This window comes from Argiope bruennichi, chromosome 2, assembly GCF_947563725.1.
Source record: "Argiope bruennichi chromosome 2, qqArgBrue1.1, whole genome shotgun sequence".
NCBI classification, from domain to species: domain Eukaryota; kingdom Metazoa; phylum Arthropoda; class Arachnida; order Araneae; family Araneidae; genus Argiope; species Argiope bruennichi.
The window spans coordinates 9,460,237-10,036,952 of record NC_079152.1 but is presented as its reverse complement, the minus strand read 5'-3'; the positions used below and the strand labels follow the sequence as shown (position 1 = coordinate 10,036,952).

Here is a 576,716-nt window from a genome sequence, read left to right as displayed (position 1 = left end):
CGTGAGAAGCAATAAAATCTCAATTACTTAGAACCAAATGGATTGACCAAATGGTGCTAGCAAAAATGCTGCTAGAACTATAGTAGCTACGTTTTATTAAGAGAAATATATTCTTGGATACACCGATGAATGCAGCCAATTTTGTTTATTTACTTGGTAATACTCCCAAAACTGAGCGGGATTAAAATAATTTTGTCTCTAATATTTAATATAAGAAAATGAATTTATGTTTGTTCGTACCTTATGCGCTGACGTACCGTTCAACGGATTACGATAAAACTTTGCCAATTTATTGCTTGCACTTACACGAAGGCATAATACAATTATAGGCACAGTACAATTATTATATCTAATATATAAAAATTAATTTTTGTTTGTTCGTATTTTATGCGCTGCAGTATCGTTAAAACGATTGCATAAGTACAATTATAGGCATAGTACAATTATTATATCTAATATTTAAAAAAATGAATTTTTGTTTGTTCGTACCTTATGCGATTGCGATAAAACTTTGCCAAATTATTGCTTTGAACCTAGGAAATCCATACATTTTTTTTTTTTTTTTTACATAACCAGTTATATGTTGTAATCTCATGAGTCGGACAGCCAAGAAATTTGTTTTTGTTGAAGACGAAAAAAAAAAAAAAAAAATATCTACTCTAAAGTACACTTGAATAATAAACTAAAAAAAATAGAATAAATATTATATATACTTCTCCTTTATATATCATTCAATTTCAATGGATGTATTATTGTCGACAAGAAAATAAATATCATTCTTTCTATCATTCTCAATGAAACATGACAGTTATTTCAAATGATATTTCCAAAATTAATCTTCTGTGGCATAAAAGCGCCGGATACCGGCTAGTTTTGATATAAAATTTGCATGCAGATATGCCAAAATTATTTTTATTTTTATTAAGACCGGGCAATTGCCGCAATATACTAAATGATTGCATTAAAGAAAAGTTTTCTTCCTGAACTACAGCAAATCCTACATGAAAAATGCCTTTTTCCTTTTTTTTATTTAACTTGATCTTGTTTTCTGTTTTTAAAGGTAAGATTTTATAATCAGTTTGACATTTGTTTATATAAGTAGCGTAGCCCTGAATTTTTTCTATTTTTCATTCCGATCACAAAATACCATTTTTATATTATTAGAACTTGTATATCTGACAGTTAATCATTGGAGAGTCATAACGCATATGTTTTAGTTCGTTAACATTATGGTTTAATAAAGAATAAATAATTTTAAGATTTCATATTTTTTATGAGATATTATATACATTATATGAAATTATAATGTATAAAATGAAATTACAATATATTAAATTAATATTATCGAGGGATTATTATTATGAATATATGAAATAAATATTGTAAAATAAAAAAAAACGAAGCTAAAAGTATAAAATCGAAAGAAAATTTTAATAGCTCAAAATAAAATAATAAAAAATATGGACCTGAAGGAAAAATTTTAAAACCACAAAAGCCCTGAAAAAGATATTACAATAACAACGTTCAATGATAACCGTAAAAAAGAACTATTGAGTGCAGTATTTACTGTTAACTACTATTTAGAACAGTAATAAAAATGCTATTTCTAAACTTAGAGAGAGTGATTTCTCTGAAATTTTCTTCCATTTTCTTTAATAAATGCTTAAACTTCTTCCATATTTCTAGCACTAAACTGTGAACCTTGAACAAACTTGTGAACGCTAAGAATACTCAGATATTTATTTTTAGTGTCTCACACAGAAAAGTTTTATGAAGAGTAATTGGAGAACAATAATTATGAAAGAGCCTATGATCATATAATCTTTGGGTATTAATTGACGGAATGTGGTTTATACAAAGATCAAAGGCAACCAAATTTTTATTTTTCACGTTGTTTATCAAGAATCAAACGAAATATCGGTTATTAAAATTGTGTAAAATTACTTTTATTTATACAAACTGACAGCCTATAATTATATAAAATCTCTTAAAAATAATTTTATAACATTTCTTTTTCTCTTCTATCTTATTTAAATTATTATTTTATTACAGTAAGATAATTGGACAGACATTAATGATTAAATTAAAAATGCAGACTGACAGAAAGTCTATATTTTATATTTTGAAAGCCTAGCGGAATTTCGTTCCAAATTTAATCTAGGGTAATAAATTTGAATGCTCAGTTTGCGCAATAAATTTTATTTATCTCGTTCTTTCCGCTTCGTCGTTGTCGTCAATTTAATTTTATTGGGACAGACAGTGATGGATTTGATGAAAATATGATATGATAAAATTTCCCCTGCCTATATATATATATATATATATATATATATAATGTTATTTTAAAATTTAATTTAATCCTAATTAATTTAGTAATTTTTTATCCTAGTTCAGCCCATATCAAAGTCATTCTAAAATATTCTCTTATTTCCTGATCCTATTTCACTTTTTCTTTCTAATTAATTCAAGTGAAGCTTTTTAAAAATAACTGTGTCATCGGTTCCACGTGCCGAGTGAAGGGATTCATCTGTTTCTCTTGGTCGACACGTGTAAGAAACTCCAATTACAAACGGCACGTGTCAGAAATATCATGTTATATAAGATCAGGAATTAAATGTTCAGTAGGCCTTAATATTTCTCTTTTCGCTTTGAGTAGTTCTTGTTGTGTGTATTCGTCGCTCCTGCTTGTAAATAATGCGTGTTTCTCCGAAATGAAATAAAACGATGTCAAGAAATCGGAAGTCTCTTCAATTTCTTCGAAACTGCCTTCTGATTAGAAAATTATATATATATATATATATATATATATATATATAACCAATCTTAAGTAAGAAAAAGTTTGAAAACAAAACTAAAATGAAAACGAAACAAAAACAGTTTCGAAATCGTAACTAAAATTTATAACCTATTTAAACTAAAACCAAAAAAGAACTTCATAGTATTTAGAGAGCGCAATTGCAGCTACTTCTAAAACACAGATGAATTGATACAAAAGTATTAGAATCAAGTTAATAGGAAAAACAAAAAATCAAATAAAAATCAAACCAAAAAAATTATAAAAAATATAAAAAAAGAATCCGGCCTGAAGACTTTTTCAAGGGTCACCCTCAGGCAGGGATTCAAAGAAAGGGATTTTTTCTGTGAGGACATACAGACATAAGTCTAATAATGATTCCTCGTGACCCGAAAATCCCCTGAAATTATGCTCAAGAGATATACCATTTTAACAGAAAGGAAATACAAAATAACAAATTAGAAAAAAATAACCACAAAGTAAAAATACAATAAAAACAATAACAATAAAAACAAAAACAGCATTAAAATTAAAATTAAAAACGAAAAGGCCAGTATATACCATCCAACAGTGAAGGAAACTTTAAACAATCGTTTGTGATTTCCTGTTTTAAAAAAAGTTAACGGTAAATTATGTAAACAGAGGTAGGCACCCAGCGCCATCTATTGAGTGATCCAATATGCAAGTAAAGTTCTATTTTTATTTAAGCCAAAAGATTAATCCCAAACCATACATTGTTTAATTAAAAAATTGACATTACAGTAATTTCTAGGAAAATCATTTTTAATTAAATTTTTAAGGAGGATATTTGATGCTTCAATATAAGAATTTTTATTATTGCAAACCCTTTTGATCCTGTTAACTTGTGAGAAAATTAGATTTTTGAAAATTTTAGAGTTTAGATTGGAATGGTAGTTACATAGTTTTGTTATTTTAAAGTTGAAATCATCCCTTTTATCGTATATACCAACTATTGTTTTATCATTAGCAATTTCGATTTTTAAATCCAGAAAGGTAGCCTCAAGTTGATTTTTATTTGTATCTTTTAGAATTAAATCTTTTGGATAGCAATTAGTAATAATATTAGTATTGTCGAAGTTAATCAAAAGTAGGTCATCAATATATCTCCACCCGTTTATTAAATTATATTTAATTATTTTTTTCTCATAGTAATGCAGGAAAATATTAGCTAAAGCACTTGAGAAAGCTGTCCCCATTGGAATGCCCTTGACTTGTTTATAAAAATTAATACCATTAAACACGTAATTTTCAGTAATATTAAAATTACACAACTCATGCCAGTTATTTTTAGGAATGATATTTTCATTTAAATATTCGTCATATATAAAAGTGCAGACCTTTATTAATTTTTCATGAGGTAGATTAGTGTATAAATTTTCGAAATCAAAAGTATTAAGTTTATTAATGTTGTTATCTTTAAGAAAATCCAATACTTCTTTGTTACTAGAAATAATAAAGTTGTCTTCATTTTTTATTTTGTCCAGGATAATTTTTAAGTATTTAAAGAAATGTTTACCCGTATAGTAATTATAACTACCAGTGCTACAGGTTATTTTTCGGGTCACGAGGAATCATTATTAGACTTATGTCTGTATGTCCTCACAGAAAAAATCCCTTTCTTTGAATCCCTGCCTGAGGGTGACCCTTGAAAAAGTCTTCAGGCCGGATTCTTTTTTAATATTTTTTTAATAATTTTTTTGGTTTAATTTTTATTTGATTTTTGTTTTTCCTATTAACTTGATTCTAATACTTTAGTATCAATTCATCTGTGTTTTAGAAGTAGCTGCAATTGCGCTCTCTAAATACTATGAAGTTCCTTTTTGGTTTTAGTTTAAATAGGTAATAAAATTTTAGTTGCGATTTCGAAACTGTTTTGTTTCGTTTTCAAACTTTTTCTTACTTTAGATTGGTTATATATATATATATATATATATATATATATATATATATATATATATATATATATATATATATATATATAACAAGACAACAACAGCTCTAAAGACGGATTCTGATTATTCATTTGCATTTTAAATTAATTCATTTCCTGTTTTAGCATCAGTTTTCTATTTTTCAAGTTATAGACCTTGAAACTCATTTAAGTAATATACAATAGAAAATAATAAATGCAATAACAATATAAATGCAGTGTCAGAAAAAAATAAATTTCGAAAGGGTACTGAAATTTTAAAAGCATTTGGTATTCAAGAAAAATTGTTTTAAAAATGTTTAGCATCACACATCAATCATATACAATAAAGAATTTAATAATTTTTATAGCTTCATGGCCATTTATTCATTTGTGAATCCATCGTTATTTTTCCAGTTACCACGATTATTCCTGGAACAATTAATTTTTTTTTTATTCATGTGCAATTTAAATGAATTTTACAATCGTTTCATGTACCATCTTCTAATTTTCTTAAGCTATATATATTAAAAATTGTTTGAATAATATGCAATATAATATGTTGCTCAGAAAGCAGAATAAAATTTGGATAGTATAATAAATTCTTATTCGTAATTAAATGTAAAAGGAACGTATTAATATATTAATCTCCTGCTTGAATAACTTTAAAAACATTCATTGTTTGATTATAATCACATTTTCAAATCTGTCAGCAGTTTACGGGTCAACACGAATAATTACAGGTGGTTATCAAAACAATGTAAACACATTAGATTTATAAAGAATAATTTATTAGTACGGTGTAGAATACCCTTTGGCATATAATATAGACTGGATTCGCCTAGGAATCTATTCATGAAGTGTTGAATAGTGTTTAGAGGAATATTGTACCATTCTTCCTGGAGATATTGTGAAAGTTCTGGTAGAGATGCCGGTGAAGGATATCGATTCTATAGTGAACGCTCTAAAAAAGATGATAACGATTCAATTATATTGAAGTCAGGTGACTGTATGGGCCAAGAAGGATGTTTAGCTTTCTTTCTCGTGTTCATCAAACCCAATTGGACAAGTCCCACTGCTTGGATAATTGCATTATCATCCTGGAAAATGACGATCTCTTGCAGAAAACAAAGTTTGCATCATCGGATGGACCTGATTAGTTAAAATTTCTATATATTTCTCCCCAGTGATCTTTCCTTTCTGGGTTACGATTGGTCCAGCAGAAAACCACAACATGGCTGCCCATATCATGACAGATCCACCTCCATGATTGACATTTAGAAGAAGACAATCACGATCATACGCTTATGCAGGTGGCCTCCAAACGTGCACTCGTCCTGTTGTAGGTAAAAGTGTGAAACACGATTCGTCAGACCATATTACTTTCTTCCACTTATCAATCGACCAGGGTTTGTCAATGTGACACCACTGTAGAGAAGTTTACCGTTAACATATGTGACAAATAGCTTGGGAATTGCTACTTTGCCATAAATGCTCTGTTTATGAAGGTACTTTCTAACTGTAATCACTGATGCTGGAAAATCCAGATGGGTATTGAGCTCTGCGGTCACTTGTGATGCAGTTGTTCGCTTTTTAGACATTATAATCCGCTTCCATACCAGTCGATCTCTTTCCCTGAGCTTCTCTTTCCGGCCACTATTTTGCTTTGCCGAGTTTGTCTTGCCGTACTGTGTAAATACTGGAATAGCTTTAGACACCTTACTTCTAAAAATGCCTAAAAGTTGGGATGTTTTGGTCACATTTACTCAAGCTAGACGGGATCCTAAAATTTGGCCCCTTTGAAAACATGAGAGGTCCGTGAAAAAAAATGCCAAGAATTTCAAAACTTCAATAAAGCTAACAGATACTACCAGAATATATACATTGTTATTTATAAAAAAACTGGTGGCTATTATTATATGTTAATTCTTACGAAGTGCATTCAAAAATGTCACTTTTATTTACAGGGTTTTTTTCATTATTTTGATAACCACCTGTACTATTCATGTTTGGTATTATTTGCATGTTGATTTTCTAGGGTGAACATCAAAAATTGTCATAGTATGATTGCTAATACATTTTAAATTCAACCAAGGCTTTTCTGATATCCATGAATAATTAGTATTTCGAGTTTCAATTATTTATTTGTCATGTAAGTTAATTTGCAAGATGAGTTCAAATAACTGTCATAGGTAACATTTAAATCTGTCATATGTAACAGAAAATTTGTCAACGCCTTTCTAGTTACATGAATATATAATTAGTATTTCTGCTTCCGATTATTTGCTTGCCTTGTTGATTAATTTACTAGGATAGTTTCAATAAATGTCATAATTTAATTATGTTTAATTTAAAACTCCATCAACACTTCTCTGTCATCATGAATAATTAGCATTCCCTGAAATAGTCAGCTTTCTTGTTTCCGACTTTTTTCTTGCGACGCAAATTGTTTTGCAGCAGAACCTTCAATACACATTGATACTTTTGTTACGGCTACATTTTAAAATCCATTAACACTTTACTATTCACAGCAAATATTTAATAGTCTTGTAAACAGTTAGTAATGATCTTTGCGATTATTTATTAATATGAAAGTTAATTTGAAAGAATAACTTCATTAAATTAAATAACTTTATTCATTAGTTTGGTTGCTGTTAAATTTTAAAATATATCAACACATTTCTAACTACTATTATAAATTAATATACCTAAATGAGAATTAGTAATCCTGTTTCCTACAATTTACTTGGAATGTAAGTTAATTTATTTAGCTTTTTGTATCAGCTTTGTATTTATTTTTCATATGGAGGATGTCCATAGTAAACTGTCCTTCTATCAAATATACTTTCTTTTTTTTGGACATTCTAAATAATCAGTCCTTTACTTTTCATTATTTATTACATCACACATATTTAAGAATACAGAAGGACCCGGATTCAATATATAAAAGCCTCGAAACACATTGATAATGCTCCCTGGGCCATTTAAATTATTACTACCGGCCAGTTAGAAATTCCAAATTCAATCGGCCTTGGCTTTCTGCAGTGTGACTGGATTTCCTTATCGGTAAGGGAAGAGGCGTGCTAGGCTTTTCCTTTTTTGAGATTATCGTGGCCCAAGTCGAAACAGCTAAATTTTAAAACTGTCTCGAGACGTAATTATTGTTGAACAGAAAATTATGAAATTTTTTGTAAGATACGATGAAGGAATGGCAATTTGTTTTTTCTAATAAAAAAGAAACTTGACCGGAATTTCGCCACTGGAGAATGACTTTTTTTTAATAAATTGTAAATTTACGACTGGTGTTTCATTTAGATTTCACTTTCTCTTTTTTCATGGATCATCCTAACACAATAACTTATGCTCTTTATATTGCACAATTTCAAAAGTGTCTCTAAAGTGAATTGGCAATTTTAATTAACATTGACTAGGTACGTGCAAATCTTATTTGGCAGGCCTGTTTCTATTTCAAACGAGGAGTTTATGATGTAAAACGAGTTTTAACCAAGCATGTCCTGGCTTTACATCCTGCATCCCTCTTTTGAAACAGAAATCATCACTCCAAAATAGAATTTGAAGGGCTGGTTGGGCCGGTTCACTAGTGAAAGGGTCACTTGAATATCTTCTTGATTACATCTTGAACAGTTGCATTCTAACCAACTCGAGCTCATTATTCTGATCTGTATCTTAGAAAAGAAACATTAACTTTTGCAGTTAATATGGGGTAAACGAAACATTCAAGGGAAGAAATGAGTTTCGATACATTCACCCGAGTTTCTTTAAGGTTCGGTTGAACGTCGATCCAGCGCAATTACTGTTCGATAATTGCACTCGTTCGAAAACTTTCTCCATGACGAATTTTCGGAGAAAAGATTTAAGCAAATGGTGAAGAAAAAGCAAAAACTGAATTTTTGGTCCAATACAAGCAGCAGTTCTTATAAAGCCTGGACGCTTTTGTGGTAGTTTTGTTTTCAATCACTCGTTACTGCTAATCAGAGTGTTGCTATATTTTCCATATCGACATAGTTAGTTAAATAGTTTTACGAAAACAACAATTCTAATTAATATACTAATATTTCACATATTCAAGGAAAAAGTCCATTGATTGTTAGAAAACGTCGATTATTGACAGCTAAATTTGAACAAACAGATTTATTTAATGTTCTCTCAAAAAGAGGAAAACACATGTTTACGCGAAAGGAATAGAAAGTTTGAGCTTAGATGGAAGAAAAAGAATATTTCAACAAACAGGCTAGTACCAGTATCCTTCGTAAAGCAGAAGAATTGAATATGCCTCGTAGAGGTTGATTCTACATGATTTTTTCAAACTCGTTATCGGTTTTCACTTCAATTTCTTATTCTCTGTAAGATTAATTCAGAATGACCTTGGAATTAATACCTGACTAGATGAAACGCTCTTTCATTCAGATGGTTTGGTGAATATTCACAAATGAAATATTCACCGAAGAACTGAAAAGTTATCGGATTTCACAACCAGAAAATCCTCGTTAAGTCATAAAGTTGCGGTGCAATCACCTAATGTAAAGATGTGATATAAGTTTACGGAATCATTTATTCTTTTTGAAATGTATGCCTTAGAGGAAAATTTAATCGCATTCAGCAATATGTATCTTTATAACAGAATGAGCCTATTCCAAATCTGCAAGCATCTCAGAGCCTTCATATACAATTTTTATGAAGCTGGTACTCCTCCAATCATTAAGCTTTGTTTTAAAGACGTCTTCAAAAATAAGTACTCAAAATATAATGCCATGAGTCTCCAGTTTCATGATGTGTGGTCTCCCTATCTCTAGATAGAGACCCATGTTACTTTTTGGGAGCATTTGGAACATCCTGTAAATCATACTAATACAAGAATTTAACCTGATCTTAATGGCATCATTTCCAAGAACTCACTGTGGTCAACAGTGGAAATGATTAGGTAGCGGGAAATGATTGTCGGCATGCTGATAATGTTTTGTTGAAATAAAATTTGTAAATTATCGTAAAAGCGTCCTATAAATGTGCAATCCAATAAAATTTCCTCTAGCATACAAATTTTGTACTATTTCTTGCATTCAATAAAACAAATTCCCATCACTTCGATATACCTTGCACAATATTTCATATCTAACTGAACAATAATTGCGACCTATTCAAATTAAAAATAGGGTGTTTTAGTTATGGACCCCCTGTAGAGAGAACGCTATCTTAATGATAATCATATAATAACTTGTGTTTAAAGCAAATGAAATTTCGAAAGTGTAATGCGTCCTCAAAAGCGTTTATCATTCAATATTTAATGCAGATTATGAGCTTCTTCATTTATTTACACAAAACATTTCAAATCCTAACGAATCTTCAAAGAGCTGAATATTTAAAGGGACTTTCTTTCCCATTCGCTTTCCCTCACCCCAGCATTTCCTAGAAAGGGATCCCATTCTCGATCTGCACAAATAATTTCCTTAAGCGATTCAGTAATTTGCATCCGATGATCCTCCAGGGGCCTACGCGACACGCACCGTAAGACAAGTCGTTCCACATATCCAAGAATAGGGTAGCTTTGCACTCCGAAACTGTATTAATTTCTTAATGTTCAACCGATCTCCCTGGAATTAAATCGGCATCGATGCGTATTTTCGAGTACAGTTGAGCTCAGGTTCGCGAAATACGGTCCTTGCTGCCGGTAATAAATGTATTTCCTAGTAGAAGAGGTTCATTATAAAGTTTTAATTAGTCTCCATTATATTTGTAGATGGTGGCGCTTTTGATTATTGAAACGAATGATTTGCTATTAAGTTTATACTTACTTTTGTTTGTGTTTTCAAAAAATACATTGTATATATTTTGATAACTAAATTAATTCGTTTGATAACCAAATCGTTTCAATCATCTTAACAAATGAAACAAATGCTTTATGCATTTTTCAATTAAATTAGAAATTTTTAATTTCTACATATTTCAGTCTTTTTCTGTACAAGTCGCTTCTGATGATAATTATATATGGTGAATTTTAGCTGCGAGATTGTTATCAAATTAGTTGTAATTGATTTTAAATGTTAGCTGTATTTATTTAAACCAATAGCTTAGAAATTAACAGTGCTGCAATACATACTTTTCAAGAGTTTCAATTACTTTTAAAGTAGTATAAAAACTTTAATTTCAATACTTGTTGCAATCCAATATAAGAAATAATTTTTGTGTAGTTTTGCCAGTAGAAAATTCCTGTAAATGTGAAAGTAATAATTCAGCTGGTAAAAATATTCGAGCAGATATACATACACTTCCATCTTCGCCCAGATATCGCAAAAAAATATAAAATAAGTTGTGTAATAAATAATCTGCAATTTTCATTATTTTCTGCATGTAATATTTACTTAGAGAATGCAGCTTCTTGTGAGTTTTTTTTTTTTTTTTTGAGTTTTTGCGCGTGTAAAATTACATACATAGCATAGATTTGATGCTCAAATTCGTTAATGTTACTTGCACGATCAGTTGATTGGTTAACACAACAACTGCATTGTTGCTATTGGATGTGAGCTGAACATATTCGTATTCGGATAATGTCATACAGCACTATCTCGTAAAATTTTGAGATACCAGTAGTTTATCATCCTATGGTTACAATACAAGTACTACAAAAGTTTACGACATGGCACTATATGACATTTTCAGCATGAGATCATATAGTAAAAGGTTCTAATAGTTAGCGATAAAAATATTTTTTGTGTAAAATCGCAGGAATCTATATAGATGTCATAAAAGATACCTACATAAACTTAAAAAGCGAAATCTTATCTAAATATAAAATATGTTCCAAATCTTTCGAGTCGTTTCCCAGCTAAAAGAAATAAGTTTATATATATATATATATATATATATATATATATATATATATATATATATATATATATATATATGCAAGATATACTCGTTTAAAGTTATAAAATAACAATTGATGGTGTTTATAAAATGCTTCATCTGACTAATATTTTAGAAAATTAAGTACGCAATTTTTATTCGAAGAGAACCTTTAATAAAAGAAATGCATTGCTCAAGGAAATAAATTCGAAACTATATTAATATTATTTAGAATTATTATAGACTTTCTTTGAAGAATAAGTACCTAGGTATTCAACGGAATGATGAAAGTATAAAAAGTGATTATATTAAAGCTATTATTTGAAAGAAGTATTTTCCGATCATAAAACATCCATTTCATCATCTTAATTACCATAGACTTGATTTACAAATTGAGATTCCTTTAAACCACAAAATGAAGTATTTTGGCTATTATAATATTTTCCTTTTATTTTTCGTATACAGAAATATAAAAAAAAAAAAAACAATGAAATTTATTTTTGCTTTTTCGGGCACAAATAAATTAATGAGTCATTTGATTAATACTTTTTTCTCTAACAAATATTCATTATATGGAGACTGCATTAAGTTCATTCCTCTCGTAAATATATATGTATATATATATATAACCAATCTAAAGTAAGAAAAAGTTTGAAAACGAAACTAAAATGAAAACGAAACAAAACAGTTTCGAAATCGCAACTAAAATTTATTACCAATTTAAACTAAAACCAAAAAGGAACTTCATAGTATTTAGAGAGCGCAATTGCAGCTACTTCTAAAACACAGATGAATTGATACAAAAGTATTAGAATCAAGTTAATAGGAAAAACAAAAATCAAATAAAAATTAAACCAAAAAAATTATTAAAAAAATATTAAAAAAGAATCCGGCCTGAAGACTTTTTCAAGGGTCACCCTCAGGCAGGGATTCAAATAAAGGGATTTTTTCTGTGAGGACATACAGACATAAGTCTAATAATGATTCCTCGTGACCCGAAAATCCCCTGAAATTATGCTCAAGAGATATACCATTTTAACAGAAAGGAAATACAAAATAACAAATTAGAAAAAAATAACCACAAATTAAAAATACAATAAAAACAATAACAATAAAAACAAAAACAGCATTAAAATTAAAATTAAAAACGAAAAGGCCAGTATATACCATCCAACAGTGAAGGAAACTTTAAACAATCGATTGTGATTTCCTGTTTTTAAAAAAGTTAACGGTAAATTATGTAAACAGAGGTAGGCACCCAGCGCCATCTATTGAGTGATCCAATATGCAAGTAAAGTTCTATTTTTATTTAAGCCAAAAGATTAATCCCAAACCATACATTGTTTAATTAAAAAATTGACATTACAGTAATTTCTAGGAAAATCATTTTTAATTAAATTTTTAAGGAGGATATTTGATGCTTCAATATAAGAATTTTTATTATTGCAAACCCTTTTGATCCTGTTAACTTGTGAGAAAATTAGATTTTTGAAAATTTTAGAGTTTAGATTGGAATGGTAGTTACATAGTTTTGTTATTTTAAAGTTGAAATCATCCCTTTTATCGTATATACCAACTATTGTTTTATCATTAGCAATTTCGATTTTTAAATCCAGAAAGGTAGCCTCGAGTTGATTTTTATTTGTATCTTTTAGAATTAAATCTTTTGGATAGCAATTAGTATTAATATTAGTATTGTCGAAGTTAATCAAAAGTAGGTCATCAATATATCTCCACCCGTTTATTAAATTATATTTAATTATTTTTTTCTCATAGTAATGCAGGAAAATATTAGCTAAAGCACTTGAGAAAGCTGTCCCCATTGGAATGCCCTTGACTTGTTTATAAAAATTAATACCATTAAACACGTAATTTTCAGTAATATTAAAATTACATAACTCAAGCCAGTTATTTTTAGGAATGATATATGAAAATATCAATGGGGACAGCTTTCTCAAGTGCTTTAGCTAATATTTTCCTGCATTACTATGAGAAAAAAATAATTAAATATAATTTAATAAACGGGTGGAGATATATTGATGACCTACTTTTGATTAACTTCGACAATACTAATATTATTACTAATTGCTATCCAAAAGATTTAATTCTAAAAGATACAAATAAAAATCAACTTGAGGCTACCTTTCTGGATTTAAAAATCGAAATTGCTAATGATAAAACAATAGTTGGTATATACGATAAAAGGGATGATTTCAACTTTAAAATAACAAAACTATGTAACTACCATTCCAATCTAAAGTCTAAAATTTTCAAAAATCTAATTTTCTCACAAGTTAACAGGATCAAAAGGATTTGCAATAATAAAAATTCTTATATTGAAGCATCAAATATCCTCCTTAAAAATTTAATTAAAAATGATTTTCCTAGAAATTACTGTAATGTCAATTTTTTAATTAAACAAGGTATGGTTTGGGATTAATCTTTTGGCTTAAATAAAAATAGAACTTTACTTGCATATTGGATCACTCAATAGATGGCGCTGGGTGCCTACCTCTGTTTGCATAATTTACCGTTAACTTTTTTAAAAACAGGAAATCACAATCGATTGTTTAAAGTTTCCTTCACTGTTGGATGGTATATACTGGCCTTTTCGTTTTTAATTTTAATTTTAATGCTGTTTTTGTTTTTATTGTTATTGTTTTTATTGTATTTTTACTTTGTGGTTATTTTTTTCTAATCTGTTATTTTGTATTTCCTTTCTGTTAAAATGGTATATCTCTTGAGCATAATTTCAGGGGATTTTTCGGGTCACGAGGAATCATTATTAGACTTATGTCTGTATGTCCTCACAGAAAAAATCCCTTTATTTGAATCCCTGCCTGAGGGTGACCCTTGAAAAAGTCTTCAGGCCGGATTCTTTTTTAATATTTTTTTTTGGTTTAATTTTTATTTGATTTTTGTTTTTCCTATTAACTTGATTCTAATACTTTTGTGTATATATATATATATATATATATATATATATATATATAATGGTATTTCTTTGTAAGGAATTGAAAGACGGCTGTTTCTTCCGATGTTATTTCTTTCTCCTCCTTATGGCATTTTCTATTTAATAAACGCAGAAGCCAATATCAAAGCATAAGGACCTTTTCTTGCAACGCTTTGGCAAAAGATCTGAAAGCTAACAGAATATTTTGATGTCAGCAGAGTCCTTTTTACTCAAAAAAAGGGATTTTTGTGACATTTCTCAAGCTTGCTGTTTTTATATGCTGGCTTTGAAGAATAAAAACGTAACTCTTTAAGGATTCTATCTTGAAATCTTTAAATTCTCTCTCGTAAAGGAATTTGAACTCGTTCATAACATTTGCATTTTTATTCGAAACTTGCCATTAACTGCATATTATTACGAATCTGTAATATTAATTTCTTACAGTTAGTCTCATGGGAAGAGATATTTATATATATTTTAATGGATGTCATGTCATTGACCCCAGGTCGAAATTGTCAACGAATCTGGCGATAAAAATAATGGATCCAGAAATTGTAATTATGGCATTTTTTTTTCCTTTGGAGATTTTTTTTTTTACTTTTTAGTTCCGAAAAAATGTAGATTATAAGAATACAAGAAGCATGCAGATACTTTTATTTTCTTATTATGGTGATTTCCTTCTATCTTTCTTTCGTATTTCTTTCATTTTTTGTACAGAATTTTTTATTTAATAAAAATAGATATCAATAATATAATATAAGGATGAAATAACATACGGATGGATATAACACAAGAATGGAAAAAAAATTTAAAAGCTGATGAAACTAGTATATATATATTACTGTACTAGTATATATATTTTTTTTAATAGGAAAGGTATTTTAATACAATTTCTCGGTCTCGTAAATACATTGTTGAAGCTTTCGTACGTTGCTTTTTTATTCTTAAATTGAATATTTAATTATTTTTTGCGCTTTCAAAAGTTGACGGATTTTTGTCTCTTATATTAAAGAATAAAAGTAAAAAAGTTTGGTTGAAATCAGCCCAGTCGTTTTGGAGGAAATGTTGAACATGCATACATACATAGTCACAATGAATTTTATTTTTATTGAATCAATATTAACTAAATCATTACTAATGCTCCCGATGCAGTTATGATTTTAGGGAAAAAAAGAAAAAACCATCTTTAGCCAGTAGAAGGAAAATGACTATATGACACTAATATTCTGCTTAAAATTGAAACTTTTGGGATTCTTCTACATAAAGAATTAATATATTTTAATTAGCTACGAATTTAGTGATTATTAACACACTATTAAAGTGTTTATTTTAATATATAAAATATCGACATACATTGTGTAGTTTAAAAAGAATTTCGGTTCATAATTTTTCGTTTTGACGAGATTGAAACCTTTACAATGAAATCTTGGCAAGTCTGCAAGCCAACTCGAATGTAAAAAAACTGAAGAGCTTATTTAATAAAAAATAACAATAAATTTACATGATAATCTATACGCATATGCTATTTATTTGCTTCCATTTTCTATTTACAAAATCATTGCAGATTCTTTAAAAATAAGCTTTAATTTTCGCAGGAAAATTATTTTTCCTCAATAATAATAAAAAAGTTTCTTATTGTGAAATCGAAAAATCAAAACCCAATATCCTAAAATGTTAGTGCGCAAACTTTGAAATCGATTCAGTGTGTAGCTTTTGTGTAAGAGATATCTAATGCATGTGCGTTTTTTCTTTTTTGGATAAGTCTGTATATAACAATAAATATAGGTAACAAGTAATACCATATAATATATCTGTATACAATGATGTACTGCATGCCACTGATATTTAATTGCAGAAAAATCAAACATTTAGATACCGTAGGATAAAAAAAAAATTGTTATCTCAAACATTTTTGTGCTTTATGAGAATTAATCCTTTAAACTAAAATGACTACTGATTTTTGCATCGAATTAATGAAATTTTAATTTACATTTTTATTTAAGTTAGAGAAGAGTCGATTTGAAAGTCAAAGATTCACTTCTAAACAAAATTTTCCGATGCCTTTTCTGTCTTTATATGGATGCATGATAAAGAACAGTAAATGTTCTAAATAAAATCTGTTCGAAATAAAGGCATCTAATTAGAAGCTTTTATAAATTTATAATTCAAGGTGCTGCGCATTCATTATTCAAATATAAGATTAATATATGTTTCTTCTATATTAAAATATAATAAACACCTTTGGTGAACATGTGTTCTCCTACTAAATAAACAGCATTGATATAGCTATGCCCATCAACGTTTATGAATTATTCCTTATAACTGTAAATGAAAACTGCTATTTTAAATTATACTTACACATTTACAATAGATCACTCGATTAGATATGCATGAAAGTAAATAAATAATTGAAATTGCTGAGAAGAAATCCATTCAAATGTTGAGTATAAGTATGTGGTACAGTTTACAGTCCTCTATTTTCGGAAAATTTCCCGAAAATAGAGGACTGGCCCATTGATAAAATGTTTTGATGCCACAATCATTCATCTGAATCAAAAGTTAACTAAACTAGCAGCTGGTTCGGATATATTCTTAGGTTTTTCCAATTATTTTAATATATATATATATATATATATATATATATATATATATATATATATATATATATATATATATATATATATATATATATATATATATATATATATATATATATATATATATATATATATATATATATATATATATATATATATTTCATTTAATGTGAATGATAACGTATTTATACATATAGTGTTATTATTTGTAATTCTGTAACAGTATAAATAATTAGATTTGTTACATTTACGAAACATAAACAGCAGAATAAGTTTAACTTTTTGTAAAACTAAGATAAATAAGGATTTTTCCTCATTAAATTCGATCGATTCATTTCCTTTAATACACCATCCTACTCTAAATCTACCAGCATCTCTATTCTCTGGTGTTTTCACTTGGTTGAGGAAGTAATTTGGATTTTATTGCTCTGTCTGAAGGATCAGAAAAAGGATCCTGATCTTTCTGAAGGATCCTGTAAATTCCTGACTCAGTATTGTTTTTCTGCACTGACTGGGAGAATGAGTTTCATCTTGAGCATTCATTTTGATCTTATTGGGAAATTGGAAAGAAAGAAGAGACTACCACAAAAAGAAAGAAGAGACTACCTTTGAGAGGAATTTCCCTGTCAATTTGTTGTTGGAAGTAATTATATATTTTATTAAATACTAGCTGTTTTGTACGGACCAGTGGATTCTCTGAAAATTATGGTTTCTAAAAACTCCTAATAAATATTTTTGTAACACAGACAAAATTTCTTACCCAAGAATATATTTCTAAACAAGTATCGATAATTCCTTCTATTTTAGAAATCTTTCTAATCTGTTCATTTCCATATTTTTTTTTATATTTTCACTTATATTATGGAATAGTAAAGAGCGGAATTATCAAGAGATAGACATACTTTAAAATGTTTTCGTTATAAATTGGTTTTGAAATTATACTTAATTATAAACAAAATAAAATTTCAAAAAAAAATTATTAAAAATATACCTTATATAGAAACCAAGTCAAAGTAAAAAAAAAAAAAAAAATAGTGGAAGTCATCATATCTTGTTTATTAAGAAAAATAAAAGTTCAACTAAAGTATTAGTAGCAAAAATGAAAACGATTTTCTAATAAAATAAACGTGACGCATTTTTTAATTAACTAGAAATGGAAAAAATTACATAAAAAATGTAGTATATTTAAAAAAAGATTTTGCTAATTTATAATAATACGGAATACTTATACTCCGCTTCATGAAAAAAAATCATCAAACTATATATATAAAACTGAAATTCTGTTTTTTTGTTTGAAATTAATACTATTCCGTATTCCTTGACATATTAAAAAGAAAATTGGCACACATGTTTTTTAGCCTTTTGAAGGATCGAATGCTACATTAATACGTTCTATAACTTTCTAAAAAGAGTGAAACAAGGATTAAAAAATTATACGTTTTTCCACTATGTCTTCTAATGAAATCATTTCATATTGTCTTAAAATTCAAAAATTTAGCTTCATAATGAAATGAATTTCATGTTTAATTTTAATTAATTTCGTTCCATAAGTTGATGTTTATTATTCTATCGACAAATATTTTTCCAGCATCACCAGCACAAGTAACATACATTAAAGAATGGCCCTTTAATAATCTCATACATGCTTTGTTTCTTTTGAGCATGGAATTTATAAATTAATCAAGTTCTATAATGACATAATGCTTTTAAAAATATAACTGTTCGGAATTTTTTTTTTTTTTTTTTCAAAATTCCCATAGTCTTTCACATTACTATCCGTTTACTTTTTACTGCACATGCGAATATTACAAATGATAAATAGAATATTTCTCCCTTAACTTATTGAAATAATTAATGCGATAATATATTTCATGCAAATATAAAAATGGTTTGAAACTCATTGCAAAAATAAAAAAAAAGTATGCTTGGAAAATTTACAAAAAATATTTTTTTCTTCAATTATCTAAATTTAAGAGAAGCTGTACAAAAAAAGAAAATAGATATCATTGAGAATATAAATTTTGGAATTTTATAGTGGTTTTAGAATAATTTTTATGCAATTACACAGGCTTTCGAAAATCATCTTTGAAAAACTATAATTTTTAAAAATTAATAATTAATTGAAATTTCGCTGTTTTCACAGACTAAAATTTTATAATATCATTCATAAGCCCACATGTCTACCCACAAAATTATGTTAACAGATTTCAATTGCTCTTCATCATATGGTCTGCCTTCCGAGGCGCAAATGGGCAAAAGTTTTCCATAACGAATTTTGATTAACAATCATACATAACATCAAATTACTTGCTCCTATCATACACTTTGAAAAATAGATTGAAATTCTCTGATAAAGAAAATTAAATTTGTTTTTAATAATCGGGCTATAAATAGATTATAAAATTAATATAACATTTTAATGGATATGTATATAAAATTGTAGTGATATGCAAAATTTAATAAAATTAATTCTTTAAACTCTGCACTGTTATATTATTCGATACAAAATCATTACTAATAGAAACGTAAAGATTAAAAAAGGAATAAGAAATCTAATAAAGATATTCTCAACATTTATCCAGTTTTCCTACCTTCCACATATTTAAAAGTGGGCAGGTATAGCCTGCTTGGTAGGGCGTTGGATTCGATTCCCTTGAGTTGCGAGTTCGAACCCAGCCGGCCAATGACTCTCCGTGTGCGTGGACGCTGGCAAAGGTATAAATTGTCATGGTCACAAAGTCCTCCATGGCTAGAGTAATACCACTGGGGATACTGGAGCAGGGATGATCGTTCTCTGATTCAGGTCTAAATTACGATCTGTGAATGAAATGCGTGAATGAAGTCCCCCCAGCAAAAAATGGGTTGTGACGTGTATGTAGCTAAGTTGTACACTTGACCCTAGATGGCGCTCCTGAAAAAACAACAGACGCACCCTTGGTTTAAAATCGTTTACTTCTAAGCTCAGTGGGCTTCTCTATGACAAGTGCCATTAGAAACAACAATAAAATATTTAAAAGAACCCACAGCAGAGTAAGATACTTTCAATTTCGCAACTTAAATGTGATTGGAATTCAAACCATGTGTAAAATGTCTATTCATAAATAATTATCTCATCAATTTTAAAACATACAAGTACATATAATTGACATTTTACTACAAATATTAGAAGATGAAGCGAGCAAATGATCTTAATCAGTCGAGTTTAACATCTTTAAGCCCATAATCATAAAATATTAAGATAGAAGACTTTATTTAGATCCTGGCATTAAGGTAAGTAAAGTAAAATAAAAAAAAAGACGAAAACAAAAAAAATCAAAAAATAGAAGTGCTCAAATCCACCATCGGCAACTAAGCTCGCCAAGCACCCCATCTGAAGTTTTACAGGGCCACACCCGTTGTACGAACTTTGATAATTTATAAGATAATATGTTGTAACACCACCACGCCTCGTCACGCCTCGAGTGAGATGCTGTCAGCTCTGTTGGCTTTGGAAATCCTATGAGATGACGCACTGCAGAGATAAATATGAGCTAGGAAAAGTTTAATTACAGTTGAATGATTCAGTTCCCGCGTAGCTAAATTAATCATCTGTTAGTTAAATTGACTTATAAGAAGGTTTAATTGCTTCAGATTAAAAGAGATGATTCAAATTGCTGTTAATAAGTGAAATGAAATATGCATTGATGAGAAATAAGATTTGTTTGTCACAAAGATCTAGAATTTGATTTGATAGATAGAACATAGATTGATAGAAGTATTTAGAGAGAAATCAAGAGCACAGGCCTTACACCTTAAGGAAGTTTTATCATTATTAAATTAAGAACTGATTTTGCAGATCATTATTACTGTCATCCATATACATAATAGTATATTTAATCTTATAAATTAAAAGGATCAGGACATTTATTTATTTTTTACTTACATATATAAATTCATATATAGATAGAGTACATATATAGGATTTGCTCTGAATATATAGAGTTTGATATATAGATATAATTTGAAATATATATAGATAAATAGAATTAAATACATATTATTTTTTAATGTAAATGCAAACATCTTTAACTAATTCACTGACTTAATCGGGTTTTTTTTGTATATTTAATCCCATTATTATATATTGTATTAGTATTGTTGAGAATAATTCTTTCCCTCTAAACTCTTGCAGGTAATTAATGGCTAATGATGAATTTAAGCTGTCTTACATCCAGAGAACGGATGAACGGTTCCTGAAATGACAGTAATGATGAAAACGAAGTGCTCGAATGAAGGCCACGACTTTGCATTTAATTTTCAATATTTAAATTTTCTCACAACTTCTATAAGTCATTATAAACATAATCCTGCAATTTCGCAAGCTAATAAATTGTAACTTGCCTTTTCTCATAAAATAGTTTATACTCAAAGAATAAAATTAAGTATTCGATTTCTGTTTAATACACTATTAACTCTTAATCTTGACCCCGTGCGTTTTACGTCAATTAAATAGCACTTTTCAAATTTTATAAAAAGAAATTACAGTTGAAAGATACTAAAATTAAATTTTAAAAATTGCATATAATCCACATATGTCTAAAGTACTTTGTGGATTTTTAATTTAATCAAATATATAGCTAATTTTCATCTAATTAGATAATAAAAAATCAAATTAATACAAGAATTAATGAAACACAAAACATGTCATTTAAACACATTTGTTCACGCGCATGCATAGGCTTTATGACTTAAAGTCTAAAAAAAATATAGTATACATTTGCAATTATTTTGCTTAATGATCCATATTTCCATTTATATTGAACAAAAATACAATGCGCATTTTTAGATACTACATTTATTCTCAAAAATTTTATATGTCCATTAAAATATCCAATACATTTATTTGTGTGCACGTTATTGTTCCATTTTTAAAAGCTTATCAATAAAATAATAAATAGAATTTCAAATAAAAAAAATCCTGTAAATAAAAACACTTTATTGAATAAAATACACTTTTATTTTTAACAAAAGAATAAATTAAATAAATAGATTTTATTGTTGTGACTTATGGCACTTTACCAGCCCGCTGACAGTATCTGTCATCGATGTAAGCCGAGTGAGCGTCTCTTGTTTTTTCAGTAGCGCCAACTAGGGTCAAGAATACGACTATATGCTTCATACGTCACACTCATTTGCACAACCCCTTTTCATAGAGTGGCACATTCACATAGCCGAAACACAGAAGATGAACAACCATGCCCGAACCCGGGCCATGCAGCTCACGAGGAAGACTCGCTACCCCTATGCCAAGACGCCTGATTGATCGTATTTAAATGTACATAACATTCGTAGTAAACCTTTTCAAAAATCCTTATATTTTTGAATTTTTACATAAAATGGATTGAAAAAATTCCATGAGACAAAAAAATATATCACATAATAGCTAAATTTTCCGAAATATTTGTAAGAAATTGGCTAAAAAAATAAAACATAAAATTCCTTCCTTCTGATAGATTTATTAAATGATTTATTCAGTATTTTGCAGATAGCATACTTTGTTTCTGAACTCAAAAGCAGACTGTGTTTCATCCAATCTTCATACACTGGGAATTTATTAATAAATTGTATGAAATTTTCATTTTTTTAACATTATGAAGCGTTAAAATGTCCTTACGTTATCTTTAAACTTACACTATTTTATTCAATATGCTATGCAAATTCTTAACTTTCTGTAAACTCATAGAAAAAGCAATTAAGTGATTAATTAATTGATTACGCTTCAACTAAAACAATATATATATATATATATATATATATATATATATATATATATATATATATATATATATATATATATATATATATATATAGATATATATATATATTTGCTGAAACTAAACAAATTTTTAAAACATATAAGGATAAACGTAAAGTCGCTTGGCATTGAAGTTTAATGTGTACTACGGAGTATATTTCACAATTTATTTTAGAGGACTATCAATAGGAATTTCTCTATTTCAACATCGATTCAGTATTCTATAATAAAAAAGGAATGTCCAATTAATAAAAATGATAGTGCATTTTTGTACTCCCAAATTTATTGTATAAAAGAGCAACAGTTTTAAAAAATGGATGAACTTTGAAAATTTTTCTAGATTTCTTATTTTTGGGATATGATATTTTTATCTACTACAATGCTCATAAGCGCAACAAAGTTTTAAAATATTTTCTTGGGGTATATGCTTTAAATAAGAACCTACAAAGCATATTTTGATCAAAGAGAATGGAAGAAAAATCTTGGACCAAATATTTGTAGCAAGAATGAAAAAATTGGAGTTTCACGACAGCAATAAAATTGTATTATAAAATAAACTTTAAAATATTTAAGAATAGACCAAATGTTGTATGGCAATAAAATGTCCAGCATTGAAAAAATAGCTTTGAATTGAAATTATTGTTAAAAACTACCAACAAAATTGTGTTTCATTTTAATTAATTAAAATTCAAATATTTGCATTTTAATTTTCAACTCCAACCTCCAAAATATATTTGTATAACATTTTGTAACTCTAGATACAACGATCTTTCAGAATAGAACTCCAACACACAAACACACATTATTATTAATAGAAATTAATATTTAATTTTATTATTATTAAAAGAAATCACATTTCAAGAATTTCTTAAATAACATAACTATTACATTTAGAAAATCATGATGCAGGCACTATCTTTTTCCAAATCCATCATTTCTTTGAAAATATTTTCACAATTCCGAATTCTTAATGAAATAATTAAGACATATATCTTCACATTTATATCTTTCAAAAAATCTCAAAATCCCGAATAGAAAGAAAATAATTTTAAAAGAAGAACTTTTCTATTTCGTCTTGCGTACAAAAAAATGAAAAAATTGTTTGGTTGTTAAGAACCATTTATGAAGGAAATCTTTCAAAATCGAAACAAAAGTTCAACCAATAAACTGACCTTTCTTTCTTCTCTTAGATCTAAGAATACTCCCTTACTGCTCCTTTCTGGTTATACCCAATAACCTCCAGCAAAGCATAAAACATAAATAGAAACAAATTCGACAAGGCAAAAAAAAAAAAAAAAGAGTTTTCAACCAATCCCTGAGTTAATTTACTAACGTTGTTTCTTACAGATAATCGCAGTTCTAATTTTTTTCCCCAATAATATACAAAGCAGCGAACTAAAATAAATGCCATTATTGGTTTAACACCAAAGTCGACATTTTCTGAGATTTTTTTTCATGTTTAGCTTTTTTTTTCATTCATTTTGAGAGAAGTTATTTCATTGCAATCGATATTAATTAATTCGCCTTCATTAATCAAGATTTTTCTTTTCATAAATTTATGAATTTTTCATTCTTTTACCCGCTTTCTTCCCTAGTGGGTTCTAGGATTTGGAATATTCAGAAAATGAATGGAGTTACAATCGACGCCATTAACGAAGATGATCTTTTGTTTTTTTCTTAGCTGAAATATAATTAAATACAACAAATTAAAATATATGCTCCAAAATGCATTCGAGTGAAGAATTGTTTATTTTTCTATTTTGAGAATAGAAATTTGAATTCAAATGTAGCGTTATTTATCGTTTCCGACTAAATAATTATGAAGTCAAATTCAGAATTTTCAAAATAAAGTTTCTGAGTAATATCTCTTCGCATTAAATTTTTGTTATTATTTAAGCAAGCAGAGATTAGCCGTGCATTTATCATCCGCTGATGTGTATCTTTGAAAATAGTGTAAAGAAGTATGAAAAAGATTTAAAAAAAAAATCATCTTGATTAGCTGCCAAAATATACAGGGTGTTTATAAAGTCCCGGACCCATTTTGATGTTTAATAACTCATAAAATAATAAAGATATAAACACACTTATGACATTTATTGATGGAATAACTCATATATTTTCCTTTTCAGGTTTGAATATTTTTACTTTTGTAAATATCGTCTGCGCGTGTGGTTAATTTCAGATAATTTCATTTTCCAGTCTAAATATCTGTACTTTTCTAAATATTGTCTGCTTATTAATTGCATTTTTCTCTCTTTTGTTTTAGTCAACTATTGCAATGTTATGTTTACTTTTGATGTGTTTGTTCTATGTAGTATTTTTGTATGTGATGTTTTATTCTAGCGGATATTAAGGAGAATGCATACACCACAAGAGAAAGCACAGATTTTATGGTGGTTCATAGAAATGAAATCGATAGTGCAAGCACAGAGAAATTTCAGAAGAATTTACCAAAAAGATCCTCCATCCAAAAACATCACCTTGCGGTGGAAAAAGAATTTTCTAGAAATTGGAAGTATCGAGGATAAGAAACGTTCCAGACGTCCTTGCACAAGTGATTTTGATGTTGAGCGTGTCAGAGAGACATTTTTACACAATCCTAGAATATCTGTGAGATCAGCGGCAACAGAATTGGATATGCCAATTTCGACGGTGTACAAGGTTATTAAGAAAAAATTAAGACTGCATGCATACAAAGTTCAAATTGTTCAAGTTTTGGAACCGAACGATAGACCTAGGAGGATGGCCTTTGCAACAGATATGCTAAGGAGGATAGAAGATGCTGCTGATTTTCTGAAGAGCATAATGTTCTCCGATGAAGCATCCTTTCATGTTTCTGGCATTGTTAATCGCCATAAAGTGCGCAAATGGCTCTGTGGATGCCGACATGCTTGTCGCTACCTGGCGTGAAATTGACTATCGACTTGATATTCTCAGTGCGACGAAGAAGGCACACGTGGAAGTTCATTGACAAGGGTCATGAAACTTTTTGAGTCTATTTAACCATTTATGTTATTAATTTAAATCTATCTTTATTATTTTATGAGTTATTAAACATCAAAATGGGTCTGGGACTTTATAAACACCCTGTATTTTAAAACTTTCATTCAGGAATATAATCTCTGTCAGCAGATGGAGCTATATGTGATAATCAGCTGCTTATATATGATGAGAATGATGGGAATATAATTGCATATAAATATAATGATTGTTAACTAAATAAATCTATCGGTGACAAAGATGTTGGAAAAAATAAATTCTTCTATAAACTAGTAAATGTATCAGAACTATTTAAAACATCAACAGTATTGTTTCATGAAGTGTGCCAATTAGGATTTTAAAAATAGGAAAAATTACGAATGGCCCGGAAATCGCTTAATTCTTTTTAAATATCATATTATAATGCAATTTACTCTAAATTTAATTTTAAATATAGACATTGCATATTTGACAATTGCATTCTTTAGTAGTTCTGATAATTGTGTATCTAGTTATAATTTAATTCATCTATTGTATCTGTGAGATGTGTTTGGGTCCCCCTGTAAAAAGGGGTTGTACCAGCGAATGTGATGTGTGAGTAGCTAAGACGTTCTCTTGGCCCTAGTTGGCGCTACTAAAACAAGAGATGCTCCCTTGGCTTAAAATCACTGACTTCGTCAGCGATCTTGTCGATGGCAAATGCCATTATAAATAACAACAACAATATAAATATTAGGCTTATTATATCATAAATATTTACTGAAAGCTATTGTTAAGGATTAATTATCCTAATCTATGCAATAATGCGTCATATTAAACTATATTCGCAACTTGTATTATATTGCTGAACACTGACTAATTTAATATCGCACAATGATGTGCATTGGTTTGCGATATAAGGGTAAGAGCAGAATAGAATTTATCCTAAAAGTCCAAAATTCTGTTAACTTAAACTCATAACCATAATCAATTTTTCATTCCTTTAATGCAATGCACCACTGCAATATGAAATTCTTTCTGTTCCTATCTTCTACATGCCCTTTGTTCCGGTAGTTACCATCCCTGGTACTGTCACAACTATTTTTTTTGAGTTCCTCAACTCAGCCACACCCATTTCCTACAATCGCATGCTTAACTTTCATAAAGATTTCCGCTGATAACATTTAGCGGATTATTTTCCGAATGTTATTAATTTTATACTTTTTTTTTTATTCATCGCTCTTTTTTATTGCAAAGGCTTTTATTTCATTTGAAATGTATAATGCCCATGCTTTTTTTTTTGTCTAATGACATTTTTCTAATTGTGAATGACATGCACAACACTCAAAGCCCTAAAGTAAAAATAGTCTTATTCAAATGTCAATTATACTTAAATTTCAAAATTCTCTAACCTTTTGTTACAGACGTTCGATATTTTAAAATTTCTTTACCCAATCTAAAATGTTTTAAAGGTTTTCTAATTTCAAGAGTTTTGGATTCAATTTGTGGTGCTTGTTCTAGAATAAAGCACTAAGTCAGGCATTAAATCAGAGTTACAAAAACATGTAATTAAAATGTATGATAACTATTAATTCTGACGAACCAATCAGTCACTGAAGGCGACAAGTATCGAACATACAACGAATAAGATGTCTACTATAAATCGCACTTTATGATTTTTTACCCCAGCAATGTGTGATTTTCGTGACTTTGCGAGAGCATATTAGAATGTTAATTAAATTATTGAAAACTGCTGTAAGAGTAAAGAAAAAATTATATAAAGTAAATACTTTCTAAAATTCTGTCATATTAAAATGACATAAAAAATTTATATGTCTAAAGTTGCGTCGTTAAGGAATATTTTATGTAATTGTGAAGTAATTGTAAAATTTTAATTTATCTCCAAGTAAATTCTTACAATAGTTCTCAGAAAAAAAACAATCAAACAATGAAATATTTTTTCTGCTTTTTCTGAAAAATATCCTTTTATACTTAAAAAAAAATTGTTATGCGCTTTATTCAAAAAGAAGTGAAAATTGTTATCAAACAAGAGTATATAGCTATGGAAAGATAAAAGCAGAATGAAGTGATTCAAAAATGATTATTTTAAATCGTGCAATTTAAATTCATAACAAAGTGTGGTGGTAACTTCATAAGCCAGTAACAGCAGACCGAACACGAGTGATCATTTTTGTCTATCGGTTATTTTACTTGGCTACGAGCCCTAACGTTGCGAGTTCGAACTTCAAACTAGCACGTTGGTGACCCGGGCGCGATCATCCTAGTCCGGAGGCAGTTAACCGGCTTATGAAGCTACCATCACAATACTTCCGCACCGGTGAACCTGTTACCAGAAACTCAAACTAGCACAAAAGCAAGTCTATTGAATAAGTGTAAATTGTACGTATACCTATAAATGCACACTACTTTCAAATAAGCATTCATCATAAAAATTGGGCAAGTACTAAAATCCATGCAAACAACATTTCAAGCTCCGTAACAAAACATAATGTCTAATGTCTTTAGATAATCGTGCTGTTAAAAGGTTGTTCGAGATCCACTTTTGAATTCTAACTTCAGTTTAATTATAATCATAATTATTACTTATATCCATTTTTTATTTAATTATATTTTATTTATCTCTATTTATTTGCATTTGTCTTTATCTAAAGAAATAAATGAAAGATTCTTATTATTTTGATTAATATATTATAATTTTTTTATGCAAAGCAAAGTATTATCAAATAGAATTGTATTTTCAATCAAAAACATTTTCAGTCTTTCAATATAGGAATCTCATTAAAATTAAAAGAAATTTTTAAACAGGCATTCGTTTCATAATCTGAATGCATATTAAAAGCAACACAAATAACTTTGCTTACCTTAGTAATGCACAATAGTACAACGAAAGAAGCATTGATTCAAATTCAGAAAAGTAAATTTATATGTTGCCCTCTGTCAACAAGAAATGTCTCTGTTTAATGGTAATAATTTTGCATTTCCCTCTTTCTCTCTGTCTGTTACTACACCATATATTTATTTAGCGGTGTTTTAGACACAAACAAATAATTGTACGTGTCCCCCTCTCTCTCTTTCAACGTATAATATATTTGTCTAGTGAATTTGTTAAAGCCGATGTCAATACCTTTCTTAGATTTTAAATTCATGTCTTTTAATTTTATTATTAATATTTTGAATTTTTGAATTTCTACTAATACATTTTTTTCTTAACGAGGTTGAAATCCGACTACATGAAAATAAAAACCCATTCGCTTTTCACTATAAAAATTATATCTAGTCAAAATATTCAGGAAAAAAAGAAAATAGGAAGAAAAAGAAATGCGAAAAGGGATAAAAAGGAAATGGAATATAAACCTCCTTTTACTCGAAATAAAATTGCCTATATCAGATTTTTATTGACCAAAATATTTTGCTAAACATAAAAGTGAAAAAAATTTTGATATAATTTGAAAAGAATATTTTGTTATATTTCTAATATTCCCGAACCACCTAATTTATAACAAACAGAAGAAAAAAATTACTTGAGAATCGTCGAAGAGTTTTTCTTTTCATTTCTACGAAAATAAAATACTTTGACTCCTTTTTTTGAAATATTATTTCCTAATGTCGTTTTGGGATAAAAGAAACACTTTTATTACAGGACGAAAAACAAATGTTTATTGAATTCTGGAAAATCTAATAAATAGATGGAATAAAATTAACGTTTTAAATAAAAAGATCTTGTTATAGACTTTTTTTTCAATTCAATTTTTTCAAAAGACTAATTAAATGCAGCTTTCTTTCAATTTTTTTCTTGCCTTCTGCTAAGTTTACTAAATAAAGAATTCTTAAAAAGAAAATCTTTAAAATCCTTAAACAATGTAGTGTATTACTTTAAAAGACATATGCTCATTTAAATTACCAACACATGCGAAATTATTTTTCAAAAAAAAAAAAAATTCTTCGACTTGTAGTGATAAGCAAATACTAAAAACAAAATTACATTTTTCTGTATTTAGAGAAACCAGAAGAATTCTTTTAATTAATGTATTAGCACCTCGACGACCTGTGAAAAAATGTAGTCCATGTTCAAGGACATGAAAACAGCATGTTCTCAGAATTTTATTGCTGTGAAATCGCAGACGGGTGCAAGGCGGATGGTTCACAACACAAGTAGAGTATTGTCCATCCTTAAAAATTTTGGTTACAAGAGTCCAATAAACTATCGGTTTTATCATCATAGGATAGTCAAGTCAACCAACTGACTCTCCGACCCGCCACGAAGACACACTCATTCAAACCATAAGGCTAAATAACCCGACCGCCACACCAGCAACACTGGCGGGAACTGTGGTTGAGTCCTAAAGGCCATCACCGGTCATAGTACAACCCTCCCCGAAGGAAGTGCGTCCCGTCATTGATGGAAGGAGTCAGATATCTCACCAATTTGTGTACCCTCCAGAGTGGCGAGATCCAACCAAAATGCCGGAAGCATCACATCCTCATGTTGAGGTACCTAACGGGGATCATGCATCATAGGATAGTGAAATATTCCATCATTGGAGTGACTAATATTCATTTTCGATATATTTATTAGACTAATTCAAGCTGCAATTTGGTACAGAATTATAATTTTAGTAAAAATATCATATACCAAGTTTCATTTATGCCATTTTTGAGTTATCGCGCTTGTATAATATGAATGTACAGAAGACAGTACGGCAACACATTGACGAATTTGGCTCAAAATATAATATGAATCTACACTTTACATTTTAAAACAGTTTGTCAAATTTTACTTAATTAGCTTTAGGAAAGGTATTGTAAACGCTAAGTGTTATACATTTTATTATTTTACATTTTTTAAATTTCTAGTACACAAAGTGAACTGTATTGTTATCGCGAAAAATTCGAACTCTAGATTTTGTCGTATCTTCATGTTTTAGATCTGCCTGCGTTCCAAAAACAATTTTCGGAAAATGTTTGTCTATTTGTCTGTGACGAAGATAACTGAAAAATGCCTTCAGCTAGATGGATATTTGGAATATTTCATTATAACTAATTTCTTAATTTCTATCACATTTTGAGCAAATGTCGTTCAGAAAAGACTGTCTATCCAGTTGTACGAATATAAGCTAATAAGGTAAATTCAAAACGAAGAAAGCTAGATGGATAAAATACTTCATTTCTGTTGTGTTCTGTTCTGTTCAAATTTTGAACCAAATCCAACACGGGGTTTGACCATCAGTCGATCTATACTTTAAGAAGAAGCACGAAAATGCCTTTATTCAAAAAAGGAATAACTTAAATGTATGAAATTTGATATATAATTTTGTGATTAAAGTAGTGCCAAATTGATCTATGCCAAATTTTAGGTTGAGAAAAATGCTTAACCTTCTGCCAGGGATTAATAGCCAAAACAATCGCCAAGGGGAACACAATGTATTTAGTAAAAATACTTAATTTTTCCCAAAGATTAATATTTTATAACTATTATGGGTCAGTGCTACTTACGGCGTTCTCTAGGATAACATCTTTACTAGAAATAATGCATGAATTTTTTGGAGAATAAATTACCTGATACGGGATACCCTGTTGGTATGCGATGCTGTATTTGTATTTTGACAACTTCCTGTAGTTGGATTTCATACAAAAATTGTTAAAAATTCGCAAATGTGTTGTAAAACCCACATATTAATTTCATCGTTCTAGTTCAAAGAGTTTTTGATTTTTCGAATTCATAAGAAGATGTAACAGGATGTCTGTTTGTGCAACAGGAAATACAAATGGTATTTCCTTTGAACGCCAATACACACTTTTATCTTTATTATAAATAAAGATAAAAAATTCCTTACTTATAATAAAGTATTCTAAATTTAACTGCCCATGGTCTCCATATTTCAGTCTCGTGATATGATATTCAAAAGAATTCAGAAAAGATTTTGTTATTTAAGTGAAAGTTTAAGAGTGAGATCAACCCGTAATCCGATCAATAAGAGGATAGTTACATTTTACACTATTTCATAGTATAGTTTCTCTCAGTCCTTCGGGAAAAATAGTATCAGTTGCAGGATTGTGGGTTGAGTCTTAAAGAGTGTATCTAATCATTTTCAGGCAGTCCCAATCAACATCTATCTGAATCATTAATGAGAAAAAAAGCTAGTCACGTGAGACTCAAAGTTTTAAATTTTAGAAAAAAAGAATATGTCTCTGTTAAGCAAAATTTCTCCCTGAGTTCAAAAAACATACATTTAAAAGTTTTTGTCTATAATTTTTTTTTTTGCATTTCTCTAAAAATACTTTGAAAAAGACAAATAGAATTTGGTACAGTCTGCACATGAAGATTTCTTTCGAAATTTGAATGAAATAAATTCATAGAAAATATGACTATATGTCTCTCTAAACAAAAGCAGTATAGTAATTATAAAATATAAATTATCTATCATTTAAGTTCACAAACTGGGTCTTACTGAATTATAAGAAAAAATTGAAAAGGGCAACTTCTTCTAAATATACATGTAATAATTTATCATGTGAATAAATAAAGTTACATAAAAAAAAGAGATTTTCTTAAACCTAAAAAATAAGCATTATTAAATAAGCTCATTATAGGTACATATACATTCAACTTATTCGATATATTTATCTGCGGTATTTGTAATTAATTGTTATTTTCTATCATTTAAATTCAATTTCATTATTGTTAATTTCAGATTATTTAATTTAAAATCATTTTTCCCATATCAATTCAATTTTCAAAAAGAAGACTCTTTCAAAAATTGTCCAAACATTGTACCAATATAACAAATGCTCAAAAAACATAAATCTGTGACAAGTTATTTTATTTCCTGTCATGCTTTCACATAAACGTAACATTGTAATATTTAAATTCGCTCTCGATATTTTTTTTTGATTCGCCACAAACAGTTTCTATCCAATATTCAAAACTCTTGCAGTGAAAGATTAACGGCTCTTTCATAGCGGATTTCAACATTTCATATTTCTTGGCATTTCTAGAATGTTATTGAGTTTTCTGTCAGCTCCTTGTTTGTGTTATCAAAAATATATGCTTAGCAACATTTTTTTTTTATTTTCTCATATGCAAAACACATAGAGAAAGTATTATAATTGTCAAAGAATTCGAGACATTGTGGATTTTCAGAGTTCCAGACTTTTCTAGCACGAAAATACCATTTTTAAAACTATGCATTTCTCTGAGAACACAAAAGTTGAAAAATGCTTTGATATAGATTCATGAAGTTTGGTATGTAGTCTTTACGACAAATTTTTAAACTTTTGTCAAATTTTGAACAATATCCTTAAGCAGGAGGCGTGTCTCTCTGACTGTCAAATTAAAAATGAGCAAAATAACTACAAAAAACAAGAGTTAAATGAGTAAAATTTTAGTACCTAAAAGTGGGATTTGTATCCAATTTTTATATAAAATCCATTGAAATTTGAATGTTCTTTATCCTGCACATTAGCATGCATGTAGACGCAATAAGTCAAAAATGGGAATATTTAGAGAATTGGAAGTTGGTAAGCGATATTGTTATTAACATTGCAATTTGTAGACGTCAAGTTTTTATTTCAGTCGATTTGTAAAATATCTTCAACGTACATAATCGATATTTGTCATTATACGTTGAAACATAAAACATTCATATGCAGGAAAATAAATATTTCAGAATCCATCATATTCACGACCTGGCTATTCTTGGATGTATAAATATACTCCCTATACCTTTATCATGTGTAGGGAGTATATAAAAATTCTTCAGAAAGATTTGTTTTGCTTTTTTACTTACCAAATTAAGAGTCTTTAATTTTTTTACCAAGTCGCATGACGTAAGTACCAGATTTTACATTTTTATAACTAACAAATTGAAAGTTATAGAGTATCTAAAATATCTGTGTAAAAATTATTGAATTTGAAATATTAATATATTCTTTAGGAATATTGCCATGTTTTCTTCACTTTGTATCAAACAACTCCTTAGATTGACCAGATTTTAACTTTTCCTTAAACGATTGGTAAAAATGGCCCAATAAACTATTTTTTACACACTGATTGGCACACCAATTGCACCAGAATGTCATTAAAGATTGTGATTGGTATTCAACTACTTTAAATTGCTTACTTGTATCCATATTGTAGATTTGATGGTGTCCGTTGAGGGAGGGACATTACAAACAGAGAGCTAAAGTAGGTGTCCTCTCTCTATCTTGACACAAAGTTGTTGATCTCTCATCGTCGTTCCTTTTCCTATGAATTGGAATAAGATGGACAGAAATATTGTCATGGGAACACTATATAGTCATATATTATCTATAGTCTTCTAAAGTATGTATAATATATGACTATATGTGTATATATAGTCATATATTTTATATAGTTTATACAGAGCAATTCAAAATTTATCGTTCAAATTTCATGGGAAATAGGGAATATGCCAGGAAACCGATTTCACAAAGGAAAATACCTCACATGTCTTCTGCATGGACAAAATGGACAAGTGTAATGAACACAAGGAAACAGTACAATTATATGGCAAAGAATGAGATTTTTATTCCAACAAGGAGGTAATGCACATGTTCCCAGTAGGTGTTCAAAATTGCAAAGTTCACAGCGCCGATGCATTGACCGCCGAACAATTTCAAAAACTTCCTTGTCAACGGGATCTCGTACACATAGGCTTTAAGCATAAAAAGAAATCCATGTGAGATAAATCAAGTGATCTATGTGGCCAAGTGATCTGGTGACCTATTGCCGATCTATTGAGCTTCAAATGTTTGGTTCAGATAATCAAGCGCAGCAATTGTACTATGGTCTGGAGTTCCTTCATGTTGATACCACATATCATGGTGGACATCCCGTAGGCATTGTCCGTGATAAGCCAATTGTTTTTGAAAATGTTTGGTGGTCGATGAAAAGGCACTGTGAATCCCGTGTTCAAGTAAATGATTCACAATTTCCAGCATCTACTGGTAATGAATGTACTTCACCTTGATGGAATAAAGGTTACATTCGTTACCTCTTACTGTTTCCTTGTGTTCACTTTACTTGCCCATTTTTCCCATGCGGATGGCGTTACGGATATACTTTCCGATGTGAAATATATTTCCTGAGATATTGCCTACCTCCCCACGAAATCTGAACGATAAGTTTTGAATCACCCTGTATAGTCATGTGAACATGCTTATCGTCTTTTATTTTCCTACTGTGTATGAATGAATCCATGACTGCAGATGCATGTAAGATGATGAATGAATGATTGTGTGCATGTATTTATTATGATAAATTATAACTAATAATTTTTTAGATCATCTTTAATTTAAGAAAGTAGTAATTAATATCCACGTTCATATGATTAAAACAATAGCAGTAAAATCTTAATAGTTAACGATTATGAGCTGTAAGTGTTGCGTTGAGATCGGGTGCTCCATCAAGCCTTCCATTTCTGATGTACGAGAATGTTCTTCTGGAGGGCAGAAGAATGAAAGTCGCCGGAATAGGGTTCATCGAAAAGGATACCAAGGAGATAGTTCAAATGAGGTCGATTATGGATAGAAAGCACTAGGCTTGGATAACATTTCAAAAGCATTTAGCCTGGATGGAGTAGAAAATTCAAGGTAAAACTCTTAGACTACGATCGAGTAAGAGAAAGACCTAGTTTCAGCAATAACATCAATCAATTCGTCTGTACATACGTTATTTTCTGTAAAATAATTTTTATATATATATTTTGAACTTAATGATTAATCGAGCACGAAGAATGATTAATGATGAACTATCCAAAACCCTATTCATTCCTTAGGGATTTAAAAAAAACCTGGTGATCTTGTTAAAAAGATATCGCATTTTATTGGCTTTGCAAAGCTGCGACGAGCAAAACGAAGAAATTAATCAATCCATTTAATTTCTCATTCAATTGTATAACACAGATGGCAATAATCAATCTATTTAATTTCCTACTCAATTACAAAGTCACACTGTGTTATACGTAGCTTCATTGATTGATATTGGAATGAATCTAGAATAGATAAACCCCAATATCAATAAAGATTATAAATGAGAAATCTTGCCATAAATAACAAGGAAAGTATAGAATATATATATATATATATATATATATATATATATATATATATATATATATATATATATATATATATATATATATATATATATATATATATATATATATATATATATATATATATATTTATATATAAATTTACAATGCATGGGAAAAAAGGCTTCGGTTCATATATTAAGATTCTAATTTTTTTGTTTAGTGAACTGTTTTTAGGTATATATATGTTACAGTGAAAACCCGAAATCCATCAAAACGCGAATTCACTATTGAAAACGCGTTTTAACTGACAGCGCTAGGAAGAACGCGAATTCACTAGTAAAAACCCTTTCTAACTGGCAACGCCAGGGAAAACCCGAATTGCAGCGCTAAAGAGAATGGGTTTTCTTTACTTATTTCCTATTTTGTCCGATTAAAACTGTACGAATCTAGATTCCTTGTTCGTGAAATATCCAAAAAAAAAGTACAGTTGTCCAATTTTATTCTTGATGGAACATGTTTGTGCTGGCTGATTCATCTAAAATGAGTGACGAAAATGTTAATGTTTTTTGCGCTAAAAAGTGGAAAAATAGATTTCTTGAACAATTACAATTGTTACAGAAAAAGACAGAATGATTTAAATGTTATTACACGTGATGAATACAACCCTCTTTTCTCTGATGTTGAAAAAGCAAAATCTGCCGTTAGTAAGATTTCTGTTCAGCATCGCAGATTAAAAAGGTTTGACATTCTTGAAATCACAGTGGAATAAAATAAGATGATTTCTTCAAATGAGCCCATCAAATATTATTTACCAGGTCAAGAAATTTTTGATGTTATCGAAAGTGCATATGTGGCCATAGGACATGGTGGTAGAGACAGATTTAAAATTGAAACTTCAAAAAAATATGCTAACATAACCACTGAGATGATACAAATTTTTTTATGAATGTGTAAAATATGTCAACAGAAAAAAAAATGAAAAAAAAAAGGTTTGTTTCTAAATCTATCATTCACTCAGAAATGAATAGTCGCTGCCAAATGGATTTCATTGACATGTAATCTCAGGCAGATAATGAATTTGTTTATTATTAATGAAATCTGTGTTACTGCGACCACTTCAGAGCAAAAAATCGGAAGAGGTTGTGTTGCAAATACTTTATATATCTTTTTGATATTTGGAGCTCCTTGTATACTGCAATCTGATAATGAAAGAGAATTTGTAAATTCAATTATAGGGCAGTTACGTACGTATTGACCAGAATTGAAGATTATTCATGGGAAGCCTCATCATAGCCAGTCGCATGGTTCGGTTGAGAGGGCCAATCAAGACGTAGAAAATATTTTGGCTTCATGGATGAAGGATAATAAAACTATAAAGTGGTCCTATGGTCTTCGTTTTGTACAGTTCATGAAAAACTGAGCTCTACATTCAGGAATTAAACAATCACCATACAAAGCTATGTTTGGGATTGAACCAAGAATTGGAATGGCTTTAACTTTGCCATCAAGTATTATAAAATCTATCGAAGACGAAAATGAGCTTCAGAAAAATTTCGATGATATGAACGCAGAAGAACAAGAAACTGAACAAGCACAATCAGGAGAGCATATGCTTGCTAATAAATCGACCAACATTTTCCTAATTAGAGAGGAAGCCAAAGAAAATTTAATAAAGCAAGCCAAACGAATGAAAAAGATCTCCGATGCAACCCATCCTGTTTTATAGTTGAGGTAATGTTGTTGCTCCCATTCCAGATTTTGATAGAGCAAAAGCTTATTTGCGAAATCTCATCGGTGTAGTGCTTAAAAAAATTAAGATGGCCTTTACAAAATTGGTACGAAAGATGAAGTTCTGAACAAACTGTATTCGAGGTAAGAAATACTATTTAAACTTAATTAGTTCAGTATTTATTCAATAAATATAATTTATTCAATTTATATTAACTTTAAATTTTATAAGAATTTATACAGTAGATTATATCGATTCAGCGTGCAATTTTGATACAAAAGTTTAACATATTCCTTGATTTTTAGATCTGAAATCGATGTATCGCAACAAAATTTCTTGACTAAAGAACAAGTACTGAATCAGGAAATTTCTCTGAGAACAGAAGCAAGAAAAGGAGCTATAGGAAATAGGCAAGGGTTCATCCAATGTTCTTATAAAAAACACTGTTCTTCAAAGAGATGTTTCTGTATGAAAAATGGTTCTCTTTGCATTTCTAAATGTCACAGTAGTTTGCCTTGTCTAAATAAATAATCTGCAATAACGGTACTGTTTTAAACAATATCCAAATAAAGTATTTTTTTCTTCAATGATAGGATTTTTCCTCAAATACTATTTTACTAAGTATAATTTAATATAATAATTTTGGATAGATGCAAATAATTTTTCCTAACAAATCAGTCAAAACACGAATAAAATGGTTATCCCTAGCGCTGTTAATGAGAACTCATTTTTCCTTTTTAATTCGGGTTTTCCCTGGCGCTGCCAGTTAGAACGCGTTTTCATTAGTGAATTCGCGTTCTCCCTGGCGCTGTCAGTTAAAACGCGTTTTCCCTAGTGAATTCGCGTTTTGACTGATTTCGGGTTTTCACTGTAACATATATATATATATTTATCTATTTTGCCCGTAAATTTATACTTTACAATGTATTTAATTTAAGGTTTCACATCTGCAGATGTTTCACTCAGATTACATTCCTTCCATTTCCCTTTCTACTATAAAATTTCTTTATCGTTTAAATATATATATATGAACCAGTGGATGCTTTTGAAGGCAAAAGTGACTTCAGATTAGATTCATAACAATTAATCAGCCCATGATTCGAGTATCTAATCGCACTTCCGTCGATTATCCTTTCAGCCACTGGAGCGACAAATATTGTTCTTTGGCGCCAGAAAGATTATTATTTTGCTGCCATTTCATAAAGAGCAAACTCCGTTGGAAATGTGGGCTTACATTCATTTAATTAGTTCCATTCTGGCCTTAAATTTATACTACACATTATGTTCTGTTAAGAATCTCTAGATTTATCTTACGCTAAACCCGCAAATATTTCACCCGAATGGATTCATTCAGCATCCTTTCAGTAAATAATGTGATTATGTTTGTAAATATATGAGTCAGATTATTCTTTTGCAGATAAAAGTACCTTTAAATTATTCCATTGTAATTAATCAAGTCATCATTAGAAAATCTCTTTTGACTCCTTTATCTTCTAATCTTTATATTGGCGATAATGCAGAAAATAATCATCTTCGGCACTAGAATGTTTATGATTTTGTTGGCATGCCATAAAAAGGGAACCATATTGTAAACATGGGAATCTATTTGCCTAGTATTCGAAGAAACTGAACGATTAACGGTCCCATTAAAGGAATGTTTGACCGTCTATTTTGATGAATTTGAAACTTCTCAAGACTGCATTATCTACATATCACTACTTTTGAGTAAATATTTCAATTAATTGTTTCAAACGAAATTTTTATTTATGATTATTTATCATTCATTTATGAAAAATGCTTTTTATCTGAAAGTAATAAAATGTATTAGTAATTATAATTACAAAGAGTTTTAGCAACGTTTAAAAGCATTCCATTGGCAGGCTTCTTAAATTATGCCTTATTAAAATAATATAAAAATATCACTTTGAAAACAATCTAATTTTGAATTATTTCGTGATATTTATCAGTTCTTTGAGAGAATTCAAATATCGTACCTATCTTAAAATAAATCTGTGAAAAGTTTCTTTATTTTCTACCATGCTTTCAAAAACTCTAACATTATAACGTTTGAATTTCGCTACAGATTTTTTTTTAATTCTCCAAAATGTTTTCTTTTCATTATACAAATTATTTGTTAGGAAATATTTCTTTATAGCTTCTTGGTATTTTTGAACGTTATCGAGTATTTTGTCTTCTCCCTTTCACATTAAAAACATATTTAGCATCCAATTTTTATATAACCAAAATAAAATGGTTTTTCTTCGTTTTTCAACATATTAGATGAGTAAATTTCAGAATTTACACTTTCAAAAATATCTTATTTTATAAATTCTGAAAAACGGAATAGTTAGAAAATGTTTAATTTGCCGGTTTAATACATAATAGGACAAATACTGGATTAAATTTTTTGCAGACGAGTATTTAAAAAAATAATTTTCTTTTGGAATACTTCATATTTTTCTCATTTCGCAGTTTATCTCTAGAATAATCAAAATTTATTACGTTTATTCTAGTCTGATTGATTCCTTTTATGATTGTTAAAAATTCTATAATAAGATATTTTTCCAGAAACTGATTGGTACAATTGTATCAAATGCCATTAAAAGCTAATTACTTTTACAAAGGTACTTAAAAGTCCGTTATCATTTCATTTAACCTTTTGTTTAGTTGTGTAATTACACTATATTATGATTTGCTTGATTGATATTGAGGTAATTCTAAAAAAGATAAATCACAATTTATTACCGTTCATCCCCAGATTGAATTATTCCATTTCTGATATTTAAAAATGTTTTAATAAAAAATTTTGTCTTGCATTTATGATTCACCAACTGCATCGTAATGTATTTAAGGCTATACTGCTATTACATAGCTATCAGTGAGTTTATTATAATTTTATTTAAACTTTTCTTTTATTGTATAAATACACTCTTAATGGTTTTGTTGATTTGAATTGGGGATTCTTGGAGTAGATAAATCCATGACCAATGGTAAAGGAAAGAAATACTATTTAAGATTATTGGAAAAGAATACACAAAAATATTTCCTATATTTCATTACATGAAGTAAAACTTATCACATGCTTTAAATTCTTAAATCTTTTTGTTTAATTTAGTACTTTATAAATTATTTTTATTTATTTGTATCTTTTTCTCTTAAATATTTACTTCATGATATAATTAATTTAGACTTGATTGTTCAATGCTAAAAGAATTCTACAACAGATAAATCTATGGCTAATCGAAAAAAAGAAACATTTTCCGAAATTTCCAAGGATTAAAAAATTCATTTACATGTCTTGGAATTCCGAAAAATTATTTAATGAAGCCATAGACTCCAAATCTGAAAATATTTCTCTCCAACTACATTCATTCATTGCAATGTCACTAAATTATACGATTATAAGTGTAGATGTGTGAATCAGTCTGCGCTTTTGACGAGAAAAGTGGCTTCAGATTACCCCTATCCCAATTAATCAGCATATGATCCAAGTATCTAATGGTGCTTTTGGCTTCCTCATCCTCTAATCATTATTTTGGCGAGTGGAACGACAAATAAAGCTCCTTGGCGCCAGAGAGATTATCATTTTGTTGTCATTCCATAAAGAGCAAACCCCATTGCAAATATGGGAGTCCATTTACCAAGTGTCTGCAGAAAGTCAGCCGCTTCAGCTAGGAAAAAGGGATATCTAACCACCCATCTTGAGGAATTAAACACTTTACATTTGTTTCAGAATATTGTATGATTTTAATATGCATTTCAACTATTTCCTTCAAATAAAATTCATTAGATAACCATTATTTCTAAGATATTAATTTCATCAGAAGGTAATAACGATGATTCCGTACTTCAAATATAAAAATCTTTAGCAATTTTAATCCATTGTAATTAAATATGTCAATTAGTTAGTCTTAAAAATCATTATTAGTAAAAGTCATCAAAAGACATTGTAGGGCATGTAACAGTATCTTACAAATGTCAAAACTAGGGTTAAAACTGAAAATTTTGCTCTATACTTATGCAAATCTACAAATATATTCTAAAATTTATCATTAATACATTTTTATATACATATTTTTACAATAAATTAACTTTAAATACAACTTCATTTTTAAACTTAAATGTATTTATGAAGAAATAAGTGAACTTCATTTTCCTTATTCCTCTCAAAATACATCAAAATACAACATTTCGTTTTAATGTACTGTGATTTTTCTGAATTTAAAATTTTAAATTAGCACTCAAAATAAAGATTATTCTTATTATATAATTTAACTGGAAGAACAGAAAGTGAGTAAGACATTAAATCTGGTGTAAAAAGCTCATTTGTGCCCACTCTGGCATTCTTTTATTAATATTCTAGCCTCTTTTGTCTATTAAAAGAATTTCCAAGATTATTGGTTGTGTTTAATTTAAATTTAATTTCGTGATTGGAATTAAATTATGTGTATAACAAAAACAAGGTAAAATAATGTTAATTGATCAATTTCTAAATTAATGTATTACAGGAAAAACTATTAAAATTTAATCCAGAAAAATTAAATGTTTGATTTAAATGACTAATTAAAGTTTATAGTTGTAAAAACTTAAAGGTTTTACTGCACAGAAATTAATTTGAAAATAGTGAATTTAATATGAAAAATGAATTTCACGTTCAGAATAATTTCTTCAAACCAAGATTTAAGTCATTTAAGTAAATTATAAAAGTTGAAAACAACTCTTGCAAGAGAAAAGCCTTTAAATAATTATTGTGTTAATAATTAATTTACTTATAAATTATATTATTTATAGTAAATTATAATTATATAAATTGATGAATTCAATTTGGTATTTTTTTAAGTGAGTTATATCAAAAGCTATTACATTTAGGATCTGAAATACATTTTTCTTTCATTCGGAAATGTATTCTAAATCTTCCAAAACGTGGAGAATATATATCACAATAAGATGATTCGCGAATAAATATTCCAAATCGAAACAGAAAATAATAAATCTCACCAATAAAATGCAATATTCTTTCGAGGATTAAACTTTTCTTTCATCAATTTTAATGGAAAGAAAAATATCATTCTTTCGTATTCCATTAGTGTGAATTTGACAAGATAATTAAATATTGCTTATGCAATTTTTTTACAAACATTCTGTAAAGGAGATAAAGTGGAAGAAAAAAGATCTCACTGACAAAGATTCTCAAACACAAAATATAAAAGAATCAATGATTCACTCTAATTATTTTTCTTATGAACAACGTGTAAGAAATTCATCCATGCGATTAAATAAACACGAATCAAGATGATGAGAGGAAAAATCGGTAATCGATTTGGCAGTCAAGAGAACCTTTCAACTGAGGAGTTGTTCCGTTATCAGCATCTATATCTTAATTTAATTTTACAGTCTTATTTCTATTATTAAAAAAAGCGAGTTTGCATGAAGAAAGCAATAATTCAGGATGGAAACACCGCTCTTTTCACTATAAAAATAACTAATGAAGATGTCTTTCAGTTTGCGTGTCTGTTTGCTGAGAAGTTGCATTTCGTGTTACGATGTCTTAAATATAAATAATGAATTTGCGAATTAAAAATCAACTTTTATATATGCGATAGTCTTCATATTCATTTTTCTTTCAGAATTCATGAATGCCTTTTCAAACAGTGTTTGGATGTATACTTTCAGATTTTCATTTATTATTTGATTTTATTTTTGTACTGGTTTCTCTTATTCAGCGATGTTCCTAATACAGAAGATTTGAAATGATAAATATAAAATATAAAGAAGGGGTTAAACGAAACTATCATATTAGCAGAAAAATATGAGTTTTTATTTTTAATAAAAAACAATGAAATTCTTTTAAATATTTCTCTTAATATAATGGTGTTGTATTTTCAGCTTTACAACATAACTAATCGTAAACATTTTTTCTTAAAATGCAAAGAAAAAAAACCTTATCAATAATTTAGGGCAGTTGATGGTAATCATTGTAATAACCAAAAACAAAAATGTTGAAAAATCCTTAATAATCTGATCACAAATAAATTCCTTTATGCTTTCTTAAGGAACTTTGAAGACTCTCAGGAAATTTTCTGGTTTATTCCTTTATAAATGATTACTCGTTTAAAGTGATCAGCGAGAGGGCTCTCATCGAAATTTCCCTGTATAATCTCTAATGAAATTTTTATTTCTCTCCACCAGCATGAAATTATAAACTTTGGTCTAATCCGTGAACGTCAAGATAATTCAGATTTTTTTTAATGAATCAGAGTTGTGTACTTCTCACTAAAGTAATCACAAGTTGACTTGTGATTACTATACTTCGTGACTTGTGACTTCGAACCATCCTATGGCACACGGATCAATCTGAATGTTCAGACCATAGCAACAGCATTGGTGGGAACTGCGGTTGATTCCTAAGGGCCATCACTAGTCGGGGTATAACCCTTCTCTTGAGAGATAAGTTCAGTCCTCGATATCGGGCAATCAACCACACATCATTTCTGTATCCAACCATGATACGAGAAACATCTCATCGCTCCCCCGTTGGGATAAGTTTATAGAAATCACAAACTGACTTCTCCGCCTCACCCGAAAGTAACCCGAAGAAACTAAATGACTGGATCACCGCGACAGCATCACTAGAAGGAACTGTAGTTGTGTCCTAAGGACCATTACCGGTCACAGTACAATCTCTCCCGTGGACCAGGAAACATGTTAGTTATGCCAAGTTACCAGGAAATCGAATATGTATTTTCTCTGTCTTATTTTTCGATTACAACTAAAATTTTCCATTACGCAACTGTACAGATAGTATCATATATCAAAACAAATGTATTTCATTTATCTAATTCCTTGCGTTTTTGAATTATCGTGTTTATATACATCATAAAGTATAGACCGACAGATGGTCGACTGCTTGACGGATTTGATTCCAAATTCGATAGGTATATATATAACAGACTCTGTGTATGAACTTGTATTTACTTAATCATTTAGGAGGTGTTTTTTCTTTCTTGTTCATTTTTACTCCGACAGCCGTACAGACAAACTTCCACTAAATTTGAAAGAAACTTGAAAGAAAAGGGAATTCTGTGAATATGCAATTACAACTTCAGCAAATATCTATTCTGTATACGCCTTTCTTGTCAACCGACACTTGGAGATCTGAAACGTGTAGATTATTCAATATCCCGAATTCAAATTTTTTGACGATCACAATACTTTCTGTCAATATAATCGGTATAAAAGGGTTTGTATGTAAAGTGAAAAAGGGTGCTTCAATTTTTTTGGTACTTACATTGTTTACAGCATCTGGCCTCTCACTATTTTAAATTTGGGATATATTCGGCCTAGTAGAAAATATTTTTTTGTTAAATGATTTGCGAATTTTGATAAATACATCAAAATGATAAATGAAAAAATGGGATGAAAGGAATATTGTATTATTATTCGCATGAGCAACAATACATATCGACATATTTTTGCCTTATTTGTAGACTGCATGAGGAGAGGGATGGATATTTATATTTTTTATTGAAAAAATCTAAATATTAAATTATAATTAAGAATTTTCAAATATAAATGCATGCTATGATTTTAATCCAATTATGGAAAGTTTAATGCCTAATCTTTTTCAATTTTCTAATCGTTAACTAAGTATTAAAAAGAACATTTAAACCAACTGCGATTTTCACATGTTCCGTATATAAAAAAAAATCCATTGAGCTACAAAATAATCTTACAATGCGTGTTTTCCTATTGTTAGTTTTCGATCACAAATAAAGAAAAATCGCCTACTTGCCAGCAGTCCTTTATGAAGACAACTTTAACAATCTAAAGTTTGGTAACAAGAAGTATAACCTTAAGCTGGCCTTCATTTCACCCTTAGTTTAAAAAACTGCTCTTTCGCCACTTTTGGTAACTATTTCTGGTTAAACCCAATAACCTCCTGCAAAGCACAAAACATAAATAGGAACAAAATCGACAAGACTGAAGAAAAAAGTTTTGAAACAATCCCAGAGTTAATTTACTACCGTTGTTTCCTTCAGATAATCACAGTTCCAATTTTTTCCCCAATAATATACAGAGCAACGAAGTAGAATAAATGTCATTATTGGTTTAACACCAAAGCCGACATTTTCTGAGATTTTTTTCATATTTATCTTTTTTCCAGCCCTTTTAAGAGAAGTTGTTTCATTGCAATCGATATTAATTAATTCGCCTTCATTAATCAAGAAACGCTGTTTTCATAAATTTATTAAATTTTCATTCTTCAACCACTTTCTTCCTCAGGAGGTGCCTCTGAAATCCAGAAAATAAATGGGGTTGTTTTTTATAACTTAAATGTAATTAAATATAAGAAATGAAAGTGTGTCTTTACATTTGTTCAAAGAACTGTTTATTTTCTATTCCTGGATATATATTCTGGAAATATATTCGATTATGTATGTTTTGAAATTCCACGAACTCACTTGGGCAGTTAAATGAGGAATCACGTTTAGAAATTCAAGAAAAAGATTCTAAGCATATTTATATATATTTATTTATTAAATTTTTAGCTTAAAAATTAAAATATAATCATATAAATCATTTATAAAGTAAATTTATTCCAAGTACTAATGAACTTAGTTTCTTTCCATTCCTGAATAAATAGGTCCATTAATGTATGTTTTGAAATTTTAAGAACGTAACTTATAACTTAGATGTAATTAAATATAAGAAATGAAAGCTTGCCTTTTGAAACTTATTTGTTCAAAGGATTGCTTCTATTTATATTCCTGGTTTAATATATTCGATTAAGCGTGTTATGAGTTTCCCCGAACTCACTTGAGCAGTTGAATATAAAACCAATTTAAAAATACCAGCATTTTTTTTTTTTTTACTTTTAGCTTCCTAATTAAAATGAATCGCATAAATCATGTATGAAGTAAACCTATTATGAATACTAAAGAACTGTATTTATTTCTGAATAAATATTTTTGTTCATGTTTGTTTTGAAATTTTAAAATTTCGTCCAGATATTTCAAAATGGAATCATAGCAATCTCATGTTTCGATCCCATAGAGTTGAAAGCTTTAAAATGAACATTTTAGTTGTATTTTTTTCAATTCCATATATTCCTAATTGGATGCAATTGGATACGCAAGCAGAAATCGCATTTAAAATAAATTTGTTTATTATACGTCAATACTTATGAAAAGGGAACTATATTGCTTTGAAAATAATTTTTAGAAAAATGTTTAAAGCAGCGCGTTTAAAAGTAAATAAATTAATATATATATTAATCATTTCATATGTTTCTCTGTGTATCATGTTAAGGTGAACAAAAAACTTCATGTTTTTTTTTTGTTTTTTTTTTTTTTTTTGTAATTTTTGATTTAGATTAATTGCAAATAAAAATGAAGAACAATTATCAAGACAAAATTTGTAACAGAGTTAAAGTCTAAAACAAACACAAAATTCAGATTTAAAATATTAGAATAGAATTAGAATATTTACTCTTTTAAATGATTTTTTAATTTATATTTTTTACTTGTACATGTTAATGCACATTTAAGAATGAAATTTCTGTCTTATTCGAACATATCATATTTTAATATTAATTATCATTTTCGTTTCTTTGTTATTATCACATTCTTATATACAAGGCACACAAAGAAAAACTGTAATAACCATCAACAAGTTTAATGACGAGATTTTCAACGAATCTCCACGTTTCAGACTAAACTGAGCACCAAAAACTCATTTATAAGATTAGGCCTACGTATTTGTGATCTCTGCAACTCAAAGAGCATTAGTTAGATCGAAGGAATTTCCTATGTTATCGTAGCATCAAATTTGTATATACCTTTCAATATTTGTCCGAAATCTGTTGACTTTCTGGCACTATATATTTGAGCATGAAAACTCTATTTCGATGAAATTTGGAACATAGATTTGCCATGAAAATTTAATATCAAAATTTAATTTTGAAGAAAATTGTCCTTGTTCGAAAAACAATAAAACTACCCTTGTTTGGTGTTCTATTCCTCAAGCGGATGCAAATGTGATAAATCTGTGCAAGTTTGAGGTTCGAACTCACAACTTTAAGGTTCATAGCTGAGTAAAAAAGCCACAAGACAAAAGTGTACACGCTTCACCGGATGTTGTTATCTGGCTTATGAAGTTACCACCACAAATCTAAAAGTTGGAGATGTAGGTAAATAAAATATGCCATGTGATGAAAAATTGCTGATCTGTGTTACAATTTGGTTCCAAGTTGTTGAAAGGAAAATTTCCAAAATACGAACCTAATTTCCGCCATTATATTTCGTACTACAAAAAGCAAAACTTTACTTCTTTGCTGTATTACATGAGTCCTCTTATATGTTCAGTAGGTGAAGAGAACATAGAAGGAGAATCGGAAAGAAATGGATGGATTATGTAAAATATGCGAAATTCGACAGCAACGAATTGCTTCTTCTTTATTTTATTTTATTTTATTTATTTATTGTTTACTTTTTTTTCTTCTTAAATTTATGCTAATACCCTGCAATTTACCATTCCTTTTGAAGGAGAAAATTCGCAACAAATACAAGAAACTTCTCTTTTGATTTTTTCCGATGAATCATGCAAAGAATATAAGCTGACAACAAAACCAATTTACTATCAAAAATTATGTAGAAACATTGTTACTTTTCAATACAATCTCCAAGAACATCCAGGCATTAATTACATCGGTGGATTGTTTCTAATTTATTCTGAGAAAAATTTGCCTCATGTAGTGTGGTATGGGCTTTGACGTTCTATTATTATAAATATAGAAGTTTGGTCTCTTACCCAGTTCTTTAATTTAGTGAAGAGATGAAAATTATTTTACTCCAAGCTACTTTTTATTTGTGAAAGGTACAAGATCATATTTTTCTGACAACAGAAACTCTCGTTCAATGAGTTAATCAAGAAGTTTAAAAGAAATTGAGGATCCTAGGCAATATGTTTGTGTATGTCTGATTCCTCCCATCTATGACGGAACATTCGTCCCAAGGGAATTGTTGAACCTTGGGTGCGGTCCTGAAGACTCAACCACAATTCAGTGGTGTTGCCATTCGCCAGTGTTGCTGTTGCAGCCGTCCGGTCATTCATATTTTTCCATGTGCTTTCGGGCGTGTCGGGGTGCCTGTTGTTGGTTACTCAAAATAAAATTCAATTTCCAGAATAAAGAGAAGATTCAAGGAACGTTAAGGCCCATATCACATCTCTAGTGGCAACGTTTTTCAAAGAAAAAAATCTGAAACTTGGTGTACTAATATGTTACACGCTTTTATTTTCGTCGATAATGTCGAAAAGTTACCATATTTATACATGGCTCCATTTAGTTGTTTATTCTTATTTTCTTTTTGGCCCATCGGAGTTAGAAAAAAACTTGCCCTCGAATTATTGTTTGAAGTGAAGGATAATCATTTAACTTTCCTACTCTTTTTTAATATTTTTATAGTCTATTTAAAACTAGTATAAAAATATAGATTTCTCTCCAAATAAAATTGTGAATTAAATGCCTACTTTTAAGAAAGAAAGCCTTAACATTATTATAAAATACTGCATTCAATTGCATGTAACATACACTTTTACAATACCATTTGTTGCAATTAAGCTAAAAATTTATCGTTTTTATTTACGGTATACTTATTCAAATAGCGTTATTAAAACACAAACACGAGAAATATTTTTCAGCGGGCAGAGTGATTTATATGGCTGAAAAAGTACGAAAATACTTGTGGCAAATTGCTGTTATGAGGCCTTATTGACAAAAATATCCACATTTAAAGCTCATAATAAATATAAATGTTCATGTCTCTTTTTACGCAGAATTGCCTTATTTCAATTATCTGCGTGTTTGGCACTATTTTTAGGCTTCCGGTGGTTATTGGCTCTAATATTGTAGCTTTAAATCTTTCCACTCGCCAGTGTAGCAACACCCACTTCCTGCTATCGCATGCCTACTTCTCATAAAAACATCTACTGACTTCGCGTAGACAGATATTTTGGGATATTTTAGGTTTTTATTTATTTATTTATTTTGTATCAAACTTTATTCTACAAAATTTTCTCATTACTTAAATTGTTTACATTTCATATGCTTATACTCCCTACGTTGTCATGAATATGAATGCATATTCAAATAATGAATTATAAAATACAAAATAAATATGAAATTTTAAAACAGTCCCTTTCTTTCACCAGGGTAAATATTTCATTCCAATAAAACAGTCATTACTAAATTTGATTTTTTTTTTTTGCTTTAATATTTAACTAACCGTCTTTGACGATCAGTTTTTCATACTTTATATTAATGTTAACCGATTTTGATGAATTATATATTATTAATACCAAATAAGCACAATACAACGCATTCTTAAACGCATAAGCGCAATACAAACAGAGCATTTGAGTGCATAGTTATGCTCTCAAACTGATGAAATTCAATAAAATTGGCAAAATCAGTCCAGTAATTATGGCTGGAGAATTTTACAAATTTTTATTCGTTGGCACATTTCTAAAATGGAGTGAAGAAGGGAACAGATGATCAGAAGATTTATGTATGCATCAAGAGATTTCATATGAAAAAGAAATGTAATATTTATAGATTATCGAGGGGGGGAAGCACTTTGCCGCTGCTGTTTTCATAAAAATTATATATAGATGAAGTTGTTTTGAGATTTATCCCAAAAATTAAAATGATTAAGGTAACCCATCTAAACACAGGTAACCCATCTATAAGTTTTCATATAAAATAAAAATTGGCTTATACGACCAATCAAGATGTCATCCCTATTACCTGACCGTCTTACCAAAATTACGTGGTCCGTACTGAAACAGCCTTAGAGTAGTTTTTAAACGCCTCATTAATAATTAATTTAAACTAAACTCCCAAGTAGTAAAAAGGATGGAAAATAATTGTTGCAAATTAAAAATTCTTATATTGTTTGAATTGATATCATTATGTAATTTATCTATTTGATCAAAAATTATATTTTTAATTTGCTTATAATTTATTAATAAATGTCTTTCTATTTTTATATAATTTTTTTCTAATTTCTATATAACTTTTTAATCTGTTTTCACTTCTTATTTTTCTAGAATCAAAAGCATTTAATGAAAAATAAGGATTCCCCATTTAAATCACCATATTTATCGGTTTACATAAATAGCGGTGTTAAAAAAGTTTTAAAAAATGAACAACCAAAAAATTAAAATTTCTGTTTGAAAGTTTTTTTATTTACTGCAATTTCGCAATTACTGAATTGATAGAATATGCTTCTCAATTTGTTTTTTCACTTTTATATAATTTTTACCAAAAAAAAAAATAGAAAAACATTAAATGAATAAACTAATTCAATGAATTTTTTTCTGAAAAAGATCCAATGAAAAGGGTAATTTGTTTTTTTCAGGAATCTTTAATAATTTAAATCGTTTAAATATCACTTCTAGCACTTCTTCTTCTTGTTTGGAAACCAATTAAATCATATAAAGACTGAAAAATGGAAAAACAAATTGAAATTTAAATCCTGTGATAAATAAGATTGTTTGAACAAAAAATAAATTGAAAGTTACGAGATATAATTATATGCAGAAAGAACAACCAATTTGTCAATAATGAATAAAATTAATGTAATTGATATATGAAATTAATAGATAATTTCATTATGAAATAAATAAATAAGGAATTAGGTGACAATGGTGTAGAGAAACACCTCCAAGATATTATTCAAAAATAAATAAATCGTTCCTATAAGACGATACATTCTTTGCAAATGAAGATATATGCATTAGTAAGGGGCTTTCTGTATGCTTTTATCATATATATTAAAGTGATTTATGGGTTATTATTTATTATTTACCAGTAAAATTGGTTCAATAATTTTTCATCATGATCAATTAGAATTATAAAAATTTAATAATCACACGGACCGTAATATATACACATGTATGTTTTAAAACATTTCAAAAGAATGGAATTGCGTATTCTGTATCTGGCAACGTAAAGGAAGGAAAAGGTTTTGGCGACAAAAAAAAATTCCGAATAAATAAGAAAGTTATTTATTTACATAATATTACATATGGGTTACGTAATATTAAGCACAAGAATAATGTTATTATATATGTAAAGGGAAAAATAAAATTGCTGAGAAAATAAAAAGCAAGCTGTTTAGTTGCAAAATATTACGTCAGTCCCAGAATGTGCGATCACCGATGTCGATTTAGGCCTGTTCGCATTTAACAATTGATTGGCGTATTTTTTTTGAAGATCCCAGGCTCTTTATAGTTGCTGCAGTTACTGAAAGTTTAGCAAGGTGCATCAAAGAAAAAAGGAGTCTCGTACGCACTACAGATTCTTTTTCTTGACCTCATACTGCTAAACAAATATTGTTTCTTTCTATGTATAAAGAAACAATTATTATAATGCAAAAATCATTGGTATTATACAGAAAAATCAAACGATTTTTCCTGTATAATACCAACATGCACACACATTCTTGATATTTTAAAATCTATAGAATATGTTGTTTTTTTTTTACTTAATACTGTCTTATTTGTTTTAGGAAATTGCCTCTTTACAGACAATTTTTTTACCCTTAATGTTAATTACTAAACATTAAATAGTTTTAATTTATTATATTTTATCTCACACGCATTTAAAATAGTATTAACTTAAAAGGATCTAAGTAAGGTACATAATACTTTGATAAGAATTTTGAAATAAAAAAAGCCATATTCCAATGAATTGTGTTGAGAAATCAGATTCAATTTGAATTTTGATGTATGTCTCAAAGGAAAGAAAGGAAAAAATAAAAAAGAATATTGAGCAAAAATCAATTAACACCATTTATCAGATTCCTATTTTTATTAAAAATATAGCCGTTGTGTTAAACGAAGCTCACCATTCAACAAATGTAAACTTAGAAAATTTTAATCGATATATGGTTAGATATTAAATCATTTAATGAACAAGGAGAGTTTTAGTAACAGCGCCATAAATTCAATTGATTTGATCAACTAAATTCCCAAATCTGTTTAAATTATTTGTTATATTGCATCTATTAATTCAAAGAAATCATCTTAAATACTTGACTATTAAATTCAAAACTTGTCTTCATTATAATCAAATTTATAATTATGATTTTAGAAATTTATTAATTAAATCACATGAAGAAGTGAAACTATCTCCTGAACTTTCTTTCTTCCTCCCTAATAAAGATATTATCCCCAAGCGTAGAAATTGTTAGCCTTGACCACGACCTTGAATGCCTTGAATACTCAGATTTTCAATTTTAGGGTACCAGATGCTATAATATATATATATATATATATATATATATATATATATATATATATATATATATATATATATATATATATATATATATATATATATATATATATATATATATATATATATATATATATATATAACATTGTCTTTTATTCGATTTGCGATTGGTAGATAACGAGTTACCTAACCTATGATATTTTAGGTTTGCTTTGCTATTATTGTTTCAAATATTTATTGATTATCATTATGTCGTAGTAAATATTTATATTGTACATCAAGGTGAAATGAGGACAAAAAAGATAAAATTGAAACTTTAATTATTGCCAAATTAACATCAAATAAGTTTACAATAATATTATTTGGCAATTCTGAGTTTAGATATATCGTTTGTAACAATACTAACGGACAGATTTCCTTTTTTTTACCCTTTTCGAGTAACGGAATATAACATCCTTTTGTGGTATAAATTCCTACCTTTTACTTCTTTCAAGTTTCAAACGGACTATTTTTAACAGAATCTGCCAATTTGAAAAGAAAAGCTGATAGTGAAGTTGCTATGTTGGCGACGAAACGTTAAGAAATGAAACAATATTTAGTTATTAAAGGTATGGGCAAAGAGATTTTGGGCTTTAAATTTTGAAATAAACGCTTACCGATCTCCAAATGTATATTCTCACCATAGAAATATTAAGCTTCCAAAATTGAATGAATGTCTAGTGACGCGTAAAAATTTGCTAACTGGTACAGGCGAATATCGAGGATAGTATTGGATAACATCGGGGTTGGAAAGCGAGAGAGAGCAAAGGATGACGCCCCTTAATTAAAAATAATACAGTTAATGCGTTTTGAAATTTTCGAAATCATAGACAGATATAAAGCAAAATTGTGGTTTTTGCGTCAAAAATATGTGACACATAGAGTTTCGTGAAAATATGAGATTTAAATTTTTTGACAGTTTTAATTATTTTTTTTTCGTAAAATAGAAAGTAAAATTTATAAAATCCTTAATTTTCTTATTTTAATATTCGTGGACTTTCTCTTTTTATTAAAAAAACCTATAAATTAGTTTTAATTTGGAGTTTATAGTTAATTTCATTCACTAAATTCACTATAACTTTCCCTCATAAAAGCACTGGAAACATTTCTCTTCAGCATTTAATTTTATTCATTATCCATCGTTTACAATAATGCGCTGTATTCTGAATATCACAGTCGCAGCTAATGAGATGCATTAGAAAAGTGGCTTGTCACATTAGCGCCATCACAATTAGTCACCCTGCGAACCGAGTGTCTAACAGTTCATTTGGTTTCTTCTTCATCATCTAATTATTATTTTGGCGAGGGGAACGACAAATAACACTTCTTGGCGCCAGAAAGGTTATCATTTTTGTTGTCATTCCATAAAGAGCGAAACCCATCCTAAATATGGGTGTCCATTTACCAAGTGTCTACATAAAACCAACGACTGGAAAAGCAACGAAAGGAATATGGAGTCGTATTTATTAATGGAATTCTCTATAAAAATCATTATTAGTTTTTTAAAAGTATATAATTTTATTTCAGTAAATATTTCAATTGACTTAATCGAATAAGAAATATTACATTTCTATTGAATATGAAGAATTTTTTTATCCATGATTATTGAGGTTTGTGAAAGAATTTCCATTTGAATTATTTTGCATTTTTCATAATTTTTAATTTTAATATATCATTAAAATATTTCGTCATTAAATAATATTAAAACGTGCGATTAGTAACGCATTCTCGATTGTGACGACAACTAAAAAGCGCCAAGAAAAAATTTCGCCAATTTGGCGATTTCAGTCGCAAACTGTAAAACATGTGTTTCTCACTTTCAAAGTTTTTCATAATAAATAATAATGCACTTTAGCATATTTTTATAATGTGGAGAAACTTTTCTTCGCGCTTTTGGTCGGCGTAGCAACCAAATTGTACCTATTAAAATGTCATTATTTGAGAATATCTTAATTTCCCAAGATTCGATAAGCGTTTTGAATTAATTGCAGTTAAGAAATTAAAATTTTCACCGAATTTAAATTTTTTAATCGCTATTAAAAGTTAATTTAAATATGTGCTGAACTCTGTTCAACTGTAATTTATTTGAATGAGTGAATTTCCATTCTTTTTCGATATATAGCACTATATATGGAAATATTGTTACTTAACTGAACTTTAACTTGAGTTCTTTAACTCCACAATTCTTGAAAAATTTACGTTTGAATTTTTTGAAAAGGATTGATATATGTCTGAGGAGCGTATTGATATTAGTAAGTCAAACATATTCTTACATTCAGAAAAGCAAAAAAAAAAAAAAAATGATTAGTGATGATGCCATTTTGTCAGATGAAGCTAGATTGCACTGAATTCTCCACAGTTAAAATTTTATTTGATTGTGGGAAATGTCATCTGAATTAAAGTGTCTGGTTGCTCATGAAGGAAGAAAACTAGTATTCTGGAGACGTTTCTACAAACACAATCAAAAAGTTAAGTGAAAAGATATTGCCTTCATCCTAAATGTCATTGTTAATCAATGTAGTAAGGTGGAAAAGAAATACAAAACTGAATTATTACAATATAAAGTATTTTTCCCTAAAAAAAAGAGTACCGCAAGTAATAAAATCCTCTTTCAGACCTACGAAACAGCGGATGTTTACGGTATATGAAATACTAGATTTTGGCGCCTGTTTGTGAGTGAAGGGATAAAGAATTTTTGGATGCGTGGGACTAAGACAATTATTGAAAAATTATATTTGAAATAAAACTTCGTAAAATGGAAACCAGTTAAAATAAACAATTAAATAAAACATATTATAAAAATGATTGCTAGAAAAATCTATGAAGTAAATGTATTATTATCAAGAGTCTGAATTTCTGGCCAAAACATAGTTTACGAAAATCAGTGATAGATCTTGAAGTTTGAATCGACACCTTTTTATTCCGCTAATATTGTTCTATCAGCAACTCAGTACTTGCATCTTAAAACAAATTCATTAAAGTTTCCAAAATGCAGGCAGGAATATTATTGATAATAAGTTCATCTGTTAGTCGCTTGACTTGACTTATGATACAGTTTGTTTCTGAATATATTTTATTAATCCTTAATAATAGCATTTTTAAAATCTTATAAGTTCCTCTGGATTTGAAGTTATTGTAGAATACTGGCAATTCTGTTTTTAATTAGCTTTAATTCATCAGAACAATATTTTTGCTTGGAGGGTTGAATTCCTCGAGGTTAAATATAATCAGATCATCTATGTATCTGAAGGTGAAATTGATATTTAAAACCTATAAGTCCTTTCAATAAAGTGAAAAAATAGGTTGCATTGTAAAGCAGAAAAAGCAATTAAGGAGATGCTTATTTAGCATTTTATTAACTTGCTGGAAAATTCTAATCAATTGATGCATTCAAAGTAAATGTAGTTTCAGCTGAGAAAATAGCTTCTAACAAATAAAGTTATCCTGCAAAGATCTAGTCATTCTACTCTACTAGTCAACCTATTGCTTTATCCCTTTGAAAATATTCATATATTTCTAAAGCTCTTTTTGAATTCAGCTTCCTGAGCAATTGTTTCTTTAAAGTTTCATACCCACCCACTTTTCTAATTACAAGTTTTACACATTTTTCTTCGTCATTGATGTTTGCTTTTGGCTTTCACTTTGTTTCTTGTTTTATGTGATATTTTTTTCTTGAATTCGTTCCTTTGTTTATATATATTATATACATATGCAAGGTATCCCAAAAGAAGTTGAGCAACAGTTTATTTCTTGTTGCTCCACTTTTTTAAAGAATCTATTTCCTTAACTGTTTAAACTAGCCATCTATAATATACAATTGCAAAGTTTCATCAAATAAAAAAGACAGAAGTGTATGCAAATGCTTCGGAACAAGTAGAAGGGAATAATATGAAATCATATCTATAAATAAAGTAAAGAAAGAAAGTAAGTAAAGTAAGAAAACATATCAATAAGTAAAATGGTTTTCCTATAATTATCTTTAAGAGCACAAAGTTTCATACTTCTATCTGGAAAGACGATTGAGTCAATTTTTTCCATGCCGTCGAGTAGGAGTAGGGTTTATATATATATATATATATATATATATATATATATATATATATATATATGACAAATAGTTTCAAAAAATGCCACTACACATTTATAGAAAACTACAACTGATGATTAACTCTCTCCGCAGGAAGAATCAGTTTTTACCAGTTTTTGTCAGTTTTTTCAAAATGGATAATTTTGAAGATAGACATTTCTGTTTGCAGTAAAGCAATAGCCATCCTGTCTAGTTTGAAAGTCTCACTAAAGAATGATTTGAGTTTACCAATGACAAAATTCTAGACTTGGCAGTGTTATTGTTCATTTAACTGCAATATCAATCCATGGACCACACGATACTGTATGGATAACAGCTATAACTATGAAATATCTTTTGAGTGAATTAGTTTCTTCCTTCCAAGTAATGGAATCCAAGATTAATGGTAAGGTATTTAAATACTATCAAGAAAAATATGATCAGAAACTAGTATCAATAATAAAAGACACATTTTTAATATTGTAACAATAATTTATTTGAAGTATTATTATTATTTGCAGTATTATTATATATTAGCGGGAGTAAATTTTAAAGAAAATTGTTCTTATCGAAGTGCACATTCCCTTCTATCAAAGTATATATATGCGAAATTCGGTATCGATAGTTAATAATCTTTCTATTCTGTGAATATCCATCATACATATACAACATATACATATTTTTCTTTACAATTTGCAGATATTTTTATTAATTATTTAAAACCAGAATTTTCATAGAGGAAGAAATATCTCAACGATTAGACATGATCTAATATTAATGTATATTACTGGAAAAAAATACATTTATTGTAGAAAATGAAGTTAAATGCAATATATGCATCTAAAGATATTGAAGACTTATGATGATTAATTTACTTATAAAAATAAAATTGTGAATTTTTATTTTTGAAATCAAAATTACGTTATATTTCTAATAATATTTCGTGCATTACTTGATTGTTAATTAAAGAAAAAAAATTACTATGGAATAAGATAACACGATTAAGCCTAAATACATATGTTATAATGTGACATAACAAGAAATATGTTATTTCCGACTGCTATTTGATAAATATAATTTATATCATGAAATGCAACCACAATAATCAGTAAATAAACCTAACTACTATTATATGCAGCCAGATTTAATCTAATTTTACTAAATTACGATGTAGTAAACAATTATTTTCAATAAAAAGATCCGATATAATTATAACGTTTTTCTTGTCTCTTTTTTATTTGAAAAAAGGCGCATCTCTTTTATATTCCATTAGTAAGAATTTGACAAGATAATTAAATGTTGTCTATCCATTTTTTTTCACAAACGCTTTACAAAGAAGTGAAATCAAAAAAAAAATATTTGAAATAACAAAGACTTTTCCAACACATAATCTAAGAAAATCAGTAATAAATTATAATTATTTTTGTGATTTTGCTTATGGACAAAGTGTGAAAAGTTCATTCATGCTTTTAATCATACACGAATCAAGATGACATGAGGGGTAATCGGTAATTGGTTTTGAAATCATGACAGTTACAAGTTATTTCTGATATTCATCGGAAATTGTTTTGATGTCAGCGTCTAAATTAATTAATTTGTTATTATTTCTGTTAGTATAAAAATGTTCATAGAAAATAATTTCTAATGCAGACGGACACTTTCACATTTGAAAAATAAATTCATAAGTTTTATCTCCCAATGAAATTATATTCTGTTTTTGTTAACATTAACATTTAGCTTTGTTAACATTTCTTGTAACAAGAAGATATATAAAAACGACGAACCTATGATACTAATTAATTATTTTTAACAGATGTTGTAGTTTTCATACTTTCAGTGATGACTGTATTTTCAAACATTGTGTTACTTTGTAGTTTCCAATTTATACATTTGATTACTTTTTGTATGAAATAATTCTTAATCCATGTTTCAGATAATGTTTATAATTTGAAAAAAAAAAATATTACAAGATATATGCAGCAGAGAGCTGATTCCATATTGAACTACATATACTTATTGTATTGTTTAAAAATATTGCATAAAGTAAAAAATGCAGCTATTCTGCTTTATGTGATAAAAAAAGGAAGGGATGGTAAAAAAAAAATCAAATCTTTGTGAATGCACTTAAACTTATTGCATTATTGGTTGAACACCCTCCATTCTTTATACTGTTATAAATCTGTAACATCTCTTTCCTATAGAAATAATATCGTCTCTGAAACAAAAGATTTACAGATATTCTTAATGAGCGACAAGCTCTGTCTAGCAAAAACACAGTCGAGGTTTACACTAAAAATAGAAATTTATAGCAATTGACAACACACGCAGACAGAAATAAACAACAGAATATAGCTAGAAAATTTATTCACTGATCAACACTTCAAAAAACGATTCATTCTTCGTGTGAACGCCTCCACAATATAATATCTCTATACTCTGTGATTTCACTTAGAATTTTCTAGACAGATTAGATTATGGTTCAAAATAGAGACAGGGCAATAGCCTCTGCATTTTTCAGAACTCTTACTTATATTGTCAAAATCGCTAACGTAGTCATTGTCGAAAGTCATTGATCTGACAACCATTCCTCAATTTTTAATCTCTTGCACTGTAATGACATATCTGATAAGGCATCGAATTATTGTATTTTTTGTATATAAACGGAAATATTAAGTAATTTAAAACACAAATATTACTTCGAATTATTCGATATTTCAAGTGTCCTTTGAGTTATTTTAAGGATTGAAATAAAAATAGAAGTCTTGAATAGGATGTGCAATCTAATTAAAATGCAATCTAATTAAATTAAATACATAGAGCAAGATTTTAAAATTCCCTGTAGTATTTTCATTCTTACTATAAGATATCATTACCTCTTAACTTTTGTTAAGGAGTTTCGTAAAAGGTCTAATTGTTTTTATAGTTACTTCTGTAAGCCTCGTGTTGTACATTGTGGTGCACGAGGAGTATTTAATGTGTTAACTATAAATAAATAAATAATGTGGGGGTAGTTTGAAAGCTCCTAGGCTGGATGACCTTCCATCTTCCGCTCGACTGAAATGGTTAGTGTGTGACAGACAAAATATGTTGAGCATAATTGTTGAAATTTAATTTACGGTTATGAGGATTATGTAATCTTAAAATTATGACAATTATATTTATGAATGAATTAGACAAGAAAACAAAAACAAATGATACTAAAGGAAAGAAAAAATAACAGCCTAACAAGGACTGTTTTAGTTTATTATGAGGTGGTGTATTAAGTCCTGATAAATGAATTGGCCATTAGCGGGTTACAATCATGTTGACGAGGTGCGGAGGTGGTTCAGTTAGTGAAGAAGCGTTCTTGCTCTTCTTCGACTCCTATTGCTTTTTGGGTCGAAAACTGGTATTTTACGTATTGTTTCGTTGCTATTTTTGTCTAATTTTTGGTAGTAATTTGTGGATGACTTTTTAAAAACTTCTTCACTTGTAGATAGCCGAAGGTCTTTCAATATGTTTTTATTTCTAATATACTAAAGCGTATTTGCGATTTGTCTAGCCGTTCCGTTTTGAAGAGTTTCAAGTTTTTTTTTTTTTTTTTTTTTTTTTAATGTGGGATTTTGCTGCCTCCCCCAATACGGAGGGGGGGGCATAACTTATCAGTGGGCGCAGCAGCGACTTATAAATCAGGAGTTTATTTATTCCTTAGTGAGAGTTTTGAGTTCCGGCCCAGAAGCTGGTATAGTGCTCCTTTTGCTTTTTTGTATTTTCTCTTATTTTTTCTATGTGAGGTTTGAAGGTAAGTCTAATTGGACACCGAGATATTTGGTGTGGTTTTCCCAGATGATGGGACTTCTGAAGAGTTTAAGAGCTTTTTCTTTGGGGGGGGGGGTCTTTTCCTAGTGAAAGTACCACCTAACATTTATCCACATTTATTTTGATTTCCATTTAATCAGCCATTTCTCTATTTCTTCTAGATGGGCATTAAGTTCCCTTAAATCCCATTACTGTGGATCTATTAATATTTGTGATTAAATTTGCAGTGCCATCGGCATATAAGCAAAAGCGTGTGTCGGAGGTTTGGCAGATATCATTAATAAAGAGGTTGAAGCAGAAGGGCCCTACATAAAAAAACAAAACAAAAATCCGAGCTAGATATTTTCACGAATCTTCATGTTTTAGACCTCCCTGAGTTCGTAAAACAAATTTTGGAAAATGTCCGTCTGCCTGTGACAAAGGTAACTCAAAAACGCTTTGAGTTAGACGATTGAAATTTGGTATATGGTCTTTAAACCAAATTTGTAGACGTCCATCAATTTTCGAGCAAAGTCCATTCAGAGAAAGTTCTGTCTGTCCGGCTGTTTGAATATAAGTTAGCACGAAACGATAATTACAAAACGAAGAAAGCTGGCTGTAATAAATTTAGTACACATATTTAACATCTATAGTGTAGGCATTCTATCAAATTTTGAGCCAAATCCCTCAATGGGTTTTCCATCTTTCGGTTTGTAGTTTCAAAAATATATAAACGCGATATCTCGAAAACGTAATAAGTTAAATATATGAATTGTGTTATGGGACTTTTTGATTACAAGCGTAGTTTTCAAACAAATTTTTGTTTCAATCAATTTGTAAGAATGCATTTAAGATACAGATTCGATTTTCGGATGTTTTTAACCGCATTCATGGTTTTATCTACAAATAACTCGCCAAAGATGACACGGCAGATTCTGTAAAAAGACTAAATGCACGCCAAAAGTTAATATTTCGCGAATACTGCACGCCAATGCCATGAAAAGCATTCTCTGGTAAAACAACACTAGAGAGTGTATGAGAAAGTCTTGGAGAGATAACTTCCCCTGGTTTTTTGTTTTGTTTTTTGTTTTAACGTTTTCTTCGTTTTTGTCACTTGCGGATTCTTCCATTTATGATTAAATTATAAAATAAATATTTAAACAAATTAGTAGCATTTTTAATTTTAGTATTTGACTATTATATACTTGGGATGACATAACTGATTTCCTCATACTGCCGATTTGTTTTCTATAAGAACCTTGATACATACCCTATTTAATAATATTTGTTTGCTAATCTCTAAAGTGTAGGACGAAAAGTAAAATGAACGTAATTATTAATCCCTCCAAATCCTTGCGCTGTTCGAATGTAGTTTTCAGCAAACAAATAAATATAAGAGATCAGATTGTATCAAGGGAATCAAGATACATTGGTTTCTGAAACATGAACTTACACATTTGAATCTATCAGACGTAAATAGATTATTATTTAAAGGTATTAATTGAACTGGGACAGTCTTTTTCTTCAATAGAGTAGTAAAAGAGTTTGTCCTTAGGGGAAGAAATACTTCATATTTCGTTCTATTGTTATATTATTTGAGATAGCTACCATTTTGAGGTATCGAATAATGCATTTTCATCAAATAATATGCGGAACAAATACTTACCATTCAAATCATTTTGGAGGTCGATAAAAAATGGTTATTTTATTTATTAATTTCATCTTTTCCCTTCATCATTTTAACAGTCATGATAAATCTTAATAATGTAAAGGGAGACAAATTTAGAATTTAATAAATAAGAGAGAAAGAAAGATAAAAATTTCTTTATTTTTTTTAAATATTTAATAAAACTTATTCAGTCTCTTATTATTATTCTTCAAAGTAAATATTTTTAAGTATTAAAAAATCGCTCCGAGATTTCCATTTTCCTCTTTCAAACTGTATGTGCGTCATATTTGGAAACTCTGTTGTATTTGTATGGGTCAAATTTAGTCTAATGGTCTGTTCTGTAGAGAGATAACATACGTACATTCATCTTATTTTTTTATCAGTATATGTTTCCGTCCACTGCTGTTTGTAACATTGAGCGAGTTTTTAAAATACTTCCACCATTTTGCCTTCGTCATTACTGAATATGTAAATCTCACTTTTTGTTTAGGCGTCAAGCAAATCAGCAGAGATTTATACTAAGTTCACTGTGGCTGCGATGAGAGAATGAATAAACTTAAGCAGGAATAAATAATATTTATGCTGATACATTATATTTTCCTTTCACTGTCAGAATTGTTGATTATTGCGTATATTTCCTATCAATATATATATATTTTTAATTTTCTACTCAGTATTTTCTATCTCAGTATTGTCTACAAATCGATCACTATTTGTTTTAAACCAATTTTGGTGACTAGTTTTGATTTGAGATTGTAGGCAAAGCTTATAACTTTATTATATATTTCTATCTAATATGCGCAGATTTTTTTTATTTCCTCTTTTAGAAGCCCACTGCCAATATTCATGAAATTTTCTACCATAGTGTTAATTACTTAATCAGATTTGAGATATATTTAAAAGGATAAAAGCCCACTAGAGGGACGCAACTTCTAATTGATAAAGATAAATATCAGAGATTCGGAGTCAGAATGAAATGAATATTGTTAAATTACCTCGACTATTGAAGCGGCTACTTAGGGTTGTAAATAAGTAAATATTGTATTTTGTATGTATAATCCAGTTCTTTGAAGCGTTTGTTCTTTACATTTATTAAAGTCATTGCAAAGTAGTCTGTCAGTGGCATCTGTCTTCTGATCATTTGGAAAAATATAGTTGGAATTTGTATGTTGAAGCAAATTCTTCATATAAAAATAGTTTTAACAGAAATAATTCACCCAGCAATGATCATGGAGAAATGAGATGACATATTTCTTCCAAGATTAAGACTTATTTGGCATTTAATTTCTAAAATTCACTGTTGGGTGCAGTTTCTAAACATCCTCACATACTCTCTAATAAAGATGTTATACCATTCCCATCCACATAAAATTGTAAATAAGGCCACGCTGTGAATGTCAGGGATGTTTAGATTTTCATTGTCAGTTCCCCGCACGAGAGTTGTGTGCATCGTAGTAGAATGTAGAAAACTGTTACTGTTAAATAACTGCAAGTTATTGGCTAAGAGTAGTTGCTAAATATAGATAATTAGAATGAATATGTTAGTATTGATGGCCTAGTGGGAACGTCTCGGTTTCAGTAACGGAGGGTAATAGGTTCGAGATTTGATTCTATCAAAAAATGCTTAAGGGTGTAAACAGGTCTAGTGTCCATAAAAACTGTTGGAGCCAAATGACCTCTGGTGTGACCCAAATAACTTCCCAATTCTTTACTTTTTTTTTTTTTGCTTTTGGGATCATGAAGTAGTTTATTTTCAAATAATGTCAATCCACTTAATGTGTAATTTCTTATTCTCAGCTTTAAATTGTTTATAATAGGTAATATAATTTTATAATTTTAATTAAACTACAATATTTCGGATTTCCATAACTTGTATTTGAAATATTCATTTGTATTTTGCATTTTTCTACTCAGGCACTTACACAATAATTGTTGATTGCGCATATTTTTAAATAGATCTTTTTATGTCTGTAATATGTTGAGAGGATACAGGCATCTTATTCTAAAATGACTTGCGATTGCCCTTTGATCATTATAACATTTCGGCATATACAATGTAAAAGTGAAAACGAGCTGCAAGAATAATGCTTTGGTAATCTTGTAAGTTTTCTTTTGTTGCTAAAATTTATAAATATCTAATTTCTTAATTTATCGATGAAACGATAGGCGAATTTTCCTCTTCCATCAAGTATTTATACATTTTATTACTTTCTGAAGCAGGTGGTGTCAAATTCAAGTCTTTGTACACAGTATTACTTTGTGAAGCATAGCTCCAACAATACAATCTCATATTTTCTGGAAAATCATACCATATGTGCCCTTTACTGAATTGTGTGCTCAAAAACGCAAACTAATACCAAGATATTACAATTTTAATTTACAATTAATTGCAATGTTAAGTCAATACTATTTCAGATTGCTTCTTCCAGTTTAGTTTTGCTTCAGACAAAGTATATTATAATCGTTATAACTTTTTTTCTTACACACTTGAGAAAAAATCGTAAGCTGTTTTGGAAAGAGAAATGTATAATTTAGTGAACTCCAATTTGTTTTGGAATGTTTCTTCCTGTTTGGTTTTGCTTCAGACAAAGTGTATTATAAATGTTGTAGCTTTTTTTCTAATACACTTCGGAAGAATGACAAACTGCTTTAGTAAATGGAAAGTGTGCCTTAAAGAATTTTAATGCCAGTGTTGTTTCTGAATAATCCTTCCAATTTGGCTTTATTTCAAAATATGGATATTATAAACGTTGCAACTTTTCTTCGAATATACTTGTGAAATAATTTCGAGCCGTTTTGGAAAGAGAGAAGTGTGTTTAGTGAATTTTAATGCCAAATTTGTTTCGGAATGCTTTTTTAAGTTTGGTTTTACTTCTAACAAAGTATATTATAATTGTTGTACCTTTTAGCATAAAACACCTGGGAAGAATTGAGAAGCTGTTTTAGAAAGAAGAAATTGTGGCCTGTAAAAAAATATCAAGAATTTTTTTTCCGACCAAGTTGTCGGAAATTTGTGTTTCCAATGTAGTCAGATATTTTAACATATAAAATAGGAAATAATTAAAGTGATATAGATGTAAACAAATAATCAAAAAATAGTTAGTAAGTTCAACTGTAATAAAGAAAACAAATAGTTGAGGTTAATGTTTAGTTACTTTCCTAATCAAACTCACCAAAAGTCCGCCATCTTGGATGGCTTTTAGAAATGGAACAAATGGCTTTTAGGGTTGCACTTAAAAATTATCATTATATTACCAAAAAATGTCCTAAAAAGTAAATTTTGGCGAACGGACATTATTTTTATGCCCATCTAAATAAGATTACAAAATAAACATTTATAAAATGTGTTCTCCGTTTTTTTAATATATCGGTTGTTATTACTTTTTGTTTGTTAGGCACGAAGGGCGAAACATGTCACATCTTCTTTTTAACACTAGCTGGGTTTTTTTACATGTTGTGACTTGAATAAATATTTGTCCAGACAGTCTGAGAATTTCAAAAAAAGTCTTGAGAACTGAATCTTTACTTACAAATAAGACTCCTTATCAAATACATTTCTACTTTGTCTGTAATGAAGTCTACATTTTCCAACTTCAAGCTTTAAATTTGAAATGTAAGACCAGCATTTTATTTGCTAACAACTGAAATGATGACGGCAGAAACCATAAAAATAGAAGTTTATGAATTTGAAAGAAAGACTTTACAGCTCTAAAGATTCTTCAAAAACTTATATTGTTTTCTTTCTTTCTCCTTATATTCTTTCTAATTTTCAGTTGCCCTGAAGTAAAATAGTCTGAATTTTATTGCAAAGAATTCTGACAAAAATGGAAAAACTTGTGTTCCATTTTATTTCAATGAATAGATGTTAAAAAACAAAAGATGATACTTTTTCTTAAATTATACAAGGGTTTTCAGAAAAGTAGAAAACTAATGAGTTGTATGTATAGTAGTATAAATTAAAAAAAATGTGAATATGATGGATTTTAATATTTAACGTATCTGATTACGTTTGGGATGAATTTTCTCAAAAATGATAAAATATAATTAAATTTTTAAATTTATCAGCAAAATAGATAAAAAAACGGAAATACAATAAAAAATTCACCTACATTTTTGAATTTTTCTATAAAATAGATAGGAAAAATAAAACAAAAATATACTTATATTTTTAAATTTTCCATAAAATAGATAGGAAGAAAAATACAAACGCAAATATACTTACATTTTTTTAATTTTTCCATAAAATAGATAGAAAAAAATACGGAACAAGAAATGCATCAATTAAAAATCAAATGTATTTTGTAAATTGAAAGAAGTATTGTTTCTTTTGACTGAAAAGAGTTATAAAGCAAACATACTTTCGTTTAGAAATTTATCAAATCTTTGTTTAAAAATTTGTAGTTGATTTAAGTAATGTCTGAACTATTGAGTCCAAAATCCGCTACTCTATAATCCAAAAAATATACGCATACTAACCTTTAATATATCTAAAATAGAAGAATAAATTATGGATAAAAATAGTACAATTTATTATTAGGATAATGGGTAATATTATTTCATGCATCAATATTATTGAAATTCTTTATAATAGATTTGACTAATATCTACTATGTTTGGAAGGAATTATAAGGCAATTAATAAATATTTTTTTAATACTGAATTTTTAAAGAAACTGAAAAGAAAATCTAACAAGACATAGGATGAGAAACATTAGATGAAAAAACCAAAATGCTTTCACACTGCATTCCTATAAAACCATTATTATTGAAACTGGCTACTCAACGTTTCAAAATTATGTTGTGTTCTGCTGGGTTCTATGAAGTAACACGCACTTGAATAATTAAACAGAAGCAGAAGCAAGCTAACTAAATCTCCGAACACTTCATTAGTTCCGTCTTAAACCCTTCTTGCTTTGAAAAGATAAATACCTTACTTTTGGTGAACTGAGGATTAATTAGCATTATAAAACCACCGCTGCCGAACGGATAAAAATTGAGCCCGTAATAAATCTTCCTTTTCGGCAGCTTAACAGATTCTTTGTTCCGCACCAGAATGGACGTAATTAAGACACTAATGCACCGTCAAATGAAGTGGCACAAATGCGTTTTTAAAGTGACATGGAAGAACAGGAACAAATGAAAGAGAAGAAATGTACTTTTAACTAGCACAAACTCAATCACTTGCTAGAGAATGCCTATCTTGATGGTTAGAATACTTTTTTTTTAATTCAAAAGGTTGAAATATAGAGAGGTATTGTTCATGGACCTTGTGTAATGGAACGTATGCCATTGTAATTTCAGCATTATAATCATGTCATGATTTTATGGAAAAATATAGCAATTGGTAAATGTTTGAAAGGCATAAATGTCCCTGTTTAAATTTCCAATAAAATTTCTTTTAATTTTCATGTTGAGATTTTTCCACTACATTTGGCCATTAACTTTATAATCCTTTAATTATATTATTGTCCGTTACGATGCAATAACAATAACGACAGCTTTTAAAAAACCGTAAAGCTGTTTTTGATACTGTCGATGTAAAGACTTAAAATAACACAAATATCTACTAACAATAAAGGGCAGTGCATGTGTGTGTCTGTGTATTGCTCTCTACAGAACAATTAGACGTTTGACCTAGAACTAATTTAACTAATAATTATGGCAATTTAGTAGTAATTTAACTGATTTTCGGTTCACTCTTTGGCACAATAAAATTTTAGGGTACTTTTCCGTTTCCGAGGATAATAAAAAAATCTCCAAACTGTTGGCTTGATGTTTAATTAATTGTGACAAACCTAATACGATTCATTACTGCACTTATGACACAATGTTGCGTAGAAAAAAAACTTGTTGAATTTGTTGAAATTTTGGCGATTTGGCCAAATTAATTTAACTGTCGTCAAAGGCCCTAGGATTACCGATTTTAATTAAGTACCAAAGTAAACTAAGTACCGATTTTAGTTAAAGATACTTTAATTCAAGTAGAAAATATTAATTAAATAATCCAGTAGAAAATGTTAATTAAAATATTAAATAATCATCTACGATTACTATTTTTGCATTTGAACTGTGTGAAATTTTGAAATTATATAAATCTAATTATTCAAAATGTTTTTAGATTTTCTTTTTCAGTATTTTTAAATTTTTACTTTGTACAGTTATCACATATTCCGACACTACGAGACTTTTAATTATATATTCAGTATAATTCTTTTAGAAAATTTTTGGAATATTTTATTCAATATCATGATTTTGTATAATACTTGTTCTAAAAAATAATAATTTTTCATCATAATGAGAAACCTTATAATAATTCATAAAAATAATTTATCCTATTTTCCTAATTATAATCACAAAGAGTTTTGCTTCTTTGTATTTCGCCTTGTTCACACAATTTTTGCATTTTTTTCTGTTATTTGAACATTTTATATTCTATTATACAGTTAAGCATTGTGATTAGAATTATTTATAATTCCTGTAGAGCATATTACACATTTCCCAACTTAATATTAATGATTCATAATGTTTCGAATGTCTTATGTTGCTTCCCAGTACAGTTAGCTTCATCATAGCGAAAACGGTTTCACGAAAAGTTCAATTGGATGTTGATAGGATGCCGTGTCAAGGATTATCGGTCTTGGCGACAAACTTGGAAAACATATGGTGATATATGGCAACGAATCAGATGACTTTGGAGGCAAATTGTATAATACTGGAATCTTCAGGAATTTCACCAATCTTCACCAATAGGAGGTGGGTTATGCTTGATTTTTCAAGCTATAAAAGGCGACAGTCCAAGGCAGAATCAGTCATATAGTGAATAAGAGTTTATTCAGCGACGAATTAGTTGGATCAGTTCAGCGAAGCGCAAGCATTCAGTGGTACTCAAGCTATTAGTGGATTGAGAATTGAGTGCGTTGACTCTTGGAGATAAGTATTGAAACAGCATCGAGTAGTCGGTAGTTCGGTAGAGTTAAAGCTAGATGACAGTGGATCGTAGCAGGCGTTTCGAGAGATCTTACTGATTAGCCAAGTGAATTCTCTCTTCCTAGTGAGTTCTGTCTGGCCGTTCTGTGGGCGGTTTTGGTTGTTTGCTATCGACTACTACTTGCGGGTTGCTATTTGTTGTAAGTGTTGATGTATATTGCCTATGTGAATCTCGGTTGCGTCTTTGCATTCGTATATACGTAATAATAAAAGTCATTATTTGTTATTGAAGCCAGCTGACCGTATCACCATACACCCATTGCAGTGAACTCTTCAATTTTAGAGTAATCATTACTTTCTTTAATTATAAATCATCAGAATTCCTTCAGAAAATATCAGTCAATAATCGCATAATTATTTCTATTGACTATCTGACTAATTGACAGGAATAGATAACGCACACACGATGACAATCAACTAAAATAGACATTATTATCTTGATTTTTGAGAAACTTTGACGAAATTGTATCGAGTTTATTTCATCTTCCAAGAGCTTTTTAATTGATTCTTGGGGTTTATTTTCTCTGAAAAGATCATATAAGTCATTTCCATCTTTGAAAAATAATGCATTTTTTAAAATTAATCACCTCCAGCCATTTGGACATGTGATTATGTGTTTAGCAAATTAAAACCTATTGGACCACATATTGTTGTTTTTAATAATCCGTTGTCTTTAAAAGCTTTTTTCGGAATTTTTCAGAATTTCAATGTGAAATATTATTTGCTCAATAATATTTAATCCATGTCAATCTTTCATGTTCTTTACCATTCTTTTTCTTTCATCCTTTCGGATTATCAACAGAATTGAGCACTTTTATCTCATTGAAAATAAATTTATTTTTAGGTGATAAAATGACATAAATCCCTGACTGTTGCCAAATGCTTATAGGTTTCGTAAAAAAATGTTTTATTTAAGAAATAAATTTATTTTTAGAGGATAAAATAAAATGAATTAAAAATGTTCAATAAAAGTTTGCTTATTCTAATTTCATTCAAAACAAAGTAGATAATATAAAATAAATATGTAAAAAAAAAAATGTTTATTTTCAGACGATAATATAAAATAAAGATGTTGCCAGATACTTTTAGGAATCATAAAAATGCCTGATAAAAGTTTGTAGGTAATATCTATTATACATGTTTTAAGTGAAACGCCCCTGGTACTTTATAATCACAGCAGTGATCCTGTGATAGAGATAGAGACAGCAGATCTAATCGTCATTTAGATTTGCTCGGTTACACAGTTTTATTAACTTGACTTCATTCTTTGTTCATAAAGACCAAATTTTCGAATCTATTTTTTCTGAACTATTTTATAAGTGTTATATATAAAAAGTTTGTTAGCTTATGTGTTCTAGATAATCACAAATTAACTTCCCCGTCTCTGCCCTGAGGCATACGGAACAATCTGAATGACAGGATCCCACGATAACATTGGCAGGCATTGAGTTTGAGTCCAAAGGGCCATTACTAGTGAGAGAAGTATGTCCCATCATCGATAAGGGTTAGCCGACACCAAAACATTTCTGCACCCACAGATAGTTGAGAGCCAATCACAATACTGGAAGTTTCTTATCCTTATTGGTTCACTTGACAACTTGCTTCAGTTTCAAACCAATCAATTCCATATAGTGTGTATGTGCGAGCGAATGTGAATGTAAATGTTCTTAATTTTTTAAACTTAAAAATGTAAGAAGAATCAGGTATAGAATTTTTTACCACTCATGATGTAATTGAAAGTGTTGAAATTTATACATTACTAAGATTTCTTTGAACGCCATCGCTTGCTAGAGACGCACTCAAAGGAGGAAGGCAGAAAAGCAAGAAAAAGAGATTTTAGATTTTAGCCATTGCTGGAGTCATTGTGGAAAAATAAAAACCCCATCAAGTTAGAAATAAACGTTAAGTCTAAATTCGAATGAATAGAAAATTAATTTTTTTTGAATGAAGATGAATTAAAATTATTACATTTGCATGCAAAATTATTTAGGAGACGAAGTTTCTGCCCACAGTTTTTTAAATTTTTAGTAAACTCGCGTTTTTTCCAAGAACTATTTAAATGCGAATCACATACTGATTAAACATAAATATTTTCCACTCTTACCACATCGCACATCCATCAGCGTCATCTCACAAAATTTTGAGATACCAGTACGCTGTCATCATATAAAAACAATGTAAGTACCACAAGCATTTACGAGATCTCGCTATATGGCTATATGACATTGTCATCATGGGATATTTATATTTAGGGAAATCAAATGGTATATCGGAAAACTCACATTAAGTTTCTTGAAAATTATACCTTAAATATTGCCAAAGATTGTGTAAGGAATGCTCTATGTAGAATAAATATTAGACATTTTCTTGTCATTTCATGGAAGAAAAACATTATTATATATGCATATATAATCTTTTCATAAGACAGTGCTTTTACTATATCAATAGTAATATTCAATAATTTATACAAATTTACATTACAATATGGTTTGTTTTTAAAACTTCTTTCTATCTACTTCGCGAGCAATTCTTTGATACTCACATTTTATATATATTGTATATTATATGTATTGTATATCGCAGTATCTATATATATATACTTATATATTGTTATATTTATATATTGTCAACAGTTTTATTAATAGCAATGACGGACGGACAAACACACACACACACACATATATATATATATATAACTGCAAAGCAGAAAAATCGCATTAAATCTCTTGAAATTTCTGTCCAAATATTGTCAAATATTATGCAAGAAATGTTAAATGTGGAATAAATATTAGATATTTTCTTGTCTTTTTGTAAAATATTTTATCGAAAGAAAAGTAATGCACTATATGTATATATAATCTTTTCCTAAGACAGTGAGTTTTCTATATCAATAGTATTCCATAATTTATAAAAATTTATATTGCAATAGGTTGGTTTTTAAAACTTCGTTCTCGCTACTTCGCGAGTAACTCTTTAACTCTCGCAGCTTTTCACATATGCAGAGAAGACTTTGTTTACTGTTACATCTCACTTGATTTATGTTTTAGTAACTCTTTTTGAAAAAGCGATTGACTGAAGATTTTTAACAAAAGATTTTCCTTCTTTATTTCTTCAAACCTTATCGCGTAAAAGCTGAACGATTCAGATGATGTATAGCCTATGTAAATCAGCACACTTTTCTCGTCGAAAATTTCCAACTGAAAAGAATCAAATTTATTTCGCTGGCTAAATGGATCCTCGTTTTTTCATCTTTACGGTATTCTGCAAAGATAGTTTTTGTCCATCTGTAGTGTAGGAGCAAAAGAATTGTTCGTCTTTGTAGAGAAATGAGAATGTTTCGCTGTAGAAATTTTAGATACATTATTCTTGTTACATTTACTTAGTCTAATGAAATATTTTGTAATAATCTTTATCTGTAATAATAAAGAAGAATCTGTAATAATCTGTAATAATAATCTTAAGAAATATCTGTAATAATAAAAGAAAATAAGGCTAGAAATAAGGCACAAAAAAGTGATAAATCGGTTTAACCAAACATGATCATAATAAAGTGGCAGATAAAGTTTATATTCTAATGAAGAATTCCCTTCTGATCAAGAATACTCTGAGTTTTGTGCATAGCAGTATATGCTTTCGGTTTTGCTGCTAGTTTCAAAAACATTCAAATATGTAGAAACAGATCCTTTAATTTTAAATATAAAATGGATTTTTATATACTTTATCATACAGTCAATATTACAATATCATTAGATCAAAGGTTTAATGGAGGTAGGCAAGTAAAAATAAACACATTCAAATAGACGAGATTTATACTTGAATAGATGATTGTTTTCTGAGTAAATTATTCTGAATATTATATTTATCTATATACATCTATTTCTTGATTATCTATTTCTTGATTATCTATTTCTTGATTGGTAATTCAAAAGGGAGCAAATAATTGGAAATAAATTGCTTTAATTTTAAATGTGATTTAAAAATTGCTTCTACATACATATAGAAATACATATAGAACCGAAGTTTTAATAGATTAATTCATTAAATATTAGAAAGAAAAGAATACAAAAGTAGCAGGTGAAAGAAGATTATTTAAAATGATTTTTTTTTTTACAAAATTAGCCCAAAAATTATAAATGTATAAGTATTTAATGTAATTAATAAGTATTTAATGTAAAAATATAAAAGTATTTAATGTATTACTTAATATACTTTTACCATGTTAAGTTATACAAAAATAAAATAATTGTTTTCTTCAGAAAATTCAAACTCAACAACAACAACAACGAAAAAAAAAAAAACATTTCAAAAATATATTTTTAGAAATTTGGCTGTTTTGTAACGCGATAATTCAAAAACGTTTTGAGCTAGATAGTTGAAAGTTGTGTATATGATTTTTGACTTCATTTTATAAAATTCTGAATAAACACCATATGCAGGAATATTGCCTATATGTCAGATAACAAATGTTTATGTTAATTACAAAACGTAGAAAACTAAATAGATACAATTTGGAACAGACTTTTTTATATCTTAAATGCATCAGTGTCAAAAAAAAAAAAATGCTGTCGAAGGTTTTTTCGTCTGTATTCTGATATGAATCTAAACTTGAAAATTCAGGAAAGCACGCTTTTTAATAAATGAAATTTGAGATGTGACTTTGCGACAACTCTTATAGTTCAATGGCAATTTTTGGCTCTAAACAGTTGACAAAAAGGCTTTCAAAAGGCATGTTCAGTTTTCTTCTCTATACTACTAGGAAGAACGAAATGCTCATAAGCTGGATTCCTTACTTTTAAGCAGGAAGGATTGGGTATAATAAATTTATTAGACAACATAGGAAAACAATTCGGAAAGACCACCTTTGCTGATTATATTGAACAACCATCAAATATTTCTTATTTTTTCATAAAAAAAAATATAAATTAGCAATTTTCAGAAATTAATTTATTTCACTGAAACTTCTTTCTGGGCTTATGATATAATTGTGATAATGCTGAATAATTTTCTGTCTTCTTCTATTTGATAATATTATTTCTTCAAAAATTCTGAAATAAAAATGTTTCAATTTTTTTTTCAAATAAATCATTAGCACACATAAACAACAATTTGAAAGATCAATAAATAAAAAATAATAAACGATTCAAGATATCGTAAATCCAATTGGTAACTAATTTTATTTTACCAAATCCGTAATTATCAATAGGTTTAGCACCACCAACTAGGGACAAGAGTACGATTTCGCTACTCAGGCATCACTCATTCGCTTGCAAAACCCCGTTTTACAGGAGGATACATTCACACATAGAACAGAGGAAGAACAACAATGTCCGAACTGGGACTCGAACCTAAGACGCCCAGATCACGGAGAAGAAACGCTACCCCTATGCGAGGACGCCGGCTGAATGATTAAGTAAATTCTGATTATTATTTTGATTTGAAAATTCTTGTTATCCATTCTAAATAATTATTTGCATTATCATGTAAATATTACTTATTAGAAAAATAATTTATCTTGCAGCAAAATATTTTTTGTTCGTTATATATTATTATTTGCTGGTTGAAAATTATTTTTGCTCAATCATGAATATTTTTTATTCACTGTAGAAACACTCTTGTTTTCGCAAATAAAAAGACCAAAAATATTATGCTTATACACATAAAAATTTTATTATTTATAAATATTATACAAATAAGCATTAAAATATTTCAAAAGAAGAGTCAAACTAAACAAGGAAAGGGTAAGAGATATTAGAAAAGGTGTTCAAAAGTCTTTAAGCAAATTTCTTCAGCCAATTTTAGAATAATTACAAAAACAAGATCTGATAAGAAAAGCACAGATTCAAGCTGTAAGAGATTTTATAGAAAATTTCAAATATATAAATTATCCTTTAGATGCTGCAAAAATATTTGAAGCAAAGAAAAAAAAAGGATTTATTCAATTAAATTTTATAAAATTATTTAAAAGAATTTGATCGATCAGTTTTACAAGAAATGCAAAAAAAAAAAAAAAAGATGTGAATGGAAAAAGAAATCATTTCATTCCAAAACATGAAATCTCAAAAGCTTCAGAAATAATTTATTCTTCAGAAACTGCAAAAATATTTGATCAAACCAGAGGATTTATTCCACTAAATTTCGATAAAGATTTCAACATATTGATGAAATAACAATGTCTTTATAAAAGTTTTATCAGACTGTGTTACAAGAGAAGCAAAAATGAGATGTGACTAGAAAAGAACCAATACAAGAATAAAAGATTTGGCAGAAAATTTATCTTCCCTTCTACAGCACAAGGCCTCAAAAATTCAGAAAATAAATAATTCATCAGATAAATCAAACAAATAATTCAAAATTTTTTGATTCGACTGAAAAATATATTCGATTAGATTTCGATAAGAGTTTATATACATAGTTATCAAAAATATTTTTTTCTCTCCAAAATCATTAGATTACAAAACAAATAAAATTGATAAAATAATAAAATCAAACAAAATTTTCTATCATTATAAAACGAATAAAAAATGTAGATAAACATAATATTGTACTAAAATTAACGAATCAATTAAAAATTAAAATAATAAAAAATATATTAATATGAATCTGTAATATTAATTTACTGCGATGTGAGTTACGCTGAAGAAATATATATTTTAATACATGCTGAATGGGTGCAGTAACAATGATTCAGAACTTGGCGATAAAAATGAATAAAAATGTTCTGAAAAATACAAGAATTATTTCAATATCTCTATTGGAACATAGATCCATAGATATGCTAAGAAAATGTTACGTCATTTTCGAAAGAATATATAAAATGTGACGCTTATACAAGCTACAATTTTCTTTCTGGAATGTTGATTACAGAATAAGATTTCTATTTATTGAATATTAACCTAATAATGTTGCTTCAGTTATTTAATTAACAATTAAATATTTGTGCATATGTCGTTGATTTCTGCAAATGCTTTAAATGAGTTTGCTTCAATTGGGATTCGTTTCTTATATCTCTTATTTTCTTGTGGAATAGTGCGTTGCTATTCTTTGCCTAGGTTCTTACATCAGACATTACTGAACGAATTTCTGTAATATTATTAAAACCTTCACTACTCTAAGGCACAGAAAATACAGAAAAGAAAAAAAATTAGAACAAGAAAAATTAGTTACTTTAAATAAACTAAAAGAAAATTTAAAATCTGTTGAAGAATCAAGTTTGGAAGGAAAAAAACAATCTAATAAAATTTATAATCTAATTATTTTTTTACTATGCATTTCTTTAAAAGATGGAATGAACAAGTCAAACAATGCTATTAAAATTTTCTGACATTTAAATATGTCGATTATTAATTATATTCCAATGAAAATCCAAATCGAGGCTGGACAAAAAGATAAATTGCTATCAGCGCGTATTGAAAAAAAGAATTAGGTTTCGAAATTGATAAAAGCGCTTAGTTATAAAATTTTATTCAATGAAAAATCAGAATATGAAAACTAATTTGTTCATTTAATTACCTCATCTAACTCGGCCACTTATTAAATTTTTTCATTTTAATCCTCCAAAATATGTCTGCTGAATATTTTAATCATTTTAGACAATACGAATATGACGAGATTGAGATTTTTTTAAATATCCTTAAAAGAATTAAAACTGCTTGAAGACATCAAATAAGGAATTAAATAAAATTATTTTAATAAGAACAAACTTTCGGAAAGTATGGTGCATTTTGTAAGAATTCTTCAGTAAATAAATGTAAAAAGTTAGATGATTTGTTATAAAGTCATTATTATCAAAATGTTAATATCGAAATAAAATGAGATAATAAAGATTTTGATCATTCAAAATAATATTGCTTGAAAATTTTATAATAATGACGAATTTATACTTTAAATTCTAAGCATTATTTTCTTCATGAAACTAAATTTGTCCTTTAATATTGACGATCTAATTGTGAAGGGAATATTAACTTTAGTAAATGGTGGTGTTTTGATTAAATTTCAGAAAATTGATTACTGAAAGTAAAAACATTTAATCAAATTATTGTTATCTTTCATATCAGATCTTAAGATATGTTAATTTTATAAAGGATTATGCATCTTCAAATGTTCAAATTAAGTTTTTAAGGAAATACAGTTTATATGGCAGATCATATTATATTTAATTATGTAGAACTTAGAGTTGAAACAACTAAAATAACAGGCCCTCTGTAGATTTAAAGGTAAATGCAAATTATAGCAAAAGCTTTGAAAAAAATAATTTGTTTATATATGGATTTCTTTAAAATTTATGTTTGGTATTTTTAACGAATCTAGAAAAGTGTTTACAGGTATTCATGTATGAATTGAAAATCAACAAAAAATAGATGCAATATGTGAGGCCATGACATATTATCCATGACGTTTTACTTACGTAAGAATTTTCTAAAATTTGATTTAAATTGTGCTGCTTTTACTTATGATATATGTTCTGAAAATGCATTTGAAAAAGTTGAAAAACTCAAGAACAGTTTACATCAGCATCTTTGAAGATTTGGAATATAAATCATATTATTTTATTCAAAAGCAAGATGATTTATCACTTTTTTAGACTTCCTATTTTCTTTGATTTTCGGATTGGATGAAATGAAACAATGATTATCATGTAAGTATATATATGATAAAAAAATGCCAAAAATTAAAATTGATAATCTGCTTGAAATTAATTACTTAAAAATTTTATTCTATTATTGATGTTAGCAAAAATAGGATGCTCGTTTCTTTCCATCCGAATGCGTGTTGATGATTCGAACCTCGTCCGAATCATTTTATCAAATGAAGTGAAATGATGCTATGCAAATGTTTTTCACTATAAATATAAGAGCGGAAGCACTCATACTTATATACTGGGATACTTAGATGCATGGATCATGCTTAGACGAAGATTCAGTTTTTTTTTCTTTTTGTGTTCGTAGTCTTTGTCGATGTGATATTTTATAATGCAATAAATGTTTGTTTGTTTGTCTCAAGAAATATCGTCTGACAATTGAAACTTCTTATATTAGAATATGTCATAAGTCAATTTTTCACGGAAATATTAAATAATTTTCTATCGAATATTCTTAATTTTTAACAATTTTCTTTATAAAATCATTTGAAATTTGTTTTAAATGTTTTTTAAAAATTTACATTTATTTTACATAGTAATGTTTTAAAGCTGTTTTACATCTTAAATGGCTGTATTCCAAATTCTCAAATTTTTAAAGTCTTCTTGCAAAATATTTCAAAAATTAAACTTTAACAAATATATTTTGTTCAAATTTTGTATACCAATTTCTCACAATTTTCTACAGTCCCTGCACTACAAAATAAGTAATTATGCTCAGAACCATGTAAGTAATCTGTTCAATCAGAAAAAAATGAAATTGTCATATCATTTCTTAGTTGTATCTCAATGTGTAAAGATAGAATAGAAATATAAATTTTTCTAAGTTTAGGGAATATATATATATATATATATATATATATATATATATATATATATATATATATATATATATATATATATATATATATATATATATATATATATATATATATATATATATATATATACACACATAAATTGTCTACAAAGCCATGAGCTAATCATTCATAATTTTGATGTATCAAAACCTTCCAGAAGTTACTCAGAGTAAAACATATCAGCAAATTGTTATGATCAGATTTTAAACGCAAATATATCGCACATGTTTCTTTGAAATATCATTCATTTAATTCTTTTAAAACCCAAAAGGACCGAAAAAAATTTCCTCTTCTCTACTTGTAAGCAAACGTTCTCTTGAATTGCATTCTTATATCGCCCTGATTTTAGCATCTGAACTCTAGTTGATAATAAAGAGGTCTTTCAAAAAATAAGAATACTCTTTGTAGTTGGTTTCGATAATTTCCTGAGAACCTCCGTTTTATTTATTTTTATTTTTTTGTCCCATTATAAAAGTTCTTACTTATTCTTTAGAAAAATATACATTCGATGCGAAAATATTGCTTTAAATTTTGATGAACATGAGGCATTATTTAAAGATAATCTGTATTCACAAAAATGTAATCATTTGAAGGTTCCCGTTTTGGATTTCAAGAGGTTATTTATCCTGTAAACATATGGTTCTTTTTAGACTCTTTCTAATTCTAAATGATATTGAACTGGAATTTTTATAGAAGTTTTTTTTTATATATCTGACTTTCATATCATGCAAAAAAATATGCTATATTTATTTAAAAATTATTTACAAAAATTATTTTTCTCACATATTTAATGATTTTCCATCAAGTTTTAATATCATACTTTAATAATAAGTAGTTATACTTTTCTTATATATAGTATAATTTGCTTAAAAATATGGCCTTTTACGAAAAAAAAAAAAATCGGAAAAATTTGGAATTTAAAACAAACAAAACTCTAGATTATTCTTCGGAACATATTATTTTAATAAAAATACCCAAATAATATGACGAGTGAAAAGTTACATATCAGTATATCTCTTTTTTAAACAAGGGGAAGTCAAAAATTCTTCTCTAAATTCTAGTTGGTAACCTAAATGTCCACGTGACCAAACATTTGTTTATATAGTTGAATTACGAAGACACTCATTCAGTCGTTTTGGAACAATTTGGACATAAATAAAAATAAATCCACATATTTATGTTTATGTTCGGATATTTTTGATTGCTTAGTACAGCCCGAAATAAGATATTTTTGATAAATTTCTTCTTCCATAGCCCGAGTGCAAACAAATGAATTGAACATCGATTCATTTCGATAGTCAAATTTTCGACTTTCCATTGTTGTCTGAAAGTGCATACATTAAGTAACTAATATTAATGTATTCATCCATTATAAATTGTATTAATGAAAGTATAAAAGGCAATTAAAAATTTTTGTGTTATTAATTGTTTAGACAAAAATTTACTCGAAATATCAAAGTTGTTTCTTTAAGCGAATTATTTTTAGAATTTCAATCACTTTAAATTTTTAAAAACTATCGAGATGCTAAAAATGAAGTAAATTTTATTTGTTTTTATTTAGAGATCTGTTAGAAATTTCCAAGTATATAAGACCTCCTCAGTATTTTTTTCCCTCCACAGCGACATAAAAATAAATATATTTTATGAAATGCTGCACAAGTATATTTCAAATTTAATTTTAAAACAGTTTTTGAATAAGTAACTATGTAAATATGAAAGTAAGTAATAAGTAAATATAAGTAAAGTAAGTAAAAAGTAAAAAATAAGTAATATGGAATGTTATTTCTTACCTCAGCACTAGATTAATTTTTTTTAATTAGTGATGTGATTTACCAGAAAAAGGAAAAGTTGCTTAACAGCTTTTGAATATTTACGTCCGTTCAGGTCTTGAAAAGCTTTCGAAGAAAAAGGCAAAATTTATCACAAGCAAGAGCTTTTTCAAAACGAAAGAAAAAAATTAAAAATGAGGAATATTTCATTATTTTTCACCTAGATATATAAATATTTTGATAAAAAAAATATTGAATCACCTATATCTAGTCCATTTATTTTGTGTGACAGTATTCTTGAACTTTATACAATTTCATCCCCTTGGCGGATTCGAAGAAAATTTGGTACAAACGTTCCATAGTACGTTGAAGTTGCTTAAAACTTTTTTGGCATTCTCAAGATGTGAAATGTAGGTTGAAAGACTTTACATTCCCCGTCATAATTTGTATACAAATCATTACATAATTTTTTTTTTCACATCATCTTAAATTTTAAAAAAATAAGCCTTTTAGTAACTTTTTGTTTCTGTGCAACCATTTCTTCAATTATATTTATTTTTGAAATTAAATTAAACACATTTTTTTAATAATGTCTTTTATCCGATACAATATCAAACCTATTTTTTGTTTAATCACATTTATCACACCATCACTTTTACTAATTTTGAAGATGATATTTTCTTAAATCATCTTTACTTTTGCTTTTGTTACACAGCTTTCTAATTCTTGTTTTTTATATACTCCAGAAGCTTACATTAATTTTTTTTATCTGGATGCTTCAGAGTGGTAATTAATTATGATTATTTCTTACGTGTTCGATATAAAAAATTTCTGACATATATATATATATATATATATATATATATATATATATATATATATATATATATATATATATATATATATATATATATGTATAATTAAAAGCAGGCAGAGTTGCTGATGTAGTAGTATATAGTATTCTTTTATAGTATTTATATAAAAGAAGACATTACATTAATAAATTAACATGATTAGGAAGTATGATTAATACTAACAATATATAAAAATCATATTGATAAACTTCATTAAATTTTGTTGTCTATAAAATATATGGAAGCTTATTTTATTAGTTTAATCTTCATGTTTAAAATTTCCTCTTATCAAATGCAATTATCAGTTAACGATGAACTAAATAATTCGTACTGTCTATTTATCCATTACTTCATCAATAGATGGCAGCACAATACAAGATTTTAAATCCTTGCAAAAAAGCTGTCAAGCTTTATTTCAAATTTTATATTTTGTTATTACTTAAAACAATAGATGGCGACACCATCTAACCACCTCAGAAATCTTTGAGAGATTACGCAAAAAAGAATTTTTGACTTGAATGAATTTTTAAATGCATATTTTTTTTCTGTTATAGGTTATTTTCACACTTTATATCTTTGTCAAAAGAAAGGAAATGTAGATAATATATCTGTAAAAATTAAAAGAATGATTTATGTCTATTAAACTAAAGTTTTATACACAATTTTTTTAAGTAAAAATTGAACTGCAGTTAAATGTTTTGTTATTTCAGTTAGTTAGACTTTCCCTTTAAAATTTCCTTATAAACAAAATGAAATTGAAATCTATAAAAAAAATATCTGATTTTGAAAGCATGAAGAAGACAACGATTTTCATGCACGTAAGCGCCTTTAGAAGGTTTAATACAGACTTGCACATAATATATTCGTAATAAATAAAACGAACAATACACAAATGTGACGTCTCAGATATACTCTCTCTCCTGTCCACTTATAAACTTCGAACATACGAAAGTTTAAACGCATAATATCATAAAATGTATTAGTATCTTCAGATAACAATATTAAGTATATCGTAATATATAGTGATAATTTTAAATAAAATAATGCAAAATCAAATTCTTAGAAATCCGAATCCATTAAAATTTTGCGAAAGAAATGTGGGCATCTTACAAGTATAGAGTACTAATTTTGATATCGAAAATTTTACATAATGTTACTTGATATAATGGAAAAGGAATGTTACTTGACATTAAATATAATTAATTGATACTGTTGATGTTAATGGATACAATTAAAATATTGTTAAGAAAGATATAAAATTGTGTGCTGGACATGATGAAAGAATGATAATTTATTTAAATGAATTAAACAATTTAATTCAGAAATTTTGCCGTCAGAAGGTATGTTTTTTCATCGAATTACTCATTTAGTATAAATTTAAGATAGTTCGGGATTTTTATTATTAAAAAATACATGTTCAGTATGGCCATAATATTCAACGATCATCTGGAATCCCTAGGCGATATGTTCCACAGTTGACCATAGTGTGAAATGTCAATAACATGTTGTGAAATGCGATCTTTAAGATAATGTAAAGTTCTAGGATTATCAGATCACGTCACACTAGATGCTTTATATGGCCTCAAAGCCAAAAATCCCATATATTTCTGTCTGTTATATTTTGGATTTACTTTTTAAAAAAATGATATTTCATATTCATTTTATTTGCATTCATTCATATTTAATTTTTATTTATTTAATTTGAGAAATTGTCAATGAGATGACTAGTAAAAATGGCTCGTTGATAAAAGCTAATTTTTTCTCGTGCACGCGTAACGTTCTCTTGCAGATTAAATTTTATTTTTATTTCGTGTGAGCTAAATTGCTGATAAATATGGTTAAGTTATTTTTGAAAAAATCATTTAAAAATAGAAATTTAATGTGTAATACAAAATTTTAAGTAAATGGCAACGCTGTAACATTTTTGTTTTAGTTTAGTGAAAGTGGCAAAGCTGTTGTAATATTCCATAAAAATAAAAAAAGATGACGATTTAAAAAATGGCTGTTAATTTCTGGCTTTTGTTAAGAATTTTTACTTCATTGCGTAGAATTTATGATTCAAATAAATTGAGTGGCATTAGTAATCAGATAATACAAAACATAAACTTTATTTTGAGATAGATAACGTACGGTTTTTTTTAGGTGACTTTAATAAACGACGTTTTCGATTGCACTTTAAACTGTCTGAAGATCACGGAGGCCACAGATCACGAAAGATGCAGTTAATATCAGTTCTTCTGGGGATTTGAGGACGTCTTTAATACAAAAAACTGTTATATGGAGGAGCTTCAACGAGCATAAATATTGTGCGTGAAAGGCAATGACGGATTTTAAGAACCGGTGCAGTTTTATTCAATTTCTACTATATATATCGCTACTCAGTGATCAAACCTGTTATTGGACCTCACATTTAATTCCTTAAAGAAATACCGATCGAGAAGAAATGATGCAGTAAATCCATACTGCACTTGCAATGATACCTGTAAGATTGAAAGCAGATTTCTGTTTTCTAAATTCAAAAGTTTATGTTTATTCATTGAATCATCCAAAGGAAAGTGCGTTAGGTCTGTCCAGTGGACATTCAAAAGCATCATTTTCAAAGAGAACAAGAAATTAAAGAGTGTATTGATGTCGAATCTCGAAATCATACAACCTCTGCAAAAGATGAAACTTGTACGAATAATATCGGGGGACACTCCGTATGATCAGGGCAATCGAATGGGTCATATTCGGTATTTCCACAGCGGACACAATACCACCCTGGACATTGGTAAATCTGTCCTCTTTCACTTAAAAAGGATTTTCTACCACTTTAATAACGAGCATAGAAGTATCTACAAAATCTGGCAACATCTCATTGAAAACTTTTAACAGACAATGGACACTGTCACATTCCCTCCCAAAGTTTGATACTTCAGAAGAGTAAATACCGCGGGATAATCGCTGATAAAACAATTTAATTAATAAAGTTCTGTTTGTAAAGACATTCTGATGAGCTATAGCGATTAAATTTCATTAGAAAACAAAGGAGCAGTAGGAGTTTTCAAGTTCTATAATAGCTGCTTCCCCCCCCCCTTCTTCTTCTTCACTCATTTAGTTCCTTTTTTCCGAATGTTAACCACTGATCCAGCTTTCGATCGAGTGCAAACGCCACCTCGTTAAGAGATCTTGTACTCCACAGTTAAAATAAATTTCATAAGAATACTCAAGTCCCTACTTAGGAATGCATTTCCATATTTCATTGTCAAAGTTACTATTTTTTTTTTATCAGTTTAAGTTAAAAGAAGTGAGTTCAAGTGTGTTCAAAATAGTTGTTGTTGAAATCGTAACCATGTGTGATTTTTAGTGTATTAATTAAAATGTATAGCTCATGTTAGCGATTAAATAGTTTAATGAGTCTGAGTTATTGTATTAGATCTATATATAGATAAAAAAGGGTTATATTTAAATAAATAACCAGTCACCCTTACTACCACCTTTAAAAGGTTTAATAAGTCTGAGTTATGGTGTTAGAGTTATATATAGTTAAAAATATGGTTAAATCTATACAAAGAACCAGTTTTCAATATGTAATTCATTAAAAATGCCCTCTGGTGGCCAAATTCTCAATTTTTTTTGATGAAAAACCTTCGTATCTTTTAATTATTTTCTATACAAAATTTCATAACTTACTGATCATTTTTTTTTAAAAAAAAAGTTTTATTATGGACAATCTGCGCATGTTATTTAAGAAAAAAAAAATATTTGTTCTTACTGCCATCTTTAGATCTAAGATCAAAATAGAAATTACAGTTTTGTTCGAATTGTTTCTCAAAACAAATAAACAATTTTCTAAGAATAAGAAAAACATTTCAATTCATTTTGATAGTTCCAAAACATTTGTTTTCAATTATTAACACTAATTTACTTTTTTTTAAATGCTAGAGCGATTGAAAAAAATATGCAATGCTCTAAAGTTGTCTTTTCTAAACTTCAAGATTTTCTACAATCATAGTTATATTTATTCCGAACGATTTTTAGTAAAATGTATAAATATTCATGCATTTTTTCTTTACAAATTAAAATCACGGTCTTTAGCTCTGTTTAATCAATTTATTTCCCTTTAAATTTTTATGTTAATCGCCATGTCAATCTTAACAGTCCGTGGCCATTCGCATCATCCTTTGTGCTGCCATCTATTGTTTTTTCTTGAAGATAAAATCATAGTGTATTTAATTTACTTATTTATGACTCTTATAATTATTATTTGTATTCTTTCAGCGTCCAATTTTATTTCAATTAATTTTTAATTTTAATCGTTCTCACTATGTCTTTCGATTGTAATTTTGTTAATTTGCAAGTTTTATCAGGAATAGTTTATTGTATTACATTTTTAATAGAAATATTTAAAAATGGGAAACTTTGGCACTTGAAATAAGTATCTTTTTTCAATTTCTATAAAGTATCTTATATATAACTAGTCAAGTTATTTATATAGTTCAAGTTATTTATATTATAGTTATAGAGTAGGGAATATAAATATCGCATATCATACCAACAACAGCGTATTTCTAAACATTAAATTGTTGCAAATATTACTCATGCTATCTTAGTAGAGTTTCAACTTTTCTATTTATTGTGACCTTGAACATATCTAATGGAGTCAAATAACGGAAACAGCAGTGCTATTAGAGACTAAAACGCCTGAATGATTATTAAAATTTACTTGTTGTCTTTCGCAGCAATGTAATTTCACTTTCCGATTAATCATATAAACTGCGAAGACAATTAACAGAATTTTTCTTCCTTAGTTTTTAGCAAATCGAGCTAAAAAATATTTTATGGAACAATGAAGACGGTTTGCATTTCATTGCAGCAGTGAAATTTATTGTTAAAAATTATGCAAAAAAAAAAAAAACTATTTTTAAAAATTATCGAAATTGTGAAGAAAAATGTGCCGGTCATTAAATTGTAAGCAAAGATATAATTTTAAAATCTTAAATTGCAGTAGAAATTAGATTTATGCAATTATATTTCGCAAATATATTTCTGGAGGTATTGCCAATATTTTACTAGAATTTTATTTATTTAAAAAATTGTCGTTAGTTAAATGATATATTTTATTTGTAATATATATATATATATATATATATATATATATATATAAGTTTAGTAATTCTTATCAAACAGTTTATCCCGTAGAGCACCCACAGTAAATGTTTTCTAGTTGCCTTATTTTCACCTTGCTTTTATTCGAAATATGAAATAGGAGGAATCATTTTTTTTTTTAAAATCGTCTCTCTGTGTCACATAATATTGTGTAATATTTTCTTCAGACTATTTTATTAGAAGTTGGTATACGATGACATTTATTCTTGACTTTGACGTTTTGGTTAATCTTCTGCTAAAACTACTCCTTCTGTGAGTTTTATAAGGTTTCTCAAACGAAAGCTTCCTTTGCAGAAATTATTCAACATGAAATACATCTCTAATATACGAGTATATTCTAATGAAAATCAAATAAATAAATAAATAATTATAAAGAATGAAACTAAATTTTCAAACTTCGCTTTATAATATGTATCTGCCAAATGAGAACTCCATTTTAATGAGTTATTTCTTTCCCCCATTTTGTAAGAAAAGCACAGACAAAGTAAAAGAATTGTCTATTTAACTCTACGCAAGTTTTTAAAAAAAATTATTTTAAGACACCGTATACCATCTTTTAGTTTAATTATATACCACTCATGCGAAAGTACATTTGCTATATTTGAACGTTTCAGATATCTGTTTCATTGAAATGGCAGCTATTTTCTTATTCTTAATACAAAGAGTACAAAAAAAAATAAAGAAAATCTTTTTCAATTACTTAAGAATGCAAAAAGAAAATCTTCGTAAAATAAATTTAAAAAAAGCTAAAGTGGAACGATTCGATTCTATACTTACTTCATACAATAAGAGAACTTCAACGATTGATACAAAATGTTTTTCTACTTTTCAACTTTGAGTGTCATAAGAAGAACATTAAAATTTCTTTTTCATAAAAATGTCTTTCATACTTATATGAAAGATTACATTTGTCTAGGATTACCAAAGTAAAGATTGATAGAAATGTTTTTGGAAAACGTATTCGTTACCATAGTACCAGACGATACTAGTTCCGCTATACAGGATTTTTTCTTTGATAGTTTTCATGCTTGTTTAAGCCTATATCCATATAGTAATGAAATGCAAGGATAAGGATATATAAATATTAGATGCGAAAGGAGTCTTAAATGTTTCATTTATTTTCTTAAATTGTATTCGTAAAATCTGCAATGAAAGCTAATATTATATAAGCATCATCTCATTTCTAGATCATTTGCACAGTAAAATTCATGTAGTAAAAAAATATTGTAAAACGACGTTTTACAATATTCGTTGTATCGTATAACATTTTACAATATCGTAAAATATTGTACAATATCGCACTATTTGGCTTTCCATTTTATAAATAAAATATAACGAAAAATTCAATTTTCGTTGCACATTATATTTTTAATAGCTTACTGCTTTTTTCTATAAATGGCTCAATCATTCTCTTTATATGTATGTTACAATTTCAATTTATCCACGTTTTTAGAAAATAATTGTTTTTTATCTGTTGAATTTAACTTTAATTTTTAAATTGTCCTAGGCTTTCCTCCGTTTCTCAGAATCTATTCACGCATAAACCAAATTGTATGCTCAGCTAAATTTCGGGCAATCTCTATTTGAAGATGCAAAAGTTCTCAAGTCAATCGTGATGTATCTTTCTTCTACCTTTTGCTTTGTTTTATGGACGCGCTGCTCTAATATTGGCGATATATTTGATAAAGATTTCTAGAAAGTATATTTTGCTCTATTCTCTATCCCATAAAAATAATTAAATAGAATTTCATGCTGTGGAGATAGCATGAAAGTATCTCTACTCCGAGCTTTATGGAGACCAAACTCATTTTTATAAGATTACCATTTTCCAATGAGACGGTTGTGTGTAACGGAAATAGTTCAAAAATTACAATATAAAATATTTTTTAAAGGAAATATTGTCTTGTATAATTCTCAAAAATAAGAAATTCATCATGTATGGCAGTAAGGTATATTACTTACAAAGTAGTAGAAACGGCTTACAAAGTATTTATTATGCTGGAAATGAAATATATCTTGACAATTAAGAGTTCATAATTTAAACTGATTATGCGAAATAATTGAGAGTAATTAGAGTACTGATCGCTTTAGTATCCAGACACGACCACATTTCGACGATTCTATCCTACTGAGGGGTGAAACGCGGAATGATGTGGTGAGACTTTCTGGAATTTACTTTATGGTTGAATGCAAACTTCTCCTCCTTTCATCTATTTTCTCAACCTTATTTTATTAAATGAATCCTTCTAAGGCAGGCGCAAAAGTGCGGAGGATTTTGTGCATGCGTTTGGATGGGTTTAATTTTGGAATTTGTTTTCAAATAATAAGTATGAAGATCTAACAGAAATAGTAAGCTTCAAAACTTTTTAAAATCTCTTAAATAAAGGTTTGATCAACCAGTATTTAATTTGAAATATTAAGCAAGGTTATGCAAGGTATAAGCATAACTATATTTTCCTAGTATGCCCAATAAGCATCTTTTACTAGATAGTATATTGAAGAAAAATTGAATATGTATTTTGGAAATATGTTTGTTAACCGATTAAAACTGAAATTTAACACAAAACTACAACTTTAGTAATAAGATTACATACAAATTTATCTAAGTCGTTGGAATTTTGATTTATTGCGTTTGCACTCATTTAAAATACAAATTAATAGACACTCAAGCCATTGACGGATGTGGTTCATATTTTGCTAAGAATCCACACTGTTAATGGATTTCGTTTCCCTGTTAATGCATTTCGTTTATAAACTAGAATAGTGGGTAAATTTGTTGTAAATACAATATATTAAAATTTCATTCATCTAGCTCCTGGTTTTTTTTTAATCATCTTACTTGAAGATTGGCATATAGATCTAATTCCAAATATGTGTTTTTAGACACAGAGTGATTTGAAATGTATAAATCCCTCAAAACCTTGAAGTCAATTTCTTTGGTGATTTCAATGTTTCTTTTTCATATACATCACAAAAGATAAAACAAAAGGTTAAATCTGAAATACTATTATGTTTTGGCTAACAAACTATCAATGAATTAATTTCACTACCCAAAAATAATTAAATGCTTTTGTTGCTCTAACAATCGATACTGCTCAGTAATTGTAAACACATTATGTGCATAATATTGAATGAGCAATTCGGTAATAAATATCCAAGCTTTATTCCACAAAAATTATGAAGTAGGTAATAGATACAATGGTGGAGTGTACCTAGAACAACACTTACAAACACTGGCATCAAAAACAGACAGTACATCACTAAATAGAAAACCGTTTATCACAGACAACCATAGAATTGGCAGTACAGCCAACATAACAAATAGAAAATCAAATCAACATGCGAGATCTTCGCCTTTTATAAAGGAGTCTCCGGAACTCGTTTTCGTATAGAGATGTAGCTATACATATTGTATTTTCTAGAACGTTCAATTTTATGCCAAAATGCATCGCCAAATTCTGGGAATATTGATTTTTTTTTATTCATTCAGCTTCCACAAATAATATCTACAAATCCTCCTTTTAATACTAGAACGTCCGGGATTTCGATTACTCTTAAACGTCGACACCGCGATATAAAATAGATAAAATAATTGTAACAACTGAATAACTGCAGCACTACTGTTCAGTAAGGTTTAGTTTTAAAACTTTTTAATATTGTCTACTCAGCAAAAGGTTCGAAAATCGAATGAAATTGTTTTATGAGCATATAAGCAAATGCTGTGTGAGGAAACAGACACAGCAATTCTGGAATAATTGATTCATTTTCGCTGTGAACCCAATAACAATGCATTCAAGGTCAAACAAATGTGCGATAGTACTTTGGAAACTTTGTTTTACAAATGGTATCTACTTACGACAGCTATTTATAATGATATTTTGCCTTGATGTCGAAATGACACCAGCGGACTTTACAGGTATATTTTGTTGTAAAATATCTCCAAATTAAACTAGAACCACAAAATATTTTCTATGTAATCACCATGGAAAATGAATTTTCAAATTTCCTGCTAAAATACTGAAAAGATAACAGAATAAACATGCTCCTGTGTCCAATCGACACCGACGGACGTTCTACTGTTAAAGTGAGGATATTAGCATTGCAAGAAATCAATAGATTTATTCATGATAATATGTTTTCTTTAATTCTGGATTTCGAAGAAAAACAACAATTTTTCATCCTAAATCAAATATTATTTAAAAAAATACATAATACAATCCGCTCGAGTATGAGAAATAAGTATATCAATAAAACATATTCGACAAACTAAAACAAAATTTCTGTGAAATCTTTTGAAATGAATTCCTTTGAAATTTCTTCAATATCTTTTTTTAAGACGTCGGGGTTTCTTCGAAACCGCAGCAAAAAATTGACTTTCTTTGATTCCCAGAAGAACCTATTTCTTATTTTAACCTCTTATTTCTTTGAAGTGTTAATAACTCTATTGTTCTGTGTTTGACACAATTTTTCATAACTTTCTTCTTCATATTTATTTGTAAAGGATTTTAAACCCATAGCATTTTGTGTGAGATTGAAACTTTTGTAAGATTAAGTGGTTAACTTCATTATTTCACTCATTTTGCAATTGTTTTCTCTAAAGTCTTTTACTTCAAGCATAGTGAAACAAAAATGTTAGCGCAGTTTTTCTGTTAGCTAATTTCAATACGGATCATTCCGTCTTAATTTTAATAGTAAGTGATTTTTCTTTAGATCTAAATACGATTTCGAAATTAGCTTTCGGGAACGTTTAAAAGTTTATACAGTTTCTACTTTTCACGTCATAATCTCTGCAAATTTAAAATAATTAGACAAATATTCTGCTAGCCTTAACCACTGATCCTTTTTAGCCCTTTTTTTATTTTGTACTAGCCGCTTTGGTGACCAAAAACGCTAAACATCTAGTTCTCATTATAAGCCACTATTCCGATAACGTCATTTTTTATATCATGAATTTTTGAGGTCCAGACTTGTCGTCAATGGAGGCATGCACTTTACTTTCCCCCACTTTCGAGATATACCTAAAAAAATGTCTTACTTTGCATAAGAGGAAAATCCTATAGAATCTCCAAGTCCAAACGATTGTGCCAATATTGCCAATTTTTATTTCATATGGAAATTCTTGGAAAACTCATTATATATGCCATCAATGATCGCCTATACCATACCTCATCCTCCTATTTTAGAGAAAACTAAAAAAAAAAAAAAAAAAACACTATTTTTTTCTTGCAGAATAAAAATATTTTGCTGTATCATAAAAATAATCACAACTTGAAGAAATTATTCTATATAAAGAACTTAGTCTCGAAGTAATAATTACTGTACCGATTTCACCAACTTAAAAAAATTTTTAGTCTCCTTTGAGGACCGACTGGTTAGCCGAAATAATACTTACTGAAATTTTCAATTAAACATTTTAAATAACTTGATATCTTAACAGCTTCTTCAGCAAAATATTTTTAATCTTCAAATTTTGATAGTCAGATAACTCATATTGTTATAGAAGGATTATGACATTTTATGTATTGTATTATGCATCTCTCTCTAATTTTCTATCAAATTCCATAAACTTTGAACTTGAAATTCCAGCGGAAATAATAAAACTTGAATAAATACTGAACTTTTTTGCTGCTGAGATCATATATATATATATATATATATATATATATATATATGATATATATATATATCATATATATATATATATATATATATATATATATATATATATATATATATATATATATATATATATATATATATATATATATATATATATATAATTTATGCAATATATCAGAAATTATTCAATAACCACTGATTTATCATAAAATTCAGTTTTTAATGCTACTTTTAGAAGAATTTAAAATATATAAGTAATATTTCATTTCAATCCTTAAATATACTTCTAAAAATATATTCGGATTTATCTACTAGTACACGGAACTTCATCAAAAAATTAGCTCATTTTTCTCTATTAAAAGTTGAATGCCTAAAGAACTTCTTTCCTTTAGGACGCATGCAAAAACATTAACAAGCGGGAGTGGTTTATCCCAAACTTTCATATAAACGTGTGTCCCCTTCCCCCGCGTACAATCATAAGATTTGAGGAAGGTCGTGATCGCCATTAGTATTCAACTTTTTATTGTCAGAGTTCCACACATAAGAATTGTTCGCTTGTTGGTATGGTAAAGAAGTCCGATTCTCATATATTGAACAAATGACAATGACAGCAAATGCTGACCAATGAGCCCCCCCCCCCTTGCTGCGATCTTTGGAGAGTTTTAAATAGAATTAATTGCTGGCATGAATTGAAGGCACAATTGAGACAAACATAATGTGTATTCTGGATGCTTTTTTTCAGTGCCATTTAAAGCCAAAATTTAACACAAAATTATTATTATAGTCACGAGATCGCCAAATTCCATTCATTAAAGTCAGTTTTTGATTTATTACAGATACATTTATGCGAAATATCAAATTGACAGATGATCAGTGCTTTGACATATTTGATTTTAAATTTGATAAAGATGATTCTTTAGATGCCAAATCTACATACCAAATATTATATATTTAACTCTTTATGTTTGTAATTATCACTCTCATTTGTTTTCGAAAAACTAAACAGTCAGAATTCTTTTGAATGGATTTTGTTCAAAATTTGATTGAAATCGAACATGTCAACTACATATTTGGTGCAGAAAGCATAAATCAAATTTTATCCGCCTATCAATTTTTTTTTATTGTCATGTAACTAAACAGATTGAGAGGTAGGCAGACATAATTCTCAAAATAATATTTTTGTCCGCAAAAAAGATCTGAAATATGGAGATTCGTCAGAATTTCGAAGTCAAATTTTTCTATAATTATGTACAATACTTCTTTTTTATTACACTTCATATATGAAAAGTAAAAGAAAAGAAAAGAAATAAAATAAATGATCATTGTATCAGATATTTTATATATAGAAGATAATATGCCTGGTGCAAAGTATTGTTACACTGTTTTCATGATAAAATTATTAAACTTTTTTTGTTAGAACATGCTATTGTATATATAGCCATGTTATTATTCCATTTTTTTGTAATGTTGTATAATATATTGTAGAAACTACAACGATATTGTTGGATATTTTGTGCTATTAGGATCTGATGATTTTGTTATTTTGACATGCATGTAGTAAACGAGAAATGACAGAGGAGGAATAAGACAAAACAGGTTATTTATTAACATCAGCCAAACCATATTCATATCCTCTAAAACTCTCTCTCCATTTTCTTTCCTCAAAACACGAATTCCAAATTTGAAATGGGACGTTTATTTACTAGTAAACATGAATACAAAAAAAGAATTCAAATTTAGTGTATATGGCTGCATTTGGGATGCATTTAACAGAAAGAAACACTTCGGAAAATTGTAATATTTTTTGAATTTTTGCTTGAAGAACATTGAAAAAACAACCAAAAAATAAAAACCTACAGTTAAATTTCAAAAGTGCTTTAAAAAGTTTTAGCACTTCGTTAAGTAAGTTTTTTTTTTTTTTTTTTTTTTTGCTAAACACAGGTATAAAGCAAAAACTTTCCAGTTTAAATGTTTAGCAACTGATTTGTTCAAAATCTTGAAGACAGTTTTATGAATATGTCTTCAAGTTCCAAAAATAATAAAAAAACTCTTCATTTATCCAATTTTTAAATATATAATATTATTTAAATTTTTCCTTTGATAAACAACATGAAAATTTCAAATTTTTCAGCATTGTGAATCTTTAAAATGACTATAGAATATTTTTAAACGAACAAATTGATTATTCACTAGTTCAGGAACTGCAGAAGATGATTACCATGAGTTAGAATTTAATTTGCAACAATTTTCGGGCAATGTCAAAATTTAGAATTTGTGTATTTAAAGATGTAAATTGTATTAAAACTTGTATTATGCAAATATAAAAAAAATCAATGTAACATTCCAAAGAGCAAAATTCAAATAGTTTTAAGAAAAAGAGTGTTCACAAATTAATAATATAAAATTTAAAAAAATGTAATTTTTTAAAAAAATCAGTTTTTTAATGTGGTCACTTACTTTGACTGATTAAATTTATTTATAGCAAATGTAAGATATTTTTATCATAAACGTCGGTATTTTTTAAGCCTTATTTCGGTTAAATAATTTTATCCAAAAATTTTATTTGAAAAATAACATATTGCGCTTTGCAATAAAAAAAAAGATTCTTTATTAAATAGTTGATTTTGTATCTTTTACGGCATATTTTATTCATTGACAAAATATTGATTTGTTTCATATGTGATGGTTTTTTTTGTTTGTTTTTTTACGAAAACCTGCGAGAATTAATATGTTAAATCCACCACCTGTCGCAGAATTAATGAGTTGGAATATGAAGAGTCCACAAAAAAAAGTTTCCATGCAGATATGAAAGGAAAATAAGGTACGAAAAAAACTAAATTTCCTCAGAAGAAGTAAAAATTTATTGAGAAGAAGCCCTAAGTTTGGTATGAATGCTTTTGAAAGACGAAATCTTTACCAAGTTTCAGCTGTTTTCTAAATCTTCCAGTTTAGGAATTTTTTTCCCCTCTCAGCTAATATTAAAACTTTAATTTTGGCCCATAAGTTATCGGCTGGATTTTTTTGCCATAGATTTGCATAACAAGACGCGGAGATAAGAAAGTTTGACTTTCATTCTTTTCTGTGAGGTAAGATTTTGAGAAAAGTGGAAAATGTTATTTACATCTGTGCATCTTTCAACTGTTGGATCGGAACTTTATTTTCCAATCAAATGAAACAATTCCTTCAACAAAAGGCAATTTCGATGTTTTATTGTTAAGAATAAATGTGGAAATAACTTATTTATCAGCCATATTAAGGATATGTCCTTTATTTTAACCTAGTGGATCATCTTTTCTTTTTTTTCTTTTTTTTTCATTTTATTTTTCAAGGCATCTGAAAATAAACATTGAGATGTATATTTTAAATACTTTCATCAGATCATTCTTCCTTTAGAAAACTGCTGGGAGTCCGTGATTAAATACCATTTTATAAGAATATTTTCATATTTTTATAAAAATATTATTATAAGTCGTAAAAAGTGTTCACACTAATTCTGTAAAGTATTGGAATATAGTAATAAAGGATTGAATTTACTGAGATTCCTTGATAAGTTCAAGTAATTTGCTCGGCTAATATTTTAATGATAATGATTAGGTACATTCTTTATGGGAAGGCCGCGGTGGCCAAGTGGTAAGGCCTTGGCTTCTGAACCGAAAGGTTATAGGTTTTGTGGCCAGATTCCACCGAAGAACCGTCATGTAAGCGAGTCTGGTGCACGTTAAATCCGTCCAGGCTAAACGTCCTACCGCTGGTGTGGTGTAGTGTGGAGATGGGGTGCCTGCTCAGGTACCGTCCTCGTCATCTGACGATGGTTCAGAATTCCGAGGTTTATCCCAAAATAGCCCAAGTGTTACTTTAAAACGGGACTTTAATATAACTGAACTAAGCTAAACTGTGGCAAGAGTATTTACTGCAGTGTTTCTGATGACATGGCTTCGATAAAATATCAATGCATATTTACCCATCATGGTCAAAATAATCAAAACACCCCTCCTTTCAAAGTTATGTAAATTACATTGCTGAATTCTTTAGTTAAGATACGGCGTCCTTTATCAGTCCATTTAAATATTGCATTTAGTATTAATATTATTATGGAAAAATCTGTTAGTGGGTTATACAGTGAAAAATCACAGTAAAGAATAAGAACTCTTTATTATGTACGAAAACACAGCCAATGCATACGCAAGAATGGTATTTGTAGTAAAAAACATAAAATCAATAGTAAAAAATTGCAACAGCACAAAATGCTCACATGAAACTTAACTATTCTAACTCGAGTTTTCTATTTGAGTGCAGTAGGTAAACGTAATGAAAATTTTGACCATCAGAATCAATAATTAATCAAAACAGAGTTATGTGTAGTACAGAAGTTAAAACAGAAAAGAGTTCTGCAATAAGAAATTTTACATTTATGTGACTTATCGTGGCATCATGTGAAAAACCCGTGTCAGTCTTTGAAGTCCTTTCTATTCACCGATATTGTTGAATATATATATATATATAAAAGTATTAGAATCAAGTTAATAGGAAAAACAAAAATCAAATAAAAATTAAACCAAAAAAATTATTAAAAATATTAAAAAAGAATCCGGCCTGAAGACTTTTTCAAGGGTCACCCTCAGGCAGGGATTCAAATAAAGGGATTTTTTCTGTGAGGACATACAGACATTAAGTCTAATAATGATTCCTCGTGACCCGAAAATCCCCCGAAATTATGCTCAAGAGATATACCATTTTAACAGAAAGGAAATACAAAATAACAAATTAGAAAAAAAACACAAAGTAAAAATACAATGAAAACAATAACAATAAAATCAAAAACAGCATTAAAATTAAAATTAAAAACGAAAAGGCCAGAACATACCTTCCAACAGTGAATGAAACTTTAAACAATCGATTGTGATTTCCTGTTTTTGAAAGTTAACGGTAAATTATGTAAACAGAGGTAGGCACCCAGCGCCATCTATTGAGTGATCCAATATGCAAGTAAATTTCTATTTTTATTTAAGCCAAAAGATTAATCCCAAACCATACCTTGTTTAATTAAAAAATTGACATTACAGTAATTTCTAGGAAAATCATTTTTAATTAAATTTTTAAGGAGGATATTTGATGCTTCAATATAAGAATTTTTATTATTGCAAACCCTTTTGATCCTGTTAACTTGTGAGAAAATTAGATTTTTGAAAATTTTAGAGTTTAGATTGGAATGGTAGTTACATAGTTTTGTTATTTTAAAGTTGAAATCATCCCTTTTATCGTATATACCAACTATTGTTTTATCATTAGCAATTTCGATTTTTAAATCCAGAAAGGTAGCCTCAAGTTGATTTATATTTGTATCTTTTAGAATTAAATCTTTTGGATAGCAATTAGTAATAATATTAGTATTGTCGAAGTTAATCAAAAGTAGGTCATCAATATATCTCCACCCGTTTATTAAATTATATTTAATTATTTTTTTCTCATAGTAATGCAGAAAAATATTAGCTAAAGCACTTGAGAAAGCTGTCCCCATTGGAATGCCCTTGACTTGTTTATAAAAATTAATACCATTAAACACGTAATTTTCAGTAATATTAAAATTACATAACTCAAGCCAGTTATTTTTAGGAATGATATTTTCATTTAAATATTCGTCATATATAAAAGTGCAGACCTTTATTAATTTTTCATGAGGTAGATTAGTGTATAAATTTTCGAAATCAAAAGTATTAAGTTTATTAATGTTGTTATCTTTAAGAAAATCCAATACTTCTTTGTTACTAGAAATAATAAAGTTGTCTTCATTTTTTATTTTGTCCAGGATAATTTTTAAGTATTTAAAGAAATGTTTACCCGTATAGTAATTATAACTACCAGTGCTACAGGTTACGAATCTGAATTTTAATGGATTTTTATGAAATTTAACTGTTGGGAATAAATAAGGATAGTTAAGAGAGCAAGTCTTAGTTTTGGTTTTTTTTGCAAAAGCTAGCATTCTTTTATCTAATTCCTTTTTTCCGGTGTTCTTTAACATATAAGTTGCATTAGAGTTATATTCATTAATTAAAAGTTCTTTATAATAATATTTACAAATTAAACAGAAATTATTTGCTGATTTATCTATTACTGTAATAACAAATTTTTCTTTTAAATTTTTTATTTCATTTTTTAATGTTTTACTAAAATAAATCCCACGTTCTTTAGATCTGTCAAAATCAGTATTCAATTTTATTTTAATTTCCTTTAAAATTCTCACTTTCCATTCCCCGAAACCTTCCGCAGGCCAGTGGTATTTTCTAGATAATTTGGCAATAAAAACATCCAAATCATTACCAATAGAAATCAAAATTTTGTTATGGTTTATTTTTTCTCTTAATCTAAATTTTGTTCCTCTTCCCATCAAATCTCTTAAAGAGTTGGATTCAATAATTTTTAAATTACCTGTAATAATATGACCTTTATCAATATCTATAAAATCTTTATATTTTTCCTTGTTACAGTAACAATCTGTTTTATTTATTTTATCTAAATTTTTGCTATAGTAATTATAATTACAAATTTTTTTCTTTAAAGTTGAAGTGTAACTAAACGCTATTGATACATTAGTTTTATCTGCAAGAGGAAAAAATATATTATTATTATGTATAATTTTGGGTAATTTTAGATATTCGAAGTAAATATCCAAGAATTTAATCACACAGTATTCTTTGTAAACATTATTTTTATTATTAAAAAGTAAATCGTTTTTTCCAATGTTAAGTTTACATTTAATAAGATCTAGAATAATACATTTAGTGTACGAATTTTTAAACTCTAATTCCCCGAATTTATTATTTAAAAACCATTTCATTTTATTATTTCTAAGACCAAAAATGTATTTCCTAATTCTGTGAATGTTTTCACTATTGTGTTCCAGATTACAGTAATTTTGAAATTCCTCAAATATAATTTGAAAATTGCCTCCTTTCCCTTTACCTCTTTTAAATCTTTTAGAAAAGTTATCTTTATTTAGAAAATTTTTAAAAATGTTAAATTTGTTATAAATGCAATTATTGTTTAAGTCTGCATAACCTTCCCCATTTAATTTACTATTGAGACCATAAGGAAATAAAGTTTTCAGGTTGCAAATATAAATGTTTTCCAGATCTAATCTTTTGTTTAATTCGTTAATATTGTCTTCTAGAATGTAGATATTAATATTGTTAAAGTTATGGTTTTGAAAATGCTCCACTTCGAAGTCAGTGGTCCTATTTTTTATGAAGTTTTTTATATCGGATCTGTGATTGTTAATTCTTAAATTAAGCTCGGTGCTAGTTTGGCCAATATATTTTAAATTACATTCTGAACAATTAAGGAGATAAATCAAATTTTTGTTTTTACAGAATGTTTGTAATTTTGAGTTTTCATTTTTTATCTGTTCCTTATCTGCCAAAGGACATGTCCTACACTTTCCGTTTCCACAAATTTTATATTTTTTTGTATTTTTAAGATTTTTTAAACAAAACAATTGTGTCAGTAATTTTTTCTCCGTGAATGCTCCTGACACAAAGCTATCCACAGTGCCCCTTGGTAGAGCGCGCGACGGGCCATGCGCTATGATAAATTCGTTATTAACTTTTTGCATAGTTTAATTTATTTATTAAAATGAAAATATATCTCCTAAACGTCAAAAACAAGGAATTCTCGAAAAAGTAAAAACAATCTGAAAATTCTTAAATTTTTTAGGCAATACACCAAAAAACCTATTGAACCCCCCACCACCACCAAAAAAAACTATTAAAAATATTTTATTTAAAAATTTTGCAGTTCGTGGAACAGCGCACCTGCAGCTAAATTCCAACCAAATGCAAGAACGAGTAACCAATCTAAAGTAAGAAAAAGTTTGAAAACGAAACTAAAATGAAAACGAAACAAAACAGTTTCGAAATCGCAACTAAAATTTATTACCTATTTAAACTAAAACCAAAAAGGAACTTCATAGTATTTAGAGAGCGCAATTGCAGCTACTTCTAAAACACAGATGAATTTATACAAAAGTATTAGAATCAAGTTAATAGGAAAAACAAAAATCAAATAAAAATTAAACCAAAAAAATTATTAAAAATATTAAAAAAGAATCCGGCCTGAAGACTTTTTCAAGGGTCACCCTCAGGCAGGGATTCAAATAAAGGGATTTTTTCTGTGAGGACATACAGACATTAAGTCTAATAATGATTCCTCGTGACCCGAAAATCCCCCGAAATTATGCTCAAGAGATATACCATTTTAACAGAAAGGAAATACAAAATAACAAATTAGAAAAAAACACAAAGTAAAAATACAATGAAAACAATAACAATAAAAACAAAAACAGCATTAAAATAAAATTAAAATTAAAAACAAAAGGCCAGAACATACCTTCCAACAGTGAATGAAACTTTAAACAATCGATTGTGATTTCCTGTTTTTGAAAGTTAACGGTAAATTATGTAAACAGAGGTAGGCACCCAGCGCCATCTATTGAGTGATCCAATATGCAAGTAAATTTCTATTTTTATTTAAGCCAAAAGATTAATCCCAAACCATACCTTGTTTAATTAAAAAATTGACATTACAGTAATTTCTAGGAAAATCATTTTTAATTAAATTTTTAAGGAGGATATTTGATGCTTCAATATAAGAATTTTTATTATTGCAAACCCTTTTGATCCTGTTAACTTGTGAGAAAATTAGATTTTTGAAAATTTTAGAGTTTAGATTGGAATGGTAGTTACATAGTTTTGTTATTTTAAAGTTGAAATCATCCCTTTTATCGTATATACCAACTATTGTTTTATCATTAGCAATTTCGATTTTTAAATCCAGAAAGGTAGCCTCAAGTTGATTTATATTTGTATCTTTTAGAATTAAATCTTTTGGATAGCAATTAGTAATAATATTAGTATTGTCGAAGTTAATCAAAAGTAGGTCATCAATATATCTCCACCCGTTTATTAAATTATATTTAATTATTTTTTTTCTCATAGTAATGCAGAAAAATATTAGCTAAAGCACTTGAGAAAGCTGTCCCCATTGGAATGCCCTTGACTTGTTTATAAAAATTAATACCATTAAACACGTAATTTTCAGTAATATTAAAATTACATAACTCAAGCCAGTTATTTTTAGGAATGATATTTTCATTTAAATATTCGTCATATATAAAAGTGCAGACCTTTATTAATTTTTCATGAGGTAGATTAGTGTATAAATTTTCGAAATCAAAAGTATTAAGTTTATTAATGTTGTTATCTTTAAGAAAATCCAATACTTCTTTGTTACTAGAAATAATAAAGTTGTCTTCATTTTTTATTTTGTCCAGGATAATTTTTAAGTATTTAAAGAAATGTTTACCCGTATAGTAATTATAACTACCAGTGCTACAGGTTACGAATCTGAATTTTAATGGATTTTTATGAAATTTAACTGTTGGGAATAAATAAGGATAGTTAAGAGAGCAAGTCTTAGTTTTGGTTTTTTTTGCAAAAGCTAGCATTCTTTTATCTAATTCCTTTTTTCCGGTGTTCTTTAACATATAAGTTGCATTAGAGTTATATTCATTAATTAAAAGTTCTTTATAATAATATTTACAAATTAAACAGAAATTATTTGCTGATTTATCTATTACTGTAATAACAAATTTTTCTTTTAAATTTTTTATTTCATTTTTTAATGTTTTACTAAAATAAATCCCACGTTCTTTAGATCTGGGAAGTTAATTTAACTAAACTAAACTAAACTAAAGAAGCATATTGCCCACAAAAAATATAATACCAAGATTGTTCTATGAAATTAACAGAAATAATTATGTATGAATTTTCTGTCTCATTTTTCTTAATATATAATGATTAAATTTAAACAAAACGCAAAATAGTATTATTAGCTCTTTTTTAGTGTATAGGACGAATTTCAGAAAATATATCAAATATTGCATTTAATAAATAGACTTCAAATATATAAAATAATCAACTTTTAAAATGAATTATTTTGAAAGCTTAAAAAATATTATGACGAATGCCCAATGCATTTAACAAAAATTATATGTTTGCAACTTTTTTGTGTCTCATTAAGCATATATATGATAATTAAATTTAAACTATTCCGAAAAAGCAAAATCATTAGCTAACCTTTTTAATGTATCGGATACATTTTAGGAGAAACGATAGATATTATATTCAATAAATATAATATCAGAGTATAAAATAATCCTTTTAAAATGATTCCTTCTGCACGCTTAAAAAATATTACGGCGAATACATTGGGAAATTAACAATCATTGATTACTGTGTAATTTTTGAGTATCATTTTGGATATATAAGGGTTAAATTTAAACAAAACGCGGAACAGAGGCAATAATTCTTGTTTACTGTATAGAATATATTTCATGAAGTGTGAAAAATTTTGTATTTGATATTTTTTTTTGTAAATATAATGAATAGAATCAATAGCAAAAAATTTCTTTTTATCTATATGATCTAATTTATTAACCCTTCAATCGGCTGGAACGTACAAAGTCTCCCCAACGAAACTCTCATGTAACAGCTCGAACGTAGAAAAACGTTCATTTATCATTTATTACTCTAAAACCGGTTGAAAAAAATCATTTTCTGAAAATTATCATATAGGAATTATCATATAGAATCATATAACTTAGGAATTCTTAATTGCTTTCCATTATGGCGATAAGATCTATTTTAAGAAGATACAGATCCTGAATAATCGGTGATTAATGGATTAAAATTCATAGTTATGATGAAGACTAAATCATGAAATCCATAGTAATGATGAAGAATAAAGAATCCTAAAACGATATAAAACTTAAATCGCGTCAAGGCTTGGAATATTTAAACATCACTTTCCCTCTAAAGCAATTTGAAATCCAATTCTGCTAGCTGCGGAATGTAAACATCAAAATTTGTTTCAGTGTTGTGAAATATCTCTTGTATGCCTCAAGCACTTAATGCTGGAAAATGAACAAATAAAACTTATTTAATGTCGCTAATAAATTAAAGGTATTATTAGGTACTTGCTGTTCTACAATATTTTCTTGATGAGGAAGCTCTAAAAATTTCATTGCATTTTAGAAGCTTAACTTAAAGCGCATTGCAGAATCCGTACAACTCGAAATGGCGAATTTACACATTTTGTGTTTCGAAGGATATTATGAGACCCCCTTCTCGATATATCAACTGGTCAATTTAAACTAAAAATTCAATAATTTTAAATTGAATTACCGTGTTGATTTTAGATTAAATTTTTATTTTAGTAATTTGAAGAATATTCTTATTTATTTATTGTCTCATTTCACACTGTGTGCAGACTATGTAATAGTTATATTTCTATAAAGTTTATTTAAGCAGAACGCTCGTTGTTTATAAAAACTGATTGACTAAATAAGCAAAATGAACAAATAGGGATCTTTCATTTATATTATTAGGGATTTGTAATTTTTTTGCATCTAAAAAATATGTCTTATTTACAAATTTATCTGTATGCCAAAATAGGCTAATAATGTTCTTTTAACCCTTTGAGAGACATAGGTTCTTCGTTTGAGTCCACCTAGCCTTTTAGTTTTTCTCAAACGTCTATGTCTCTAAGGTTAGTCATAGTATTTTCAAATGAAGCCCCTCCCTAACTTATATATAAATGTACGAACAATTAATAAATTATCATTTTCATATTAATTAATAAATTATTTTTATTTAAAATGAAAAAATTATTATAATTGCATATTTGGTTTAATTTAATTAATTTCCACCTGAATTTCAGTAGTTTTATGTTTTGTGGCATCAAAGGATTAATCGACTTGTCTGCAATCTCCTTCAGTTTATCAGCCCTAGGCAGCTGTTTTGCTATAAATCCGGAAATAAGATAAAAGTTATCAATCAGCAAGCTTTAATTTGACTCTAGTAAAAGGGCATTTGCAAGATAAAAAGCCGCAATAATCATAAAGGAGCTAACTCCTTCTCATAAACCACAGATCTTCAATGTAATAAACGGAACATCCGATATTTCGATTTTAAATGAACATGTAGCTTTCTAATTCCAACTTAATAAATAGACTTCTGGGCCAGGTTTTCAATTTACATATATCTCCTTCTCATAAACTAGATCTCCAGTGTAATAAACTGACATCAGATTTTTCGATTCTAAATGAACATGCAGCTTTCTAATTCCAACTAAATAAGTAGACTTCTGGAGCAGGCTTTCAATTTACGTATATCTTAAATTGAGTTCAGATTTCAGCACATTTGCTGCAACCTGTAATGAATTATTTACGCATTCCATAAGTTGCATCAAAGCAATATATTGAAGATGAATGTTTAAAAATGTATAAAACTAGCATCTCAATCGGCTGATCATAAATAGAAAGACGGTGATTATAATAGGATCAGAATAGATGATAAGCAAATAATCACAAAAGATCTACCTCTGCATTGCTTAAGTAGTCAGGACAATCTTATGGAAGACAAAGGCCTGAAGAAGCGGAATCATGGATATAGGTTTAATCTCAAAGTCCATCATCGGCTATCTCATCCAAGAAAGTCCTCCTCGTAATTGGGATGGTGAAAACACGTTTTTATAATATTGAGATACCTACCGGGGAAACGATAGTCAATAAAACGAAATCTTTTCACCTCACTATATCTGAACTGCCCCTTCGCTGGGAGGTGATTGACAAATAATCACGCGAGAGCCACTCCAGTCTTGAATAAGTGGTAGGAGCACATGGCAGTTGTTGGGAACTAAAATGAGTTGAATAATTGTTTTCCATTGCGCAGTTGCTTAGTCATGACGTGTTGCTGCTTCCACGTATATGTATGTCTTGTTGTTTTACAATAAAGCTGTACTGTACTGTTCTATTCTTTTAGCAATTGTTGTGTCGTTTAATCGAATCAACAGCCGTACAAGCATCGGATAGATGAAAGAGTCCCATTAAAGATGAAAGGATTATTTAGATTGACATTTCATTTGCTTCGAAAGCATTACAGAAGTTATCTTAAAAGCATTACAGAAGTTATCTTAAAAGCATTACAGAAGTTATCTTAAAAGCATTACAGAAGTTATCTTAAAAGCATTACAGAAGTTATCTTAAAAGCATTACAGAAGTTATCTTAAAAGCATTACAGAAGTTATCTTAAAAGCATTACAGAAGTTATCTTAAAAGCATTACAGAAGTTATCTTAAAAGCATTACAGAAGTTATCTTAAAAGCATTACAGAAGAAAGGCCACTTCTTAGAAAACAACTCAACTATAGATATTGAATGGTTGCTTTCCATCAAAGATTATGGTACTATTTTGTCCAGAGCTTGATATTTCCCGTCATCGAAGTGATTGTAATTAGAGCCCCATGTCCTTAATTGATTCACTTGGGAAGCAAGAACCAACCACTATACCGGAAACTTATCATTTCCTTATCCAAGACGTCACACGATGAAAGACAAATAAAATAGTGGTTAAGATAACACAGTGAATTCAGTGCAGAAAAATTGTGTTGAATCTGCAATAGTATTTTCTTGCCATATTAGCCTATGGTTGTAAAGAGAGATTTACAGATGTATTTAACGGAAGACAAACCAATGACTTCCACTTAGTAATAAAATTGAAAGTTTTGAAAATTGCAAGAATTTCTATATCCTTCAGGAATTAAAATCTAGAAACTTTTCTGAAGAATTCAATGTGACATACATCATTACCTGCCGGAAAACTATATAAATCTGAAGTGCTTAAATAAAGTACTAAGTGAGTGCTAATCTGTCTGAAGTGTTTAGCGCACAGTCCCAGCTGGTTAGTCATTAAACGCTCATTGATATTGTTATTGCTGTCACTACTATTTTATTAGTGTTTATCTGCGTTTTTTGTAGATTTCTCCAAATGCTACTCTTTTGTATGCAACTTAGTTTTGTTTCTGTTACATGTTCTTCTTTTTTTCTGGAATATTCGTGTAATTGTCTATTGATTTTACTATCCAGGATATTCGATATATCCACAGAAAATTTTCGTAAATATATTAAAAGAAATAAAAGATATTCAGGAAACAAAAGTTTTTATTTTTCACAATAATATATTACAGAACAAAAATGTGAAATTCTTGACAACAAATCATCCATCTTCTTCTACAATATACATAACTAACAGTAAAAACATTAGATCAGTTGTATCGATATGTACAGTATCAGTTTCGAATTTTTTACAATTCCTACCATCTCTACTTCAGAATATATATACTGTAATAAACACTGAGCAAGTTCTAAAGTAAGCACTCCATGAAACAGGATTTTGATTGAGTCTGAAGAGATTGATAACATACTTTTATTTTGCACCACAAGGTTTTCGGAATGCATTTGGTTGAAAAATTTTATATAATTACAACAACTTCCATTGGACAAATTTCAACTAGACTGAATGTTATACAGTATCATGAGGAACAATCGGAATGCTTTTCTTCGTGATATAAAGGCAATTCAAAATCGATCATTCGAATTTGATGTTAATAGGTAGGGCATAGAGAGAAGGTACTGTTTCAAAAATTAAGAAATGGTTGCAAATGTGCACTTGATGCAGTAGAAAGTGCTATTTGTCTACAGCTTCGGCTCATGAACAAAGTTGTCCAACTATAGAAACCGGCTGTCTTTCCAGAAATTGACTTCATAGAAGTAATTTGAATCAGTTTGTATTTTTCATGAATTAGCTGATATGCATATCACATATGGAGTCAGCAATCAGGCAGTTGAATGACCGTACCCTGTCAGCATAAAATGACCAATAACATATCTTCACGATATTGTCCGACATTCTGAAATACCGAATAACACCGTAGAAATATCGTACAATATCTTGTGCTAACAAGGTATCAAAGACTATCTGACACAACCATCAAATACTACAGCATCAAACGTGAGCATTAAATTAATCTTCCACCTATCTCTTTTATTGGGGGGTGGGGGATTATTTGAGAGAGCACACCTTGTGAACTTGACTCCTAATATTACCACGCGTTTTGTAACACGAATATCTATTTTCCCAAGCAATGTAAACAGAATATGTACATTGCTTGGGAAAAGTACATGCAATGTACTTTATTTTCATAATATTCAGCCAGTTCAAGATGCTATCAGTCATATGGTACAGGAAATAGAGCATTTTTTGAAATTATGAAATAGAGATGAACTCTATTAGCCCGAGATATAATACAATGTCATTTTTCGAAATTCCGAATGCCATGCAATATTGTGAGAATGTCGTAACAATATCGTTGGGCATACCGTATTGGCATATTATAGAGAAGAAATAAGTATTATTCAGTTTATTACTTACTTGCCAACATATTTTGCATGCGATGCTGAAGACCACATTTTTCTACTCTATTAATACAAAACGCCAGGCAAGGTAGAAACGATATTGTCCAACATTCTGAGTATCGAACAACAGCGTATTTATATTGTGTAACACCTTTTCCCCAAAGAGCATTTTTCCTTCTTTTCTTTTGTTCTCTGTCTCTCAAGCAAATTATGAAATTGCCAATTACAATCACTTGAATAATAAAAAAAAATATTATTATATAAGTTATGTTTATATATAAAAAATGTTTTAAAATTACTTGCTTTCTTAATATATACGGTGGGATACTGTCTCTTTCTTTGAGCAGGCTTTAATGAATAAATAAATTTAGAAAGATTGATTTATTAACTAATCGCATTGCGAAAATATACATTTATACATTATAAGTCAATAAACACAAATAAACCATTTATCATAAGAGAAATCACGACAAAGATACTAAAAATAACTAAGAATATTTAATTTTTATATTTGTGGTTATTAAAAAGAAGGTGTATTTTGATTACGCTATGCACCTTATAAATTAATAAATATATTTAGAATCATTTTTATTGAACTATTACCTTTATTACTCAATAACAAGTAACAGAATATTATGCGGAAAAGTTTTTAATATTTATTTCATATATAGAATTTTCACATACAGCACGTTTTTAATATTTATTTCATATAGAGAATTTTCACATACAGCACGCAAGAGGAATACATAAATTATATAGTGAATTTTAGAAACAAATTTTAAAATACATTATTATTAGTGTTTCAAAGTATATTTTTTCTTTGACATATTCCTACATTCCAATCTTTAATTTATGATACAATATTACAAAAATGACGGAATTATGAAATTAATTTTCGATAAATTGACAACCGAAATTTTCTCTATCGTAGGGAATCAAAATTCTAAGATATTGATAAGTTGATAGCAAAATTTGTAAATATTACAACATTATTTTGTTACAAACATACTAACTTTTAAAAGGGAAAAACATGAAATAAATCTATTGAAATATAAGTGTGTAAAATCGATTAAAACTTTATATCTTTACAAATATGAAATAAATCAAGTTAAATAAAAGTATATAAAATTTTTGCACTTTATTTTATAACACATATTTATAAATAATGTGGGTCAAAGGATAATTATTTTAAATTGTGTTTATTATAATTATCTACTTTATTATAAAATAACTAACTTTTAATACTGCATGAAGATAACAAAAAAAAAAAAATCCATGAACATATCTACTAAGTAAAAAAGAAAAAAATCTATTGCAAAAGTACTGAGAATTCTGAACATGATTCTGAATGTAGGAATCATAATATATTGAATTCAATTTAATTAGTATAAATAACTGAATTCTATAAATGTAGTTTTAATGTTATTCTCATTGCATTTTGTTGTTGTTGTTGTTGTCGCGTGACAAGTGCTATAAAATATAAGGGGGAGAAAGGGAGAGAGGGGGACAATTACACTTGCCAATGGGATTGCCATTGCCTCTAAGAGGTCATTACATCATTCAGTTATATAACTTTTCAGGTAAAATAAAGGATACATCTTGCTGAGAATTATCTTTCATTTTAATGCTTTAAATATTGTATTTCATTTTAGTTCAGTGATAAAATAATCTTCATTAACATTGATTAAGAAAAGAAAGATCTTCTTATTAACATCTTTCTTTTATTTTACATTTTTTACTTCCTAGAATAAAGCCAGGAAGATTTCAAATGTATATTAATTATAAGTTTATATTTTTAAGGGTCAAAGCCGATTCTATACTATTGGCCATTTTATTACACAGTTTTTCAACACATCAAAACATTTATTCAAAAGGTTTTTGAAAGCGAACTGTTTTGAATTCAATCCTAAAAAGTTTTTTTTATATAAAAATCTTCATTAACATTGATTAAGAAAAAAATATATAATCTTGTTTTCAACATCCTTTTTATATTATTTTACATACTTGAATAAATAAAAAAGATTTCAAATGTATTTTAATTATAAGTTTATATTTTAACTGTCTAAATTATAACGAAACGTATTAGCCAAAATTTTGAAGTACCTGCGATGAGCTCTGATTACGGAGTTAATTTAATTGCTAATCTGCGTTGCGTTAATCAAAGTGTTAAGCAACGTAATTTTGAATGCGAAACGCCGTCTGCTTTTAATTTAAGGCTGCGCTCGACAGTATAATAGCTAATTAATCACTTTCGAAATTTATCAGCTTGTTACTATATGGAAATGTTATTATGTAAATGGTTACAGAAAAACGAAAACACTGAGGAGTAATAATGATTTATATTTTGCACTTTTTGATATATGTTTTTTTTTTTTTTTATGTTTCGATGTTCAATTTATTTCGGAATATTACTTCAAATTTTTAAAAATCAGAAACAAAAAAGAAAATCATTTAATGTTATTAGTAATAGACTAGTTTAACCATTAACTACTTATCTGAATTTGAAATCTAACTATATTTATTAAATAAGTGTATAAAAACTAATTTTCTAATGGAAAATCATGGTTTTGAGTAAGATAGTTTATTTTTGTTATCAATCATTTATATAAAAAAATTATTGTAAATTTCAGAATTTTTCTTTTATGGATATTTTCATAACCGCTCACATGCTACTAAATTCTGGTTGTTTGCAATATATTCCCCACTTTAAAGTTATATTAATTAGTTATTTTGCTATAAGTTATAAATTATGCAGACCTTATTTCATTAATGTTTTTATTAATATGTATTTTTTATAAAAAAATTTACAATTTACAGGTATATTTTTGCAACTATTGATGTATGTGTTTTTAAATTCTTCGTAAAATAGTTAGATTTTGCAAATTTTGCTTTTTACAGATATAGTTTTTATTAAACCCTTGCATATATATATAATACAATTATGTGATTACAGATACATAATTTTGATAAAGGGCAGAAAAAGAATAATTAATTCGGAATAATTTCATTTGTTCCAAAATTATTCATTTCTGTATTGCTATAAATGTTTCTAAATGCAAAATTTCTAATCACGTGACTACAGACTTTGTAAACGTATAACATTTTCTCCGGATTTCTTCATCAATGATTTGATATATTAAAAGAATGCATATTTCCTCAGCGCAATAAGATATGTTTAAATGACATACAATATTTAATTATATTTCTATAAAGTGTAATTTTATGGAATACAAAACATAGTTCTTATTCAAAAGAATAAAAAAAGTTTTTGTTAGTAATTTGATTTTTTTTTCAAATTAATTAATTTCCGAAATGTGACGTTTATAATTAAGCAACAATTATTAAATAATTTGCCAACAGTTTTTTTTTTTTTTTTTGCATTTTTCACTAGCCATTATACATATTAAAATAAATAACGAATATATTTGTTAATGAGTGATTATCCTTTTTGATTTGTGAATTCAGAATAAAAAATGTTAATCTGTATTAAAAAATTTCCTATTTCCAAATTCCGTTTTATTTATACTATAAACTGTTTTTTTTTGCTGTAAAATATTGATACATAAACAAACGTGAGAGCAAAATATAAAGTATAAATAAAAATAATAATCTGACTGACTGACTTTAATCAGACATTTTTAAATAACTCAGATATTACTTTGTAATTGTTTTGATTCATTATTTACCTTCAAAATCCTTTTGAGGCTTTTTATATTAATAATTAATAATAATACATATTAGTTAGAAAATCCATTAAAATAATGATCATTATCGATATTAAATTTCATCTACATAGGCACTATTTAGCATACCTTTTTGAAATTAACTTTGCATCAGACGGACAGATATTAATCATTGATATGTGAATGCCTTGTAAAATCATCAAATAATCTGAATTTTAATATGATATGTATCAATTTAGATTCATAAACTGTAATTATACATTAACAGATATGTATTTTTTAAGAATTCAATTTTTTTAGAACAAGTACTTTTTGCATTGTTTTGAAATAAAGTCTAATAACAAAAATACTTTATAATTGTTTAAGAAGATATTATAAATATAAATCAACGTAGAATTTATGTCCCTAAGAATAAAGCATTAATTATTATAGAAAACTCATGCTCATCAAAAAAAAAATGATGTATCGCTACAATGTTTTTCAATTATTCCAAATACTTTACAATATTGTGAATGACTTCAATCGAATATTCGAAAATAACCCTGAAAATCTTTTTTAATTGCTTTAATTTATTATTTACATTTAAACTGAATTCCAAGCATTTTTTTCCTTAATTTCTCTACTTCTAGTAGTTCATATTGGTTAGAAAATTCATTAAAATAATGTCCATTGTAGACATTAAACCTTTTTCATGAAGTCACTATATAATACACTTCTCTCAAGTAAACTTTACAATAAACTTTATGTAAATATCAAATATTGGATATTTTATGATAACAGGGGTATCACATCAGTAACGATATGAACAAAAGTAACTTTAAATGAATTTATCCATTTTTGGGGAAAAAAAAATATGTAAATGTTTCCTTTCTTCTGATACTGTCGAAGTTAATAAGTGCATTTTTAAATGAAATAATTTGAGTTAATAACTTGACGTTCATAGCTTTTTAACACATAATACATAAATTATCTGTCTTTAATCCAGTCCTTTCTTATGTATCAGTGAAATGGAAGTCAGCAGACAAGATACATTGTTTCAAGAATGTATTACTTTGAATACATGGAGAAATGTACATTAGCACTCTGTAACGTAGTTAATGCATCTCAAATAATAGATTAGTTCTTTCCGAGCTGATAGAACGTAAACTCTGAAATAACGAAACATTGAATTCGAGTGTTGAGGAAGATGTATGGATATGTTCCACTCAAAAATGTCTGTTGTCCTTTATCAACAATATCGTAAATCTTGAGATCAACCCAAATGCAAAAAAATATTATCCAAACTTTGTTCAAAATTATAGCTGCATCATCAGTTCCATTAAAACCAATATACAGGATATGGACAAACTGAACGATGTTGCATGAAATCCTCCTAAAATAAAACAAAACGTAATTATATTATGAAAGATATTTATTAGAGAAAGGTCAAATAGACATAAAGGATGAAAGTTAAATAAATACATCCATCAAAATCAAAATGTTTTATTATATTTTGAATCAATATTGAACAATATTGTGAATAGCAAGGAATACAGAAGGCCTGGAACACAAAATGACGTGTCAGCAATATCGTAAAATGAGTAATAACATTCAAAACGGCACCGAAGATTTAAAAACATTGCTATTGTAAAATTATAAAGTAAAAATATTAATTTTAGCTTAATAATTTATTTGCTGCCTGATTGTATTCCACAGCATTCACAATTTTTTCATTAATAATCGATTATTTTATGCTATGGTACAGTGTTGAACAATACAACCCATTCGTAGGTATACACATACAAAATGTTGCCTAAAGCAAATATAAAAACAGCGCCTTCTCTCTTTCTGTTACTGCGATTCTTATACTGCTTTTATTTTATGAACAAAGAAGAGATTCCGCCATTCATTTCAATACTAAAATATTTCTAATATCTATGAATTTTATGTCATTTATTTCTGTTTTGAAATTCAGTGACCTTATGCAACTCTAGAGAAATGGGTGATTAAGCATTCGTTGTCCAATACAGTGCAACTATTAAGCGATATATTAAATATATTTTATTATAACTATTTCTGAAATTGATTCCGTTATTTAGTATAGATCAGTATCCCCAGTATATAAGTATCGCAGCTATAAAATTCTATTTTTATGAAAGAATACGAAAAAAAAATCTCCGGATTTAATTTTCTTTACTGTTTAGGGATTTGAACTTAAGTACAACAGAAGAAGTATTCATAATAAATAGAAGTTAAAATCCGATTAATTGTTTAACATTCTATCCACGCCATCCTTCATCACAGTTAAATTTGTATTGTTTTCAATTTCTTCAATTATTATTTTCATTTTTAAGTAAATTTATTTCCATCTGATTCTTCTCAGTTTAGTTTATAGAATTAAAAGCAAACTTCTTTTTAAGATTCATAGGAACGTTCGGTGAATAAAAACATACTCTAAAAGATTTATTTATATAAGGTATGATAATATGATGATTATTTTTCTCTTTATTACTAAATAAGGAGTCTGGAACATCTTATTTTATTGAATGTTACTCACACGAATCGCTCATTTTATGTTCACTCAATAATCAGTATTCACTCAGTAATCAAAAAATATATTCAAAATTTCACAATCAAAGAATCAGCAATGAAGTTTGAGCAGAAACTGAAATACTTTTTCGTATTTCGAAAATCTCGAGATTTACAAATGTCGAGTACTAAATACTAAAATGAGACTGATAATTTTTATTTTAATTTTTAAGAATATGACAAACAAGTAAAAAAAAAATGAAAATAAATAAATAAATAAAAAGGTACTTTTTACTTAGATGTGACCAATTATTTCCTCTATTTTAAGCCCTTTATAATGATACCATGGCATGTGTCCGGCATGCCCCACCCTAGTTACTCCACTGTATAAACTATATTGTAAATTCGATGTTTAGTAACTTTTATGATGATATTTATTATAGATATGGACGAAATTCAATTGCATACTGAAATTAAATTTTAGTAATTATAGATTCGTGAAATGCGAGATAAAACATTTAGAGAAAACTAACAAATCTGGCTTAATTTTTTAATTAATAAAAAAAAGTTCGAAGATGCGTATTTCCAATTTCCCAAAACATATTATAACCGGCAGACAATTTTTTGGATTTTGGTGTAAAAATTATTCTTTGCGTTCTAATATTTTGCGAGATGTTGCGGAAAAACTAAAAAGTTAGACTTCGCTTTTAATTAATTAAAATTCGTAAGATGCATATTTTCACTTTTCAAAGTATATATGTATTAAATTTGGTAGTTGTAGGTCAAAATGGTCTTTTCTGCAGAGGGCCAATACACACTCACGCACGCACGTAAGCACACACATTCATCATTATTATTAAAAGAGATACACTATCTCTAAATGATAAAGGCTCACCACTATTTGGACTTCCCTGTAACGGCCTACTTGGCATTGTTTCATCCTCAGCACCAGATTCAGACGAAGCCGGCCGAAGTGTTTTATCTAAAAAAAAATTGTTTTATATTTATTCCATCGTATAAATTTTCCAAACTAAGAATTAATTTTCTGGAATATATAAACCTTCCGAACGGTTTAATTTCCCATAAGTGCGTCTACTTTTAATTAATTGAAAAAAAATTCTTATTGATTTACTTAGAAAAATTGTAAATAAATAAATAAGTACTTTTAAATATTTAATTTAGTTTTCATCACTGTGTTTGGAATTAAATGTACATTCAAATAATAGCTGGAGGAAGTGCGTTTAGTTGCTATTTTATAATTTATGAAAATTGCCTACGAAATAATTTTGACAGCCTATAATCACTATAATTTGCTCAAATTGCGTAATCATACAGGATATAATGAATGATAACATGAATTTATCAATCTCGATATCTACCACTAATAAAAAAGCATGTGTGTATGTGCAGTGCTCTTCCAGACTTCTGACTTAGAACTACCAAATTTGATACACATATAGTTGAAATATCATTTTAAATTAATTTTTAAATTTTTGATTATAATTTTAATTAATTATAAATTAAGTGTGATTTTAAGATTTTTCTGAGATAACTTCTGAAAATACTACAGAACAGAAATGATATTAAACCCTTTTAAAATTTAGAATGTTGTCTTTTCATTGATAACAATAACAATATCGACAAATATTATGAAAATTTGTTTGAGTAATTTTAACAATAATTCCCATTGTTTCAATGATATCCAAGCTTTCCCATTACTTGAAGCTAAGAAAAAATATTCTGCCACTCAGTTTACAAAAAAAAAAAAAAAAAAAAAAAAAGAAAGTAAAATTAAAATACTGTGAAAAGTAATGTGGAATGACAACATATCTTCACAGTTTCAAGATATCATACTTATTTAAGATATCTATATGTTTTAATAGCATTATATCATGTCTTGGAACTCGACTCCATTAAGAATGTTCATGTGCACAATAAATAGAACACGTGTAACGTTATTATATTTACACAGCTATAATGTGTGCCTTAATTTTATACTTAAAAATATGTCTTCATGTAGTCATGAGGTTGAATCTAGGATTCAATGGAAATTAAACACAACCAGTATATCCGATGAACCAACATGTCGCGAAATACGGATATGTTTTAAATTTGCAAAATGAGTCCGCACCTGAGAGGAATTCCTGGGATTCGTCCATTAAAGTATTAGAGGCCGGAGAATTTTTTCTCTGTACAGAGCTGTTGCTGTGCAGATGTTCTAAAACATAAAAATGAGGTTTAATCAACATTATTTATAGTTAACAGTTATTAGATTTTAATATGAAACAACGTTAAAATTCAATATTTTATTTCATATATCCTATAGTATTTACATATAAATATTAATAAATATAAAAATTAATTATTTAAATACAAAAATTAAATCATTTTATTAGTAAAATTAGATTTTAATTTGACATTTAAGTTATTTACAGTTCATTAATTAGATATTAATCTGTCTCACCGTAATTTTGGAGCATTTATTAATTTTAGTAATATTTCTATCTAAATAATTTAAATTGAATAATTTTGGAAAGACTATCATAGTTATCATATTTTTCAAATAAGTGAAGACACTTGACAATTCAAAATCACACAATGGACATCTTGAATAATGTATCTATTATCACGTGGCTTCATCATATGACACCCAATGTCACTGTGGCCATAGAGACATTGATATAAAAGGATTTTCTCCGCTTACTCCCCCGAGCAGTATATATTATGATGCCCCTCTTCTAATAATTGTCCATTTCAGTTTTGTATACATTTTGAAGACAATTAACATGCAAAAGGTTTATTTTCTTTCTTTCATTTACTTATTATAAACGTGTATGAGTGTGAGAGTGATTTTATCATTTATCTATAAAAAAAAACAAAGAGAAGTACTAAATTGTCCAATTCATGAAGAAAGATAATCTTGAAAATTAACCATAACTAATATTCAATAAATTATTTACAAATAAAAGCGTTTACTAACTATGATAATTTTTATGAGCATAATAAATTTCTAAGAATTATAATGCTAAAATTATTATTATGTATAACCTGAAAAATAGAATACGGTACAAACATTGAAATAAATAATTAATATTCTAATATATTAAATACTTAAATTTATTAAGAAATCATTTTAATTATTGAATGGAAATATAATATTTCACAATTCAAGGAATTAGTATTCCAAATAATATCGACATCTTATTTGACAATTATGTAAAAAGCATATTTAACTAACCAACCTATGGCCTTCCTTAACCTAAATGCATTAGTTAGCAGCCTAGCCTGCCTAGCTAAAAATGCATCACTCTTAAGAAAGGCATTGGAGCATTCAATCAGGTATAGAAATTTTTAAAAATATTTTGATCATATTTGATTAAGGCGATATTTCATAAGATAACTCAAATGATTTCTAATAAATGATGTCATATTATTTTGCTTTCTGAATCTGAATGTCTCGTGGAAAAAATATTTGAAAAATCCTCCAAATATATTTTATACAACATACGTAAGTCATATCACTGACTCTCCAATCAGCCCGAAGGATAGAATAAAGGATAGAATAATTGAATGACCGAACAGTCGCAATAGCAACACTGGCAGGAATGTGATTGAGTCCTAAATGCCATCACCGGCCACGGTACAACCCTTCCCTAAGGAAGTACGTTCCGTCATCGATGGGAGGAGACAGACCTCACCTTTCTGTGTAACCAGGGTGACGAGAACCATTCACCACCCCGGAAGCTTCTCTTCTTTATTTCAAGGTGCCTCCCCGGGTGGATATACAACATAGGTAAAGTAAATTTATTTTATTCACAACGTAAAATTTAATTCTCAAATGTAATATAATTGTTGACAGATAAAGTTTTTAATTGTTCCGTACAAAATTTTCAGAAAAGTGACTGGTCGAAATTCCATCTAACTTAATTAGGAAAAATTCCTCAATTTCGTATATGACACTTCTCATCGAACATTTTGGGAAAAATTCACAATCTCAAATAGATATTTCTACAATGTCTATATGTATTAATGTTCAGCGCAAAAATGAAAAAAAAAAAAAAAATGGTCAAAAAATTCTTCTTGAAAAAAAATTGTCCCGATTTTCTCCTATCACACTTATAGTGTCATGTTATACACAAAAATCAAAAACTGTTTTTGGCAGCCAATAAATCTCTCTCTTAAAGACAATTATATAACCAGGTTTCCTAAGTATTGCTATAATATTTTTAGTAACTGAAGGGTGCAAAATTTATTGCTACGAAATCGTCTGAATTTATTGAAAGAATAAAACAACATTCCAAATGAATAGGGAGACTCTATATATTCGAAAAATTAAGATAAAACTCCCATCTCGCATTTGTACACACTGATAATAATTTACCATATAGTTTATGACAATTCAACATGTAAGTGAATCGAAATATATTCAACTTTAAACAGTGTAAAGGAAAAAGAAATTAAATATACATTAAGAAGAAAATGTTGGATTTCTCTTACTAATCATGAATTGGATCAATTTTACTTTAAAATATTATTTTCATTTTATCACTTTGAATATTGATAACTTCCATTTAAAATTACATTTTGATATATAATTAAATGAATTTTCGAAATCATCAGGAGCATACTGACAATAATTTTAATTTTGCCAAAAATTCTTTTCTCATTTTTTCTTGTATTTCCCCATTTAAGTTATTTTTGCTTACAAAAATAATGAGTATGTAAAAATAATTAGTCTCTCTAGACTTTAATCTGCATCTATAAAGAATTAAAGAAATTAATTAATTTAATTTAATTTATATCTATTAATATATAATTGGTATCTATTTAGTTAACATTTTAACTATATTTCTAAATAGATTGCCAACTTCAACCTTTTTTTCAATTTAATTTTACCAATAAAAACTAAGATTGAAACAAACATATCGTAACAGACATACGAATTGAAAACTTTCAACAGGAAAGAACAATAATAAAGCAAATTATCAGAAATAAAGAGAAAATAAAATGTTTTCAGCATGATTATTTTCTGTTATTTTAAATATTCTCTTGAAACCATGAGGCGAATAAGAAAGGAAAATACTTTAATTTAAAAATAATGCAGGTAGTAAAAAAATGTTTCAAAATTAGAAACTAAAATTAGAATTTCAATTTTAATTCGCTTAGAGATCCCCATTTTTCTCTTATTACATCAAATCTATAAATTTATTTACATATAATATGATATTTAAGTCCATCAAATAACAATTTAAGGTAGAATTAAAGATGTTTATTTATGTTTTGAATAAAGAGATTCTAGCTTAATATTTGTTTTAAATTAATACAATCATCATAATTAATTTTTGAAGAATAATTGCGACCTCCTATCCATTTGCTATTGAAAACTTCTGTTTTTGAAATATGATTCTGTAAATCTTTAAATTAGTTCAATCAATCCAATTCGGCCCGAAATGGATGCATAAAAATAAAAATATATATTCCAACTTAATTGAAATCTAACAGAAAAAATTTATTCCATATAGAATAATTTCATAGGTTGAATTAAATTACCATCATTTCAGAAAGCTAATCAAGAAATTAATTAAATCCTTTCCTTGTTAAGAAAATATTTAAAATAACTGTTTGAATAGAATATTTTAACCTATGTATGAAAGGAATATTAAGAATGTTGCCAAATGTTGAAAGAGAAATGAAAGAATCAATATTTGTGATATTTACCTCTCAGCCTAGGTAAATAAACTTCGTAATGCTGAGTGACTTTTGGATTTGCAGTAGGTGGCGGAATTTCTGAAATACGTAAATGTAGGAAAATGAAATAAATAATAATAATACATAATATTCAATAAATAATAATAAATAACACATTATGTTTAATAATTAATAAATAATAATAACACATAATATTTCATAATTAATACATAATAATACACAAGATTTGTCATTATCGGAACCAAAACATAACTTAATTAAACCTAAAACAATGAAGAACTTTGGAAAGCTTTTTTTAAAGATTATATTGATAATCTGATATCTTTAATTTATTTGATGGCCGAAGTCTTTTTTCTGTAGTTTAATAAGTGGAATAAAATTAAAATTTTGTATATACATTATAAAAGGGAAAGTCATATAAATTCCACAAATTACTCTAACATAAATCAATAAAGATGGGAGATATTTTGATATTATTGGAAAATGATTCATTAATTATTACGAACGTTTGGAAAATGGATTCAGAAAAATTTCATAAACCTTCATATTATAAAAAATGCATATGAAGAAATGACATTGCGTATGAGATTTCCAATGATCAACATTAGTGATCTCTGGATTCATGTGCAAAATTGTTTGGACTTTTTTGAAGAGTTCATTTCTTCACGGCATTTCACAGCATATATATGAAGTCTGGTTTTGTTCTATTCTTTAGTTTCAGTTACAGATGCCTGAAACAGGAAAATTTAATTTATTGCCATCCTATATATCCTGGATTCGTGTTCTACTGAACAAGACGTTTGTCACTGGGACAGGAAAATGTTGTTTTTTTTTTCAATGCAAAAAGTAAATCCTACTCATTTACAGAGCTGGTTGCTATCAAATTTCCTGTTCAAAACTTTATAAAAGGAAAGAGCCAAGGGCGACATAATAACGTCATATGGATGCATGATGAAATAAGAAGATACGAATAAGGTATAAATGTTATAAAAAAGGCAACATGGAAGACATTTGAGCAGTGACTGGGAGAGAAGGAATTTAATAGACAGTATATACTAATTCCTACTTAGTTTTCCTGCATAGGTAGTTTATTATAAAAACCGAGAAAGATTTGGATTTCGATTGCAAAATTATTACTTCAACCAAATATAATCCATTTTGATTTACATACTATTTTGGCTATGAAATTTCGATGGATGTTTTTAAAAAAGTGTTCATGTTTTCTACTGATTTCAAAATAGTCTAATAGATCCAAGTGAGAGAATATAACAATTTAAACTACAAATTTGACTTTGCAATCGTTGATGCATGTGATTCAATGAGTTTACAATGCTTACTGTCAAAATAGCGACTGCAGTTACTCTACAGATTGACGACGTCGGAGTCTATTTATTTATTTCGTTACATAGTATATATATCTAACAACACTCCCTCATTTACACATTAGGATTCTATCCATTATTCATCAGTTTCAATACTAAAGCATTATGGGATACACATCATTTTCAAGTTATCCTTCAGAATACAGAAATCCGCCTGAGTGATTGCAATTACTATATATATTGGCAAAGTTGGATTGTTGTTATTTATTTCGTTACTGAGAAGATATATCTTACAAAGTCTTTGCATTTATAAATGAGGTACCTATTTTTAGTTTATTTGTTACATTTAGTCATAAAGTTATTCATAAGGAACCTACCATACAAGCGGATAAATCCTTCTTTCTCTCCCAACGTATTCTTGGCTACGCACTTGTATGAGCCGAAGTCACTTTCCGTCAGTTTGTAAATCTTGATTTTCATGTTAATCTTGTAGCCGTTTTTCTCCTCTGTAATATCATACTTGCGATTGTTGAGCAACATGATCCCGTCACTGCGTATCCATGACGTGAGTGGCGAAGGGGAGGCTTCGAGCCTGCATTCCAGAGTGACGTCAGATCCGGACGCTGCACCCACCAGTTGATTAGGTACCCTTATCTTCGGCCGAACTGTAATAAAGAAAATGGTATTCAAAAATTATATTTTTTTTCCAGAAATGCACTTTTTATATCAATGAAATTATACCAAATTACATAACATTTAAAATGGCATTCTTGAACATGTATCTAACATTTCAATACTGCTTCAGAGCTCCACACTGATTTTCAAAGTTTATTCCTTTCCTTAAAACTTTTATAATGCATTCATTTATCTTATCAATAGACAACAGTTAAAGATTTATCTAACATTTCAATATTCCCTCAGAGCTCCATACTGATTATCAAAGTTTATTCCTTCATTTAGAACTTTTATATTGCATTTCATTTATCTTCTCAGTAGACAATTTTCAAAGATACGTCCAACAATGCAGAGCTTCAAACTGATTATGGAAGTTTTTTCCTTTCCATAAAACTTCTATAACACATTTCTTTTATCTTATCAACAGACAATTTCTAAAGATGTATATAACATTTCAATATTGCCTCAGAGCTCCATACTGATTATCAAAGGTTATTCCTTCCTTTAGAACTTTTATAATGCATTTCATTTATCTTCTCAGTAGACAATTTTCAAAGATGTGTCTAACAATTCAGAGCTCCAAACTGATTATGGAAGTTTATTCATTTCCTTGAAACTTCTATAATGCATTTCTTTTATCTTATCAACAGATACTTTATTTAACAATATAATTTCTGACGCAAACAGTGGATTTTATAGGTAAGATTTAGCCAATTTTGTAGAGAGATTGAATATAATATTTTTATAACAAAATTATATTTAGTTTTAGTCGAGAATAATGATTTAGTCTTGTTTAGTCGAGAATAATGATTATATTTAATTTCATTTAAATCATTTGGACCAAATCCGTCAAATTGTTAAACATGAAAAACATGTTACTTTAATAATCATACATATATTCCGTTTATTATATTCATAAAATTTCTTAAGAGATCAAAACGCAGTTTTCCTATTTATCACTCTTCTTATCTTCCAGTTATTGCAAATTCATTTTTTATTCATCTTTTAAAATGTGCAGATACTAAAAAAAATCTTTCCATCTAAACTTTCAATATTTTAAGAAAATCAGACAATTCAATATTTGATGAAAATAGTTTGAATTTCAGAACAACAATGTGATCTATCGTTAAAAATCATGCGGAAAATATGTTATTTAAAAAAAATGTCAAAAAAGCCACACAAAAAATCTTTGCATGAATATTAAATTTATATCAATAAAAAAAAACTTTTTTTTTTTAAATTCAAAAACGGTAAAAAAAACACTTTTGTGCAAAAATATTTTCGGAAGTTATTATGAAAAAATAACCTCCATTTTTAGCTTAATTTTTAATTAATTAAAATTCTTATTAAAATTATCCGAAATGTACATTCCCACCTGTAGTTCGTCAACATACACGCAAGCATCTGTGTTATTAGTAGAAATATTATACTTTCGAATTTAGATAATAATGATTGTTAATCGTATAAAAACAAAATATCTAATTATACAATAATTTGGAACACATTTTTTGAAGCTTTAATTCTGGAAATATAAAACCTTTTCGTGCAATTATAATTTCTATTACTACAAATATTAAGTATATAAAATAATTATTTTTAGAATAAAACGAAAATAAATATGTGATTCGTTTTTTATTCAATATTTTCTATCACTGAAAAAAAAAGAAACTGAGATGAAAATGTTTCAACGGTAACAACAGATATTTTATTTCTTGAAGAAAAATTAATGAAGGAGAACTAACGAGGCGTATTGGAATTATTAAAGAGTAAAACTTAATTTTATTTTATAATGGCTAGCGAACAGCAATGAATTTGATTTACCAAATTTAATATCCAAACATCATCATATTTCAATGTTGTTAAAATTTGACATCTAATTTCAAGAATCATTATAGTAAGAGACTATATTAATGAAAACAGTTTATTAGCAAGATAAATATTATTTCCTATAAAATCGCAGAAGAGATTGCAACGACACAAGAACATAATTAATTTTAAGTTTTCGATAAAGTAGTGATAATAAGAAATTTGCATGTGTAACGATCAATAGTTCTTAATTTTTTTTATAAATTATGAACCAAAATAATCATCATATTTATGAAAATAAAACGTTGTACAATGAAGGAGAAATATTGATTTAGTTTACATTTTATATAATGATTTTAAAATAAATCAATGTAAAGTTTATTTTAAATTATTTTGATATAGAATCAATTTGAATTAGAATAACTTTTATTTGTATTTCAGGTTAACTATAGTAACAATTCAATTATTAAGTTGGAGTTGTTTTAAATTTGAACTACATAAATGAATTTTATAAAGTGAGCAAGTTTAATTGTAAATCATGTACATATATAATTAAAACAAAAATAAAAAGAATAAAAAGGAAACGAAATAACTATACTCAGTAGTTTCCTACCAGACATTTTGCTTTTTCTAACATATCAAAATTATAAAAAAAAGCAAAACGTTACAATAAAAGTACTAAATTAAAAACACACCAAGTATATAAACACATGGTTTTTTTGGTAAAGTAAAACATGCACGTTTACCAGAAGGAGACACAATAAAAATCAAAAAAGAAAAAAAAATGGGAAAAGATGTCATATGAAAATGTTTTATTTTTAGAAGGTAATTCATTGATACAATATTTTGGATTCACACGTGGTAGAGCCATCGTGTGAAAAAATAGCTCACACAACTCAGAAATTAAGATTAAAGTAAAGTAAGAAGAAGTTAACTGATAAGAAAATGATTTTTTAAACGAAGGAAAAATTATATACATATGATATAATTTGTAGAAACAAGTATTGAGTTTTAAGAATTTTCATCCTTTATATCTTTATCTGAAAAAAAATTATTTAATTTTTAGCTTTTTTAAATATTCGTCTAACATATGTAAACATGTAGGAAGGCAGAAGTCTGAAAAGAGAACATGTGAGAAAGTATTTGGAACTTACATAGTTTTAGAAAGACATTTTGGTTCCTTGGTAAAAGGAATAATCTGTGATACTTGGAAATTAAATTATAGTGAAGACGAAGTTTAAGTGATCAGAAAATTATCTTTAGAAATTTAATTAGAAATTAAAGAATATACACAAGAGCATGTGCACATGCAAACACACACAAGAATTTCATTTCGACAACATTCATAAAATCATTTTCTACTCACTTGCATCCCAAATTAGAATCATTTTAGCATCTGGGTTTCAGGTATTTCATACCTTTTGGAATGTAATTAAGGTAACATTAAGTGTCTTAAATTGCTGTTGAAGTATTTTTTTTTATTTCGTTCCCAACGCCACTTCCGAAAAGGGCGTCCGTCTTTAACGGTTATAACGTCACGAACTCTTTCTTTCATCATCTGTTTGCCTCATACTCTTAGCAACGAAACTGTATGATATTTCTCCCTACTGGCCATGACTCGGATTCATTAATAATAATCCGAAAACTTCCGAATAATAATAATCGTAATTATATTTTAAATATAAATACATATAATAAATTTTATATTTTAAATATTTCAAGTTTTTTAATTATATTTATGGAAGTAAATAAAGATTAGCAGCAACAAATTTCCATCCATGAATTGTAGTCATTGTTATTTAGGTATTTATTAGAAGAGTTTTGGAGAATCTACAAAGTATAAGAAAATAATATATTTCATGTATGATATTGTGTATGCATTGCTTTTAGAATGATTCATTTCTGAGCTGTTACATTAATATTTATTACAAGTTGAATTGCTTGGAAAATAAACTCATACGACAAATCCAATCTCCAACAGTTGATCAAAAACTTTAATATGTTTCAGGAATGTATTACAATTGAATTTAAAAAAAAACATTATAAAAATATGTAATTTGGCCAGTTAAGTATGGGAAAATGCTTAGTGAATCATTACACGTCTTAAAGATGTTTAAATATCCAATTATTCAAAAATACAAATATTGCAATGCGATCATTTTTGGGGTACCTTAAATCCTCTCTTAATAAATTGAATTACATTGAATTGGGCCGGCGTCCTGGCATAGGGGTAGCGCATCTTCTCCGTGATCTGGACATCCCGGGTTCGAGTCCCGGTTTGGTCATGGTTTTTTCCTCTTGTTCTATCTGTGAGATATGTGAATGTGCCCTCCTGTAAAAAGGAGTTGTGCAAGCGAATGAGTAATGCGTGAGTAGCCAAGTCGTAAGCTTGGCCAAAGTTGGCTCTACGATAAAAACAAGAGGCGCTGCCCCTTAGGCTTAAATCGGCTGTCTTTGAACAGCGGGCTTGTCCGTGGCAAGTGCCATAAGAAACAGCAAATTGAATTAGTAATAATTTTAAACCTTACTTTTCTGTAGGTTTAATTCATGCATTTACTTATACATAAATTATCTGATGTTTTATATATTTATATATTCAAAAGTAAGCATTGCAACTTTTGAACTAGAAAAATAGAAATAAAAGGCATATTCTCGAATTGATAATAATAAATATATTTGGTATTGAATAATATATATTTATATATTCAAAAGTAAGTATTACATCTTTTGAACTAGACAAATAGAAATAAAAGGCATATTCTCGAATTGATAATAATAAATATATTTGGTATTGAATAATATATATTTATATATTCAAAAGTAAGTATTACATCTTTTGAACTAGACAAATAGAAATAAAAGGCATATTCTCGAATTGATAATAATAAATATATTTGGTATTGAATAATATATATTTATATATTCAAAAGTAAGTATTACATCTTTTGAACTAGACAAATAGAAATAAAAGGCATATTCTCGAATTGATAATAATAAATATATTTGGTATTGAATAATATATATTTATATATTCAAAAGTAAGTATTACATCTTTTGAACTAGACAAATAGAAATAAAAGGCATATTCTCGAATTGATAATAATAAATATATTTGGTATTGAATAATATATATTTATATATTCAAAAGTAAGTATTACATCTTTTGAACTAGACAAATAGAAATAAAAGGCATATTCTCGAATTGATAATAATAAATATATTTGGTATTGAATAATATATATTTATATATTCAAAAGTAAGTATTACATCTTTTGAACTAGACAAATAGAAATAAAAGGCATATTCTCGAATTGATAATAATAAATATATTTGGTATTGAACAATTGTTAAATTAAAGTTGTATCCACAAACAATGGCAATTTTAGATTTTTATTAATTTAGATCATGCTTATTTATTTAAATAAATTGGATAACCTAAACTGTATATTTCTACATAAAATGCTTCGAAAAGTGTTAATTTAATGCATTTTATGTACTTTAATAGCATGCAAAATTTTATCAAATATATGGTTTAAAATATAATCAGAATTAAAATACTTTTCCTGAATAAACTTGAAATTGAAATCAAATCATTTATCATTCGATGTTTTCGAACTAATTTAAGTACTGTAGATAACATGAAAAGATGAAAAGATTAAATTCTTGTTTCGAGGGCATAAGCAAATTCATACATCATTTGATGCGATGCATTCTAAAGTTAGAAAAGCAAAGGGAATGCATTTACATCGCATTTGCATTACGTAATTGGGAAGTTACTTATTCCATTTCTAAGGGTATTATTTTACCTCATTAGTTAAAGACATTCCAGCATTTGTGAAAAGATTAACAACCGCGAGTAGGTTAAATTTCATAACATGGGTCAATAATGAGATTTCTTTTATATTAATATTCCGGTAATAAGCCAATATAGTTAGGGACATCTTCGACAGCATGTTAATTGTAGTGTATTACTGAGTTCTTTCAATATTTTATTTGTAGAATGACATAAGAGGCAATTGAACTTTCAATAATGCATTATTTCTATTTAATGATGCATTTTTAAACCCATTTTTTCCAATAGGATGTTTTCTCGTCTGAAATTATGTGATTTAGATGGAACTCACAATAATTTAATGGGATTGCTGTTACATTGTTAGATCTAGAGTCATCTTATCTAAAAGTAGATATGGAGTATGATCTTCCAAACCAGCGTCAAATTTAATTATTTCAAGTCTGAATTCGTAAATTTTCTTCATAAGAAATTATATTTACTGTTTTACCAGCATATTTGTAAGGAATTATAATAGGAGAGCATGCATTATCTATATTATTAGGAAACAGAATGTATGTATAAGCGTTTGTGGGTTTTGGCGCTCTGTAAGACAAAACGTTTAAAACAGAAACAGGCACAGATATATTTTTGAATTCGAAAACGAGAATCTAGAATTTTTTTTTTTTTTTTTTTGTATTTGTAATTTATTAAAATGAAACAATTTTTGATGCTTTCATGCGATGATTTTTTAAAACATTAACTGATTATTACACCATTTTAAAATTCAAATTTTTTTTTTAAATAATAACAATTTTATTGCGATATAGTATTTTTTTGGATTCTGGCAATTAAAAAAATATAATTTATATATAATTTTAAAAATACATTTCACGGCTGTAATAAAATTGAAATCATTTTCCTTGTTTCATCACATATTTAATCGCATGATACTTTTCTATTGTTGAAAGCTATGAAAAAGAATTACAATTCTTCTTGTAACTAAAATTAGCTGCTTAATTATTTAAAAAATAAAATAAACTGGGCGTTTTTCTGCCATTTTTTTAAAAAAAATATTGATACAAAAATTCGCTTTTACTCATTGCTAATTTTCAAGAAATTATTTTTTAATTACTGCCAATCTTATTACGTAAACGTTTTATGTAAAATTCACATGAAAGTTCATGTACTATGATTTTAGAAATATTAAAGAACAAAAATTTATTTTTACACCAATTTACAATAAAAAAAATCATATTTACATTGACGGCATTTAGTTGCAATTAATTTTTTAATCTAATTTTAATGAATTTTTAGGTCTTTGTTTTTTTTTGTACATTTTGAAACAATATTTTCATTGTTGTAATAACACTTAAACTGTTAACCCATTTTCACTGTTATATCCTTGATTTTTCTTTCATTATTTATTCTTCTTCCAGTATTGCTTATTAATTACTAATTAATAAATAATCTTTAGGAAAGATTAGGCATTTTCTACCATATCGAATATATTCTTATTTAAAGTATGGATTTCAATAAAAGTTTTGAAATTTTATTGATTCAACCGTTAAAATATAATTTGAGGTAAAGAAGTAACAATTGAAAGATCACAATTTTTATTCTCTAATATAATTGAACTTAAAAGTACATGTTATTGCTGTCTTAATTTGATATTTTGCTTTTTCATCTTAATATAAGCTCACATTTTTCTATGAATATGTTTCATTGAACAGTCCTCTGGAATATTATTTAAATCAAGAAGTATTTTCTATAACATACACTGAACTGAAATGCGCAATGATTCTGCATTCTACCCTTACATTTTTCACGAACGTGCTACATTTCAGCAAGCATGTTACTAAATCACAATCATAAGTGTAATCACTACACGTTTAAATTTAATGTTCATATTTTAGGTGAGACAACAGTAATTTAAGTATATGTATAGCATACAGTATATAACCATGAAAGACTATTAAAATAGTATGTGTCTTTATCAATTACTTTACTGCGGAAGTCATTAGAATAGAATTACCTGACGTTTTTCTCAACCAATAATCCAAATGAATCAGCTGGTCACTGCGAATGGCTATATTATACATATATGATTAAGATTTCATTTAAAACGTTTATATCTGCAATTCACGTTTTTAAAGTTTTTATTTAATAATTTAGAATTTTGTTATAAAAATATTTTCTTTTTTAATAAACTGTTAAAAACTTTTCTTAATAAATATATTTTCATATTTATTTTTGGATGGCATGCTATTTTCCAATGCGGGAATTATACAGTTTCATTTAAATAGCATCTGAATTTTAATTTTTTACGCTGAAAATATGATGAATTAATTCAGAGATTTTCTTAAGAAATAAAAATTAATTAACGTTGATGTCTTCCACTATATATTAGTGTTTAAAATGTTATTTATAATTTATTATTATGTTTTTATTGTGATTATATTATGATGTATTAATTAGTTTGTAGTATTCTTATACATTCTACTATATTATTATATATAGCATTATATTATTCTAAATACTATAAACTAAATACTATATATTTATAAACACTAATTACAAAAGACTATTTAAAACTTCGTATAAACAAACACCGTCATACATAATCCATACATCGGAGTGATTCGTATATATATATATATATATATATATATATATATATATATATATGTATGTCAATTATGTCATTTCAGACAATTTGCTTTCAGTCACAATTGAAAGTCAGAATATTTTTTGTTTCATTTGTATGATGCTTTGAGCAGTTAATATATTAGTTAGTAGATAGTTTGAGCAGTTAATAAATTAGCGTTCACAACCATTACGTACAATTGACTTGAAGTATTATCCTTTTGCTGACTGATGGCAGGACTCCATTAGCCGCTATGCAGAGGTAGGCCCCCATGTCTTCCCGGGAGACCTGACTGATGTTCAGGTACTCGCCTTCCACTCGCAGGGCTGCAAGAGGAAATGAAATATTCAGCTGCAAACAAAGTGTCAGGAAACAGAGAAATGCATGCAAACACCAAATAGTACAGATCGTAGCATATGCATGTTAAAGCGTTTAAATTTTGAAAATTAAGCTAAGCGATAATTATAAGTATGCTATGGGTTGTATGTTTTTAAAAATTTGTAGGTTAGGATTGTCATGGGATGTCAAAAGCTTTAATTGACCCTAAATGAAGTGATGACTTTTTGAAGACAAAGCAAGGAACTATTTCCTTCAGAGAAACGCATAGTACTTTTAGTAATTAGAAAAATGAGTTTTAGCTATTTTCTATTTTCTAACCCAATAAATGTGGTTTCAGAAAAAAGAAAAATCATATAATTTCTAATTAAAGATCTGTCTGACTCCTCCCGGGATAAAACTGTGACCTTGGGCAAGGGCGTAAATGCCAAAAGTACTCAGATTTATATTTTTACGAGAATTTCATGCTTCGTATAAAATAAAGAAAAACCGTTATTTGTGTATTAATACCTTCCCATCAGTAAACAATAATTAGAAAATACCGATTAATCTATTTGGCGATTAATCGATAGTATGTGATTAATACACAAAAACCATAAAATCTTATATATATATATATATATTGGATGCATTTTTTCGATCAATTAAAACCAGAATTTGACATAAAACTACAATTGAGGTTACAAGATTACATACCAAATTTCATTTATTGCTTTTTTTATCGTAGGCATTTGTAGTCTGTAGGGCTACACTTTGCCTTTACATGCAAGGCAAAGTGTAGCCCTACAGACTATTAGTGAGACGGATTTGGCTCATAGTTTGATACGAGTGTGCTCTTTAGATTCAAACACTGTGTTTTATTTATATATCTCTTTGCGATTTGTATTTATAGTATTTATTAGCATTCGGATTGACAAATAGATAAACTACGACCCCTACAAAAAGTTATGACATGCAAAAGTGAAGACAGGCAATTAGTCAATCTTTTGGCAGTTTTGCTTGGCAAATTAATAAGAATCAACACTTTAGATGCTTAGCATGAATACCAAATTTCATCTATATCTATATCTTTACATTTTCTAATTATCGTGTTCATTTGTATTCAGACAATCGGACAGACAGATTTCCTCTGAATGAATTCCACCTGATTTCTTTCAAAATTTGATAGAAATACACAAATTTGACGTAAAATCTGTAGAATAAAATTCATCTATTCATAGCGCTTTTCCGTTACCTTGTTCACAGATAGATATAATTCGAAATTCTTTTTAATATAAAACATACAAAAGAATAAAAACGTGAAGTTAAATATTGCGAAATTTAGAAAACAAATGAAAAAAAAACATTTTTGGTTTTAACAGCGCTATGATATCATGGCATTGGTCTCCCGTTAAAAAGGTCCATGTGCACAATAAATGGAACTTAACAAAACAATTAAAATAACACAATTTTATTTTTTATTAATATAGGGTTCGGAGTCATGGACGTGAAGTTATGTCTAAACTATTAATCTGAAATGAAATATATTCATTCGCGATTTCCAGAGGCGACTAATGAAGAATAGGAAAGTGAAATTACAGTATCATGAAAATTAGAGGTTAAATTGTCTTGAAAATTTTTTAATTAGTTTTTAATGAATCTTTAGAATGCAATATTGATCTTCAGAATGGATGTTCAGATATATTATGAACAGAACAATTGTAACAATATTAATATAGCTTTTATATCTGTCAAATGCCTGCGTCCTGGCCTAGGGATAGCGCTTCCTCCCCGTTATCTGGGTGTCCCGAATTCGAGTATTGGTTCGAGCTTGGTTGTTCTTCACCCTGTGTTTTATCTGTGAGGTGTGTGAAAGAGCCTTATAAAAAGGGGTTGTGCAAGCGAATGTGAGAGTGTCATCTTCATATGAGCTAGAAGTCAGACTTCTGCCCTCGAGTGCTTAGGGGTCTTTGCCTCAGAAGTTACTGCTCCCCTCCTTTTCTTTGTACCGCGGACACATCATCATCATCATATCTGTCAAAATCTGGGGATTAAAAATACTTTTATGAAAGAATTCGAGTTAAGCTATGCTTAAGAGATTAAATTAAAGAACATGTGGCCAATATTGTTAGCGAACCATTTGGTCACCAAATATCTCCATTTATCAAAGAATAAACATAAAGTAAATAATGCGCTGCGAAACATTTAAAAATAATAAGCACATTAAAAGCAGACGGAAAAATCTGCTTCTGCAGAGAACAGCCGCCATCATGTTGGTGAAACATGGTTGGTTTGAAGAGGGATGCGAAAATCAGGATTTGTTGTCTTTTTGACAACAAATATTATTAAGTCCGATGGTAAATAAACGAGAATAATTTTTCTATATTTTCTTGTATATGAAGAATAATTCTTCATGAATATATTTCAGATAAATATATTATTTTTTTAAATTATTATTTTTTACAATTTTTTTTCTTCTTGTATAAACACAAAGAGAACATATCGAAATCATCAAACATTTTTGACCTCCAAAATTTGATGATTACCTTTTTTCAGATCTGTTTCAATCTGAAAAAAGAAAAAAAAAGTGGAACTATAGTTATTTATCTGTAAACACGATTACACCAAGTTTGTAGATTTCTAAGAAAATTTGCACGAAATTCACGCGTAAGAAATTACCAAGAAAATAAGACAAACATTTTCGACCTCTAAAGAGACAAACAAACTTTTATGCTCAATTTTGTCATCTAAAGTGAAGAAATGTACTTAATTTCGAATCAAATATGTCAAAACATTTTTTTGGGTAAACGTACTTAAAAAATAAACTTGATTATCAAAACAAGCTTTTATGGATGCTCTTTCGAATCTATATAAACAATAATTCAAAAACGCAATATCTTAGATAAATAAAATCTTTATTTTTATTTTGTGGCTTCAATGCATATTCTGTATCAAATTGTGGTTTCAATCGGGCGAAAAAAAAGGAGTCCAAAATTCAAATTTGTTCTTTTTCCCTTTATACTATTAGGCAGAAAACTCTCATGAGTTATTACAATCCCGTTGCCAATATTGTCAATTCTCAGATTATAAAAATAAGAGTACTCGTAACACTCATAGTCTTTCTTGAGAAGCATAACTTTCGTATGGAGCGAAAGATAAAAATTTTGCATGAAAATTACATTAATGGTACCATTGAGAAGAAAATTTTTAAATGGTGTCAAATCTATTTTTGTGCTGTTATATTTTTGGAAGGTACAATAAGTCAACCATCTGACACTCCGACCCGCCATGAAGGCACACGGATTTAAACCATTAAGCTGCATGACCGGACCTCGGCAACAGCAACACTGGCGGGAACTGTGATTGAATCCTAAGGGCCATCACCGGCCACGTTACAACCCTCCCCGCAGGAAGTACGCCCTGTCATCGATGGGAGGAGTCAGATGCCCCACCTATTTGTGTACCCTACAGGGAGGCGAGATCCACATACCATGCCGGAAGCGTCTCATCCTCATTTCGAAGTGCCCCCCCCCGAGGGAAAGGAAGGGATAGTAAAACAAAAATGTCTAAATTTCGCTTAATTCTTAGCTAATTAAAATTCTAACTGAAATGATCCGTCCCACCCAACAAAGTGTATATGCAAAATATTCTGTAACCCTAGGTCAGACAGTCTGGCATGCAAATCATCAACACAAAAACATTCATCTTTATTATTAGTAGATATTATATGATAATTTTACTATTAACAAAATTAACAAACAACAACGTGTATGCACAGCTGTGTGTGCATTAGCGGTTTATAGGCTTTTCCGTTTGAGTTCGAGCTACCAAACTTGGCGCATACATACTTTCCAGGATAGAAATGTGTACTTTGGAGTTTTTTTTTTTATATATATATATAATTTTAATTAATAAAATAACTAGACGAAATTTTAAATTTCTTTCCAGCTATTTTCTGAGAATATTAAAGCACAACCTTGAATTTTACGCCATTTTAAATTTCAGAAAAAATCTTTTCAATGATGCTAATTTGGTTGATATAAACTTATTTAATCCAGATTAAGCTCGCAACAGTATTTTCATAATTGTGAATGAATTCCAAATCATTTTCATTGTTGTTTTTGATATTTTATGCTGTTTCTTTTTCCCATTCTTGATGATCAAGTGATGTGAAAAGATTGCTTATTTTTCTAAATTGAATAGTTTGCTATATAAAGCATACTAGTTAATAAAAGGTTTTAGTATTGTAGCAATTACTATAATGAATTGTTTAAAAAAGTGTCGCACATTATTAAAACCTTTTATTTTTGACGACTTTTTCTTTGACAACGTGTTTTCTCATAGAAATACGCTACTTTTTTTATAGATTCATAAAAATTATTATTCAATAATCCTCTAATATATTGTGTAAATCATAAAATTTAATCTGTAATACATACATAGCAATAAAGCAATACTGGTAAAAGCAGGTCAACCTTTTAAAAACGCATCTGCTTTAAAAGAAGCATGCATAATAATAATGCTATACTGGGAAAAGCAGGTAAAAAATATATGCGATTAAAAGATGACGATGAAAATTGCCATTTATGCTTTATTCATTGCCAACGCGATTTCGAGCTTCAATATTATTGCCTACGTGATGTCGAGCTTCAAAACTCCTTAACGAAAACAACATCATGTTCTCACATGATAAAAAAAAGTTATAAATAAGCACAGTAGGAGAAAGTAAGTTATGAAATGAAGCCTAAGAGATAAAATTTTCGGGTTAGATTGGTATCGAAAAAATTTAAACTGCTAACATACCAATTTTCGAAAAACAAAATTTGATTGGAAATCTTATATAGTTTGATAGCGTTCTGTAGAACTTTTTATAAAACTTTGTACTCATCCATTTATTTTCCTGCTACTGTTTATTGCAACTTGCAACGATATTTCCTGTCATAATGCCACTGATGAATTTACATCTGCATCAGAGCAACATTATCCTAACAAACTCGGGAATGTAAATTATGATTAATGTACTCAAAGCTAATCCAAACAGAAGTACCTAGTTAAACTTAATATTTCAAACACATATTGTGTATTCAAATCATTTCCATATAGCACTTTGCTTATCCGTGATGTTCATATAGTAAACACGATTATAGCAGTTTTGCTAAATGTTTGGAATTCAACGGCTGTTACTCGGGTGCGCTGTTATTAATAGATTATACTTAACAGGCACAAATGGATTAAATTTCATTCCGTTATCCCTTCTTAGGCAAAATTCGAATCTCAAACTATCTATCTAAACACGATCATTTTGGTTTAGATGAACAGTAGAAGGTCGACAGGTCATGCCAGAAAACATCTTTTTCTGTAAAAATAATCATACTAAACACATAAATTACAACGAATATACAAGATATAGTTTTTATGTTATTTTAGGGAAATGTTTAAAATCATCAAAATGATTTAAATAGTTTTTAAATTTCTAAAAATTATTTATATTTTTTGTAAACTTGAGAAAAAATTGGAATAAATCAAATTTGCAAGTTAAGATAATTTTTGAATTATTCTTGGTATTAACTTACAAACACACACACACAAGCATATATATATATATATATATATATATATATATATATATATATGCACTGACACTGTATAACCTTCTTTGTACATGTATATAAAGTTAATGACAATGTAGGGTGTTATAGAAAATGCCTAGGTAGTTTCAGTATATGAAATGCTTTATGTTGTATAACCTATAGGTATTCAATAGAATGGGAAATACTTCTTAATAAATGCATGGAAAAGTTATAATAAGGTTAATAATTCAAAATAAGTGCATTCGGAAGAAATATAAATGTTATTTAGAAATTATGATAAACGAGTCATAATTGAAACTATTTCAGTTAAAATATTTAAAGAAGAAAAGAATTTTTAAAAAGCAAAGTTTATGCTTCGTGTAACTATTTTCCTTATATGCTGCATCAAGATAAAAATTAGTTTAACTTGAATCCCATTTAATTTTCTTTTCTGTTGAAAAACAAAATAGTTTTATGAAAAGACGAAATAGAAATGTGTAAATGTGTAATCGATATGTAAATGTGTAATCGATATTAATCGTTTCAGATGTTGCCCCAAAGTGCCTAGGTATTTAAAGAATGCTGTATTCCTAACGTTCCCTTTATATACATGCATAGCATACATTTAGTAACTTTTGTAAGAAAAAATTACGCATTTTGTAAAGAAAAACGTATATTTATTTAAGAAATCAAGATTACATTTTAGTTTATATTAATGCACGTATTTTAAATTTAAACAAAAATTGCTAGTGTCTTAAAAATTAATAATCTATTTCTTTTTTTAATGAATTTAGATCAGTCTTTGCTTCAAGTAGAATAAGTGAAATGTGATCGAAAATGCTATGTTCCGTAATTGCAATTTTATCTATAAGAAAGATATTATCAATTTTTGGCTATTTTCTTTTTTTTATTTGTGTCAAAAATAAAACTAAGGATTAAACATTTTTCAAATATTTTAAATTTTAGAGAAACAAAAAGATTGTTGGAATGAAATCATTACACAATGTTTATGATGAAATTTAGGCTATAAAACTCTATAAATATGCAATTCTATGTAGAAAAAAAATCAATTCTTATTTTTCCTAGATTTAATTTTCCTTTCTAAAAACCAGTTATCTATTGCGATTTAAATACCCAAGAATTATTCTCATAGCGTAATGTTTTGCTAATTTTAAGCTCTTGTTTAAACTTAATTGTTTTTCGAGAACTTTAAATGCCTACTTAAGTGTATCTAATCTAATAAGGATTAAATGAGGGAATATTAACTTCTCTTTAACAGCCTTTAAATTTAAGCGCTGTATTTTAATTGTTTTGACTCACAAATTCCTCTCACAGGAAATGCATGCATTTTAAACAAATTAGATTATTCCGCGTGACTTCCCTCGCAATTTACAGTCATCAGGTTTTAATTACTTTTCTTGGGCCACTTTGCCGCGATCGATCCTTCTTAGCGGTCAAATACACGGGTTTCCAGACTGATCGCCGACTTATCCTCAGTGCATAATGAACTCTGGGTCAGATTTAAGAGTTTTGTAAAGAAACAACAAAGTCCATTAGTGAATTGAAACAAATGGGAGAGTCAACGAATTTCAGGTTTGTAACAAACGAACCGGAAGTCAGGCGTGCCTCTAAATCTGATGTGAATAAGTTCGCGCGCACAAACTTTTGTTCTATTATTATATGTGTATAGTATAGTGACAACATTTTCAAAATATAATATCTGGAAGATTAAGCTTCGGTAGGCAAATGTTTTTCCCCTTCCTTTTTTTTTTTTTTTTTTTTTTTTTTTTTTTTTTTTTATCATGTGAGAACATGATGTTGTTTTGGTTTGAAGTTTTTGAAGCCACAAAATGCTAGGGCATAAAACTAAAGATTTATCGCTTTAGAGGCAACAGTATTTCTCGTTTAATGTTATTAGAAAATGAAGAAGAATGTTTTCATAATTGGTGACTTATCACCAACAAAAAATTACAACTTGGCGCGAATACCAGCCATTTACCCATTTCTTCTGTCTGGCCAATAATTGACAGAGTCATAAGAAGTTATCAACCGAAGAAGCGAAGGGAAGAAAATGGGAATGAACGGGAAAAAGATTTGGAGCTCAAGATCTTTCGGAATGATGCGAAAAAAAGCTGCATTTCTAAAAGTTGACGATTGCGCAATACAATAGTCACATGATCATCCCAGATTAGTTTAAAACGGATTTTTGCAAAAAATACATTTATTTTCTGGCCTCGAGGATAAGTTTTAGAGCTCGACCGATTTTGGGTTAAAAAAAAATAATTAAGACAAACGATGACTTAAAAAAATAATAATTTTCACACACGATAAGCATGAAATTTGCGATATCAGATTTCCTTTTTTTTTTCTGAATTTTTTTGAGAAAATATTTAGAAACGAATCACATACTAATTACATATGAATATTTTTCAATTTTACTTACATATGAACTGGTCATTTAAATAAAAAAAAAACCATAAATGCACTTAATTTAAAATGTTATTTGAAACAACTTTCTCATATTATAGTATGGATTTTACAGTATATCTATTATCACTTAGATTTTTGGACTTATACTCGGTTTTATCATGGTGAAATAGGATCTGAGATAGCGCTACATAACATTGTCAGCATGATAGCAGATAGAAAAAGACTAATAATTGGTTATAAAGAATATAGTTTTTTTAAGTGTAAATTCGCGATTTTTTTTTCTGGAAAGGCACCTATATAGGTACACTTAAAAATCAAAAGTATCAAATATAAATTCACAAGTAAAAAAAATGTAAGCATCGCGAATAAATCCAATAAAATCCAATACTTTTTAATTTCCCAAAGTATGAGATGGTAGATTGCAAATGGCAAAAAAAAAATATTAATGTAGATAAAACGGAGTTCAAAATATTTAAAGTAGATTCTAACTCTAGTCCGAAACATTCAAACATCCATTAGCAAATTGAAACAAATGGTAGTGGCTCAATTTTTTGCCATATTGTACCAAGCATAAATCCATAATTCTTAAAAGAAATTATCAAACAATATCAGTAATGTTGCAGTTGAAAGTTGAAGACTAAACGCACAAGATTAATATTTTATTACATAATTTTGTAAACTGATCATTGACATACATTCAAAGCATAATCAACTGTATGTCAGTTCCAAGCGTTGTGAAGAAATCACAGAGCCTTTTAGTGAAGTGAAGTTACAAAATTCACGGCTTAAATTTTTCAAAATTCTTCATTCCCAAAACGAATATTTTGCTATGTTGCACCAAGACATGGTTGAAAATATGATTTAATGTCCCTGGCAACAATAAAAATATATCGCTCTATCTTACAAAAGTTATTGCTGCATCGAAAAAATACAAAACGTATTGCTCAATGAATAATTGATATAATTCGGAAATTCGAAGTCAGGACATTCTTCTGAAGAAGTACTTGGGACATCACGCCCTTTCGGGAGATTATATAAATGGATGCGTCACTTAAGAATTAAATCTATCTCCCGTATTAAGTGCACAAAACGAGTGGCAAACTATGGACAGTGCTGTTGTTGTTATTTAATTAGTTATTTGCTGCCTGCTTGTATTCATAGTTTTGTTGTTCTTGCGCGCATCTCGTCTATATTTCTATCATCTATGCTTCTTGCTTAATGGAATATGCGAGAAGTTAACTGTCGCTTTCCGTTGTCCAACATGCAGGTTCAAATTCAATGTACACCCAACGGACTATTAACGTAAGAATGTTATTAGCAATAAAACTCTATTAAAAAAAAACATAATTTTTCAGAGATTTTTTTTTCAAATTCTGAAACGCATGGATCATGCATTCCACATTCGGCAGTAATTGGCACCTCGACAGCATTTATATCGAGTCAATTTGAGATAGACTTCAAAAATATAAACTATATAACTAAACACAGTAACAATAAGATTTTTGTTTAAAAATACTAAGAAAATTAAGCAAAGTCAACGAATTTTTATCTAAGATTAAACTAGATAAATTGAATTTTATTTAGTTGAATTAGTATTTTTAGATACTTTTATTCTTTTGCGTTAATAGCAGTACTTCACATCAATAATTTTCGTAACAACTTTTGGTACTCTTTTTTACGAATATCGTCTGTTTTCATTAGTTACCTTAGCACATTTAATAATAATTTTTATTATTTTGCATTGATATTAGTTTCTTAAATTTCAGATTAGGTTAAATATCATTACTAATTTATTATAATACAATTTCAGATTAGGATTTTAGAAACAATTTTAATACATTTTTTATAATTTTATACCTAATTACTTATCATGCATTAGTTAAATTATAAGATTTAACGTCACTTTTATTATTTGGTTTTAACAGTAATATTTTACATTTAAAATTCTAGAAATAATATTTCTTATAAGTATATTGCATAAGTGCTTTTAGTACTTTTCAATAGCAACATTTTGTATTTTGCTCTACTTATATTAGCCCTTTCACTGTCAATTTTCATAAGTATTCAAATATTTTTTTTCGTTCAATATTTTACTCAACAATTCAAACGTATGTTTACCTGAATATTTCCTTCCCCCGTAGGATCCGAGGTTGATGTCCTTTCCGTCTTCCCTTCTCCAAGTGATAATGGGTTCAGGATAGCCGGAAGCCTCGCACCGGAGACTTACTTTGGAACGTTCCTCGATCACCGTGTCCGAACTGGTGCTGGACTCGATGATAGTTGGAGGGACTGTAAAAGAAAGGGCAAATATGATCATAAAAAACTTACACGAAAGTAAGGAAGGCTTTAGTTAGTTCTAATCCTACCCAGTAAGGCTTATGGCCAATATATACAGCGTTTGAGTTGTTTCTGTACCCGCCCAAGTCCGGGAATCTAGAGTTTATATTAAAGAAAAAAGCCTGATATAATCTATTGGTAAAAATAGACTATAGGATCTGAGATAGAAGTGAGGTTGACATAAACTTTAATGTGTCCCTTCACATATCCAAGGATTCCAATTCCATGTCGCCTAAGTATCAGTTGTACAACTGAAGGCAACACATTAATCCTTTCGCTATTAACTCGGCCTAATCTGAGATGCAAATTTTATGCTGATCAACCTGTTTCTTTTTCAAACGATGAGTGCAGGATACAAAGTGAGGACATCTTTGGCGATACGTCATTTTACATCCTGTATGCCTTGTTTGAAATAGGAATTGGCAAACTATATAGAATTTGCACTACCAGTTAGACCGAGTCACTAGTGAATGGATTAATAAACATATCTGTAAAAGGATTGCAAGACAAGTTTTTTATGGGTTACCATATTGGCACCTTAATTAAGTTTCAAACGAAATATGACATAGTTTCAAGACGTAGGTTACTTTCTTGAAAGAATTTCGTAAGAAATTGACCCACATTTGTGTTTTATTTAAAAGAAAATCAAAAAAATCCTTCAATCATCAACAAAATCGCAGAAAATAATTGGCGATTACAACAATCATTGGCATTTCCACCAATGTCGTAAATATGGGTTAAACATTATCATAAATTCAAAACATTATGTTCTCAATGATGCCAATTTCACTTCTGTACATTTTTTGTCAATTTTTAATTAGTTTTTATCAACATTTTAAACTTATTATACAACAACACATTTTGCTGTTATAAACTTTAATCATTTTCATTGTTTTTATAATAAATATCTCATTTTGGATTTTTCTTCCATTTCTGGTGATGAAAATTACGAAATAATGCTTTGTTTGTGTTTGTGTGTGAGTGTTTGCTATGTATAGGTTTCTGTTTAAAATACGATTTTATTAAACTTTGTTTAGATTGTTTTAGGTCTAACACTACAAATAAGTAATGATAAAAAAAAATCTGTAAAGTGCATCCATTTTCAAGTAGTTTTAGTTAACAGTTGATATTAGGTGAAGTTTAATCACTTTAATTTCATATTAAAGTTCAAACATTAAGTGAGATGACAATAAATTAGGAAGGTGCTTAACTGAGGGTATTTCTTACAAAGATTTCAAAATTTGTTTTGAATCTCAGTTTCCTTTTTAAATCTAAGAATCCTTTGTTTAATGCTCAAGGTATCTAAACCATTAGCATGAATCCAATCAAAAATTTAAACATATTCTACCTTAAGAGCAAACTACATAAAATATTAAATTGAAAATTAAGATAATAATTTTTTTAAAAAATATTAATTTTTGATTGATAAAAAGAGTTGCATATTAGTTGAAACTGTCTGTAATTTTATTTAAATATTTTTTAAAAAGATAAAAGCGCGTTATGATCTTAATGTTTAAAAAAATATATAATTCATGTATTAAGAGAAAACACATTTATTTTTCCATATAAAAATTAGTATCATATTAATTGAATTTTTAAAATATTAATTTAATTTAAGTAATTCTGGATATTTAAAAAAGCGTATTCATATTTATAATTATTTTTCTTCTAAAAATTAAATTGTAATCCATGAATTAGACGAATAAATACTTATTTTTGCATGAAAAATGAAAAAACATATTTATTAAAACTGTTTGTAAATTGCTAAATTAATTAAAAATAAAACAATAAATGCTAGACCAGGATCGAACTTGATCTCCATTTTGCTATGTCAGTACCTTAACCACTATTCTATTCTCGCCTCGATAACGGCGACATATTATTAGTATATAAGCTTTATAGTTGCAGAAAGTTTGAGGGCCATTTTCTCGAAACTGACTAGCCATTGCGCTTTAATATTTTCATGAGTGAACATTCTAAATGTATACTACCTTTGTACTAAATCTTATCGATAACTGAATTTTCAACCTCGTTCCCTCCCCTTGTTAGATTAAAAGAGATATGAACATATATTTGGCGCGTCGTTTTAGTTTTTTTTAAGCTAAAAAGACTGATGTTTTTTTGTTTCTTTGTTTGCCTTAATATTAATACTCAGGATATTGAAACCATTAACATGAATTATTTAACTCCATAAAAGAACTGATATAGAATAGTAGAGAGAATCATGAGGCCAGTCAGTTATTCTAGATGCTGTCACATAAGAAAATACCCCCCCCCCTCAAAACATGTTTGGGCGGACAGTTGCAGATTGTGATTATTACATTACTCAAGCTGTAATTTGGCTAAGAGTTGGAACGTAATTTTCAAATAGTTGTTAGATAAAAGAAGTATTTAGTAAAAGTAAAAGAAGTATTCCATCATCTTCGAATTTTCTCGATAAGAAGTATGTACTGCCCTCCCCAGCTGATTCAAAATTAGTAGTAATGGTCTCCTCAAAACTTTCCTAGTTACTTCTTAATAAAATGGTTATCCATCCTCCCCCTCCCCATAAATATTGTGCACATGAATACTACAACTGCTCAAATCTTAAATTTAGATTTCTCGGATTTTTATTAGCATAAATCTTTTTATAACCCAGAAACTCTTCACTTTTACTAAGCAGTTTCCTATCTGAAATATTAAATAATATTCAAATACTAGAAGGTATGCAAATCTTGATGAACTGTCATTCTAATAACAATAACTCAGATCTGATTGTCATTGCTTAACTAAGGAAAGTTGCGGTAGAAAATATCATGCAGACTGCATTGCATCATTCACATTATTACTTGGAGTACACTTTAGATGTATATACATAATAGCATTAATGGTTTTTAGCAACGGAATTTACTCTATTAAGGCCAGGATATCCTGGTTGGTAGAGCGGTGGATTCGCATCCCTTGGGGTGAGAATTTAAACACCACCGGTGTTAAACACACTCTCCGTGTGTGGTGGTGGCTGGCACATGTATAAATCTCTGCAGCTCACAAAGTCTACCTTGTCGAGAGTAATACCACTGGGAGAACTGGTTCATAGGTGATCGTTCTCTGATTCAGGTATAAATTATGATATGTGAATGAAATGTAGGTATGAAGTTCGCCCAGTAAAAAGGATATGACGTTTGAGTAATTAAGTCGTACTCTTGGCCCTAGTCGACAAGAACAGGAGGCTCTCTTTCGGCTTAATTCGCTGACAGATAATTGTCAGCGGGCTTGTAAAGTGCCATAAATCACAACACATCATCTACCCTGTTTAAAATATTCGGTATCAATCAAATCAAATATAGTACTCAAAATCGGATTGAAACAAGTAGTAATCCACTAAAAGAAAAACAATATACTACCAAATACAAAAAAAAAGAAACAAAAAGAGAAAGAAAAACATTGAGAGAAAATATTAACAATAACTTCCAATTGACAAGTAAATGTAACGAACCAGCAGTAAAAAATAAACTATATGAAATAAACATAAAAATATTGCAGATTTCAGTTCGTTGATTTTCTCTATTTATTCAAGCTTTGATTTATTAGTACACTGATAAATCAGTTAATTCAAACATTAAAAAAAAACAAGTCTTAATTGTTACAAGCTAAAAAATAAGCTGTGATTCGCATTCCTTAAAGACAGATCAAAATGGCAGAAGTGTTTTTAACTACATCCAGTGTTACAGACGATGAAGAATGATTATATTATAGATAGGGTCCAACATATACTGCGTGACGAATTATTTGAAAAATCAAATATCTAAATTAATTGTTTAAAAATGTGTTTTCTCAAAGAGCTTTGTTGAAAATTCACAAGGGAATTACTAAAAATATTGTGTTACAGATTTACAACATTTTGAAAAAAATTCAATTTTAGGGGATATACCGAAACCTCCAAGCATATTTCTTAATAAAGGTATTACTATTCCACTCTTCCCACATAAAAATTTAGGTTTTAAGTAAGACTGTGAAAGCCACGAATGCTTAATTTTCTTTTTTTTAATTTCAGTGTCTCAATTTTACAATGGCAAGTTTTGCGTTAAAACTTGCCATGTGTATAGTAAATCAACCAACTGACTCTCCGACCCGCCACGAAGGCACACGGATTTAAACCATAAGGCTGAATGACCGGACCGCCGCAACAGCAACACTCGTGCGAACTGTAGTTGAGTCCAAAGGGTCATCACCGGCCACGGTACAACCCTCCCCGAAGGAAGTACGTCCCATCATCGATGGGAGGAGTCAGACCTCCCACCTATTTGTGTACCCTCCAGGGTGGCGAGATCCATTCACCATGCCGGATCCTTATTTCGAGGTGCCCCCCGGGGGTCGCTATGTGTATAGTAAAGATAAGTAGTATAGCAAAGTTAACTGAATGGGTATTTTGAAAGTCTTTTTTTCAAACGAGTGGGACTAAAAAGACACGCAATTACAATATTAGTCGCACGATTGCACAATGCATTTCATTAATCTAACTAGTCACGTGAATCTCAATGCAAATAGTGAATGTTTTAACATATTTTTGAATATACAGATTGACAAACAGTCATCCCCGGAACGAATATTAATCAAATTTACCAAGGATCCATACTACATGCATAATAATGAAAGTCTATACCAAATTGCATATATCTAGCGTTTTGTTGCTTTGTAAATATCATGTTTACTTGCACTTTATTATGAAAGTAAACATGATAAACTTTGACAGACAAATAAATTTTCTGAGAATTATTTTCATTCAAAATGGAAATAAAAATCTACAAATGAAGAGTAAAGATCACATACCAAATTTTATACTTATAATTGCACACAAGGAGTTTTTGCATTGTCGTATTTATAGGTAGACAGATAAAATTTTAATAATGTCTTTTCGGTTGCAAAGAGCTCTGAAATTTGGAAATTCGTCAAATCTCGAGTTTGAATTTCTTTCACAACATTCATTTCTTTCCTTATAAACTCTATGCGAGAAAGCAAAAACGAAGAAAAATTCTGTTCGAGAAATTTTACAGTTTATTATTTATTCTTCAAAGCGTGTACGTCTATTGTTCTGAATTCTAGTATCCAAGCCCCATGGGAGCAGTTTTCTTTCAAGAAAGTTACTAATCTTAGAAATAGCGTATTATTCAATCAGTCTATGTTTCTTCCAAGTATCTGTAATTCATATGCGTCAAAAAAAAAGAAAAAAGTCGTACAATATATGATTTAATCTTTCTGATAAACTTTTATGATTACGAATTCTTAAAAAAAATTTAATTTCGCTCCATTAAGTGAATAGTTCTGTATTTTTATTTCCTATAAAATGTATCCCTTTTTTTACCCCAAAGTTTCTCATAATATATTTTTTCCCATATTTATACTTGCATTCAAAGGATATGATAACAGTTTTTTTTTTACATTTTTGAGTATTTAGCAAAAACAGGCAGAGCAGTTTTCAGAATTTAATTTTAAAATATCTGTTTAATTTGAATTCTTTTTGAAGTAAGCTCTTGATTTTTTCAACTTTAAAGGATTTTATGATTTCTCGATATTCAGGATACATCTGCATCAACAAGTACAAAAGCACACGGAAATATTAAAGGATTGAATTGTCGCGACAACACTGAAGAGAATAATGTGTTGAGACTTAAGAAACATCGCCATCCACGGTACAACCCTTCCTGTTGGTGGATATATATATATATATATATATATATATATATATATATATATATATATATATATATATATATATATATATATATATATATATATATATATATATATATATATATATATATATATATATATACACATAAAGAGAGAGTGAGAGTGAAAGAGTGGTTCCGACGTCCTGAAAGGGGGGGGGGGTAGCACGTCTTCCCCGTGATCTGGGGGTCTTGGGTTCGAATCCCGGTTCGGGCTTTGTGGTTTTTCTTCTGTGTTCTATCTTTGAGGTGCTTGCTTCCTCCCCCCTATAAAAATGGGCATTGGAAGCGAATGTGACACATGAAGTAGCTCCTTGCCCTAGTTGGCGCTACTGAAAAAACAAGAGACTCTCACTTGGCTTAAATATATCTTAATATATATAAATTACGTGTCACGTTGTTTGTCCGCGATGGACTCCTAAACTACTTAACCGATTTTAATCAAATTTGCACACCGTGTGCAGTTTGATCTAACTTAAAAGATAGGATAGCTTACATCTCAATTTATAGCCGCAATATTATTTTATTGCAAAAATATACAACAGTTGTTACCAGGCAATCTGATGTCTTTTAAATCAATCGATACTGTTGTTGATGAAAATGATAGTGTACATTTTCCAATTGAATTTTTAAATTCACTAGATATACCTGAAATGCCACCACATAACCTTCGATTAAAGATTGGTTCACCTATTATTCTCCTGCGTAATTTGAATCCACCTCGATTATGCAACGATACGCGTTTGGTCATCAAAAAGATCACCGGAAATATACTTAAAGCTACCATTTTAACTGGAAAGTTTAAAGGAGAAGTGGTCCTGTTGCCACGTGTTCCGGTGATACCATCAGAATCTACGATACCCTTCAAAAGGTTACAGTTTCCAATTCGTTTAGCTTTTGCCTTGTCTATAAATAAGTCTCAAGGCCAAACAATGTCCATTTGCGGTTTAGATTTGGAAAATCCATGTTTTTCTCATGGGCAATTATATGTTGCATGTTCACGTGTAGGAAAATCGTCAAATCTATTTGTGTTAGCTAAAGACAGGTTAACCAAAAATATTATGGACCGATTACTGCTAAATTAAATTGAAATTAAAAGTATTTATAATTCAAAATAATAAGCGTTATTGTCAAAGATTTAAAACTGTCTGCCCTACCTACCTCATCTATAAGTTTAAGTGTTACGTGTTGTTTACTAACAACTTCGTAATGTACTCATTTGTTACAAACTTGAATACAAAAAATTAAGAAATTTAAATTTATTTTTTTGTATTGATTTTTGCTCAATATCAACGGTAGTAGAAAATCAATCATGGAGGTACCCATGTTTTTTTACAAATAGCTTCTGTGTAAAAAAGCATGGTGGTCCCCATGACTGGTGTTCTCCTACCGTTTCCCTTGAATAGTTTACTACAATGTAATATAACAAAAGCCTTAGCCACAGCAACACGTGGCCGGGTCTGCTAGTGACATATAAATGTCAGAGGTCTTGAAAAGTGTCATAGGCCACAACACAACAATAACGCACGCACATTTATATATTTACAATATCGATGACATATATTGATATAACATATTCTGAAAATACGTTTAAAAGTTAATAAATGTTACAAAGAAAATTATACGGTAGAAACTTGTTGTCTTTGAATATTTAGATCTTTGAAATTTAAAATGATATAAATTTATTTATATGCCGTAACAATTTGAAAAATTATTTTTTAATTGAGTAAAATATAATTAAAATTTTAAATATTTCACTATGCACATTTCTATCTTTAAAAAGTATAGATGAAATGTAGCAAGATAGCGCCGAGCAACAAACCTAGACTGAGTGAAACAAATACATTCATTTTGATTAGTAGTAAAAGTAGAGAAAATTCATAGATCTTTCTTAGCTAACAAAAATATTTGAAAAAGATCAAATTAATTATGGTACGCTATTTTGGTATATTATCGAAATTATTAACTGGGAAAAGAGTACTATTGAAAATAAAATTATTATGTTGATTTTTAATATTTCAATATGTACTTATGTATGTATAAAATATGTACTTAAACAAAAAAAAATCATTCATACAATTATGAAATTTCTGCTCGAATTTAAATATACAAATAAAATAAGTTAAGCGTTCTTCTCTTAATAAACTTTAGAAAGGTTAAATAACTTTGAGGAAAATTTAATGGCGCATTTGTCAATCTGCTTTAAATACTTTTCCTATTTATGGTTTGTGAGATAAAATATTAACTAGAGAACATTTCTTTTCTGTTTAAAGAAAATATGTATTAACTTAAAACAACAATAAATAAAGCAAAATTACTTAAGACACTAGTAATTGCTATCCCTAACGAATACTCCAAAATTTTTCGCAGAGAAACGGGCTCCACAAAAGTTAGCACACTTGATCATTACTTAAAGCCAAGTTAGAAAAATGAACAATATTAAATTTCAATGACAAATCGTCTAATAAAACTCTATTTTAGCAAAAAGCAATTTTACAAAGCTCTGTCATTAAACGAATGTTTAGATAGAAATATATTTCCACTTTTTTATGCATAAACGGAATTGTTATAAATTACACTGAGATAAAGAACTCTTAAATTGACATAAAAGATAACATTTTTCAGTTACGAGAAAAACTACGATTTGAAGAGAAAAAGAACGCATTATATTTTTGATCAAATATTCCAGAATAACCTTTCCATTTTGCAGTTGATTATTATAATATTTCATTTTCAATAAACGTTCGAAATATCGCGTTGCATGTGAAAGTGATAATCATCATTCTTTAGAACAACAATCGCGCAATAATCGTCGTAATAAATTGTCCGCCATTAGGTTCACTGTGGATGCGTCGTCGAAAAAGGTATGAAAATCCGTTCTTCATATTAGAAATGGCTATTACTTTCCTTAAAATACTTATTTGATGATAAGTGAGTATAAAGCGAAACAATAATATGCGTATTCATCACTTTTATGTGTTATTACAAGCTTCTTTGAAGAAAGTGATTTTATTCTGCGAAATGCTCATAATTGTGAAGGAATAAAATAGAAAATTACGCTTGCTGGAAATTATTAGATTTGGAGAAAAATTACAATTTAAGTTTAATATCTCACTGCTATTAGAGGGCTGGATTTTCATTCTATTATTTTTCATTGAATTAAATTCAGCTTTCAATATTTAAATTAATACTGATGTAACTGGTACTTAACATTTTATTTGGCAAAATGTAAATATATTTCAACAATTGAATTTTTAAAATACAATTCGATACATTAACCCTCAAATAATCACATCACTATTAGAGAGTTGAATTTGCATTGGATTATTTGTCATGCGATTAAATCCGGATTTCTAGATTTAAATTCATTCTAATGTAACAGGCACAGGGAATCCAAAAAATGCATCTTGCCGTTATTTTGAGAAACATGAATTTCATATAGTTTTACATTAATACATGTATCTTAAAAAGTTATATCCTTTTGAAAAAGGACTTTTATATGCAAGTTTCAGTTACGAAATGAAATTTATAAATAATCTTTTGTTCTTTAATATATATATTTGAGCGTGTGGAATAAAAATTCTGATTGTAGAGCAATCAATAAATGATAATTTTTTACGCGATTATTAAGCATAAAGTTCAATGTTTTTATTCTTTAAAAGGCTTAAAAATGTTGCACTGACCTCGTAGTAAGACAAAGAGTACAAAATCTTGTGAAAGAACCGTGGAAGAATTTTATAATCAAGCAGTATCAAATGACAAAATTGTCCAAAGAGAAATCAAAGAAAAATGCATTTATTGTATTGCATTTAATGCTGCTATTATTTAGACCAAATAATAAATACAACTGTTTGAATGTCTACCTTTTAGTGATTTCTCACCAGAATTAATTCAACCCAATTGACTACAATTTATCTCCTTCTTGAAAAAAAGTCAATTATTTATAAATTTTATTTAATTTTTAGACGATTTATTTTTTTCAAAAATGTTAATTTAAATTAATGCATGTAGCTTTTAATATTTGATTTAAAATTTCCATATGTTTCAATTGCTTTTGTTTTCATTTAAAAATTCCGCATTTTTGAATAAGTTTTAGAATATTAAACAGCTGCTATTAAAATAGCATTAATGTATTCATTCCATTGCTTTTACATTAAATAAAAAAAAAAACGTATTAATTACGTAAACTAAATTGCATACTAAACTATCTTGAATTGATGATGCTATTTCATTGAAAATATGTAATTAAATTTAAAAGGCTTTCTTAATTCTTACCCGGTGTTTTTAATTATTATTATGAAAAATTAATTAATTACGCACATTAAAGGCGAATAACGAATAATAACATTTTTGGCAGGAGAAGATACATATAATTGCATCATTATACAATGAGATAAATATTTTATTGAAATAATTTTTTTCCTGAATTGATTTCAGTTCAAGAAGTCATCGAAGCCCATGATTGTTTAAATAGTTGTTCAAATGAATCATATAGGAATTTTGAAATGAAAAGACCGGTTATATTTGTAAGTAATATATTCATTCTTAACACAGTTAATCTCACGCATTCAAGATACTTTTTTAAATTGTGATACAGCACGGTGGTTACTTTGTGTGTGTGTGTGTGTGAGCGCGCACGCTCATTTCAAGCATTTATTAAGCTTGTGGCAACACCACCTTTGCTCCTTTTTAAAAAGCTCGCGCCAGCATTTTCACAGAGCTCTGCAGCACGAGTCTTTTAGATCATTCTTGTTTTTGCTATGATGAAGTTTTTTAAGGCTATTTTTTTTAAATAAACGCTGTTGTTGTTAAAACTTTAGGTTCTTTATTTGAACACGCATAAGCCACTTTACCTTAATTTACGCACCATAATAAAATGAATAATCAGACTTGAAACTAAACTTTGCTATATCATTTAGTGCCTACTCAACATTCATTCATAAACCCTACAATCCATTATCTATTCAATATGTAATGGTTTTTCAATTTTATTTTGTTCATTGTAAACATCAAAAAATTAAACAAAAACATAGAAAGAAATTTTAAGCTGAATGAATATCAAATTTTTATTCGAAAACTATTTTAAATACCTGGAAATACATCTTGGCAAAAAAAATCGGAACCTTACATCACTTTTTCTCTGGTTTTTAACTTCGACTTGTAACATTTTTTTTTTCTCCACTCTTTTTTCATCACCGAATAAAGAAAAGTAAAAAATGAGCAGAACAAAAATCAAACATCGAGTAAAACCGCGACCTTATTTTTCTCCCACATTTCCACCTTTCGTCTTTCCTTACCCCCCCCCCTTCCATCTTTTTAACCATCTCCCAAGCTCAACCTCCCCCCGCCCCTCTTCAAACCCAAACCCCATTGCATCCGACTCTATCAGAAAATTAAACGAAATGGTTCGTCGGGATTGGGAAGAGGCCGTTTCTTCTTATTTGCGGAAAAATACCGGTACTTTTCGGCTCTCCAAGTAGCAAGCAGGGGGGTGTAGGATGGTTCTGAAGTAGGGGGCGCACGGAAGTTCGAGCTATCTTCTAAAGAATGGAAGTTTGTCACGAAACACTTAAGGGACGCGCGTGGACGCCTGAAATGAATTACATTATTGCGTAGACGGTGATATGTAAATGTTCTCTATCACGTTTTCTCTGTTGCAGCTACTTGATGAATTCGATTGCGGCATGCCACAGAAATGATATCTAGGGGTGGGATTGTTGTGAAAGTGGTAATCACGAAGAATCTCTCTCCTCCCCCTACAGATAATGGCAAATTTGTATTATGAAATCGTAACAGAGATCTTGTCTAATCTGTTTTCGTAAAATATTATGAAAAAGCTTGATTGTAGAGTTTCTCCTTCATAGTGACGAATTATTAAAGAAAATATTACTTTGTGTAATAGATGTTGATAGCCTTAGAATAATTCGACATTATAATACCTTTCTCCCTGAGAATGACAAATATGTATTATGAGATAGAATTATTCTAATCCATAAAATATTATAAAAATGAAATAAAATTCATTGTAGAATTTCAAAAAAGCTGATTATAGAGTTTCTCCTTTATAGTTATGATGTATTAAAGAAAATATTGCTTAGAGTTTGTAATAGATGTTTATGGCATTAAAATAATTCAAAAGTATTGTACCTTTCTCCCCGATAATGACAATTTTATACTATGAAATCGCAATAGACTTAACCATAAAGAATTATGAAAAATAAAATGAAATCCTATGAAGATTTTGAAAAAAACAACAACATCTGATTGTAGAGTTTCTCCTTTATAGTGACGGAGTATTAAAGAAAATATTGCTTAGAATTTGCAATAGATGTTGATGACGTCAAAATAAGTCAGCAGTGTAGCATCTTTCCCCCTGAGATTGGCAAATTTTGTATTATGAAATCACGTTAGTTTAACGTATAAAGAACTATGAAAATTGAAATGAAATCAGTAGTAAAGTTTAAAGCAAAAAAATTGATTGTAGAGTTTCTCCTTCATAGTCATGAAGTATTAAAGAAAATATTGTTTAGAGTTTGTAATAGATACTGATGACGTCATAATAATTCAACAGGGTAGCATCATTCTTCATGAAAATGGCAAATTTGTATTGTGAAATCATATCGGATATTCTAAGTAGTCCGTTTCCATAAAGCAATATGGTAGGTTTCTTCTTCAAAGAAATAAATTATTTAGTAGAAAAGTTGTTTAGGAAATTGAAGGCATCAGAAAAGTTTGTCAATATAGTATCGAGGAGCAAAATTACAGTCAGAAATTACTGTTTAAATTGAATAGATTCTCAATTGTGTAACAGTTTGGTTGTAGTATGGGGTATAATGGTATAGCAATGGCGAAAGTGATGGGAGGAGGCAAAGAGCATATAAATGCTCCGACAGCTAGACTATAAAACTAAAGAGACAAAACGCTAGTGAATTTATTTCTAGAAAGTCCATCTACGCTCATTAGTCAACAAGTTAAGCTGGATCACTTAGAATGAGATATATCAAATGAATATATCCCGATTTTACAGCAAAATGTAAGGACGGTGTAAAAATTCAATACAATTCCGTGAACATCATTTACTTATATTAAGTTATTGATGATGATTGAGGGCCAGAAAGATCTATAGTGACTATAGTTTATTCTTTTACATATCCAATATGCATTTTAATCAGAAAATGAATTTACAACGCATTAACGTGCCAAATTAAAAATAGATAAATTTAATCTTGAATCTGATGTCTCAATGCATAAATTTATTTCTAACATTTTATTGCATATATAGCTTCATTTTTTTTTTTTTTTTTTTTTTTTTTTTTTTACATTAAGTACGATATTTCACAAGGGCTGCAAGAATATAGAGAAAAATCTACTCCGACGAAATTATCAAATATGGTATGAAATTGCTAGGTGTTGTATTTTATCACTTTCATAAAGCACAAATTAAATAACTTATTAAGATAGTCTAAGCACAGTACTGTCTGATCCCTTTACTCTGAAAGATACCGATGCCATAAAAATAGAATTTTCTTTTAATTTTTGGCTTATCTTAGAGTAAATAAGAGTTGTATAATTGTTATATTGTAGTGACATAAAAATTTTATTTTCCAAGCTGAAATTTACCTCTGTAGAGCTAGGCATACTTTTGTACAGAAAGATTAGGCACAAGTATTGCATTATTAAATATTAAAATTTCACTTTTTTGGTGAAAATAGTTTAAATATCTCAGTGGACAGTTGTAATTACGTTATTGCTCAAAATAATAACGCAATATTGCTTTTTTATTTCATCTCAAATTTAATACCCTGTAAAATAGCTAACATAGAGAGGCAGTGGATAAGAAGAAAAAAAGCAACTTAAAATTGAAAGAGATCACAGATTTTTTGTCAACCATCCGTGAAGGCACTTTCCAAGTTTATAATTAAATTTCCAATTCAAAAGCACAATTTATTATCTTATTCACTGGCCTCCCATGCATTAGGCTTGGCAAAAACGCTGATTTATGACACTGTCGTTATTTAAAACTTTAAAAAAGTAACGTAATTTTTCGCCATTAAATATTAAAAGCAGATCACCGAAAATCCACGCCTTTGTAAATATTAAGTGTAGAACTATGACACATGCATGCAATAACAGTTGATTTTTGGCTAGGGATTCTAATGAGAACATTTTATATTGAGAAATGTACTATTCTTTTTATACTTTTTAAGTTGATGAATTTGATTCCAATTGATATTTAGAGAATGGATTGTGGTGAAAATAGCAAACAAAAAAGAAAGTTCTCCAGAAGATCGGAAAGATTGAAATAAAAACTAAGCAACCGTATTATTGATCTTATATAATATGTTTTAATAATTTATTTTTCTCGCTATCCAGTCCTGTGATGCCAAAACCGTGTGCCTTTGGCAAACAGGTCGTTATTTACGGATGACATTAGTGTGATGCCATTGGTACGCCACTACGAAATGTCACGTATGATGTTCACATTAAGGTATCCGACTTATTTTGGAGGGAAATTTTCATTAAAAAAATATTTTAATGTTTATATGATGTTTTTTACAAATATAAAGATAAAGGGATGATTAAAAGTGACATTATTTAAAAATATATGCATAGCATTTGAAGAAAAAGCATATTTTGATGTAATTTTAGCATTTATTTACAAAATCTAGGAACGTCCTGTAAAAAGACATTTTTACAGTTCTACATTTTTCTTTGCCTGTTTTTACTACATGTGTAACTTATTTTAGTGTGTAACTGACTACTATCTATGTTCAAAAATAAATATACAAAAATAAAATAAATATACAAAAATAAATATATTTTGGTGCTTAATATACAAAATTATCTTTGATATTTTGGAATTTTTTCAATAATATTTGCACTAACCAATTTGACAATTCTTGAGCATTCAATAGCATTTCCATAGTTCATTACATTCTGCTTAACATAAAGAGCACTAATTATAAATTTTACTAAGATATCTTGTTTATATTTTGGGATACGAAGATACTCGTACAGTAGAATTATGAAACGCTAGCTCTTCAAAAATGCATTCAAAGTTTTAAAATACTTATAAATAAGCATCAATTACACGTCAAAAGTTTACTTGGCTTCTAATTGACATAGAGACGAAATAAATATATCACTGGAAACAGAAACGTACCTACGTTTTGAAACTGCAAAATATAAAAAGGCAACTTTTCACCCAAATTCATGTTTTCAATCTTATCAGATGCTTAAATAAGAAGAATTGTAATTTTTATGTGCTAGTATTGCAAGGTTGTTTTGCATTTCGGAGACAGTTTTACAACCTATCATCAAAAAGAAAAATATTAAATGAATTCAGTATTTTCTCGCAATGTAGTTATTTTAGTTTTAAGAGAAGTTTAATGTAATAACAAATTATAATTCGACGAATATATTTAAAAAAATTTCATAACCCCGATTAATCACATTCATTCAAATGCATCAGAATTTATTATGTTGCTATAAATTTTGAACTTAATGTTTGTACGTTTTAATGAACAACATTCCACACCGTTCCAGCAACAGCGACAAACACTTGTTTATCACACTATGTTCATAAAAGTGTTAAGAACAACTGCAGCATTCTTATTTTTTATTGATTTGCTGTATGATTTTTTTTAAAAGTCCATACAACAAGAAAGAATAGTAGTAATTGTAAATACAGTAAACATCAAGAAAGCTAATCAGTATGGAACTCTCAATTTATCCACAAAATATTTCATATGAACGAGAAATGGTAAACAATAAACGTAAAAAAAATAAAATAAAGAATAAGATGTGTGTCATTCGAAATCTGCTAACACGCTACATCAGCACTAACACGGACGTTCTCCATCACGTATGCTTTCGTTTACGTTCAGCATTAGAAATAATATCTGGGAATGATTCTTGTAAAAGCGGTAATTATGGAGAATCGCTTTCTCTGGAAAAGAGGATTTATGTAATGGCATCGGGTAAGAGATCTTGTGTTTTCGTTTGATGAGAACGATGGTAAGAACGTTTTGGTAATCTTCCCATTTTTTGCTCTTTTTATAAAGAGAAGTTTCAAGCAAAGAATTACCAATTGCAACTCTTTGATATCAAATAATAATGATGTATAATAATTTAAATGCAACAATTATTATCCTAAGAATTGTTAAGGAGCATATTTAATCAGTTTTATAAACATGAATTCTGACAGAATATTTAAATATAAACGGTTGTTTATTAGATTTTCGTAACTAAATTCTTTTTTATTATCATAGAACAATGTTTACTATGAGATAAAACTTCTGTTGTTGAAATGTAAAAAATATAAATATGTACACAATAATTATTCCCAAATTTAAAAATATTTCTAAGACGTAATGAAAGAAAAATTTTTAATGGATATTAAAAGCTATTTTTGTTACTGTAAGGGAAAGAAATTGAATGTGTCTTTTTAAATAAGATTAAAAAATAGGCAAAAAATGTAAGAATGTAATTTGTAATTAATTCATTTGCAGGTAAATTACAAGACAAACTTATAAAATTTAATAAATGGTTCAGGAAGAGACATTTTATTGGGCTGGAGGACACTCACAGAAATAAAATGTTCGCACTTTACATTAAAAAAAAAAGCCTTTACTAGATTTATGATCTGAAACAACTGCATAAGAGTAAATTGATATTTACAATTATTCCTTAATACTGTAAGGAGTATTAGTGTACTCCTGTACAATAAACTTTATTATTAAAAATTATAACAAATTCATGCTGTTAAAATAGAAATGTTATTTTTAAAGAATAGCTGAACCTAATGAAATAAATTAACATTGTCTTGGTTATGTTGAAAAAGAGGTTTAAGTTTCTTCGCTTTCAGTTGAAGATCCAATTTTTCTTGTTTAAAATGTAGCATTTATCAACACAGCGAGTCCCCTTTTAGTAATAATCCAATGAGATAATGCAAGCATATTAGTCATAAAAGAAAAACTGTTATACGAAAAATTTCTGGAAATCTCGACAGAGAAAATTCCCTCGTTTTCAATGCGGGTTTTCGTCATCATGGTATAATGAAGGGATACAAGTTGACAAAATAAAGAGATAATACACATTTTGGATATTTTTGTCATCTAAATGAAAAAAAATGGCAAAGAACTACAATTTTAGTAAAACGATCACATACCAAATTTCTTTAATCCAAGTTGCATGAGAGAGCACGTGATAAAATGTTTACATTCAGGAAATGTATAAAATGACAGTTGGTCAATCTTCGTTTAATTTTACACGGAACTATATTTTACAAATTTTTGAGATATATTATACAAATCTATTCTCTAGATATAGAAAATGTATTTTAAATTACATTTATTTCGGTTTTTACGTTTTATATATATCGAGTTCATATGTACTCTGACGGAAAAAAAAAAAAAAAACACCTTCATTTATAGAAATTGACACGTATGGCACAATCACCTCGAATCAAGCGTTTAAGTTAAAAGCATTTTAAGTTGCAGTGTTCTCATACAGACAGACATATAGATAATGTGGTGGAGCTTTATAAGCCAGATAACACGCGACAAGAGTAGTTACTTTTGTCTTGTGGTCATGTTACTCGGCTATGAATCTAAACATTGCGAGTTCGGTCATCGCTATCTCCAATAGTTACACAACTGAGAAAATTAGTAATGAAAATGTGATAACTTGTTCTGTTTCTTAAAGGAATTTTACAATAATATTTAATGCATGATTTAAATTTTGAAGCATTCTAGAATCTTAAGACTTCATTTTTCAAATATATATATATATATATATATATATATATATATATATATATATATTCGTACTTGTAATGTAGTAAAAGAATGCATAACAAATTTACTCTGTGTTATTTTTTTTGTGTGGATATTTCAGATAAAATTATAAAAAAAATTAACTCTCCAAATTTTTTCTGCATAAATTATTTATTAAAATTTAAAAGCATTATTTTTCCAAAAGCCTTTCATCACAATTTTAAAATAGGCTCGAAATCCTTCGAAAGAATTCTTCTATTTATCTGAAACGTAGGAAAGCAATTCATTGATCGTATTCCAAAGATATTTCTCTAACATTTGCTTAGAATTATTCTATTTACAATGAACTCGATGCTTGAAGATTCGTGCCATTAATCTTCCCAAAGTGGGTAGATGTAGTGCACGTGCTGTTGTTGTTTGATTTATTTTTGTTTATTTCATTGAAGCAGTTTCGATTTTAGTTGTTAGAAACTAAATTAGATGGGATAAAAATATAGATGTATTTAGTTTAGGTAGATAAGACTGCATGGTGTTTGTTCACCTTTATTGAAACTTTATTTTCATGCTTTGGTTTCTTCAGTTTTATTTTACTACAACTAACATTTTGAAAATAATTAATAGACATACATTGTTGCATTATTTTGTAAATATTTGAAAATCTATATAGGTGTTGGATCTAAACAAAAAATTTTTTGATATAAATTTAAACAAAATTTATGATGGTAAATGTTATGTAACTGAAAGTCAATTTAAATTTTTTTTATCTGAATAGAAAAAATTAATATGACGTCATAATATCATGGTAAAAGCAAATATCATTACAATCCTTACACAGTACGTTCATCTTGACTCACTCTACTAAAACGTGGCATCGCATGACAAAGGCGATTTAACAGGTTATAAAACTGTAGGTTCTGTTATGCTTTTCAGTAGCATGGCATTGCATGATTAAGGTAATTGAATAGAACATAAAACTATAGGATCTTTCATATTCTTCTGTAATATGACAAAGTAAATTATAAAAGCTATCTAACTGTAGGAACCTATATGCTCTGTCGTAGTAAGGCAAGGGTTTATGAACACTCCGTCAAACTGTATGTTATTTTATATTCTGCTGAAGCGTGACGTCGCATGACAAAGGCAATTAAATAGGCCACCAAACTGCATGTTCTTTTACGCTTTGCCATATCATTATATGCTTTTTGTTTCTTGTAGAAAGTGAAATTAATTCAAAATAAGACTTTACACAATGTACAAATCTTATTCAGGTACATAACTTTTATCTTTTAGAGATTTAATGGAGCTTTTTACACAAATTTGATTTAGGTTTTATTAAAAGATAGAAGAGCAACAAAATATCTACCAATAACTGGGAGTATCGGAAAATAGATTTTATTCACTCGTACGTTAATTTATTGTCTGGATAAAAGCGCAAATAAATTTAAAACAGTAGCAACTATTAGTTCGAAATGCCTAATAATAATGTAAATATATCATTACGATATTACCCGGCATTCAGAATATACAGGAATATCGTGGAAATATCGTATAATATCTTGTGGTCTTTGGATACGTTCTAATAGGTATGCCAACTCTCTTGAAGGTAGAATTTCTGTGTATATTTAGCAATTCTGAATGAATCATTTTGAAAATCTGTTTTCTGAATTTTTTTGAATGATAGTGGCTTTTATAGTTGTTTTGAGGAAATTTTAAATAAAGTAGAGGCGATTTCCCACCATCAATAAGTATTGTAAGTGTTACAGCAGGTTTCTCTTCTTTCTTTCGTTGATTTTCCTTTAATTAATTTCATAATAATTATTAATTATAATTCATTTTACCAAATTGATCTCTAGCTGTCATCTACTCCCCTTGCAGGAAAAACTTGACGCATGCGTAAGTGTATTAATTCATTTGACTTAGCTCGTAAAGACCATTGATTGTCCTGTTGCATCTCGATAAATTGAATGGATGAATATGAATGAAATAATAATCTATCCTTTATTATTTTTCATACGAATGGATCAATGACAATTTCAATTCACCAGTAATCTTTCAATCGAGTAATACATATTCGATTCGCCGGCCGCGGTGGCCTGGTGGAAAGGTCTCGACTTATTAAGCGTCGGGTTTCAGGTTCGAGCCCTGCTTCAACTGAAGAACAATCGTGTGAGAAGGTCTATTGCAAGTTAAATCCGTCAGGGCCAAACGTTCTCCCGTTGGTGTGGCGTGGAGAGGGGGTGCCAGATCAGGTATCATCCTTGTCACCTGACCGCGGTTCAAAACTACGCGGTCCATCCCGAAATAGCCCTAGTGTTGTTTTACAACGGGAAACCAATATAACTAAACTAATATTCGGTTTGACTTCCGGAATCATCAGATAGATGAGGCTATAACTTATGTTAAATTAGCTTTCTACCAAAATCCATACTAGCATAGACTTTTACTCCGAAAAATTCAAGAATTTATTTTACTTAAAGTATAAACTGACTTATCTTTTTTAGAGCATTCCAAATTATGTTTTACATTTCAATAAAAGTAATAACTATTTAACATTGTTTTAAGGAAAAAATCATTAAGTGTATAATTTCTCATAAGTTGTCATCGACAGTTTATAACTTCTGTCAACACTGCGGCGAATTGTATGCCATTTTTTCTTCTACACACTTTATAATCGCCTAATAATTGCTTAAGCATATACACTTTATAATCGCCTAATAATTGCTTAAGCATATACACTTTATAATCGCCTAATAATTGCTTAAGAGCAATTATTTTGTAATTGCTCTTAAATATCATATAGCTCTTTATGAATGTCTGGTATATACAGGGTTAGCAAGAAATAAATTACCCGTTTCAGAGGGTTCTAAAATGAGTTCTATTGGCCCAAATAAGATAAAATTTCAACAACAGATTATTCAGATGATGCGCTTTACATATTTTTACATTTACTAATAAAAAATTAGTACAAAAATTTACCAGTAGAGGGCGCTGTAACACAAATGCATTTATTTACATATATTGATAATCTGAAACATAATTTGCGTTACAGCGCATGTCTATTACCATTTTTCTTTGGAAAAAAGGCGGATTCTGCACGAACATTAGTTTCTTCTCTGTTCGTTATACCTAAGTTGCAAGAAAAACCGCTACCAGAACCAGCAAAACTCGGTTGCAGCTCTAAAGAAATTTTGTCGTATGAAGCAGATACGAAAAAGTCCAATGTCTCCAGGAGTCCTACGCAAAAAGATGCAGAAATTAAAAAAAAAAAAAAAAAAAAAAAACTGGGCAACTTGGCATTTTTCCAGGTAGAGAATAAAAAAAAAAAAAAAAAAACTCGTCTTCCAGCGACGAAAATGTTGCAACCGCGCTCGTTGAAGACAACAGTCAAGCACTCGCCGCAGAGTAGTGTGAGTTTGCCAGTTATTCACTGTGTTCTAAGTATGCCGTATTCAATCGCACGAAAACTCGTACGGCAGATTTTACATTTTTGTCCATACAAAATCACGTTCTATGCACCTATTGCAGGAAGAGGACTTAGAGATCAGTAAAACATTTGCACTTCAGTTCCTTGCTGGAATGGTGATTGGCACAACTTAACCATGGAACATTCTGTGGAGTGATAAGTTCCACTTTTGAATCAAATGGGAAGTGAACACCCACAACTATCGAATATGGGTAGAGGAAAACCCTCACGTTATCTAGGAACATCCCTTGCCTCTTGAAAAAGTGACACTATGGTGTGGTTTTACAGCTACCTTTATCATTGGACCGTATTTCTTCGAAGAGTTAATTCAAAATGGAATCCAAATCTGTTCCGTCACAAGACAATGGTACCATGATATGCTGAGGGATTTTGTAATCCCAACTCATCTGCAGAGTGAATGTTTTCAATACATCATTTTCATGCTGGATGGTGCACCTCCTCATATTGATCGTCGTGTAAAGCGATTGTTAATACAGCATTTCACAGAAGCACGAATTATCAGCCGTCATTTCCCAATAGCACGGCTTCCTCGCTCGCTGGACATCACCCCTTACAACTTTTGGTTGTGGGGTTATTTGAAGGACAATATCTACCATCAAAGGCCATCATATCTACCAGATCTGAAGAACAATATCTACCGTCAGAGGCCATCATATCTACCAGATCTAAAGGACAACATTAAGCGCCATATTCTTAATAATCCGACAGATTCACTCCGGTCATCTATGTAAAATACGGTTCTCCAATTAGAGCATATTGTTGAAAATGAAGGAGGGCGTATTGAACAAATTTAATTTTACTTATTTAACAATTACAAACCATATTAAATAGTTTTATGTGTGTTACAACGCCACCTAACTCTGAATTTGTGTACGATTTCTTTCATAAATGTAAAGCGCATGACCACAATAATCTGTAGTCGAAATTTTATCTCATTTGGACCAATAGAACTCATTTTAGAGCCCTCTGAACTGGGTAACTTATTTCTTGCTAACCCTGTATATTTATCATCTAAGAAAGCTTTTTGCTGCTGATGTAAAAAATTATTTCAAAATGCTAAATAAGATAATTGAATATTTAATATTTGATTAAATTACAAAGATAACTCAAAAATATTAATTCTATCACTTTAAATCCTAATGAAATTCAGAAGTGGTAAGCACACTTAGTTTTCCCCTTTTATGCCGTGAATATTTTCTTAACAGCATCGTCATTAAATTTCAGCTCACGAAAATTTCTCAGAAGTATAAGTTCACATAGCATTCTTTAAACCTAAAATATTCTCACATTTAATTATCAGTATATGCTATTGAATTTATTTCATTTAAATTAAATTTTTCCCCTTTCGATATCGATAGGAGCTGTTGTTGTTTCTTCAAATTCTAGATCTTATTTTTAATGATCGTACGCATATTTCAATATTTTTTTACATCACAGAATACTTAAATAATGTAAGTTATAAGTTTTCTATTTGTTTTTAAAAACAAAAAGGAGTTAAAATGTTATGAGTGAAAACATATTCGACTGCAAGAATTTGTATTGTAATTTAATGTAAACATTTGCTCCATTAAATGCAAACTGAAATTCAAAATTAAATTTAATTAGAAACTTAATGTTAATTCAATTCTGTGGATTTGTCCTAAAACAATTACATCAAATTGTTTTAAAATCCTTTATATTAGGTATTGATTATATTCACTAGTAGTGGTGGTCTGAGATATTTTACAATCTAAGGTAGTGTACATTATAAAATTCCCTTTTTAATAAGATGGTCAATTCAACTTACAAGCAAATATTTAGCATATTAATGTTTGTTTTATGCTAATAATTTTTTTTATTGATAAACTTAGTGAATAAGTATAATTTTATTATTCTAATATTAATTCAGACCGTCAGTCAAACCAAGTTTGCACGTAATTTGTTTTGAAAAAGATGCTCGATTTTATAAATATTTTAATTATTAAGTAGACATTATAAAACAGATATGAAACTGTGCTATTGTACTTTATAAAGTGTAAATATTATCGTAATATTTTATCATTCACCGAATTTGTACACTTTACAAATTTACTTATTTGGCAACTTGGAAAATAAAGTTTTATAAACGACCTGACTGCACTCTCTTTTTAGAATTTTTGAACAAGTATTTCAAAATGGAAATATGACACTGCTTACCAGTGGGGATTTTATTTTTATTTTTAAGCATAGAATCTTTAATTTTAAGAATACTTATTTTTAAGTAAAATAAAGATAAGATTAGAATTAAATGTTTATCATTCAACGATTAGGATATCTTGTTTCTCAATGATCTCTCTCAAAATCCTTATTTCACATTTCATTGATAACCACTGAAATTTTTATTTAATCAATTGGTCTTTTAATGTTGATATTTTAGAATAATAGCAACGGTTTATTATTTTTTTTATCTCCAAAACACATTCTTGGAGATGCCCAGGAGTTATGTCCTCTAAAGTGATAGGGTTAACATTTTTATTTTATTTTTATTTTCCCCCGGATTTACAATGTAATTGCTCACCCATAACGTCCAGGTATCCCAGCTGACTGACCATCGGTTCTGTGTTTATTTGACACATGTAGTAGCCTTTGTCTTTCTCCTCGACTTTACTGATGTGCAGGTTCCATTGCAGGTTGTTGTTCGTGACGCGTATTCTTTTGTCACGCGTGATGACGTGCTTGTGAATGGTGAGAAGTGTCTGAGTGTCCATCTTTATCCAAGCCACCTGAAATGAAATAAAACCATTCATTACAACATTGGAATTTTTTTCCATTACACTTCCAATAATTTTTATTAAATATGAAGTCCGATGATTTGTTGAAGATATTGTATTATTATGTTTAAAAAAAATATAAAAAAAATATTCTGTGGAGCTTTTTATTTGGAATGCAAAAAATAGGTTTGAACCACAGCACTATATTCTACTTACTCTAGCAGCTAAAGCAGCGTTACTTTTATAAAAAACTATTTTAAAGTTTATTTATCTTCTAGATTTCGTGACAATGGTAAAACATCACTTACTAATACCTCATTTGCACATATATCAAAAAGAATCCTTATTCCTTAGATTTTAGAACTTGAATGCTTTTACTCAAACAAATGTTGTCAGATCTCTTAACAATAATTTCATTGCAAATGAGTCGCCTCTTCAGGCAAGCTAGTATGCCAAGAACATGATTACTTTCAATGATTCAATTTCAATGATTTCATGATTTACTTTCAATTATATTTCTAATGTATAACTCAATGAAATTCTCCCAAAAATTATTTTTAGGCATACAATTTTGAAAACATCACCGCCATCTTGTATTAATAGAATTACACATATTATATTTATTCTATGTATGAAACATCCTAATAGAGTCAAGCTCCATGACATAAAAGGGCTATTAAAAACGAAACTATCATAAAGCTATTGTAATCTCAATTTCTAATACCTCATGTACATTTTAAATATATTAAAATGAAATTTACTTCCTTAGCTTTCAAAAATGGAAAATAGTTTGAATTTCAGGGCTACAGCAATACAATATATTATTATTGAGGAAAAATGCGAAATTTCCGCTTAATTTTTAATCAATCAAAGTTTATTAAAATCTTTAAAGAACGCTCTAAAGTGCACATTCGCATCCTCTAAAGTATATATGTGCCTAGAAATTCTAGACCGGTATGTAGGGTACTTACATCACAGTCATCTCTATGATCAGTAAAGGTAGGGATGATTATTCTGTCGATGCTAATCGTTGTATATTATGTGTATGAATAGTTATTCGCAAATATTTCAGATTCCACAGGATTATTCAGATCGAGTAGGAAACAACCACAGCGTTTCATAATATTCAAATAATCATTCAACCGTCAATATTTATTCAAAATACATTTGCTATTAAAGACAAACTCAGATTTGCAATACAAATTATTAAACCAAACACGTTTGCAAATTCACAAATCAATTCAAAATTCTTCTCTCGACAACAATCGCTATTTTTCAACAAATGAATAAATGAGAACCCATTTGAAATTCCTTGTATTGTTAATTTGCAGCTGAATTTCCAGGAATAAAGAATTCATATATAATTATATGCATTTTTGAATAAATAAAATGGAATCTTTTAATGGATTCGGTTTTATGGAAAAACTTTTATAACTTTATCAATAAAACTTATATTCTCATAAAAGCATGTTTCGTACTTAATATTGCAGACCTCCATAAGTTCCATAACTTAGGTTGGCAACCCGATGAAAGCTTTAGAGCCGAAAAGAAACCTTTTAGTTTGCATTCAATTTAAAAGTCGTAAATATGATCTTAATATATTTAAAAGAAATTAATATTTTATCAATTAAATTAGGATTAAACGTCAATTATACAATTTCTATATGATAAAATTCAATTTGAAATAATTTTTATCTCAATTTTTCCAGAGTATTTATTCGTCAAGAAATTGACTTTCAAATACAGGAAATCATCATTCCAACTGTGAAGAGGGGTTATTTTAATGTTAGTAATGTTTAATATTTGTTTTTATTACTTTAAAACATATTTCTTTAAAAGTTAGTTAAAGCATATTAAGAATTAATGAAGAGAAAATAATAATAATAATACTTCCTAATTATTGTCCATTAAAAATGGTATTTATCTCCCACTGTAAATTGATAGATCCAGATAAGGTAATATCCCTTTATATATCGACATGACGAATTATTTTTTGCTTGTATATTAATATATAATACAGTATATTTAGTTTAAAAAATTGGAGTGTATCTTTTGAAAATTTTAAAATATATATCCGGATTTGCAATTTAAAAAGTATCTCATCGCAATGAATAAAAATAATAAAAGAAGATAGTACAAGAATTTAATTTCTTTTTTTTTTTTTTAATCTTTCAGTAGAAAAAAAAAGATTTATTCTTTCTCTGAATTTTTATTTCGAAAAAAATGAAAGATTTCTTTTCTTTCAAAATAAAGATTTTAAAACTGAAAATAGTTTATCAACTCCTTATTTTTCAAAATAAGAACAATAAAAGCTAAAGGAAAGCTAACGGAGAACGAAGCTTATCAATATGCAAATATTAAACTGTATCTTCTATACAAAATGTTAAATAGAATGTTGAAAGTGGAATGAAAAAACATATTTTGATTTTTCTGCATTAATAATCTTTAAGAGTCGAGACTGACAAATGACTATTGCCCTTTTTTCCAATTTGTCTTTGCTATTCATTTTTAATCTAGGAAAAATTCAAGGATCAATACTCTCCTTTACAGTGTACATTTTCTTTTCATTCCAATAGAGAACAATCGTTCAAATTTCTTTTTTACTGCTTGTAAATTCTTAAACACATGCTATGCGTATGGCAATTTCAAAGAAAGCTTCATATATTTTGTTATTAATAAATGTCTAAACTAATGTAAAAATAATATTTTACATTAGTTTAGATGGATATTAGGGCGTTACAATAAGGTATAAAACTAGGTTCTTATTAATATATTTTTCTGATATTTTCCGTGTAACAAATTACAAAAGATCGTAATTTAAAAAAATAATTATCTTCAGCAATATTCCTTTTCCTGAATTTTTAATTTCATTTTTTAACAGTAAAGCTCATTTCTAGCTTTCAAAATAAAAATACAATCGTCTATGCCTCTTCAACTATGATTTAGTGACTTTCTAAAATTATTAATTTCTGAAAATTTTTGGTTCTTCTATTGCAACATTTGTATTTTTTGAGTTCTTATTTCTTTTGTAATTATTTAATTTTTGAATTATTTTTTTTTCAAAAGTTAAAAATGTTATTTTCTTTCTTTTAGAATGCTTAAAATTTGCTTTAATATATTTCTCCTTTCATGATGATTATTTTAAACAAGAAAATGTTATTTTGTATATTCATTTGATTACTAATAGCTTTTATACATAGGAACTCGGGGGCCACAGGGGCCTGGAGTGAGATCTCGGCTTTTGAAAGAGAGGGTTTCAGATTCTAAATCCGATTCCACCGAAGAACCGTCGTGTAAGTGGATCTGGTTCACGTTAAATCCGTCGGGTCCAAATGTCCTCCCGCTGTTGTGGTGTGGAAGTTTGGAGAGGTAGGTGCCAGATCAGGTGTCGTTCTCGTCATCTGATCGCGGAACAAAATTACGAGGTCCATCCCTAAATAGTACTAGTGTTGCTTTAAAAACGAGACGTTAATATAGCTAAACTAAACTAAACCCACTGAACTTGGAAGTTATAGACATTAAAGAAATTGTGTAAATATTAATATTTATCAAATTAAATGGAAGGAGACGAAAAAAATTTAAATAAGTGTTCCACACAAGCAAATAAAATTGTATACATTATCTTTAAATATGAAAATTTTCAGATCTGCTAATAACACAGATTTGAATGGAAATTGAAAATAATGAAACTATCTATAGAAGTAAAAATCATTTTTTGTTTGTACATCTTTATATAAAAATCTACATCTTTCATCCTCTATTGATTGAATTTGGCACATATGCTCTTGAACGTAAGGGAGATGTCGCTGACATTCAAATCAAAAATTAATTCAAATCACCCAAAATTAAAAAGTTAATTAAAATACAACTGTAAACAATGTAACTTTTTAGGTTTTTCCAGCTATATCCTCTGAAACTATTATAATGCAGAAATAATGTCACGCTATTAATTTTTTGAAACACAAAAAATAAATTTCATAATAATATCAAATTTTGTTTTTACCCCACATTTAATAAATGTTTTAAATTTAATATCATTCAGTTTTATTTTGATGAATTTCATGTTAAATTCCTTAATCCATGAAAAACTATTCAATCGCTCTCCACTACAATTAAAACTGAGCAAAAAAATTTGCTTTCTTTAAACATAGATTCTGAAATAAGAATTTTATTTCGTAGTATATATACTTTTCAATTTGCATCAGCAGTCATTTGTTGAAGGCGGATTATTTAAAAGTCAACTTTTCACTCTTATAAAATAACAAAGTGGAATTTTAAACTGTTGCATTCCATATTTACAGTTTAATAGATAAAGAAATTCAATTCCCCGGGTGAATACTTAAGTCGCCAAAGGCAGTAGTATTTAATATCTCACAATGATTTTTTTTCGATTAAGATTTCTGTAAAATATTGGCAGAAAATCTGGTATAGTTAACTGAGTATTAAATTCCTCATTTATTTACAGTATTTTGTTTACCTTCATAACCTTCTTTATTTTTTTTATTTTAATTCTTTATCATTATCAATCAGTTTTTTTTTTTCAGAATTCTAATTTACTATTTAGAACTTTTGATAATTGATGTAGTATAATAGATTTTGAAGATATATTTGTCCATTGGCTTTCCTATAGTTAATATTTGTTTCATATAAACATAGATAAAGAATGGTATTAAGATTTTTAATAATTATCATTTTCAGAAAAAATGTGGTTATTAAAGAAACTCTGTATAGAAGTTCAAATATAAATATGACAGGCGTCGACAAATAATTGAAATTGATTTTTACTTGAAAAAAACCACTTTTATCTTATTTTTATCATTTAATTCTTATTCGGGGCTTTTCCTTTTGAATTTGCTCTTAGAAAATTTTTTCACCCTTGTATATAAAAATCATTTTTGAATATTTTAAGAGACGCAATAAGACTGTTGTTGTGATCTATAAATAGGAAAGAAATTTTCTCCCCTTCTAATCTTTAAATAAACACTTGAGAGACCGCATATAATCAGACCTTTCTACTGTAATGTGTCAATTGCTTCGATTGAAGATTTCCTATTCTTATATATTATTTTATAAGAACTCTCGTTATTTAGAGACTCTTTTGTTCAGGGTTAAGTCTGGAATTATTTCACATTGTTATAATTTAAAACCCTAACCCTCTGGATATCTACAATTTGTAAGGGTGAATTTCTAATTTATAAGTTGTGATTGGTTAAAAAACCTTTTTATTGAATAACTTATGCTCCTGTACGATTTCTACATTTTTTTGCTGACTAATGAGTTTCAATCTAACTTTAACTTTGGTGAGGTTTAAGTTCTCATAAGCTCTTCCATAATTCTTTGGAAATGATTATTCATTATTGCTAAGACATTCGTTGTTGAAAACGATTTGAACGACAAAGGCATAATAACAAGTCCTACTCACCCCAAAAAATGATTATAAATGAATCTAGAAATGGAAATAGACAGAAACGATTTTTTTATTTATTTATTTACTTATTTCCAGAGAAGAGATGATAAAAGGATAGGCGTGTAGAAATTCAAGCAAGAAACCACGATAAGCCTGACCTTCTGTTGAGCGTGGTCGAAAATCTTAATGTACAGCAAAATTGCTATTTTACCATAAATATGGGTACTCTAGATACTTCGTATCTTTGCCTATTTGACAGAAATGATATTCTACCAGATCACTTGCCATTGCCTATTACCTAGAGCACAGATCCCAGTGTATTTATCCTGTGACGCTAATCATCAGTCACACTGATTTTGTAAATCTCGTTCTGTTTGCAATAGCGTTTTCAAACTCTGAATTCATCTCCCTCCCTGCATGATTACTTTGTCTTATTGCTTTTTTTTCCTTTCCCGTCCCCGCTTCAGTTTGTTTTGTTCTTGAGGTTGCATCCCATGAAATTAGATATCTTTGTTATTATTTTCCAAAAATAATTTTATTTATGATAGCTATTTTTTTGCTGCCGTAACATACTAAAGATGTCTCTGTTTGTAATCATGATTGTATTTATTTACATACAATATTTGAGGCATTTTTACTGTGCTTCACGTGTTAATAGTATTTTGAATGTACTGTTTATGTTAATGGATATTCAATTAATTAATTTTATTTGTATAATTAATGGGAGAGTAAAATATTTGAATTGCATTTTGAAGGCTTCGGTTTGTGATGCTGTATATTGTAAGTTTTAATACACTGCAATTCGCAAAAGAAATTCTACCTTTTGATTTAATTTCTCTGTAACATTTTTGGCCTTTTTAAAATGAGAAATTCAAGCTTTAAGTTTAATTAAAATTTAAACAAAGACTTTTTTGATATAAAGGCAAAAAATTAATGTTAAAATTCTGAAGAGTTAATTTTTTATTAGGTATAAATATTTCTTTATATAAATATATTATTCTTTGGTTGTCAATCACAATGTATTTGGAATGGAGATGGCAAAAACGTATATTCAAATTTTGGTTTATATAGTATTTCGTGTTGCTGTATTGTTGATATTTAGGGTGGGTGTTATATCAATTGAATCAGGAACTAAAATACAATACATGGAGTTTTGAAGAAAATTAGTCCAGGTTAATGTTTTTATTTATATATTATATATTTTACATAATTTAATAAATGTATTTTATTAATTTGAATTTTGACTACGCTATTCTTTCTTTGGCCTAGCACATGATGAAGTTGCCTATGTGAAGGAAATGTGATGAATTTATATTGTCTCTACTTGAACCTAACAAATATAGAATATGAGTAATTGGTTTTAAATATCAAATTGTTGAAATTCATCTTTTTGATATTCTTGGATTTTTTTTTTCATTTCTACTAAACACATACACAAAAAATTATAAAATGCACTCAAACTTGCAAAGTCTTAAAAGGTTTTTCCTCAAAAAATATATATTGAACAAAAATATCCAAAATCAGGAAATAACTTTTAGTGTAATAATTTTTGTTTTATTTTTAATAGTATAATAATTTTACACAAAGCATCAACACAGTACTTTTAAGATGTTCTGCAAGATTTATCATTCAATCAATCAATCATATCTACCTTGTAATTCTACCGATATGGTTCTAAATTTCTAAATATATATTAAATAAACCAGCAAAGACATTTAGAATAAATTGTAAAAGACGTTTTTGCGATTAGACATTTTTTTTAAATCAATAGATTTGTAAATATAAATGTGTTATTATTAATATCTTGGTCATCTCAATAACATGATTTGAGAAGTTTTGGTACCATGATTTGAATAAGATATGGAAACACCTTAAAAGTTATCTCCATTAATTATCTTAGCTTATGAAATGTTAGTTAGCTTAATAATAAAGCTTAGGAAAGGTACATAAATACTTGCATCGATAACATGAAGCTTTATTAAGATCTTACTTGTTAAAACTTTTATTAATTAAGAATTCTTATTTATGTTTAAGACTTTTGTGAAACTAACTAAGATCACTCAAGAGATTGCTAAATAAGATTCGATGAATTTAAATTCGATTCTTATGTAATTTCGGATTTAGGGATGATTGTTCTATAATAATAAAAAAATATATTATATTCAAAAATATTGCCATCTACTGAAGAAATTATAAGCTTGCATAAAAGCAAATTTCAAATAAAAACGAGTTCCGATTCCGATTCATCGTAAAGTTTATAACAGATGCAAAACGCGTATTACTAAATGCTTACATATTATGGCAAATATACAAATTTTTAAAAAAGTATTTATTATTTTAAAATGGTCTGATTTGGCTTTTGAAAGATTTTTTGAAACAAAACAAGATAAAAATAAAATATAAAAAGTTAAATAATATGTCTGCGTTCAATAAAATACACTAGACCGGTGCGTGTATATGTCAAGTTTAATTTATAAAATGCAAATAAACTGTCAATATATGGGGCAATTAAAAGTTTGCTTTTTTTCCTTTTTAATGGTAATTTATTTCAAACATTTCTTCAATAAATTAATGAAATAGCTGAAACAAAATGTTTCGCAATGCTTTTCAAAAAACTAATGTCGAACAATACTCTCTTTGATTGACATTTACGTCTAATAACTGCGCCCAAAGTATAACTTTTATAACTTAAGAAAAGAATCATTTTTCTTTTAGCGTTACTCATATTTTACTTTAAATTGCGCGTAGGAAAATATCAATGATTCACAGAGGAGAAAAATACAATTCGTTCCGAAAAGCGCTCTCGGAAAAGCTTATGCATATCAGTTTTCGAGATTTTGAATAAAATGTTTTATAAAATCTGTTGCGAAACTTGAACAGGCCCAATGTGACCAATTTCAAATCTTATTATGCACAAGGGACGAATAAAAAGTTTTCAACAAAACTGCCGAGGGAGCAGGTATTGTGGAGCAAACTGTACCAAGAAAAATAAATGATTCAGCCTGGCTTTTGTTTTTTCATACTTTGTTAGATTTTCTTTTGATTTTTTTTTCTTTTTCTATTCTGAATATTTCTTTTTTCTGATTTTAAACCATATTTTCATGAAATGAAGTAGAAAAGAGAAAATATAAGATTCTGATGCAATTATCTTTATTTTGCAATGATTACAGGATTATTATTATTGATTGTAGTACATTTACAGTGATAATTTTCCGTTATTAATTATTTTGGAAGAAAAGCTTCTATCTTGATTTCCAACAAGAACAATAATTCGAAATTTTGTGCATTTTGGTGCCCTACAAACTATACTCTTCTACGTAGATCGATTATATTTGGCACAAACATATATTAGAAGGTGGGAAAATTTAATGTGGAATCTTTTCATAAACATTTTAATTAATTAAAAGTTTGTGTGTGTTTTTGTGTTCTACAAACTAGACTATTCGACTTAAATCTATTGTATTTGGTAACAAACATATATTCGGAGGCGGGAACGTTCATTGTGGAATCTTTTCATAAACATTTTAGTCAATTAAAAATTAAGCAATATTTTATCATTGTTTCGCGATAGTTTCCGAAACTATTATTGCTTATAACTGATTTTTAGTCCATTTTCAAATTATAAAAATTATTTTTTTACGATACCAATTAATTTAAGGCGTAACTCTTTCCCCGTATTTTAGCAGTTTTTTTATACATATTTTGTCTAGTCATCTGCTATAATTCAATGATGCACTGAAATTTAAACCACATTTATTTACTTTTTATAAACTATTAAATTGCATCCATTTTTTCATTGTTAAAAGTTAAGAAAATAGAGTTATATTTGCTATCTGGACAGTTTATCTCAAGAATTAGAAAAATAAATTACATTACCACAAATGCAATGAAAGAAATGCATTTTGAAATGTATTACTAAGTCGCGTTTTAAATGACATTTTGATGTCATGGGACTCAATCCCATTAGGAAGATTCATTTATATAAAAATAAAGAAGAAATAAAGTTGTTAAAATAATTAATGGCCTCAAGGAACGCCAAGATGCTTAAAAATGCGACATTTAAGTAAACATGAATATTAAATTATTAGTGAGAGATTTAAATGGAATTAAACCCAATCAATATTCTAAGCAAATCGACTGGTCGTAAAAGGCGATAAGTAAATAAAGTGTTTAAAGTATATTGAATGTTTATGAAACAAATCTATTTAATTTGACCATCATTGTCATTTTCTTTGTTAAAAATTAGTACCCGATTCTTATAAATCACATGTCGTTATATATATGATTTTATATTCTCAATTATTTGTGTACCTCCATAATTAATTAAAAAAAGAATGAATTCATTCTACAGGCATTTTCATGAAATCATTTATATTTCATGTAGCGAAGACATATCTCTCACCATTAAGAAGCATTTTATAATGACAAAACATTTGTTGTAAATGGTTTGTTTCTTAGTCTAGGTCATTAAAAAAATATTAAATTATTATATTTTAGATATTATATACAGGCGTGAAATTTTTCCAACCAAGTTTAATTTATGGAAATTTTGAGATAAATTAGCGTGTCCTTTCATTTAATTGTAAAAAATTATCATTTAATAATACAAGAGTAAATATGCAAACAGCAATATAAAATATACAGTAGTAATAATTTTATGATATTTCATTTCTTATAATGCTTGAAACTCAGATGAATTTGTTATCATTTACATGATTATAGAAGTTTTTAAAAATCACATAGAAAATCATAAACAAAGCTTATTTCAAAACTCTGATTATAATCTTAACCACATTTTTCCGCGTATGCATTTAGTAACATATATTCCGAAATCAAACAAGATTTTTATAGATGTTCAATATTAACATTGCATTGCTAATATTAATAAAATTTTGGCCGAAGAATTATTTATTTTAAAAACAAAATCCATTCTTAAAATTCTGCTTGCATGCACACAATGCATATATTTCTGTACATTGTGTTTAATAAAAAAAAAATTTTGAATACAAAATAATTTTAAACGCATTACAAGACTGAGAGCAACTAATGTTAAGAAGTTTCATCTGAAATGTAACTATTTTTTTTGAAAATCCCCCATGACTTTATTAGAAGCTTCTCTTTATCGATTACCTGGTCATAAGTCTTTCTAATTATCCGACGATTATTTGAAATCTTGCATATTAAAGAAGTAGCATACCGGAAACCATAATTAACAAGATAAAAATGTGTACTTCTGTTCAGAAATTTTGGCAATCTATTAGATCTAATTTCGGGAAAATGCAGTTTTACTGAGTCACTGGAAACTCCATAGAACACAAGAAGAATTATTATGAATTATGTGCAATTTTTGTTTCGAATTATAGTGTTCTTGAAAGATTTAATTTCAACCCATAAGTTGGAGAAGCAACAATTTAATGCCCGCATGACGCACAAGCACAACGATTAAAAAGTTTCAACATATACTTCCATCTTATTTTTTAAACAATTAATTTGCTGTGAAACATTGGTGTCTTTATAACAATAATCATGGTTTATAAATTAATAAAAAAGACAAAGAATAAAAATTATGAATTTTACCGATTCAAAAAAATTATAACAAATTTATTGCATACACCTAAAAAGTTACAAATATTTTTTTATTACACTTTAGCTTTATGAATATTTGATATAAGCAGTGCAACCTAAAATAATAAAGAACTCAGATTAGAATTAATACTTGCTCGTAATTCCTGAACTGATACAGCAAAAATAATTCATCTATATGATAAAATATAGATTTAGATAAGATATTTCTTTCTGATTTATTCTATGGTATATCTGGAATTTCTCATACGCATGCTTCTGTTTCTAATTTCATTACGATTTACATCATTATGAAAGAAAAAAATTAATGCTTAAGGTTATTTTCTAATAGGTACATTCAAAAAATCGCGGTCAATATAAAAAATAATATTAGAAGTTCGCGGTAAACACATATCTTTCGCGGAAAATCCTCGTTTCTGTAATTGCGCAACCCATTCCAATCCTATTTGAGTGTTGAGTACACAGTGATATATTCGGAAGCTTAGGGAGCATTTGAGTTTTCCCGGATGCTTCCGTGGTTCACATTCTTGAGATGAAATCTTATTTACTTAAAATCATATATATGTTAGAATAAAACCAATTCGGTAGAATAAAAGCAAATATTTAGAAGGATACATTAACTGGTAAATATTTTTATTTGTGTTAAAAGAATATGAACGAATTATTTTTCGGTTGTACAAATCATTTATTTCCCTTCAAAACTTGCAGAGGTGAGCATCTAGTATTATTATTTTTTCGGATTTCATTTACATTACATCTGATAACTTGCTCCGTATCCATTCAATATTGGTTTAGAAAATGAATATTAAACATTTCGTAAGAATAGCGAGCTGACTTTATATTTTATCATTTAAAATGTGATAAAAATTTATAAATATTATTTTTCAGCAGTGATTATGCATACTAAAAAGCATACGATAACTGATTAAAAATATTACATAAAATATCTATTCAGAATATCAGATTTCATCAAAAGCCTTATCAATTCAGTTTTCATGAATAATTTAGTATTAAATACTTCTAAATTGATATTTTCTAGCATTATCGTTTCATTCTCTTATTATATTCTCATATTTGATGAATATAAAGAGAAAGTATTGAATTAGTCAAAAGAGTTGAATGATATTTAGAACTCTATAAGTTCTAAATATCGTTCAAGGAAAAAAAAATTCTTGCACTTGTGTCCGTTTATGAACGTAATAGCTCAACCTCTTTTAGAGTTAGACTCTGTTTAAAATTCGGAATATAAATTTCACATTAAATGTATTGTTCTGTCAAATTATTAATGATATCCTTTAGGAAGAAGTTGTCTGTTAGACCATCAGAGTAAAAGCTAACATGTTAACAAAGCGTAAACAGCGAAACAAATAACTTTTGAAACACATGATTAATATCCAAAATGTAGAAACGGAATTCGGAATTAGTCTATCACGGGATTGACTGCCTATCCGTCTGTACCTTCGCTTACATGTGAATACGATAAAGAAAAAAAATTGGTTCACTGAAATTTAGTGCACAATTACAGCAAATAATTGAAAGTATAGTTCAGTGACAAATTTCTTCATAAAATATCTATAAAGATGAGCTACAAAATCCTTATAAAAATCCTAACTTTAGAGATTCTTCTTGAAAATTCAATGACCTGTTAGGAAAGAATGAAAGACAAAAGCACTGACTTGAGGAAGTCAATTTTTTTTTCGTTAGTATATTGATCGCAGAGCGATCTCACTAGTTCATAGCGCTGAATTGTTTTCTACTTAATGGTTTGTTTTGTAGGATCCTATAAGTTCTATTCTTCGTGCAGTTTTCGGCTGTGTTTATACTACTTGCCAAGTCCTGCTTTTTCTTAAAATAAAGGTGCTTTTATTCATTATCGAGCTAGAAAGATTCCTTGCATCATTCACTCCTGATTTCAGTAACAATATCAATCACGGCTGCCCTTTTGATTACTTTAAATGAATAGGTTATTTAACTTTACACATTAGCTAAATATTTTTATATGACCAAAATCACTAATATCATGAATTAATAAAGTTCACAATTATTTTTCATTAATAAAGTATTGATTTTTATCATAACTGAATATATTTAATTATTGGATTCTATTTTCATACCTTTTAATAGTTGCATTTAATTTATAATTCAAAGATACTTTAAAATACTTTGTTTCATTTTGTAGTTCGTTAAGTGTTCCCAAGAGGTATTTTCAACTTTTTTAATTTCTAAAACGAATCTATTTAATTTGATAAACATAAAATTTCTATACAATTAAATTTTGAATCCAATAAATTTAATGCATCATAGATTTCTCTAGTTTTCTGATTATTCAGATTTTCTCAGAGTTAAAGAATTATTTTATTTTAAATTATAAATCTAATTTATACCAAATAGAAATGTATCCGTTACTGCATGGATAAGTAATTCCTCAAAAGTATGATCGACAGTTAATGAAAACTAAAAAAAAATGTTTGGGAAACGTTTACATACTTCAATTAAGTAGGATAAATATTTTTAATCGAATATACTTCACCGAGATATTGCAATTAAAATGCTTATTAAGATTTTTTTTACTAATTTAATATAATGGTAAATTCGCTAAAACTATGTTATGATGTTTCTGGAACGTTTCTGAATTAAATTAATTTTCATTCTTTGCAAACAAGCATAAACATACACAGATTGCAATAGATGGGGGGTGTTTAAGAAAAGACGAAATTCGAAATTTTACAAATGCAAATCTGTATACGTTAGATTGTTGTAAATCACACGTCTCCAACCCGAAGAATAATAATAGTGGGTGATTGATAAAAATGAAATCTTACAGCAGTTTTCGAATGTTGAATACTTGATAAGCCAGTTGTGTAAGCAATAACGGTCAGTCACATTTTGAGGCTTCTGAAAGATGCTTAAAATCGATGTCCTAATGCGCTCCAAATATGCTTTCTTAGATTTTAATCTGTAAAATATGTAAGCTATCCCATTCTTTGGAATTAATCAGTTACAATTTGATTTGAAGACAGGATTACAATAAAAGATAGCGAGTTTTCTAATTAACAGCGTTCATGCAAGTCGTCAGCCATTCTAGTATATTTTGACTGTAATTCGCTGATGCAAATCCACGGCAACATAAGCTGACACCAGGTGTCTATTTTTATGAGTTTCATCAAATAATAGTTCTGGAAGTCGATTTTAATATATTTTTGACTTTGAAATGGTTGCCTGATTATATCAAATTTTCGACCCTATTTAAATCATTTCCAGAATGAATTTTTACACAATATTTTTAGCAAGAATCAGATTCTTACAAACATCTCTAAATGTTTCTCCTGTTTCTTCAGATACTTTTACAATTCATCAAAATAAAAGATCAGTTATATCTCATAAAAATGGAAATTGTATCCAACAGATCATCGAAATTAAAATTAAAAAATTCGCTAGCTTTCTTTTTCAAACGGATCAAAACATGTGGCTAAAAGTATTGTTGTAGAAATTCATCAGGTGCAAGAATTCTAATAAATTCGATAACAATTAGTAAGGTTTTATCCAACAAAAAATCTCGAAACACAAATAGCAATACGAAGCTAAAGCCCATACAAAGATAGCTCGTTCAGAAATGAATGACAAGTATGCAAACAGCAAATCTTTGATAACAGCAACACAATACACTCCCAGTGAGATCACACATCTTTTGAATGTCGAAGATATCGCAATAATTTTTGTATTTTCCAGAACCTTCATTTTTGTCACAATGTTCGAGAGTCTTTATATTGAATCAATTCAATGTATTTCTCTATAAATCTCCCTTTTCAACGATGATAGTAGCATTGCAAAAGATCAATATTATCTATTCCTTTATATACTTATGTAGTGAAAATGAATCTTATGAATAAACGTAAAAGTATCAATAAAAAATAACTATTACTGTTTTATTCCAATTTACAAAATAATCCAAAACGTCCATTTAAATGTTATTATTTTAAATTTTCCGTTAAAGAGGGCCTGTTTATTCTCCGAATATTTTATGTTTTTATTCAATTATTTATTTGAAGCTATAAAAATGGAATAAGATCTTTTTTCTACTTTTTTTTTCTTCTCTAGAAAAAAAAACTTCTCAGAAACAATTGTGAAATTTTTTGTGGAAGAACACAAGTTTGAAGAAAGCGGATTTTTTCACAGTTTGTTTGAACTGTAGCTAAAAGTATCTGACGCAATTGGGTCGTTAAAAGGCATTGTAAATATTTTGCAACGACAGGAATGAGTCAAATGGATTGATAGTAAGGTAATATTCAAGAGAAGATAAAAAAGTAGTCTTGTTTAAACACTCAGGAGAGAAAGTCTTTTTTGTGTTTGATAAAAGGAAAAGTTAAGTACATCCATCTAGAAAAAGAATATATAACTGCATTTGTGTATATATGAGGAGTTGTATTACTAACTAGTTAAACTAGTTTTCCCGTTTTGACGGCGTAAAATGTAGTGGTCTGAATTTCAGCATCGACAACAGCCATGCATGAGATTGATTCCATCAAAATTATAGCGTCCGTATTAGCCTGCATAAGTAAAAATTATGTTTTTGCTTCTACTTCATGTTTTCTTATGTTTATATTCTCCCTAAGTTGTAAACTCCCTATGTTTGATGATTTGTTGGTTATTAAGGCAGACTGAAAAAAAAAAATATTTTTCTCCGAGAATCGCATTAATTATTATCAATAGGATTCAAAAATTTTGCATTTTAGTATGATTAATAATTAAAATAATTTTAAAAAAACCTCAAAATCATAAATTTGCACAAGGGGCTTAAAATAATAGAAAAATGGTTAAAAAGTCCAATACTAAATTTAAATTATATAGGTTACGGTCTTTGATTTCTAATATCGACTAAGTACTTAATTTGAAGTTCTTTTTCTCTTCATAAGCATGATTTAGGATTTTATTAACCACAGCTTGAATACTCCGATCCGTCTAACTAAGGCATACACATTACACTTGAATAATCAGACCGCCGCGACAAAACAGGTGGTCATCACAGGTGGCACGTCCTGTCATTGTAGAGAGTAGTCGACCACCTACTTTTCGGTAACCACTCGGGTGTGGAGAACCAATCATCATGTCGAAAGTTTCTCATCCTCTTGTCTGACATGCACCTAGGTGGGAGTCAGTATTTTACTAAATCGAATAAATGAAATGCACTTTCATTACTATACTTGTCCAAATCTAAATCGTAATTACGTTATCTATTGCAATTATTCTTTGAACAATGCGATCTACTGAGCAAGCTAACATCACCATATTTTACTAATTTAGTGTATACAGTGCATTGATATTAAATCCAACTTTTTCTTTCTGTTGATTTTCGAGTTTCTGCAAGAATTCTTAAAGAAACATCTAATGTAGAAGTAAAATTAATTGCCACGTTTTTTCTTGGGTTTGAATTAACAATATACTATCATTTTCACGATGAATACTAATTTTATGAGTTATCAATATAAATTGCATTAAAACAAGAAATAAAATAAAATTTCAAAGGTACATTTTTTATTTTATTTTTCTTCCTTTCTTTTTCTTTTTTTTCATTACAGTTATAAAAATGGCCCTGTGCTTGAACGATGAAAAGTCCGGTAAGATAAAGATAACGATTTCCCTAGAAAGCAGGAAGCACTGGAAGCAAAGTATAGATAACGTACACAGTACTGTACAAATACGTGTGTACAAATATGTACACAATATAAACGTACGCAATAATAGCAATTACAGAAATCAACAATGCACAGAAAAGCGAGAAAATGTTATAAAACAAGCATAGCACAATATCGCACAGATTATTGTTAGAAAGCTTTTTCCGGGATAATATACAAAATAGATAATTCACTAGGCGAACTTGCATTAGATATCTCCCTTTTTTACATGGTACAAAAGCACCTGAGAATCAGAAATTTTGGTTTCTAATACAATAACAACAAAATTCAACAATGCACAGAAAAACGACAAATCATTATAAAACACCAGCATTGCACAATATCGCTCAGATTATAGTTAAAAAGCTCTCTTCGCGATAATATACAAAATAAGAAATTCACTAGGCTAACCTGCATTATATATCTCCCTTTTTTTACATGGTTCAAAAGCATCTGGAAATATCAGAAATGATGACTTCTAATACAATAATGGCATAATTCTGGCATAATGGCATAATTTTCCAGAGCTTCATTTTTATCCCCAAATTCGCTTTTAAGTTACCAAGGTGGAGATCACAACTATAAATCCATCTTCCTTACTAAGAGACGAACAATGCAAGGAAGCAATATTACAGGATTTTTATACTACTAAACGAAGTTTAAATATGATACAACACTTTGTAATAAAGCAAACATATAAGTCAAAACTGCATCAAAATACAATCTTCCACATATTCCAATATTGAATGTCAAATAAATGCCAAATTTAATTAATGGATTTGACATTGGAAACAGATTCTATTTATCAAACCAAAGAAAATCAGAAAAATATTGTGTCAAGATTCAACGAAATTTTGCTGACAATTTTAGCAAAATGCACCAATGCATATAAAGATCTGATATATAGCCATCTTCAATATTATTATGTGTTTATGTAAATCCACAACATATGATATCAAAGAGTAATAACTCAAGTCCGAAAGAGACAAGTCAAAAGAATATTCAAAGTTAGATGTTCAAGTGACGTTGCGAAATTTCTCATCGTCTGCAAATAGAATGACATGCATTTTTCACGACTTCCAAATAATTTTGTGTTGAATATGGTACTGTTCACACATTATTTCAATATGAAAGACAACAATATTAAGGCTGGGAATTTTTCCACTGAATACATATGAATTTATGAATGCTCTTTTGATAAATGTCTTCATGTTATTAAATTTAGTGTCTTTGGAGCATTTTATTTGATAGTATTCAAACCACTGACAATCTGATTGATGAAAATTTTTGTCGTTTTTGAATTAAATAAAAAAATTTGACTGTCACAACACAGTGTGCTTTGATGATAAAAACAGAAATGAATTTATATTCCAAACATGAAATAAGGAGAATAGATTGCATTTCAGGTATCTTCAGGTATCATTTTTTTTTCTTTTATTATCTGGTTCATAGAAAGTGATGAAAACATTGAAGATAAAAAAATGTTTGACGGTTCTATATACTAGTTTTTTAGAGATGAGTATATGTATAAATTCGGAAACACGCTTTTCTCTTCGGAAGTTTAATTGTATTATCATAATGGCAAAGATTAAAACAATAGTAGTGGTTTCCTCGAAACTTTCTTTCGCGCACTCTGTTATGAAAGTGCTGTCCCTACTCTCCTAGCAAAAAATTGTGGACCTTGATCAAGATCCTGAAGGACATAAGAGCATAACATTTTTATTTCAGTTCAGCACGTGCGTTTTGTACTTCGTACTGTATTTGAAAAATACGAAAAGGCGTTATGGACGACTTTTTTTCCAATTAATTGGTATATAATTTTGGTATAGAAATACAATTCTTAAAAATAGGATCACATACCAAATTTCATTAATCATAGTATTTTTTCAGCTTGTTGTAAACATATAGAAAAAAAAACCCTTTCATCAAATCGTAAACATCCAGCTAAAAACATTTCACCCAACATTTCAAAGTAAAGATTTTATTTTACTTTTCCTTGCGTAGATTCTTCAAATAATATATCCGTTTTGTATATATATATATATATATATATATATATATGTGTGTGTGTGTGTGTGTGTGTGTGTATGTGTGTGTGTGTGTGTGTGTGTGTGTGTGTGTGTGTGTGTGTGTGTGTGTGTTGGTGAAAATCTTTAGTTTGAATTATAAACCAGAAAAAAATATGAAGTAATTTTTTTCTGAAAAATTATTTCTCTTTTTAATCATGTCTTATGACTCAACAATTTTGGAAAATACAAACGGACATTTGAAGTTTATGTTCGTAGAATTATTGTGAACGCTAAGCACATAAAGCTTTAAATTTTGAAACTAATATTTTTTTTTCTTTATTTTATTCACCATATGAGATAGAACCGTAAATTCTGGAATTTGTTACGATATAAGAGGTTTCATCGCATAGTCCATAGGTATTTCATTGCATTTCGCCGGCACTTTCACCAATATAACTGAAGCCGTTCTGAATTTAAAGAGAAGAGGAAGGCATTTACGGTTCGGCTTGTTTATATTAACGTCCCGTTTTAAAGCATCACTTGGGCTATTTTGGGAGGGAGCTCATAATTTAAAATCACGATCAGATAACGAGGACTTTCAAATTTCCTCTCCAAATTTCCACACCACACCACACCAGCGGGAGGACGTTTCGCCCTGACGGATTTAACGTGCACCAGACATGCTTACACGACAATATTTCGGTGGAATCGGACCTACAACTTAAAACTCTCCGGTTCCGAAGCCGAGACCTTAACATTAAGCCACCGGGGCCCAAGACAATAGCGAAGTCATCACTTGTTTATAGAGATGTATAAATATGTATGTATGTTATAAGTAAGAAGAAAAATTTGACAAGTTCTAAGATATGTTCACCAGTTCAGGAGAAAGAGAAAGTTCTTAACAACATATATTAGAATTCTAACAATTAAAAAGTATACTTGTATTTTATTAATTTTTTGAAGTAAATATGAACTTCATTTTAGTTTTCCTACCTTCTTAACAAGAACTAGTTTAAAAAATTTATCTCACATAATTACAAATTCTATCTTTATTCTTCAAATAACACTTTCCTCTATCTCATCTAATAATAAAAGTGAATGTGTATGTCTGCATGTTAGCGCTTTATAGGATAGATCATCAGAAATTTACTAATTTAGTCTAAAAATCAAAAACTTTAAGCATTTTATAGGCAAACTTTTTTTAAATATTACAACGCAAAAATTACTTTTTTACGTCATCGTAAAATAAAAACACACATGTTTTGAATAATATAAAATTAAAAGTGCAAATTTTTTCTGAGTTTTAAATTATTAAAAAATATTATTTTGCCTAAATTCGAACAATATATTATATTGTTGCCTTGAAATTTACACCATTTTCATTGTTCCACCATATATTTAATCACCTAATTTTATGCCTATTTTTGAAAGATGGAGAATAAAAGTTTTTCATATTTTTGCAGTTAAAGTGACAAATAATAAACTGAAATTATTTTTTAAACGCAATAATGTTATGTGATGCTGTTAGAATGATTTATATCCATAATGAACAGAATAGATGTAAGGCTATTAAACTAACACAGTTTTAAATGTTCACACTAATTTATGCTTAAAAATAGTTTATTCAAATAATCATGGATGTGATATTATGTTTAAGGTGACCAGTTAGAAAATACTTACCTTGTAATTTTCTATATCTTGTACGGTGCACTGTAAAACTGCGTCTCTACCGATTGGAACTGTCACATTTGGAATCATTTCTACAAAAGTGGGATCTGAAGAAACACCTGGAAAACAAATAAAAAAGAATTCCGTTAGAAAAAACTTTTCTTTCATAAATGTTCATAAAATAAAACTAAACATTGATTTTTCAAACATAAACCTCATAAAAATGTAAATACTGCATAATTGCGCCCTAATTTGCACATCCTAAAAGGTAGACCCATTATGTTGATAAACATGAGAAATTCTTTCAGAAAAAATACTTGTAAGAGCGATGCATTCCTCTTGAGAAAGAACAAAAGAAATTATTATTCTGTATTCTGTTGATTGATGATAGAGAAACCAGATGGTATAATTACTACACTTTTTTAAATAACATTTTTTTATATATAAATTTCGTGAAAGCACGCAGAAAATTATTTCAATGACTAGGTAGGGATATAAAATAATTTTCACTAAAGCGTTAAGCAAAAAAAAAAAAATGATGTTTGAAAAACAATAATGAAAATTATAAGCTGAAAATATTACCTATTTGTTTATGCAAATGTTTAGGGTTGAGGTTAAAATAATTTATATCTTTTTATTGCAATATACTCATTAAAACTTATTGCTCTCGTGCTTTTAGGTTATTGTTTTAAGTTCATGGATAATCTCGAAAAAATCGATGATAAATTCTTAGCGTCTCGTATGTAGGAAATTAAGTACGGAAACGATTCCCTCTGATTATTTGGAATATATGCTTATACAGAATTGGACTTTTTTGGACATATTTCCCAGAAATCTACAAAGCGAATCTGTCGATTGTTCAAAATAAAAAGCCAATATGGAAGCATCTTGTATGCATTTTAAAACTGTAATTAAACGATAAGAAAGATAAGAATTCTTAAACGTGCATTGTCCTAAATTTTTCTGAATAGGTGTTCCGTCTTCAAAAGTGAATAGAGAAAAAGGCACTTGAATCTATTGATCTCAATGTTTTAGTAAATCAACATGCTGTTACTTCACTCATGGATTTTGCGCATTACACTTATCTGAGGAAAGAAAATCCACATTAGCAGTTACAAATTACTAATCAGCTGGAGTGATTTCCCCAAAACTTTCTCGCATATTCCCAAATAAAGATGTAATCATCTCTGTAACCGTTTACAATTTGAGGGCCTTCATTCAATATTTTTATTTTTTATTTTCAGAGGCCAACTTTTGAAGGTAATGTGTTTCGTAGTTAAGTGAAAGTAACGTGTATGCACTTTAAGACTTTTTTGAATCGACGGAAACCGAAATTTGACAAAAAATAAACCACATTTTCAGTAGAAATAAGCTTACATATCAAAATGTATTGATCAAATTCGGTACATTCTTATTACGGTTATATGTACGCAAAAGGGGAGACTGGCAAACAATCAATTCCATTACAAATGTGCTACAAAATCTAATGCGAAACTGTACTCGAAATAATATTAATAAATGCAAAATTTCACCTATATAGCTCTTTATATTTTGTAGTTATTGTGCTCATTTGCCCTCGGATAAGTAATCTTGTCAGCACCCTTGCATAGGTTTAGCGCATTTTCCCCGTGGTATGGGCGCCCGGGGTTCGAATCCCGGTTCGGGCATGGTTGTTCTTCATCTGCGTTCTATTTGTGAGGTGTGTGAATGTGCCAACCCCCCCCCCTCCCTGTTAAAAAGGGGTTGTGCAAGCGAATGCGTGAGTTTCATCTTCATGTGAGCTAAAAGTCAGACTTCTGCCCTCGGGAGCTTAGGGGTCTACACCTTCAAAAGCTACTGCACGCCCTTCCCGTGGTAACGCAAACACGGCATCAACATAAGTAAACTTGCTTCGAATGGATTTAATTTAATATTTGATTATAAATCTACAGTCCGTGTATCTCAAAACTTCTGAATTGTTCACGATCACAAACTGATAGAGCAAGAGACAGACATAATTCCAAAATATACTCAAGGAAGTCTGAAATCTGGAGATTGATTATATTTCAAATCTTCTATTAATTGTAATAATTTCCCCAAGAATATTTCTTAAACGGAAACGCAAAGTTTTACGGTAATATTTTACAGTACAAAGTTTTACAGCATTTTATTTGAATTATCAATAATATTTTAGAATTTTCTATATAACTTTAATTCCATTTATTTTATTACATTCATTTTATCACTCATTTTTTTTTCATTTATTTAGTTATTACATTATTTTTAATTATTTCATTTACTGATTTCCTTAAGTTCTTTGAAATTAAAGAAAATAATTGGATAAGTAATTTAATTTTTATAAATGAAAAATATTTAAGTAATGACTCGGTGAGCATGTGGTTTATTTACACTGTTTTCATATTTTTTAATTTCATTTGGCTTCATTTTCTTTAACCATATTAAGATTTTTCTCTGCAGGATTTTTTTAATAGATATTTAACATTTGGAAGTAAAATTTTGTAAAATGGCAAGATACTCATTGCTATTACCATTATTAAGAATATTAGAAACCTAACTAGGCCATAGCATTATGAGTGATATAAATTTGTACAATCTACAAAATAACATGAAAATATATATTATTTTCATATATTTCTGATTCAATTGTTATTGATAATTGTTTTAAAAACCTAGAAATTTTTTAATCAATTGTCGTAATCTATTTACAACAATCTTTTGCGGTTTTAAACAGTTTGCGCTGTTTGTTACTTTGTAAAAGCAAATATATGTTAAAGAGATAGGATACAAAAATTCCTCTTTAATAAAGATATCTACCAAAACGTACAAGTAATTCATGAATGAAACAAAAACAATCAAATAATACAACAAGAGCAATCAAAGAATATCTTCGCTATTTCTGAATCTAAAGCAAAGATAATTGTGTTTGTCTCTATCGATATATTCCAAATAAAGATATATTTCACATTTTTATACCTCATTTAGAAATTTAACATGAAAACAATTATTCTTGACGACTTCTGTTCAATCAGTTAACAAATAATCTATAGTTAACTTCAAGAAGCAATAATGCAGAACTATCAAGCAAATTAAAGTGAAAAAAAACGGGCACATTTCATTCTGATCTTCACAAATCTTTCAAAAAAGTGTAATAGGTTTTACAGAATCTAGTATAAAGAATTGCCATTGAATAACTCTCGCTTCAGAGAAAAATAAATAAGTGAATAAAGCAAATATGTTCATTTTCCAAATTGCATTTCTATCTCAAATTATTTATCTTTATATGGGACGCCACTGTACTTAATGAGATAAACATTATATTTTAATAATATTGTTGAGCCGTAAAAGGATTCTATTCGAAAAAAAATATTTTTTAGAATTATTTTTACACACAAAATAATAAATTCATGACATTTCTGAAAAGTCAACATTTTTCATGAAATGTGTCCATATAATCAGTTTCACTAAATACTAAATAGCTATTAAAAATTCCCTATCGGAAGTCATACATATAAAACAGAATCCCGAATGTAACGAAAAACACATCTTTTCTTGAAAGGTGATTCTAAGTCTGTTATTGTATATTTTTTATAGATTAAAAGCAAAACGATTGACCAAAATTATTATAATATTATTATTGTTATAAATTTCATACAGCAAAAAAAGTGATCTATCAGCAAAGTAAATGCCTTAATTGTTTAAACTTATTTTATTTACATCGCATACATTTACCATTATACGAAAAAATTGTTTAAAAATAAACGAAATTCAATAATTTTGTTGAACAGCAAATAACTTAATATTTGAAAAATAACGAAAAAGAGTAATTAAATCCATTTTTAACCATGGAAGGATATATTTATAACATACATTGAAACTAAATGTTTTGTATCTTAAATAATTTAGAAATCTACACATATAATTTCTAATCAGTTATATCTTTCAATAGAGATTTATCAAACCCTATACCCTCAGTTACATATATATATATATATATATATATATATATATATATATATATATATATATATATATATATATATATATATATACAGAGAGAGAGAGAGAGAGAGACAACTTTCATGAGAAACATATAAATTTTCCTCTAAAAGTGTTCTTAATATTTTACTGTATTATTTTCAATATTAATATATATATATATATACATATGAGAAATACAAAAAATGCCCTAAATCTAATATTTACAATTGTTTTGTTAAAAATAAAGTCAAATATTTTACAAATTGTCGATAAAGAAATGTCAAGGGGTAACTCTCACGTCAGAGAAAAGTAAACAAGTAAAGCAAATGTGATTATTTCACAAATATTATTTCTATCTTTTTGTCCGAAACACCCCTGTTAAAAATAAAATAAACAATCTAATTTAATCATTTTATGAGGGGGTAGACAGGCTTTGTATTCGAAAAAAAAATTCAAAAGTATTTGTTAGAATTATTTCCACACATGGATCGATGAATTTATTGAAAACTCTGGCACTAAAACTTTTATTTTGAAATCTATACACACAATTTCGAATCAGCTATATTACATAATATAAGGATCTACCAAATCCTGTATCCGCAATGATAGATGATACGTAAAAAAGGATCTAGAAAGTCATGAAAAACACACATCCTTTTCTTTGAAAGGTGTCCCTAAATATGTTATTTTATTATTTATTTCCAATGTTAACATTTAAGAGCAACAACAAAAATATTAATCCTCGCAATGTTATTTCATAGAAATCTTCTAAATTCCATATTTTGAGAGTTCGGCCATGTAAGCCTCCGAAGATCTGATATGACTTTCACTTGGCTACTTTTTTTCGCTTCAAGGGGGAAAAATGTCTTTTAAAGCAACATTTCTACATTCGGAAATCCAGCGTTTAGCAGGAAGTTGGCAAACTTCCGAAAAAGTTTTCCAGGCGGGCGATATTTTTGTGGGATTTATTTAAAGAATAAAAAAGATAAGGGAAAAATCTGAAATCCTTCAATAGTGACATGTGTGGAATTTTTCATTCGGGCGGAATATTGCTGTCAAACACATTTTACACCGATCCATCTGTGGGGAATGAGAAATCACTGTCATTCGCAAACCTTCGATAATTGCTTGATTCGATTTGGTAGCGAAATGTAGCACTAGATTTATTGGCCGTTTTGTGTTTTACTGACTGTACTCATAAAAAATGCCATATATATATATATAATCTACGCCAGAAAAATAACTAAATATCGGTTAGAAACAAAATGGAATTTGTTTCCTTCGTTTTATATTCTTAACTTAATAATTTTAGCACAAAAATGCATTTTATAGTTAGTTCAATAACTTAAAAGTGAAAAATCATACACTACAAAGAATAAGTAATGATAAGTTTATCACAACACTTTTCACACTACGTAATCAAACTAAAATATAATATTTACTACACATTTTTATTTAACTTGACCTTTTTCATGTTTGACAATATTTATTACGCCCTTTTGTTTAATTTTACCTATTTCATATTTGAAAATATTTATTACGCACTATTGTTTAACTTGACCTATTTCATATTTGAGAATATTTTTTACGCACTTATGTTTAACTGGACCTATTTGTTTGAAAATTCGGAAATTTATAGTGGATTTCTTAATTATTTCTTAAATTTTGAAAACGACATTTATTTTTAAATTTTATTTATCTATATGTTACAAAATTAATATTGCTGTCAAACACATTTCTCACGGATCCATTTGATAAAAATGGGAAATCACTGTCATTCGCAAAAACTCTATAATTGCTTTATTCGATTTGGTAGAGAAGTGTAGCAGTAGATGTATTGGTCGGTTTGTATTTTACTGACTCTACACAGCAAATAAAACCACATAATCTACGCCAAAAACATAACTATATAGGGATGAGAAACAAATTCATACTTCTAATAGAATTTACATCCTCCTTTGGATTTTCTTTACATAATAATTCTAGAACAAGATGCATTTTACAGTTAACAAAAGTGAAAAATTATAAATTGCAATGTAGAAATAATCATAAGTTTATTAAACCCTTTTCTTGACATAATGATAAATAATATAATTGAACTGAGGGAAATATTTATTATGCAGTTTCATTTCACTTGACCTATTTTATGTTTGAAAATTCAAAATTTTGTAGTAAATTTCTTACGCATTTCCTAAAATTTTGAAAACATCTGGTGTTTATTGGAACTTTATTTATTTACGTGTTACAAAGTCAATATTGCAGTCAAACACATTATACACTTATCCATCTGATAAAAATAAGAAAATATTGTTATTCGCTCCCCCCCCCTTTAATAATAGCCTGATTCAGTTTGATAGAGAAATATAGCACCAGCGTTATTGATCGTCTTGTATTGCATCGTCTTGTATAAATTAGAAACAAAGAAAAAACGGTGCATCTAATGGAATTCACTTTCCCTGTTGGATTTTCTGAGTAAATTGTTTTTAGAATTGTACAAAAAAAGTTTAATATGTAAATTAGAAATGTTATGCAAAACTTGCAAAATGAAATGCAAAATTGATCTCAGGTTTAAAGGTAACAAAGTTTTCAAGCTAACAGGACTGATGACGCAATCAAAAAGCGAGATAAAATTTGTTACGACTTACTTGTCTGCAAAAATGAAATTCTTTAACAATGTTTAACAATGAACATTTTACTCAATTCCTAAAATTTCGAAAAAAAAAATATTTAAATTTTTGAAAATTTTGAATTTTGTGATTTCTACATTTGTATATTTTTTTTACATATATATGGCACCAAAATATTAATGCATATTTTAAAAATTAGGATTATTTGCTTTTATTTTAAGACCAAATTACAGTAACAACTAACCATACTGATAGGTAAAAATCCTATCAAGTCAACTTTAATCAGGTTTTTTAAAGTAATTAATAGATGGCTTTACTTCATAATATTTATAATCTTTCATGATAATTTTTCCCACAGTAAGTTACATGTTATCAAGTGATCAAAAATTAAATCCATTATGGTTTTAATAAAAATTAAAATCGATCTGAAACATACTTTTTTTAAAAGCTTTCTGCAAACTATTGTTTTGTAAGAATATGAATCAGATATTTTTGTTATTATTAACTTGGGAGAAAAATGTACATATTTCTATAGAGTTCAGAAGAATAATTCTATTGTTTTATACATTTTTTAAAATTTTCTTTGTCTTTTATTTTATAGATTTTTTTAATTCGAATAATGCACATGCAGACATTGAAGAATAGGTAGTTTAATCGATAAAATACTTCCTATTTACTTTTAATTAATATTGTATTAAAAATAGGAATCTATGAAAGTTTTATTGAACTTAATAATCTATCAATTTTTAAATTAAAAAGAAAGATAAAAATTACTTTCACGAATAATAAGTTTAGCCTTATAAATTCTAAAAGAAATCTCCTTAGAGGCAACACTGGACAGAACTTTAATTTTTCTACATTGCTATAACCGAAAGAAAATAAAATTCTATATTTAAATGGTAATATTTTAGACTATAAAAAGTGTATATTAAAATTAAATTTCTCTTTAATTAATAAATATTGCATTCTTATAATTATCCAAATAAAATTTTAAATTTTTACTGTCAAATTATTAATACGGCAACAAAAGGAAATATTTATTTAATAATAAAATATCATAAATAATATAAATTAATATCGTTATAAAACCTTTTTCTCTCTACCTCTTGTCTTTGTCATAGTAAAAATTTGTTTAAAATTTTCGATACAATTCGATGATGTTATGTAGTTATACTAAAATAAGAACTTTATTTGTTAGAAAGGACTTGGAATTTCTACGCAAGAATTGAATGGTTATTAATGAATGCCGTTAAAACCATTTTTAGAAGAGTTTTCATTTCATAGGATGAGTAGAAAATTAGTAATTATAATAAAGATAAATTGATTAAATAAATTTTTTGGAGATATAAATTAGTAAAAAATAGATTTGTGTTTTATTATTTTTATTCCTTTTTTTAATTATTTTTCATTTTTTACTCTTCCTTTTTTTTATCCATTATTATATTTATTTAGAAACCTAATATTCCATTTTTCATAAATTTATTATTCAATGAAGTCATTCGCGTCTAAATAAAATTATTCAATTGTAATCAAATTTCAAAAATAAAAAGCAAATCTTTTTTATGAAAAAAGCACTAGCGCTTAGAAGTTCAGGCTTTTAGCATCAAGAAATGTATTATAAATTCTTTAAAATATTTCATCTTTAAAATCATGAAACATTGTTCATGTGAGTCAAAAGTATGGAATAGAAATTTATTAGGATTTATTAAGATTTTAATCTTAACAAAACTAAAAAAAAAATGAGTCAAAAGTATGGAATAGAAATTTATTAGTATTTATTAAGATTTTAATCTTAACAAAACTAAAAAAAAATGATAGGTATATTGGGCTTAAGGAATTGCTGGTATTTTGACGAAGCTGACAAAAGTAATATTTCCGAATGTGAAGCACGCGATTTCCTATATCAAAACAATTAAGCTTTTATTACTTTTCATAATTATCAATTACGTTGAGCTGAATATATTTTTATTTCATATTTTGTAATGTTAATTGGTAAGAACAAATAAACCAATTTATTAACTCAACTCTGAACTGAGAATACAGTGACTGACAAATCTTCTGCTTTTATACTAGCAGGGTAAGTTCCAGAATACTTATCTGGAGACAAAGCAAAGTCCAGAATACTTATCTGGTAAACTAAAGAAAGATCCAGAATCTTCTGGAAAATGAAATAAAGGGAAACATAAAATCAAGGAATTAAATATTTACAGAAACTGTGAATAGCATTGTCTCTAGCGGGATTCGAAATTGCAATCTCTTGATTATGAGGTCAGTGCTATGACCATTCGGCCATGGAGAGTCGACTGCCTCTTTTAAATGCGGCAATATATTCTGCTTCGATAAGATCATGCTGGTGATGCAGATGATATCGAGCGCATGAAGGACATTTTGGATCTTTCCTACGATAGTTTTTGTCATTTTCATTGCTTTGAAAAAGTTTTGGAGTGAAGAAATTTGTTTCGATCTTGTTTTTGTCTTCTTTCTTTATACATTGGTACCTTTGTGCTTCATTCTAGTTACTTGGGTCGTGAAGGCGAGTCGTCTTTTTTTCCGAACTATTCATTTTTTTTATAGAATAGTGTTTTTAGGAGGCCCACGTATTTGCGAGAAGAAAGATTTCCAAAAATTAATGGATAATTACTATCAGTGAATAAGATGACCAATCCCATGACTATGTTGTAGAATAACAATTTAACAATTCATCACCAAATCTTTTCTTAAACAACGATAAACCATTAATGAATAAGAAGAATGATCTCATAAACATAAGGCCAACCAGCTTATATTATTCGTAAGCCACAATTATGTAGTATATGTCAATAGACCGTCGCTCTACAATGGATAAAAATATCAACAACAAAAAATCACGTGAATCATATGTGATTCATATGATTGGAATGAATACATTTCCAATTGCTTCATATGTAAAGTTTTAAAGAAATCTTTAAAAAATCTTCTAGCGCCGAAGTTAAAAAATATTTCAAATATATTTTATAATTAAATATCCCTCACAGAGGGAAAAAGTAAGATATGAAAAGTTCATTCCTTATTGAGTGCCTAAACCTCATTAAACTCTGCAATTAATTCCCAATGTCGTATATCCTGATCCCTCTGACTAACAACTGCGGATACAAATGAAACTTCTCAAAGAAACTAAAATAACTTGTATCGATTCGTGTCAGGAATATAATAGTTTTCCTTCCTTCTTCCAAAGACAGTTTCATTGGCATGATATGTGTTTACTCATTTGGGTTTGTTGAACTTGAAGGAAATCAAGTGAATGTTCAAAGGTTTATTCTCGCTTTTCGGGAGAAATGGGCACAAATCAGGATTCTTCTCAAAGTAAACTCGAAGAAAATGAGAGTGGAGCGCTTTATATAAAACATCCTTTGACTTAGAGAGAAGGGATCTTCCGTCTCCCCAGGCAAAATTTATTTGCACAGATTGATGTAAGAGATTTTTCGTTTCCTTTCAACTGTTTGGTTTTTCATTTTTGTTAATAGATGTACCGCCAGACTGATGCAGGTCTGTAAATACCGTTTTTCTTTCTTATTTGGGATTCTCGTTTCCAATGTAGCTTGGCTCCGTGTTCAAAATTTTTATTATAAGAAGAATACATTATTCTGCCTGGTTAGCGAATTACATAAGCACTATTGGAATTTCTTGAAAGAATGAAATATCAAAAGTGGTCTGTTATATTCCAATCTCATCAAATATCAAGCTTATTTTAAATTTTTGAATAATATTTACTTTATCTGCTTGCTGAATTTGGAAGATGACGAATGAAAAAAGTAGAGGAAAATAAATAAGAGTATTTATATAAGCGAAATTACATTCATTTATTTATTACATACATTATTTAATTATATATAATATATGAAATGAAGCATCGGTAATTATACCTTTGTTATGTTACATTATTCTAAATGGTATAACAATTTGCTTTAGCAAGGTTTGAAGCATCTTTATAACCTAACAGATAATGGATTCTGCATTCATTTTCTGATCTTAAAATTCACTAATCTTTCTTTTTGGAGTTCATAAGAAAAAGTTGTATTCTTTTATGTGCTCGACAAAGGTTTTGTCTCGATGTGTTCTCAGTTTTGTACAGAATAATGGACAGACAATTGGCAGAGGAACTGGGAAGAAATGGTGGCATGAAACAAATTGTTGTGAGTAAAGGCAGAGGAAAGAAAGAAAATATTCATACCACTATATTTCCAAAACACATAATAAAGCATCAAAACATTGGTAAATTTAATGGGTAAAGACACATTTTGGGAAAATCCTTAAACGTTATAAAAAATCTTCACAGAATTTTATTTTACAATGATTGAATTTGAATTTAAAAAAAAAGAGCAAGGAATTGAGACACATGGATTATTTTTTCAAAATAAGCATTTCAACATTGCGTAGCAAAATTCTTTAAAGAGAAAAAAAATGAGAAAACATACGCCATTTTATTACATTATCTTTTGTATATAGTTTATGAAACATTGTATTAATTAAAATTGCATAATAGTGGAGCAAGAAAGATAAAATATGCAAATAACTACCGCAATTGTACAGTGTCATTTAATAAAATTATTAAAATTAGTATCGTGTTGATCAAATATTCAAAGTGTTGATATTTATTGATATTGGTTTGGTATTTTAAGCATAATGATATACTATAACTATGAAGTCCTAAAAAGCTTAGGCTCATATACTTGCAATGAATGACTAAGTGTATAGCATTTTGTAATGCGACAATGAATTCAATGATTGATCGAAATGCATTCTTCAAACATTCAAGAATTCATTCTTTGATAATCAATTCTTGGTATCACTTCATTTTGGAATCATTTAATACCATTGTGCGATGTCCTTACGAAACAAATTCTTTTTAATTTTACATAATTTTATATATATGAAAAAGCTTAAATATATGGTTCTAATGACCTCATTCTGTATGAAATAACTTTTAATATTTATTCATAATATAAATTCTAATTTAATCCAAGTTTACAAATAATAATAGTAAATGAAACATTTCCACTAAAAATTTATTTTCCATAAATTAGCAACAAATACTACTAGCAGTTATTAATAGAAATTGATAGATTTTCATCAAAGGAAACAAGAAAATAGCAATTAGGATTTAATTGCCCCATTTAACACATACTTCTGGGAAATCAATATAGAACATAAAATAAATTCGTTATTAAATATGTGTTAAAATTTTAATTTATATAAGTTCTTGATTCATAATAGGAAATTAGATTTAATAAATAAGTTTTCCATTTTATGTTGCTGTGCCTAGTGGTACTTCTCAGGATCACCCTTGACCATGTACCCCCAGCGGTATTACTCTCGATAAGCAAGACTTTGTGACTACGAGAGATGTATACGTGCACTAGCCATCACACACACGGTGAGTCTTCGGCCAGCGGAATTTGAACTCGCAACCCAAGAGACGCGACTGCAACGCCCTATGAACCAGGATAGTCCGGCCCTCCATTTTATGTAATTCTTATGAAATACAATTCATGTATTTTTACATTCGCCTATACAAGGTATAGATGTTCGAACTTCTTACAATTATCATAAAATTCGAGCTTAAGATTTTGATAAATCTCCGCATTTCAGACTCCCCTGAATCCAAAAACCACATTTTTAACATTACGTTTGTCTTTTTGTGAGCAGTATAAATAAAAATCAATTGAAGGAAGATGGCTTAAATTTGGTATATGTGATTACGACCAGGTTTATAGATTTATATTAAATCAAATTTTGAATGAAATCCATTTAAAAACCATGTCTGTCTGTCTGGATATTCGAGAACAAGTGAATTCGATAACTAAGAAAGCATCAAGAGCAATATAAAATTTGGTTGACAAGTTTATCATCTAAAATATAAATGCCTATCAAATTTTGAACCAAATATGTCAAACGGCAGACCTTCGTCAATCTGTACTTTCGTATGTATGGGAATACACCTATTCTTAAAATAAATGTTAAATCAATCAAATTCGGCTTATTACCTTGTCTCAATTGCAGTTTTGTGTCACAACTTTATATTAATCACCTGGCGAAAATGCGTCTAAAATACGTATTTTCGCGAAAGTTTCAGTGAAAACGTAGATTCTATATTTCATAATTTATGTATCGTAACTCTCTTTCACCACAATTTTATGCGATAAAGTTTAGGAGAGACAACTCCCGCTGGTTTTATTTGAGTTTTCAAATTTAATTATGGATTTATTAACTATGGTTGTAACTTAAATTTTATTTTCTGTATCACAAATTTTAGTTTACTCACTTTATACAAATTATAGTCATTTTTTTTCTTTTTTTTCCTCCTATAATTCATTATGCTTTAAGAGAGTAGAAAAAAAATTTCTATTCTATCAAATTAATTTTAAGTTAAGTAGTTTATAAGATGAATATAAATATATTTTATTTTGAAATATTTTTATTTATCTACAAAAACTCTATACAAATGAATATAAAGAATAGTGAAGGAAAGTCCGCAATGATTCAAATTTAATTTTTGAAGTAATTATTAATTATGGAATTAAAATTCCTTCATTTAAATTCTTTCTTTTTTACGCTAGTAAGAAAATAACATGATTTTAATGAACAGCTAAATAATTTAAATATTTCTTTCATTACGAAAACGGTAATGGCACTAATATTACTCACTACACAAAATATTATACAATCTGAAGTTGTCAAAATTACATTTTGGATTACTAAATTTGCATTTAAGTCTAAAATAATGCAAAAAATATCTTTTAATGTGTATTAAGAAAAGTAAGAATGTTTTCGTTCGATAAGTGAAGCAATGATTTTTACGTTCTTCACTTTTAGCCTAAAATAAAACTAATTTTATGAGCAGAATGAGGCTTTTTTACAAAAAAAACAATAAAAAAAAACTTTTAAAATATTTTTTTTTTTTTTAAATTTTGCATAAAATATATAATAAAGAAAAGACCCATGAAACAAAAATATATGTTAAAATAAAAAGGTTCAAAGAGAGAAAGAAATAAATGTTTTTGAATAGGGCAAATCAAAAACCTTTTGATTTAGATTTTTTTTAATGACTTGCTCTAAATCTTGCAGATGACGCAGGAAATATATCCCGTATTTCATGAGCTAAGAAGCTGTTTTCTATCCAGAATTTTAATACGTGCTTTCGATTAATAAATGATATATTATTTTCAATCTTCTTCACATTATGAAATATTAAAACGTCAGCAAACTCTTTTTAAATGCTCAGAATTCTTACTCTGTAATTCAGGATTTAGGAAACCTACTTAGGAATGAATAAATCAAATTTGTACAAAACAATATGCATTAGAGCTTTAGTTATGATATTTCATTGTAAACAATTTTTTTTAAAAAATGTGGAGTTTGAGAAAATAGAATGTGAAGATTCAAAGCAACATTAAGAAGTAAATTATGCAATCATAAAATCCATGTAAATTTTTAAAAATTGAAAACAAGAAAAACTATTTCTATAAACTATCAAACAGAAAAAACTATTTCATAAAGAAATAAAAATTAAAATGAAATCTACAATTGCAAATTTCAAGTTATCATGTGATAACCTTATTATTTTTAAGTCATTATTTGTCTTAATTAATTTAAATCATTAGCCAGTTTAAACCGGTTTGAAACAATCACGAAACTTCTCTATCCCTATATATATATGACATTGAATAGATATTTTACATTTTTAAATTCATTTAAATCCATCCCAGTAAGGCAATTCATTTATAGCATGCGCGGACAGAACACGTCCGGAGCAAAAGCAGAAGAAAGGAAGGGACGAAGCAAATGATCACTAGTCTTATATAACAAGGGATTTTCGCCACGTATCGACTCATTACACGTGTTGACCTTGAAAAGGGCAATGGAGGAATCATTTTCACTTGACACGTGGAACTGATGGTGCATTATTTTTATAAAGCTTCAGTTTAATTAATTAAACAGAAAGAAATGAAATGGGATCAGGAAACAAGTGAACATTTTAGAATCAACCCGACATGAGCCGTAATAGGCTAAAATTTAGGAAAATAATTTGGATTAAATTGGATATTAAAATATCATTTCCAGCTTGCAAAGAAAGTTTTGAAGCTCGACCTATTTTGAGATGAAATAACAGCTATGATGTCATAGTTCTATGTCAACCATTGAAAAACGCATCTGCTGTCAAAGAAGCGTACGTAATAATAAAGCAATACTGGTAAAAGCGGGTCAACCTTTTAAAAACGCATCTGCTTTCAAAGAAGCATACATACTAATAATGTAATACTGTTAGAAGCAGGTAAAAATAATATATGCGATTAAAAGATGATGATGGAAATTGCCATTTATGCTTTATTCATTGCCTATGCGATTTCGAGCTACAAACCCCGTAACGAAAACAACATCATGTTCTCACATGATAATAAATTGTTTAGAAATTATGGATATTGAATAAAAAAATATTCGATATTTTCTCTTAAATCCCAATTTTAAATGTAGTTATACGTCTTAAATATTATGACTAGTAATACTGAACTCTTTATCAATGCCTGGTATTCAAACAGCTATCAGTCACTGCCTCTTTATTTCTGTATTGAAACTCCTTTAGTGGTTGTTGTCCAACTACCCTCAAACTTAAAATTTGCGACATGGTATTCAAGCGAAGAACTGATCGCCTTTGTGAGGAAAGTAACTTTCTCATTAGACACAAACTTTTCATCATATAAGGCAAACTTTTCATTCAATACGATCTTTTCATTTTCCTTTGACGTACAAATTGTAAGACCCGATTTAGAGATATGTGCTGTAGTTTCTTCCAATGAATTATAATAAGAAGCCACCAGTTGAAAAGAACAAACATGGTAATATTAAAAAGAATTAAAAAAAACAATTTGGATTTTTTTTTCATTTTTTAATTTTAACTTAAAAGCACATTAGATAAATGGCAAATAATGTAGAAAGAGCACATATAATTGAAAATCGAAAAAAATGAAACTTTTTTAAGGACTGGAATGCACTATATAAATAAATATTTTTTGTAGAAAATATATAAACTTAGAAATGACTAATTAAAAATGTCAATACAATATTTCAAATACAGCGATCTTTCAATAATCAAGCAGAAAAATAAAATTATTAAGAAAATTAATAGAATATAGAAATAAATAAAGGCATTTTAGTGAATCTATTGTAAATTATGGAAATAAACTTTTGTAGTCACAGTATATAATTGGAAATAACTGGTTTTCAACTTCACATACAGCAATTTAAAAGTAATCTTTTAATCCAATGCCTGGGCATAACAGGATAACGGAAGAGTCGGATTTGAAAAAAGCATTGAATTGTACTATTAAATAATTTATGGAAATAACAAGAATGATTGATAATAACTAAGTCGAAGAGTCATTGTAAAATATGATTTGAATGTTTTTAAAAGCATATTTTTATTAATTTTCAAATATATTATTCAGATAGGAAAAAAATAAAGTATAAAATTGGAACTCATATTTTTCAATAATTTTAGAACAGTGAATCTTAATAAGGAATGTGTGAATATGTTTTTTAAAACAATAAATGTGTAAATATCTCTCTTTCGCATGCCTATTTAAGAAAAAGAATACATTTTCCTTTAAAAATTTAAAAAAAGAAGAAAATGTGACTATTTTTAACAAAATTTATAACACCATTTGTTAAATAATTTCTGTAAAAAAAGCAGTTTACTAAGAAATTTGTATCTCTATTATATAAAAGATGGTATAGATCTTGTGGTTAATGAAGAAATTGAGTACAGAAATTGATGTACGAACGTACCGTTTCGCAAGTCAAGTGGTACACCACCTTAAACTATAGATAAGAATATCAGTATATCGAGAAATAGTGTTTGTCCAGAGGGACAGTAAACAGTATGTCATTATGATTGTCACGAATTAACTAGCTGAAGTTGTCGTACAAAGTGTCATGTAAATTGGGAGAAATCAAGAAAAAAGTTCTATATTTTAGATGTAAAAGTATAATAGGATATTTTAGATGTAAAAGTATAATAGGATATTTTAGATGTAAAAGTATAATAGGATATTTTAGATGTAAAAGTATAATAGGATATTTTAGATATAAATATATAATATTAAAAATTTTGCTTCCTTGTAAATAGATTTTTTTAACCATTATATTCACAAACACTCAAATCAAAACTATTCACTAAATTTTTTGTAGTTAATAGTGATCCGCAATAGAAAAAAATGCAATGCCAAATATAAAATAAAAATAATATTAAATGAATATATTTGCAAAATTTGCAGCTGAAATGAAAGTATCGCTAATCCACTTCAATATAAAGTGATGAAAATTGTAGACTTCAGCTCATTATTCTTTGTTACAATTAAACATTTCAAAAATTGTGAAGTTTGCAATCCCTTAACTAACTTTTAATCATGCACAGCTTTATTTGCACAACGCTAAATTAGTCAATTTGAATATAAAAAAAAATATGTATCGCTTGCTAGATGACAAAACAGAAGTCCGGATTTTGCATCCGAAAATTACGAAAACCATAATTACGGAAATATTTTTAAGTCCAAATAAAATTACAAACGACGGTGGGCGATTGTGCAGACTGACATATAATTTATGTATAATATATATTTTATATGTTATTTTTATGTATAATATATATTTTATATGTTATTTTTATGTATAATATATATTTTATATGTTATTTTTATGTATAATATATATTTCATTTGAAAGTTATGATATGTTTTCAACTTATACCATGTAAAACTACAGTACTGGACAAAAAGATGCTGTGTTGTAGAGTATTGAATGAAATGCTGTTGTTGACAAAAGACTATAATTCATTTCAGTGTAAATTTAAAGGATTAATAAATGTAGTTGTAAAGGATGTATAAATGTGTATATTATTTTCAGAGATTTCAAACTATAACCACAGGAGAAAAACAAAACTAGAATCATCACTGAAAATATGAATGCAAAAACAGAACAGAAAATAACAGTTCAGAAATGTCTCTTGGTTTCAGTTTTCGGAAAGAAATAAAAATGGAATAAAAAATGCAAGAGTTGTTTCTTTAGCAATTCCAAACAGTCGAAATGACAACTGTTATATAAGAGACGCGTGAAAAATCTGTGAAAATCATATGTTACGTATTTTTGCCTAAAGGAATTATGTATGAGTTTATATTAATTAAATTTATTTAAATAAGTAAGTAAGTTATTATAAAAAAATTGGTTAAATTGAATTTATTAACACATACACACACGTATTCAATGGCAATAAAAGAAAACACATGTCGTGTTATAGTAATTTTGTTTCATTTATTATATTAACGTCCCGTTTTTAAAACAACGCAAGGTTACTTTGGGATGGACTTCGCAACTTTGAACCGTGGCCAGATGATGAGGATGGCACCAAAGCATGTACCTCCTCTCTAAACTTCCGTGCAGCGCCACATCAACATTTCCGCCTTACAATTAGCATGCACCAGACCCGCTTACATGACTGTTCTTCGATGGAATCGGGTAACGAATCTGAAGTCAACGGCCCCGAAGACGGGACTTTACTACCAGGCCACCGCAGCCTTATAATAATCTTGAAGTCAATTTAATTGTGGTTTAAAGAGATAATTCAGTCAATTATAAATTTAAATTTTTAGGACTAAAGATTAATTTACGAATAGAAAATTACTTTTAGTTAGTACGAACCGTGACCATTGGAAAAAAATGCGGCAAAGATTCACCGGTGAAATTTCAAATAAAAAGGAAAAAGAATGTGTATAATAAGGACGACTGAGTAATCCATCATTTTTTAAACATTTTCACTCATATTTTACTTTTTCACTTCCACTTTATATATATAATCATAGTTGAGCTTCAAAATCAATTATATATCTTTATTTTCTAATTCACTGCAACACCTGGCTAAACTGTCTAGAAACACATTTTTTCTCATTTGCAAGTTAATTTTCAAGCGTTATTAATTGATATTATTTTTTTAAATGCTAAAATGGTATCTGTATTTTTCTCCCTTATCGACAATATACTTACACAATTCAATTATTAGAACAAAACTAACTCTTTCATTGTTTTAAAATAAAAAATTTTTAGCTCCGCGCAATATGATCCTTTGCTAAAAATAGGGATAATAATATGGAAATAAATTCCAATCTATTTTTAAAAACTTCTCAGACATTTTTGCTTGCCTGGGATAGATAAAATGAAAGAACGTGGGAAACATATTTTTGAATCCAACGTATTCATCAATCTACTAAAGTGCAAACATTTAAAAATTAAACTGTTTCCCATACTTTTTAAATATAATACTTACTTATCTCTTAAAATAATGAGTGCGTGGAGTATAAAAGAATACAAAATATGGATTTCATATTTTCAGACGGAATGAATGTTTAAACATTTATGCTAATTACAAAAGTTTATAATTCCTCAAAGATGAAAAATAAATACTAAATATCATTATGCATGCAAGAATTTTTATTTAGTATTTGTTTTATCAACACGTATTATTTATATAGGGGTATTTGAAGAATAACATTTTAAAATTTTATGAAATTTCCTTTAGGAAAAATGCATTAAATATATTAACTGCGGTAAACTGCGGTAAATCCTTGCTTTAATATGGATTCCACATTTCAAATTAAAAACATAAACAAATTTATATACAAAGTATTATCTTGATAAATGTAATTAAATTTATATATGTTATATGTAGGGAAGAAGTAACAACCTTCAGATCTCTTCTGACTTTTAATTAGCATAGCATTCCGATTATATTTATCATTCAAATACATTATATAACTAATGCAAGAAGAATTGAAGTTGTTATTTGTTGCATGAAGTATGCCTATTCTAGCAATAACGGCTATGTTTGATTTATTAAACATTCAGAGAACGAAACATGCTTCAGTAATTTTTCTTCCCCCTGTTTCTTACACAACTGCAGTACAATGTGACAACTATACAAAGGTAATCAGTAAAATCCTTTTAAGTCATTTATATAATATGTTACTAGTATGTTCATGCAGTCAGGGAAGTAATATGCACCTATATTAAAATCACTCTGCTGAATTAATTGAGACAGTTTACAGCGTCTCTAGCAACAAAATAAGGAAGTTTAACAAAAATTACTAAAAAAAGGAGGTCCCACAAAAAGTCCAATTAAAAAATGTACGTTACACATAATAAAAACACGGGAAAAGTTTCATGGAATTATCTGTAAAATTGACGGATTTACGATTAAAATTAAGATTTTTCCATCAATTAAAAACGGGGTTCATCTAGGATTAAAGAAATGTATCTTCAGATGTATTCGCTGTAGTGGGATTTTTCTTTTTTCCAGCTTTTCTTTGCAAAATACAAAAATCATTTGAGGAAATTAATTTTTCGTATACAACGTGAAAATGCCCTTTATGTTTAAGTTATTAAAAAAAATCATTTAAACATATTAAGATTGTTATGTTCAAAATATCGCAGGTAAAATTTGCAATTAACATTTATAATGCAATAATATAAAGGTTTGCTACAGTTTTAAATTGTAGTATAAAACAGTTAATAATTTTATGGTTACAGAACTGCATATTACATCTGTGCTTGAAATGTTATGCTAAAATTAGTGTGTTTAGTTTTTGAACATACGCCATTTTGTTATGACCAAATAATGATATAGCCAAAATAAAATGTTATTATATTTATTAATAAATCAAACTATTTTTTATTTATTACATAACTTGTAATTCTAATTCTAATCTTAATATAACACGTTAGCAGACTAAAAAATAACTTTGTGACACTGTATCTCGAAAAAGTGAAACTTTTCAGCTAGACCATTATTTAATTAATGCCCACACACATACATTATCTAAAAGTTTGCACTTTCAAAAGTTTAACAGCCCAAATCTTCGTAATTCCGCGTATAATAAACATATCGGTAAATTATATGCACCCGAAATAAAAGGAATCTTGCTGAAAACTTGGATTCTGAAAATTTTTTTTAAAATCAGAAATTCTATCAAAGAAATATTTCGAATTTTATAGAATTTTGTCAAACCGCAAGCCAGAATTTTTTTTTTATTTTCAACAATAACGTTTTATCACTTTTGATGGTCTTTCCTGGTGTCTTTTGTGCCAAAAATTGATAAAATCAACCAGAAAGTATTTTCTAAACCATAACCTATTTTTAGTATTGCACTTGCGGAAGCCGAAAATATTGTTCATAACCATTTTCAACTCTTCAAACAGAGTTAGGTTACAAAAAAGTCATTTTTAACATTCTTTTTATTTGATTCACTGAAATCCTTTCAGAAATTTCATAGAATTTAGTGAAAATTTAGTAGTGTTTAAGATTTAAAAATTTGGCACATTTTGGAACAATTCACAAAGTTATTGCGATATGCAAAGCTGAATGCATATATATATATATATATATATATATATATGCAGTAGGAAAAGTAAAAAAAAAAAATGAAGAATAAACTGAAATACAAAAATAGAAACATTTATTACGCTTTTATTAAATAAATATTAATTAAATTAAATTAAATTAAATTAAAATTATTTATTTTAAATAATAAATTTAAATTAAAAATTATTTTGTCACGAGGTGTAACCTCAGCTAGTTATTACTGTTTGTACCGTAACGAATCTAAATTATCGCTTTCTTACAATATTTGTCCTATTGATGAAAAGAAATATTTATAGACATTTTTAATGAATGTTGTGAAAATTCCGTGCGTAAAAAAAAAAAAAAAAATACCGGCTTTGGCGACCAATATAAAAATTCTATAAAATGTAAGGAAACTGACTTTATCTGCGTAATTCGACGCAATTCGGAAATCTTATAAAAATTGGATACGCTGTTTGGAGACTAAATAAGTGAAGGCGCTCATTTGAATGTCAATTTCGACTTTTGGAATGTTGATCATTGCGAGACATTCTAGGCGCTGTTGTCCTGTCGTTGTTATTTAATAACGTTTTGTTGTTGATTTCTGCTAAAGCTGTATTTGTATGCCCTATTTTTGCTTCATGTGTCTTGTATTTTTTGGGGAATAAAAATTCGTTATCCATTACCGAGTTGAATGGACTTCTGGCCGTACAGCCACTAGACGATTTCCGTAACGCTTTTACTTAACTTAACTCGTATTAAGATGGAACTTCATAATTTTTCAGCCCAGGCATTTGATAATATGAAATCCTGAAATTCTTTATAATTGTTTGCTCTTTATTACAATTTACGAACATTTTCAGAAGTGAAATAAAATTTAATGAAAAAAATTATTAAATTTTCATTTTAAACTTTGGCATTATGCAGTCGAGAAATTAAAATTTACAAAAAAATTAAAGGAATATATTTCATAATATTATACATTTTAGATAAATAATAATGAAAAATAAATTAAAGTCTAAAATGCTCATAAAAATGATTACTCGCACATATTTGTTACTTTTATTTTCTTAAAATAATAAGTCACATATTCGTTGATTTTGATAAAAGATTTTTTCCTTCAAATATCTATAATAAAAGTTCCTTTTAAATTTTTTTTTTATATTATTATTTTTTAAATTTTTTCACGGGTTCAAGTCCTTGTTCACGCATAGTTGTTTTTCATCTGCTCTATTTGTAAGGAGTGTGATTGCGCTTTGCCCTTCAACTGTAAAAAGAGTGTGTGCAAGCGAGTGTGACACATGAGTGGCTAAGACGTACTCTTGACCCTAGTTGGCACTTTTAAAACAAAAGACGCTCTCTTGGCTTGAAATCACTTCTATCGTAAGAGAGCTTTTCGATGACAAGGGCCATTAGGAACAACAACAAATTTAATTAAATGGATTTACTAAGTATGCTCAACTGCATATTGAAATTCTATTAAATAACTGAAAATTCCAGCGAGTCATTTTTATCCAAACACAAAAAAAATGTCGTGTCTTTAGATTAAGTATATTAGTACATAATTTACTTATTTCGTCAAATAATTATTTATGTTCTTAAAAAAATAGATTTTACACATGTTTATGAATGCCGTAGACGAGTATAGCTGGCAGAAAATGAATGATTAAATTAATGTTATGTAAAATGCAAAAATCTTATCTTATAATTATTTTGTGAAATAATTGAATTTTTTTCTAGTAAATAATGCATTTGATATTTTATGGATACAATATACATGATTAAGAATCTCGAATATGAAAGAATTCTCAGCAGGAAGAGAACGTTTCATGAATTTAGATAATGTTTATATTTCAAATATTTAAAAAACTTGTAGCTGTTTCATGAAATAGCTAACTTTTTCTCTTTGAAATAAAGGAATTCATATCAAAGCTGAAACGCACATTTTTCTGGATATTGAAAATAAAGAACTGCTGACATGAGAACAGTGATTCTAGGTAGTTAGAAATTAGGTTAAGCCTCTTTTAAGATTTAAAAAAAAAAGACTAAAATCTTTATAAAAATATCTTCAAATAGATTTTTTATTCGGCTCAGATATGAAATTTGATGACTAATTGTTACTTTATATAGTTTGAAATCTCTATATCTGCTCAATTTATGGACTTACATTACAAAATATAATCCTGTAATAAATCCTGTAAAGTACGATGAAGGTAATAATATGTATAATCTTATTACAATCATTCTAGAAAGAACCTGAAAAATTAGTATGTAAAATAATTCTTAAACAATAATACACAAAAGAATGGTAGAATATTTACTGCAAATAAAGTAGGCAATAGAAATATTATGCTTAGTGATTTATTTGTACATTACATTAATAATTTAGTTAATTTATCTTATTTTATTTATTAGAAAAACAAAATAAATTAAATAAATAAATAATTAATTTAAAAATATACTTATTTTAATAAATTAATTAATATCTATTTATCAATGTACTCAATTAATTTTAAATTAATTAAATAAATTAATAAATCATTTATTTATTTATTTTATACACTTAATGATTTTTTTACTCATTACATAATTAATTTAAAAATACGTTTTTGTTTTAGATATGTTACAACTACAATAGTTGTTGCCTGGGAATATATTCAACTGATTATTTTAATAGAGTTAAGATATAAATCTGTGACTTTTAAAAAGTTTGAGAATCGCCATTTAAAATAAAAAATAATGATAAAATATGACAAGCTATTTTCAGCAGTTCATTCCGACGCCAGTTTGTTTATAATAACATTGATTTAATACCAAATCCTTACACGGTTCAAAAATAACAAGTCAATGATTTTAATTTAGGTAATGACCTACCGATACAAAAAAGTTCATAATGCCTGATCTCCGTGAAATGCTAAAAGTAAAAGCATTTTCACTTTTTTCATTTCACCTTTTATCTATATCTCGCTCTGCGTATCTAAACATAATTTTGCAGATGCCTGACCGAAAAGAAGAAACTTTCGAAATCTTAACTTTGATTTATCTCATCCCGGAAGGCATAATTTGTACAAGGAAGAAGCGGATTTAAAAAGGCACTTGCTCGCATCGTGGTGCAAGAACAAATTGACAGAAATGTCCTCTTTTATTAGTTTTATTATTAGATTCAGATAGGGGTTTTGTTGACACGTGTCGATTTAGGAAAGGGAATCTTAAGCACTCTTTGAAAACCTGCATTGGCACCAGGGATTCTTAATTTTTCGCTTGTGGCGGAGGAAAACAAAGATAAGGGTATTTTTAGAGCGTGTGTTGGTAATAATTAAATTTAAAAAAAATGGGATTTGGATCTGGAAATATGAGAAAATTTTAAAATAAAGCAATATTATGGTCTAGTTCAAAATGAAAAGATTAGGTAATCAATTTAATATTTAAATCGGATTAATTTCATATCATTACACACACACACACACACACACACACACACACACACACACACACACACACACACACACACACACACACACACACACACACACACACACACACACACATATATATATATATATATATATACAGAGAGAGAGAGAGAGAAAGTGTTTTTCTCCATTCTCGATGGAATACAGCATAATTGCTCTCAAAACAAGGATGAAAAACCACATCCATGAATCCCATGAAAATTATTTTAACTACGCTTTAAAATTGAAAAGAAATGAAAACATATTTTAAATTATTCCATTTTTATTTCTTTCAATTTTCTTCGAATTTTTATAAATTCTCATATATTTGATACACATTGCATAAAAACAGATTTATTATTTAGATGAAATTCAAAAATTTTTATTTGTCTATCAAATTATTCATTCACGTGCTTTTTCTAACGCTGAAATTAAGATAAAAAATTGCTTTCTTTGAACATTAATTTTGAAACAGTATTCTCACTTTCGTGTTCAATTTCCTTACCTATTAAAATATAAAATCCGCGATTTCATAGAATGTTATCAGTTATTAAATGACGTAGATATTCTTTGAAATAAGAAGAAATTCAAGGGAATGATCGATTAATGCACTTTATTGATTTATATACAATTTTGTATTAGTACCGGCAGTTACTACACTATTCTGATTATTTCATTAAATAATAACTAATTCTATTAAAATATATTTGTCACTCTTATCAAATCATTTCATTAAATAATAACTAATTCTATTAAAATATATTTGTCACTCTTATCAAATCCAAAAAATCCAATATACCAAATAAACAAACAGGTGGCCAGAAGTAATAATAATTTGTGTAAAATTAAGAAAATAAAATTTATATAAATCACAATTTAAAAAAGAATTATGCGAATTAAAAAAATACATTTAAAAACACATTTAATAATTATACAAGTGTATACAAAATTTTTACAATTTATTAAATTTAAAAATAAACTTTTAAAGTAATTTAATCTTTTATCATCATCATCAAATATATTTTACAATGTAACATTATTAAACTAAAAAATGATACAAAAATAAATAAAATTATACAAAAATTAAAAAATAAAATAAAATAAAATAAAAACATTATACAAACTTTAAAAAATGTTTTTAAAAATTACATAAATGGCTACAAAATTTATACAATTTATTAAAATTAAAGATGATTTTTAATCTTTCATCATCATCAAATATATTTAACAACATAAAAATATTAAACTAAAAAAGTAAGCAGAAATAAAAATGGCGCAGCTGCACAAATTTTCCTTTTTAAAATGAAATATTAATTTTAAGAGTGACACAAAAAATGAAAAAAAGAGAAGAAACTTGAACCAAACCAAAGCACCCCACTCAGCCTTTGCCCTCCATCTTTAATGAGTTCTTTTTTTCAGAAAGCGAAACCCATATCGACAAATTATGAGGGGATTCTTTTCTAACAAAAAACTATGATAGCAGAATTTATTTGCTGTTGGGCTTCTCAAGTATAGGTCTGCAAGAATTCCAATTTTTTACACTTTAAATTGAGGAAACCTAATCCAATAAGTCATTCCAGCTACTGTTTATATCAGCAAAAGTGAAGTTTACCTTTAAAGAAAAGTGAAAAAAAGCGCAACAATAATAACAACAGTAGGGTGAGGAGCATCGATAACTTTTAACAATAGGGCAGGAGATTCTGCTGCCTTCAGAATTTCAATTTCGTCATTTCTTCTCACAATACCTGCTTTCTCCACTTTAAGGTCGTACAGTTTTAAAGAAGCGCCGTTTCATCAAGAAAGAAAGAAGAATTAAAGGAAAAAAATATATATAAGAAGAATTGAATTACTTCTGACAAAGGAAATGCACCTTATTAACATCGATCATAAGGCTTCAGGAGTTGGAAAAGAAAAAAGATCACCCCCACCCAACAAAGAAAACAACTGGCCACCCTTATGCCTCCAAGGAATAACATCAACCCCGTTGTACCGTTTGTATAAAATGCGATGGCGGAGTTGCCTTTTTAAGGCTTTTCTTTTTCATTCATCATCGAGTGAGTGTACTGCCATTCCCCTCCTCCACCCCTAAACTCTTCAAAAATTTATTTTCTTTTTCTTCCCCACTCCCCCCTTCTTTCCATTTTTCAGTCAGGACTGGATGAATGGAAAAAGCAACACTATGGGGTATCGGAAATGCATCAATGTTTTTAAAAACCCTCCGCTCCGCCAAACGGAATATTATCCTTAGACTAGGCTGAAACACAAATTTCTCTATTTATTCTTCCTATATATTCAAAATTTACATTAAATTCAGAGTATTAGGAATACAACATGCAAATATTTAATATAATATGAAATATATCAATAATTTAATATCATTCTTCTGCAATAAAAAATTCAATTTTACGTCCTTATTTTAAAAAAAAATGAAAAAAAAAAAAGTCTTTCAAGTAGAACTTCTATGAAATTCCGTTTAATGTCTTTACAAATAAATAGTCGGAATAAATTCTTATCTGGTTTGTTTTGATTTTAATATTTCGACATTGGCCTAGTAATTGAAGTCGGAAATATTTTGCTCGGATATTTCGACATTCAACCAAGAAAGGAAAGTTCGTGTTTCATTTTAACTACCTTCCAGGAATTCCAGATAAAGTCAGCATTGAAAATCGTTTATAGTTTCTCTTTTCTTCATAATTTAAGTTTTGTGCTGTTGACAAAATTGTAGTTTTGACTGCAATATGAATCTGTTCTAATATTAAAGAAAGCGTGTTTGTATGAGCGTGTGTAAGTTTAGGAGCTTTACGGAATATTCCATTTCACCTACACTTACAAAATCTGGTACAGATATACATTGGCGGCAGAAAAAGTTTACATCAGAGAGACGTCTCATTGGGATTTTAATTATTAAAATATTATGCGAGTTTGGTTTTTTTTCTCGGAAAATTCTTCAAAAACTCAATTGCATTAATCTGAACTTTGCATTTCAAAAATTTACAAATTGTCTTTCTAATTATACCAATATCGACAATCTGCAATGCAATCCTCGATTCTGGCAATTATTTGAAAGCATTTTTGCATTATTTTCAAAAAAAGAATTTCATTTTGCAATAAAATTTGAAACCGTTATTATTGTTCGATCAAACATTTAATCGCAGGATTTCCCTCCATTGTTGAAAGCTAAGATAAAAAAAATTCTGCAAAATATATCTGCATTGTTTAATAGAGTATTAAAAAGTGAAATTGCATCCAATTCAAAAGACAGCACGCATTCTCAAATAGTTTAGAAACCAATTAAATTTTTAATGATGATATTATATTATGAAACTTTACTCCATTATGAATGTCCATTAACGCAACAATTAGAACGAGTGTAAGGCTATTGGAAATGCACTTGTATATCGAAACTTTATGCTTAAAACTGCGTATATATATATATATATATATATATATATTGTTATTAAAAGTAATGCATAATTATGTAAAAATATCGTGCAATATAATGTTATAATAGTGTAAAAAAGGTAATAAAAAAAATGTACTTCTAAGATAAAAATTTCTAGCAATGAAGTAATAAGTAATAGCTGATAAAAAAAGAGATAATAACAAGGCATTGATAATGTTTGCTGCAAAAATTAATATTTGAGCAATTATGTAAATATCATTATATGTTCTGACTTAACCAATTTCATAAAAAAATTTAAAAAGGGAAATGTTAAGCATATATATATATATATATATATTGTTACAAAATTTTTTCTTCTACAAATATCGCAAATTAATAGTAATAATGCAGCGTATTTAATTGCTAGTTCAGCAGCTTTCTTGCTGTCTAATCCTCCAGTTTCTCTACTTGTTAATCTTTTACTTGTCGGCGACTCCGACTCCTCTCACACACAACTTCTGGAGATCCACACAACTTCACTCTCACTATACACATGACTTCTGACCACACACACAACTTCTTTTTTTTCGCAGCTTCAGTGCTCGTCTTTTATAGTTCCGGGAGGCGGGGCTAGAAACTTCAGACCAATCAGGGCGTACCTGGGTGTATCTCTGTTATTACTGGATGGATCGAGAAACTTCTCGAACCTTCTGGTATTATCCATTTAGTCGCCAAACTCGCCAAATTCAACGCCAAGTCGCCAAATGATCGCCAAGTTAATCGCCAACCTCTGAGTTCATTGACACGGCATGCTCTCAGCACCCACAGGACAGATCGCACAACGGTCTTTCTTACGATGACACTAGTCGTGCCGGGTATCAAAATTACAGATTTGTAACAATATATATTAAGAATATTTATTAGGTGTAAATTCTTAAGGCATTCTAAATAAACAGATATAAATAAATGTTTCATAAAAAAAAAACTGATTTTTAAAAATTATAAAAGGATCAAATTCTCTATTTCGAAGGATCAAATTCTCTAAACTGGTGATTTCGCCAGTTTATATATATATATATATATATATATATATATATATATATATATATATATATATATATATATATATATATATATATATATATATATATATATATATATATATATATATATATATATATATATATATATATAAATTCTTGCACCCTTATATACAATAATTAATCGCCTATATACTTCAATATCGGCACTTTTGATAAAAACGTTTTAAAAAAAAAATTTCACTGCATAGTCACCATGAAAAAAAAAATACTTTTCTTTATAATGATTTTCTATACCAACTTCGTCATTTTTTTTCACTTGAAAACTCATGATCATTTCATATGTGATCAGTATTTACCTCTTCTCTTGCAACCACTATTTAGTTTTTTTGAATACGAAATTTAAAAAAAAAAAGTAATGTAATCGTTGAAAGATTCAATCTCGATATTTTGACTAATTCCCTCGTTCTAGAGGACCTCGAAAGTGAAAAATACATTTTTGGCATTATGTCTGCTGTCACAAAGATAACTCAAAAACACTACGAGTAATGGTCTTTACACCAAATTTGTAGATTTCGATCAAATTTTGAGATAAATTTATTCAGAGAAAGTTTGTTTGTTTATCTATCCGAATATATGTTGTCAAAAATACTACGAGTGGGGGTCTTTACTTCAAATTTGTAGATTTCGATCAAATTTTGAGATAAATTTATTCAGAGAAAGTTTGTTTGTTTATCTATCCGAATATATGTTGACAAGCTAACTACAGAATTCAAAGATATAGACGGATAAAATTTGGCATACTGATTTCACATCCAACGTGTCAATAAATATCAAATTTAGAACGTCAAAGAGTTGACTTCTTGTCAATCTGGGCTTTCATAAACTTGCGTGATGTTTCAAAAATGATATTTTAATGTATAAAACTTTAATATATAAATTTTAATTAATAAAACTTTAATATATAAATTTTAATATATAAAACTTTAATATATAAATTTTAATATATAAAACTTTAATATATAAATTTTAATATATAAAACTTTAATATATAAAACCGGGTTTGTGATTTCGTAACTATAATTGTAGTTTTGTGACAATTTTGGATTTCAGTCGGTTGGAAACAATGCGTGCAAAACACAAATTCTATTCTGGTGGTAAGGTCCCGGCTCGTGAGTTGTACGGTTTCAGGTTCGACACCCTATTTCACCGAGGAATCGTCATGTAAAGGGGTGTTGCACGTTAAATACATCAGGGCCAAACGTCCTACAGCTGGTGTGGAGAAGGGGTGTGTGCCAGCTCAGGTGTCGTTCTCGTTATCTGACAGCGATTCAAAATTACGAATTCCATCCCAAAATAGCCCTAGTGTTATTTTACAACGGAACTATAACATAACTAAACTAAACTAAACCAAAACTAAACAATTTCGGGTGCCTCTTACTAAACGCCTGGGATTAATCGTCAAAAATAACACGATAGATTTAGTAAATATAATAAATCCATGCTAAATATTAAAATTTCGTAATTTCCGTTCGTTAGTGTCATGAAAGGTATTGACGTCTTTATCCAAGGTCCACAGTTTTATGAGGGGGAGGAAAAGTATAACACTTTTAATAAAGAGTATGTGACAAACAGTTTTAGAGAGACAGTCCCACTGATAAAAGTCTATAGCTTGACATAACTCCAGCATGAACAAACTGGACACATTTTGATAATTTCAATCGCTAATTAATTTCGCCATTTTGACTGCATTGGAAACCAATCTGATTACTCTGTTTTTACTCTGCAGGTAAAAAATAAAACTTTAATTAAAAATTGAAATTAGTTTATACTGCGGGTATTAACATTTAGGAAGGCGAAGAACTGGTCGTCGAATGTGGCTAGCCTAATATATTGAGAAAAGGTGAGAAAAGCTGTCCTCTCGAATCTATGTATAATTCGAGTCGTATAAATTAGGTGATTCTATTAAGGGTAAATGTCTTTAAAAAAATACTATAAAATATTTTTTTTTTAATTTGTGCATGAAATAGATTGAAAATATATACAAAACAAAGATTTATTAATTAAAAACAATGTTTCCGAGAATTGCAAGAATTAAATCGGATTCTTTTAGCTAAAAAGTATAAAATGAAACCTCTAACTTAAATATTTATCAAATAATATGCTGTTGATAGCTTCAGAAATATATTACCAAGTTTAAGAATGCTGAAATATGCAAGATTTCTTTTCAGTCTTTAAAAACACTTGGATAAGACTGATAAAAAAGCACGAAATTTTCTATTGTTTTCGTATTATGAAGCTTTAAACCATCTATTAAATGAAAGATAGCTTATTCTATAGTTGAGGAATTGCAGAAAATAATGATAGATTATCATATTAAATTTGAACAAAAAATTGCGCACTATATTTTTATAATTTTTTTCCATAATAGTTTTATTAAAATTTCAGAACACATCATTTAAGGAAGGTTTTATAAATATAAATAATGTAATGATAAAATTCAATGTAATTTTCCAAAAATTGAAAGCAGAATGAAAATTGCACGACTTTATAAAAAGCATTTTGCAATAATAAGAATTTTGAATTTAATAAGTTAGAAATCTTCAAATATACCACAATGAATTGACTCCGCCTATTTCAGAATCTTCTTACGTTAAAATGCAAACAATGTTTTTGTTTTTTTAGTTTCTTATATTTAGGTACGAGAAAGAAACTGTTAAATACAGATACAGTTGTGTTAGAAAGCATATTTAATATGTTTTTTATGAAAACTTATTTCTACTTGAATACAAATATACCCATGTCATTAAGCACAAAGCGTTTCTTTAGATTTCAGAGAAAGGGTTGTTAGCACGAAAATATAATTTATGGAAAACAGTACTTTTTAATATCATTTACGAATATTTTTTTAAAGAAATTCTTATAATTTTTCATGAGAAATAAAAATACAAGTTTTCATTTTTATAGCTAACTAAAAAGAAGTAAAAGATTTTTTTAATAAGAAAAATGTCTCCGCAAAATGTTTATTGGCAGTGTGAATTCTTCACTAAAAAAAATCACTAGACCCTAAAAGCATTCACTTCAAGAGCCCACTTCTGAATTAAAAGAAATTGAAATATGTTTTTAAGAGATTTCAACATCATCAAAGAGCTGAAAAACGTGAAGCCAGGGAGATAAGAAAAATATAATAATAATAAAGTGCTTCCATTTCAGAAATGTTCGCCTAGAGAAAAAAAAAAAAAAAAAAAAGAAAGAAAGAAAAAAGAAACGTAAAAAAAGTTTCTTTTTCTTGTAAATCAAACAAAGTTGAATAACAGTCTATTCATTAGAAACAAGAACATTCAACTGCAAGATCACGTATCCTATTTTAAACACTATATACGCGAAACGGAATAAACGGTATATCCCCGTACAAACTCTGCAAAGCGGAATCAATACCCATGGCGATACCAACCCCTCCTTCTAACTTTTGGTCTCTCTCGAGTAGATCCTCTTTTTCCAGGTTAAGGGAATAAAAACGTTAAAAAATAATGTAAGAAACTTAAACGGAGGAATAAAAATAAAAAAAAAGTGAAAAATCAGAATGTAAAGAAACAAAAATTTAGGTAAATAAACCGAATTTGAGAGGAAGGTTGACAACAGAAACGGGGAGTGGATGAAAAAAAAATAAAGAATAAAAAAAAAAACTAGACAAGAACATAAATGCAGACAATCAGTTAGGAAAAAAATTTTGAGAAGGTAAGCCAGCTCTTTTTAGAGGCTTTTATTGAGTTTTCTCGGGTTAAAATGGAAAATAAAAAAATAAATTTAAAAAAAAGAAAAAAGAAAATTTCTGTCCCTCTCCATGCTGAGTGCTAAAAGAAAAAAAAAATTGAACTAAACAATAATGAAACGACTAAAAAAATGAGTCGTTGATACTCTAAAACGATAAAATGCCATTTTTTTTCTCTTAAACTTTATTCTTTACTTTGGTTTTTGCTTCGTTCTAACCAGTTTTTCTTTGGAAACCATCACGTCTAGAATGAAATGGCAACTTTTAAATCAACCCCCGAAATGCAATGGATGGTATATCTTTCCTGGGTGGCAACGGTTCTTGGCCGATGTCGGGAGGCGTGTATTCTTGGCACGTGATGGCGCGTGGCCTTCGGAGTTGTATGCTGTGCAAACGGCACTCTACCGACTGCTGATTATCGGTCAATAAGTCTTTTCAAAGTCGGCTGAACTTTCCGATGGAACTGGTGGCAATGGTTTGTCTTCTGAGCGGCGGAGTTGTTTCCTTTCCACTTCGGGTGGAACGTGTTGCCGGATTAGAGTGGAAAATGATCAAAAATTTGTTTACAAAGTACTATCTTACCAGATGGAGCTCGATCGTTTGCTGTTTTAAAAAGTTCCCAATCCCATTTGGTTTTCTGCTACATAGCTCTAGAAAGTAGAATGGAACCATGACGTAGAAGATATAAAAGTCATTTTCTGATGCGTTTTGTTAAAAAAAAAGCTGTAGTATAATATAGAAACTTTTTGAAAAGAATACCAACATGTATTTTAAAATGGCAATTCCCTTTTCTCTTTATTATGTTTTTTCAAGGGGGAATTGAACAATCTAGGAAATAATGCCTATGCCTGTTCAGGTTATTTTTAAAGTGGCAACATCTTTTTCCATTTAGTTTATACTGATATTCAAAAATTGCGTTAATATGGCAAGATGTTATTCCTTTTTATTTTCTCGTATACGAATTATTGAAAGACAAATCCCTGTAATCGTCAAAAAAGTATTAGAATCAAGATTTTAAAGATTCCTCAAGTTATTGAAGTTTAGGTGCCAAAAAACCACATTTTTTTTATAATTATGATTGTCTGTTCATGTCCTGTCTGTCAGTAAACAAGCTAACGAGTTAACGAACAAGTTTTAAAGCCATTCTGGGACGGGCTTACTGTCTGTCAGTCTGTACTTTCACAGGAAGTAAACACGATAACTCAAAAAAGCACGGACTTAAATAAATGAAATTTGGAATAGGATATTGTAACTAAATTGCAGTTTCGATTCGAATTTTGATTTGGATCAACCGAAAGAAATCGTCCAAAATCTATATTTGGTTTTCTCTAAAGCGCAGTACAAAACTCTCATCAGCGGGACTTTAATAATAATTTCTTTTACTAAGTTTTGCGCTGAGCCTTTGATCAATAGATGAAAAAGGCTATGGCATTGAAAATGTTACCAATGGTTTATAATACTGTCTTTATAAAGGTTATAATACTAATGGTTTATAATACTGTCTTTATAAAGGTTATAATACTAATGGTTTATAATACGTCATGATTTCATGTTTCTGAATTTAAAACATTACAAAATCGTATAGATTTCGTATGCGCGTATGTTCATATGTTAGCCTCATAAAGTCATAGCATTCATCATAATTCTATATACGAATAAATTCCCATGAAATGCATTGATGTTAGAAACAGTCAAAACAGTCACTTTTCGGCTCCTAAGCTATTGCAATTACCGAAAAACTTTAAATACAAAAGTTACTGGTCTTCCTTCGTTTCCTGGCCCCACCTGGAGGATGAAGAGGAATATATCTGACCAATAAAAGCGAGACATGCAGGTTGATGAATACGCGATGATTGGCTTACACAGTTCAAATTAGACGTCTTCGACAGAGACTTTCCGAGAGTCACTTTGATTTGTGAGATTTGATTCTGATTCCGAGATTGATGAATACATAGACACATTTGTTAGACTCATATTTCAGTCTTTTTACCAGGCAATCATGGCAAGTATATTTATAAAATAGAGTTTCAATTAGCTAGTTTAAAATCCCTGCATCAATTTGGGACTGATTTTAGCATTACTTATCGATCTTTTTTTCGACATCTTGGCCACTTTGGAGGAAAAAGGAGTAAACTCCCTCACGGATTCAAGCATGTCTAACAAGCTATTAAACAAATATCATAAGAAAATCCACTTCAAAGGCCAAATTAGCATTTTTAACAGAAATTTTCTTAGAGATATTTTAACTTATATAAATAAAAATAAATTTTAAAAAATAGTAAGGCAAAAATAAAAGAAAAACAAATAATAAAAATATAAATTTAAGTTATATAAATAAAAAAATAAGCTTATATTGAAAGAAAAATACATATATAATAAAAATGCAAAAATAAAACGAAATAACAAAGAAGGAATAAATATAAAGAAGCAATCTGCAAATATAAATATTTCAAAAGCATGCGTATGCCCAGTAGAAAAAATAAAGAATAGAAAGATAAAGCTATAGCCATCATCCATATAAAACTGTGCATAATAAAAGCAGCATAAAGCTGGATATTTACCGTTTAAATTAAAAAGAAACACGGGAATCAAAAATCCAATTCTTTATCAAGAGACGTTTCGCAATCATACCAGATTCTCTGTAGATTTCAAAATTCATAAGTTGGAAAATGGCTTTTTCTATCCAGTTATTTTTTATTTTTCAATTTTAATAGAAGAAAATTGTTCTTATAAAATGTTTTCTATTGTGTTGTGCATAATTCTGAACCGTAAATACATTTTCCGTTTGTGGATTCTAAATATCCCCATGGTTTGAGATCATTTCATTTTGAAGGACTTCACTATAATTCCCTTTCAATTCACTTTTTTAAAAAGCTCTTATACATATGTGTTACTCATTTCAATAGAGAGGGAAAGTCCAGTTATAAGCCTACTCATTCTGCCAATGCAGTGAATCTTACTGAAATAGTAATTCGAATCTGAAGATTTCAGAAGCCGAGATTAAACGACCAGGTCATTTTTCTCTCCCATACTAAGTTTCATTTAGTTTAGTTGGATCATTTTAACCTCCTGTTTCGAAGCAATAAGAGAATGGTATTCAAGGAGGGACCTCGTAATTTTCTACAGTAATCTGGTGATTATAGAAAACATTTTACGAAAATAATGCGATAGTTGTTTTAACATTTTAAAAAAATATTTTCACAATAACAGCATATTTATTAATAAAAATAATAAATTTTACATTAAATATAAAAAGGTATAGTCTATATGCAATAATTTCGATTATGCATGTATGGCATAGGATTTCTTTTTTAAAATTTAAACAACCTTGTATTTATTGTGTTCATTATGAAATTTTTGTTTCACTTATACTTTATGAAAAAAAATATTCTAAAAGTTATTGCATATATTTTGATAGTTACTTAAAATTAAAATAAAAATCAGTTTGCAAAGAAATTGTCATTTGATCTAACTCTTTAGTTGAAATTTAAGATAGAAAAGCCACATTTCTAAAATTTCCTTCTTCTTCAAATATTTTTGTTTCAAATTGTTCTTGCACATTCATTATTTTATATAATATTGAGCATGGATTTTTATATCAAATATTTAAAATTATACTGCATTATTATGATAAGAAGTGAGAAAAATGAGCTATATCTAGTTTATGTCTTTTATACGCTACTAAGTCTCTGAATGTTTATTGTATGCCCATTTTTATTATATATTTATTAATTAACAAACATATAAAAATCAAATATCTGTGCTATAAGAAAATAAATGCTTGGAATTTTTAAAACAAGATGACGAAGGAAAACCTAAATAGGAAGGGAAAACATCATTTGAAATTTTAATATTCTTCAGCATTTTATTTCTTATTGTAAAAAAAAAAACCTAAATAATTTCTGAAGTATTAAAGACACAATTTTCAAATTTTGAGACACTAAATACAAAAATAAAACCAACAAAAAAGCAATTAAGCTAAAATCAATAATTTAGCCAATATTTGCAATTCTCTTGAAAGTGAATTTTTACTTTATTTCAATTAATATAACTAAATATTAATTACATTTGAACTTTAAAAAATAATTATGACCATGTAATTTAAAATTTATAAGCTTCAATTAAAAGTGGAAAAATATACTCGGTGATTCTAGAAAATCGAGCTCACAATGATTATTATGTTATCTATTAAAAAATCTATTTAATATTCTTCTTATTTTAATTACATCGAAAGATGAAAATATTCTTTCTTTAGAATATCAATTAAATTCCACTGTCTCCTAAGCTTCAATAATAATTATTCTATTTCATTGAAATTCCTGCGATGATCAATAATATCTGATAAGCTTTGTCCGAATTATATTTCAGAATGAATTAATGCTAACATAACATTATACTCTTTAAGTAAATATAGTTTAAATTTTAAACTCTTCGACAAAGTGAATATTGATAAAGTTGAGAAAAGTAAATACAATAATTGAAGGGTACGTGAACAATATGTGTATTTCGAAGTAGATGTATAGAACAGAATTTCCTTTATTATGAAAATGCAGTTTGATTTGCATATTTAGCAACTACGTAACAAATTATGTTTAAGAAAATAAGATTGTTTAACAATAATATGGTGAATTCGTTCCTTTTCCTTTTTCTTGTAAATACCTAGATATTTAATTAATAAACGTATTTAAAATGCCCTTCAAAATAAGCAATAAAATAATTCTTCGTATCATTTTATAAAACACCAAATTATTCTATAAATTAACTAACAATACAGGAATAATCAGAAGGATTTTTTTTACAGATAAATAAAGTCAAATTAACTCTTTAATTGGTAAATAATGAAAAGCAGTCGTAAAAATATTTTGGGAGGCATATATTAAGCAAAATGCGTATATTAGAAAGTGATTTTAAATAATTAATTTTAATTTCATTGATACTTATATATTTATTTTAATTTATTTTGTGTAATAATTATCTAGAAATATTAAAGAAATGCTCGAAGACGATTTCACAGTTCTCATGTAAAGCATTTGTAGTTGTGCATTTGCTATAAGAGATAATGGAAACATTTGATTCTGAGCAACCAGGGCAAATAAAGGGTCAATATTTAAAATAATTTACGCTTGACCTTAAGTTAAAATAACTAATTGCGTTTATTTCGGTAAATTTCTTAGTTATGTTTCTAAAATTAAGTTTTTGAATTAAATGCAGACATTAAGTTTCATTAATTATATATATTACATTGTTATATATGCTATTATACAAATATTTTAAACGACATTATTTACATTAGTTATATTAACATAAAAAATTTTGTCATGAAATTTAATTATCACAGCACAATCTGAAAATTAAAATAATTAAACATAATTAGGAACTTCATTCAAGATTATTCATTAACTCATATTACGATCTTTAAATAATTCAATTTTTCTTCAATTTTACTTAATTTTTATTTAAATAACTGAGCGTTCTATGATATTTATATGACTTACCTCCATTAAAGTATTTAAATATCTCAATTTATCTATGGATTTTAAAGAACTTATTGCTAGGAATTAACTCGTTACCAAAGTCTTTAAATATAATGATATTTAGAAAATATAATAAACTAAACCATTGAACACAAATATTTTTATGCTGTAAATGGCATTCGTAATATATATATATATATATATAAAACTAAGTGGTATTTGCTGAATAGATGGATTTATTGATTCAATTGTACATATTACAAAATATAAACAAATAATTTGCAATATCTACGATGGTAAAAAAAAACACCTCTACAATCAATAAAATAGTTATAAAATTTCAAGTAAAATCTCCGTGAAGTCATCTGTATTATTCATGAAATCCAAATATTAAATAAATTTTATTCTAAAATTAATGTTCTTTCTTTCGTTTTAAGGATTAAAGAGCATTAAGTATTGAAAAATAAAACAGAAATTATCAAAACGATATTTGAAATGCGTTATTTATTCTTTCGTATCCTATTAAATTAAGAAAATATTAATATCTAATTTTATAAAAAATATTTCTGTATCAGATGAAATCCTTAAGTGATTATAAAGTCTAATCTGCTGCTGGCAAAATCCTCAGTATCATTTTTTCATATATTTATGAAATAAATATTTATTTTATAATGAAGTTTGATTAAGTCAAAATTCAAATTAAATTACCGAGTTTTCTAAGGATTATGTATAAGTAAAAACATTTTTTACATTGTATTAATTAAACTCATTTATTTCGAACGAAATGATAATTTATAAATTATAAATTGCATCTTTAAACTTGAAATTAATTATAGAAACGATAAGCAAATTCTGCGACTAAATACTACTTGAATTATGAAAGTAATTAAAAAACTTTTAAATAATAAATAATTAAATCAAAATTTTCTTCAGAATGTATACGTTTCATGTTATTTTTTAATTAAGTAAAGTATTGAAATTCAAAATATTCAGTTGGAAGATTTAATCCATTTTACTTTTATGTGAAAGACCATATTCTATTCAACTTTTCAAAATATCTACCACCAAAATTACGAGATTTGTACAAATAACTTTTAAATTCCATCCTTATAGAAAAGTGTCGAGGTTTTGATGTTACGAGGTTACCGTCTTACAATTGACGACTATGAACCATCTTCAAAAGCAGGAACATATGGTAATCGCCGGGCGCTAGATTGAGACTGTAAGTGATCAAATTTTTTCTAAACAAATAATACGATTAAATCTTAGGTAATGATCAACCACAGACATGGAGTGAAACTGTCTAATTATTTAGCATGCTACGGTTTTTTCTTTGCACTGCAAGGCTCAGATTAGATAAGATTTCAGAATTCAGTGTGTCACCATGAGGAAAAAAATCCATAAGCCAACCTCCTTTTACAATCCAAAAATACAGTTCATATAACTTAACCTTCATTTTTGTCACCAAGGCGCCGGAGTCATTCACATAGCATCCGCTTTTCATCCCTTAAAATGATCTGCAAATCTATCTTCCTGACTGTGAAATGAACTGCGCTGGAAAATAATATTACAGATGTGTAAAAGAATAAAATATCGAATTCTCTTAATTAATACCAAATTATGCAAAAAAATTGCGTCGCCGCATTCTTAGCAAATTTGAAGTAGCGTCACTTCACTTAATGGTAATATTTAAGAAAAAATATGATATAGAAATCGGAATGGGATAATTTGGAGAAGAAATGACTATAAAGGATGATACTTAAATTTTACCATTTAATAAAAATTGTATCATCTAACTTATTCTATAATTTTAAAAATAAAATAAAAAATATAGAATTTGGGACATATTGCACAAAATATTAATAAACCAGGGGCAAGTTTTCAAAACAGAGTTTGATCCGACTAATAAACAACGTCTAGTCATTCATACAAAAAAAAATTAACAGCATGTTTTAGAATTCTTTGAACATGCTAAGAGCTGAAATCATTATTCATCTCGTGCAGTAAAACACCTCCGAAGAATAAAGAGCATCCTTTTTATAACTAAATTACTCATTCTGTTTTAAAGAAACTTGGAATTAAAATGAAGGCATAAATTTTCCAAGTATGCTGTAGCATTTAGTAATTACATTCAAAGGTTCATCTTTTTCGGCCCAAAAAAATTTCAACGCTCAAACACACAGCCAATAAAACACTGAAAGCATCTAATTAAATGTCCTGGATAAAAAATTTGTAACACGTTTCTGACAAGAGACAATAAAAGGAAATAATCTGAATTATGAATCTGCCTGATTTATTTCTTCTCTCTATCTCTCTCTTTCTTTTTTTAACATCAGACCAATTCGGCAATACAAAGCAATTCTCAAAATTGTATAAACACACATGATTCGCGAGTTCACGTTTGGAATCCTTAAAAAGCTCGCCATCACCTCAAAGGAAACCAGGGATCTGTTTTTTTTATTATTCTTTTTTTAACAGGAAAATCCTGAACTAAAAGAGTACTATGGGGTAGAAGCAGAAAAAAAAAGAGGAACTAGCGGAAGACTAGGGGGAAAAGAAAGGAAAAATAAAGAATTCTCATAGATAACCCTGCGAAAAAAGTTAAGAAAAATACCACGGAGGACCACACCTCAGTACATAGCAGCCACAGAAGAAAAGTTTGTTATACTCTTTAAGTCGAGTCCTAACTTCATTACAGAGTAAAACTCGTGGGCTGAACGTGATCTGAAACTGCGGTTCTTTTTTTGATGGTTTATTACTGTTAAACCACAACGTTTAACGGTGTTTTGTGAGATGGATTATCTAGTTATCCGTAAAGAAAAGGCCTTTCTTTTTTTTCTTGCTTCTTTCTTTCTTATACGATGTGTTGAAATTAAAGAAAAATTGTCTGCCAGTTTCAACTGCTTCGAAAAATTTATGGCTTTAGTTTCTTTAAAATAGTGCGATAATTCATAAGGAAGAATTACAGCGCTGTAGAACTTGCTTTTAAAAAGCAGGCAGGTAATAATTTGGGACTAGATCGATTTTCAATTTAACTCGACAGAATTGTGATCATCTTTTTTGTCTAGCAACTATTTAAAATAATGGCATACTAGATATATTTCAAACGTTACTCGCGAAACACCCACAGAATAAAGCTTCAACCCATTATTATCAATCCTTCTACAATAAATTATAAAAAAATCACGAATTTGTATATCCGATATACCTGCTGTCTTTGGCGACCAACGCTAGTTGATTTGAAGTGAATATTAGTTGTGTGTTATTTTACAATTTAGTTTCTTCGGATTAATTTGATTATTATTCACTCAATAAAGTAATTTTGAGCATCAAATAAAGAAGGAAATAAAATATTTCTATTTCATAAGCTCACATCTGTGTTACATCTCATCTTTTATTAAATCTGTCTTAATAAAAAAAAACACTTATGATTATTTTGCGCATCTGCCTTCAGAATGGAGAAAAATGCCATGAAATTATTATCATTAAAAGCTAAAAACAACAGTAACGTTTTTATAAGTTGAACGTTCCCTTATCCGTTAACATAAATTCATTTTCTAATTCCTCATATTTATTGCACAAATCATTGACGCGGCCTCATTTTTTTGGGCAATAGACGCAAATGCCGTAAACAAATATTTAAACAGTAAATCATTTTAATTTTATTGGGTACAAATTTCAAACGATATAAAAAATATTTAAAAAATTATAAATGATTATCAGTATTAAAATAATTTTTTTAACTTTAAAAATTGTGTGTATTATGCAATAATAATTTTGAGAAATATTTACAATTGACTGCAAAATGCTTATATTTCTTTTTATTTTTAATTACTTAAAAATCTGATTCTCATGTACCTCAATAGATCCTCATATACAGTACCTATTACAATTATTGTAGAAAAATACTAATACATCTCTTAATTTTTATTATTTTAAACTTTGATGATAACACATAAATTCGTTTTCTTTGCCTTCCTCTACCTTTCTAAGTGTATCTATGTGAAATTTGACAGATCAAATTTAGATAATCCTCTTGTAAAGAATCAACACAAACATGCATACAACACCACAGAATGAAAATCAGATAAATTGTCGCAGAATTTGAACCCTTTTCTCTTTAATTGTGCTCATATTTGCACTATTGGTTTTTGCTGAAATTTATAACATATGTTGATATGCTATTGTAACTCCAATACATTTTTGTAGTTGGTTTTATCATTAATTCATCAAAATATTCATTCAGGATAAAACATTTTGGTATGCTTGTAGTGAAATTTTACTTTTACTAATGAATAAATTATCAATTTGCCAAATTTATTAATTGATTTGTTAATTGATGGATGGAAGTAAGAAACATTACGAATTATATGATTAAATTATTTTTAAAATGTTACTACTTTTTTCATATAAAATTATATTTTTGTCAATCCAAGATTATAAAACTTGTTAACATCGGTTCAAGTTGCAATTTGATTCCCCTTCAAGAAACAGAATGACAGATTCTTGAAATAAAATAAATTAAACATGATATATTTTTCAGTGAATTTAAAATGTACCAATGACTGAAAAAAAATCTGTGAATATTCGAAATTTAAAATGTATTAAAAATGTTTGATAGAAAAGAATATTGACCGAACAAGACCTATGATATACCAAGATTTACATATTCCATGTTTCTATAAGATTCTTTTATTCCTAAAAAGAAATTTGCAACAATATACTTTTTTTCGATTTTGTGCGAATAAATTGTATATCTACCTATCGAGGATTCATCTACGTTAAGCAAAAATATTTTCAACATCCAGCCTGCCGAAAAATCTTCTCAAGTGTATATGGATCAAAAAGCTCTTTTTTTTTTTTTTTTTTTTTTTTTTTTTTTAACTAAGAGAAAGAAAAAGAACTGTAATCGTAAAAAAACCGAGTTCGATATTTTGACGAATTTTCACATTTCAGATCTCTGCAAGCATAAAAAACAAATTTTGTGAAATTATGTATTATCAGTGAACACGATATCACAAAAACGTTTTGAGTTAGACTGAAGAGTTTAGTATTTGTTTGTTTGCTTTTTCACACATTTTCAGCAAATTACGAGATCTGTCCTTAAATAGCCCTAGTGTTGCTTTAAAACGGGACGTTAACATAACTAAACAAACAAACACAAATTTTCAGCATGCTATCAAATTTCGAATTAAATCCATTCAGAGAACTCGATTGGCCAAAAGTGCATTCGCACAGAAACTTCAAAATGAAAAGAATTTGATAGATAAAATTTGGTAAATAGAATTAAGATCTGTATCATAACTGAAAAAAATTACATTCTAAGCTTGCTAAAAAATTTCTTTTCAATGATATCGATTTAATTGTGGTGAAAATATTAACCCAATTTGGCAGATATAAAAATTGGAAAGCGGGATTGCGTGTATAGGAGTGATTTTATATAATTTTATTTTATTAAAAATTAAGTAAGATTTTGAAGTTTTCCGTGATAATTTCCAAATGTTATTGTACAAAAATCTGTTTTTCACAATTTTCAAAAAATTAGTTTCAACATTTTTAAAAAATCTTTTTTTTTAATGATTGGATTTTTAATGAGGATTAAATTGTCTTTTTTAGTAATCGTGCAATGCTTTCTCGAATATTAGAAATTTTTTCTGAACATTTTTTTTTATTATTTCTAACATCAGATTATATTTTTGAGCTAAAATATCACACGTTTTCATTTTGCATCAGATATTTAAATGCATGATTGTTTTCTTTTGTTGAAAGTTAAAGAAGAAGGTTCTTGTTTAATATCTGTGTATTTTTAAGACAAATAAAAAATCGAAATTACAATAACAGGAAAGTTAAAAGAGAGACTTACATTTACAATAGTGATATGAATTTGAACAACTATTATCTGTTAGACAGGTTCATGTGCACAATGAATTTAATAGTTAACATAGTATTAAAGGTTTTCTTAAAAACGTGTTCTTCACGGTCTTCATGGTAACATTCAAAATAGCATAGTGTTTGCAGGCGTATCTCAGCTCAGTAAACTCACGTAAAGTTACAAATCCGACTTTTATATGTCCTGCGCTCTAGTAACAGATTGATAAAAATATGGAAATACATTTTCCGCATGTGATGTGCTCAAATAAGATGGTTTTGCTGTCGGAAAATTGACGGAATCATAGATATCTTAGCAATTTTATTGAAAGTAAATATATCCAATATCTCGAGAGAACGAGCTGGTCACCAAATGTGATAAGTAAAGAATTAGAAATATAATTCTGCAGAAGTCAAAAGATAGATTACCTGCCTCAGTTACTTTTTTAATAGCATAATGACAACATGGGACTTTAGGAAGGATGGAATCATGAACATCAAGTAATGTATAAGACTTTTAATTCAAAACTAACTAGACCATTATTCTCATCAAACCAGCTTGTCATCAAAGGCGGCTAGTGAGAAATTTTGAAAGCTGAAGTAGATGAAAATCAAAGTGAAATTATATTGGTTCAAAAAAATCATGATATATTATAAAATTTCCAACATTTCTCAAAGTTCCAAATATATATATATACTTTCTTTTATATGAAACTTACATAAAAATGTATTAAAACCTGTTCAAAAAATTCAGAATCCTTATATTCAAGAATCTTCCTATTTTAGATTACATCTATGCATTTTTGATTACGCTAAATGAAAAAGACAATGAGCTGCAGGATGAAATTTGGTGATTCTAAATTGAAACTGGTCTGTGAAATTTGGCATAAAATTCATTATTGAGAAATCTGTTTGTACAATTTCAACATAGTTATTAAAAAATGCAAAGGACTGCACAGACAAAATAAGATAATTTTATCATCAAATTGCAAATGCTAATTTGGATCTAAATGCTAAATTTGGCTCAAATCTGCCGACATCACGACCGTTTGTCTGCATGTGTATTATAAATGAAAATTATTATTTCTTTTAGTGACCGAATTTGATATTATTTAAATATGGAACTAAATTTGTGAAAGAAGGTCTTTCGAAATCCATATTTGGCTTCATTTTACAATGAAGTTTCCTAAAAATGGGAATTCTAGTCATGGTGGTTGGTTCTTGCTTCTCTGATGGTTAATGATGTAGAACTTACTATCTCATACCGATGACGTAACATACCTTCTGCAACAAATATATAGAGGCAGTGATAGCCAAAAGGATTAAAACAATAGTTTCCACCAGAAAGCGAAGTTATGATATGGTAGAGCGGGGTAGCTATTACGGCACGTAAAACATTACATACTGTTACGGAAATTCCCGGGGTTCTTTTTTCTATTTGCTAATCGATGAAGAGAATATCCCTTTAGTAACGGACGACGAATTTTATTAAACTTGAAGAAAGGAATACAAGAACAGCAAATATACAGCCGAGACGAACACAGGTACAAAAAACACTACAACAAACAGTAACCCACAAATAGTAATAACAACCACAGCACACAAAGCGGCCTGACAGAATTCAGCAGGAGGGCGGAATTTTCGTAGCTTCACTCTTCGGTCTCCCCAAACGCCTGCAATTCACCACTGTCGCCTCACTGTAGCTATATCCAACTGCCGACTCACTACTACACAACTAGCCACTCCACACACGACTCAATGCTGTTTCCATAATAAACGCCATCACTCGGCATACCGCTCAATTCAGGAAATGCTTCAGCTCCACACAATGCTTGCGCCTCACCGGACTGATTTCAACTGTTCGCCATCTCTTTTTACATTCAATACTCGACTCAAATCACGACTCCTCGATACACGACTGCCTGCGGCTTGAGACTGTCGGCCTTTTCTAGTTCCCGGAGGCGAGAAGAAAAGGTTTTGGAACAATCAGGCATATCTCGGTTAGTATTGGCTCAGTCGCTAACATTCTGGAATGTCCAGTATTATCTATTTTGTCGTCAAAGTTTCCAACTGATCGCCAAGTTTGTCACCAAGTCCTGAGATCACTGACGCGGCACCCGAACAGCAGAGAACATAGTTAATCTTAAAATGGTATTTCCAGTGATAGAAATAACCGTGCTGGAAAGCAACATTACAGGTTTGTAAAAATATACGGAAGGCAGATGAAGAAAAGAACTCGCACGGACTTGTTGTGACTTCAGAGGGATTGTTGCCTTCTTATCAATCCATATCCCATGGCATACTCAGAGAAGTCAGATATTTATACGAAGGTCCGAAAAGTGTATGCTATATTATCTTAGTTGAAAAGGAATCGATTTTGAAATTTAAGATTAATATCATCATAGAAGCGAAATTACAAAATTATTTTAGGTTTCGAATTTGCTGATTTCTATAAAATGAAGAATAATATGCTAATTAGACGAGAAAAACTATCAATAAATAATGTTTAATGCTTGATAGTCAAAAGTTCTTTCTCCTACAAAAAATAACATGCAAATTACGCAATTTCTATACATTCTTTAAATTACGAATTTGCTACTTAATATCACATCACTTAGTGTAAATCACTTCTCAGTTCCTTGAAGTTTGTCTTCTCAAAAACAACAATTTAAGAAAAGAAACGATGTTGATTAAGAGGGTAGAAACAGGAGAGCAGTTAATAGTTTTCGATGTAATGCTTTAGATTTATCGATTTTCTTTCCTTTCTAGAGAGCCTCGTAGCGAAAATTTTCCACTCTCAAGTAATTATCTTTCGTGTTACCGATCATTGTTTACTGGAAAATATCTATAAAGCTCCTCCTCAGATGCAGCCTTTTAAATATATGAGTATACTTAAAATAGTAATCTGAAATCTGAATAAAAAAAGTATTATTTCCTTCCTGAATAAGAAATGGTTTTTATTACTAAATTAAATTGTTTTAAACCATAAAATATGATGCCGAAATAATATCCTCATAATTTTTAAAGAATTTTTTTTTTAAATATATGTTTTCGTCGTCATAAAATGAATGACCATTATGTAAATTAAATTATTTTTCTTGTATGGCTGCGCCTTTTCTACCACAAATCATACTGAACTATCCTTATTCTTATATTTAACTATTATTTTTAAAAAGAAAGAATGTTCTTATTCTTAATGACAAAGAAATATAAATAACATTTTTAAAATAAAAGAAATATGGTTTTTGTTTTATTGGTTATTAATCTACGGAATATTGTTTTAAGGATAATGAACAAAGATCACCCTTTATTTGGCTGGTGAACGAACCAGAGGTTATTTTTTAATGATAATGAACAGAGATCAATATTTGTTTGGTTGGTGAATGATCCAGAGGTCATTTTTAGACCTCTAGAGAACACCAGTTTTTGGCTGGTGAACGATCCAGAGGTCATTTCTTAATGATAATGAACAGAGATCACCATTTGTTTTGTTAATGAGTGACCCATGGAGTTATTTTTTCTAGTATTGAAATTATCTAATTACCAAGAATCATATTGAACTCTCTTCTTTATATTTTTATCCTTACAATAGATATATATATATATATATATATATATATATATATATATATATATATATATATATATATATATATATATATATATATATATATATATATATATATATATATATATATATATATATATATATATATATATATATATATATATATAATGTACGTTTGATTCGCTTTGTGATTCTTAAGTAGTTAATCCCCTGACCTATGACATTTGAGGTGTGTTTTGCCAGTATTGTTTGAAATATTCAATGAAAATTATCAGTACGTCGCAGTAAGTATTTATATTGCGCTTGATAGTAAAATGGTTATAAAAAACAAAGAATTAAGTCTTTAATCAACACCAAATTAGCAAAAAATGAGTTTAAAACAATATTATTTGTTAATTCTATTTTTAGACATGCCATTTGAGGCAACACTAATGAATAGATTCCTGTTTGTTTAACTTTTATTTATTTTTTTTCGAATAACGAAAATTTTTCGTCTCTCGGCTAGCAATCATCTGAATACATATGCAATACACGTTTTAACTTGCATTGTTTATTAAAATAATAGTGAGACGAAATCAGATGAAGAAAAAAAGAGAAGAAAGACCAAGCAAGAATGTGTTAATTTGGAAAGAAAAGAAGAAAAATCTGCAATTTTCAATAAGACTAAGTTTTGCCATGACATCAATGAGTCACATGGTCAGAGTTTTGGCAAAGTTGATCTGATTACTCATGATCAAAGTGGAATAGTTTCATATTGTCAATTATATGCAGGATGGTTCTGAGCGAACGAAGTCTGGAGTCAGAATTAGAATCCGAGCTAAAAACTAAGCAACATTATTATATTAATTAGAATCTTTTAACGATTACAAAAATGGTTTTATTTAATTTACGTACAATTTCTTTATTTCATGTTTTAATTGTTTGTCGTAAGATTTACATTATGATGAGATTTCATTTGAATTTTAGTTAATGCTAAAATCTCTTTTGATTTTTAACTTGGCTTTTTTTTTACAGCATTTTAAAAAGAGTTTGTATAAATTTACTTTTGTTGTTTGAAGAGAAAGATATCATTTTTTAAGAAACCCCACTAACCTGTGAACATCCATGATTCAAGGACAACATCGCGGTTGCCAAGCGTAAGCGAACAGGGAGCGAAGTCCATTAGTTAAAAAGGAAAACTAACAGTTATGACTATATTAATTACATTGAAGAAAAACAATTTTAATCATTCTGGATCAAGAAAATTGCTGAAAAGGCATGCTGCACTAATACCTCATATATTTGTAACGCTCGATATCGGTACTTCTTTAAGGTTTAAGCACAATGAATGCATTAGAATAAATGTGCGCATGTTCTGAGTAGTTCATGTGAGATTCGCTCCGGTCATAAATCTGAGCTTTTCCATAATATTTTATATTTGATGGAAAAAATTATTGAAATATCCACATTCTAATCCTCGTGGTTTTATCAGAAATCATCTCTTTATATTTAACACTCAAAAACTCAATAATTACTAGGAAAGTCGTAAAATTATAACTAAAAATTATTTTTTTGTAATTTGAGGAATAACCACATAAGAGACAGCATTGGCGGGAAATAAGGTTCAGTTGTAAGGGTCATCACCGACAACGGTAAATCTTTCCCGTAATAAGCGCGTCCTATCATCGGAAGAAGATAGCCGACCCTTACCATTTTTGAACCCACTTGGGTGGCGAGAAGGTTGTATCTCTGTTTATCAGTCTTTTATACAAATCTACAGTTATTATTTGATCCTCACATAATTTAAGACATGTGTTCTTTAAAACAACAGAAAAGTAACTGTCACTTTTTCAGTAAAAATGGTATTTAAAATTATATCATTATCCAAATTATAAGTAAGTTTTTAGTTTTTTAGTAGTACCTTCAGTAAGTTTCGAAAATAATTATTATAATATCTCAAAATTCAAAAAATAAGATTTGAATGACATCAATGTCGTCACTGCAGAATTTTGCTCTAATTTTAAAGACGTTTTTAAATATATTTCAGTATATGAAAATTATATCATTAGCGAAACTATAAGCAAGTTTTTAGTTTTTTAGAAGTACCTTCAGAAATATTTAAAGTTTTCTCAAAATTCAAACAAATATCATTTGAATGACATCAATGTCGTCACCGGACAATTTTTCTCTAGTTAAAAAAAAAAAAATTAAATATATTTTAATATATGAAATCCGTCACAATATTTTTATATTAGAATGAAATTTTAATTTATTTAATTGTTTCATCTAATTCAATTGCGTAACATTTAAGTTAAATAAGTAATTAATAATGATTTTTTTTTCGAACTATAAGTTGAAGTTAAAATGAAGAATTTCAGCAAAAACTCACGTTTCTATTTTTATTGTTAACATTCAAAAAATGCATAGTGCTGCCCTAGAACTGTATCTTGCTTAAAAGTCAGAAAATGATGGCTTGCATCATCTTTAAAATTCATAAAGAATTAGCATATCTTTGCTGACAGTCTGTTTCAATGTCTGTCAGTCGGTTTGCCGAAAAAGATCAAGTAGATTTGTAAGTAGTGCCGACAGATTTCAAAGGCGGCCTTTTTTGATGAGATGACATGTGACAACGGTTCTGATGATTTGAAAATGTTCAACTTAAAATATGGTTTGATAGGAATCTTTCGACATGAAAATAATTTTTTTCAGCATTGTTTTTTTGAATGAAAAGAAATAATAGAAATCTGAGAAGGCATTTTAATGAGAAAAGAAAAGAAAGAATAGCTCATCAACAGCATCAATTTTTATTGTTAATGTAGCTTAAAAACATGTCATATGAAAAGAAAATGATTTTAGAAGCTTAAAATAATTTTATTTTATACGTATACATAAAGACAGATTTTTAAGTATTGACAAAAATTATATATTTTATTTTATATACATAAAGAAAGTCATAAAATATTCAAAATTTTTATCTCTAAATCTATACAACATTCAGAATATTGAAAGGTGACATTCAGAGTGAAACGTCTTTTTGAAATCATCATTTCTGAACATCTTTTTGTTCCAGACAAATTTTTAATAACAGTAGTTCTCATTGTTCTTTACTTGTAATAAAAATTCCTCCATTATTTCTATAAGTTACACATTTAGAATTTACAGTGTAAATCTTATATATATATATATGTAAAATATTTATAAAAAAAGCTTTCGCAATTTATAAAATTTTGTCTCAAGTGGAAGATGTAACTGCTCATAAACTTTTCTCTATTTGTTAAAAAGCACCCTTTTAAAATATAATATAAAGCAGACGACTTTTTGCCATCTTTGGGATGAGAAAAAAATAGGTTTGAATAAAATTTTCGCATGAAAAGATCATTCCTTTTTTTTTTTATTCGCTAAATTTCTGATTCGTTAAAAAAAAGGAATTTTGCCAAATTATCTTTAACTAAAATACAATATATCCATTAAACATTTTAACACAGTATACAGAATGTTATATTTCATAGAGTTTTCAGACTTAAAAAATATTAATTTAATAAAAATTATCTAAATATTTCTTAAAATAACAGTTTAAATGTTGTTAAACCTATTTTTAAATTTAATTTAAGTTTTTTAATGTTTTTAGAACTGTGTTAATACAAAGCAAACTGAAAAGAAAAATTAATTTTTAAAATGACTTAAAATTTCAAAATCTATTTAAAAAACAAGCTGATTGTGAGAGCATAAAGTTAAAGTCTAATGCTTTCATTCCATTTAATTTTAGCGATATATTCACAAATAACACATGTGTGTTGAATAGCAAAAATACATTCATACCTTTGTTAATTTTGCATTTTAAAGTTTTTATTATTTTGCTCATTGAATTAATATAAATTAAAGAATTCAATACAAACATAATACAATGCAAATCTCTGCTAATAATAAAGAAGAATGGGGGTTTTGTCTCTCTGCCTCCATATGTGCGTACCGGCACTATACAGAGCAGACTATGAGTAAAAGAGGTACCATTTTTGACTCAAAATTTTGTACCTGCTCAAAATTTGATAAGAAGTCTGCAAATTAAAGGTCATATACCAAATTTCAACCATTTAACTCAAAGCGTGTTTGAATTTATTTAATCACAAACTGACAAAAGAACACTTTCCAAAAATGTGTTTAACTAACGCAGAATTCGAATATTTTAACTATAACTATACTTTTTTCATATTACGCATACGAGAAAGTAAAAACTACATCTCTCCATTTTCTAATTATCGAATTCCTTTAAATTCGAACAAATGGACAAACGAAGTTCCTATGAATAAATTTTACTCAAAATGTGACAGAAATCTGCAAATTAGATGTAAAGACCGTATACCAAATTTCAACCGCCTAGCTCAAGTCGTTTGTGAGTTATTTTTGTCACAGACATACAGATGAACATTTTCCAAAATTGTATTTTACTAAAGCAGGGAGATATAAAACGTGGCGATCATCAGAATCTCGAGTCCGAATTTTTTGATAACTACTATATTTTCTCTATGCTACATACACGGGAAAACAAAAATTTACTCATATTTTAAAAATGCCTCAGGTATTCTATGGATTCTTAATTGAATCAATAAGGTAACATATTCTTAAACTTCTTCATTTTATATAATTAAAAAAGGAGTTTGTAATGTATGGTAATTAATTTTTTACTTAAATTGATATGCGTTCAAATATAGCGGAAAATTTGAGCAAAGAAAAAAAAATATATTATTTCATTTTTTTTTTTTCAAAAATGCTGAAAAAAAAATTTTTTTTTATTCCACCCTACTCTCCTTGGTTTATATGATGTGATTTTATCCATGGTGGGTTTGATGGGCTGGACATGATTCAATAGAGTTCCACGCAAAAAGAAATATGCATATTTCAGGGGGTCTTCCTCAACTTTATCCAGTCTATTCGAATTTCACCCTAAAAAGTGTTTTCCCTCACAGGATTACGGTAAATTGGTGAGATATCAATTCGTCTAGACAATCTCCCGCCGCTCTGAACTGACGTACTCGCCGTCTTAAAAAAAAAGCATATTTCTCATGCAATTCATAATATTCAAACAAGGTGGGGAAATGTTTAAATTGAATTTAACACGTTTCTCAGACAGTGCCAGCGGCATAAACAGATTCGAAATATTCGCCTTGAAATATCCTATAATCTGAAATTCTTGGATCAAAACTCAAAAATGCTGAATCGCGTTATTCAATGATAGAAAAAGCGCAAAAATGCCACGTGTGGTGGTGCGATAAAAAAAATACAGCAAAAAAAAATTTAAAATTCGTTTTCAAACGGATTTGTTATCTTTACATATACAAATCGAAACGTGCGTGTAAATCGTATAAAAATAGTTGAGTGTTTTTCTCTTTCTTCGCTTTCTGCATATGTTTTCGAGGAACAAACGTTCGTTTAAATAGAGAGAGATGTCAAAGGATGAATATGTAATGAAAATGCCAAAATAGGCATGGTAATATTTCAGGTATGAATATTTTTGTACTTTCCAGGCATTTAAACAAAGCAGTTAGGGGGGGGGGGATTTTCATTTGTCCGTGGAAGGTGGCATGAAAATATATGAATTATTCAAACTTCCAGATTTTCTCGGGCCTACAATACTTTGCATACAAATAAGTTCGATGAATTTTAAAACTTTTTTATGTATTGGGAGATTGTAAATTCGTATTTAAGATTTTTCCAAGCATAATAATTAAATATAATTCCATTCATCTGTAAAAATTATTTATCTTCCGCAATTTAAATATTTTTTAATTAGTTTTCTTTATGGTTCGACATATTTATTTCAATTATTTAATAGTATTGTACTTTTATTATGATTATCACTTGCAGAAAAATCGAGATAGATCTTTTCATATACATTTTAGAACATAAATTGCCCACTAAAACCGGTTATTTTTTTAGAAATACATTTGACTGCTATATCGCATACGTTAAAATTCACATTTGTGAATTTTAACATATTATTCACATTTATTAGTAAACAGAATTTAGTTTTTCAAACTTTAAAATATCATACTACTTCATTAAAATAGGAATATTGTTCATATAGTTCAGGCAGTTTTATATTTCATATTTATTGTGGTAACTGCATATAAATCAAACGAATTGTTAGAAATTTATTTGATAGCAATAAGTTTTAAATCTTTTACCCATTTCAAAATGTACATTAATAAATCATGTCCATTATTTGATTTTACATGCTCATATCGCTATTAAACAGTATTTTGTTACTATTATCATCATTAAAGTAGATTCATTATCCAAATAATTTAGATATTTCAGTTTATATTTTTAATGTGGCAAATACATGACCATGAAATGGATTGGTAGAAATAAATCCCATTACGATATGCTTTAAATCTCTCAAATATTTCACATTCAACATTTATGAATCATGTCCATCGTTTTTTCTTAAATATATTATATTTCTATTAGCATTATTAATATCTAAATGATATATTTTATATATATTTACAATGATATGATTATCTAACGGTTGTAATAGTGTCATAAAATTTTCACTATAGATGGAATATAAGTTTAGAGTTTACAAAAATATGTATATTAAATATTATTCAAATTAATTTAGTAGATATTCAACAAAAATTGAAGCGCCATTTTAGACCGAGAAACTTACATACATATATTTTTTTTTAATTTGATTCGGAAAAATCATAAAAAGAGCAGAGTACTCTTATTTACATCTCGACAGAAACTAATCATATTTATCAAAATATATAAATCATCAGTCGCTTTGATAAATAATAAATGGAATAATTACATATTCTAACTTTGATTTAAAACTATACTGTTGAAAACTATTAATTTCCTTAAATCGTATCATTTAAAATTTATTGCTAGAAATAAAATAATCAGTCAACTTCAAATCAAAAAAGGTTTTAAAACCAGGATTACTTTTTATTAGATTAATTTATATTATAGCATTTCATTTATTGTTGTAAATAAAACAATAAATTTGTTTTATTTTAAGAAAAGTTAGGTTTATTTGTCGATACATCTAGCAGTTAAGTCGTATTCAGATGACGAATAGGATAATTAGGATTAATCTTACTGAGATTTGAATATGGTTTTGCTTGCTCCCTGCCTTAATTTTTGTTTAGCTGAGTCAATGGGGCCCGGGTATGCTACAATCTGTCCGCCCATTCATCGTAATATTATTAATATTAAAAATAGGCATAATTGCATTAATGTTTTGCTTCCGTGGTACCATTTTAAACTGGCCTCCAGAGCATGTATACCACCCTAACTCCCCTATGACTACCCCACTGGCATTTCACATTTCAAATGCTTACTCCTCATCAATATAATCTTATGGCTTAAAATATGGCGTTGAAATATCTTATGGCTTATTTATTAAAACAATCCATTTTCAGAGATATAAGAAGAAATAAGAAGCTAAAGCAAAGGGATTTGAACTCCATTCATTACTTCTTGTTTGGCAAGACTAAATCTCTTGACATACTATCTGCTACTTCAAGCTGGACTCTTGGTAGTCATGAAGATAGAACATCACTTGGAGAATTAAATGAGTGTAGAGTTGTCTACTTTCCACTGTTATCAAATGTTATTTAGAGGTGCTCGATATTCTAATCTTTTGTGTTTATTAATATGTAATGTTCCATGCCAGCCACCAATGACTGACACTATGTTTTCCGTTTCGGATCGTGTCAGTTACCGATAACTGACAGTACATTTTTTTTGTTCAAACTGTATCAGTCGCCTTGATTACAATATACTTTTCGTTCAAGTTACACCAGCCATTGATGAATTAATGAAATTTAAATAATGGTGAGATCTTAAAAGAACGAATTTATATTTTTACACCAAAAAAATCTTAGTGAATGGTATTGAACTGTACTTGAACAAGAAAAACTCATAGCTGACTCAAGAAAAAAAAAGATTACTAAAAGAATACAATGACCATATTACGTCAAATATATACAAGAAATATAACAAAAATAATACATGCAGTCTCTTAGAAAGCATGTCCATATATATAGCAATTTTTCGCAAGGACTTACTTCCAAGGTTGCGTGAAGTATTTATTCTGAAAAGTTACACAAAGAATAATGATTATTGAACATAATAGATTGAATATAAGAGAAACTTTTAAAAAGTTGTTAACATGTGCAAATTATTTCTAATTATAAAAAAATATTTAAATTTGAAATAATTTTATTTTAAACAGACATCAATGTTTTAAATTCACTTAAGGTATATATTTTATTCGCAGGATCAGTATCTATAAAGATGATAAGACTGATCTGGAACCACTAACATTTTGAAGAAATCTAATGCACCGGGGTTAAAGGAAGAATATACCTTGTTGCATTTGGCTTAACCAGGCTTAACGTGCAACGTATTAAAATTAGTACATTAAATTTTATTGTGACATAATAAATATTTTATTTATTTTTATATATTCTTTATTCGTCAATGAAAATACATAGTATTCAAAAATTAACAGTTGTTAACCTTTGTATTAGTTGATAAAAATGTTTCTCAGTACGTTTCTGTCCTTTACTAGAATAATCCAAACAAATTTAAATTGTTTTGAAAAGTAGCTCAAACATCCAAGAGTAAATCTCTTAAAGATATCACTTCTAAATGCACAAAGATTACAAATCCTTTGACGAATTGACGAAGTAGTGACTTTTAATTCCAGCCGATATTCAAACTTCGCAAAGGAATTCTTTTATTTCAGTTGACTTTAAAGATTCGGGACGATGTATTTGGTGCCGTGATCTTCACAGATAACCTTGGAACTGAGCCAAGCACTTTTCCGGTGCACTTTCACATATTAACTGCTCTTAATAAAATTATAAGCGAGATAAGAGCAAATTAGTCTAGAAACAGGAAACAGATGAAAAGATCCTGCATTGATACCCGTAATGTAAAAGGAATGCTGGCTTCAATCGAAAAGACAAATTGCAGCGAGTTAATTGGCAATGGGGAGCAAAATGAATAGAAAATTAGTATTGAGATCTACCCTTGCTCGATGTGCAATGGTAAAGTTTGGTTGATACAAAATAAGAGTGAACTTTTATACGCATTTTAAAGGTAATTAAAAATAACTAGTATATATATTTTTATTTTAAGTTGTAAATTATTGTTTTCGAAAAAAATTGCTATTTTTTTTTTTTTCAAAATTGCTATTTAGTTTTTTTGAATAAAAACTTTAAAATTATTTTTTTTTTTGCAATTTCAATATAAACATAAAATAATATACAAAATTTTATTTTAGGATAAATAATTAGGAATCTGATTTAAATTCCCTAGCAATCAGTTGTTTGGGGAAATTTTTCTATTATTTAATTTATTTTGGTTTACAAAAAATTTTTAAAAAATTTTTAATGTTGAAATCTGATCAAATATTCATAGATAAAGCAAAGAGGCTTTGAGTTATTTATAAATATACAATTCCAAAACAAAATATTTTAATGATAGCAACTTTTTAAGTACAAAGGACGTTCAAAAAATAATTTATACTTATTTCCCCTCAGATGACATCATTGCAAAACAAGAGCTAAGCTTGCGCAGATGATAATTGAGTTCCATGACTTACAATTCATTCGGATAGTGAAAACGTTTGCTGCGTAGTATGAGAAAAAAATGGCGCGCCAGCTGGAAACTTACAGCAACGTTGAAATGCCTGACGTTGAACAACCTTTAACGAGTACGGTGATTCATCATGAAATATGGGGAGTGTATGGGCCACAGACATTGTCACCTCCAGCCATTGTGAAAGGGTGCCAGCAGTTCGAAGATGGTCTCACAGACTAACCAATGTGGGAAGGCAAGGAAGGCCAACAGCGGTGAGCAAATCAGACATGGTGCAGCAGGTGGAAGACATTATTCTAAGCAATCACAGCGTGAGCATCGCACACATTGCACAGTACTTGGGAATATCCGTTGGCAGTTCTCAATCCACCGGATGTCACCAACTGGATTATCTCAAATTGTGTTCACGATGGGTTATTTATTCTTTGAGTTCCTAACACAAAGGAGCAAGGTTTGCGGCTTCCCTGGAATTCCTTCAATGTTATTCTGCGGAAGGTAATGATTTATTAAGTCTTATCATTACGGATGGTGAGACATGGGTGCATCACTTCATCCAAGAAACGAAGCAAGCATCAATGGAATGGAGGCACACATCATCGCCTGTGAGAACAAAATCTAAAGTTCCCCCATTAGCGGGTAAAGTCATGGTTGCTGTTTTTTGAGATTGCGAAGGAGTTGTCTACACCGAGTTTATGTGGAAACAATTTGCCTTTTGAGGTAACAATGCTTTAAAATGATATTCCATCTACAGAGAAAATCTATAACTTAAAGTATAAAGAACCACATTCCTTTTCAGTCTAGAACTAGGCAGATACACTTTTAATCAAAATATATATATATATATATATATATATATATATATATATATATATATATATATATATATATATATATATATATATATATATATATATATATATATATATATATATATATATATATATATATATGTTTTTATTCGTAATTTTGATCCTTAGAATTCCATAATCAAGCTAATAATATTTTATGCTAGAGATTCTTCAAGCATTTCTTCAAAACAAGAATCGAAAATGAGAAAGTGTTGAAATGACAGCATTTAAACAATATAAAAGGAAACAAAAATGCTTTTAAACGATAATGTTGTGACTTATAGCACTTTACAAGCCCACTGACAGCTATCGGTCAGCTATTTAAGCCGAGTGAGCGTCTCTTGTTTTTTCAGTAGCGCTAACTAGGGCCAAGAATACGACTTTGCTACTTCATGCATCACATTCGCTTGCACAACCCCTTTTTACAGGGGTAACATTCACACACCTTACAGATAGGACACAGAAGAAGAACAACCAGACCCGAACAAGGGACGCCCATATCACAACGAAGATGTGCTATCCCTAGGACGCCGGGTAAAACGATAATAATATATATTATAGGAAAGGATATGCAACAACTACAACAAAATGAATTCTAAATATTTTTATTAAACAATGAAAATATTGACAATCTGACTTTTAAATTAGTTTTATAATAATACTTTGAACTTACATTCCACCAAATCTCTTATCTTATTTATATCTTATATATTATATCTTAATTATATAATCAAATCTCATTTCTATTTGACCTATAGATGAAGAGTTTCAGCACCAGATTAGTAATGGACAAATGCATTTTTAACTAAGTAAATTCTTTTCAAACCCCATGCCCAGCCCATTCGTCTCAGTCTGGATTCAAATACATAGATTGATTTTATTAGTTTCAACCGCATGAAAAGGTAAGAATTGTTTCTAAGAGATAATAAGGTACATAAAAGGAAAATAAATAAGCAGTTATGAAAAAATGCATTAAAAATGTTTCTTCTAACCTAAAAAAATGCCGAAAGGCCGCCGTTTGCGAAAATCATATAATAATCCTTTGAGCTGACAATCCGGCAACAAAAAATAATCTCACACCAGCTTTGTCCCACATGAGTAGTGCTGGACAAATGCATTTTTAACCAAGGCTATTCTTTTCATACCTATGCCCAACCCATTCGCTTCATGATGGATTCTAATACATAGATTAATTTTATTATTTTCAACTACATGAAAGGATAGAGAGCTGTTTCTAAAAAATAATTATTTGAATCAAAGGAAAAGACAAGCAAAAATAGATAAAAAAAATATTTCGTCCTGACTAAGAAAAAGCCAATAATCTGCTTTTGAAAGAATCATAAAATAATATTTTGAGCTGACCCTCCGTCAACAGAAAGAATCTCACATCAGCTTTATCAATAAAAGAAACAAATTCCCAATCTGAGTAGCACTGGACAAATGCATTTTTAACCAAGAAAATAATCATTTCAACACCTATAACCAACACATTCGCCTCATTCTGGATTTTAGTACATAGATTATATTAATTTCATTAAAAGGAAAAAAGTTGTTTCTAAACTATAATGATATGCATCAAAGGGAAAAACAAGCACCTAGGGAAAAAATCGATTAAAAATTTTCTACCAAACTAATAAAATGCCAACAATCTGTCTTTCGAGAAAATCATATAATAATACTTTGAGCTGACATTCCGTCAACAAAAGAAAATACCACATCAGCGTTATCTACAGATGAAAGAGACTCCCCATCGGAGTAGTACTGAACAGATACATTTTTTAACAAAGGAAATTCATTTCACCACTCATATCCAACCCATTCGCCTGATTCTGGATTCTAATACATAGATTAGTTCATTTATTTTTTTCAGCCACATGAAAAGTGGGAATTTTTTTCTAAACGATAATAATGGGCATCAAAGGTAAAAAAAACAAGCTTCTAGGTAAAAAAATCGATTAAAAATGTTTCCACAAAGCTTAAAAAAATGCCAACAATCAGCCTTTTGAAAGAATTATATAATAATGCTTTAATCTGACACACCGTCAATAAAAACAACAAAAAGAATCGCACATCATCTTTATCTATAGAAGAAACACATTCATTTTTAACAAAGGAAATCCATTTCAATACCCATATCCAAACCATTCGCAAGGTCTAACTCATTTACCTCATTCCAGATTTTAGTATATAAATTCTCGTAGGAGTCGGTGACTTTCTGGGTTTGAACAGAGCACGTTTGAACTTTCAACCACATGAAAGAGACGTTGTTTCTAAACGATAATAACGTGTATCAAAAGAAAATAACAATCGGCTAGAAAAAAAAATCAATTAAAAATATTTCTACGAAGCTAGGAAAATGCCAACATTCTAGGGAGAATCACATAATTCCGTCAACAAACAGAATCTCACATCAGCTTTATCTATAGAAGAAACACATTCAACACCTGAGTAGTACTGGACAAATACATTTTTAACCAAGGAAATTCATTTCAATATCCATGTTCAACCCATTCGTCTCATACTGGATTCTAGTACATAGATTAATTTTATTAATTTCAATTCTATGAAAGGGAAAGAGTTGTTTCTAAGAGATAATAATGTGCATCAAAGGGTGAGACAAGCTTCTAGGAAAAAAAATCCGATTAAAAATATTTCCACAAAGCTAAGAAAATGCTAACAATCTGCTTTTTGAGAGACTCATATAATAATGCTTTGAGCTGACACTCCGTCAACAGAAAGAATCTCACATCAGCTTTATCTGTAGAAGAAACGCATCCCCCACCTGAGTAGCGCTGGACAAATACATTTTTAACCAAGGAAATTCATTTCAATACCCATGTCCAACCCATTCGCCTCATTCTGGATTCCAGTACATAGATTCTCGTTGGAGTCGGTGACTTTATGTGTTTGAACAGAGCACTTTCGGACTTTTACAAGAATGATAGTCTTTCCCTTGCAGGAGGGAAGAAAAAGGAAATATAGGAAAGAAAACGTCAAGATAAGAAAAAAAGTGGAAGTGGGAGAGAAGGGAAGTAAGGGATTACTGTTATCAAGCAAACCAGAAACAATCTCTTCGATTTCCGTTAAAAGTAATAGATTTTATTTTTGACATCCTACGAAAGTGGATTTCTTCTCAGTAAAGTGAAAATGGTGAGTGATTTACTTTATGTTTAGCCATCCAGTAAAGCAAGAGTTATAAGATATATCTTTTTTTTCTTGCTCATAAATAACTTTTTGGTAATTTATTTGATCTATTAACCGCCGACTTGGTAGTTGTTTTGATAAGGTAACGCAATATTTTAAAAACAAATATTATCTGATTTATCTTCTTTTTTATTTTACTGCCTCTTGGCTTCGATTTTCGAAACTCGTGTCGTTTCTTTTAATCTCCTGTGCGGTTTTCATCTCTTCAGTTTCATATTAGATAAAATTAGTAGATGGATCTTTGCATTTCACAGAAAGTAGAAAAAAAAGAACTACTGTAAAGCAAATAAAATGAAAATAAATTTTATGAAGTAGGCTTTTTCAATTATAATATGCTGAACTAACGAAATAAGCATTGATTTTGAGAGTAATCCGAAACAAAATAAGTTTTTAGATTTGTTATTAATTTTTTACAGATTTTTCTTCTTGCATCATTTACTTATGCCAAGAGTCTTATTAACTCTGTCTAATAACTTCTTATTAATATTGTTGTTTAAAGTATAAGATTATATTTTTCACATACTGAGAAAGAGGATTTCTTTTGAACATATGTGTGTGTGTTGGCGCTCTATAGACTAGACCGTTTGACCTACAACTACCAAATTTGGCACATGTATAACTTAGAGGCTGAGAATGTGCACCTCTGACTGATTTTTTTGAAAGTTTAATTAGAATTTTAATTAATTAAAAACTAAGCGAAGTTTCGGTGTTTTTCCGCTGTAACTTCCAAAAATATTATTGCACAAAAATAATTTTTGCATCAAAATGAAGTACAAAAAATTATCTTTGTATTGATACCAATGCTTTGACCTATAAATTAGGTTTCGATTTTTAACGAATTTTTAAAGAAATATTTTAACCATATTTTTCAACAATATATTTCGCACAAAATAAAAATAAAATTTAATCTGCTCTAGCACGTCAATGGGGAAAAATTAGCTTTTATCAACGTGTTGCCATCGTATTAACAGAAGTTCAGATTAAAAAATAAATAAACTTTTATTGCAAATTAAATATATAAAAATGTAATTTTCAGCACGTGTCTGTAAGAAATGAAATAAATATGACATAGGATATTTTCTAAAAAGTAAATGGAGGAGTAAGTGAAAGAAAATGGTGTAAATAAAAGTAATTGTAAAATGTTCTATGATCTTTAACAATATCTATATTATTAATACAGTAAAACAATTTAAATTAAGGCAAACATGATTTAATATATATATATGATAATCACTTTAATCGGCGCCAGTCAGTTAATTTGGGGTATGCATCTGCTAACAAAAGGGTCTAAATGAACTAAATAATTATATTTTATGTAACTTGGGTCAATAAATGCTCAGATGAATTACGAATTTTAAATTTTTACATCGGGTCTTTGCCCTTTGAATCATATTTAATAAAATATTCTTGAGACACCAATATTTTAAATAAAAATTATTGAACTCTAATAAATTAAATCAATCACTAAAATTGACTAATTTTCACTCTTCTATAAAAACTGGCGATTTTAGACCACTTCTTCGAATTCTCAAAGTAGATACGCCTGGGTTTCTAGAGTGTGATTGGCATATGATTATGAAAATGTTAATTATTTTAAAATTATAATATAAAAACTTCATAAATTGATCAGATTTTGTCCCAGAAGATAGAAATTATTCATTAATTTAAAAGTTGGAGTGTCAAGAGTATTTCTCAGAATCTGAACCCTTTGTACCAAAACACTATCTAAATTTTTTAATTCACAATTTTTTAAAAACCTATATTCTTTACATAAAATAAAATAAAATATTTTTGCTTTCATCATTTTAATTCAATTTATTTGAAAGTAAAACTAAAAACTGAATTTTACGATGAATCAGAGAAATTTTTGTTGAATAATTTTTTGAAATATTATGTTAATTCTGCTGGCAGGAAAATTATTCTGCCGGAAACATAAAATTTCACTGCCTAGCGTATCTACTTTTAATTGTCATATTTGAAAAAAATGAATGGTTGGTATCTGTAAAAAATGTTTTAATATTAATTGCAGTTTAAAATTCCCCCTTTAATTTAAAACTGAGATTTTATGAGCGCTGCTAAAAAATTAGAGAAATAGTGATACGTTGTATAATAAACAGAACTGCGTAAGGTCTAAGACTTATTAACCACCGACATGATAGTTGTTTTCTATAAGGCAACATAATATTTTAAATTCAAATATTTCTTTTTTTTTTATTTGTTTTATTATATCTTGGTTTCAGTTTTCAAAACTCGTATTCTATTTTTTTTTTCTTTTCTTTATTATTATTATTATTATTTATCTTTCATGCGATTTGTATCCCTGAAATCTTGCGGAACATAAATGTGGTAGTTATATCTTCAAATTCTGTATTTATAAAACTAACATTATGCTTCAGATAATAAATGTGAAAATTTTATTAATTACCCATTTTAGTAACATAATATATTAAATTAACGGAATGTTCATGTGTGTTATTCATTGTAAACAAACAAACTTCTATAGGAAAGAGCTGCATGGCAAAACATAAAGGAGATATGTTTGGATTATGTGTTAAGATTTAAAAATTTATTAATAATGTAAACAAAAAATTTTAAACAAAATGTTGACATATCATTTGGATTTCTGCATGAATATTTTTAATGGAAATTGAATTGTTTAGTTTTTTATTTTATTATTTTGTGTAACGTTTATAAGAATACGCTCCATACACAGTGAAATATATGTGTTAACATTGTAAACATTGGAAATGAAAGTACGAATGCGACTTTTAATATCAATGGTAGGTGTGTGACTTTATTAATTATGTGGGTTCAGAAAAGTGATTATTTTTTATTATTATTTACGAAATAATTAAATTTTAAGATACAAAAATAGATTTCCTAGGTTTTAAGGGTTTTAAGACTTGAGTGTATTTTAAAATCTCAAAATGAAATGTTACGCTTAGAAAGTTACTTTTGATATAAGTAAGATGCACGCAACTTCAATAATTATATGCATTTAGAAATGTGATTGATTTATATCTAATGAATAGTGAAAGAAATAATTTTTAATACATATTTTACAAACCAAGTATAAATACGTTATTTAAACTAGTCATATATTTTTTAAAATATCAAATTGAAAAGTCAAATATTTAGTCTAAGATATTAATTTCAATTCATTGGTAAGTATTAAACATGAATAATTATGGAGATTTAGAAATATGATTAATTTTTATTTATCAACCAATGAAATAATAAATTTCATTATATATTTTGCTAATTAGACATATATAAAAATTAGTTTTTCTCAATTTCAAACAGGTCTAAAATGTTATAGATTTTAACGTTTGTTTATTTATTAATGAAATAAATTGTTTTTAATAAAAGTTTCAGTAATGGAATAGAGTTTTAAAAAATAAGTTTTATCGGTTTCAAAAATGTCTAAAGCTTATATATTCTCTAAAATTGTCAAAGTCTGATTTTAGTAGTAGTCGTAGGTAAATTAAAGTAGCTTATAAAGGTACTATTGATATCATTGATAAGTGTATAGTTTCAATAATTAATTGGATTTAACATTTATTCATTAACTGACAAAATGTTTTAACATAAATTTTCTAATCTGGCATGATTAAGAATATTTTTCTCGGTTTCAATGATATCTGAAACTCAGAAATTCTTTAAAATAGAGACATTCAATTTTAGACGATAACAATATTTTTCTTATTAGGTTCAAGACCTTTCTTAGAAAGTAAAATGCCAATTGCAACAAATTGATTCAATATATTTTTGCGAATGAAAACATAATACGAATTTGTTTTATTTAATTTAATCAATTCAATTGATTAAAGAAATGATAATTTCTTTAATCTTATTTGATATACATTAAAATAATCTTCCGTATTGTTATCTTTTGACAAATAATTCCTGGATTACTGTATTTATATATATATATATATATATATATATATATATATATATATATATATATATATATATATATATATATATAACTATGTAAGCCATAAGAATGTAGTTGTTTATTAGGATTTTGCGTATTTTAAAGTATTAAAAATCAGTTTTTCTAGATGCATTGGAAACAAAGTAATAGCATTTTTCTTTAAAATGTCTCTCTGCTTCAAATTCAATGAGTAATTCAACAACCAAAAAGAAATATTTGACGCTTGTTTTATTCTTGTGCGAGTTGCTTTGGATGTATTATTTTTTTTATAAATCTCTCATAGTTTGTTAAAAATGTTTTAACATCTTGATTTCTTTTTTTTCCCCACGGATTCTAAAATTGTGGAAAAATATAAATAACGCGTTAGTGAAAAAAAAATCATTTTCTGAAAGAACAATGTGTAACATTTGTTTTATTTTTGAATTTTATCAGTTTGAAAATAATCAATATCCTCTATTATTGAATGTAACTTATGAATAATGAACAGGGCCACGACAGGCCTAATGGGCGGCGTCTTACAAATATTTAATGAGTATTTAATAATATTTAATTATATAATAATTATTTTATGCAATTGCGATTTAAAGAAAAATGACTTAAGTTAAACGCTTGAAATGAAGTTTTGTTGACATAAAAACAATGTAAAAACTAAAACAAATGTATATTAACATTATTTTTAAAGTATGTAGACATAGTGTACTTTTAAAAAAACGCTGAACCACATTTATTGAAACATTATTCATATATTTACATTATAAAAACGAACATCGCAATCGATGCGAAATATTATAATAAAAACATCTAATAGCAAATATACTGCTTAACACTATTATCTTACAATTAGAAAAAAATTAGTTTACATACGCATTATAAAAAAATATTTGAAAAAAATTATAGAGCTAAAGAATAGCTGTTATGTATATATGTATGTAGACAAATAATGTTTTTTTTAATTATACATTAAAATTAAATTATAGCAACACATTAAATATATTTTCATATAAAATGTGTGCGGTCACGTTAACAAACATACATGAAATCATTCTAAAAAAATTGAAATGAAGTAAAATTATTAATAAATAATTATAAATAAATTATTTTCATTTTTTTTTGTAGAAGTTAAATTATAGATATTGAAATTTTCGAGTTTGAGAAATATGGTTAAATCAATATATTTTTTTTCAAATAACATTTGAAATAGAAATAATTGTAAAATTTGTCAATATCTCTTGATCTATAATAAATCTATGGTAATATTTTAATTTTTTTTTTCCGTTATGAAAATGATCGCTGCGATGTCGCTACTGAGACTGGTATTGTCAGTAAAATACATGAAGCAATATAAATTAAGAAAGGAGTAAATTAAATTGTCGATAACGATACAGATTGGTTTTCAATCAAAGATTATACATTTGCTCCGAAATTTTACAAAGATTGTAATGAATGCATAATTTCTATTTTTTTTATGTTGATTTATTTAATATCTCTTCCAGTTTTTGACGTTAACTGAACTGAATTTGTTCAAAGTATTTATTGGAAAGAAACATTCCGCTAAAATCTCAAAAGATCTGAATGAAATAATGGGAATTAAGATATTTCACTGAAAGATGATATCGCAAACTTAATTTACTTAAAAATGGTACCTAAAATTTAAAAAAAAATGAAAGCTTTGTTTTTTTCTTCTGTACAAGACGCTTTCGTCAAAAAATTGTTTGTTATTATTATTATTATTTTTATTTACTTATTTGTTGAGGTCTTAATGTTTATTTACTTTTAAAATTTGTATCAACATCTAAAGAAAGTTAGCATTATTTAGTATTTGTAAGCAGATGAATGCAAATTTTCTCAGATCAATATTCTTTCAGAAAACAGTTTAAAAAGTTATTTAAAAAAATCACTTTTTTCAGAAGACTAAGAAATTTTAAAATTTTGACGTTCAAGAGTACTGTTAATAAATCAACTCCGTTTAGTAATATGTACCATACAATTACTGTGCATAAAATTACTGTTTACAATATAAAATAAAATCGTTTTTTCTTAATCACTTACCCTGATTATTTTTGAGGTATTATCAAAGTTTTTTTAAGAATTTCAAAGACCTCTTAATACCTCCCTTCACTGAAATTTAAGAAAGTATCTTTCTGGCTCGATCCCTCTTGGCAGACAAATGTTTCAATGTTAAATTTGAAACAAGCCTTTTTAAAAGATTATCGATCCGTTGAAGCGGGGAAAAATTGTAAAATTCTTGAACCGTCCAAAAAAATTGTGTCTAAGAAATAGTTGTTTGCAGTGTCTCCTGTGATAAATTTTTAACTGCTATTACAACAAGGCAGAAAAAATGGCTTAAAGATTGATATCCAAAATCCTTTTTTGCTATGTTTACCTCTAATGTTTGAGTCATTGTCGAATCCTTGGTAGCGTAAATCACTAATGTTTAAACCATCTTTTTCTAGAATCTTTTATAAGACTTTTGTTAGTCTTTCACGGTAATATCTGCTGTAGGGCAAAATTTTAAAAATCTTTCTTTAATAAACATCTTTAAATTTATATATCTCCTACAAAGTGATAACTTCTCTTGATGACTGGTTTTAGGGGTACAAGTAAAATAAAAAAATAATAATAATTTTCTCTTCTTTGGTATTATTTAAAATAATAATCCTATAATTTTTTTAAATGTTATCGCGAAAGCATTGAGACTCAGAATTTCGAGTTTGAGTTCTACTAATACTTACGGACATGACGGGATCAATTCTTACAATCATTGTGCATTTACAATCTATACACTTTAAAAAATTATCACTATTTCTTTCGAATAATTTGTTACTGGAAACAAAAAAGACTAAGCTTTATTCAGTTACAAAATAAAAAACATAAATATTTATTGTAATAATATTGTGCCAATGCTTTGTTTTCCTTTCTAATAAATTTTGCAATTTCAAGTCAACAGTTTTATTCTTTCGTAATCGTTCTAAAAAATCAAATCAAAGATAAACAATTAGTGGATATATTATATAAAGGGTATATTATATAAAGTATATATATTTGGATGAATATATTAGATAAAATAATTTATATATTTTAATTCTTAAAATTCTTGAATTTGTTGTCAAAATTATATAAGTTAAAAGATAAAATTTCAATTTTTAAGATGCCTGAGAAATCACTATAGGCAAAAAAATTCTTTAAAACTGCAAAATGGAAAAAAAATATTTATGATTCACTGTCATAAAAATACTGTTTTTATATATTTATATATTTAACATGAAATTTATGAATGCAGAAAACATTTGGTTGCATAACACATAAGTACAATAATTTTTGTCTGATATTCTTATATGAAAATGTAAAAATTATAGTGAAACAAATTACAAATACAAGATATTACAAATATACTTTAAAAATAAATATCGCAAATATACTTTAAATACAAACATCGCAAAAATAGCTTATTAATAAACTTTACAATATGTCTTATTAAAATTAGTTTTTCTTTGGAACACAAATTATTTATATTCTAAAAATAATCCGTCAATGTTCGTACACCTTTTTTTTATTATTTTGTTGGGTGAAAAATATAATAAATTCCATTTTAGCTATATGTCACTATATGAACCAATCTTATTCAATGTATTATTTTCTTCTAAAGAAATTGAATACATGGCTAATTCAGTTTATCAAAAAGCATGTAAACTAATAATAACCAAAATGCTTTATGTTAAATAAACAAAATAATAACTTCCAAAATATTTTATTTCAGACAAAAAATTAACATTCTCATAAACATCACTATTTTATTTCAATAATTCTTAACTGCAGTTATTTTCTGCTCCAAAGTGTTTTTTTTTTTCGTGAAGTTAAACGATACATTTTAACAAAAGGAAAATATTTTCCACTTAGAAATATTTCGAAAGAGATCTAGAAAGCTCAGACATTGTCTGGAAATATTCTATTTCAACATTTAACTTTCAAAAAAGCTGTAGTTAGAAGTAAATAAATAAAAATGGAATCGCAAAACTTCTTTATGTAAACCTGTATAATGTGAAATTAAAAACTTCAAAAATATGAGTTTTCAAATTATTAGAAATATCACCATTCAAATCTAAATATATGCAATTTTGTTTATAGAAATGATTAACTTTTAAATATTATAATCCGTCTTAATATTTATTTGTACACGACATTGTACAAATTTTCAAACATTTAACCAGCATTATTTGTCGAGAAATTTCCATACTATATTAAATTATTAATCAAATCATGCATTTTTAGCAAAGCAATTTTGATGTAAATTATCATGTCTGAAAGCTCTGCAATATTTTATTTATTCTTCTGTCAGCGTACATGTCTGATTCAGAAATTTAAAAAAAGCACATTTAAATAGGCTAATGTATATATAATTTCTGTATTTGTTTTAACACTGGAGAAAGAATTGAAAATACAGTTCTTTAAATCTTTTAAAAACACATTCGGCATTCACTTCTTTGAATAAATTATGAAATCATATTTATAATTTTAAATTGCTAATTTTATTATTTAATCCTATATTAACAGTTCGAATGGTTTGGGCAGAAAGCATTGAAGAGATAAGAAAGCATTGTTAAGTGCGTGAACAACGCAACTCAGTAAAATAAAGTTGCATTTACATCAATTTGATAACATTTAAATTGTTTACCAGGTTTGGTTGTTACATTTCTAAAACATAAAAGACAAAACAAAAAAATTGTCAACAAAAATTTCAAAGCATATCTTAGGCTCAACAATTTTTAGTCAGTAATCATATGCGAATATAAGAGATTATTCGTCAGAATCAGGTCATGCATCGATTAACCCTGGGATCTATTGATATTTGCGTTAAATTATCTTTATTATAGATCACTCCATACAGATTTCAAGAAAAAGAAAAGATCTAGTTAAATAGCATCCGTATTTTTAAGAGTCAACATCATACGAAATCTATAATAATAAATTAAAGATCATACTATTCAATCCATAAACAACTGTAAGAGGTTTCCTATAGTTTCAGTGAAAGAGCCTATAAATTTACCTTAAATAAATTATTACACGGTACAATATTGCATTAAATCTGCCATTTTCACGTTTTATCAAACATGCCTGTACATTTCAATACTTCATCACATCTATAACATTATCTATAACAATAAGTCAAAATCAAATTTTATTGCATTCATAATCGGTTTAAAATATTTCCGTTATGAATTATGCTCATTAAATGATTATGCACCACATTAAATTTAAACTATCAAAGAATAATAGACACCTTTCATAAAAAAGCAGAAAACTATAAGCACAATTTAGTGCTAAAATTTTAATGGCGCGAACATTAAGAAAGGACTAACTTGAAACTATAATTTAAAACAATATTCAACCCACAAAGAATTGCTGGAATAAAGAATTACACTCTATTTTCCTACAGTTCCCAGTGAAAGTTCCAATAATATACTCGAAGAATATAATTACACAGCTGACTCCTGTATTAAATCCCCGATTTTTACGTTGATCCAAACACACCCGGACATTTTATCATTCCATCACAATCACCAACGGTGCTCTCTCTATATCTCTCTATAACAGCAGGCCAAACAAAGCCAAAACTCTTCGCCATCAGCCAAAAATCAATCTTTGCACAGAAAATATCTTCCTTCAAAATTGCTTACCTCATCGAAAATCACGAAGCCGTCACCCATAAATAATTTTAATCGAGAGCTCTGTAAACGCAATGACTGAAAACGCAGCTGAGCACAGAAAACCCTCCAATGAAAATCATTGTTTTTTTACCCCTGGCTCAGCTGGGTTCAGCTGCCGAACCCAACGTGCACTTGTAGTTCTGCTGCGTGAATCGTTTGTCCCATCGACCACGCTGCAATTATTCTGACAAGCCTGATAATTGTCGCTTACGATCCCCAGCCAGGCACTGAGGACATTATTAAAATGTCATTAATCTGCATTACCGATTTTGTGTCTTTTGAGGCAGAAGTGCGAATGTTTGTCAGGACATTATGTCGACAGAGAACAGGACAGAAAAAAAATAATAAAGTAGAAGCAGCCAGCTAACTTATTTCCATTTTTCATAAGAATAAGTATTGTTGCGGAAGCTATCTGTTTTAATTCGCTGCTGCTGCTGCCGCTGCTGTACTGCGAAAAAAAGAAATGGAGGACTGCACGAAACCGTGCTGATTATTTTTTTTTTACTGTTTATTCTCAGGAGGTCCCACTCGGAGAAAAAAAATAGGGGTTAAAGTTTGGAGCTAAGTAATATTTTGCTCGGGAATAATTAATGAATGTATGTGAAAACGTTGGTTATGGAAGCAGAATAAAAATTCGTCTCGCGAATCGTGGATTTAATTACAACTGGAATCGATGATTTCAGTATTTTAATCAAGAATCAAGTTTAAATCTTGCTATATATGAATGATCTTTGACAATTTATAAAAATATATATAAATGTCTCAAAAGACTCGAGGAAAATGTTAATAAAATTACCAATCGATTTAATTATAATAAATGGTAATTATTTTCTGGAACAAAATTGTTTGACATCAAAATCAATCATGCAAAAATAATATTAATAATTGCCTCGTTCGCGAGTACCGAATTAATATGAGACAGATAAATTCAACCTTTTCCTTCTTAAAAGAGTAATCCCTTTATTTTGTTAGTCATTATTATCTATTAATCATATATTTCAATATTTATAGAAGAAAGTGTATGATGTCGGATTTTATGCGTATTTCTCTGTAAGATATTCATACATTGTTAACATAGCATTTGACAGTTTATTAATATTAAATGAAAAATATAAAATAAACAAAAGACTCGAAGGAAATGTCAATAAAATTAGTAATTGTTTTAATTACAATAAATGGCAATTTTTTTCAAGAACAAAATCATCTTACATTACAGTCAACCATTAAAAAATAATATTAATAGTTATATTGTCCGCTAATACGGAAACAGTATCAGACCTATTTATTCAAGATTATGCATCTCTTTAAAAGATGATGTTCTTCATGTTATTTAAAAAGACCAACTATCCATTAACTCTAGTTAGTAAGACTTATGGGAAAGACAATATGAATAAGGATTTCATGTTTCTAATTCGGTGTGATATCCATAAACGGAAGCCTGTACCAAAAACTCTTCCATGCTTTAAATATAAATTTTTAACTTCACTCATATAGTTGTTGTTGTTTTGATCAAATACAAGATTCATCGTTTAAATTCTATTATTATTTCTTTAAAACATACATTAATATATTATTGTATATTAATTGTAATTTAATTATACGTATGCACATAATTTGCAAAGTCTGTGCTTTGAAGATTTCAATTTCAATCACATAAGACTATTTTTGCCAATTATCACTCTAAGCAAATTTTTAGATTGCCATTAACTTTTATATATAAATTGTAATATAATAATATGTACATAAGTAATTTGCAAATTCTATACTTTGAAAATTTCAATTTAAATCACATAAGACTTTTTGTAAATTGCAAATAAAAGCTCTGTAGTTATTCTTTCTTTATTAGCTCAAATTGCCCGATTATACTGTTAAAATATCTTCACAATATTGAACAGTATTTTATTAAAGATCAGTCCGATTAGTCGAGGAAATGTTTTTAAATTTATTTATTTTGTAAGAAAAATGCTTAAATACTTCCCTCTCCTGGCATGTCAGTATAATTCGATGCAAAAAAATAACTTACGTTTTTTTTTTTTTTTTTTTTTTTTTTTTTAAAATAAGAAATTGTCTTTAATGTAAAAGAAATACAAACCACATGAAAGCAATTATCACAACGAACCAATTTTTATATATACAAAGAAACAGATGGAAAAATATTTCGATTTTTAATATTCATTTTATGATACCTTTCTTGTTTATCAAATTTAATTTCTATGTTTTGTTTTAAATTCATGCAATTAATTTTTCTTTAAATAAATGTAATAACATTTCTCAGAGCATGAATTTCTAATAACAACCATTTATAATATATTGAGGTAAGTGATTCAGGTTGATAACCTTGTTGCCAAATGACAATGTCACTAAATATTAATTAAAAAATTATTTAAATTCACACATCTTCCATGCGTCTAATGCGACTCAAATTAAATATGAGAAAGTTCGAAAGTAGTAGTAAAGTATATATATACAAACAGTCTGTTTCTTCCGGACCATCTGATCACGATTTAGCTTACGCATTATAACTACAATTGCTATTTTATAATTTCGTTTCGAAATATTAAAAGTATTTGTTACTCAATGAATGAGGTCAGATAGACCTGGCGTAGCATTGAAAGTCAGAAACAATATTTATGTATTGTAATATTTCATAAACTGGATTTGAAATCTTATTAGTAACTGTATATATTTGATAGTTAATATCTGAGATCAAATCTGGGAAATATCTGGGAATATAATCTCTATGATCAAATCTGTGAAATGTCTGGGAATGTGATATGTGCGAACTATTTAATACAAACTAACTTAGGAGCATTTGATACCATGAAAGTGTTGGTAACCTAACCCTTATTAGCAGTGTGCTCCCATATTTGAATAGCAAAACTAAACACATTATATCTCTGCAAAAATCAATGCTATAAAAATCAATCAATTCATTTGAATTTCAACGATAAATTGATTTGTAACAATTTGAAAATCCACTATATTCTGCCGTAAATATTTCGGATTACAATGATGACATACTTTTTTGAAGTTATCATTTCGCCAATGTTTCATAAGGATTAAGTTTTAAAAAATTGAATTATCTAAACAATTTGAGTTATAGGAATATTATATCCAGTAATATTTTTTTTGACCACCAGGTTCTCTGAAATTAACGATTGCCAAAAAATTTCAACTGGATATTATGATAAAAATTATTCTAATAATAACCTAGCAAACTATTTTTAAATTGAACATTTTAATGGGCATGCAACTAATGCTATCTTTCAAACTGTACATTGCACTAAGATATTCCTAATTTATTGACTATATATTTGTTTATCCAGTTAAATCACGCAAAAAAAAAGTCTCAGGAATGGATGCACTTTCAAAAAAATTAATAATTACTGCAGTTAACTTTATTCTAAGTACAACAAAATTTAAAAAAAAAAAAAGATTAAATTAGATTCTTAATCTCAACAACAAAAAAAAACCATGAGGAAATATTAGTTGAAAACAATGAAAACTATTTGATTTTAACCTAAACAGTGCAATACACTATTATGAAATAGGATAAAATATTTTTTAATATTGTTTTAAAATAGAAAAAAAATCATACAGCAAAAAGTAGGCTTCATTTTAAAGATAATTTTTTGAACTTTAAAATGATTTAAAAATCATTTTTGTGCTGTAATATTTTTGGAACTCAATGCGGAAAAAAGCTAAAATTCGCTGAAATTTGTAATTAATTATTTTTTATAGAAATCCCTCAGAGGTGTGCATTCCAACCTTAAAAAATATGCGTGCACCAAATTTAGTACCTCTAGATCAAATATCCTAGCCTGTAGAATGCAACACACACACACACGTTCCTCTTTATTATTAGTAGAGATATATCGTATTAGTTAGTTGGCATCACTAATAACATGATACCAACTAAACATTCTGTGCATTAAATATTTATCCTTCATTTTAACACAAATTTCATTTCACTGCAAGAACCCTTGCTGTAATCCCCATTTACACCTATTCTAGAACGACTGCAAAGAAACAAACTGTCAACCATTTTGAATGCAAACTGCCTAATTAGAGAAGAACTATCGGCGATATTTCCTCCTGGCAAAGATTACAAACGAAAAGGGAGTCGGGCTTTCGCACAAAGCCCAGCAATCCTGGAGTAATTCCTTTTGTAACCATCTTCCCTTCCAAGGAATGTTTAATGGCTGTTTAACCTCCAGCCTCTTTTCACTGCGAGTAATTATTATCCTGAGCAAGAGACAGTTTAATGGTCTACGGAGTCATCTATATCTTCATTATACTTACATATGATCATCGTCTAATTGGGACACTAAACCGTAAGGTCGCCGTGGAGGATGTCTTTCTACTCGCTGGAGGTTTTTTTCCATGCGTCAAAAGACTCTTCTTCCTCAAGAAAAATCTTCTCCTCTCTTTGGTGGACTCGCATTTATTTGCACAAGAGGAGGAGGAACTTTATTAGTTATTTTTCGGTAATGGGGTGCGCACATTACTTTTTAAAAGTGGCTGTCGTGGGAAAGGATGAAAAAAAAGGGGGGAAACTTAGTTCGTTAAGTAAACACACATTAAAGTGCTTTGTAACAGATGCAGTTTGGGGGCAAGGGGACGTAAGAAATCAATATTAATTATTCACGAAAAGCAGCGGGAAAGGTAGCTGAAATGTGATTATAAGTTCTGGCGGAGGATCTCTGGAAGGAAGGATAGGTCTTTCGAGTACGTAATTTTAAAAGATAATCTTGGTTAAAGAGCCATTTTTCCTCAGTGCCCAATATAAGAGTTTCCAACGTTTTTTGCAGAAGCGATTTTTCTATGATCTACCTAGTTTATCTCTGAATTTTTATGTCATTTTCGGTTTTCTAACCAGTTTATTTTTAAATGTCCATATGCCTTATAGTTTGAATTTTGCTGTAGTAAATAACATTGCGTAACAGCGGGTAAATACATTAATTTTCCTTATAGCATTAGTTTTTATTACATGGGTATATAAAATTCATGATTCCTGCACAAAAATGCAATAACTTTAGATTGATTAAATTAAAAACTTTTATGAAAATTTGCTCTATCGATTCTAAGTATCTACTAAAAATACATTTAGAAAGAAATGTGCAAATGGGATTTACTTATTCATAAATCGCAGAGTTCTACAAAAGATATATGTAATTTGTGGAATCATTTCAAAACTAAAGCCATTTTTTAATATTATGAGAGTTTCCGACTTTTTTGCAGAAGCGATTTTTCTATGATCTACAAAGTTGATTTCTGAATTTTTATTTTATTTTTTGGTTTTCTAACCTATTTATTTTTGAATGTCCGTATGCCTTCCAGACATATTAGGGATTTTAAACTTTGCTGTAACAAATAACATTGTGAAACAGCCCATTAATATATTAGTTTTCATTTTAGCATCAGATTTTATTGGATGGGTATGTAAATTTAATGAATCCTGAACAAAAATGCAATAAGTTTAGATTGATTACAAACTTTTATAAAAATTTACCCTATCGATTCTAAATATCTACTAAAAATGTATTTAGAAATGTGCAAATGGGATTTATTTATTCATAAATCATAAAATTCAACAAAGAGATATCTCATTTGTGAAGTCATTGCAAAACTAAAGATATTCTTTCAAATTTGAGTTTAGTATTGCTTCTCTTTTAATAGATTATTGTTTACTTTATTTTATCGCAAAAAAGTTTTTTCCCCTAGTGTGATATCTTTTATTGCTATCATCTATTTCTGGTCATAAAAAATATTTTTTTAGTTATTAGATAATTTAAGAAATATTCGCTAATTTTAATATATATATAATTAATGAAAGAATGATTATGAAAGTCACATTAGGCCCATACTTGCTAAATTAGGAATTAAGTGAAGTTATTCAAGGATGCTTGAATTTCTTTTTTAAAATTATTTAGTTACGTAACACCAAATTAGTCATCAAGTCAATCAATATCAATTTAGTAGTCGAATAAATTCAAAGATGTTGAATTTTAGGATCGGGTCTGCTGACACTGCATGGTCTACGTCAATATTTTCTACGTCGGCTAAATATATATATATATATATATATATATATATATATATATATATATATATATATATATATATATATATATATATATATATATATATATATATAATATATATATATATATATATATATATATATATATATATATATATATATATATATATATATATATATATATATATATATATATATATATATATATATATATATATATATATATATATATATATATATATATATTTCACTCTGTGACAAGGGTATTTCAATCTGAATCTGTATTTTCTCGAACAAACGTATTTTCTCGTTTCTTCAAAATGTTTTCCTTTTCATTCCTAAAATAAATGCATTTTCAAATTCCCTTATTTTATGTCCCATGCAATTTTTTTAAAGCCTCAAATCTGGACATTGCTTTGAAAATTCTTCAGCTGTTAAATAAATTATGAATTTTAAAAGAAAATGCAGAAACAGTATCAATATTTTTAAGTTTTAAAAACTCCATTTTTCGGAAAATCTCATTACAGGTACTTCCATTAATGCTTTATTTTTAGGAATAAAAAAATAGAAAATATTAATATATATATTTATATAAAGGTAAATGATTATTTATATGATTTTTTTTTCTTACAAATTTACAATTTTTGTCCATTTAATATGAAATCTGGCATATTGTCAGTTTTTCAAAGTTCAAAAATTAATTAAAATTTGTTAATTAAAAAGAAAGCATTTTTTTTTTAATTTTTCAGCTCTATCATTTTTTGTTATCTCATAAAAAAATTATAAATCTGAAACTAAAAATAATTACCTTTTTATATGATACCAATTTACTTTCTTCATAAATTTCCTATTGTTTTAATATTTTTTCCAAGCTTTAATTTGATACAAAATCTACAACAGTACTTTATTCTCCTAAGATATTTGAACTTAATTCTACTTTTCATCAGTTTATTCAATCGTATATTTTTAATGTTAAAATTAAGACAAAATAAAGTCACTTTATTTAGACATAAGCTAAAAAGCATGATTTTTTTTATTTTCTTTCTCATTTCCTGTCTCATATACTTTTTTAATTCGCACAGATAGTAATTTATAGCTGATTGTTTCCATTAAATTTACATTTCTCAATCTATTCAAAGATCAAGATGGAATTTTAAATAAATGCATTACAAATTAAAAGTTACAATTGTGAAAACCATTATTCCCGGCGAAAAAGCTTAAAACTAAGGGCTGTTAATCTCTTTATAAATTAAAATTCTTTTTATTCTTTTTGTATTCAAATATTAAGTAAATTGAAAATGATAACAAATAAAATGTTTGAAATAGCTATGAAATTGACATATTATAGAATGAATAGGTATATATATATATATATATATATATATATATATATATATATATATATATATATATATATATATATATATATATATATATATATATATATGGTGCATCTTAATCTAATTGAAATCCTAAATATTATCTTAATTTAGTCCCATTTAATTTCATTTTAAAATGTTTTCTTATTTCCTGAATCTAATTCTACCATTTTATTTAATTTATTCTTCTACAAAAGAAAATTGATGACATCTACATTTCGAACACTCAGAGCGAAGATATAAACATTAAACATTCCTAATGCTTACAAAATTATTTTAAAGATATCTAAGATTCTCTTGCTGAACTTCATGTAAAATCACTGAAGGGAAACATTTCTTTGTTCTTATATATATATAGTATGCGTAAACAAGTAGTGGTGTGGCACAACATCGGATATTTATTCTATTCTCAGTACAAAAATAACTATACAAACTTTACCACAATTTTTCTTAATATTTCTAAACTGGCACTGTATTAATTAAACAAATCACTGTACCGTTCATTTAAAAAACATCCGAAATGCATTTTATTCCTAGATATATTTATTTTCATTTAAAAGAATCTAAATGTAAGAATTAAGTCTTAGTCGTTCAACCTATCTCTATAAATTCAATGCCATATCCAATGCCAAATATTTATTTTTTTACCTCCAAACCATAAAATTTAATTTATGAAACCTGGACACTCTCATCTTAATCAAGCTTTCAACTTGCGGACATTTTGCAGGAAAGATCTACCTTTAATGGGAGCTTACAACCTTCAGCAGTTTTCTCAGTTTATTGTCTGGATATAAATTTTCCCACCTCCACTGGCTTTTAAAGTCACAATTTGAGTCGAGGCGCTCAAGTCTACAAAAAGTAGTATTAGTCTAAAGGCTCAATCGCCGCAAGAACGATTTCTTCATCCCAGTCACAGTTATTTCTTAATTTTTTTCTTCTGGCTTGTGTTGAAGTCTCTCGCCAAACTCCCCATGGGAAGGTGGCACAATAAAGAAATAGAAATACAAGCAAGCGGGCGACATTTTAGTGACTTTGTTTTTGTTTTCTCGGTTGTCCCAACCGATTTCGTCTTTTCTCTTGTGTATCTCTGGCCAGTTATTCCAAGAAAACTTTTCTTAGTCTTCTTTTAGCGAGAGCGCTAAATGATGGTGGTTGGGTCCAAAGGCTAAGGATTCTTTTTCCTTTTCCTTTTTTTTCTCCCTCTCACTCTTTCCTTTCTTTCTGCTTCTCTGATTGAATCGAATAAATATCGGAATCCGAGTCAGACTTTTCGCTTTCTACAGTTTTGCTAAGGTTTTAACGCATCTGAAAATATAATATCTTTGATTTGGAGTAATTTTATTAGGCCAATGGGAAAGCTGATACTTATAAATACTAACAAGGAGGAAAGAATAAAACAATAGAGAGAAAGTTCCGAATTTTGTTTTGTTTGAAGAGAAAATATCTGTCCGGAGATCATACTCTAGGTATTTTTAAAAAGCAAAGATAAGATGAAATTGTTCGGCTCTTTATAGAATATGCATGATTGTATAATTAATCAAATTCATTAATCAAATATATATATATATATATATATATATATATATATATATATATATATATATATATATATATATATAATTAATGTTAGGTTATATTTTTTTAACATTTACTTCTTTATAGTCTAAAAAATTAACTTAATACATAAATTATTCTATTAATATAAAGCAATTAAGTACATTATTACAAAATTTCTACGATACTTTCTAGCATTCAAAATATTGAACAATATCGCATTAATTTCACATAATATCTTGCACTGATAATATTAACTTAAAAGTCCTTTCTTAATTATTCCTTATTAAAATTATTCGTATTTAAATACTTGGTATTTTCTTAATAAGATTTATGGAAAGATAAGTCAGACTATATTTCTAATACATTTAGATATTAATGTCCTATTTTAAAACATTTTTTTAAGAACATCCAGAACTCGATTTTTTTATTATTATGAGCAGTGTTAAATTTGCAGGAAAAAATCATCCTAACATGCAAAAATGTTATTTATTTGAGCGTAACGTAATATATATTGCATTATATCATTTTACATAATAATATATTATGATATGTATTGATGGTAAAAGTGATTCGGCGATTATTAGTAATACCTAATGCGGTTACTTTTAATAATAACTGTGTAATTATCCAGACCGTAATAGATACACTGTTATTTACAAGTGTCCAATCTGTGGCCCAAAAACTTGTTTTTCAGTTACATCACAATGAGGGAAAACTTTAATTAACATTAAAATACATTTTATGTTCTTTGAATCAATGAAGAAATATTTACTAAATCTGAATTTGAAAAAAAGACTGTTGAATTTGAAGAAAATGTTGTCAATGCATTAAAATTTTAAATACAAAATTCTGTTCTTTTGCAATTACAACTGACTGATTTTGCGAGCTTTTCATCAGTTTATTTTAAGCAAATTAGTAATCATTTACTGCAAGTATCTCTTGTTGTTCGGCAAAATAGCTCGGAGAAAGTTGAAATGGCCTAAAATAGCGATATCCAAACCTTAATAACTAGCAAAAGAAGTGGCTTTTTGTTTAAAACGTGAGAGCAAATTTACATACAAATACATTTTTGGTGATTGCCAATCGTCATTGATCACCAGTTGTTCGAAAAAATATTGGTTATATTCAAATGCAGTTTTATCATTTAGATATAACTAAACGTCCAACATACATTTAATTCATTCTCAAAATTATTAGACACTGTGTTTCATTCCATGAAATTCCATAGGTATAGTGGCTGAAAGAAGGTTGAAGGTTCATCGTCCGGGTCATCAATGTGGCGAATTGGAATGCGCGAACCTGGGACCTTGTGGTTCGCAGCCGAGTAATATGACCACAATACAAAAGCAATCACTCGTATATAGAAGCTGTTAACTGGCTTATAAGCTTTCACCACAGTATCAAAAAGACACACTAATGCAAAGCAATAATAATGGTATACAATTAAAGATCTGACCCCAAGATCAACGCTCACATCCCTTGATTTCTTGATTTTAGCTCTCTCGCAATATTATAGGTCTCTTTCACAAGTCCTTATATTTTCTAGAAGCATCTCGACTACTTATAGATATATATTCAAAACGCTGTATTTTCTAGAACAGGGGTAAGCATTAAGTCGATCGGTATCAACCGGTGGGCCGCCAAGACATTTTAGAGCGATCGCCTTTACTAATACCTAAGACGCGCATACTAAAAGAAACTTATTTGAATATATATTCAGTATCATATATCATATTAATGGAACACCGATGAAAAATTTCAAAAATATTTCTGACCAGTTGTTTAAAAATGGAAGTACATTAAATAAAGAGAAATATTATGAAGAAACAATAAAATTTCACTTTGAAATCGAAGGACGTTTTCAATAATTTACTAGACTAGAACCAATTGTCACATTCATGTATTACCTATTTGACAATGTTGATGCGGAAGAAATAAATGAAAATTTAAATGATATATTCTCTTTATCTCCAGAGGAAAATGAAGTTTCTCTCCTTCAAAATGACATAATTTTAAAAGCACGTGGCTGAGAACTTAAGAATAACTTGAAATCTAATGGACGAAGCAAAGTATCAACTTTTAAAAACAGTTGCACATCATTTCCGACCGTTCTTTGGCTCTACCTGTCTGTGTGATTCTGTATTTTCAACGATGAATATAATTAAGAAAACATATTGTTCCCATCTCACAGACGGCCACTTAGAATCCAGTGCAAGATTAGCTATTAGTAATTATATACCGATATATTAAAGATTGGCTGACCGTATGCAGACCAAGTCTTCTACTATATAAATATAACCACGAGAATTTACTTTAAATGAAAATGAATTAGTTTCTAATGTATTTTGAATTGTTCTATATTAAGTTTAACATTCGATATTATTATATTTGTGGCTATTATTATGGTGTTTGCGTCTTGCTATTATTATTATGTTTGTAGTTATGTAGGTAAGCACATATTTCATATTTATTATTAAGTTATAATACATATTGTAGACTTTTTTTAGCTCATGACGCATACCTCACGGGTACACTGCAACACTTTGAAAAAATTAGAAGTAGCCCGTACCGTGGAAAAGTCTGCCCACCCATGTTCTATAATCTTCGTTTTTATTGCCACCTGGCTGAGAATTTGAGAAGTTATTTGCCTGACATCCATAAAAAATAATTGCAAAGCTCTCTTCCTAATAATGGGATTAACTGTGCAGTGAAACAATATTAGATATTTGCATCAATAATTCGAGGGACGAACACCTGGTTATTGAAGGTGAGTAGTGATAGTATAAATTTTTCTTTCGAATCAAATGATTCAGTACACAAATAGAATACATAGAACAACACTTGTTAATGACCGACTTCTGCATTTAGCATTTAGCTGTCTTTCCGATTCCAGTAGAATTAGATCCAAAAAAAGTTCAGTTTTTTTTTTCAGTTACAAATAAAAAAAATAGAATAATGATTTAAAGTAATGAATTTCCACAGACTTAGTATTTTCATTTCTTGAAAAAAGGGAGGGGTGGGGGGATGAGATTTGCTTCATTTTTCGCTCCTCCCCACGGATGATGGGAGATTAATAATCATGATAGCAACAATAATGAAGACGAATTCGCTTCAGTTTAGCGTTCCCTCAGACGAAAGCCGGGAACGCTCAACCCCCGCGTTTAACGCCGCACATCTTTTTCTCATTACCGCCGGATTTGGCTCTTCGCTTGATGGATCAGTGATTAAAGTTGTGGAACTATCAAGAGAATTCTTAATCGTTCACCGTTGTACTTCTTGGTTTTGGGGAAAGAAGTAATTGAGGGCCACCCCCCTTCAGGAAACTTCGATCAGGATACAGCAGGAATTTTGAAATGGATACATAGACGCTGCGAGTCACTATATATACATGCTGTCAGTTCCTTTAATAGACTCAATAAAAGGTACACTGTTTGAAAAATTTTTCTCTTCCTACATTAAATACCATACACTAACAAAAAACATTTATGTCTTCTCTTAATTAAAAAGAATATGTGATGCGAGTATTTACTGTCTTCAGTACATAACATCAAATCTTGAACTATCAAATTTGAAACGGATAATTTTTAGTTCAGTCGGAATGGTCTCCTCGGAACTTTCGATCATACTCTCTAATGTAGGTAAAGACACAAACAACGACTTTCAGGGTAATGGCTTACAATAGTTTAGGAATATTAAGCTTTGGCGTGAATTTACCATTTTTGCTGAATCTATCATGTCATCCCTGTCGAGTTATTTGGCGATTAATTCCTCGCATGCGGTTAATATTATCCGAAAATCGAATTTATATTATAGATGCGTTTTTCCCAACGGATTGAAATAAAAATTTGGCACAAAATTGCACTTGACGTCACAAAATCCCATAACCAAATTTTATGTATTTAAGTCATTGCGATTTTGAATTATTGCATTTATTTATGACAGTGTAGACCACCAAATAGTCTACCATTTGCTGCATTTCGCTCAAGATTTGAATATAGATGTTAAATCTTTGAACCGAATTTTATCTTTCTAGCTCTCTTCGTTTTGTAACTATCGTGTTAATTTAATTTCAGATAGACGGACTTCCTCTGAAAAGATTTTATTCAAAATATTATATAACTCCGCAATTTGGTGTAAAGGTTGTATACCAAATTTCAACTATCTAGCTCAAGGCGTTTTTGAGTTATCTGGGCCACAGACCGACAGACGGACGGATATTTTCCAACACTGTGTTTTTCGAACTTTGGAAGGTCTCAAACGTAGAGATTCATCAAGATCTTGACTTTGAATTTTTTGACGATTACTTTACTTCCTCTATATTAAGCATACGAGAAAGTGAAAATAAAAAAAAAGTACTGATATATTTTTAAAAATTAATAAAATTTTGTTTTTTACTATAATTTTCAAATATATTAGAAAAAAATATTATTCATCATCTCAAAATGTTATAAATGGTTCCTACCCATTTATTTGTCTTGCCATCTTTTCTTCAATTTCGGTCATTTCTTACAATTTTTTTCTTGCAGTATTTTTAATATTACATTTCACTATTGCTATGAAAGTCAAATATTTTCATTGTTTCAACAAAAAAGTAAAGGCATTAGGTTTTGATTGTTACTTAAAGTTAGGAAAGAAATGTTCTGTTTATTATTTGGACAATATATATGAGGAATATGACATTTAAGTTATGTTGTTGTTATTGCTTCTTTTGGCACTTGCCATGGACAAGCCCGCTAATACGAAGACAGTGATTATATGCCAGAGGGGGAGCGTCTCGTGTTTTTACAATATCGCCATCTAGGGCCAAGAGAACGACTTAGCTTCACACACGTCACAACTCTTTTTACGGTACTAACTTTATTCACGCATTTCATTCACTCAACCACAGATCGTAATTTAGGCCTGAATCGGAGAACGATCACCCCTAATCCAGTAAATCCAGTTGTATTACTTTCGACATGGAGGACTTTGTGACCACGACAGATTTATACGCGCCTCAGCCACCAAGCACGCGGAGAATATTCGACCGGCGGGGCTCGAACTCGCAACCTAAGGGACGCAGAACCAACGCTCTACCAACCAGGTTATCCCGGCTCTTATTTAAGTTATAGATATATGAAAGATAACATTAGGCAATTAGAAAAGAGAGGACTTGGGGGGGGGGAATTACGGTTTAAGAGTAATATGATGTCATAATTTGACATTATCAGTAAGGTTCATGCACACAAAAACAGAACAGATACAAGACCATTAAATTAACTATACTTTCATGTATATCAAACCTAACCTTAAAACTACTTTGTTCAGGGAATCATGTCAATCACTAAATTCTGCAAAATAGATGTACATGAAATAAAATAATATGTTTGGTGATCCAGAAGGTTACCAACGACGGTGATTTCTTAAAGGAATCAGGATACAGTATCTAGCCTGCCATTATAGTAGCCTCATTATATTAATTGAGTGTGAAGAAAACCATACCTTGAAATTGAAAGCCACGTTTAGCTCATTGAATCAATTGGGTTTGAAGAAAGCCATATCATGAAATTGAAAGCCATGCTTGGCTCATTGTATCAACCGGATTTGAAGAAAGTCATGCCTTGAAATTGAAAACCGTGCTTTGAGAGGATTTCTCTCATTATAGAAATAATCTCAACAAAATACAGGTGTTGTATGCAACAGTATACCGCAACGAAAAGAAGTGCCGTTTCAAAGTCATGTCTCGAATTTCCTCATCCTTTTATTTGGAATATATATATATATATATTTTTATCTTCCTTAAGAGAGATAATTTTGTCTTCCGTTTCATGCAATTGTAAGTATGAAAGACGTACTTCAAAAAGCAGTGGACTATTGAAAATGCTAATTACTACGAAAATTTATTAGGAGCAAATTAAAAATGTATTCTCTATTATTATTAAAATGTGCTTTCATAATCTGAGTTTAAAAATAAATGACATCTCTTTGTAATAAGTGTAATTGTTTTGAAATACTCTCCAATTTAAATAATAACAACAATGAATTTGTGTATGTTTGTATATACAGGGCAAACCGTTTGACCTGGAGCTGCCAAATTGTAGATATACTTTTTAAGGTATGACTGTGCATTAAGATATATTCTTAATTAAAATGTTAGTTAATTAAAAATTGAAATGAAGATTTTTTTTTGATAACTCTCGAAAATATTTCAACTCAGAAATACCTTTTACATAATACATTTTAATGATAACAGTTTAACAGCCATTAAAATAATTATTTTTGAAATAATAAAAACTTAACTGCATTGGAAATATTTGGGTATATTGAAAAAGTTTGCTTAATTCTCACATTTCTATACTAAATTTCAAACCTTTTTCTTTGTTTCAACAAATACTTTACCTCATGATTTTATCCCATTTTTAAAAGCTATAGAACAAAGATTCCGTTTAATATGTATGTAGTTTATGTGATGAATGAAGAATTAAAGTTGCATCGTCTCGAAAGTTAATTGTAATTTCGTTTTCAGGCGTTATGTTGCCAATGTCATTGGAATGGCTAATATGTAAAATGAACAGAACAAGTTTAACAACATAGTTTTAATTTCTGTTACAATAACAAATTCTGTTATAATAACAAACTTAATTGAAAATAAACACAATCAATGTTCCTGGCAAACTACCTGGTTGCTAAAGGCAACTACTTGCAATAAATGCTAGCGTCCTGGCATAGGGGTAGCACTTCATCCCCGTGATCTGGGCGTCCTGGGTTCAAGTTCCGGTTCGAGCATGGTTGCTCTTCATCTGTTCTATCTGTGAGACGTGTGAATGTGCCCCCCTGCAAAAAGGGGCTGTGCAAGCGAATGTGATGCGTGAGTAGCTAAGACGCACTCTTCGCCTTAGTTGGCGCTACAAAACTCAAGAGACGCACCCTCGGCTTAAAATTGCTGATTTTGCTAGCGAGATTGTCCATGGAAAGTGCCATTAGATACAAGAACAACAACAATTTACAATAAACGGATATTAAGACAGTCACAAATGGCATCTTGCTTGGTTACTACTATTTGAGTCATATAATTATTAAAGTATCACAAATTATCTGAAAGTTATGCAATGGCATTTTTAGAAATGACTAGATAATCACAATTTTTCCAAGTTTTCTGTTAAGTAATAACTATTTTTAAGAAATATTTACTTGTTTGCACACAAATCCATAGCTCAAAATTCAAAGATCCATTTTTAATTTCTGGAAAAATTAATATATTTCAAACTTAAATAAACTCGTATATTTCCAAAGAGAAATAGAAAATTACTCTTTGGTACGCTTCCACAGTACCAGAAAATAAACACCTTAAAAATCAAATGTCTTGAAACTGGAAACACTGCCCAATTACACAAACAAAATTCACTTTGACCTGCAGTAATTATAAAATAATTAAATAACAAGACGTTCCAAAGGAAACTAAATTATCGCCCACCTTTTTTCTCGCAGCAGTTTCCGGTGATTTATGGTCCAAGTTGAATGTTTAGATTAACCACCACACTGCGAGGAGGTGGTTCACGTTTTAAGAGACTCCGATTCTCGTTGTCTCTTAAAGAGAAACTCAAAAGAGGCAGTCGCAAAGCATGTTTCAATCATGTTGCTACTTAGCGGTTTTAGGAGAATGCACGAACTAATGCTGAATCATCAGATTGTTTTTTCTCCCAAAAGGATTCTTCGAAGATTTTTCGTGATCGTTCCATTAATTATTTTTTGATAAATAATTGTTCGTTGCTGTGCATGTTCTCTCCTTTTAGCTCGTTTCGAAAATGAATGGAAAGATTTGCATAATATAAAAAGGATTCGGGTTTCTTGGAATTGTTAAGGTAGGATCTGAGTTACGATTACTAGTGTTAAGATTTAGGAGCAGAATAAATATAAATTATTTTATTGCTTTTTAGAATTTTAAAAGTCAATACATTTAATACATGATCTAATTTCTTAAACGAGATACATAAGAATACTCACATGAAAGCCATGACAAAATGCCAAAAAGTCCTTACTGGATGAATATGAAGGGTTAAGAAACAAATGGATACAAAATTCATGAGTTTTTATGCATGAGATCTCCACTTCATAGAATAGAAACAATTACATTTAACGATAATTGCATCTTCTATTTTACAATTAATTAGACAAAATTTGATGATTTTCCACCTTTTTTTTACCAGCGTTATTATGAATTAAAAAAAAAATATTATATTATTCCTTATTGATAGTAGGCAAACGATTCCGTGAATCTATTGTTTAATGACAATTAAAATTATCATACGACAAAAATAGCAAAATGATAAAATTATAAATGAGTAAAGGAAGGAAAAGATGATTTTAACATAATTCTTTAAAAAGGATTCATTTAGAGCTATATTTTATGATCAAAATAAAGTTTTTTGAACTGTCTTGCTATGTATTAAAAAATGATAAAAAAAGGCATACAAGTAACAAATTTCAGAAAGTTATATTGCTAAAATTATTTCTAAACAATATTAATGCAGCAGCATTGAATTTATGGTCTTAATTTGACACGATCTAAACAGATAAAAATAGAATAACAAAAGTATCAAATCTGCTCCGACAGCATAGAGGGAAAAGCTATGCTTCATCCGTCCTATGGGTCATCACCGGTCACGGTACAACCCTGCCCGTATTGATAAGGTGGGATTGCCCTACAAATATGGAAACTGCATGAGCAGTTATTGATGGGGTAGTTGATCCAGCACTATTTATGTGCATATCAAGGCAGAAGAAACCGGCACCAAACAGGAAGCTTTTCATCCTTATTTCTGAAATACACCCCCCCCCCTCTCCGGAAGGACATGCAAAAAATGTCAATCGAAAATTAACAGATACTATCATGTTTTATTTAACCCCAGTGGCGTAAGTTCGATCAGTTTCAGGCAATCTTATGTTTACCGTTTCCTTATTAAAAAGCTATATCATTGTTAAATTGGTGATTAGAGTGTCAGATAATTCAATCACAATATTTATCATTTTTTTTTTTTGGAAAATAGAAATATAATACAAAGTTTTTTCGAACAAGTTGCATTATTTTTTGATGATATACATAAAAATCTGACTATTGAAAGCAAATTATGTTTATTAAAATCAAACTTATGTAAACGAAATTAAAACTACTGGAATGAAAGCTCTCTTACTTCCAAAGCTTTCGCTACTAGATACATATAAAAAAAATTCAGACTTTGTCAAATAGCAAGAAAATGCAAATAAAAAGATTCATTAAAGCATTCATAAATGACTTTCTTGTTTGTGCAGCTTTAAGTAGTGGGTAATTAACCGATGTTGGAGAAACATTATAATTGATAATTTTCAAATAATAACGTAATACCACCTGTTTTACATTAACAATTCTTAATATTTCATATAAAACAAAATCCAGAAATATTGTAACGCTTTTTATAAAAGCAAAATATTTAAAAATAAATTACTTCGTGGTATAAACAAGTGCTTCACAGATATTTTTCACCTCAAATAATATTTCAGACGGCATTGGATGATTATATATAAATTGCCGGCGTCCTGGCATTGGTTAGTCCCGGTTTGGACATGGTTGTTCTTCCTGTTCTATCTGAGAGATGTGTGAATGAGCCCTTCTGTAAAAAGGGATTGTGCATGCGAATGAGTGATGCGTGAGTAGTCAAGTCGTACTATTCGTCCAAGTTGGCTCTACGATAAAATCAAGAGGCGCTCCCCCTTGGGCTTAAATCGACTGTCTTTGAACAGCAGGTTTGTCCTGGCAAGTGCCATAACAACAATATATACAATATTTAGTTGTTCTTCCCGCACATTTTGAAGACACAATCTAACATTTTCAGGCCTGAGAAGCAATAAAGTAAAATCGTAGCATTTCATCCATGCAATTTTCTGAGTTTCTCAGCATATTTCTTTTAACCCAAATCATTGCTGAACCTATGCATGTGGAACCAATGACTTAATTGACAATGAAATACTTTCTAAAATGAATTACTTTTAATTAGTTGGTTCTAAATGCATTATGCTTAAACATATCAGCAAAGAAGATAATAATAAATATGAAAATGCCATTATAAAATAAAGTAACGCTTAACGCGAAATTATTACAAAGCAGATTTAAAAAATGAAAATATCCGGTGTTGTTGCTTGTAAGGTAGAAAATATGATCTGCTACTCCGATATGGCCCTTACACAAGCAGCGCTGTTTTAATACATTATAAAAGCCATAAAACTGTTCATTCCGAATCCACAGCGCCAAATCCCAGCGGCTTTATGAATGCAACCGTCGCCGCTCTTTACTTTGATCCAAATCAGTGTTGAACATCCGCATAAAACACCCATTTAGCGATGAAATGCCTCCAAAAGGAAAGGTGTAATTCCGGGGAGTTAAATAAAGAAAAGCATCGCCACGAAGCGCTCTGCATCGCCAACATATTTAACAAATTACCCCAACATTCCAACACGCAATTACACACACTTTCCATCAGTTCACTGTCACATTTGCATCAATTAATTAACATAATGCGGCCGTTGCTTTATCTCTGGGGAGTCACTTATTCGCGGTGTAACACTGCATTATTCATAATTATTGGCCGGAGTCTCCACAGGGCCCGCGGATCGCGCGGACTGGCAACAAGACCCGCATCGGTGCGAAGATGTGATTAAATTCATATGAACTCACAAAAGCAAAGAGAGGTTTGAATATTCTGGCGGTACCATCTGTGACATTTGCATTAAGCATGAATACTATCTTAATGGTAGCTGGGGAAGTCAAAATATCCTACCAGGATATTGGCCGTTACCAGTCATTTGGATCAATAAGTAATCGCGTGGATAGAGACATGCCTTGGTAGCCGCTTATTATTAATTTCGTTTTGCTTGTAACGTCCGTGATCTATCGGTTGCGCCTGGGGTGCCGTTCGTGTGTCTGTCGGTTTAATCTAATATGGAAATGTGACACATAAGGAAGGTACGGTTCAGCGCGTATTTTCCGCTGGGACTTTTCATAATCTATGGAGAAAGGGTAAGGGACAAGTCTTGGTTTTTTTCAAGGTGATTTTGATAAATTTACTTCGATGCAACATTGTGATTTCTATTTTTATTTCTTGGCAGAATGTATTTTACATTTACTTCAATATTATTAAATATTCAGTGGGCTATGTAACTTTAAGGTTGCGAATATTTAAAAATGGGGCGGAAAGTGAGAATTTGCGCAAGTATTACATATAATTAATTAGTAACTTTCGATAACCTCCACTATTATAAACAGAAAATGCAAAACATTTTCAATAATATGGTGCATTTTTAATTTTTTATGGTATTTTTAGTATCTTAGAAATTGCGCTTTAAATATTATTGTAGGTTTCCGCATAAACAGTCCGGTAAAATTTTTGAAGATATACAAATACTGCATATAAAGAAATCAGCAATTTGAAATATTTTTTTCTTTTTTATAATATAATTGCCAAAAAATTTGGAATACATTTAACATGTTTTGCTTCTCAATATTATTTTCCTAACCTTTTGTTTTAATATCTTAGAAACAGGAACTTAAATGTGTAATAAATTGCAGTGGGCTAGGCAGTTGTAGGGCTCCATGTAAGCAGTAGGGCGAAAATGAGTTTCAAGTTACTCGAATTTGCCTCATATATAATTAATAGTTTCCAATTATCTTAATTATTTTATATTTAGCTTAAACATAGTATTAAGCAAAAAGTATGCTATCAAGAATTTAAAAAAATTAAAAGAAATCTGAGAATTTTAATTCACTTTATGATGTCATTTTTAAACTTTCTGATGCAACAAATTAGGAAAAAAGATTTATACATGTAATACAATTATATGATAATATATGGTAATTGTAGAGTTCTGTGTAGTTCTAAAAATTCGATGATAATTCTTTAAACCAAATGTTAGCCATATTTAGTTTCTTCAGTTTTCGAGGTGTCTTTTTTACATGATAAGAGCAGACAAACTTATCTTCGACTGGTTTTGTCTGAATTATGAGTAAAATATTCAAATTTGTTTTAAAACTTCATATCAAATTTCAATGCTCTAACTCAACGTGTTTTGAATTTATGATGATCTCTGACAGACGGACATAATTCCAATAATTAATTTGACTGACTCAAAGAGGTCTGAAAAGGAGATATCGTCAAAATGTCTAGTTTTTTGATGATTACTATTTTTCCTCTTTTTACATTTCGTGGGCTGCGGTGGCATGGTGGCAAGGCCTCGGCTTCGGAATTGGGAGGATATCAGGTTCGAGACCCTAATCTTCCAAAGAACTGTTGTGTAAGCGAATATGGTACACGTTAAATCCGTCGAGGGAAAACGTTCTCCCGCTAGTGTAGTGTGGAAGCTTAGAGTGGGGACGCCACCTGAGTGTCGTCCTCTTCATCTGACCGCGGTTCAAAATTATGAGGTTCGTCCCAAAATATCCCAAACATTACTTTAACACGGGACTTTAATATAACTAAATTAAAAGCACATTTCACATATGAGAAAGTAAACAGCATTACAAATGTTCTGCATGAAAATGTTTAGTTAAGCATCACTATCATAAGGCTTTTGTAAAAGATTTTAATAATCTTACAAATAAATGCATGTTTTAATTAAATTCATTTAAACAAATCTCACGATATCAAAAGATTTCAAAAAAAAATATTGAGAATAACCATGCAAGTTCGAAGAACTAAATAATGACTAATTAATAAAGCAGTTGTCTATAATTGCATTGAGAATTTCTCATCTCTCTCAGCAAATATAGCTGAAGTAAAGTTGGACGTAAAATATTTCAATAACAATATATAGCATATAATTTTGTGTATTATTGAAAGAATGACAATAAATATTTACGAATTTCAATTTTGAGTTCTTCAAATAAAACATAATATAACAACGTAAAATACAATATTTATTTGTTCCCATGTATTACATATGTTCTCTTTGAATTACTATTCATGAACAAATCATACATTTTTTACGATACATCTGAGACAATTTTGTTTTCATCTTTTTTTTGCAATAATATTTTGTCATTCAAAATAAGCGACGACAAATTATTACATTCAAATTTCAATTTAAATATAAGTTCTGCATATATGAATTCCTTTTTAACAAATCTGATTCCATTACATTTTTCCTTTATTTTATCCTTTTTTCTTTTTTCATTATAAATAATTTCTATCTTCCATAAAAAATGCTTTAAGAAATTATCATCAGAATTGCACTGATTCATTTGATTTTTATATTCCACGAGTATGTCTCTAGACATCAAAAAATATTGCAGTAATACATATTTTTTTTATTTCAAATCTAGAAATGAATCATTGCGAAAGATAATTTATTCAAAATGTCTATTGGGAGTGCTACAAAAAGAAATGTATAAAAAAATATTTTTTTATCGAATATGGAAACATCTTTCTTATTGCTACCTTTCCTTGAATTTTTTATGCACCTCGAAAAGTTTAGTTAGCTTCGAACAATGTGACTCAACATTAAATGCCTGCTTTTGTTACTTATAAAGAAAAAAATCATGGCGTACAAAGATAAGAGAATTCTCGATGGCATATTTTAAATCACTCTCTACAAAAGCCAGCCATAATTATATTACTTTCAAGACTCAGCTATAAAACTATAAAAGTAGACCGCTTTTATAAGTTTCGGTAAAAATGTAAAGAAGAAAGATACTTTTGCGTTTAAACCAAAACCGAGCTTAAGGAACTAATGAGTTTATGAATTTCTTAAAATTCAATGGAACAGTAAAAGGTTACGAGTTAAGAATTTTTTGTTCTTTTTTTGCGAGCTAAGTCGCTAACCGCAATGCTTTTTGATATAAAATGCAAATTAGGGGTAAATTTTGCTTTTTAGTTAAAAATAATTTGCCTTTCTCCACGAAAGTCTAGCTGTGAGAGTTAAAAATTTCAGGCACGCCAAGGGAATAAGGAATTGCTGCCACCAAAAATAAATTCAGCGTTATTAATGCTTCTATTTTTTAAAATTTAAAACGAAATCTCATTTTGAAATATATCTCCGTTCATAATTTGAGAAGTACGTAGTAATTAATAAGCATTAAATAAGATCTGTTTTTAATTTGAAATCCTTTCACAGAAAACGCATTTTCACAGTTTCCACTCTGGAAGATTCAAAAAAATGTTTTCTTTGAAAAGTCTTATTTCAGTTGAATGTCACTGAACGCATTATTAAAAACAAATGAAATTAAAATCAGTTTAATTGAAGCTTATTAATATTACATTGCATATTTTGTTTACACTAATTAAGGTTTATTTAAAAAGTTATATTAATTCTGAAATACTTCTTTTATTATAAATTCATCTGTGTATCAAAATTAATTCCATAGCCACTTTCTATAACATTAATTTAATTATAAAACTTACAATTTAAAGAAAATAGCAAAAATTAATTATGATAAATATTTATTTAAAAAGTTTTATTCACTCATGGAATTCAAAGCAAGGAATTGTAACACACAATTTCTTACGGGAAATGTTTTGTTCATATTTAGGATCAAAATTTAGAAGTAGCAGTTGATTGAAAAAATTATAATTAATTATGAGAAATGAATAGTTGATATTTAATAATATAAAAATGATTTTATGTAAGGTATACCAATTTGAATACAATTAAAAACGGTTATTAGTCTTGAGAAATGCTTGCCCAAGAGATTCTTCTAATACGAGAAGTATGTACATGTTCATCCCATTTACATTTAGAAAAAGTTATATATATATATATATATATATATATATATATATATATATTCACGTTTGTATTTTCTATAAGAATATATATGTATTTTTTATTTATAAATGATTTAGGTGCTATTTACTCACCTAAATAATATTATAAAATTATGAGTACACCACAAGATAAGGCTATTTTAAAAATATAAAATTCCTTGTATTTAAATCAATTCCTGTTTTGGAACACCCAATAAAATTATAAGAAACTTTAGCATAAAATTATACATACTTTATTTGATTCTACAATTCATTTCTATATAGAAATAACAGCTGTTGCTTCAACCGGAAAACAAAAGAGACAACTTCTTACCTGTAAAGAGAAAAATAAAAATTTAAATATGAATAATTTTCACTTTTGTCCATTTTATAAATTTCATTTTTAAGTATCTATGAAAGTGAATGGATTAGAAAGATAAAAGTTTCCCGTGATCATCTACTATCTTTAAAATATGACTTTAAATTTTACATAATTGAGTTTGTCTTTTTCAACCATTGTTATATGAGGACTGAACTGGAACCAATTATCCAAACTTCCACGCCACACCAATGGCAAGGTTTGGCAGTTAGATTGAGCTTGCAAAGGAGTCATTTGATGCAATTATAATTCATTTACACAGTAATGTTCTGTTTATATATCTAGTTTTACAAAAAAAAAAAAAAACATATGAAATTTAATTTCTACATTAAAACGAAAAGTAAGAGTAATGAAAATAATTAAAAAAAAAGAAAAAGAAAATATAAAAAATATTTATGAATAATCAACGGAAATTCATAAAAGCTATATGCATCAATGAATAGAAGAAAGTCCAATATTTTGTTTTATGCATTCGGATTATCATGGTAAAAGCTGTGCTGTTGTACGCATTTATAAAAAAAATGGTTTTGCATGCTGCATTGGGCAAGGAGTTAATCTGTTATTGCAGTGCGTTATAAATTTAACAAAGAGATATCTCTTCATATACAAATATGCAATAAACTCAATAATTCGTAAAATATAATTACACATACAAGGATGTAATCCCCAGTCATTGTAACAGGTTCGATGAAATTGCTGAAAATATCTGAGAAGAATTCCAACTTAATTCTACTTGTGATGCCGCAGTGGTCTGATGGCAAGGTCTCGGCTACGTGACCGAGGCTCGTGACCCGATTCCACCGAAAAACCGTCGTGTAAGCGGGTATGGTGCATATTAAATCTATCGGGGCAAAACGTCCGCCTACTAGTGTGGTATGGAAGTTTGGAAAGGAGAGGGCCAGCTCAAGTTTCGTCCCCGTCATCTGATCATGGTTAAAAATTAATAAGTCCATGCCAAAATAATCCTAGTGATGGTTTAAAACGGAACATGACTATAACTATACTATATACCCCATTTGTAGAATGTACATAAATGATAGTCTGTTTGTAACACCTGCTTCAGTTACCCTTCAAGATTTTTCAGTGCTCTAACAATTCTTCTCACAGCGCTGTATTCAATAATTATTTTTCAGTGCTCTCCCATGCAAGAAATGGAGTTCCGATTCAATATTCATCGCCAAATAAATAGAGTTCATAAATAAAACTTTGAGCTTTCATCTATCCTTGTGTGTATTTTTTGTGCTCCTATCTACAGTCATTCAATAAAAATCAATATTTTAAATCTTTTTCGCCTTTCTGAATAATCTTGTATATTCCTTTTCGAAAAAATAATTTATAAAGACCTTACTTGTTTGACAACGACCTCTCATTTCTCTGTCTTGTCATGGCGAAAAATTAAGCATTCATTTCGTGATGAAAAAATATAAATCTGGCTGTTCATTATTACGATTTTTATCATCAACGCAGTGAAAAAAAATTTCAAAACACGAATGTTATTTTTTAAAAAAATATATAAACGCCTTTCCATTTCAAACATTTTTGAAACTCCTTTTTCCTCTTCTTTCCGCTGTCTCTAATTGATGGTGCCTTTCCTGACTTCTAATTTTTAACATACTCTTTACAATGAAGCAAATATATCATCGGCTACAACACATTAAGATACACCCCCCCATTCTAGTAAAATGGATGGCATTTTCAAAACCCATTGTATTTCTTTTGCTTTATAACAAACATGTATAAAAATTAAGACATCGCTAATCGAAACACAACTCACTACCTAATTACAGCAAACTAAACAACTCACAGCAAAACATTAAGGCGCCTAAAAAAATAACCCTCTACAGAGTAGAATCTTAACTCCACGATCACCCCCGCAACAGCCGTTCTTCCATCCATTTTTCACTCACGACTTCGGATTCAACTTAAACTGCAGAAAGTACAGATAAAAGTTGAAAAAAAAAAAATCCGTTCCATGTAACTTAAAACTACTTTTAAAAGTGGCTAAAGACTGGCGATCTTTTTTCCCTTAAGGTTTCTACAAATCGCTAAGCTGTTCGCTAACATGGAAAATAAACCGAAGAAGTCAAAAGTTGGCGGAACTGGCATGCTTGGACATGTTACGACAATTATCTGACGTAGTGGGACCGCTTCAATCTAATTACTTACCTTTCGGCCCCGCATTTTACTTTGCTGGAAGCTTCATTTAAACTTTGTCCCTCTAACCTAATTAGGCTTACTTGACGATAGCATTAGAGGAGGGGTCGACGCGAACGATTGAGCTCGGCTTTTCTTTTGTTACTTTGCCACTGTTTTGATTGGACGGGGTGCACGAAGTTGAGACAAGTTTAATTCGCAGTCATTGGTCGGAATGGTTTTTACGATTGGCTCCGTTCCTTTTTACGTAATTGTTTGAGCGAAGGTTGTAGAATGTTTGCTAAATCACCAACTAAATTAATAGTTTCGGAGGTGCTCTCTTTTAATTTTCCCGACGAAGGATGATTAGGGAGTGAATTATACTTTTGGATGATTCAGCCTTTATCATAATATCCATAAAAAGAAATTTCAATTATGTTATTTGCTTTGGATTAATGCTTCTATTATCACAAGCACAAAGTTCAATTTACATGAAAACCATGTTGGAATTAATTTTTCAATTATAATTTCTAGAAATAATAATGCGCAAATACTTATTCAAACACTTTCCCTCATATAAAGGCCTACTTTAAATTTTTTCCCTCGAATTAAGTATAATAATTTCTTCATATGAAAAATTATATTTAATTTCATAACATTTCTATACAAATATCAATATTGTAAATTATTTGAAGCAATATTTATCCCGATATCTAATTTCAAAAAAAAAAAAAAAATGTGCGTTAAATTAAAACTGTGTTACCAGAAAAAAAAAATTAAAAATAAATAAGACATCAGAGAAGTCTTAAAGCTTTGTGATTGAATTAAAAACTACATTGTCAAAGCAGAGATGAAAAGTATAAATTACTGTGATAGTTGAAAAGCCTGAAAGTAAAATGAAAATATATGCTGCTAATATAAAAGTCAAAAAAAGTTTAAAGGATAAAATATTAGAATAGAGGCTAAATTAAGAGCTATAATGTCCAAAGAAAGGTCTAAAAAAATCTACAAACAAAAAAGTCTTGAAATAAAATTAAAAGCATAGTGACAATCTATAAGGCGAATCTTAAAATTATGTGAACTAAAGGCCATAACTCTATATATTTCAAAAATAAAAGATGTGAATCATTATTAATCAAACTACATTCTTCAAACTTATCATTATTTTTTATTGCGATGATATGATCGCAAACACTACTGGTGGTAAGTAGAAGCTCGGTGATTGGCTTAAAACGTATTCTACTGAGGCTCAGGCAAAAGTTGAAAATAGCTGATATTTTATAAATGTAAAAACAATTTTTAGAGATTCATTAATTGAGAAACGGCATGCTTCAAACTCACATAAATCAAAATAGAAAACATAATGCCTATTGACTGACTATTAATCATGACTATTAATGACTATTAATCATGGTAGATGAATGTTATATTGCAAATTTCTTCATAATATGCATTTATGCATACATATTCATGTTAATTTCGCAAACATATGATGTTGCATTTTTTTGTTAACATTATATTATTAGCATTCATTAGTGAAAGCAGAAAATGAAATGATAAAACTATTAATATATCAAATTAATGCTATAATGCAATTCTACCATTATGTCCTTAGTCATCAATCATTATTAGATCTTTGCTTCATTATGCCCTTCATCATTATGCCATTGCATACATATTTTAGCAAGTTTCATAGACTCATATGTAAACAGAACATGTTTCAGTTACTAGTTAGCTTTTTAAAAACTACTTTGTATATTTTTGAGAGGATGAGGGAAGCGTATATAAACAAAACATGATTAAGATGTAAAATTACTATTTATTTCCAAACATTTGATCGTCAAAATACAAATTAGTTGCTAGTCAAATAAAGTTAAATAGGCATTTATTCAATAAAATGGTTGCAAGAAGTAAGTATATTTCAATAAAATTTTAAATTTGTATAGTTTTCAAATTTCAACGATTTAACATATTTCAATTATTTTAATATTTCAGAAAACTATATAAAATTGAAGCTTATCTTCCACCAATAAGTTTCTGATTTGCTACATTTACGTTTTTTTTTTATGAATTCTTTTGCTTGTACGATGTTTTAATATAAATTATATTAGAATACATTTGTTATATATCTGTGTTTTAATGATAAAAAATCTGATTTTCTTTTTACTTCCTCACATACAATATATATTGTACTGCATTGTACTCTAAAGAAAATATCATAATTGCCAAAAAATTCACCCTCCATGTCAAAATAATAATAATAATAATAATGAACAATCGAATCCATGTTTTCAAACCTCCAAAAAACACATTTTCGGAATTAAGTCTGTCTAATTGTCGCTCTATCTGTTTGCAATCGCGTTAACTCAAAAACACAATCCTAGAATTTCTTAAAATATTAAAATTGTAATTCATTGATGCATTCAAGACTAAAGTTATAAAGTTATTCAGTTTCTAACTGCACATTGTATTTTGCAATAATGAAATTTTGCCTTCTGATACATCATACAAACTAATTAGTAAAACCTTTCCACTTCCCTCCCTTTCAATATTTCCTTCAACAATAAAACAAAATATTGATAGAAACAATGAAATGCTTTGCCGGCGTCCTGGCATAAGGGCAGCGCGTCTTTCCGGTGATCTGGGCGTCCCGGGTTCGAATCCCGGTTCGGGCGTGGTTGTTCTTCATCTGTGCTCTGTCTGTGAGGTGTGTAAATGTGCCCCTTTGTAAAAAGGGGTTGTGCGAATGTGTGAGTTTCAACTTCATATGAGCTAGAAGTCAGCCTTCTTCCCTCGGGTGCTCAGGGATCTTTGCCATCAGAAGCTACTGCACCCCCTTTCCGTGGTAACGCTAACATGACATCATCATCAATGAAATGCTTTGAAATGTATTACAATGATGAAACCTTTTTTTGGAAACTCCCAAAACCTTTCCTGCATACTTTCTAATAAAGATGTTATCCCAAAGAATGTCTTGTAGAGCATTGGCGTATAGTAATTACAAGACATTGACTTTTGCATGAATTTTACTGAAACTATCATATCATCCTTGGCGAGTGTTTTAGAGATTCATCGCTGACATGCGGTTAAAAATATCTGAAAAGCAAATGTGTGTTTAGGAAGCATTTTTGTTAAATGAATGAAATAAAAATTTGAGATACAACTACAATTGTAATCATAAAAATCACATATCAAATTTATATATTTAAGTCATTGCATCTTTGAATTATTGCGTTTACACATTTCGAAAAGTACTGACCAATTAGATGATTGGATTTGGCTCAAAATTTGATAGGTGTTACATTTTAAATCTGTGTATTTTTTTAAAATGTATTTATTTAGCTCTCTTCGTTTTACAGTTATTGAGTTAAATTATATTCGAACAGTCGAACGGGGCATACTTCCTCTGAATATATTTTATTCGCATTTTGTAGAAATCTTCAAATTCGTTCTTGTGAGTGACGCAGCTTGTCATAAATTGGACTAATAAACCACACCTTACCATACCATCTACAAATTTCCTATAAAGAACGCTAAATTTTAGCCATCTAGATCAAAATGTTTTTGAACTATCTTTGTCACAGAAAGATAAACAGACAGACGGATATTTGGACATTTTCGAACCTCAGGGATGTCTAAACCGTGGAGTAAAAATTGTTAAATTCAGGACTATTCTAAAAAGATGTTATGCAATTAAAACTAATAAGAAGTATTGAGTAAATAAACTATGCAAAAATGACTATGGCATCTCAAAGCATTATGTTTTTGATTACAATTCAATACCTAGGTCGATTATATCGGCTGATTAATACATTAAGGTAGTTTAATACTCAAAAATGTACATAGATTTCACCATGCAGTAATTATTTTAGGATTTAAACCGAGAAAATGATTAAATCTGACAAAAGCAATATTTTCTATTAAACTGAATCTTGCGGCCAGCTACTAATCTAGTCATAGTCATTAAGACTCAGATGAAAATTTAAGGATAATTTACAGCTGATCCCCCTTTATACAAAAAAACCGTTCGGAAAATCAATGGAAGCAATTCTCAGAAGAATGAAAGTTACATAATAACCTTTCGTAAAGATGTGAGTTGCATCTTGAAAAGACAATTCATGTCAAGCTTCAGACAGCATCCTGTGCTGGAGTTCATCCTAAAAGTTTTGTCATTCTATTCACCCACGTACAGAAATGACATTGTTGCAGTAAGTGTTTTTAATCAAATGATTTTTTTTATCTCCATCCATGCATCATTTTCAAACTCTGTTTCCTGAATATTAATACTTGCATCAAATAAAAGTGATTAATAATTAAGTCACTTTTAATTTAATATAAAGTAATGAAAAAAGATAATTTCTGATGAAATTGGAAATAGATATCGGGAAAATTATGCTATTTCCTTTAATAACGACGAATGTGTGTGTGTGTGTGTGTGTGTGTGTGTGTGTGTGTGTGTGTGTGTGTGTGTGTGTGTGTGTGTGTGTGTGTGTGTGTGCGTGTGTGTGTGTGCGTGTGTGCATGTGTGTGTGTGTGCGTGTGTGCGTGTGTGAGTGTGTATGTGTTAGTGTGTGTGTGTTGCTGCTTTATAGTAATACCTTCTGACCTATAGTTTTGGAATATACATCATTATACCAGTTTAATAGCTGTTTAAATATTTCTGAATTTTAGCAAATTATTAAAATTGTTATATTTGCCCTATTTTTCAACCATAGATTTCATTGTTGTCTTGGAATTCCAATTGCTTTCATTATTTCGTAAAATATATAATCGCGAGATTTTCTTTCCAGGATACGTAAGAAGGATCTTTACACATATGCCATATTATATGTAATTTAAAAGATGAATAAAAAAATTGAAGCAGCGCGAAAGTTAAAAGATATGATGAATGCAAATTTCGCTTTTTACAGAGCCGCAACGTCACAGGAATGATCTCCATTAAGAAAGTCCATGAAAGCACTGCATAGAGACTTGAAAGAATTTCAAATATATTATTTTAATGTCAGAAGACTTGATGCTTTAACCTTTTCTAGGGCCGTGGGAAGTATTCTTCCCACCAAATTTATCAATCTTTGTATAAAATTTTGTAGGTTGGCATAAGTTCTGACAATTTTTTTTAGAAAGACAGAAATTTAGATGCTTCAGTTCTTTATCTCAATCAAAATGATGCGTATTGATTTGTTACTTAATTATTAATTAGCCAAAATAATTAAATTAATCAAATTAAATTTATCTAATAAGCTAAATGAATCCCTTTTCTTATTCTAATTCCCAGCCTAAAAATATTTTAACATAATATGACTAGAAAAAAATGGCCCTTTAAAGGGTTATAAGAAATTTTTGATGGAATAATGTGTATGAAGTTAAATCTAAGAGATTTTATTAACACTAAATGCAATCGTTGAAATTTTGTTGAATTTTAAAATGAAGTAAAAACTATTGTTGAGCTATTATATTGTCGACAGTCATAACTAATTTAAGGAAAAATTATATGAGATACTTCTATACGCTCCCTTCCCAATTGCACTTTAACATTCACACAGAGACTACGATTTTCGTCTTCTTGAGAAAAACAAATTGGAATTTTGTGTTGATACTATATGTCTGTCGACGTTGCGCTTTACAAAACAGATCGTGCAACTTAGAGCTACCAAATTACACTCAAATAGTCTTTCGAGAATGAGAATATGTAACACAGAGTAACTATTTTGAAAGTTTAATTATTTATAAAGTATGCGAGATTTCGATGTTTTTTCTATTTACAAAAATATTATTGCCCAAAAATTATCTTCATGCTATTTCAAAAATTAAAAAAAAAAAATACATTTTTATTAGCACCAATTTATGTCTCGATTTTTAGCAATATTTTCAAACTTTTTTTTGACTGATTTTCAGCGATTGATTATTTTGCTGCTCGGAAATTGTAACATAATGTTTCAAAATATTTAATCGCTTGATTTTCTTTCCTTTTTGAAAACTAAAAAAGAAGGATTTTACTTAATATCTAATTATTTTACGTAGTAAAAAGTGAAGTTACAATGGGGTAAATTTAGAGGATATATGTAATGGGCAATGACTTTTTCAATAGCATTGCAATTTCATTAGACTGGTATCCAGTAGTTGCATGCACACAATGAATATAATACGTGGAAGTCTGTTAAAAAGTAAGGCTTAAATATCAATGACAGTTTGATAAAAATAATTTGTTAATGGACTTAGAGTTAATTTGAATTAATTACAACCAAGTGATCTCCAAAGGAGGCAGGTAAATGAGTGAAATTATCAATTATTATTATTGGAGATGGTCACAATTTAAAATTCAGCTAATTATAAATAAAATTAGGAGTATACTAGGGCTCCTGGATTATACAAATATTGTCTAACAGATTTTTCGGCATTCGGTACAACAATTATAATAATAAAATAATAATAATAATCCAAGTTTCCTAACGCAATTAAAAATAATATAACCATATAATTAATATACAAATCACAAGTTGTCTAATCCGTTCCGTCCCACCCCATCCCGCCCCGCCCCGAGGCACACGAGTAAATCTGAAAGGTTGGATCACCGCGATAGCATTGGAGGGAACTGAGGTTGAGTCCCAAGGGTTTGCGTACAGCCGACCACCCCGCCACCACTGAACGTAGCAGTATCGAAGGGCTATTACCGGCTACGGTATAACCCCTACCATGGGAGATACTTTTGCGTCATTGGTAGGGTGGTAATAATTAATATAGTGAGTGAAAACGACAAAAATATACAAACATTTTCGATTCAAATTTGGAGTTTTGTAAAAATTAAAGGTAAGTAAAATCTACGCACTTTACGAATTCCTAATACCTGCCAACTTAAAATTATAAAAATTAAATGGACCTAATGGAATTAATTACTAAAAATTATAAAAAAATATGAAAAACAGATTCAAAATAATAATAAATGAAATATTCGTCTTTAAATACATTATTTTTTGCGTTTAGAGAACTAATACATTTCAATTACGATATGTCTTCACTGTCAATTTTGTCAAGCTTTAGTCCTGTTCTAGCTCAAAAAAATTCCTTGAAGAAAAATTTACTTAATAAATCATGGCAACGAAAATGTTCATATGACTGAGTCATTTTTTTAGATAGTACGCATTTGCATCCGTAAAATGTTTTACGATGCAGTTGTACGTGCAGGAAATGCGAAATAAAATTGTTAATAAAACCGGATACCAGCCTCTGAAAGCTTCTACTTTTTCGCCTCTATTCCAAATCATTTGAAACAACTTTATTCATGAAAAGCGAATGAGGAATTCTTCTACTTTACTGTAGAAAAGAATATTACTGTATATTTAAGGTGCAAGAATCTTAAGTTGCGGGGATGCTGAATTAATATTTTAACAAATATGTTTATTTATTTTTTCCGGATGGTCCTCGGAAGATGAGTCATTTGCGCTCATTAATGTAGTCAATGTTGAAAGCTCATCAATGTTGAATTCCCATCAATGTAACCTGAGAATAATTTGAAATAAAATTTATAAGTAATATTACATCTTAAATTAATTAATTTTAAGTTTCTTTTTTTTTTTTTTTTTTGAAAATTTTAGATATGGTCTGATCTACAGAGTTCAAACAAGCATACGCTTTCTCTTTTTTTATTAATAGGGATAAATAGAAAATAAAATTTATTCATTTACTTTTTTACAACATATCGGCAATATGTTTTCGAATTTGAAACAAATTTTTTGCTATTTTCAAAATTTTTCAACAGCATTTTCTTCGTGAGTTTTTTAGTGAGTTTAGTCTACGTGAGTTTGTGTCCTCCCTCACTATTATCAAAACTTATATTCACAATTATCCTAATTATCAAAACTAATTATCACTATTATCAGCTCATTAATTATCAAAATTTATATTGTTTTCGAATTCTAAAGTAAATTTTGAAAAAAAAAAACCTTACAAAGAGGTTATGAAAAAAATCGTGACCTTTATTCAAAACCATTCATCAAACATTCTTCATACTCTTATCGGAATCGTCTGGATAACGGAATGCACATCATATCACTTCAGTTTATTTTTACATTAATACCTGTGAGCACATGCAAGAAGAAACAATAAACCATAAAGGTTCATTCTACTTCATATATATATTTTCTTTAAAATTATTTATTTTGCAAAGCAAATAAAACTAATGCTCTTCCTACAGGAAAATCGTCTGATATATACATATTTATTTAAATTAAAATTAGCATCAAATATCTGCATATTAAATAAACGAGAATTCATAATTTTATGCAATATTATGATGGCGAAATAAAGCTTTCATCATTTTATTATTAAAAGTCATATAATTTTCATTTAAAGCCTTTTTGTTAAAAAAAAAAGGAATGCTGAGTGGCTAATAGCCCTATGATTATTTTATATATTTCTTCTTTTATAATAAATTGTTTGAATTAGAACTCCAAGAATGAAAAATGAAAACTTAAATAAGCTATCTTTAAAATTATCTCTCGCAACGTCCGAATATAATAGCAGTTGTAACAAAAAAAAAACTGGAAGTTAAAAAAAAAGAAGCACTCGCATGATTTTTATGTAAAAATAAAGAACTGCTACAAGCAGTAATAAAAGTAAAGAGAAAGGACTTCATCATATTACTTTGCGTTCCCTAGCCGACGGTTTACAGTTATCTTTTTCATTTCTCAGAAACAATTACAGACTTGAAAAAAGCCATGAATGAAGAAGGGGTGTAAAAAAAGGCATGCATTTTTTCTGACTTTTAATTATTCATCCCAAAGAAACGGAAGGAACAAAAAAATAATAAAAAAAGATGGAAAAAAGAAAACCGAAACAATTGGATTTAAAACATTTTATCAGTTTCCCTCTCTCCACGTGCTAAGATGGCTTGCATATTCAAATTCATGAATAATTTTTCAACAAATGCAAAATGTCAGAAAAAAACTTAGGGAAATAATAAAAAGAGAATTGAAAAATATATATCTAAGGCTAGGTTTTACCACTTTGCTAAATAAACGGCAGCAGCGTTTAAAATTCTGATCGCCAAACATCGGGATTTACTTGAGATATGTTAAGCCAAAATGAAATAAAAATAAACGCTTATTTATTTTTGTTTTTGGAGTGCTCCTTGAAGAAGCATTTCTCTGGAGATTTTTTATGTATATAATTTATATATTCAGCCTTTTAGAAAATTTCAAAAAAATTATTTCTATTATTTTCCCTCTTAATGTTTAAACAGTTGAATGATAATCTATATAAAATAGCATTATAATCGTGAATGGAATGAGAAAGTTCCGTTTTCGAATTGTATGTTGTGAAGATTGAAATTGCTTTTTTTTTTTTCAAAACCGTCTGCTGTGTTACCATATAAGGACGTATATCAAATCTTGGAAAAAAATAATTGTCATAGAATAATTATAAGGAAACTCTCTCCTTTGGCATTTATAAAGATACCTCTTTATAGCCATAATAGAACACTAAAAAAAGAATATTTATAACAGTGAGAATTCTGTTGTAGAATATACGCGAACTGCATTGTACAATACTGGAACTCAATATTCAACCAAATTACTAAACATATATTATTCACTGTTTCAATATTGGAAAACAATGTTATATATTGTTGTTTGTTTTTCGAACTTTGAGGTGTTATCCAATAACGTTTATAAATTTTGAGACAATAACTATTGCCCTATAGCTGTTGCACTATTACATTTCTTTCTACTTATTGCAATTTTGAATAATTCGATTGTCATAAGCAGCCTCATAGAGTAGTAGACCGTTTGAATAATGGAAAGTTGGATGTTTAAAATGAGGAAATTCTACACATTTATTTTAACGAATTATTTTAATTTAAATTCTTTCTTCCATTATTCGAACAATAAACCATCATCAAAAATGATTGCGAACAATTAGATATGAAGAAATTCTTGAAAATGACTGCACACATTTCTTAAAATATTAGTCATATTTTACAGCTAACTTCAACAATATTATACCAGCGAACATGTACATCATAAAATAATATGCCTTCGCTGGAAATAGCTGTGGCTAAAAGTAACCAAATCATACACAAACTATAAAAGAAACAAAAAATTAAATTCAGAGAAAAAAATAGAAAAGAAAAGAGAAAAAAGAAAGGAAAAAAAATTGCTGATGCAACATGAGTTTCAAATCGCATGGCATTCATTGATGTAAACATTGTATGACATTTTTTTTTATTCCCGCATTTGCATAATTTATTTTTCTTGAGATCATGATTTCACAATTGTTATTTATTTCAGTTTTTGACTGATTATCGTTTTCGGTTTTATTTATTGATTATATAGTTATAAATTTCTATTATTTTTTTTTCAGTGCAACGACACCAAAATCATACTCTTCGGTGATGCTTGTTATTAATTTTTGATGTGAATTTTCTTTCCATTCCTTTGGAAATTCTATAAATGAAAAATAGAGACATTCCGTTTAGATGCAGATGTTTTCAAACATGCACAATTATTTTACACGCTAGCTTCAAATTCAAAATCCGTTATTTCATAATATATGCAATAATCACTTAAAATAAAAATTTTAAAAAATACAGTAAAAATATAGTTTTTATACTAAATTCGACTTCACAATTATATAAAGGAAAAAAGGCTTCATATTGTGCAATTATACAAGAAAAAAAATCCCACCCAACACAATGCCTTTGGTTAAATACAAGAAAACAGAAAACATTTTATAGACTGAATTCCATTTGCACCCTAAATCTAAAAATGACTCTTTCTTCTATTTTCATTTTTTAAAACATTTAGACTTTACTAATTGACTAGCTGTTATTATTTTCTAATATATGAATTATAAAAAGAGAAATTATTGTAACAGTCTAAAAAATTCAAGCTCGTGAGTTTGGAAAATTTTTATGTTCCAGATTTCGTAACTCACTTAGAATTCAAACACTTCAAACACTTAGATTGTTACAATTTCTTAAAATCGAAAATAATTTTTTTGAATTATGTCTTACTCTCGATAACTAAAAAAACTTTTGTCTAGATAAATGAAATGTGGAATAGGGTCTTTACACCAAATTTGATGATATCTATCAAATGTTATAACCAATGAACTCAAAAGAAATCTGTCAAAAGCTAGTTATCATGATAATTACAGAACATATAAATTAAGATAGAAAAAAAGTATATAGGTTTAGCATCTATAATACTAAATCAAATTTCAAACTGAATCTATCAAAGGGTTGACCATCTGTCGGTTCTACACTTTTACGAACATGTAAACGCGATGATTTAAAATATTTGAATTTTGATATGTATTCTCGTGATTACAGAAAAAGATCTGTGCCAAATTTTTGCTTCAATCGATTGAAAAAATGGCATCAACAATACATATTCCATTTTCTGGTACTTTTGTATTACCCGCATCTCAAACATTAATCGCCAAGGATCACACATTAAAAGTTCTTTTGTAACTATTATTCACCATGACATGCGATTAATAATACAAAAGTACCGATTTTCTTCACTATTAATTAACACACAACTTTCATTTGAGGAATTATGAAAATAAAAATCTGAGTCATTGTGAAGGTTATCTGTCCCAATTCCAAAACTTTGGGGGGATGGGGGGGGAATAACTTTATTAATCAGCATGAGAGGAAGTTTCGGGGAGATTGGTAGAACCTGATAGATTGGGAAAGACAAAAAATATAATATGTTTAAATTACTTTTAGAACTTTTAAATATCTCATTTCGTTTAAATACAAATAAATTCTCGATATTTTGAATGCTTTAAAGTGTTTTGATGTCAGCCAGTTTCTTAAAAATTAACGAATTGAAAACGGTTCTTAAAAATACTTTTTTATAATAATTTGAAAGTTAGTAAAAAATGGTGTTGCATTTACTTAAATCTTTTTTATGCTTATGAGGGGGAAAAATGATGAGTGTCGAGTATCTCAACAATTACTTATGCAAATGTTTTACAGAGAATTTTCTTCACGTATGGTTACCATGGTTTCCATTCATTTTCATGAACTTTTCAGAATTTTAATAGCATTTGATTATAAAATGTTCGACAGAAGATGATAAATGCACAAAGAATACAATCGACAATACTTTTAGCCAAAAAGTATTCTCTTTTGTTTATAATAAATATGAATTATTCTTTGCATATAATAAAGATGAATCTCTCTGTGTGCGTGTGTGTGCTCTATAGGTCAGAGCATTTGATCTATAGCTAACAAACTTCGCACATACATGATTTGGAGGGGGGGCAAAAATGTGCACTTTAGCGCGATTTTATTTATTTATTTACTTTGTACAACTAATTGAAAATTGAGCAACATTTTGAGATTATTCCATGATAAATTCCGAAAATATTTCAAAACAAAAATGGATTTACATTTTCTTAAAATCCAAAAAAATATCTTTTCAAAATTTTAATTTATAAATTAAGTTTATATTGTTTATTGAATTTTTTTAAAAAATTCCTTAACCATATTTTTTAACAATTTATTTTGCAAAAAATAAATTTAAAAAAATAATTTGCACAAGCAGGTTACGCGAGTGTGTTAAAAATTAGCTTTTATCAGCGTGATGCTATCCTATTGACAAAAGTTGGATTAAAACATAAATTTATTATTATTGTAAATTAAACCTAGAAAGTGTCGTTTTCAACATGCACCTGTATGAAATAAAATAAATAAGAAATGTAATATTTTCTGAACAAAAAAATACAAGAAAAGTTTTCTATGATCTTTTACAATACCTATTTTATTAATTCTATAATTGTGTTTTAAATAAGGCAAATGTGTTTTAATATATACTTGACTCCACCTTCTTTTGCCAAATGCATGCTTAACTTGTATATGCTCATATCAAAGTATGAAAACTTATATATTAAATAATAATATACAGGCAATATATAAGATGCCAAAAACTTTACAGTAATATATGAAGCAATCGGCGTTGCATACATTTAATGAGCATTCGAAATTGTTCAGAATATCACATGACAAAATGATCAATATGAAGTACGTACGTCTCCGATGCAAGAAAAAGATTATGTATCATAAAAAAATAATGAGATTATAGTCTATAATGGATTAAACCAATATTCTGATGATTTTCTTATCGAAGAGATTTTTATTTCTGCTGACTATTGTGTATATTTAAAGGAAACCTGTGAAATACATGCATAAAATGTCATTAAAAAAATTCATATCTCGTTTAGCCGTGATAATAAATATGCTGAAATGGATATATTGTGGACTATTTGTTTCAAAATTAATAAATGGTTTAAACAATAGCCTTATGATAATTTTTCATACTTTGCCGAAATAGTCTTTTTCATTTTATAGAATGCCCAAGTATTACATATAACGGTCAGGAAAAGTATATAAAAATTTTTATATTTCTTACTTTACCTGAAAACACCTGGAATTCTTTAATCGTCAAGGAATTCTGTATAATGTTGGGGTTTCTTATATTGCCAGGGATGTATCCAAGACATATATTAAAAGGTGTTAGAGACATTTATAATGGCATGTTGTGGAAGCCAGGAAAGTGAGTTTCTTCCTCCGATGTTATTTTCTTCACTTGGAGATTATTCAAAATCCCACTATTTTGAATAATCTCCAAGTGAGGAATTAATTATCACAAAATAGTGGGATTAATTATATTCAAATGATGAGATATTAATCGAAGTTATAATTATCAGGAATCTGATTTATTAATGCACGGATTTCGGAAATAATGTTAAGCATTTAGAATCTTTTGTCTTAAACAATCCGTTTATCATGGAATTATTATTAAATGCATAAATAAACATGTATTAGAAGTTACTCTATCTGTTGAACAATATTTTATAAAAATGTCATATATCTTGATCCTCTTTTAAATCACATATCAACTAATTTTTTTTGCAGTAGCACTGTATAATGTTGGGGTTTCGTATATCGCCAGGGATGTATTCAAGACATATTAAAAGGTGTTAGTGACATTTATATCGGCATATTTTGAACGCCAGGAAAATGAGTTTGTTGTTTCCAGTGTTATTTTCTTCATTTGGAGATAATTTAAAATAGTCAGATTAATTATTTCAAAATAGTGGGATTAATTATCTCAAAATAGTAGGATTAATTATCTCAAAACAGTGGAATTAATTATCTCACAATTGTGGGATTAATTATCTCCAAGTAATAAAATATTAATAAAATGGAAGTAAAAATTATCCGAAATCAGCTTTATTATAGTACGGTGTTTTGGGAGTAATACTATGTACTTGAAATCTTTTGTCATAAACAATTCATTTATCATGGAATTATTATTAAATACATAAATAAACATGTAATAGAAACTATTCTGCCTGTTGAACAATATTTAATAAAAATGTCATATATCTTGCTCCTTTTTTAAATCGCATATCAACTCATTTTTATTCGAGTAGCACTGACGAAAGTTTCCCATTTCGCAGAATCAATTTATTTATTCGGTTATGTTACGAGTATTTATGCATTTTTAACAAACGGCGCCCCGGGCATCATTTAAGCGCAACCCAATTTAACGTCTTCGCATAATGGCTCCCAGAAATTTATGAAGTGATGGTTTGCTGGCTTACAGATTTTTACTGTTTTTGCTCCCCTCAATGATATGAGGAAACAGCAATTAAAGGACTCGTTTATTTACTGAGGGACACCAGTAGGATCGTTAGTATTTTTATGCCTGCTGACAACCCCTCCATAATAAAGATTTTAATGCCACACGTTCTTTTGACTGTCAATGAAATTTCAATGACTTGTGTTGAGCGCAAATAGAATAAGAGACCTTTAGAAGACTCAATTGATAAAACTTTACTTCCTAGGTTGTGTTGCGAGTGAAGGAAAAAATTATAGATCATTAATATAACTGTAAAATGTTGGTTTAAAGCTCGTCTGAATTTTAAGATTTTATTTATTTTCTTATAGAAATGAAAAGTTTTTGTTGTAATTAAATTAATTACATTTAATTTACCTTCAATTTTCTTGTTATTGTTAATTGATTTTGCATTTTTTTCTCCTCCTTCTCTTCAAAATTGAAAATTTAATCAGAACGTGATATTTTTCAATGGACTAATAAAAAAACACTCATATTTCGCATACAATTTCCGTTATATTGTATATTGTTCTGCTTATTATCTTGAATATGTATATGTATATTGAAAGAAGTCCTGCACTTTCGACATAATTAAAAATAACGTTTTTTTTTTTTTTTCCACGAACATTTTCAGAAAACCCGAAGCACTGATAGCAAAACAACATTCAAGATGCACAACAAGAAACATTGTGGAAGACAGCAAATCAATAAGTAGGAAATAGTTATAGCTCTCAACGTAAAACAGCTAAAAAAGATTTTATCCTATCAATATTCCAAAGAAAGAAACTCTTTTCTTGAGAGCGTCTCACCTTTGTCTCCTGACAGTATGTGATGCCACATGGAAGTTTCCAGAAGAAACTTCAGATCTTGGTTTCTATCATGGATAAGGTTGTAATTCTTGTATTTTCTAAAGTCTTGATTTTTACAGCTAAGTTTTTTGTAGAGTGTTGCTTTCATAGAACTGACATTCAATAAAAATATTTGTAAATAATTTTTTTTTGTTTGTTTGTTTTAGTAACGAGACAAACATTATAAGAAAGCATTATTACGTATTCATGAAGATCTTTGCAAATATCTTTGGTAATATGTAAAGAAAAAAATACTAAGAATATTTTTTTAAAAAAAATCGAATCTGTTTCAAAGTCATTTGTGGCTAAAATTTTAAAAGTCTTCAAATGTAACGTTGGAATTCGCCTTTGTCTCCTGATAGTGTGTGATACCACATGTAACTGTACAGAAGGAACTTCAGATCTCTATTACAGCTAGAGCTATAATCATTGTATTTTCCAGAACATTAATTTTTATCCATTAGTTAGTAAAAGAGTGCTATTTCAAAGATTTGACATTCATAAAGAATAGCTGTAAATCTCTCGTTTCAGATATAAAAGTAATACTTCAAGAAAGCAGTATTACACATTCATAACGAAGTAAAGCATTCATAACGAATTGTTGGGATATTTATCGGATAAAAGGGGTAAAATAAGTTTATAAAAATCAAGTCTAATTCAGATATCTTCTGAACATGATTTTAAGATTTTTCTAATTTAACAGTTGCAATTTAAAAAAATTCAGATATGGAGGATGCATCTGTAAACATTTTTAAGTACTACGTATTGATACGAATGTATCACCAAACGATTAAAAATTCACCCCCATTGCAAAGCAATTCGTGTGTGTCCTCTAATGACACAGAAGATAACTTTACTTCCTTATATTCTTAATTGGCCTGACTGTAATAATTCTCGGTAAAGTAGATGATAAGAATAAGTAGCCCCATGGTTTGACAGAACAGAATCATATCTCAAAAGACTTGACAAAATGAAGAAAGTACTTGTGAAGTAGAAAAGCACTTTAATTCTGAAATACTCTCCTTATGAAACCCCATACTACAACGATGTTTTAAGATTTCATGAATAATAATCCAAACTTTGATAAAGAAATAAGAAAAAAATGTAATCATTCAATTGATTAAAAAATTGTTAAAGACCTTTTAGAGAACACTGATCATTGCTTTTCCTTGTGCTTAATTCTTATTCTAATTTTTATAATCGTCAAACAACTTTTGAACATGCACACAAAAGTTAAAATTAATGCTCATAAAATTCAAGCATTTGCGGAAACACAAAAAACGAAACCCAAACATGTATCAATTTATATACACCAAAACAATCTTGCAACAAGCCGTCATCAATAACAGATAAATCTCTTATCAAGAATATAGAATCATTATTTATCTCCATCTAAAAACAACATGTGACATAATGATAACTCGTGTCTTCTAGTTCATCAGCACCACAAAAACATTCCCACGCAGAAATTCATTATCCAAACCCAGGCCCAAGCTCTGCTTCAAGAGTAAGAACGCATTTAAAAATGGAACTGCTGTTCAAAGCTGATACATACTTCAATATTCACGCAGATTCCCGTAGGGTAGATAGATAGGTAGTGGGGACAGACACATGGGGGCTTTCAATTCCCACCTCTTTCTTTCAACGTTCTCGCCCACCCCCACTATCGTGCACCCCTCCTCACGAGTGAGTGATGACAAATTAGGTAACGGAAGCCGGGGCCAAACTATTATGAGGTTGGTGCGCCCAGGGAGGTTGAGGACTTGACGACAGCACCTAGGAAGTGGGGGTTGATTGATGACATTGGCCTTCGAGTCATCGCTCCACCCTCCCCTTTCGAATCGTCCAGAGCGTCCTTTTATCCTTTCTTTCGCAACGGATGAAAGCGGTTAGGAATTTGATGCGCTGTAAAGTGATTTTTGGACTCGTCCTTCTCAGGAAGCTTCCCATCGTGCCTCATTTTTTTGTTTATTCGTTTGCTTCTGTTTTCATTTTGTTTCCTTTATTATTCGTGGAGCGAAATACGATATTCAAGGAAACTTTTTTTTTCAGTATTTTTTTATGGAAAAGAGTGAGTGATATGAAAATAATATCAAGAGTTTTTATTAGAGATATCTTTTTTGGAAAATGGCTCAAGTGGGAAGGATTTTCTCTCGCGAAAATTAATAACTAAGAAGTGACTAACTCTATTTATGCATTTTAAGAAAATGGATAATACTTTATTTTTTGAGAACGCAAGCTAATTTCAGATTTAAAAAAAGTTAATATCATTTATTTTTTATATAATTTACCTATTTAAATTAAGCACTCAGTTTAAATTTTTTACGCATTCTTTTTTATAATACGTTTTAATGACATCAATGTCTGCATCCAGAATATTTTTCAAAAGTAAAATGAAATTTAAATTTATAAAGATCAATTAAATAATCAATTGAATAATAGAATATTGATTTGATAATTCAATATTCATTTCTTATGCATGCCAATCCAAGTTCTAGACCAAATTGACATCTTCTGTGTATAAAGAATCATTTACAAAGAAGCGTTTTAGTCTATGACAATAAACATGGTTACTTCAATAACTGTTCAGATAAGAAGTTTTTAAACAATCTTATCCATCATGTGCTGGAAATTGCAGATGATAGATAAACATTTTCACGGTGTATTAATGTACCAAAACATTGTTTAGTTACTTACAAATAAAATAAAGAAAAATTTAATTGTTTATCAATTTCTGAGACTGAACTTTATGATTTAGCTGAAATATCTAAGAATATATTATAGACACAAAATAAATAAAGAAAATAACATGTTTTTATTTTATAAGATTCACGAATTATTTATTCATATAATAATATTTTTAAATGTCAAGTTCCAGATTATCAGGCACTGTCTATGACAGAAAAAAAATATTAATTCGGACTTTTTGATTAAGCTGTTAATAATGAAAAATTAAAATTTTGTCACGTGAAATTTGGAATATTGTAATCTTAAAATCTGTACCATTTGAAGAAGGGGTTGTTGCCTGCAAAAATTTGCGATCGATAAGAATTAATGTAATTTCTGCCATTCCTCAAACATCGCCATTTTTCTTGCTTTATTTTTAGCTCTCTTTTTCTGCGGACCGAATAAAGGAAGAGAAAGGAGTTCAGTAAAGCATGCGGATGTGTACTCTTAGTATACTTGATAATCTGCTCAGATAATATGCTGTATGTAAACATGAGTGGCAAATATTTATAATCCGTTTTCAATGAATACATATTTTATTACCCACCTAATTGTTTTTAGACTTTTCACGTCTGCAGTTAATAGTTTCCACTGCACCGCTTTAAAGTATTTGTTTAGAGAAAGTGACAACCAAAGCACAGTGCAATTGTTTAGTTCACATTTTTTTTTTTTTTTTTTTTTTTTTTTTTGCTATTTCTATTGTTGACGAAATCATGAATAGGAATTTAAGTATAAGAGATTTAATTGAAAATAAACAAATCCAATATACCCGTCAAAATAGGTGACTGCCAAAGATGGCTAGTGAAAATGAATTAACTTTTTCCGCTTTTGAAACAAAGGATTCTATTACTAAGACTTTAGAAATGAATGTCTGCTTATGGCTACATTCAACAGTAATAACAAAATTCAACAATAATACATTCAACACCAATATGGTTACATTCAACAACAATAACAACATTCAACAATAATACATTCGACAACAATAACAAGATTCAACAATAATACATTCAACAACAATATGGTTACATTCAACAACAATATGGATACATTCAACAACAATAACAAGATTCAACAATAATACATTCAACAACAATATGGTTACATTCAACAACAATATGGATACATTCAACAACAATATGGTTACATTCAACAACAATAACAACATTCAACAACAATATGGTTACATTCAACAACAATAACAACATTCAACAACAATATGGTTACATTCAACAACAAAAAAGTAACAATAACAGAATTAAAAAAATAACAATAAAGAAGACGTATGAAATATCTACAACATTATACACACACACACACACACACACACACACACACACACACACACACACACACACACACACACACACACACACACACACACACACACACACACACACACACACACACACACACACACACACACACACACACACACAATGTTTTGAGAGAAAAAATAACCGAAATAATTTCCAAAATCAGTATGAATACAAATATTAAAAATGTTATTTGGAAAAAGCTAACAGTTTCAGTATATAAACAAGTAAATTTTGTGGTGAATTACAAATTATTTTCATTATATAAAGTTCAAATGTTTAGAAGAGAAAATTTGAATTATGATAATTACAAAATTAAAATAAAATTAATAATTCTTAATTAAAGAGCAATACAGAAAAGAAATTTCGTTTAACACATAACAAAACAAAAAGGGTTCAATTTGACATTGGTTTGAGAAGGTTATTCATTTTAATAAAACTTGATAATTAATTTAAATAAAAATTACTTTGTTCAATAAGATCGATATATATTTTTTCAATTGCAAAGTCAAACTACGGGTAAAATAAAATATAGCTTTAGGATTAATGCACCAAATAAAGTAATCTATCCTAATCATTTCTGAAATGAAATGCTGAATTATTTAAAAATTTAAAACCCATCAATTATCAATTGTGAAATTTTTGATAATAAGAGTGGAAGTCACCTGTAATGATTGCTTCCGACCAAAGCAGATTCTTAGATTTATATAAAAGACAAACGAAAAAAACGCATTTATTTATATTAATATGTAGATATTCCTGAGAAATAAAATTATGTTATGTGCTTCATACTATGCATAGAAACCTGTTAATTTCTTATAATGAAAAATAAAACTACTAAAAACAACTAAGTACTAAGCTACTAAAACTTATGAAATTTTAATAATGAAGACAATTTTTAACAATACATTGGACGTCACGTGTAGCGATCGCTTTCGATCAAAGCAGATTCTTAGATTTATATAAAAGACAAATAAAACACATCCATTTTTAGAAATATGTAGATTTTGATGAGAAATAAAATCTTGATATGAACCTTAAACTTTGTATAAAAATTACTAAATCTTATTAATGAAAAATAAAACTCTTGAACTACAAAAAACCTACTACTAAACTACTAAAACCCAAGAAATTTTAATTATGAAATTTTTAACAATACATTGGACGTCACTAGGAGCGATCGCTTTCAGTCAAAGCAGATTGCTAGATTCATATAAAATGCAAACAAAAACATTCATTTTTATAAATATGTATATTTTATTGAGAAATAAAATTATATTATATGCTCTATACTTTGATATTTAATTTTTAATTTTTGTCCATATATTAAATTTAATAGAAAGTACTGCAATGCACATTATACTCTCTTTCACCAATTATATTCAACTGCATCAACTTTATAGAAATAAATTATAAGCCTCATGAATACATACTTTTCTATTGAATAAATTTAATTCATAGACTACCTTTAGAGGAGTATATCAAAATACTTCTCAAATAAAGGAAGGACTGATATATCCTTCTGATACATTCACTAAATTAAATTGTCAGGCTTCCTTGTACTGATAATTCTTTTAAAAAAAGCATCCCAAATAAAGTATGTTTACAAGCAAGAAAAATCTCTGATCGTATGCTTTATTCATCCTTTTATGAAAGAAGGAAGCGAATAAAGGGGATATGAATACGAATTTCTGAATTCGTATTCTTTTGAGATATGAGATTTGGAAATCATAATACTCTGCTGATGACGAGTGCGTTGGGAATAAATTTCATATTAGAATGTAAAAGAATAAAAAATATTTATTTCATAGGTTTGGGGTTACATATTACGATGATTATTTAAATAATGCAGAGATTATTTCATTCAGTAGGCATTTCTTTACATTATTTGAACTGCTTCATTATAAAAATGTAAATTGAAAAGGTTTTTTAAACTGTTATTCAATACATCTATTATTATAAAGAAAATATCTCAGAATTTTTTTTATCACAAATAAAACGTAAGAGGAAAAATTCATTCATTATACGGTTAATTTCATCGTAATTTGAACCGAATTTTCAAATAAATAAAGTAGGCAACTGCCTGGGGGCACTACAATTTTTCAGATGTGGCAGAGGGGATGAGGAATTGTATTTAGGGCAGTTTAATTTTGTACTTTTCAATTGAATAAAATTCATTAAAAAACTAAATATCATTTACTCATTAAAGTATATGATACTTATAAATCACATGTAGATCATGTACTCGAACATGTTGAAATTAAAACCAATTATTGTTTAAATTTTTATTATTAAATTAAATTTTGAAACATTATTCTTACGATTTTTTTTTTTTTTTCATATTTTTAAAATCTCATAAGATGTGCTCATTTTTTTATATAATTGGCGAACTGACTCCCAGCTCAATAGTTCGTGTAAATTTTATATTAGAGTATATAAATTGTACTAAAAACATTTTCTGAAGTTTTAGTATTTTATTTGGTATTATTTTTAAATTAAAATTCTTTAGATATACGAATATACTGAGCACAATTTCTTGAGAGTAATTTATATTCAATAGCTTTGTTATTCAAGTTTATCGTTAAGTTATTTATGTTTGACATTTAAAAACTGCTTATAGACAGAATACATTAAATTTTATTTTAATACTCCCTGGACCATCTGCGAGAAACAAAATTTTGAATTTTTGATTTTCAGCTCAAAATGGAGAATTTATTACTCACCATGTGTAAGAATATTACACATATTCCTACATACATTTCTTCCTAAAATCAATCAAAATGCAAAAAATCACCCAGAATATATAATCTTTTCCTACATTAAATTTTTAAAACACTAGCTTCGAGGTAATTGACTCATCATTGCGAGTACCTGTGTGCCAGATATCAAGGCTGAATGCGTGATAGATTCATCTAGACATACGCAAGACACATACGGAAGTTCTTCCTTTTACAGTATGCATGCAAAGAGAAATTAAAAATGAACATTTCTCTTTTTCCAATAAGAAATTTATCGAGAAAAGATTTTCAAACACAAAAAATCTTAATGAAGGTAATAATTTCTATAATCGATATTTATCTTTATTTGAAGTCAGATAAAAAAAATCACATACGCGAACAATGTAAGTAAACTTTCAAGAAGATACTAAAAAATATTTCATATTCTTAAAAAATTTATATCAATCTATTAAAAATATAAATATGATATATTAAAAGCGTTTGAATGCAGTATCATAGATATGAGGCCCAAGAGGGCGTGGATGTGCTGAATGTCATCTTAAGAAGTAAATGTTGGTGAGAAAATATTAATGAACTTGCTATATTTGTCAGTCATTTGTAACTGATCAAAAAGATATTCTCATGCCCATGCATTATTTATTCCTGTTAAGCTGTTAATACTGATTATGGCAAAAGGATTAAAAGTTTCCACTCGTCATCAGTAATTTAGAGGTCTATCAACAGAACATTATGTTGAGAAATATAGATTTATAGTGATTCATCTTGGATGTCTTATCAACGGATCTTCGATCATTGCGCCAAAAGAGAAAAATGTTTAGGAAAAATTCAAGAATTTAGGCTCTGTGCCTATTAATCTCGGAAATCTGAAGATTCTTCTGGAAAATTCCATACTCTGACTGGAGCCTATAAATAATGAAGCGATTACAAGAGGATTTATTTTCTCTTTGGAGTGTTTTTAATTGCGGTCTGGTGCTCTTAGTACTGTTGTACTTATTATTTAAACAGTGATTTTCTGTCTATTTGTGGAAGGCTGTCAGACCTTGCACAAATGGATGAGGGTAGTGGCCGTTTTAAAACAGAAAGAGGTAAATTTTAGATACGATTCCATCTCAAAACGCAGTATTCACTGGCTCAGAGAGTGTTAAATCCGTAAGAATGCAAACATCTTTTTATAAGCACCGAGTAAAATTTTCGAGACTGTGGATTTGATGCAATCTGCATCATTTGACATATTTTCAAAATTACAATATTTCTCCCAAAATAGTACTCATATAGTTACAACAAACCGAAAATTCAGCTTATATAAAATCAGAAGCATTCAAAGTTATTTTCTTGCCAGATTTTTAACGTAAAAGTAATCGATAATTCTATTTTTAAAACGCATTCAGCATGTACAGAAAGAAATCGAACTTAAGATTAAGCTTTCCCAGTAGCATACCTGAAAACATATCAGCCGAGTCCCAATACAAACAACCAAGTACAGCTAACTTGAAATAACAAATGGGAAAGCATTCGAGTCCACATTAAGCGAATTGTGAAATCACGAAGAGGAAAAATATCCCCCAACTTCCTGATGCTTTCCTGATGGAAAATTCTTAATCTTTGGGCGATGTACTTGCCTTCGTTTCAGAGAGCTTTGCATCTTTCTCTTCCTTACCACCGCCTTCCTTTCGCAGTTACAGTCACAGTTACACTTCTCATTTAACATAGCCGCGGAATATCGGGGAACTATTTAAATTTGAAGCCCCATTTGACAACTGGCACGCATCATTTCCCTCCCAGCGTCTTCCACCGTTCGTTCCACCGCCTCACTGAATTCGCCATTTTCATACGCTGCTGCACATTGTCCCGACGCGAGTCTTAAGTCCCGTCCCGGAAGATTCCTTGGCGAGGGCGGTGCATCGGGACTCAATTAGAGGTCATTACAAGTTATCATTTACCGCCAAGGCTTTATGATGGTAAATCTCTTCTCTGCGATTTCCACCGCCAATCTGTTACGGCGGCGGCAAATAGCTTGTAGCATTTTAAAGAATTATCTTATAAAGTAGCTAGTGGATTCATTTAGATAATTAGGGATTAGATTAGTCCTTTTCATCTAGGAAGACAAGGCTTGTTATCCCTTCTGATGTTCTTATTTCGGTACTGTCCCTAAAAATTAATTGTGAGCGGGTGGATTATATTCCATTCGAAATCATTTTCTTTAAGGGAAGTGAATAATGATTGCGATGACGTAATTGAATGAAACGAGCAGCAGTGGTCTACACGATATTTTCCCATATACTCTCTATAAAAGGTCACAACCTTCTTCAAAAAATAACAGACTTTGGGCAAGTCTAGGAATGTTTATATCCCTATTTTTAAAGTCTAGCATTTAACCCTTTACATTCGAGAGGCAAGTCGTAGTCACCATTCAAGACGGTGCATCATTTTTGGCGTTTTATTTATTTATTTTTCAATTTCGATTATTAAAAATACCTACAGAATAATAAAAAGACGTAAATTAACTTTTCGGGGAAATTCAATTTGAAACAATTGTATATATTTATTTTTCGGGAAAGTAAACAATGCCTTATATTGGGTGAATAAGTTTGCATTTAATTACTTTTCAGATTGCAAAATAAAAAAGTTTCCTAGAATAGTAAAGCAGCACTAAAGAAATTTATATCTATTTTGGTCATCCTCTTTTTACAAGCGAATGAAACAAAAATCTGACACAGAACCCTAATTATAGACACAATATCCTCTAGCAAATTTCATTTACTTAAAAAGTTGCGTTTTTGAATGGTGATGTTTATAATCATGAGAAAATATGGTTCAACAGACAATCAAATCATTGTAGGATTTAATACGAATCTTATATTAATATACATTTTATATGTAAAAATTAAGGTCAAATTTTATTCCTTTTAATTATATTGTTTGTTAGTATTAGGAGAGTCAGACTTCTTCAAAAGGAATTTCGTTCAAAAATCAACAAAATCTGCAAAAAGTTTTGTTTAAAATATAAATCAGACAAATAAGTCATATCACTGACTCTCCGAACCTCCCGAAGGAACGAAGATAAAGAAAACTGAATGACCGGACCGCCTCAACCGCAACACTGGTGAGGATTGTGGTTGATTCCTAAGGACCATGACCGGCCACGGTACAACCTTTCCCGAAGGAAGTACGTCCCGTCATAGACGGGAAGAGCCAGATCCCCCACCTTTTTGTGTACCCTGAAGGGTGGCGAGATCCAACGACCATGCAAGTATCTCATCCTCTTTTCGAGGTGCCTCCCCGGGGATAAATAAGACAGATAAATATAAATCCAAAAATGTATGTTTTCCGGATATCTGAAACATGGAGATTTATTAACATTTCGAAATACGCATTTCTTGACGTTTACAGTAATTTCATTTTTTACACTTCATATGTAAGAAAGTATAGAAGTTTAGGTTAAGGTTAACTTACTCTGAGTACCATAAAAAACTTAGTTGTCATATGAATATCAATTCCTATTATTTCAGAACAGTATGACGCTAGGTTGCAATGACGAAAAAGTGTTCCTATAAGGATGGAAGAAGTGACAGCAAAAGAGTCTCATATAAAAATAACTCATTTGAGAATGCATAGTTTTTCAGCCAGAGTCGTGATGCATATGTTTTAATTACTGTAAAAATTATGCGAATGTAACAGAAAATATCAATAATAGACACAGCCAAATAGCTGTTAAGGTAACCCAATAGAATTAAATGAGATAAAAATGAGAATTTTATCACGGTTTCTTTTTTTTCAGGTTTTCTATACTTTTTCGTATACGAAAAGGAAAATGGAGCAGATGCTGTTATCCTCAAAAAATTTGAACTCGAGATTTCGATGATTCTCCAATTTCAGACTTCCCTAAGCTCAAAAAATACATTTTAATGTGCCCGAGGACAAGAAAGCATGATAACTACAAAGCAAACACAGATAGGCAAAATTTGATGACCTAATTTAACATCTAAGTTTTCAACCTCGAGGTCTTTGAGATATTGGAATCAGTGTTTTAGTGTTTCAGTAACGCGATAACTCAAAATCGCAACTACTTAAATAGATGAAATTTAAAATGGAATCTTATAGCTAAAATTATAATTATGTATCAACATTTAATCCAACAATCAACAACAATTGAAATTTAAACTAGCAATCCGGTCAACAACAACAAGAAACAAAGACGTCCGAAATGTATATTCTATTTTCTTCTTATTATAAAATGAGATACTAAATGCCCATAACTCTGAAAATAAAAATCTGATCATTCTTGGCGTCCACAGCCTCGCCCACATTCCACAATTTTATGCTGATTTGGAAAGTAGAAGGCTTTATTAGAAAGTTTGCGCGAAAGTCTGGTGGAGAGCTGCGTTGTTTCTGCTTACTAAGCTAAAAACGAAAATAAAGTCTCGATACAACATAAATGCCATTTTATCCATATCCAGAGATAGGATTAAGTATTTATCCATTTCCTTCTGAGTATTATATTTCAGTGAATATCCTGATAATCCCTAAGTTTTATTTTGGTCTTTAAAAATCCAGAAGATAGATCTTTTTTTCAAATAAAAATTGTTCCTTATTTTGTTATTTGTAAAATGGAAGATTAGTGAAAATTGTATATTCTGATGTTCACTTTTAAATCGGCAATTAAAAACCTTCATAAGATCGCAGAGATATATTTTCTTTCTAACGAATAATTCCTAGTAAATAGAGTTTTCAATGCTTTGTTAACAAATTATTTTGCTGACATGAACTTAAAAAACTACCGCCTATAAAAGTGACCATTTTGTAATGGATCCAATAGAAAAAAAATCTGTCTTTAGAGTAAGCATGTTAGGGTTGGATGATAGTATACCAATTTGATATTTCTATTAGGTTCGCAAAAGAAGCAGGTATACAAAACTGATTCAGACAAAGAATATCAAGTATTGGGCATCAGTTTTTAGAATCGACTGATATCAATTGCTAATCTCCTAGTCTTCATTCTTTTTCAATCAAATAACACTATACCAGCCATGACTGCACATTGCCCCATGCAATAATCCACATAACACTGAAGAATCTATACCGTCACCCATTCTATCTTAATTTTCTCTTCTTACTCATTCATCAAACACTTATAAAAATTAAGATAATTGGTACATTGTAATCATTTCGTTCGAGAAAACGAAGTTCCAATATGGAACCATATTCGTATCAGTTTCAATTATCAGTCATGGCACTAGTGCGAGAACCGCTTCATCTTGAAGGAAAAATAATCGGTTATCATTTGTATTGCGTGTCAATATTAATGCGATAGAGTATCAGAATTAACCAGTACCTGATACAACAAAAATGGATATCATTTCAATCCTACACGTATACCCATTCAAAAAGTATAAAAAATATAGTGCTAAATTCAGAGCAAGGAAGCGTATTGGACGAACATATAGTTTCAGACTTTATTTAAGGTTACATAGTAATAAATAATATAATATACAACCAATTAAATATCATATAAGGAAATATAATATTTAATATGACGCAAAAATATAATGGATAAAAAAGAAAATTGAAGAAGAGTTGAAACCAAAATTAGTACGAAATTTTACATAATTATACAAATGTACATAAGAGAAAAGAAATATTCATTGTAATACTGAGTGCCATTTATCTCAAACGGCAGCTGACGACTAAATCCATGTCATCTGCCTCGTTTGTTTGTTTTAATGAAATGAACAAAAAGGCAGTATTTCTTATATATCCCCTTTTACTATACTTTCCACGTAATTGCATCCTAAGAAAAAAATTATTAGAGACATTTATAACTTAAAATTAACTCTGCATTTTTAAAATAGGCTTTAAAAATCAAACGGTTTTTCTTAAAACAATTTTTTTTTTTGAAAATAACTTACTTTGGTATTTTGTTTATTGGGAATATTGATTACATTTAATTTTATTCTTAAATAAAATATGATGTTCATCATTTAATCTGCAAAGTAATTTTAGATGAAATTGTGAGTGGTATTAAAGCTATATTATTTTAATAGCCTTACACCTGAGCTGAATATTCTGTTCATAAACATTTCTGCTGAGTTCCATGATACCGTATTACCATTAAGTGCCAAAGCAATTTATTTCAAACTGCTCATTGTTCTTTTGGAGAAATGGAATTTTACCATCTAATTCCGTATGAAAACTCTCATATCAAAAAATAACAAGCAGAATTCTCCTGCCCCAATTGTCAACGATGGAAGAAAATCAAGAGATAAAATATTTGATTAAGAAAAGAAAACAGTGTGAACTTTATTGCAACAATGGAACATAATTGTTCCAAATTAAGAAAAAAAAATATTTTTAAAGAATTGCCAAAATTCAGAAGAAAAGAAGATTCAGCATAATATCATTCAAAACAATAATTAAACTGTTAAATGACATAAAAATAAATTTTGTTTTATAAATATTTTTGACTGTTATGATTGAGAAACTCCAAACTATCGCTGAATATAAATGTGATTAAAATTCTATAAAAAAATTAATCGAGGTAGATATTTCTATCTACCAAGTATATTCATCTAAACCGAAATCAAATGGTCTGTTGTTTAGAATGCCAACATACATGGAAGCACTCTCGCATCACACATGTGCATGCACGCACGCACACACATATATAGATTCCCATATATTATTAGTAGAGAATATTTAGTATTCTTCCTTCATAATGTCTGATTATATATTTATAACTATTTGCAAAACCACTATTCAAAATAGTTAGAATGCTGCTATAACATTCTCATATTCTTTCAAATATTTTAAACGACATTTTCAAAATGACATTCATGATAATAATCATAAAACTTTGCAAAAAATATTTCATTTAAAACTTTTTTTAAATCATTCTTTGTCTGCCTTTTAGAAAGTCAAATATTAAATATTATGCCTCAGTATATTTTTTCTGTAATCTATTCTAAGCTAAATAGAATTCAACATATAAAAGGAATTTGTTTACAAGAAAATGGCAATAGAAAAATTTGAATCGATTCAATCTGATCAAAGATTTATTTTTGTTTAATACCAAGAAAATTATTTCGCAAAATATTTATTTATACTAACTCTTTCTTTTCAATTTTTAGCAAATATTAATATTCCGAAATATTGAAATGAAAGAAACAAATAGTTTGTTCATTTAGTTTCATTTTTTTTGGCAATAATGACCTTTTTTATTCATTTCTCGTTTTAATGATTTTATTTATAAAATATTTAACTTGTCATTCATGGGATTTTTATTATAAAGTATTTTTTTTTCTATTTGTCATTAATATTGATTGGGGAATTTTATTATCTTATTTTATTTATTCCCTTCTTATTTTTTTCAAACTTGTGTTGATTTATGTAATAAAATATATTCAAGATGCAGGCATTTATTACTCTATTCAACTAGACTAAATCAATATTTTAAAAATCTGAAGAAGTGAAAATAATTGATTTCATTAAGAAATTTATATCTGTACTTTTTTTTTCCGACAATAATAAAGTAGTTTTAGAAAAAAAAAAGTTACCTTATGAAGTTGTTATTTTTAATGCATGGTCTGATAATTAACGAACTTTTTTATGATTTAATTATTAAGAGTTTTATATATTTTTATATTTTTTAGTACTTTTTGTTTGAGTTGTGGAATTCTTAATAGACCGTTTGATCGTTAAAAGTTTACACTTAATTGCTCTTATTTATATTACTTCAAAGAATTTTTCAGAACCAACAAGATAAACAGTTTTCAGTAAACAAATAAATTTAATGTTAAAGCATTATTTGGCATTATTTTATATGCAAATAAAAATAACCTCGGATAAATATATAGAAATTTCTTTGATAGAAAGATTTATCTTAAACTAGTAATCAAATAAGCATAAAATAATTTTATGTCACAGGGTTTACTATTTATAAAAATCAATTTAAAAATTAAATAAACTGCATAGATTTATATTACTTTTTGTATGTATTAAAAGGGCCGTGGTGGCCTGGTGGTTAGGTCTCTGCTTGTGAGCTGTAGGGTTTCAGATTCGAGACCCGATTCCACCGAAGAACCGCCGTGTAAGGGGGTCTGTTGCACGTTAAATCCGTCATGGCAAACGTCCGCCCGCTGGTGTGGTGTGGCGTGGAGAGGGGGGTGCCAGCTCAGGTGTCGTCCTCGTCATCTGACCAGGGTTCAAAATCCCGAGGTCCGTCCCAAAATAGCCCTAGTGGGGCTTTACAACGGGACGTTAATATAACTAAACTAAACTATGTATTAAAAAGTTTTGCATGCAACTATAATTTTTGTTTTATGTAATTATCCTCTTACTTCAGTAAATATTTTTTTCTATTTTATCTTTACGTATAATGAGGAAAATACGAGATTTTTTTTATATATTGGTGCTCTCCAAGCTAAACCGTTCAACATAGAGCTACCGATTTTGCACATATATACTTTAGATGGTGAAAATGTGCACCATAAAAAACTTTTTTTCTGAAAATTTTAATTAATTAATAATTAAGATAAATTCTGGTCTTTCTTCACGATAATTTTCGAAACAATTATAGCATAAAAATAATCTTTATATCATCTTTAAATTAAAAAAATACATATACAATTTTTATACCTATATTTTTCATATAAAATAAGTTTCTTTTTTTAAATCCATTTTTCAAAAAACATTTTAAATACCTACGGATTGTACAAAATGTAAGGATCTTAATTTTTTTCATAAGTACATTCATTGACTGAAATAAAATAAAATATTTTTCTATACTTTTTAAATCTTTTTGGAAATAAATCTAAATTTTATGAAAAATCAGATTTTTTTAAAAATTTTTTTATTGAATAAGGTATTGCATAAATTTTAAGGTATTGCATAAATTATATAACAAAAATCATGTACCGTACATAAGGATTCAGTGCTGATAAATTTTGTTTTCTGCACTGAAACATTAAAAAAAATTTTGGTTTCAGCAAAAATAGTTTTACATTAGTTGAAGTTTTAAATAAAGTTCTATGTGCTATTAAAATGCTATGGAAGCTGACAGAAAATTAATGATATACATAGTACAATGAAAAAGACGCCTTAAGTCTTCTATTATAGTCTGAAATACGTCACTACTAAAAGTTAAATATAATGTTGAAGACAGTACTAAGGGAAAAATTGAATAAAATATTTAACTGAAAATTTTATCCAGGGTGAATACCGAAGAACCAGCTGATCGCCATAGGTGGCTAATTTTTATAACTGATAATAAAAGGATTTCTTTTCTGTTTGCATCTCCGGCAACTTCAAATGATTTATTAGGCTGACAACAATATTACAATATAGTTTTAAGGTTACAATTTAAAAACTAGGAGTCTTATCAAGGAATTTCACAAAACTCCGTAACGAAACTAATTGAAATACTACTCAGAACTATGTATTCTGACTTACTAATAAATTAAGACGTGATAATTAAGGAAAATGAGTTAAAATTTCGGGAAATAGAAATTTAAAAACGCATTAAAACATTGTTTAAATAGTGTAGATTCCTCATCTATTAACATAACATATATGACATATCTATGGCGCCGTTCGATATTCCGTATAAATGTACTTTATTGTGAAGATTATACTGTATACAGAATATAAAGGCATACAATATTGTATATTCTATACCGTAAAATATTGTAACAATATTTTGGGCATTTTGTGTTAATATGCATATCGTTAAATTTATCCAGTTCGTCTTCATAAAAGATAAAATGTATTTTATTAATCAAATTTCATTTTCCACAAGATGTGACAACATTCTCTAACAAATGTAGGTCTTCCTTAGAGTTTTAGAATGTCATGAAAAAACAATCTTACCAAGAGAACTAATTAGCTTTCTTTATTTGCAATCAAGCTCGCTTATGTTAATTACTTTTTACCAAGCAAATTAAAGTGTAGAGACTTAAGGTTATAAAAATTTGCTTAATGTTACTAAAGATGAAACAAGGGTCCTTTCAAAATAGCATCATTTTTTTCTTTTCACGGAAAAAACCAGTTTCTACAAGGTATAACCCTACTTCACACAGCATAAGAATATTTCATTGAAGATGGCTCTTACATTATATTCATAATTCATTCTCTCTATATATGGGAATTTTTATTAAATTAGTACCTTTACATTAATTTTGATAATGCAGAGCATATTTAAAGAACATGTGATCTATTAGTAAATTATTGACTTGCCTTAAAATTCTTGAAAAGCAGTTTTGTTTTTTAAATGTAAAACCAAGCAATTACTTTTCTTCAATTTAGATATTTATTTTTGTGATAAAGGAAAGAAATCATGTACTATGCAAATGTATCTCGAAGTAGGAAAGACGAAGAAACTCTTTAAAAATATTTAAAATATTCTATACCTCTTTATTATTTCGAGATATTTTTAAAAAATATATATTTGAAACTTGAGAGCATGTGCATTTTAAAAAAATGATAAAATACATATATTTCTATATGTATTGAAAGAAGAATTCCTTTATATTAACATTTTAATATGTTGGAAATCTGAGCATCTTTTCAACTGAACGATGGTTTTATTTATTTTATAAATAGAAAATACGTTCCGTGTTTCGTTTTTCTGAGAAAATAGTTTCCCTAGATTAAAATCTTACATCAAATAAAAAGCAAAATAATCAGCGATGGAACGAAATGGTCAGGATGAAATAAACAAATGGAAAAGTAATAAATATGGATTGATTATCAATAAAAAAAATATTTAGAAACAGAAACATCTTCAATGATTAATATAAATAAATGACTTTTATAATAATATAAACTTAAAATGCTATTTTATATAGTTTTTTGAGAAGATACACATGTTCGTAATTCAAATTTTTCTTTAATCCTTCAAAAAATTTTGAATATTTGAAATAAAAATTTTATATTGATGTGCAATGGTTCACAATGGGAAAAAATCTCGTATAATTCAATTTTAGTCTTAAAATAACATTTCCTAAGTAAATTAATAGTTTTCATATATTTCTGTAGATAGTTCTACGACAAATAAATAATTCTTTCTTTATTCATCACCCTTCATATCGAATTCCTAACGATGAGTCATAGTTTCATTATTGGAAAATAATTTACATTTTGAAAAGTTTCTAAAAAAAGTGTCCAATTTATGATATGGGAATTTTGCAGCATAAAAATTGGTACAAAGAAATATTATAGATAATTTATACAGGGATAAATATCGAATTTTTTAAACTTTCTGAAATTTATTGAAAGCAAAAGAAATAAATTTGCTATAATGCAAGAAATCAAATATGTATTCTTTGTTCAATAAGTTACGCTAAAGAGGAAAACTATAAGAATATTAAATTTCGTTAAAAAGTCTATAGTAAACCATTTTTAATAATTTAATTGGAAAAAAAAGGCAATATTATATGGTGACTAATTAACTAGATGTTTGAAGCGAAAATTACCTAATTAACTACTAGGGTAATTAACTACATGTTTGAAACGTAATATGTTTTAAGGCATTGCAAATAATACAAAACAGTTCTTTTAAAAAAATAACAAGGGAACAGAACTTGATATTGTTTTATTGCCCTAAGTGATAACTTTTAGAAATAACACCATGGAGCAGCTGAGTAAAGTAAATGTTTTCCTTGTGTCATCTTAGGCAAAACTTTGAAAATCAGCGCGTGACTCTGTCTATGAATTTAAGGCGTAGTTCATTTTTTTAATATTGAAGACGACATGTGTTCAAACAGAGTAGCATTTCACAACATAAATAAAATTTGTAACCAAGTAATTTTGAATGAAATATTATATCTTAAAAAAGGATAGAAGTTGTAATAAACGACTTCCTTTGCATATACCTTTCTATTGTATATGAACTGTTCGTTCACGGATTCGAAAACCCTCCGCGCTTTTGAACATGCCTCATGATGCGTTTATTTAATCAAAAATGATTAAGAGGAAAGATAAAAGAAGGAAATGTTTACATTTAACAATAGATTTAATTCAAATTATTCGCGGATGTGTGAGGTGTAAATCTTGAAATATTGTCGGAAACATATTACACAATTCACAGTAAAATTCTTTAGAGCAATTTTTTTATTTAATGTATTAATTTACTGTATTTTATTTACTGTATTATTTAAATTATGTTGATTCTGATCTTAAAGTTTGGTAATTCGGTTTTAACGAAATAACAAGAATTATTTTATATTAAACATTTTCTTTGTTATTGAATGTTTTGTGAAACATTTTGATAGCAACTATATTAGATAATTTTGATCACATTTAAAGTTATTATGTAAAATATCTTCGTGATACTTATATAAACTTTTTTTGCCATATAAACTCATATACATGTGGAAAAGGAAGAAAAAGTATCAAATGGAGCAGGAGTCAAAGTCAAAGATTTCTGGAAATGGGCTTTTCCATTCGTATCTCACCCCTTAGCGAAGTAGAATCATCGAAAAATGATAGTTTATGATACTGAAACGGGCAGCACGTACCTAACATGTAATGAATCATTTGATATTATTTATGTTCAAAATTCACTTATTATAGGTGTTGGATTAAAATAGAATAAACTAATTAAACTAGAGAAAAATAAATAAAACGATAAATATAATATTTAAATCCATTTGTGTTAGTGCATTAAAAAGCGTTTTTATATAAACTTGTATTTTTTTAGTTTTTTAAATTCCATTATTATAATTGTTGTTGAATGTAAAAGTATTTTTTTTTGTTTTAAATTTAAATACTATGAATGTAATCATTGAGTAAAAGGAAAATATTATTTTTTTCTGTAATACATAATCAAGGGCCGTCATTTGAAGAAATCAAGTCATATTAATCTATAAACTGATAATTAAATTCTGAAAAGTATAAAATAGTACAGTGTCATTAAGTTCTGGTCAGTTATTTCAGTTAAAAGATAAGATTTCACCTTGTTTATATTTTGCATTCGTAGATAATTTTGAGCCGGAAGAAACAAACATATCTCACAAAAAGAATTTTTAAACACAATTTTCACATTTTTCTAAAAAAATTTATTTTTTTCATTAAATTGTATTCTACTTTTTAGTTTTTATTTTAAACTCCGCTATCATTATTGTGGAATCAAAAAAATCAAATTTTCTTACAAACAATACTTGTAAGAAAATAAATTTAATAATCTACAGCAATAATAATTTTATTAATATGATTAACTGATAACAAAGAAAATAACAAAAAAAGAATAAAATAGCAAATACCATTAAATATATGTGAATGAACAAAATTAGAAAAAAATATAAATCTCGAAGAAGTGAATAAGGAATCGACGACTATATCAATTTATTCATCATTATGAACTTGAAACAAGTTATATAAAAGCGTTCTTAAAGACTTAGAATATTTTGATATTGAGAAATGTTTGTTAAGCAAAGAAATGTATAAATAACGATGCCATGTATATAATTAGTTCGTAAACGGAATGTTTTGTTAGTAAAAAAATTACATAAATAATTTTAATCATTATTTTTAAAAAATGTTTAAAGAGAAAGTGAAAAATTTCCTAGCAGCTTTCTTGAATTAAAATATATATCCTGAATTACTTTAATATATTTTATATTATAGATTATTTTCTTTATAAATTTTCAAAACAAACAATTTAAGCTAGATTTTCTTTTAAAAATATTCTGTTTAAAATATTGTATCAATACACTTTTTTATTTTTCTGAAAAAAAAAAAAATATTTTGAAATTAATGCCACTTGTCAATTTTCACGCTTATATTTTACTATCATTCAGCGGAAAAATAATTAAATAAAAGGGTATTTCGCTTTAAAAATATGTCGTAAGTTGTAACCCTATAATCCTATTTTAGTAACGCTTATCTTTTTACGGTTTTCTAGCAACCAACAGCCACGTAACAATTTAAGCAAGAAATTAATCATTTTTTTTTCCTCTATAAAGGAAACAAATTTGAGGAAATAAAAAAATGAAAGAGTGAACTTCCGTTTTAAGTTAGAAGATATTATACAACATTGCATTACTAAGCCTATTTTAAATCTTATTTTTAGCTTTTCTTAAAAAAAATCAAAGTAAGTAATTTGTACTATAAATTATTTGACCTTATCTTTCCAGACTATTTTTATTAAAATTGTTGAAATCAAGACAAAAGTTTTATTAATCGAAGTTTTTAAAATTTTGCTTTAATTTAGAGATATATAATTATCGTAAAGGTAAATTTAATTCATAAGTATGTATTTGTTATTTATAAAAAAATCAGAAATATTCCATTTCAGAAATATTTCAACAACAATACATTAAATCAAATCAAAACGTGTATTCTAATGTGGTGTAATCATTATCTTTGCATTATTTAACTAGTAACTGCAGTAATACAATATAAAATGACCGGTTTGATTTGCACCACTTTTGTTAGTTAGCAAGTTAATCTGCAGTAACAGTTACAAAAATTTAAAATTAATTTAATTTAACTTATCTTTATGCCTAACACGTAATATTTATGATATATAATGAAATATTTTTAGGCATAATAACAATTTTATTTTAAAAAGATTCTATATAAGATAGAGGATTTCATTTAACTCCATCATTTAAATTATATTTATTTAAAAATTTAATTCAATTTAAATGTTTATAAATTATATCATAATATGATTCAATAGCAGGTAGCCGAAAGAAGCTAATATGAAAACAACTTTTATCCTTATTAAAATAATAAATAGAAAAATACTTTGATTTTATATTTTTGAGACAGAAACAGAAGAATTTCTATAATCAGTTGCACAACGTATTATTATTGGATTTATGAAATCGCTGACAACATTTCTTAGGGATTTATTTATGTTTTTCTAAAAGGGAAAACAACATTTTACCATTTTTTCTGCCCAGGCACTTTATATTTTTATCATTAATATAACAAATAGAAAAACACTTTGATTTTAATATAATAAACCGAAAAATACTTTGATTTATGTTTTTGAAACTGATGCAATCTACAATCAGTTGTGCCACGGATTATTCCTAGATTTATGAAATCGGTGACCACATTTCATAGGAAATTATTTATCCTTCTCTGAGAGGGAAAAACACATATTTACTCTTTTTCTGCCTATCCACTTTATATTTTTATCATTATTAATATAACAAATAGAAAAATACTTTGATTTTAATATAATAAACTGAAAAATACTTTGATTTTATGCTTTTGAAACTGATGCAATTCTACAATCAGTTATGCTACGGATTATTCCTGGATTTATGAAATGTGTGACAACATTTTTTAAGAAATGATTTATATTTTTCTGAGAGAAAAAAAACATATTTGCCCTTTTTCTGCCTATCCACTTTATATTTTTATCATTATAAATATAACAAATAGAAAAAAGCTTAGGTTTTAATATAATAAACCGAAAAATACTTTGATTTTACGTTTTTGAATCAGAAGCAATTCTGCAATCAGTTGTGCAACGGTTTATTCCTGGATTTATGAAATCGGTGACAACATTTCTTAGGAATTTATTTATATTTTTTCTTAAAGGGGAAAAAAAAACATTCTCATCCTTTTTTTTCTGCCAATGCACTTTATATTTTCCGAGCTCAAACAAAGGTTTTACAAAACCTTGCACACGGATAACGTATTTGCTCTTTCAGAGGTCAAGTTTCATTCTGCTTTAAGGGATGAGTGACGCTGCATATGGATTCGAGATGCAATCTCTGGATTTAAGAGATGCGTTTTGTGTTGCCATTCTGAATAAAGAAACTTGACACTGTTTCGAGGGAGTTGAAAATGCAATAACTGCTGCGAAATATACATGAGCTTTTCTGACATATCGAGATTTCGGATATCAGGAATTCTTCTAAAGAACTTTCGAAAATTCGAAGAATTTCTGAGCCAAAATGCGGACTGTTAGTTTAAACTTTATGATATATTTATGACTTTCTTAAAAGCATGTATTCACGGATGTATATCTTTTTGAGTTTTCACCCAATATACAATATCCATATATATTTTTATTAAATAACATCGCCAAAAAAGAATTCAAATCAAACAAAGAAAAATTTACATATTGATGACTTTTAGCGCAATAAGTCTCTATTCTTCTACTAAAAAAAAATAATGCGCGAACGCGCACATGTGTGTTGGCTCTCTACAGAATAGACTACTATACCACAGATGCCAAATTTGGAATAGATTTTGCACTTAAATAATTAGAAATTAAGAGAAGCTTGAAGTTCTTTTATGGTAAGTCCCGTACACGCATATTTGTTTTGGTGCTCTACAGAATAAATCACTATACTACAGATACCAAACTTGACATTTTAATTATTGCAATTTAAGAGAAACTATGATGTTCTTCTATGGTAACTATTGTTCACACATCTGGGTTTTGGTGCTCTACAAAATAGACTGATCTACCATAGAAGCCAAATTTGGCATAGATTCGGAATATTAATAACTACAAACGAAGAGAAACTTTGAAATTCTTCCACGATAACTCACACACATACCGACGCATAAAATTTTTTATACCAATTTAAAATTTAAATATAAATTTTTAATTATTTTAGTTAAACTGTCACGGAAATTTTTCTTGAATTCTGGCAGATTTTTTTGTTTCTTGTTTATTTTAAATATTTTTTTTCCATCATTGGAACTTAAGGGGGAAATGCGGCCAGTTTAATATCTGTGTAGTCAATGAAATTACTATACCATGAAATTTGGAAGCTGCATAATCCTGTTGGTTATGTTTTATATATCACTGTGATGTCATGACACTTGATTCTATAGGACGGTTCATATAAGCAATGAAAAGTTATGTTCAGCTATTAAAATAGCATGATCTTGTCACAAATTGAGGCTTAAAAGCATTTTCTTGAGAGAATTACGTCCATTAATTTATCCCAAAGAGATTTGAATAATAGTAAACATAGTCAATATTCTTATTGAATCATCCAGCAAGCAAAGGTGGCTAGATTATATAAAATACAATTATATATTTGCAAAATATAAAATATTAAATATATTACGGTATACAAAAAATCAATTTCTTTGTTTTATTTGAAAATATTTAAAACTCATTTCACAAGTTATTGCATCAGTATTGCAATATAAAACACAGAGCAGAGAAATTAAATTGCACATTTTGTTTGCAGTTTCAAGAGTACGCTCCCACGTTATTATTTGAAATGTTTTATGCAATGTACTCATTTGTTCACATAACAAAACATTAGCTACAGCATATATTTTTATACTTCAAAATATGAGGAAAATGTTTTGCTATAGTTTGCAATATTTCACGATGATTATAAGGAGCATAATTAATGTAAACAGTGATAATAGTGATAACAGTTAATAAGTAACAGTGATTATACGGAGCATAATTAACATTGATCGTTCTAAAAATACTCATTACAAATACTTTCTATTTTTTAAAGAGCACTGAAAGCAAATCCTTATATCACTTTAATATTATTTTTTTCTCTCATAGGGATAAGATATTTTACTCAGAATTGTTCTGGCTTTAAAGTTTAAAAAGTTACAAATCAAATTAAAATTTTGGCATGAATAATATAGATAATAAAATCGTGGAAGTTAATAAAATCTAAACAAAATAGTCATTATTAATCTGGGACACTTTACACAATTACACTTTATGCTGAGTATATATGATTGTTATATAATCACTACATTATTAAACCACTATTTTCTATATAGAAACGAAAATGAATTCTAAACATCTATTAAAGTATAATGATAATGTTATTACTCGCTTAAGAAAAAAATTTTAACATTCATACCTTATTGCCAATATAGCTTTACTTTGAATATTGTTGAAAGTAATAAGATATACAACTATAGAATGTTTTAAAATAGCGTTGGTTTTATTAATATATGAATTCATACGTAAATTATCATTAAACCACAGATTTAAACACTTCAGTTATATAGAGAAAACCGCTTCCGGTAGGATACTTGGTTCTCGCTTGCTTGGTGTTTAAAAAAATGAATGTTGCTTTCTGGGCCTATCACGAATGACAAGTTAGAAGTATGGTGATATTTCTTCGTGGCTATTAAAGCTAGGCATAGGCAGATTCTCATTTCTTTAGGGTAGAGTTACTTCCACTCCAGTGACAGGATATACGTTCAAGGTGAAGGGTATAAACGGGAACGGTAATAACTTTTCTCGTTTTGAAGACGTGGCAGCAATCATTCACATTACCCCAAATACTAAGGTAGGGTGGGGTAGTGTACTGTGCTACTCAAAGTAAATATTTAAAATATTAAAAATGATAAATGTATACTTTTAATTTAGAAAGCAAAAATTATCACATCCCTCAGTAAAATAACGAGGATATAATTTTGTATAAAAAAGGGTAGTTATAAACAGATTAACTTATTCATCTTTCTATATTATAAAACAATTAGAAAATAAAGCCATAATATATGTCTTCCCAATATATAAACGCTTTACGCTCACAACAATATTTAATTTCTTTCATAAAATGTGGATTCCAATATTCCAGTATATTTTAAAGCGGCTTTAGTAAATATAGAATTCTGAAGTTTTGTTTACCAAAGCGGAAGTCGGAAATATCATACATTTTGGTTATTTTACATCAGCACATCGAAAATATATATTTTTTATATTTTCCCCTGTGGATATGGTCCCTTGATATTTAGAAAACGTATCAAATTTCGACTCATTATGCAAATTACTTTTGAAGCTAGAAGAATATTTTTTGTGGGGGAAAAATTTCGAAAGACTGTTGTAGCAGGAATTTTGAAATAACTTGAGTCTTAAATTCCCATGGGAAGCAATAATTGAACTGCTATGAAAAAGATTCAGCGAGTTCCTTCACAAAGAAAATATATATTTCATGATAAAATATTTAATGTTATTCTTTTACTTAGAATATAACTATTCAATATTCTAAGACAGTAATTCGAAGCACTAAAATATTCAATACATATAAATCTGAAACCAATAAAACTGAATATAGTTGAGACGCAAAAGAATAAAATAATATTTCTAAAATATAACTTTATTTAGCTCAAAAGGACAGATTGTATGAATATCTTTTTTTTTTCTTGTATTAATCAAATTACACAAAGCTTCTAAATCTCTGGAATAATAAGCACAATAAGATGATATTTTAGGAATAGGCATGGAAAGCACTAAAAATAAGCAGAAAATTCCTTATAACAGAGAATTTACTATTGTATACTTATATTTATTTTCTGTCATGGAAAAATTGTTTTGAAAAAAGTTTCTTTTAAATTAAATTCTATTTATTTTAGTCCTCTCTTTAAACGAAAAATGCTTTACTTGGTTTCAAAAATTCTCGTTTATACAGGAATTTTTGTAAAATACATTATAATATTTTCATATACCTTTAAAGGTTAAATTATGGAATTAAATAAAATAATATATTTTATTAAATAATCCATGCAGAATTAAAAAAAAAAATTGACTACCATAGTATGCGACATTTTTTGAAGTGTTAAATATTAGCCTGGTGATTTTCATATATTCTAATTGAAAATGTTCATCAATTAAGAAGTAAAATCAGAAAATTCCAAAATGACTTTTAATAATTTTAAATTTACTTTAATTAATTACAATTATGCGTTTAAAAAACATACAATTATATATACTTTAAGTTTCATTGAATGTTAAAACTTATATAATCGCAAGCAAGATAAAGAGGAAAAATTTAAAATTTATTATGAAATATTTATATCTTCGATATAAATATTTAAAATATTAAATTAAATTTCTACTAATAATATTAAAATTTTAAATATATACTAACAATAAATATAAATTTATGTATTAGCACTCTAGAGACCATATAATCTAGAAAATAAGAACTACAAAATAAAGCGTATAAATGCTTCGGAGAGTAAAAATGTACATCTTGAAGTTATTTTTAAAACTTTAACTACAATTTTAATTATTTAAATATTAGGTGAACTTTTGGATTTTTTCCGAGAAAACTTTCGAAAATATTACAGCACAGTATTTCATGTCATCTTAAAATTTCAATAATATATATATATATATATTTTTAATGATTCTATTTTTTTTGTAGTAATAATATTTTTTTTTTCTATTTTAAGTTGATTTTCCAAAAAAAAAAAAGCTTAATTTATTTGATTCTATTATTCTAATAATTTTATCATTTAAAATAATTCTATTTTTCTAAGCCATGGTGTTTTTTGATTTATCCAGAGTATAAGTAAGTGCATATTTGTCAGATGGCAGACGGTTAAACATTTGACGGATATGGTTTAAAATTTGATACGTATCTTTAATTTAGCTGATAAAAATGAATACTAATTTTTACTGTGAATATTTCAGTTATTGTGTTCACTTGAATTTGGATAACAAATTTCCTGTGAATGAATTTCATTCAAAATTTGAGAATAATGTACAAACTTATGGGAAGACCAAATAATATATCATGCATTTAATACAAAGCGTTTTTAAATTATTAAATCATATTCACATAGAGACAGGTATGACTTTAAAATTATTATTTCCAGTGCAGGGAGGTCAAAAACGTGGAGATTCATTAAATTCTCAAATTGAACTTTTGATGATACCGATATTTATTCATTGTATATTTTATATATAAGAAACTTATATAAAGGGTGGTCCATCATGAATTGCCAATAAAAGTAAAGGGAAACAGTAAATACGAAATTTTAGTTGGCTTTCTGTAATAAAGAATTCTGAAAATGATGGATGGTTTTCTTCTCTTCAAACTATAATGTTGACTAAAAATATTCCGAATTAGCTCAATAATAGTATATTTTTAAAATTAAAAATAATATTTAATAATTATGATAAAAAATAATAATTATAAGTAATAACTACAATAAAAATTGAGCCGGGATATCCTGATTGGTAGGGCATTGAATTCGCGTCCGTTGGGTTGCGAGTTTGAACCCCGCGAAGACTTCCCGCGTGCTTGGTGGCTGACGGGCGTGTAAATCTGTCGTGGTCACAAAGTCCTCCATGTCGTGAGTAACACCGCTGGTAATACTGGATCAGAGGTGATCGTTCTCTGATTCAGGTCGAAATTACGATCTGTGGATGAGTGAATGAAATGCGTGAATGAAGTCCGCCCCGTAAAAAAGGTTGCGCCGTGTGTGTAGCTAAGTCGTTCTCTTGGCCCTAGATGACGCTACTGTAAAAACAAGTAATGCACCCTTGGCTTAAACCATAAATGATTTCTTAAAGTCAGTGGGCTTGTCTTGAGAAGAGCCATTGGAAACAACAACAACATAATAAAAATTATTAATTATATCTAATACGCATATTTTAAAATTAATGAATCTTGTTACAAGGAAAAAATTCTATGATTATCTTTTTGTTTTATGTCGTTAAGATGTTTTTCTCATTTTTGTTTGTTTTCAAAATTCCTGATTGAACATACAGTATCGAACGGTCAGAGGTACGAAACTAAGTTGTACTTCTGATTCGTAAAATATAATTTTATAAAAAACATAATTTTTATAAAATAACCCATTTTTTAAACCAGGGGTAAAAATATGATTTGTAAATTGTACAAATTTTATCCATGATATAATTTTATGAAAATATAACGAAATTGTTGAAAGTGAGAATTTTAATGTTTAAAACTGCGTAATAGATGGAAAACTAAGCTAAAAAAAGGCAAACATTTGCAACAAAATACGAAAGTTATATTGAAGGTAATAAAAATTAATATTGGGAAACTGGTCAGAGGTGCAACATTTGCCTCATATAAGACATGGAAAAAAAACTGAAAGTTAAGAAATTGTAAATTTCACAAACAAGACATGGTATGAAGAAACGAAATAATAAATAAAGAAGAAAAGAAGGAGCAAATAAGAAGCACGAAGAAAAAAAATGAGGAATTTCTCTATCTGCACAAAAATCAAATAAATATACAAATACAAAAAATAAAGATATTTTGAATAGGAAATATCAGTATTATGAATATCAGTATACTGAAATTTTCAAAGTGAATTGCGGAATTTTCTTTTTATATCTTGGATATAATTTTTCCCACCATTTTCTTAACCAACAGAAATCAAAGCAATCATACTTTGATTGCGGTACGACATAAAAATCAGAAACAAAAAAATTTTGATAAATGGTTTAATAGGAACTTCTGAAATAGAATTAATCCATAAACGGTACATAATTAAATTATTTATGCTATTTTGACTTTGACAGGCATATTGATCTGAAGAAGAAATAACCGTTGCGTAACTACACAGCTGGTTACACATCTGAAAAATTTCATTATGTGTTCAGAATATAAAATCTACCTCTAACTATATTTATTCAATAGTCCACTATCTACATTCTACTATATTGCCATTTATCTACGCTCTACTTTTCCGTAATTTTAATAATAGCTGTAAAGTGACGGAGTTTGAAATATTTTATTTAAAAAAACAGTGGTTTTTTACCCATTATTGCTTTTATCATCCATATAGCATTTTAAATTATACATTTTTAATGCACATATATTTGAATGATAATAATGGGTATGTAGCCTCTCTACGGAAAAGTTTCTAACCAAAACATTTATTTTGAGAGGTGGGTAAGAATTTTCGAAATTTCAATTAGGACTTTTAATTAAGTACATTTTAAAAAGGGTTTAGATGGTATTTTTACAATATCTTGCAAAGATGTTATTGTTAACTATAAGTTTACAAATTGTTTTAAAATCAAATAATAAATTAAATGGTCATACAAATTTTGATTACAGTGCAAATATTTTCTCAATATTTAAAAAAAATATATATAAATGTTTTCATCAATAGTTTTCATTCTTGCTATGAAATTCTACTTGCTTGGATTCTTAAAAAGGATTCCTCTTAATATCTATAAAACTTGATTGAAGAATAAGAAAAGCGACGTTACAGCGTCGTGAGCTTTAGAAGTTAGATTATATTGATTGTTACGTTTTTAATAGCATTATAATATTGGAAAGTTTAGAAAGATAATTAGTTATAGAAATTATTTGTGTATTTAAAATAGACAGGGAAATCATAGAAACATTCCCTACACCAAACAATGGTTCGATTTCACCAATTTTTATTTTACAAGGGAGCTTATAATCTTTAAATATCTGACCGATAACTGCCGGTACTCACACCACCATCATTCCATTTTCGAGAAAAATCTGCAAATCAATTTTTTTCTACATTATTTATGAAGATAAAAAAATGTCGATAAATACCGCCAGTCAATTCAATATCCATTCAATTATACTACTTCGTAATTTTTTTAACTTCATTTCAAAGTTAATGACTTTTAGACACGGTATTAGTCGCCATTTACCTACAATTTTCGAAACATACCGGAAATAAAATCTTGATATAGCTTAACAGCAGGACAGATTTCGCCAATTTTCATTCATCAATTAATTTTCACCATTTGATATGTATAGTTGATTATCAATATGCTCTATATTATACAATTATAACATATAATAAAAATTGCTTTTTGCTATATGATGCAGGTCGTCAAAGTTGGTTGACAGTTTTAAATTAATCTTATCTTGACGATTTTGGCTATCATATGCTCATCGTTTAATAAAGTGCTTTTGTTGTTAAAGGATTAATGTTTTTTATATCATGAAGGAACAATTGCTCGCCGAAGATGACTCTTCAGTTTTGCAAATTACCTTGCGTCAAGATATTTCTTAAAAACTTCCTCTTGATTAGAGTAAAATTCCTCTACTTTCTTATAATCAGTTTCGTTTTCTATACCTTTTAGAATTGGGAAATAATATATAGAGGAAAATTTCAGACAGAATTCAGAAAAGAAAAAAAAATCAGATACAAATAAGACTAAAATCTTTCAAACATGTGTGCTGAAACTTTCCTCTATAGTACAGTTGTGCAATTCATACCACCAAAATATTAAAAATAAAATATCCCTTATTTCTTATATTATATTTCATATCCCAACCAATAAAGACTTGATTAATAATCCGAGGCTCTATATCCCATCCTCAAAACTCTCAAGGAATGTCCGCCAAATAAAAAGAAACCCCCCTCCCCCCAATAAATTCTGCCTGGGAACAAGTAAAAATTGAAAGGGAATTCCGGGTGGCGTTGTCGTGAAAGTTGCAGTTTAACAGATTCAAATGGTAGCACACACGAAATACCGATATTTCTTCAAATACTGTTCAAGTCACGAAACAGGGTTTGCTGTAAGAAATGCTTTTGCATCATTTTCTCCGTCGCTTTCATACAGAAAAACAGTTTATTTATTTATTTGATCATGAACTTCTTTTTTCCTCCCCTGTTCTTTCTCAGGTCAATCCCTGTAGTACCAGTATCCCCTCTCTTTATTTTTGGATTGCTGTTTTCATCTGTTCCACCCCCCACACACCATTTATACCTAAATATATATTTTCTTGGTGAGGGGCCCGATAGCAGCAGACGTGTAGACTCCACGTCGGTTTCCTCTCTCTCTCTTGCCTCTTACACTCTCTTTTTCCGATTTCGTTTTTTCGTCTTTTCGCCCTTATATTTATTTTCTTTCGCCCCCTTTTCTCTGGAAGCTGGAAATCTTCGATGTAGCAAAAACGTTTTCCCTCCACCGCAACACATATGGTTGTTTCTCATCATTTCTACTTTCGCCACAGCCAGAATTCGCTTTCTTCCTCTTCTTTTTTATTCTTCTCTCTTTCTCTCTCTTTCCTTCTCATCTAGCAAGACGATGCGATCAAGTAGTTCTCCCTGCATAGTGCAGTACTTGAGATCGACGCACATTTCTTCAAGTAAAACAACGCTCTCGGATGTATCGGATAAAAAAAAGATGATGCCCAGATTCATCCGCTTAAAACATTAAGCATGTGGAATAAAACTTTGGAATGAGGTGAAAGGTGTTCGGGCATAAGAAATAACTGTAAGTAGCCATTACAAAAAGGAAATGGATAAATATGAAGAAAGACAAAAATATATCCATACATAATTAAGATAAAATTATTTATTCTCTTTGATTGGATCAAACTATTTTATGGATAGTGCTGTGTTTCTATGAAACTAGCTGTAGTATATTTAGGCCATTACAATATTATAAAAAATAGATGTTTGATTCCCCCATTAATGATCGATTTTGATTCCTTAAAACGTATCTAGACATAAATTAACAACTAGCATTCATGAATGGTAAGTTATTTTATAAAATAATAATTGCATTTCAATTTAAATGTTTTAAATTAGGAATAAATATGTAATTCAAATAAGAGAATTATTATCAGTAAAATAAATGAAACACAAATAAAAATTAAAAGCTGAAGAAGTATTTAAATTTTCTGAATATAACGATATAAATAATATGCAAAGAAAGTAATATATTAAGAAGAAAATATCGATATATATATATATATTTAATTTCTAAATATTAATATATGAGGAAATGCTTAAAGACTAAATGAAAATTAAGATTTTGTTATGAGTCTTTTAGTATTAAGGAAGTCTTTACTTTCTAATAACGTTTTAAGGTAAGCGGATTAAGTTCGGACTGAATATTTTGAAATTCGCTCAAAAATAGTTATACTTTTCATAATTTACAAATACATTATGCATAAAAAATTGAAAAAAAACACCTATGAAACTAAAATAGACCAGTTAAGTAACAAAAGTTTTTCTGAAAATTACAAAAAGAGCTAAAAGGGATTTTGGCTAAAAAGTGGTATAAGACAAAAGAAATTCTAATTTATCATTTGATTTGCTAAACTTTTGCTGATAGTTTAATAAATATATAATCTAATTTTAGGAATTGAGCATCAGCTGTATTTCTGTACATCATTCTTTAAATAATGGGGTTCAACACATGAACGATAAGAAATTTTCAATTTCTTTCACATTGTGAAGAACTAAATCAACTATAAAATATTTTATTTGAATAGATTGCTTATTCTCTAGTTTAGGATCAGAAAAATATATCGAGAAATTATTATACGAAATTTGAACAAAAAAATATGTATTAATTTTTATTGCATGAGAGTTTTTGTAAGAAAATTCGTTCAAAGAATAGAATTTGAGAAAATAGCATCTAAAGATGTAAAATGTATGTAAATACAAAGCATTAAATATATGTAAATACAAAACATTAAATGTATGTAAATACAAAGATAAAAAATCAGTGTAACTTCCCAAAAAATAGGCTTAAAAGCAAAATTCTAACGATTTTATAATGTTTCTTCAAACATTAAAAATGTTAAATAAAAAAAATTATACTATCGCAAAACATATACATTTCAGCATTGTCACTTACCTTAAAGAAAAAGTGCAAAACTAAATTTAATAATCAAAATTATATAGAGCAAGTAAATTTTACAGAAAATTACTGGCTAAAAGACTTTTATTTAAAAGCTAAATTATATTTACAAACTGGTTTTATACGTTCTAATACGAAAGAGGCTATTATTTTTTGCATCAGTTACAAAAGTGTCAAATACAATCGACTATCTTTATCAACCTGTACCTGACGCAGCAAAACCTGTTTCAACTCAACCTTAGTTGTATGATGTTACATACGTTTCAAAGGAATACGCAAGTAGTACAAGTAATACAAAGGAAAAGTCTTTAAGCTGACACTTCCAAATTTAATCATGTATGAATAAATTATAATTAATATAGATTTGACAGCCAGTAACATATCGTAGATTTTAGAATATGGTGAGTTTTAATAAGTTTTGAAACAAAGCATTACAAGAATCACATTAAAGAATACATGATTGCCAAAATTTTCAAAAATAAATTATAACTTGGAATTCTCTGCCTTTTTCTATCAATTTTTTTAAAGTTGGCAACCAATTTGTTGAATCTTGTTTTCAAGCCACGAAATTCCACGAGTTTATTCGAAAAGGCCACAAGTATTATTTGAAAATGATCTGATTTTTTCCCCTTTTTAAAGATTGGCGGTGAAGATATAAACAGTTACTTTAAATCTTTGACAGTAACCGAATGGATTATCTGTCTCCTTCAATGAAAGAGTGATTGAGTTTTCGTGTTTCCGCTATTGAAATAGACAAGTTTAAGTTTTTATTTCAAATTAGATGGCCTTTCTATTTATATACATATATATCTAAAGCAATTTTTCGATGGATTAAAAATGTTATTATTGTAATAAGTAAAGTTGTAGGATTTTTGTATTGCAAATAGTTTTACATTTTGTACATTTATTACGAAATTACCTCAAAGTATTTTTTAAATTTTTTTTCTGTCTTTTTAAATTATAATTCTTAATTTTACTTTTAAGACATGTTTTAATCATTCATAATGTTTGAAGATCTCGAAATGTCTTTATACTTCGCGTTTCGTAAGAAATCTATCTGCAGGAATACAGAAAAAAATTATTTATTATTGGAATAATGATTTGTCTATCATTACTACCATAAGCAGTATAATATAAATAAAAAAATTTAATCCTAAAAATATTTTAAGATTTCAATCATTAAAATACACAGAAACATTTAGTATTATATTTCCACAGCAATATCAGGTATTAAAACATATATAAATCGTACTGCTTTACTTATATATATATATATAATAACACATCAAACACAGTAAAATCTTAAATTCCTTCATGATTATTTTACTATATATTATTTAAATTCAGACATTTTTCTTTCATTTTGCTGTCTACTAAGCATCTCACTCGAAGTTCATCAGAATATTAAGAGCTATGCTATGTATTACTCATGCTATGCATTCAATTGCTATGCATTACTCAAAGAGATAAAATATCACTTCCCGTAAAGTAAACAAATAGAAGATTACACCTTCCATATAGCGTAACGAGACCGTCATCGAAACTTCCCATTCTTCATCGTTTTCTTCCGATAATTTGCTTCGGAACAACTTACCATTCTTAATTCCATCAATGCAGATAAAATCAGTTCGAAACTTCACTAAGTACATAGAGTGAAGAAATAAAAAGGTAGAATATAAATTTTTAAAGGGCTTTACAGTACAAATTGTTTCTTCATTATAAATTGTGTCTCCTATTTTCTATTTTTTAGTCTAATTGCAATAATATATATACTCATGGAGGCAAAGTATGACTTTTTTTTAACGCAAACAAGTGGAAAATTAAAACTTCCATATAGTGTCACAAGTAGTGTATAAATAAAAGAGTATAGTATAGATTTTTAAAGAGTTTTAGAGTATAAATTTTAATTCTTTATAAATTATGTCCCCTATTTTTCATTTTTTTGTACTAATTACAATATATTGTATGTATATTACTCATAGAGACAAAGTATGACTTCTCTTAAAGTAAATGAGTGGAAGACTGCCGATTCCGTATTGCGTCAAATGACAACCATCTCCACTTTCCTTTCTTGATCATTTTGCTCTAATAAATTGTTTTCCGAATTACATATAATATTTTAAATCCTTCAATCAGAACACAGATAAAATCAATCCAAAACTTCAAAAGGGCATACGTATAATGAACAAATAAAAGGGTAGAGTATAAAACTTTAAAGGTCTTTACAGTATACATTTTATCTTCAAGATAAATTTTGCCACCTACTTTGTCTTTTCTGATCTAATTGCAATAGGTTTCAATATATTGTTCATCGAGAAAAAGTATCATTTCTCTTAGAGCAAATAAGTGGAAAACTACTATCTCCATATTTTGTCACAAGACCATCTTCGCCACCTTCCATTCTTCATCGTTTTTCGAATATAAGTTGTTTTCCGAACAACATGCAATATTATAACTCCATTAATCGGAACACAGATGAAACCATTACGAAACTTCATTAAGGCAAATACATAGTGAACAAATAATAGTATAAATTTTTCAAGGGCTTTCAAGTATATATATATATATATATATATTAACAAATTTTGTCTCCTGCCTTCCATTTTTTTATCCAATTCCAATGGACTGCTATGTATTACTCACATAATATCGCTTCCTTTAAAGCAAACAAGTGGAAGACTACTCTTTCCCTTATAGCTTCTCAACCAAAAAATTGTCACCTTCCATTCCACCTTCATCGTTTTGCCCATAATTTTTCGACAACGTATAATATTTTATTCCACCAATTTTAATATAGATAAAATCAGTCCGAAAGTAAGACGTACATATAGTGAACAAATAAAAGAGTACATCATAAATTTTTACAAGGATTTCCAGTATAAATTATTCTTCTTTATAAATTTTATCTCCTATTTTACATTTTTTTGGTCTATTTACGATTGCTATACATTATTCATTGATACAAAGTATCATTTCTCTTTGAACAAATACGGAAGAAAGTGGAAGACCGCCACCTCCGTATTGCGCCACAAGACCACCACCGCAACCTCCCATCCTTCATCGTCTCGGCCCGATAAGTCGTTTTCCGAACAACATACAATATTTTAACTCCGTCGATCAAAACACAGATAAAATCTGCCCCAAACTTCATTACGGCACTACAACCCCGACGTGTTTGCAGTGAACAAATCAAAAGGGTAATGATCCGTAACCGCTCCGTCAGACCTTGCCATCAGTGACTCCTAGGCGGCATAGATCCGATATATGGGGCCTCGCTCAAAGTCCGATAAACGAAGTTTTGATGACCCTCCCGGGTGCGTGTATCTTAGATCTATGCTCCTTTAAGGTTCGAAGAAAATGTTTTCCTCTGCGCTTTGCGCTAATAGCATGTAGAACATATACCTTGGGTTTCAGGAGCGAGGAAAATTAAAGGTCGCTACCTCAAAGGAGAACGAGGTCGAATTCACTCGCAGAATGTGGATTCCATTCATCTAGAAATTGAGTAAAGAGGGAGGAGGGTTTTTTGAAGCGATGCTAATTTGCGAGTTTCTGGATTTGCAATTTGTTTCGAGCGGATTCATCGGAACCTTTCTTCGACCTGGTGAATGCCACTCATTGCGATTTTTCATTATGGTAATGGGAAGTACGATATTTTATAAACAGAATAATTTCCAATTTCTTTGATGGCGGAATGATTTATGAGAGTTCATAGAAGAGCAAAATTTAGGGAAAGTAATTGAAACCTGCGAAAAAGTATCTGAAAATCGTCATATCTACAATGAAATTCTAATTCGCTTGATTCTAAATAAGATTTGGGAAACTATGAGCAAGGCTAGCGACAATTTTTTTTTTCACTGGAGTTTATTTTAATAAATGGACATTCAAAAGCCGAAAATGAATGAAACTTTCATGTTTCAAGTTTGACAGTTTATTAAATTAATCATATTAAATATATATCATAAAGATTACTAAATTAGTCATATTTAATAAATGTTACACATACAGTTAATAAAAATCTTAAATATATTGATGAATTAGTCATCTTATACATATTACACATTATTTTAAGAATTAAGTTTATTTTATTCCGCAATTTTCACTTTCTCTGTAGTTAAGTGTTAAAATAACTGAAACTAGTAAAAAATGGTCAGATTTTTTTCTAATCAATAATGAAATTCTGATGCGCATGAATGAATGAATGCGCATTCTGTGATTCCACAGAATGCGCATTCAAAACCGGAAATGAAACGCATCTGTATTTTTTTGATTTTGATAGATTATTGAATGTAAATATAAAAAAATTATGTTTCAGAAAAATTGTGTAAGGCCAATGAGATAACAAATTTAGCTTAGTTTTCAACTTGTCTTTTTTTGACTACGAAATGTAGAGAAAATAACAGAAATCGGTTGAAAAGTATCTAACTTTCTACACATCAAGAAAGCAATTATAATTCACTTATTATACATTTGAAACTTGCGTAAGACTTATAACAAAAATTTCTTATGAGCAATTTTATTTAATATGTATTTGGATTTGGATATGAACTTTCAATTTTGAGGGATTTTCAAATATAAATTTAAAATAAAACGAATCAATCTAGCGAAATCAATTAAAATCAAAGAAAAAATATCGAATTTTCGTCATATCAACAAAACAATTTTAATTCCTTTATTGTATGGGATTTAGAAATAATGTTCAAGACTAATAACAAAATATTTTATCATTAATTCCAAAATAAGCGTATTCCCGATTGGAATTTAGTCAAGCGTTTATCTTTTAATTTTGACAGATTATTAATATAAAATTTAAATAAATTCATACGCTTAAAGCAATTTGTTAAATTATTTAATTCCTTGATAAACATGCGAACAAATCATGCGTGCATTGAATTACCACAACTTATAAAGTTAAATTATTTGAAAACTCTATAATCCTGTACCAAATCCACAAATATTTTAGATGTTCTATGATTTGTTAGTTGATGATAGTAAAATTTTGATGATTCTTTTCATCACGCAGTCGGAAAGAGATTTCCCTGTCTCGCAATCATCAGTACAGTTTGGGTCGGTATAGATAAAAAAAAAAATAGAACGAAACAAACAAAAAAAAAGTGAATGATTAACTTAATTTTTCAAGTCCATTTTTTAAATATTAGTGCACATGCACACGATTCCAAATTGTCAGATACTTATTCCTTATCTTATTGGCTATTTTCATAAAAATAAAATATGTTCAATGAATATGAATATTATTTCATCTAAATATGTTGGATTTAAGACACAGATGCAATTTTTAATAAGAAAAATCAATATTGAATTTGGACCCTTTTTTCCAATACTTTTCTGTTTTCATTTACTTTTCCCTCATTCCATTATACTTATTATTTTTGAAACAAGTGTGTCTTTTTGTATAAAAATATTATCGTTTAAAACATCTTGTAAAGGTGACTTCTGATTTAGAAGCTTCCATATTCAAGTATCGGACATTGGGTATGTTCCTGTGGTTTTCAGTCTTTTCCATTCAAGTAAAAAAAACAAAAATCGAACATTCGTAAATGTTAATTCTTTGTGCAGCCTACAGATACACGGTACGAGCCATTTTGAAGAAGTTACTTAGATAAATAATAATTTTTACAACTCATTTTTTGAATAACAAAATGTAATATAACAGTACATCACTGAGACAGTAAATATTGCAATTTCCGCTTCCACCATCAACTGTCCAATTCAAGTCCTCAAACTTTCGATCTAATTTATAGGGATCAAATATACACTATACCATGTAACAGAAATGTTTGTTTCTGCATCTAACGAATCACTTGGTTCAAATGTTGGACCTAAAATCTGACTAAAGTTTCGACGCATAGTAAAGCAATTTTAGAATAGCTACAAATATTACACCACTAATTTCAACCAATCAATCAATCATCCTAAATAATCAATCAATAAACCCATTTGATTTCTTAAGATGAAAATGCTTGTATATCAAAATTATATCTGCACACAGTGATCAAAAATACACCAAAAAATACAATGTAGAACAAATCAAGAAAAGCAAAATTTTTATGTCCAGTCTGAAGCGCATCATATCATATCTTCAAAAGTCAATAACACTTGAAACAAGATAAAATTCTCATGCAATCCCCATTTTAGGAAATGAAAAAGAAATCTTGATACAGTTTAATTCATATAAATAAAATTCGGAAACTAAGTTTCAGAAACAAAATGACAGATTAAAATGTCGTTTCTCAAAACAAATTACCAGTCTCTTGACCATTTAATAAAAGTATTTTAGCTTTATGATATCAGTAAGGACACTTAACTTAAACTTCTGACAAATCTTCAGAGCAATCTATCCTTTAATGGATAAGAAAATCTATCTATTTGAAGATTCAGATTTCATTCAATAAGATAGTAAGTAAGAAGAACAGGAATCTTTAACGAGTCTAACTGCCGTTTAAAAAGATGTTCCAAATTCAAGGATCTTTTTAGAAGAAAATTAATTTGCTGCTTAAGAAAATTTCATAACGGAAATAGTCGAATTTAAAAATTCCTTTTAGGGGTTGTCTGCAAGTAAAAAATATTGAAATTTACTTTAGCTTGAACAAGCTATTTTCTTTTCTGTAGTGCCTTTGGCGACCAGCCGGTATGCAAGAAATATTGGCTGTATTTGATTTTAATTAAATTTTTTATACTTAATTTAATATTCATAATTCTTTCAAGAAATAAGCATAAAATTCTGACAGACATTAAATAATGTTATTTTAAACATCTTACATTTGTCCTGTCCATTGTGTATATGAACTTTTCTAATAGAGTCAAATCCCATGACGTCACAGTCAAATTAAAAACTTAATTTTAATAACAAGCTTCCAAACAATATTAAAAAAAATCAAGCGATAAAATTTTTGGTGGAACAATGAAAATGTTTTAAATTTCAGTTCAAAACAATGAAATCTTTTGTTAAAATGTATACGAAAACTATCAAAATTCGAAATAATAAGCCATTAAATTGGCATCATTTAAATTTTTTTATAAATTTAGAATGGCGTAAAAATTATGTTTCTGAAATAATATTTTTGTAGTTATAATGGAAAACAGGAAACAGAATTTCAATTTTTCCCAAATCGCTTCCAGGTGTACGTTCCCACCCGCCAAATTATATTTGTATTAAGTTTGTTGTTTTACATCAAACGGTCTAGGTTTTAGAGGGCCTAGACACATTGCCTTTTATTAATAGCAGAACTATTTTCTATGTAAGTAGAATTTGTTGTCTAATTATGCAGCGACTTAAATATGAAATTCGTATGACACAGAATCAATTTTAGAAGTTTGTACTAAAATTGTTTCTATTTTTAACATGCATAGCGAAATATTATTACTTATCAATATATTTTAATAGCTAATACACACTCAGAATATCACTGTATTTCAATACCTATATGTCCCCTACCTTCAAGTTCAATTTTGTTTTACTAATGATATTTTACTTTATGAATAACAAACATGCATGCATATAAAATTTTGCCAACTTTCATCGTCTTTAAAAAAATATACTTAGTATACTTAGTGAACTCATTAGATTCTCAAATGATTGGTAATATTTCACTTGAAAAATTTAACTCAAAACCAATCAACTTTATTTCAATCGTTTGTTTCTTTCGCAGTATTCTTGATTAGAAAAGAAATGGCATTCATAATGTTGTCATAGACAGTGATATAAAATACATTAAAATAAATCAGATAAGAATTATGCAAGTGTTTGTATAAAAAACGCATTTGCAATTGCTATTGATTTAGTAAATACAGAATCTTTATTCGTCAAATAAATAAAGACTCAATTATTAGATTATCTTTGATAGAAATATCAGCATCATTCTTAGAGAAAGATTAATTTAAATTAACCCATAACAGAATGAGCAGATTAACGATCGAAGCATATATTCTAATTCTATATCCACCATTCGCAGGATTATGAAATTAGGCATGGCCTTCTAAGACAGACCATACAATTCGAATTTTTGATCTTATAATAGAAATTAATTCTTTCTATATTCTAGTGTACTATGTAGCTATTTAGATAATAAACACTTAAACAGATTTGGTACAGACATTTACACAGATCTATAATCCTGATCATAATATATTAAACAGAATTTCATAACATCAATTCATTATGTGTTTTTTATCGAGAACACGCAGAAATTTTCTTTTATTTAGCTTGCAGTGTTTCAAAGTTATGCGTTCCAATGAGCACGGTTAAACGAATAAATAAATATAGAACTATTCTCAGACGATACGATTATAAATACGGCAATAAATATGGTACAAAAATCATGAAAAGAGTTATCTATTTAGTCTGTTGCTCTTTCATCGATTGAAACTACAAATGCTCGCAAGAGATGATAGACAGTCAGCTTTTTGACACATTTTATCTAAAGTCTAATTATAAATCTTAAAAGCTTGTAATACAATTAAATTGTGAAATGGTAAGTCTGTTACATTTTTCTATTATAATGTTAACATACTCAAGAAAGAATAAGCAGATAAATTTCCTGTTAGAGGAGTACACTCTAAGTATGATAGAAATCTTCAATTTCGACATTAAATATGCTTGCCCAAAATTTTGTCAGTCTTGTTCCATTTTTGAGTTATTATGTCTATGATACAGACATAATTACATAGATTTTTCTTGTCTATTTTTCCAGGAATGTCTGAAATAACAGACAAATTTCCACTTACTGGCTTTCCTTCATAATAACATAGAAATCTACAATTTCGATATTAGGAATGTATATCTGTTTCCTTCCGTCTACCTCATTCTATTTTTCATTACAGGATCTATAGACAGACCGACAGACATAATTAGAAGACGGAGAATTCCATAAGATATATTTGCAACTTACTGCCTTAGTATTATGAATTTTTTATGAGTGCATGTCAGGATATAAATACGTCAAATATTAAAAAAAAAATCCATTCTTCAAATCTACAGTTTTCGGAAAAAAATATATATTTTTTTATATTTGAAAATTTTAAATTGTTCCAGACGAAGTAATTTTAATTTTTTTTTTCTTCTTTTCATTATATAAATGTGCATTTAGGACAAACTGAATAATAATTAACAATTCTATTTCAGGCTAATTTGTTAAGAAATATTTTTTTCGGAAACAGACTGAATTTTCTTAAGAATTTTGAGTTTTTCTTAACTAAAACTAAGACTTTTGAGATTATTAAAAATATCTTCAAGCAAAAAATGCATCCCTATTTTTATTTTATTATATGTTTGTATTGTTGTTTTTAAACTTTATAGAAAATTATGGCACATTAAATATTTAAAGGCACTTAAATCTGAAATAAATATTGATTGAAGAAAAAAGTCTATATTTACTCTTCTGAGTCTCTGAAATATTCATTTTATTCAACAATACAATGCTGTCCAAGTTTAGTTTAGTTTAGTTAGATAGAAACCAAAGTCCGTTTTTGAGCAACACTAGGAACTCAAATGGGACGAGCCTCGTAATTTTGAGCAGCGGTCAAATGACGAGGATGACACCTGAGCGGATATCCCATCACCAAGCTTCCACACCACACAAGTGGGAGGTCGTTTAGCCCCGACGGATTTAACGTGCACCAAAACCGCTTACAAGATGATTTTTCGATTAAATCGGGTATCGAACCTGAAACCCAGTCACGCTTGCTCACGACCTATCTGGATTATTCCATTTTTTTGTTACTATGATCATGTACAGACAGACATAGTTATAAAAATAGCTATTTATATATTTTATTTATTTATCTATTATTTATTTATTGATCTTTGTCTTGTGAAATCATGATGTTGTTTTGTTTTTGTTATTTTTGAAGCCTGAAAATGCACGGGCAGAAAATTTCTTTTGAGGCATCAAATTTTCGCTTTTACATTTATTACAAAATGATAAAGAAGGTTGTCATATTTGGTAAAATATCGCCAACAAAAAATTCACAGCTTGGCGCGAATGTCTTCCATGTACCCGATTTTCCTATATGGCCAATAAAGGGCAGGATCTCAAAAAGTTGTCGACCGAAACACAAAGAAGAAAATGAGAAATTTAAAAAAATGTCTGCCTTTGAAAAAAAAATATTGGAACTCGATTGATTTTGAATGATCAAAAATCATCGCGTTTCTAAATGTTGGCGATTGCGAAATATGAGGCCTGTGAGAGCATAATGTTTTTCTGTCGGATTGATACAACGTGATTTTTAAAAAAATATATATTATGTCTTCGAATGGTAACTTTAAATTTTGTATAACAGACATCATATTTTAAAAAATTTCACATTTTTTTAAAATATTTTTTATTGAGGAACTCATGAAGCGAAAGATTCATCAGAATCTCGATGCAAAATTTCTTTAGGATTTCTCCTCTTTCCCTTTGTTTCTTCATATATATGAGAAAGTTAAAGAGAAGTTTCAGACCTAGTCTATCCGCTTCTTAGTTTTGTTGCATAAATCGCATCGGAAAACAATGATCTCAACGATTGACACAGCATTTAAATTCGCAATGTCGGGTCACGAGTCGAAGGCAGGCATTCCCTCCACGATTCATCATCTGGCCAAGAAAGCTGTCACGAATTGTTACCTTTTGTCTCCATCCTCAAGGGTGAGGTGTGTGCGCGGGCGCTGCCTCCAAATTCGATCAGAGGCACAGGGGAAAATGTGTTTATTTTGTTTCTCCCGGACCAACAAACAGTGTCGGCCGGGCTAATGAAGTGAGCTGACTCGACGGGCCCGACTGCCTACAATTGCAATTTCATCGCTGATTTTCTTTTCCGATAGCCCGCTTCCGCCGGTCGCCCCCATTAACGGGCTTTATAGAAAATAACCTACTTAGCCCCGCTACTTGTTTCAGCGGAATTAGATTTCAGTTCTACTTTTTTCGTTTTTGCGCGTGCATCTGATAACGAATCCGGTTTCTGCAGTGCGAATGTTTAATACTATATGAATGCTGCAGAATTTCAATTCTTGAATTTACTCGATCTCAATGGAAGCATAGTAAAGAAAAAGAAATCAACATCGAGATTTTTATAAATTTCCAAGTTTTAGGTACCTCTGAATCAATTTTTTAAATTAAATTTGTGTGTTTGTCATTCTTTCTGACTCTGAACAGAGTAATTCAAAAACGTATTGAGCTAGAGAAATGAAATTCTCAATGAGATCTCCTACTAACAAATTTATAGATTACTATCAAAATTTGGAAGAAATATCTACATTCATATTCATATTCATTAATTTTAATACGTTGAAAGTTAAAATGTTATTAATTTTTTTCTGCTATAGACTCTAAAAAAACATTAAAAAAGGCAGAGATATTTTGATAGCTAATTTTATGTATGAATAAATTAAAAATTAAAAATGCAATAAATATTAAAAGTATAGAAATATTTTGATAGTTATTTTTCATGCTTGAATGCATTAAAAATGAATGCAATAATTTGTTTAACTACAGAATTTATTTCTTTCATGAAAGCAGTCAATAAAATTTGAATAATGCGAATCAAGCTAATATATCTTTAAAAAAATATAACATTAAGAATAAAGTAAAATTTTCTGTACTAAACAAATGGCTAAAGAAACTCTTTAATCTTTTAGCGACTTAAATTTTTCTAAATAATTAAATAAATACATGTCTTTGAAAATTGAAGACTAAAAATATATTTAGTATCAAAGAAAATAATATCAATAATTATTCTTTTTCCTTGCCTTTAAAAAGTAGCTTCATGCAGTGGCATACTCCTGACATTCATATTCATTCTTCATTCATTCATAAATGCTATTTAAAAAAAAAAAAAAATCCAAAATAAATGCAAACTCGAGATCGGGGGGAGGGTAAAATAATCGTGTTGTTGATAAATGTTCAGTCGTGAATCACTTTAGTAAACGCGCTTCCGTGGAATAAAATTTATGGAAGCTTTCATTCTAGAAACTCGCACTCAAGAATTTACTTTTAAACTTCAAATAAATACTTCTTCTTACTGAAGAAGAGGAAGGAAAAAAAATGTATAACTTGCATCGCTAGTATTGATTTCTTTGCTTGATAAATTGCGCTTCTAGTTTTCTTGTATCTGTGTCCGTTAAAATATCGGGAGATATGTTATTATAAAAGTAAGGCGAAAAAAGCTGATTTTTTTCCTATTTAATATTTTCTTCGGCGAATGTGGATTTGATTTTCTGAATATAAATACACTTTTTTCCTAATGAAATTCGTTTGGTTTTTATTTTTATTGAATCAATTTATTGTTTCAAGAAATGAGTAATTTATTCGGTTTTTGGAAATAAATAAAATGTAATATTTGTCTGGTGTGTTAATTACTTTCCAATTAAAGTCGCGAAAAGAAAAAGCAACCCACTGGTGCTTTTTTATGAGTCGAAAATCCTTGAAAATGTTTTAAACTGTATAACGGCAAAGCATCCACATTTTTTATTGTACAATTCAGTATTTTTACAGTTTTTAAAACTGGAGGTTGAATTGCTTTTTTATTGAAACAAATTCATCGTTTTTATTTCTTTTGTTTTAAACAATCATAATTAATTATCTGAATAAAATTTTTAAGAAACCGTTTTCTCCTTTTTGATCATTTGAACTTGAAATCAAAGTTTTCAACTAAATAATTGTTGAATTTTCTAAACTAGGACTGCACAATTTGTCTTTATTTCCAATAATTTAAAATTATTTCTATTCTTAAATTGGCAACAATGCTTACAAATAAATTTGTCATTTCGTGCACTTCAGCTATTCATAGAAACCAAATTTTTTATAGTGCTATAACAAATCAAATGTTTTGATTTAATTATTGCAGAAAAATTTTTATAAAGAATTCATAAATTTTTTATAAAAAATAACCATGCTGTGAAGGAATACTTATTTTATATCTTGTTAATAACGAAAAAACAAGTGAAATATATATAAAACGATTTCTGCTAAAACAGATTTAAAGTACAAATAAATTTCTATTTTCTATTTAAATATCTTTCAAAATCTTACAATCAGAAAATGTAATTAAATGCCCCAATCTGAGTTTCGCTAGTTTCACTTTTAATGCTATTTTCTTTACTTTTTAAATCTTTCATCTTGCTCTATCTATGAATTTTAGATCTCATTTTTAATTTTGTATTGCCATATTTTAAAATTTTCTATTTATAATATTTCTATTTTTAATTAATTTATTATCTAGTTGAATCAAATTTGTGCAATACAGGGCAATGTGTTAATGGATCAATGTTTTACTTCAGGTAGGATGATGATTTTATATCGATATATTGAAAATGTAATAGTAACTGTTTATAAGCCAGATTATATAATCATTCTTATTATTAATATTAATCATTCGTATTTCATCTATAAAATGAGAAATTGATGAAATTCTTAAAAGTGAGTATTATTAATATTCCATTTTGAAAACATATGAATTGCAATTGTAAATTTGCTTTGTTTGAAGGACATTTTTATTTATATAAAGTAAAATGTATAAAAGTTTTCCAAATAAACTGAAGTAAGAAAAAATAACTAATTATATATATTTTACAACTCATTGGCTTCGTTTTATTTTTGAATATTTTTCGGTACAACTTCGTATATATCACGAATTTTTTATAGATTTAGTGTTGAAATTAACTACATTTATGTTCAAAATTAGCTAAAATCTTTTTGAAATATTATTCTCACAAATCGCATATCAACTATTATTTCAATTTTTCAAGCGGAATATGCATAAGTAGATTAACCCTTAAATGTTGGATTTTTTTCATTGTTTTTTCAATTTTGTTCCATGATACTATTTTTGAACTTTTAATTCATGAAGAACGAAAACATACTTTACGATATGTGAATATCTTCGAGATGAATCTTTTCAAAAACGTTGGAAAATAGTTACGTTTTTGAATATTTGCATAAATTAATTGCATTGCATTAATTGCATAAACCAATTAAGTGGCAAATTAAAAAAAAATGGAATGAAATGTTTTTTTTTTTTTTTTTTGCTAAACAAAAAGTTTTCTAGTTCAAAGGTTTATCGAATGATTTGCTTAAAATTTTATAGATAGCTTAAGAAATACATTATCTAGTCCCTGAACTAAATAATAAACTGTATTTCTATCCATTCTTTAAATGCTTTGGTTCAACTTATAAATAACATGAAATGTTAAATTCTTTCACATTAAAGTACTAAAAGAATTGTTAAATATTTCTAAATGCATAGATTACTTATTTTCCAGTTCAAAAATTTTAGAACTTATTAAGAAATAACTGTACCAATTTAAACCCAAAATTACATCAGATGTTAATTTATGAGGGTTTTTGTAAGAAAATTCTAACAAATATTAGAATTTGAGAAAATAACATCTAAAGGTGTAAAATGTTAAAGATGTTAAAACATATGAAAATGGAAATATTAAAATCAGCGTAACCTCACAAAATAGAAACAAAATTTTAACTATTTTCTAAAGAAACTCTTTCAAACTTTGTGTATAATTTGTTTAGAAATTAATAATTTAGCTAAATCAATCGACTTCTTATTGTAGTTACCTATCTTAAAGAAATCATGTTTTGTTTTACGTATGATTGGAGATTAAATAGCTCTTTGCCGCTGAGGTTTAGCTCGGTAAAAGAATATGGAGAACTCTTATTTCAACATTGCAAAATAGTACATGGCATTCAAAATTGTACAAGAAAGACAAAAAGAGCACACAATTACAAGAATAAATTTCGAATCCATGGATTCGCACTGGAATCGCCAATTCATATTTTAAATGGATTTAATATGATGTTCAGTTTGTATACTATTGTAACAACAAGCATGTGATCTCCTTTCTTATACTTATGACATTTTAAAAAGACAAAATTAGGTATATAATTTAAAAGCAACATTTGGCAACATCAAAATAATGTTATAATAACAATATAATTATCAGATATTTTTTTTTATTCGTAGATACTTTTATCATCAAAAATAAATTAAAATATTTAAATTAATATACATACCACTATTTATAACAACATTTAATCAGGTAGATTTCTTTATCACTCACAATGCTTCAAAAGCCGTCATTTTCTTTAAAGAAGATTGCACAATAGATAAGAGCTTATCCCTTCTATTTATCTTTTAGAAATTCCTAGTCGCTTAGTGATCAAAAGATACATATTCTTCATTAGGATTTTCATAATTATCTTAATTATCTTCTAAATATGTCATTATTTTTGGTTGTTTGCATTAGCATGTGTTAATCTAAGTAGAAAATTCAATCTGTGCTTTGCTCATAACCGTGCTAATAGAATCAAGAATATTTCCATCTAAAACTGCAGCTCTAAATATACATAAACGAGGAAAATTTTCCTGTGAAGTAAAACAGATTGGCCAATATATAGCAAATAGTATTCTTACAACAAATGGTTTCGGAACTGATAACTGAATTTAAGCTAAGCATTGAGAATATTATCATAAATTTTCATACTATTTGCAGGAACGGAATATAATTGATCTTTAAAAGATACAACTGATTTTGTATAGTAATTAACAAAAGTATAATAATTTAAAAATATTTTTATTACCATATAAATAGTATATAACAACTCTGAATCTAATAGCATTGAATGACACAGAAATGTGTTTCAATAAATTGCAAATATAGAAAATTATTAATTTATAGTAGCGGTGTTTCCCGATAGGGTAAAATATTGCTGGCCTAGCAGTATTTTCATTTCTGGCAGAACTTTTTCATTGTTAATCATTATTTTAATTTGTTGTAATTGTGTTAGGATTTTTTTCCCAGACCAGTTAAGTACAAATTAACCAAAGGCTTCAATATTTTCAATTTTAGAACGTTCTCTTAATTAATCATTATTATAATTTGATGTTGTAATTTTGATTTTTTTTCAGTGATAAATTCAGTATGTATTAATGGAAGATTTGGAATTTGAAGATTTTTATTAAGTGCAGTTACTTGTTTACAGAATTTTTCTTTAGTAGCGTGCTCCATTACTTCATTTCAATAACAGAAATTCGACTAACCAGTGCTAATGTAATCTAATTTTTATTTTCCCAGGCATGTGCCATTATTTTAATAAGGTAATTTTACTTAGAGTAACCGACTTGAAAATGGTTGCTAAAAAAAGAACTTTGCTAATATTCTGCATTATACATTTTATCTTTATTTTTGTAGCATTAAATTTGATTCGCTTTAATTCTTATTACATGAAATGCATGCAGAAATTTATTTTTAGAAATATAAGGTGGTATTGTTAATGATAATACTTTATTTTTAAATTATGATTCTTTATGTTATAATTTTAGAACACAGTAAGCAAGAAATCTGAAGTTTTAAAAATATTTTTACAAATATTATTGTTTAGTTTATTTACCTCCGTTCATACCTCCATAATCAGTTGAATGACAGAAATTCGTCTAAAAAATGCTAATGCAATTCAGCTTTTGATTTTATATATCTTTATTAACATTTTAATAAGATAATTTAAATGGTATTATTTGATGCAAATGTTTCAAGACAAAATTTTTTGTATAATTCAGAACTTATAAATACCTTATAATATATTTTATCTTTATCTCAAATAAAGAATTTGATTTGCTTGCATTCTGAGTTTCCCTTATAATCAGTTAATGTAGGCAGAAGTTCATATATGAAAATAACTAATGTTTCTAGGAAGTATTCTGAGTTTCTTTGCTAAGATTTTAAGTGGAAATTTATTTACTTTTCACATTTATTACTTATTAGTATTTAAGAGGAAGTACTTCATGCAAACCACGCCAAGAGAGTATTTTTTGTACAGAACTAAAAACATGTATATTTACTAACATACATTATGTCTTCATCTGTCTTGCATAAAATTTGATTTCTATTAATTATTTAAAATTAGGTAATGTATACTGAAGAATATATGTGGAAATAACTAATAATTTTAGAAAGGATTTCAGTTTCTCTACTGAGGTTCCAAGTGGATAATTATTTACTTTTCATATTCATTGCTTATTAGTATTTAAGTTTTTAAGAAGAAAGATAATTTAAGAAGAAATACTTGTTGCAAAAATCTTCAAGATTTTTTTTTTTTTTTTTTTTTTTTACAAAACTGAGAAAATTCATATATTTTACAATACATTTTATCTTTATCTTAGTTGCACGAACTTTGATTTCTTTAACTTATCAAAATCAGTTAAAGTTTAAATATAAGTTTGTATACGAAGTGTATATTTGGAAATAACTAATGATTCTAGAAAGGATTCTAGTTTCTCTGCTTTGATTTCAAGTGGGTATTTATTTACTTTTTATATCCACTGTTGATTAGAATTTTAATAAGTTAATTTAAGAGAAAATATTTGATGCAAACAATTTGAAGATAACATTTTTACAAACTCAAAACTTTCATATTCTCTACTATACATTTTATTCTTATCATTGCTGCATTAAATTTGATTTGCTCTAATTCCAAGATCTCCTTACAATCAGTTAATGTACGCAGAAGTTTATCTTTGGAAATAACTAATGGTTCCAGGAAGGATTCGAGTTTCTCTGCTGAGGTTTCAAGTGGGAAAGGAAGAGGATCTTTCAATAACTCGCGGTATCCAGCCTGCCATCGCTGCTGCTGCTCGGGGAAAATCCATTACTCAAGAATCCCTCCAAATATTTCGGAGGGATATATTCGCATTATTTAAATCTCGCTTCAAATCGATCGCTTCTAAAATATGAGACATAAAAGTCGATTTTTATAATTCACTTGCCATTTCCTACAATCTATCATTGAAGATAAGGCTCCATTCCAATGAGGATTGCCTTATCGATGGAAGACGTAACGGGAGTGTTTTCATGAGGGTGCATTTGGAGGGGGAGAACAACTATCAGATTTTTCAGGCTTTTTTTTATTCGAAGAATGAAAAGAACACGAAAAACAAATAAATACCCTGAGAATGTCCGAGTGGGGGATGGGAAAAGGGGTTCCTGAAATGACATCATCAAGAAGAGGAATGGGATAGTTATGCCAAAACCAGTTATTCTGCCACGCTCCGGCGGACACGGTTACAGTGAAACACCCGAACAAAATCGCATCGTCTGTCATAAAAGGCAATGACAGAACTTTTCTCTCTAGGTTATATTTATCTGCAAATACTAGATGATTTCAGTGAAGTTGTCTTTTTTTATTTTTCTCTTGTTTTCAATGGAATTTTATTTGATTTTTTTATTCCCCCAATCCCCCCTCAACCTCTTCCAACAGAAAATTCGATCACGTTTTGTTCTCGAATGCTGAAAAAAGAGTGAAGTTAGCAAGAAAAAAAAAGAAGCTTCATTTTTTATTTATTTTTAAAAGAAAGTTGTTGTTTTTTTTAAACTTGCATTTGAAATGGAGTTTCAAATAACGGATTCAATAAGACGATGAAGATACTTGAGTTTATTTGAGCTTGCTGGTGTTTTTGTATAGGAATTTGGAGACGAATGGATAAAATGACAAAAGTTAAAAAAACAGATGGAGTAATCAAAATGCAATAATAAGCATGGAGATTGGAACACTTGATAGCAGTTTTCTCATCAGTCATTGGCATTTTCTTCAAGAAGCACCCTAATCAATCGATTCCTGAGACTTATCTTTAGTCATAAGAGATGAATTCGACAAAAAAAGGACGGATAATTCCAAGAATGCTTTTATTATGATCATCATCAAGTTCGAAAAATTTTGATTCATTGTTTCATATCAATCTGAATTTTCGCATATCTTTTTCAGATTTAAAGATATGAAGTTTCTGAAAAATCAGTCATCAAGTAGAGATTCCAAAAAATGTTCCACTGTTTTATTTTCTATCGAAGCTTTTATGCATGGAACTAAGAATAAAGAGGGGAAGAGCTGATACTATTTAGAAATATTTGGTATATTCAATCTAATAATTGTAAAGATGAATCGGCAGGTGCTTGTGTTTGCATTCTACAAGCCAAACCATTTTATCTAAATTTGGCATACAAATATTTTGGAGGTTCCAAATGTCCACCGCTGAGTGACATTTTTTGAAATTTTAACCAAGCCAAATCCCGATGTTATATTACAGCAAAACATAATTTTTACACCATTTCAAAATTTAAAAAAAATATTTAATTATCGTACCAATTTCCCCCGGATTTTGACAATTTTTAAATACATTTTTGTCACCTAAATTTAATCCATACATTACATATAGAAATTCCAAATGTTTTCAAGGTTTTATGAAGTATTTAATCGCGTAATTTTCTTCTATTGTTGAAAGTTAATGAAGAGGAATTCTTTATAATTTCTGTGCTATTCACAAAAAAAGTGAAGTAGCCATACGCCATAGGTTAAAAAACAATCGAACCGTACATTTACGTACTTAAAGCTCTATGATGTCATAGAACTGGTTTCCATCACTGAAGGTGATATACACAATTGATAGAATATGAAACAATTAATTTAAGCAAATTAACATAACACAGTTTTGATGTATATGACAGTATGATGATCAAAAATAATTTACTAAAAGATTCACACACGTAAAGATATGTCAAAGATATTTAATTGATATATAATCATTGTCACTGTCGAACCAGTTGGTCGCCAAAGGCTGCTAGTAATAAAAAATACATACTTAGTTTGTTTTTTTAAATATGCAGTATTTCATTCTAAAACTAATATTTTCTCGTAAGAATTTTTAATTAATATTTCTTTTTTTCTTAGAACTACGCCTTCTGCTGTTCATGACTCTCCTAAAAGTACCTTACTTTAGGAGAGTAGTCATAAGTATTTAATTGTACATTTTCGTAGAGTAGTCATAAGCAAATAAAAATTGTACATTTTCGGCAACAACATAAAGAATAAATATATCATTAAGATGCTATACATTATTAATTAATTAAGGTAATTAAAATAATTATAAATACAATGTAATGCATTGTTAAGCCACTCCACACTTGCTTTTGTTTCAAAAAAATATTTTGTGTAAGTACTTCTTAATATTATCCATATTTTAAAAATAAATAGGAAAATAAAACAAGCAGCCTTTTAAACTTCTACATCTGTTCGGATTTCGCCAATTTTTATTTCATTTGAAACTTTTACAATATCTAGATATGTTATAAATGATAACCTGCCCTAATTCTTCCTCCCATTTTCGAAAAATATAGTAAAATAAAATGTTGACAAATAATAATGGATTTGTGAACAAATAACAATAACGTTAATAAATAACTATGGATAGCTAGAAAACATGGTAAGTGGATGGTTAACGGTCGGTACATTATAGATTATAGAAATCACAGATAATTGGATAACAGAAGTCGTGTTTGGTCAGATTATATGGATAACAAAAGAATGTGATTAATCGATTTTATTCAATTAATCGATAGTTAATCATATAACAAAAATGTGACTAATTTATACTCATTATTAAACAGTTGAAATAATAGTTGAAGAATAATGTTTTATTGAAATTGTCACATTAATTTTTAAGTTTTTTACAAATAGCTGGAATTATAAGAATAAAATTATTCGAATAAAGATAGTTGTCTTCTACAGCATATAGTATTTCAATTTTTTTAATTCTTTACTTTCATATTGTTTCCAGATATCTCTTTCAAACAAATAAATGATTTCATTATCTACTTGTTTACTTTCATTTGATCAAAATTAGAAAAAAAAAATACCAATGTACCTTGGCATAAAACACATTCGGTTTTTTAAATGCATAATTCAAATAAATTAATTCTTAATTTAATGTAATTTTTAAGAATATATTGGACATTTGGAAAATATCCATACAGAAATTTATTTAGGATCCGAATTTTTATGGTGTCCTTGTGTTTTTCCAATTCCGCGCCATGATCTCAAGCAAAAAAACCAATTCGAACCCGACCTTTTTGCAAGTCTCGTGATTTGTGATTGGCAGCAACTGCAATGCAAATTTGGATACTATTTAAACTCGCCTCGTGTAAGTATTGTTTTCGACGGAATATGAGAAGTGTTTTAAGCTCTTCTGTCGAGGCGGAAGAGAAGTTAGCTGTGTGCAAATGGTTTGTTGCTTCACCATTTTAAGATAATTTATTTCAGTTCGTTTAAATGTTAGACAGAAAGGATGAATAGTTCGAATCGGTTGAACAAGGTCTGGTAATGTTAATTTTAACTTTGATTTTAACATTTATTGTATTATTTTGATTGTTCCAGATATGAGCACATTGACTTTATATTTTATAATCACTAAAAGTTATTTTAAGGAAACTGATTTCAACTTTATGCCTCCTCGACATAAAATTTCACTGTCGATTTTGCTAAAATTTGGATTAGTTTACTCAGAGGAATAACAGAATACATCAATAATGAAATGTTTGTGATGAATACGCTGGAGCACTTTCTTAAATAAAACTATATTTTTGCATATAACTTTTTTTTATGTAATATTGTTCTAAAAATAATTAATAATAAATAAAATATTATTATAACGATATTTAATATCTTAAAAAAGAAACTGCACTAGAAATTTCCCATTGAAATATTTATATGAAAAACGGCTTTATAGAATATCTACTTTCTAAAAACTTTACATTTAAGAAAACAATTTTTTTCTAAATGAGAAAATATCATTTTTACACTTATATTTAAATTAAAAATGTTAGCAAATAAAATTATATTATGTAAATGTAGCTTTTGTGAAGTTATTCTTCCATGTAATAAACAATAGATTATCATTCATATCCAAATTTTAAAATTAAGTTATGAATGATTAATGAATTAACTATTTTATAAAAGAGAAGTTATACAAAATTAATTCTTACGCATTATATTAAAATAATAAATATCAAAAATACATAATATTATCCAAATTTTAAGCTCTAATAAAAACATTTATATTTCGACTTTCACCTTTGATTTGCTTTTCACTGATTTTAAATTCAACGAAAACATTTCATCTCAATAAAATGAAGGTTTGTTTACCATTTAAGTTTAAAAAGGAATCTGTGAAGAAAGAATCCAGTATTAATAAAAATGCCACTAAGAATTAGCTTCATCGTATACTTTCAAGAAGTCTTAAAAGATTTTTTCTTAAAACGTGTAAAATTGTGACGACAATCGCATAATCTAATTAGAATTATTTTCAGTGAATTTTTAATCCTTAAAAGTGTAAATAAATGAAATTCTTTATATTTCATACCTTTCATTGCATTCCTTGAAACTTGCTACGTTTTAAAAATTGTATCGAAATAAAGATTTTCCTTTTCCTCCCAATGCATTTATTTTCCCGACAGCGAAACATTGCGAAATGATGTTCTTTACAGGTATATTATGTCAATATTCTATTATTATTATTTGAGTGAAAACTTAGTCAGTAAAAGTGTTTTTGTTATGTGTATTCTAATGTCTTTTAATGCCATACTTATATAAATTAAAAGCAAACTTATAATTTAAATGTCAATGCTAATCAAAAATTCTTAAAATTGTCCAAGAAACAATAATTATTCTATGAGTGTTTTATTTTCTACTACGTGAAATACATGAAGAGAAAATACAGTAATCATCAGAAAAGAAACTGATATTGAAATTTTGATGAATTTCAACATTCTCAGTCATTGGAGTTTGGTACTATTTTTGACATATGCCTATCTGTGAAACAATAATTAAAAAACGCTTTGACATAATGAAATGAAATTTGGTATGCATTTTTACACAAAATGGTAAATTTCTATCAAATTTTTAAGGAAATCTATATATAGAAATCTCTAAGTCTATAGTGCTGTAATAATCACACACCTGATATCAAAATTTTGTCAAATGTCAATTTTTCAGATCTCTTGGAGTCCGACAGACACTATTTTTGATTTATGATGAAGAGATAAAAAAAACTTTTTGACTTAATCTAAAAAAATTTGGAAGCATTTTTATACCAAATTTGTAAACTTCTATCGAATTCTTAAGAAAAACTTAGAAACCAATTTCTAAGTTTTAAGTTTTGTCAAATACACTAAGCCTATCCAAGTTTGGTGAATATTAAGGACATTTTAAATTACAAGTTGGGTCTTCTGTGAAAATGTCCAACAAGAACTTGTTTGATTGCTCGTGCGAAGAAGAATGGGTATTCATTGGACGACAGGTAATGCTTGTCCTGCTATTCAGGCATAATATATTTGGTCATTCAAAAGCGTAACATGTCATTCTGCAGAGACAGGTTTTTACTGTCAGAAACATAACAAATCTTTTGAAAAAAAAAGGAAGGGTGCACAAAGAAAAGACAAGATGACACCACGCCAAATATTCACATGGGATGAATACAGTGGTTCTGTCAGGAATCGCAAGATCCCCTTCAAGTTCAGCAGGTTTATTCAAAGTCTTGCAGATAAACTTAGAAGACTATCACCAAATTCCTGTTAAAAAATAAGCTCTATTTTTATTCAATCATCAAATACTAAATTGTGACTGTTACAAATAACATGGAATTTTCAATATTTTTCAGTAAATACAAATTCAAATTTAATTGTAAGCTCTTTTTCAATGAGTATGTAGTTTAAGATATATTTTAGAAACATAAAACATACTGAGAAATTTCCATGCCAAATTTGAAAAAGAAATATGTATTATATTTCCATTTGAGATTTTCAGTAATAAGATTTTACCAAAATTTGGAATTTTGGATAATACTGTTCTAAAATGTTAATTACATTAAAATGAAAAATTTGCGAATATAAAAGGACTTCAAACTTTACAACCTGCATGAAAGATTGGGAACAGTGATATAGATGATTAGATCTTCGTTGAATAACATTCATTTATTATTTAAAATACAGCATATCATGGTAGATATTGTTTGCAAGAGAGAGAAATTCTGGACCAGTCGCCAAGATAGGTCGCCATTGGTGATAATGTAGCTACTGATATCTGCGTAAAATACCTGCACAGACCTTGAGAGGTACGTCCTGTCTTAGGTCAAGAGTTTGTTAGCTAGGCAACAAAGCCATTGTTATGCCATTCAAGGAAGTGAGAATTTGGTTACTATTTAAGCCAATTTCACATTCTGATATTTCTGGTAAATAATTTTCTTTCCCTTGTGGCATAGATATTGCTTGGTAAACTGTGATGAGCGTTTCACCACTTAACGGGGATTTAGAACAGAAAATGAAATTCAGAAACTTATGTAACACATTTTTAAAGTTTAATCATTATTTAAATATTATGTGTTTCTGTCTAACGATTTTAAAAATGAGGGACAAAAGGAAATATAAAAAATCCAGCAAATAGAATGTAGAATTAAACCATGATAATTTTGAAATACATTTTAAAACTTTTTTTTAAATATTTTATTATATTTATTGCAGCAAAGAAGAATATGTTACTGACAATAATGCAAATTTATTTTTCAAGTTAATTGAAGAAAATTTATTTGAAAAATATGCATATATATATATATATATATATATATATATATATATATATATATATATATATATATATATATATATATATATATTTATATATATATATTCAGAATTATGTTTATTTAGAAAAAGGATATGCACTTTTATCAGCAAGATAATAATTGTGCACAATTAAAAAATATCTCTGCACTTTTAGACGCTTTTAGTTACACTGGTTTCACTTTTAAATTTATTTCAGCAGAATTCGAGGAATTTAAATGAATCTCAAAAAATGTTTACATATTCTATGAGCAGAATTTCCTTCATATCCTCGCATTTTTTCTGAGAAATAAATTATGATTAAAACAGTTTCTACAAATTCAGTTAAATTTAGTAAATTGACTTGAAGCAAAATGCATGATTTTTTTAAAGAAAACACTTTAAATAGATCGGAATTCCTTTTAAAAATTAATAAAATTGAAACATAATCTTATTTTTATTTAGAAAAAACAATTTTTAGACCTGTCATATATATATATATATAATATACTGAAATCCGAAAGAAAAAAAAAATGTTTATTTAAAAAAAAAATTTTTTTAAACAAAGTTATAATTCTTGTTTCAATTTCTTTAATGAAACAATTTACAATCCAATGGCAAATAATGATTGCAAGTGGCTGTCTTTCGAGAACTTTAACAAGAAAAGTAAGAGCGGCTTGGCTATGTGAATTATAAACAGACAATTGGCTTTGGTTCAATTAACTTGAATAAATGATATCAAAACATTGTATAATTTATAACATTATAGAATTTAAAGAAATCTTTAAAATTTTATCTTCAGTACTATAAGTACTTCAGTAGTAAGATACCTTCTATAAAAGATTTAAAAATTTAATCTTTCTCATTTGTTTCATTCAATCAATTTCCCTAAGAGCTTATTAGACAAATTTACAAGTTAATGTTTCATCTTGTGAAGAAAGCAATCATTGTTAAAATAAATGGGTTTCAAAATCTTCTTTGATTGCAAATGAAAATCCGTAATGACATTTCAGAGTCTTTTCAAGAGTTAATGGAAATAATTACATCCTAGCTTTACTTTTAGTACACAGAAGACTTTATATAGCTTTAAGTTCAACTTTACAATATATTCAGTATATTGTGACATTTAATAAAGATTTCGGAATTTTACCTTCAGGGTGGCTAAAATATAATAAGATGTCTTCTACGCGAGTTTCAAAAAGCATTTTCAAGAATTAATCATTTTCTGTGTGCCTATAGCTGAACTGACCTAATCTTGTAAAGCAAGCCATTATTGCTAAAATAAGTTAATTTCAAAATCTTCTTTGATCGCAAATGAGAACCTTGCAAGAACCTTAAACTAGAAAACGAATAATAAGCACAATGATAAGAATTTATCTTTCATTTCTACTTTTAAACGCAATTTTCCGCTTGCCTACTGATGTAAAACCAGTTAATGAGCATAACAATTAAAACGGAAAGGGCTCGTAAACTGAAGATTCGAAACAAAACTTCGCATTCTTGTGGCACCTAAACAAGTGCTTATGAACTTGCTGCATAAAAGCTTTTAACCATCATGGAAAAAGTGCGTGTGGCATTGTATGTAAATTAACAATTGCTAATTTTCCAGGATTGATAATTATTCAGGGAAAGGGAAAGAGACACCGACAGAAGATAGAAAAGAAAACACGCAAGAATATTATTTTAATTAACTTCGTTAAGAGGAACTAACCATCCACTTATAAATTAGAGTAAAAATAATAAAGAAAGTCGACGATCACGAGCACATAACACCGCGTGACTTCGCTTTCCATAATTTTTTAAAAAATGCATCCAAGCATAAGTTTCCTGAGGAGGTTTTAAAAATGTTATAACAGAAAATAACTAAGGTATTTAAATAAGACGGATGCAAATATTCTTTCTCAATGACTTATGCATATTAGTATTATCTATTCAATACTTGATACAGGTATTTTAGAGTTTTTAAAATTCATGAAATTTAATATTACATTTAGAAGGTTAGTAGGTAATTGAAATTTCTTCAAGTAGAAACGGAAATATGTTATTATAATAGGAAATGTATTGTTATCTTATTCAAAACTGATTTTAGGCATTATGTGTTTATAAATTCTGGTTTAGTTGATATAAAATTCACTACGTCAATAAAGATTTGCTGAACAATAAACGATCATTAAACTAAATGCATGAATACACGTGTAATATCTAATTACCATACTACCAATATTTAAAATCAAATTCTAGTTGTAATAAATAATATTTCTGAAATATTACCATTGTAAAAGCAGTGAAAGAATTTTTCCCGAAACTTTCTTATACTACCAACTAAATATGTCATCCATCCCTACCTTCGCTTAAAATTGTAGGACCTTGGATAAAGTCGTAAAGGCCTCGAGAATTTAATTTCTCGAATATGAATTTTATCTTCTAATTTTTGTCTTCAGACTCCCGAACATGAGTTATGACTTCAGGTTTCTGTCTTCAAACTCCCGAACATGATTTTTAGCTTTAGAATTTTTGTCTTCAGAGACCCGAACATGAATTTGGCTTCAGGTTTTTGTCTTCAGACTCCCGAACATCAATTTTGACTTCAAACTCCCAAAAATGAGTTTGTCTTTAGAATTTTGTCTTCAGACTCACTAATATGAGTTTTAGCTTCAGATTTTTGTCTTCAGACTTCCGAACAAGAGTTTTATCTTCTGACTCCCAAACATGTTTACTTTGTGCTTCGTAGTATAGTACAGAAAACCGAGGACGCATTTGTGATGTCATTTTTTTCCACGAATTGAAACTAATATCTGATCCAAAGTTACATTTGTAATAACAAGATAATGTACCAAATTTCATTTATTTAAGTTATTGCATTTTTAGAATAACCATGTTTACATGCATGGGAATATTAAGATAAAAGGAAGGCGATCCATCTCATGACAGATTTCATTCAAAATCTGATATCTATCTGTCCTTCAGTTAATCTTCGTAAAATTTTTTATTAATCTATTTTTTTGAGTTTTGTGCTTATCGCATAAAATTTGTAGTAGATAATTTGTTCTAGGAACAATCGGATAGACAGACATTCTGTGAATGAATTTTTTCAAAATTCGATAGAAATCTGAAAATGTGATGTAAAGACCACATGTCTATTTTCATCCATTTAACTCAAAAAGTTTTTCAGTTATTAAAAAATATGTTTTTTGGATTCAAGAGGTCTGAAATGTGGAGATTTGCCAAGCTCTGGAGTTTGAATGTTTTGACGTTTACAATACCTTCTCTTTATGTACTGCTGCATTCTAGAGAATAAAAAAATAAAAAAGACAATAACTATTTTATGACATGTTTGCAAATAAAATATTCGCAATAAAATATCATTTCGCTCATAAAAATGTAAATATTATGATTTTTATATTCGAAGCAATGAGAAAATATTTTAATCGACTTTTAAAAAATTCTAAATGATTAATGAAAATTAGAATTTATTTAGTTTTCTTTTATCAAGTATATCATTGAAAGATTTAAAACAAACCTTTTCATCATGCAGATATACTCATATCTGTATATATTAAAACTTTTCATCAATTTTGAATTTACACAAATAGCGTGTTTGAGTGGGCTCATTATAGAAAAAAAGTCAAAATAGTTTTCTCTATATGAAACTTAGACGAGTGCAAATTCATTATTAGGTAAATTATTTCTACTTTTTTTCTTATATATTTAATCTCAAATGTAAATTATAAACGTACTTCTTTTAATAGAATTATTTTCCTTTTGATCTAATTAGTTTATGAAGTAAATGATACTTTACAACCATGAGGTCTTTCATTATTAAATAGTGTATTATCAGTAACAGCCAAATAAATTTCATTTCATTTCAAAATTTTTATTAAATATTATTTTTTTGAATTATACATCAAAAATAATTTTATTTCATTTTAAGAGGTCGTATAAAATAAAAATTGTCTGGAAAAAGAAACAGAATTAATTTTAAAGCAAACACTTTTAGTAAAAATGCATGAAAAAAGGAATTTGACTAGTTTGTTACATCTTTTTTCAAGTAAATCTTTTCATTAGTTTTAAGCATTTAAATATTTGATGAAGTTGAAAAGATTTTGGCCTTTCAGAAGTAAAAAAGAAACTTCATGTCGTAATGTGGAAGAGTTTTCTTTTCCAGTTTTAAATCTAAACATGTTTCTTTGTAAATGATAAAGGAGAAGTTCTCATTAAATATTATTCATTTGGATGATATTATTTTCCTTGTTCTCTTTCAGTTGTTTATTAAAATCAGTGCGTTGCAAAAAAATGTTAAAAAAAATATTTAGTTCTTAAGTTAATGTTACTATTGATTGTGTAAATAATTCTGATTCATTTTTTAACCTAATTTTATGTGCCATTAAAATAAATATTTGAACTTCGATTATACTCTTAAGTGCTTTTGTTCTAAACAAAAATAAATTATTAAAAAAAGGAGCATTTAATAGTACATAAACTGAAATGAATAAATGTTTTGACAAACATTTGTGCTTTAATGAATAAGAAGGAATATTTTTTAAAAATTACTAAAATTTCAATTGGTTGGTTCGAATGTTATTCCAAAAAGTTTCAATCGGCATTCTACTGCACTCAAGCCATTTCTACTGAACTCTGGCCAACATATTTTCTAGATATATTTCCTGCAAGATTTCTTGCTACTACATTTTCATTAGAAATCGCAAATATTAAAAGAAATATTTTTAAAATGTTAATATTTAAAAAAAAATATTTCTTTTAATATATTAATTTTTTAATATTTACTATTGATTATACTGTACATGATATTTTCTGAACTTTATACTGTACTGCCATTTGGGTTATTCAGTGATGAATAATAGTTACTCTCAGTTTAATGTATTCTAATTCTCTCTCCCTGTCTCTCACTGACACACACACATACGTTACTCATAAAAGAAATGCCCACATGAGTATTATGCCAACACCCTACAGGAATAATTCGTGTATTTTGAAGGGACATTTTTTAAAGAAATGTTCATTGCTTTAAATTAAATTGATTCATTTAAATTGTAATAAGATTATGCTTTCACCTCATCATTGTCATCAGAGCCAAATTGGTTCTGCGCCCTTTCAAAATCTGAATTGTTGTCTTTTTTATAATTCCCATTGAATTGCAGAACAAATTGTTTTAAAAACAATTTATATTTTGACAATTTTATACATTGTATAGTTTTCAATCACTTTTGATCAAGTTTTTTTTGCAATAAAACTTAAAACATTTTTATTGCTTTCATCAGATATTGAAGCTCGTGATTTACTTTAACTATTGAAAGCTAAGGAAGGCAGATTCTGCTATTATCTGAGTGGTTTGCATGCAGAAATATAAAATTAAATTCTATTACAAATGATTTTGCATAAGCGATGGAATTTGAATTAGATTGCCAACACATTAAAGACAATACGATAACATAGAACTCAACATTAGTAAGTAAAAACTAATGGTTGAAATAATTATAAATAACAATTTAGGCATAAGAGATTTAATTAAATTAAGGACAACCAATATTTTCAATCATTGTTTATCACTAAAGACGGCTAATAAATACAGATATTAGTAGAAAAATATTTTTTTGGTAGTGGGCTATAGGAGAATAGAAAATTATATGAAAATCTTGTAGAACTTAAATTTAAAATATATTTCGCAATAGTTAAGTTCAAGATATTTTTCGGAATAGTAAATGCACCAAGTGTACATTAAAATGTGGAAACGTTTCATTAATTTAACTTACGATGTTAAATAATTAAATTCAACGGCAGTTGTTCTCGCTTTCTTAAGTTTCTAAACATAATATATCTTGATATTCTCTTGGAATATAATTTGTCACATTCTGTAAATTAGATAACAAATGCGAGCACCTAAAAAGAGCTCCTTCCATTGTTTACTTTCACGTCACATAATTTAATATTTTTGAATTAACAAAAGGGTTTTTTAGAGGCTTTATTTATAGCGGTAATTCAGGTGTTGCGCTAAAATAACATGTATACATTTTCTTAACACATATTTTTTTTTTTTTTCTGAAAACCGTCTGGCAAATTTTTAAATGCTTAGAATACATACTTTATATAGAAATGCATTTTAATTTCTCTTTTTATGAAGTTTAAAAATTGAGATTACAATGGATACCAAAATGGAAATGTATATTTTTTTTTTACTTTTATGGCCATTCCTTTTACTTTATTATTGTTTATTTTTATGAACAAAATGCATTATTTTATAGGATAGATCTCTGAACCTACAGCTTCCAAATCATTAATAAAAGATTTAATTATTTAAAAATCAATAAAAATTATAACGCTTCTCCTCAATAATTTTAAGCTCAACTTAAAGACAATAGGCACCTAAATAAAGCCAATCCTTAATGAAGCTATTGATTCCAGAATGTATTCCCATGTCCTTTCTGCACCATTGACTATTCATGCATTCAATTAAGAATTTAAAAAATAGTTTGAATATAAATCATTTAACATTTTACCAAGTATCATGAGGGCAGTAAAGGATGTAACATAAGGAAATCATCCCTTGATATTTTTAAGGGAAATGTGAAAAATATTGTTACGAAAGCCATCTAGTAGGCATACGGTGCAAGAAATTAAAGAAGCTCAATGAAAGATATTATTGCTTGATTCCACACGTAGCAACGAAAAAGAAAGAAAGATAAAAGTGGAGATACATAAAAAAACAAATTTCGTTTCTAAAAACATAAATTTTTAATGAAAAAAAAAAACGAATCGAAAGAACATTTTTGTTTTAACTTAAAAAAATATTCTATATGTTAATTAATAATAAGAATATGTCTGTCATATAAATCTATATCATTTCGCAAAATGTAGGTTTATTGTTCATGATTTCATTTGCTTCTAATCTGCTTTTTAATTAATTAATTTCATGTGCCCATATAAATAAAAGCTATTTAAAAAGTGAAATGTATTTAATAGACTCATTTTTTATTTAAATATTGAGAAATCTTTGAAACAAGAAATATGAGACGAAGTATAACTTGAAATTAAAGAATTGCATTAAAAAAATTACTTATATAAATCTGCCGGTGTTCTGGCATAGGGTTAGCGCGTCTTCCCCGTGATCTACGCATCCCGGTTCGGGACGCCCATAAAATCATTCAGCGGTAACAGATCAACAGAAAATCAGCGATAATAGATAAATGGAAAGGGTTTAATGAAAAGGTGAAATATCTTAAAGTAAACTTAACTTGTAACTCAACTTAAGTAAACTTGCACCTCAGAAATAAGGGAACTCTATTTTGATTGTTGAAAAGATGAAATAATAAAGAAATTGTAAATCTGTCAGGGCAGCTATACAAGAAGAATCGAGATAATTGTCAAGAATCGAGATTCAACATTTTTTGAACATGTATCGCTAGAAAGTAGTTCTTCAAAAACATAGTAATATAAACTAAAAGAAAACTGTGAACTCTTGGTTTGTTGTTATTGCAATTTTGTTTTATTGATTTGTATTTTGGGGCTCTTAATTAATCATTGCTCAAAAATGATTTAACCCCAAGACAAATAGCTGTAAGTTTTTTCCATGTAAACAAATTTCTTCTTAGAAAATCCTTTCGATTTTTTTCTACAGTTCAGCTTCTGAACCTACTTCTTTCTTGATATAATAGAAAAAAAAAGTTTAAGAAGTAGTTAAAATGTACCATTTGTTTAATACAATAAAAAAGATAGCATTTTTCGAGGAGTAGATGGAGCACAGTGAGTGTTCAGAACAATAAAAAATACTTCTAGGATATTCTGTAAAACATGGAAATACCTTCAAAGAAGAGCAATAAAAAAAAAACCTAGAAGAATCTTTTATTCAACATGGCTGACAACAGCGAATCAAATTTTAAGTGTATATATTGCACTGAAGGAACAAGGCATACGGTTTGGGGGGGGACTAATTCATGAAATTTTAATCTCCCTCATGACTTACTATAAAATGTTTTCCAAGAATTATTTATTTTAATACTTTTTTAATATAGCACCTTTCTTCAAATTATTAAAAGATGATATAATGACAATAATTGAACACTTAATGCTATAAAAAACAATGTTTCAAGTTATTTAAAGAGGATATTAAAACAATAATTGTAGAATTAACTCTATGCAGAAAAGGTCTTATGATAATTTTGAAAGTTTCCTCTTACTCTTGGTGTTTCATTTGCGAAAAACTAATAGATTCTGGCAAGCAAAAGGATATTAAATGCTCGACAAAAAGATTTAGGAGGAAAGAAAATTTTCGAAACAAGTTAATTTTGAGGCACAGAACTACAGGCACCTTACTAATTGGCAGTCTACGGCAATAACTTAAGTATTTTTCATGACTAATTAAAGTAAACAGGAGCTATAGCTGATTGTTGTAACAGGGACTGGCGATAAAACGGCGTTAAAAATTCTGTTGCATTTACTGGCAGTCGAAAGAATTCTAAAATAGATTACAGAAGCTTCTAAGCACATTAGAGATTTCGAACAGTCAGAATGGATTCTTAATGAAAATTCCTTGACAAAAATACTTTCCACAATTTGAAATGAAATGTCATATTTAACAACTACAATAATTCAGAAATAAGTGTGAAAAAATAATTTACCTTCAATAAGAATAAAGTGTATAATTTTTTAAATATTGAATAGTATTTGATATCTTTTTAACAGTTTCTTTATTATTTTTAAAGTTTGTTTAGTGTTATTTCTCTTATTCGAAAAATAAGCTTAATTGCATAAAATAAAATATAAGATGGGTCTAGAGTACACATTTCAATTTTGAGATAGATTTTGTTTAACATTCGTACAAGAAATTTGTTAGTTAAAATGTAGAAATGAAGCAAAAAATGTATGTTTTATGAAAAATCGATAATTTTGTTATTTAGCTGGGGTGCCTAGATTTTATGGAAACAGACATAAGATTTAAAACTGTTAATTAAAATTCGAAACTTCTCATTTTTTATATTTGAAACTAAAATTTGTTTTCTGCTTATGTTTTTTTAGTTGAACATTTATGCTTTTAACCATAAATTTAAAATTTAAACCTATTCCGGGAAGCCCGATTATTTTTGAATTTGATTGAAACTATTTTTAGTAAACATGTGTTCACAGTGACAACTTTTTTTAACGAATTAAAATTTTGAATTTAAAATAAGTGATATATGCTAATGCATAATTGGAAATCTAAATGTATCATTCAAACAGATAGAACATTCTGAGCCCGACACTGCAATAGAGCTGAGAAGGACCTTATACTAAAATGAATGATGTCAAGAAATCGTCCAACATAAGCAAAAATTCAATAACATTAGCTAATAACTCAAACCCGATCTAATTATCCTATTCTTTGCAATAAGGCTGTTCGGATGTGCAATTTTTGAAGAAGGGAGCACTTCTACGAATCTATGACATTGCTTTCCTACTGGGTTAGTATCATCGGTTAAAAGAGTTATGCTGATTTACAATGGCTAATGAATGGATGATAAATCAATGACCCCGACCAAGGCAACAAATCAGATGCCAATTACGAGACATGGCGACGAAAATTAATGTTCTGCAAAGTACAAGAGTTATGTGATATCTCTATTAGGAACCAAGATCCTAAGTTACTTCTAGAAAATTTCATTTTCAATCGAGAAGATTATAAAAAAGGAGGCGATTACACGTTTGCTTCACTGTTTGAAGAGTCGATGGCAGATATTTATATGCTTGTGTTGTTGATATCTACAAGTGCGATTCTTTGTGTCTGCCACAACGAGCGCACATAAAGCAATTTCCTATTGCAAGAAATGTATTCCTTTGCAGGCAGACAAATGCTCAAATGTTTCTTTTCAAACATATTTACAAGATAATTGAGCTAACATGCGATAAAAAGATGAAAATAAAATACATTTGAATGCCTTCAATTGATTGAATTGAATTGATATGGAAATATTTCAAAAACGAAGTTTTGAGTAAGTTTTTAAAAAATCCAATAATTTAGTTAAATTTGCAATTATCAATTGAAAATTTTTCGGTATAAACCGAAAATAAAGATAACGGAAAGACAATATTGAAAACATAACTTAAATTTGAATGCACATATGACGAAAATGTATGCATAAAATTAATATTATTAGCATTATAATGAAGTCCAATAAAGAATAAAACTTAAAAAAGAGCTTTACATATGAATTAAATTGACCATCCCATCCGCTTTAAATTATTTCGAGTCCACTTCTCGCATTGATCCTTCTAGTCCTTATTTAAGCTTCCGACACCATTTACAGATTTCAAGTCAATTGTCGAGCATATACATTCAATAAATTATGAATTAAGCTGTTGGATACTGAGAAGTTGGGATGGTGTGAATGTTGGAAGAGTGGAAACTCTCCTCTTAGGGAGTGGTGGTTCATTCAGAAAATCTGTTTTGCATACTTGCCTTGCAAGCTGACATGTATTTCCTTCACTACGGCTTATTTGAATTGTCTAACTTGGCTTGGATGCATTTACAAAATTAAGATAAATAAAAGCATCGTCCATGTTATAATAATAATTCATGAAAGGATTTTGCTACCAATGGAATTTTTAAAGCTAAAATCAAGGTTTCAAAAAAAAAATCCAGCACTTCTTTGAAGTTGCACTAGAGTTACGAATCTTTACGAATCTATCTGTTTCAGAAATAACAGCAAATATTTGATGTTATATTAAATTTTACGAATCTGTCTCTTTTATAAATGTCAACAATTATCTAATGTTTTGCTGGAGTTACGAAATTATGGATTTATGTTACAGTAATGGCAGCAATTATTTGATGATGCGCTAGAGTTATGAAACTCTAGGAATCAATCTCTTTATTTAAGAAAACAAATTTCATTAGCAGGATTGACATCGATTTAGTGGAATAAAAAAATCAATGTTCTGTATATTTGTGAGTTATGTGAGTAAATGCAATTTATTACAATTATATTCAGAAACATAAAACTTGTATTACAATTTTATTAGGTAATTATTCTGGAAAAAGCTATCGATCAACCTTATTTAAATAAACGTTTCTTTAACTTCAGATAAAAACTCAATTGATAATACAAACCAATGATTTAGCATTAATGATTGAAATGCCTTTCTAACAGCTTAATTTTCCGTAATAATTTTTTGAGATGTATTTGCAGCCCAATACTTGAAACATTAAAGCAGAAGTTTCAAAAAAAAAGTTTCATAGATTTAAAGAAAATAAAACCTTAGTCTTTTGAAGTTCCTTTTACAATAATTCGTTCCTCGAAATACGTGTTTTCGGGTAATTAATGAATAAGTATCTCGTAAATATACTGAGCCCCAAACTTTTTATATTAGATTCCATTAATTTATTCCGAATAAATTAAAATGCTGATATTAAATAAAATTAATAACTGAAACTTGAAAATTTCCATAAAATAATGATGCCAACCATCATTACTTTTTTGAGGGTTCAAACATGACTGCATTTATTATAAAATCCAATCTGCTTGCATTTGATGATAAATTGAACAAAACTTTTGATATTAGTTTTTTAATGATGATTACTTGATTTGTGAAATATTGGTGATAACAGTTAGTTTTGGTTGTTTCAACACCACTAAATTTATTCAATAAGAATAAACTGGGTTACTTCTATATGACTTTAAACTCTTTATTATTGATCTGGCCCAACAGGTAGTAGAAATTCTATTCCATGGAGAGACAAAGTGTGTTTAAAAGTGTGGTGTAAAGTATAAGACGAGTTATCACTAAGAATGCTTTCTTTTACATCCTCCAACCCTTGTTTAGACAGAAACTGGATATACAGGATAGTATTTGCATGATAGTTTGGTCCTCTGAATGAAAGTTACCAGATTTTCAATTTTGCATTTTATTTTCTCATATATAAATTACAGAGAAAGTTTAGTAATTGTCATATTATGCGAACACAAAAATTTGACGAATATCCACGACTCAGACCTGCATGAGTACAAACAAACATATGTTTGCCATTATGTTGTAGCTATTTGGTAATAGCGAGGACCAAACTCGTGACCTTATGGTTCGTAGCCGCGTAACGTGACTACTAGACAAAAGTGATCACTCCTGTGAAGAGGCTGTTATCTGGCTTATAAAACTTCACCACAATGTCTATTTGCCTATCTGACAGTGATCTTGGTAACTCAAAAACGCTTTGAACTAAACTGATGAAATTTTGTACAGAAAATAACGAGCACATTTGTAAAATTCTACCAAATTTTGAACGAAATCCATCTATATTAAGTCTGGCTGACTGGCTTTTCAAGTATAAGTAAAGTTAGTAACATCAAAATGCAATGGAGTAAGTAGATAAAATTTGGTCCATAAATTTTGCATTCAGGAAATATATACGAAATGTTGAACCAAATCTATCAATCGGCTTACTGTCTGTCAGACTATATTTTTCACACATATAAACGCAGTAACTTATAACGAAAAAAAATCAAACCAATGAAATTCAGTAATCTTTCTTGTGCAGATATAATTTTATGTCATAATTTGATGCCAATCGCTTAGCGACAATAATATTCAAATTACATACAATCAAAGTCCAAGTGAAAAGGATAGCTACAAACGCAAGGAATTTGATAGCTAAAAGTTGGTGCATTGATTTAGAATTTAAAATAGATACTTGTCAAATTTTTAACCAAATCATCCAAAGGCTGGCCACTGGTCGATCTGTACTTCAGCATACATATGAATACAATAATTCATATACACAGAGGCTAAATCAATAAAATTCGATATCTTATAATGTAATAAGAATTATAGTTTGATGTCAAATTTTGGTGCCAATTGCCAACAAAAAATCGCCGACAATACATATTCTAACGATAGATTCAATAAAAATGCTGATTCTCGCCAAAGAACTATATTTCGCAATTATCGTTTGCCAATGTCATGGTAGGTATTCGTGGTTTCACTCAAGGTACACTATTTTATCCAGATGAGAGGCGTGTGGCCGATAGTTATGAGCGAAGATAGAACCTGGGACCTTCTGGTTCGCAGCCGAGTAACAAGACCATAAGACAAAAGCAATTGCCCGTGTTTCATAGCTGTTTTCGGACTTATAAGCTTTTCACCACAGTACTATCCCTCCAGTGAGTCGGAGGTGAGACGAATGATGTGGTTGTTGAGTGATGATGTATTAGTAGCTGATTCTAATGCGCCTGTACCCATTTGAGCATTTTAGAAGCGCCAAGCGTTATAGCGATTGTGTATGGGTGAATGGTTGCTGTTGCGCGAAGAGAATCTGACGACTTTGTATTGCTGCGACAAGTGAATCTGATGACATTGGGTTGCTGTGGGTATATGGTGCCACAACAGCTGTACGAAGGTTCATTGGCCGAGGTCACCAGCGTAGCGGATTGTTATGAGTGAGAATAGAACCTGGGACCTTGTGGTTCGCAGCCGAGTAACAAGACCACAAGACAACAGTAATTACCAGTGTTTCGTGGCTGTTATCTGGCTATAAGCGTTTTACCACAGGCGTAACTCATTTATTAGAGAATATGCGAGAAAGTTTTTGAGACAGCACTTCTGCTAGTTTCATTGTATTATTCCAAATTAACAAAAAATTATATTTAAAAACAATAAATGGTGAATATGAAAAGCGAAAATGTCGCCAAATGATATGTCTGAATCACTTTTATTTATTGATTGATTTGATATCATATATCATTTGATATATTGATTTGATATCATTTTATTTATTGAAATGAACTGTCTTATGTGTATATGGTGATATATATGTTTTTAAGACATTATTCTTCAGATCAAATCATTCTACATCAAATCGTAACGATAGAATTAGCAGACTGCTGTATAAAGTATGTTCTCATAGCTTCTTTATAGTGCATTTAATCTTCATAATACTTGATCAGAAAAAAAAACCTTCATCTTTGCCTCCAATTTTACTATTTCCATTTAAAATTAAACTTGCTCATGAGTATAGTCAGATAAATATCAATCATTCTTCAAATAAGAATTAAATTCATCTTCCTCCCCCTTACGGATTTCTGTGCCCCCCCCCCCAGCCATTAAATCTCCAACACCGAACGCCGACTTGAACTCAATTGTCGCGCATTTACTGGCGTGCAGCATAAGATAAATTATGAAGTAAGCGCTTAGCTAACGAGAAAGTGGGCACCCCTGCTGGGAAGGGGGGATCTCCCTCTTGGGGTGTAAGGGGGCGCATCCAGCATGCTTGATTTACATATTCACTACGTCTCACAGGAGTTGCATTCGATGAGACTTGTTTAAGTGTTGAGGCCAGTCTCTCATGTACATATTAAATCAGGAGAGGCACAAGTGCTGCCTTTACTGTGTGCCTTCAAATGGCTCATAAAAGTGGGTCGGTAGCAAAATAATTATTAAATGAGAAAAATGAAGCTTTCATAAATGATCGCAGCGATGGGAAAACTCGATATGTTCACAGGTAGGAGAATGGTCCGGATTCGTCTACGAATGTTAATTGGGTTTCATTAACAAGAAGGTCGGGCGATCTAATGGGGAAATTTTCGTAGCGGATTTCACTGGAACTGTGACATCCGTTTACTGTATTCGTATTGTTAATGCAATTTATTCCAGTTATTCGCTGCGAGAATTACATTAATATTGCAAATTCGTTTTATAATGTTTAGGTATTTGAATTAGATAATGAAAGCGTTTAATCTGTAAGTGATATGGGCTTAAGTTAGTTGGAAAAGATAATATTATTATTTGAAACGATATTAAAATACTGTTAAAAATTTCTCGTTATTCGTGTAAAAGGTAAATTGATTTTTGTTCAAGAGTTTAATTAATACTGCAGTTCCTTCTTGTCTTCGGATACAGGCTAGAATATAAAATTCAATGAATCAAACTGGAAGGATTGGAATCGAGTTACTCAGATGCGCTGGTTGATTGAATTTATTGGGTTTGCATTAATTCGCTCATTTAATTTAGACTACTTGTATTTTCCACATATAAAATATTTTTAAAGAATTTATTAGTTATATAATGCAAAAAATATCAAATTATTTGAATTCATATGAAAATATTCATATATAAAATATTTAAATATTTAAAAAAAAATAGATTTGATATATTAGATAAATTATTTTACATGTGAATAAATGAAAACTAACCCCTTCGGTCATTAACTGTTGGGTCACATAAATTAACCGCTTTCGGATACTTGTTGTTGGATCTCATATTTAATGGCTTAATAACAATGCTAAACAATATTGATGAACTACATCCTACCACATCAAATGAAAGTACTATTTTAAAACTACGTGTTTAATAATCAAAGAGCATTTTGATTTGTTATAAACATGTTGAAACTAGTCCGGTTATTGAGGATTGGGGTGATGTCAAGTTTTCATTTTTCAGTATTTTCGGAGGAAAATGGCAGGCGATTAGCGATGACGAATTTGGTCATCATGAGCTCTCAAGGTGAAATCAGACCAATGATTGTGAATGGGGAACTCCGTTGTGGTTTTATTCTTTAAAAATACTGAAACTTATAACTAAATCAAACATTTTTATAAATAATGAACTTTCATATGAAATAAGAATTGTCGAAATCAATGGCATGATTTATATCGATTTTAATCCATAAATTGACATTGGTAATGGTTGGAGAACAAGTTCTTTGGTTTTCTCTATTTATTTTAATATATATGTAAATAAAAAATAATCTTTTATTTTACTTTGGAAATTTAATAAATGTGTTTAATAATGATTGTTTTTTTTTCTATATATCTATAGAACTTAGCTTGAATCATGAGAAATAAATTTTTTTTGAGGTAAATTTGTTTCCTCAAGTAAATTAGATAAGAGTATTTAGAATGAAATGAGACTAAACAGATCTTTCTATTTCGTTTTTCTTTGACATAAAATGATTTATTGCATTTAGTTAAGAAATAGTTTTCTTATTACATGAATTGGACTAAGAATAACATAATCTGCATTTCTTGACAGCTGCTCTCTGTTTTACTTTTTAATTCAACATGTTTAAATAAGAAAATATCTGCAAAGAGGCTTGATTCAAATCTTTTAATTTCAAATTTTAAAGGTCTGTATCGATAAAAAGGAATAAAACAGTTTTTTTTTAATTTTTATAATAATTTAATTACTTAAAAAAACCTCAATATCCCATAGTGAATTGATTTTAAATTCCAAGGATAAATAAAAATACACTAGTAATAATATTTTTATAACAATATTTATCTTATTTCCAAGACATGGAAAAATAGGCATTTTATTAATTGAGAGACTTCATGCTTTAAGATTTGCTCAAAATGGTGTAACACGCTTTTCACTAATCTTTCATTTTCGTTGTTATATTATTATTATTTTTTAATTTGACACTGTATAACATTCCCACTTTCATTTCTCTTTCAAATTATTTAGATGTGCCATCATAATTTTATAAATTTTGAAATTTTACAACTATATCTGTCTGGTTGACTGTTCGAGTATAACTGCACTGGATAACTAGAAAGCACAAGGAATTAGTTAGATAAGATTTGGTGAACCGATTTAGCATCTAAAATACAGTTACTTGTCAAATTTTTAATCAAACCTGTTAAAAGATTGGCCACCGGTCGATTTGTATTTTCGCATCCATGAAAGTGAAATCACTCATAAACGCAAAGATTCAGTGACATTGAATAAGCTTTACAAACAATTGTAATTTTGTGTCAAACTTTGGGGCCAATCGGTTAGCAAGAAGATATCCTAAAGCAATATTTTTGTAACAGATACAGTAAAAATATTATATTCACGTCAAAAAAACTATATTTCGAAATTATCGTTCAAGCTATCATGTAAGGCATTCATGATCTCATCTAAGATCTCCAATTTTATGCAGAGGAAAGATAATAAGATTTGTGTTGGAGAATATGCGAGAAAAAGTTAATGAAAATCCTCCTAACTGGTCCTTTACTATGCTATGAAGCTCACAACACTCATGTGAATTTCTAAAAATAAAAGTCTGAGCACAATTTTATACAGATGGATAACCTTTATTAGATAATATGCGAGACCAATGCCGATAATTTAAAAAAATTACATTATTTTCAACAATACATTTCATTATTTCAACGAAAAGCAAATCGTTTTCATTTGTTCATCAACAAATTAATCATGGAATTTTCATCCGTTGTTGAAAGTTAAGGCAGAAAATTTATGATTATACACAGTTAATGTGAGGAATCAGAAGATGAATTTATATTATTGCAAAAAAAAGTGTGCAGTTTGAAATAGATTATCCAAACGCTGAACTTTTATTTTCACTTTGACATCATAGGCTTTCACTTCCATTTACACAATAAATGGAAGGCTTGTTAAGTTAGTAAAGTAACGCGTTTCTAATCATCTAACAAATAAAGGGTGTCCCAATATTAACGCAAGATGTGAATTTGACCCCATTCCTGCAGTAATTGTTGGCAACTTTATTAAAAAAACACTTGATAACTGATAGCTTAGGGTTAGTAAAAATGGAGCGTTACAGGATAGAACAACGTGCTTACTTAAGATTTGAATTAAATAAAAAATACATATTTTCCTTTAAATGGCTATATTTTTATATAATTGTAAAGTACACAGGATAAGGTTATGTACAGAATAACACATAGAGCAAATGGCCACCTCGGCTTTGCTGGCACATATGTCCTCTTTTGCCGAAATTTCCCATGACCATTTTGGATCAATATTTTTGAATTCCGTTCATGCAACTTTGAATTCCTTCCTTAAATGCACGCGTCCTTGTGGGTGTAATTGGTATAGAACTTTGGCTTCAAATTACTCTATAAAAAGAAATCCAATAGTGTTAAATCATAGATCTAGGGGACCGGTTGTTAAATTTTTAAACTGTGGCCTACAGATTTACATTATTTTTGAAATATTGTCTAACAATTAAAATATGTTGTTGTATTGTTTAACGCTCCATTTTTATTAACCCTAAACTATCAGCTGGCAAATGTTTTTTTTATAGGATTGTCAACACTTTACTACAAAAATGATGGCAAATTCAAATCTTGCGTTAATTTTGGAACACTTTTTAAATGCTAGAAAATACTTTATTAAGGAGTCATTAACAGCAAGTTATACTCAAGACATGTAATCGAAATCAAACCAAATCGATATTCTCAATGAATCTTTAGGTCATCAAAGGCAGCAGGTGTTAAATAAAATACACATAATCTAATCCAATATAAATTTTTAAGATATTATTCTTTGTCTCAATATGTTATCTATATTTAGTTATCATTTTGATACGGTATCTTTGATTGATGGAATTGAATCAAAACCTTTAAAAGGTCACGTCCATTAAACATTAAATTAAACCATTTAGTCAGAGAGTAAAAGCCAAATTCCACTTACTCCCCAAATTAAATCCCCCTCTTCCTTTCCTTGTTCAATTCAGTGTCCACTTCTACTCTTTACTGCGAGCATTTAAATCTCCAGCACCGAACGCAGACTTCAATTCAATTGTAGCACATTTACTGGAGGTAGGTACTAGATAAATTATGAGCAAAGAGTTCAACTAACGAGAAATCGGGGACGGTGCGCCGGCAAAGAAGGGAAAGGATGATATCTCTCTTGGGCATAAGGGGGTGCATTCGGTGTGTTTTGCATTTCATTGAATCACAGGAGTTGCCTATATTACGACCATGCTCAAAGCATGTATCTGTCTCTTAATAATATATCGAATCAAGATATGTTCGAGTGCTACAATCTACCTGTGTATTTTAATGACTCATAAAAGTGTGTCGATGGCAAAATAATTATTTGATGAGATAAGTCAAGGTTCTATAAGTGATAGCAAGCGGCATTCTCTGGTACTAGAATAGGAGAACGGTTCATGTTGACATAAACGATATTAGGAGTAAATTTATTTAGAAATGAGATCGTTAATTTGATTTAGAACAATTTAGTAGGAAAGTTTCAAAAATGGCGTTCCAAATTTCGTTCGCCATATTTATGTTTAATCCGGCCTATTGTTCATATGCTGATATGATTTCGCTATTTCATTTTGTAATGTTTCTTATGCATGCTAGGCCTAAAACCGTTAATTTTTATTAGTACCAGTAGACGCAAGACCTACGAATTTGCGCATTAGTACAGATTTAATTAGAACTGACTAAAGACTGGATTGGACCAGAAGGCATAGTTAAAAATCTTTTTATTAAAAGACATATCACTATATTATACTCTTCCACCCCCGGGGGCATCTCAGATGCGAGGATCAGAAGCTTCCGGCATGGTGGTTGGTTCTTGCCACCCAGATGGATACAGAAATGGTGTGGGTTCAGCTACCCCTACCGATTACGGGACATGCGTCCTATGGGTCAACCTTATGACGATAGGAATCAACCTTAGTTCAGCCAATGTTATTTAACTATTATATTTACATATCAACTACCTTTATCGAATAGATAAAATAAAATCGGATTTGATTAAATAGCTGTACATTCACACACCAAGTGATTAACTTATAATAATGATGCGACGTTGTATAAAAGAATGTAAAAGTACAAGAAACAATACGGATTTAGAAATGAACATAAGTTATAAAATAACAGTCGAAATTCTTAACAATTTATTCGATTAAAGAACAAAACTAATATAATCAAGATTCAAATGATTTCAAATTGTTCTCTTTATATGGAATAATGATATTAAATTATAATTGAAAATATTCTTGTTATGGTTGAATTGTAAGGTAAATTTATTGGGAAAAGTTACGAAATTTTATTTTAAATGATCTGTTTCATTGAAATTTAACTCTCCAATTTAATAGTTCAAGAAACAAACGGTATAAATTTACTAATACATGAATGCTGCATGCATTCATTTTTCAGGGAAAAATTTGTTTCTCGCATAAGTTTCAAACACATATTATACAGGGTGTTTATAAAGTCCCGGACCCATTTTGATGTTTAATAACTCGTAAAATAATAAAGATATAAACAAACTTATGGCATTTATTGATGGAATAACTCATATATTTTCCTTTTCAGGTTTGAATATTTTTACTTTTGTAAATATCGTCGGCACGTGTGGTTATTTTCAGATAATTTCATTTTCCAGTCTAAATATCTGTACTTTTCTAAATATTGTCTGCTTATTAATTGCATTTTTCTCTCTTTTGTTTTTGGCAACTATTGCAATGTTATGTTTACTTTTGATGTGTTTGTTCTATGTAGTACTTTTGTATGTGATGTTTTATTCGAGTGAATATTAAGGAGAATGCGTATACCACAAGAGAAAGCACACATTTTATGGTGGTTCATAGAAATGAAATCGATAGTGCAAGCACAGAGAAATTTCAGAAGAATTTACCAAAAAGATCCTCCATCCAAAAACGGCATCTTGCGGTGGAAAAAGAATTTTCTAGAAATTGGAAGTATCGAAGATAAGAAACGTTCCAGACGTCCTTGCACAAGTGATTTTGATGTTGAGCGTGTCAGAGAGACATTTTTACACAATCCTAGAATATCTGTGAGATCAGCGGCAACAGAATTGGATATGTCAATTTCGACGGTGTACAAGGTTATTAAGAAAAAATTAAGACTGCATGCATACAAAGTTCAAATTGCATACAAAGCATACAAAGTTCAATTACCTGGCGTGAAATTGACTATCGACTTGATATTCTCCGTGCGACGAAGGGGGAACACGTGGAAGTTCATTGACAAGGGTCATGAAACTTTTTGAGTCTATTTAACCATTTATGTTATTAATTTTAATCTATCTTTATTATTTTATGAGTTATTAAACATCAAAATGAGTCCGGGACTTTATAAACACCCTGTATTTAAATAACCAATAAAAACGAATTGGCAATAAAATAGATATTAAATCTTTTCAGATTCCATTTGCCAGAGTTTGTAGATCAAACCATCGAGAGCGGTCTTGCACACTGCCTAATAAATATATTATTTTTCATCCGCACTCGACCATAAAACTATAAATCTTGAGGAAGGAGGTGAAGATGCCACTAGTTCTCAGAATTTATTTTCAATCTCTCATATGAGAGTTTTGTATTTCATAATATATTAAAAAAACTCCACAAACAGATAAGTATAGAACGAACAATAATTGCGAAAGAACCTATAAGTATAGGATTTTCGGTGATATTTTTTGGCTACAAAATGTTTTGATGCGGTAAATACACATACACCAGAATAATTAACAATTGTATTCACAAGATCATATGCTAAATTTAATTTATTTAAATCATTTTGTTTTATTTTTTGAATTATCACATTTTTATTTATGCAAAAGTACAGACCAAAAAGGTGGTCAACTATGATTCGTCAGATTTTTTGTTCTAAATCCAAATAATTATCGAAAATTTAGTAGATGTTAAATGAATGTACAACATTTTATCTCACTATTTGTAATTATCGTGTAAACTGGTGTTCGAACAGCCTTGCAGACTGACCTCCTTTGGATGGATTTTAATGAAAATTTGAAAGGAATTGACAAATTTAAAGCAAAGATCACATACAATCTAACTCAAAGTACTGTTGCATTATAATGTTCACAGACCGGGAGATTGAGAGTGATAGGTAGAATAATTAAAAAAATATGCTTTTTTCGGAGGTGTCAGAAATGTGGAGGTTCGACAAAATTTAGTTCGAATTTATCTACGATTACAATAAATTTTCTTTTCTGTTTCGAGTATAAAAATATATATATTCAATTTGATTTTGCTTGATAATACAATTCTTTTAAATCCAATTCTCACAAAAAATGAAAAAAGGAAAATTAAAATATAAATTTTGATTCAACTTTTTAAAAAGGGAAGTATTAAAAAATAAGAACATTTTACTTATAACATTTTTATAATGAATTGAATTTAGAAATAATATAAGATTTAAATTGGAAACATATTTATCATGATTCTAGATACTCATAATTTAATATTTAAGCTTTCAATGTTTTGCATAATATATATATATATATGACAACAGCATCTAATATCTTTAAAGTATCTTTAAATAATAAAACATCTGTTATAAATATATCTTTTATAATATTATAATTAAAATAAGTATTTTTATAAAAGCAGAAAATGATTCCGAACTCTCTAGATCGAATTAAGAGACATCCTTGGTTAACAATGCTTTAGAGACAAAATGACACCATAAAAGATCCCACTTTCTCGATTACAGCTTTTACAAAGCCACTTACATAAAACATTAAAGTTAAACAAGTTAATGTGAAAAGAGACAACCGGAATTTCGCTTATTCCCCTCATACGAATCAAATTCACCATCTTTCCCTGCTCCGCGGCCTCTTCTCGTTTGGAGAGAGAGCAGTTAAATCTCCAGCAGAGAGCGTCGACTTCAAGTCAATTGACGCGCATCAGATTATGAACTAAGCGCTTAGCTAACGAGAAATTGTCTACTTGAGAGGCAAGGGTAGGAAAGGGGTATTCGGCAAACCTCTTTTGCATATCCCTCACGTCCCTCATGTATTATTAAATCAGGAACGACGCACGTGCTACCACCTTTCTCACGTGGATTCAAATGACTCTCTAAAGTTCGTTGGTAGCAAAATAATTATTAAATGGGAAAAGTTAAAATTTCATAAGTAATAGCAATTGGCCTTGACTAGCAATTGGCATCATAGCAGGAAAACTTGCTTTGATATTATATATGATAGGAAATTTTCGAATCATTATCACCTAGAAGTTGAATTGATGATATATGCTTATTTTATCATTGCCACCTAATTCATTCATTTCATTGCTGTGATGATTATATTGATAAAGTAATTTTGATCCATACTATTGTTCGTGCGCGTTTTATTACTTCGCTCTATTATCTGCTGGTTTATTTATTTGTTCGGTAGAAAAGTTAGAAATCGATTTCAAACGAATCAAAACTTTCATAATTGCCAAATTGTCACTGTAGCAAGTCCCAGCAGTATTTGTATTTTTCACATGTATTTTTTTTTTTTATTTGCTTTCTGGTCCCTCTGCTCAGTACAAATTTTGCAATATATTTTGTACTAACTTCCTCCTAAATCATATTTTTCAAATGGTGTGGAAAGTATAAAGTAATTTCTTTTTATCACTTGCAGATTAATTGTCTGTACAAAGTGTTCTGCAAATTCGTTATTGTGAAATTTAAAATGGGACAATATCTTTTTTTCTGACAAGGCTGAAAAAGATGAACTTACAGTTTAATAACCTGACGCGTATTATTTTTATATTTATGTAAATATCCTTTCAACATTCTATCATATACTTTATGTCCAATAGCCAAATGAGTTCCACGAAAAGTGAAAAAACTCAGTTTCCTTGTTAATACTGTATAATGGCATATCCTAACTTATTACTCATGGAGTTAGCTGTGTATTTTTATCCTTTTGCTATGTTAGCAAAGTTAAATTCCGTTACAAAAAATGGATTAACTCCTTCGCAATAACATGAATACAAAGTACACAGAATTCCGGTTTCTGTTGTGTATAAAATATCCAGTGGTATACAAGATACCTTCTTTCAGGAGAAATTCAAATTTCAGGAGAAATGACAGAAAATTGGAGAAATGCAAAGTACAATGAACAGAAGTATGCAAATTTCAAAAACAATGTGAATTTTATGATTAGCGAAATTTGAAGCTTAAAAATATTAACAATCGAAGCTATTTACATAACTTATTTAACTGAAACATTTGGCGACCATTAATCTCGCCAAAGTAAAAGCAAAAGAATTGGCGTCCGATGCAGTTGAGTAGGTTAACAATAACAATAAGCTATAACAACTCGAAATAAACATAAAGAATATTAAAGAGTTATAGAGAATTAATGTATAAATGAGGTTAAGGGATTTTAGGGAGGAAATGTTCAAACCAGCTTTTGTTTAATAATTTGTAAACATTTTGCCCTTCATCAAAATTGCACAACTATTTGTAACAATAATTATAAATAGTTATGATACAAGATTCTCGAATTTCACATTGATATACTTATTTTAAAATAACTTTATAGGTAGGTCCATTTTAATCGAAAACTAATTATTAATTTCTGAATCGTCAGAGAAATAAATATTTTTCCATTTGGAAATTCCTTTATATGAAATATATATATATATATATATATATATATATATATATATATATATATATATATATATATATATATATATATATATATATATATATATATATATATATATATATATATCAAAGGATGTTTAAATCAAAAAGTATACTGCTGGCAAATCAAGAAATCTAAATTTTTATGCAACGAAAAAATCTTGTTACTTACATCTGCTAAACTAATTTTGCAACACCAAAATTTAAAAGTAAAAATATTGTTTCATTTGAGAATTAGAAGCGATTGCAATGAAGTTTTAAATTTAACTATATTAAGGGCACATTTCACCGCCTGGATTAAAAGTTCCTTATTAGTTCCAAATTACATTTATTTACTTAAATATGTTACTAAACTTTAAATTTCTTTCGATTATTTGGTATTAAATGGTATTTGAGGAAGATTTGGAAACGTTGTTCTATACTTATATGCTTAGAAATCATTTATTTACTTTTATGCTTGTTGAATGAATTTATTATTTTATGCTTGTTTGTTCATATGAGTATCTCGAGACTACCACTTTTCAATGATTCTTCCTCGCTAAGGGGTGTGACGCGGAAGGATAAGCGCATTACAGGAATTCTTTGTCATGTCTTGATCTTGATTTATACCTCATTAGATAATTTTTAGTTCAGTTTTTTTTTCATGTGCATGTGTATGTGAAAAAAATTGAAATTTTTTTGAGTGGACTCCTTTATTTAAATTCAAAATTGCTTATTGTTTGCTTATATGGCTAGTTCAAGAGGAAAAAGGAGTTTTCAGGAGTGGCATGAAAAATATTTGAGAATGGACAGTAAATGTGTTTTAAATACAACTATGAACGAAGATATTTATTATTGGCTCAAATAAAATTTTTAAAAATCGTCATAAAATGAATGAAAACTTTGGGGCTTATGAAAATAAATTTACAAATTAAGGAATCGTTTTCACACACACAAAAAAAAGCTTTAAGTGTGCTACCCTTCTTCAAACACGTTTTAACTTCTACTCAATAGCATGCTATTTCACTTGGCCTATTAATTGACTAGCTACACAAATCATTTAAAGTCATGCGATTTGTCAGCACGTCGTGTCAGCATGAAAGGATGCCTGCACACTCGTTACTTCAGTAATGTTCTTTTCTGAGAAATTCTTTTAGAAGCAAAATAATTGTGAAGGGAATCATAATTGTATAGGAATGCGAGAAGCCAGTTTTCCGCTTTTTTTTACTTAAATCTTCTTTAGGTCTGGATATCCAATCGTGCCATTTTCTTCAATGAACCTTTGATTTCGATTCAATGGGGAACTATTTTATCTGAGCCATTATTTGACTCTTTATATAAATTTGTTTGATCAGGACATTTATCAAGAATGCTGTTTCAGCATGATAGGGTGCCGGCATACTCATTATTTCCGCAGTTCAATTTCTTGATTCATTCTTTTAGCAGTAAAATCAATGGATCCTTACGAGTGGCAGCCGTGCTTTCCAGATTTTGATTATTTACATAATTTTATAATTCCTTTTAAGTAAAATCTAAAAAAGAAAGCCAAAGAATACTGAAGAAGTGAAACATCACGTTTTTTAAAATATGTGAATCAGCCCCACTAACGGTTTTTTATAATGTGCAAGAAGAATTTCTTTGAGAATACATTTCTGTATTTCAATAGATTTAAGCAAATGTAAGCAACAAAATTATTTTCAATTATTTTTCGGATTCTGTTGATGGATTCATTATTTTATTTTGCAATAGATAACGATGTTCTTTTTACCAAGTTGCACTTCCTAGAAAAAAAGTTTTGATTATCTTTTGCATTTTGAATATAATCTAAATATATGGATTCAGAACTTAAAAAATAAGTTGTATTTATAATTGCATTCTGAATTTCGAACATATATATTTCTTTTTCGAAAGTTCATAGATGCTTATTGAAATATATAAACGACGAATAAGTAATTTAAACTGATTTCACCAGATCAGTTCTAATCTAAAAAATGTGGATTTTTTAATTATTATTTATGATAGAGAGTCAAGGTGAATTACTGCTATGGATCAGAGAGCTGACTAAATTTTTGACTTCAATTATGTATTTAATGGGAGTTACTTTTTATGCTTTTCTAGCATTTTTTTCTAAAAATTCAAGGTTTCTAAACATTTCAAATTGTTTTTTTTAAATGTAATAAATCGTACATAATAAGAGATAAAAGAAAAGATTTCAATTTTACTAAACAATTCAAAAGCATTATATTAATGCACTTCAGCATGAGCATTATTAGTTGCTTACAGAATAAAAAAAATTTAATTAATACACTTCACATAAACATTATTATTTGCTCACAAAATTAAAAAAAACATGTATTATTATATTTTAATATGAATATTATTAATTTCTGACATAATTAAAAATATGTATTATTATATTTTAATATGAGTATTATTAAATGCTCACAAAATAAAAATAATATACTCATAGTTTATTTTTATAGATGTATCAAAATAAATTCTTTTAATGCAATTCAACATGAATAGCATTAGTTGCTTACAGTATTAAAAAAATATTAATACACTTCAAAATTATCATTGTTAGTTGCTCACAGTTTAAAAAAATATTAATACACTTCAACATGATCATTATTAGTTGCTCACAATATTAAAAAAATATTAATACACTACAACATGAGCATTATTAGTTGTTCTTTTGTCTGTAAACAAGCATGCTTACTTGTTTCCACTTTTGAAAATGGGACAAACACTGAGATTATTTATATAAATCATTTTCTCATGATATTCAAATTTATGTTTCAAATTGAGTTCATCATGAAATAAATAATTTATAAAAATTTCGTAATTCTGTTCTTTCCTAAATATTTTTTCTTTAATTTGGAGTATATGGCTATCTTTGACAGTGTAGAAATTAAATAGTGGCCCATGATTAAAGTGATATAATATATGCCAGTAATACATATATAATATATATGAATAATGAGTATAATATATGCATCTTATAAAAACTATGTATATATAAAAGCATATACCGAAAAAAAACATGTTCCTACGAAGTTTATAATAATGTACATATTGTTATGACTTCTTTCGATTTGTTAGTCGATGAAGAAGCACAATCAACAGGCCTCAGTAACAAATGAGGACATTTATTAACACAAGTAGTAATCGGGGGAACAACAACCACAGCATACAAAGCGGTCGGACAGAATTCAGCAGATGGAGCGATTTCCGTAGCTACTCTCTATGGTCTCTTCAAATGCCTGCAACTATTCACTGTCTCCTCGCTTCAGCTGTATTCAACTTTCGACACATCACTTCACAACTGGCTACTCCTCACATGACTCGATGTTGCTTCAATAATAAACACCAGTACTCGGCACACAGTTTAATTCAGCAATTACTTGAGCTTCACTCAACACCTGTGCTTCGCTGGACTAATCCAACTAATTAGCGGTTGACTCGCTATGCGACTCTAAATCTCTAGACGACTCTATCCATGACCGAATTCAGTTTAGACTACCGGCCTTTTAGAGTTCCCGGAGCCAGTCAGAGAAAGTTTTGGAACAATCACGCATATCTCGCTTCCTATTGGCTCTATCACCAAAATTCTGGAAGTTTCCAGTAATATCTGTTTTGTCGCCAAAGTCGCCAACTCATCGCCACGTTTGACAAGAAGTTTTGAGATCACTGACGCGACACCCGATCAGTTTCCAACCGAGTTTATCGTAAAATAGTCTTTCCAGTGATTGAACTAACCGTGCCGGTAAGCAACATTACAGATCTGTAACAATATATATGTGTTTGACTCTATTCTTTACATAATTTAACAAATTTTAATTAATGTAGGAGATTTCTGAAATTTGTTTTATAACTTTTAATTGAAAATAAATCAGAAATTGTAGTTATCGGATTTATCCCATTCTTTCTTATTACAGGTTTTTACTTAGTATAAAAGTAAGTTTTCAGGAGGATCATTTTACTGCACTCTAACAAAGAGGTCTAATTCTTTTTCAAGATTATATGGAAGAATAATTCTATTTTAAATTATTTTCAAGGAGCAACTTCAAATTTTATTTATGAAAAGATTAGAAACAGAGCGAATTTATAATTCAATAAGACTATTTTATCTTTACTTGCTTTTAATTGCCATTTCTATTTCAAAAGATAATTATACCTTATAAAATGTTATGACTTTATGTAAGTAATTTACTAAGGAAATGTGAAAAGATTTCTTATTTACATTATGTCATACATAAATAATTATCTAATTAATCAGAACTTTCATAATTCATTTTATTAAAAAAATTCCTATTTCTATGAATTACTTTTAATCTATTTGAAATAAAAAAAGAAAACTATTTCTTCATTTAAACAACAAAGAAAAATGTAACTTGATAACAGATTAAAAAAATTAAGGATTATTTAAAGATGAAGCTTTTTACAGTAAAATGATTATTAATGTTATTCAAAAAGGAATGGTATTATCTTTTAATGAGTTAAATCTTTTCTACAATATAAAGCAATTCTATATTTAATGAAACAGATAATATTACATTATTTAAACTATAAAAAGAAAAAAAAATCTTCATATTGTAAAGCGAAAGAGCTTAATGTTACCATCTTTAAGCTTACTGCTATTTGTTTAAATGTATTTTGAGAAAGAAAAAAAATTAATTATATATTTACTTTGAGAAATTATTTTCTTTCATTTATCAACTGAAAATAGAGACTTATCGGAAATTTCGAGTGATTTCCCAAAATTATGATCTTACTAAATTTAAACTAATTTTAAATAATTTTTCTAATTAAATTATGTGTGCCATCAAAACATATATTTTGATAAAATTGTTTATTTAAGTTTTTAGGTATTACTTTTCTTCAGTTATCAGAATTTTAAACATGAAAATTTTGGAAACCTGCTCGTCTGTTAATGAATTCATTGAGGAAAAATATATAACATATATTGCTTTGAAATCGATTTGTTTTTAATTTATTCATTAAAGAGAAAGAATCTTTTCAACAACAACAAACAACAAAAAAACGTTTATATAATATCTGTATTGGCTTTCGTACAATATGTAATGACAACAACTGAAATATTCCACAGGTTTTTAACTTTCCAAATATAAATATAAATGATAAAACAATTTTTGGCTTAAAATCTTTTCAACTAGAAGAAATCATTTTGAACTTTTTTATTAACTCATTAAAGATAAATATGCGATAAAATGGGGATTCTTCCCCGTCTTTAAATACCGTAATTTTGATTATGGTTGTTGCTCTTTGTTTATTCAAAATTTTAAAAAGCAATAATTAATTTAGCAGGATTTGTCTTGCCTCAATTTTCTCTTTCACTTATTAACTCTCTCTTTTTTTATACCGATTATATGATAAGAGCCAGCATACCTTTTAACCCTTTCTAAGGCCGTGGGAAGTATGCTTCCCACCAAATTTATCAATCGTTGTAAGAAATTATGTATGTTGGCATAAGTTCTGACACATTTTTTTAGTAAGTCAGAAACTTAGAGGTTTCAGTTCTTTATCTCACACAAAATGATGTGTCTTGATTTGTTACTTAATTATTAATTAAACAAATTAATTAATTAATCAAATTAAATTTATCTAATAAGCTAAATGAATCTCTTTCCTTATTCTAATTTCAAGCCTAAAAATATTTTAACATGATATGACTAGAAAAAAATGACCCTTTAAAGGGTTAAAGATAAGTCAATCTACAAACGATAGTATATACTAGCCATCTTGTGTAATGACACAATATGGTGTGTTTTGTGCTTTGTAAAATAAGGAAGAAAACAGAATACCCTGTCTGAATACTTTTCTTTTCATCAACTGGATCTAAAACGTAATACAGAACTATAATCCGCCAACAAATGTTCTTCGCGTTTACAGGTGTGGTCCAAAATTCAGATTTCACATTTTTTTTCATATTCACATTTCACATTTTTGTTGATGAAATAATCTATTTCATTTATATTGCATTTTGCACTTCAAGATTATTGTGTTCACATACATATTTGTAAGGTTTCCGAAGAAAACGCGATGTGTCATTGGATGTTAAGGAGTTGGGTGTGAATTTTCAGTAAAGAGTGCGAAAATGTTCACGATGAAGGAAGGAGTTGCGTGATAATCTCTGATTAATGAGGAATTACTTACTGAAGTTGAAGCGAAGATAATAATAACTAAAGATTCGAAGAGGCAATCTATATATTTTCCTAAAATTCCTTAATCACTTCTTCATTACAGCAACTGGAATCTTGGACGACGAGGGCACACACAAAAATCAGCATCCAGCATGACAAATGTTTTATCAATGTTGATATATATGTTGAACAATAATCTAGCATTGTAATTCATAATACAATTTAAATATTTTTTTAAATAATAGTTTCAGTTTTTTAATTGTTTAATAAAGCTTAGTTTCTGGATAGCTCTCGTACAAAGTCCATAAATCAAATTCAGTCTGAAGGTAACCTTTGTGGTTAATCTGTATAAGTTTTGATTTCTGGCAACTGTTTTTTGAGGACTTTTGGAAATTCTATGTATAACATTCCATGAACAAACAGAGAACGCTCAAAATGAATTCTAGAATTATCTAAAATTTGTCCCAGTAATTTCATTGATCAGAAGTCAGTTTATTTGACAATTGCCTTCTTGTACATTCAAAGGCCAAATCATTTTTAAGAACAACTTTCTTAACTTTTGGAACAATTTTAATAAAGTCTGCTTATTAGAATAGTAAACCCAGACTATCTTCGAATATGTTTCAAAATTAAATGAATATCGCTGTTTAAATAGATTATGATAGCTCTATTTTTTTTTAATATAGCATGATATTAAAATTTCCTAAAAACACGTCATTCTGTTGTGCAGTTGACAAAATATGGGTATGAAATAAAAGTTTCAATTCATAAATGTAGCATAGAAACTTTGAAATGATCTGATAATTCATACAATGCATCATAGTAATATTTTTTATTTTATATCAACAATAAATGTCTCAAAAATCCTGAAAACTTCAAAGGTAACTTTTAAATTTTTGAGTTCTGTCTTCACAAATGAAATCAAAACCATCTCTACATTCTCATGCAAACGGATACAAGCCTACTGTAAGACAAACTTGCAAATTTTCCAATCACTTTTTTAAAAAATATGACATATCTCGTTTGTTGAGATATTTCAGTCTCTTTTATCTCATTTTATTTTTTGTTTGTTTTATTATAGATTTTCTAATATATTTTCTATCATTTCTTAATCTACTTAAATTTTGGAAGATTTTATACTTACACTCAACAACAATCCAACTTATAGTAGAATAAATTATATACGTTTGTATATAATACACATAGACTGTCTCTACATATCGACGCCTGTAATGCTGAGCTGATATTAAAAATACCTCCGGCGTTTTCATCTCAGTGATTCTTGGATTCGCAAATCCCAACTTCTGTTTTTGCATCAAGAAAATCAGAGAAGCTAATTTACATTTGAAGTGAATAATCTATCTATATATAAAATTCTTTCACTGCATATAAATAAGAGTTATAGAAATGTAAATTCCACATTTTATTTACAGCGTTTCATGTTGAATTGTAACAAAGGACAACTAACTGATGTCTGCAATTTTATTATTTTATATTTATGCTGCTTCCTTAGCCTTATCTTAAGGATCAATTGATGTTATTGCAACACCTTTCATTTTTTACCATTTTTTTAAATTTTGTATTCGGTATTGCAATTTCTTTTTATCTGGTTTTAATATATAGTTTTGAACCGAGAGTTCGAACTTTAGTTCATAGAATACAAGGCCTATATTGTTCTCTTTTAATGTAACTTAATATTTACATTTAAAATGAGTAAAAAATTATAATTTTTGCCAATGTGCAAGATAATTTTTATAGGTTTCATCCATTAATTTGTGACATTCAGATGGGATTATTAACAGAATAACAGTACCAGGAAATCGTCCAGTATTTTAAAAAAATCAGTACAAATAATATTTAAAGAATTAATTTAATTGCATATAAATTTAAAACATGTGACACCAAGTAGTATAAAATTTTAAAAAAGAGTAATTAGATTGAATTTATAATGAAGAACTTGCCGCCTTCGGCTATTAGCTACAGGGGAAAAAATATTAATAACATTCACTTAGTAATACAACCAAATTCGATGAGCTACAAATGGGAATACAGCGAATGAAAGCGCTATTTTAAATCATATTCGTAAAACAAACATAGAGCATTCCCATTGGTTCGCTATCTACAAGGCCAAAATTAAATGGGAAATAAGATTGAGGAAATCGGTCCTGATATTAAAGTTGGGTAATGTAATGAGTCTTTACGTAGAATGGAAGGAGGAGGATCTTTAGAAAATGGAAGGAGGAGTGTGAGAAAAAAATGGGAAGAGTCGGCCACTGATGACGTAACTAAGCATTATGAGCTATCGAATGAAATAATAATTTGTGAAATTAGTACCGAGAGATTATTTTTTTAGCATAAATAATATGTAACCTAGTATTATTTTTGAGTTTTTCTCCAAAATGATGATTGTGTTGGGCAGTTGATTTTAGATGACTTATGTAGGCGTCATAAAATTTCATACGAAATAAAAATTAACGAAATCGGACAAATGTTTGGGATTGGTTCTTCGATATTTCTTAATTGTTTTAAATACATAGATTGGCAAATGAAAGTGGCGAAACCATATTAATACTTAAGGCAAAGTTTTATTTTCCAATATTTTTCGAAACTGTAAGATGAATTAGGGCAAGTGACAATTGTTAACGCAATTAAGAGCAATTAACTATCATATAAAACAATTTTTTAAAAAATTAACAATGTAATTGTAGGCAAAGTAACTATACCGTGATTTTTCCCTTATAGAAAAAAAGTACAATGAAATAAAATTTAAGGGACTTCTTTAAAAAATGGAAGTGTAATCAACCATTGATAATATCTAGAAGTTATACATCATATGAAAATATTGATAAAATTAGATAAGTGTTTGGGGTTGGAGAACTGATTCATGTGCTTTTTCTAATTATTTTAAACATGTAGATTGCGAATGGTATTTTCAAAAGAAGTTAATTAAAAAAAATACTACTTTATAGCTTACAAATAAATTTGTTCTTAAGAAATTCTTAAAAATTCATTTAGATTAGATTGACCCAAATTACGTTCATCTCAAAGTTATTTTATGTATTTTTCATATAATTTAGTTTAGTTAATTAACATCCTTTTTCTAAAGAAACACTAGGGCTCATTTTTGGAAAGGACCTTGTAATTTTGAACATCGGTCAGATGACAAAGACGGCACTTGAGCTGGCGCCTCCCCCCCCCCCTATCCAAACGTCCACACAGCACCAGCCAGAGGAGCATTTTTCATGCAATAGCATAAAGAAATACACGGTCCTTTTCGTATGACCATGGTGTAAATATTTTATTCATCAACGAATAGCAGTCAATATACCTATCTCACATGGAAAGATTCCATACGACAAGGGAGAACAAGAATCTACGGTGTATTTCGAGGAAAAATAGATTTGCTCTAAAGGATAAATCATAATCACATAGCGACCTCGTACGCCGAGGAAAAAAATCACACTAAAGCAAAATCCGTACAGAATGTGATATTCAAAAAATGATGTTATAGTTTATAATACAAACGATAATAAACGGCAATATCATACTAATACAGCATCTACAATATCCACACGGAATGCGATATTCTAAAAATAATACCATAGTTTATAATACCGACGAATATAAACTATAATATCATACTCACACCTCATCCACAGATTCCATGCGGAATACGATATTCAAAAAAGGATATTGTAGTTTAAAATAAAAATTATTATTTGTTCGAAACATAATGTCATTACGGATATGCAATCAGAAAAGAATAACAAATAAAAACCGCTTACATTACGTTATGAAATTTAAAATGCGACTCTAATCCTTTTAGGAAATAAATAGAATGAATTATATTAACAATGTCGATAAGTAGAAGAATATACACAATTCAAGTGAATGCCTTTTCGAAAATTTCCCCCCTTCCAAATAGTATGATCCTTTGTTAATTAAAGTTCCAGCTGAAAATCACATTTATAAATAAATTCCCAAAACTCTCTCCCAATGTCAACATGGCGAGTTCCCCTACTCAGCTACGAGAGAATGCATGTTGCTATCATTTATGAAACCTTAACTTTTCTCATTTAATAATTATTTTGCTACCGACGAACTTTTATGAGTCATTTGAACACACGTAGAAAAGGTTGCACAAGTGCCGCTCCTGATTTAATATATACATGAGAGACAGGGCCGGGTACTTAAACAAGCCGCAGCGAAGGTAACTCCTGTGAGACGTGGTGAATATGCAAAACAGGAATGTTGCTGTATCCCCTTCCTAGCAGACGTACCCCCATTTCTCGTTAGCTAAGCACTTACTTCATAATTTATCTGATGCCCCGCGCCAGTAAATGCCCGACAATTGAGTTGAAGTCGGAGTTCGGTGCTGGAGATTTAACTGCTCTCAGTCAAGGCGAGAAGTGGACACGGACGAGAGTAAGGTGGTTGAGTGCGGAATTTAATTCGTATTTGGGGGGGGGATAAGTGAAATTCAGCTTTGACTCTCTTCATATTACCAGGCTGTGCTTAAATATTTAATGGGATTTCTGTTTTGAAAATGCTGATTGTGATAGGATTTTTCTGAGAAAAGAATTGGATTTCTTAAGGCTAAATAAACAAGAGTGACTCATCTAAATATACAAGTATGAGATATAAGTGGAGCGAATCCCTATACTCATAAAAGATATTTTATCGGAAAGAGTATTATGTATACTCTTATGGCATTTAGATTTTCTGAATCTCCACTATTGTGTTTCTGGTTAATGCATTGAGACTTGATGATAAGATCGGAGCAGAAGTGTTCCAGCTTCACCCAGCAACCATTGTGAAAGTGGACCCTGCGCATGCTATACATCTCCTCCAACCTCACCCACGACAGGTGTTGCGTGAATGTTGCAGAGCAAAGTGTCAGACCAAGCATCGCCTTTGTCAACGAATCAGTGGAGTGGCGAACAGAGGACAAAAGAAAGGTGTATAGTTTTTGAAATAAAATATTATGAAGGGGCGCAGAAACAGAGTACTGTGTGTCATTATATATAGCGTTACAGAATACTCTATGGCGATTCTTTGATGTTTTATTGTATCTTTCTTTCTTCCGATCCCCCTTCTTTTTTATCCATCATCTGCACATCCAACTGCTTATATAACTCAGAGTTACAGCACCAACGGTGAATGATGGCGTTACTTTACGTATTTACTAAACCATTATTGATGATGGGGGGGGGGGATTATATAAAGCTACATGGCCTCACAGCACCGATATAAGACTGAAGATTAAGAGATCCATCCCAAAATAGCGTCAAATATAACTGAATAAACTTAAAATATAGGAAGAATAACTGATTATGGGTTTGATTTATTGAATTTGTTCAAGACACAAAACTGAAAACTGTAGAATAACAAATTATGTTGAAATATGAGACAAAATGTTGATTGAAGACATTATTTAACGGTGAATTAAACCATATGTGTATTAAAATTTTTGTTTATATTCTTGTATTAAAAATAAGAATAAAAATGTATGCAGATAGCAACTTGACATTAAAACAGGAAAAAGTGCGTGAATAATATATGCTTTTAAACATATGGTTTAAAAGCATAAACATGGAAATAGAGTTAATATTTCAACAAAAAATGGAATTCTTAAGAATTATGTTTACACTATTAAATACAAAAAGATAATAAAGAATCAAGGAAAAAAATTAAGGCAATAAAACTTATGTCAAGATAAAGATGACTCTTTTGAATTTTAAGATGGTGTAAAAATATTTTTTAGGCGATGATTTTTCAAAAATATTAGGGTGAAAACATAAAATATTTTACCCCCCCCCCCTCACTCTGTTTAGAGGGCTACAGAATATAATTATAATATTGCAGTTAATATTTATGTATACAAATGAGTTTGTGTGTCAAATTAAATTTTAATCTATCAAGGGGTATGGGATTGTATAAGTTTAACACAGACACATTTTTTTCAATTTTATATACAGAGATAAAAAGTAACACGAATTGTTAAGTATTTATATAAACTTATTTAATGACTATACTTCAATTTGCAGTTTTACTTATTCTACTTATTCTAGAGGAAACTGAATTCCAGTCTCTATCAATTCCAAACAAAATCAACTTACTCCAAAGAAAAAACACACACATTATTCTAATTTTAGAAGCCGATATTCCCCTTCCTTTCAGATTTTTTTTATTATTATTATTATAAACGTCTCAAGCTACAATTTGCCAACAGTGAAGTGCTTACAAACATTATAGTGTTAAAGATGTCGAATAAATATTATTAAAATAGCAAATAATAATTCTTAAAATTAAATAAATAAATATTGTTTCATTTGAAAATTAAAATCAAGAAAATGATTATTAAAGGAATCAGAGTAAAATGTATTTAATGTATGTATAAATGCTACACACAAGAAAAATAATTATATTTACAAATAGGTCAAATTAAATAAAATTATTACAAAAATTATTTACAAATAGCCGCTTTTGGCGACCAGATGGTTCTGCCGGAATATTTGCTTTCCTAAGTGTTAAATTAATAATAATGAAGGCATATATTTAAAATTCTATTTTGTGTTTAGAAAACGACTGAAAACAGGCATTTTAAGAAATTAATTTACAAGAAATTAATGAACATCTAAAATTTAAAATGTAAATATTATAAAATTTGATCGTGGACACAAATACTTATCATTGAAATTAATGTTTAAAGAAAGCAATCATTTTATCTAAATGTTAATATTGATAAAAACGAATGATTTGATAGTTTGATGGAAAAAAAATCAGCTGTATTTTCATGAAAACAATAAAATATTATTACAGAATCTGTGTGAGATTGAATTTAAAAAATTTATAGTGAGGATGAATCAGCAGAAAGATAATGTTTGGGTTTTAAAATAGTGTAAAACTTTTTTTGTCAGTAAGTATATTAGAAACATATAGTTGTAAAACATCAAAACCCTGGTTCAGTTTAATTAGTATGATGTTTGATATAACTTTTGGACTTAAAAAAGTTAACAATGACATTCACCTTGTCTTGAAAGGCATGGATACAAATTGCCCCTGAATTGCCTCCTGAAGACTTTTTATAAAAGACAACAAACATTAACTGTAGACTATTGTCAGAGAAAACCTCTTCTACATTTACAAAGAAATGTCGAATCATAATGGCGAAATATTGTTCTACTGTTTTCTGTCAATCACAGTTCCATTTAAAAAAATGGAAAGATTATGAAAAATATTTTATTAACATCTAAAAAATCTATTAATGCAAACTGGAAAAACAAGATGCAGCTGAAAAAATCTCAATTCACAACAAATTTTAATTTCTGAACTTCAAAATCCTTTTATAAATATTTGTCCATGCAAATGTCGTACTTTTGAACTTTCTGAAATAATTCATCCCCAAATCTAATCAATAAAATGAATTTTACAAAATTTTTATGCATACATGTTACTTTTGATTCTCACTAAATAATCTTTAAAATAAGAGACATTAAAAATTCAATTTAAATCATTTTATCTCCCCTAGTCAAAATTTAAATGTCTTATTTTAATGAATAAAAATGATTTACATAATGATAAAAAAATATATTTCAATATTATAATGAGTTCGACTCTCAAAGGCGAAACTAAATTCTGTTTCTTTGAAATTCCAAATTATTTTTGAAAAATTATAGATACTGATTGATACATTTCAGTTTTAATTTTAATGAAAATAACGAATTCATAGGAACATATGATATAAACATGATATAAAAGGCAACATTTCATAAATATAATAATAAATCATTCAAAAATGAAATTTGAGTATTATTTTTTATACTCTTAAAAAACGTTTCACGGAATTTGAAATCTATATGCTCTGCATAACAAAATTTCAATAAAAACTCGTGTTACAAAGGAATGAACTGCGCTTTTAGCTTTTGAAATAATTTTATTTTTTCATAATATCACAGTTCTAAGAATTGCGAATAAAATGGGAAATTTTATTTTTTCCCATTAGAGAAACTATATTTTTACGAATAGTGAAGAAGTTATGCATATTATAATTAAATTCGATCGACAAATTCATGAAAGATCCAAGAATAATTTAGTAAAATAAATTGAATCTTTTATGAAGCTTTTCTAATCAAATAAAATAATTTCTAAAAAATATGAGAGAAAAAAAATATAGAATTTAAAAAATAAATATTATTAAGGTATCAAGAAAAAAAGAGATCAAAGAAATGTCTAATCCCCCTAGAGTTTATTTGTCAAAATATTTTAAAATAGAAATATTTAAAAAAGGAATTAGTATGAAATTTCAAATTTTATGTCACTGAATGTAAAATTTTATTATCTTTAAAAAGGATGAACGAAATAGCATTGGTAAGCTTATTAAAGAGCGTTATTTCTTCATATATATATATATAAATTAAAAATGAATTCCCTAGAAATTACTGTAATGTCAACTTTTTGATTAAGCAAGGTATGGTTTGGGATTAATCCTTTACCCAAAATAAAAATATAACTTTCCTTGCATATTAGATCACTCAATAGATGGCCCTGGGACCCTACAATTGTTTTTTACCTTAAACAAGTTAGCTTGGGGGTGTTAAAATATCGGGAATCCCAATCGATATCTTAAAATTTCTTTGCCTGCTGGTGGTATGTTCCTTCCTTTTTGTTTGCATTACTGGTTTGAGTGCTATTATATGATATTTTGTTATTATTGTTATTTTTGCTATTGTATTTTTAATTATTAGTTGTTATATTCTTCTAATTTTTGTTTTGTATTTTCCTTTCTGTTAAAATGGTATATCCCTTGGGCCTAATTTCAGGGAATTTTCGGGTCACGAGGAATCATTATTAGACTGTCTAGTCTGCATTCCTTCAGAGAAAAAACCCTTTTTTTGAATCCCTGCCGGAGGGTGACCCTTGAAAAAGTCTTGAGGCCGGATTCTTTTTTTTTTATTTTGTTTAGTTTTTATTTGGTTTATTTTGATTTTCCTTTTAAATTGATTTTATTACTTTTGTGTCAATTCATCTGTGTTTTAGAAGTAGCTGCATTTGTGCACTCTAAATACTATGAAGTTTGAGGTTTTTCCTGTTCCTTTTTTGGTTTTAGTTTGAATGAGAAATAATTTTTAGTTGCGATTCCGAAACTATTTAGTTTCGTTTTCAAAATAATATTTCTTATTTTATTATATATATAAAATATTATTATTATACAAAATATTTCTTATTATATATATAAAACGAGTGGTCAAAGCATAACTTTCCCTGTTATCAAAAGCTAAAAATAATAAATGAAATGAAGCCCTCCTTCGTATTCAGTCTTCGGAAGCATGCGAAAAGGAACTTGAAGATAAAACTAATAAAACTGCGCTTGATGCAATATACACACTTGAAAATCGGCACATTAGAATTATTTCACGCGAGCCAAGAGATACCAATGCTAATTAATGAAAGATTATTATCATTAAGTCCCATGCTATATGTCACCCTTTCTATATGTGCACTTTTTATCTTAGTCCATTTTGTATAGTCTATTTTCCGTGTATCCATTGTAATTAATAATCATTTTCAGTTTCGATGGAGCCTGTCTTTTTCGTATTAACATCTTAAAACCGTATCATACATTCATTTCCGTGGATAGCGCAGCTACTATACGGATTGGATAGAATTAGATCAACTATAATAAAAAAAGAAAGAAAGATAAATACACTTGCAACAATTATAAAAAAAAAGAAATTTTCAGAATATGTGCGTACCAGAATACTGAATGAAAGAATATAATAAAATAAACATAAAATGAAATTACTAGACTGAAAACAATGATAAAATAGAAATCTTGACAATATGTGCTTAGAGACCAGAATACTGAATGAATTGTAAGAAAAAATATCACACTAGATACAATGATAAAAAAGAAATTTTGTCAACATGTGCCTGGAAAACAAGAGAATACTAAATGAATGCGCATGGTAAAAAAATTATTATACTGAAAACATTGCTAAAAAGGAAATTTTGACAATATGTACTACAGTGCAAGAGAATACTGAATGAATGAGCATGGTGAAATACAAATATTACACTAAAAACAATGATATAAAATAAATTGTGACAACATGTGCCTAGAGTACGAGAGAATATTGAATGAATGAGCATGGAAAAAAAATTATTACACTAAAAACAATGATAAAAAAGGAATTTTGACAGTACCTTGAGTGTAACAATGCTAAAATGAACGAACATAATCGAACGCAATATGAATAAAAATGTAAAGCGTCGCAAAAATCTCATTAACAAAGGAGCAAAGTTGTCATTATATGTGAAGGCGCTTTATACATTTATGCTTTAGACATCTCCTAAGAGAGAAAACTATTGTATAGACATTTTGCATTTAAGCAAGTAAAGATTACTTTTATAAATATTCCTTGCAAGTTGTCTCATTAAAATAAAGTAGCCAACAGACAACCTTGAAAATAAAATGCGACCTTTGAGAAAATTTTCAGATTGTTTTACTATCCCGGAAAAAATTTACAAATAAATTCGGTAACATTCTTTTCTAACTGTAAATAACAGTTATGTCTTTATTTCAATGAAAAAGTATTAATTTAGAAGGTGAAACATAACCATAAATTAGTATTCTGATCGAAATGAAAATCGGCTTTCTATTGCCGATGAAAATATTGAACCTAACATTATTGGATTATATCTAAAGCCGATGCTATTCATTTTGGCACGCCAGAGAATTTTTGGCTATGTGTCAAAAGAAGGAAAATGTTTATTTTGCTTTGTTGGCTCACACGAAAAGTGATAACCATAACAAAAAGAAAGCAGAGAATTTTCTTTGAGCAAGCCATCTTGATTTTACCACAGAAAGCGTATTGAAATTAATAGAGTAGATTACCTGCTTATGGCTTGAGCTCAACAAAATTTGAACAATTGCAGATTTATTATAGATGCCGCCAGCAGTTACAAAAGGAATAGTTTAATGATCAGCATATAAAGCGAATGAGAAAAGTTAGAGGAATATAATTATTTCACGGAGAAAACTATTATAAGCTTGTTCACAAAGAAACGTAATTTCACTTGGAAACCAGAGGTAATGGTCTCTTTAAAACTTTATCGTTTATTCTGTAGAAAAGATGGCATGTCATCGACATGCAATATTTATAAAATATTAATTCCTGGCTTCCATTTAGCATTTTTACTGAATATGTCGTGTGACCCCTTTCGAGTTTTTTGACGATTAATCCCTGGCATGTGATTAATAGTATTCGAAAATCGAATTTGCATTTTAGACGTGTTTTTCCAAACCTATTGAAACAAAAACTTAGAGCTACACTTGTATCCACAAAATCATATACCAAAATTAAGTCGCTCGTTTTTAAGTTATCATGCTAAAATTTTTCTGAAAGTATAAATCTACAGACGATAAATCCGTAATTGAACTTAGCTCAAAGTTTGATAAATGTCTACATAGATGTTAAATCTATGTAGACATAGATGTTAAATCTATGTACCAAATCTATGTACCATCTAATTCTATTGGTTTTGTTGTTAATGTGTTTACTTTTATTCAGACAAACTTCCTCTGAACGGACTTTGCTCAAAATTTGATGAGAAGACATATATGAAATTTTTTACATCTACCTCAAATCGTTTTTTAACTATCCTTGTTACAGACAGATAAACAGACATTTTTTAAAAATATGCTTTTCGAACTCAGAGAAATCTAAAATGTAGTTTAAATGTAATCTAAATGTAAATTTTTTTGGTAGGCTCATATGAAAAATAATAGCGAATAAAAATTATAGAGTTTATTTTGTGCATCGTTATTATATAACCGTAAGCATTCAGAAATTGATTTAGCAGATTAACTGCTTATGGCTACGGTTTTACACAATTTTCTATTTTAGGCTCTATTTGCTCTTAGCAGAGAAATGGTCTATTACTTACTATATAAAATAAATGAAAAAGAGAGAATGATATGATTATAGTTAGGTTCATAAGATTAAGAAATGTTTCGTACATTTATTGACACAGGGACTTAGTTAATCCACGAAGAAGCAATTTCGAAATAGAGGCCTATTTTCCATTAGGATGAGCCTCCAAGGCACCGAGTGAAGGGAAAAAATGTGCATTTCTCTCAGCATAGGTGATTTCATCTTAATAGACTGACAGGTAAAATTTCATTAACGATATTTATATTTTGATCTGATAAGATAGAAAATTATTTATCAAGCAAAAAATAAAATTTCCATCTGATTAAATAAAAAATCATGCTACCAGATGGCGCTGCTGTATTAACTGGCTTGTATGTAAAATTTCAAACGAAATTACCAAAGAAGATGGGAAAATAAGTATTTATAACAGTATTTTGAAAAAAAAACCTTGTAATGTGGCGTTTTAAATCAAGAAGACATAGATTTAAAAGTGCAAATCAAAAACAGAAAACCTTTTATCAAATAAAAAACCTGATTAATTTCCAGCGCGTATGCACAGTTCTGTATATTAACATATAATACTACGATCAGCCATGCATCTACTAAAAAATTTTACTATCTATAAAATCACATAAAGTCATTTTAATTATTAAGAAAAGAAAATAGAAAGAAGGAAGGGAGATTCTGTTTAAATTTTGCACAGTTAACATAAGGAGTATGAAAGTGAAGTTAGAGTACTTCGAAAGGCAAATAGCAATTAGAAAAAACATTCCTTACTTTTTTAGCTTTTAATTACATGTAATGAAATGGAATTTGACTCAATTAGGGTGGTGTCAGTGCATAGTAAGCAGAATTGGTACGAAGCTTTCAAAATAACATCATTTTACGCTTATCTATCAAAATATAATTCTTAAAAAGTACTTTCAGAAAGAATATTGAACTAGTTATGAAGATCTTTAGCTGGAATTATATTTTTTAATGTTGCTAACGAATTAGCAGATCAACCACTGGAAGTGACTGATTTTGTAATAAAGAGAAATCAGCAGGAGTGTTCTCCCTGAAACTTTCTCGCGCATTCTCTAACAAAGATCTTATCTTTATTGGAGAATGCACGATCTTTTGGACCTTCAGTAAGGCCGCGAATACCTTGTAATGGATTGATGAAAAAAATGGCTACGAAATATATATATATATATTTATCCGACTGAATCTAGAAATTTCTAGAAATTGTCGCTAGAATATGTATTTTGGACACCTTTTCATCAACCGATTGACACTAAAATTTGACACAGATTCGCTATTGTTCTCACAAGATAACATTCCGAATTTCATATATTTAAGTCATTGCATTTATGAATTATTGCGTTTACAAGCAAGTGACCAATGGATTAACCCTTTCTAGGACCGTGGGAAGAATGCTTCCCACCAAATTTATCAATCTTTGTATGAAATTATGTTGGTTGGCAAAAGTTCTGACAAATTTTTTTAGTAAGTCAGAAACTTAGATGCTTCAGTTCTTTATCTCAGATAAAGTTATGTGTCTTGATTTGTTACTTAATTATTAATTAAGCAAATTAATTGATTAATCAATTTAAATTTATCTAATAAGGTATATGAATCCTTTTTCTTATTCTAATTTCAAGCCTAAAAATATTTTCACATAATATGACTAGAAAAAATAGCCCTTTAAAGGGTTAAATTAAAAATTTGATAAGCATATATCTATTAATGCAAAATTTGAGTACTATAATTTATTGACTTAGCTCTTTATAGTTTGCAATTACCGACGTCACTTGTACTCGAAAATCTAAGCAAACTGACTTTATATGAATAAATTTTGTACAGAATTTTGAAGGTATTTACAAATTTGTTCGTAGTTCCACATCAAATTCCAACCGTCTAGTTGAAAGTGTTTTTGAGTTGTCATATTTTTAGAACGGCAGACAGATAGACAGATATAATGGCACAAATGCGCTTTTTGGTCTCAGGGAGATTCGAATAAAGAAGATTAGTGAAAATCTCGAGTGCAAATTTTCAGGCAATTAATGCAAATTCATTTGCACTTTGTATTCGAAAACTTTAAAGCTCTCAAGACTGTAAATTAAAAACCCTTATGAATCCGTATCTCTAATAGCATGATCTTTCTTTTCCCTACAGAATAAAATGAAAATTTGAGACAAAGATACAATTTTTATATTAATTGTCTTCATTTAATTCCTTTGTGTTCTTGAATTATAGTGTTTACTTGCATACGAAAGTACAAACTAATTGACAGTCTATAATTCGATAGATTTAATTCAAATTACGATAGTGATTTATAATTCAGATAAACTATGTACCAAATTTCATTTCTGTTAGTTGCTGCATTTACATTCATGTGAATGTACAAACCGAAATACGGTCAATCATTCGATAAATTTCGTTCGACATTCGGGACAAATATACACTTTAGATTTGTATGTTAATGTTGAATCTAGGTGCCAAATGTTATCTTTCTAGATAGTTATGCTTTATATTTACCGTTTTTACTTGTTTTCAGACAAACAGATAGATAGACTTCATGTTAAGAGATTCAATTCAATACTTTTAAGTAATCTTCAAATTTGGTGTAAATATCACATATTAAATCGTATCAGTTTAACGCGTTTCTGCGTTAGCGAGTTCATAGATACACAGCGAGACAGACGGAAGGTCAGAGATGCATAATTTAAATATCTATTTTTGAAAATTAATAAAGGTTTCAAACGTAGAAATTTGTCAAAATCCAGAATACAGATTATTTTTTTCTTCATACAACTCATATAAGGAAAAAACAGAATGGTAAAAATTAAATTGAAAAAAGAAATGGAATGTATTCCAGATTGTATCAGTAATAAAATTTTCTGTAACAGAACCATGCACAGAGCCAACACTTTTTCCCGTTAAAATTGGTATATTGTTTAAAGTAAAGAGAATAAAAAGCTCTCTTTACAAATTTACTAAACACTTGCATCAATCGAAACTTGATATTAAAATGTATACATTAATAGAAAACTAACCCAGAACGCTGAGGCGCAACCAATTCAAATTAAATAAATACCAGAAGGATTATTTCCATCTTATCAGTTAGCGTGTGAATCTTGTAACGTGGTATGAAACCATTAATTACTGCGGAGACGGGCATCTCTACAAAATGAAACAATCGAAATCTATTATAATCTTGTATTTAGAGTTTCTTGAAATCTCTGATACATCACTAAAATTGGGCGATACTGTATGAAATTTCTTACACATCATTTCTTTCATACATTCTATAAAATACATAACACTAATACAGATTCAAAGTGCCAGGTACTTGAATTGTTTCTCGAACTTGGATGATTCTGAAATGTCATTTCTTAAACTCGCTCTTTTTTGCTTAGTGGATACAGCCTGGATCAACCTGATACAAAGTATCCAGAACTTCTGTTTCAGCGACTCTTTTAGCAAGTATTACGTTTTTAACAGTCTATATATATTACTAATAAATGAAGTAAAACTTGCCTACTTTATATAACTTTACTACTTTATATTATATATATATATATATATATATATATATGTGTGTGTGTGTGTGTGTGTGTGTGTGTGTGTGTGTGTGTGTGTGTGTGTGTGTGTGTGTGTGTGTGTGTGTGTGTGTGTGTGTGTGTGTGTGTGTGTGTGTGTGTGTGTGCGTGTGCGTGTGGGTGGGTGGGTGTGCTATCAATCTTTTATGTCTTATAAATACCCTTAAGTTTTCAAAATATGTTCAGAAACTTAGTACAAAATTAAAAAGTAAGTAACAAAAAGGTAGCAAAAACTGTAGTTGACGAAAAATAGATTTCAGTGATAAAACAAAATCGGATTTCAACCCAACACTGCATGTTATATTTTGTACATATTTAATATTTTTCTTCAAGCATCCTGGGAAATAAAAACAAGTAAAGAAAATTCAAAACTCTAATATGTAACGCGCTTTGCATAATGATATTTCAAACTTGATTTATTTTTTTTGTAAATCCATCTATTTATAGAAGGAAAGATAACCGAGAAATTTAATTGAGTTAAAATTCTGCGGGAGTATTTTCTCCCTTCCCTTTTCTTGTGCATTTAGACATTTTTTTCTTATAAAAATATGAATCTCCAGTATGCATGATGGGTATGGGTGATGTTGGTGAGAAGTAAGGTACAAGCCATGAAGGTTAATGCAAACTCAAATTCCTTCATCCACCCGACTTCCACGGGCAACAGCTTACATTTCGTACATACTTACATAATTAACATTTCTTAATACATTTGGGAGGAAAAGAAAAGCAATTTTGAATGCCTTCGTCTACCCGACTGTGAACAAATTTCAATACAAATCTTTGATTTTGGTCTCTTAAAGCAATACCATATGTATATCATTTATTTCAGTGCTTGCATTTTTGATTTCTCTTGTTAATAAACGCCTGAAGATATAGATGGTAGATTAAACTTTATAGCTTTGGTACAAAATTTAATATAGATGAGAATTTTGTACGTCATTTTGAAGAAAACAATATATTCGTTTTATGAGCGTTTTCACCGATGGATTGCAATCGAAATCTTGGTCAAAGATATAATTGGGGTAGAAATTGTGGTTATACACCAAATTTCATTTACAAAATCATTGAGATTTTGAGTGATTGCGTTTGTATACATACAAAAGTGCAAAAGTACAACTAACGGTCAAACATTTGATGGATTTGTTTCAAAATTTGATAAAAATATGCGATTTATATCATAAACCTTTGTACTCATTAGTAAATTGTACTCGTTTAGTTAAATCGTTGCTCATTTGATGGAAATCTATGGTCATACAAAAAGTTAAGCATCAAAACCTCTCACTGTGGACAATTCTACATGTGAATTAAATTCTATGGTTAAATAAAATAGGCGATCTCAACATTCAAACAATATAGATCGATAGGAAAAATTGCGCCATAGATCTCCGAAATTTCTGTTAAAACTGTCGATATTGAAGAAATATGGTTGGCAGCTAAATTGCTAAGTATAATAAAGCGATTCGCAGGATATGGCATCTTCTACTCTTGAAAAGTATCATGTTCTTCCTCAATGTTCGACCTTATATGGCTTCGATCGATGGGATTAGTTGTGCCGTAGATCTCCGAAATTTCAGTTACATTTGGCGATATTGAGGACGTACGATAGGCGGCTAAATTGCTAAGTATAACGAGACAATTCGCAGGAAACGACAGGGTTCTGCTCTCGAAAAATGTCTTGTTCTTTCACAATATCCGACCACATTCGACTCGATTACACATAATTCTGAGTACATTTTCCAATCGAATGGAAGACTGATTCTACAGCCCATATCTCGCACTAAGTGATTTGCTCATCATTGAACCAATTAAGAACCATCTGAAAATCGCTATTTCAGAACCGATGCCGAAGTTCAGGAGGCACAAATGCTTGTTGAACCTTGTCTTGAACTGAAAGCACAAATGCTTCAGCAATCATAATGATTTTATTGGAAAGTAATATGTACCAATTTGTTTTACCTTTGCTATCCCCCCAGGGGAGCACTTCGAAATGAGGATGATATATTTCCGGTATGGTGATTGGATCTCGCCACCTTGGAGAGTACAAGAAAAAGTGGAGGTCTGGCTCCTGCCATCGATGATGGGACCTACTTCCTTAGGTAAGGGTTGTACTGTGGCCGGTGATGGCCCATAGGACTCAACCACAGTTCCTGCCAGTGTTGCTGTTGCGGCGGTCCGGTCATTCAGTATTTATTATCAACGTGCCTTCTGGCGGGTCAGTAATATACCGTTGGTATTCTCTTTGATTTCGTGAATTAATCTTTAGTCTCAAGGGATTTTTTATCTTATTTTTTAAACTAGCCTCATGTAAATTTTATGAAAATATCAAATATCAACATTCTTGCTCAAAGCATTTTTGAATAATCGTGTTCAAGTACAGACAGACGGAGTCTCGAAATTATGTTTTGCCATTTTATAAGAAATTAGTACCTGAAAAATTGTATCAGTATGTTACAAAAGTAAAATCAAAGAGAATTTTAAAATTTTTCTTTTTAACTTCCTTAAAATATTTTTATGGATACATTTCAGCATATAAGAGAAACGTTTATACATCTTATTCCACCAAAACATAACATTCATTCAAAGTTACGGTTATTTTTCTTTGCCAAGTTTTTCTCGCTGCAGCCGGTCAACTAATCAAAGTAGATAGTAATTACCCCTTCAAGCACATCTGGAAGTTACTCGTCATTTGCTGCTCAGGAACTCCTGCACTAAGCAAGACGATGCAACTCAAATCGAAGAATAATCACTGGGAACAGGTTTCACTTTTGCCTAGGTATGCCAAATGTATGACAGAAATAACACTAGCAAATAAATAAAACTCCAGATGCTTAGAAAGAAGTACAGAAACTTTGAAATAAATTTGTCAAAAATTAATCTTTTTTTACTTTTATACAAAAGAATTGTATTCATCAAAAAATTCGAATTCGAGATTTTAACATAATACTTTATTTCAAACCTCCCTGAATCTAAAAACATAATTTTGGAATTATGCTATTATGACCATGAAGACGATAACTTAAAAAGTAATAAGTGACAAAAGGGTGAAATTTGTTTCAAGATCTTTACACTAAATGTGTAGATTTCTATGAAATTTTAATCGAAACCACTTACAGGAAGTTGATTTGTTCGAGTGAAAACGATAAATACAGAGATATAAAAACAAGTTAGTAAAAAAATGAATGTATGGTTTAACTATTTAAAATGTCAAATTCAAAAGTTATTAAAATTTAAATTATTAAACAATAAAAATTATTAAAATTTTTGTGTCAAATCTTGAATTAGATCCTTTAAACAATTGACCGTGTCTCTTACGTTCTTTTGTATATAAATACAATATAATGGCTTAGATAAATGAAGTTTGGAATATTATCTCGTTTCTAAAACTGTAGTTTTGTATAAAATTATTATTTTAGTCGGTTGAAAATATATCGATGAAAATGTATAGTCGCTTTTTTCACTAAAGTAAGAAGCATGAAACTGTCATGTGCTAGGCTCTCAAAATAAAAATCTGCGCCCTAGCAGTGTTAAAACTTTTCCACAGCCCACTTTTCACAATTTTTATGAGAGGGAAAGGGATAGTCTGCCACTTTTATTAGATAATATCGATAAATTGTGGGAATATTATTGCCATTAGATAATATCATTTTAAGAATTTTTCAAAAGAAAAGAGAAGAGTAAAAATAAATAGATTTTCCTTTATGAATTGCACCGAATGAAATTATTTTAAAACATTATATGCAAAGAAATTTAACGACATAATTTTGATTGTTTGATTTTAGAAAAAGTTCCTTCCATTATATAAATATTCTTATTAATTTTAATTTTTTTTTTCGTTTAGAGAAACACTATTTTATGAATTTTAAATAAAACTTGAACAACGAATAAATAAATAAGGAAACAGTAATGTAAGATTTGACAGTAATTTCAGAATTACGTTCTTAATACTATAGGCAGCATGTATATATTATTACACTATATAATATATACATGTATTGTTATTACGATATTTATTTTAATAGCACTTGTTTAATTACTAGCGGCATTTAGAGACTAGTTCGATAACCATTAATACTAACTGTGTTCAATTTAAATTAAATATTTTATCCCAAGCTACATGTTTATAATTCTTTCGGTAATAGGGGAATTTGCCTAATAAAGTCGAGTCCTAAGACAACATGGTGCCATTAAAAACTTAAATTTCTAATTAATGTTTCAAATTACGTGTTGTTTGGGGTAATTTATTTTCTTTTTCAGATTAATTATGCAAACTATTCAAATTAACGTTTCTTTAGCTTTCGACAGCGAAAGAAAATTATGCTGTTAAATATTTGCTGAAAAAAGTGGGAAAAAAAAGAGTTTGAGTTTCATTTCAATACTGAAATCTGCTGTTGAAAAATAAGACAAATTGTTTTTAAAATTTTGTAAAAATGCCGGAAAGAAGCGCAAGGTAATTAAATTGGTGATCACTGACGAAAGGTTTTTAAACCTTAAAAATATACAAAATTCAAATTTGTGCAATAATATTTTAGGAAAACAACAAAAAAAATTTAAAATTTTTAATGAAATTAAATAAGATTTAAAAAAAATCGTTTTGATGTGTATATTCTGCTGCTCTATCTCAATAAGTATGGAAATCAAAAGTTGTTTTTATAAGGAAAAAAAATTATGTTTGTTATAAGCGTAGGCTATTTGACACCGGATTCAATCTTTTGTAATCAGTTAAATTGTTGCTTGAAATGTTATTTTTTTAATTTTAAAAACTTGATAAAAAGAGAAATAATATATTTATTATAATTATTAATATTATTATTTTGTTTAATGCTGAAAACTGCTTGAAAATGCTTCTTTAGCATATTTAAGTGATACGATTAATGGGCTGAATTATTTCTTTCACTTATCTAAAATTAGAATATATTTCGTCTTTTTAGTTAGTGTTTTTTACCTTATAGTATACGAAGTATAGGGAAAGTATTGAAATAGTCAAAATTTTCGAACATGAGATTTTGACGAATCTCTCGAAAAGCACTCTTTTGGAAAAAGTCTGTGACAAAGACAATTAAAAAATGCTTTGATTCAGACAGTTGAAACTTATGATATGGTATTTGATCTCTGAATCAAAATTTTAGGTTTTTATCAAATATTGTGCAAATTCTTTCAAGGAATGTCTGTCTGTTCGGCTGCTCGAGGGTAAGTTAGCATAATAACCACAAAGCTAGGAGAGCTAGTGGCATTAAATTCAGTACATAGATTTAACATCAATACTCTCAGCACATAACAAATTTTGAATCATTTTTTCACTGTGATTTGACCAATCACTTTAATTTGATTAATCGCTGTGATTTGATCAATCACTGTAACATGTAAACGAGATAACTCAAAAACGCAATAACTTCAATGTATCAAACTTGGCATGCTATTTTATGGCAACAATTTTAATTCTATGTTAAATTTTGATTGCAATAAATTGAATAAAAACGAGGTTAAAAAAACTCACCTTTAAAAGAGAGTATGCGAGAAAGCTTTGAGGAGAATTATCCTAGATTTAATTCTAAGCTTAAAGCTAATCGATAAATTTTAAGAATTAAAACAAATCAATAAAAATTTATTTTAAAAAATGTATCCTCATTAGTAATAACATCGGTAATAACTTCCTTTCAGCAAAGTATTTTCTATCAACTTGAAGTAAAAAATTTTTAAAAATAATATTCAGTTACATTTCATCTTCTAAAATATCGATAAAATAAAAAAGAACTGATGCTTCCGGTACTTTTAAGTGCCATAAAAATCGGGAGCAATCAATCATGTGGAAACTTAACTTGTGACAGTTGAATCTGAAATTTGAACAAAAATCAGTATGGACAGTTGTTATTTTTCTAAGAAAATAAAAGGCAGAGTTTTTAGATTGGATATCAGTTTTTGGAGAAATAGTATTTCTTCAAATTATAAAGAAAGTTTTCTCCAAAGAGATGAAGGGTTTAAATGGAATGTTTACAAATTTAAACAATGAATAAAGATTTTTTTTTACATTTCTGAGATTAGAAGAATTTGCTACACATATTATAATTATTATCTAGGCTTGTTATTAAGCCAACATTAAGATATCACAGATAAATTGCCGATGTGTCCTGTAAGAACCATAGTAGTACAGTATTAAGTATATTCTATGACACTGATCAATATGAGCAATATTGTATGATGTTGCGGAATATAGATTAATTTCATATAATATGGCAAAATATTTTACAGTATTAAGCAACATACTGTGCTACATGGGAAACTACTACCATTAAAGAATAGAAATAGACATAGACAGCGATAGGTTATAAATAATATTGTAGAAGATATTCACCTGTTTAACTCAGTATGCACATGAGATTTCCTAATGGAGAGCAATCACTATATCGAAACGTAAATGCCCGAATAATCTAGTTTAATGAATGCTTGTTGTCTTTTGCGGTACTCTAAATTTATTTTCCTTTCCTCATTCAAACGGCAGAAAATAAACAGAATCTTTTATTTCGGAGCTTCCGGTAAATGCATAAAAAAACATGCTTAAAATATGCGATAAAACAACGAGAAAAGTTTGAATTTCAGTTCAATAATAAAAATTATTGTTGCAATCAAATACAAAAACAGAACTACTGTTACAAAAATGGAAAACTATTGCTTGCAATGGAAGTATTGCTAAACCAAAAGAAGAAAAAATATTCATTGCCATTAAATTGGTAAGAAAAAAAAATTTTAATCATTTATTTTTGAATTTTCAAACAGAGTGAAAATCACTCTTATGCAGCAATATTTTGGGAAGTCCTCACGAGAAACAGGAAAAAAGGCTCAATTTTGATTTAATTAAAAATTTAATTAACATTTCAGAACATTCACTCTAAATTGCACATTTGCATTCTTTAAACTATGTATGAGGGAAATTTTGTAGTTCTAAGGCAAATTTTCGTTTCTGTAGAGCGCCAATCCATACACACATATACTTTCTTCTTTATTATTGGTAAAGATATAAATTGACAGATAATAAATAGAATCATATTTCCGCAGTTTTCAACAATGAAAAAAAATATTAAGATAATAAGTATTTGATGAAATAATGAAAACATTTTAATTTTATTACAACAATTAAATCATTTGTTGAAAATTATGCATTATATTCGTATGTGTGTGTTTGTGTTTAAACATATTTTGGCAGTTTTGTGACCGAAGGGAAGACATTTTACAAATTTTAAAACTTTAATTTATTTCACCACGGGAGACATAATTTTCGTACAAAGAATAAGTGTTAAGAAATATGTCAGTCTACATCACGACACAAGAGCAGAAGAGACCAAACTTTTTCTCTTTAGCGATTTTATTATGAGATTTTTCAGAGAGATTTCTTTGAAGGAGAAACTTACTTAAACTTTCTTTTAGAAAGGATAACCGTAAGTATCTTTAAAAGAATGTTGTAAACATTAAAGATTTTTATCCCTTCACCCGGAATATGATAAAATGCCGAGACCAGCAGTTTTATAGAGCACGTGTAAAATTAATTAAATAAATACTGGAAAATGGATCAGTAAATAAGAGAACATTTTAAAAGAAAATTAATATAGGTTAAATTAAGATAAAGATTAGGAAATTACTGAAGATTTAAATGAGATGTTAAAATATCATTACACATAGTACATATTTAAAATTGTTAACATATACAAATTCAAAAATCGCATGATAACTTAACTAATATCATGAAAAATTAATTTTCTGATTAAAAGTTTGAAATAATCTCTCCTTAATCAAAACTTTACCCTCCATAATACACCAAATTTAATGGTTCTCGGTCAAATTACCTATCTACCACTGCCATGCACCCACTCTCCTTCATTCTAAGTATACATATTTTTCATTTCAGATTATATCAAATATCTTAAAGCCTTGTCTTCGGCCTGAACCGAGTCGGTCTACCACCTGAATGATCCAACTTCACTCTCAAAATCTTTTGTGAACTCATAATTATCTTTTGGTCATTTAGCCTTTTAGAAATTAAAGTTCTACTAGCGAAATTACTGTACGGTCGCGCACTGACACCCCCACTTAGCTGTTGACAGCGTTCGAGCATCTAAACACTCTAAGCACCCTCTTTTCCATTATCCGTCAACCAAGCTGTCCCGGAATTGATTCGCCGCTCATTCCGCGCGCATTAACAGACGGGAACAATGAACAATAAACGCAATGTCCTTTTCAGCATGTCATTAAACTAACAAATGCCACTCGCCGCTTTGGCCCGAAGAACCCTGAAATAAGTTCTCTTTGGAGTGCATTCGCTCTCAATGAGCTCGATTCGTTCTATCATTTCCCAGCACCACCCCCACCCCCGAAACGCCACGGTTGCAGTGAGCCGCAGTGATTAACGACCTCAGCCTGCGTTCGGCATCATTTTATTCCTATAACAAAAGGTTTTGTCAACGCATCAACTAAGCACTTCTAATTTATTGTTGCGCAGGGTTGAAACGCTCTTCATCAGAAGGCTCTGCGGTATTAGTTCTGTTTGATTTAGAGCTCTGGAAGGGTCGGGGCGGGGGTGGAATAGATTTCGTGGCGAGGTTCGAGCTTGAGCTCCATTTTTAATTCTGAATGAACTCTTCAAGATGCCTTTTCTCGCTATTAAAAGAGATGAAGTGAATATTTTATTTTAAAAGAAATTAATATGCTGTCAGTTGTAGTGATTGCATTTTATAGCAGTTTTTTTTTCTCCTATTGCGATGGGGTATTAAATCAAATGAAATTAAAATGTTTATTAATTGATTAAAATTATCAAGGACTATGAAACTGTATATTATCTATCTATTAACCAGTTTTGGCAACTAACTGAATCACCAAGAACATCGATGGTATTTAACTTATAACTTCATGTCTCTTGTCTGTAAGCAAATTATTTTTAAGCATCAAATTATCACAAGCATTAACGTTCTCTTATTTTTAATGTTCTGTTCATGTTTCAGTAGCACAGAATGTTCAGATTATTATACAATATTGTAAGATATTATATTATATCAGTAAATATTCACCAATTTTATTCAATATTGTTATGTTTATTATCGTATAATATTGCACAATATTCGTGCGCTACTGATGGTTTACACATATTCTGCTTATTATGTACACGAATTTTTCTAATTAAAAACAGTCTCACGACCCTATTAAAAGGGAAGGGTCCAATTCGTCTATCTTCTAACTTCCGCAATACTGTAACTTCGCTTTCTTATCCGTCATGTAAGTCGCAGAGATATTAAAAAAAAATTATTCTTTTTTAGCTTTAAAATTAGAAGAAAATCACAAAATAATTAAAACTATTTGAACTTCAGAATAACAATCTAATATACGATGTTAAAAATTAAAGAATAATCTTTTTAAAAGTTTGCCAAGACTCAGAAAAAAATCACAATTTATTTGGTATCATTAAAAAAATAATTTTTAAATTATAAGGTGATAAAAATTATTTCCGTGCCAGAATATTTTCAGAGGTTATAGTGAAAATGTTTCAGAATCTTGTTAAACTTTTAACAAGGGAAAACTTCTAATTAAAATTTCAAAAAAAAAAAAAAATTGTTCTTTTAGATACATTACCACCTTACAAAATATATTTGTTCCAAGTTTTGTGGCTTTAGAGTTTGAAGCTGCAGGAAAAGTTTTACTTTAAAAAAGTAGAATTTTATAACAGCAAAATGTCATTAAAAGGAAGATGCACGAATAATAGAATTTTTTACGAATAATCTATTACCATTTTTTTCCCTTAGATCATGTGACAAAACGAGCAAATTCACATGTGTCTTTAATCACGTGACAAAATAATTGAAGAAACAGTTTGAATTTTATCACAAAAATCAAATTTATTGTTTAAAATCACTCAATTTATAAAAAATTGAGGAAAAAATTACTTTGAAATTAAATTTATACAATTTAAAAGATATATATATATATTTAATTTTAAGATTTTTAGATGCTGAATTTGTGTTATAATATTTTTGAAATCTATGGCGGAAACAGATAAAAAATGCATTTGATTTTTAAGTAATTGAAGTTTTATTTAAAATATCAAAAGAAAATAATAAAAGTGCACACTCTTACATTTCAAATCAAAGCAAATTTCCTAGATTAAATACCATCAACATACACATACGTTTTCTCCTTTATTAGTAGTAAATTCTTCAAATGTTATATATACTGTTTCCCTCCAATGAAGAAGTATGTCAAAGTTTTCAAAATCTCTCGATTCCTTGAAAGTATTCACTAGTCTAGAATTATAAAAATGCGAAATATCTCATAATATTTTATAAATTATTAAATCTGTATGATATAAATTTAAGTCTGAAAGAGCCTCTCAAAATTTCAGAATGATTTTTTAAGTCTCATTTATAATTAAATAGTTCTCAAAATATGCATTTGAAAAAAATTGAAGAGAAAAATGTCTTAAGTTTCATAAAAGCTAAATCGAATATGGTTGACAGTTTTTAAAGTATTTGATTCTTCGAATTCTTATAAACGCAATTCGTTTACTATTTTTAGTTTACTAAATCTAGACAGTTGATCTTTCTTCTAGGTAAGATGCATTTCAAATTCAGTGTTATGAAAACTGAAATAAATGTCGTTAACTCTTCTTCCTTTTTTGATTTATTATTAAAGAAGGAGTTTAAAAGAAATTTTATAAATATTCATCAAGATTTTCCTTTGATGAAATTTCGCCTGAAATTATTTCTTTGAGCTGTTTCCTTGAATTATATCTCATTTATATTTGGTATTTTCATTTTATTTATGAAATGATTTTATGAAATGAAAATATATTATTCAGTTTAATTCTATGTATCTAAATCATGAAATTCATTATCATATTTTTCAATTATTTATTTTTTAATTCATTATATAAGTTCTAACCGCTTTTTGACGTACGTTTGGTTTACTGTAATAATTTTTGCTAAAAGTTTTAGTGGTAAATTTTGAGTAAGTTGGTTCCAAAGTCTTCTCAGGAAAATATTTTCAAATTTAAATTTTTCTTAACATATAACTCAGATACTATTTAACAAGTTTGCTCTTTTCTGTTAATTATGTAATAACTTTCTCTAATTTTCTGCTTGTAGTATTATAAATCTAATTATGCCTTGGGGAAAGAAAGCAGTTTTTAAAAAATAGTTTCGCTTAAAAATTTTTACCATCGCTTAGCTCTTAAATTAAACCATAATTTTTTAGATCATATACTTTAATTCATTAGAAATATGTCCTATATTGAAACCTTTTTAACCTCGAAGAATAAGTCCAATTTTCATATCTTTAATATCAACAATGGAGAAAAAATCCAGAATGGAATATTGGTAACAACAATTAAAAGTATTTGAATTTCATACTCCAATGCATTATTATATTTAAAAATTAATTTAAAAAAACTGACAAATTACGACAATTTAATTAACATATTGATTTTTTAAGTTTTCATATAAAGGGAGAAATAAATTTAAGATTCAATGCTTTCGGATGATGAGAAAACATAAAATTTTTATTTTATTTTTAGATAAGCGAAAATTTAATCAAGAGAATTTAATTAATTTTATTACGCGAAATTAATAATTAATCTAATTAAAGTCCAAAAAATGCCCGCAAAGTGCATATTTCCTTCCGTAAAAATACATCTGTTTAAAATTTAGTAGTTGCGGGTGTAATGGTGTATTCTATAGAGTGCAAGCACACAAACACATTTAGCTTTAATATTAGAAGAGACACATTTAATCCTTGTATAACTGCCGACTGCGATTTCAAAAATTCGTTTTGAGCTAAGATTATGGCAAGTAAATATAAACGAGTCTTTCCCTTATTCTCAGGTCCTCCCACTTCCCAATTAGGAGAGGGTGTTGCCAGCTCTGATACCATCCTCGTCATCTGACCGTGATTCAAAATTATGTTATCCGCACCAAAATAGCTCTGGTGTTTCTTTAAAACGGGACGTTAACATAAGTGAACTGTACCCACATTCTCAATGATATCTTTCAGCTATTCATGGATTTAATTATTCTTGTGAGCTCTTATTTGAGATAAATGCATGCTCCAGACTTGAAAAGGTATAGATAATTCTGCACAGAGATTCTTACTCAATGGCTCAGATTTAAAGCATCTGCTTTAACAGCTCTAAGCCATTGAGGATATGACCGTAACTTGTGAAGAAATGTTTATTACAGTTGCTCTTACCGATGCTAAGTTGCAGATAATTTCACTTCTTGTTATGCTGATTGGATTATATAGCTTTTGAGATTAAAAGAGTTTGTAATTAGTATATAGCAATCAATGCCCTTTAAACCCAAATAGCCCAAACCCAAATAGTTTTTTTTTTTTTTTGTAAAATTTGAAATCGCGCAATAAGTATATTTTGAGATAAATTTAATTTTTAGCTCAGTGTATAAATAATTACAAATTTAGGAATAATGTGGATGTAATGAACTAGTACTGAGGAGCTATAAATTAGAAGACGATGTTATTTCAAAATGATGATGCTTATTTCTAAAATAATTTATTATAGATTTTTTTTTTCTGGAAACTTTTTTTGGCATTTCAGAAATCAATATAAGAATCGATACAAATTTCAATATAAAAGCTGGAAATACAAAGGTTTAAAAATGAAGGCATGCCCATTTTTAAAAATCTTTCTAGCATATTAAAGCAGAAAAAAAGCTAAAAAACGACTTTTCTTCAAATGACTATATAGACTTACAATTTTTCTGGAAGATGGAAGAGTTGTGTTTCTCAAATGATTGATTAAAATGAATAGTTTTTTTCTAAAGACGGCATAGAAAACAATGGATGAAAAAAATATCACAAAGAAATTCGATATCAAAGGGATTAAAAAAATTTAAAGAAACATATTTTGTTATTAAAGAATTGTCTTTAGTTGTTAATTACTGTTATAACTGCTTCAAAATTTCGTAAATAAGTTACTGAAGACGTCAAACTAGATACATCATCTAGATATTTTTTTTATTGTATGTAGTTCCTTAATAGCCGCTGTTATGAAAAGTACAAAAAATTTCTGAATATACTGTATTATCTCAAGCAAGAGAATGTATATGTTTATAAATTCTCGAAGGAGTTTACACAAACATTCAAAGCGTATTTAAATATATGTTTACATTTCTGCGAAGAATATTTTTATCACCATTAAAAAACTGTTTCATTCATCGATATCAAATGAAACTAAGGAGAAATAAAAGAAATAGTTATGTGTTGTAAACATCAAACTTTATTTATATTTTTTGTGCTGATCGTAGTATAGGTTAATGCGTTGAGGTTTGTAGCTTTTATTATTTTACAATGAAGTGGATTCATAATATTCTAATTTCAGATGGAGATTTTTTTCAGTAATAATTTTCAGCATTGCTTTTATTTTATATTTTAAAACTGCATTTTTTTGTGTGTCAGTGGAAGCTATATGTTTTAATCTATTTTATTGATCAATTTTGATTTTCGTAAAAATGTGCATTGAAAAAAATCCACAATAAAGAATTTATTTCTATATATATATTTACATATAAAATATACCGCAAATGACAATTTTTTTAAAAAAAATTTAAGTGCTCTGCTGAAATGCAGGAGACTTTCTACTAAATTTACCTAATATCATTAGTTAACATAAGGTAATTACATATGACACATTCTTAACAGCGTAACAGCTAGCTTAGGCATTTCTAAAACTTAAGCAAGAGCAGAAAGTAATCAGAAATCAAAAACACAAAATAAAATAATTTGATTGATTGTAAAAGAATGCATAAATTAGCATACTTGCGTGTATGTGTTATTTAAAGGTAAAATCATTTATTTGAATCATTTATTGAATCGTTCAGTTCAATTCCATGAGTGTTGTTTTCCTGTCTTTGAAACATTTAATTGTAATAACTTTCATTATCTAAGATAGAATTATTGTAAGGGTTAGTATCTAGAATCCTTTAAAAATTTTTGCACTAGCTAAAATTCATCATTTTTCTGTTTTGAAAGCATAACATCTATGACTGCGCTAACAATTTCCTTGTTGTTCTTTTCATTTGTCTCCTTGATACAATTTCTATCTCTAGTATTAATGAAGGAGAATACGTAGGAGTGCGTTGGCTCACTACAAGCCAGATATTTTAACCTACAGTTACCAAATTTGTTAATGAATTATATAATAAATAAATCAACCTCGAATGACTTTTTTATGCCTTATATGAAATTTTATATTATTCTTCCAATTTTACTGAATAAAGTTCGAAAATACTAGCCCACAAAATTGAAATTTATTAAATTTCAAAATTTTTATATTATTTTTTTAATGATTTCCTGATTAATTTAACAATCGTGTAAACTTTTCCTAAATTTTGACAACGGTTTAAAAATATTTTTTTCGGTTCTATGAAATGAATCACATTTTTCTTTTTCTATAAAATAAATTGTATTTTTGCCTTGAAATTTAAACTGTTTTTATTATACCGAAGAATATTTAATCACATTTGATATCTAAGCAGTTTACAAAAATTTAAGGCACCGCGAAATCTGCAAGATAGATTAATCAAATGATTACGTTTTTAATAGAATTATGATGCCTGGAATTTTTTTATTACAAAGGTTCATGTACACTATGAATAGAGCATGTGTAAGAAAATTTAAATAACTCCGCTTTAATACCTATTATAATTTTGTATTTACATATATTTATTACCATGTAGTTCTAATTGTTTAATTAAAATTATATACAACCTTTATTCCCTTTGACCCAGTTGGTTGTCAAAGGTAGCAAGTGATAGATACCCAGAAAATTCTATTTATTATTATTATTATTTTTAATTTCACTATGATGTCATTGGATTCAATTACAGTAAGAATGTTTATGCATACAATAAATAAGAAATTGTGAACACTTGTTAAAAAACATGGCCGTAATAATCACAATCTGTTTTTGTTGTTTCTGATGGCACTTGCCATGGACAAGCCCGTGAGAGAGCGTCTCTTGTTTTTTTAGTAGCGCCAACTAGGGGCAAGAGTACGATTTTGCTACTCACACATCACATTCGCGTACACAGCCCCTTTTTACAAGGGGCACATTCGCACATCTCACAGATAGAACAGATGAAGAACAACCATGCCCGAATTGGGACTCGCACGCAGGACGCCCAGATCACGAGAAAACGCGTTATGCCAGAACGCCAGCATGATCATAGTCTGATAATCTATTGAAAAAGAGCATCAACAAATTATTCTTTAGAATCTTCATTATAATTAAACATTTCTATTATTCCTAGCAAACCAGCTAATCGCTAAATCGGACAGTTTTGCATAAGTTTGAATTATTTTTAAATATATCTAGTTTATGGACATAATATACAATTTAACACTCTGGGAAGGTTGTGTTGTTTTGGACAATTAAATAAAATCTTTCGCAAATTAAAATTATGTAATCTATTGCAAGTGATTTGTATTACTTTTATATTTTGTTATGATTATTAAGTAATGTGCCTTTTAAATGTGACATGAACACAAGAGCATAATTGAAATTCGATAACAAAGAGAAACATTAAAAAAAATTAATTCAGTCAATTATAAATTAAAAATATGTATATGATTTTTATATATTTTAATTCACATCAAATTAAAGAAAGATAATTTAAAACTTTAATTTATAAAGCAAATATGATCCAAAGATATTGAAATATATTTGAAATTAATAACACCAAGAATAGGTAATTCGGATGATTATAATTCAAATTAGGGAATATTATTTTCATATGTATTAATGCTCATCAAATTAGAGAAATATAATTTTAATACAAATATATAACTTAAATTCATTTGAAATAAATATCCCAATAAAGGGTATTTTAATCGATTATAAATTAAACGAATAAAGATATTTTTTATATTGCTTTAATACTTATCAAATGAGATTTGCTTGATTTAATAATTTAATTTCAAAGTATAAAAAAGACATTAATTCAAAATACAGATTTGAAATTCATTAGAAATAAGTTATATAAAAAAGATAATTTGGCTGATTATTGAATCAAACGGAATTACTCCAATTACACAAAAGAATTGGGAAGTACATCATTGTCTCGCCACTTCCATATTTCGCTCACATGTATTGCCCATTCAACGAGATACGGTTGCCTTGCCGCCTATAAATAGAAAAACCGTGTACGATTTTTATGGGCAGTCGCTGATGCGTTTATATGACACACCCTACAACACTATTCTAATATCACGATTGATGAAATTTGTAGGCTGTGATTTCTTTCTTACAACTGTCGTATTAAGTCCATAAAGGTGATGTTCGTTTAACGGATGGTAGAGACCGTTAGGGTGGAATTTTTATATTATTTCTAAAATAGAGTATATCTGGGCTAAATTTAAAATAATAATGTACCGAAGCAGTCATATTATTTTCTGCTTGATTGTTTTAAATCTTTAAAATAATTTCTTATGTATATAATATTTTAAAATTTTTATATAGTACTTTATTACCTGCCATTCAGGACTAATTGGTTCGTCGAGAATATTGGTCGCTAAAAATTTAAATGAAATATTTTTTGCAACTTAATGCAAATTGCTTCCTTAGAAATATATTTTTAAATTTCACATTTTGATAGGTATATAACTCGTCCTATTTTAGAGACCTTATATCGTTTTGCTCAAAATTTATACGTTTTTAAAAGTTTCTAATTTATATCTTTTTACGTCAAATTATATGTACTGTGAACGGTAGAATTTAAAAAAAAATGGGCGCATTTAAAAAATGTTTCGTTATTTTTTCCATTTAGGAAAGGAACCTTAAATTGTAAGTACAATAAAATTTCAAAGCTCTTATTAAAAGCACACCTTAAAATGAAACCTATTCAATATGGTAAAATAAGTTGAATGATCAAATTTTAATTAGCAACAAAAAAGAAAAACCATGTGGAAGTATTGGTAGTAACAATGAAAATGATTTGATTTTTATTTCAATAATGCAATACTGATAAAAAAAATCTTTTTAATTGCTTCAAATAGAATAAACCAACTGGAACGATCTTCCTAAAACATTCTCTCATACTCTCTATTAAAGGTGTAACCACAGAGAATGGCTTGCAGGGCAATGGTCTACAATAGTTACCAAATGTTCACCTTTGGGATAAATTTAGCGTTTTTTTCTGAATCTATCGTGTCATCCTTGGCAAGATTCTTGGCGATTAATCCCTCGCATGCGATTAAAAGTATTCTAAAACCAAATTTAAGTTTAAGACACGTTCTTCCAAACAAATTGAAACCAAAATTTTGACACTAAACTAAACTTGTAATCACACAATCTCATACCTAATTTGACGGATTTAAATCACTGCGTTTTTGAGTTAGCTCTTTTGCATATTTCTGAAAGTACAGACCGACAGACTGTCTTGCTGGATTTGGCTCAACCTTCGATAGGCACCTACAGTATAGACGTTAAATCTGTGTAACAGACTTTTATTTATTTAGCTCTTTTCATTTTATTCGGGCGATTAGACAGACAGAATTCCTATGAATGGATTTTATTCAAAGTTTAATTAAAATCTAAAAATTTGGTGTAAGGATCATATACAAAATTTCATCTGTCTAGCGTAAAGCATTTTTGAATTATGACTATCACAGACAGATAGTCATTATTTTAAAAAGTGTTTTTCGAATACAGGAACTTCTGAGACGTGGAGAATCGACGAAATTCGAATTTTTTGCCGGTAACAATACTTTTTGTGTACTTCGTTAACGTGAAAGTAAAAATATAGAGCATAAATCTGGTGTGATACTATGTGACGAGTTTGATAGTTTTAACTCAAACTGTCTAAACTGTAAAGCGCCAACCTACACACACACATACACACACTGGAACATTTACCCTTAATATTAGTAGAGAAATAATGAAGCTGTCATTCAAGAACGAGAAAAAGCGACATTTATTCGAATTAATGGATAAAAAGGACCAGGATAATTACTTTTAAAAAAATAATATGATGTCATGGAACTTGACTCCATCAAGATGGTTTGATAAACAAAATGAGCACAACAGGTGTAAACTTTAAAAATAAAGGTTTTAATATCTATCAAATTTTTATAATTTACAATATTTTCTTAAGGGATTCATGAACATGAAGTATAACATATTTAATTGAAAGTAATAAATACAATAATATTTCGTGTGAAATAGCTAATCACAAAAGGCGGCTAGTATCATAAAATTAATTTATTTTTAGATTTCAGTTTGAGAAAAGACTGATGATTCTTTATTTCTTAAAATAGTATTGTTATTCCTCTATAAGATAAATGAAATATTGCTTTATAAAAATCAGTTTCATTTGATTATATACTTTTAAGCAGAATTTCTTTTTCTTAATCCATTGTTTAATAATTAATAGAATATTTAAATCCACAATATTAGCTAATCAAAATTGAATATTGTTAGAAAAAATCTGAAAAATACTTTAACAATGAAAAGCAATTTAAGAATATATATCTTTTTGCAGACATAGTAACTATTGAATAAAAACCATTAAGTATAAAATAATGCGAATTTTAGATTTTCATTTTATAATCAAATAAAAGATAATTTCTCTACTTAAAAGTAAAAATGAATGATTTTCTTCATTTAATAAAAAAATGTGTGTACTGACGTTTCTTTCTAAGTTCCTGCCTCTTTTTTAATAAGGAAAACTCAGAAAATTAACAAAGGTCTGACAAATGAATAATGATGAAAAAAGAAGAAGAGACGACATTTACAAAAACGTAATAAGTTTTTTAGGTACGACGAAATTTGTTTAATCTTTATTTCAGAGGCATTTTTTTTTAGAATGTTTTATGAAAGCCAAAATAGAATGAAGCGGTTTACTAATTTTCTTTAATTTGATTGAGTTCTTCCAAAACGGTTCCCTTTTTTTAAAAAAAAATCTTCCCTATTATTCTCTTTTTAGTAAAAACTTGAGTGTCAATAGAAATGGCAACAATTAAAGAGACTGTTTTAAATATTAATGATAGGATATAGTTGAGAATTAGATAGTTATAGATATTGTTTATGGTAAAAAAATCACTTGTTTAATTCATTTATATTTTTGAGTGAATTATATTTAATGATTGAATTTATCATTCGAATGATTTAATAAGTGTTTAAGCATTTGTGCTTGCTTATTCTTAGAAGCTATATTATAAAAATCACGAAAAAGATTGGTTTATAACCAAAATATTTTTAATAAATATAATATGCTAATTATGAACATGATTATTTTTTTCTGTTTCATATTTGTGAGTTTAAAATTTTTGAAAAATTTCTTCAAATTTCTAAAAAAAATTCCTATTTTTGTAATCGAACAAGCTATTTTAATTCAATTGAATTTAATAAATAATTGTAAAATCTTTTAAATTTTTGTATGATTAATTATTTTGGAAAAAATTACAAACTCAACGAATTTAACATGGAATTATTTTTGATTTTTTCAAAAATACTTATTTTTCGGAGAAGATATTTAGACACGAACTTATGGTTAACACAATAATTGCATTTTTTTCTATTGGCCGAAGTATTCATATTCGGTTAATGTCATCTCACCAAATGTTGTGTTACTATTATGTCATCCTCCTACGGCAACAATGCAAGTGCCACAAAACAAGAAGGCACTATATGACATAGTTAGCATGATAGCAGATAGAAAAAGGCTGTAATAGTTAGTTATAAAAAAATATGTGTGTTTTGTGTATATGAGCGTAAAATCACTTTTTTCAGGAAAGACATCTTTATAGATAAATTTCAAAAGCAAAACCTCATCTAAATATAAAATTTGATCCAAATCGTTAGAGCCGTTTCCGAGGTACACGAAATAAATTTATATACATACAAGAATTGCTCATTTAAAGTAATAAGATACTTGAAATATATTGACAATTACTTCAATATCTGTCTCTACTAATAATAGAAATAAATGTGTATGGGTGATGTCAAAATATGTAATTTAGAGAATTCCATAAACATTCCTTTGAGTGAGAAGGCCAGAATACTGCGATTGTTTGGCACAACATCGAGCTTATTGTAATATATTTTGCATAAAGATTTGGGGAAAACATGCCATGAATTACTATAATTAATAGCGTCACGAATTTCGGCCGATTAGAAAAAGCGCTTTATAAGGAAAATCGGAAAATTAAAAAAGGTATCATGTGATTATTTTGAAATTGATCACGAACTACTGGAGATATACTTAGAAACTAATATCATTTTTATAAAATAAAACTAGTTGTATAATATCATTTGTACTTCATAACAAGGTATGAAAAACTCATTGAAATCATGTGAAAATAAAAACTTGAATTGAATATCATTATCCGTCATCATAGCAGGCTGTCATATTTATCAGAATAGAATTATCATCACAGTCTGACTATACAGAAAGGAAAAGTTGATCGACTTATATTTTGAAATAGGGAGTTCCAGTCATGAAAGTAGAAGTTAAATTATATTAATCGATCATTATCTGTCCATAACAGGCTTTCGAACGAAAACTAAAGAATTCATTCATATATGAATGAATATTTCAGAATTAAAATTGTTTAAACAGAGTAAATTGATATAATAAAAAAATAATGCCAAAAATACATAATCAACCAATTTTTTATATTATCTATTTGAACAAAGGTATCTTGCATAAAGCTTGCAAATGAGTTTTTTTTTAATCTATGTTCCAAAATATATTTCAGTTATTACAATTGCTTGATAGGCACTTGAAATGCTTGCTCTAATTACTCAATTGTAAATTAAGGGTGAAAACTGCAAATATGTCTTAAGTGTGGCAATTGATATCCTTTGCTCTATCATTTTTCGACAGTATTACACAATTCTTCCATTCTGGGAGGCTGTTTCTTTGCTGTAGCAGTATTTTCTCATTTTTTTAAAATCTCATATTATGATAACATGGTGCTATTCAAATAAAACTCAAGCACCCCTTAATTTTTAAAAATTGTGAACAATCCTGTGTTTCTCTTTTAATGGAGTTCCGAATTTTACTGCTCAACTTTCAACATTGTTGATTAGTGAAATGCCGCTCCGTCTAAGAATTATTTTAATTTATTAGCTTTCATATAAAACAAGAAATTTTAATATTTCCAAGAACCTCCAAAAACAAAGATATAATATTTCATCGGGTAAAACAGAACATCTTAATTATCTCCCTCTCATCCGACTTTAGTTTTCTTTTCAATCTGCATTAAATAATGAAGACAGCGTCTCATATAGGCTCGCTCTTATATTTACCCATCTGTCGTATCAAATCACAAACTTGTTTCAAATTACTGAATGCTTCGCAGTTGATTTTAAAATTATTCTCCTGAACTAGCTTTCTGAGATATTTACTTGGCGAAGGCAGAAATTGATTGAGAAGAATACTCTTGATGTAATACTAGAAGGAGTAAAGTTTAGCTGTTTTCTTAGAATAACAATGGAGGGTCGTCAGTTTTATTACACTGTTGAAAGTTAATGCGCGCATATAGAAGATGAGAATGAATAATTTAATTCCTAGATGATTTTTAAAGTGAGGATCCTGAAACCCGTATGTCAGAACTCTCGTGTTATCGAACCATGTAAGAATATATTTATCTCGTATCTGAGCAAAAACTGATGTTTTGTAAGGATGATTATTAGAAAAGGCTTAAAAATATGCTTTAATTCCTAATTAAAAATCCATTTCATTAGAGAATGAAAAATTCGTAAAATTACTTTATACGCAATACGTAAAATTACTTTTTTAACGAATATTTGCCATTAAAATTTCATAATAATAAATGAGAATTAATTATTAGGAGTACTATAAAAACTTAACACTGTTTAGCTATATATTACAAACATTTTTTTTCGTATGCAAGTGTTATTTTGGAAAAGGACGGACAAAATTTTGATTTTATTTTTTCTGCGATTTTTGGGAGCATTATTTACTTATTTAATTTAGTTATTATACTAACATGGAGATACTAGGAATTTTAATATCATTTTATATTTATTTTCTATTTTATTTAAATTTTATTTAATAATTCTTATTGGTTTTCTGAGGTGCATCTGGTTTTGTCGTCCGATTTATGTTTATCTCTAAATATTGCTTTTTCTTCTGATGTTTCTCATACTGCATAAACAATCACTTAATATCTTCCCAAAAAGAAATGAATATAAAATAAAATTTAATAATGGCATTTACATTATTGATAATACATTCTGTAGTATATCATTTGTCAATGTTGACTATCTATTACTTATTTTGAAAATTATTTCAGATTAATCATATTTGGCCACCTACAGAATTAAGAGGAATATCGGTAATTCATAGTTTTTATTAGGCATAACTTGATGTTTATTATTATCTCAAAATATTACTTTTGAGAACAAAATAGAGATAGATGTTAAATCCAGGCTGCTTCATTAGCCTTACATGTATTACATTTTATTGCGTATACCAACGTTTCTAATATAGTCAAATCACAGCCATTATCTTGCCAATTGAAACTTGAGTGTCTCGGTATGCAACCTAAATGGGAGGTTATCTTTTCTGGGAATGTCAATTCACTTTCTGATTCCTCAGGTAAACTCCACTGATAAATAACGCAACATTTCTTCTCTAATCTTTCATAATAGACATTGGTGGCCAGTTGATTCCCTGTGATGGATAATTAATAAAAGTTTTAATTAAATATTTTATGCAAATTTTCTTTTAATGCCTTCTCAGAAAATATTTTTAAATTTAACTTTTGAGAGACATATAAATCATAATATATTAAAAATATTTCGTAGTTCTTTTCATTGTCCTGTACATTTTCCTAATTTTCTATTAATATCTTTGTATTATCGATACACCATAGGCAAAAGAAACTGCACATATTATTTGAAAATGGACAAATTAAAAAAATGTTCTACGTTTCTGGATTCTGTAAATTTCTTTAAAAAATAAAATATGCATTATATTAAAATTTATTCAAACGAAATATAAATTAAATCTCTATATATTAAAAAATGAAAAAAATATCCTAGGTGAAATATTAATAAAGAAAATGAAAAAAAATTATTTTTATTATTTTAACGAAATTTATTGTAGTAAAATATTTCCAAAAAATAATTAAAACTAGAGCAAAATACAAATAATTACAAAAATTATACAAATAATTCGCAATACTAGAAATATAAGTATTTGTATCTCAAGAATTTATTTAAAAAAATGTGTTGCACAGGTGTTGGAAGTTATGAACTGAAACTGAAAATTTCGAATAATTTTTATTTATTAAAGTCATAGTTAAAACATTAAAAAGAATCACTCTGAGATGCAAATTTCCACTCTCCAAAATATGTATTCAAAGTAAGAATATTAGTCGATTCTTCATGTTTTGAACAATTAGAAAAAAAATCAATGTGAAATATTGGCAACAAAAATGAAACGATTTGAGTTCCACTTTTCTAATGTAATTTATTGCAAAAAATATTTTTAGAAAGTAATTAAATATAGAAAAGATTTTTAAAAATACAAATAATTACAAAGATTATGCAAAAAATTTCGCAATACTAGTAGAATAAGTATTTGAAATTTAAAAAGTGTGCTGCAATGATTTTGGACGTTATAAACTAAAACTGAAAATTTCGAATAATTTTTATTTATTAAAATTTTATTTAAAATATTAAAAGTATTCAAAAAGGATGCAAACGATGCAAATTTCCACCCTCCAATGTATACATTCAAAATGGAAATATAAGCTGATTCCTCATATTTTGAACTATGAGAAAAAAAAATTCAGGTGAAATATCAGGATCGAAACTAAAAACCATTTGAATTTCTCTTTTCTAATGAAATTCAATGAAGTAAAATATTTAAAAAAAAAGTGTATTAAAAAAATAAGAAAAAAAATCCAAATATTTACAAATATTGAAAAAAATTCGCAGCACTTAAAAGATAAGTATTTGTATTCTAAGAAGATGTAAAAAAAAGAAAAAAAAGTGGTGCAATTTTTTTTGAAGTTATGAATTTAAACTGAAAAGTTCGAATAATTTTTAATTTATTAAAATCTGAGACAAAATATAAAAATACTCTCTCTGAGAGGCAAATTTTCTTTCTCGAAAGTAAATATTCAAAATGAAAATATAAGCTGATTCTTCATAACTTGAATATTGAGGAAAACCTCCAAAGTGAAATATTAGCAAGGAAAGTAAAAAATACTTGAGTTGCACTTTTCTAATAAAATTTATTGTAGAAGATATTTTTTAAAAGTAATTAAAAGCATAAAAGATAAAAAAAAATACAAACAATTACAAACATTATGCAAAAAAATTCAGAATATTAGAAATTTTGCATTGCATTTTATGATATTTTGTATTGCATATTATGAGTATTTGCATTTTATAACATAAACGTTTTGTGCTACAATGCTTTTATAACTTATGATCTAAAAATGAAAAAAAAATGTGAATTACGAATATTTTTAATTTATTAAAATATTGATTAAAATATTTAAAAAATGGCTCTTAGATGAAATTTCCACCCTCTAAAGCATATATGTGCAAGGTGTGTAACTCTATCTCAAACGATCTGGTCTATAGGCACAGACTGCCCAACATTCATCTTTATTAGGAGCTCAGATGCAGAAAATAATAGAAAGAAATTACCCCACAATTCATTTTAAAATAATAATCTGGAAGTAACTGGGAGAACTGTTTACCTGGAGAAAGCAGAATTGATCTAGAAGATTGCCGTTGATGTGGAATTAGAGGAAGGTAAGTCAGGCTGTTATCTTGAAGGAATAAAGGATACTCCGAACTTTTATTACGCTGCTGAAAGTTAATGCGCACTTACAGAAAATGAAGCTTAATACTTCCATTAATATTAAGAAAGGACATTTAAGATAATGGTCTTAAAGCGCGTCTGGAAAAATTGTCATACGATCGAACAAAGAAAGTAATTACATGTTTATTCTCGTGCAATAAACGATGTTCAGCATATTACTGTTAAAAGCTGGTTTAGAAATAGGTTTGTAAATCTTGACAAAAGATTCCAATTTAGTACCAAAAGTTTTTTAAATAGTTTTTAAGTCTTTAATATGTAGTTAATTAACAATTCCACACGCTCTGAAAAGAGTATTATTTTTATTTATTTATTTTTTATTTCACAAAGTGTTTAAAAGTATCTTCTTTTTTTGTTTTTTGTCGTCAAAATTCTGTCATGGTTTTACTTATTTGAAATTTCATATAAGTAGAGAAAATAATTTTATAATCGAATACGAGTCAATATGAAGATGTAATAAATTCATTGTCTACAAAAGGAATTAAAGATATTTTTATTTTTGTCCCAAACAAAAAAAAAAGCTTAATTTTCACAAAACAAATTAATTCTATCTAATCATTTCACATTCTATATTATTGTCATGTAGTAATACTATTTGGTTTGTAAAATATTTCTAAGTAGTAATATGCATATGAAACAACCTACATATAAAATAAAAATGCTTTTTTTTTCATTTAGATAATTTAGTTTATTTATCTAAATTTCAATTTTGAAGAAATACTGGAGTTATCTTGGAATAAATCTTTTAATATTGAATTCATATTTAGAGACAAGAAAGATATTTTTTAACTGTTTGAAATTTTTATTAGGATTTTAACATATCTATATATAAGTGCCAAGTTTGAAAATTCTAGTTCAAACGTTCAAATATGTAGAACATCAACGCAAAATAATAATAAATATTCATCTTTACTATATTATGCAACCCATCAAAAATTGAATCTTAAAAATGAGTTTTGCTTCTATTGTGAATATAACAATTGTGGTATTAGAGCTTATTTAAAGTCCCTAATTAAATACATAAAAGGAGTTAAATGGGAAATTTCAGAAGTTTTGCTTCATGATAAGTTCTAGTCATCTCGCATAAACATACATGTTCATTTTTATAAGTAGTATAGATGCAACAAAGGTTGGGTTTTAGAAGTGAATTTTGTTTTCATTGTGAATATTTCAAAGTGATTATTCTCGAAGTATGACAAGTCAACTGCATGATTGCCTTTCTGCATATATAATATAAAAATATTGTTAGTAATCATAACAAATATTAAGTTTTTAACAAAACTCTTTAATAATTCATAACATTTTTTTTTTTCATTAGACGACTTAATGTGTTGATTATAATTTATTTATTTCTTAAGCCATATTAATTCCCAATAATATGCTTGACTTTATAAACTCAACAAAACTATTTTCATTTAGTGAATTAAAATTAACTTTTGCGATAATATGTACGGTAAAAAACGTAATTAATTATATAAAAAAGTGATGAAGTGCAATTTCCATTTTTTTTTTCTTCAGAGGGTATATATCAATAGGGGTAATTTCCACATTCCTATGATTATTTGGATTTTAAATTAAATTAAGTGAAATAAAATGAATTTATTAGTAAAAATAAATCAAATATTCTGAAACTTTTCAAGCATTATATTTTTGCAGTTTGAGAAAGAATGTTTTTTTTTATTTACACATTTTAAAAATAATATGACTAAATATGCGTGTACGATATAAAATTTTACTTTATGTTAAATTAACCACTTTAGGCGACCAGTTGATTCTCCAGAATTAATGATTGCTAAAAATTTCAATTCATTATGTTAACTATGTATCGCGTCATCTTCACAATATCTATAAACTTCAAATTTTGATAGGCATATAACTCATATTATTTTAGAAGCCAAAGGGTTTAGAGCTTTTGTATATTCCTAATTTTTCTCACCAGATATTTCAGTTTTACTTTGAAGAAGAAAGTGGTTATACTTCAATCAATTTAATAACATTGTTAACGAAACTAAACGTATACATTAACCGATGGAAGTGGTTTTCTCGCATGTCCCCTCATAAATATGTTATTAACCTCCCTCAATTAAATTGTGAACCTTGGTTAAGCCCACGAAGGTATCGCATGACAATGGCGAACAATAATATAAATGTTTTCCAAAAATATTGCACTTTTACAGAATTTGTCATGCTATCTTTGACGATTTATCCCCAGCATGAGATTAATCATCAAAGATCAATATATAATTAATATATATAATTATGTATAATAATAAATATAATTATATATTATTATATATAATTAATATATATAAGATCAATATATTCGCCATAAGATTAATATATAATTCCCCGAAAGCAGAATGTATATTTTAAAAGCCTTTTTTTTTTTCAGATTAATTGTAGCCAAAATCTGACTCAAAATTACGAGTGTAATGAAAAACCCGCGTTCCGATTATCATATATTCTAGTCATTGTATTTTTGAGCTAAAATATTTAAACTTTTGCTAAAATATAGATCGGAATACGGAAAAACTCTTGATAGATTTCGTTCCAAATTCGATGCATGTCAATTAAATCCGTGCACCAAATTTTATCCATTCAGTTCAATGTTGGTAGTTATCGTGCTAACTTATAATTAGACACCCGGACATATATGCTTCTTCTGAATGATTTTCGTTCAATAATTGATAGATATCTACAAATTTAAAAGCAGAACCATATATTAAATTTCGTTTATTTAGCTCTAAGAGAGTTTGAGTTGTCCTATTCAAACACAAACAGACATATTTATAAAATAATTATTTTAATAATTAATTATTTTAATAAATTAATTATTTTAATAATTATTTTCGATTTCAGGGAAGTATGAAACGTAGCAATTCGTCAACATTTTGAGTTTGAATTTTTTCACAATTACAATGCATTTGTAATGTACATTTCATATTCGAGAAAATACTTTTAAATGATACAAATTATATTCGTGTAGCAATGAATGTTTGTATAAACTACAGAGTGCACTTCATTATTTATGCTATATTTTAGAGAATAATTCAGAAAAAATTCATCTGATGTAAAATTATTGTACATATATATAAATGTAATAATCTATAGCATATAAATAAGAAATTCATCTGATTAGTGTACATATATGTTAAAATATATTAGTGTACAGTATGTTTTCCGAATTGAATGATAAAAAAGAAATAAAGCATCTGTTGACACTCTGTTAAGAAAACTTTTAGATCTAGAAATACTAAGTTTGAAATAAAATTATTTGAAAGAAAAAAAACGTGCACTTTTCAAGGTTATTATTTTAAATTTTAATATATTAATAATTGAGAGACAATTTGGCGTTTTCTCACGATTAATTCCTAAAATATAATAGCGTAAAAAGTTTTTTACATCATTTGAAAATTTAAAGAAATGTCTTATTAATAATGAAATAAATTAAATTGCTTTGATTTTTTCTGAATTAAATATATTTTGCATACTTTTCAATAACAAATTTCTTTAATGCAGCGAAATTGCAACCATTTTTATCATTTCATCAATTTTTAATCTTATAATATTTTTTCTGTTGATTCTGCATGTTGTAATCGAAGTTTCTTTGAACAATATAAAATTCGTGTTTTAAGTACTGTGGAGAATATGAATAGATGGATTGTTGGGACAATTTCGTGGTTTCTACAATGATGTAATGGAACTCAAATCCACTATTTGAGTCCCATTACATTACACGCCTTTGATATTAGTCAAGATTTGATGCTAAAAGATAATTTATTGAAAGATTTATGAACATCATTATTCGCATAAAAAATTTCATTGAAACTAAAGAAATTTAATATCTGGCTGAACCAGTTTGTCATCAAAAGCAGCTACTTATTAACATTAAAATAAATTTATATTATCCATTAAGGAAGTGCAAGTAATGCAATGATTAGTAATTCCAAAATGACTTATTCCAACCATCACTTATTTAAAATAATCATTACAACTGTCTGTTTTTGCTGAATTGTCCCATTGTTAAGCTATTTGAGACATATTCAGCACTGAACACCGTAATTTTGACAATCGATCAGGTCGGAAACAACCCCCGAGTTAACAACCTGTCAACTATGTAATGCGAACGCTAGAAAGCTTTACTGATGACAGTAGGTTTAAAATACATCGTGATCACATTCATGGTCGGTAGAATCGAGTTTCGAACCAAGATCTATCTATCTATTTTGTCTATCAATTGCTTCAAGATTATGAAAATGATGCGAAAATCACCAAATTAATTAATTTCTTTTTCAAATCACAGTTATTTTACAACTGATAAATCTGATTAGATAAATTAATAAATTGTAAAATTTATCTAATTAATTTAACCATTAATTTGACAATTAATACCTGAATTAGAGATGGATCAACGATTTCTAGTCTACTTCTCTGTTTTAGAAATCATAATGACGTTCTTATTTTATAGAAGTCTTAAAGTAAACTAATCTGCTCCAATATTATAAGCAGAAAATAATCTAAAATGATTAAACAATTCTTTACTCAAAATAAAGATAAATGAGTGATTGATGGTACTCTACATGCGAGTCCGTTTGACCAAGACTTACCAAATTTGGCGTATACAGTGGCTCCTAAAATTGAGTATACACTATACTCTTTCTTCTTTAATTTTATTCTTTTTGATCTTAACATTCCTATTTATGGCTAATATTTATAAGAACGACAAAATATGCATTAACAAAAGTATTAGGCTAAAAAACAAAACGGAGTAATCAATAATAATTTATTACAGTAATTTTTATGTCAAGATTACAAATTCCAATGTCACAAAATTGAGTATACATCCAGCAAAATCTGTCAACAAAAAGGGGAAAAGATAAATTAATATTTTGTTGCATATCCTTTTGCATTTAGAACAGCCTGTAAACGGTGCGGAATTAAGTTAACAAGAGTTTGATTTGTTTCGCTGGATATTTTCAATCATTCTTCTTGTAATACTCTTTTTAAGTGTTCCTTGCCCCTAATATCGTGTTTTTGAACTGATTTTCCTAATTGTGCCCACAAATTTTCAATCACATTGAGATCTGGGGATTGAGGAGGGGTGTACAGTTGCATTTTACAATTATACAACAACCATAACTTAACTATTTTAGCTGTATGTTTCGGGTCATTATCTTGTTGAAATAGAAAACTTGACCCTAAACACAAATTCTGGGCACTTTGTTTTAAATTGTTCTTCAATATATACAAATATTTAATTTTGTCCATGATTCCATCAATGAAAACTAAATTTCCCACTCCTTTTACAGACTTATAGCCCCATACAAGAAGTGGACCACTTCCGTGCTTGACAGAAGGATTGGTGTTTTGGGGAAGAAGCTCAGAATTGGGCTTTCTCCAAACATAACATCGATCATCACTACCAAAAACATTGAACTTACTTTCATCACTGAACATTACTTGATTTCAGAAGTCAGGGGGCTTTGAAATATGACTTCTAGCAAAATAAATTATTTTCTCTCGATTTACTTTGGAAATGAATGGTTTTGTTCTGGCTACGCGACCATTATAATTTGCTTTTTGGATTACTCTTCAAATTGTTTCTGCAGAAACACACTTTCCAATTGTTCTTGAAGTAGATGTAGTAATTTTTGTAGCACTCACCTTAGGAATTTTTGCTACCTCTTGAATAACTCGACTCTTGATCGTGGCACTGAGGATTTCTTTTCTTCCTCTACCAGGTTTATTCGCAATTTGTCCATACATTTTATACTTCTGGATAATTTTTTGAACGCATCAGTGCCTTCGTTGAATTGCCTTTGCAATTTCTCATAGAGATTTACCATCTTCAGACAATCGATTAACAAGTTTCCGAATTTCAACTTTTGTTTCATTTCTGGAGCTGATTATGATGACCAGGACGTTTGTTTTCGCTTGAAAATCAATGATTACCAATTAAAGTAACAAAACTATTTTACTTATTCATTTGAAAATAAATAGTGGTAGTCAAGTAGCATATTTTATAAGGTTGTGGTGATGTTCATGTAGAGTGTAGTATAAAGTATTTCATCGCCATTAGAAAAATAAACTCTTTATTACACTAACTACTATCGAACATCGTTGCTTAGCGCACGTATACACAGAACGGGGATTCCCCGGGAGAAGTATATACATAGATTGTATTAGGGAAAGTAGATAGGTAGCGCTTTAGAATGACATGATTAAAGATGGCGCTACGATCACTACATGAGTATCCCCCTAGTGAACAAGGAGAACGACAAATGTAATAATACAAGATAATTATGCGCATAAAAATAAAACATCACATAATACAATAAGTATAATATAGGATAATGATTTCAAATGGTAAATAGATGCAATAATATATGAAATACATAAAATTACAGTTACAATATATATATATACATATTATATATATATATATATATATATATGCGTAACAATTTATATCTCAGTAATTAATCTCGTTGGAAAATGGACATGACGTCCACTACGAGTGGTAGTTGGTTTTGTCGGTAATTGTTCATTTTTAGAAGAAAGTTCACCTTGAGTTTTATGAATAGTTGCAGGTACAGAAGGTAACGAGTCATTAGATCCTGTCAACACATATGCAGGTTTGACACGGTCTATGGAAACTGTTACATTTTTATTATTAACTTTTAATACAAAAGTTTTATCTTTCCTGCTGATTACAAGGTGTGGACCAGTGTAAGGAGGTGAAAGAGGAGGTTTAACACTGTCCACTCTCAAAAATACATGAGAGCAAGTACTTAAGGATGGATGAATATAAATAGGTTTAACCGAGTGTCTAGACGTAGAGATAGGATTTATAGATTGCATTAGTGCTTTGAATTTTGATACATAAGTATCTGTTGGTACTGATAGATCTACTTTTGAGGTTAAAATGTCAGAAGGCAATCTGAGAGTTGTACCAAAGACTAATTCAGCACATGTGGCATTTATGTCAGGTTTAATTGCAGATCGAATTCCGAGTAAAACTATGGGAATAGTTTCAGTCCAGTTTGGTTGACAATGGGCTATAATAGAACTCTTAAGATCCCTGTGGAAACGTTCTACAAGTCCATTGGATTGGGGATGGTAGGACGTTGTGCGAATTCGATTTGTGCCCAAAATATTATTCAAATGTCTAAATAGATGTGAATCAAAATTTTTACCTTGATCTGTAGTTATAGTTACTGGACAACCGAAACGAGATATCCAATTATGAATTAGGGCTTTACATGTTGTTTCAGCAGTTATATCTGAAGTAGGAATAGCTTCCGGCCATCTGGTAAATCGGTCAACTATTGTCATACAATATTTATAACCATCAGATAGCGGGAGTGGTCCTATGAAATCAATATTTATATGGGCAAATCGAGCATCTGGCAAAGCGAAAGTGCCTATAGGAGATTTTGTATGTTTTTGAATTTTAGAACGTTGGCAATTATGACAAGATTGAACAGAATTTTTAATAAATGAATTCATGTTTGGCCAAAAATAACGTTTAGTAATCAGCTTTCTTGTTGCTCGAATGCCAGGATGAGAAAGATTGTGAATATTTTCAAAAACTATTGAACGAAAAGAATTTGGAATGTACGGACGAGGTGAATTAGTAGATAAGTCACAATACAAGGTTACATCCTCTAAGGGAAAATATTGCTTTTCTATTTTACAATTTGAAGACTTCAGATATTCTTTAAGTTCAGAATCATTTAACTGTGCAAGTGAGATGTCATTAAAATTTAAATTTTTCTTTGAAATTGAATTGATTTCAATGCGAGACAATGCATCTGCAACAATGTTTTCTGTACCCTTGACATAACGAATATCGGTAGAAAATTGGGATATGAAGTCTAAATGTCTCAGTTGACGAGGTGAGCATTTATCCGGCTTTTGTTTAAAGGCTTCAGTAAGGGGTCTTTGATCAGTATAGATTGAAAATTCCCTACCTTCAAGCATGTGTCGAAATTTTTTTATGGAAGCATAAATAGCAAGAAGTTCTCTGTCGTATGTTGACCAATTAGTTTGACTTTTAGAAAGTTTCATTGAGAAGAATGCAATGGGTTCCCAAATTCCATTTGAAAGTTGATTTAAAGAGCTTCCGATAGCAAATAAGCATGCATCAGTCCACAGACTTAAAGGAGCTCCAGGAATCGGATGTTTGAGTAGGGTAGCTTCGGCAAGAGCTTTCTTAGCATTAGAAAATGCCTTGTCAGCTTCCTCAGACCATTGCAGAGTAGTTTCAGATTTTTTTGCTGGCCGTGGTGATTTCTTTTTGTTAGTATGGCCTTCAAGAAACTTAATCAAAGGTGATAATATGTGAGCTGCCTTGGGAAGAAATCTGCGGTAAAAATTAAACATACCTAAAAATCTACGAAGTTGAGTAAGTGTAGTGGGTCGTGGGAATTCTTGAATTGCACTAACTCGATCAGGAATTGGAGAAATACCTTCTTTGGAAACTTTAAATCCTAAAAAATCTAGGGTAGGAACACCAAATGTACACTTAGAAGATTTAATTGTAAGTCCATAATGGTCTAATTTTGAAAAGAGAGCTCTGAGATGTTGTCTATGCTCTTCGATTGATTTTGAAGCAATTAATAAATCGTCAATAAAAGCATACACACCATCTAAATCTCTAGTAACTTCATCAATAAATCTCTGAAAGGTACTTGATGCATTGCACAAACCAAATTGCATCCGAGTGCTCTCGAAGAGTCCGAACGGAGTACAAATAGCTGTTTTATGAACGTCCTCGGGAGCAATCGGAATTTGATGAAAAGCTTTTACTAAATCAATATGAGAAAAAATTGTGGTTCCATGTAGTTCGCTAGTAAAATCCAAAACACTGGGAATCGGATATTTGTCCTTTTTGGTCTGAGCATTAAGAGCTCTAAAATCACCAACAGGACGCCAATCGTCACTTCCCTTTTTCGGAACCATATGTAGAGGAGAGGCATAATTGCTGTTGGATGGCCGCATATGGCCTAAATCCAACATATGCTGAAATTCCATTTTAGCGATTTTTAAGCGATCGGGTGCTAGCCTACGAGGTTTTGCATAAACAGGAGAACCAAAAGTTTCAATATGATGCATAACAGAATGTTTTACAGTTTGGTTTGCACATGGAGCTTTAACAATATTAGGAAAATCATTCAATAACTTTGAAAAATTATCATTACAAAATACAGATTTTACAGAATGAACATCAGTATTATTAAGAATAGCATGAGCATTTATATGTGTATACATATCATTTAAACAACGATTTCTTAAATTAGGTTGCAAATTAAAATGATGTAAAAAATCTGCACCAATAATTGCAGTTTTAATATCACAAACATAAAAAGGATAAACAAATTGTTTTCTTAAACCTAAATCTAAAGATAATAACTTCTGTTTATAAACATTTATGATGGAACCATTTGCTGCAAAGAATTTTTGAATCGGAATACACAGTTTATCATTTCTAGTCGCAGGAATCAAACTACAATCACTGCCAGTGTCAACAAGAAAATTTACGTTTGATTTTCTATCGCGAACAAAAAGGCGACGAGAACTACTGGGCGAGGCGTATGTCGCCGCTACTCCTTGCCGTTGTGGTTTGGCTGATAATTGCAAGGCGGAATGCATTTTTGCGCTTTGGAGTCGTACTTCCGATGATACCAACAAATATCATCATTACTGGCAGGACTTTTCCGTCGAAAACGAGGTTGGCGATTCCGTGAATGACTTCTGGAATGGCGACGCATCTGTGCAATTTCTTTACGCAACATTTTAATTTCTGATAACAGTTCAGAATCAGCTGTAGCAGTTGCATTTGAAACAGCACTTACCTGGTTTGGTGTTATATCCAGTATTTTGTCGGCTATTTCAGAGGCCTTTTGAGGTGTCAAAGGTTGTATTGAGGCAAGAATCGATTGCACATTAGATGGTAGTTGCTGAAGAAATAATTCCAGTAAAAGAGAATCAGCAATATTGTGACTTTCGGCACGTCTTTGCATAATTCTTAACAGCTCGGACGGCTTTCTATCATGCAATTGCTCTCCAGCCAATAACTTACGAATTTCCTGAGATTTTGATTCTCCGCATCGGGAAATTATCTCAGATTTAAGTTGGCTGTAAGGGTCAGTTGCATCTGGCGAAAGAATGATATCGCGCACAGTTATCGCTATTTCAGGTGGCAAAGTGCTCACGCAGTAGTTGAATTTAGTGCGATAAGCTGTAATTGGCTTTGGAATAGCCAATTCAAATGTTGACTCTACCATCGTAAACCAAAGTGAAGGGTCGGACAGAATGAAGTTAGGCATCTTCACAGCTGAGATTTCCTCCATCATGAAGTGCGCTTTCGTTTCAAAACGAAACTTAGTAAGATAATATTAATCAAATTAAATCAAAAGAGATGCGTGATTTCTTATCCGGGTCACCATTTGTGGTGATGTTCATGTAGAGTGTAGTATAAAGTATTTCATCGCCATTAGAAAAATAAACTCTTTATTACACTAACTACTATCGAACATCGTTGCTTAGCGCACGTATACACAGAACGGGGATTCCCCGGGAGAAGTATATACATAGATTGTATTAGGGAAAGTAGATAGGTAGCGCTTTAGAATGACATGATTAAAGATGGCGCTACGATCACTACAAGGTGTATACTTAATTTTGTGACTTTGGAATTTGACATAAAAATTACTGTAATAAAAATATTATTGATTCCTCCGTTTTGTGTTTTAGCCTAATACTTTTGTTAATGTATATTTTGTCGTTCTTATAAATATTAGCCATAAATAGGAATGTTAAGATCAAAAAGAATAAAATTAAAGAAAAAAGAGTAGAGTGTATACTCAATTTTGGGAGCCACTGTATATACTTTATATGTGCCAAATAGATATGTGCATCTTAAGCGAGTTTTAGAAATTTTAAATAAAAATTCAATTAATTAAAAATAAAGTGAATTTTGGATTTTTCTCAAATTATTTCTGAAGACATTACATGACAAAAGTAATTTTTATGTGGCTTAAAAAAAAGAAATTAATTTCAAGATTTAAAATTTTTTGTTGCACAATTTTTTCCTATTTTTAATTAATTTTCTAAATCATTTTAAGCATATTTTACAAAATATATTCCCTTGATGAAATGGATCTCGAACATTTTTCATTGCAGCTACTAATATTTATTTTCTAACTTTTATGTCATTGTCGATGATCAAGATATGATTTGGTCTATTTTTCCATGTTGAGCAAGTTTCTGTCAGTTGAAATTGGGGATGAGATGGTGGAGAAGCTGGGAGTATTGAGTGCTTGAACATTGAGTTCAACTATTTGCAGCAGAAGGCTTTCAAAATTGCAGAATTGCAAAGAAATTTAGCTTGTCTAAAATAATGAAAGTAAAATGCAAAGGCTTATAATAATTCAAGAGTGAAGGCTTGGGTATATGATAAGATACAATCAGTTCAATGAGTCTAGTATTTTTTCTGACGAATAGCTATTGATGAGAAATTTGCATAATAATCTAATTTTTATTTGAAGAAGTATTGAAATATTATAGTGTAACATTATTTACGATATGCTACTTAAATCAAAAATTAAGATTACGTTAATTATATCAAAAATTAAAATGTAGCTATTTTTCTATGGATGGTTTATATGCTAGAAATTGAATAAGGATTTCATTGAGGAAAAATAAAGCAGTTAATAGTCTTACTTGTTATAATTTAAAAATTTTGTAAAAAGTTATGGATGTTTTTGGCTAAATAACAAATATTTGGGAATCGGCCTCTGATGTTTTGCATAATGTTACTTATGGGATTCATTTGTAAAACAAAATTATAGGAACAGTGTGCAGTGGAGCAGCATTTGGCCTATCTGTCAATCGAACATTTTACAATATTGTATCGTGTATTGTACATAAATATATAGTATCGGCATAGTATGGTCATGAAGAAAGAATTCAGTCGTAATTTTAAAAAAATAGTAGAATCTTCTACAAACGACTCTATAAAGTTGCAAATATTCAAAGCCCAGCTTCGACGTTATGCATACAATTACGTAAGGGATAAATATGTAAAACAAAACTAGAGAAGCAGTGCGGAGTGGAATTGAAATCATTCAACTTTATTTGCCAATCAAATATATGTCCATTGTTTCAAAATGCATGTATTGAATACGTATACCTAACAGTATGGTCATAAAGAAGGAATTTTGCTATAACATACATGGTTTCGTGTAATCCCTGCAACTGACTGAGGAGGTAAGAGATATTCAGAAATCGGCTTCGCGGTTATTCATAGGATTACTTACGACACTCAATTTTGAACTAAAACAAACGAAACAGTTCACAATGTAGAAATATTTAACCTTATTTTCCAATGGAATATCATTTTCCGTTAGAAATACTGCGGATATTAAATTTAAAAGACGGCTTCTGTAATTCTCAAAATTTAATTAATATTAGAAAATTCCTTTCTCCATTCATTCGATTCAGGAACTGAAGACATTTTCCATAAAGATGCGGAATTATATTCCTCCGAAGCCGTTGATGTTATCGGTAATAAAATCAGATTCGTTCCTGAAAATATCGTCTCTAATTATGTTCCGCCCACCCCCACCTTGGCGCCAAACAAATCGCCTCGACTACTTTCAGAGAATCTCTCGTTCCAAAACAGGACTCCACTTCGAGAAATATCGCTTATAATAACCATTTCACAAAATCCGTTTTGCAGGAGGGAATGTGAATGAACACATTCGAAAATTAACTCCTTAAATTTGACTGTCATGGGTAAGCTATGGGCATGAGGAAGGAATTCGCCGCTCTCGCAACGTTTCGGGCAAGAATCATTTCGTTGCTGCCGTTAATCGATTTGGCTCGAAGCGCGTTTTCTTGGATTTCCCAGAATTCAGAGCGGCAAGTAATTAGTTTTGCCACAGCACAAACGAGAAATAGAGCTATCATTAATCAAAATACGGATTTCTGAATTGTTGCGAGGATTCTGGGACTATCACTTCGGGTTTTGAACGATTTTAACATTCGCGCGGATTTGTGGAATCCATCACAGCGAAAACTCGGTGACACAGTAACTGCCACTCAGTCCTCTCCCCGCAGGCTTGAGAGAGATTGGACAAAGTGTTGCCACAAAGCTGTACCTTTCGACAGTCAGGGAAAGGATTAAGATGAAGTAACTGACCGTGATTTTGTTGGATGGGTTCAGAAATGAATTGAACGCGTTCTTTTAAAGCGGCACGAAATCTCCGAAATTCGATTCCATGACTTTTGAAATGTTCAGTCTTTGAGTTTGACATAAAATTTGATCCGAGAATCTAAAAAAAGCGATGAATTCAAAACTCCAATCATTCAGTTTTTATATCGCTTTAAGAATTCTGCTTCGAGGAATGGAGATTTGTTTGGAATTATCCCAGACAGCTGTATCGTTAAATTCAATGTATTTTACAATGGCGCATCTCTATAAATTTTCAGCCATACGTGGTATGAAAAACTAGTTTCAAAATCATCAACAAAAGCGATAATGACGATTAAAAACCGACATGATTTATCCTCCTCCGCTTCCAAAGAAGTGCACAGGGCGGTTTTGTTTCAAACGTAATATTATAAAGACGTATGAATGTAAATAAATCAATTGACAAGATGATAATCAATCAATACAGTCATGATTTCTCTTTTTCCATTTCTAATGAAATGAGCAGTGCAGTCTTCTTCCAAATATAATTCTAGAAAGTCGTATAAATCATGTTAACATGACAATTCAGTGAATACGGTGATGACCAATCAACACTGTCATGAATTCTCTTCTCTACGTTTTTAAACAAGTGGACAATGTTGTTTTTCTCTCATGCTTGGTCCCCACGACGACTTACCTACCCGAATGGGTGTAAAATCTTGAAAGTCGCCGGGAAGATAGCATGATACTTAATATAATTATTAACAGCGAAAAACAACGAAAACGATTCAATGCAATCATGATTTCTTTCCTTCTTTTTAAGTAGTGTTATTCTTTCTCAAACATAATGCTGAAAATACATAATGAATGAGAACAGAGCAAATCAACAGATAGGATGATATTCAATCAAAGCAGTCATGATTTCTATTATACCATTTGAAATGAAAACGAGAAATGTTGTCTTCCCCCAAATATAATGCTAAAAAATGTATAAATGATGTTAACTTGACACATCAGCAAATACGATAATAACCAATCAACCTATCACGATTTTCTTTCTTCGATGACAAGCATTCAAAACAGTCATGATATCTTTCCTTCCTTTAAAAAGTTTTGTCCTCTCCTAAAAACAATACTGAAAAGATGTATAAATGATGTTAATATGACAAATCAACGAAGGCGACGATAACCAATCGATGCTGTCATGATTTTTTCTTCGTCCACTTTTAAAGAGGATAATGTTGTTTTCTCTGAAGCATGATGCAAAACAGATATATTAAAAGGCCAACCAACGAAAGCGATAACAAAAATTCAAAGCAGTCATGATTTCTTTCATTTTCTTTGAAAAATTTTGTTCTTTCTTAAACATAATGCTGAAAATATATTTGAACGCTATTAATGTTCAAATGTGTCTTCTGCATTGACTATTGTCTAGCCTTAGCTATTACTGTTTATAATGGCACTTACCATTGGACAAGGGATTTTAAGGCAAGGGAGCGTCTCTTGTTTTAGTACCGCCAACTAGGGCCAAGAGTACGTCTTAGCTACTCACGCATCCCATTCGTTTTCGCAACCCCTTCTTACAAGAGGGCCTATTTACACATCTCACAGAAAGAACAATCATACCCGAGCCGGGACTCGAACTCAAGACGTCCAGATCACGGGGAAAATGCGCTACTCCTATGCCAGAACGACGGCAGCCTTAACTACAAACAAGCTTTTTAATTTATTTATAGGTAGTTATCTGAGATACCAGATATTTTTGAATAATTAATCTTCATAATTTCCCCGCTTTAATTGAATTAAATTTATTGCGTTAAAGAATAAAAACAGAAACAGTAAAATGCAATAAAAAATAAAAACAGTTTTTTAGCATAATAAATTTTCGTTTTGTAAAAAAGTGAATTGTCAAATTTTAAGAACAGAAATATTGTATTCATTCCTCATAATTTGAATGGGTTGGCTTCTTACAGTAAATTAAAATTGCCTTAAAGGTATTTTATTGTGAATTAATATTTTTTTCCGACAATACTATGGGTTATCCACAGTTTTTACGTCTCTTAAGTCCGTGTATAATCCGAGTTCTTCTAAGAATTAACTTTTTGCATTCGGATAGTTACTTTCACTCACCATTTATAACGGTGCATCATTTTGATGTTTTATTTATTTAATTTTAATTATTAAAAATACAGAGTGGTAAGAAGCTGTAAATTAATTTTTCTCTGATTTCAGCCTAAAACAATTTTGTATATTTATTTTTAGTTACTTGGTGAATAATTATGCATCGAATTACTTTTCCGAGTACAAAGGGTTAATTGCAAAATCTCCTCCTTTCATTTTTCCTCTCACCTTTCTTTTGACTAAGTGAACGCATCCTGACGCATGCGCAAAAGCGCAGAATTTTTTAAAAACCGAGAACGAACAGTAATTCTTATATTTGAAGTAGGATTCAGAAATTTTTCCAATTTGATTTTTTCCTTTCTAGGAATCTCGCATTTAGTGGAAATATCTTCTTTCCGTTTAAATGTGCAGAAATTTAAAACGCTGACAAATGCTATCTAAAGATACTAGAGACTGAACTTCAGTACGGCCAGATAAAATAAGTGAAATGATAAATATTCATTTTAGGTTATAAGCTTTATGTTACCGAACTGAGAATTCGGCTTAACTGTTCACCATTCAGCAACTGGTCTTCCACATGGTGGAAAAATCGCATTCGTCAATCTGGTAAGCTTTTTTTTATTAATTTGAAGAATGTTTTTATATAAATGTATGCCTGTTTAATACAAATATCATTATACAATGACTATGCTACTGGTTTGATATATATACGCTAAACAATACTCCATTTTCATTAATTGTCATGTGATATAAAAGTCACTTATAAATGATCAACGATTCTGTTAGATTTTGTCTTTCTGAAAATTTTCTGTGATAATACTTAAAGCAGGCATTATGATCTGGTTTAACAGTTTATTCCATGTGTAAAACCCAATTTTTTTATTGAATGGTGGGTGCTAAAGATCTAGCAAACAGAATGGCATCAAAATCCTGCAATAAAGAAAACGTGGAGTGGATCAAGAAATAAACCTCTATACTTTTCAACGAAGAATTTGTAGCATAGTTCAGCTTTTGTACATTATGTGTGATTTTTCCATTGATTTAAAATGCTTTAGAAAAGTTTTGTAAAATGTGAATGCAATCTCAACGCAGCTAAGCTGGATGAAATGTATTTTCCAACCATAGACACAAATTCAGAAACATTTATGTAAACTAATGTGATCATTCGCTGAATACGTAAATAGTTTTAATTTAAGGTGGTAGGCGATTTTAGTGCATTAGAATTGTAAAAAGTTTTTTAAAAATCGGTTCAAGCCCTTATTATTACACTGAAAATCTTCTGAGGACACCCTTATGGTTAATTTCTAATCTACAAGTAATATATACCCTTTAAGATGATGTGGTGTGAAAGCTTACACAGAAAGAAGTAATTGTTGTTTCATCACCTAATCATTTTTTAAAATTACGATTTGCGTCTTAAAATAACTTTCACAGAGCTTTGAAACAGGATGTAAACTCTTTAGTTACTTTACAAGATTTATTGTCTAATTAGAGAATATCTCTTTTAAGTTCAAAGAAGGATTCGTAGAATAATTCAGATGTTTATACATATGTGTAATTTCTGTACTGAATTATAGCGTTTTAGAACGATTTAATCACAGCTTATATGTTTGCTCCTCCCCCTTTTCTTAACTGCTTAAATTAAAGAAGGCCAAATTATAAGTTTAAATGTATAAATACTCTTAAATTCGTTTAATCATAATTTATGAAAATTTGATGTCCGTATGAAGCTAAAGTGCTAAACTCTTAGAATTTTTATGGCACGTTCTACACTGATTTTATTATTTTTGTGGACAACAGAGTCAAAATAATAAAAGTACCAATTTTTTTCTGCATACACACTTGCGCGATAAAAATATAAATTTATTAAAATAATAAATTATACTTAACTGACAAAGTAAAAAAAAATTTGTCTATGAATTTTAAACTGCCTCTTTATTATTAAATTTATTTTCATTAAGAAAAAAAATTATGTATTAACATATGAGCATCCTAAAAAAAATCTCTTATGTATCATAGTTGAACAAAATCAATTTTTCTTCATTCAAAGTTCGCCGGAATCCCTGAATATTCATCGATTAACAAACATACATGAAAGCAGTGTGCAAAAGGATCAACAAAATATAACAATAAAATCTTTGGAAGGTGGGAAAAAAAGGTGCGCTGTTTTCATGAGATATGGAAACGTGTTTTTCTTCCTTTTTTAACACGTGCTTAAATTCGGAAGAAAGAGGAACAAAATAATAAAAAAGAGGGGTTGAGGGCCCTTCAAAAACACTTATCACGCTACAAAAGCGAACAATTGTAAGGGCACCCGGAATTCTACAGTGTGTAACAGCCATTTTATTTATATGTGCTCTCTGCTCTCTCCTGGTCATAAAAAAAGACAGGAAATAATGGGAAACAAGCAAATAAATAAATGGCGAAGATTTCGTGAGTTTGGGGTGGAAGGCCCGCCAGTTCTCAACTGTTTTCTTAGAGATTTTCTGACAAGTGAGAAATGGGGGGAGCATTAGTTTCTATACAAGTGCATGGAAAGCGTCCAATATTTTCATTTTTCCGCTTATCCTAGCTGTGTACGCCGCCACGCGACATAATTCATGATGAAGATTTGCCGCTTTCACGGAAAGAGTCTCGCCCGCAATATCTCCTTGTCTGCTACAGTAGAAAGAGCTTATCATGTGTTAAGCGGCATTATCAGTCCCGCATTTATTCATTCACAGACATTTATATTTGTCAGAAAAATCTTGTATATTAAATTAAATTCCAAATTTCGGATAATTTATGATGTACTTCTGATTAAAATATAAATCCAAAGTACAAGGCCTGATCTATATTTTAGGTTAGGCTGATTGAATTTCTAATTCAGAATTACTTGAATAGAACAAAAACGATGTTTATTTATATTGTCTAAAGATAATTTACAATTTGCAGGATATCATAAAATAATTATCCTTGTCTCCAAATGTAAAAAGAACCTATCGCTTGTCAATTCCGTATTTATTCATTCATAAATAATTATACTCGTAAAACGGGAATTTTCTTGTATATTGAATTCCACATTTGGAATGATTTATGGCATAGATCTGATTAAAATATAATCCCAAAGTACAAGGCGTGTTCTTTATTTTAGGTTAGGCTGACTGAATTTTTAATTCGGAATTATCTTACTGATATAAGAAAAATATTTACTTGCATTGTCTAAAGTTAATTTAGAGTTTACAGGATACCACAAAATAATTATACTTGTCTCCAAATGTAGAAAGAGCTTATCGCATGTTAGACATTATCAACTCCGCATTTATTCATTCATAAATATTTACAATTGCAAAACTGTAATTTTCTTGTATATTAAATTCATTTCCAAATTTGGAATAATTAATAACGCATTTCCGATTGAAATATATATCCGAAGTAAAATGTTTGCTCTATATTTTAGGTTTTAAATTAAAATTTAATGAATTTCAAATCCGAATTTTTTAATGGTACAATAACAATATATTTTTTTATTATATTCGAAAATTTTTTTAATGCTACAAGAACGATATTTACTTGCTTGGTCTAAAGCTAGTTTAAAATTAAAAGGATACTATAAAATAATTATTCATGTTTCTAAATGCAGAAAGAGCTTATCGTTTGTTAAAAGCATTACCATTCCAGCATTTATTTATTCATAAATATACGGTTAACATAAATAAAATAGCAGATTTTTAAAAAAAAATGTATTTTTCAAATTGTTACACTTAACATAATTAATGATAGAGGAAAGTAAAGAAAAAAAACTCCCCATTATTTTTAATACCGTTGAATAGGTGATAATTATATCTACATGTTGGAAATATGGTAATTTCTATAACTACTTGAGGGATTTTACGAATTTTAATTTTCAACAAAATTGGGCTTCTTCCCATAATGATTTAGATGTTCACAGCCAACTAAAATGAAGAGTTTTCCCAAGACTGGATTGGAGAAGTAGCATCGATTTATCCTTCGTTATAGGATCACTAAGATTCCCGGAACTTACTTAATGTGATTTCTTTTTAAGAGGTTCCAGGGATCTAATTTATCTTCCATTGCTGAAAACAGTAACAAAAACTTAAATAATTAATCACCATTTACAGTATAAATCTACCAAACGCATGGAACTAATTTAACTATAAATTAGATGCATATCATATTACAAAAGATACTCAAGTCAAACATTTGAAATTAGTAAAAATAATTGGAATTATTTAATTCATTTTCATATATATAATTACTTTTAAAAATAAATGTTTGACCCAGTCATTCAATTATGCTAATCCTTTATAATTGTAAAATAGAAAAACTTTTTCAACTCGTGTATTTTCAATTAAATTCTAGATTTCAATTATTTTATATGATGGATTTCTGCACTAAATGAAAGCTGAAACCCCAAATTATTATTATATACAGGATGAATTAGAAATTAGGAACTCCCTTTACGATGTAATAACAATATTTATTTGTATTAGTTAAATCTGATTTTTAAAAATATAGTTTAATCATAAAATAATTCTTATCTGAAATGTACAACAACAATAAAACTTTCATTGCTCAATTAATTTCGCATTTATAAGCAACAGTGGAAACGATATCAAATTCATACAAAAATGAAATATATTATTGTAAAATACTCTTTAAATATTTTTAAAAATATTAAGATTTCACAAACTATAATTTATCTTAATTACAATTAACAGATTTTTTTATTTTTATTTTAGGATAACGTAAAATTTATTGTAAAATTATATAATGCCTTCGAAAATTAAGGTGACAAAATCAAATGTAAAATTAATTTTTAATTGATTAGAATTTTCTTATAAAGGTTCTTGGACGTACAATTTCACCCTCCAAAGAAATATGAACCAAATTTGGTAATCTTAGATCTGACAGTTTACCTAGAAGAATAACGTACTGACAAATGCACAGACGAAATCAAACCTAAGGTAAAGGATTGACTGTTATTCGCAGCAATCATTTACAAATATTTATGAATTTCAAAACAACTATGCTCTGAAAATTTCCTAATCACTCAAGCTTCATCGCCGTCTTCACTGCAGCTTTAAATTCGGAGTTGAGCGGATTTTGAATTTTCCACGCAATTAAAACTGAGAGGTATGCAAATTCCTACTAAAATTATATGATCGAAGTTCTTTCTCACGCTGTCGCTTTCATTCTTTCACCATTATATTCAGCTTTTGCCATGATTTGAACTGTGAAATCTTAACAAAAAATAAAGATTGGATTATATCCTTGAAATCCTAAAGAATAAAAATCATAATAACTATAAACTATTATAAATAAACTATATTGGGTGATTCAAAACTTATCATTCAAATTTTGTGGGGGATGTAGGCAATACATCAGGAAACCGATTTCACACAGAAAATTATGTCCGCAAACGTTATCTGCATGGACAAAATGTGCAAGTGAAGTGAACACAAGGAAATAGTAAAGTTAAGTGGTAAGGAATGTGAAAATATATTCCAACAAGGTAAAGTACATTCGTTATCAGTAGGTGCTCAAAATTACGACCATTCACACGAACACGGGATTCACTCTGCCATTGAATCGACCACAGAACAATTTCGAAAACACACGGCATATCACGGACAATGCCTGCAGCCTTTATTATTCTTGCAAAAAGGTCCATTTCATTGTCTACGGGGGGTTTTGTACACATGGCCTTTCTTGACCAAACACAAAGAGAAATCCACAGGCAATAAATCTGGTGAACTGGGTGGTCAAGCGATCGGTCCAGGTAATCATGCGCAAGAATTGTGCTATGGTCTGGATTTCCATCATGCTGATACCACATATCCCGCGATGGTATGTGCGAATGTTATGGATTTTTATCCTTTCGCTTTGAGTATGAGAAAATGCATATCCATCTATTTTCAAGAGCACGTGTTGCAAATAATGAAATTGGGAATTGGATTAGAAAATAAGAGTACATTTTAGAAATAAAGTTAATTATTGTGGACTAATTTTTAAAAAAGAATCGAGAAATTAATTAAGAATTTATTTAGATTATAAAGTATCATTAGATTAATAAGAATTAATTTAGATTTTAAAATATTATATATAGTTGTTAAATATACGTAAATGAACAGCCATTCAGTTGGCAGAAATTATGTATCAGTAAATGGTGAAGAATGTAAATATAAATTATGCCTATGTTTAAATCCAGCCAATGACGTGTCTTGCAAATTGAATTTTGTAACATCAATCTAATTACTGAATTCAGACTGCCGTGAATATTATTAATTTTTATCTATTACTCTGCTTTCAACACCTTTGTTTGTAACTGAATACATTCTACCTTTAATGACTTATTCATTCAAAACAACGAGTACTTATTTCATAAATCCTACGAAGTTAGGTGAATATAATGTTTTGAATCTTGCGCAATTGTAATAATATTTATAGAAAATTGAACAAGCTGCGGACATACTTTCATTAGTTCATTCGTTAGCGATGACATCACGAATAAGGTGATTTATTCAGTTTTAATTGCCGAAAATTGATTTCAATTAGTCTTTCGAAAACAGGCTTTTCGTATTTTCCAATAATATGTGGGTGACTGAATAGTGAAAGTTACAGTGGCGTTATATAATCATTTTGAAAATGTACACACAATTCTCAAAACATCGCATTGAAAGTGCTATTTTAATCATGGGTTTGCCTAATATGTGGAGGATATTCAGCTGCATTTACACAAGCAAAATATTTTTCACCCATTGTTGAAAATCCATCTTGGAAATTATTTGTTGCAATGGAGAAATTAGCGATATTCTTTAACCGTTTTCAGATCGATACATATTAATTTATTATTAACTAATTAAAATTGGATTAAACAAATATCAATAAAATTTATTTTATACTAAACCTTTTCAATGGATAGTTGGATAGATGGAATTAAGTTACTAAAATCTTCAATTCAATATTTTATGCAACTTAGTTTCGATGGTTTCTTCGATAAAATGATTTTAATCTTCTAATTTCGATAAGCATGCAATTCGTAGTATTTAAGAAGCCTTATACAGTCAATTCATAATACAATGCAGTAACTTGTTTCTTTATCATATCCGTTAATACTTGAATTTTAATTTAAAGCGGGCATGATTGAACAGCTATTTTAATACTTAATTATCTGAAATTAAGCAATTTGAATTGTTAAGCAATGAAATTTTATATATACAGGGCGGCCATAAAATAAGGCTTCGTGTTTGGGGGCATGAGCAGCTAAAACAAACGAACCAAATTGAACGATTTGCAAAATTTTCTATATTCTGACCTTCCATGTGTACAACATATTGCATCAAGTACACGACGTTATCCACTGCTGCGTGTAACCTGTTAGTTTCAATGTTCATAACAGCCCGTCTTTTGTTCTGTTTCAAGATTTGCAGGTTTCTTAAGAGCAGTAACTATGTTATTCTGTCTAGTGTAGAACAGTTTTACCAATAGAGCTTACTGAGGTAAATTAGATCCCATATTAAGCACATATCAACAGTCAGGAACGAACTGGTAACAAGCCGTTTGCTCTTTCCTTTTTTGCAAGGATTGTATGGCTCTGATGTTACGCACGCACGAGGAATTTTACATTATCCATCTCGATATGCAAATTTCCACTTTCGTATCTGACAGCAGTGCCAATATTTCTCCTGTCAGCAACTTTTCGTACTATTTTTTTTTTTGTGTGTGGAATTTATCTGCCTATGCCTTCCACAATCTGTATATGAAATGTGGTTTTAAAAAATGGTTTTATTTCGTTCATTCATTTTGGCTGTAGATGTAGATACCGCCATACAGAGAAAGCTGTTTTATGGTCACTCTGTGTTGTAGTGTATGGTTCATTGTTTGTGCAATATTTTGGAAAATTATTCAAAAAATATTTTCTAATTCAACATGTGTACATTTTGGTTAGAAAGTAATTTTCCAATTAAAGGCGCGTCAATGTATTTCATAATCTAATTTTATTGCAGAAAGAATAGTCAGTGTTTACAAGCTCGAAAACAAATATTTTTCACTATTGCTTATTTCTCAAACGAACCCTTAATTGTAAATACAGCATAATTTCAAAACTTTTAATGTAAGCACCCTTTAAAATAAAAGTTTACATGAAAAAAAAATAGACATGTCTTCGTTAATAAAAGTGGAAGAGACATCTAGTATGAAATATTTGCATTAACAGTGATAATGATTTGAGTTCATAACAACCGAAAAATATGCTGCATTAAAAGCTTAAATTTATTTAAAAATTTAATTAAAATTGTCAAAAAATATACTGTATTTAAATTGGCTTCATTGAAAATATTTTTTATTTCTTTTTAAGATGACGTGAAAGCAATTTTATGCTGTAATGCTTTCATACATAAAAGAAAGCCTGAGTTCTGCTTAATTTTTAATTAGTTTTAATTCTTAATTTTTTTTTATAAACTCACTCCAAAGGTCGTATTCCTAACTTGTATAATATATATATGTGCTATGCGATACCATATGCTACATTTGATTTACCAAACGTGATGCATTTTAGAAATGTTCCCACTCAAATTACTTCCCATTAGAAAATGTCATCCAAAATCTGAGAAAACAGCAACTTTTATATTAAGAGAGTATGTCAGATTTAAGTCGACAAGCTTATTCTGCTTAGAGTAATTTAAATAATTCCTTTTAGGGAAATAGAGTTCAAAGACTGACAAGGAAAGAAATAAAAATTGTTATCTATTTCAGTCTAAGGAAGAATTAAGCATGACTCATTTAACTTATGAATGGCAGTACGTTAAAAAAGAAATTTTTAAAAATATTTTTTAATCTTTATTTCTTGAATAAACGAATATTTATTTTTTCAAAATTTATATTTTGTGTATGGTTTACAGCTGAGAAACAGTTGATGAAATTGATGGTACTAAGCTTTAGTTAAGGAAAAAAATTTTAACCCCTGATAAATATAAAATAAAATACATTACTTTACAAGAAAGAAATTTTAATTCTACATTTCAGTGTAAAATATGATATTCACAATCGTAAGAAAAAAATGACATGCAATCGCATACAAAAAAAAAAAAAAATATTGTAAGCTTTGAGCAAAATCCTCAGTGTGCTCAGTTTTTTATTTTCTGAATCCTACATATGATAGCTTTGTATTCCGTTATATAATAAAAATATTACAACTGTAATATAAAATATAAAACCGAAATAGTAAATATTTTTATATCTTATTTTTTCTACCGTCTGAGATTAAAATTCGACGCGGATCTACAATTTTAGTATCAAGATCATATGCCTAAATTCATTTATTGAAATCGTTGAATCCTTTAATTATTGCGCTTATATGGATGCGAAAGTACAGACGAACATAGGTCAATCATTTGTCAAATTTCTTTCAAAACTTAAGATCTACACTTATGTTAATCAATCTGAGTACAAAATTTTATATATGTAGTTATCTTGTTCACCTGTATTTAGACATCCAGACAGACAGATTTTCGGTAAATTGGTTTCATTCAAAATTTACAAAATTAATCTGAAAATTTGATACAATGGTCATCTACCTAATTTCATACATGTAGTTCTAAGCGTTTCTGAATGACTGTGCACACAGACAGAAGGACTTAATAATAAGATGGGTAACTACGTTGAACAGTCGATTTTTTAAATCTAAATTAAGATTTTTTTAAATTTAATATTCTTAATATTTAAACAGGTTTTGTAATAAACAGTTAGCACTTCGTTTCTATGTTTTGGAAGTAACACTGATTTCTGCATTTGTAATTATATACTTTTTAATGCTATTTTACATATTTTAATGCTATTTTGTAAAATTCTAATCTTTGATACAAAAATCATCATAAATAAAAAGGCAATGCACATATTTTGTTCAAATGCGGTATAATGATTTTTCAGTATGTTCTGTAATTCTTGAACTATAGAATAGATGATCTATTTATTTAGAAATATTTTATAAGGGTTTTAGGACTGAAGTTTAAAATTTCGTGTTCTTTATCAGTCGATCCCCGATTTTTAAAGAATGGATAGATTTACAGTTTATTTTTTAATTGAGGAACTAGATAACATACTTCTTAAGTTGTCTGCAAAATGTTTCATTTGATATCAGCAAATCATTTGATAAATATCTAAACTAGAATACTTTATATGTCTTTTTAGCTAAAAAAAACACCCTTTTTCCAATTAAAAAAAATGTCACTTAACTTGTATATTTTGGTTTCATGGATGTTTTTTCAATCCTTTTGATACAAATACTCAAAAATATAACTAATTTCGAACGTTTTTCAAAAACTTCATCCCAAATGTGTTTTTCAGCGTCAGAAAAACTTGAAACATGAGATTCGTCCAGTAATCGAATTTGAATTGGTTGATTATTACAATAATTTCTTTTTGATTACATCGTGCACGAAAAAGTAAAAATATATGCATTTGGTCGGACATGGATTTCAACCATTTCAAGAGCCTGAAATAAATAGATCGAAAAACAAATAAGAAAATAATTCCTTTTAATGAATAAATTAAAAGAATAAGGCATTTACAAATTGCAAGATAATTATTTCCCGAAAACACAGAATTTTTGCGTTCTTAATAGGTCTATTTCAAGCTATTTATGCGAGAAGAATATGTTTAAAATGCCTCTGGGATACGATTGCCATACAGTCGTGCAAATTATAATAAATTTACAAATGTAAATAATTTGTTTGAGGAAGAGAGACACAGGCAAATGAAACTGACGAAAATTACCCATTGTTCTCAAACCTCGCATATACTTGAACACACATACAATGCATTTCGTCAAACTACAACTATTGTTCCGCTTTAGCAAACAAACCTGTGTCGCAAGCGAACGCTCCAGAAAGGGAGCAAAAAACACACAGGAGGAATTTGAGTCCCAGAAATGATTAAATCGAATAACTATTCTTACTGTAATATACGGAATTTTAGATGGAAAAAGGAGCTGGTTTAATGCTTGGAATATATTTGTTTGTTCCTGCAATTGCGAGTCGAAAATAATTTTTAGAAAAGCTCGCTGAGCTTAAGGCGCCATATTCTCATATTCCAGTTTGCTTTGACTTTGCTCCAAGCAATGTAAGGTACAATGTACACAAAAATGAAGAATTACAAGCTGTGTAGAAAGAAAACTTTACTGCTAAGATTTTTTTAAGACAGCTATTGTTTTCATAAAATTTGAATTTATTTCAACTTGGAAATACTTAAATAAATTATATAATGCTGAAACAAATTACACATTTCATAAATCAAATAAGCATTTAAGAATTTTTTTTAAATCATAGTGATGTAATGGAATCTATGTAAGATGTCGAAAAATAACATTTAGCTATGAAAAATAAATAATTCAAACAAAAGTTTTCAAATTTTATATTTTATTAAAAATAAATATATATTCATGAAAGTTAAAACTAGATAAACGAGAAAGAAATAGACAAAACTAGAAAAAAATAAAAGTAATTTTCTTTATATTTTAAAGTTGAATTGTATTAAAATATATTTACTTTTCAGAATAGCAAATATATATAATTGATCACAATTTTCAATTTTCTTCAGTTTTACTCTTTAAATTTTCCATATATTTCCATTCTAGAAGTTCTACTTTGTTTCTAGATTACCACATTTTACCACATTTGGGAAAGGCGCAAATGCCTAGTGGTATGTTCTCGGCTTCGGAACCGAGGGGGGGGGGGATGAGATTCGAGACCCGATTGCACTGAAGAACCATCTTGTAAACAGACCTGGTGCTCATTAAATCCGTCGGACCAAACGTCTTCCCCTGATGTGGTGTGGAAGTTTGGTGAGGGGTGGCAGCTCAAGTGTCATCTGACAGTGGTTCAAAATTACGAGGTCCGTTCCAAAAAGTTCAATTGTTGCTTTAAAACTGGACTTTAATACAATTAAACTGACAATCCAGCTAAATAAATCACATTTGGAGATTCGTCCAAATCTCGAGTTCCAATTTGATTTTTTTTTATTATGCTTCGAATACAAGAAAGTAAAAACCTTGCTCTTATTCCAATGGTTCTCATTTATTGCATAATCCTTTTAAATCATATATAAAAATAAAATACCTTTAACCTCTTTATTTCAAAGTCTCTTTCTGACGTCTGAGATTCGAGATCAAACTAAGTCTGTTTAGTGGTTCTTCAAAATTTACCATTTACCTGTCGTAATTGTAATAATAAATATATATTATGTTTATACTAAGTTCCAAATAAACAATTAACAAACCCTGCATTTCTACTTTAAATTTTTATTGATAATACAGCAGTCAGTAAAAGTACAAATAAACCAATCCACGTTCTTTTCATGCATTTTTTAGAAATGACCAAAAATATATTGCAAAAGTTGAAAAAAAATAGAACCGCATAAATCCTTTCTTACATAATAATAGAAATAAAAATAACTTTTTTTTTTCTTTTAATACCAAAAAAGAAAGACAGATTGCTAAGTAGAAGTTATCCAAGGGGAAAACAATACAACGAAAATTTGAAATCAAAGTTTAAACCATTTTTTCGTTTGTAAAAGAATCATATGCATCAAAAACTTATTCTAGTGGGAAAATATTTATTTTACAGGCATTTTTATTTAAAAAAAGTATAAACCAAATGAAACTTCCTTAAAAAATAATTAAATTGTCTTTATTATGTAAGTTATAGTTGCTTGTGGAAATGTTTCGGCTTCAAAACTGATTCCAGCAGAAAAGCCATACAAGTTTTGTGTGCCAATTTATTCTTAATAATGCAATCTATATAAGTGTATAAGTAATACACTTATAGATAAAAAAAATGACATTCTTTTTATTTTTCGAAACTTTGACAGATGATCAGAAATGATTGAATGGAATGCTGCAAAAGCATGTAAAAAAAGAACGACATAAATTCTTCTCTTGCATAACTGTATAAATAAAATTATTATTATTATTATTTGATAATAAAGAAATAAACCAGATTCCTAAGTAGGAGTTATCCAAGGTAAACATGTTATTATGAAGTGTTGAAATCAAGTAAAGTTTGTGTATTTTTTTCAATAGTAAGGTAATTCTATGGGCTAGAAACTTAACCTAGTAAGAAAACTTATCTTTCATTGACACTTTTAATAAAAAAATATTGCTATCGAATATCCTTCCGCTGGATGTAAAGTGATATTCACAATCAACTACTCCAACCCGCATTTAGGCGGATGGAAGGGGGCGCAATTTAAATGGCCAGAATATTGCGATAACTTTGGCTGGAACTATTGTTGAGCCACCGCTCAAGTCATTCCCATAAGAAGCACGTTCCGTCATCAATAGAGGGTTGCTAAACCTACACCTTTTCTGTACCCGAGGAATACCGAAGACGGCGAGAATTAACCACCATACTGGAAGCTTCTCATTCCCATATCTGATGTGCACCCCAGCAGGCTGTGTAAGGTAATAAATACAACAAGCAAAGTAACGAAGAATTCTGCTTTATTTCAAAAGAAAACTCGAAACACCATTTGAAAAATATAGCTTAAAGTTTACAAAGACAGTGTTTGCAGAAAGTAGCAACACATAGCCAAGAACAAATTGATATTTAAATAGTTGTAAAACAACGTTCAGAAAATTTCTTCCTCAATCGACATTTCAGGGTCTCCGCTTATATAGCTTTCAGAAAGAGATATTGAAATTTCTGTAAAAATTTCGATTCTAGAATCTTAATAGAAATATTGGCAAAATTCCCGCATTTTCGAAAACATTCAATTGTCCACCAAACAATCGCCAATTTTACTGACCAAATCAGGTAGTTATTCATCTGGCATGCATTAAAAATATCTGTAAAACTCTACTCTACTATTTGACTCGCTGCATAATCACAGATTCGTAACAATACTGAAGAATGATTTAATTCGTAAAACATAACTCACTCTACTTATCACCTAGATCACTATGAACTGATATTAATCTCTTGGAACGGTATTCATAAACCACCAGAAGGGAAACAGCGTGCTAAGTTTACGAATAAACAAAACTTCTCCAGGTGTAAAGAAAAATCTAGACTATAAATGCGCGATAAATGAGCGATAACGAAGTAAACAAACAACGTGTATTGCAAAAGTTTGAAATGAATGTCTTAGTAGCGAATCAAGGTATTTAAAGTCATTTTTAATCAATGACGAAATAACTTTCTTGCAGAAACTTCTTAATCTCCTTTTTCCATGCTTCTCGGTTCATATTTCAATTTTGGAAATGGAAAATTTGGATTTCAAACTTAGAAATTTCCAAACTTAAAATCCGCTTAATTTGAAGTACTGCAATGTAATCGTGTTTAGTCTGCTTCATGTTAAATCTGCCGGGATGGAACATTCTCCCGTTAGCATTCCAAGGAAATTTGAAAAGAGGGTGCTGGCTTAAGAGTTATTATCTGATTGATTCAAAATCACCATGCCTTATTCGAAACATGACAAGTGTTATTTCAAAACAGATAGTAAAATAACTAAATCGTATTGTCGACAAATGTGCTAATTGAGTTAGTTTAGCTCATCATTAGTTAAGTAGTTTCTGCAATAAACAGATGTCTGGTTTAAGTACTACATTATTTGAAAGAATTTGAGGTATGTAATGATTAGAGGTTTGTTCTTAGTTTGTTCTGGAGTTTGTTTAGAATTCGAAATTGATGTCAAAAAGTTAGTTTCTGTTTTACGGTTACTGTTTTTTCAAGCATCCATTTTATTCTCTTAACTGTGCCCTACTCTTTTGAAGAGTGTAGTTATCTTGCGAAGAATATTTGACTTCTGTTTTAGAGGATCACGAGCTCAAACATAATCAATGTGATTGAATACCAATAAAAATTAATATTCTGGTGATTGGTAGAAATAAAGTTCATCTTCAGCAGATTTGGGCAAATTGTCTTCTGTGCAAAATTTCGTGAAACACACATGCAGAATCAGAAACACGGTAACATAGAATTGGCAAAAGTCATGTGGTACTTCTTAAAAACGTGTTGGACCTCCTTTTACCGGGTTAAGTGCAACTACTAGATGTGGTATGAATTCAACAAGTCATTAGAAGTCCCCGGCAGAGATATGATACTAACTTGAACAGTGTGTTGTGGAAAACTTTGATCCAAGGCTACTTGGGGCCTGCGCCACACTGGAACATTACCATCCGCTCTTATCAACTGAATTCGGGACTCGTATGAAAATGTCAGTTTTCGTAGTATCCGACCGATATGATCGCAAGCCCATGAGATGAGTTGTAGGCCATATTATGTTGCGTTAGCGAAGACACCCGAGTTCGGTCTTCAGCTATCATGGTTGCTTTCGCCGCACTGTCCTAATGGACATGTCCATCGTACGTACCATATGGATTCCTATGATTATTTTATGCAGTGCTGCTTACCACACACCCGCATTGTCTCGGTCATTAATTGCATGTTATCGACCCCTGCGTGGTGGAAGATAATGAATGAAGGAAATTAGATATTCTGGGCACACTCTTCACACTGTGGATCTCGGAATGTTGAATTATCTATCGATTATAGTGATGGAATGTCCCATACTTCTAGCTTCATTGACTATTCTACATTCAAAGTCTGTTAATTCGTCTTGGGGCCATAATCACGCCAGAGACCTTTTCACTTGAATCACTTAAATACAAAATGAAAGCGCTGCCAATGCATACTCCATTTATACATTTTGTACGCGATACTACGGCTGTCTGTATTGTTATTACATGACTTTCGTCACCTCAGTGTCTATTTATTTTTATTAGTAATTGAAATAAATAAGACTGCATAATCCCATTAATTTATTACTTACTCAAACTATTACCATGCACTTTATTTTTTTATTTTTCATTTCTTCTAAAAAAAACTTTATGAATGCATTACTTGTTGTCTTTCAGTCACGGTACATGCTTGTTATAACAATTGAATCGAATTTTGTATGAAAAGTCCGACAATACACAGAGACATGTTATTTCGACATTAAAATACGAATCAACAATAATTGTGATCAAGTCACTAAAGAAAAATTTCCAGAGCCATTACAGCAAAACAACTCATTTCATTCTAAATTTGAATATGGGATATCTATCTCAAATTTATGAATCCCTGTTGCAATAGTATTGAAATGTATAACAAATCTTATGGCCAGATTTATTATCATGAATATCTGACATAACTATATCTCACTAATTTCGCGCAGTGAGGATTATTGTTTTAATAATTAAAAACTAATAAATGTCCCGAAACCGTTTTGCATGCCTCTCGTTGCACATCACTTTTGTAGTAATGTGGATTTTAATGTCAATAAAGTTCTTATACATGCTTCATACTGAAACATAATCTATTTTTAAAAAATGAACTGAATTTTCGTATCTTGATCATCAACAATAGGGATTAGTGTTTGTCTTTGGGAATGAAATGCATGTTGTAATTTGCTTAAAATGATTTTTTTAATTCAAAAAATAATGTATCTCAAAAAATCGATATCATTAAATAAATAAATTTTAGGATATTCAAAAGACCTTAAATTATTCATATAATATTTTCAAAAATTGTGAAAAAAATGTGAAAATATTGTTTTAATGTTTAAGTAAATTCAATCTTCGCTCGCAGTACACGTACCTATGCTCCAAGTTTGGTGGCTCTAACTCTCTAGGATGCCGACGCACATAATTTTTATTGCTATTGATTAAACGCCTTTGGTGAGTAAACGGTTCGGTTGAAATAAAGTTTGTTAAATTTTCTGTAAAATATTTTCCTATCTTCGTCTTAATGACCTATTCAGTACAAAATTTTGAATCTTCAATTTGATATATACTCATATCGTGTTAGAAATCATCCACCGTTATATTCATTGTTCACTGCATTTTTCTAAGAGTCTGTTCAGTATTTTTATATATCCTATTGAAATATAGGAAAGTGTAAAACTGTTTGGAAAAGAACTCATTTTAAAATTTTTTACCATTGCTTAAATTTCAGACAATACTTTAATTTTAAGTACAATAAAATTTCAAAACTTTTACGCAGGTAAGAGATAGGGTAATATGAAAATATTTTGTAAATGAATACGAAAATGTCTCAAAATAACTGCTAGACATTTCAGGAATATATTTTATTATCCTCGAAAACACACAGGTGCTTCTGTGTAGCATTAAAAGGCAAATATCATGGAGATTCGTCAGTCTTATTAAAGTTCACAATAATATATTAACTTTTAGACATCAAATAAACGAAAATATCCTCGATAAGACGTTTTGGCATCTTGTAAAGGATGCACTTAACAAAACTTCACACTCATACAAAGATCTTAATTGCTATCCATCATCTAATGAGGATTACGTCATCCCTGAATTTTATATCAAATGTTTTTGTTCCGAAGATAAATTCCGTTCCGAAATTTATTTTTGTCTTGTAATTTTTCGTTTATTTAAATGCAAACTGATAAAGCACGACGATAGTCAAAAATTTCGAAGTCGGTTTATTTTGTCGTAATTAGGCATTTGGTTGCCTCATCCAGCCTGAAAAATGTTTTGGTATTTTTGTCTATTTGAGATCACAATAACTCAAACACTTAGAGCTAAATGGATGAAATTTGGTTTATGAACTTTACATCATATTTGTAGATTTCTGTCAAATTTTGAACAACCTCCAATCGGAGAATTTCCGTCTGTTGGAATACAAATTAACACGATATTCGCTACAAAACGAAAATGATCTGATGTAAAAAATTTGGTACATGATGGGGCATCCAGATTCTAGCTTTTTATGCAATTTTGAACGAAATCGGTAAAGGGATTGATAGTCTGTCTTTCTGTACTTTTGCATGAATGTAAATGTGATAATTCAAAAATGCAATGGTTTAAATAAATGAAATTTGGTTTGTCATTTTGTGATTACAATTGTAGTTGTATATCAAATTTTGGTTCCATTCGTTCGTATAAAAGGAGTCAAAAATACATATCCGATTTTCGGGCACTTGTGTATTAACCACACACCAGGAAATTATATGTGATTGGTCGCACATTAGAAACAATATAAATAATAGATTGATGTCAAAATTCTATAATTTGTAACTATAACACTATGAATTCGTGACCTTAAACCAGATTCATAATTTTATGCGGTGATAACACCTTTACTACAGAATGTGCGAGAAAGTTTTGGAGAGACCATTCCCACTAGTTTTATTATTTCATTTAATTGCACCTTCCGTTTAGGCTTACTGATTAAATGTAGAATTTCTCGAATAGCTGAAGTATTTATGGTTTGTTAAATTTTTGTGTCGAATTATTACGTTTTTCAGTGATTCAGTTTAAACTTCGAAATTCGGAAGAGGTAATCTGATACCCATGTGCTATTTGGAAATGACGATAAAAAGGTTAATTTGATCCGACGCATTTATGCGCATTGCATAATCCTCAATCGTTTGCATTTTCTGTTTGATCTTGATCTCACCGATTGATTTAATTTATTCACTCGGAGCCGCAGTGGCCTGGTGGTAATGCCACAGTTTCGGAAACGGAGGGTTTCAGGTTCGAGACCCGATTCCACCGAAGAACCGCCGTGCAAGCTGGCTGATACACGTTTAACCGTCCGGGCCCACTGGTGTGGAATGGTGTAGAGAGAGGAATGCCAGCTCGGGTGTCATCCTCGTCATTTGACCGAGGTTTAGAATTACGAGGTCGGTCCCCAAATAGCCCTAGTGCTGCTTTAAAACAGGACGTTAATATAAATAAACTTAAAATTCGCTCCATATGACTTCTAATATAAATTTTAATACATCTTCATCTAGATATTTAAGTAGAATTTAAAAATTTTTATGCATTAATAAATAATTAGTATTCTACATTCTTGATTAATATTCTGATTTTGGATAATTGAACCAAATATCTTCTATGTTAAATATCGGATTGTAAAGGGCAAATAAAATGAAAGAAAAAAAATATTTTACGAAAGTGCAACAGCAATACGAAATTCATATTAGTAACAAAAATGTCGAATAGCCAAAATATAATAATTTTTAGACCTATGGAAAAATTATTTATTTTGGATTATATATTTAGTATATTATTAACAGGAATACATCAAATCATTAAATATGAATTGATTGCAAATAAAATTTGGAAATATTCAGTAAAAGATTTGAATAATTTATTTCACGCATTTTTCAACTCATGTTTATTCATATTTTCATTGTATCTGTGTTTATTTTCGTATGTGAGGTATTTCAAAAAAATTCAAACTCAAAATTTCAATAAATGCAGGATTCCTTGAGTCCAAAAATCTCATTTTGGAGTTATGTCTATCTGTCAGTCTATGAACACGATAAATCAAACATTTTCATCTCGGATGAATTTGGTATGTGATCCATGCAACAAATTTATAGATTTCTGTCAAGTTTTGAATGAAATCCATTCACAAGAGTCAGGATTTCTTTTTAACTTTTCTACGACTTCTTTTAAACTTATAGATTACGTAGATAGACAGATAAAATTTTGCATCGCGATTTGTCGATTAAGAACTAGATTTTTAACAATTTTTGAACTAAATCCGTCAACAACTCGCGGTCTGCGTTTTCGCGTACCTGTAAATGAGATTCTTCAAAGATCGCATCGATTTAAATAAATGAAATTTGGTTTCATATCTTGTAACTAAAATTAATACGCTGTATCAAATTTCGTTTTCAGTTGGTCCGCAAAACGGGGTCGAAAATTTATATTCGGTTTTCTTCAGTATAATTTGAAGTCCAAAACTTTCATATGTTGGCACTAAAAATAAAAATGTTCAAAAAATATGGCTTTGACGATTATAAAGCCGGCGTCCTGGCATAGGGGTAGTACGTCTTACCCATGATCTGGGAGTCTTGAGTTCGAGTCCCAGTTCGGGCATGTTTGTTCTTCATCTGTTCTCTCTGTGAGATGTGTGAATGCGCCCCCCTGTAAAAAGGGGTTGTGCAAGCGAATGTGATGCGTGAATAGCTAAGACGCACTCTTGGCCCTAATTGGCGCTACTAAAACAAGAGACGCTCCCTTGCCTTAAAATCGCTGCCTTAGCCAGCGAGCTTGTCCATGGCAAGTGCCATTAGAAACAACAACGATTATAAAACATACTAGGAAGTTTTAGGGAGATTACTACCACTGTTTTAGTAATAGGTTTTCTCATTTATAGTCCCTGCCTTCAAGAATTATATATGAATTATATAAGATTCAAAATACTTTATTTACCCTTTTTCTTTTGAAATCATACGCTAAATAAATTAATAATACTATAAATATAAGTATATCAAAGAGATCAATAAAATAAGCGCTGAGAAACCTCAGGAAAACTCCATATTTTCTTTATCGTGTCCCTTATAAAAACCCGATAGTCATCAAATATTGTTCTTTCCGAGGGAGCTCTGTCTTTATTCAGTTAGTTAGGCTAGGGTTTTTTTGCAGTTGGGAAGAGGAGAGATTTCCGTCCTTGAAAAAAGATGTTATTCTATTAATCTATTCTGAGTAATGTGATACCTTTGCTGTGATCTAGGAAAGATTCCGGAGACATTTGTTGGAGACTATAACTTAAGGTGACGGAAATCGATTCATAAATGCTTTTTTGTATATGAGTGTATGGCCTAGGAATCAGTTCACATAGTTCTCCAAGATAGCTGTTGTTGTAAAAAATTTATTTCGACAGATAATATGAAACTTAAAAACTCTAAATCTTAAATACGACGTTTTAGAACATTATTATTTCTAAAACGGTTTTAAAATTGATAAGTATCTTATCGAAAATACTTATTTAAGTATCTTATTAAACACACATTATTTAAGTATCTTTGTAAGTTTAATATATTTTGGTCGGCACATTTGGGTCAATTTGCCAAAATGTAGCATTATGGAACAATTTACCACTAAAAATTCTTTTAACATTCTTGTAATGATAAGTATCTTAGAGAAACACGGCATTTTGGAATACACATTATACCTAAAACAGTTTTTAAATTGTTAAATATCTTAAAGTGTGTTTTGAAACATTGTATTTCGTTAAGATATTTCACAATTTTAAAACTGTTTTATAAAGAAATATCTTGACAAAATACAATGATTCAAAACACACTTTATTTCTAAAACGGTTTTAAAATTAATACGCATCATAAGCGAGATTCTTATTTAAGTATCTTAGTGAGTCGGCTATATTTTTGCAGCCATATATGGGTGAATTTCACGAAACATAGCATCATAAAACAATTTACCGTAATTAAATTGTTAATTTGCATCCTTGCAAATTACGACGTTTTGATCACATATTATTTCTAAAATGGTTTTGAAATTGATAAATGTCTTTACAAAATACGACTTTTAATAACAATTATTTCTGAAACGTGTAGAGATTTTTTAGATGTTTTGAACAAACATTAGAGTGTAAAAACGTTTTAGAACACACATTATTTATAGCACAAATCCTGAAGTTCAGGATACTCTTAAACACAGTATCTCAGAATATGATTCGGCTACTTCCAGTTTTGCTCTTAATGAGGGGAAGTATTACGTTGAGTATATGACCTAAACTGAAAAATCAAATTTATTATACAAAAAAAAAATGTATTTACCAATTTAACTGAAGTGCAATCATTTCGTGAAATAATAACTCGATACCTACAAAATTCAAAAAGCAAGATGAATAAAATTTCGTATGCCTGTTTAGCATCTAAAATATCAAATTTTAAGCCAAATACGTCAAATGGTCGACAATCTGTCGGTCTATACTTTGGCATGCAAGCAAACACAATAACTTGTATACGAAATGATTTAAATCAAAGAAATTCGGTACGTTATCTTGTGACTACAGCTACAGTTAAGTCAAATGTAGAAATCAATAGGTCAAAGAAAAGACTTTCGAAATGCATATTCTGCCTATGGATTCTCTTAAAATGCTAATTTATGCCAAAGATTCGTATTTATTACCAACCATTCTCCAATTCCATGTAAGTTATTCCCTACATTACCCAATATCCTTTAATTTTATCAGAAGGAAAGGAGATATAGGAGAATATGCAAGAAAGCTTCGGGGAGAAAATTAGTGCTTTTTTTTAAATGGAAGAAAAATTCAATGAGCTTCGAAATGCCCAAACACTGACAATTCAAATTTATTCCATGTTTGAATATTAATGTAGGAGAGAACTTTCACTTATGAATAGAAGCAAATATTTGATCATGTCCATAATTCCTGACATTCATATCAGATCAACTTTAAAGGAAATCATTACTTCGTGTGTCAGACAGAGTAGAAAAGTTGGTAGAAAAATTTCACTTCAATTTTGTCCTTTTATTCAAACCGTACTTTTAAAATAAATTTACGAATAATAATTGAATTAATAAAAAAAATTTAGGAATTAATAATCGAAATACTTTTTTTCGTCTCGTATAAACTTAGCCTTATTTCTCTGTAATATCATTTTGATTTAGCATGCTGCTCTAAAGCCCTTGTATCTTATAGTGCAGGTACGCTTTTTTAGGGGGGGGGCTTAAATATTCTCCCGTGGAACAGCCGGAATTGATTTCAAATGCTTACTTTCCATATTTACATGCAATAGAAAGGACAAATGTCTCTGAAATAGATTTCCTTTTGTCATATATCTAAATTATTCGTATTATATTATCAGAAATTCTTAACACGATCCTAGTCGTGTTCGTCTGCGGTATGGAGAGCTAATTTTAACAAATCCCATCCCACTTTCTGTCAGAATTAGACTACAATTTTTTGAACGACATACCATAAAATTCAGATTTTCTAGTACCCGCATTGGTTTTGTTTGAGGGTGGGGGCGGATCGGGGAGATGAATAACTACTTCCTAATGTCAGCTCAAAGATGTAATTAAATTATTTGATTTTCAGTATATAATAACTTGATTTATAACGTGTTTCTTTCGTCTGTATCGAAATGTTTTTGCTATGAAAGAGTTTTTAGCAATCCATCGTCAATATGATTTAGTTGATCATAGATAAAGAAAAACTATTCCAATTAAAATAAGCATAAACAATTTTCATAGTGCAATAGTTTTAATTTTTTTCTGTATTAGCATTCGTTATTTATATATTGCTCCATTACAATTTATAGATTTGCAAGGCAAATTTTTTGCTTGCAGATAATTTTAATTTGATGTTTCGGAATTTTAAAATCGTGTCCTTTCTTTTGCGTAGGTCCACGTTTGATTGACATATTCGACACATAATTCCAAGTTTCTCACTTTTACTTTGTAAAAGAGATTATTCACCGTATTTTCACCTTTTGTTTCACAAGGATTAATAACTCGTACTATTTTAAAGACTTTGAGATGTTTGTAAATTTTATGAATAATCACATTCTTTGGCATGTATGCGTTTCTTAGCAATTGATTGCATTTTATTTATTTTTTTTATTTTTAAAAAAAAATAAAATTATTTTTCTTGAGCACCAAACCAAATAAGGTATCACCTGTAACCCTGAAACTAAAATATGATGTTAATTTAGCTCTTACAATAAACAAATACTTTCCGTGTTTTTGTTTCAAATTTTTGTGAAATGAATATTTCAAATGATGTAAACTTTGAGAAATATGCAAATGACTTTGAAAAGTAACTTTTTTCTTAAAAATAATGTTGATTTTGAAGTTCAGGAATCAAAAGATAGTGACGATTCTACGAAAAGTTAACAAAGATGATAGTGGAGTGAAATCATGCCGAGCATACTAAATCTGTCCTCAATAGTTTACACATAAATTATTATAATTTTAATAATTGTTCAATGCTTTATAGTTCCTAAATCTAGAATTAGATATCTTCGCATTTAAAAGGACTTGTTATTTTAATATTTCAGAGACTAAAAAATTTATTTGATATTTATCAGTCGCTTTCTAATGTCTTAAAATTAAATATTAATACAGTCGGTATATTTTGTCAATCTATTTTATTCAAAGATATAATTATTTTAGAACATTTTTTTAAAAAGGGCATTCCGAACGTTGCCACATACTTTAAAAAATTATCATAAGCAAAATAAAGTTTGGAGGAAAAGGATTTTCAGCTATTATTCTTATGTAAAATAAAAGCATGATTCTTTTATTATAAAATTTCCTCTATTTTCCAATATTTTCATCTAAAAAGATCAATATATTCCTTAACTTGCATTGAAACCTCTTTTATTTCAAAAAGTTAAATATTAAGAGAAAAAATTTAATTCATAAAGACATGCTTTAAAAAGAAATATAGCTTTATTTGATAAATAAAATATAAAAGTTCTTGTATAAAATTTCTTGAATATTTAAACATAACAATAAAAAAATCCAATTATTTTTTTAAATATGTTTTTTCAAATATGTGCCATTCTTAAGCGATAAACTGAAATGTATGTTATTTAATGATTAATACACGCATTGTACTGAAAGCAAATACGGTGGTTATCTATGTAGAAAAACGCTGAAAAATAAATTCAATTACTGATTGTCGCTCATTTATTTTCCTTATTACTACTCTTGGATACCTTCCAATTTATGGAAATGATAAATAATGGCTTCCTATTTTAACTAGAAATCTAAATATGTAAATGTAATCGTTAACAGTTTTGAAAGAAAAATCATTACGAGTTAATGCTTCTTGTTTTTCAAAATAAAGCCATTTGTGAAAGAAAAAAAAAACGAAGAAAAGGATATTACTCCGTTGAGTATTATAAGTGAAGATATTAAACATCACAGAATAATTTATAATGCATAATTTCAATAGAAATATCTTATTTTTACTATCTATTCTTGAGAATATCATTATTTGAAGTTTTCTAAGTATTTCCATGTTATATGACAGAGATTGCAGAATATCTTTTTCATATTTTTCAGCCTGTTAAATATTTTGAAATTCTCTTTTAAATAATTCTACATTTATTTTTAAATATTATTTCGATTGAAATAACATGGTAGTGTTCTTTTCTTAAAATTCATAAACAAGTATTCTTGCAGCACGGTATAAAAATTGGAACCCATTATTGGATGATTTTCGTTGCGAACCTTTTGCTTCGCACATTTGTTTGGAGAGGAAGTTTCGAAGTTTGAATTTCTTGTTGGATGATAGTAACTTCGAAACTCCTAATTTGCACATTTGCTGGACAAAAAAATTTCGAGATTAGGATTCAGAAAAAAGACTTTGTTTTTACAATCATTTTTTAGATTTTAGTATTCATTATTAAAATGTTTTGCAAATCATTAACTTTTTTTCGAGTATGATGTAACTGTACTACATCCTATATATGAATGGATATTTTAACACTGGAGCAATAGGATTTTTTCATCCTTTTGGAACTAGTTTCTATCTACATTAACTACTTTGTAGAAAGTTTTGGGCTGATGCTTTGTCGTACATTCAGATTGGATGGGCCATTGATAAATGATTTTTGTGACTAAAAATAATTTAAAGGCACTGCAATTATGGACATTCTCTTTTAAACTGACCCATTGATCATCTGAATTTTAAAAACGAAATTTATTTAAATGCAACTGAAATAATTTTAATAAGGAAATATTGTCCTTATACTGATAATATGCTTATGCAAACTTCAGAGGCTTACGCTTTGATATTTTGCCTAAAGGAGTGTTCGCCTTCTACCCTCCTCCTCAAAAAAATGTTTAATGATATAGATATAAAAAGAAGAGAAAAATGAAATTCAAGACAAGATTAGTTTAGAAAAGAATAAGAACAGTTTAGGTAAGCCGCAGAATACTTAGATTAAAAATCAATATTAACTTTCAATAAAACACAAATTGTGTTAATTCACAAAATAAAGTGAGCACATCATATTCAAAAATCACTGCATTTTTCCCGCACACGATAAAACAAAAAAAAGATGAAGTATTGTAGTTTTGAAACACATTTGAACTCGAAATTTTGAAATATTTCAACAACTCAGACTTCTTTTTGTCCAATAAAACACATGTTTGGAATTATATGTTTAAATACGATTGATCAAAAACGTTTTGAGTTAAACGGATGAAATTTAGTACGTGGATTTTAGATTATATTTTAAGATTTTCTTGAAATTTTGAACGAAATCCATTCTTGGGAATTTTTGTCAGGTTCAACTGAAGACTACAACTAATATATAAAAATTATAACTAGATAAATACAAACGAAAAAAAAAACAAGTTGGATAAATAATTTTTTATCACCCAATTGTTGCATTTTAAGTTTAAATCTTTGTCCTATTTTAAATCAAATTTGTTGAGAAGTGATATTTTTTCTGCTGATCTGTGTGTTCGCGAAAATGCAAACGCGATAAACCAAAATAGCTATAACTGAAAAAAAGGAAATTTAACATGAGATTTTGTTTCTGAAATCGCACTTCTGATCTTTTTCAACAACGTATTCAAATTACAATCTAGGATTTCTTCGCAACACGTATGAAATGTTGATGCGCCCGAATGAAAATAAAGCTTCTAATGCTTATGGCATTCCCCACCTTGCAGAGTCCACTTTTTCCTAGCGTTTAAAAGTGAATTTTTTTTTTTACTTACTTTCTCGAAAACGTATTCTTTGATTCTTTCAAAAACCTTTAAATATGTAAAATGTTTAAATTTTCAAGGAAAGTGCATAAAAATTTTAAAATATTATTCCTATCAGAAATTAAAAAAATAAATTGAATATAAATTTTATGTTTCGGGTTTTCTTTTAATTCATTAAAAGAAAATTTTAACTTAGAAAACCACAACATTTAATGAAAATTCAGTTCATGGACAAAATTAAAATATTTCTTAAATTTTCTGAGTATTAAATCTGGGTATTATTTTGGAATTGCGATTTAATTCCCAGATTTGATCCAAATGAATTTCATGTTATAATATGTAAGAAAAAAGAAAACAAGAAATAATAAAAATTTCTTCGCTTGATATATTTATAAAAGTTGATCATTTATAATTTTTAATGTAATAAATTTTGTTTCAAAGAATTTCTTAAGATATTCGAATTATTTATAATCTAATATATATGGGCATAATAATTTTCACAATTCTAATAATTCGCAATAATGACCAATAGCACCTTTATAGATCTAAGAAACTGCATCATATGTTTTCACAAAAGTTTTAAATTTTCAAATTATAATCTGAAAAAAAGTTCCCATTCTATAGGTGGCCACAATTCAGTTCCCGATGCAGTTCACGTTCATATAAAAAAATCTTTGGAATTCTGTATTAATAACTAAAATTTTTTTGCTTCAATGTGTCTCAATTTTGTGTAAATGAATTGCATTTATTATTGTTTATTTTAAATCCATAGTTATTTACTCAAATTTTTTCAGAAAGCCTAAGATTTAAGTTAATATGTTTTCATATTTCATGAAGACTTATTTATGTCCACACACAGAATCCATTGTTCTTTGAAAATACACACATGTCCAAAATTAAGGTCACAAAAATGTTTTTCAAAGTAATTCTAAATGGCTACCAGTAAAATGTAAACAAATTATATTGTATATATTGGGAAGGACTGGCAACACGATATTAACCTTTTGTGTGGCAAAAAATGTTGTTTAGCATTAGTTTTTGAGAAACTACTGAAATTAGACCATTTAGGCATCTGGGAATTTTGATTGCAATTTTATGAATATTGAATTAAAACAAAAGATTTAACATGTTTCCAGTGAGAATGAGTTCTCATAATCGTTTAGACGACTCATTAAGATGGAGAGCCGTCGGCAGGCTTGAAGCTGGGCAGTCTCAAGCGGAGGTGGCTCGGTGATTACAAGTTGTACCGAAAGTGGTATCCAGGTTGTGGAATCAATTCCAAACAAGTGGTACTGTAACCAGGAAGGCCGGCCAAGGCCGTCACAGAACAGTGACGCCTGCACAGGATCGCTATTTCGCATTAAGCGCAAGACGGCATAGACTGACAACGACTCCTCAACTTGCTCTTGACCTTGCTGCTGCGTCTGGATTAAGAATTTCCAGACAAATAGTATACAAACGTCTAGCAGAGAGGGCCCTTTATGCCCGGCCACCAGTTGAGTGTGTCCCTTTGACTGCATCCAACAGAAAAGCCCGGTTTTTGTGGTGCCCAACACAGCAGTCTTGGGCACATCAAGAATGGGAGCGTGTTCTTTTCAGTGATGAGTCGAGATTTACAACACAGAGTGACACTCGTCGAATCTTTATCTGGAGAGAGCGAGGAGCTCGCTATCATCCCTCTTACGTAAAAGAAATCGACAGATTTGGTGGCAGAGGAATCCTTGTCTGGGTTGGCATAATGTTGGGCAGTCGTAAACCACTGCACGTCTTCGAGGCGGGTACTGTCAATGCACATCTCTATAGAGATGATATCCTTGAAGTCTATGTGAGGTTGTTCCGGAGTGCTTTTGGCTGAGACTTCATATTTATGGACAATAATGCGCGTCCACACAGAGCCCAGATCGTTGATGTTTTTCCTGAGGAAGAGGATATTCGACGAATGGACTGGCAATCGAGGTCTCCGGATCCCAATCCTATTGAACATGTTTGGGATGGTCTCGGAAGAGCTATTGCACGGCATAACCCCCCTTATAATATCCTCCAAGAGTTGAAAGCCGCGCTTTTGGAAGAATGGGATTTGTTGCCCCAAGCATTTATTGACACCCTCATAAACACTATGAAAGCTCATTGTGAAGCCTGTATAGCAGTGCAAGGTGGTCATACTTCATATTAGACAGGCCTTTCCCGAGATAAATGCTTTATCTCTGATTCATAACGTAACACTTTTTGATATACCCTGTTTCTTTATTCCTAATTAAAATCTTTTCCATGTTGTTATGTGTCTATATTTTTTCTTCCATTGTAGTGTACCTCTGTACCAAATTTCGTGGCAACACAGTGAATAGTTTTCCATTTTTTTCAGATTTTATGTTTGTGACCTTAATTTTGGACATGAGTGTATATAGCTACATATGAAATGAAATTTTTGAAACGTTAATGATAATATTGTTGATAATAAATTGTTTGCAAAGTTATAAAGTTTTTGAATAGTTGCATAGAATAGATTGAAAATATATCTATGGTGCAAAGACATCAGCTAAAAACAAGAAGAGATTTGAAAATGGATAAATACATAGATTTTTATTGCCTAAAAAATACCCACAAATAAAATCTTTTAGTTTAGATGTTTATGAAATGTTTTGTTCAAAATGATGCGTATGATTTAAGAAATATATTGCTAGCATTTGAACTAGGGACTAAGCTACATTTCAATCCACTCTTAAAATACTAAGGTTCGACTGATAAATATGATGCTTCCCTTTTTTTCCATTATGAATAAAATAGCTACAAAATATTTTTTAAATTGTCATATCGCTTATTCTAAAGGGGAAGCAAAACATATTATGAAATTATTACATAAAAAAGATATTGAAAAATTAGTTTAGAATAAGTGCAATATATTGAAAAATTATTTTAAAAAATTAAATATGCATTGATATTTATTTTGTGGTTTTTCATAAGCCTATTTTAACAAAATTTCTATTTTGAGAAAATAGCGTTTAAAGATGTAAATACCGCTTTAAAAGTAAAATGTGTGAACAAAAAACTGAATATAATTTCCCGAAAAATGAACGTGGAATCAAATTTTATGATTTTATAGAGTAAATCTATTCAATAAAAGAAATTTTCAACTTTTTCACGAAAACCCATCTTTCCAATTTAGTCACCTACTTTAAACTAATATACAAGATTGCATTTTCTAGAGTATCCCCCCCCCCGAAAAAAATAAGGGTAATAACAAGGCACTTTTAAAGCTGACACGAAGGCACCCCGCTCGCCGGCCAGGCAGCTCCTTTCACCGACCATCCCTTCTCTCCTCCGAGGTTGATTATCGAGGCATCCATTTATCAGGAGCGCGCCTTTCAGAACTTGGGAATTTCTGACCACATACATCATCTAAGTCAATGGTAAGCTATTTGCGGGGCCAACAGCACTAAATCAGAATACCAATTAGGTGGAAGGGTAATGCCAATAATGAATCACATCGGCAGGGCGCCATGCGTACCACTTAGCAGAATACGAACAAGACGGAACTTGCCATTCCACGCAGTTGAGATAACACTTGAAGCAATTTCATTTACTCAAGTGATTCCGCACTGTAAATGAAGGGGCCGGCTTGCGGAAATGAAAACGTTCTGTCTGCACATCTTTGAGGAGAATAAGCTTGCTTGGATATTCTGGATCGGGGGTTCTTAAAATGGGAATTCGAACCGCAGATGCAGCCCTGAGAAGCAATATTGTAGATGGGAAGATTTTTCACATTACCTTTTCACAGGGTCTTTCAGATATTTCAAAATTTTTTAGCAAGGCATAAAATAAATTTTTTGACGACGTAAAATTTTTCATTAATATTTAACAAGTTCAAGATGAATTTTCTCAAGTTTATCTATGTATTCAGTAAATTGTAAAATTTCTCCAATTCCAATCATTAGTCCGATTTCTCCAAGTTTCATGTCTTATGACTCTTGGATATATCGCCAATAGTATTCAATCCGATATTACTGGCCATTTTTAAGAGATATCTCAAAAGCACTACATCATTGCGAATTCTGTTTCCCGTTTAAAAAAACACAACAGAATTTTCAGTTACAACCATTGTATCAATTTCTTTTTTCTTTTTTTTTTTTTAACTTTCTTGCATTCGATTTGTACAAAGAAAAAAATATTATATTTATCAAAAACTTCGAACTCGAAATGTTGGCTAATCTTCATGTTTCGGCTCTCTCCGATACAGAAAAACACATTTTTGGAAATATGTCTTTCTATCTGCCACTATATGAATAAGACAACTCAAAAAAAGCTTAGGTTTAGATGGCTGAAATTCGACATATGGAGATAACATCAAATTTCAGATTTATATCGCATCTCGAACTAAATCCATTCAGAGGAAATTAGTCTGTCCGCTTGTCCGAATACAAAGGAAAATGATAACTACAAAACATAAAGAGCCCGGGTGCACAAAATTTTGTTTAGCATCTGAAATGTAGATCTTGATCAAAATTTGAACAAATCCTTCAAAGGGCTAACCGTCTGCCGGTCTGCCCTTTCACATGCTTGTAAACAAAATAATTCAAAATCGTAATTAATTAAAGGAAATTTAATTTGGTCATTTTGTAACTTACATTTGCAATTCTATTGGTTTCAGTCGGTTGGAAAAAAGATGTCCAAATCACTCATTCGATTTTCGGCCACTTGTGTATTAACCCCATGTTAGATATTAATTTATCAGATTTACTGTGAGTTTCAATATTACTGTTGGATAATACCGTCTAAGGCCTTCATAGGCTTAATCAATGTGCAAAATTTTATGCGAAAGAAGGCAGATTACGCCTTTATAAGAGTATGCGAGACAGTTTTGGAGAGACAATTCTAACTGTTTATATATATAATAAAGGATATCAATTGTATTATATAAATAAATATATTGAGATGAGAACGAAAGAAATGTATGTAAAATAAATATGATAAACTGAAAGCAAAATAAATTTATAAAAAACTTGAGATTTAAACAAGTAATATATGAAAAAAAAAATTTTTAAATCAATTCCTACTTATTTTCTTATATATATCTTATATTATTTATGATCGGGTGTCGCGGTAGTAATCTCAGAGCTTAGCAACCATTTGGCGACATGGCGCCGGAATTGGCGACTTTGGTGACCAAATAGAAATTACTGGACACATTTAATTAATTAATTAATATTTGAAAAAACTGTATTAACGTCAAGTATCATCTACAAGTTTACAAAAACTTATTTGAACTTTAGTGAATGAATAAAAAGTATTTTATTAACGATTGAAAATTTGAACAAGACATATAAATATATATAGCAAGAGTGTGAACTAATAGTAAGAATTGAAAAAAATATTGTGGAGTTATTATATAAAAGAAAGATAACCGATCTCAATAATGATAAATTCGATTCCTACAATACTGAAATCCTCATTTCCGAGGAAATTTACTATGTCTGCTAACTATGTTATCTAGATATCCCCCAATTACGCTCTATATTTGAATAAATCTCCAAATCCTTATTTCACTATATATATCATCTATGGGAGAGGAACACAATAGTGCTAACCTCCCGTGTACAACGTATTTAATCGATGGATTATAATATGATTTTACTTTGCAAAATTCAACAGTTTGCATAGGAAGTTTAGTTCAATTCGTGTTATTGATTTTAACTGAAAATTTCATCAAACAGGGAAAGTTGTAACTACATTGACGGAAGCCCATTCCAAAATATACTGTTGAATGGAAAATACATCACAAAAGAAATAACCTTAGGTAGTGCTTGAACACACTACCTAGGTAGTGCTTGAACACACTACCTAGGTAGTGCTTGAACACACTACCTAGGTAGTGCTTGAACACACTACCTAGTTGCTAATAATAAAATACACATTTCCAATTTATAATCTCTGTATTTCTTCATATATTTTTATGATCTATTGTTTTCTAACAAAAATGAAATTACTGAAGACATTTGGGAATCGTGTCTTAAATTCAAAATAGTTCATTCAAAACTCAAAATATAAAAATTTCTAACTTAATACGCTACTAAAAAAATCGGACATTTTCCTTTTTGAGAATTATATTTATTTTAATAAGGGATAGAATTCATTAACTATTTTTAATTTAAATTACTAATTTAAACTTTTTTTACAAAAGATATACTTTTAAATTGGATTCACCATATGCTTTTATCATTTCAATCAACATTTTGTTTTAGATTTATCTGTCTAACATTCCATTTAAAAGTTACAATAATATTATTTTGAACAAAAGTATTGTAATTCTGAACAGAGGTCAAATAATCTGTGAGACACATAAACTGGTATATTATTCTCGTAATTTGTACGCCACACCAATATGACAACATCTGATTCCCGATATTCGAAGTAGATAGAATAGTGTTTCTTCTTATGGGATACTGACATATTAGAAGCTATTCGAAAGGAGATCCTCATTTGAAATTTTCATAAATATTATGCACGATCTTTACGCTCTTATTCAAATCCTTGTACCATGAATGTTCGCATAAAAGTGTAGCTAAATCCAAAAAAGGAAGATTATCTCTATTTAAAGTGTTAATCCTACTTTTATCTTCATTTTTTTTTATTCTCATGCAAAAATTATCATTGCTATCTGTCTTTGACGACCAGCTGCTTTGCCGAAAATACATGTTGTGTTTAATTTCAATTTAATTTCTAAATAATAAGCTGATTTTATTATTCTCTAAATAAATTAATTTTAAGTATGAAATTATCAATGGCTTCAAAGCCTATTATATTAATAGTCTCAAGCCTGTGCTATTTATTGTTCACAAAAACCATCCAAATGGAATCAAGTTCCATAACTGCATAACGCTATTAAAGATATGATTATCCGATTCGTTTACTTTCTAAGTTCCGCGGTACTGTAGTTTGTCTTTATATTCCTCATGTTAATTTTTTTTTACTTAATAATCTATTTTACCTCATAATCTTTCTTCTTTAGCTTCCAAGAATGGAAGTAAATGCTTTACAAAACTGTGTAAGAAGTTTAAATTTTGGTGTAGAAATCGAATCTCTTTTTTAATTTCTGAAATTCAGAAAAAAAATTGCATAGCAACAAAAAAAATTAAAAAGACATTTAATTTTTAAAGTGGTGTAAGGGTTTAATCAACCTTTAGCAATAAAATTTTCAGGAGTTATCGCTAAAAAAATATCAATCTCGCTTAATTATTAATTTAAATTGCAATTAAAATTTCAATAAATCATATCAAGGTGGATTTTTCCACTCTTTGAAGTACTATCTATGCGAAATTTCTTAGCTTTAGGTAAAATGGTCTGCCTTGCAAACTGCCAACACTCACGCATCCTTTATTATTAGTAAAGGTAATGAATTAATAAAATTCCAAATACATATTAAATTTCAAAAATGACGAATTATACAAATATTTACTAACTGATAAACTGCTTTAGACAAAAGAACAACTTAGCTGTTTCGGTACGTTCGATTGTTATCCACGACCCTATTTATAGAGTGGAATACTCGGTGGTTTCATTTTTTTTTCTGGACGTTTACAAAAGATTAATTTATATATTCTGCAACTGAATTTAGTTTTAAATTAGGAATCTCTTACTATAGATGGATTTAGGTTTGACAGTTGAAAACTATATTCATGTTTGTTAAGTATGCTGCACGAAACAGAAACAACCGCAATCTCTTGCGCAACAGAAAAATAAAACATTCGAATTTCCACTCTGTTTTTATAATAACACTTATTTTCAATGTTTTAGCTGTTAATATTTCGAAGATGGTTATCAACTGTTTAGTATATATCATTCGAACAGAATTTTTAATTTTTCAAAATATGAATTGAATATCTTATAACCAATTGTAATTAAGAAAACGAAAATCTAATTTTTTTTTTTTCAAACAAGCATATATGTATTAATATATGCTTGTTTGTTCTGAATATATGAATGAATGTATGCTATGAATATGTTCTGAATATTTGTCTTTCTTTTTTTTTCTATTTAAAACAATGCAATTATTTTCACTGAATAAAATATTTAACAATTTAATTCTTCTTCCTGAATTGAAAATTTATAATCATTTAATTTCAACTATGTTTTAAAAAAGCTAAATATTGTGAACTTCATTGATATCTTCTTAACCACAAGTCTCAACTCGGTCCCTCATTCGGAATTTATACTGAATAACGGAACACCACAATAGCATAGACGAGAGCTATACTTGAGTCCTAAGGGTCATCAAGGATAGGAGATAGATACCCATACAATTTTTGTAAGTACCGAGGTAGGGAGAACCGATTACCATGCCGAAAATTTCTCGTCGTCATTTTTGAGGTGCCCCCCGGCGAGATATCTATTTAAACAAAGAAACAGGAACAGGTTGATTTAATTGCTGATCAAATTAAGTCATTTATATTATTTCAAAAAATTGATCTGTAATATAAATAAGCAATGACATTCTTACCCTGATCAATTTCTTATCCGACATTGCATTCTGCAATAAGATAAGAAATGGATCGTTAATCAGTGGAGCTTTTCTCTATAGTAAGAAGAATGAAACATGGTAGCTAACAATAAACTTTGTTATCAAACCAATTTCTTTGCAGTGAGTTTTCTATATTTACAGACGTTACGACTTTTAATTCAATTTCATTTGAGATATACACATGGTACATATGAATATACGTTCTTTGTGGAATCTTCTCCATCTTGTAGCTATTGTGGAGGAAAATGGGTTGAACTTTCTAGTCCAACCCATTTTGAAAGAAAATGTAACTCTCAAGAGACATCGGATGAAGCACTTTAACGAAAATAAATTAAGCAAGGTTCTTTTAAGAGGAGAAATTCGCTTTAACTTTTTGAGCTGGAATAGAGTAAGAAATCCAGTGCCACAAAACCAGGTGTAATTTTTCTTGCATAGCAAACAGAATGGAAATATACTTTCCATATGAGCGTTTGATCGCAAATTATCTTTCACCCCTAGATTTCATTTCAGCAACAAGACCAAAAACGCATATTAGTTGAAAATTTGTTGGTACAGTTTCATAACAAGTCGAACAAGTACAGGTTCATAGAATGAAACTCTTCATGAACTTGAAGACACTGGTTTTTCTCATCATATTTAATTTAATTAGCTCTCTTCTTTTCTAAGTTTGTGTCTAAGTTAAATAGTTAAATGTTGATTTATTTTTCTTTCTGGCTTCACTGATTTTGGCTATTAATACATTCAAGCATTTAGATCTAAAAATTTGTGTATGTGTGTCTTTTTTAGGCATGACCTATCTCATTCGATGATCATGCGTCAGAAAAATCTTAATATTAACTCATTTGATTTCATAACTACTTAATATGATTTTTTTTTCTTTCTTCTACTATTTGCAAATGCATAATATAATTTTCAAAATACCATTTTTCTCTCTTGCAAAATTTAAAAAAAAAAATGTCTGAAATAAAAAAAATCTTTGTTTCTTTCGAAGCATCTATTGATAATTCATTTTTTTCGTCTGTCGAAATAAGTATTAGGTTCTAAACAATCCATCAATTTAGCTATGAATCTCGCAAGGGATTGCAAATAGTTATTTACGCTAAATAGTTTGTTAGTCGCTTCTAAATGAGATTTCCACCACCATTTCATTTTCATTAAATTATCTCGAGAATTATGTTTGACAGCTTTTCATGTCGCCAAACAGAAAGTGCTACAGGAACACGAGAAACGGTATACAAGAAATAAATAAGTGCTACGAAATCGGCTCTCCAATTTTTAGAGTCTGTCATTTTCGTTCTGCCAAAATAAAAGTTCGCCCACTGCTTTTTAATTTTCGTTCCACTGTTATTTTAAATATTCCCCCATCCAATATCTGGGTAATTATTCATTTCTAGTGGAAATTTAATAAGAAGAGGAAATTTAATAATTATTTTGGTGTTATTTCAACGAATTTAAAGCAAGATTTCAAAGGGTTTTTTTTAGTTAATTTTGTCGAAGCTTAAATTTTCTGTTTTTTAACTCTTACTATGTACAATATCCTTATTTTTATATTATATATTATTAAATCATGCATCGATTTTAATAACTACACACCTTTAGTAACCAACCAGCTGATGGGCAGGGAAAATTGGTAATGATTAATTTCAATTACGTCTCTTTTTCATAAATTCCTAATTCCCTGAAAGACTTATTTTTAAATGCCGAATTTCGACATTAAAAACGTGCTTCTTCGATAGCTTTTTATATATTCTCTATATGGTGTGTACATGTTTGACAAGTCTTTACAATGGAATCCAACGATATCTTAATGTTTAAAAAAAACTCATGTGTCTGGATAATTTGTTTTAAACTATACAAAAACTTTTGCAGTTATGTAAATTCTTTTTGATTCCTCATATATACTGAACAGATAATTATTAGATGATTTCTACCTTAGCTCTCATTTACTCTAATAAATATCTGATGAAACAAGAAAATGAATTCAATTTTACAATAACCATGAAGCCAATTGATAAAAATTATATGAAAAAATATTTGTTTTTTAAATTGACAAAATACAGGAAACATTTTAAAGACAGTTAAATTTTTCCCATTGAAAAGACAATTTTTATTTTGTCATGTACGAAATATATAAAGATAACGATAACTTATTGTAATCTTCACAAAAAAAAAAAAAAAAAAAAAAAAAAAAAAAAAAAAAGATTTTGATAAATTTCTACGTTTCAAAACATCCTTAGTCCAAAAAACTCAATTTGAAATTCTTCATGACAATGAATACTGTGATCTGTATGGGTGAAATTTGGTATATGAATTTCGCATCAAATGTACAGATTTCTACTTCATTTTGAGCGAAATTCATTCAGAGAAAAATCTACTTGTCTCTGTGTTGGAATACAAGTGGACAGATAAAATGAAAAAAAACAAACAATGTAAGCAGTAAGATACATAAAATATGACGCACATAGCAATTTCTGAAATGCCTCTGGAGGTATCACATACGGCAAAAAATTCTTTCTGCACTTTGCAGACGGCATTAAATTTCTTCTGTGCAGACCGCAATGCTAAGCAGTCAGGTCTGCATGCTTGTAAACGCAATGAATTTTAGCATGTGATCTTGTGACTTTAATTGTAGTATTATGTAATTTTTTTTTTCTGTCAATCACGAAAAAGACCTATAAAATGGGAAATCAATTTTCTGACACAAATATATTAAACCGTAAGACAATAATTAATTGCCAAAAAATCTGACGCATGATTCAGTAAAAACGCGCAATACGCTATATATGCGTAACCATTGTTTGTCAATGTCATGCAATTAACACACGAGCAATGATTTTCTTTCCTAAATCACGAAGCACACGATTCTCACTCTCACTTGGGGGCACTCGCAGCAGCCTTGCCTAACATACGTTATTTCAGAGGCGGCGGAAAGAGAATGACAAACTTATTAGAAAGTATGTGGGAAACTTCAAAGGGATATATCCCACTGGTTTAAATTTTAAAATGGTGCACATGTCCCTGTCTCTTAAAACATATGTGTGTCAAAATTGATAACTAGTTCAAAGGGTCTAAAGAGAGTCTCATACACATGCATTTCACTTTATTAGTACTAGAATTATTTTAATTTCTATTATTAGAAGTAATACCAAATATTGAATTTGGATTTTAAAATTTCCGCAGGGAAGTAAAAATCCTAATTTTATTAACTATATTCTTCATTTCAATTTTTTTGTTTGTTTTATGCTATGTCTGTATTATATTGATTTCAAATTTCTTACAATTAATGAAATATAAATTTTTTTTACCACATTGTATCGTTTGTTAATGCATTCCTAATTTAATTATGCTAATAGAAACTTTTTCAAAATATTTTATTAATATTTGGAAAAACGTTTCTATTTCTTCACTTTCATTATAATTCCATCCATCACTATCCATAAGAATCAAATCGAATTTTGAATTTAGAATATTTTTAGCATTACTATTTGTGTAATTTTACTATCAATTAATTTTTACGAAAATGTTACGATTTTCTATTAATAACAATATATGATTTAAAAGTTTAGTTTTGGATTACAAAATATATTTTATTATTAACTAAATATCTTACGTAATATTTAATCATTCAATCAATTTTTAATCCTTACTATTATTTATGATAAATATAATTAATAGTTAATTATTCCCAGATTTTTTTTTATTTTTGATTATAAAGTTGATTGAAAAATATTTAATGGAAAAAATCTTTATTAAATCCAGGTTATTAAAATTATTTCAAAGTATCTATAAAATTTATAACAAATAAAATCTTAGAGCTTATATATATGCATGAACAGAAGAGAACGTTGCTATCAATGGCTTCAACAGAGTACTTTAAATACAAGTCTTGCAGTTGTTTGCACATGATATAAATTAGACTTTATTTATTGTAAATTCTATTAAATATTTTTTTTTTTACTTTTAAATAATTTTTAAAAAACATTCTTATTTGAAAGAACTTATGAAATAAATTCATTTTAAATATTTTTATTAGTCTTATTTCAAAACAGTCGCATTTAGTGATCAGTTGATTTGATAAGATTCATAGTAATTAAAAATTTTAATTAAATATTTTATATAATTTTATTTTAAAACTTTGTCAACAATTTTTTTCAAAAAAACTGCTTTTCTCTTTTTGGCTATGCATAATTTTCTATCTGTATATCTTTATATATGCTATTTTATCAAGTAAAAAGAAGCATTGTTTAAAAATAGATGCAATAAAAAAATTTTAATATCTCTATATTCAGGAATTAAGTATTGATTGTAAACTCAACAAATTTTTTTAAATACTGAAAGTATGCCTAATACAATCTATTAAAAATAGAAAAATGAGTCGGACCGTCATATATTTATCATAAAAAATATTAAAAAAAAATCCAAAACGAAGTAATAACAATGAAAAAGGTATCAATTTCATAATAAAATAAAATATCATAAAATATGCTAGAAACTGTTTTTTAAAAAAAATCATTAAGAATTCAGAAACAATTTTTTAACAAAATAATTAATGTCAATTAAAATATATAATTACTTAAATTTTAAAATGATTTAAAAATTATTTTTGTGCTGTTATATTTTCGAGAAGTTATGATAAAAAATTAAGGTCAAAATGTATCATGTTTTTTGAATTAATTAAAATTTAAAAAAAAAACTCACTGTGGAACGCAAATTCTCACTTTTCAAAATATTTGAGTCGAGTTTAGTAGCTTTACGCCAAACATGCTGCGTGTTTGGTCTTTAAATTAGGCCACCAGCACACACATATACATGATTATCATTAGTTGGAAAGAATCGATAAAAATTTGTTTGAGACATAAAACCGCAATGTATGAGACAGTGTTACACATCATCAACAAATACTTCTTTGTAGTTGATGTACATCATTAACTAATGTAGCAAATTTGTAAACCATTTATTACAAAAAGTATCTAAAATAGTTCGAATCTCGCATAAAAATTATTTTCCCTAATTCCTTTCATATTTCCATTATTTAAAAATGTTTGCACTTAAATGCTTTGCTTTGGCAATACACGAAGCCATTCAAATTTAATCCTTAAAATGTTGTATGTGTTTTTTCCCTTCTATTTAATTAGATAATACCTTCTGATGGTTAAACTTAAGTCTTCTGAACATTTTAAACGTTCTTTGATGTCGAGCAAATTTTCCCCCCAAGTATGATATCTGTAAATGATTTTAATACATAAATATAAAAATGATAGCGGAATTAGCGCAATGAATATAAAAATAACTGAAAAATTATTATTAAATTTGCTTATATATCTAGTTTAATATAAATATTTCTGATTAATAATAGCTGAAATATTAAAATTAAAATTATTATTACAATATAATTTGCGTTGATGAAAATGAAAATTCGTGTTTTCTTATCATAATAAATATAAGTCGCTAATATTTCAAATTTTCAATAAGAATTCGTAGCCATTTTCATTACAAAAATAAATTTCATATTAAATTAAATAAATCACAATGCAAGTGCAAATATTTTTTATCTGGAAAATATTTCATACGAAAACGTGTATACGGATTTCAAGATTCCTTTATAATAAATAAAGTTCTCTTTATAATTAGAAAAATAAATAACAATAATAATAATAATAAATCAAGACAAGGGTTTCCTTTTAAAAATGAAGAGAAATTTTGACATACTTCGATTTTAAAATATTTCAATTTAGAAGATGTATGCGAGATCGAATTAATAAGGTAAGAATAAGGTAAGTTATAATATATATATCTAAAGAATCCTTTAGATTTTAGTAAATTTTCGGCAACAAATATTGAAGATAAAAATAATAACGGAATTTATGATATTTGATCTTCACGAAATTTTAAATGCATCAATAATTAAACAATAGGAATTATATTGAATGAAATTTCATGCCTATGTTTATTAGCATAAACAGTTTCTGCATTGGTTATCAATGATAATCAATGCAGAAACTGTTAATCTCTAATGAAATCCGAAACCTATAAATATTACAACCTAAAGATATATTTTATTATTTCTTTTTTTTAATTTGTTATAATGAACAATGCAAAGAAACATCTAAGTTTCGTACAAATGTATAATCTAATTAATAATTTTTTGATGTTCAGACATACTAATTAGAAATGATATAAAATATTTGTTTAACCTAAGATACATTTAAATATATTTTTCTTCGTGTTAAATTGCGCTAGTTATAAATTAATGATAACATCAAAAAAATTTTAAAAAATTAATTATTGTCTATGTAATAAAAGAAACCTTAGTAATATGTCTTGCCTAATTAATAACTCTAATAAAACCACAAATTAAATGCAGAAATACTTAACATAATTTAAACAAGCGCAAGTATTTTTTCGAATTTAATTTTATTATAAGTTAAAGATCTTGTACTCCATTTAAAGAGAGATTTACTATTTTTTTTAACTCTTATGAATATTTTTACAACAATATGTATTATAACTCCAATTATCTATTATTTTTGAAAGAATACCTAGAGCCAACTTTTAATTAATTAGGCAATTTATATGACAGTATTATTGCGTTGTATTTGATGAGCAGCAGCTTTAATATGACATTACACAAGGACTAAGTTTTTACTGACCAGAATCTCTCGTGGAACATTTTTTTGTGTGTGTTTGTGTTACTAACTAGTCGCTTATGGCGAGGTGGGGGGGAAGGGGGGAGTCAGTTGCTTTACCGGAGATAATTATCTTAATTTTAATCAAATCGCTTAAACGTAATTTCGTGCCCATGATTTAATCAAGTTAGGCATTAAAAGAAATACTATTTTAATATCTTATATATGTTCAGTTCACTACAAAAATGAATTTCGTAATGCTGATTAGTCCCATGATATCACAGCGCTATTGAAATCAAATCGTACAATTCATTTCTCCTTTAACTTTCGCAGTATTGTAAATCCACTGTTTATCCGCGTTGATACTTACACAAATGTTACAAGAGAGTTCTTTCTTAGCTCTCAATAATAGAAAAAAATCGATCGATTTAAATATTTGATAATTCAATAAGTTTCAGGAAAATTATTTATTTTTTATTTTATTTCTACCAAAATGCAATCGATTGTTGGAAATTAGGATAAAAGACTGAAAATTATTAGCTGAAAAAAAAATCAAAGTTTTCGTTACTTTTAAACTGATATCAGTAAAATGATTATTTTTTGAAACTGCGTAAATATCATTTTTGTGCAATAATGCTTTCAGAATTTAGTTGTGAAGGCCTCAAAATTTACTTAGTATTTAAGTTGTATTAAAATTAGTAATTAGTGGTAGTAATTAGTAGTAAAATTAGTAAACTACTAGTTTAGTATTAAAATTGTAATCAAAATTTCGACCCATTGCTCCAAGTTGAATTACCCATGCTCCAAGGTAATCATACCAAATTTCATTGTTGTAGCTCAAACGGTCTAGCTCGTAGGGCTCCAGACAACATGCACATCCATCTTGATTAGTAGTAGATTTTTCGGATTGGTGCACGTAACTCATTATATTTATCATTAAAGAAATATTTCCACTCGAATTTTCTGTATCGGGAATTTTAGAACATTTAGTTATGTTTCATGTTTTTATTTAAGCACGGTTTGAACCATTAAGACAAGCTCTAAAACAATTGCGATGTGGCACCAAATTTTATATTTTATTCATTTTTTTAAAATTTTTTATTCATTTATTATTATTGTTTTTCTTTTTCTGCATAAGATTTTAAATATAATATGTTTTATTTTTATTTCATCACTTTTCGGTAGTGCAGGCCTGTTCTAAAATAGTTGTAATGTGACATAGAAATAAAATATTTATATGAGATACGAAATAAAATATAGGTATCATATCAATATAAATTTCTTTAAAATATATTTATTTTTTTTAGTAAAATGTTTCCATAATTTTTTTCGGGTAAATTTTTCTTTCCATCGCTATTTTCATTTGAGAAGATTTGTTGTTGATTATGATCTCGTGTCCGCTTTACCACGAAAAGGGGGTGCAGTAGCTTCTGAGGGTAAAGACCAATGATCCCCCAAGGGCAGAAGACTCACTTTTAACTTATATGAAGATGAAACTCGCCCATTCGATTGCACAGCCCCTTTTTACAGGGGGGAGGGGGCACATTCACACACCTCACGGACAGAACACACATGAAGAACAATCATGCCCGAACCGGGATGCCCGGATCACGGGGAAGATGCGCTACCCCTATGCAAGGAAGCCGGCAAAAGATTTGTTATCTTCATTTTTTTATTATTTAGAAATTAAGAGAAACGCTCATAATAGAAGAAAGAAACGATGCATTTTAAATTAATAAGTGGGTGAATTTAATTGAATTGTATTATGTTAAAATGTTTCTAACTTCTATTCTCCTTACAAAAGTCGAATGATACAAAATAAGAATGGCTTAAGAAAGCTTTGCCCTTTCCTATAAAAAATATGGATGTATTTATGTTGAAACGGAAAAGAATAAAACTATATCTGGAATGAGTCGTTTTTGCTTTATTTTGTGAAATAATTTGAGATTTTTTCATTACATTGACATATGCATTGAAATTTTCTAGCAACAATAAGAAATGGGAAATTAAAAGTTAGATTTACTTAATACTCCGATTTTTGAATCTGTTATAACATCAGGAAACAAATGATATGTATTTTTGTTAAGAAGAAATTTTTTCAGAAAGAAAAGAGAAATAATTTCAACAAACAAAATTTTGTTCTTTAATTTCAATAATCTCTATTAATATCGTAATAAATTATACTTGTATGATAATACTTGATGAAAAATTATTCCGATGATGTATATTATTATTATTATTACATGTAAATGGATTTCTTATCCCTTTGGTTTCGAAAGTTCTTGAAGGAAGTCTATAAATTATCATAAATATTTTTTTTCATTTATTAATAATAACATTTTTAATCTAAAATCTATAAAAAGAAATAATATTTTCTCATTTTCATTGAAAATATGTTTCTCCAGACTATTTATTTTTATTTCATCAACTACGAAATGTCTTTTTAAATAACAAAAGAATCAAAATTTTATGACATAAAAATAAAAATAAAACATTTCAAATATTTTCTGCTGTTTAACTTCTTTAACCTGCAATTAGGAGGAGCGAAACTATCTTTTGCTTTGGGAATTCCATCTTGCTAGAATTAAAATGTTAATTTAATACTTTTTCCCCCTACCAATTTTGAATGAGCTTAAATGATTCAATAATCTATTGTCTCCTAAGCCCATTATGTAAGCGATAATTCTCCAGTTTTTCATTTTTTAATGCTTAGCCTTTCACATTTTTGTTTACTTTTCAAATGATTCGAATACCAATTTTCATTTCTTTCTAGATTACTACAGTTACAAGAATTTTTTTTTAAACAAGGGAGAGCACAAGAGGAATTTATTTTAGTGCGATGACTAAAAATATAAAAAGAAAAAGTAGAAGTTAAATCCTTCGTAAATATTTGTTACATTTTAACGTTTACTTTCTTTCATGAATTGGAAACTAAATTTTGTTACTACATTTTCATATTGATCGAAATTCTATTCAGCGATTTGAATGCATTTTAAAACAATTATTTCATTTTCAAATTTTTTCTTTTTTTATATGTTAAAAAAATCTAGTTAAAAATTGAATGAAAAAATCTGCATCTTTATTGCTTTACATAAAAGAATACAATTTATCTATTTGTTTAAAAGTTAACATTCGACAATCCGAATTTTTCCTTTATATTTTAACCGTAGCATATTAATTTTTATATCCAACATTATAACACAAGAGAATATTATTTTATGAAAATACAATTAATTGCAACACATTTCCCTGGATTTGTCACCGGGTTTTAATATTTTTTTTTCTAATTGTCTTCGTGATATGCATAAGAATTTATGATTGCACAAATATAATTTGTGACAGCACTTTCTATAGTTGTCGTGAAATTGGAATTAATTTCTTTGCATTATCAAACCTTATACCGCATTTTTTATTAATAATTTCATTATATTAACAGTTTCGCCATGAATACATAATTTTTAATAGTATTTGTTATTTGAGTTTATAAATTCGACTGATCTTCAAATTAGAGTTCATCAAGAATTCTCCATAATGAATTTAGATTGACTTAACAAATGCTAATTATCCTATCATCAAATATTCATAACTTTATAAAACATATCTCTGCATTTTTATTTCAAATTTGTAATTATTTAATTTTATGAGATCAAATTTAAGATTTCATCTTTTCTTTCAGATCCAATGGATAATTAGAAATTTTTAAATATACTATTTCAAAAGTTTTTGATTTAAGATTTAATCCCCCAAACGTCTCGTTTTTAGATTATTTTATAGTTTAATGAGGTAATTTGCTGTTAAAAGACGCAGATTTAAGTCTTGTTTTAAAATGCAAACACATGTTAAAACAAAATTTGCTGTAAAGTCCATAAAAGCATGAATTTCCTAAGATTTAATGAGGTAATTTACAGTTAAAAGACTTAGGTTTAAGTAATATTTTTGAGTGTAAACAGCTTTTAATACAAAATTTGTCGAAAAGTACATAAAAGTATGAAATTCTTTACCATTTCAAATGATATTCATTGCTTGAAGGATTTAATATACGAATACATTTATATTACGAATATATCTGAGAACAGAAGAGTAACACGCTTACTTCTTCCATAGAACACATAATTGTATGCATATTTTATGCAAAGAGAGTCGATGTATATATGAAAAGAACGTGATTCTTAACGTGGTATAAATTTTAAATAGAATAACTTATTTCTGGAAGTGTATATTTTAAAAATACTTTTACATCTCCAGTAAACATTTCTCAACAGACACATTGGGAGTGATTTTAAAGTTTAAATTCATTTATATTAGAAAACTAATGGTAAAATTTGCACTGATAAAATGTAATTAAAAACGTGATGTTACTCAATTATCTCTAAAAGATTGAAAATGTCGTGTTATTTAATATGTAAGTAGATTTTACTGATAATTTTTTAGGGACATATACAATTTAAAATGTTAGATATTTTGAAAATGTAAAAACAATGAAAAATGTAAATTAAGATTTTACCTAATTTAACACGCAATGCTATTTTGCTAGTCTATACAGGCATGAATGTTTTGAAATAAATACGAATTTGCAAAAGATTTATAAGTTCAGTTACATTTAAGAAGCAGAAATAAATAAATAATAATTTTAAAAACTTTTGATATAAAATAAATATATGATCACTGACAAATTATTGATAAATTGCCATTTGAATTGTAAATACAAGTTTTTAAAAGATACAAGAAAACTGATTAACTTATCTTAATCATTTGCATTATTATGTAAATATATTTGAAGAAAAAACTAAGAAAAGAGGTTTTCTATTGTTATAAGTTTAAATGCATTCGCTCATCATATTTAAATATTCTAATCATACTTCTTGCATATATACGATGTACTTAATGTGTCTGCATTCTTTTATCACATTTAAAGATTCGAAGAATATTTTTATGTGTGTGTGCAAAATAATTTTATGAGCGTTTTCTTTCATCAAATTCAAATATTTTATTTATAATCATTCCCCGTAGTATTATATCTTCACCTATTCGTTTTATACAAATGATGAATCTGAATGCAAAATTTAGATTTTAAAATGCAATTAGTTTTAAATTGTTGCATTTTTTATGTCAAATTTAAAAGTTCAACAAACTTCGATTCGAAATTTAAATGATTGTAGGGCCTATGAAAACAATAATTGTTACTACATCTGTGGGACACAATTTATTGAAATCTACTAAATGGGGAAAAAATGTTATAAAAAAATTTCAAAGGAAATAATATATTAACTTTTACCTGAAAATTTTTGTGATTGTTTAAGCATCGAATTCAGATTTTGTCCATTTTAATACAAATTTCCATAATTTTGACAAATTCAGATTTTATAAATCTGCATGGTTTAGTCAGCATAACAAGTTTCGATGCATTTTGTTCTATTTTTTCTGTTTTATCATTTACAAATACCATTCAGCTTCATCTTAAAATTATATATTTTCAATCATTTTAAAAAGTTATTTAATTTATACAAACTTACTTTAAATGAAAATAATTCATTTTTTTTATTTTAATTTATTATTACTTATTTGGTGTGCTCAATTAAAAGCTCAATTCTTTGTGCCAATGATTTTGCAAATTCTTTCTATACCATTTGAATACAAAACATATCTCGTTCAAATCTGTTTATAAGGCTATTCAGTCCTCACTTTTTTTAGTTTCCACAACTTGTTACATTCGTCAATTTTCGAATTGCATCAAAAAATTTCTTCCAAATAAATATATTTTCATGACTATTCGAAATCAAGTCTAACTAGATAGACTTGATTATTACATAGTAGACTTGATTGCATAGATTATTACATACTGATGATTAATAATATTTTAATCGGGATTCATTTTCAGACAAAAACTTTATCCATGATTACTATGACATTAAATGACATTATAAAAATCGAATTATTCACTGAAAAAAGTTTTAAAATAAAATTTGATTATTTCAAAATGTTTAACACATTTCTGTTGTCGCTGTTTATTCAAAGATATGCAATGTGGGAATCATTTTAATGCTATTTCATAGATAATATCAGAAAATGTAATTTCACAGACACATTTTATCAAACAATTTCAAAATGTCATTAGATAAGCTTAATATATCTTTCATAATTTTATCTAATTCCTCTAATTTAGAATTCTAAATTATTCGTCTATTCTCTGTTACATTCTTTAGAATATAAAATTAAATATATTTCTCATTAATTAATTTATAATTGTATTAATTTTTTTTATAATTTATAAAAAGTGCATTAATTTATAGATGCAACATCTATAAATGGTTTTGTTAAATAAGTTAAACTCATCCTATTAATTCAGGATAGAAAATTACAGCTTACAATTATTGGAAAACTTTTCAGCCCGATGAAATATAAAGCGGGATATTTTCATTCCAAATAACTTATTTAAAGAATTCATGGATTTTCTTTATTTAGAAAATTTCGATATTTTATATAATATAAATGCTCTGTGTTAATTTATAGATGTAGCCTTTTTGAAAGGTTTCGTAAAATAAAATTAAGTCGTTCTATTAATCTAATATATGAAAAATACAGTTTAAACTTATTATACAAAAGCTTTCCCACATCACGAATTATAATTAGGATTTTTTTTCCAAATAACGTATTTTAAGAATTCATGGAAATTCTTTATTTAAGAAACCTTGCAATTTTATATAACTTGCAAAATTCTTTGCGTTAATTCATAGATGCAGCTACTTTAAATGGCTTTGCAAAATAAGTCAATCATTTTATTAATCCAGATCAAAAAATTACAATTTACACTTATTATACAAAATCTTTTCAACATCATGAATTCATTGGAATATTTTTATCCCAAATAACGTATTTTAAGAATTCATTGATTTTCTTTATTTAGAAAACTTCTCAATTTTAAATAAATTATAAAATCTTTGCTTTAATTTATAGATGCTGTTTCTTTAAATGGCTTTGCAAAATCAGTTAAAATCATTTTACTAATTCACTGCATAAAATTACACAATTGGGAAATATTGTTCTAAAACTTTTCAGCGCGATGAAGCACAATTCGGAATATTTTTATCTCAAATAACTTATTTTAAGAATTCATGGATATTCTTTAAGAAACTTCGCAATTTTATATAATTTATAAAAATTTTGCATTCATTTATGTATACAGCTTCTATAAATAGCTTTGCAAAATAAATCAAAATCATTCTACTAATTCAATGCAGAAAATTATAATTTACAATTATTACACGAAAGATTTTCAACATGCTGAAGTAAAATTCGGATTTTTGTCCTAAATAACGTATTTTAAGAATTCATGCATATTTATTTAGAAAACTTTGAAAGTTTATATTACTTTCTATAAATGTTATTGCAAAATAAATTTAAATCATTCTATTAATCCAACAAAAAAATTACAATTTATAATTCATGATGTGGAAAAGATTTTGTATTATAATTCGGAATACTTTTATCCCAAATAACGTATTTAAGAATTCATAAATATTATTTATTTAGGGAAATTCGCTTTTTTTTCTCACAAATTCATTTAATAGAGAAAATTATGCTTTTCGATGAAGATTTCAAGATATATCAATATCTGAAATTCCTTTAACATCGTTCTTTCCTGTCAAAGTTCCGATCTTATTTCGATACGATATTTCCACCAGAGCGATCCAAAATCATAGCTCTCAAGTCTATTACGTTCATCCGCGCATAAAATTCGTCATCAATAATAACTAAAAGAAGAAGACTATTTAAGAACTATTTAAGAATTCATAAATATTATTTATTTAGGGAAATTCGCTTTTTTTTCTCACAAATTCATTTAATAGAGAAAATTATGCTTTTCGATGAAGATTTCAAGATATATCAATATCTGAAATTCCTTTAACATCGTTCTTTCCTGTCAAAGTTCCGATCTTATTTCGATACGATATTTCCACCAGAGCGATCCAAAATCATAGCTCTCAAGTCTATTACGTTCATCCGCGCATAAAATTCGTCATCAATAATAACTAAAAGAAGAAGACTATTTAAGAACTATTTAAGAATTCATAAATATTATTTATTTAGGGAAATTCGCTTTTTTTCTCACAAATTCATTTAATAGAGAAAATTATGCTTTTCGATGAAGATTTCAAGATATATCAATATCTGAAATTCCTTTAACATCGTTCTTTCCTGTCAAAGTTCCGATCTTATTTCGATACGATATTTCCACCAGAGCGATCCAAAATCATAGCTCTCAAGTCTATTACGTTCATCCGCGCATAAAATTCGTCATCAATAATAACTAAAACCTGATTCTCTTTGATATTAGATCCAGAGCCCATTTTTCAGGTTCCCCAAGTTTCGTCCCCAGCTTCACGGCATCGGCATTTTCTGTCTTCCCAGATAAGAGAGAAAAAAATAAATAAATAAAAAGCAGTCGAAGCAAAAATAACGATGTAAACTTACCTGATATCACCACGAGCAGCAGCAGGAACGAAAGCGATCCCATCGAAAGAAATATGTTCATTTGGTGCCGGTCGTTACCGGCTGATAGCACTGATGATGTCGGCATATCACAGGTTGTCCTGCGAACTTATGACGGAGATGTCCTTGATGCTTATAAAATGGAAACGGCGAAGCATTTAGAAAGGAATAAGCAAAGATTCATCCACATCGTGAGGAGAATTAAATAAAGTTTAGTGAATCAAGTTGGCTTCTTCGAGAAGATTTCAGAAGCCCTTAATAGTTTTAAGCCGCTGCTGATTTTTTCCCCCCAGATGACGAGACTTAGAGTATCTTCGTCAATTTATAAGTCAGTTTTTCCGGAAAAATCACTGAAGGGAAGGTATTCCCCTAATGTATTTGTTTTTACAGATACATCAAACAGCTCAAATCAGAAATATTTCTGTACATATAATTTGTTTTATTTTCATCAGAAGGTGAATTATTTGACTAATTTAATTTCTTTTAGACTTTTTTTTATCTCTGTATTATTCCAGATATTTACCATAAAAGACTTTCTTGAAGCAAATATTTCCTCACCTTTAACTTTCCGACTAAAGAAGAGTTTACTTTTCAAAAATTGTCAAAATGTAATGTTTTATAATGTATCTCGTCGTTAAATCAAATTGATTTTTCAATTAATGTATTTATCACTAATGTTTAAACTCAAAGAATACTTCAGGAATAATAGAGTTTCAGTATTGCAGGAAATTATCTGCCGACAATGGATTAATCCACATAATTTTCTTCAAATTATAAACCATATTGGTACAAAATGTTTGCTTATAAGCCACTCAGAAAAAACTTCCATCATGTTTTATAACTTAAATTATAAATGCTTGTGGAAAACTGTGACTTTTTGCCAACAGTCGGGTTTTTTCTCAAATATAAGAAAGTATTGAAAAGATATATCGGATAAAGAATACTTCTTACCAACTACAAATAAAACCACTGTCTTTGCTACAGTTATAGACCAGATCAACCATAAAACAACCAAATTATAGTTATCCACTCTTTTGTTGTCGAAAATTCAATTCAACAGAATTTAAATAGTTTTCCGTATTCTATAATATTCTTTTCGCCAACAACACTCGGATAATTAATTGGTCTGGTTAGACAGCCAATGAACGCACCATCGCAGTCCAGCTGATATCCGTAACACAAACACTCTCCGCGCTTCTTCAGCACAAGGCGCACATGGCAATCGGCAAGCGGAGAGAAACGTGGGGCGGCGCCGGGACTAGCTGTAGAGAAGCCCCGTTCCTACTCGGTCGGATGTTTCCCACGCAATGAGGGCCCTTCTCAGCGTAGGAGTGGGGCGCGCATGACAGCGTTCATCTCTCGATCTCGACTTTCGCCCCGTTTTCCTCTCTTTATCTCGTTGCGTCTTGAAAAGCCCCGCGAAGCACCTTCGGCCAGACAGGAGTTTTGTTGGTCACTGCGCTTCGTCGGAGATGAGACTTGATGCCCTCTTGTCCCGGATGAGATTGGACGGGCAGCGTTTTTCAGTTTGTTGGAATTAGAGGAGTGTTCTTCGGAAAGAGGAGAAGGAAAAAAAAGCAGTTAATCGAAATAAATATTTTCGTTTGTTGGAATTTTTCACTATTTGGAGCTTTTAAATTCTTTTGCTCATAGATTACTTTAACTAAAGATGGTTCTTAGGTGAAAATTTTCGCAATTAACGTTGGATTCAAATCTTAAGGGAATTAAAACATGGGACATTTTAATTAAAATATTTAATGAGCCGTTAAAAATGAGTAAAAAATGTCTTATTAGATAGAATACGGATTTTTTTTTGTTAATATGAAATATAGTTAATAATAGCATATGCATTAATTTCATTTATTTATATGTAAGTACTTATCGCTCAAATATTTAATTTAGTTCCATAAATGAAAAATGGAAATTTTATATAGTGACTGCGATTTATTGGGAATGCGATTTGATGCCTTCTTGTTCCATGTGAGATTGGCCGGGAAGCGATTTTCAAATTGTTGGAATTAGTGTTTTTCAAAAAGTGAAGGAAAAAACAGTTAATAGAAAACTTTTTATTTTGCTTGGTTTCACTATTTGAGGCTTTAAAATTATTTTGCACAGTGTAAATTTTGTCTAAGGAGGATTATTAAGGTTTCGCAGAAGTTATGTTGCATGACAAACATAAAGTAATGAAGATATACGGCATTTTAATTAAAAGTAATAATGAACAGTTAAAGACGAAAGAAATTTTTCTCGACTTAAAGAATATTATCTTGTTTTTGTTAATATAAAATATAACTACTGTATAACTCTTATATACTGTAGTACAGTGTGTGTGTATATATATATATATATATATATATATATATCCGGTATAGTAGTACAGTGTATATATTTATCTGTAAATGTAAATCACTCGCATATTACTCCTGATCAATAAATGAAAAACCAAAAATGTATTTAGTAACTGTGAATCCTCCGAGATATTAGATATACTTTTTGTTCCATATGAGATTAAAGGGGAATGGTTTTTAATTTTATCGGAATGACAGGAGTATTTTCGATGTTTAGTTAAATGGATAGATTGTCTCAGTTATTTGAATTTTTACTATTTAGCTTAAAATCCTTTTTAGGACATACAGTTTTATCAGAAACAATATTTATGGAATGGTTACAATATGATAAATGATGTCTATACATATCAAATAGTTAAAAAAAATTCGTCACCATGTCTTAAAAAAAACTTAGCGCCGGCACCTGGCATAGGGATAATTTGTCTTCCCCGTGCTCTGGGCATCCCGGGTTCTAATCCCGGTTCGGGCATGTTTGTTCTTCTTTATTCTATCTGTGAGGTGTATGAATGTTAAAAGAGGTTGTAAAAAGATATTGAGCAAGCGAATATCACGAATGGGTAGCTAAGACTTAATCTTGGCCCTAAATGGCGCTGCTGTATCAAGAGACGCTCTCTCGGCTTAAAATCTCTGATTTCGTCAGCTGGCTTGTCTATGAAAAGTGCCATAAGATAAAACAACAACAGAACGCTTAATGATAATTAAACTCCTTTTTAATTGTTTGTCACTGAACAAAATGATTAAAGTGACCCCGATCAGACCCATTTTGAGACGATTCCAGTTGTCATATTTTATTGAAACTTGGTTTAAAATTTGTATGGACCATTGGGAATAGAGAAATGCTAGTAATAATAATTATCTAATGGTTAAAATTGAAACAGAGATTTTCATGCAATACAGAAAGACGATTATACATATTAACAAGGTTTAAAAATGGGTCGAAGGGTCGAACTTTATTCATCAAATTTTTTATGGGAAATGCAGAAATAGTTCAGTTGTACTACGAGAATATCGACATTTGAAAGGTTTATGAAAATATCTATATCGAAAAATAGACTGAAAAGAATTTTTTTTTAATTTAGAGACATTGTATAATTGAGTATGTTACCAAAAAGTAGATAGTAACAGATTTCAATGAAAGTGTAAAAGAAATCGCTTCTACTATTGTTCAAATAGCACACAGTTCACCATTAGTCTTCGACAAGTGCTCTAATGGAATCAAATTGTCTTTCTCTTGCTCTGTAACATGAAAGGTTTTGCGACTCATTTTAGTAAGACATCTATTTAACAAGGTCAATTTGGTGAACCTGGTACCACACATTTTTTTTTTTTTTTGGTCAGATGAGGTGTATTTACCCTAAATGGAGCAGTAAATATTCAGAATTTTTTTCATGAGAAATACTATATATTCTAACGTTGTGCATGAATAACTTCTGCATTCTGATTACATCAATATATAAAGTGGTTTTACTGCTGAGTTCAATTTTGGTGACTTCCTCTTTGAGTAGAACACTCCTCAGGGGTCTAAAAGATGTCCCATCTTCCACAGCAGAAAGTCATTTCTAGCTTGCAAGAACGCGAATTTTAGTGACTACTGTCTTCATGCGATATACTGGAATGTGTCATATTACTAGACAAGTGAGAAATTCATATTCATTTTGATAATAATCGGTCATTTCAAGACATTTTCTGCCTGCCTGACCTCATTGTTCTCTATACTTGAATCCCACTGATTTCTAGCCCTAGTGTTGCTTTTAAAAACACCGGACGTTAATATAACTAAACTAACCCCACTGATTTTTATTCGTAAGAATTCCTGAAAATCATCTATATTGAGAAAGCCTAAGGAGTCTGCCGAAATTTAAAGCAATAATAGCACGGGATGAGACTGCAATTCCTCCAGAAACTCTTCTTGCTACTATTGAACACACATTGAACCCGTGATTGAAGCCATTGAATAGTCATTCTACGAATGATGTGATTAAATAAATTAATATTTCAAATTTGTGTTTTTATTCAATAAGTTTTGTACCTTTACCTAGTGGTCGAAATTTGAACTATCCATTTTTATTGCATTTCTTTTCTCCTTGGTTGAAATAACAGCATTTTAACAAAATATGTTCATCAGAGTTGAGCTGCATACTTTAATTATAACCATCCTAATATCTATCACAATAATAAATATTAAAAATGCTTTGTTAAATGTAATATTAAAAGTACTTTAAAATCAAGGTAAAATTTTGTATAATATATCTTTGAATATTTTTAATGTAAATGTTATTATACTTTGAAAAAGTAGTAAGGAATTTAAAAAAATAAACATAAAAAGAGGTTAGTGAAAATGATTCCTTACTTTTGGTACTCATTTAATATGAATGCTTAACAAAATATTTTTGCTAGTGTTTTAAATTATGATTGAAACTTTTAAAAAAAATCAAGTTTCTTTTAGAGAATAACAGAATGTTGCATTTTATGTAAAATATTGAATAAATAGTTAATAATTTAGTGCAAATGTCCTTATTATAAGAAAATACGATTTCTTGTCATTAGATACTAATGATATGTTGTTGAATGACGCATATCATCCGTATTTATTCCAGCTATTTGTTGCTGTCTTTCGGACTGGGTAATTTGTCGAGATGAATGGTTGCTAAAAATTTCAATTAAATGCTTTAGAGAAACTATGTCTTAATGATTTCCTTAGTGAAATAATGCAAATACAATAGCAATTTAGATGAACATATAATTAATACTATTTCAAAAGCCTTACAACGTTCTTCTCACTGTGCTATGTATTTCCCTCATTTTCTGACTATACATCCAATTATAATACTGAAAACAACAGCAGTGTTTAAAAATGGGTGCTTTTTAAGAAATTCTTGCCGCCGTTTGACTCTGAAGTTAAACCTTAACTATTCGTACAACAAAATGAAAGCTTGATCATCCACAACTGGAAGAAAGAATAGCCAGACGATATTAGTATCAACATTGAAAACAATTTGCGTTTCAATTCAACGATGAAATATATTCTTGTAAAACATGCTAAAATATTTTCAAAAAATGAATTAAAAATAGAAAAAAAATAATGAAAGCAAAGAATTGGAATCTCTGACACAATAATTTTTACTTTTTCGTAAACGAAGTATAGATGAAATATTGTAATCTTTAAAAAATTCGAATTCGAGGTTATTATCTCTACATCCGAAAAACACGTTTTAGACATTATACTAATCTGCCTATGAACATAAATCGAAATAACTTTAAGTTAAACGGCTGAAAACTGGTATATGGAATTACGATCAAATGAGTAGGTTTTCTTTTTTCATATTCTGAAAAGCTATTTGTTGGAAGTCTGTCTGTCTTGCTGCTTGAGTGCAAAGTGAACTCGATAAACACCTAGGTAAATAAAATTTGGAAAAAAGATTTAACATCTAAAATATTGGACATATTTATGTAATGCTCTAAAAATATATTTATGTAAAAATCTATGCATATATAGTTACGTAAATAAAAATCTAAAATTAGAATTGAGGCTGATTTCAAAGTGCAGCAAAAACTGGAAACAAGTTCAATACTAAAAAGGGGTTCAGGATTTTTTTCCAATACAATGTACCGCCTTCTAATGGTAACACACAACAATTATCTCAGGCTATCCCAAACTACCGTGGGAGAAGAGATGACACTTTCCTGGGGCTTGCAAAAATTTTATTCGGGATCTCACATCATCAAGTGATTATTTTTTTTTATTTTAATCCGGATGGACAAAATTCTCCTTTTCTCAAAAATCACTTTGTCTCTGGATCCTCTGTCGGCTTCAGTAAACACGACTCCTTAGATGCAGTTTGAAGATTCCTTAAAATTTTGTTGGCTGTTATTTTCTTATGTGAAAGTTGAATAAATGATGAGCATAATAGCCAGACACAATAATCCTTTTTATATGGATTATTCTGTTTTGTTGTTCTTGTTTCTAATGGCACTTGCCATGGACAAGCCCGCTGATCGAATTCAGCGATTTTAAGCCGAGAGAGCTTCTCTTGTTTTTTAGTAGCGCCAACTAGGTCCAAGAGTCCGTCTTAGCTACTCCCGCATCACATTTGCTTGCACAACCCCTTTTTACAGGAGTGCACATTGACAAGTCTCACAGATATAACAGATGAAGAACAATCATGCCTGAACCGGGAGTCGAACCCAGAACGCCCATATCACGGGAAAAACGCGCTACCCCTATGTCAGGATGCCGGCTTATTCTGTTTTAACGGGGGTGACTGGCTGTAATTAAAAAAAAATCTAGATGACAACTGGATAAGACTTCCCACCGAAGCGTAGGTCATCAAAAAATTCGTCACCTCTCACCAAATTCTTAGAACGGTGAAAATAAGGTAACTCTCTGTGACAGACACAAATTATTAACATGGTGTAAAATATTTTAACCCTTTCTAAGGCCGTCGGGAGTATGCTTCCCAACAAATTTATCAATTTTTGTACGAATTTATGTAGGTTGGCCTAAGTTCAGACAAAATTTTTTAGAAAGACAGAAACTTAGATGCTTCAGTTCTTTATATCAAACAAAATGATGTGTCTTGATTTGTTACTTAATTATTAATTAACCAAATTAATTAATCAAATTAAATTTATCTAATAATCTAAATGAATCCCTTTTCTTATTCTAATTTCAAGCATAAAAGTATTTTAACATAATATGACTAAAACAAAATGGCCCTTTAAATGGTTAAACTATCAGTACGAGCACGGGGTCTTTTAAAGACCATTCTTTCTCTTTTGTTTAGAAATTCTAGGAATTTATAAAAGTGTGCACCTATTACTTCGTATGCCTTCATGAGGGAACTATAAAAATATTAGAATAGAAATCAATGAAAAAATGTATCTCATTTTTTGCAGGAGGGTTCGGGTCAAGACACTTACTTGTTCCAGGGCTTCAGATACTTTTAATGTTATAGCTATGGCGGCATTAGGAAAGTAAGCAGCAAAAATTTAGAGACCGTCTCGTAGGTGTTCTTACTATGAAAATGATAACTCAGATTCGCTAGATACTGATGAAATTTTTTGAAAAGTGATCATGATACAGAATCAGAAGAAATGTAGATTCTGAATATTCTAGAAATCTGATCAACACCTTCCCTGCTTCTGCAAAATGTAGAAAATCCTTAGATAAAATGCATTTTTTTTATAATTTAATAATAATATTTTTTAATGTATTGCCTTGAAATTTTTTGTTATCAATTCCTTTTATCCTGAATCAGGAATGCTGAAAGTATTTATTTATTTGTGAATATATATAAAAATGAAAGAAAAATTTAGGAATTTTCAGATTTTTATTTTAAATCTTCCTTTTTCCAAAAAATTGCAAATGTAAACTTATAAAAAAATTATAGACTTTCTTATTCTTTAAATATTTTTATACAGGAAAAAGGCAAATTACATTAAAAATGTGTTTTATATGAATAGAATAAGGGAAAAGGAAATAAATATAGAAAAGGAATAGAAAAAAATGGGCTAAGTTTGTTTTTTCCGTTTGAAAAGCGCATTCGTAGCTTAAATAAGATATTTGCATGGGAATACATTTATATACTCTTATCATGTTTTATTTTTATACAAATAGCCAATAAGATATGAGTAAGTGACTGACAATTTAGGGCCAAAATGATCGCGCTCGTGAGCTAATGTTCGAAAAATGGGTGCATATTCTGAAGGGTTAACTCAAAGCAGAACATTACTACTATTGAAATAAAAACAAGAATTATAAAATAGCATGTTTAGAAAAAATATATACTCTTTTTAAATGACCAACATTTTATAATATGTCTAATACAAATAAAAGCTAAACATAAAAAAATGTTTTATTTTTTTTATTTTTTGAAATCGGATCTAACATAGTCGATCTTTTTAATAAAATCACATCACATAATTTAAACAGAGAAAACACATTTAATTTTTTTTATGACGCCAGATAAATATAATGTGATTAAAGCATTTAATTGCTTAAAAATATTTTAGAACAAAATACATTTTGAACTCCTTGCCAATTAACAAATTCTTATTAAATTAAATATAATTATTTTCATATAATTATGTAAAATTATTATAATTATAGAAAATATTTAAAATTGTTTCTAATATTTAGGAAAATTAGGCAACCATTTAATTTATCATTTAAAATCATTTTTTTTTATTTTAAAAAAGGTGTAAAAATTACTTTAGTGTAATTGAATTTTCGAAGTTATTGTAGAAAACTTAAAATATTTCCTTTTATTTCAATCAATTAAAATTCTAACTTAATTTTTAAAACTTCCACTAGAAGTGAAAATTTTGATATCTATGCTACATTTGGCAGGTCAAAAGAGCTTTCTAGTAGAGTGCCAACACAAATGTAGACATGCATGTTTTTCTTTATTATTGGTAGAGCTATAGATTCTACTATTTCCATACAGATTTTACAACATGCTTTTCCTTTAAAATATTACAAAATCTACTGGAATTATATCCCTTGAATGCATGTGTTCTGAAAATTGTAATAAAGTAAACGTGCCCTGAGAATCTAGCATCGAATATCTAAGATCAAAAATCAAAATATTGATGAGTATCGGAAATGTGGTCCACGGGGAGAATAGGAATTTTTACGAACTCCATCTAAATGCAGAATTCAAAATTATGCAACTAAAACGGTTGATTGTTTTTACAATAGCACTCGTCTGGGATGTTTAAGTCTTTCATGTTCAGAAATATACATGAACTCCTAATAGTCGAAAAGAAAGTAAAAAAATGAATTAAAAACTTTCTAAAATAAAACAAAGAAATAAAAAAATGAAGCATTTCGCCCCGGGTTTCGGATTAGACAATCTCCCAAAGGAGGTCACAGAAAAGTTGATTAAAAAATGTTATTAACCTACAGACCAAGCAAATTTCAAGTAAATATAAATTCTATGAATTATAAAATATTAGGATAGTATTAATACTTTGTCAAATGTGTGTATATAATTTTCCTTCCTATGGGACCTCATTACTTTCATTCACTTATCACAATATCCCAGCTGTTTAAGTAATAATGAACATAAGCACGAAGACGCCTAATAAGATTCAAAATAAATATTATCAGTTTTATTAAAATGAAAAATAGTCTAAAGTAAATCACTGACTTTCTAATTAAGTATAAAATTCTTTGAGATGTGAAATATTATTGGTTAATTTATTAAAAGAGACATCTCATGATGTGTATTGCCAAGTGCCGTAGAATGAGTGAAAGCTGTCATTAGATACGTTATATAAATATATATTTATCCACTGTTTTTCTCTGAGGAATTGTTTTGTTCTTCGTGAACTTTAAAAATCCATGCTTTCAACAAAATCGTTTTCAATCTATCCTGTTTTAAACTTGATGATTGAAATATTTTGCTGATAGTTCAAAACATATTTCATCAAGAAAGTAAAATGCCAGAAATTTATACTCTGAATCAAAAGGAATTAGACATCATAATAATAATCTATATCATTAAAAAAGGCGTAGGATTTAAATCAACAAATAGTTTTGTATATTATTTGTTTTACTTGGAGTGATTTTCCTAAGTAAATTCCTGGTATTTTCCTACGCAATTAGCCGAAAAGGTATTTCTGTTGGCTAATATCCTGTTGGTAATAATCGCGTTTTGACATCAAACATACATCCAGAACTGAAAGTGAGTTGTGACACACGCCGGTAAATAAAAAAAAATGCATCTGTTGAAAAGCTAGATCGCTTACTCTTAAACCACCCACCTGATTTTCTATGAATTTTGCATAATTTTCTTTTTCACGTACCAATCTTTAAATAGACAGAGAAGTTATTTGTATTTTCTGTAGTTCTTCCTTATATCAACTAAAGAAGCATACATTTTTTTCTAGACCTCAATAGCACATTACTTAAGTGAGAATCCTAGTCTCAACCAATCATTGCTTGAAGCAATAACTTATTTGGCAAGTGAATCCGATTCATAAGAATTCACTTGCCACCATACATTCATAATCCATATACATTGTTGAGACGAAAGAAAATATTTTCAGACTAGATGGCATAATCATGGCACAAATCAAGTGAGACAAAAATAGTACAAACTGCGCAATATTACCCAGTAATGAATTTATGAATAGATTCCGTAGAATTTATACGCAGACAGAAAGATTGTTTTCTAAGTTTATTCAGCATCAGTAGGTTATAAAATTGGAATGGAATGTTTTCGAGATATGCCTACTTGTGTTCGAATCGCTCATGCATGCCATGCATAAAGAGTAATAATAGATACTTTTCCTATGAGTATAGTAGACAAAAATTTAAGAAAACTATTTTACTTATTTCAAAATATTTACTTGTGCTGTTAAAAATATTAATTATACTTATAAGAAATATCAAAGTGAAAAAGTATTCTAATCATCAGAATAATTGGAATTCCAGACCGAACCCTTACAGTTTAGACATTCTTAGAACAAAAACATAATTTTGGAATTATATCTGCCTGTCTGCGTATAGGATAACTCAAACATGCTTTGATGTAGACAGATGAAATTTGATGTATTTTTATACCGTATTTTCAGGAAGAATTTCTATTAAATTTTAAAGAAATCCGTTTGGAGGCAGTCTATACAGTAAGTAAATACGATACCTATAAAAAAAATAAGAAAAGCTAGGTGTGTAAAATTTAGTACACAGATTTATACTCTTTTAAATAGTAAATACACATCAAAGTTGATACCAAAGAATTAATCATCTGTCGGTTTATACATTCGAATGTACGAATTAACTCTGAAACGGGTTTTTACAAATGCGATTTAAATAAAGGAAAATTTGTATTCAATTATATAATTAAAATCCTGTATCAAATTTCGGTTTCAATGGGTTAAAGAAAGGCCACCGAAATGAATTTTTAGTTTTCTTTACTCTACAAAGAAGAACATAATTTTGGTTTCAATCGGTCGAAAAAAGGCCGGAAGGTCGAAAATTTTGGATCATTCGTGGATTTTGCATTTTGCAATTTAATAGCCCAACTCAAGATCCAAAATTTAAAGCGAATAGGAGGCGCAGGTCACTTTTCTTAGAAAGTATGCTAGACAGTTTAGGAAAGATAACTCTCAACGGTTTATATTAATATTGACATCAGTGCGGTCTGTTATATATTTATATTAATTGTTCTCATTTTCAATAGTGACTGTATATTTTTCCTTTTATTTCATATTCTTTTTCTCAACATGTTTCATGTTCTTATAGAATCCTTGCATTTTTACATCTTTTCGTGTTTATTAATCGTTTGAATGGGAGAAAAGGGATGTTTGAAATGTGAATGTGAGAAAAAGGATTTTGTTGCAAATATTATCACCGTAGTTCCACTAACGAATTTTTAATTAGTATTACCCGGATTAATAGAAACGTGCAAATACAATTTCTAGAGTTTTATTATTTTTTTGGAAGCTTCAAAGAGAATAGATTTTCTTACGCTTGCTTCGGCGAATTTATTCAATAAAATAAAATCTTTTATACCATCAGCTTTCTGTCTAACTCCTCGCATAAATATTTATTAAGTGATATCTTTAATTATTTATTAAGGAAATCAGTCTTGCAATGGCTCTCGTGCCATGCGTCCCTGAAACCTTCTGCATAATGTTAAAACTCACAATCCCAGAATTAAAAAAAAAACTTTCTTTAAAATCCCTTTCGAAGAGATATTAAAACTAGTTTGGAATAGTCTTCACAACGAATCTTAAAAGTAATTCGTCTAATATTTTGCAATACTTAATTGTTTTTATACAAGGTTTGCAGTAATTTATTATTCAAAACTTGAACAAAAGGTGTATACCTTCTCCATACACGGTTTTTTTAATATAAACGTACTTACTGATGTAATTTTTTTCATATTATATCTAGTTATATTAATACAATGAATTGAAAACTCTGTATTTCATTGTTAATGACTCATGGTATTTTTCCTAATTCAAAATTTCAATATTTTTCTTCAATCAATTCCAAAATTCCGAATTATTCGAAAATTAATTAGTAAAATATTCGGAAAAGATAATTTTGAAAAATCAAGGATGATTGCAAAAATATTTTCTCAATGTTATCAGCTTGATTTCCAAGTTTTTTTTTTTTTTTTGTTATTAACTACAGCCACAATAACCGCTACATAAATAAACATTTTTCCTGGCAATGCGTCAGCATATAAACTCAATAAATGGAAAATCATATTATGTTTTCTTAGAAAACGCAGCTATGGGGGCAATTAAATGTTAAATTCGAAATTAAATATATTTTCCTAGAACATAATTGGCAATTCGCAAACCTATAAAGAAAAGGAATTATGAATTAAAACGGCAATTAAACAATTGTGGTTCCACTTTTATAACTAAGTAATTTCTCTCTAAAATAGTTGCAAAGACGTCAATCCATGTTTATTTTGATTATTATGTAGTCAAGGTGAAAAATAATGTACTTGTATAATAATGGCATATTAGTAAATTCATAGTGGCAAGTATGTCCTCCGCCGTTCTGGGTAGTCCCGAATTTCACACAGGAATTAGGAAGATAATTAGAGATAGGGTGGAATTTTATTTCTACTAACCGCCTTTGGGGACAGGTCGGGTTTTGCAGTTAAATGGGTTCTTTAGGATTTTAAACTATTCATAAAAAACGCATTTTTGTTAACTTCCACTTTGTTATTCGATATGACTATGAAATATGAGAATAATTGAATCAATTTATTGTTAATAATTGCACCTGCAAATTAAAAAAATATGTACTACAAAATAAAAGTGGAAACGAAAATACTACTTAGGCTAAGTTCACGTCTAAGAAATCTTAATTTTAACATTCGCAAAAACAAGCGATTGAATATTTAGAAGAATGGATTTGAATTTCATCATAGCATTAAAAACAATGTTACAGCTTAAATATAAAATTAAATTTTAAAATTTATTTTAAATGATTAAAGATATTGTACAAAAGAGAAACTGATATAATTAAAAAGGTGTTTAGTTTTAAGATGTCATATTTTTTGTGAAATATTATTCAATGATTAGAAGATCAATTTCAATAGGCATGTTATAATGCATAATTATTTAGCAAGGGTAAATACGCTCACTGTATCGACTCACGCCTGAAATTCATATAATCTATCTAACTATATAGATGGTTAAGAAAATTAGATAACTGAAGTGAATCATCAGTGATTCATGCTATAAACAACATATTAAGCTTATTTTCACACTCTATTCCAATTTCTGTCTGGCGTCTATTTCTATTAATATTTTCTACATTTCACAGACTGAATAAAATTTTTGATAAGATATTTCCCGTGAAGTTCTATAATGTTTTGCAACTCCATGAATTAATGAATAGTTAATGATAGCGTTAGCTCCATAGTTAAATGAAGCGTTGGATTATGACAGCAGCAAAACGTTCAATAAAATAATAAAAAAAAATAATGAAATAAATGAAATAATAGATTTATAAATTATGTCCTGTACCTTATAAAAAAGGGTAAGTCGCAATTCTATAGGCGCACTACTCAAATGTATTCACTAAAAATGTGTATACATAAAGAGGTAATAAAAGCAAATTTTGATTGTATTCCTCACAAATGTTCGATGTGTGCAACATGTATGCATCTCTGCAGACGATTGCAGCTACGATACTGATTTTCAAATCAATCACGGTCGTTTGACCAGGTTTGACATAACTATAACTCGCATGTATTACTCTGCATGTATGAGCATTTTTAATGAATACATTTATTACATTTTGTGTAATACATCCATGAAATTGGGACATTCATTTTGTTTACCATATAATTCTGAATATCTTGGAGGGAGAAGAAATAACAATATAGTAAATTTTGCAAATTCTGGATTCAATATCCATTTAGTGATTGGGATTATGTTGGGAATTATTTTTTAAAATACTAAAAAAAAACTTATATTTTTGAAAATTTGTGTCAAATAGACTGTATAAATATTCATGAGGCAATACTATATCAGCTTAAATCTAAAAGTGTTTTAAAAGTTTGTAGAAACAAGGGAGGTTTTCAATTTCAATAAAAAGAAGTATAAAACCAAAACCTTTTAATTTATTAAATGATTAACGAAATCATGCAATAAACTGAGAAAAATTGCACAATTCCTGAACTAAGAAACATTCTGCATTATCATTCCAATTTTTATCTTTATTATAAATTAGTAAAATTTAGAGTTCGATTGATAAGTAATAAGAAATTTTATTTCTTCACATTATCACATATCTGATGAATTTTATTTTCTCACATTCCTAGCATTAAAAACTGTAAAATTCTTTTTAAATAAACTCAGTGCTTATTATTTTGCTCAGTAGCTGCAGAATATATTGCAAAATTAATAAAACTCTTTTGATTATTCCTTAGATTTGAATTGATGGAGGTTTTTCTAAAAATATTTATCAAAATTTAACTATGCAAAAAAGCATTAAAACAAAAGTCATGCAAGTATATAAGCAAACAGGACATCTAGAAGGATCACACACATAAATAAAATACAAATGGTTTTGTAAAAAAATTGTTCAGCAGTTAATGATACCCAAAAAAGTGAATTCGATATTTTTGACAAAAACCGTATTTATTTTTCTACCGGTGCATAATATTTTAGCCACGAAGCTGGATAACACTGGGAAATTACTTGGCGAAAATTAAAATTATTGTTGATTTTGCTGCTAAATTAAAAATCCGTTTAATTCTCCAGTTCTCTTCCCTCCTTAGAAATAATCTGGTTCATTAATTTTGCGATAATTCATTAAAATAATATTTACTACCATGGAAATGAACTTCGGTTTCCTTTAGTAGCGGATTTCAGAAGAGGCTCAATAGGATTAGTAGGAAGGTAGATTTAAAAAAAAAATTAAAATAGATAAGTTAACCAAGAAATAAAATACAGGGTGGTTATAATTAAAGTTCCACATTAAAATCGTCATCAAATAAAAAAACTACTGGACCAAATGTTATCAACCTTGGTAATAGTTTAAATATGGTCATGGAAATTTTTTACGCACAAAAAAAGTTCAAAAACTCACCACCAGGGGGAAAAGGGAGCTGTATGCAATAATGTTAAATAAAAATAGGATATGAAGGCATTGTTTTAAAATATAATTTATCAAATTATAACCAACCTGTATATGACAATATATTGGAATTACATTGTATGTTTACATCGAAATAAAAAATTCACATCAGAAATATTCATTATTGTTTATAGTATAATAAATTACTTATTTATAATGTATTGAAATAGTAAATGGTTTTTATTGATTATATATATTTATATATAAAATATGCAGGATGATCAATTAAATCTTTTTAAGTACTTTAATTTCAAAACGGCGTCTCTTACAGCTAGGAAAGTATAGTGTGCCTACAATAAAGTGAAAATACTGAATTCACTAAGACAGGTTGCTGCGCCCATAGAGACGAAACAAGAGAGTTGCAAAAATAATAATGATAAAAAAAAAAAAAAGAATGGTCGGCCCAAAAGCTCAGTTAGAAAAATGTATAATATACCATAATAAAAACACAGAGGAAAGTTTCATGTAAAAGTTATCTGTAAAATAGGCAGATATTTGCAATTAAAATTTTAAACTTTTCGTGACATGAATAGGATTTGTCTAAAATTAGGAAGTGTACTCTCCGGTATTATCAAACATTTTTTTTTCAGAATTAAGCAACGACGAAACTAATCAACTAAGAAAATAAAAATTATTTTTTTAAAAATTTGAAAGATTCACTCTCAGACGGATGGAGGGGAGGGGGATCTGAGAATACATTTTTCATTTTTAGCGAAACATTTTTCAAAACAAGGAAAGTTCATAACTTTACTCGAAAATCCGCAAATTTCAAATTTTACAGATAATTCTCTGAAACTTTTTCCGGTGCTTTTATTATGGTACAGACTATATTTTTTCCTATTGCACTTTCTGGTCGAACTCATGAAATATTTGAGTTAATTTTTGTAACTTTCCAATGTCACCTCTACTGGCACTGTAATCTTTCTCAATAAATTCAGCATGGTCATTTTACTATATGTTACTTCCTGGTTATATGAGACGCAGTTTTGAATTTCAATGATTTAAAGGGACTTTACTGATGAACCTGTATATGTATATGTTATTTCGTATTTTTCAAGGCATATAAATTGAAATTTCTAAGTTATAATTTCAAGAAATCCTTTTTTTATAAAATATCATATTAAACTCTTTTGTTTGTAATTAAATATATAATTTAATACTAATTGCTGTCAAGAATTTCGTTACCTAATCACTTTTCTATCATCTTAAAAAATAAATGCTTATATATAGTGTAATGGTATTTCTTAATCTAATTAAAATCTTTATTAATTTCCAAATTTTAATCTTTATTTAATCCATATAAACTTTTTTCTAAAATGGTCTCTTATTTTTTGTTCCAATTCGCCCTTTTTATTTAACTACTTTTAACACGCGCTCTATAATACTGCTCACTTCAGCATTTTCCAACGCTCCGAGTGAAGAGATAACATTCTTTTAAAGATACCAAAATTTCCCTTTCCTAAGACAACACGAATTTAAAAATCCCTATTGAAACCTCAGAGTAAAACCAGTGAATGAAAAAATGTTGGTTTCTTTTGTTCTTCTGCTCTTGTGTCACGATGTAAATAGACGTCAATTTTATCATTGCTTCTTGTACATAAAATGCCTCCTATAGTGAAAAAATCGAAGTTAAAATTTCAAACATTTCTTCTGTTTGCCACGCAGTTATATGTTCACAAAGTTATTAAAGTGAGAATCAAATACAATACATCATAAATATGTCATTTCAATTCAACATTTGCTGAAATGTGAAAATTCGTCAATGTTGGTTGGCATTACTAATTAATACCATTGACATGGTGAATCAAATAATATTACTGAACCTACAAATTAATATTATTAACGATCTACGACTTATTTTAATTCTAAAAAGAATTTATAAATAGGAATTTACGTTACAAAGCTTATTTTTGTTTTACAAAGAATTAAAAACGAGATATAATAGGTGAAATAAAGATGAAATGATTTATAAATTAGTGAAAGTTATAACAAAATATTTAAAATATCTTTAGTTACAAAATCATGTAAAAGATTTTAATATTTTCTGAGGCTAAGAAGTGAGGCTAAATTTAATCGATATTCTAATCGTTTATAAAAAGAATTTCTCTTTCTTAAATGGCTGTTATTCATATTATATTTCGTATTAATTTTAACATTCAAAACAATGGAATATTCTTAAAATTTTTTTTTTTTTTTACCATAAGGGATATTTTATGTCTTTCTATATCTTAACAGACCAAGGCCAAAGTTCGTATACGTCAGAGTTTAAATCCTCTTGCATAAAATATAAATATCATTCCAAATGTAACATTTTTTTCATTATAATTTAAACGCAGCCAATCATCTCCTTTCTTCAAATATTTTCTAATATATAAACATTCTAATAAAAATCATACAATTAATCTCCTAGTAGAAATTATTAAGTCTAATTGGAGGAAATATGATGGGAAATGCTGGAAAAATCTTAAATATAATATTCAATTTAAAATTTTTCAATTACTAATTTTTAAAAAAAATGCGACTAATTATATAACCAAATTCGAAATTAAATAGCATTCAATAATATATTTTATTTATTAGTGCAATCATTATTGATAAGTCTAAATTTCCTATAACAATAAAACGTTTTACATGAAATATAAATATGAAATACGTATTCATTAGTTAATTTAGTTTAGCATACATTTTGAAACGTAACTTGAATAATGGGCATTACCTCATTTTGAAAACAAAACAGGAATGCTAAGTTCATTATTTTCCCTTTTCTTGGAAGAGTCGCTTCGTTGCCAGTTGAGAGATGGAAACAGAACAAAGGTTATTCGAATTATTTTCTACCATTTTCGTTAATGAGCGTTCCATACAAACAAAAACTTCTTTTCTAGTTATTTATTTCCAAAACAAATCATTTTAAAATTTTCTTGCGGCACGCGGACTTTCCATTGGGGATTATGAATGTTAAATTCTTGAGTTCCAGTGTGTTTCTGCGAATGTTCGAACTGAATTTTTATTATTCTCTTGTTATTTAATGATGTAATTATAATGATGTTCTAAAGCTAAGCTACAAATTCATTTTACATAAACATAAAAAAAGAAGATGGTCAATTATTTTTGTAAAAAATATGCTCTATGTAATTAAGACAATGGTCAATCAACGGACAATATTAAGTATCCATCTTAGAATAGAGTACAAAGCATTATAATCATCAAAAAATTAGACCTCAACATTTTGACAAATCTTCGCGTTTCAGACATTCCTGAAATTAAAAAAAAAAAAAATTAAACGTTTTTGGAATTTTGTATGTCTGTCAATAAAATGATAACTCAAAAATATTTTTAGCGCGACAGATGAAATTTAGTACATGATCGTTATACTAAATGTGTAGCTTTCTATCGAATTTATATCAATTTAGGCAATAGTCAAATCATCTCAAGCATTGAATCTTCAAAAAATCAGACCTTGGAAATTTGATGAATCTCCACATTTTACACATTCCTGAAGTGAAAAGGGCCGTGGTGATAAGGTCTCGGCTTGTGAGCCGTAGGGTTTCAGGTTCGAGACCCCATTCCACCGAAGAACCGCCGTGTAAGGAGGTCGGTTGCACGATAAATCCGTCAGAGCCAAACGTCCTCCCGTTGGTGTGGTGTGGAGAAGGGGTGCCAGCTCAGGTGTCGTCTCATCATCTGACCGCGGTTCAAAATTACGAAACCCGTCCCAGAATAGCCCTAGTGTTGCTTTAGGTTAATATAACTAAACTAAATAATAACACGTTAATATAACTAAAACTAAAACCTGAAGTGAAAAAACACGCTTTTGGAATTCTGTCTGTCTATGAGTAAACATGATAAATCGAAAAACATATTGAGCTCGACAGTACGTGGCCGTTATACTAAATGTGTAGCTTTCTATCAAATTTGGAACGCCGTTCATTTACAAAAAAATTATCAGCCCGAATGCAATTGAATGCTTTGACTACAAAATATGAAAACTAAATGAAAAAAATTTCATATACAGTTTTGGCATTTAAAGCGTGGATTCTGATCAAATTTTGAACCAGATTCATCAGAAGTTTCACCATCCTTTAATTTATACTTTTTCTTACTTGTAAACGCAATAACACAATGCCTTAAAATAAATGAAATTTGGTGTGTAATAATGATACTAAAACTGATCTATTCATATTTTAATTTTTCGATTAAAAAAATCATCGAAATTCCCTCTTTACTATATATTACGAAGTACAAAATGCTCATGTGTGAGACTGAAAAAAATCCAAGCAAAGACAACCTATATCTTATTATTATAACACATAGATCCATCTTATTGAACGCAATTTTTTACAGGTGGAATTCACTTTTAATCTATGGGAAAGAGAAAAACGGCATCGCCATGTGGCAGTGACACATTTGATAATTATTTCAGTCACAGATTTTAATTAATAAAAACGATTTAAATTTTTACTAATTTTTCCAAACGTTTCTTTAAAAAATTTCTTATTATCTATAATGCAAAACTTGAATGAAATGTATCTAATAATTTGGATTTGTCTTTCGCATAAATCCTTTACGTTTTACTCTTACTCCTACAGATTAATCTTATTCCATCAGTATCATATTTCCTTTGAATACCTGCTGATTTAACAGCATACTAAAAGATCTGCATTTTGATCACTTGATGCATCATATATGTATTAACAATTTCTACGTATGTGTATGCGAGTGCGCGTGCACGCAAAACTTGGATAAAAGAGCAACCATTAAGTTTTATAAATCTTTATACTCTTTTTAATTTCATGGGTAAAGTTAAATCTTTAATTTTTGTCAAAATTTCTTAGCCCAAACTAGGGCAAGAGCAAAGCGACGAACCGAGAAAGTGAGCAAAAGGAGAAGGAATTTGCAGAGAGCAAACGTGAGAAGGAATTTCAATTTTATATAGTTTTAGAAGGAATTTGCAAATCTCAGCATTTTCATTCCGTGTAAAAATAAATAGCTCTCGAAACTCTGAAGTTATAGCAAAAATAGAGTTTAAGAGAAAAGAAAATTATTTTAAGAGCATAGTTAATCTGTAACTATTATATATGTCATGAAAGAAAATCTAAAGTATTGAAATTCTTAAATTTTAAACATAATTAATGATCATTGATTTTCTTTCGTGCGAATAAAAGCATTTAATTATTATAATTGATTATAAGAAAGTAATATCCAAACAAGTAGGACATTAAGAATGGTTATTTTAAAGAACCTTTAGAATGTAACATAATCACTTAAAAGAATAATTAATATTCTAATACATTATAAATTAGTAAAATTACTTATTTATATTGAAGTAATTGCTTATAATTAATGAATTATTTTAAATGTAACTTATTTTAAATTACTGATATTTAACAATTTGCACTCAGACGGTGACTCTCTCACCAAGTTTTATTTATTTAGTTTTGATTGTTAAAAATTCCTGCAGAGAAGTAAGAATATGCAAATTAATTAAATGGGGGAATTCAATTTAAAACAATTATATATATTTATTTTTATGAGCAATAAACAAGTCTTTGTATTTGGTGGATAATTTAGCATCGAATTACTTTTCCCAGTGCAGAAAGGTTAATAAATCCTAGAATTTGTATTTTTATACAAATATATTCATTATAACTAGATTAGTAAAATTTCGACACGCTAGCGGTCTCTTCAATTCTACATAGTTGCTTTGCCGAAAATCCGCTCCACATCCCATTCTTTCACACCAGGGATGTCGAATCTGATTTCGAGCGACAGAAAACAAAAAAAAATAGCTTCAAAAGCTCCAAAAATGTTCCGAGACTCGACAGCGAAATGCTGAATAAGCACTTTTCTAAAATAAATCTTGTAAAACACCTACGCATGTTCTGATGCTTCGGTGAATATTCTGCTCATGAGTGCATTTCTAAATCCACGGAATCCACTTTCCGTGATGCTTTTGATTTTCATTTTAGATGTCGTAAAGTTTTCTAATTATGAATAGCATGTAACTAAGTTTCAATTTGTTTGATGAAAGTAAAGTAAAACCTCAAATATTCTGATAGCGACAAACCGATAACATCAAAAAATAATTATATTCTATAATGAAGAAGGACTAACCCAAGTGTTGAAATTGATCAGAGGGGGATTGAAACACGAAAAATTTACACTCACACAGAATTAAAAAATATGGGGAATTTGAGAATCTTAGATTTTAATCTATTAGTTTAATTATAATTTTGATTCGAGTAATATCATAAAAAAAGAAAGAAAATTTTAACATCTAGTCCCAAGTATCGTAACATGATCAACTTTTAAGCTTGATTTGACCAGTTTTGTTTAAGTTTTAAAATGAACCTTTCATTAAACACCAGCGATAATGCATACAAAAATAATGTATTCAATGTCCTTGCTATGTGCCAACATATAAAACCAGAAACTAAATCAATGAAGGAATTATTTAAAATATATTCAAAAATACTAAGAAAAACGTTTTTAATATAGAAAACATTTTTACCAAGATAAAATTGTTAGCACTGAATGGCTTTATTTTTAATTTTAAATTGGTGTAAAAACGGCTTTTGAATAATTATACATTCTGGCGCTATTGAGAAAAAGTTTGATATTTTATTCAGTTTTTATTATTATAAAGTTTAGAAAATCAAAAAATTTTCTTGGAGACCACTAACTATCAAAGCAATAACCATCGCCTATATTTGATAACTGCATTTTCAAAAGATCTATACAGTGATCTGTTGCTGATGTATGCCCCCGCGTCAACCTACACAATGCCACCGGGCAGACGAACGCCTTTATGCAGTGGCGATTTTAAAATTCTTAAGGTAAACACTAGAAAAGAAGTTTTATTAGCATAAAAATAATACATAATTTTTTTTAAATAGGAGGAAATTTTTTAAATATAAAATAATTTTTTAATCAAAATATACATACAAGTATATTTATCGAAGAATTATACACATATTTATACAATAAAAAATATATTTAATGCAAAGGGAAATAATATACTAAAGAAATTTAATACAAATATAGTGCACAATACTTTACAAATAAAAACAATATGTAACACATTAAATATTCTAAAAATTTAGGGTTAAAGAGAAGTGTGCTATGTAGTAAGTAAATAATGTTCTTTAACTTCAAATAATGTTAACATTTAAATATGTTTCACATAAACTGCGTTCTGTCATTTTAACAAAGCATCTGATATACATGTAATACAGAAATTAACTGAAACAATTTTAAATAAAATAATTTCAACTTTTGGTTAGAGATAAATTATTGAAATTGAACTTTTGCGTCTTTATTTTTAGAAAATTGATTTATAAGTAAATCAATGTTTAATTTTTATGTTTAATTTTAAATTAGAAGTAAATAATTGCAAAATTTGTCTTTCTTGTTTTATATTAGATCTCTGGTAGTTTTTAATTCTATTTAGTTTAAAAAATGATCTCTCTACTGTAGCTACTGAAACTGGAACGAAAGGAAATTCCAAATGAACAGTTTTATCCTTTCGTAGCCGTTCAAAGAAAGGGACCCAAAATAAGCAATTTGTCGATCGCATCTATTCTTATATCTATCGGCATCACGTGTTTTCATGTTTAAAAACGTTCGAACAAGTGAAAAAAATTCCGTTCAGAAATGATTTTTAAATAATCATTTGATTTCGAAAATTCTCAAAGATATAATGAAATTTAAATTTGTTTCTTAAAGAAAAATATTTTATTTTTTTCAAAGGAAAATCTACTTTCTGTTCGCACATGCGGAATTCGAGGTTATAAAATTTTTCTTTGATTCTTCACGTAAAACTATGTTGTTACTTGTCCATTATTTTTCAACAATGAAAGAAAATCTTGTCTTTAAATACTTGATGAAACGGTGAAAACGATTGGGATTTTTCTGAACAATGAAAAGCATTGGTGAAAATCCCAACGAATAATAATATTTTTAAAAGATTGCCATACAACAAAGCCAACAAAAATTTTAATGGTAATAAAATTCATATTATTAAACGAATCCGGTAATAATCAAGAATTAAACTTATGTGAAATCACTGTTATTGAATATATTTTCGATACTTATAGTGGAAAAGGCTACAAATCTCTCTTATTTTATAATTATTTAAAATTTTGTAATAGTTATTCCGCTGTATTCCTTTTCAGTTTCAATCAGCACTAAACTTGGTAGCTCTTGACCATATGGTTTGCCCTGTAGAAAATTAATACATATAACAGATAAAAACATATTAACCTTTATCATGCTCTGCAGATATTGTAACTTAATTATTTTAAACAGATATTTATAAGAAATAACTTAATACATAGCTGCTTTTAATATATTTGTTGTACATTAAGTATATATTCTGATCCAAAATGTAGTTTAAACAAATGAAAATTAATATAAACTCTACATAATTGTGACCGAAAATGATTAAATTTATATTTTTAGTTATTTATGTAAAAGAAAATTAAAATTCTATTAGAAACTATTAATTTCAAATAAGTAAATGACTTTAAAATATAACAAATATTTCCTAAATTCTGAAACCAGAATAAATCAAAAATGAGTCTTACAAATATTTCGAAAAGATTGTGAAGCTCTGAATTATTATTCATGTATTAAATGCTTAACAATCACAAGCAATTATGAATTCAAATCACAAAACAGAAGAATATCATTCTGACTCCGCTTCATTTTAAAATTGTTATTATTTACTTAGACCCTTTTAAGAGCTTTAAGTTGCTACTAAAATAATGGGTTGATCTCCCTCCCCCCCCACCGAAACAAGACAATACAACGAGCTTTCGTTATTTTCCTTTTCTTCTTTTGAACTGCTGAGGTCTTTGTAGAAAGACGCAAACAATTCAACTGTTATTCGAATTATTTTCAGTTATTTCCGTTAATGAGCCTTCCATGCAAGCAAAACTTTTCATCTTCCAGTTATTCGAATCAACAAATCATTTGAGAATGTTTCTGCTGTACGGGTTACAAAATTTTGACTTTGCAAATAAGTATATTTTTCATTCTAAATGCATTTATAACATTTTTCCAACTATAGTTTTATAAACTCTGTTGTATCGTTATTGTATCAGATTATTTATTTTAGGAAGGTTTCATAATATTAATGAAGAAAACAATGATAAATAAGTTTATTATTTCAATTGCTTTGATTGGTGCAATTATATTTAATTGTTGAAAGTCAAAGCTTAAATTTGTCATTTCAGATTTCTAGATAAATAAAACAAATATTAATTCGATCTATTATTACATTACAAATTTTATTCTTTATGATGAAAATTTTAAACGAATGATTGTGTATATTCATTTCTTTTTATTTTTGACAAATACTCAGAAAAAAGACAGAACATTTATCGCCATTTTTTTTTCTTGCATTAGTTCTAGCTGTCAATGGTGACCAGATAATTATTTAAGATAAGCTTTTGCTAAAAACTTCAACAAAGTATTTTATGTAACTTGATCTCAATGTAAGTTTTAAAGTATATCTTTAAGTTTCAAATTTTGTGATGTAATCTTAAGCAGGTTTGCAAAATTTCTTTCCTTTTACTAAATGATGCCTAAAATATTATCCCTAAATTTTTGTTACCCTTAAAATTTATTGGTATAGTGCGGAAGTTTAGAGAGAATTCGACTTTTTTTCACATTCTTAAATCCCTTAACCTATGATTTGAGTTCTAAAAGTTGGAGCCGTAAACGTAAGCAAGATCCTGCTGCCGTCGAGCCATTCCACGGTTAGCAAATCGGTCCAAAGTTGTACGCACACGGCTTGCGGAATGTAATTGGCTTAATTTTGTGGGATATTTGATAGGCAATTACAACCTGATGTAATAATTGTGGTAGATATGCAAAAGAATTATTATCAATCTTTAAAATATAACATAGATCAATAACATTTATTTATAGTTCCTGAATGAATTAACAATTCACGGAATTATTATTTATACAAAAATCAATAACAAAAAAAATTAATCTTCAAAGGTCTGATTTATAGTGGGGCAAATTACAAACCTCGGCCGTCATACTACGGGTGAGCATCATAATAATTATGTTTGGCCCGATCATCGTACTACGGACTAAGCACGTGGTATTTACATTTGGCCCGATCATCGTACTACGGGCTAAGCCCGTGGTATTTACATTTGGCCCGATCATCGTACTACGGGCTAAGCCCGTGGTATTTACGTTTGGCCCGATCATCGTACTACGGGCTATGCCCGTGGTATTTACATTTGGCCCGATCATCGTACTACGGGCTAAGCCCGTGGTATTTACATTTGGCCCGATCATCGTACTACGGGCTAAGCCCGTGGTATTTACGTTTGGCCCGATCATCTTATTACGAGAAAATCCAGTGATATTTACGTTTGGTCCGATTATCGTACTACGGGTTATGCCCGTAGTTGTAGAAAAAATGGTTAATTACAAAATTTCTTTAAAACTGTGTGAGCACAGTCGCATTTCTTGTAAAAAGCTACTGTGCACTTGTATGAGGAGAATGTCATGTACCCTGTGCTTTTATTACAAATACAATGTGCCATGTGCATGTGTCTTTTAATTTGCTTAGTATGTCACTTTCAGCGTCATCTGTTGATACACTTTGGAACTTTTTCTTATGTGATACGGTTTCACACTTCTTCAAATATATTCAGTCCAAATTTCAAATCATTCTGATTAAAGGTTCTTCGTCCTTTGCAGCATTTTGAAATTGGTACTATTAAAATCGCATTAAAATTCATCTTCCATTTATTCTCACATGAAACCTGATCGTTTTGAAAAAATGAAAATGCTGATTCTAAAATAAAAGGCCGGTCTTTAAAAGAAAAAATTTCTTTTTTAATCTATTTTACATCTTTTAGTTTTTATTTTTGTTTCTATTATCCTTCAACCCAATTATCAACAAAGTATTTTATTCAATTTTATGACAATGACATTAATAGGATTCACTAATTCTTTCGCAGTTTCAATTGTAAACGTGTTTTATTTTTCTCTTTTCCTGATATTTATATCCAAGGATTTTAATTGCTCGCTTACGCAAATGTTTGAAATTGTGAAGGCGTTTACTGCCAAAGCGCATTTAAATGTCACATTGTTAATGGGAAAAGTCAATAGATCGTTTCTTTGAAAATATGCATGAAATTTTTTATCATTATTTTTCTCTATCATTTGAAAGCATAGATTCTGATTAAAAATGCTATAAAGGCGTGCTTCCTTTTTTATAGCAACTACTAATATTTCTATACATTATAATATTTAATTTATTGTTTTTAGATCTAATATACATTGCATCTATACATTATGCACTTAATAGCAAAACTAAATCGGAATTTGGTTTCTTAAAGCATGAACAAATTATTCATATTCATATAACATTTATTTCGAGAAATGGCATTTGTTCTCGTTTTTCGAATTAACATATGATATACATATATATATATATATATATATATATATATATATATATATATATATATATATATATATTATATGATTAATTATGATATGTATATTATATGATATGATAGGTATATAGATAGATATGATTAGGATATATATATATATATATATTAAAGGGAAAAGCGGCTTATGCAATGTAGTATGCGATCTACGATTATTTGAAACGAAATTTTCGTAAACAATTTCCGAGAAAATTCATATGTTAATTTCATAAAACTTACCCAATTGAATAATTGAAACTTATTTCGAGAGACGAGAATTCTCTGATTATTTGAAACGAAATGTTCAGAGAAGATTCATACGTAAATTTAATAAACCTATCTCAATTGAACAACCGAAACATGTTTCGGGAGATGGGAGACCAGACATGTTTCGTATTAAGGAGGTGTCTGCTTGACTTCCTTACAGGAACATTCATGGATCGGTGGATTAATATAGCCGATTTATTTTCATGTCTATCACATTATTTCCCAAGTCATCATACTATTTGAGTTTTTCTGTAGGTATCTAAATTTATGCAGCTGATATTTTCATTGTTGAAGAATTCAGAAGATGAATCATACCAGACACATATTCAAAATCGATCCTACCTGCTTTAACATCTTTATCAATGATATTCTGAGATTAAAGGAAATGAAACTCATTGTCTTTGACAATGACGCAGGCGCCTTTGCGCCAATAAAGAACAGAACATTATTATTGAAAAAATTATAGAAAGTTTCAAATTGATTGAAAAATAGTTTGACTACGTTCGAGATGATTTAAAAAAAAAAAAAAGAACAGTTCGAAAATAGTTGTATTTTTGAATATTTACATAAACAAAGATTGGAAAAACATCTATGAAACCAAAATGTACCTTTTAAGTGGCAAAAGTTCTTAAAACCTGGGAAAAAAAGATTTTTTTAGCTAAAAGAAAGGTATGAAGCAAAAATCTGTAACTTAAGATTATCAATTATTTGCTTAAAATTTTGCAGATAATTTAAGAAATATATTATCTAGTTCCTGAACTAAAAAATAACCTGCATTTATATCCATTCTTTAAATATCGGAGTTTGACTGATAGATAATTTCTTTTAACTTTATGAAGCACTTAAACAATTACAAAATATTTCTAAATGAATAAACTACTTTTTCGCTGGTACAAGAACTCCAGAACATATGGAGAAATTACTATACCAAATATACATTAGATTTTAAAATTATGAACTGTTTTCTCTAAAGAATTCTATTAAAGATTAGAATTTGGGAAAATGGCATTTAAAGATGTAAAATAATATAAAATATTTATAAATTCAAATTTAAAAATCTGTGTAACTTCCCAAAAAATAGTCTTGGAAACAAAATTCTGATGGTTTTATAAGTAAATATTTTCAAACATTAAAAAATATAAAATTTTAAAAAATCATAATTACGCATAAAAGTCAGCTTTCAATTTAGTACCTACCATAAACCATTGAAAATGAAAATTAATATCAGCAAATGCCAAGCGATGCTCTTTTCATAGAAAAGTACCGCTCATCATTACTTAGAACTATCAAGTCATAAAAAATATGACCCTGCTTGTCTTCCAGTCTGTTGAGACAAATACCTAACCTTTGAGAAGCAAACCCACCAAAATCAAGCGCAGCTATACAGGTGCTCAAGCGAACTCTTCTCACTCCTAACTCTGAATTCTTGAGAAAAAATAAACTTCTTATATCCAAGACCATGTTAAGGCTATTAATCTATTCACCTCCCATTTCGCCGGCGTCCTGGTTTGGGGTTAGCGCGTCTCCCCGTGATCTGCGTTCCCGGGTTCGAGTCCTGGTTCAAGCAAGGTTGTTACTGCCCCTGTGTTCTATCTGTGAGATGTGTGAAAGAGCACCCCTGTAAAAAGGGGTTGTGCAAGTGAGTATCATATTCATATGGTCTAGAAGTCAGACTTCTGCCCTTGGGTGTTTAGGGGTCTTTACCCTCAGAAGCTACTGCACCCCTCTTTCCGTTGTAACACGGAAACGACATCAGCAGCAGTATCTCCCATTTCGACAAATGGAAAAATGACACATATGCAAAATACAGAAAAGCTTCAAAGCAATACGATGAGACAAATAAATAATATATCGTGGTTTGTTCACAATAATAACATCAAAAAAGAGCTTCAGCTCACCTGTATCAACGAATTCCATCAAAAACTGACCCCTAGAGTTTTTGGAAAACTGGACTAGATCGAAGATGTCACAATTAAAGAAATGCAGAGCGATGACTTCAAGCACTTCGAGAATTTGACGTTATATTCATCTTGCTTTAATTAGTTTGATAAAAAAGAATTATTAGCAGATTATTTTTCAATAAATGATAGATATTAATCAGATATTTCATTTTCATTAATAAAAAAAATGCTGAATATTTTTTTCAAAAATTCTTGAATATTTATTTACAAACGTATAAGAACATGTTCATGAATATATCATAAAATATATATGATAATCAATTATTTCGGTTAAACTTTTCTAGAATTCATTAAATTCTTTTTTCTTTCTACAAACGCTGTAACAATGACTGCCGTTTATAAAGAAAACTTCATTTTTAAATTGGTTTAACTACTATACCAAGTGTACTTTACTTTATATTGTACCAAGACCATGGTTTCCGAACATACCAGTGTAAAAATATCAGTCTCCGTACAACAAACGAAGGTCTTTTGTTGATTTTCTAAGGACCAAAAGAAAGAGTAGAAAATAAAATGGCTTCATTACCAAAGGTTTTGTACAAACTTGATTTTACTTTTTGATGTAATCTCCATGAAGATTCAGGCTTTTATCATATCGCCATATAGGTGAATGGAATTTTGATTCCCTTTTCAAAGAACGCTGCTGCTAGTGGTGTAAGATGTGCTTTAACGTCCTTTTGAAGATCTTTTTTTAAGAAGCAATATGTAAATATTCGCACGCCGACATCGCGATTCCAGGCAAGTTAGCTGTAGTAGCTTAAATTTCCGGATTCGTGTTTATTCTAAATCACTTGATGAATTCATTTAACAAGATCTTGTGTAGTGACAGACTATCATTCTTAATTCCATTCATTGAGAATATGGCTTAGAGCCGAATGATTTTCATCTTTTCACTGAACTGAACTGATTAGGAGACCAAAGTTTCCAGACCAATGAGGAATTTCAAAGAAATAGTAAAACTTATCTCACATCATTGGTTGTTTATTTGTTTGAAGTGCAAATCCGAAACGACCACAGATATGGCAAATGCCTGAATCGACTATGCCGATGATTAACCTTGTTTGTACAAAATTTCGGTAAACAATTTCATTTTTTTTTCTTATTTTTTATGGCTTATCTTACCATGAAGAAAAGATCTTAAAAATATCAAATTCTGTAAAGAATATGAAGAAAAGATCTTAAAAATATCAAATTATGTAAAGAATATGAAGAAAAGATCTTAAAAATATCAAATTATGTAAAGAATATGAAGAAAAGATCTTAAAAATATCAAATTCTGTAAAGAATATGAAGAAAAGATCTTAAAAATATCAAATTCTGTAAAGAATATGAAGAAAAGATCTTAAAAATATCAAATTCTGTAAAGAATATGAAGAAAAGATCTTAAAAATATCAAATTCTGTAAAGAATATGAAGAAAAGATCTTAAAAATATCAAATTCTGTAAAGAATATGAAGAAAAGATCTTAAAAATATCAAATTCTGTAAAGAATATGAAGAAAAGATCTTAAAAATATCAAATTCTGTAAAGAATATGAAGAAAAGATCTTAAAAATATCAAATTCTGTAAAGAATATGAAGAAAAGATCTTAAAAATATCATCCTGTAAAGAATATGAAGAAAAGATCTTTAAAATATCAAATTCTGTAAAGAATATGAAGAAAAGATCTTTAAAATATCAAATTCTGTAAAGAATATGAAGAAAAGATCTTAAAAATATCAAATTCTGTAAAGAAATTAGTTTTCGCAGACCATGGAACGAAAAGTTTAATTTTCATATTATGCTAGCTATTTTTTGTTTTGCTTTGCATTGTGTTATGTAGACAAATACTCCAAAACAATAACATTTACCGTAGTATGCTTTCAATGTTGCCAGAAATGAATTAACCGTACTGTCACTATTAACAGAAAAATTGTACGATATATTTACGATACTGTTCCATATTTTGAAGGATGTACAATATCATAAAATTATCGTAACAATACTGTAGAGGATAATTTTTTTAACTGAAGTAATGAATCTATTACATTTAGGTACAACAAATATGTTGTAAATAGTGTGAGTTTCAATTTCACTGGCCTCCAAAACATAAAGTGAAATCTGTTTCTTAAAACTTGCCCTTAAATGAATAGAAATAAAAGTATCAAATATAGGTAATATAAAAGATGATAACATTAATTATTTGAAATAAAAAAATATCCACTATTTATTTTTGTAAGAAATTTGTATTTTTTATAGAAACCATGGTAAACTATGAGTATTTACTTTCATAGCTTATTCCATGAATATCTAACACTCAATTTCATCTAAGAATATATTATTGGCTATGTCTTAAGGCATTCATTCTTCTGTTCTATTTTGACGTTGCCCATTATATGGATAAAAATGAATCTGATACAAATTGATGCTATTGGAAAATATATTCCGTAGTGCAGTCCAAAAGTATGGGATCATACTCAATCCGGAAACTCACTTCAGTTTAGTCTCGTGATGTGATTCCACCACTAGATTGCTTTCTAGCATTTTCGTCTCCAAAATGGCGATGCAACAGTTTATTTTACTGCAAAAAAGACGAAACTTGTCGTCTGTCATGATACGAATACATCTTCAAAATCAATGGCTAAATGCAAGAAAACCTATCGAGTGTCTCTTAATCGGAGACAAAAAAGTTTGAAGTTTCTTTGAGAAAGAGATCATGGCTCTGACCACAATGGATCTCTATATCTTTCACAGATGAGTTTAGAATTTCTTATGAATAGGAATCAGGACAAGACAACTGATGCCATCAATGTAACATAATTGAAAGAGAGTTGACTAAATGATAATGCCAGAATTGTAGAAGAATTTCTTGACAATTGATATTTAGAACGAATGAAATGACCTTCTCGGTCTCCAGGCTTTAATCTAATATACAATATTTGAGATTAGCTGCTTCAAATACCCTCCCTGTGCTTACTGCGATTAGTGTGCTTCATATTAGTTTGTGCTTCCTACATCGCTTCCCAACAACTAAATCTCTTTCGAAGGACCATTCGAATTTAAGTATCTCAGAATACTGGATAATTGGAGTTTTTATTTCAATGGTAAGAAAAATTGCCTACCATCTCCAAAAACTATAATGACAATCCGTGTTCCTAAAGGGTGGACATACAAAAGAGGATCTCGCTTAACTGATGGCTATTAAGCAAATATATACTAGGACATTCTTTGAGAGTTCGCAGAAAACTCCCCTACCCTCCAAACCCTCTCTGAGGAACAAAGCATGCATTACGGGTGTACAATTAATCTCACTTAGAGGAAGATTTCACTTTGATATCCAGCCGTTGTAGCCATTCAGTATTGATAGAGAATGATTATAAAAATGTAAGTACTGTGTTACATCCAGGGAATAGCACATTTCTTATCAAAACTTCTTTTTATTTTTTCAGATACTTCTATTTAATTGTTATGTTTTCATAGTAGAAATTCATAAAAAAAACCTAATTAGTTAGTTTTATTATGTTTTAAGCCAAAAATGGTCAAAATTCTGCAAAGAACAATTGTTTGATCCACATTCATTTATTTACAAATTATCTGTATGTTAGACAAAAGACAAATTGTACCTCAACTTTTGGAGGCCCTTGTAAAATTTTAAGTCTTAAAATGTTTTGAAAATTATGATCCGTTCTTAAAAATATACAGACGGAATAAATCGCATCTGGACTTCAGAACACAAACGTGATAGTTTTCAATATTTATATGGATTTCGAAAAAATAAGAAAACAACATCCTTCTTTCATCCGTCTTTGGTTTTAAACTACTACGATTTTGAATTTCATAAGCAAAAGTTTTAAATGGAATTTATTCTTTAATATTATACTAATATTTGGGGAAGACTGTTTGGGTTTTTACTAAATGAATTCCTACTTCTTATCATCTTCCTAATGTATAGAGTAGTCATTCTATATTCGCTAGAAAAAACACCTATAAGGATTTGTGTGCTTAGTTTGAGGAACTCTTCAGCATTTTATCATTTTTTACCTATAATAGATAATAATATAATGATATTTCTATATAAAATTATTCAAAATTCTTTGAGAGTATGCGACATAAACATTCCGAATAAAATATTTCTAAAACAGAGAAGAAACATCAATAAAATCCAAACAATTCCATGAAATATCATAATACTTTTCATCGTATTATAAAATTTTCAGAAATTAATAAAGATCATAAAACAACTATTTCAAAATGTCAGAATTTTTAATCTATTTCGCCGCCCCAAAAAATAATAATTCTGTCTCTCCACATCCATTAGTGAAATCGAAATGATTCCAAGAAGCTATTATTTTTATTTCATTTTTCGTAATTATCTGGAAAGGAATTGCGATTAGTAAATACCCGGAACTTGAAACGATGTTTCCCAATATCAAAATAAAGAAATTAAATAAAATACTTTACATTATCACTAGACTGCGAAATTCTCAGATATCCAAGACATTGGTTAGTTGGTTTATCAAGTGAATTTTGGTAATTTAACCCTTTGCATACGGATGGTGCCTCTTACTCACCATTCAAGTCGATGAATCATTTTGACATTCTTTTTATTTATTTTTCAATTTTGATTGTTAAAAAGGCCTACAGAATGTAGGTGAAGATGTAGATCAATTCTTCAATAAAATTTGACTTTCGTAGAAAATTCTACAATTACGGATATTTATTTTCCAGAAAAATAAGCTGATATTTATATTAATTGAACAATTATGCATCGAATTACTTTTCCAAGTGCAAAAATTTAAAGGATATTTAATTTGATCAACTGCGTCTTGTGGGTGTAGCTTATGTATAGGTACTATAGAACCTTACCTTTTCAAACATTTTGATATTAACCCCTCATACTTCTACTTAATTTTGACAAATTTTGCATTAAAGCACCAGTTAATTTGAATTAGTTCCTGCATGATTATGAAGTCTTAGAAAGAAACCCTTTTTTTTGCATTTTTAGACTTTGAGCTAAGTTTGGGCATGTTTAAACATGCCATGCATAGTTTAATTGAATGACAAATATAGTTTGGCAGTACAGCGGAAGCGGTTAATGATTTTGTATTCAATTTCTAAATACAATAATAGTTTAGGGCATTTCCCTTTCGGTTTTTGAAAAATAAAATAAATATGTATGGATTAGTATTTTATTGGTGATATAGCGTGTGGCATACCAAAAAAATTCATTTAACAACGATTACAAATTTAGAGTTAAATTCTAAATTTCTACTTTAAAAGACAAAAACACATATTTTTATATGATAAACATGAAGATAGAGAAAAGAAAGTAAAAAAAAGTAAAGGGATACAAGGAATATTGCCTTCACGATACGTTACACAAAACTGTCATTTTTGAATAAAATAAAATGAAAAATCATGGAAAAGAAATAAATTAGTAAATAAAATAAAATTATAATAAAATGTAATATTAGGTAATAATGATGCATAATAAAATGTAATATTAGGTAATAATGATGTATAATAAAATGTAATATAAGATAATAATGATATATAATAAAATGTAATATAAGGTAATAATGATGTATAATAAAATGTAATATTGACCATTAACAAGTAAATTAAATATTTCTTAGTATAGAAATTTTTCTTTCCGTTTCCGCTATGTAAAGTGTTTACGAGTGTTTTATTTATATTTTTTTTCTCAATTTAATTTTGTTGAGCATGCGCCTTTATGACGTCTACATTTTCCAACCAAAAAAAGTACTGTTAGTGATATAGCATCCAGCGATGTTAAAAACTACGTTTTAACCTTTTTTTTAAAAAAAATTGAAGAAAATTTTAAACAAAGAACTGAAAATAAATAACAAATGAAAAGTAACAACAGGTTAATGATAAATAAAAGTATTTAAAATTATTATAAATAAAATTAATTTAAATGATTTTTTATAATGAAATTATTTTTTCAACATCCTTACTCACAAATTTTTAAAACAAAAGAATATTGTTTGATATTCTAGACAATATTGTAAAGATATTTCTGGAATATTGTTGCTAATTTTTTGCTAATACAGAAATGATTCAAAAATTCTTCTACCCCAGTAGTAATTCATGCAATCATTAAAACTAAATCTCCTGAAAAAAAAACTTCTAAATTATTTTCCTTTAATGTTTTTAAAGAAAAGGTATTTTTGATTTTAAAAAAGTCACAGATACAAAAGAATAAAAAAAAATCTAATTTACGAATTCGATGCCTTTATATTTCATCGCATGTTAACATTGTTATTCGAAAATCGCCCTGTGGATATACGATGCAAGAAATTCAACGTATTCTATAACGGACAGCAAAGCGTCAATGCATAAGAAAACATGAAAAACAAATAGAAAAACACAGCCTAACTTTGCAGAAGCATATACAGAAACTAACAATTCGCCGATAAATAGCTAATCATTATTATCTCCCGCAATAACTCTACAGCGTTCCAAATGCAACTCGCTCCCGTCATCACTCCAAAAAGCGAATTTATGTTCGTGCGTCATTTGGCAGGACATGGAATTTCTCTGGAGAATCTCTAGATCTCGGTTCTTAATACAGTTCGAGGAAAAACTGAATTTTGTAAAATTTCAGTTTTGGATGCCGAAGTCGGTTCTTGTTGAACTTGAATTATTCAGTGCTCGTTTAAGTATCCGTAAAGATATCTTCTTTTCTATGAAACTAAGTGCACAGAGAAACAGTATTAAAGAATCGTAACAATATAAAATATAACTTTATTTAAAATTCAATTTTAAAAAGTCTGTTATAAGTCTAACTCAAAGTTTTGTTTTGCGGGAAAAAAAAATGAAAGGCAGCAGCTTCAAAATCATGGGTATCTTCATTAAACATTTATTTCAAGCACAGGATTGAAATGTTTAAAATTCAATCGAACATATAAAAAAATAACTGGTACTTAAAGTGAATGTTTTAATGTAATTAAATAAAACTGAAGAATCTTTCAGACATACTTAAAACACATTTTACACATCACTTGAAACATTTTTCGTGCGACTGCATAATATGTCATAATTCAGTTCCATTTCAAATAGCTTAGATATTTATAACCACCATTAAAACGCACAACTTTTAAAATGGTTTATTCCTTTAATGAAGAGAAAGACGAAGGGAAAAAAAGGCAGAAATAAAAATCTAAAGTTAACTTGGAACTTATACAAATTGGCTCTCTAAAACTAAGCACAGTGTAACCACTCATTAGTGATTTCTTTTTCGGAGATTTTTATTTTTAAATACTCATCTTTCATCTCTTCTCCTCTATCATTTTGACTAAACCTTTCGACATTTTGCTTTTTCTTTTTGGAGTCAAATCTTCACGCACTGTTGATCATGTCAGAGAACATTTATTAAAAAGAACGCCTCTGAAAAAGGTTTGTTTTTAATAGAATGAATGGTTTTTTTCTTTGTTTTTTTTTTTTTTCGTATCTCTTTCTCGCAAAAACGTTGCGCATTTGTTCCGTTGAGATTTTTCCAGCCATTTTTTTTATCTCATTTTCCTTTTTCGAATTTTCTTTGTATAACTGTAACCGCTAACTTATCTAATGTCCGCTAGGGAGAAGATAACGGAAAAAATAAGTTGAATACGTATCAAAGAAACCGAAAATGAATTTCAAAGTGCTCACTGACTAAAAATTCTTCCACTTTTTTCTTAATCTATCGCTCCTTTGAATAAATTTACTCGGTTTTTTTTAATCTTTCTGCTGGTTTTTAATATTTGAGACAAATATCTTAGTAGTGAGATAGTTTCATTTTTGGAACTTTCCAATAAAGAATATTTGAGCATGCGTTAGATTAGATTTTTCTTAGATATTACGACTTAACAAAACACTTTTATTGAAGTCAGTGTTTCTTTTTCCACATGTAAAAATATATTGCATTGAAAACTTTTCAAAATAATATGACATTTTAGATAACCAAAGCTCAACATTATAAGATGATTATTTATTCATAATTTTTTAAATATGTGGGTATTTGTATAGAAATTTTCGATGATAATGAATAAATTGAAAATGAAAGAAATTTGTTTAATATCTATAATTTATTTTTAAAAAATACCAGATAAGAATAATTTTCAGTCAAATTTTTCACTATTTCTAAGCTACCAGAATTTCATGAAAATTGTAATTTCAGTCAAATGTGTTAAAAAGCATTTGAGTTTTAAACTTTTAAAAAATAAATTCCGCTGTTAAATGGTTAAATTAAAGTCCCTCATGTCCCCTTTATTAATACAAGTCGAACGCAATACAAATGGTCGCATAGTAAATTTTGAAAAATCTCATAATAAATCGAATAAGATTTTATTATATAAAATATTACACATCAACAGTGTCAAAATGAATATTTGGATTGACTTGTTTACACGTCGAATGCAACTATTTCACTCTATTTTCCCTTTTTCTTTTAAATCACGTACGATTTAATATTGATGTACATTCATTTAGAACAGTCTCAATAAAGAACTTATGCATTCTTAAAACATAATTTAAGTATAATTTAAACAGTAGAATATGATAATTAGAATGTATTGCTAGTACAACCTAATTTTTATACAACTTGTATTATATGAAATAATTTTTGAATAAAAGCGTCTGTCTGTTCTTAAAGTTTTCTAAATTACTTATTTATTTTCTCATAACATTATGACTTAAATTTCCTAAAAGAGTCCACACATTGTATTTTTTATAGAAATCATGAAAATCTTCAATTCTCCTCTTTATTTCATACTATTTTATTATTAGTCAACACGAAGTCGTTTACCCGTCTACAGAATAAAAAAAAAGAAAACGGAGAAACTAAGTAAATAATAAAGAAATATCAACACATTTTTTCAGCTTCTTGTTCAAAATATATTCGTCGACAATATTTTAATTTTAATTTTCATTTGACTTTAATTACTTATAAAACTTAACTCCAATTACTGCAAGGATGACATGGACACAAAATATTTTTAGTGTCACTATGATGTGCATGCATCTAAATGCATTGAATAAAGCAATGGGAAGAACTGTTATAAAATATATTAGAAAATATTTTTAAACATTTATTAAAACTTAGGAATATGTTGTACGAAAAGAAAACTGATATCAATATATTTTTTATATATATTTTGTAAAGTAATAATAGTTTTCCCCCATTAAATTAAATTGAAATGTAAAAACAGAAAATTTTAAAATCTCGATAAATTTTTAATAAAAAATACAATTAAAATTTTACTAGACCATTTAAAAAAAACACTCAAGTGTTATATACAATAATTAACTACATTTTAATTAAGAATTCATTACGTACCTAATTTGGTAATTCCAAGTTCAGTGGCGTACCCATAAAATGATTTAAATTATACTAATAGCATGCCTATTCAACTATATTATAGACATATTATTTATTATAGGAATGTATATTTTTTCATAGACATTAGTATTATAGACATATTAAGACATAAGTATTATAGACATAAACATTTTTTTTTCTTTTGAAGTTCAAGCGATATCTTTATCTCATTTGATTTTTGATAAATCGGCATTATTCAAAAAAAACTCCTTCAGTCCTAATATTTTTAGAATTTCCAACATTTGCTCAAATTAGCAATTGAAATTCTTCAATGTAAATATCAGAAAATAAAGGATAAAAACAGCTTGATATCTACTAATCTTGATATCTACTCTATTGTTGTTTGCCCTTTGATGCTTAAGAACACACAATTCAATTACCTTCTGTGTCAACATTCAAATAGAAAGCAGATGTAAACATGTTTTTAAAATTTTCCGAGCTGTTATTTTTGCACAATAACGCTTTTGCTCTCTGAATAGTTATATTCTTTTGTTTTTAAAAATGGTCTTTTTTATGGAAATATCTGTAAATTAAGTTCTTAATATACAAATAATACAAGAGGGAAATGTTTTATTGAAAAGGTCTATTTAGTAGAGTAAAATCGAAAAAAATCGCAGTTTCTGAATAAAGGATATAATTTAATTAATTTTTAAATTCAATTTCACTAAAATTTAAATATTTTTATGAAAATATGAGAAATTGTCCAGTTTTTTCTGTTAATAAACGATTATTAAAGGACTAACATTTATCGTTATTTATCACTTTTTAAAGCAATAATAAAATGTCTTCTAATTGTGAAAAAGAATATTGTATTCTTATACAGATGGCTTGATTTAAGAAATTTGGCACACATGTATTCATTTTAAAAAGACGAATTTGTTCACTTGAAAACATTTTTTTTAATTATAATTAATTAAACAATAAGCTATAAGCTATTATTTTTCGGCGATAATTTTCGTAGTTACAATTGTATAAAATTAGGTTTCATACCACATTAAAATTTTAGAAATTGCTTTTTCCATGAAGCAATTCAACTATCTTGTAGAGCAGATGTTTTCTGAATGTTTATAATTTTTTGAAAATATTTTTTCTATATTCTTCAATAACAAATTTTATTATTGAGAGAAATTTCGAGCCCTTTTCACTCTTTCATCACATTTTTATCCCATGATTCAGTTGTTAAAAGCAAAGATATAAAAATCCTCCAAATCATGTGGTCAGCTTATTTTAGAAATAAACGATAGCGTATAATTGGGAAAAAAAGTCTGCAGATGACTTTTTAGGGATCACTTAATATCACTAGGTCACAGTATTCGGCTCCATTAGGAAGGTTCATGCGTAGATTAATCACTACAGGTGTAAGGCTATTGAAAGAGCAAGACTTTAATTTTTTCAGAATTTGAGCTGGAAACTAATTTGTTAAAGAAATCCTGGGCATCAAGTTATGTATAAGAGATTTAATTGAAGTTAAACACAATTAATATTCTTTAAGAACTAGCTGGGGACAATTGACAGTTAATACCTAACTTGTTACACTCTATCTTTTCATTAGGGATTGCAATACCGGTATACCGGGATACCGAATACCGGTATTTTGAGCCATATGTACAATTTTGTAATACCGGTATTCACAAGTTTAAATACCGGTTTTTCGGTATTTACTAAAAATTTTTAAAATTGTCTCCACTTTTTTTTTTTCAGGGATCGCGAACATAGCAAAATAGTATACGTTTTTGTTTCTATGTCTACCTAATGGGCGAAACTAATTAGCTAATTACAGGCTTAATTAATTGCTTAAATCTAAATTAGCGGAACATGGATTATCCCTGAAAGAAAATATTGTATCCATAGCGACTAATGGAGAAACAATAATGAAAAAAGTTGGAAAGTTGATTGGTGCAGATCAGCAGTTGTGCTATGCACATGAAATTCAATTAGGACTAATAGATGTATGATACCAAAAAAATAAAGAACAGAAGAATCCAAATACTGTGGATATAGAAACTTCGGATTCCAACTTTGAAGAGACTTAGAGTGAGAGTGATATTGACAATGAAGATAATAACAACGTAATTGTTGAAGAAGATATTGCTAATGAGGATGAAATATTAACCTATCAAGAATTGCTTCCTATAATTTATAAAGTTCGAAAAAATGTTAAGATATTTAAACGTTCCTCTATAAAAAAGGATATATTACTAAAATATATACTAACAGAAAATAAAGCAGAATATATGTTACAATTATATTCTAAAAAAATTGGCATAGTTTACTCCTAATGATGGAACGATTTTTGAAACTGAGAAATCCAATCCAAAAAGCAATAATCGACTTAAACCTGAAAATTAATTTTTCAGGTAGTGAATTCGACTTAATATCCAGAACTATATCAGCTCTACTTCCAATAAAACTGACTATTGAGGCATTATGTCTGAGATATTCTAATTTATTAACAGCTAATGCAACAATAAATTTCATGTTGCAGTCACTGAAAGAACAGCACACATCACTATCTGAAGAATTATGCATTACATTGAAAAATCGCACAGAAGAAAGGCACACCGAAATAGAAAATGACTTATGGTATTTACATAATTATAATGATTTTTAAAATGAAGATGAAAAAAAAAGAAAAGAAAATAACCAATTCAAATCTGATTAAGTTCAAAATAAATCTTCTTAAAATTTTTTACCCACAAACCTATCCACATTCAGAAGAATTCGGTTCAATGATCGAAGATCATGATGTCCCTACTGTCGATAGTGAAAAGGAATTGTCCCTTGAACAAGAATTAGAATTAGCGATAAATAAAAAAAATTGAATGAACCAAAATACAATACACAAATCAGCTATATCCAAAACCATCCAACGAGAAATGGATTTATTTGAAGATGAGGAATTTAGAGGTAAATACTTGGAAAAAGTATATCGCGCATTGCTAACAGTACCACCAACTAGCGTAGATGCCGAAAGAGCGTTTTCGACAGCTGGTCATTTTTACACAAAATTACTTTTCAGGCTTAATGACAGTACAATTGATGCATTATGTTTTTTAATATCATATTTCAAAAATTTGTAATAGTACCACAGACTGAATAGTGATATTTACTCTTTTTTTGTGATTTAAATAAATAAGTTCCTTTACTTTTTTTGTGATTATATACTGTTATAATTTATAAGTTACAAATTATTTTTTGTAATATTTACACTCTCTAACAAAACTGGCAAATAAAACAAAGAAACACCTGCGTTTTCTTTCTTTTTCTAAAATTTCTAATACCGGTATAAAAACCGGTATCCCGGTATTAAGATTTAAAAAATACCGAATACCGGTATTGAAATTTTGGTCCGGTATTGCAATTCCTACTTTTCATTCACAAAGTTTTAATTTTTAATTTTTTGAAGGCAAATACATGGACAGAATTAAAGTTGAATTATGAATTAATTCGACATTAATTAAATAAGAAAAATTAATAATTGATTATGAATAAAAAGTCAAATAATTAGTCGAACTAATTAGCACTTTCCTGTTTTATTTTAAAACATTATAAAATTTAACAAATTTAATGATACTGCGATGATTTAATTAGAATTTAACGAAAAGGAGATTTTTCTAAATATTTATATATGTAATTTTAAAAAACCCATTTTTATTAAACTAAGCCAATAATCTCAAATATAACGTATCCACAACTAAATACGATCTACTTATTGTGCAAGAGACAGATTAAATGCGATACTTTATTGTTTTTTTTATACTGGAGAAAAGAATAAAATTAATATGGCGGGCAAATAATCTAAAAGTCCATGAAGAGGAATCAAATTCCATTGCAGAAATGTCTGGACTGCAAATGATAAGGCAAAATAAATTTTGAAATCTGTCTGATTTACGGGAAAGAATGTTGATCAGATAATTAGAAATTGTCAGAAGTTGGGTTACTTAGATAAGATGTAATATTTCGATATAAATGTTATTGTCAAAATTCCTGACTGGAATCCGAAGAATAACAATGTTATCAGAATATCAAAAGTCAAGAAATCATTTCTAGCGTATGAGTTGCAACTCATTTTTGCAACAATCAAACTAAAAAGATTATTTGAATAAATATCAATAATATCAATACTAACCCTTCAAACTGAAGTAGGGGTAAGGATTTATTTTTGTTAACAGTTCTTTCAATGAAACTATGAACATATATTACTATTTTGTTTCCCATTACAATAAATAATTCTGATTTGTTTTGAGCGTAAAATGAATTCAAAACTCTCTTTGTAGTTTGTTTTTATGTCTTTTCTTATTAAAGTTATATTTTTATGTTATTTTATACTAAATAATAGTTTATAGCAAATAAATTATTTTGTCAAAATACCCAATAATGTATCTTTGCTTTTTGCGGCTTCCCCGATATTTTCGAGCAATAATGTCTCAACATCTTTTCAACAGGAAGAGTTCAGCAGGTGGTGATTCACTGCTTTGTTCAATAAATCTTACCACAATTTAAAATAACAACATCGTATTTAAGTTTGCATGCTTCTTTGAAAGAAAAATTATTATCATGCCGTATGTAATTAGCTACAACTGGTGCAACTGTCACTTTTAATTTTTACTTTAACAGAATTTAAAAACACTGCAATTAAATATATTATAGTAGGCTATTAAAATTCATAACAAACTCTTAACCTATGCTTACCTCTAATACTATAAAACTATTGTTAGTTGCAGTTTTGTTACCAAGGCTCTTTGAATTGACTGCAACATTGTTCCTACATTTTTGGTTGAAAGTTAATTCCGAATAGACTTCTACAACCCATACACCTCCATCTCTTTGCAAATCCATGTTCACAGCAAGAATAATTATATTTCGATAGCTGTCACAGTAGCTATATTTATATTCGGGTATCTATGGTGGAAGAATCAACTGAAAATCGGGTTATCACCATTATACTAGCCATAACGCAGGGCGTTATCGCTTTCGCGATTGTTCTCATTTAGTATTATGCATATTTTTACCACTTCAAAGGTATTTCGGATAATTAAGATTTCGGTTTGTAGAGTTTTTTATAATGCTTACGATGAATGGTAAAATTATTTCAGCTACTGCCCAAACCATTTTCTTTACAGATAAGGAATACTAAATGAAGAGACCAATTTTGTAAAATAGTTCAAGAAGTAAAGGAAACAACATAAAAATTGTACGTTTTCAGTGTTTAAATTATTTGTAATGAAATATTAGTTGTCAAAATTTCCACCAATTTCTGTTACTAAAATTCTGTTGTTTAGTGCTCTGCAGTACTTAGTATCATTGAGCTGTATTCCTCAATAATCAACAACCATGCTCATCACTCAAAGCTATTCATCACAACCAGCCAAACAGATACATGAGTGAGCAGTAATCATCGTTAATTAATGAACAGACTCATCATTGTATTTATCATTAAAAACCAAGCATTACTCATCATTGATTAATATTCATTGTTATGAGACTGCACTCAGAAATAACCAGTATTCATCATTAACTACCACAAAGACTCATCAATAGATAAACTCACTTTTCGTAACATCATCATCAAATGAATCAAATTTATAATCCAATTCATTTTATTTAATATAGTACTGTTTAAAACCACAAAAAGGCCCATTTGTATTTGATCTTATAACTTCCAGCTGATGTTAGATGATAAGAACGATATCTAGCTAGCTTTGCATTCTTTAAAACTCGAGTTCGAACTGACTTCAATGATTGTAAAATTATTAATAGTTTGCATAAACATCATTTACACATATGCATAAAATATGTAACTGTTTCTTCAGTGAATAGGGTTTCAAAATCGAGTTATTGAGCCACGGATATACGGATTACTTCAAGACAGATGAATAAAGTCAAAAAAATTATGCAAAGATATTTCAAACTAATTATTCGAAACTATTTTAGATGTTTTAATGTTACATTGTTTATTCTTATAACTGACAGCCATTTTAAAATAAACTCCACTCCTGAAAACCATCCTTCCATTCTTGGGCCTCAAGGAACAGCGATTTCCGATTCAAAAATTGATCTCTAATATATTCATTGTGTAAGTGAAATGTTTCACGTCCACACTATTGAGCTTAAACGTTTTACCCAAGAAGGAACCCAATAGCACACTTATATTATATAATATTATCCGTAATAAAACAATCTTCGCAATATTGTATAATATTATTGAATATTTTATATGATATAATGCAATATTGTACAATAATGTCCAACGTTCTGTACATCAAGGGAGTGCATAAATTTGCAGAGCAAGATATCGTTCTTTTCATTTAGCCATAAAATGCCCACGCTTTTGCACAAAACAAAATACAGAGTTTGCCATAAAACAATGAGACTGGGTCTGGTAAGAAGCATTTATTGAGCCGATAGGTACATAATATTAAAATTCTGCAAAATATTTTCATTGGTTGTCTCTTCTAATGTCATCCGATAATGAGAGAAATAATACTATTTTGGCTTTCGAATTTAGTTTATCAAATATTTTTCTTCTTCCCTGATATTTTTCTACAATGGAAAGTGTCATTTATTTACCCTTTATTTACCGAATTATTTTACCCTCCCCCCAATGCAGAATACTATTTATATTAAGTTATAAGGCAGAATAAACTCAGGAAAAAGAAAAAAACTTTTTAAGTGCATTGAAAAAACATAATTTAATGAATAATTAAAGATTCAGAATTTTTTTTTCTTTAATTGATATCTATTACTAAATTTTGGAGTTACGTTCTTCATTTTATTTTGAATACCCTCACAAAAAATAATCATTTTTTTGCGTTAATGTCAGCATGATTTTATAAGTACTTTATGTACTGTCGATATACAAAAGAATATGTTGTACGTTTCTTAAATTAAACAAAAACTTTATCATCTGTTTATTTGAACGTTTCTTTATATAAGCATTTGCTTATACGAAAGTCTGAGATTTTCCTTGCTCTTTCATTTTCTTCGTTTTGAAATAATATTTCATATATATTTGTTTATATATTTGATTATTTTTTTAAAAAAAATTGCATTATATTAATTTGTATACTCATGTTTCAAATAATATTTTAGTTCTGAAATTTCTGGTAAAAGGAAATATTCAATATATTTTACTATTATTTCATTTCGAAAAGAAGCTTGTCTGAGTACATATGTACAAAAGTACTTAGAATAATACCAATTCCTAAGAGACTGAGCAAACATAGATAAATATTGAAGTTCGCATGTTATTATAAAATATGTAAAACGCATTTGAATGGTACGAAATTCGAACGAAAAACTATTTCACTAATATTTGGTAATTTTTGAGTAAGCAAATACTAAACTTACTAGAAGAATTCAGAGTTTATTAACTCACAAATGAACCCGGAAAGTTATTGTATGTAGAATTCTGGAAACGTCCGTAATGGTATCTGCTGTTTTTACTTTCTTGTCTGTGAAGCATGCAAAGCATTGTAATCGTTAAAAAATGGCACTTGAAATTTTAATAAATCTCCATATTTCAGCTCTTCCTGTGTCAGAAAAACCCGCTTTTGGAATTAAGATGTTTGTCTATTTCCTTACCTTTTTATAAATGCAATAACTGGAAAAATATACAATATAGGTGTTCATTAAGCCAAATCTGTAACATCTGAATCGCCAAATTTTGAACTGAATCCAACAGCAGGTAACTATCAAGTGCTATGCACATAATTACTAGAGTAAAAGTGGACCCCAGTGGCCTGGTGGTAACGTCTCGGCTCGTGAGCCGTAGGGTTTCAGTTTTAGACCCAAATCTACCGAAGAACCGTCATGTAAGGAAGTCTGTTGCACGTTAAATACGTCAGGGCGAAACGTCCTCCCGCTGGTGAGGCGTGGTGTGGAGAAGTGGGTGCAGGCTCAGATGTCTCCCTCGTCATCTGACCGTGGTTCAAAATTGCGAGGTCCATCCCAAAATAGCCCTAATATTGCTTTATAACGGGACGTTAATATAACTAAAATAAACTAACTAAACTGAAAGAGTAAAAAAGCTAAATGGATAAAATTTGGTACATCGATTTAGTATTTAAAGTGTAGATCCATATCGAATTTCGAACCAAATCTGTTTAGTGTGTTGGCTATTTTTCGATATTTATATTTTCATGCATGTAATTATGGAACCTCGAAAACGCAACTACTTTTATAAATTAAATTTGGTATGCGATCTTGTGATAAAAATTTTAAATATGCATCTACTATTTACTTTAAACGCTGGAAGAGGCGCCCAAAATGCATATTCAGTTTCTCTTATTCTATTACGAAGTACAGAAAGGTCATGTTTGGTAATCACACCTTTCACAACTTAGCCTAATGATTGCATTTTATACATGGGGAGGGAATGGTAATGGTACCTTTATTAGTGAGTATATGTTAGAGAGATTCGGGTGTCAAGTATTCACATAGGTTATTTTTTTAGCGTTGTTTATCTGAAAACGAAAAGCGCCAAATTCCATAAGACCCAGGGGATATTTGACAAACGAAAAATTAAGTAAAAACTGCTTCATTCCTATGACTTGCCATTCCCTCATTTTATTATTCTTGAACTTCATCAAAAAAAAAAGCCATCAAAATCTGGTCAAGGTCAACTAATGATTTAGCCGAAATTACAATTTAATATTGCAAAATATTCTGACTGGAAAGTTATGCAAATTTTGCTTGCAGCCAGAATGTGAAAGCATCCAAAATATACAACGGATTTTTTTTTCTTTTCGCTTCTGAATGGAAATACTTAACCAAAAGAATTGGCATAATATGCAAATATTCAATAAATATTGTCAATGTGGAAAATTAATACCTTATAACCTATTATTAATTAAAACAAGGTTGGTTATATAATGGACGAAATATAAATCATCAAAATCCATTTAATTTTATTTATGTCTTACAGCATTCTCGTTATTTTCCATTTTTTGTAACATTTCATCCATTTCTAGTTTTATCAAAGAAAAGGGAGATTAAATTGATGTATTTCCCAAAGTGAAAGCCTAGATGATGCGTTTAACATTGAAAACACTTCTCACTAAAAATTATTACAGATTTTATAGATAATCAGTCAAACTAAAGTAGAAATGTGGAATACATAAATAATATTTTTACAACAAAAGAATGTATTCTGCAAGTTTTAGAGAATATTTTTCAGCATTGTCCATATAGATAATTTAAGCTTCATGATCCACAAAACATGATTTGTCATTTCATGAAAGAATTATGTAGTGCCAAAACTCGATTCTCCTTTTTTTTCCTCATCAGTGGGCACTTATTCGAAGCATTCCACCTTTTCGAATTATTATCAGACAAAAAAAAAGGAGTGAAATTCCGGTCATGGCTGCACAGAGATTAAGCCATGAGTACGCATTTAACATAAAAAGCACCGCTCTCTGAAAAATGTTACAATTTTTTTTACATTATCAATAAAACGGACAAAAAGAAATCCAGAAGACGTAGTGGATTCTTATGCAACAAGAAAAGGTTGCTACAAAATGTATTCTGCAAGTTTTTGATAATATCTTGTAACATTGTCAATACAGAAAATTTAAGCTCCATGATCCACAAGGCATGATTTGTCATTTCATGAAAGAATTATGAAGCACCAAAGCTCTCTTTTTTTATATCTTACTCCCATTCTCATCATTGGCCACTTTCTCGAAACATTCCATCCTTTTTTAATTTTTATCAGACAAAAAAAGGAGTGAAATTCCGGTCATGGCTGCCAAAAGATTAAGCCAAGATTACGCATTTAGCATTGAGAAATCTTCTCACTGAAAGGTGGAAGCAATATCCGCGGGAAATGTAGCCCCCGAACACGCTTTATTCAAATTTTTCGTAATCTGGGGATCGGAGCGGGGGATGGCGGGGCGTAAGTGAAAAGGGAAGATAAAACGGTTTGAAGGGGTCTCCGGAATTTGATGACTCATGATAAGAACTTATAAATCTCAATGGCCACATAAATGTTTGACGATTGAGGAGACAAATTGAACCGGGAACGGTGTAATGACTCGGGGCTAGGGGCTTACTGGGGGATAAAAAACAGAAAGAAAAGTTGTAAAAGTGAAGCAGAATGCTTCGAAATAGCGAAACGTGACAGTTTTATCGTTTTCCCATCGAGATCGTAAAGTAGGAAGTGTTGTGGGAGGAGGGGGTCAGAGGCAATAGCGCCCAACCCTTCGTCGAATAAGCGGACGTCAGCTTTTGGGAGTCTAATAATTTTCCAGCTCAGGTAAAATTGAAAAGGCACGGATTGTCTTTTAAAACTGCAGATATGAATGAAGCTCCAAGAGCTTCTTTATAGAGTGCAACTTATATTTTTATGGCCTGGGAAGAGTTTTGTTGTTTTGTTTCGTGTTGCTGTTATTTTCAAAGCTAGTTTCGGCATCGTAAATAAATAGTTTGAATTGAGAAGGTGTGTTAGAAGGGCCAATGGAAATAAAAAGGGTTTTATTGCTTTCATAAATTGACCAAAAAGTTTATTGTGTAATTTTATTGTCTTATAGACAGTTTTTCATATTTCCTAGATTGCTGAGTAGGAGGAAAATAAATGTTAAAACGCAACGGCGCATGCTAGGAAACAGCAAATAAAAATAAAAACAACATAACTTTTCTCTTTTATGTATCCTATATATTTCTTCTTTTCATTTGCTCATTGTTGTTTAACAATATTTTTTTTTCTTTCTTTCTATTGTAAGTGCGCGTTGAGTGCGTTTTATTTCGCTCAAACTATTTTTAATTTCAGTATCTGTCTTCTAATTTGTAATAGAACGAATATCTATCGAATTGTTGTAAAAGATAGATATGAAATATATTTTTTAATATTAACTTGAAAATTTATCTAAAATTTATGATTTCTTTTTACTTTATAGTGAACTAGCCGCCATTGGCGATCCATTTTCTTGCCCTGAATATTGATTTTCTTGATTAATAAACTATTATTATAAAATTTCTTTCAAATGTCACTTTGTAATGTCATAAAACTGAAAAATACAAATTTATTGGCATCAGTTCAGCACAAATTGCAATGCGTGCAAATGAAAAAGCATTTATATTAAGAAATAAAAGCAAACAAGATATCCTACTTAACAAAGAAACTGGAAACTGGAAAAAGCATGTGACTGAACGTTTTTATAGAACAATGAAATTAGTCTGAATTTCATCATAACAATAAAAATCCTTAAATTATTAAAATTATTAACTTATTAAAAATTTATTAAAATAGAGAAACAATTTACAAAAAGAAAATTAGTACCATTTAAATGATATTTACTTTAAGGTACCATCAAAACAATTTCCGTGAAACTAAACTTTCAAAAGATAAAAATAATATCTAAGATTTTTTTTAAAATTTAAGATATTGAAAAATATGACAATGACCTCTCATTTCTAAAGAGTACATGCGCAAGATTTCGTCACGATTGGGAAGGGGGGGGGGATATATTTTGACGAAAATACAAACGAACAAACAAATATTCATTTTTACTTTCTCCTAAAAGATGCATGTCAATGCAAAGTATTGTAGTCTTTAAAACATTTAAACTTAAAATTTTGATAAGTCTGTATCTTTCAAACTGACCCCAAATCCAAATACATATTTTTAGAATTATGTCTGTCTGTGAACCTGATGATTCAAAAATCATTTACAATAGATTCATAAAACGTGATATGAGATCTTCACCTCCGATTTTTTTATATCGAATTTAGTGCGAAATCTTTTTATGGTAAGTGTGTCTGTCCAGGATTCAATTACAAATAAACACTGTAAGTACAAAATGTAAAAAGTAAAATAGATAAAATTTGATGTAGAGATTTATCATTGAAAAAGTGAACCATATTTTGGAGCAAAATTTCCAAACAGTTGACTCTACGTCAATCTAAGCTTTAGCGTGCATGTAAATACGATAGTTCTTTAGCACAATGAAGAAAAAAGAAGAAAATTTGAAGGCGATTGTATTACTGTTTAGCGCAAATTTTGGTTTTTAGATAAAAGAGATTTTAAAATTCATACTCGGTTTTCTTCGCTATACTTCGAAATAAAAAAGCTCATGTGCGATACTCTGTAAAAAACCTAATCGAAGACAATGAATTTATTTATATTATAACACAAAGAATCTCCTTCAATTCTGTAAATTATCTTATTGAAATTGGGATGCTTAGCCACATTTTCAGGCCAATTCTTCAAAATTATTCTAAAATGTATATTCTAAAATATATTCTTCTAAATATTAAAACTCAAACATCGCTCTTGTGCGTTTTCCTAAGGTTCACAATTTTCAGCTGCGAAAAAGGAAAGTTAAGAAACGAGAATTTTGGATTAGTATTCCAGCTGATTATCTGTGAAAATTTGTTTAGAAATATATTGTTAATGAAAATAAACATTTATCATGTTTTATTCAAATCAAAAAAACATTTCACACTCCAAAGATCCTACGAATCCATCAATAAACATGAAAATACACAAAAATCTCGTATTTCTAATGCTTTTGCCTAATTTGCTAAAAAGTGTTAAACAATGAACATCCTCCAAATATTATTCGAAGTCATCAATCAATATTTCACTAAAATACGTGTAGGATCGCGCTAAACACAATTTTTACAAGCAATAACTGGAAAGTTGAATATTCATTATGTGGTTTTGCATTCTGAAATGTCAAAAGTCGGATCGATTAGCTGTTTAAAATAAAAAAAGGGGTAGCTAGAAAATTAACCAGAAACAAATGTGTAATCCATCATTCAAACATCAAACGGGGTTGTGACAGGAGTTTGAGAAAAATTCGATTGGTACATTTAACCTTATGCTAAAATGATGAGATTGTGTTTTTCATAAGTAAAAATCAGAGCGTATAAATGATGAATTAAGTTATTATGGTTTTAAGATATTGATCACCACTTTTTTGTAAGCGAAGTATACAAAGAAAAAAAATATTGTAATCATTATTAAGTCCTGATATTTTGATAAATTTCCACGTTTCACACCTCCTTGAATATGAAAAATTCATTTTTGCAATTATGTCTGTTTGTGAAAACGATAACACTAAAATGTTTTCAGTTAGACAAAATTTAATATATACAAAATATATTTGTATATATTAATTTATATATACATATAAATATTTGTATATATTAATTTATATATACATATAAATATTTGTATATATTAATACAAATTTTAATACCAAATTAATTTGTATATATATGTATGCAAATCTTAATATCAAATTGGAAGATTTATATCAAAATTTTATCGCAATCTCTCCGTAGGATTTATCTGTTTATCTCTCCAAATTATATTAGAATGCAGTTAATTGCAACGAAAAAAATATATTTGCGTACAAAAATAATAAAATTTAGTCTGGAGATTTTGATGAATCTTCTCGTTTCGTAACTCCTTGAGTCAAAAAAAAAATTAACTATGCCAGTCTGTGAACATGATAATCAAAAAATAAATTGAAATAAATCGATGAAATTTGGCATGCAGTCTTGGCATCAAATAAATAGATATTTATCAAGATTTGAACGACATCTCAGGATAAAAATTGTATCTGCTTGTCTGTTTAAGCGAGTATGTAACTGAAAAACGCAAAGAATTATATGGAGAAAATTAGGAATATAGAGATTTATAATAGTTAATGAATATTGGGTCAAATTCGTTTAAGATAAGATAATTTATTGGCTTATATATCCCCGTGTCTTTTTTTTTAAGGAAATAACTGACACGAAATAATTTATATAAAGTTTAAAATACGGACTTGTGATAAAAATTGTTGATGAATGTTAAATTTTGATCCAATTAATAGAAGGTACTGTGTTTAAAATATATAGTTCCTTTTCCGCTTTATACTGCAAAGAACAAGATAGGTTATGGTAATTATGTTATTCGTAGAAATCGGTGGGAGAGGACATTCAATCTTTTTTTTCCATTTTTTAGTGTTCCATTTTTCGCCTTCAAGAGTTTTATGTTTGTCTAACCCACTGCAACTATTTCTTTCTTTCTATAACCAGGGTAGATATAGAACCATTAATATATACTAAATTAAAACCAGATGTAATCTGCAAGAATCCTTCTAGCATATTCAAGAGCATCCCTTCCTCTTGAATGACAATTTGATAACTTGGGAAGATCATGAAGGCCAATAAGTGACCACATTTTCATTTTCGGAGTCTCGATGTAAGCGTTTTGTGTTTTGACGTATAATATAAAAACCGAGTATCCTTTTTGGAAGCATTTTTTCAGACTGAATGTAACCAGTCTGAAGAAATGCGTCCAATTTTTGTTTTGATACAAAACCAAAATTTTAATAACCAAATCATCTACGATTTTTTTTTTATCTGAGTTGTTATACTTTTAAGTCATCGCATTTACAAGAATGCAAATGAAAGACCGACGTACAGTTAAATCTTGAAGGTTCAAAATACTGTAGGCATTTGCACTTTTAGATTCTTTAACAGTATACCAAATTTTATCCATTGCATCTTGAAGTAACCGTGTTCCACTTGAAATATAGACAATTTCGTGTGGATGGATTTCACTCAAAATTTGATATACATCTACTACAAATTTAGTATAAATACCAAAATTTTAACCATCCAGCTCAAAGAAATTTTATTTTATTTTGTTCCCAAACAAAAAAAAATCCAAAAGTGTGATTTTCGGTTTTAAAGTACAGATTCATAATTTCATTCTGAAACGTACAGATTCACCAAAGATTTGAATTCGTATTTTTTGATAATTACGCCATTTTTTCAAGTAAAAATTGGGCCAAGGTGGCCTGGTGATGAGGTCTCGACTCGTGAGAAATAGGGTTTCAGGTTCGATACCCAATTCCATCGAAGAACCGTCGAGTAAGGTGTACTGTTGCACGCTTAATCTGTCGGCCAAACATTCTCCCGATAATGTGGTGTCGAGAGGGGTCGTCATCTAATCGTGGTTCAAAATGGCGAGGTTCGTCCCAAAATAGCTCTAGTGTTGCTTTAAAACGGGAGATTAATATAACTAAACCTAAAACAAGCAAAGATTTATGAAGAAATTGTTTTAATCTTTGTAAAACGTTATGACTTTTAAGGGCGATCCTTTCGAAGTTCAATGCGCTGTTGTAGTCTTCTCTTGCGCATTATAAAGTTTCAGTATCGTCGAGCGTTTTTCATTAAACATTAAGAAATGCATATTTTATGAATTCTCTTTATTTCATATGAATCGTCAAAGGCTTAGGGCTTTCCAGTTTATTTAACGCTATGACTTCACGAATTAAAATGAAATTCTATGGAATATTGTCTCAAACATAGCTCTTTGCATGTTTTATGGTGGGTTTTTTCTTCAATAAATAATATTATGCATTCAAACTTTAACAATAACAATCTTTTAGTGAAAAATATAGATCATGAATGTCATACTGTCTGAATATCAGAATACATTAGTCCCTCCTGTGATCAATAGTCCACCTACTTTATCAATACTATTAAATAAGTATTGTAAGTCAACTTTGATTAACAAAATTCATCAAATGAAAGTATAAATACTTAATTATGCTTGCAGAATAAACCATTAGGTTTTCAAATTAGGTTTTCAATTAGGTTTTAATTAGGTTTTCAAAATGTGGAAATTAATTAGCGAAATCAATGCACTTCGTTAAAACTGAGAACAGTGTTAAATCTTCATTTTGCAATAACTTTCTTTGAGTATGTTTAAAAACGGTGGTAAAAGGGCGGGGTTGATCACTGACGACGTATCTAAATGCCATGAACTTTTCGTTGAAAAAATATTTTAAGAAATAAGTTCATTGCCTAAAGTTGGGGAACTTCGTTGGGAATTTTTCCCTAGAAAGAATGTACAGTGAAATAATATTTTTGAGATTTCGCCCAAACCTTATGCGTGTTTGAGCAAGATAACTGATGAAAAATGGCGATTATGGGCTTTCATATACAATAAAAATTGGTAGGATAGATCCAGAGAGTGGACCTGTGTGACTGGTTTTTGATTACAATTCGTTTTAAATGTATAGATGAAATAATAAGAAGAAATTATATGGAGATTACTTACACAATAAATTTCTAAAATACGAAGCCTACATTATGATAAGGAATGAATAGTTTTGACACTTCAAATGAAATTCCTTTCAAAAATAAATGAGCTAAAAGGCAAAATTTAAATGAAATAAAAATTTAAAAAAAAAAAACTTTTTTTTTTTTTAATTTAGTTCTTGCGATCATTGAGATTTGAATTACAGGTGAATGAAATATATATACGAACCGTTATTCAATAGCCAAATTTATAGTATGTAAACATGAACTACACTAATACTTTCATTTTAAATTTTTATGCTCAAAAAACTATTTTACATTTTTAAAAAAATGTATTAGGGAAAAAAAACTTCCCTACGAGATGAACAACAGAATTTTTTTTAAAAATCATAAAGCCCTAAAATTAAAAAATAACAATAATAATGTTAAAACTAAATGTTTCGAATTAAAAAAAAGGGCATACGTATCTTTTCAACTTCATTTTAAAGGATTCGCAAGAAGTGAAAAAATTTGAAGCTTGCATTTGTTTGTTCTCTTAATCAAATACAGGTGAAAAAAAATTAATAATTATCTTTTGAAACCTAATAAAACTTTTGTTTAAAATAGATGATTTTGAGAATTGTATTGAAGTAATTTGTTTCTAGAGATAAAATACGAGATTCACACACTTTGAATAATCGTATCTAACATTCAGTTTTACGTTTAATAAAATAGAGAGACATGGAAAGATCATTATTGGAAAGTCGAATAAAGGAAGTTAAACAATTTAAACAAAACAAAAATTAATACAAAAAAAATTCTGTTAACTTTTATGAAATGATTATTAAATAAAGTGAAAGCAATCATTTCATAAATTATTTAAAAGTATTGTTACCTTATCATTGTTTTCATTTTTACAATGCTTGCAATATATTTTTAAAAATTGAATTTTGTTAATTGTTAATATATTATTTCAATTTAATTCGGTAGAAAATCGTTACTTTTTATTAAATTTTTAATTGGGTAATTGGTAATTTTTCATTCTCGCTTTACACTATCATTTTGGTATTTTTTTCGTCCAATCGTTTCTTTTAATAGGGTATAAAACAGTGAGCTATCTCATATATATAATAAAAATATTTAATTATATATATATAAATTATTTTATTAACCAAAGATTTATTTCTTTTATATATATATATATATATATATATATATATATATATATATATATATATATTTCTTAGTAAACACTCACGTTGTATGTTAAGGTAAGCGCCATGAAAAATAAACTTTATTGCAAGTATTCTAATAATGTTGAGAAAATATATAGCAATAGTACATAAATCCTACAATTATCTACATATTTATTTTTTCATGACATTTTCCGAATATTACAACATTGAAAATTCGAAAGTTAAGTTCTAGAATAGACAAGGTATTTGTGAAAATAGATCTCATATGCAGGATGTAAATGGTTAATATTATTCTATTGAGAGCTGTTTATATATCCAGAAACAAATCAGTTCAAACTAAATTTTTTTTTCATTAATAATGATTATTTTCAATAACTGCTTATAGGATTCAGTAGATTATCTGCATAACTACTATAATTCACTGAATAAATTATAGCTCTTAATATATTAACTTTAATTATTTATATCTTGTATTATAATTCACTTCCACTAATATATTATCCATTTTTTAACCAAACTATCAAATTTTCAATGTTAAAAATTTAGAAATAGTGTAATAAAATTAAAAATAAATATGCAGAAAATCATAAAATTTGAGCACATTATAATCTACATTGTCCTATAAACAGCTACTGAATACGGGCTTCATTTTAAAAAATTACACATTTAAACTTGTGTGTGAAAGATTCTCAATTTTGAAATCCTCTTTCAACTTTAAAAGTGTGTTAAAAGAATCACACACGGAGCCCCGTCGAGATAGTTGGCTTTAATGCCTTAAGTAAATAGTCCAAGTCAAATATTTCATTAAATGGTTCACTACCGGCTTGATTATCAAGCAAGTTTGAGAGAGAGGAATTCTTTTAATTCAAATTTCGTCATTCGCCGCTCTTGATTTGAAAAGTTTCATGCCTCGCTGTATTCTGGGAGCCCATTCATTTTCTGCTATTATCATCCTCCAGGAGCGCAGACAAGAATGTATTCAAAACATCAAAATGAAGAGGGGTTCTTTAAAATGAATAGAGCCGGAAACAAGTACGAGGAATGCTGTGTGATAGACACAATGGGATTGGAGAGAAAATTTCACTGAAATTCGATTACTAAAGTTGACATTCGATAATGAAAGACGTCCAAGGCTTCATAAAAAAAAACGTTGTGAAAAATTATTTAAATAAGTGATAAAGAAGAGGTAAAAATTAGGAAAATTAGTTCCGAATATAGGATATTACCGGGTTATTTTATTTATAAGATATTTTTTTTCAGATTTTTTTAAATTTCTTCTTTACTAGTTGCATTGGTGATTAACTTGTTTGACAAGAATAATGGTTTTGTTTAAATTCAACTAAATCTCACATATATAAATTAATGTAAATAGTTTCCACAACAAAGTAATTTTAAGCTTCAAATTATAACAGGCAAAAAAGTCGTATTGTTTTATTATAACAGGCAAAAAAGTCGTATTGTTTTAATAGTTTTATACCTTTTTCGTTTACTTTATCTGTGAACTTACCTGATGAAGTCTAGTCCTATGAAATCATAGTGTAATTAAAAGCATACGTATTAGAATAATCCAATTTATATTGCATGCTGTTTTTTGTGGTAATGTAATTTCATTTTCTAATTCCTTAACCCTTTCTAGGGCCGTGGAAAGTATGCTTCCCACCAAATTTATCAATCTTTGTGTGAAATTATGTAGGTTGGCATAAGTTCTGACAAATTTTTTTAGTAAGTCAGAAACTTAGATGATTCAGTTCTTTATCTCAGACAAAATGATGTGCCCTGATTTGTTACATAATTATTCATTAACCAAATTAATTAATTAATCGAATTAAATTTATCTAATAAGCAAAATGAATCCCTTTTCGTATTCTAATTTCAATCCTAAAAATATTTTAACATAATATGACTAGAAAAAAATGGCCCTTTAAAGGGTTAAGGTAATAAATGTAATCTTTCTTCCTTAGCTTTCAACAATAGAAAGTATTCATGCAATTAAATATCAATTTAAGCAATGAAAATTATTTAAATTTTACTTTAGCAATTAAATCTTTAGCTCAAAATTATATATAAAAAAAAGGGTATTTTTGAAAAAGTGTCGAAGTTCATATCAAATTGATGTCATTTAAAAGGCAACTTTTTTTAAAAAATTTAAAATGGTGTAAAATTCAGTTTTGTATACTTTGTGATGGGGTAATTACTTCATAAGAATGTCAAATTCTAATTTAATTTTTATTTAATTCAAATTTTAAAAATAATTGCGCGAATTCGCACTGTTTCCCTTCAAAAGTATATATATATAATATGCCAAATTTGTTAACAGGATGTCAAATGGTCTGACTTATAGAGCTAGAAGCTCACAAACACACTTCCTACTCTATTAATAGTAATAAAATTAAGTGTTTTAACATCTAGCACCAGCATGGCTAAACATTTCTTGACATATTTTACAGGAGTTTAAAACCCTACTTTCTTGTTTGTTGCCATTTAAACTTGTCTGTGTATTGACTCCTTGTACTTTCTTCTTTTTCTCGTAATTTTTTAGCAATAAATGTTTCATTATTCAATTCCTGCTATTAGTTCACACTCTCCCTATATATATTTATATATATTGTTCAATTTTTCAATTGTTAATAAAATACTTTTTATTCATCCACTCAAATGCAAATATATTTTTTAAAACTTGTAGTGGATGACACTTGATGTTATTACAATTTTTTCAAATATTAATTAATTAATTATTAAAAATTATTAAATTTAATTAATTTTTAATACTTTAAATAGAGTTTTATCAGTTTGTAATGAAAATTGAAATCAACAGACAATAGCTCAATTGGTAAAATGCAAGGATTTCAGTATTTTTCACGTGAAGGTGAAAAATGCGAGTTGAATTCTTTCGAAACTAGGAATTGATTTTTTTTAAGAAATTATATTACTTGTTTTACTGTGGTCAAAGGAGAATTTAACAATTTAATCTTGCATGTCTTCTTCAATAATTTATGACATTTATATCTTCTCGTTTATGAAATGTACAAAGAGAAAGTACGGTAATTGTAAAAATAAAAAATAAAAAAATTGTACTCGAGGTTTTTCTACTATCTTCACTTTTCAGATTCTCTGTTTTTTTATATAAATTTTAATTAAATATTAAATATTCTCATATTTTTAATGAAATCTGTTTGTTGGTCTGTGAATCACATTGCACTAAACGCACTGAATTAAAAAGATTAAATTTTGCAAACAGACTTAACACCAAATTTGTTAATTTCTATCAAAATTTGCATTTACTACAGACATTGGATATCTGTCTATATGGATATCTGATTACTGGTAAATTCAATAATTACAATAACACAAAATCTAGATCTATAAAATTTAGTACACAGGTTAAATATCTAAAACGTTAGAACCGTATCAAATTTGCTTTAAAAAACATTGACAAGATTCTTCAAGAATTCGCCTCTTTTGGTTTGCGCTTCCAAAGTTCAAAACTACTGTAACTTAAATAAATGAAATTCGATACGTGATCTTGGTGACTACGACAAAAGTTTCCATGTCGGATTCTGTTTTTAATTGGTCAGAAAAAAACCTTCTTGCAGATTCCATATTCTATTTTCTGGTAACTGTATATTAATCACCTAATAACAAATGCCAAAGATCGTTATTTCGTAATTATTGCTCGCCTTTGACCTCAAATAAATTCACAAGTACCGGTTTTCTTTGCTATATTATGGAATACATTGCCTTCATGTTCTTCTGATTGTTATAAAATTCTCGACCATCCGCATTTTCAACAATTTTATGTGGATGGAGGAGGATAATGTCTTTATTACTTAATGTAAAACGAGGCGTAGATCGCTTTTTCTGGTTTTATCTCACAGACTTAAAATGCGTGTTTAAATTTATACCTTCAAAAGTGTGTTGTGACTTATGGCACTTTTCAAGCCCGCTGACAGTTATCTGTCAGCGATTTAAGCCGAGTGGGCGTCTCATTCTTTCAGTAGCGCCAACTACGGCCAAGAGTACGACTTAGCTATTGTTCAGCAACGGATTGTAAAACCCTCCGTGCTTTTGCGCATGCTTTAGGGTATGTTTAATCCATCAAAACAGGGTGAAAGGAGGAGATGTTTACATTTACTAGTATCTAATAGGGGAAATCCAAGGTCAAAGGGAATACCGGAAATGCACTCATCGTTCCGCGTCTCACCCCTTAATGAGATGGAGTCGTCGAAATGTGGTCGTCTCAGAATCCGTTGACGGCCAGTACTTCATTCATCACAACACCTTTTTACAGGGGGCAGGGAGCACATACACACATCTCACAGATAGAACACAGAAGAAGAACAACCAAGCCCGAACCGAGACTCGAATCCGGGACGCTCAGATCACGGGGAAGACGCTCTATCCCTATGCCAGGACGCCGGCATTTTCAAAAGTGTTGCCATTATGTAATTCAGTAGAATTAAGATTTTAGGATTACCATTTTTATTGGATTCTTCTTGGGAAGAAAATAATCGAGTGTCTTTTTTACTCCTTAAGCCATTAAAAAAAGATATATGTAGAAAACAAAAAGAATTTATTTCAAAAAGGTATAAACAAAAATGGTTGCTTTGGAAATATCGTTGTGAAAATTCAAGTATTTGCCAAATTTATGGACTAGGTTTTCGATACCCTCTTAGAATAGTGTTGCCACCACTGATGAGGGATGAGTATTTACTTTACTTTAACACTTCTCATTAACCTAGAAATTCTTTTTTCATGTAAAGAATGCGACGTAGGAAGGTCTAAACATTAACTTTCCATGCAATCTTGTCATGCTGGCCCACAGGTTTCTTGCCTGGGATTGCAGCATTCTCCAGCTTTTTTGTAAGTACTTGATCAACTCCCTGGCGAAGATCTGAGGCTGCAGATTCGATTCCATCACTTCTTTCATCGAGAAGTAGTTTTAGAGCCGACTGATCTTCATCTCTATCCTGAATTGAAGAATTCACTAAGAAGCCAAAGCCACCAGATTAATATGGAACTTCAAAGTGATGATAAGACTTATCTCACATCACTACCCCCGGCGGTGCACCTTGAAATCAGAATGAGATGCTCACGGCATGGTGGTTGGATCTCGCCACCCTGGAGAATACAGAAATAGGTGGAGGATCTGACTCCTCCCAACGATGACTGGACGTACTTCCTTTGCGGAGGGTTGTACTTTGGCCGGTGATGGCCCTTAGGACAGTTCCGGTCAGTGTTCCTGTTGCGGCGATCCAGTCATTCAGTTTTCTGGTTTAAATCCGTGTGCCTTCATTGCGGGTCGGAGAGTCAGAAGTATGACTTATCTCACATCACTAAGAGTACTGTTTTGCAAAGACGGGATAAGAAACCTTATCCACAAATATAACAGATGCCTGAATTTTCATAAAGATTCTGGCGAAGAAACAACGATTGTATATAACTTTTAATAATAAATTCATTTTTTCTTTCTAATTTTGCCTTTTTATGGTCGATTGGAGCTGGAAAAAACAGGCCTTTTATTTTCCCTTTTACAGGGAATAATACATTTATCCTTTAAGGAAATCTATAGTATCGCCTTATCCTCTATTGACAAATCTAAATGCAGCTTCTATACAAAATTTCACATCGCTCTCGTGTTATATCACGAGATAATTAATAATCGCACGAGGGAGTAATTTCTTCGGCTTATGTAAAAACTACCGCCTTTGGCGACCAGCGATTTTACTCCTGAAATATTGATTACGTTTAATTTGCTCTTTATCTCTTATGCATAATTTGATATTCTGGGCTCCATCAGCTAAGTACTTTTAAATATCAATTTATTATAAGCATCATGTTGTTTAAGCAGCCTTATATCGGTTCGATGTATACATAAATTTCTTTAATGAAGTCAAGTCCCATGACATTATGCCATTAAAAATGAAATAGCCAGGTTAATCTATCGTCTAATTTAAGGCTTATCTTTCCCTGTATTACTGAAATTTCACTTTCCTGTTCCCCACGTAGAATGGCTAGATAATAAATTGAGTTTTCTTACTTAGGTTTCAAGAAAAAAAAATGTTTGAATGTAAATATAAAATATACTGTCATTTTTTTTTCCAAAAGTGTGGTTAAAGAAAGTTAATTCAAATAAAATTTATACAATAACTGGATGAAATTATTTACTATAATATACATGTTTGAAAACAAGAAAAGGAAATTATTTTGTAAAATTTGTCGAAATTCAGATAAAAATTGTTGGATATCTAATTTAAAATCATTAAAATGGCTACATTTATTTATTCTATTCATTTAGTTGATGAATTTTTGGAAGAAAGATAATTTGATATCGAATTTGGAAACAGCAGTATTGTAAGAGTCGTCTAATATCTAATTCGTTTTGTACATTATTCGTATTGAACATTATTTTTTTATTTCCCATATAAAAGGCTCATTTGATTCCAAAATTAAAATTATTTGGTTAATTTTACTTGTATTAAGAAGGACCGTCGAAAAAAATTTTTGGTAGATAAAAGTATACCAGTAAGAAAATTTCAAAAATATATTATAGTATCCAAATTAACTATTAATATCTTTGGAAATTTCATAAAAAAAATTGGTGAAATAAAATAAAATTTCCAAAGATTCTGAAGGATTTTTTTTTTCTTTTTTTAGTTTTCAACAATTAGAGGAAAGCGCGTGATAAATATTTGTTGAAACAATGAAAAGGGTTTAAGCACTGAAAAATATTACTAAAAACATTGCACTAAAAATCTTTTATAAATTTAGAAAATTTAGAAAAAAATTACCCAGAAATAAATTAGATATAATTATAAGATTTTTTTTTAAATTTTAATTTGGATTAAATATTACTTTTTGCGTAAATTTTCTGAACTTATCAAAAAAATTTTGTATAATTTTTAAATAAAATTTCACTCAGAAATAATTAAATATTCTTTTTCTCACTCTTCAAAGTATATTTTGCAAAGCTTATTTTATTATCTAGAACTAATAATCTGCCCAAAAGTCATTAGAAAATTCTTCAGATTCAACTGATGTTTGTGGAATGTTTTTCAAAGCATCAAAAAGTTTCGTAATATTTGATTATAATTTTTCTATTGAATCAAATAACTACAATTATTGTTTCATCGTTTTGCTCAAGCTCTTCCTATCTATTCTCGTATTAGAAAACATTCCAAGCTTTTGTGCATGTGTCTAGAAATGTTTATTTCGTAAAAAATAAAAGGGTTGACAGGAAAGACGAAAGGAAAAAAAAAATTTAATGGCAGTATGTATGAATTCAGATTATTCTCGGATTTAGAATGAGTAATACCGGCTCAGCTTTTTCCGTACAACATGTTATTATCTGTCTGTCCGGCTAATTGAATATAATTCAACACAATAATCATAAAGCGAAGAAATCTAAATAGATGCAATTAGGTATCTATAATATCTATACTCTAAACATCTATCCAATTTTCTATACTTTTAGAAGCATGTAAACACGATAACTCAAAGGAACAATAAATTAAATATATCAAATTTGGTAAATGATTTGAAAGTGAAATTGTGTCACATTTTAATTTCAGTCGGTTGGGATACAGGCATCTGAAACGCAAATTTGATTCTCAGATAGTATTAACTGCATGCCAGGTATTAATCGCCAAATAACTCGCCAAGGATGGCACGACAGATTCAATACAAATACTGAATTCATGCCAAAGTTTAATATTTCGTAACTATTTTACTCCAGTGCTATGCAAGGCATAGTCTGGTACAACATCTTAACCCTTTCTAGGGCCGTGGGAAGTATGCTTCCCACCAAATTTATCTGTCTTTGTATGAATTTATGTTGGTTGACATAAGTTCTGACAAATTTTTTTAGTAAATCAGAAACTTAGATGCTTCAGTTCTTTATCTCAGACAAAATGATGTATCTTGATTTGTTACTTAATTATTAATTAATCAAATTAAATTTATCTAATAAGCTAAATGAATCCCTTTTCTTATTCTAATTTCAAGCCTAAAAATATTTTAACATAATATGACTAGAAAAAATGGCCCTTTAAAGGGTTAATTAGAGTATATGCAAGAAAGTTTTTGGATGACCACGACCTCTGGTTAAATTTTAGCATATTTTTTTTAATTTTGTCTACTGTGTGTTTGTTCTAGGGAATAAAAGTAAAAACACTCACGATTTCCTAGGGACTCAGACTTTCAAAGAAGAAACCATAGATGTAGTTTATCAGACGCGGTTGATACTACTAAATTAATGGTTTTGATATCATAAGTGAATAGTTGGTAGCAATAGGCAGTATGATAGTTAATATATACATAATATTTAATTCTCAACGTTGTGAGAAACAGAAAACAAATTATGCCATTTTCAATTTCAGCTCATGATAAGAAAAATACTAAAAAAATCACATGCTACTGTTTATTATTATTATTGCAAACTAGTGTTATTTGCGATTATAAAAAAAAAAATGCTAGAGAAACTATTAGAGCGATATCTCGCCTAACCTGGCATCCCTGATTGACATTCCTTCTTCGTTAATAGTCTTGTTACAACCCTGGAGGAATCAGATATCTAAAAGATCACATTACTTTAAAAGTAGAAACGGTTTCGTTGAAACAACATGGATAATTGAAATCAATCGGTAATCAGGTGGAATTGAGCCATGGAATCAGTTTTAGAGATATCCACTTCGAACCAACCAAACTAAGAGATTAAATCTCAACAAACTGATTGATTGAGCTATTTGATACGTCGGTTTTATTGGTTAATTTCGTGTCGGCTTCTAAAGATCTCTAACTGAAATAAATGACTTATATACAAGCTTATTATATTGAATTCTTGACATATTTTGTATTCATTTATTATATTTATATTTACTGTTCAGGCACTGACTGCAATATGCTCGTCTGTTTGTACTGATTGCAAGCATACAAGCACTTTGCAATCCGGACTTGATATAACATTTTTGGGATGAAAAACAGTTGCAACCGTAACATTACTTAGCATATTATGGCATATAGCGAATGCTTAAATTATTCATTCAATTTTTACCAAATTTGTACATATGAAAAAAAAATGCCCTTTAATAAACTTATTTAAATGATGCCGTGCCAACATTTTGAAATTTTTCTTTTTAAGTTATTTAGCCATCAATATTCTGAAATTAAATTTACAATTCTATGCTGTGATTTTTACAATTTTAATTCTATCACACCTTGTAATTTCGGAATGATGGTAATTTTTTAAAAATATCTTAAATTATATGCTGTTATATTTAAAAAAATATTAATTGCTTGTTGTTAATTAAAAAATTGCAAAAAAAGAAGAAAATACGAAATGTCAACTCGGCAATAACTATCTTAATTTATGGTACTTTTACTATAATAGATTTTCAAAATCACACATTTTCTGTAGATTACGTGATGTGATTAACGGAAGTGGTTTCCTCAATACATTCTAGTTAATTCTCTAATAAATGCACTTTTGTGTTATTAACCGCATGCCATTGTCGTGCAATAATTACAAAAAAGCCTATTAAAATGTGATCTTCCTCTATTTTTGTCGATTAATGGCTGGGATACAATTAATATGCATGCACTTGAAGATTACCTGATGGGATGGGATACAATTAATATGCATGCACCAATTGCATATTTTAGATGCTTTTTTTTTCTATTGATTAAAATCAAAATTAGACAGAGAACTAAGATTATGATCTCAAAATCACAATCGAAATTTCATATATTTAAATTGTTTCGTTTTTGAATGTACATTCTTATAAAAACATAGATCAACTGAGGTCAACTCCTTGAAGGATTTGGATCCAAATGAAGCATGTATCTATTGTTGTTGTTAACAATTTAAAGTAGTCTAGCTCTGTTATATTATCATGAATTAAGAAAATCTAATGGATAAAAGCTAAAATATCGTCTCTGATGCAACTCAAGCAATGTGATGGGAGGAGGGTGCCAGGTCTGCTTTACATCAATGGCATTCCGGAAAGAACACCCGTCTGTTGGAAGGTAAGCACATTGCTATGTTCACTAATAAACTGTGGTAGATATTCGTTATTTTCAGGTAAGTTTACTCTTGAATTAAGAGACGTTCGGACCTCTACAAAATTATCATGACAGTTAGGAGTTTCCGTTACTATTGCCATGGTATTTTAGAGATGGCCTATACCAAAGTACCATGACAATGAAGAGTGCCATAAATTAGGAGTTTCCAAACCTTATTTAAGAATTTATTTATTTAACTAAGAAGATTTCTGAGTAAATGAGGGTCTTGAATTCATATATGGTTTCAGCAGACGCTATCCCGATTTAACGCATCAGCTAGCTTGTTAATATGCGGACAGATGTGGGATGGCACCCACTGAAGTACTAAAGTTTCTTAAGAATAGCCAAGAAATAAGATAAAAATTTGTCTCATCCCCCACATCCCTCCAATTAGAAGGGTTCTATACAAAGCCATGATTATCTGTTAATATCGTTAAAATCTTATCTAACAGCAGTGTCAACATTCACAGATCCTTAGAAATTGCAATAAGCTGAAATTTGAATACAAAGCGGTGATCATCGCTTCTTTTAATAATATCTTCATGCAAGACAAAGAAAATAATTAACATGAAAGTTCATCATTATCATGTCACAACTGATTTACAAAATTATAGATAGATTATAGATAAAATAGAGAAAATTGTTAGCATATTAATACAGGGCACTTGGGAAAAAATACCTATGGAGAATACTTGGCCGCATATCACGTAGATTCAAATACGTTTGGCGATATATCATAAATATCGTAAAAAACACTCGATTTCTATATGTGTTGTTACATCAACTTGTAACACAGAAAAAAAATTTATCTGTTATAGTAGATTTCAGAAATCGTCCTCACTTTGACAAACGGCACTTGAGCTCTGATGTCGAATATTTCAAACCGACAGAGCACTTGCAGAGTATTTAATCTTCAGCAACAAGAAACTGAAAATACAAAATTTCAAAACTGAGGTGAATCTTTAACGATAAATATTTACTTCAAAATGCCATAAAAAGGAATGAAGGAGATGGAGGGGGGAGGATGGAGGAGAAAGAAAGTAAAGTGGGTAGACAAATCTGGCCCGAAGTCGATGTGCACCCGATCATCTGGTCACACGTCTTACACCGAAATCCACTCGAGAGCCCGTTATATCTCTTTATGCAGCCTGCCACATTTCACTTATGCTTGACTAAGTTAATAGCCTGGTCGTAAAATAAAAATTTTCTCTTTGGGGCTTTTAAAGCCTCCACTCTAACTGGAAAATGATCAAATCACCAAAGCCATGAATTTAAATTACGCTTCGATGCTTTGCGCGACGATAAAAGTGTTTTATTTACTGCTGACTCTTCAAAGGATTACCATAATAGGGATATTTTAGGGGAAAATAATAATAATGCTGTTTTTAAAGGAGGAAACGTTAGTTAATATTGGTCAACTAAAATGCAAGTTTAAGAAAAATTCTCAGAATTCTGCTATATGTTCAAGAATTCATTTTTAATTTTGGCCTTGATAACGAGGTTACAAATAAATATACATTAAAACCCCTCTATAGCTCTCAACCCCCATTCCTAGGCCACTTTGAAGAGTTTTATTTTTAAAATAGAAAATAATTATTAAAAGAAGAATTAATTCGTATTTGCTTATTCATACATTTTAGCATTCATTTAAAAAAAAAGCAATTTATTCGAAGATTTCAAAAAAAAAGAGAAAATTTGTATTTTTTTGGATCTGTCAGTTTTCCCAAAGATAGCTTTTTTTTATCAGTTTCTATTCTTTATTAATTTGGATTTTCTTAGTTAAAAAATATCAGTAATTTTATCAGCACTTATTGATAAATAAATCGATATATCTAATTATATTATAGTGGATACTAATATAATCAGATATCAAGTTCTGTTGAAATAATGAATAAAGATATTTTTTACTCACATTACAAAACTAAAAGACCATTAAAAAATAATAATAATTTCCTGTATAATACTGAAATAACGCCAATATTCTTTCTTATATTTAGAAAAATACACTTTTACACGCTTCAAAAATCAAAAAAACGTATTGGTGACGAAAATTGTTTCGAACTTTTATATCTTCAGACCCAGCAGAAAACAAATTTCTCTATTTTCTCCAAATTGGTATCTAATGATTCATTTCGATTTATTTCTGGAGTTTTTTTCCTCAAAAATTGCACACTTAAATAAATGTACAAAAGTAAAGTGAAATAGTTATTGCTAATAATTGTTACTTTGGCTGCGTGATTCTTTAAAATCACTATTTAAATGCGATGTTTGCAAATTAGTTCAAATATTTTTCAAACGAAGTGAACTAATACTATATGTTACACAATAATAATATGGTATAATAAAAATCTGTAATTATAAAAATAAACACTCTAAACTGTGAAAAACGGGGGATGTAATAGAAAATGGGCTGATTGCCTGTTCGCGGAAATCACGGAGGATTGAAATCTAATTACTAAGAGCCCCCTACATATGCTTCAAATATAAGATTGAATTAATTGTTTTAAATTCAAGATGTGTTTATTTTGTTGAAATGATGCCAGCAAAGCAAATTCACGCATGTTCGTTTATAATCTCGATTCCTACTTTACTGTTCAAAAATCCCCAATCCCTAAATGGCCTTTTAGAAATTTAATTTGAATCAACCAAAATAACGGGACCATTTAAGAAATTAAGCAATATCATTTGATCTTATAAATTAACATTAGAAATATGATGATTAAAAATTTCAGAAATTAAAGACAGTAAAGTCCTCGAGAATGTTTTTTCTACAAATAAACTTTTTTTTCATATATTTAGGAAGCAAGGAAAAAATTAAAAGACGTTTTAAGATAAAGGCAAAAGAACCAACTATATCGTTCGATCCCCCTGTTAATTATATTTTTTACAGTCATTTTACGAACTACTTTGATCTTTGATGTATTTTTAAGTTCATAAATTCTTGTAGTTGAATTTTCCGATTATAGATATATATAAAATAAAAAGTCCCATATTTTATGTGTTTAAAAAAACATGAAGGATCAAATTCTTTAAATAGGATTATAGAAATTTTATATTTTTCCTATTTTAACACAGGGGTAATCTCAACTAATGATGCAAGATATAGGCGTATATGAGCGCACTTTCTATAGGCCGGGTAGCATAAATCTACCAAACTTGACGCAAACAAATTTTAGAATGTGAAAAAATGAGCCAAGGATGAATTTTTTTAAATATCTCAAGGTTGATGAAATTAATTAACATTAAGAAATATTTTGATGCTTTAACTTTTTATATTCTTGAAATATAATTATGCAAAATTATTTATACGTTGTTTTAAAATTCAGAAAAAAAAATCTTTTTAAACGATTTTTTAGAAATATTTTTATGTATAGTTTTCTGCAATAATTTTCATTGTTTCACTAAACTCCAAATCGCTCTCACCGTTTCACCAGTATTTCATTTCTCTAATTTCTTCAATTGTTGAAAATTGGTAAATCAGCCATCTGACTCTCCGACCCGCCACGAAGGCACACGGATTTAAACCAGAAAACTGAATGACGGACCGCAGCAACAGCAACACTGGCGGTTACTGTGCTTAAGTCCTAAAGGCCATCACCGGTCACTGTACAACCCTCCCCGAAGGAAGTACGCCCCGTCATCGATTGAAGGAATCAGATCCCCCACCTATTTGTGTACCCTCCAGGGTGGCGAAATCCAACCACCATGCCGTGAGCATCTCATCCTCATTTCGAGGTGCCCCCGGGGGTTGGAAAACCTAAGGTAAAAAGATTATAATTAATATCAGTGTAGTTTACAAGAGAAGTAAAAGAAAAAATTTATATTACCATGAAAGATATAAGTTAGATGAACCAGTTAAATTTTTAATAGCTCTATGATATCATGAAACTGGACTCCTCGCCTTGTACCAGTTCAAATACACAATAAATGGAACAACTGTAAAGTAATTAAAATAACAAGACTTTATATTCTTGGCAATATGATGCTTGAAAATAGTTTGTTGTCAGTTTTGTGAACATGAATTTGCGCTTAAAAGATTTACTTGAAATTAAATTACTTGAATTAATCTATTTCTAATCTAAAAACGGTAATGTGGTATTTTATATCTAGTATTACGATTATATTCTATAACAAGGGTGACTGTCTGTGTAATTGAAAGGGAAGTATTATGACCACAAATCACAAAATAATGGTTATTTTTAACGTTATCTGTCGTACCTTTCTATATCACCAAATAATTTAGAATCTTGCTAGTTTTCCTGTTTACAAATTCACTATAATACATAAAAGTATTCTGATAGTTATGAATCTCAAAATTCATTGAAATGGAATAGCAAAATATATAAATAATTTCAAAAACACACTTTTATTTTTAATTATTTTCAACATTTAGTGTTTGGTTTATAATTCCGTATTCTAAGTATTGTAGAAACCGTAATATGTTTTCATTCCTGAAATCCGCTAGAAGAAGCCAGTATTAGCACGCTATCGTTTATTAAATAAATGTATCGATTGACAAATAATTAAATTCCACATTCATAAAAATATTAAGTGTGATCGGTGTTAGTTATGAAATTTTTTTGAAAAAGGTAGACATTTTTTTAATGTATTTGTGATTCCTTGATTATGACTACTTCTTTTATAAAGTTTAACTATTCATTTATTATATGCATAAAAAAATTCAACCATTTTGTTGATTTTAGCGTCAGAATTTTTTTTTCAAAATTAGTCTATTGTAACTTGCTTCGGATATGGGGTAAATTGTAACAGGCATGAGGCTAGCTGAAACAAAACAAAATATTTAAAATCGTATTTCTCTCACCATTCTTTTTTAAAAGAATAAAAGATGTTTGGTAGTTATCACTTAGCATAATGATAGCAAATGATACCAAATAACTTACAATAAAATAAGGATAAAATCTTTTAATCAATCAATATAAAAATTGGTTTACATCACGATAGCAGTTAACAAAGCAAATGATAGAATGTTTTCTATCGCACGCATTTTGTATCAATATATTTTTAATTAAGCATGGAACCCAATTTTCATCATTAAAATGGAGGACTGCAGTTAACTGTTTATAACATCTACAGTTCGGGACCGGAGTATTTCTAGTTTAAAATCCAATTTCGCCAAAAAAGTTCTGTCAGAGCTGAATGGACAAGGTATGCCAAATCAGGCGTTATCCTCGTCATCTGACATGATCTGTTCCAAAATAGCTCTGACGTTGCTTTATAATGAGATGCTAATATGAAAATATAATATATCATCATAGTTATAGCACGCATCACCACAAACTAGTATTCTACTTATTTCAAAATTTGTATGCTAGTTCAAATTCCTCTTCTTTCCACTTTTTCTTTTATTTCCTCTTTAAATTTCTGTTTCTTAAATGTTTTCCTTTCTTCTTAATTTCATTTCTTACTAATAATATAGTCATTTTTATTTTATTTTTCATTGCTTCTTTATCAAATGTGGGAGTTATTTTTTTTTCATAATTGAACTTTTATAAGACTCTTTCAGAAATGAATCTCTAGAGAGAGAGATCTGATCTTTGAGGATATATCTTAATATTTAATCTGCATACATGAATCGAGCATAATTAAAGATGAATTTCACAAGTTTTTATATGTCACTATCTACCTCATTGCAAAGTTTCAGACATTTTTATTGCTATATTTAAAAAATATATTGTGATAAAAAAAAATTAAAACAGCTTTTTAAAGCTTCTATCATTGACGAAGTAAATAAGCAATTTTTTTAAAAAAAGTTTATCTATTTTAAATCAAAATTCACAATTTTTTTTTCTCCATTTACCACCTAAAACGGAGCACAGGTTCACCACTTCTCACTACCCATCAAGCAATGACTCTGCTGACATAGTAGGGCTCGTGGAACAAATCATGATTAGTTAAAATTCTGAACAAAATTTTAAAAACCTCGGCATAATCTACATGCTAAAATTGACAACTTTTACAACTAGCCATTGATCTCCTACCTTGTCGGCAAGACACATAAGTGTACTGTTTCCGAGTTCTAATACATCTGTAAAACCGACAGCAAAACTTAAACTTTTCAAATATGAAAAATGTCAAGTTAAAGAAAAGTGTTCAAGAACATTAGATGGGTTATAATTTTAAAATTCAAATTACGAATTTGAAATCGAATTTCATAAATCTGAAGATGCCAATGTAATATGTAAAGGAAATCTATGAAAATCTTATTGTAGACAAGTCTGAAAAATGAGAAATAAAATTGTTTAAAAATACTGAAATGGATATAGTATTAAAATTCATGTGGAAAGTTCGAATCTTAGCATCAAACAATTAAAAATAACTTACTAATTGAAAATAATATGAAGTTTTAAAAAACAAAATATTTTGCGACATCTTAGACACAACGAAACTAAAGAACAATAGATTTTCTAAGATAAAGATTTTGAAATATTTCATTGACTGAATGTTGAAAATTTTTCCATTCCATTAAAATTAAACATTTTATTCAAAACAAAACTTTTCGAAAGATTGTATTTATATAGAAACGAATTTTGACTATTTCTTTTGTTTAAAAGTTGAATGATAAACGCAATTATCATTCGAAACTATAAAGAAGTACTGGAATAAACTTAAACTGAATTAAGACTTAAATTTTAAAAATTTGTTAAAATCTTAAAATTAAAAATAAGAACCACGAGGAAATACAAACAAAACTAAGAAAATTGTGACTTAAAGGAAGATAAAACATACAAAGAAAGAAAGCAAAAGATTTTTCCCCATAAAATCAGTATCACTGAATACACCATGTGGAAACATTGAATTATCATCTTATATGTATATCATTCTCCATCTTGGAGATAAAATAAGCTAAGAAAATGATTTAAAATGATCTAAAAATATACTAAAAATAAAGATGAAGATTTCTATTAACTGAAACCTTTCACGAGAAGAGACACAAAGTATGGATTGAAGGAATTGCAGCTTTTGTGTTGTGGTTTGATGCCTTTTTTTCTGAGTATGATCTATTCTTAGGAGAAACCTTCAAAAAATTTTTGACTTTGAAGTATTAATCTTCGAAAAGTTGTTTATTCGGTATAAGTTTTCATTCGATTTATTAAAAATATTTGAATTATATATTTTTTATTTATTTTCTTTGAAATTGCAACTTTAATCCTTGAAATTGTAATTTTTTTATATTTAAATTGGCTTCAAAAACTATTTGGAAATATTACAAAATTCCTTATCCATTTACATGTTAGAAGAAGGATTTGATTTTCTAAGCATCTAATTTATGGAATATATTTTTATAAGGTAGCTTTAATAACAAATGAACTTATAAATTAATCACACAGCCAGTAATCAAATTTCTTATTTATTCGTATATAAAAAAATGCTAAATACCGGAACTATATATAATATATATGTTACCGTGAATGTCCGAAAATAAATAATGTCGACACTCACCAGTGAATGTCAACTTATACCCAATACTTCTCTGAAAGACCGAATATTTTATATATTCTATATACAGACCAACTATTCTAATATATTCGAACTATCACCGGTGTATGTCGAGACAATCACCGACATGCCCTGGTGGAGGTCGAAACGAGACGTCGATGTCCACGGAGATGCGACACCACTGTGTGAATACAAGTGTCTAATGTCGACCATGGTCTTACAGATGCCCGAAATGCGTTGGCGGTGGTTATTGGAATAGAAGACTCCGACTTTTATATATTAGCAAACAAAAATGGTACCCTCAAGCAGCTTTATACCCGTAATCAGTTTGTAATTTATAAAGAAAAGTTAGTTTCCGTAGATAAGATTTCTTCTCAAGAAATGTCGCTGAGAGAAGCCGCTGCAGCTCATTCGAGAAGTGGAGGGCAAGGCTATACACGCAGTCATTGCAAAAAGAAATGTTTCACTACTAAAATGCAATGGTAAAAGCAATGCACTGTTGTGAAATTCAAAGTGCCATAACAGTTTAAATTGTTATAACAAATAAGATAGTATAACGTCAATTATATAATTAAGTTTAATACTATAGCTTTAATAGTTTAATTACTATAAATTTATAAGCTTTAAGTTATAAAATTATTGTAATTAAATTAATAGTTTAATTACTATAGTTTTTTAAGTTTAATAACTATAGTTTTTTTAAGTTAAATTACTATAGCTTTCTCCTATTTTGACATATATCATTCATAATATGTTTTAATAATAAAGTATAATTTAAAACCTTGACAAAAAAATTTTTCAACATTCACCATCAGTGCATGGTGATTTTCAACACATATACCGGTGTTAGTCCGAATATATAAGAATATTATAAAATATTCGGTCTTTGGTATATGTTGACATTCACCGGTGAGTGTCGACATTCTCCAGATTTCGGTCTTTAACGGTAACATATATATATATATATATATATATTGAACAGAAATCACTCTTCTTACTTATTTTCGAACTGCAACAGTCAAATGTAAAATAAATTATTAACGAACATTCAAACTGTTTCATTGAACCTTTTTGCAATTGCACTTAATTCAACGCTCCATAAAATATTAGAAATGTTCTAGACGGGTTCACCTTGTCACCTAAATGCCCATCGGTCAATAGAACGAAAATATAAAAGGAATAAATAAATAGGTTTTAACCGAAAGTTTAATCAAGCGCAAAAATAGGCTTAATAGTCGCTGGATGGGTAATCACTCTGATTTACTTATGGAAATTGATGCTCTCGTCTATCGAATCTTACCGAAATGATCTCAAACAGTTAACTTTTTCATTTTTTCAATTCCATTTCCTAAACAGTTTTCCCCCGAATTGCAATAATATTTTTAATTCAATTCAAAACACAATCTGCAATTGTTGTGATAGAATTCAAACTCTTCCATGAAAACATTCAATAGCGTGCTTTTAAGTGGAAATGCTTTTAGTGGAATTTCTACATCCACTTTTATTTCGTAATATATACACTTTTTTAATTTCTAATAAACTAATAACTTGCATTCATATTTCTTCGTCGTATCAAATTATACAATTTTTTTTTCTTCAAAAAAGAATGCTTACAATATTAATCATCTACCAGCAAAAATTGTTAATAATTTGGATGAATTAGATGATCGTGAAAGACGGCTGTTATTCTAAAATTCATATATATTGAGAAAATTTGTAACTTTCTTCCACCGATTATCAAGTATATTATAATGTAATAAAATCGCTTACCATGTGTGGTCATAATTATTGTAAATTAATTATTATTATATAAAATAATTACTGCAAAGCATTAAATCAGTATATGTTGTTGCTAATCTCCATGGTCTGACGTAGTCAGACCAAATCCAAAAATCCGTTGACAAGAAGAAAGTCAAAAACGAGGAAGGGAGAAGAATAAATTACTCCCCAATGAAATCCTAGACAGTCCAGAATATGTTCAGCAGAGGCCTGATGCTGGCAGCATTTCGGACAAAGAGGGTAAAACTTTTCACCCTGAGAAAAGAAAAGACATTTAAGGTGGCCACTGGCAAGGCGCGACAGGCAAGTGTTGGTTCTTCTATCACAAGGAAGATTTAAGGACTGCCCCGGCTTATTGGCTCTATACCAATCATGAGTAGGGGGAACCATCCAATTCTTCTTATTTAGGAATTTCGCCTGAGCGAATAGTTCTAAGTGTGTGAGCTCAGCAGAAGAGGAAGTCGCTAGGCTGCTTCCTTTCTTTGCAAGCCTGTCTGCTATTTCGTTACCAAGTAGATCCACATGAGATGGGATCCACTGGAAATGAATATCATGTTGAAGTGAAATCAGTTTCAACTTCTGAAGAATAGACAAACTTGCTTTATCTCCAACATAGGTCCAATTGTTAAGGTGTTCCATTGAGCTGCGGCTATCAGTAAGAATCCAAAGGTTCTTATAGTTATTTTCGTGTAAAATTTTCTTAAGTCCCTCATCGATTGCTAAAAGTTCGCTTCTAAAAACGGAACAGAAGTCTGGATTTCGCTGACATAGAGAAAAACTAGACTGAGGAGTTACAATATAGATGCCACTACCTGCAGAATTGTCGATTTTGCTGCCGTCAGTATAGAATTTAATGTCACATTTAGGGATTTTATTAATGACTTCCAAGGCCAATTGTCTGAGGTATTCTGACGCATTTTCCTTTTTATTAATGGGAACAGGAAGGTTGAAATGAAAGTGAACCCTGGTAAGTTCTTCAGTTGGATTCATAAAGGAGTGAAGAGAATGTGGCTCTACATTTTTAGGAATTATATTCTGAGACAAGACTTGACTAAAGGGACTATTTTTCTTGAGTCTCTGGAGGTTAGTCCAATTTCTTAGGTATTTTGAAGTGTTGTTTTGAATGCCATAACTGGAAAGTTTGTTGAAATATTTGATAAGGTTAGCATGCCTTCTAACATGGAGAGGTTTAAGGTCGGCTTCATAAAGGACAATGTCTGAGGGGCAACTTCGTTTCAGACCAGTTATTATACGAGCTGCACTCAGCTGAACCTGTTCAAGTTTCTTCAAGTTGGAAACGGAGGCACAGCAATAGACTGGGAATCCATATTCAAGTAAAGGTCTGATGATAGCTAGATAGGTAGTTCCAAGGGTAGTCGCGTCAGCTCCCCAATCTCTACCTGCGATATATTTAAGGATGTTTAAACGTTTTCTTGCTTTTGAGACTATGTAATCAATGTGCTTATTACTTGTAAGTTCAGAATCCAAAACAAATCCTAAATACTTTGGGTGTTTTTCATATGCAAGTTCTTGATTTTCAAGCATCAATTTTGGTTTGTAGTTGTATAAGTGTTTATTGGTTGTATAAAAGGTGGTAATTGATTTGGCAGGATTAAATTTGAGTTTAAGTTCTGCAGCAAACTCGGACAAGGCCTTCAAAGACTCATTGAGTTTGATCTCTAGAAGGTTTATATCGAATCCAGAGTTCCAAAGCGCAATGTCATCAGCAAACATACCAATGCGAGTTCCAAAAGAGATAACTTTTTCTGCACCTGCTAAAAACAAAGAGAATAGTGTTGGACTAAGCACTGTACCCTGTGGGACACCTTGGCTAAGATGAAAATTGTTAGAAAGTGTCTTATTGAACCTAACCCTGATAGATCTCTGTTGTAGATAATCTGAGATCCAAGCCAAAGTATTGCCACGGATGTTAAAGCTATTATGCAGCTTAATGATTAATTTGTGTTTCCAAACTCTATCGAAGGCTTTTGTAAGATCTAAAAAAGCAGCCACAGTATGATGCGTTGGCTTGTGGTTATGAGCATCTCTGATAGTCTGTGCAAAGTAAAGAACTTGGTCAATGGTACTGTGGCCCCTTCGAAAGCCATACTGCTCACAAGGCATAAGATTATTTTGGTTTAGGAAGAATTGTAGTCGAATAAGGATCATTTTTTCCATAATCTTGCTAATTGAACATGTAAGTGCTATTGGTCTAAAATCCTCAGGGGAGGAAGAATATACAATATATTAACGAGTAAATCAGTAAATCTGATCAGTAATCAGATCAAAGTAAAGAGATCAGTATCAATAAATTGTATATCAATATATACAATATATGAACAATATATTATTATCACATGAAATAATAATTAATAATATGTTATATTATTAAAGTGTATAATTTGGAAACAAATATTTTTAAGCATCCATATGTAACAAAATTCACAAAATTTATTCTAAATTTATATCCAAAACTTCCTTTTGATTTGACAATTTTTAATTATGCATGAATTTGTAGCATTTTATAGGATAAAAATATTTTTATATTACATATAATGCATTTCAACTGCAGATGACAAATGATTTCAGTTTTCTGGATATTTTTTTTTTTTTTTATTTTACCTTTCCTGTAAAATTTGTATTCGTGGAATTGATTCCTTTTCAAAATAATCGATTTGGATATCATAAACAATATGCAATGCATTATCATACATATTCATAAGAAAAATAGTATTATTATCCATGTAAATAGTCTAGTAAAACTGACAGAAACTACATTTTATAACGGCAAGGCCCTTTCTTAAATGTTTTCTTTCTATAATTCATCAGCAACACCGAATGATTTTCACGCTATTTATCGCTTTTCTGTTACGCTGTGACGTTCTCAGAAATATTGTTTAAACATGCCTCAAACCATATATGATTTATTTTCTTGTTACTGTCAAATTTAGCATCTCAGGTGGCCTTAACGTTTAATTTGACAGTAAATCTCAGCCACCCGTCGTGACAAAGCTAGTTTTCTTTCGAAGCTCAAGTCATTCAGTTTGCAGTTTTAGAATTGTTTAAATATTGATTTAATTCTACATATCCTAGAACTATCCTATTTTTTAAACATATAAATTCCACTGTAAAATAAACAGGAATCTAATTTTCTTTATTAGTCCTACCATCAAATGACAATATTAACCCTTTAAGCAGTTTGCCCGTACAGTGTACATGCTACCCGAAATTGGCCTCATCTGGTTTGCCCGTACGCCGTACGGGCATCGATATTTTCTCCTTTCCTTTTCTGGTTTGCCCGCATTTTTCATTATTGAAAGAGACTGTTTAGTATTATTATTTTTCAACAGATGGTGTGGCTTGCCCATGTAAATGAAATGCTTTTCATCCGGGTTTTTCTATGTAGCGGGAAAGCGGAAACTTTTCTTTGAAATTTTTGTTCTACTGTATGCCGTGCTTGTGAATCTTATGGAAATTATGGATGGAATAGACGACGAAAATACTTTCTTGTTGGATGATGAACTACATTCTGATACAGATACTTCTTCTAATTAATTGGATTATTCCTCAGATGACTCGTGCAGTGAGCTCAGATGCATGCAGAATGTGCTTGAAAAAAAGCAAACATTTAGGGGGTTTTGTGTTCAAAATTGTAAAATAAAAAATGTTGTACAAGCATTAAAAGTGAAAAAAAAAATTCTTAATAGTCTTATTCTGTTAAGTATGGTACTTAATTATATGCAATAAAAAATATGCCTTTTTTTGTAAGCATTTCTGGTAAAATAATTTTCCGCTTAAAGGGTTAAAAAAAAATTTATTGATAAATATTATTACTTAGGTTTTCTCTTTTTATTTCAAAATTTAGCACCCTCATTAGATATAGCAATTAATTTTATTTTCATTGTCATGAAATTTATCTAATTTATATTATTTCGATGTCTTTAGAATTTATCTAGCTACAGCTATTATCATAACAAATCTAATATACATTTCATTGTCATTGTAGGATTCAAAGCACATTTAGTAGGTTTTTCTTAAATTGTTTAAGAGAATAATTTATTATTTCTATAAGTAAAAAAATACATTATTTGGAAGAATCTTTTTATTTAATAGAACAAATATAATGTAGACTTCAAATTTTATCCACATTTGCATTATCTTTTCTATATCCGCCTTATCTTTCCTTTCATTACGGGGTTCATGTTCTTACAGGGTATTTTCATTCAAATTATGTTTATCATTTATTCAATTTATTATTTCTATAAGTTAATAAATACATTGTTTGGAAGAATCTTTTTATTTAATAGAACAAATATAAAGTAGACATCGAAATTTTCCTCCGAATTCTTATCAGAGAGAGATGGCAACATGAAACTTCGAATACTTGCAGTTAAATTTATTTTGAAACTTTGAATGCTTGCAGTTAAATTGAGACGGCAACATAGTGGTCATTGATTCTGAAACTATATTTCAGCTCTTAAAAACATTTTGAACTTTTGGGAGGGTTTTTTTTTCTTGATTGTCGACGAAGTTTAAATAGAATGATTACAGTGTAAGAATTGTCTTTTGGCAAACTGGAACTGCATTTTTAAAAGAATTTAATGGAAGTGATTATGGAAGTATTATTGGAATTGATCGCAATGTTACATGGTAAATCAACTTAATCTAATCGGTACACCACCTATACTTGTGAATGCGTAATACTGCATAATGAATAATGTTGTAACTTTTTCGAACAAAATAATTTTACATCGGAATAGATTCGGAAAAAATCATAAAAACTAGACTAAATTTCAAGTAAATGTTGAAAACAGGAAAACTTTTAGTAAAAGAAAAGAGCAGTGCATTTCAGAGAGCACTAAATTTATTTTGAATATGATAAACAAAAGCTCTATATGCTGCAAATGTCACCTCCGATGTAAAAATAAAACATAAATTTCTACTCTTGATAATTTTCTGAACTAATGATCTACTAGTTTCTCCTATTTTGAAAAAATGAAATCCTGTAGAGGGAAGGGTATGAGAAGTTTCAGAATTCAAAAGAAGTATATTATTAGAAGGTATAAAAGGTATTAAAGGTATTAGAAGTCAATCCTACTTATCGATAAGTATGAGTGACAATGAACTTCCTGGTAACAAATGGGAATGTTTGCAGAATTGAAAATTGTTGGTTCTTAACCATTGTCTCAAGTGCTTTGGCAATCTCCATGAAACAGATATATTATTTTAAACGTACTGGCGAACACAACATTATTCAGTGCTATCTATCTACTCTGATTTTTGATTATTGCTTAAGGTTTAACAAAAAATAACAGCTTCAAACAAAAAAAGTCGAATTAGATTAATAAGCTATATTCTAAAATCTGTAGTTGTCGCTATTTTATTGAGAAACATATTTTATCTCGGATGTAATTCTAATAATTTTATTTTTCAACCAAATTTGTCTATTTTGCAGCTTATAATTTGCATAACTCAAAAAGAGCTAAATAGTAGCTGAGTTTGAGTATGAAAACTGAGATGTTCCACCATTTTAATAATAGCAATGGTTCTATGGGACACTTCCTGCGGTTTTTTTTTATCTTATAGAAATGTCTACATAAAAGTTTGAACAAATTTAAAGTAGTCATTATATCACAAATAGAAAATTTTTAACCTTACCAGATTCCAAATTGTTTCAATTATAATATTGCAACAGCATTGTGTAGCCATCAATAAATTATTTCACTCATATGTTAGTAATTACAGAAAATCATCTTAGTTTTCTTCAACTTCCCTACAAATAAATGGAGTTGGGATTCCAAACTCATCGGATTTATAAGAATACAGCCTTTACTTTTGTGGATCTCAAGAATTTACTTATGAAGATTATTATAATATTACTCAAGAATGTACATATGAATGAATTATATTATGAAGAACTGATTTGTTCTTCATATTTGCTAAGTACGATTCTTTTTTCTTTAATAATGCTATTGATAATTAAAATGATTCTCTAACAATTGATGGAAACATATATATTTTGATACTTAACAAAAGCGAGCTGGAAATATTTTATGATATATTTTTAAACATCTAGTTCCAATAAGTGGTGGTCTCATTGATTCCGGTCATAATAGATTCTTTGCATCATTTTGATAACAAACTCATTTCCATAGTTCAATGATCATACAAATCTCCAACGTTGATGGAAAAAGTAAAAAAAAAACAACTTACTGTAATTTCAGAAATTTGAAGAAATTCATGAGAAAAAATGTTATTACTGCAAGAAAAAAAAGACTAGGAATATAAAAATATCACAATAAATGAGCTTTAAAAATAATTATCATTTTTAAGTGTTTTTCAAGTTTTAGGATAAACGTAAATGTAGCTTGAAGTTTTCTTGAGTGAAGCTAAAAAAAATTCATGTGAAATTAATAAAATAATATTTAAGAAAAAATTTATACTTTTAGAATCAAACAGAATTTTCAGAAAAGATTTGAAGTTGTTGGAATTTTTCTACTATGTGGAACTGTGGCTAATTTTTTAGAAGTTAATTATTTATTATTGATTTTATGTGAAGTTACCAATAAAATTTTCTTTTATTCATTGTTTGACTGTACCGAAAATGATAATGCGGATGATTGCAAAAACTGCATTTGATGTTCTTTTAACAGCACTCGAACTGATTATCTCTCTTTCACTCTTCAAGAAATTGATGTTGTCACACAGTATTTGAAATCGCTTGGCTCTGCTTCCGTTTACCTAGCTAAGCTGTTAAATTAGTACTCGAAATAACTTCTTCAAACTTTATTTTCTCATAAAAGTTTTCGATTCAAAATGTTTACGCCTCAATATATTTTCAAGTTGTAGAGCAACATAATTCCAAACAATAATGATACCATGTTTCCTAGTTCAGATAATCTAAGATGAATTATTTTATTATCAATCGTAGGTAAATATTTTGGAGAACTCTTTATTAATAGAATTGCTTATCATTTGCATTTCTTTATTAAAAAATTACATGAAACATAAAAAACGAGATTTTTGCGTACAATCTTTGTTTTCTTGAACATAAAAAGAGCTATCGAAAGCGACAGGCGGCCTGCTTTTCTTAATCTTTTAAACAGTGATATACCTAATAGCTTATTTGGTGTCATTTCCGGCTTCTCGAAAGATAGAATTTCAAAATTTTCATTATATCATTCCTCAAATGAAAGACTTCAATAAAAGCGATATCCTCAGGAATATGTTTCTGTGGAATAATATAATCAGTAATTTATTAGACAAAATAATATTTTCACTTGTAGTGAAATAATCTCTCTTTTTAATGACATGCTTCTTGGTTTCAAATAAATGATCTAAATATAAGCACAATCGAAGAGTATTTTTCTGTATTTTCTGTGAAACTGGACAAAGAAATATAAATTCGAATTTAAAGCCATTATGTCATAATTTTGCATAAAATAGAATAGATTGCATTCACTAGCTAACTCATCTAAATGGACTTACCCCCTTTGTACGTGAAGGAACAAAGCACTTTGGTATTGTCCTTGATAATAAAATTTATTATAAACAACATATTTTGCATTCAGGCAACAAATATTGAAGGATTGCCCTCCAGGCTTAATAGAGTTGCCAGAAATAGCCATGAACTCGAATTCAATGTCAGGTCTCTCGCTTACAAATAGGATATTATCCCAATTATATATTATGGTTCTGATTTTGGGATGAGAAGTGGGGTGATATTTGCTTTGAAAAAAAAGCAAATTATGACCTTCAAAAATGGTTCAAAATTTCCTTTTATTTCTATTCGTTTCCTGATATGTAATGATATTTTATGAAGCTGCTATTTCACACTTCCCACTTCAAGAAAATCTCCATAATTCATAATAAAGAATGTAACTAAAAAATTTGCTGACGTCATCCAGCCATTCAAATTTACACTTAAAGTGAGTTACAAATTATATATTTTTTTGTAACGTTGCCGATTTGCTTAAGTTTTTGCATTACAACTTTCATTACTTAATCTCTGACAATCATAGCTTTGATAATTGTTAACAGGATAATATCTCGTCTAGACATGCACATCTTTTTCAATAATTGCAAAGGAAATGTATTACATTCCCTCCTCCATTCTTTGTTCAGTCAAAGTATCTTTTACGCTGTTTTGCAGATGTGTTAGTATTATTACATACATTAAGATTATTATGGCAGTTTATTTTTGGTGTTATTCTTAAATATACCTTTCTTTTCTCCTTGGAGCTTCTGTCAAGCGATGTCTTACTATTTACTTCGCTAATGCCCTATTCACATATCTGAATCTTTTTTTTTTATTGTTTTTGAAGCGCTGGAATACAAAAAAGGGAATTATAAATGTCATACATTTAATTATTCGCGATTTTTATTAGAAAAAATAAAAACACTTTCGTATGACTTTAGTTTTTCCTGTTTGCACTGTAATTGGCGCATTATTTTTATTAACGATTTTTAAGAAAATATAAACAATCACAGATCAGCATAGGAGGCAATGGCGCCTGGTTTATTAGGATTGCAGAATTTCTACAATCCCGGAAGAAAATATTTCTAAACCAATATTACTAAAATTAGTGCTTATTTAGCAACCTTTAGATTATTCAAGTAATTGCCTTTAACATATGAAAACTGCATGCATGCATTGCTTTAAATTGAAAAACATCCGTTCATGGAAAAACGATTACCTTTTTTACATAATTTCACCACGTCAGTAACATGATAATCAAAAACATTATAAGCTTTTTGGTGAAACGAAAAATATATAGCAAAAAATATATAGTTGGTAGAATATATCTCATTGCGCACTCTTACGCAATTTAAAGCATTTCCATTTCACTATGCAATTTTATAGTAATGACATATATACCAAATCAATCAGAATGTGAAGTTGGGAACCTTTAAGTCCAAGCTTTCCATGAAGCATTATGCATATCTTTATTTAATAGGATAAATTAAATGCAGCAACGAAACTCGTTTTTAGGTATTTATTTTCCCTCAAAATTCAGCGTTATACAATAGAGTAGTATCACGTTGCTATTCATGGCTTTTCTGTAACGTTTTGACGCAAATCGGGAGAATTCGGTCTCATGCTCTAGAGACCACATATCGCTTTCTATCATGCCTGTCAGAATCTTGGATCCCTTGTATATGTCTTAACACCGAGCTTGAAAGGAAATCTCTGTAACCCTTTGCGAGATGTTGCCAGCAAAGCTCGGCAACCCGCTGGGATGATGCCAGTTTTGCTCGAAATTTCCCATCTTGGCCCTTCAGCTTATCTACTTTTCTTTGAAAATTTTATTTTCCTCTTCTAATCACCAGCCGAGTATAAATGTTTAACAATTCATTCATTCTAGAGTTGTGATATCAGCATAACCTTCATTTACTTTGTGAATTGTTTTTCTTTAAAAAGACGATGGATTTAGTATTTAGCAAACAAATGCTCGAAATATGATTTTTTTCTAATGTCCGATAATTTAACCGCTTATATGCAACTAAAATCGCTTTATAATTAATGTTAAATAATTATATTATTAACGTAAAGTAAAATGAATAGTTAATGTGTTTATTTTCGGTGTGTCTATTTTTATGATTTATATCAATCCTATATTTCTTTCTGATTTAAATGGCTTTTATATTCGATTTTAAAGAAAAATAAATGAAATAATAACAAAAGACTCATGTTAAGCATTTAAACAACACTGAGTGTGCATTTGATGTTTTGTTTTCTCTTAGATAAAAAAAAAGTTATTTTAATTAAAAAAAATACATAGAGAAATATTTTGGAATTTTAATGTGTGTCATAAAAGTATTTTTGAAACCATTTTAATGGATTTACAAAATAATAGCCTTTTTTTCCCTTAAAATCTATCCTTATATAATAATTTTAAAAAACGGATTTTAAATGGAGTTATATAAATATTTTAAAATCCTAATATATTTTATTTTAAAGAGATTTTAATAAAATATATTTGAAGTATATGTATTCTAATATGTATGTATGATATATTTCATAACAATAAGTCAATAATTTGCAAAAAAGGCTCAGTGAAGTCCATTGTCCTTTTAAGAAAAAAAGAATATTTAAATAGACTTATTTCCTCCAAATTATCATAATTTGTTTTTAAATTAAATAATTTAATTCACGATCTCATGACTAGCGGTCTGAGTCAATTTAAATCTATATTTCGCAGTCAATGAAAGTAATATCAAGAATAATTATATTGATTTTCTTTACCTCTCTTTCTACCATTATCATCCTTTCTGTTATCTCTTCTTTCAATTCGATAATAAGAACAATTATATTAATTTGCATTTTATCACTATCCTCCTTTATGTTTTCTGTTCTTTTATATTATCGTAACGTTAAAAACAATTATATTTCTTTACATTATCTCTCTTTTTATCATTAGCATCTTTTTTTGTTTCTCTTCTTCCCATTATCGTAACATTAAAATAAGTATTACTTTGCATCGCCTGTTGTTGTTTTTTTTTTTTTTTTTAATTTTTATTGTCCTTTCTTTCCATTATCGCTAAAACAAAATACAACTACTGACCTGCGTCATTTTAAATCTGGATTTTGCAGTCAATGAAAGTAATATGAAGAATAATTATATTGATTTGCTGTAACCTCTCTTTTTAACATTATCATCATTTTTGTTGTCTCATCTTTCAGATATCGGGACAATAAGAACAATTATATTGATTTGCATTTTCTCTTTATCATTACCCTTCTTTATTTTGTTTGTTCTTTTACATATTCATAACACTAAAAGTAATTACATTGCTTTGCATTATCTGTCTTTTTATCATAGTCATCCTTTTTATTTCATTTCTTCCCATTATCGCAATATTAAAAAAAATCTTGATTTGCATTGCCTGTTTTTTATCATTGTCATAATTTTTATTGTCTCTTCTTTTCA

General features: G+C 28.7%; 1 protein-coding gene across 1 annotated transcript; it reads right to left on the bottom strand.

Annotated features, from left to right (window-relative positions):
* Positions 1–111,822: 111,822 nt before the first annotated feature.
* LOC129962028 (lachesin-like) lies at positions 111,823–491,274 on the bottom strand. The gene is made up of 10 exons (XM_056075705.1): positions 490,740–491,274; positions 184,542–184,648; positions 163,998–164,202; positions 140,274–140,444; positions 130,038–130,166; positions 121,321–121,608; positions 119,631–119,699; positions 116,044–116,130; positions 114,808–114,894; positions 111,823–112,776 (listed from the first exon to the last, which is right to left on the bottom strand). Exons 1-10 carry the CDS (start codon positions 490,843–490,845, stop codon positions 112,700–112,702), a joined length of 1,326 nt encoding a protein of 441 aa, XP_055931680.1. The 5' UTR covers positions 490,846–491,274; the 3' UTR covers positions 111,823–112,699.
* Between the last annotated feature and the right edge of the window lie 85,442 nt (positions 491,275–576,716).

Coding starts and splice junctions, on each gene's coding strand:
- LOC129962028 (XM_056075705.1), bottom strand. CDS start 490,845: ATGCCGACATCATCAGTGCTATCAGCCGGTAACGACCGGCACCAAATG. Junction 140,445..163,997: donor GGGATACCTGGACGTTATGG/GTGAGCAATTAC, acceptor TTTCTTTTACAG/TCCCTCCAACTATCATCGAG. Junction 119,700..121,320: donor AGGATTTATCCGCTTGTATG/GTAGGTTCCTTA, acceptor TACGTATTTCAG/AAATTCCGCCACCTACTGCA.